We start from the raw sequence: 576,716 nt of genomic DNA, 5'->3' as shown, positions 1-576,716 counted from the left end.
TATATCCAACAACCAAGGCGCAATCTGCGTAACAAGGCTCTGGTGTATGCAGAATGTCTCTCTGTATCCTTGACATATTTTCCTGCACTCGGGCAGGTTTTTCAAGAGGCAAAGGTGCCTCTGTAAAAACAATGCCCCTTCTGCATCATTACTGCGGACGATTATTTTACTAGTGACAGTTATGTAGTTCTTCAGGATAATGCAGGGTCAGATTAACAGTGGGGAGGATAGGACTACAACTCCAGACCCCCACATAAAAATAGGTCCATAATCATGACAGCATTATGATGGACGGCCACAAAGCTTGGTTTTTGTACTTTTATGTATTAAGGGTGAAATTGGGGCTGAAAGCCTAGGGGGTGTACATGCTCACATGGCACTGGCCACACCTCCACTGATTTTCACATTAGACCACTGATAAATTTCGACCTCAAGCCATTGTGGCTCTGGTATTATGGATCTACAAATCTCTGCATGCACAGTTGGGACTTGTAGGGGGATGTCCACAGCCTCAAAATGTAAACATGTTCATGATGTAAACATACAAAATGTTTGCAGAACCTCTGTGTTTTATCACCTGAAAATGGAAAAATTTTCGGCTGAAAAAACAAGGCTAATTGGATAGCATGAAAAAAAAAATTTTAAACCCCCCTTCAAAATTAAACATTTTTGGGACTAATTGGATATCCCTCTCGCCCATGTGTGCAGTGCACCATGTTACCGTAAGGCAGATGGTGACAGGAGGAAACATTGAGTGTAGGGGGGAGGCTGATGATGACAGGGGAGACAGAGGGTGATAGAAGAATGCAGTGGGTGACAGTGGGAGGCAGAAGATGAAAGGAAGAGGCAGTGGGTGACAGGAGGAGGCAGTTGGTGAGGCATCAAGCATGGAGCTCCCAGGTGTTGCTTGCATCTCTCCAAGGGCCAGCTGCACAGCGCAAAGGCTGGAAGCGCACACAGCATTCTGCTGTACTGCCATTCTCTCCTGTTATAATAATAATAATAATTATTATTATTATTATTTTATTTATATAGGCTCTTTCTCCAACAGGACTCAAGGCGCTTTACAGACATCAAAAACAATGCACATAATACAGAAAATTTAAGTAATACAGCAATAGATAAGCCACACAGACATAAAACAAAACCTTAAGCACACAGAAAGCATAATACAAGATTGGTGTAGGCATTTTGGATAATAACTTCCAAGGGTTGTATATTCCATCCTTACAAGGTACCAGGTACGGCAACCATCTTGGGCGTACAGCGTAGGATTACCCCAGGTGGAATAGTCTACCCCTAGAAGAGATAACACAAAATGGGGGTCATTTCAGAATCCTAAAGTTCAGAGTAGGGTTCCACCAAAACCACCAGGTCCATGTATTTTTCATCCCATCCACAAGAGTACCAAATGAGGCAGCCATGTTGGGCGCACTTCGAAGGTTACACTGTGGGAGGTGATCCTCCCTTGGCCACACCCCTGGCTCCAACATCACAGGGACATACCAAGCAGTTTCCCACTGGTTATAAGTCGAACCCTACAGACATGGTGAGGCGATTTGGGCAAGGGGAAACAATCCTCTAGTCTGAGCAGCATAGCTGATGGGCCACTTAGTTCTCAATGGAACCCCATTGTAGTGCACCAGCTGCACCGCCAGTAGTTCTCATATGACGTTATAGTGAAGTTATATTTATATTTAATACTAGCTGTTCTACCCGTTCTTCGCATGGGAGTTTCTGATTTTCACGGTTGTAAATATAAATGAGTGTTAAAAATTTGGTAAATCTATAGAGCTGTAAATTTGAGATGTCTTAATATAAGTAAATATTAATCCATGGTTCTTGTGTTACCCGAGGAGCATAGATAGATAGATAGATAGATAGATAGATAGATAGATAGATAGATAGATAGATAGATAGATAGATACAGTATTACTATTCTATGTTTATTAATACTCTTTTTGGTTTTGTACTCTGACAAATGGGATTGAGATCACACGTCAGGGCCTTTCGGGTAACCTAGGCACAAATGCAGCAACCCTGGCAATTGATGCACTGAAGTACTGCTGCCATTAGGTTAACTTCTTGATAATATTACATCAGTGCACAGAGGTCACCCCTAACACCCCCCTCCCTCTGCCTCCCCTCGGCCACAAAAGACTACCTGCTGCTGGGTCCCGCCACTACCGATACCCTGCTCAGTGACAGGGAGAAGCCATTGCCTCTGGTGTCTTCAGCATGTTGTTTGCCTCTGGCATTCCCTGTCACACAGGCCGGGTGTTGGATCAGATTCAGACTCTTCCTGTTATTCAGGACGTGAGACTCTACCTCACTCCAGGCCCCGGTGCCCCACTCTCTCTGCTGGAGACCTTGGGTGACCAGGGAGACAGAAAATGCATCTCATTCTCCAGCCCCCAGCCTTATCAATGGTATGATGGCAGTGCGTGCAAATGCTGCGGCTGTGCGGACGCAAGTTAATTGTGGGACTAGCAATGTGGGATGCCTGTACCTGGGTGTGCTGTGTGTCTTGCTGGGAGCAGCGCTCTGAGGCAGCCGGTATGCGACCGTGTACCCCCGTGAGGTGCTGCTGGTGGTACGGCTGTCTGGTGCCAGACCGGGTGAACTGAATGCCAGGATGGAGGCGCTGTTGGCGGTGCGGTCATCGGGTGTCTGGCCGGGAGGGCTGAGTGCCGGGACAGTGATGCCGCTGAGTGGTCCCACTAGTGTTGTCCTGGATGGTCCCGCAAGAGCCGCTTGGGGAGCTCCGGCTGTAGCTACCGCGAGTGTGCCAGTGTCCGCTGGGCTGCCTGATACCGCTGGCGACGGAATGGCAGTGGAGAGGATGGTTGCCGCCACAGGCTCTGCGGATGCTGGAGTCATGGCACCTGCGGGCCCTTCTGATGCTGGTGGCAGCGGCAGCTCCAAAGCTGGAGTCAGTATACAGAGTGGTGCTCCTGGAGGTTCTGTAAGATACTCGATGGATGGGCCTGGGAGTTACTGTTCTGGGTATCTGAGAAATGGTCTGAGGGCATCGGATGGTGGTGGAGACAATAGGGGGAATTGGAGGGACTACCAGCGTTCTGAGAGGGGACATAAATGGGGTCCCAGCGGGCTCTGGAGAAAGAGGCTAAGTTGGAAGAGACACCAACGAAGAGATATGAAGCAAAAGAGGGGAAAACGTGCTGGTGTTAAAATCAAAATTAGATTTTGTTCCATCAACCTTCCCTTTGCCCAGTTTATTCTTGGCTAATGTACAGTCGTTGCCTAGTAAATTGGATGATCTACAAGTGGAATTTGCTAACAAGAAGTACCTAAATCATGCTCTATTCTCATCTTTACTAAGACCTGGCTAAATGACATGGTGCCTGACTCTGCCATTTATTTTGAGGATTAGATTCTTCTTAGAGCGGATAGAACTTTAGCTTCTGGGAAAAAGAGGGGTGGTGGGCTTTGTATTTATGTTCAGCGTATGTGGTGTATTGACACTATTGTAATGGAATCCTACTGCTCAAGTGAAACGGAATTCCTGACAGTTAAATGTAGACCCTTTTACTTGCAGAGAGAAATGTCGGTAGTGATTGTGATAGCTGTGTACATCCCCCCCTCATGCGAACGCAAGTCATGCCTTAAATTGTCTTTATGATGTCTTAGGGAAGTTTCAGAGTACTTATGTTCAGGCCGTATTTATTGTGGCAGGTGATTTTAATCAAGTGGATCTAAAAAAGGTCCTTCCAAAGTTTTATAAAAATTTTCACGTTCCTACTAGAGGGAATCGTGTTTTAGATCAAGTGTTTACTATCTTAGATTCTGCTTATGAAACTGTCATCTGTCCCCATATTGGTACATCTGTCCATTTGTCTCTGTTTCTTATACCGATATACAAACCTCTGGTAAAAAGATTTAAACCGGTCAGGAGAATGGTTACTATTTGGTTAAAAGGTGCTCTGGTTGCATTACAGGACAAATTTGAATTTACCAATTGGGATATGTTTATCGAGGACAGTGTAGTCCTCAATGTAATTGATGTCGATCGGTTAGCATTATTGGTCTTAGCATATGTAAATTATTGTATGGAAAGTGTTATCGTTATGAAAAATACTAGAGTTTTTGCTAACGAGAAGCTGTGGTTGAACGCGGAAGTTCGCTCCTTGCTTGACGCTCGTGATAGGGGATTTAAATCTAGGAATCAGGTGGAACTTAGGAAGGCTAGGGACGATTTGCACAGAGGTACAGTATTAAGAAGGCTAAAACCAGCTACTCTGTCAAAATTGAGAATAAAAGCAGTCAAAATAAAGATCCAAGAAATTTATGGCAGCTGATTAAGGAAATTACTGGTTCTAAAACTAAGAAATCTGATATGAGTGAGGCTAGTAGAGAGCTGGCTGAGGCCTTAAATTTATTCTGCGCGAGGTTTGATAGTGATAATAGTGAGCCTATTAGGTTTCGCATCCCTCGGGATGGTGAATTTCCCCCCTTGTTAGAAGAGGAAGTAGTGATAAATTGCTTGCGGCGTGTTGACCCTAGCAAATGTGCTGGTCCTGATGGTATTCCTGGGAATGTTCTCAGAGGATGCGCTGATCAACTAGGAGGGATATTAACTTTTATTTTTAATGTTTCTCTTTTTAATTGCATGGTCCCTAAGTGTTTCTAGGCTACTAATATTGTTCCTGTCCCTAAAAAAGGCTTAGCCAAGAGTTTGAACAACTATAGACCTATTTCTCTAACCTCATTGGCAATGAAATGTTTTGAGAGTTTAGTTTTGGGACACATTAAATCTTATCTTAGCTGAATTTTATTCACTTCAATTTGCATACAGGAATAATCGCTTCATTGATGATGTGGTTAATACTGTTTTGCATTCTACTTTATCTCATTTAGATGTGAACAAAAATTCTTATGCTAGGATTCTTTTTATAGATCTTAGTTCTGCGTTTAATACTGTTATCCCTGTGTCCTTGACAGAGAAGCTGTTCCATTTAGGCCTGAGTGGCTTTATTGGTTACTGGATATTAAGCTTTTAATCTGACAGACCGCAGTTGGTAAGATTGGTAGGGTTTGTTTCCACTGAGGTTATGTTGAAGACAGGTGTCCCTCAAGGCTGTGTACTCAGTCCCCTCCTGTATTCATTGTTCACCCACGACTGTGCATCATTTTCTGATTCTGTGAAGATCAAATATTCTGATGATATTGCGGTCGTGGGGCTGATTTCTGATGACGATGAGACTCAATATAGATACGAGTTCAGTAAATGAGTTACTTGGAGTAGGGCCAATCATTTGATTTTGAATGAATCTAAGGCCAAAGAATTGGTTGTTGACTTGAGACAGACAGCCTCAGCGCCCAAATTGTCCATATCTATTAATAGTGTGGATGTTGAGGTTGTCGATTCATTTAGGTTCTTGGGTACTTTGGTTTTCTCTGACCTGACTTGGTCGGCAAACTCACTATATTTAATGAAGAAAGCTCAGCAGCGTTTCTTCTTTTTGAGGTGCCTGAAGGCTATGGGGGTTGATCAAATTGACTATGCTAAACTTTTACAGATGCTCTATTGAGAGCATCTTGTTTTTTAGTATCATAGTCTGGTATGGCAGCTGCACTGCAAGTGAGCCAGTTGCTTTGGAACGCACGGTTAGGACCGCTGGTAAGATCACTGGAGTGCGGTTGCCAACCATTCGTGACCTTTACTAATTTAGAATTCAGTAGAGAGCTAGAAATATTTTATTACACTCTAGCCATCCTTTTTATAAGTTGTTTGAGAAATTACCTTCCCAAAAACGGTTCAAGACTTTGAAGGCACGTGCCGGTCATTTACACAACAGTTTCCTCCCATCAGCAGTTTGAATATTGAATACCTGATTTATATGTTTGTTTTTATTGTTAGTGTTATTGCTATTGTACTGTAATTGCTGTATTTGCACAAAGGAATTTCATCTGTGAAACTTGTTTTTACTGATGACAATAAAAATGTATTGTATTGTACAGAGTGGTAGAGGAGTGAGGAGGCTTGGTGGGGGGGGGGGGGGGGGAGGAAAATAACCAGCAGAGGGGTAATGATGGTGTGAGAGGTTTACCTGTAGAGGTTTCAGAAGGCCTGGAGGGTGTGAGAGGCTCACCAGCAGGTGGGTGAAGAGGCCAGGAAAGGAGTGATACAGTGACCAAAAGTTAGGGGTTATGACCTAATAAGAACAATTTTAAAATGGGGGACGCACCAAATAACTGCCTTGCCCTTGTTGAGAAAAATTCTAGCTGATGGGGGCTGAACTTGGACTGAAACGGCATCGGAGTGTCACTATTCACCCCGAAAACTATGGATTTTTACATGTCACCCCCTTCCAACCACCACCCCTAGGAGTGCTAGGGGTGTCTTACCCCCACAGTATTTTTTTTCCAGATTATAAGTCACATGTGTACCAATTTTGGTGTAAATTTCTCCAGGTTCTTTTGCAAGAGTCTCCGAACCAACAGGTTCAGTTGTCCTGGTGGGTGTGGTATGTGTGACCGGCGGTCAGGAGTCCGGCAGTCAGCATACCGAAGCTGGTATCCTGGCAGCAGAATGACGGCGGGAGGGGGGTGGGGAGCAAGCACAACAAGCCCCTGGTGGGCTCGTGTAGTCCAGTTGGTTGGCATGCTGACTGTCAGGATTGTGAGGGGGCGGGATGTAGGAGGAGGTATTGTGACCAGCAGACTCCTGACCGCTGGTCACATAACTACATCCCATCCTGGTCTTTTCTGACTTGACTTATGTCTTCTGTTGTCCTTTTGTCTCCTCTTCTGGTCTTCTGTCATCCAATGCTCCGTCTGCTGCACTTCTTTGGCTGCTCTACTATGCCCCCCTCTGCTATCATACTGACTTTGTGCTGCTCACACTGGCTCCAAATTGGTGGCTAGTCTGTGAGCCACTGGTGGCGCATGGCTGGTGGCAAATATAATTTTATTTGGTCCTGGCCCACTAACATATGACACTTCTGCAATGCCCCGTGGCAGCCCATGGTGCAACAGCATCCAATTTGGGAACCACTGCATGATGAGCCACTACTGTGCCCTCACACCAAATGCAAAAAACTTGCCTGCCAGCCCCTGCTACTGACAAACACTAATACTGGCATATTACTGCGTACAATTACTACTACTGGCACATTACTGGGCACTATTACAAATGCTGACACATTGCTGGGCACTATTACAAACTGCTGACACATTGCTGGGCTCCTGGGCATTATTATAACTGCTGGCCCAGGATCATACAACAGAAAGTGCAGATAGACATGTAGCTTTTCTAAGGTCTCAAACTGAGACCAAAGCTGGATAGTTGCTTTTCATAATGTACCAACACATACAGCAAAGACGGCGCTGATTAGAGATGTAGATATATTTAATATGGTTAATACATGTTTATAAAAACACACACGCCGGCCGGCATTACAGTTCAAATTACATAAACATAACTTGAAAAATAAATATATAGAATTGTAAAAAAATTATAAAAGACCACACGATAGTCCTTTTCTCTAACGTCCTAAGTGGATGCTGGGACTCCGTAAGGACCATGGGGAATAGCGGCTCCGCAGGAGACTGGGCACAACTATAAAGAAAGCTTTAGACTACTGGTGTGCACTGGCTCCTCCCACTATGACCCTCCTCCAGACTTCAGTTAGATTCTTGTGCCCGGCTGAGCTGGATGCACACTAGGGGCTCTCCTGAGCTCCTAGAAATAAAGTATATTTAGGTTTTTTATTTTACAGTGAGATCTGCTGGCAACAGACTCACTGAAGTGTTCCGGAAAATCGGCGGCAGAAGACTTCAGTCTTCAACAAGGTAGCGCACAGCACTGCAGCTGTGCGCCATTGTTCCTCATGCACACCTCACACTCCGGTCACTGATGGGTGCAGGGCGCTGGGGATGGGGGGGCGCCCTGAGGGCAATATAAGACACCTTGGCTGGCAAATCTACACCATATATAGTCAGGAAGGCTATATAGGTGTAAAAATACCCCTGCCAGAATTCCAGAAAAAGCGGGAGAAGTCAGCCGGAAAAGGGGCGGGGCCATCTCCCTCAGCACACTGGCGCCGTTTTTCCCTCACAGCTCCGCTGGAAGGACGCTCCCTGGCTCTCCCCTGCAGTGTACAAGCTACAGAAGGGTAAAAAAGAGAGGGGGGGCACTAAATTTAGGCGCAGTATATATTATATAAGCAGCTATAAGGGAAAAACACTCATTTATAGTGGGATCCCTGTGTTATATAGCGCTCTGGTGTGTGCTGGCATACTCTCTCTCTGTCTCCCCAAAAAGCTTTGTGGGGTCCTATCCTCTGTCAGAGCATTCACTGTGTGTATGCGGTGTGTCGGTACGACTGTGTCGACATGTTTGATGAGGAGGCTTATGTGGAGGCGGAGCAGATGACGATAAATGTGATGTCACCCCCTGCGGGGTCGACACCTGAGTGGATGGTGCTGTGGAAGGAATTACGCGACAGTGTCGACTCCTTGCATAAAAGGTTTGACGACATACCAAATGTGGGATAGCCAGCTTCTCAGCCTGTGCCTGCCCAGGCGTTTCAAAAGCCATCAGGGGCTCTAAAACGCCCGCTACCTCAGATGGCAGATACAGATGTCGACACGGATACTGACTCCAGTGTCGACGACGATGAGACTAATGTAACTTCCAGTAGGGCCACACGTTACATGATTGAGGCAATGAAAAATGTGTTGCACATTTCTGATGTTACCCCCGGTACCACAAAAAAGGGTATTATGTTTGGAGAGAAAAAACTACCAGTAGCTTTTCCTCCATCTGAAGAGTTAAATGAAGTGTGTGAAGAAGCGTGGGCTTACCCTGATAAGAAACTGGTAATTTCTAAGAGGTTACTAATGGCGTACCCTTTCCCGCCAGAGGATAGGTCACGTTGGGAAACATCCCCTAGGGTGGATAAAGCGCTCACACGCTTGTCAAAGAAGGTGGCACTACCGTCTCCGGATACGGCCGCCCTGAAGGAATCTGCTGATAGAAAGCAGGAGGCTATCCTGAAGTCTATATATACACACACAAACACAGGTGTTATACTGAGACCAGCTATTGCTTCAGCATGGATGTGCAGTGCTGCAGCTGCGTGGTCAGATTCCCTGTCGGTAAGCTCCGCATACTGTGGCTGGCCAAATGCAGGGCGTGTTTGTGATGTCAAAACAGAAACTAAATAGTCTGACGTGATCGCAAGCTAGGAGTAGGTCTGCAGCTACTCAGAAACTGCTTGAAAAAATGGAGACGCCGTTCTGCGATCCTTTCGGTTGCACTTCAGCTAAGCTAAGATAAACTCCCATAGGGCGGCGGCTTAGTGTTTGCACTGCTTCTAAAAGCAGCTAGCGAGCGATCAACTCGGAATGAGGGCCATTATGGCTCCAGAAGTCCAAGAGTGAGTGGTGGACAGAAACCCCATAGACCCAGAAGCAGCAGCAGCACTGACGGATTAATTTCTGGCTAACCTTCCCCGATGGAGGGGGACTAGCAGAGGAGAATGGGTGCCTGTCCGAATGCCCCACCTGATCGAGGTACACTCTTGGCTACATCATGCCCAATGTCGACCCGTACCCCAGCCACACACCCTAGTGCACCCAGACCTCGCAGTCCAAGACTATCTGACTCCAGAAGGTGTTACATTTGCCAACAGACAGGGCACATACTGCAAGATTGTCCACAAAGAAGAAGGCCATTGTTGGGAGCAAGACCAGCCATGCCCTGAGTGGCAGTGTGTCAGGAGACATCTGTTGAGGGTGGGGAGGGGTACTTCTATCCCGATGCACCAGAGGCGGAGGAAGTAGTTTATCAGGTAGATGTAGTGGCGGTACTCGGGAAGGCTACCCCAGCAAATATGGTGGGTCACCTACAGCCCATCAGAGTTAGTGGCCAGAACCTACAGGGCCTCCAGTACTCAGGCGCCTCTATTACCCTGGTTCAGTCCAGTTTATTTCCACTGGATCAATGGCTAAAAAAAAATGCAAAATCCAAATTACAATGGCAGGAGGCCAGATGATGGTAATACCCATAGCTTGAGTTCATTTGGATTGAGGCCAGGGTTCGGGAGAGTTGAATGTGGGCTTGCTGGAGGGATAACCAACCTCTGTGATTTTAGGTAATGACTTAGGCCAAAGGTTGTCTAGTTACTTTGTGGGAGCAGTCACTCACAGCCAGGCCTGTGCTACCGAAGCAGGAACCTCCAACACTTCACACAAAGCACTGAGTGTCCTGGATGAATTGGCCACCACAGCCCCTGAACTTTTGGCAATGAGTGCTATTGAACCTGACCTACCTGACAGGGATGCAAAACTCTACATAACTGGGTGTGTAGCCTGTCAGCAGAGGAAAGGACATGACTACGTAGAAGCTGGAAAGCCTCAGAAGATTGGTAGACAGCAGAGGGAGAAAAAAAGTAAATGACTACTTGCCAGTTCTGTCAGTGAGCCCAACTAGTGAGAATAGACCACAGTATCCCTGCAGATGGCAGTCCTGGAGAAGGGAGCAGGCTGGGGAGGTTGACTCAGCTAGTAAGGGAGGGATGGCAGGAAGATGGTGGCAGAAGAGACAGATGGTCACCAACACATCTAGTGACAGAATGACAGCACCTAGCTGGTATAGGTGAAAGAGGGATAGTTACTGATGTAGGGGTTGGCGACTTTCCAAAGAGGAAGGAATGATTGGCGGCTCAGGACTGGAAGTCCAATCGGACAAGCCGGCGAAGTCTCCCACCCATTCTGCAATGTTGGCTGCTAATGGTACTTTAAGCATCTTTCAGCAGAATATTGACACTGTACGGACCAAGGAAGTTCCAACCAATGAATGAGGGCACGGTGGATACAGGAACTGTTGATTTGGGGATCCAACAAACTTGGGATCCTGCTTGAGAACTTAGGAATTGTGTACTGTTGATTACCCTCTCACCAAACCCAAGGAAAGACTTACAGGATTGTCCCAACAGACTCGCTTGAACATTGAGGACTGTACCTACAACTTGCCAGGACATTTGGTCTAAAAAATGGGAGAGGAATGTGAGGAAATTAGGTCTGTGACAATTAATATAGCAATGCCTCATTTCCCATGTCAAATATGTACTTTTTATCCCCATATCCCTATACATTCAATTCATTTGTTTGCTCATTCTCCATAACATGTCCATTACTGCTCACCCAATATTGTGTTTAAATCAACCTTAATATTGTTATAATATTGTTAATATATGCAATTGTGTTATGTTATCTGTTACCCTTTAGATAATGTATTTATGTTAGACCTAGTTTTCTATTGTTTTCATATACCACAGTGGAAACTCAGAGGGGGAGTCATATAAGGTACCATTGTCCTTTTTTGTTTACTCCCTATTGTTCAACAGTGATCTGACCAGACAGGGTGGCTCTCTGGCTCATGTAATCACCTTGATTAGAATATGTATTGTATTCCAATGCGGTAAGATCCTAAGACAAAGAAAAACACACCCCTGCAATATGAAGCTTCTGGGGGTATAAGTAGAGCTAACCAGAGAGCTGAAAGAGATTCTATGCTCCTTGACTAAGAAGTAATGTTCTGTCAGGAGTTTGTAGTGGGAATTGTCATGTGGAATTGGATTACAGAAGTGTGCTGAGCTGTTTATAACCCATTTTGTTCAATAAACCACTTTTGGTTTTTCATCTACCACCGTGCCTGAGTGATTTTGAACCCGGTATCTTCACATATACCATGTTACAAGAAACATATCAATATAATATATGTAAGGTAGATTCCTCTCTTCTGTGAAATATAGATACTAGAAGTTACTAAGGTGCCCTGTTGCCATATAAAAGGCATTTTATAGTATTATTAAATTGCTATTAAATTTTATTTATAAGGTGCCACAAGTGGTCCGCAGTGCTGTACATCTGGCAACAGTAGGACAGTACAGAGTACACAGAACATTACATTACAGTAGGCAGAAACAGAGCACAAGTAACAATTAGCACCACAATTCTCAGCACACAATACAGCTGGGAAGCAAGCTGAGCAAAGTAATTGGTGGATGATGGAACCTGTCTCCAATAGTGATAGCACAACTAGCAGGTGTAGAGCCGCTGGAGACTAACAGCTATGAAAGAGAGGAATTCCATGCTAAATGGTCAATAATTACAGTAGGCGAAGGCTGTCACTGAAGTTCTAGAGATGAGGGCTATGAGGACAGGAGGGAGGAGGACCCTGTTCCTAGGAGTTTACAATCTAGGGGAGACATACAGATGACATGAGGTGTGAGCATGTGGATGGGGACCAGAGGACAGGAAGTAGACAAGGTAGAGATGGACAATGTAGGAAGGTGGGGTAAGTGACCTGGTGACAAGGTTATGGTGAAAGGGTACACTTTGATGAATAGGTGGGTTTTCAGTGCACATTTGACGTTATGCAAGGTTGGGGAGAACCTGGTAGAGCTTGTTCAAGTGAAGGGAGGCCACATGGGTGAAATCTTGAATTCAAGCATGAGAGGTGATGGTCAAAGGCTGACCGGAGAGGGCAGGAGGAGATGAGGTTGGAGATGTAGGGACCAGTGGAATTAGAGACGGCCTTATATGTGTTAAGGTGAGGAGTTTGAAAAGGATTATGTAGGTGAATAAGATCAAATGCAGGTTTTGGCAGAGGGGAGCGGCGGATGTGGAATGGCAGGAGAGGAGGATAAGTATAGCTGCAGCATTGATAACAGATTGGAGGGGAGCGAGATGGGAACATGAGAGGCCAGTGAGGAAGAGTTTGCAGTAGTCAGACAAGAAAAGATTAGTGAGTGGATAATCAGTTTGGAAGCATTCTGGTAGAGGAACGGTCTGATGTGAGTGATGTTGCTTAGTGGAACAGCCAGGATTGAGCCAGACATTGGATGGGGCGGTGGAGGAAAGGATGGAGCCAAGGGTGACACTAAAGCAGTGGAGTTTGGTAACAAAGTAGATGATGGTGTTGTAAACAAAGATAGAGAGCCTGGGGTAGGGGGCTGAAGACACTGTTTGGGGGGGGGGATGATGATGAGTTTAGTTTTGTCCATATTGAGCTTCAGAGATCAACAGGATAGCCAAGACAGGACAGAAGGGGAGAAGTATGTTTGCATGTCATCGGCATAGAGGTGGTATTGGAGGCCGAAGGAACTGCTGAGTTCTCCCAAGGAAGAGGTGTACAGGGAATAGAGCATGAGGCCAAGGACAGAACCCTGTGGGATGTCAGTTTAAAGGATGGAGGAGGGTGAGGTACAGCCGGAGGCAGACACAGAGGAGGAGCGGTTGGTGAGATAAGAGGTGAACCAGGCATGGTCGGTGCTACAGAGGCCAATGGTCTGAAGTGGGCGGAGGAGAAGAGGATGATCAAAGTACAGGAATAATAACAACTTTTTGGCATAACAAATATTTAGTATTTTAGTATTTTTACACTGATTTTATTATTGTGAGCAGAGGGAAGTTTTCATAAAGCTTCACCGAGTGGGGTGTACACAGTATAGTGATTATATTTGTAAGAACCATCTGGACATTTTGTAAGTGAGGTAAAAAATTGCTTTAATGGCTACAATGTAGAAATGAAGAACATAACCATAGGATCATACTAAATATACAATTCTTAAATATATTTTTATTCTCTGTCCTCATTAGGCATAGGATATGTTGGATATATAAGTATTAACAACACTTATGTATTCTAAACAAATGTAACACTAACACAAGACATCATGGACAATGGGGGTCATTCTGACCCGTTCGCACGCAGCGGTTCTTCGCTGCAGTGCAAACGGGTCGGAAGTGCGCATGCGTGGCGGACGCATTGCGCACGTGCATCGTCGCTGGGCAATGACGCCGCCAGCGACAAATGTGATCGCAGCGGCGATCGCAAGAAGATGTACAGGCGGGAGGCGTTCCGGGGCAGATACTCACTGTTTTCCAGGCGTGGTGAGTCCAACGCAGGCGTGTCGAGGCATTTGGAGGGCGGATGTCTGACGTCAGAACCAGGACCTTCATCGCTGGAGCCGTCGCACAGGGTAAGTAACTCTTACCCTGGTCTTGTTTTGCAGGAAACTTTTTTAGCATAGCAGGGCTGCACAAGCGTTCGCAGCCCTGCTATGATAAAATACACTCCTCCATAGGCGGAGATTAGTTGATCGCACCAGCAGCAAAAAGTTTCTTGGTGCGATCAACTAGAAATGAGGGCCAATATTCAGTTATTTCATACAAATGGCTAAGGCTACTTCATACCACTTACATACATACTTTCTGACTTATTATTTCAAGTACAGTATATAAAAATACAATGTTAGAATGTAAGGAGTAATATATCCTGAACAGAGGCGTAACTAGGGTTTTTGGAGCTCAGGGCAAGATCAATAATGGCACCCCTCCCCAAAAAAAAAAAAACCTACAAAGGAAAGTATGTGCGCATGCCACCAGCGCGCACTGAAAAAAAAAAGCCATGGCCACACACCAGAAGGGGGCGTGGACACTGAAAATGGGATGTGCCAACATGACACGCCATCTGTTTCATGTCTTGCTGGGAACATTCTATTCAATTCCACATGCACCTTACCATCATCATCTCCTGCACAAATAGGTGTCACTGTATATAAAGATGTCGGGGTGTATATGTATAGATATAGGTGCAGTGGTCGAAGTGGAGTTTATGAAGGGGGTATGAAAAAGTGAAGGGTGCAATTATGCGCGCACCTTCGATGCACGCACTGTGGAAAAGGGGCGTGGCCATTCAAAAAGGGGCATGTCCTTCAGTGTAGGAGGACCCCTTACACTATCTAGTACTGGTGCCTCTTTCACATTATAACACACAGTATGAATCGAAATTCACATTATAGCACACGGTATGAGCTGAAATTCACATTATAGCACATGGCATGAGCCGAAATTCACATTATAGCACACGGTATGAGCTGAAATTCACATTATAGCACACGGTATAAGCCAAAATTCACATTATAGAGTATGGGGATCCTACCCCTTAATTAACAAGGCCTGTGGGGCACTGTGGTGAGGGGAGTCTACCCCCTTAATTAACTAATCCTGCGGGGCACTGTGGTGAGGGAAGCCTACCCCCTTAATTAACTAATCCTGTGGGGCACTGTGGTGAGGGGAGCCTACCCCCTTAATTGACTAATTGCAGAGTTTAGCAGCGGAAGGGTTGCAGCGGTTTCTCACCCCAAGCTGCGGCGCTTCTGCCACCTCCGACACTCCACATCTTCGGCGCCACCCGGGATGCAGAGCACCGCAATGGGGATGCATCCTTTTCAGTGTGGTGTGCTGCACTCTGAAGGGGGATCTTCTCTCCTGCTGCAGAATCCCAATCTGCGCCATCCTCCCCGCTGTTCCACGCCATCTTCTTTAAGCCAGTCGGGGTCTTCTGCGGCTCCTTGCTCCGGTAAGCGAGTGTCCTCCGCGATGCTGGGTCCTGGTCCGCTGAAGGTTGGATGTCCTTCCCTGGTCCTGCGGCTGGCTGGACTACTCTTCTGTGGCGTCTTCTCCACTAAGCGCGGATGGGTCTGGTCGCTCCAGTGACAGGACTAGCCATGGGCAGCTCTTCCCTCGCGTTTGTCCTCTCCTGGTCCTGCGGCTTGCTCCCTCATGTCTCTTCAGCTGGTGCGCAGGTCTCCACTCCTCCTCCGGTCTTCGGTGTGACCCAGTACTGTTTCTCCGCAGCGAAGTCCACTCCCGGGGTGCACGGCCAACTCCTCCTTCCACGGTGAGTCCTCCAGGGCCTCCGGCCTCCTTCCTTTATGCTGCTGCTGTCTGACACATAGCCATAGAACACATACACTTACTTATACACACACATAGAACACATACATGGAACACATACACAGGAAATACACAATTATACACAAACACACTGAACACATACACACATAAATATACACACAGATAGAAATTATACACACGTAGAAGACATACAAACACACACTTACACTGTCAGTGTCACCGCCACTGTGTCCTCATCCAGCGGTCCTAGGGGCTCCAGTCCTGGCTGGCGTGGTGTGTGCTGACTGCTGGCACTGCTGAAAATGGCAGGGGTAGGGCAGGGCAGTGGCACGCTGCACACATGAAACTGAGCGTGAACGGGAGCCAAGAGAGAACAGCAGCAGCGCAGGGCGGGAAGGGAGGGAGGGCGCATGGTGTGACTTGCGGACATCACACCGCAAGGAAGTCAGATGGACCATGATGGCAGGTGGGCTGGGCTGTGCGGCCAGCCACCCACAACGGAGTCTGACTGGCGGCGGCGCAGCGGGAGGGGGTTACCCGGGCAGCGATGCAGAACTCAGGAGGCGATCCGATCATCGCTCTCAGTGTGCTGCTGTAGTAGCACTGCTACAACAGCAGCACACAGACAGCGATGATTGGATTGCAGGGGTGACATGCGGGGGGATGCTGGACCCGTGCGCACACCTATGGGCAGAGCAATAGTAGTGGAGGCGAGTGGGCATGATGCCCTGGCCGGCGACCCCCTCTGCTGGGCCTGCCAAGGCGCCCAGGGCACGTGCCCTGCTCGACCCCCCTTAGTTACGCCTCTGATCCTGAACTGTACAGTGTATGGATATTAGACATCACCTTTATATTTCTGTGACATGTATAACAGCATTCTGCCTGCAGCCTTCTCTATTTATGGACATGAAACTCCTCAGTGACTGAGTATATTTATATTTCATAGACCAGGCTACATTGTTATAAACAGAGGTCCTTATTATTAAATTATAATATCTCTCTCTACACATTTTATGTCCCCACTACACTATCATTTCAGCACAACACATAACAGAGCAAGTGAAACTAGGGATCTTCCACATGGATTTATGCATTGCTTGCTATGTCCCATGTGCTTTGTATACTAATCAGTAGTAATATAGACCCTCTCCTACGGATTCATACAGCAGTGTTGTTACTGTAAATTATTTGTCTCTGCTTACCAGTGGCCAAAATCATTTCAATCTATAGTTTAATATACCATCCGTGAATGACTGCCTGATTACACATTGTCTAATCTGATTTTTATTGTGTACAGCTACTGCTTTCCGAATTCTAAAAAAGATGATTAAAATACTGTAAGCAACTTTGTTCTAAGGCTTTAGTTTCCATAACAACTATGTTTCTTATGCCTGGCATTTTATTGCACTGGTATTACAGTTATAGTTCTGCTGAACCTAGAACAGAGCATAGCAACTAATATTACCCAGCCCACTGTAGCAGAATACAGGATTTCACTGTTTGCAAACACCGGGCTTCATTGTTGCTGATCTAATTACATTTAAAGTGGAAGAATTATTTCTAAAAACAAATATTAAGATGCATCTTCCATCAGAAATGTATTAACAGCTGGAAGAGTCTGAAAAATATGATCACATATGTCTTATATGAATTATTTGTGGTCTTATATTTTTTAGGCAGCATATTAGTATCTCAGAACCTATGGGTGGTCTGGTTAGGTACAGGATCCCGACGGGCAGGATTCTGACGGTCAAAATACCGACAGCGGCATCACAAAGGTTAAAATCCCAACACAGTTTGATAAGTACTCTAACCCTTATCCTCCCTCTAATCCACCTCTCCAGCAGCCAAACCCTAACCCTGCCCTCCCGCAGCCTAACCCTAACCTTCCTCCAGGATTGTGACCATTGGTATAGTCTCCGTATAGTATAGTCACAGTCGGGATGCCAACTACATCCCAGGTAATCTATGGGATGTAAAATGGTTAAAAAAAAAAAAAAACAATTTACTTGGCATACAGTACTGTATAGTAATGATTAGCTAATGTTTCCGCCAATATGGCACTAGAGGTATGGTGCCACCAGGTGAGTTAGCTTTCAGTTTAGGAATACATAAATATATGACCCAAAGTAGATGTAGTCTATGTAGGACCACCAGATGAGTGACGCTTTACCATGGCTAGTGGCTAACCATATGTTTGCAAATATATGTAACTGAGATTTCTGCATAACTATTATCATGTCTACAATCTGCATAAAAGTGTCCAAAAGTCAGATCAAAAATTATTTATTTTTTATTCCTTGCTGCTGACATGAGGGATACTCAGCCACCCAGAAAAACTGACAAAAGAAATAAAAGACTGTCACAGCGCACTAGAATAAAAACACATATAAACTAATTCAATACACCGTTTTAAAAATACATTAAAAAAAAGATCCATATTTCGCCTGTACAACTGCTATAATGTTACAACATAGTGTAACTCTATACTTGACACAATGTTGTAGAATTTTGCAGACACAACATAATAATGTATCAAATTGAACTTTATCTCCTTACAAAAAACGATACAATGATTATTAACACGTTCCCAGAGACTTATATCACGCAGCTTTAACGGAAATTAAGAAGCTGCTTAGTCCTGAATGTATCCAGTATTTGGGTTATGAATCCAGCATGCTTATTGATGGTGTATAACTGAAGCAGTTCCAGCAATATGTTTTTAAAACACTCAGTAAAGAAACAACTTTGCAGCTTATCTTTAAGCAATAAAGCAGGTGAATTAACCACTTAACTGGCATGGTCAGATTTCATGCAACTGCGTCGTCCCACCCTGTCCCCCCGTTTTTGACGAGGAGATCTGTTCTGCAGATGTGCATAATATAATGTTTAAATATTAAAAAAAATACTTTTTCAACTTTATTAAATAAAATAAATGTAAAAAAACAATGTTGTTAACGCTTTTCAAGGGAAAAATCGTCAGTTAAGTTTAATGAACTTTTATGTTCCTTCTATAGCAGCTTTATTCTAGTGTGCTGTGACAGTCTATTTATTTTGTCAATTTTTCTGGGAGCTGAGTATCCCTCATGTCAGCAGCAGCAGCAGCAGCATAGGAATACAAAATAAAAATAAATATTTTTTGGTCGGACTTATAGACACTTTCATGCAGATTGTTTACATATTTTTCTACTTCTGACTAATTGACCGATCATAGCTAAACAATCATGTCGTCACTTAAGCGTATTTCTGAACTTATGGAAAGACGTTACAAGTATCTTAAAGGTACATTACCTAAATGTGCTAAAAACAAATACTAATGGATCTGACATGCACAGACTCTTCAATAAGTTGGTGGACCTCTGCATAACAGAAATGAAACAATGGCGGGATCAGGTGACTCTCCAGAAATATCTGGACAGTAAACTGATTACAAGGGAACTGATTCCAAGGGATCTCAAAGCCATCTACATTTAAAGATGATGTCAATTTACAGAAACTTGGAAAGAGATTTTGGGTTCTTGTTCAGAAAATCTTCTGAAACTCCTGATAAGATTTAGGGAGGAAAAAGTTAAAAACATACAAGAGGAATTTGAGAAAGTTCATCGGCTTTGAAGGAAGTCAAGAATTTAAGGAAAGAGATGTTAACGTGAATAAAAAGACTGAGGACTTTGAACAAAATCTTATCCTCAAGAAGGAAAATAAATTAAGTAGAGATGTACGTGACCAGTGGCGGATTTAGGGGGGGGGCACTCGGGCCCGTGCCCCCCCTGTCATTTGGGAACACCCCCCCCCCCCCCTGTGCCGCCGCCGCCGCCGCATAGGGAGATGACGGGCGCCCGCTGAGATTGTGTTACCAGCGGGCGCCCGTCTCCCTGCACAGCGGCAGCCGGAGGCAGGAGCTCAGTACTGAGCTCCGGCTTCCGGCGCTGTCACTGTGCGCTATGGGAGAGACGTCAGTCATGACGTCTCTCTCATAGTGCTGAGTGACTGAGGAGCGGACGCCAGGAGGAGGACTGCAGCGGCGCGGGAACGGGGCTCAGTAAGTATGTTTTTTATTTCCTTAATGCATCTACCGGGGGCTAACTATGGGGGACATTACTACTGGGGGCTAACTATGGGGGACATTACTACTGGGGCCAACTATGGGGGACATTACTACTGGGGGCTAACTATGGGGGACATTACTACTAGGGGGCATCAACAAGGGGCATTACTACTGGGGGGTCAAACTACTGGGGGCATTATAACTGGGGCATCTACTGGGGGCATCACTACTGAGGGGTCATCTATTGGGGGCAGCTACTGGGGGCCATCTACTGGGGGCATTACTACAGGGGGGTCATCTATTGGGGCAAACTCGTAGGGGGGCATTACTACTGGGGGGTCATCTATTGGGGGCAGCTACTGGGGGACATTTTTCCTGGGGGGCATCTACTGGGGGCATTGTTACTGGGGGGCATCTACTGGGGGCGTTACTACTGGCGGGTCATCTATTGGGGGCAAACTCCTAAGGGGCATTACTACTGGGGGCAAACTACTGGAGGACATTATTACTAAGGGGCATCTACTGGGGGCAAACTGCTGGGGGACATTATTACTGGGGGGGCATCTACTGGGGGCCAACTACTGGGGGACTATTACTGGGGGCCAACTACAAAGGTGCTAACTACTGGCGGTGTAACTACAGGGGCATTACTACTGGCGGCTTAACTACAGGGGCATTACTACTTGGGGGCTAAACTAAAGGGGGGGTAAACTACTGGGGTCATGACTGCAGGGGAATTACCACTGGGGGCATAATGACTGGGGGCATTACTACAGGCAACATTACTACTAGGGGCAATACGGCATTGCATAAGGGGCACCACTACTATGTGGTCTATATAAGGGGCACTACCAGTACAGTGAACATTGCATAATGAGCGCTACAACTGTGGGCATTGTATAAGAAGCGCCACCTCACATGCACCGAAGCCGCACGCAAATGTACTTGCCCCTTCCATGGTGCCCCCCCTATCATTTTCTTCTGGATCCGCCCCTGTACGTGACTATGATAAGGAAGATGTATATAGTTATAATAAGAAGGTAAATTCATATGTAAACAAACCTAAATCCTTACAACAGAAAGCTCAATACCAAAATTAAATTTATATTCAAGCACAATTATTTTACATTTAATTCACATTATTATTTACAGACACAGGGGTCCGCTATGGGAACCAGGTTTGCCCCAAGCTTTGCGACTCTATACATGGGCACCTTTGAGGATGAACATATGTGGAATGAGCGGTTTGGGGTGAACCTGGTCCTCTATGGGAGATACATTGATAATTTATTTATAATTTGGGATGGGGACCTTAGCTCACTTCATACATTCACTGAGAGTTAGAAGTGTTATAATTATGGTCTACAATTCACCTTCACTGTCAGTTCTTCACAAAATAACTTCCTAGACATCGCACTCTCAGTCAAGAATAACAAACTGGTCACCTATGTTAAACCTGTTGACCAGAACAGGTATTTGAATTATGAAAGCTCACATTCAAAAATAGGGGAAAATAATATTCCAAAGGGAAGCTAATAAGAACAAAGAAAAATTGATCCTCGTTTACAGTATATATTATGAACAGGCAAACACTTATGAAATCCTTCACAGAACAGGATTACCCTCATGGAATAATTAAGAAAGCATATGAAGAGGTGAATGAGATATAACAGAAAATCTTATTGGAAATTAGATAGTCACAAAAGAAGGAAATAAAACAATATACTTCTGAATTGAGATCAGCCATGTTCGTTACTCAATTTAATAGCTGTGCAAAAGAAATAGAAAAAATAAGAATTTACTTACCGATAATTCTATTTCTCGTAGTCCGTAGTGGATGCTGGGAACTCCGTAAGGACCATGGGGAATAGCGGCTCCGCAGGAGACTGGGCACAAAAGTAAAGCTTTAGGACTACCTGGTGTGCACTGGCTCCTCCCCCTATGACCCTCCTCCAAGCCTCAGTTAAGATACTGTGCCCGGACGAGCGTACACAATAAGGAAGGATTTTGAATCCCGGGTAAGACTCATACCAGCCACACCAATCACACCGTACAACTTGTGATCTGAACCCAGTTAACAGCATGATAACAGAGGAGCCTCTGGAAAGATGGCTCACAACAACAATAACCCGATTTAGTTAACAATAACTATGTACAAGTATTGCAGACAATCCGCACTTGGGATGGGCGCCCAGCATCCACTACGGACTACGAGAAATAGAATTATCGGTAAGTAAATTCTTATTTTCTCTGACGTCCTAGTGGATGCTGGGAACTCCGTAAGGACCATGGGGATTATACCAAAGCTCCCAAACGGGCGGGAGAGTGCGGATGACTCTGCAGCACCGAATGAGAGAACTCCAGGTCCTCCTCAGCCAGGGTATCAAATTTGTAGAATTTAGCAAACGTGTTTGCCCCTGACCAAGTAGCTGCTCGGCAAAGTTGTAAAGCCGAGACCCCTCGGGCAGCCGCCCAAGATGAGCCCACCTTCCTTGTGGAATGGGCTTTTACAGATTTTGGCTGTGGCAGGCCTGCCACAGAATGTGCAATCTGAATTGTACTACAAATGCAACGAGCAATAGTCTGCTTAGAAGCAGGAGCACCCAGCTTGTTGGGTGCATACAGGATAAACAGGGAGTCAGATTTTCTGACTCCAGCCGTCCTGGAAACATATATTTTCAGGGCCCTGACAACGTCCAGCAACTTGGAGTCCTCCACGTCCCTAGTAGCCGCAGGTACCACAATAGGCTGGTTCAGGTGAAACGCTGAAACCACCTTAGGGAGACATTGTGGACGAGTCCTCAATTCTGCCCTGTCCGTATGAAAAATCAGGTAAGGGCTTTTATAAGATAAAGCCGCCAATTCTGACACGCGCCTGGCCGAAGCCAGGGCCAACAGCATGACCACTTTCCATGTGAGATATTTCAAATCCACAGATTTAAGCGGTTCAAACCAATGTGATTTTAGGAACCCCAAAACTACATTGAGATCCCAAGGTGCCACTGGAGGCACAAAAGGAGGCTGTATATGCAGCACCCCCTTGACAAACGTCTGAACTTCAGGAACTGAAGCCAGTTCTTTCTGGAAGAAAATCGACAGGGCCGAAATCTGAACCTTAATGGAGCCTAATTTTAGGCCCATAGACACTCCTGTTTGCAGGAAATGCAGGAATCGACCCAGTTGAAATTCCTCCGTTGGGGCCTTCCTGGCCTCGCACCACGCAACATATTTCCGCCAAATGCGGTGATAATGCTTTGCGGTCACATCCTTCCTGGCTTTGATCAGGGTAGGAATGACTTCTTCCGGAATGCCTTTTTCCTTCAGGATCCGGCGTTCAACCGCCATGCCGTCAAACGCAGCCGCGGTAAGTCTTGGAACAGACAGGGTCCTTGCTGGAGCAGGTCCCTTCTTAGAGGTAGAGGCCACGGGTCCTCTGTGAGCATCTCTTGAAGTTCCGGGTACCAAGTCCTTCTTGGCCAATCCGGAGCCACGAGTATAGTTCTTACTCCTCTCCGTCTTATAATTCTCAGTACCTTGGGTATGAGAGGCAGAGGAGGGAAACACATACACTGACTGGTACACCCATGGTGTTACCAGAGCGTCCACAGCTATTGCCTGAGGGTCCCTTGACCTGGCGCAATACCTGTCCAATTTTTTTGTTGAGGCGGGACGCCATCATGTCCACCTTTGGTTTTTTCCAACGGTTTACAATCATGTGGAAGACTTCTGGGTGAAGTCCCCACTCTCCCGGGTGGAGGTCGTGCCTGCTGAGGAAGTCTGCTTCCCAGTTGTCCACTCCCGGAATGAACACTGCTGACAGTGCTATCACATGATTTTCCACCCAGCGAAGAATCCTTGCAGCTTCTGCCATTGCCCTCCTGCTTCTTGTGCCGCCCTGTCTGTTCACGTGGGCGACTGCTGTGATGTTGTCCTACTGGATCAGCACCGGCTGACCTTGAAGCAGAGGTCTTGCTTGGCTTAGGGCATTGTAAATGGCCCTCAGCTCCAGGATATTTATGTGAAGTGATGTCTCCAGGCTTGACCACAAGCCCAGGAAATTTCTTCCCTGTGTGACTGCTCCCCAGCCTCGCAGGCTGGCATCCGTGGTCACCAGGACCCAGTCCTGAATGCCGAATCTGCGGCCCTCTAGAAGATGAGTACTCTGCAACCACCACAGGAGAGACACCCTTGTCTTTGGTGACAGGGTTATCTGCTGATGCATCTGAAGATGCGATCCGGACCATTTGTCCAGCAGGTCCCACTGGAAAGTTCTTGCGTGGAATCTGCCGAAAGGGATTGCTTCGTAGGAAGCCACCATTTTCCCCAGGACCCTTGTGCATTGATGCACTGACACTTGGCCTGGTTTTAGGAGGTTTCTGACTAGTTCGGATAACTCCCTGGCTTTCTCCTCCGGGAGAAACACCTTTTTCTGGACTGTGTCCAGGATCATCCCTAGGAATAGAAGACGTGTCGTCGGGATCAGCTGCGATTTTGGAATATTGAGAATCCAACCGTGCTGCTGCAACACTACTTGAGATAGTGCTACCCCGACTACCAATTGTTCCCTGGATCTTGCCCTTATCAGGAGATCGTCCAAGTACGGGATAACTAAAACTCCCTTCGAAGGAGTATCATCATTTCGGCCATTACCTTGGTAAAGACCCGGGGTGCCGTGGACAAACCAAACGGCAGCGTCTGAAACGGATAGTGACAGTTCTGTACCACAAACCTGAGGTATCCTTGGTGAGAAGGGTAAATTGGGACATGGAGGTAAGCCTCCTTGATGTCCAAAGACACCATATAATCCCCTTCTTCCAAGTTCGCAATCACCGCTCTGAGTGACTCCATCTTGAATTTGAACCTGTGTATGTAAGTGTTCAAGGATTTCAGATTTAAAATAGGTCTCACCGAGCCGTCCGGCTTCGGTACCACAAACAGCGTGGAATAATACCCCTGTCCCTGTTGCAGGAGGGGTATCTTGATTATCACCTGCTGGGAATACAGCTTGTGAATGGCTTCCAATACCGCCTCCCTGTCGGAGGGAGACGTCGGTAAAGCAGACTTTAGGGGAGTGCCTGAGTCCGCTTGTAAAGCCCCAGCGTCATGCTGAGGACTTGGCAGAAAACGGGAGAGGGCTTCTGTTCCTGGGAACTGGCTGTTTGCTGCAGCCTTTTTCCTCTCCCTCTGCCACGGGGCAGAAATGAGGAGCCTTTTGCCCGCCTGCCCTTATGGGGCCGAAAGGACTGCGCCTGATAATACGGCGTCTTCTTATGTTGAGAGGCTACCTGGGGTAAAAATGTGGATTTCCCAGCAGTTGCCGTGGCCACCAGGTCTGATAGACCTACCCCAAATAACGCCTCCCCTTTGTAAGGCAATACTTCCATATGCCTTTTGGAATCAGCATCACCTGACCACTGCCTCGTCCATAACCCTCTTCTGGCAGAAATGGACAGCGCACTTACTCTTGATGCCAGTCGGCAAATATCCCTCTGTGCATCACGCATATATAGAAATGCATCTTTCAAATGCTCTATAGTCAGTAATATACTGTCCCTATCTAGGGTATCAATATTGTCAGTCAGGGAATCCGACCAAGCCACCCCAGCACTGCACATCCAGGCTGAGGCGATTGCTGGTCGCAGTATAACACCCGTGTGAGTGTATATACATTTTAGGATATTCTCCTGCTTTCTGTCAGCAGGTTCCTTAAGGGCGGCCGTATCAGGAGACGGTAGTGCCACCTGTTTTGACAAACGTGTGAGCGCTTTATCCACCTTAGGGGGTGTTTCCCAACGTGCCCTATCCTCTGGCGGGAAGGGGTATGATGCTAATAACCTTTTAGGAATTATCAGTTTTTTATCGGGGGAAACCCACGCTTCATCACACACTTCATTTAATTCCTCAGATTCAGGAAAAACTACAGGCAGTTTTTTCTCACCAAACATAATACCCTTTTTAGTGGTACTTGTATTATCAGAAATATGTAAAACATTTTTCATAGCATCAATCATGTAACGTGTGGCCCTACTGGAAGTCACATTCGTCTCTTCATCGTCGACACTGGAGTCAGTATCCGTGTCGGCGTCTGTATCTGCCATCTGAGGTAACGGGCGTTTTAGAGCCCCTGATGGCTTTTGAGACGCCTAGACAGGCACGAGCTGAGTAGCCGGCTGTCTCATGTCATCAACCGTCTTTTGTAAAGAGCTGACACTGTCACGTAATTCCTTCCATAAGCTCAGCCACTCAGGTGTCGACTCCCTAGGGGGTGACATCTCCATTACAGGCAATTTCTCCGCCTCCACACCATTTTCCTCCTCATACATGTCGACACAATCGTACCGACACACAGCACACACACAGGGAATGCTCTGATAGAGGACAGGACCCCACTAGCCCTTTGGGGAGACAGAGGGAGAGTATGCCAGCACACACCAGAGCGCTATATATATACACAGGGATAACCTTATAGAAGTGTTTTTCCCCTTATAGCTGCTGTTTTATTTATACTGCGCCTAATTAGTGCCCCCCTCTCTTGTTTTACCCTTTTCTGTAGTGCAGGACTGCAGGGAAGAGTCAGGGAGACGTCCTTCCAGCGAAGCTGTGAGGGAAAATGGCGCCCGTGTGCTGAGGAGATAGGCCCCGCCCCCTTCTCAGCGGACTTTTCTCCCGCTTTTTGCTGTATTCTGGCAGGGGTTAAAATACATCCATATAGCCCTGGGAGTTATATGTGATGTATTTTCGCCAGCCAAGGTGTTTCTATTGCTGCTCAGGGCGCCCCCCCCCCCAGCGCCCTGCACCCTCAGTGACCGGAGTGTGAAGTGTGCCTGAGGAGCAATGGCGCACAGCTGCAGTGCTGTGCGCTACCTTGGTGAAGACTGATGTCTTCTGCCGCCGATTTTCCGGACCTCTTCTTGCTTCTGGCTCTGTAAGGGGGCCGGCGGCGCGGCTCTGGGACCGGACTCCGAGGCTGGGCCTGTGTTCGGTCCCTCTGGAGCTAATGGTGTCCAGTAGCCAAGAAGCCCAAGCTGGCTGCAAGCAGGCAGGTTCGCTTCTTCTCCCCTTAGTCCCTCGATGCAGTGAGCCTGTTGCCAGCAGGTCTCACTGAAAATAAAAAACCTAAAACTAAACTTTTACTAAGAAACTCAGGAGAGCCTCCTAGAATGCACCCTTCTCGGCCGGGCACAAAAATCTAACTGAGGCCTGGAGGAGGGTCATAGGGGGAGGAGCCAGTGCATACCAGGTAGTCCTAAAGCTTTACTTTTGTGCCCAGTCTCCTGCGGAGCCGCTATTCCCGTCAGACGTCAGATAAAATTATTAGAAACAATACATCCCTACTGTTGCAAGATAAAATCCTTAAAAATGAAGTACACCCTAATGGAAAGGTGATCTTTAAAAGATTTGAGAATTTAAAGTCTAACTTGGTATGTAGCCATTTCAGTGATAAGGGTGAGAAAGAAATAGTTCCAACTATGGGGAGTAACTGGCTCCCACAAAGACCAAATGGGTACCATAGATGTGCTAATAGCAACTGCATTATGTGCAGATCATCTATGAGAAAGGTGACAGAATTTTCTTCCTTTGTAATAGGAGTAGTATTCAAAATAAATGGGTTCTTAAACTGTCAGTCCACTTATGCCTATTTGCTAAGTTGCAAATGTGGCAAACAATATGTGGGACGTGCTACCAGAACTTTACACATAAGATACATGGAACATAGTAGAAATATATTGGGAGGCATTAAAAAACATCCACTTTCCAATCATGTTACTATGTGTCAGAATAGCGATACGAAGGGTCTATCAATTACAGCCATAGAACAAGTACAAACTCCAACAAGAGGAGGCGATCTTTTGGAAATTATGCAGACGTGAAGCCTACTGATTTACAGGTTGAAATCACTGATGCTATATGGATTAAATTATAGTATCGAGCTAAATAATATCTAAAATGCGAACAACCTGAAGTGCTGTCTATTCACTATACTTTCCTTCTTTCCAATTGCTGGTTTCATCATTCAATTGAAAAATCTCTTTAATTGACCTTTTTTCCTCTCTGTTCCACTTATTTTCCTCTTTGTCTGTAAGTAATCATTTTCCCCTACCTCTTTTTTCTCTCCCTTTTTTTACTTTCCCATTTATCCTCCCTATTTACAACACCAAGAATCCCCTTAATGCATCTCTAACATATTACCAATAAGGATTTCTCGGATGAGCGGAGGGAGGGCTGCGTGCACTACCAGAGGACCCTCTGGAGTGTGTGCGACCTCTGGCTGCTCATATCAGGGAAATAGGTGGAAATAAGATGCACTATTTCCTTTTTTGTTGTGCGTTTAAAGAGTACTTAAAGTTATTGATATCGATATGCTGTTGTGTAAAAGAGAAATACATATAAAATATCAACAGAATATTGTCCATTCTATTTAGTATGTGTCAAAGAATATCTGTTATATAATAATAAAAATCTTTTATTCCACAAGCATATAAATGTACGTTTTCTGCATATATAAAAGTATGTGTTTTATGCATATAAGTCTTCTCGCTCAGCATCACGTATGTTATTTTCATGAAACACATGAGAGCATGTGATATATGCATATGATTTTTCTTGCTTAGCAAAATAGTGACGACATGATTGTTTATATCATAGCTATAGAAAGACTTTTGATATAACTTATAATGTAATATGCTGCTGCTATAATATTTTAAATTGTGTTAAAAAGAGTCATAACACTGCCGACTGCAACTACTCATTTTTATTATATCTTTTTATATATTCTGATATGATATACACGTAGTTTAATAATAGATCTGAGAGAAAGGACATATCTCGAAATAGAGCAATATAAAACAGCGAGGTGGGGATGAAATAAGGAAACTCACACCCATCCTGCGTTCCAAATCCAGAATGAGGCTTGAAAAGAACAAAATATGCATGCGCAAGCGGGCAACCACAGCGTTTAAAAGGAGAGTAGTGTGGCATAATGCATTACTTCTGCGGAAGCCGCTGACATCCACAGTAGGTGGGGAAACGCATTAAGTTTGAATTTCCCGATCCACGCTAAACCATACATCTGAACAAATCACTCGGTGAGAATTGCCTCCAGAGAAGACTGCAAAAATGGAGTGAGCACCAGGAGTCGGGTGGACTACCTGAGATGTTCTACATAAAAGCATAAATAAATAAAAGTGGTGAGATTACCCTTTGAAATATATTGCATCCACGGTCTGGCCAGACATAAAAAGATACATTTGTATTTTCACTTCTATAAAGAAAGCAGTTGGCGGCTGTATAGCATAAGCTGCAACAGAAGGAATATACAAGTTCATTAATACGTATGGAAGGAGACGAAAAGAAAGACTCTGTGTTGGGGCACGCTTGATATGATGAAAACTTATCTTTTAATTGAGTAAAGTCTAAAATAATTTTTTATAAGTACAATAGACAAACGCACATAAAAAAGGGGAAAAGGAATTTCAACCCCGCATCTAGTATAATGAACTGTTAATCCAATATGAATAATTCCACTCAAAAGATTTTTTTTGAGATTGTTCTATAAGATGCACCTCAGGTGAAAAATATTAAAAACAAAAATATCAGTGGATATCCAGAAAAATGGAAACAGAAGCACAAAACAAATGATAGAGATTCTAATATAGTCTAATATATAGTGTCTTCTATTAGGAAATCTCCTGGTATGAGTCGATTGGCTGCATGTGGCTCTAAGGTCAAATGGTATAACCTGGAGTGATTCACTTAGTAGACAGAGGAGATGGTACAGGTCAAAGGTTGCTCCAACACTTCTGCTTTTTGTATTTGATTAGGAATTGTATTTGCTGCACCCAATATTCCCTAGTGGTCTCCCATCTAGGTACTGGTCAGGCTTTTCACTGCTTTGCTTCCAAGATCAGACGAGATTGGGCATGACCATTGGTCATTGGCGTAACCATTGAGACCACTAGGGAATATTGGGTGCAGTAAATACAATTCCACTGATGGACACTTGGATGTATCATGTGACCAGGAAGTGCACTCGGAGCTCAGTCAGAAGCAGCAAGAGAAGACACAGGGATGCAGGTAGGAGACTCAATGGACACTGCACCTTAGTGTAGTGAGGGGACAGTTACAGTAAGTAGAGGGTGAGACATGCTCCTGGCATCCAGACTCATCCCCATGTGTACCTCCCCAGTCATTCACCTCACCGCATGTCACTGGAATGGATCCTTACTTCCCTCAATTTAATATTTTTATAAGACTGCTCTGCTATGGTGTCTTGCTAGTGGTCCGTAGAGGTCAAGATCTTCCTACACTATACTTTGCCAATACTTGTATGGCTGTACATTATATTCAAGTATGTGACTGTCTGTTAATAGGTGGAATGTTTAAGATATTAGAAGATCCTTGCTGATCCCTTCAAGCTTTGGTCTTGTTGGTGATACACAGAATGGTAGTTGTTCAAATAAATGTGTTGCTCCATCACAGGTGCATGTAAAGCAGGGGTTGATCTAGATTAGTAAAAACAAATTCCCGCAGCACACCATAATGGACCAGCAAAAGAGACATACACCATAGTTGATAATAGAAATAAAAAGACTGTCACAGGGCACTAGAATAAATAAAACACATAAATGTTTATTTTACACACTAATTCAATACACAGTTTTAAAAATATATAAAAATAAATACATATTTCACCTGGACAACTGCCAGTCCTCTGGAATTACTCCTGTAGCTAATGACTGGTTGAATAATTCTGTCAATGGTGCTACCAGAACCTCTATAAGTTATTTTAGTATCCTTGGATGTATCCCATCTGGCCCCATAGATTTGTCCACTTTCAGCTTTGAGAGGTCCTAACAGAACTCTCAAAGCTGAAAATGGACAAATCTATGGGGCCAGATGGGATACATCCAAGGATACTAAAAGAACTTAAAGAGGTGCTGGTAGCACCATTGACAGAATTATTCAACCAGTCATTAGCTACATGAGTAATTACAGAGGACTGGAATAGAGCAAACATAGTCCCACTGCACAAAAGTGGAAGCAAGGAAGAGGAAAACAACTACAGACCAGTGAGTCTTACATCAGTAGTAGGGAAATTGATGGAAACACTCTTAAAAGAAAGAGTTGTAGATTATCTCAAATCCGGCAATTTACAGGATCCCAAACAGCATGGATTCACTGGGAGATCATATCAAACAAATCTTATTGACTTTTTTGACTGTGTGACTAAAGTGATGGATAAAGGTGGAACCATGGATATAGCTTATCTAGACTTTAGTAAGGCTTTTGACACTGTTCCACACCGCAGACTGCTAAATAAACTTGAAAGTTTGGGATTGGATATTAGGATTATTGAATGGATAAAATCTTGGTTGAAGGATAGAAAACAGAGAGTTGTGGTAAATGGAGTGCATTCACAGGAGGGAAATGTTACCAGTTGAGTACCCCAGGGATCTGTACTTGGACCAGTGCTTTTTAATATCTTCATTGGTGACATTGCAAATGGCATTAAAGGGAAAGTATTCCCTTTTGCAGATGACACAAAAGTATGCAGCAGGGTAGACACACCAGGTGATTGAGGATCTAGGTAGACTAGAGGAATGGTCAAGAGTGTGGCAATTACAGTTTAATGCCAAAAAATGCATAATCATGCACTTGGGTCTCAAAAATCCAAAGGCTAAATATAGTATTAATGGCACTATACTGGAAACTACTGAGGAGGAAAGGGATCTAGGAGTCACTATTTCAGGTGACTTAAAGGCAGGTAAGCAATGTAACAAAGCAATGAGGAAGGCTAGTCAGATGCTTGACTGCATTGGGAGAGGAATCAGCAGCAGAAAGAAAGAAGTAATAATGCCACTGTATAGGTCATTGGTACGGCCTCATCTAGAATAATGTGTTCAATTCTGGAGCCCATATCTTCAAAAGGATATTAATACATTAGAAACTGTACAAATAAGGGCAATTAAAATGGTGCATGGCCTACATCACAAAACATACCCAAAAAGACTAAGAAATCTCAATATATATAGTTTGGAGCAGAGAAGGGAAAGGGGGGACATGATAGAAACTTTCAAATATATCAAGGGTTTTAACAAAGTCCAGGAGGGAAACATTTTCCAAATGAAGAGAAGCAATAGGACATGACCTGCACTGAGACTGGAGGGAAGAAGGTTCAGGGGAAATTTGAGGAAAAATTACTTCACAGAAAGGGTAGTGGACAAGTGGAATAGTCTCCCATCAGAGATGGTAGAGGCTAAGACAGTAGAACAATTTAAACATGCATGGGATAGACATAAGGATATCCTTATAAAGAAATAATGATCAAACAAGGTTAGAGATAAAAATAATGTAAATAAAAAATTCTGTGTTTCTATAGTGTTACAACATAGTGTACTCCTACACTCAGAGACATGCCTCTATCAGCTCCCTTTCTGTACAGCGTTACTGCCTGTGGTGTGGCCCCGCCCACAGCTCTGCAAAACAGTGTCTGACTGTAGAACCGAGGGGTGTGGTATTGAAGGTCGACCACCATTAGGTCGACAGTGTCTATGTCGACCACTATTGGTCGACAGTAACTAGGTTGACAGGGATTCTAGGTCAACAGGGTCTCCAAGTCAAAAGGTCAACATGCGTTTTGTAATCTTTTTTGGTGTCGTTTTCGCTGTACAGTGACCAGGAACCCCAATTAGTGCACCGCTTCGCTCGCCATGCTTCGGGCAAGGTTACCGTTCCCAATCGTAGTCCACGTGGTTCATAAAGTACCTATATGTCTGTCTGTTTTTACCCAGTTTTGTTCTATTACTGTTGTTCTAATTGTAAAGCGCAACGGAATATGCTGCGCTATATAAGAAACTGTTAATAAATAAAGTATGAAAAAGTAAAAAAATAAGTGAAAAACTCATGCATTATGTGTGACTAGTGGTTCTGTTGGACATTCAGCAAAGACCCAGTGGGGCTAATTCATGTTTGCACACTAATGCCTACGCAGCTGCAAATTTTCAGGCTGCCTAACTGCTAAACATCGCAAGTGAAGCTGCCGTCCAGAAAAGGATATAGACTCCCACCAGAGCCATCACAAAGTGCTCAGCAGAACTGATGCAATAGTGAGGAACATGCAAACTAGCTGTGACAGTAGCGCCATGGTTCTGTACATGATCACAGCTGAAGGCAGATACATGCCCCAAAAACGGGCAAGACCACGCCTGCACTTTTGCCACCAGTTACCTCCCCCAAATGGTCCCTTCCTGTCAATTACTCTGCGTTATAAATCTGACTGCGGCATCTTGGAGTAATCGCAGCGCGATCACGGCACATGCGCAGTCTGACAATAATTGCTCAGATGCGTGAACATCAGCATTTCATACAAACATGATTTAGGCCCATTGTCTACTTTGCATGTGGTGATAACTGAGGTCTTAAGGTGGGTTTCCCCTCCTGGCTGGGCCACCCGATGGCGGGCATACACATTGTGCAATATTACTAATGATATTGCACAGTGACGTCATGCCGCGGCCGGCCAAATCATGCAGTTTTGGACAATGAGTTCAAATTGAGCTGCATTCCTTGGCCAGACAGAGGACGGCAGCGGCATACACACTGGGCGATATAGTAAACTATATCGACCCTTTGACCTGTCAGCCTAGAACATGTCGACCTAGAAACCCTGTCGACCTAGTTACTGTCGACCAATAGTGGTCGACCTACACACGGTTGACCTAGAGACCGGATACCAGAACCAAGGAAGAGTTGTTGCTGCATACAAAGCTGGTGAATGTTAGCTATGAAAAGGACTACAATAAACAAAGAAGATGCTTATGTTATAAATATCTTCTATGTATAATTCGAATAGTTTTAATATAAAATCTCAGGAGCATGACATGGAGTATGACAGGGCAGACTCTGCCTCCCTGCCAACCCTGACTGCATGTCCCTGATCCATTAAGGATCCACTGTAGCAAATTAGTGTTAAAAAGTAAATCAGTGTCAACATTCTAACCACTAACATTTAGCAGGACAAAAACATGCAAAAAAGTTTACCTAATAAGTTTTAGGAGAATACGTAAAAGTTGTAAGTACACATTTCCTTCTTGCTTTAATTTATATATAGAATCATTATTAAATGACAATAGTTTAACATTGGATAATAAAACAAATGTCTTATTGTGTTTTCTTATATTATTTTTTGAATTATGGGTTTTTATACTGTAATAGTGTCAACACACGGTGAGATTTGTGCTAGGTGCGATTTGAGCCCATACAATGTGTGCTATGAGATTTGCATAGGGTGCGGTCAATTTACCTACAATCAAAAAACAGATTGTCAAAATCCAGACAACCATTGACAGACGGTCAAAATTCCCACAGGGTCAAAATCCCGACATATTAAAATGTCGACAGGTCAAAAAGTCGATATGCGTTTTTCATGATTTTTTTCATTGAAACCATCCCAGTGGACCTGGAGGGGGAATATAATAGTGAGCCACGCGAGGGGACGTGGTACACTTATATGGTGTCCATGTCGACATACACACCAAAAACAATGAAACACTCACGTCAACTTTTTGACCTGTCAACATTTTAAATGTCTGTATTTTGACCTTGTTGGTATTTTAAATGTTGGTATTTTGACCGTCAGTCAATTGTTGTCGGGATTTTGATTGTAGGTATTTCATACTAAACCCATTTGAACTAAGCAAATTGGACTGTACACACGGTGTGATTTGAACTACACACGATTTTGACTACACTACAATAAATAAATAAATGAAAATAATGGGCTAGTTGCAATGTAGTTCAAAAATACCTAACTGTACATACTATTTTGCCTTGCAATATTGACTACGCAGGAGCGCGCATCTCATCGCAAGGGAAAATAAACAGTGCGATTTGAACTAGACGTGATGCGATTTGAACTAAAAAGATCAATACGCATAAGATAATTGCACCGTGTGTGGGCAACAATAGATAATACAGATTTGAAATATTGATTGAAAAAAAACATGTCAGTAACACTTTTTGTGGCAATTTAAAATACATATTATTAAAACAATATAATGCAATAATTTATGTCCCACTGTCCCATTCACACCTCCCCTACATTACACCAGTCTTCCCACAAGGGATGTAAGGTCATCCATGCTACCATATTTCACAGGGCTCCGACATGAGGTGACCCTGCATTACCATCTTTTACTAGGTGACAGTGCAGATATGTGGTGACCCTGCATTACCATCTTTTACTAGGTGATAGTGCAGATATGTGGTGACCCTGCATTACCATCTTTTACTAGGTGACAGTGCAGATATGTGGTGACCCTGTATTACCATCTTTTACTAGGTGATAGTGCAGATATGTGGTGACCCTGCATTACCATCTTTTACTAGGTGATAGTGCAGATATGTGGTGACTCTGTATTACCATCTTTTACTAGGTGATAGTGCAGATATGCGGTGACCCTGTATTACCATCTTTTACTAGGTGACAGTGCAGATATGTGGTGACCCTGCATTACCATCTTTTACTAGGTGATAGTGCAGATATGTGGTGACCCTGCATTACCATCTTTTACTAGGTGATAGTGCAGATATGTGGTGACCCTGTATTACCATCTTTTACTAGGTGACAGTGCAGATATGTGGTGACCCTGCATTACCATCCTTTACTAGGTGATAGTGCAGATATGTGGTGACCCTGTATTACCATATTTTACTAGGTGATAGTGCAGATATGTGGTGACCCTGCATTACCATCTTTTACTAGGTGATAGTGCAGATATGTGGTGACCCTGTATTACCATCTTTTACTAGGTGACAGTGCAGATATGTGGTGACCCTGCATTACCATCTTTTACTAGGTGACAGTGCAGATATGTGGTGACCCTGTATTACCATCTTTTACTAGGTGATAGTGCAGATATGTGGTGACCCTGTATTACCATCTTTTACTAGGTGATAGTGCAGATATGTGGTGACCCTGTATTACCATCTTTTACTAGGTGACAGTGCAGATATGTGGTGACCCTGCATTACCATCCTTTACTAGGTGATAGTGCAGATATGTGGTGACCCTGTATTACCATCTTTTACTAGGTGATAGTGCAGATATGTGGTGACCCTGCATTACCATCTTTTACTAGGTGATAGTGCAGATATGTGGTGACCCTGTATTACCATCTTTTACTAGGTGATAGTGCAGATATGTGGTGACCCTGTATTACCATCTTTTACTAGGTGATAGTGCAGATATGTGGTGACCCTGTATTACCATCTTTTACTAGGTGATAGTGCAGATATGCGGTGACCCTGTATTACCATCTTTTACTAGGTGATAGTGCAGATATGTGGTGACCCTGTGTTAACATCTTTTACTAGGTGATAATGCAGATATGTGGTGACCCTGCATTACCATCTTTTACTAGGTGATAGTGCAGATATGCGGTGACCCTGCATTACCATCTTTTACTAGGTGATAGTGCAGATATGCGGTGACCCTGCATTACCATCTTTTACTAGGTGATAATGCAGATATGCGGTGACCCTGCATTACCATCTTTTACTAGGTGATAATGCAGATATGCGGTGACCCTGTATTACCATCTTTTACTAGGTGATAATGCAGATATGTGGTGACCCTGCATTACCATCTTTTACTAGGTGATAGTGCAGATATGTGGTGACCCTGTATTACCATCTTTTACTTGGTGATAATGCAGATATGTGGTGACCCTGTATTACCATCTTTTACTAGGTGATAATGCAGATATGTGGTGACCCTGCATTACCATCTTTTACTAGGTGATAGTGCAGATATGTGGTGACCCTGTATTACCATCTTTTACTAGGTGATAGTGCAGATATGTGGTGATCCTGTATTACCATCTTTTACTAGGTGATAATGCAGATATGTGGTGACCCTGCATTACCATCTTTTACTAGGTGATAGTGCAGATATGTGGTGACCCTGTATTACCATCTTTTACTAGGTGATAGTGCAGATATGTGGTGACCCTGCATTACCATCTTTTACTAGGTGATAATGCAGATATGTGGTGACCCTGTATTACCATCTTTTACTAGGTGATAGTGCAGATATGTGGTGATCCTGTATTACCATCTTTTACTAGGTGATAATGCAGATATGTGGTGACCCTGTATTACCATCTTTTACTAGGTGACAGTGCAGATATGCGGTGACCCTGCATTACCATCCTTTACTAGGTGATAGTGCAGATATGCGGTTACCCTGCATTACCATCCTTTACTAGGTGATAGTGCAGATATGAAAACAACAGACCCCCAAAACATTACACGTCTGCTGTATCTTTAGCTATCAGTTTACACCGTTTGAAATTGTACTGGAGTCTGAGATAAGGGACCTCAGGGCTCTTATGCCCTTTACATTGGTTCCCATGGAAACATTCCTTAGCCTGATTTTGTAACAGTAGATTTTCTGACTTGCTTTTGCATCGCTGAGGATTTAATAAAAACAATCTTTCAATTCTATAACACAGAGCTCTCAGATACTTACAGATATTTTAGCCCTTTGCATTCTATGTCATTAGATAATCACAAACAACAACAACAACATATATTATACTTACTAAAAATTAGACCTTGACAATCTACAGATAAACCTAACTTTTAGATGTAATGTCATTAAGTGGATGGTACTTTGGAGGTAACAAATAAGTTATAACTTAAATTTAGTTATTGCGTGAACAAGAGATTCAGCAATAGGCAGTGCTCAGCATACCAGTGTGGTCCGATTCGCTGATGATTTCCATTACTCCTACCTACAGTATTCAGTCAGCCACTTTGAACATCTCCCATGCCAGCCTGTGCCTAGAATAATAGTTTATATCACTTTATGAAATGAATGCAATAAGACACAAAACAATATGACAATACAGCTCATATACGAGTGCAGCAGTCATTGCTGTACCTTTCATAGTTACCACTCCCTAGCTCAGAAACTGACTATAGGGTTACAAGCACAATCTTAACAGAGACTTTGTGAGGGCCTGAAATAGAGGATACGAGATGATAATGTGCTGCAAGTTATGATACTTGCTAGATGTGAGAGATTTCATTTTCCGTTAACCTATCTATAGCAGGCACCAAATTTTAATTCACATTTAACCAGTCGTCCTGGGTGCTGATAAAAGTGAGGGATGAATGTATATAGGTATGAGTATTCCTATGTTCTGCAGATTTCAGCTAAGGCCCAAACATGAAAACCTGTGATTTTTGGTACCGGGTGTGAATTTGGCAATATAGCCGATAGATTTAAAGCAGCAATTAGTTTTAAAACAAAACCAGGTTGGTTTTGCTTTAACGTTAACTGCCACTTTAAATCTAGCGTGGCTACATCACCAAAATCAAACTGGGACCCGCAAATCACTGGCTATGACATTTGTGCAATAGAGACTGCATGCAGTGTGCTTAGCACTGACCTGTCGAACTCTGAGTGTCAGCATTGACAAATGGAATCCCCATTAGACTGTATACAGTATAAATGAAGAACTTTCACTTTTGAAACGGAAGCCCAAAGCTGAGTATATTATCATAATTAATTACATGTCATTGTTATTATTACTTATTTGCATCAATAAACTATTTCTCCACTTTTTAAAAAAATAAATCTCTCAGCATATATCTATTAACTGGCACGTGTCAATCAGTGTCTCACACTTCTAAATGATCTCACAAGGATGCCTTATTTATTATTTATTTATTACCAGTTATTTGTATAGCACAAACATATTCCGAAGCACTTTACAGAGAATATTTTGCCATTCACATCAGTCCCTGCCCCAGTGGAGCTTACAATCTATATTCCCTACCATATGTACACGCACATACATTCACACTAGGGTACATTTTGTTGGGATACAATTAACCTACCAGTATATTTTTGGATTGTGGGAGGAAACGGAGGTACCCGGAGGAAACTCACGCAAGTATGGGGAGAATATACAAACTCCACAGTTAGGGCCATGGTAGGAATCGAACCCATGACCTCAGTGCTGTGAGGCAGTAACATTAACCATTACACTGTCCGTACTGATAGCTTACCATTTGGAAGATTTTTCACCTTGAATCTGTACACATTTCTTTCACATTTTATATAATTTTCACTTTCACCATTTAGTATCAGTGGTAGAGGATGGATAGGTAATTCAGACAATGTTTTAAAAAAAAATTTTTATTTGGACTATGGTCGTGATTCATAGTTGTACGCTACAGCACTTGCAGTTTATGTGTGAAAATATGCTAATGCCTACCCGAACTCACCATCTGAAGTAGTGTGCGACCAACTGTGCAAATGTTACTAAACCAACTTTCACTATGTGCATTGTGTTCAGATCACCTATCATTATGAACAATATATGGCCCTAACGATAACTAGCCTAGTGCAAAACAACTAAAACAAGAACTCTGGTGTGGGGTACTATGCTAAATGCTAAACTACAATCTTCTCTCTAAGGGTGGAATTCAATTAGGCGTGAGGTGTAGCGAGGTAAAAAAACTTGCTTACCTCGCTCCCAATTTTGTATTAGCATGGTTATGCATGCTCCTGATACCCACAGTATCCAATAAAAAAAAAGTAGTCACTGGGGTTTTCAGAGCTGAAAACCCTGAGGCACATAACAAAATAAATAAATGATACTCACCTCTCTATGGGTCTCTGCAGCTCCTGCTGGTTTCCCCGCTTGTCACTAGGGAGGGGGCTGCTGGAGATATAGTTCTCCCAGCAGCCGGCACCAGGGGGGAGAGGGGGGGGGGGGGAGTTTCACACTCACACATACTTACAAGACACTCATATACTTTTGCAAACACTCACACACACACAGCACATACTTACCACTGCTGCCGATGTTGGGCGCAGAAGAGACCGATTTAGAAAGTGAGTAATTACAGACTTTTTTTTTTTTTTTTTTTTTAGGAAAAATCAGACTTGCTCTGCAGGTGCGAAAAAAAAGACAGTGATTTCTATAGAAATCACCACATGCCATTTTCAGTCACTTAATTGAATACCAAAACCCCATGGTTGCGGGAAAAACCAAGTACGGCTGGGTTTTTCTAATTTCCCGGTGGCAATTGAATCTGTCCCTAAAATTTCCCCAGCAAAAGACAGCAAGAAAACAGTAACCATCTAACAGAGCAATATATATACTCTCAAATAGAAGGGTAACAATGGTATTTTTCTCCTTAGTTTTGAAAAGTTATTAGAGTATTACAGTATCTATGCCTTATCTGATGCTATGGGCACTGACACCTCTGCCGGGCCTCGGTAATGGAAGTAAGCATGACCAACAGGGGAGGTGTGGCCTAGCCCACTCCTCACAAAATAAGAAAAAAATATTCTTTATGTGCGGCTGCGCCGGCGGGTGGGCTTGTAGCACCATTGTTAGATTTGGTGGTCGGTGGAGGTTAGGTGTGATTGCACATCACCGCACATAGGAGAGAGACTGACTGCTGCTGCAGCTCGTGCCCAGGTAAAGAGTACCCCCACTCCCCCTCCTTCTCTGCACCACTGCTGATGCTGGCCAGCTCCTATCCCTATCTTGTGCCCGTGTGTTTGTACATGTGAAAGGGACTACTGATTGTAAGATCAATTGGGGCAGGGACTGATGTGAATGAACATGCTGCAGAATGTGTGCTCACTATCTATATGGGATGTAATCATGTTACCGGCGGTTGGCGTCCCACCAGTCAGTATAACGACCCCAGAATCCTGACCTCTGGAAAGCTGACTAACAGGGACTATTCCCACTTGTGTGTGTCCACGACACCCATAGAGTGGGAATAGAACCAGTGGCGAGCGCAAGCCACCAAGCCCACTGCATGGAGAGCGCAGGGGGTTCATTGTGCTCGCCGACGGCAATCTGGCGGTCGGGATTCCAGCATCGGCATGATCCCAACCAATCTGTATATATGTACTAAAACTGAAAATATGTACATATGTATGTTAGGTCTTCATAGGCTCCTACATGACTTGGTGTATCGGGACCAAACGTGGTATACATATCCTTCATTATTCAATTTAAAATACTGGGAGGGTTTAAACTAAAAAAAAATCCACCCCTTTTGGGGGCCAGGGCCAAATACATATTATATATATATATATATATATATATATATATATATACACATATACACACTATATATATATATATATATATATATATATATATGTTATATATAAAAGTCATTGGTCTGTTTGTTTGTATGTCTGTCCAGCTATGCATTTGGACAACCCTGCACAGATTGGGATAATACCAATGTGAAGTGATCCAGTTGGATCCTGGCCATGTTTTAGGGCGATTAGGGTTTTGGTCGGACCTCACGGCGGAAAGCTCATGGCAGAACTTTGAACCAGGGAGGCTGTTTTGGGCCTTCCACTAAATGGATTTGGAAGAAAACTGCACATAGTAGTAACATTGGATCCCAGAAGACATAGTAAGGGGTTGGAGACCAGCCGGACCTCCCGCTGGTGTATGCTGGCCAGAACTTTGACCCAGGGAGCCTCTACTGGGCCTGCCACAGGATGGATTTGAAAGTAAATGCCACAGAGTGAAAACATTGTATCCCAGAAGACATACTAGGGGGTTGGGATCGGTCAGACCTCTTAGTGGTGTACGCTGGGCAGAACTTTGACCCACGGAGCCTGTTCTAGGCCTTCCATTGGATGGATTTTGAGGAAAACTACACAGAGTGGTAATAACAGGATTTTGATAACCTACCGGTAAATCGTTTTCTCCTTGTCCGTAGAGGATGCTGGGGACGACATCAAGACCATGGGGTATAGACGGGGTCCGCAGGAGACATGGGCACTCTAAAGACTTTTCATTGGGTGTGAACTGGCTCCTCCCTCTATGCCCCTCCTCCAGACCTCAGTTGTAGGAACTGTGCCCAGGGAGACTGACATTTCGAGGAAAGGAATTACTTAACTAGTGGTGAGATATCTACCAACTCACACCCTCAACCATGCCGCACACATGGCATTCAACATAACACACGCCAACAGGCATGAACTAATTGCAGCAACATGCTGAAACCAAGATAACACAACTTGTGTAACTGTAATAAATAAAATGCAGGTAAAGTACGCACTGGGACGGGCGCCCAGCATCCTCAACGGACTAGGAGAAAAGGATTTACCGGTAGGTTATCAAAATCCTATTTTCTCATACATCCTAGGGGATGCTGGGGACGACATCAAGACCATGGGGTCTATACCAAAGCTCCAGTACGGGCGGGAGAGTGCGGATGACCCTGCAGCACCGATTGACAAAACTTTAGGTCCTCATCGGCCTAGGTGTCAAACTTGTAGAACTTAGCAAATGTGTTTAACCCTGACCAAGTAGCTGCTCGGCAAAGTGTAATGCTGAGACCCCCCAGGCAGCCGCCCAGGATGAGCCCACCTTCCTAGTGGAGTGGGCCTTTACCGACGTCGGTAACGGCAATCCAGCCGTAGTATGAGCTTACTGAATCGTATTTCTAATCCAACGTGCAATAGTCTGCTTGGAAGCAGGACAGCCAATCTTGTTGTGATCATACAGGACAAACAGTGCCTCTGTTTTCCATATACGAGCTGTTCTAGCAACATAGATTTTCAAAGCTCTAACCACATCTAGAGACTTTGAATCAGTGAATGTGTCAGTAATTACTGGCACCACAATAGGTTGGTTTATGTGAAAAGCAGAAACCACCTTTGGAAGAAAATGTTGGCGAGTCCGCAACTCTGCCCTATCTTCATGGAAAAATCAGGTAAGGGCTCTTGTGAGACAAGGCCCCCAATTCAGACACCCGCCTTGCGGATGCCAATGCCAAAAGCATCACCACTTTCCAAGTGAGAAACTTCAACTCTATCTTTTGTAGAGGCTCAAACCAATCCAATTGAAGGAACTGCAATACCACGTTAAGGTCCCATGGTGCCACTGGAGGCACGAATGGAGGCTGGATGTATAGAACCCCTTTCACGAAGGTCTAAACCTCTGGAAGAGAGGCCAATTGTTTTTGGAAGAACACTGACCAGGCCGAAATTTGGACCTTGATTGATCCCAATCGTAGGCCCGTCTCCACACCATCCTGCAAAACATGGAGAAAACGTCCTAAGTGAAACTCTTCCGTAGGAGCTTTCTTGGATTCACACCAAGACACATATTTTCTCCAAATACAGTGGTAATGTTTTGACTTTACTCCCTTTCTGGCCTGAATAAGGGTGGGGATGACCTCCTTAGGAATACCCTTCCTGGTTGACGGCGCTCAACAGCCATGCCATCAAATGTAGCCGCGGTAAGTCTTGGTACACACAGGGCCCCTGCTGCAGCAGGTCCTCCCGAGGAGGAAGAGGCCGAGGATCTCTTATGAGTAACTGCTGAAGATCTGGGTACCAAGCCCTTCTTGGCCAGTCTGGGGCAATGAAGATTGCTTGAACCCTTGTCTTTCTTATGATCCTGAGTACTTTTGGGATCAGCGGAAGTGGAGGGAAAACATACACTGACGGAAACACCCACTGGGTCACTAGTGCATCCACTGCTACTCCTTGAGGGTCTCTCGATCTGGAACAGTATCCCTGAAGCTTCTTGTTGAGACGAGATGCCATCATGTCTATTTGAGGAACTCCCCAAAGACTTGTCACCTCTGCGAAGACTTCTTGGTGGAGGCCCCACTCTCCTGGATGGAGATCGTGTCTGCTGAGGAAATCTGCTTCCCAGTTGTCTACTCCCGGAATGAATATTGCAGACAGAGCTTGTAGATGTTTTCTGCCCAGCTGAGGATTTTTGTCGCCTCTGCCATTGCCGCTCTGCTTTTCGTTCCGCCCAGCCCGTTTATGTATGCGACTGCTGTTACATTGTCCGCCTGGATCTGCACGGGACGGTCTTGAAGTAGATGTACCGCTTGTTGAAGGCCGTTGTAAATGGCTCTTAGCTCCAGCACGTTTATGTGAAGGCAGGCTTCCTGATGTGACCAACGTCCCTGGAAGTTTTCTCCCTGAGAGACTGCTCCCCAGCCTCGGAGACTTGCATCCGTGGTTACTAGGACCCAGTCCTGAATGCCGAACCTGCGTCCCTCTAGCAGGTGAGAGCTGTGCAACCACCACAGGAGCGAAATCCTGTTTTTTGACGACAGGATTATCTTTCTGTGCATGTGTAGGTGTGACCCCGGGCCACTTGTCCAACTGGTCTAACTGGAATACTCTGGCATGGAACCTGCCAAACTGTATGGCCTCGTAGGCCGCCACCATCTTCCCCAACAACCGAATGCACTGATGGATCGACACACTTGATGGTTTCAATATCTGTTTTACCATTTTCTGGATTTCCAGAGCCTTTTCAGTGGAAGAAATACTCTCTGAACTTCTGTGTCCAGAATCATCCCGAGGAAAGACAACCTTGTCGTCGGTTCCAACTGTGACTTTGGGTAATTTATGATCCACCCGTGTTGTTGGAGTATTGACAGGGAGAGGGATATGTTTTGTAATAACTGCTCCCTGGATCTCACCTTTATCAGGAGGTCGTCCAGATAAGGGAGGACCATCATCTCCGCCATCACCTTGGTGAATACCCTCGGTGCCGTGGAGAGACCGAAAGGTAACGTCTGGAATTGGTAATGGCAATCCTGAATCGCGAATCTCAGATAAGTCTGGTGAGGAGGATAAATGGGAACATGCAGGTAAGCATTCTTTATGTCCACCGACACCAAGTAGTCCCCCTTCCTCCAGACTGGCAATAACCGCCCGAAGTGATTCCATCTTGAAATTGAACCTTTTCAGGAAGAAATTCAAATTTTTTAGATTTAGGATCGGTCTGACCGAGCCGTCCGGCTTCGGAACAACAAAAAGGCTTGAATAAAAACCCTGCCCTTGTTGTGACAATGGTACCAGGGCTATGACCTGTTCTTGACATAATTTTTGGGATTGCCGCTGTTACTGCTTCTCTCTCTGGCGGAGAAGCTGTCAAGGTCGATTTGAAAAATTGGCATGGGGGAACATCTTGAAACTCTAGTTTGTATCCCTGGGATACTATTTGCAACACCCAGGGGTCCAGGCCAGACAGAATCCAATCCTGGCTGAAGAGTTTGAGACGTGCCCCCACCCAAGCGGCCTCCCGCAAGGGAGTTCCAGCATCATGCTGGGGATTTGGCAGAATTAGGGGTAGACTTTTGCTCTTGGGAACCTGGAGCCGGTGTGGGTTTCTTTCCCCTTCCCCTACCTGCAAAGAAGGAGGAACCTCTCATCTTTTTGTATTTATTGGGCCGAAAGGACTTCATTTGCGGGTTATAGGTCTTTTTTGCCGGTGCAGGCACAGAGGGCAAAAATGTTGACTTACATGCGGTAACCGCCGAGACTAACGCATTCAGGCCATCGCCAAATAAGGCCTCACCTTTATATGGGAGAGCCTCCATGTTTCTTTTGGAATCTGCATCCGCGTTCCACTGGCGAATCCATAACGCCCGCCTTGCCGATACTGCCATGGTAGCGGCTTGTGAACTCAAGAGTGCAATATCCTTCATTGCTCCAGCATGTAGGCGGCAGCATCCTTGATATTCCCTAACTTAAGGAGTATCTCATCTTTATCAATCGTGTCAATTTCTGATGACACGCTTTCTGACCATTTTTCAATAGCGCGACTCACCCATGCGCAGGCAATAGTGGGCCTGAGCAGTGTACCATTGGTAACATAAATGGATTTCAATGTCGTTTCCATTTTGCGGTCTGCTGGCTCTGTGGCATACTGGAATGTTAGGAGACAAGAGATATTGGAAAGTTCCAAAAGCCATTTAATTCTTATCAGTGAGTGGGGGAGTTTTATGGCCCCAAAACCAGTTCTGGCAGACCCTGCCACATGTAGGGGGTTAGGACAGGAAGTGCAGGGGGATTTTAGCAAAAGGAACAAAGCACAGGACAGTGCAGTGTGAGCTAAGGACTGAGATGGAGAGCACACTGAAATGAATCTGTTTGCGGAAGCCGGACTACTGATTCCCAGAGACTGCGCTGGTATGTACTGTACTGTAATGCTGTCACATCACTGTTAATGCTGTTGATGCCAGTGAAGCAAATGAAAGGAGATGTAACCTGATGTAACCCATATGAATATTGTGCTGGAGAGAAGAAAAAGAAGTTAAATGTTACTGTCGTGATAACCCTGTCTGAATTGTGAATAAACTGCTTGCTTATGTGATGAGACGGCCTGGCGTGACAATGCTTTTTAAAATCACTGATAGACCGGCTGCTGCCCGGCTATCACAGCTCTTTAACAGAAGGCGTGCCAGGAGCAGGGAGAATTACCTTCTTTGTCAACCTGGAAAGTGCACTGTCTAACACAGGGGGTGACTAACATTTTTTCCTGTCTTCAACCGGGAAAGGATAAGCTATGTGAATCCTTTTGGGAATACAACTTTTTTTATCAGGATTCACCCACATCCCTTCAAACAGAGCATTTAGTTCGTGTGAAGGAGGGAACGTGACTTTGGATTTCTTTTCCTTACATAAAAAAGCTTTCTCCTGAGGTACAGGAGTGCTTTCTGTAACCTCCAACACGTCCCTTATAGCCACAATCATATATTGTATACTTTTTGCCAATTTATGATCTCTCTCTCTGGATTCACTATTGTCAACACAAGAATCAGAATCCGTGTCGGTATCAGTGTTTACAACATTTGGAAATGGTCTCTTATGTGACCCAGAGGGGCCGCCCGAATAAGGAATAACAGCATCCTGAAAAATCACATCTTCCACAGATTTTCTCCAGCATGCAGCCTTAGATTCAGACTTATCCAATCTACGGTTAATCAGATGCATACTGTCAATTAGCTCTTTCACCCATGCAGGCTCTTGGTGTGCCGGTAGCGCCACCACATTACAACTCTGTGTCCCTAAAATGGCTTCCTCCGGGGAGGAACTCCCTGCCTCAGACATGCCTCACACGTGTACACCACACTCACAGACACACTGTGACTTTTTTTGGGGACAGACCCACAGTAAAATCTGTCAGAGGGACACAGGATAGGAGCAGCCAGTTCACAAACCCAGTGCCAGTATTGCCTGTGAACACAGTATGTCCACAGCCCAAAAGCGCTTTTAAATAGTAATATACACTATCAAATGCACCACAATCGCTTTGTGACCCCCTTTATAGCACCCTGTACTTGTCAGAAGTGGAGGAGAGGACCAGCGTGTTCTCTGCAGCCTGATGAGAGAGAGAAAATGGCGCTCAGTGTGCTGGCTGCCTGAAGAAGAAGCTCCGCCCTTTTTACCTCAGAAACTTTTCATAATATTTATACTGGCTGGGGTAGGGCTGTGCCTGGGCATCTTATGCCACCCTTTTAGCCAGTTTGAGGTATTTTTCTTGCTGCTCAGGGAACCCTCCCCCCCCCCCCTGCACCCTGCAGTGCCTGTGTGTGTGGGCAGCAATGGCGCGCTGCGCTCCCGCCAGCCGCGCTGCACCTCAGCCGTCACTTACTTGATTGAAGATCATTCTTCTCATACTCACCTGTCTTCTGACTTCTGGCTCTGTGAGGGGGGTGACAGCGTGCTGTGGGAGTCAGCATCTAGACACGGCTAGCGTTCAGTTCCCTTCAGGAGCTAATGGTGTCCTGTCAGCCAGAAGCAGAGCCATGAAACTCTGAGGAAGTTGGTGTTGCTTCTGTCCCCTCAGTCCCACGAAGCAGGGAGTCTGATGCCAGCAGATCTCCCTGAAAATAAAAAACCTGACATAAGTCTGTTCAGAGAAACGCAGTAGAGCTCCTCAGAGTGCATCCAGTCGACCTGGGCACATTTCTAAAACTAAAACTTCACACCCAATGAAAAGTCTTTAGAGTGCCCATGTCTCCTGCGGATCCAGTCTATACCCCATGGTCTTGATGTCGTCCCCAGCATCCTCTAGGACGTATGAGAAATTGGATTCCAGAAGACATATTAGGGTATTGGGGTCACGGGCTTAAAAGTGATTAAAACTGAACAGAAAGAAAAGGGGTTTTGTTTTGGGGATTGGGGCTACTGGCAACTCCCCAAAAACAAAAACGATACTGGGCAGCTACCTCATTGGTGTTTTGGAAGAGCTACTAAGCTACTAATTATTTTAATATGTTGACAGTTACATCCAACTCATTGATAACTGGAAAATTTAAACCCGGACAACGCCGGGTACTTCCGCTGGTATAACTATAGTAATGTGGCCATTTACCTTACTTTGGCTGCTTAACAGGGCAGGCAAATGGCACTGAGGCACAGCAAGGTCTTTTGTAGTGTATCCTCTGTGTGCTTTATAAATGACCTTCATTGTGCTTGTGAATAAGTAGTGACTGTTTATGAGTGGATAGTGCAGCACTTTTGACCATTAGAGGCATTTTAACATTACACAACTCTTGCATCTAATATTGTGTGGAGCTTGGCTTCTCACACAGCACCAGCAGTGAGGATCTTCTGTAGAGTGCTTATAAACCAGCAGAGAGCAGCATAGAGTATAACAGGAGTATTAATGATGCTACATACAATAGAGTTATTGTAATTATTAATAATTATTCTGTGCAGACGAGGGCTGCTCCACAGTGCAGAGAATAGATCTGCATCTTAATGTGCATTTGGCAGACAATCCAGCTCATAAGTACAAACACAAGTTATTGCGTGATAGATATCATCTGCACGTCATGAATTACCTCCAGCGAAGGGAGACACTAAATATTCATGCAGTTTATCAGTTCAGCAACTTCCAGTGATGTCACTCTTGGCCTCCTGCCTCAGAAATGTTTCTAGTTCCTAGTAATGTAATTAGTTTAATATTGCTGTTTCTGCCTTCATTCTGTGCTAGATGCATTAGAATTCTGTCCTGTGAGGGTCTTAAAAACATTGTCAAACATTTTCACTAAAGCTTCTTTTACTAAAGCTTCCAATGATAGGAATACTTCTCATGTTGCTTACATTTTTTTTTTTTATAACTTGAGTAGTATTAAGCGAGCTAAAATTACAGGCTGAGCACCTGAAATATTGCGTTTTGTATTTAATGGAACCTTTGCACAGCTAATGTTGATCATCAGGTTTTTGTGCTGTTAGAAAACACATCTTTAGGAAGAGATTACCTAATCCCTACTTTCTGTCTCCACAATATCATTTATGTACACACTTAAGTGCAATCCTGAGCATACAATCTTAGCATGCAGTAATGTCTTCAGCAATTTCAAACTCCCCACTAGGGACCGCCTGCTGTTTCCCATCTAATTAAAGAGAGAATCAGCAGTTTCTGGAAGACGCTGCCAGTGTATTACACAGTGCCAGACATTCTTTTCAGTAGTACAGACATTTGCATTAATAACATACTTTATAGATTTTTTATAACAAGTTAAAAATTTAATTAGTACACCAGACATGTCAGCTGCTCCCATAATATTTTATGTTAATATTCACAATTTGATATAAGGAACAAAACATACATTTTATATAGGTATTTGAATGTTCATATACCACCTTATCCATTACTAGTGGTAACAATTTATTTTGTTGTTTAGGAAAAATATTATAAAAAAAAAAGGATAAGTGGTAAACAATTTAGCGTGTGTATTATGAGAGTAATTATTAGGAAGAAAGTGGTAATAGACAGAACAAATTACTGGTACTGCCTTTGATGCAGGACCAGAGAATAAGAATGCTAAATGATCCTCTCATCTGTATGTGGTAATGAATGCTTGTGAACTGTAGGTCTTGCTGCAACAGCTGGAGGTGGAACTGTAGGAGGGGCTTCCAGTTGCCTGTACAAACTCTCCTTCAGCACAATAATGGGGATGATGGACTGATTGACATGCTAGTACCCACCCCAGGGATTAACCACCTTTCTGCAGGGCCAAAACTAGGATTTTTGTCACCTGGGGAAAGGCAGAAATTTTGATCCCCCCTCCCCCCATCAGATATTTAGAAAATATACGTTATGGTAAGAACTTACCATTGATAACAGTATTTCTCCTAAGTCCACAGGTTCCACAGGATAACAATGGGATATGATGGAGCATCAGCGGATTGGCACCAATCGATCAAAAGCTTTCTGGCCTCCCAGCATGCAACGGGCTCGTCCATATATCCCCGCCCCCTGGCTCAGGCAAATCAGTTGTATTCCAAAGCAGAAGGCAGGAGCATCATGTAGAACCCTAATCAGGCGAGAAGAACACACATGCACACCCTTCTGTACAAGAAGGAAGAGGTTGGTGAGTAAAAAAGATCCTCAAATCAGGTGCGTTAGGGTGGGATCCCTGTGGAACCTGTGGATGCAGGAGAAATACCGTTATCAACGGTAAGTTTTTACCATAACGTATATTTCTCCGCAGGGTCCACAGGTTATCCACAGGATAACAATGGGATTTCCCAAAGCAGGTTAGTGGTGAGGACGCTCCTGATGCATAGGAGAATCCTTTGCCTGAGTTCAGCATTGTGAGAGGCAAAGGTATCCAAAGCATAATGTCTAATGAATGTGTAAATGGCAGACCATATGGCTGCCATACATACCTGTTTTATTTAGGCACCACCTTGTGCTGACCAAAAAGGACCTACCCTACTGGTAGAATGAACAGAGACATTAGGCAGAATTGAATGACCAGGTTAGAGAATATGCTTCCGAAATCGTCATCTGAAGCTATCTTGTCAGCATCTGCTTACCAGCCGGCCATCCTCTCTTGTGAAATCCATAGAGAATGAAGAGAGAATCTCTTTTCCTGATGACACTGGTATAATCCATGTAGATCCGTTATACAAGGATCACGTCTAGTGATGCATCTCCCGCAACGAGGCCTGGAACCTGAAAAACCGAGTCAACAATTTCCTCTTTAAGGTGGAACTTAGTCATCACCCTGGAAAAATACCCAGAACTATTCTGAGAGCTGGTTTATGTGGATAAAAAGATCAGAAATGGGGAACAACATGACTATGCCCTTAAGTCTGATATTCTTCTAGGTGACAGTTTAGTCAGTAGAAAAACATTTATGATCCATATTAATCAAATGGTTCAAAATGGACAACTTGAAAGGCTCTCAGGACTAACACAAGTCCCACGGTACTATAGGAAGAATAATCAAAGGCTGAATGCACCGCATGACCTGGAAAACAGTACGCACATCCTCTAAGTTGATTATTTTGTTTTGGAACCCTACAGTCAATGCCGACCATTGATTTTCCAAGGAAGCCACCTTCAAAACTTTATTAATTCATGCCCGAAAGTATGCTAAGACCCCCGACCTGTGAAAAGATCTAGGATCCAACTCACTGCAAGCCTGAACATAGGCTTGCCAAATCTGGTGATAAAGGTGAGCTAAGGAAGGCTTCCTTGCTCTGAACTCTGTTTAAATCACCTCTTGCAAATATCCTATTGCCTTCAGGATAAATATTTCAAGGCCATGCTATCAAAGACAGTAGATCCAGATGTCTGTGATAACAAGGACCCTGCGTCAGTAGTGGTTGTTGTGGCAGAAATGGAGTATCCATTGCCATTCTTTACTGGTTTTACGGTTTAGCCTTCTCACCACCCTGAGCAATAGGGTGATTGGAGAAATATATAAACCAGAAGAAAGTCTCATTTCACCGATAAGACCTCCACAAAGATCACTCTGGGATCCATTGTTCTTGACCCCTATGTGAGCAATTTGTTGTTCCGAAAAAACTCCATGAGATATATCTCTGGCAAACACCTCTAGTTCACCGAAATCCGGAACCCTCCGGGTGTAGAACCCATTCCTTTCCCTGAATGGTGTGTCAACTTGAGAATTTAGGGCTCCTGGAATGAAAATAGCGGACCTGGTTGAATGATGAAGTTCTGCCCATCTTAATATGTGCTCTTTTTCATTGCTTTTCAGCTGCCAGTTCCTTCCTAATGTTGAGGTACGCGCATAGTCCGCCCGGCACTTGACTAGTTTTCCTTGAAGACTCTCCTGTGCCTATACCGGTGTCCTATATGTGGCCCAAGGTTCCAACCTTTAACGGCATACAATCTACTTCTTTTGGGAACACAACCTTCCTGATACTGCTCCTCAGTGTCAGAATTTTCCCAATCTGATATCGAAAGGATTTCCCTTTGCTCAGTTGGGCTGCCTGTTTCCACTAGTCTGAAGACCTTCTTACTTGTATCGTAAGTACCATTCCATTACCATTATGTAATGCAGTCCATAATTACCTACAGCACCTTGTATTCCCCGGTGGTTTCTCCAAGTACCAACCCAGCCAATACTGCCCATCAGCTACGATCCAAATGAGATCGGGCACATTTAGTATGGTGTGACAGTATATTCTATTTGGTAACATTCAGATGCTGCAGAGACCTCGAGTGGAATTGTGCATACTTCACTCTGTTGATGTAGATACCATCAAACCCATCATCCGCCTTGTTGCGTGAATGGATCCGTTTGACTGTGCAACAAACAACTTGAATCCGAGACTACATCCTAGATATTTTGTTGCAAGATAAAATTACTTCCTGCAGATCTGATCCAGGAAAGCTCCCAAGTGAATCATCCATTGTGACGGAACTGGAGACACTTCTGGCCCATTATTGAATCACTTGTGCCTCTGCATACAGGTTATTGGCTGTTGCAGAATACGTAAGAGCAATCCCTGCATGCCAGGATTAAAGATGGTCTAGGTCAGGCATGTCCAAACTGCGGCCCTCCAGCTGTTGTGAAACTACATATACCAGCATGCCCTTACACAGTTTTGCTTTCAGCGAATGCTAAAGCTGTGTCAGGGCATGCTGGGATGTGTAGTTTCTCAACAGCTGGAGGGCCGCAGTTTGGACATGCCTGGTCTAGGTACTGTATGAGAAATTTCTTAACCCCTGCTAGTGGAGATAAGATGTGCTCACCTTTATATTATTGTTAAAGACTCAGGCTAACCCCAAGGGTAAGGACTAAACTAAAAATGCTGTTGGAAGATAGCAAACCCTTAAATAACACTGCGATGTCAATACGTTCCTTTATGGTGAAGATCCTCCTGAATATCTTCCAATTCTTCTGACCGGAGAACTCTCACCATATGTGGAAAAACCAGAATATCATCATGTGTAGTACAACACAATTTTTAATCAGATGACATACACATATAACATAAAAGGATTCTATATATTCCCCAAGTGCAATGTGGACTAGTCTGATAGAACAATTACCAGAGTTTATTGAGAACTGGTGTGAAGCAGTTCTCAAAAGGCACGTTAGTTAAAAGTCACCAGATAGTCTCCCTGGGTGGACAGTACGGGATGGCCCTCAGGCGAACGTAATCTCAGTCCAGTCCTTCACTTCAACATGGGGGTCCAGTGGATAGCCAACGCATTTCAACCCAAATGCTCTGGGTCTTTCTCAAGGCAGAATGAAAAAACAAACATTGTACAGATCCTGTTTATAAACCCCACAAATCCAATCAGCAAAGTTCATCTGTTGGTAACCAATCCTTAACCTCCATTCCCCTTTACTCTTGTATTATTGTGCAATCTCCATGTCAATCACATTTTAGCAACACCTCCGGAAGGTTTGGCCCGGCTAAAGGCGCATCACATGACTCCTGGACGCGCGGGACCTGGGACCTGTGTTGCCGGCGTATCCCCGGCAACCAGAGCGCATCACTACCGGAAGTCGTCACCGGAAGTATCCAACCGTCGTTCCTATGGAGATGGCGTCTCCATGGCAGCCGGGGCGCGTCTTCACAGGCCATCGGTCTCCACGAATGAAGGGCCCGTATCGTCACTTCCGCCCTGCCATCCCCCCGGCCGGTGGTTGTCATAGCAACTCTTGAGGGTCACTATGTCCTTTAAAACAAAAGGATTTGTTCAAAACAAAACATCTAATGCCCTGAACATACTAAAAATAGCACAAACATTTTATACACATAATGGGTTAAAAATATGTAAAAACATTCTAAACATAAAAGCACCATACTCAGGGTTAAAAGTCATAGGAACCACTTGAGCTCAAAATCATTATTAATACCACGTGGATGGGGAGTATTAAAATCTTATATAAATTGCATTTCACTTTTAGCTAGAAGGGTGGAACTGTCCTTTTGATGTGGATTGCATCTGACAATTTTGATAGCAGCAAATTTTATAATCCCAGATGTGGAACAATTATGATTCTTTTTAAAATGATTAGAGAGGGCGTAAGTCTCTAACCCCTTTTTTATATTCCTACAGTGCTCTCCTATTCATATCTTTAAAGCCCGAGAGGTCCGCCCTATAGAGAAAGATGGCAGGAACATTCAATAAAATAGATTACATTACTCATATTACAAGTGATAAAATCTTTCAATTTAAAATTGTATCCATTTATATTGATCGTATCTAATTTTTTAGTGCCATCACTCTTGACCTCTCTACATCCAATACATGAGCCACAACGGTGGAAGCCCTTTGTCACAATTCTCCCCTCTCGTTTCTTAGGAGGAAGGTAACTCCTTACCAAATAATTTTTTTAGGTTAGGGGCCTTTCTATAGATAAAAACCGGTTTCTCTGGAATCACCTCCTTTAAAATGGGATCTTTTCCTAAAATATTCCAATTTTTCCTAAAAGATTTCTCTAAAATCCTATGTTGAGAATTAAAACCTGTAATAAAACCCACTCATATTTCTTACTTTGGGGCTTTTTCTTAAGGTTAATCTCCAAAAGGTCCTTTCTCTCTATCTCTTTCACTTTTTCTAAGGCTTGTCCTATTTTTTCCTTTTTGTAGCCATCCTTTAAGAATCTCATTCTGAGTTCTTCAGCCTGTACATTAAAAGTGTTCTCATCTGTACAGTTTCTTTTCAGGCGTTTCATCTGGCCTTGTGGAATTGAATTTAACCAATTGATATGGTGGCAACTGTCATACCCTATATATGTCCTGGAGTCTGTCTGTTTAGTAAAAGTTTTGGTATGAATTTTCTGGTTCTCTATTGACACCGTAATATCTAAAAAATCTACTGTCTCCTTATTAATGTTAAAGGTTAAATCTATATTCCGTGAATTCTTATTCAAAAAAGAACAAAAATGATCCAGAATTTCTCTTTCTCCCTTCCATATAAAAAAAACATTGTCTATGTAGCGACGCCAGGACACCAGACTCGCTCCAAACGGGTTGTTATTCCGGAGGTATTGCTAAAACGTGATTGACATGGAGACTTCACAATAATACAAGAGTAAAGGGGAATGGAGGTTAAGGATTGGTTGATTGGTTACCAACAGATGAACTTTGCTGATTGGATTTGTGGGGTTTATAAACAGGATCTGGACAATGTTTTTTCATTCTGCCTTGAGAAAGACCCAGAGTATTTGGGTTGAAAAGCGTTGGCTATCCACTGGACCCCCATGTTGAAGTGAAGGACTGGACTAAGATTACGTTCGCCTGAGGGCCATCCCGGACTGTCCACCCAGTGAGACTATCTGGTGACTTTTAACTAACGTGCCTTTTGAGAACTGCTTCACACCAGTTCTCAATAAGCTCTGGTAATTGTTCTATCAGACTAGTCCACATTGCACTTGGGGAATATATAGAATCCTTTTATGTTATATGTGTATGTCATCTGATTAAAAATTGTGTTGTACTACACATTATGATATTCTGGTTTTTCCACATATGGTGAGAGTTCTCCGGTCAGAAGAATTGGAAGATATTCAAGAGGATCTTCACCATAAAGGAACGTATTGACATCGCATTGTTGTCTTGATTGAAGTGTTCCTTGTTGAGGCGCTAGTTGGTACATTTATCCTCTTTTGCCACAGACTTGTTCATTTTAAGTGTATAGGAGGGACACTTGTTTGAATATTGGTACCCATAAGCAGCCTTTGTGCGCAGCCTATTTATCACTCAATTTTTCTCAGTTGTGTACCTTAAATAACACTGATGGACAGTGATATAGAACATGAAGGTAAGCCTCCTGTAGATCCAGGGGTAGCCTTAATCCCCTGGGTCTATACCAAGCATAAGGAACATAACAATTGCAGTGCAACCTAGGTTCCAACCGTATTAGTTCAGCATTTTAAGATTAAGCATAGGCCAAAATGACCTATTTGGCTTCCGAATTTACCAGGTTGAAGCAAAAACTTTGTCCTCATTTGCAAGAGGAATTATGACTATTCCTGCTGAAGTCATTTCTGAACTGCTTCTTGCCAACCTTATCCTTCGTCTCTACCCGAGATGGTTGTGAAGGTGAAATCATACCTAGTACTGTGTAAGAACTGTATGGCTGAAGAAATCGCCCCCCCCTTTCCCAACCTGGGGTCCACAGGCAGAGGCCCATACCATGTGCTGATGGTTTATCTTTCTACAGCACCTGTCCAGATGGTCTCACATCCACGTACCAATCAGGCTCCACACTGTTTATTTTCCAAACTCAGATGAGATTGGGCCTATCAATGTAGTGTAGCTGTAGATCCCAACTGGATTTTTGGCGGACCCATGCCTTATTAGTCTTCCTAGGAACCAAAACAAGGGGCCGAAAGTGAAACGAAGTTTTAAAACTGTATGTGGAAGGTTTCTTTTTGGAGTCTGCTCCTGACTCCAGAATATCTGTTTATTCTTTACCAAAGGAAACTTTCCAGAAAGGACAATGATTCAAAACCTTTCCTAAATTCTTAATCGGCTCCCACATTCCAGCCAAAACTGCTCTGCGAGCAGATATGATTGGGGCTAATGTCCTGGAGGAAACAGTGCCAATATATTGGTGTTTCTCCAGGATCAATGCAATATATGAGAATTTTGCCGTTATTTAAAGGATTCTACTTCAATTGCATTTAGCCCAGGCAACCACTGTCCTTGCCATTTAAGCCAAAGCTTGGCCCTATGAATGCCCTAGACACGGAAAGCAAAGATAAAGTAGATCACTTATATAACTACTTTAGGAGCCACCTCTCTTTAAAAATCCCCAACTGGAAGAGGGTAATTATAATTCAATTTCTTAGGATTCTAACTTTTTATTGGACATGGCTCAAACCTCTTCCCTGTTTTCGGCCAGCTGATCTGACTCTGGACACTCAGGTTTTTAGGATGTTTAAATACAGGTGCCTAGGTTTTTAACGGGATCCGGTCTGAAGATAGACAGTGTCTAGGTCGACAATGTTTAGGTCGACCACTATAGATCGACAGTCACTAGGTCGACAGGGTCAGAAGGTCGACATGTTCTAGGTTGACAGGTCAAAAGGTCAGCATTCTGGCGCTCGGCAACCGGCGGTCGGGATTCTGACCGCGGTGATGACAGGCGCCGGTATATCAATATCAACCTCTTTATAGCACTGCGGTGCTGAGCCATATGCTCTTTGAACTGACACATGGTTTTCCCTATATAGTATAAAATACAAGGGAATCTGATACAATACGCCACAAATCTGCCTGTCCAAGTTAAAGTAAGCAGAATTGTAATTTATATTGCCAAAGTAAGCACCTATTTCTAAATAGGTGCATAAAGTGCATCCCTAACACTTGTAATTACCAGGTTTCTTCGTTAGAATGTGTTTGCTTGTGTTTTTAGAAACATTAGACATATTTGTGTGCACTACTAAATTCTCAATATTTTGACAGCGTTTGTGGAAAAGGAGAAGGGACTGTAGTTATATCTGGATCCATCTGAATTATATTCTTTTAACTGTTGAAGTTATTTATTCACTGCTGGAGTATAGCTGTTAACCCAGATAACGGATTGCTGGGCCTTATTTATAGTTACATTTGTTAGTATTACTGTATCTTTCACCCTTGGTTCAGCTAATGCCTTAAGCCTTGCTTGTTGTAAAAGCTTATTAGGGTATTCTCTCTGGAAGAACTTTCTTGTCATCAGATTCATCTGTTTAGCTTCATCTATTACATCATTACAAATGCGATGAACTCTCAAAAAAGGATGTGGAAGTGACTATTCGGAATGTCATATGTAAATGTTATATTCTTATGCAAGCCATTCACTTCCTCCATCATGCTTTGAACTGAATCTTTAGTTCCCATCCAAAGGAAAAATACATTATCTACTGTATGAACCTACTGTAGTGTACAGTGGGATGCATGCTATAGTACATGTTCCATCTTACTAAAGAATTATTTATAACTGCAAACATGAATTTGCGTAAGTCGGTGCGAACCCATCACACATTAAGTAGAATTAATTATTAAAAATAATTTATTCTCAAAAGCAAATTCAACAGTGTAAGGAAAAAGTCACATCTGGACCTTCATAGGTTGAGTTTCCCATTATTAAGCACTGGACCACCTCCATTCCCCTGCCATGGGGTATAGTTGTATAGAGCCTGATTACATCAGTGGTACATACGATATCCCTGCATGTAGAAAGGTCCTTTATAGTAGCTGTATTCCGTGAATTTTGAAACATTCTGTAAAGTACCACTAAGAATGATACATGAATTGTAATATGGTGTCTGTAACATTTTGCTGTTGCAGTATTATGAACTTATTTTTATGCCACACTTAGTGCCTATGATGATGTCTCCAGCTACTGATGTCATTAAAGCAGAATGGTCCGCAAGGAATGATGTCAGCGGAAGTTGGCATTTAAGACAGTGGTTCTCAAACTAGGTGCCTCAGGACACTTGCAGGGGTACCCTGGTTTGGTGGTCCAGGACCAATTCAAATTATTTATGGTCAATGTAATAGACAAAACCAGTGCTTTTGGCTTCAAATTATACAATATGTGGACAAACAGAAGCAAATCTTGTCCCTCACCACATAACAGAACCTAATGATGACATATAAACACATTTTACTTAATGTAATATTTCTTTCTAAATGTCTCACTAAGAAACTTTTGGCCTAGAGGTGCCATGAAAAAAAATTCTGATGCTCTAGGGCGCCGTGATTCAAAAACATTTGGGAACCACTGATTTAAAGAAAGATTTCTTGTATTGTGTTCATTCTGGACGAAGGTTGAAATTGCGGATATACATGATTCTTATTAACAATAAGTCCATGAGTGCTGCCAATATTTATTACATATTGCATGCTTTACTGCAAAGGGCACCCAGCAAGTTGTTATATGGAAGGAGTGAAGTGCTGAATGCATCAAATTTATACTATCTATCTATATATCTATGTATAAAGGTTGAAGTCACCTAGCTGTGAGCGCCACCTGAAAGCATTTTGATGACTTCACAGGATATTGGTGGTCATTCCAAATTGTTCGCTCGCTAGCTGCTTTTAGCAGCAGTGCACACGCTAGGCCGCCGCCCTCTGGCAGTGTATCTTAGCTTAGCAGAATAGCAAACGAAAGAGTAGCAGAATTGCTACTAAATATTTTCTTGCAGTTTCTGAGTAGCTCCAGACCTACTCCTAAATTGCGATCAGCTCGGTCCGTTTAGTTCCTGGTTTGACGTCACAAACATGCCCTGCGTTCGGCCAGCCACTCCCCCGTTTCTCCAAACACTCCCGTGTTTTTCCCTGACACGCCTGCGTTTTTTAGCACACTCCCGGAAAACGCTCAGTTACCACCCAGAAACGCCCCTTTCCTGTCAATCACTCACCGATCAGCAGTGCTACTGAAAAGCACCGCACGAACAGCAGCAAAACTGCTAAGTTTTTAGTTAAATAACTAAGCGCATGCGCGCTGCATACCATGCGCATTTAGCAACAAATCACAGCATAGCGAAAATCGGCAATGAGCGAACAACTCGGAATGACCACCGTTGTTTCAGAGACAGAGTTTTGCTCGCTGCCTATGGAGTAGAGATATGTCACTTTTCCATTGACATGAAAATCCTGGGTGAACGTGAATCTGGGATATTCTCAGTGGAAGCGGCTCCATCCAAGTTTAGTCCCCTGGGAATCTTTCCCAGGTCCCTTGCAGGGTTTTCCAAGGGAATATCCCGGGTGAGCTGCAGTGGAAACGGGTTACCCGGGTTGTCCGACCCAGGACGTTTCCAGCAGGGGAGGGACGCATTCCGACGCAAGGAGATGTCATCCACAAGCACCAGTATTGCACCCATGTGCAGTGTGAATGGTCCCATAGAGGAAGAGGGGTATGTTTTGGGTTTGAGAAGACAGACAAAAATCAGCGCTAGGGCTGATTAGGGCTAATAAGCACTTTAAGCCAATGTTTATATAGTAATTACTAATACACCAATCTTAAAGCAGCTGCTAAAATCCGCAGTGTCCAAATTTGGGGCTTGTAAAGGGTGAAGTAACAGTGTGGAGAGTGCCGGTACCGTACACAGTAGATGACGTCTTACGCGTTTCTCTGCCTCTAATCAAGTAAGCGGCTTCCTCAGAGACGTCTCTGAGGAAGCCGCTGACTTGATTAGAGGCAGAGAAACGCGTAAGACGTCATCTGTATCCGGTACCGGCACTCTCCACACGGTTACTTCACCCTTTACAAGCTCCAATTTGGACACTCCTGATATGGCACCATTAATGTGCTGAAGGCACCAGGAGCCGGGAGATCTAATTTCTGCCCATTTGGGAGCCGGGCTAACGAACTAGGTGATATCTAAATACCGATGTGTTTACTAATCAGCTATCATAATTAACAGTTTAAATTTGTTATGCTTATACATTACTCTATAAGCGCATATAGCTTGTTTATTTAAAACTGGCCGGTACCTGTACACTTAGTTTTAATTGTTTTCATTAAAATGTACACACTCTTTTATTAGCACCGTTGGGTGTCCGTTTGTCTTGTTTTGGGTTTGACCCGGTTTAGAACTGTGGGCTTGATTCAGGTTTGTAAGTTAAACAAAAACGCACACAACTTGGCAAAATCACATTGGGTTATATTGTTTCTGTGCAGGGTAAACAGTGGTTGCTTTTGCATCTGGCCCATATATGGTAGTGTTATGCACACCAGTGCCAGCAGGAATGTACTGGTGTCTGAACGGAGAGGGATGCAAAACAAATGAACTCACAGACAGACTGGGGAATATGACATTACATAAACAGAAGGTGATATGGTAACAAAATAAACACAAAGTGAACAGAGAAGCCCAAAGGCTAAGAAACTGGGTGTCTCCCTAGTATTAGGAATGCTCAGATGGAAAGAAGCGAGATGTTGTGATTTAATACGCAGAGAACCCGAAATGCTGTTGCTAAGGGCAACAGCAAAACCCTAAAGGGTTACCAACGGGTGTGGCAGTAAACTCCTTGGTCAGAGATGGAGTAATAGACTCAAGGAGAGTCTCCACAATCCTAGTCCTCACTTGCACTGCACTGGTTCAGCTTACTGCCACTAAACTGACACCTGAACACCTTGCACAGTGAGAAAGGATTTTGGCAGGCAAGTCTGAGAATACAGCCGCAAACCTGCTAGGTTCACAGAGTAGCAAAAGAACCCCAGCAGGTTACACGACTGACTCCAGTCTTACTGCTAGGTCTGGATTGGCAGAGTGTAATACCAAATCCCAAGGCCTATTTGCAGTAAGCAACAAACAAATACAAAGTTTACACAGTACTAGCTAGCTTTCAGGAACTGACTAACCAACAAAGATTCAGCAGCATCTGCCTAACCTAAGAGGGTTTATATAGCAGGTGCTGTCCACGCCCCACTCAGACCTCACAGACTGTGAGCACAAAAACCAGCACCGGATCCCCTGCCGTGCACAGAGCCTGTAACCACTGCACAGCAAAAGACCCGGACCGGAGTATCAGCTACGCTCAGGTTACTCCGCTAGCACTTGTCTCTCGGTTGCCATGACGACGTGGCAGCACAGAGCAGGAGACCCTAACAGTTAGACCGCTTTATTTTTACACTGCAATTTAGATTTCAGTTTGAACACACTCCAATCCAAATCTCTCTGCACGGCGCATCTACCCCACCTGCAGTACATCGTTTTGCCCACTTGTGTACATTTTTGCTTTGCTTACAAACCTGAATAAGGCCCTGTGTTCCAAATATCAGGTCAGGCTGAGGACCTCAGTATAAAAAAGGGTATTACACAAGGTAAACATACACATGGAGCCACGTTAGTCGTAGCTCCGTTTGTGACTATGCGCACCCAGACGGGCGTACCTAGCGCGTCTCCAACCAGTCACTCGTGACTGCGACAGAGATGCACCCCATTCACTGACTCCGTCAGAATGGGAGCGTCTCTGTGCACTCCCAGCGTGACTAAGCGGACGGATCACCTAGTCACGCCGGGAGTGCATACCTGCGATGGAGCCGCCTCAGATGAGTGTGGTTCCATCAGTAGCTATTAGAATTTGTAGGGCATAGTACAAATTAAACATGTAATTCACGACATGTTTTGCGGCCCCTATCCTCTAATTTGAATCCCTTCATGCTTTTTAAATTAATTTGAGTCTGGCTGAACACTGGAGATCACTGAATCCCACTGACCGAACCGACAGTATACTCACCTTTCTATGATTCATGTTTTTTTTACATGTATTGATAGTATACTGATATCAGATGAATTGGTGACGCACTTACGTAGGGTGGATAATAAGATTTTACTCACCGGTAAATCTATTTCTCGTAGTCCGTAGTGGATGCTGGGGACTCTGTAAGGACCATGGGGAATAGACGGGCTCCGCAGGAGACTGGGCACTCTAATGAAAGATTTAGTACTACCTGGTGTGCACTGGCTCCTCCCTCTATGCCCCTCCTGCAGACCTCAGTTAAGGAAACTGCGCCCGGAAGAGCTGACATTACAAGGAAAGGATTTTCGAATCCAGGGCAAGACTCATACCAGCCACACCAATCACACCGTATAACTCGTGATAAACTTACCCAGTTAACAGTATGAACAACAAACAAGCATCACTCAACTGATGCCACATAACATAACCCTTTAGTAAGAAATAACTATATACACGTATTGCAGAAAGACCGCACTTGGGACGGGCGCCCAGCATCCACTACGGACTACGAGAAATAGATTTACCGGTGAGTAAAATCTTATTTTCTCTAACGTCCTAGTGGATGCTGGGGACTCCGTAAGGACCATGGGGATTATACCAAAGCTCCCAAACGGGCGGGAGAGTGCGGATGACTCTGCAGCACCGAATGGGCAAACTCAAGGTCCTCCTCAGCCAGGGTATCAAACTTGTAGAACTTTGCAAATGTGTTTGAACCCGACCAAGTAGCAGCTCGGCAAAGCTGTAATGCCGAGACCCCTCGGGCAGCCGCCCAAGAAGAGCCCACCTTTCTTGTGGAATGGGCTTTCACTGATTTTGGATGCGGCAATCCAGCCGCAGAATGAGCCTGCTGAATCGTACCACAGAACCAGCGAGCAATAGTTTGCTTTGAAGCAGGAGCACCCAGCTTGTTGGATGCATACAGGACAAACAGCGAGTCAGTCTTCCTGACTCCAGCCGTTCTGGTCACATAAATCTTCAAAGCCCGGACTACGTCAAGCAACTTGGAATCCTCCAAGTCACCAGTAGCCGCAGGCACCACAATAGGTTGGTTCAAATGAAAGGATGACACCACCTTTGGCAGAAATTGCGGACGAGTCCGCAATTCTGCCCTATCCATATGGAAAACCAGATAGGGGCTTTTACATGACAAAGCCGCCAATTTTGACACACGCCTAGCCGAAGCTAAGGCCAACAGCATGACCACTTTCCACGTGAGATACTTTAGCTCCACGGTCTTAAGTGGCTCACACCAGTGGGATTTCAGGAAACTCAACACCACGTTAAAATCCCAAGGTGCCACTGGTGGCACAAAAGGGGGCTGAATATGCAGCACTCCCTTAACAAACGTCTGAACCTCAGGCAGTGAAGCCAGTTCTCTTTGGTAGAAAATGGATAGGGCCGAAATCTGGACCTTTATGGACCCTAATTTCAGGCCCATAGTCACTCCTGACTGTAGGAAGTGCAGGAATCGACCCAGCTGGAATTCCTCTGTAGGGGCCTTCCTGGCCTCACACCAAGCAACATATTTTCGCCATATACGGTGATAATGCTTTGCTGTCACATCCTTCCTAGCCTTTATCAGCGTAGGAATAACTTCATCCGGAATGCCTTTTTCCGCTAGGATCCGGCGTTCAACCGCCATGCCGTCAAACGCAGCCGCGGTAAGTCTTGGAACAGACAGGGCCCTTGTTGTAACAGGTCCTGTCCGAGAGGCAGAGGCCACGGGTCCTCTGTGAGCATTTCTTGCAATTCCGGGTACCAAGTCCTTCTTGGCCAATCCGGAACAATGAGTATTGCTCTAACTCCTCTTTTTCTTACAATTCTCAGCACCTTTGGTATGAGAGGAAGAGGAGGAAACACATAGACCGACTGGAACACCCACGGTGTTACTAGTGCGTCCACAGCTATCGCCTGAGGGTCCCTTGACCTGGTGCAATATCTTTTTATCTTTTTGTTGAGACGGGACGCCATCATGTGGCAGTTCCCATCGATTTGCAATCTGCGTGAAGACTTCTTGATGAAGTCCCCACTCTCCCGGGTGGAGGTCGTGCCTGCTGAGGAAGCCTGCTTCCCAGTTGTGCACTCCCGGAATGAACACTGCTGACAGTGCTCGTACGTGATTCTCCGCCCAACGAAGAATCCTGGTGGCTTCTGCCATTGCCACCCTGCTTCTTGTGCCGCCCTGGCGGTTTACATGGGCCACTGCTGTGATGTTGTCTGACTGAATCAGCACTGGTTGGTTTCGAAGCAGAGGCTCCGCTTGATTCAGGGCGTTGTATATGGCCCTTAGTTCCAGGATATTGATGTGCAGACAAGTCTCCTGACTTGACCACAGCCCCTGGAAGTGTCTTCCTTGAGTGACTGCCCCCCATCCTCGGAGGCTTGCATCCGTGGTCACCAGGACCCAGTCCTGTATGCCGAACCTGCGGCCCTCGAGGAGGTGAGCACTTTGCAGCCACCACAGAAGAGACACCCTGGCCCTGGGGGACAGGGTGATCAGCCGATGCATCTGAAGATGCGATCCGGACCACTTGTCCAACAGATCCCACTGAAAGATCCTCGCATGGAACCTGCCGAAGGGAATGGCTTCGTATGACGCCACCATCTTTCCCAGGACACGCGTGCAGTGATGCACCGATACCTGTTTTGGTTTTAGGAGGCCTCTGACCAGAGTCACGGGCTCCTGAGCCTTCTCCTCCGGGAGAAACACCCTTTTCTGGTTTGTGTCCAGAATCATGCCCAGGAAGGGCAGACGCGTCGTAGGAATCAGCTGCGACTTTGGAATATTCAGAATCCAGCCGTGCTGTTGCAACACTTCCCGAGAGAGTGCTACGCTGATCAGCAACCGCTCCCTGGACCTCGCCTTTATGAGATCGTCCAAGTATGGGATAATCGTAACCCCTTGCTTCCGAAGGAGCACCATCATTTCCGCCATCACCTTGGTAAATATCCTCGGTGCCGTGGACAGGCCAAACGGCAACATCTGGAATTGGTAATGACAGTCCTGTACCACAAACCTGAGGTACTCCTGATGAGGTGGATAAATGGGAACATGCAAGTACGCATCCTTGATGTCCAGAGACACCATAAAATCCCCCTCTTCCAGGCTTGCAATGACCGCTCTGAGCGATTCCATTTTGAACTTGAATCTTTTCAGATAAATGTTCAGGGATTTTAAATTCAATATGGGTCTGACCGAACCGTCCGGTTTCGGTACCACAAACATTGTGGAATAGTATCCTCTTCCTTGTTGAAGGAGGGGAACCTTTACCACCACCTGCTGGAGATATAACTTGTGAATTGCCGCTAACACTACTTCCCTTTCTATGGGGGAAGCTGGCAGGGCCGATTTGAGGTAACGGTGAGGGGGCATCACTTCGAATTCCAGCTTGTATCCCTGAGACACAATCTGTATAGCCCAGGGATCCACCTGTGAGCGAACCCACTGGTGGCTGAAATTTCGGAGACGCGCCCCCACCGCTCCTGGCTCCTTTGGAACCCCAGCGTCATGCGGTGGATTTAGTGGAAGCCGGGGAGGACTTCTGTTCCTGGGAACTATCTGTGTTGTGCAGCTTCTTTCCTCTACCCCTGCCTCTGGCCAGAAAGGACGCACCTCTGACCTTCTTGCTTCTCTGTGATCGAAAGGACTGCATTTGGTAACACGGTGCTTTCTTAGGCTGTGAGGGAATATATGGCAAAAAGTTTGACTTCCCAGCTGTAGCTGTGGAAACTAGGTCCGAGAGACCGTCCCCAAACAATTCCTCACCCTTGTAAGGTAACACCTCCATGTGCTTTTTGTAGTCGGCATCACCTGTCCATTGCCGAGTCCACAGGACCCTTCTGGCAGAAATTGACACTGCATTTATTCTAGAGCCCAGTAGGCAAATGTCCCTCTGGGCATCCCTCATATATAGGACAGCGTCTTTTATATGCCCCAGGGTCAGTAAAATGGTATCCTTGTCCAAGATATCCATTTCCTCAGACAGATTATCTGTCCATGCTGCTACAGCACTACACATCCAGGCCGACGCAATAGCCGGCCTCAGTATAGTACCTGAGTGTGCATAAACAGACTTCAGGATACTTTCCTGCTTCCTATCTGCAGGATCCTTTAGGGCGGCCGTATCCTGTGACGGCAGGGCCACCTTTTTAGATAAGCGTGTCAGAGCTTTATCTACCCTAGGGGAGGATTCCCAGCGCATCCTGTCCGTTGACGGGAAAGGGTACGCCATAAGTAACCTTTTGGAAATCAGCACTTTCTTATCGGGGGAATCCCATGCTTTTTCACATAATTAATTTTACTCATGTGAAGGGGGAAAAGTCACCTCTTGCTTTTTCTCCCCATACATATACACCCTTTTGTCAGGGACAGGGTTTTCCTCCGGTATGTGCAATACATCCTTCATTGCTATAATCATGTATCGGATGGCTTTAGTCATTTTAGGCTGCAATTTTGCCTCATCGTCATCGACACTGGAGTCAGAATCCGTGTCGACATCTGTGTCAACCAACTGGGATAGTGGGCGCTTTTGAGACCCTGACGGCCTCTGAGCTGCAGAATCAGACACGGGTTGAGACCCTGACTGATTATCCAACCTTTTATGCAAGGTGCTTACGTTATCATTTTACACCTTCCACATATCCATCCAATCAGGTGTCGGCGGTGACACCACAGTCACTTGCACTTGTTCTGCCTCCACGTAACCGTCCTCGTCAAACATGTCGACACAAACGTACCGACACACCTCACACACACAGGGAATGCTCTAATTGAGGACAGGACCCCACAAGGCCTTTTGGGGAGACAGAGAGAGAGTATGCCAGCACACACCCCAGCGTTATATAACCCAGGGATTACACAGTAACTTAGTGTTTACCCAGTAGCTGCTGTTTATAATTTTGCGCCTAAATTTATGTGCCCCCCCTCTCTTTTTAATGGTTTTCTACCTTGATACTGCAGGGGAGAGCCTGGGGAGCTTCCTCTCAGCGGAGCTGTGAAGAGAAAATGGTGCTGGTTAGTGCTGAGGAAGAAGGCCCCGCCCCCTCAGTGGCGGGCTTCAGTCCCGGGTCTTTGTAATAAAATGGCGGGGGCTCGTACATATATACAGTGCCCAGCTGTATATATGTGTCTTTTTGCCAAGAGGTATCCTAATTGCTGCCCAGGGTGCCCCCCCCTGCGTCCTGCACCCTACAGTGACCGGAGTGTGTGGGTAGTGTGGGCGCAATGGCGCACAGCTGGAGTGCTGTGCGCTACCTCATGTGAAGACAGGAGTCTTCTGCCGCCGATTCTGCCGGCTTCTGACTTCTGGCTCTGCGAGGGGGGCGGCGGCGCGGCTCCGGGAACGGACGACAAGGTCAGGTCCTGTGTTCGATCCCTCTGGAGCTAATGGTGTCCAGTAGCCTAAGAAGTGCAACCTAGCCGCAGTTAGTAGGTTTGCTTCTCTCCCCTCAGTCCCACGTAGCAGAGAGTCTGTTGCCAGCAGAAGCTCTCTGAAAATAAAAAAACCTAACTAAAATACTTTCTTATTAGTAAGCTCAGGAGAGCTCACTAAAAGCACCCAGCTCTGGCCGGGCACAGATTCTAACTGAGGTCTGGAGGAGGGGCATAGAGGGAGGAGCCAGTGCACACCAGGTAGTACTAAATCTTTCTTTAGAGTGCCCAGTCTCCTGCGGAGCCCGTCTATTCCCCATGGTCCTTACGGAGTCCCCAGCATCCACTAGGACGTTAGAGAAATTAATGATATCGTTATAATGGATCATGTCCTTATCTCATTAGATCTAGCTCATCTGCATGTGCCATACAGATCACATTTGCCAGTTTCCTCATTATTTGGCTTAGTCGGAAGAATAAGTTGTATTTTACGTATCACTGGGATGCCTCTAAGACGGTAATGAGGGGCCATATTATCAGTTATGTATCACGTAAAATAAAAGGTTGTCACCATGGTTGGATTACTATACCTCCAATATAGCTCCACGGTAGGTTTTGAATTAAGAAGCTCACAGCAGCTCTCTTCTCAGTCCTTATCTCTTATAAGGCTCTGCTCTTGAAGATTAATTTGGTCCTTGAGTTTTTCCTGTCTCTTCCCCCGAGGTCCTATATATTTAAAGTTAAAGGCATGCGCATACCTCTTGTCTACTTAGGATTTTTTTTTTATTATATACTAATCTGTCTGATTGACTTTCTTAAGTTGGTACTTGGCATCTTTTTCCCCTTTTGTTTTCTTTATGGCACTGTTTTTGGGTTTTTTTAAATTAGAATTGCAGATCCAATGCTTATGTGCTATTGTTCTCATGTTCATTTAAAATTACCTAAATGATCTGTAATGTAAAATTTCTTTAATAAAAATATTTCAGTAAAAAAAAAAGAAAAAAGGATGTCATGTCAGCATATAATGTTTGAAGATTCGTAATGCAGGCCTACTCTTCAAGCCACTCTGAGGAGATGATGGCTAAACACGCATGTCAGATACTAGAGACTTTCCTAATGACGCAAGAAAAATATTAATTAGAATACACTAAAAATAAATATTACCAGTGGGCAAATAGAACTGGCAAACTTTTTGCTATGATGTCTAAACCACCTAGGAAGCACCACATGATAGTCGATTTGAAGCACCAGTCTACTGGTGCAATCTTAACCAAGTCTCAAGACATTGCTGTCCAATTCCAGGAATATTTTGAGACCCTACAGTATTTCGCTCTTTTGATTCTGCTGTTCAATAAAGTCTGCTCATTGAGGCCACATTACCTTGGTTGACCCACGCACAGCATGAGGCAACGGCGGATAGTATCATCTTGGAAGACACTCACTCATGGCAAATTCCCAGGGCCTGATGGCTTTTCAGGGAACTACTGCAACATCAACATTATTAGAGCTATATAAGGCTATACATGAGAAAGGATCCCAATACCCTTCTTTTAATGAACCCTACATGACCGTTCTTCCCACCCTTGATAACAAGCTTGTTGTCCTCCAATAGACCTACTAGTTTATTGAATGTGGATTTCAAGCTTTTAGCTAAAATCATGTCAATACTGCTTCAAACCATACTTCCTTCAATCCTAACGAAACACCAGTTAGGATTTGTCAAGGGAAGTCATACGGTAAGGGGCATACATACAGCGTTCACGGCATCTCATTACCCCCCCAGTGATTAGAATATGCTGTTGAGCCTGGATGTCCACAAGGCATCCAGGCTCAACAGCAAGGTAACACAAGGTAACCTCACCTCTAAAATGTTGGAGGAGTGGGGCTTTGAGACAAGTTTCAGTGACCTGATACATTACTTTTATCGCAACCCATCCATATCCTTACTGATAAATGGAGTCCTAGGACCCTGTTTTTCTTGTAGAGGGGCGCTCTCTACTGTTTAATTTAGCACTGGACCCTTTACTGAGAACACTTCAGAAATGGACATCTTTTGGGGGCATAAACATTGGCCATCAAGAAAATAAACTGTGTTCTCTGATGCTATCCTATTCTATATTGTCAATCCTGAATGAATTCTTTAAATTATACCCGATAGGATCACCCAATTTGTCTCTCTCTCAGGCTTTCATATAAATATGGAAAAATCCACAGCAATGTTATTCTACTGTTGAACCACCTGTGGGCAGCTCAATTCCCCTTACAATGGGCTAAAACGATTATACTGTACCTAGGAATAGTTTTGCACTACCGCCCATTGGACCTGTCTGGGTTTAATGTAGGACGGGCTATTCACATTCTTTCTAATGATATATACTATCACTCCTGGTGATTCTGACTAAAGCGGGTGTGCAACAAATTAATGCCCTGTTTCATAGATTTATTTGGATGGGATTGCTCCCAAATAGCCCTGCGGAAACTTTATCAAACCAAATTAAATGGGGGCATAAACTTCCCAATCATTGTGGACAACCATGCAACCCTTTTAAGACACTTGTAAAAATACCACATACAGAAATACCCCTTTGGAACAGGGCTTTTTGGGCGACATGGATTTGCTGTGCTTCTTCCATCAACATGACCAGGAGATACTGGATCTTGCCCAAAATGCCATAAGGAGGACACTGATATTAATCATGCCCCTTTCACGCGTGACTGGGCAATATTGGGTGTTTTTGACCTAAAACAACATATGACCATAGAGAGCAAACATATTTTTACTAGCTTTAAGTGCTGCTGGTAAAAAAAAACTCTCTTACAGGGCTGGATCAATAGTACAACTCCTCAAATACCTCTTTTTTTAATAAACTCCACTTTTTATTCAGAGTGGATTGACTGGACACACTCTTGAACTAAAAGAAACAGGTGGAACTATCATCCTGTGGGAATTTTATATTAATACCCTCCCACTAACTACCATAGAACAAATTCACCATAGCCTTTGCAATACCACCTGGTATCTTACCAGGACGGCTACAAAAGACCCATCTATCTCCTTGAGTAGATAGGTATTATACTAATTGGCATCTCCCTTTCAGGTACTTCCAACCACATTTGAACTGATACCTGATATAATTGCTATTATGTGGTATTTTCTTTTTTATATGTATGCATTCATCTTGACTGTTTCCATGGTTATTCTGTAATAAGACATATTTTTGCGTGTCCTCTTGGTGTATGTGTGGCCATATATTTGTTACCATTGTACTGAACAGGCTTGGACTGGGTCACCGGGGAGCCGGTGAACTCACCGGTAGGCCCTGCAGAGTATTGACCACGCCATCTTTTGTGTGAGGGCGAGGCCAACAAGTGTCGGACTGAGTAGAAAAAATATGGTATAAAAAGCGCTCAGTCCCGTTGCACACAAATGTCCAAATAGAACCTTTTCAGGATGTATCTTTAAATCTCGATGTAGTAGTTGCATCAAATACGTCAATTCCTGTTCATCACTCCATCAAATTCCTTTCAATGGGGAATATACCTCAAAAGAAGGCCAAATAAAGTGGCATAGTGTAGTATATTGAAAAATGAAATATTGACACCAGCGTGAATGCAGAGAAATGGATGTGAGGAAGGATCTGCGTACCAGAACTCACACTATATAGAGGTGAATCATTCCCATAAAGGTATCTTTAGTCACCAGTCATCAGTGGCATAGATAGACCAACTGTACACACACCTTCATGCAACAATCCCCATGATGGGACGTACCGTACTCACATAACACATGGCAATGTAACTCCCGTTGCAGTTTCTTTATTCCGTTCTCCCACCATGTACCACTCGTTGGAGGTGGTGATATTAACACTGACTCTCCAAAAGGGGTCTACACCACAAAAAAAATAAGATTTTAAACCTACCGGTAAATCTTTTTCTCCTAGTCCGTAGAGGATGCTGGGGACTCCGTAAGGACCATGGGGAATAGACAGGCTCCGCAGGAGACATGGGTACTAAAAAGAACTTTAGATATGGGTGTGCACTGGCTCCTCCCTCTATGCCCCTCCTCCAGACCTCAGTTAGAGAAACTGTGCCCAGAGGAGACGGACAGTACGAGGAAAGGATTTTTGTTAATCTAAGGGCAAGATTCATACCAGCCCACACCATCCACACCGTATAACATGGAATATACGAACCAGTTAACAGCATGAAAGAAAACAGCATCAGCCCTAGATTGATCAAAACTGTAACATAACCCTTATGTAAGCAAAAACTATATACAAGTCTTGCAGAATTTTGTCCGCACTGGGACGGGCGCCCAGCATCCTCTACGGACTAGGAGAAAAAGATTTACCGGTAGGTTTAAAATCTTATTTTCTCTTACGTCCTAGAGGATGCTGGGGACTCCGTAAGGACCATGGGGATTATACCAAAGCTCCAAAACGGGCGGGAAAGTGCGGATGACTCTGCAGCACCGATTGAGCAAACAGGAGGTCCTCATCAGCCAGGGTATCAAACTTGTAGAACTTTGCAAAGGTGTTTGAACCCGACCAAGTAGCTGCTCGGCAAAGCTGTAATGCCGAGACACCTCGGGCAGCCGCCCAAGAAGAGCCCACCTTCCTAGTGGAATGGGCCTTTACAGAATTTGGTAACGGCAATCCAGCCGTGGAATGAGCCTGCTGAATCGTGTTACAGATCCAGCGAGCAATAGTCTGCTTAGAAGCAGGAGCGCCAACCTTGTCGGCTGCATACAGGACAAACAGTACCTCTGTTTTCCTAACCCGAGCCGTTCCAGCCACATAAATTTTCAATGCCCTGACCACATCAAGGGACTCGGAATCCTCCAAGTCCCGCGTAGCCACAGGCACCACAATAGGTTGGTTCATATGAAAAGATGAAACCACCTTAGGCAAAAATTGAGGACGAGTCCGCAACTCCGCTCTATCCACATGGAAAATCAGATAGGGGCTTTTGTGAGATAAAGCCGCCAACTCCGACACTCGCCTTGCCGATGCCAAGGCCAACAACATGACCACTTTCCAAGTGAGAAACTTTAATTCCACCGTTTGAAGAGGCTCAAACCAGTGAGACTTAAGGAACCGTAACACCACGTTAAGGTCCCAGGGTGCCACTGGAGGCACAAAAGGAGGCTGGATATGCAGCACTCCCTTCACAAAAGTCTGTACTTCTGGGAGAGAAGCCAAGTCCTTCTGAAAGAAAATGGATAGGGCCGAAATCTGAACCTTAATGGAGCCTAATTTTAGGCCCAAATTCACTCCAGTCTGTAGGAAGTGAAGGAAACGGCCCAGATGGAATTCTTCCGGAGGAGCATTCCTGGACTCACACCAAGATACATACTTCCTCCATATACGGTGATAATGTTTTGCTGTCACGTCCTTCCTAGCCTTTATCAGAGTAGGAATGACCTCATCCGGAATGCCCTTTTCCGCTAAGATCTGGCGTTCAACCGCCATGCCGTCAAACGCAGGCGCGGTAAGTCTTGAAACAGACAGGTCCCCTGTTGTAACAGGTCCTCTCTGAGAGGAAGAGGCTACGGATCTGCTGTGAGCCTTTCCTGCAGATCTGGATACCAGGCCCTTCGAGGCCAATCTGGAACAATGAGAATTGTCTGTACTCCTCTTCGTCTTATGATTCTCAATATCTTGGAGAAGAGAGGAAGAGGAGGAAACACATAGACCATCTGGAACACACACGGTGTCACCAGGACGTCCACTGCTACCGCCTGAGGGTCCCTTGACCTGGCGCAATACCGCTATCGTTTCTTGTTGAGGCGTGACGCCATCATGTCTATCTGAGGCAGTCCCCACTGACTTGCAATCTCTGCGAAGACTTCCTGATGAAGTCCCCACTCTCCTGGATGTAGATCGTGTCTGCTGAGGAAGTCCGCTTCCCAGTTGTCCACTCCCGGAATGAAGACTGCTGTCAGAGCGCTTACATGAATTTCCGCCCAGCGAAGAATCCTGGTGGCTTCTGCCATTGCCACTCTGCTCTTTGTTCCGCCTTGACGGTTTACATGAGCCACTGCGGTGATGTTGTCTGACTGAATCAGAACCGGTAGGTCACGAAGCAAATTCTCTCCTTGATGAAGGCCGTTGTATATGGCCCTTAATTCCAGTACTTTGATGTGTAGACAAGCCTCCTGGCTTGACCAGAGACCTTGGAAGTTTCTTCCCTGTGTGACTGCTCCCCAACCTCGGAGGCTCGCGTCCGTGGTTACCAGAACCCAGTCCTGAATGCTGAACCTGCGACCCTCTAGAAGGTGAGCACTCTGCAGCCACCACAGGAGAGATACCCTGGCACTGGGGGACAGGCTGATCATCTGATGAATCTGTAGATGTGACCCGGACCACTTGTCCAGAAGGTCCCACTGAAAAGTCCTCGTATGGAACCTGCCGAATGGAATGGCCTCGTAAGACGCCACCATCTTTCCCAGAACTCGAGTGCAGTGATGCACCGACACCCTTTTTGGCTTCAAGAGGTCCCTGACCAAGTTCATGAGTTCTTGGGCCTTTTCCATCGGGAGATAAACCCTTTTCTGGTCTGTATCCAGAATCATGCCTAAGAAAGGCAAAGGGGTCGTCGGAACCAACTGTGACTTCGGGATATTGAGAATCCAGCCGTGCTGCTGCATCACCCTCAGGGAAAGTGATACGTTGTTCAGCAACTGCTCTCTTGATCTCGCTTTTATTAGGAGATCGTCCAAGTACGGGATAATTGTGACACCCTGCTTGCGCAGGAGCACCATCATTTCCGCCATTACCTTGGTGAAAATCCTCGGAGCCGTTAAAAGCCCAAACGGCAACGTCTGAAATTGGTAATGACAATCCTGTACAGCAAATCTCAGGAACGCCTGATGAGGCGGATATATGGGGACATGAAGGTATGCATCCTTTATGTCCAGGGACACCATATAATCCTCCCCTTCCAGGCTGGCGATGACCGCTCTGAGCGATTCCATCTTGAACTTGAACCTTTTTAAGTATAGGTTTAAGGATTTAAAATTTAAAATGGGTCTGACCGAACCGTCCGGTTTCGGGACCACAAACAGGGTTGAGTAATACCCCATCCCCTGCTGAAGCAGGGGAACTTTGACCACCACTTGTTGAAGACACAATTTTTGAATTGCATTTAAAACTATCTCCCTCTCTGGGGAAGAAGCCGGTAGGGACGATTTGAAAAACCTCTTCGAATTCCAGCTTGTAACCCTAGGAAACATGGCTATTGCCCAGGGATCCACCTGTGAGTGAACCCAGACGTGACTGAAAAGTCGAAGACGTGCCCCCACTGGGGCTGACTCCCTCAGCGGAGCCCCAGCGTCATGCGGTGGATTTTGTAGAAGCCGGGGAGGACTTCTTCTCCTGGGAACTAGCTGTAGTTGGCAGCTTTTTCCCCCTGCCCTTACCTCTGGCAAGAAAGGAAGATCCCCATACTCTCTTGGATATATGCGACCGAAAAGATTGCATCTGATAATGTGGCGTTTTCTTAGGCTGTGAGGAAATATAAGGCAAAAAAGTTGATTTACCTGCAGTAGCTGTGGGAACTAGGTCCGTGAGACCTTCCCCAAACAATTCCTCACCCTTGTAAGGCAAAACCTCCATATGCCTCTTCGAGTCGGCATCACCCGTCCATTGTCGGGTCCATAGGGCTCGTCTAGCAGAAATCGCCATAGCGTTGGCTCTGGAACCCAGTAGGCCAACGTCTCTCTGAGCATCTCTCATATATAGGACAGCATCCTTAATATGACCCAGGGTCAATAAAATGGTTTCCTTATCCAGCGTATCTATATTAGCAGATAAGGTATCTATCCACGCTGCTACAGCGCTACAAACCCAAGCCGACGCTATCACCGGTCTGAGTAATGTACCAGTATGTGTGTAAATTGACTTCAAGGTAGTCTCCTGCCTGCGATCAGCAGGATCCTTGAGGGTTGCGGTATCTTGAGATGGCAGCGCTACCTTTTTGGATAAGTGTGTCAACGCTTTGTCCACCCTTGGGGAGGATTCCCACCGTATCCTGTCCTTAGCCGGGAAAGGATACGCCATAAGAATCCTTTTGGGAATCTGCAGTTTCTTGTCTGGAGTTTCCCAAGCCCTTTCAAACAACTCATTTAGCTCATGTGAAGTGGGAAAAGTAACCTCAGGATTCTTTTCTTTAAACATGTGGACCCTCGTGTCAGGTACAGAGGGGTCATCTGTGATATGCAACACATCTTTTATTGCAATAATCATATAATGAATACTTTTAGCCAATTTTGGCTGCAACTTCGCATCATCATAGTCGACACTGGAGTCAGAATCCGTGTCTACTACTTCGGATAGTGGGCACTTTTGAGACCCAGAAGGTCCCTGCGACATAGTGAAAGGCAGGGCTTGACTCCCTGTACATTCCCTGGACTCTGCTTTGTCCAACCTTTTGTGTAATAAATTCACATTTGCATTTAAAACATTCCACATATCCAACCAGTCAGGTGTCGGCATTTCCGACGGAGACACCACACTCATTTGCTCTACCTCCTCCCTAGAAGAGCCTTCCGCTTCAGACATGCCGACACACGCGTACTGACACCCCACACACTCAGGGAAATCTGTAATCTGGAGACAGTTCCCCCACAAGGCCCTTTGGAGAGACAGAGAGAGAGTATGCCAGCACACACCCAGCGCCAATGACTTTGGAAAAAATTCCCAGATAGATATAGCGCTTTATATATATATATATATATATATATATATATATTTATATTGATTGCGCCAAATTATGTGCCCCCCCTTCTTTAAAACCCTCTGTCACCGTGATCAGCAGGGGAGAGTCCGGGGAGCCAGCTTCTCAGCGTGTGCTGTGGAGAAAATGGCGCTGGTTAGTGCTGAGGGATCAAGCTCCGCCCCCTCAGCGGCGGGCTTCGGTCCCGCTCGAATCCATTTAAAAACTGGCAGGGGATACCCATATACAGCCCACAGAGCCAATAAATCTATTTTTGCCAGTCCTAGAGGTGTAAATTGCTGCCCAGGGCGCCCCCCCCCCCCCACCCCCAACCCCCCCACCCATCAGTGCCTGCCGTGTGTGTTCTGTGTGGGAGCAATGGCGTGCAGCGTTACCTCAGAGAAGATCTGAAGTCTTCTGCCGCCTCTGAAGTCTTCTATCTTCTTATACTCACCCGGCTTCTATCTTCCGGCTCTGTGAGGAGGACAGCAGCGCGGCTCCGGGACGAACAGCGAAGAGAGACCTGCGTTCCGACTCCCTCTGGAGCTTATGGTGTCCAGTAGCCTAAGAAGCAGAGCCTAGCATTTAAGTAGGTTTGCTTCTCTCTCCTCAGCCCCTTGATGCAGGGAGCCTGTTGCCAGCAGGCACCCTGAAAATAAAAAACCTAACAAAATCCTTTCTTTCAGGAAACACAGGAGAGCTCCCTGTAGTGCACCCAGTCTCCTCTGGGCACAGTATCAAACTGAGGTCTGGAGGAGGGGCATAGAGGGAGGAGCCAGTGCACACCCATATCTAAAGTTATTTTTAGTGCCCATGTCTCCTGCGGAGCCCGTCTTTTCCCCATGGTCCTTACGGAGTCCCCAGCATCCTCTAGGACGTAAGAGAAAATCAAAAAAAGGGGAGCAACTTTAAAATTGCTAAAAATTTATTACAAAAGAAATATAAAAACAACAATGGGATACACGACATATGATGGAACAAGGGTATACCTGAATGGCACACACCGGCCGTGTGAATGCCTAACAGGAAATGCCCAATCGTCTAATCCCAGATGTGATGAAAAAATTTCAATAGTGCTCCTGAACCAACATGTTTCGACTATTTTTAAAGTCTTTTTCAAGGAACCTTTGTTCTGGTACGCAGATCCTTCCTCACATCCATTTCTCTGCATTCACGCTGGTGTCAATATTTCATTTTTCAATATATTACACTATGCCACTTTATTTGGTATTCTTTTGAGGTACCTGTATATTCCCCATTGAAAGGAATTTGATGGAGTGATGAACAGGAATTGACGTATTTGATGCAAGTACTACAACGAGATTTAAAGATACATCCTGAAAAGGTTCTATTTGGACATTTGCGTGTAACGGGACTGAGCGCTTTTTATACCATATTTTTTCTACTGTTTGCATTTTCAGGGATTTGGTGGTCCCTTCATGTGTATATAGCTGCATAAGTCTTATTTTTGCGCCTTGGGACAGTTCATCATTTTTGTTTCAAGTGTCGGACTGAGGGTAGAAGAGGTGCGCGGCTCGCTGCGCTCTCCTCCCCGGCCACAAGAGCAGCAGGTGATCCCGGGCAGCAGCGGTGACGCAGTGTCGGACTGAGGGGATGAGAGGTGCACGCTGCGCTCTCCTTCCCAGTCCATCAGGTGGAGCAGCAGGACCGGCAGCAGAGCCCGGGTGGTGGCGGTGACTGTGTGAGGCAGTCAGAGGCCTCATACACAGAAGCAGCAGCAGAACCCAGGCGCGTATACTACTGCTCTCTCCCGTAGTAATCCAGGCGCGTATACTACTGCTCTCTCCCGGTGAAACCCAGGCGCATATACTACTGCTCTCTCCCGATGTAACCCAGGCGCATATACTACTGCTCTCTCCCGGTGTAACCCAGGCACATATACTACTGCTCTCTCCCGGTGTAACCAAGGCACGTATACTACTGTTCTCTCCAGCACATGGCAACGCCCCTGTGATTGCATTTCCCTGGTGGGCCCTTCATGTGCCAGTTCGACACTGGTACTGAATCACGCATTTATTATTTATGTGTAGATGTGTCAATGAGGTTTGTGTTGTATAACCAAATGACAAACTGTTTTCCAATAATAAAAACATAAAACAAATAATGTAGCGACCAGGACAATAGGCACACATTAGGGGTAGGTAGAGGCACATATGGGGAGGAAGATAGAGGCAAATATAATAGTGGATGCAGATACAGGTCTTAACAATGAAAAGGCAGCCATTAAGCTGGTGAAAAGGGAAGAAGATGCAGTGGTGGGATAGACACAGAGAAGTTCAACATTGTACTGCCTCTCTAAGGCAATAGTCACCACACACAAAGGTTTTCCATCAAAGTAGTCTCCATCAATGAAGGCAGGCAGCCAGTCATATAATTAGAAAGGAGATCAAAAATAAAGAAGAAAAAAGAAACCTACTCATGGCAAAGAAGCCTCTGGCACCCACAATCTATAGTCAATCCACTGGCCATTGGCTGTGATCCATTGCACCTACTCAGAAAAATGGTCCAACTGAAAGGAGGGGGCAGAAAGAAAACTGCTTGTGAATAAGAAAGGTAGTGGCTGGGATCATCAATGCCAGAGGGACCCCTAAAATTGTACTCCCAGTAGTCCTGATGTCGGCCCTGCACATAGCTATTCCTAAAACAATGACCATTGCAAGGGTAGTGCATCAGAGAGTCATATCACACTTAAATTATATCCAAACACTGAAGAACACTGACAATGTACCAACAAACTGTTGTGCTGACAGAGCAGTGTTTGGAACTACCGAATCTTCTAGGAATACAGAGAAATAAGGATGAAAACTTATGAGGTAAGGAAATATGGAAAATAGGAGCAATCTTGAGAGCCACTAAATAGATTTTAAGAACATTGTGATAGGCCCATTTCAGTCAGTGGCCCTCAGTGCAGCTAGTTTAGATAATTTCTGAAATGTTGTTAAAAAGAAGTAAAGACAAAAAGGGTGTCATCTTTTACTTTTGCGTGTTATTTAAGATTGGTGAATATTTTCTTTCAGAGAAGCATCCACATACTGTACCAGGAAAGCATGCTACTACCTTCACTTTGTATAGGGAGTAATTACTGGAGTAACACATACAAGTTATCAGCTACATAGACATATATAAAATATGAAGAACTAAAAAGACCACACATCCTGTTTGTTTATATTGGCTAACCACAACTTAAGTTTAGTATCCACATATTAGCATTCAACAATATTCATGTCAGAAAGCAAAGTCAGAGATTTGTAGAATTAGATTTTCAGGCTATGGTTTTTTAATGGTTTAATAAATCCTTAAAAGCATTGTACTAACAAATACATTTAGATAAAAGGGTAATTATATAAAAATAATTCATAAATGTCACAATTAAATGTTACTACAGAAACCATAGACAGGCACTGTTAAAATAATTTAAGATTACACAATTAACATAACAAATATTTTATTGGGAAAAACAAAAAGGTAATTGTTAAGCAAGATTTCTTTATACATACAAACTTTAAACTTACTTTTAGTAACCAAATTGAAGTGACTATCTTGATATCTGCAATTTAGAACATGTAAGTGACATAGTCGGTGGTAAATTCTTTTTATAAGGGGCCAAATGTAATTGAGTGAGAGTTTCAAAAAGTGAGAGATTTGGTAAGGTTTTGCAGTTTTTGTAAAAGTAGAAATCATTTATACAGCAAGATCAACCTGGTTTTGCAGTGTAAATGATTGCCACTTTAAAAAACCCTGAAAAACCTTACCAAATCTCTCACTCTATTACATTTGGCCCAAGGGGTCTGTTTGTAGCCCACAAATTGGCAACCTGCTTTTGCTTTCATTTTTTATGGATAAAGTTCACCTCATGTCTGACATCTTTCCTAAGGGAAGGGATGTAGGGGAACAGGTGCTTGAAAATAAAGCTGCTTAATCAGAACCATATGGACATAGTAGGTATAGAATAATGGGGGTCATTCAGACCCGATCGCACACTGCCTTTTTTCATAGCCGTGCGATTGGGTCTGAACAGCACATGTGCGTATGCCGCAATGCGCAGGCGCATTGGTTGCCGTGGCCACGGAACTAACGAAGAAAGCGCTTGCAGCGGCGAACGCAAGAAGATTGAAAGGAAGAGGCCATCCGGGGGTGTCAACTCACCGTTTTCAGGGAGTGTCCAGGAAAATGCAAGCGTGCCCAGCCATTTCCAGGGAGGGTTCCTGACGTCAGCTTCTTCCAGGATCATCGCAGCGGCTGAGTAAGTCCTGGGCAATGCAGAAACTGCACAGCCGATTGCACCCCAGCACAGCGATTACCCCTCCTACCCTGTAGGCGGCGATTACCTGGTCGCAGCAGTGCAAAAAATAGCCTGTGTGCGACCAAGTCTAAATTAGGCCCAATATGTACTGCACCGATTTACTTTAGAACAATCTAAAAAATCTTATGTTTCACGACATTGACAAAAATAAGTACAGAATGTTCTCCTTGGTAATACTTCAATAAAATAATTCTTTCTTCAGAATGCATAGATTTCTTTCACTTTAATTTATTGAATCCTAATGTTTTACTTTTATATTACACTAAAATATAAAAGCTGTAACCTTACAAAATGTAACAATTTAAGGCACCAACATAGCTCATTTGAAGACTATGGGGGTAATTCTGAGTTGATCGCAGCAGGAACTTTGTTAGCAGTTAGGCAAAACCATGTGCACTGCAGGGGAGGCAGATATAACATGTGCAGAGAGAGTTAGATTTGGGTGGGGTGAGTTCAATCTGCAATCTAAATTGCAGTTTAGAAATAAAGCAGCCAGTATTTACCCTGCACAGAAACAAAATAACCCACCCAAATCTAACTCTCTCTGCACATGTTATATATGCCCCCCCCCCCACCCCACCCCCGCAGTGCACATGGTTTTGCCCAACTGCTAAAAAATGTCCTGCTGCGATCAACTTGGAATTACCCCCTATGGGCCAATGCAAACTTGCACACAAATTTGTTTTGTGGATGAATCTTACATATTTGTGCTCTGCACATGTTTTGGAGTCAACTGATAGAGTTAAATTCAGAATCATGGTTTGTTCAAATTATGCGGACATGTAAAAACAGGAATTTGTCTTTAAAGCTCTTATTCTTACATGTGTTCTCAGAATTGCTCAGCTTCGATTCCCATGAGTTTAGCAGGTGCAAGATATACAAAGTTGCAAATGAATTCAATAGGAATGCCGTTATCTGTGTGTCCCCAGGGACAGCAGAATAGTCTAGATAATCAGTTATTATTTGCTTATTAATATTAATTTAGGAAATACTACCCCCTGCTTCTAATACAAACTACAGTTTATGTGTACGTGACTTGATAACATTTTTGGTGAAGCTCAAAGCGTGCTCTAAATATGAAATGATGTTATATTCAAAAAAGTCTAAAAACTCCTAAAGGTAGAGTATGGCTAGAAATCCATAAGTGTGTTTTCTCTTACTTTCCGTCTGTTAACCCTTAAGGTGGGTACACACTAATAGATATATCTGCAGATCAATTGATCGGAAGATATATCTATGGACGGATCGGGCAGTGTGTTGAGCATACACACTGACCGATCTGTCGGGAACTGACGTCATGAACTGGGCGGGCGTGTACACACGCCCGCCCAGTTCAGCTGTCAATCACAGCCAGCCGCCGCAGCATGTGTACGGGCGGTCGGCCGACCGCCCCGTACACACACAGCGACGCGCCAATATATCGGTAGATACATTTACTGTTGGCTGTGCTGCGGGGCCGACGCGATACGTCTGTGAACGATGGAGTTCACAGATGTATCGGCTGTACACACTGGCAGACGGTCCCGCGATATATCGGCCGTTCAAGAGAACGGCCGATATATCGGCCAGTCTGTACGGGCCTTTACTTTTATAGATAGCCTGGTTATGTGACAATTTGCCGTTATCATCTGGAGGTTCACACCGAGATCCGCAGCTCCTGGCCAGGGAGCGGACTTCACATTTGTGGGCGCTGGACGACAGAATCGCAATATTGCGTGGTGAATAGAATTATTGTCGTCTCTGAACAAAGCTATTCTGTCCTCATGTCTCCAGATAGTCAGTCTGTTTCTGGGTAAGACTCAGGAATTTGCAAGTCTCAATAGCCTGGTTCTTATATGTGCTTTTGTGTTATTAGGCATATGAAAGACTGATTTATGTTGCACACAAGAATTTGATATGAAATTGATCTGTGTTTGTCTCTTTGAAAACTTGGGATAAACACTAACCCAGTTACCATAGTCTGGCTTCTCCAGCGGGTTCTTGATCGTCCCTAACTCCTTGGTTGAATAGGTTGTATGGACTGCCTGTGTCAATCGATTCAAGTGACTGTGTATAATGTGTATAAAGCCGCCCATTGACTTTGGAAAGGATTTCCTGCAGTTCACTGTTGGTAGTACCTTTATGAGGCGTCTGGGGTTAGGAATAGGTCTTAAATGTTTGTTTAAATATTAGATTATGTAGATTGGAAGATTTTACATTTTGGATAGTAAACACAACATCTAGATTTAGTTGTCGGCACTAGATTGTGTAAAGAGATTACCCCATGAGTTGCAGTCATTGTGTCTGTATTGCGATCCTGACTCAGTTATCGTATAAACCAATCATCCTCCATAGCAAAGATCTGAAAGTAAATCCAAGAGGTCCTTACATAGAAGGATCAACTACTTACATTCCACTCTGTTGCCACTTTCTGCCACTGGCCAGTAACATAGGGAAACAGTGGTGAATAGTTCCACTGGATTTCCACAGTATAGTGTCTTTTGATCCATTAGAACCCAGATTCTGAGATAGTCTATTGACTAGGGGGGATTAGACCCTGGATTTTGAGCTAGTCTACTGACTATGGGGAACACTAACAGTCATCCCTCGGATGAGAACCCACAAACTGCCATGGATGCAATGCACATGGTACAAGGCAACTGGGTTCTGAAAAGAAAGGAGAGACTGTTTAAAAGGTGTAGATTGTCGGCACAGGGCACCTTAGGCCCAGATAAATTACAAGATATGAAGCCGAGACACAGAAAATATATATAGAACAAGGACTTGCAAAACAAGTAGGTCAGTGGCTTGAAACAACAACAAGACTGAAATGGCAGATGGAATTAGATGACATGGAGGATGAAATGTGTTCTACAAGTGTGACATCAAAATGTAACCAGTAACCAAAAAAAGGACAGTAAGTCCAGAATGGAAAGATAAGAATTTACTCACCGGTAATTCTATTTCTCGTAGTCCGTAGTGGATGCTGGGAACTCCGTAAGGACCATGGGGAATAGACGGGCTCCGCAGGAGACTGGGCACTCTAAAAGAAAGATTAGGTACTATCTGGTGTGCACTGGCTCCTCCCTCTATGCCCCTCCTCCAGACCTCCGTTAAGGAAACTGTGCCCGGAAGAGCTGACACAACAAGGAAAGGATGTGGAATCCAGGGTAAGACTCATACCAGCCATACCAATCACACTGTACAACTTGTGATAACCATACCCAGTTAACAGTATGAACAACAACTGAGCCTCAGTAACAGATGGCTCATAACAATAACCCTTTAGATAAGCAATAACTATATACATGTATTGCAGAGAGTCCGCACTTGGGACGGGCGCCCAGCATCCACTACGGACTACGAGAAATAGAATTACCGGTGAGTAAATTCTTATTTTCTCTGACGTCCTAGTGGATGCTGGGAACTCCGTAAGGACCATGGGGATTATACCAAAGCTCACAAACGGGCGGGAGAGTGCGGATGACTCTGCAGCACCGAATGAGCAAAGGCAAGGTCCTCCTCAGCCAGGGTATCAAACTTGTAGAACTTAGCAAATGTGTTTGAACCCGACCAAGTAGCAGCTCGGCAAAGCTGTAACGCCGAGACCCCTCGGGCAGCCGCCCAAGAAGAGCCCACCTTCCTTGTGGAATGGGCTTTTACTGATTTAGGATGCGGTAACCCTGCCGCAGAATGAGCTTGCTGAATCGTGTTACAGAGCCAGCGCGCAATAGTTTGCTTTGAAGCCGGAGCACCCAGTTTGTTGGGTGCATGCAGGATAAACAGCGAGTCAGTTTTCCTGACTCCAGCCGTCCTGGCTACATAGATTTTCAAAGCCCTGACTACATCAAGTAACCTGGAGTCCTCCAAGTCCCGAGTAGCCGCAGGCACCACAAAAGGCTGGTTCAAATGAAACGCTGATACCACCTTAGGGAGAAATTGGGGACGAGTCCTCAACTCTGCCCTGTCCATATGAAAGATCAGATATGGGCTTTTACATGACAAAGCCGCCAATTCTGACACACGCCTAGCTGAAGCTAAGGCCAACAGCATGACCACCTTCCATGTGAGATACTTTAGCTCCACGGTCTTAAGTGGCTCAAACCAGTGTGATTTCAGGAAATCCAACACAACGTTAAGATCCCAAGGTGCCACTGGAGGCACAAAAGGGGGCTGAATATGCAGCACTCCCTTAACAAACGTCTGAACTTCAGGCAGTGAAGCCAGTTCTTTTTGAAAGAAAATAGATAGGGCCGAAATCTGGACCTTTATGGACCCCAATTTTAGGCCCATAGTCACCCCTGACTGTAGGAAGTGCAGAAATCGACCCAGCTGGAATTCCTCTGTTGGGGCCTTCCTGGCCTCACACCAAACAACATATTTCCGCCATATGCGGTGATAATGCTTTGCCGTCACATCCTTCCTAGCTTTTATCAGCGTAGGAATCACTTCATCCGGAATGCCCTTTTCCGTTAGGATCCGGCGTTCAACCGCTATGCCGTCAAACGCAGCCGCGGTAAGTCTTGGAACAGACAGGGCCCCTGCTGTAACAGGTCCTGTCTGAGAGGCAGAGGCCATGGGTCCTCTGAGATAATTTCTTGTAGTTCTGGGTACCAAGTTCTTCTTGGCCAATCCGGAACGATGAGTATAGTTCTTACTCCTCTCTTTCTTACTATCCTCAGTACCTTGGGTATGAGAGGAAGAGGAGGGAACACATAAACCGACTGGTACACCCACGGTGTCACTAGTGCGTCCACAGCTATCTCCTGAGGATCCCGTGACCTGGCGCAATATTTTTTTAGCTTTTTGTTGAGGCGGGACGCCATCATGTCCACCTGTGGCAGTTCCCAACGATTTACAATCTGTGTGAAGACTTCTTGATAAAGTCCCCACTCTCCCGGGTGGAGGTCGTGCCTGCTGAGGAAGTCTGCTTCCCAGTTGTCCACTCCCGGAATGAACACTGCTGACAGTGCTAGCACGTGATTCTCCGCCCATCGAAGAATCCTTGTGGCTTCTGCCATTGCCATCTTGCTTCTTGTGCCGCCCTGGCGGTTTACATGGGCGACCGCCATGATGTTGTCTGACTGAATCAGTACAGATTGGTTTTGAAGCAGGGGCTCTGCTTGACTCAGGGCGTTGTAGATGGCCCTTAGTTCCAATATATTTATGTGTAGAGAAGTCTCCAGACTTGACCACTGTCCTTGGAAGTTTCTTCCCTGAGTGACTGCCCCCCATCCTCGGAGGCTTGCATCCGTGGTCACCAGGATCCAGTCCTGTATGCCGAACCTGCATCCCTCGAGAAGATGAGCACTCTGCAGCCACCACAGCAGAGACACCCTGGCCCTTGGGGACAGGGTGATCAACCGATGCATCTGAAGATGCGATCCGGACCATTTGTCCAACAGATCCCACTGAAAGATCCTTGCATGGAACCTGCCGAAGGGAATTGCTTCGTAAGAAGCCACCATCTTCCCAGGACTCGCGTGCAGTGATGCACCGACACCTGTTGTGGTTTCAGGAGGTCCCTGACCAGAGATGACAATTCCTGGGCCTTCTCCCCCGGGAATCCAGCCGTGCTGTTGCAACACTTCCTGAGAGAGTGCTACGCTGACCAACAACTGCTCTTTGGACCTCGCCTTTATGAGGAGATCGTCCAAGTACGGGATAATTTTAACTCCCTTTCTTCGAAGGAGTATCATCATTTCGGCCATTACCTTGGTAAATATTCTCGGAGCCGTGGAGAGACCAAACGGCAACGTCTGGAATTGGTAATGACAGTTCTGTACCACAAACCTGAGGTACTCCTGGTGAGGTGGGAAAATGGGGACATGCAAGTAAGCATCCTTGATGTCCAGCGACACCATAAAATCCCCCTCTTCCAGGCTTGCAATAACCGCCCTGAGCGATTCCATTTTGAACTTGAACTTCTTTATATAAGTGTTCAAGGATTTTAAATTCAGGATGGGTCTCACCGAACCGTCCGGTTTCGGTACCACAAACATTGTGGAATAGTAACCCCTGCCCTGTTGAAGGAGGGGGACCTTGATTATCACCTGCTGGAGGTACAGCTTGTGAATTGCCGCCAGTACTACCTCCCTTTCCCTGGGAGCAGCTGGCAAGGCTGATTTGAGGTAATGGCGAGGGGGAGTCGCCTCGAACTCCAGCTTGTATCCCTGAGATACAATTTGTACAGCCCATAGATCCACTTGTGAGCGAACCCTCTGGTTCCCCCACCGCACCTGGCTCCGCCTGTGGAGCCCCAACGTCATGCGGTGGACTTAGTGGAAGCCGGGGAGGATTTTTGTTCCTGGGAACTGGCTGCCTGGTGCAGATTCTTTCCTCTACCCTTGCCTCTGGCCAGAAAGGATGCTCCTCTGACCCGCTTGCCTTTCTGAGGCCGAAAGTACTGCATTTGATAATACGGTGCTTTCTTAGGCTGTGAGGGAACCTGAGGTAAAAAAGTCGACTTCCCAGCAGTTGCTGTGGATACGAGGTCCGAGAGACCGTCCCCAAATAATTCCTCACCCTTATAAGGCAAAACCTCCATGTGTTTTCTAGAATCAGCATCACCTGTCCACTGCCGAGTCCATAATACTCTCCTGGCAGAAATGGACATTGCATTAATTCTAGATGCCAGCAGGAAAATGTCCCTCTGTGCATCCCGCATATATAAGACGACGTCTTTTATATGTTCGATGGTTAGCAAAATAGTATCCCTGTCGAGGGAATCAATGTTGTCTGACAGGGTATCAGTCCATGCTGCTGCAGCACTACACATCCAGGCTGAAGCAATAGCAGGTCTCAGTAGAGTACCAGAGTGTGTATACACAGACTTCAGGATAGCTTCCTGCTTTCTATCCGCAAGATCCTTTAGGGTGGCCGTATCCTGAGACGGCAGTGCCACCCTTTTAGATAAGCGTGTTAGCGCCTTGTCCACCCTAGGGGATGTTTACCAACGTAACCTATCCGTTGGCGGGAAAGGGTACGCCATCAGTAACCTCTTAGAAATTACTAGTTTCTTATCAGGGGAACTCCACGCTTCTTCACACAAATAATTTAATTCATCAGATGGGGGAAAAGTCACTGGCTGCTTTTTCTCCCCAAACATAATACCCCTTTTGGTGGTAACCGGGGTTAATATCAGAAATGTGCAATACATCTTTCATTGCAGTAATCATGCATCGGATGGCTTTTGTACACTGTACATTTGTCTCATCCTCATCTACACTGGAGTCAGACTCCGTGTCGACATCTGTGTCTACCATCAGAGCTAGCGGGCGTTTATGAGCCCCTGACGGCTTCTGAGTCGCCTGGGCAGGCGCGGGCTGAGACCCCGGCTGTCCCAAGGCTGCTGCGTCATCGAACCTTTTATGTAAGGAGTTGACACTGTCGGTTAAGACCTTCCACATATCCATCCAATCAGGTGTCGGCCCTGTCGGGGGCGACACTACACTTATCTGCCCCTGCTCCGCCTCCACGTAACCCTCCTCATCAAACATGTCGACACAGCCGTACCGACACACCGCACACACACAGGGAATGCCTCAGACTGAGGACAGGACCCCACAAAGTCCTTTGGGGAGACAGAGAGAGAGTATGCCAGCACACACCACAGCGCTATATAACACAGGGGTTCACTACGGCTGGCCGGCGGTCGGGCTCCCGGCGACCAGCATACCGGCGCCGGGAGCCCGACCGCCGGCTTACCGACAGTGTGTCGAGCGCAAATAAGCCCCTTGCGGGCTCGCTGCGCTACGGGCACGGTGTCGCGCTACGCGCGCCACACTATTTTATTCTCCCTCTATGGGGGTCGTGGACCCCCACGAGGGAAAATAAGTGTCGGTATGCCGGCTGTCGCTGAGCGCCGGGAGCCCGACCGCCGGCATACAGAAGACCACCCATAACACAGGGATTTACACTGCTAATAAGTGATTTTCCCAATAGCTGCTTGTTTGTATCGATTTGCGCCTATATTTATGTGCCCCTTCTCTCTTTTTAACCCGTCTTGTACCTGGATACTGCAGGGGAGAGCCTGGGGAGCGTGCCTCCAGCGGAGCTGTGAAGGGAAACTGGCGCCTGTGTGCTGAGGAAGAAGGCCCCGCCCCCTCAGCGGCAGGCTTCTGTCCCGCGTTTTCTGTAACTTAATGGCGGGGTTTTTTACACATATACAGTTAACTGACTGTATTATGTGTATTTTTTTGCCAAAAGGTAATATAATTGCTGCCCAGGGCGCCCCCCCCCCCCCAGCACCCTACAGTGACCGGAGTGTGTGGTGTGCTGTGGGAGCAATGGCGCACAGCTGCAGTGCTGTGCGCTACCTTAATGAAGACAGGAGTCTTCTGCTGACGATTTCATCGTCTTCTGGCTCTGCAAGGGGGACGGCGGCGCGGCTCCGGGAACGGACGATCGAGGTCAGGCCCTGTGTTCGAACCCTCTGGAGCTAATGGTGTCCAGTAGCCTAAGAAGCACAAGCTAGCTGCAAGCAGGTAGGTTTGCTTCTCTCCCCTCAGTCCCACGTAGCAGTGAGTCTGTTGCCAGCAGATCTCACTGAAAATAAAAAACCTAACATACTTTATTTCTAGCAAGCTCAGGAGAGCCCACTAGGAGCACCCAGCTCTGGCCGGGCACAGATTCTAACTGAGGTCTGGAGGAGGGGCATAGAGGGAGGAGCCAGTGCACACCAGATAGTACCTAATCTTTCTTTTAGAGTGCCCAGTCTCCTGCGGAGCCCGTCTATTCCCCATGGTCCTTACGGAGTTCCCAGCATCCACTAGGGCGTCAGAGAAATTTAAATTTAGATGTGCATTCTGCAATGTACCAGGTGATACAATTTGACAAAATTGTGGTGAACCTTGTTCTGAATCCTGTCCATCGTGTAAGAGAAATTACCATTCTAAAAGAAATATAATTAAACATTTAGAAAGACTAAAAGGCCCACAACCAGATAAGAGAACATGGAGATGTGGATGTAGTATGGGATTACATATTGGTCTAGCAAAAGTTAAGTATAAGCAGATATGTGCGGCGGGGATTACCTCAAGGAGGAGAGTCTTATTGTGTGTGGTAGGGCATTCCACAGAGTGGGTGCAGCCCAAAGAAAGTCCTGCAACCGTGAGTGGGAGCAAGTAATGAGTGTGGATGAGAGACGCAGATCTTGTGAAGAGCGAAGAGGTCGGGTTGGGAGATATTTTGAGATAAGCGAAGTAATGTGCGTTGGCGTAATTTGGTTAATGGCCTTGTGTGTGAGTAAAAGTATTTTATATTGAATACGATAGAATATAGGTAACCAATGGAGGGACTGACAGAGTGGATCTGCAGATGATCAACGTGAGGAAGATTAGCCTCGCAGCTGCATTAAGAATGGATTGTAGTGGTGAGAGTCTCATTTTGGGAAGACCAGTTAGGAGACTATTGCATTAATCAATGCGGGAGATAATGAGAGCATGGATTACAGTTTTAGCAGGGTCTTGTGTAAGGTATGGTCATATTTTGGATATGTTTTTTATATGCATGTAACATGATTTTGAGACCGATTGAATGTGGGGAACAAAGGACAGATCAGAGTCAAGGATGACACATAGGCAGCGAGCTTGTTGGGTAGGGTTGATTGTTAGGTTTTCAACAGCAATAGCGATATCATTTTGGTACCTACTATTGGTCGGTGGAAATATAATTAACTCTGTCTTTGAAATATTAAGTTTCAGGTGGCGAGATGTCATCCAAGATAAAATGGCAGAAAGGCATTCAGTGACATGGCCCAATACAGAGAGACAAATCAGGGGAGGATAGGAAGATTTGAGTATCATTTGCATACAGATGATACTGAAATCCAAAAGAGCTGATTAGTTTACCAAGAGATGAGGTATAGATTGAGAAAAGCAGAGGACCTAAGACTGAGCCTTGCGGTACTCCAACTGAAAGAGGTAGCGAAGAGGAGGTAGATTCAGAGAAGCAAACACTGAAGGAGCGATTAGACAGGTAGGATAGAAACCAAGAAAGGCTGTGTCTTTAAGACCTAGGGATTGTAGTGTTTGTATGAGAAAAGAATGGTCAACAGTTTAAAAGGCAGCAGATAGATCTAGAAGAATAAGAAGTGAGTTATGGCCTTTAGACTTCGTAGTGACCAAATCATTAATCACTTTAGTCAGTGCTGTCTATGTGGAGTGTTGGGAACAGAAGCCTGACTGAAGTAGGTCCAATAAGTTGTGTGAGTTAAGAAAGTGTGTGAATAGAGTGTAGGCAAGTCTCTCAAGTAGCTTAGAGAGACAAGGGAGTTGAGAGATAGAGCGGTAATTTGAGAGAGAGTTAGGGTCAGAATTTTTTTTTTTTTTTTAAATGGGAGTAATCACTGCATGCTTTATCAGTGAAGGAAAAATACCAGTAGAGAGAAAGAGATTACAGACGTTAGTTAAGGTAGGGATGAGCATCGGATACAGAGCGTTACTTTATTTTGAGGGAGGGTAAAGGATCAAGAGGAGAGGTAGTAGAGAAGCAGGATGAGAAGAATGATGATACGTCATCTTCATTTGTGGGATTAAACGATGAGAGAGTGCCAGAGGATTTAGGTAAAGAACTGAGCAGGTCACTGGCGGACGAAGAGCATACCATTTCATCTCCAATCTTATCAATCTTCTCCTTGAAGTAGGAAGCAAGATCTTGTGCCTTGATAGTGGCTGGTGGGGTAGGTGAGGGAGGATTCAGAAGTGATTTAAATGTATTAAAGAGTCGTTTGGGGTTAGAGGCTTGAGCAGAGATAAGAGTTTGGAAATACAGTAGGGTTTGAAAGTTTGGGCACCCCAGGCAAAAATTCATTTTAATGTGCAAAAAAAAGGCAAGGAAAGATGGAAAAATCTCTAAAAGGCATCAAATTACAGATCAGACATTCTTATAACATGTCAAAAAAAGTTTTATTTGATTTTATTTCCATCATTTACACTTTCAAAAGGACAGAAAACAAAAAATGGTGTCTGCAAAAGTTTGGGCACCCTGCAGAGTTAATACCTTGTACTGCCCCCTTTGGACAGCTGAGACCTGGCAGTGTCATGGACTGTTCTCATTCATCGTCTGGAAAGACCAGGTGATGTCAATCTCAAAGGTTTTAAAAGCCCAGACTCATCTGACCTTGCTCCAACAATCAGCACCATGGGTTCCTCTAAGCAGTTGTGTAGAAACTGAGAATAGTTGACGCTCACAAAGCAGGAGAAGGCTATAAGAAGATAGCAAAGCGTTATCAGATGCCCATATCCTCTGTTCGGAATGTTAATTAAGAAATGGCAGTCATCAGGAACAGTGGATGTTAAAGCAAGATCTGGAAGACCAAGAAAAATATCAGACAGAACAGCTCACGGGATTGTGAGAAAAGCAAGTCAAAATCCACGTTTGACTGCACGATCCCTCCAGGAAGATCTGGCAGACACTGGCGTTGTGGTACACTATTCCACTATAAAGAGATACTTGTACAAATATGGTTTTCATGGAAAAGTCATCAGCAAATTTTGGACGCTAACTTGATTTCATCTGTGAAAAAGCGGAATTTAAAGAGATGATGGCTTCTACAAATGGATAATGATCCTAAACACACCTCAAAATCCACGGTGGATTACATCAAGAGGCATAAACTGAAGGTTTTGCCATGGCCTTCACAATCTCCTGACCTCAACATAATTGAAAATCTATGGATAGACTTTAAAAGAGCAGTGCGTCACAGACAGCCCAGGAATCTCAAAGAACTGGAAGACTTTTGTAAGGAAGAATGGGCGAAGATACCTCAAACAAGAATTGAAAGACTCTTGGCTGGCTACAAAAAGCGTTTACAAGCTGTGATACTTGCCAAAGGGGGCAGTACAAGGTATTAACTCTGCAGGGTGCCCAAACTTTTGCAAACACCATTTTTTGTTTTCTGTTCTTTTGAAAGTGTAAACGATGGAAATAAAATCAAACTTTTTTTGACATGTTATAAGAATGTCTAATCTGTAATTTGATGCCTTTTGGAGATTTTTCCATCTTTCCTTGGCTTTTTTTTGCACATTAAAATGAATTTTTGCCTGGGGTGCCCAAACTTTCAAACCCCCACTGTATGTTTGTTTGGCAGTGTCCAGGGCATTTCTATAAGAGTGGTAGACAGTCTTAAATGTGATGTCGCATGTAGTGCAAAATGATGCCATATACTATCTTGTTGATTTGACATTTCATACTGGCAAGTGGTACCAAAAATGCTCTACAGAAATGTGCACTTTTATGTAGACTGCAACTGAACCATGTTGTAATGTGTCCATTTATCTTCCCACCAACACACAAACCAAATACAACATACTCAACCCCACTGCACTATAACTGGATTATTGATGATATTATGAAAACTTGGACACCACTATCTTAAAAAAGTCATAGGAGTATATTTACTAAAGGTTGATTTCTATTGATTCAAATAGGTGAAAATCGATCTAAATCGATGTTGTGTTTCCAGGACTAAAACACACATTTACAAATTTTTATATATATATATATATATATATATATAAAAAATAAGATTTTACTTACCGGTAAATCTATTTCTCGTAGTCCGTAGTGGATGCTGGGGACTCCGTAAGGACCATGGGGAATAGACGGGCTCCGCAGGAGACAGGGAACTTTAAGAAAGAAATTGGATACTGGTGTGCTCTGGCTCCTCCCTCTATGTCCCTCCTCCAGACCTCAGTTAGAGAAACTGTGCCCGGAAGAGCTGACAGTATAAGGAAAGGATTTTGGAATCCAGGGCAAGACTCATACCAGCCACACCAATCACACCGTATAACTTGTGATAAACTTACCCAGTTAACAGTATGAACAACAATAGCGCTTCAGATCAACCCGATGCAACTATAACATAACCCTTATGTAAGCAATAACTATATACAAGCGGGGGCGTGGCTTGGTCAGCAAGAAGAGAGGACGTCTTGGCTAAGAGCTCCTGCTAAAAAGCTATATTTAGTGCCCGTTTACTGTGCCATTGGGACTCTCCACCACCCCCATTAGCCCTAGGGGTTACCCCTCATTATCACTGACTGGGGGACTGTGGCTGCGGAGCCGGGGGACCCTTTTAAGGGTCTCTGCGGGTTGTGGCCTTCCCCCCATTGTAAAGCAGGGGACTGTAGTGGCACTCTCTCCCCGGGACCGGACGCCGCGGTGTCCCTTCATCCTGTGGACTCCCAAGACGTCGGCCCCTGAGACGCGCTGGGAAGAGGCGCCCGGGGCTGTCTCCTCAGTGGACCAGTGACAGCTACGTGAGGATCGCGGGCCTAGCGGCGGCTCCGAGAGACCGACGGATTCCCTCCCTGCAGGCTTCCCCCGAGTGCCCGGGAGACCATTGCCGCAGCACCTCTGCCCCAGACTCCGTGCACGGCTGTGCGCGGCTCGCTGGGCGGCGCGGGGGGACGGAGCGGCTCCCTACTCACCCGGACAGCGGCGGCTCCCTCTTAGTCTCTGAGGCCTCCGTCCGGACCTAAAGCCGGGACCTCGGGTTGGAGGTCTCCCCGGGGACGGGCTCTGAGGCCGGGACTGGACCGGAGGCTGCTGTTGTCTCTCTGGCCGCCGGGACTTTTTCACAAGTCTTCTCCCTCCTGCCTTGGGCCATCGGGCACGGCCTGGAACGGGTGGGCTCCCTCTCTGCCCCCTGCAGCCGCATCTGTTCTCTGTGCTGGCCCCAGCCTATGCTCCTACAGGCGGCCATCTTGGGGCACACAAAACTGTAAGTAGCTGCAGCTGTCCCACACTGGGACCCCGCTCTAGAGCCCTCATCCTCATCCTCCTGCGGTGCCTCCTGCCTACCTCTTACCCTGCTGGGGTGCCAGTGCGCTATCTCCCCTGTGACCCTTTCTGACCGCACACGTTGCCTGCGACCTTCCCCAGCTGCGGTAACACCTGCCTGCGGCAACTACCACCGGGGGATACAGTGTTGGGGGGCTCTGCAGACCTCAAGATCTGCGCTCAGTAGCGCATAAGTCCCTTAATCGGGTCCTGCCGCGTTGCGACTGGTCACTGGCTGGACCGTGACCAGACGAGCGTGCCCCTCCCCTTCTATCCCACCTGGCTGCCGGGATGGATACTAATGGGATCTACCTTCCTCGCTTGGCAATCCTGATGATGCCGCACACTTGATTACTACTTATTTTACCCGCTACAACATGAGGATCATATGATCTTTGCTTTATACTAAATCATTCCGCGACCAGGAGGTGATCAGGTTCTCACGCCTCATAATACTCATAAAATCTCGGGAAGCTGATCCCAACCTGTCCCGTGACTGTGTCAACAGCTTAATTGAGCCGACAATAATACTGGACATCTTTCAGCTTTTATCATTGCGCCATGTCACAAAAGAACCGCAAAACACCTGCTCAAACTAAGCCTAGTATTCTCCGAGCATGGGAGAAAGCAGGAGCTAAGCCACGGGGCTCCCCCTCTGTGGATCCCCAGTCGGATGCCGATGACGATCCTTCATCAAAATCAGGTCTTACGACCCAAGATGTAGTGGCAATCGTCACTAAGACTATCCAAACGGAAATGAGATCGATCCTGACTGAATTCAGAACTGAACTAGCTGATCTCGGCACCCGCACGGATTCCCTGGAACGTAAAGTCGATGAAGTCTGCCAGTACCAGGTGGTGGTCGAACAGGAGTTAGCGGAGATCCGGGCGGAAATAGCCCAGCAAGAGGATCACTTAGAAGATTTGGACAACCGGAATCGCCGGAACAATGTTCGGATCCGTAACATTCCGGAGAGCGTCGCTATGGAGAGCCTCCCGACTTTTCTGGAGGGTCTTCTGCAAACCATGATTCCGGAGGTACCGAAAGACTTCCTCCTACTCGATAGAGCGCATCGAGCTTTGCGCCCACGCCACCACCGACCCAACCCCCAAGAGATGTCATTTTGCGATTTCACTTTTACAAAACGAAAGAGAGATTTATGATGGCGGCCCGGGATCATCAAACGGTTCTCTACTCTGGAGCCCAATTGCAGATCTTCCAGGACTTGGCCCCCTCCACGCTTAGAAAACGCAAGGACCTGACCGTCATCACTAAAGTCCTTCGAGATAACTCCATCAAGTATAAATGGGGGTTCCCGTTCCAGCTGCATGTCACGAAAGATGGCTCTCACCACTCGATAAAAACGCCCTCCCAGGGATATGATTTCCTCAAAACCTTGGGCTTATTTGAGTCTCTTCCTGATGAGATCCGAAAGCAACTACCTGTCACCTCCCCTAAGAGGCCTGGGGCTCCTGCCCCCGAATGGTCTACTAAATGAGCGAGCGGACTTCCTTCATCGGATCAGCAATGATACTGGTTATTGTTTATAGTCTCCTCCCACATTTGCTGCATAGCGACTTACTGATATATTATTTTACATGTTGGGCCTCTGTGGTTTGGCGAGTTCAGTACTTTAAGTTGCCTTATCTGTTTATTGCAAGGCGCTGCATGGCGCCTCTGTCCTGGGGATGATTGATCGCGCCCTCTGGGATGGACGGGCTCTCGGCCTGCTCAGACCCGGAGGACGGCGTGCCCCCCCGGACCCGGTTTGCCTATTTCTAGGGTACGGTTATTTTGCTACTAAATATCTTCTTGATCTAATTAATATGTTACGTTAGTTTCTCATATCTCAGGTTATACAATGTTATTTACCGTATCTGTTTTTGGCGGCTAGATTGATTAGACGCAGCTTGAGCCTCCTGCTTTTCGGTTCATAGTGGTCCCTCTTATCTTTGCTGGTTTCGTGCCTTGAAATGGTAAGGCTAATCTGCTTCTAGATTCAGGGGGGCCACTCGGATACCGACTATAGAGGTGACAATTATAGGTACTATGGTGGTCATTTGCTGCCATCGATCTTTCTATACAATGTTGTACACTACATTGATAATGTACCTTAGGATGCCTTGGTTGATTTCATGTAAATGAGCACTGTTATTGTTAATATAAATGATGATAAAGGTTTCCTCTTCTTTCTACCTACCCTTACTTACTCCCTGATCTGAACCCTCCCGCTCCCCCCCTGTTTTGTCCTGGTCTGCGGAATGTTTCTCCTGGTTCTTATACCCTCCCATGTGTTCCTCATCTTCCTTGTTATGTGTTATTACAGATACGACCCCACACCCCGAAGGGGCTGCCCGCTCGGCGCCCGCCCCTTCCTTTCTGGACCCAACCCGTTTTTAGGAAAGGGTCTAGCCCTACAGTTCGTACTTACAATCTCCTTTACCTGTTTCTACTTTCTTTATTTTCCCTCTTTCACACCCCCTGGCCGGCCATGTCCAGAGCTACCTTTTCTATTGAGCTATGCTGACTTTCAACCCCCATGACTCTGAAAGTTTTATCCATTAACGTCAATGGCCTTAACTCCCCAACCAAGCGATCCATGGCGTTTCAGTTTTTTGCCAGACAAAAGGTGGATATCATATTCTTACAGGAAACCCATTTTAAGACCCCTCACCCCTCCTTAAGTTCCAAACGCTATCCTCATGCCTTCTATTCTACAATGTCTGCTAAACGCAGAGGCACTGCCCTATTGGTTCATCGTGATCTCCCCTTAGTTGTTCAGGACACAATTCAGGATGACCATGGCAGATTTGTGATTCTCTCCGGCTCCCTTAATCAAACTCCCATTACTTTGGCATCGGTTTATGCTCCAAACATGCAGCAGGGTTCCTTCTTTAGGACGTTCTCGGACCACCTTTCTAAATTCTCAAATCCCTGGGTTATTGTGGCCGGTGATTGTAACGCTACAATGGATCCCCATGTTGATAGATCCCGCCCGGGTGTTGAGCCCTCTCCTCATGCCAAATTGTCTAAACTCCTCCAGACCTGTGTCACTGCACATAATTTATATGACTCCTGGAAAACGCTCTACCCCTCCGCTAAGGGCTATACACACTTCTCCCCACAACACGATATATACACTCGTATTGACTACATTTTTGTAGATAGGGACTCCACCCAATCCCTGTTGGGAGCCCAGGTGATCCCGACCACCTGGTCTGATCACTATGCGATTCTCCTTGATCTTGCCTGCTCCCATAAACTTCCGACATTCCGCAAATGGCGCCTTAATGAGTCCCTACTCCTTAAGCCTGATAATGTGACCCGAATTGAGGAGGCGATTCATCACTTCTTAAATGATAACGTCTCCCCTGACATATCACCGACAATACTATGGGAAGCACACAAAGCGACCTTGCGGGGGCTCCTGATTAGCCTTACGTCGACACAAAGGAAGATTGAGTCTAAGCGGATCACGGACTTAGAGACTGAATTAACGGCCCTGACACTTCGTCATCAGCGATTCCCCAAACGTAAATTATATTTAAAAATACTTGCCCTGAAGGGGGAATTATCCCAAATACTCACAAAGAAAACGATCAAGTCACTGTTGTGGATCCGCCAAAAATTCTATGAAAAGTCGGATAAGGCAGATACATTACTAGCCCGGCGATTACATGAGAAACGTACGCTCAATCGTATTCTGGCCTTGCGATGTCCTGACGGATCCGCAACAAGTGACCCTAAAATGATGGCTTCCCTTTTCCAGGAATATTATGCTTCTCTTTATAACCTTCCCTCAGAGGCCGCTACTGACCCACATTATACCGCAACTACCCAACATTACCTTTCCTCTTGTCAATTACCGCAATTATCCACAGAGGACCTTAAAGTTACTCAATGATCCCATCACACACGAGGAAATTCTTATCACAATCGGCCAGCTCCGTCGCTCCTCCGCACCGGGTCCGGACGGATATACTGCCATATATTATAAGAAATTCTCCCAAGCCCTTCTCCCTATGTTACATTCACTTTTTAATTCGCTGATGGAGGGGAGCTCGCTTGATGCAGCGACCACCAGAGCCAATATTATAGTTATTGCCAAACCTGATCGGGATCCTATGGAACTAAAAAACTATAGACCCATTTCGTTATTAAACACGGATTTAAAGTTATTTGCTAAAATCCTGGCAAATCGACTCGCCCCCCATCTCCCTACACTGATACACCCAGATCAAGTAGGCTTCATTCCCAATCGCCAGGCTGCTGATAATACTAGGCGCCTTATAGATCTTAATTCACCTCTCCCATCGGGATGCTACCCCAACGTTGGTGGTGGCACTTGACGCGGAGAAGGCCTTTGATAGGGTAGCATGGCCCTTCATACAACAAGCCCTTCAGGCAGTAGGTATTCAAGGCCCATTTTATAATGCCGTCACCTCGCTATATATTAACCCTTCAGCGTCAATCCTGGTTAATGGCCTCACCTCCTCGCCTTTGTCTATCAAAAATGGCACCCGACAGGGATGCCCACTTTCCCCATTACTCTTTGCCATAGTGATGGAGCCACTGGCGGCGAAAATCCGTCTGAACCCCAATATTTCGGGTATTCGGGTGGACAACCATGAATATAAAATCGCATTATATGCAGATGATGTCATTCTCACATTGACCGACCCACACATATCCTTACAACAGCTCTTTCAGGAGATCCACGCATATAGCTCCATTTCAAATTACAAACTTAATGCAGACAAAACAGAGATTCTGGACCTACATATCCCCCCACAGGATCTCAGTATTTTACGTTCTTCCTATGCCTTTAAATGGCAAACTACAAAACTTAAATACTTAGGCATTTACCTAACCAAATCTTATTCATCGCTATATGCTGCTAACTTCCCACGGTTGATATCTCAATTTAAAACAGATCTTGCTACTTGGAACAAATTCTTTATCTCCTGGTTTGGTCGCATAGCAGCAGTCAAAATGAACTTACTGCCACGGATATTGTACCTGTGGCAAACCCTGCCTATTCACATCCCAGTCAAAATATTAAAGAACCTACAGCGAGATATATCTAACTTTATTTGGGCTGGGAAGAAACCCAGGGTTAAGATACGGCTGCTGCAACAACACCGCTCGGAAGGCGGTCTTGGCGTTCCAGACCTTACTCGTTACTATCGAGCCACACACCTGGCCTCTTGTGTCCTTTGGCACTCACCTCCGGCACAGAGAACGTGGACCTGCATTGAGGCACAATCTCTTCGTATGTTCTCACCCTCAACCTTACTATGGTGCCCAGCCCGTTTTCGACCTGTCTCTAGTCTTCTCTTGCCAACGGTGCGCTTTTCCTTGTCAATATGGGATTTCTGCACTCGCTTCTATCAACTTCGTTCCCACAATCCCTACCTAACTCCTCTATGGAACAATCCGCACTTCCCACCGGGTAATGCCCACTCTGCATTTCATCATTGGACATCACACAATATTCTCTTCCTTCAAGACATTGCCCCTCTTTCCTCATTCCCATCTTTTGAAAATTTACAATCCCGCTACTTGCTCCCTCACTCGGTATTTTACCAATTTCTACAAATTAGACACTTCTACGGAACATTCCCTAAACCCACCCACCCCATCATAGCTACCCCTCTGGAAATATGGTGTTGCGGCTCCCGCTCAACGAAGGGACTCCTTTCACGCATTTACCGAGTGTTACTATCACATAATATCCCCCCCAAGGAGAGTCACGAGCTGGCATGGGAGAGGGAGGTAGGAGAGACCTTAACTATAGAGGAATGGGAGGATATTAGACAGGAAATTGCCAAAAGCTCTATTTCAGTTCGTATAGCCGAAAACTCATATAAATTGTATTATCGCTGGTATCTGGTCCCGACTAGATTACATTCTATCTATCCAACGTGCTCGGACGAGTGCTGGAGATTGTGTGGTTGCAGGGGGACCCTGTTGCATGTTTGGTGGTCTTGTCCAAAAATTAGCCAGTATTGGGGACAAATTCATAAATTGGTTTTAGAAGTTACGCACTTAACCATGCCGGACTCACCCTTTTACTCACTGCTCTCCCGCCCCATCCCTGACACCTTGCACCACCAACGAGCCCTAATTAAACACATTCTGAACACAGCCAAATGCCTAATAGCATCTAATTGGAAATCTGTGGCCCCTCCCACCATGGCCGCTACTATTAACGCAATTTGGTACACATATAAGTTAGAACGAATCACGGCTTCTCTCCGAGACTCCCCTACCTCCTTTATTGAGACATGGACACCATGGACCTTGCATTTTAACGCTGAACCACCATTGACAACCATTTAACATCTAATACTTAGTGTTTCATTCTATATGTTTGACTTTGAATATTTGAGACATCAATCAGACCTTATTTACACCTGAATCTGGCTCCTATAGGTGGCTCGGACTGGCCGACCCTTCTTCTCTCTTCCTCCCTCCCCCCCCTCCTCTCCCTCTTCATGCTCTTTCTCTCTTTCACCCCCTCTACTAACTTTAAAGAATAGTTGTAGCAACTAGGTAATTCGGCTATTTGGAGGCAAGCGTCACAGCTACTTATTGATATGTCTATTGTGTGCCCCTCCATCCTGATTATTATTTCTCACTAGTTCCTTATATGCCTTCTATTGTTACAACGATGTATCTATCTGTTTATATGCTTATATAACCAATAAAACGTTATTTAAAAAAAATAAAAAAAATAACTATATACAAGCATTGCAGAAAAAAGTCCGCACTTGGGACGGACGCCCAGCATCCACTACGGACTACGAGAAATAGATTTACCGGTAAGTAAAATCTTATTTTCTCTAACGTCCTAGTGGATGCTGGGGACTCCGTAAGGACCATGGGGATTATACCAAAGCTCCCAAACGGGCGGGAGAGTGCGGATGACCCTGCAGCACCGAATGAGCAAACACAAGGTCCTCCTCAGCCAGGGTATCAAACTTGTAGAACTTTGCAAAAGTGTTTGAACCCGACCAAGTAGCCGCTCGGCAAAGCTGTAATGCCGAGACCCCTCGGGCAGCCGCCCAAGAAGAGCCCACCTTCCTTGTGGAATGGGCTTTTACTGATTTTGGCTGCGGCAATCCTGCCGCAGAATGAGCCTGCTGAATCGTGTTACAGATCCAGCGAGCAATAGTTTGCTTTGAAGCAGGAGCCCCCAGCTTGTTGGGTGCATACGATAAACAGTGACTCAGTTTTCCTGACTCTAGCCGTTCTGGCTACATAAACCTTCAAAGCCCTGACCACATCTAGTAACTTGGAATCCTCCAAGTCACGAGTAGCCACAGGCACCACGATAGGTTGGTTCATATGAAAAGATGACACCACTTTTGGCAGAAATTGCGGACGGGTCCGTAATTCCGCTCTGTCCATATGGAAAACCAGATAGGGGCTTTTATGTGACATAGCCGCTAATTCTGACACCCGCCTAGCCGAAGCCAAGGCTAACAGCATGACTACTTTCCACGAGAGAAATTTTAACTCCACGGTTTTTAGTGGCTCAAACCAGTGTGACTTCAGGAAACTCAACACCACGTTAAGATCCCAAGGTGCCACTGGAGGCACAAAAGGGGGCTGAATATGCAACACTCCCTTCACAAACGTCTGGACTTCAGGAAGAGAAGCCAGTTCTTTTTGAAAGAAAATGGATAGGGCCGAAATCTGGACCTTAATGGAACCCAATTTTAGGCCCAAAGTCACTCCCGACTGTAGGAAGTGAAGGAAACGGCCCAGCTGGAATTCCTCCGTAGGGGCATTCCTTGCCTCACACCAAGCAACATATCTTCGCCATATACGGTGATAATGTTTAGCCGTCATGTCCTTCCTAGCCTTTATCAGCGTAGGAATGACCTAATCCGGAATGCCTTTTTCTGCTAGGATCCGGCGTTCAACCGCCATGCCGTCAAACGCAGCCGCGGTGAGTCTGGGAACAGACAGGGCCCCTGTTGCAACAAGTCCTGTCTTAGAGGCAGAGGCCATGGGTCCTCTGTGAGCAGTTCTTGCAACTCTGGATACCAAGTCCTTCTTGGCCAATCCGGAACAATGAGTATTGTTCTCACTCCTCTTCTTCTTATGATTCTCAGCACCTTGGGTATGAGAGGAAGAGGAGGAAATACATAGACCGACTGGAACACCCACGGTGTCACTAGAGCGTCTACAGCTATCGCCTGAGGGTCTCTTGACCTGGCGCAATATCTCTGTAGCTTTTTGTTGAGGCGGGATGCCATCATGTCTACTTGTGGCAGTTCCCACCGACTTGCAATCTGCGTGAAGACTTCATGATGAAGTCCCCACTCTCCCGGGTGGAGGTCGTGCTTGCTGAGGAAGTCTGCTTCCCAGTTGTCCACTCCCGGAATGAACACTGCTGACAGTGCGCTTACGTGATTCTCCGCCCAGCGAAGAATTCTGGTGGCTTCCGCCATCGCCACCCTGCTCCTTGTGCCGCCTTGGCGGTTTACATGAGCCACTACGGTGATGTTGTCTGACTGAATCAGCACCGGTCAGTCGCGAAGCAGGGTCTCCGCTTGTCGTAGGGCGTTGTATATTGCCCTTAATTCCAGGATGTTGATGTGAAAACAAGTCTCCTGACTTGACCACAGACCTTGGAAATTTCTTCCCTGTGTGACTGCTCCCCACCCTCGGAGGCTTGCGTCCGTGGTCACCAGGACCCAGTCCTGAATGCCGAATCTGCGGCCCTCGAGAAGGGGAGCACTCTGCAGCCACCACAGGAGAGACACCCTGGCCCTGGGGGACAGGGTGATCAGCCGATGCATCAGTAGATGTGATCCGGACCACTTGTTCAACAGATCCCACTGAAAGGTCCTCGTATGAGGCCACCATCTTTCCCAGGACTCGCGTGCAGTGATGCACCAACACCTGTTTTGGTTTTAATAGGTCTCCGACCAGTGTCATGAGCTCTTGAGCCTTCTCCATCGGGAGATAAACCCTCTTCTAATCTATGTCCAGAATCATGCCCAGGAAGGGCAGACGAGTCGTAGGAATCAACTGCGACTTCGGAATATTCAGAATCCAGCCGTGCTGTTGTAATACTTCCCCAGAGCGTGCCACGCTGATCAGCAACTGCTCTCTGGACCTCGCCTTTATGAGGAGATCGTCCAAGTATGGGATAATTGTGACTCCTTGCCGTCGCAGGAGCACCATCATTTCCGCCATAACCTTGGTAAATATTCTCGGTGCCGTGGAGAGACCAAACGGCAACGTCTGGAATTGGTAATGACAATCCTGTACCACAAATCTGAGGTACTCCTGATGAGGTGGATAAATAAGGGACATGAAGGTAAGCATCCTTTATGTCCAGAGACACCATAAAATCCCCCTCCTCCAGGCTTGCGATGACCGCTCTGAGCGATTCCATCTTGAACTTGAACCTTTTCAGGTATATGTTCAAGGATTTTAAATAAAATATGGGTCTGACCGAACCGTCCGGTTTCTTTACCACAAACATGGTCGAATAGTAACCCCTTCCCTGTTGAAGGAGGGGAACCTTTACCACCACCTGCTGAAGATACAATTTGTGAATTGCAGCTAACACTATTTCCCTCTGTAAGGGGGAAGCTGGCAGGGCCGATTTGAGGTAACGGTGAGGGGGCATCTCTTCGAATTCCAGCTTTTATCCCTGAGACACAATCTCTATAGCCCAGGGATCCACCTGGGAGTGAACCCACTTGTGGCTGAAATTTCGGAGACGCGCCCCCACCGGGCCTAGCTCCGCCTGTGGAGCCCCAGCGTCATGCGGTGGATTTAGTGGAGGCCGGGGAGGACTTCTGTTCCTGGGAACTAGCTGTATTATGCAGCTTTTTTTTCTCTACCCCTGCCTCTGGCAAGAAAGGATGCACCTCGTACTTTCTTGCCTCTTTGTGATCGAAAGGACTGCATTTGGTAATATTGTGCTTTCTAAGGCTGTGAGGGAATATATGGCAAAAAATTTGACTTTTCAGCAGTAGCTGTGGAGACCAGGTCCGAGAGACCGTCCCCAAACAATTCCTCACCCTTGTAAGGTAAAACTTCCATGTGCCTTTTTGAGTCGGCATCGCCTGTCCATTGCCAAGTCCACAGGACCCTTCTGGCAGAAATCGACATTGCATTTATTCTAGAGCCCAGTAGGCTAAGGTCTTTTTGGGCATCTCTCATATATAGGACAGCGTCTTTTATATGCCCCAGGGTCAGTACTATAGTATCCTTGTCCAAGGTATCAAGTTCCTCAGATAAGGTATCTGTCCATGCTGCTACAGCACTACACATCAAGGCCGACGCAATTGCCGGCCTTAGTAGGGTACCTGAATGTGTATAAATGGACTTCAGGATACCCTCCTGCTTTCTATCTGCAGCATCTTTTAGGGTGGCCATATCCTGTGACGGCAGGGCTACCCTCTTGGATAAGCGTGTTAAAGCTTTGTCTACCCTAGGGGAGGATTCCCAGCGTAACCTGTCCGTTGGCGGGAAAGGATACGCCATAAGCAGCCCTTTGGAGAGACAGAGAGAGAGTATGCCAGCACACACCCCAGCGCTATATGTCCCAGGAGTCACACAGTAACTTAGTGTTAACCCAGTAGCTGCTGTATATATTGTTTTTGCGCCAAATTTATGTGGCCCCCCCCCTCTCTTTTTACCCTCTTCTACCGTGATTCTGCAGGGGAGAGCCTGGGGAGCTTCCTCTCAGCGGAGCTGTGGAGAGAAAATGGCACTGGTGAGTGCTGAGGAAGAAGCCCCGCCCCCTCAGCGGCGGGCTTCTGTCCCGCGTTTCTGTGTAAAAAATATGGCGGGGGCCCATGCATATATACAGTGCCCAACTGTATATATGCCCACTTTTGCCAAGAGGTCTCTAATTGCTGCCCAGGGCGCCCCCCCCTGCGCCCTGCACCCTACAGTGACCGGAGTGTGTGGGTTTAGTGTGGGAGCAATGGCGCACAGCTGCAGTGCTGTGTGCTACCTCATATGAAGACTGGAGTCTTCTGTCGCCGATTTCGAAGTCTTCTTGCTTCTGACGCCGGCTTCTGTCTTCTGGCTCTGCGAGGGGGACGGCGGCGCGGCTCCGGGATCGGACGACCAAGGGTGCGATCCTGTGTACGATCCCTCTGGAGCTAATGGTGTCCAGTAGCCTAAGAAGCAGGACCTATCTTCTGTGAGTAGGGCTGCTTCTCTCCCTTCAGTCCCACGTAGCAGAGAGTCTGTTGCCAGCAGATCTCTCTGAAAATAAAAAAAACCTAACAAAATACTTTCTTTCTAGCAAGCTCAGGAGAGCTCACTAAGTAGCACCCAGCTCGTCCGGGCACAGATTCAAACTGAGGTCTGGAGGAGAGACATAGAGGGAGGAGCCAGAGCACACCAGTATCCAATTTCTTTCTTAAAGTGCCCTGTCTCCTGCGGAGCCCGTCTATTCCCCATGGTCCTTACGGAGTCCCCAGCATCCACTAGGACGTTAGAGAAATAAATATATATATATATATATATATAATCTGCTACTAAATGTGTGCTATAGTCCCTGGAACATAATATTGATTTGAAAAGCACTGTATATGAAACTTGACCTTTAGTAAATATACCCCATAGTATCTCAAGGCACAATTATTAAATACAAAATTAGATATACACTCAAGTGTGATTTAAATATTTTATTACATTAACATATTCTGAAATACATAATAAAAATACATACATAGTAACTGTGAAAATACTTTAACTTTTGTTTTATATATAAATATATAAGGGCATGTACATACATTGTTTTAGCAGTTACATACTATATATTCGCAATCGGTGAAAAACAAACAAACAAAATAGTTTCTTTAAATACCTGTTACCTGTAGTCTGGCTATAAAAATAGTTGGTAATACACTGTATTATGTTGGTGACACTTACTGAATTAGATATTATATTTGGATGTTCTTTTATAAAATTGTTTCCCAGAAGCAGGATTTAATCTTAGAATCAACATTGTTTGGATTTAAGACACACAGCCGTGTTTCATTATTAACCATGCAGAAGTTGCTGCACAAAATGTATTTTAGTTAAGCCCCTTATAGAAAAGCAGCATGGGCTTTATTAACTTTCAGAAATAAACGGATAGGTTGTTAAACAAATACATTAATGAATTTTTTTTTAGCAAATTAAGCATTTAAAGTACCAGAATCGACAAGAATGTTGTATTATATATTGAATATACTTGTATATATTTTGAATATACTTTTAGTAATACATTTTCATATCACTATTAAGGAGTTTACCAGCTTCAGATGACTAATTAAATGGCTTGCATGTTTACTTAATACTGTACATTGATCTTAATGGTGTTCAACCATCAACATATAGTAACTGGGTTTTCCTGGTGTAGTTATCAGTCATCAGAAATATCTGAAGATACGGATAGTGGAATTATCCTTGTAGAAGCTCAAAACACAGAAATTTTAAGCAAAGAAAATTCAGAATCACCAGACTGGCAATTTGTGGAATGCATACAAAATATAGAATGTGCACTTAGAAAAACAAATGGGCACAAAGGGTCTTATTCAGACACAGCCGCGCATTTGTAGGCAGCAGCTGCATCCAGAGGGTCTGTGCACACACACTGGCCCGCAGACTGTCATGATGCAATCGCGTCCCAGAATATGCAATTGCATCGTATTGGCGTTCAGCGCCGCAGTGTTTGGTGGGTGTGGTCCGGACAACGCAGGCAGCTGCACGATGTCGCACGCAGCCGTTCCGAATAAAAAAAATGGCGCAGAACCACCTGCCAGTGCTGCCATGCTGTGCAGGCAGGAGTTGTTTGTCTTATTGATGCGTTCACAGTTAAATTGTGAACACATCGTGGGATGGCGCAACACACATGCAGGGCAGCCCCCAGCATATGAGAAGATGGATGCAGATCTTGCTGCGGAAGCATGATCTGCATCCATCTCTGAATAACCCCCAAAGTCTGTCAGCCATGGTAAACATTGAAGTAAAAGAAAAGAAAACAGAACACCTCACAAGGTGTTGGTAAGTTGGAAAAAAAGGAAAGGAAAAATAAGGAAAATAGAAACCGAAGGAAGCTTTTAGGAACTACAAATGTTATAAAGTATTTGGTAAAGGTTCTTCTACAACTGAGTGCAATCAGGAAGCAGTGAACCATTCTCTTCCTATAAAGATTTTCATATAATTTCAAGTGTTATTCAATCTTAAATATTCAAATGTAAATTTAGTTGTGTTTAAACATTTATATTTCTATTTGGTCTATTTATGGCTATATACACCTACAAAGCATCACATCTTTGCAGGTATATAGAACTAGGAATAGTCCAACAAAACTATTAATGTCCAAACACAACTAAATTACGTTTGCATTTTCAAGATTGAATAATACATGAAATTATAGAAATTTTTACCATTTAATTCTCGCTTTTTAACCATTTACTTATAATATTAGACAGGGCTATGTATCTTTGTTGGTGTCTACAGTGTAATTGATATACTGTAACTTTATCAATCAACAAATTGCATTTTCTGCCTGAACCAAACAATAAAGAACTACCTATGACCGCCTGGGTTTATTCTGGCAATTTCAGTCAGCATGATATGCTTAACAATTTGTTACTGTTGTAAAGGACTTTTGCCTTCTTTTCCAACTCGGATCCTAGATTATTTCCTGGAGTCATCTACAAAATCCTTGGATGCTGTGAAAATCAATAATATATTGGAGCAGCAATGCAAAATGGTTGCCCTTTTGTCATGGATGCTCTCTCTCCAGACACGGATGGTGATAGTCTTAAGTTTGCGGCTTCCAGGTGAAACCATATCTTGGGGCCTACTGGTTCATTGGCAAATAGCACCACAATAACAAAAAAAATGTTTATTAATTAGTAGATGTACCTTGCAACGGAACAATACAAAGCTTGAGTTATGCAATTGAGTAATAATAAAAAAAAAAAAAATTCAAATGCATAGTTTTATTAACAAAAACATCCGTAAAATCACCTGGAATACAATGTATTTATTGTTAATGTCAAGAAACAGCTTAAGTTCCATAGTGGTTAGTATCTATGTGAATCTTCACTCTACTCGCTATCCTGTAATGTATACTTAGGCAGCCACTTATTTACATTGTAAGCCAGAACTTTCTATTGGCTGCAGCAAAGCTTTACAAACAACTAAATAGAATACTTTCTATATTTGTAGCTTATTAACAATTACACTGCAATACCAGTTGCAGAAAAAGGGATGATATCAAACCTGAGGTTACACTTGCTGAAAAATCTGTGAAATATTTACATTTAGCAGGGACGCGCAGCCAGTGGAGGCAGAGCCTCACCTGTCACAACGATTAAAATAATAAATAACACAAAATCGGTGTCATAAATATCTATTTTTATTATTCTAATATTTTTTCCATGAAATTGCAGCCAAATCAGTTGGGAAAGAACAAGAGCTCTGTCTGCCGCTGACAATAGTAACATGGCTGTAGTGGGTGGCGGGACCAGCCATGGGAAGTAAAGCCAATGAAAACAATACAGAAAAGTGGCACCGGTACATCGGCCTCATTGACAAGGATTTGCCTTCAGACCACATGAAAGCACTCCCCTGTCAGTCAAGCAGATGTGCTTGTTCTGCTGGGTAGCAGGCATATGCAGTGGTGGGACACAGTGGAGGTTGCAAACGTTGGTGGCGGCCGGACCTGGTGGAGATAGTGGGCATGGCAGCAGGCCTGAACCATGGGAGGATCCAGTCCCTGTCAGACGCTTTCCAGATTTAGGCAGCAGTTTCCATTTCAAAAGTGGCGCCTCAACTTAGTTTTTCAAATTCAAGATGACCACCATGAGCCAATCACAGCTCGACGCATCATTGCCCTGCCCCCTCTGGCTGGCTTATCTGAGCCAGCTCAGGGCAGCGACTGGCAGTCCGCCAGCAGGGCAAGGAGCATGCAAGAGCTCCTGATTATAGAAGATGCCGAAAGTTCTGGTTGGTGGTAGCCATGCAAAAGTGCTTAAAGGCTGCCACCCCAGGTGAAAATACTGTATAATAAATTATTAAAGCATAAAGTGTCTTGTTTTTATTTGAATATTTTCTTTACAGGCGGACTATAGGTGCCAGCGGGCACTTAATGTCCAAGCATGCTGGCAATTGTGGTTCTCCAAGTGCCGGCATGCTGAGGCAGGCTTGCTGGGACCTGTAGGCTGTCTGTAAGGAATTATTTTCACAGTTCTTTAAATGGCCATGTGCAATCTTTATATATGAAGTTTTCAGAGGAATCAGTTTTACCCGCCTAGAAGGATTATTTGCTATCCACATGGGGTGCCATGCCAGTGCACTGGACAGCATAGCGAGAGCAACACTGGCCCAACAGTTATGTCTGTACAACTAGCACTGACTGTTAAAAAAGCCCAAGTGCCATCTAAAGCTTTTCTGTGAGACAAATATTTTTGTCAATCAAGTCCATAAAACACCATTATACAGAACAGACAAATTTAGATATAAAAATGCATAGTAATTAAGTGCTATTTAACCTATTCAGAAATTGTGTTGGCCATAGTTTATTCTATAAAAGTGGAATACAAAGTGATTTTAGTCATTAAAATGGCACTGCTTGACAAATGTATAAAAATACACTTTCGAAATGCAAATTTATGAGTAAAAGTAGCAGGAGCTAATAAACTGAGAAATGAAAAACGCAAATGTCAAATACAAAAACATATTTCCAAATAAGTGCTCAATTACTCTAATCATTAAAAATAATAAACAAAACAAGTTTAAGGTGACATTAAAAAGCACAATTTTTTGCTTCCAAATAATTAAATGACCATCTAAAACATTATGTTAAACCATTATCTTTTCATATATATTCTATAAAACATCACTACAAATGTCTCACATTTGAAACATTTACATATTAGTGCCATATATAAGAAAGTCATGTTTTATAAACGTTTTGAACATAATTGAAAACCATTTCCGAAGTAGTCCACTTTTATAAAATAACCAGCAATTGGTAGCATTGCTTCACCTTTACATTTTTTTTTTTTAAACCATTTCAAGAATTCTAGTACAGTGTCACTAAGAACATAATAAAACAATGTTAAAATAAAGACTCACGAACACTGACATTAGCTCCTTTGAGTTGTATTCGGTTTTAAATGAAGATAAATGTACAATACAATTAGTATCCTACTGACTTTCCTAGTACAGAAACACAGTAAATCATTGGCAACATACTGTAGCAAGGTTTACATAAATTCACATTTGAACACTACTTTTTATTTCACAGACTGCCAAGTAATCAGCTAATTCAGCTCATTTCTAATAAGCTGCACTTGATCCCTGGTGACTATAACACTTACAGTGTCTAACACTGTGTGCGGCTTCAAGTTCTGTCATTAGTTTACATCTTTACCATCTTCACCCATATAAATATATTCCCAAAAGAGAATACGGATCAATTCATTATTGACTTGCATACTGATTTAGCATTTTTTCTTCACAATAATAATCACGATACATTCTTCACAATACATCAGTTTTTTTTCTCCTGTTCCATTTGAAATAGGATTTAAGGAGGGAAATTGCTAGAAAAATATAGAAAGCATAGGGACCACTATAATACCTATTGCAGGGTTTCCAGAACTTGGTCCTCAATGCACCCTAACAGTCCAGGTTTTAAGGATATCCATGCTTGTTCACAGATGGCATAATCAAATTGACTGAGGTACTAATTAAGCCACATGTGCTTAAGCATGGATATTCTTAGAACCTGGACTGTTAAGATGCCTTGAAGACAGAGTTTGGGAACCGCTGCCCTATAGCATCAGGCTTGCTCAGGAACAAATATGGAACACTGGCCACAAAGAAAGAAAATTAAACTTGTTCCAACCCTGTTGAGGTTTCTCTAAAAGCCATGGGGTAGATGTATTAAGCCTGGAGAAGTGATAAAGCAGTGATAAGTGGAAGGTGATAACACTACAGCCAATCAGCTCCAATATGTAAATTGATCATTAGGAGCTGATTGGCTGGTGCGTTATCACCTTCCACTTATCACTACTTTATCACTTTTCCAGGCTTAATACATCTGCACCAATGTCACCATAGGGTTCAATGGCAGCTACACCTAATCCATGCAATAGTAATGCGTGTCTTGAAATACCCCCACAATAAGACTAATTTAGAGACATCCCCAACAGAGCCGATGCAATAATTATACAACACATACTGTGGGGCATTAAGCAATATTACAAGTGGCCTCTCAAAAATTTCCTCACAGAGTGTACCAATCAATATCAGTATACAATAATATGCTTTTTGTGAAACTACCAAAGTCCTTTTAATGCAACATATATCAATTTGTTAGTACATTTATTCTTAAAATAGGATTTGAAAAATGTATATACAGTAGTCTTGCCCAAAGCTAAAAAAAAAAAAAAAAGGGCTACAATTCTGGCAGCTAAAACAGCATTTGGCAACTATATTGGTAACTGGGTAATGCCCGGCCAAACTAAGGAAGATTGCATTGAGTATATGAAGGCGACATTCAACTAGAATAGAAAATGTTTAAGAACCTTCATGACGTCTAAGCAAAAGCACAGAGCTAAAGCAATGTCCAAGATGTGAGACAGGCGCATTATAAACCTCTGCAAATTCAGTTGCATCTCTCGGTGGTCTTGACAAGTGTGTTAATCATATTACAGTGTAGTTATATTATACGCTAAACAGTGAAGGCCACTTTGGTCATGTCACAAGATACCTTTTGCAGGAAGAGCATACAAAACATTCCTTCTGTAGAATAATCAGCACAGGCAGAATGACGAGTGCTAAAAACAAATTGTTTATCAGCTTGGATCCTTCGACTTGTACATGCCGGCAAAGACTATGGCGACTAAAATAGACAATAAAAAGGCTATTATGTGTTGGTACCAGACACAGTGTCCAATCTGTTCTTCTAGTCTTCGATTTGTTTCTAGTAATTGATTCAGCTGAAGGGGAAAGGAAAAGAGAGAGATAGTTGTGAGAAAACCTATTTTGTTATTGCATGGTTTAGGTCCCAGTGGTATCAATGCTATAAACTTCATTTATTACATCACTTATACAGAACACATTTCCTCGAACACATACTGTAGCAACCAACCAAACATTTCACAGGATTTAAACTAGAATTACATGACAAAGGATGTAGCTGCTGATTCCTGGAACCTCTGGTATTAAAGTGCACAAATAGGAAAACAATTGTTGTTCTGGGAGTCACGCCTTTTGTCACCTGGTGTGCCAACTACCTATGCTCAATACATATTACTATATACACTATTACTGTTCCTCTGAATCTACTCATCAACTGCCTGTGCTTTGGGAATCTTGCATCACAGGCAATACCTCCTTGGCTAGTCTGTTATAGCTCATATGTTTTTTTTTTACAAATTTTATAAAATGTAAGGGCGATTAACACTTGGGTCATAAAACGTAAGAGCTAAAATTCACTGTTGTATGATGAGAAGTAGTATTTATCTTGTGCCTTCCAGTGTCACTATACAGATGTGTACTCATACATCATTACCGCAGTAGCGCCAAACAGTCCTTCTCAGTGCGCCAGGTTCCGTACGACTCTGCTAGTGTCAAGAGTCATATATATATATATATTTATATATAAATAAATAAATAAATAAAATGTGTCTAATGCTGGCCATACATTAGGATAACCAGCATCCGATCCAATCCCTTATACAATTTCTCTTCAATCCCCCATGGAACCCATCGCACATGATTTGGAGTTTTATGTGCATACGATCTAGCATACAATCTACCAATCAATTGTGTGCCTCACAAAAAGCAAGTGATCACCTGGAAGGAAATGCCACTGAAAAATGATGCTGATCGTATAAAACAAGGTATGATGTGCATGCAATTATGATGTATAATATGGGCTGCACATATGATCTGAGGATGCGACATTCGACCCGACATTCGTACACACAATGCATCATATGACACGTTAAAATCTTACATTCATATCAGATATCGCACTAGTGTATGGCCAGCATTAGTCGCAACACAATGCGACTAGGACACACCAGGAGATTGTGCTGATTCTTTTGATATGAGACACTGGGGTAAATTTACTAAGGTGGGAGATTTTTAGAACTGGTGATGCTGCCCATTGCAACCAATCAGATTCTACTTACCATATATCTAGCTGCTTCTAGCAGATAATAGATATAATCTGATTGGTTGCTATGGGCAACATCACTAGTTCTAAAAATCTCCCACCTTAGTAAATTTCCCCCACTGTGTGCGACTGAATGCGAATCTGTGTCAAAGTGCTACGATGCAGTAGCCATGGCTTTTTTTGCATGCCATGTACCACTGTGCTCCATATACAGTCTCAGTTGCACACAGATATACAAGTGTTGCATATCAAAATAATTAGCACAGTTTCCTGGTGTGTCCTATTCATCAGTGACAAAGGGGGTCTATTCATGAAGCAGCGAAAAAAGTGTTGAGAAGTGAGCCAGTGGAGAAGTTGCTCATGGTGACCAATCAGCATTGAAGTAACATTTATAATTTGCATAATATACAATTGTACAGAGCAGCTGATTGGTTGCCAAGGGCAACTTCTCCACAGGCTCACTTCTGTTTTGACGTCACAAACACGCCCTGCGTTCGCCCAGCCACTCCTGCGTTTTTCCAGGCACGCCTGCGTTTTTTCACTCACTCCCTGAAAACGGTCAGTTAACACCCAGAAACACCCTCTTCCTGTCAATCACCCTGCGGCCAGCAGTGCGACTGAAAAGCTTTGCTAGACCTTGTGTAAAAATACATCGGTCGTTGTGAAAGTACGTCACGCGTGCGCATTGCGCCGCATGCGCAGAAGTGCCGTTTTTTGCATCATCGCTACGCAGCGAACATTTTCAGCTAGCGATCAACTCGGAATGATCCCCAATTACGTAAGTCACTGTGTGCTGCAATGAAACATTGTTTACTGTTTTGCACACTATGGTGCACACCCTGTTCCTTCTTGATAGATTATATATATATATATATATATACACATATATATATATCCCTCCAAAGGCGGCACTCAAAGGTTCAAAAAAATGACACAAGTCGGCTGTTTTTAAGGCAACGTTTCAGCGCCGTTCAGCGCTTTTATCAAGCCAATTACAAAAGTGATTTACACATACCGGTATTTAAGTGCTTCCACCACCATGCACATAAGCTCCGCCCACTTCCGTATCCAGGTCACCCTGCAGACCGGCTCAGGTTGCAGGGCTGTTACCATAGTAACCTAACAAATCACCACTACTGTGTATTGCAAGAATACAAATAGATATACATACATAAAATTAAAAAGACAGACAATAATTAAAAACAACATGCTGTATCTGAGAACCACAAATAGTTACATCTAAGCACCAGCATTATCGTTCTATTATTTATTCAATATCTTAAGCTATAACAAATTTTTATGGCATATTCTCAATAGAAGTAACAACATTCAAGGAGCAACAAATGTATCAAAAAATTTCATATCGTAACTTACACTAGAAGTTATAAATGCTGCATTATAAAGAACACTGCTGGTCACATTCAATTAAAAACCTGTAAACCCAATGTCTCGTTTAAGCCACGAGGAACCAATGTATCTAGACGCATAATCCATTCACATTCACGTTGTAACAATTTTACAGACCCGTCACCCCCTCTAGTAAGCGGCGGCACATGGTCTATAATACGGTATCTCAGGGTAGACAAATTATGTTTCGCCTCAGCGATATGGCGTGCAACAGGTTGTATGCTCGACCCAGAATTCAAGGCTGCGCGTATGGCAGCACGATGTTGTGCCATACGTTCGCGAAAAGTAACTTCAGTTTTGCCTATATATACCTTCGCACATGGGCATGTAATGGCATAGACAACAAAACGGCTTGTACATGTGAGCCGGTGTCTGATATCAAATTTCTGACCCGTGAATGGATGATGAAAACTCGGGCCCGTCTGTAAAAAGCCACAAGTGGTGCAATTCGGGCACCTGAAACAACCATTTCTAGGTTTGCCCAAAAAGCTCCCATATGCGGGTTTATTCATACCTGATATATCATTACGTACCAAGTAATCCCTGAGATTCTTGCCTCTTTTATAACATACCATTAGTGATTTATTCTGGAGAGCCGGAAGGTTTTTATCCGATTGGACTATTGGCCATAAAGATTTCGCTTTTTTATTAATGACAGAACTCATATGTGTGTAACGATTACTCCACATATGACGTTTGGAACAATTATCCTTTTTCTTGGACACCAATAGTAGATCAGGAGATACTGCCATGGCCTTGGTTTTTGCTTTAATCAAATCATTAATTCCATAGCCTCTCTTTAAAAATTTCTCAAACATGGAATCCAATTGTCTTTCTCCCATCTCTCTATTAGTAGAAATACGTAAAGCTCTTAAAAATTGTGAATAAGGGAGAGCATGCTTCAAGGGCTCTGGGTGGGCACTGGAGGCTAATAACAGGTTATTTCTATCTGTAGGTTTAGTATACAACGCCGGGCATAGCCTGCCTTCACATTTGGTTAAAGCTACATCAAGAAAATTGACACATTTAGCATCCAATGTATAAGTAAATTTTACTGGGCTATCACTGGCATTGTATGTAGCCATAAGCAATATAAATTCGTCAGCTGTACCTCCCCATAGAGTCAACAGATCATCTATGTATCTGTAAAATGCTAAGATTTTATCAGAAACACAGACATCAGAAAAGAATACATCCTTTTCAATACGGAACATGTAAGTATTGGCGTACGATGGGGCCACATTGGACCCCATCGCACACCCCGATGTTTGTAGGTATGTCTTACTATCGTAAAGAAAATCATTTCTTGTCAAAACCAATTCCAACAGTCTCATAAAAAAGTCCACAGGAGGACCCTGAAACAATGCATTGTCTGTGATCAACTCTCGTGTAGCCTGTAATCCCGCACCATGTGGGATGCAGGTATACAGGCTACTTACATCTACTGAACACAGTAAACAAGAATCGGGTAGATCAGGTAACCTTTGTAAGGACAATAGTAACGTGTTGGTGTCTTTCAAATACGTTGGTCTTGACTGTACACATGGTTGTAAAATGGCGTCAAGGTATGTGGCAACAGGCTGATACAAGGACCCCCTAGCAGCGATGATAGGTCGCCCTGGAGGTTGATGCAGGTTTTTGTGAATTTTAGGAATCATGTATAGTAGTGGTACAATAGGATATTGAACCACTAATGCACTCTTAATATCACTAGAGATCCACCCTTGTGTATGAGCTTCACTCAACAAACTGTCAAGTTCATTCTTAAATGTAACCGTTGGATCAGCATCTAACAGTCGATACGTAGATGTATCCTTTAATTGACGCTCAACTTCCAGTTTGTAATCACTAAGATTTAACACCACCAATGCCCCTCCCTTATCTGCCTGTCGAAAGACAATATCATCATAAGTGCACAAATTGCTCAATGCCGTGCGTTCCTCTCTGGACAAATTCCAGAATAATGGTTTCTTTGCCAGGGAGGACTCACAGACCTCCTTATCAAGAAGCCTGGTGTATGTTTTAATAGAAGCATTATTGCTGGCTGGATCAAATTTAGAACGAGCCTGTAGTTTACGCAATTGTGGGGGTAATGTGGTGGGACTCGGAGGTTTGTTGCCAAAAAACTCTGTAATCTTTAAGCTACGATTAAGCTGATAAAATTCAATTTTCCAACGTATTGGATCAAAGGGTACGGTCGGGACAAATGAAAGACCTTTGCGTAAAACACTAAGCTCATTCTCTGTCAAACTTCTATCAGATAAGTTATAGACTAAGTCTTCCTCGCCTTCGGGGTTTTTTTGCTGTTTGTTTTGCCTTTTGTTTTGCCCACCTCTACGGGTGTATCTGGGCTTTGATCTAAAAAACGGGCCCTAGTACGTGGCCCAGATGTTGGATTCTTAACACCCCTACCTCTACTCTGACTACTGTCATTGTCACTCTCAGTTGTGCCAGTATCGTCTGACCTGTCACCCCTTCCTTTATTCCAAGTCCGCCTGAACAAAGGACGTCTGTCATTACTAGGGTAAGCCCCAGTCAACCAAGGATACACACGCTGTTGTGTATAATCCATGTCGACCTTCCTCCTTTTGTCAGCTTTAAATTTCACTAGTTCATTTTTATACACCTCAAGCTGAGAACTCAGTTTTGTAATCCAATCAGTTTGTTTGTCTGTAGACAATGTAGCTAAGTGATTAGATTCAAAGGTAGCAATCTTATCCTTTATGCAAGATACTTCGCGTTTAGATTCTTCAATAACTAATAATAATAAATCAAATGAACATTTATTTAAAATAGCGGTCCATTTTTTGCAAAACTCAACATTAAATCTCCCAATCGTGGGTGAGTTCTTGATCCGAAACCCACGTGGGATACGTTTATCCTTATAATAGTTAGATAGAGTGATCCCATGATATAGGAAATCAGTCTCCTTCTTTTTAAGATGTAACGGCTCATTAAATAAATCATTGGTAGATGACACAGTTAACTTATCTCTGAATTCATCAGCGTACAAAATTGCCTCCGCCTCTGAATCAGAGAAACTGAAAACCGCACCAGGATCCAATGTTATACGTTGATGTAAACCTTCACTGTTGTCTTTGGCCATGTTAATATCATGAAGTGTGAAAGCACTTCGCGTAATAACGTGGACAAAGAGTCAAATAATCATCACTGAGCAAACCTAAAGCAATTATTCTTTAAGAAGATATTATTTTTGGAGACTAAATATACTAAAATCAGAAAAAATAAAAAATAATCAGCTGCCCAAAAATTGCTGTTGTCCACAAGTAGACAGGAGTACTCTTACCATTAGACTAGCAACAGGCTAAGACGTTATTCAAACATTACTGAAGGAACTATTGCTGATCCTAAAAAACTGCCAATGAACTACTCATAAGAGAAAAAAAATGGAACCTACAGACCTATGTACAAAAAACATCCATACTCAGCTTCACCATATACGGTTTCACCTGAATGACAAAACCTCCCCTGGTCACAATTATAATCACCTGTCATTCAGGTGAAACCGTATATGGTGAAGCTGAGTATGGATGTTTTTTGTACATAGGTCTGTAGGTTCCATTTTTTTTCTCTTATGAGTAGTTCATTGGCAGTTTTTTAGGATCAGCAATAGTTCCTTCAGTAATGTTTGAATAACGTCTTAGCCTGTTGCTAGTCTAATGGTAAGAGTACTCCTGTCTACTTGTGGACAACAGCAATTTTTGGGCAGCTGATTATTTTTTATTTTTTCTGATTTTAGTATATTTAGTCTCCAAAAATAATATCTTCTTAAAGAATAATTGCTTTAGGTTTGCTCAGTGATGATTATTTGACTCTTTGTCCACGTTATTACGCGAAGTGCTTTCACACTTCATGATATTAACATGGCTAAAGACAACAGTGAAGGTTTACATCAACGTATAACATTGGATCCTGGTGCGGTTTTCAGTTTCTCTGATTCAGAGGCGGAGGCAATTTTGTACGCTGATGAATTCAGAGATAAGTTAACTGTGTCATCTACCAATGATTTATTTAATGAGCTGTTACATCTTAAAAAGAAGGAGACTGATTTCCTATATCATGGGATCACTCTATCTAACTATTATAAGGATAAACGTATCCCACGTGGGTTTCGGATCAAGAACTCACCCACGATTGGGAGATTTAATGTTGAGTTTTGCAAAAAAATGGACCGCTATTTTAAATAAATGTTCTTTTGATTTATTATTATTAGTTATTGAAGAATCTAAACGCGAAGTATCTTGCATAAAGGATAAGATTGCTACCTTTGAATCTAATCACTTAGCTACATTGTCTACAGACAAACAAACTGATTGGATTACATAACTGAGTTCTCAGCTTGAGGTGTATAAAAATGAACTAGTGAAATTTAAAGCTGACAAAAGGAGGAAGGTCGACATGGATTATACACAACAGCGTGTGTATCCTTGGTTGACTGGGGCTTACCCTAGTAATGACAGACGTCCTTTGTTCAGGCGGACTTGGAATAAAGGAAGGGGTGACAGGTCAGACGATACTGGCACAACAGAGTGACAATGACAGTAGTCAGAGTAGAGGTAGGGGTGTTAAGAATCCAACATCTGGGCCACGTACTAGGGCCCGTTTTTTAGATCAAAGCCCAGATACACCCGTAGAGGTGGGCAAAACAAAAGGCAAAACAAACAGCAAAAAAACCCCGAAGGCGAGGAAGACTTAGTCTATAACTTATCTGATAGAAGTTTGACAGAGAATGAGCTTAGTGTTTTACGCAAAGGTCTTTCATTTGTCCCGACCGTACCCTTTGATCCAATACGTTGGAAAATTGAATCTTATCAGCTTAATCGTAGCTTAAAGATTACAGAGTTTTTTGGCAACAAACCTCCGAGTCCCACCACATTAACCCCACAATTGCGTAAACTACAGGCTCGTTCTAAATTTGATCCAGCCAGCAATAATGCTTCTATTAAAACATACACCAGGCTTCTTGATAAGGAGGTCTGTGAGTCCTCCCTGGCAAAGAAACCATTATTCTGGAATTTGTCCAGAGAGGAACGCACGGCATTGAGCAATTTGTGCACTTATGATGATATTGTCTTTCGACAGGCAGATAAGGGAGGGGCATTGGTGGTGTTAAATCTTAGTGATTACAAACTGGAAGTTGAGCGTCAATTAAAGGATACATCTACGTATCGACTGTTAGATGCTGATCCAACGGTTACATTTAAGAATGAACTTGACAGTTTGTTGAGTGAAGCTCATACACAAGGGTGGATCTCTAGTGATATTAAGAGTGCATTAGTGGTTCAATATCCTATTGTACCACTACTATACATGATTTCTAAAATTCACAAAAACCTGCATCAACCTCCAGGGCGACCTATCATCGCTGCTAGGGGGTCCTTGTATCAGCCTGTTGCCACATACCTTGACGCCATTTTACAACCATGTGTACAGTCAAGACCAACGTATTTGAAAGACACCAACACGTTACTATTGTCCTTACAAAGGTTACCTGATCTACCCGATTCTTGTTTACTGTGTTCAGTAGATGTAAGTAGCCTGTATACCTGCATCCCACATGGTGCGGGATTACAGGCTACACGAGAGTTGATCACAGACAATGCATTGTTTCAGGGTCCTCCTGTGGACTTTTTTATGAGACTGTTGGAATTGGTTTTGACAAGAAATTATTTTTTTTACGATAGTAAGACATACCTACAAACATCGGGGTGTGCAATGGGGTCCAATGTGGCCCCATCGTACGCCAATACTTACATGTTCCGTATTGAAAAGGATGTATTCTTTTCTGATGTCTGTGTTTCTGATAAAATCTTAGCATTTTACAGATACATAGATGATCTGTTGATTATATGGGGAGGTACAGCTGACGAATTTACATTGCTTATGGCTACATACAATGCCAGTGAAAGCCCAGTAAAATTTACTTATACATTGGATGCTAAATGTGTCAATTTTCTTGATGTAGCTTTAACCAAATGTGAAGGCAGGCTATGCCCGGCATTGTATACTAAACCTACAGATAGAAATAACCTGTTATTAGCCTCCAGTGCCCACCCAGAGCCCTTGAAGCATGCTCTCCCTTATTCACAATTTTTAAGAGCTTTACGTATTTCTACTAATAGAGAGATGGGAGAAAGACAATTGGATTCCATGTTTGAGAAATTTTTAAAGAGAGGCTATGGAATTAATGATTTGATTAAAGCAAAAACCAAGGCCATGGCAGTATCTCCTGATCTACTATTGGTGTCCAAGAAAAAGGATAATTGTTCCAATCGTCATATGTGGAGTAATCGTTACACACATATGAGTTCTGTCATTAATAAAAAAGCGAAATCTTTATGGCCAATAGTCCAATCGGATAAAAACCTTCCGGCTCTCCAGAATAATTCACTAATGGTATGTTATAAAAGAGGCAAGAATCTCAGGGATTACTTGGTACGTAATTATATATCAGGTATGAATAAACCCACATATGGGAGCTTTTTGGGCAAACCTAGAAATGGTTGTTTAAGGTGCCCGAATTGCACCACTTGTGGCTTTTTACAGACGGGCCCAAGTTTTCATCATCCATTCACGGGTCAGAAATTTGATATCAGACACCGGCTCACATGTACAAGCCGTTTTGTTGTCTATGCCATTACATGCCCATGTTCGAAGGTATATATAGGCAAAACTGAAGTTACTTTTCGCGAACGTATGGCACAACATCGTGCTGCCATACGCGCAGCCTTGAATTCTGGGTCGAGCATACAACCTGTTGCACGCCATTTCGCTGAGGCGAAACATAATAAGAATTTACTCACCGGTAATTCTATTTCTCGTAGTCCGTAGTGGATGCTGGGAACTCCGTAAGGACCATGGGGAATAGCGGGCTCCGAAGGAGGCTGGGCACTCTAGAAAGATCTTAGACTACCTGGTGTGCACTGGCTCCTCCCACCATGACCCTCCTCCAAGCCTCAGTTAGGATACTGTGCCCGGGCGAGCGTACACAATAAGGAAGGATTTTGAATCCCGGGTAAGACTCATACCAGCCACACCAATCACACCGTACAACTCGTGATATGAAACCCAGTTAACAGTATGAAACAACAGAGCCTCTCAACAGATGGCTCAACAATAACCCGATTTAGTTAACAGTAACTATGTACAAGTATTGCAGATAAACCGCACTTGGGATGGGCGCCCAGCATCCACTACGGACTACGAGAAATAGAATTACCGGTGAGTAAATTCTTATTTTCTCTGACGTCCTAGTGGATGCTGGGAACTCTGTAAGGACCATGGGGATTATACCAAAGCTCCCAAACGGGCGGGAGAGTGCGGATGACTCTGCAACACCGAATGAGAGAACTCCAGGTCCTCCTCAGCCAGGGTATCAAATTTATAGAATTTTGCAAATGTGTTTGCCCCTGACCAAGTAGCAGCTCGGCAAAGTTGTAAAGCCGAGACCCCTCGGGCAGCCGCCCAAGATGAGCCCACCTTCCTTGTGGAATGGGCATTGACAGATTTTGGCTGTGGCAGGCCTGCCACAGAATGTGCAAGCTGAATTGTATTACAAATCCAACGAGCAATAGTCTGCTTAGAAGCAGGAGCACCCAGCTTGTTGGGTGCATATAGGATAAACAGCGAGTCAGATTTTCTGACTCTAGCCGTTCTGGAAACATATTTTCAGTGCCCTGACAACGTCTAGCAACTTGGAGTCCTCCAAGTCCCTAGTAGCCGCAGGCACCACAATAGGCTGGTTCAGGTGAAACGCTGACACCACCTTTGGGAAAAACTGGGGACGAGTCCTCAATTTTGCCCAATCCATATGGAAAATCAGATAAGGGCTTTTACAGGACAAAGCCGCCAATTCTGATACTCGCCTGGCAGAAGCCAAGGCCAATAACATAACCACTTTCCACGTGAGATATTTCAGATCCACGGTTTTTAGTGGTTCAAACCAATGTGATTTTAAGAAACTCAACACCACGTTGAGATCCCAAGGTGCCACAGGGGGCACAAACGGGGGCTGAATATGCAGCACTTCTTTAACAAATGTCTGAACTTCAGGTACTGAAGCTAGTTCTTTTTGAAAGAAAATCGACAGAGCTGAGATCTGTACCTTAATGGAGCCCAGTTTTAGGCCCATATTTACTCCTGCTTGCAGGAAATGCAGAAATCGACCTAGTTGAAATTCCTCCGTTGGGGCCTTTTCGGCCTCACACCATGCAACATACTTCCGCCATATGCGGTGATAATGAGTTGCTGTGACCTCTTTCCTGGCTATAATAAGCGTAGGAATGACTTCCTCCGGAATGCCATTTTCCTTCAGGATCCGGCGTTCAACCGCCATGCCGTCAAACGCAGCCGCGGTAAGTCTTGGAACAGACAGGGCCCCTGCTGTAGCAGGTCTTGTCTGAGCGGCAGAGACCACGGGTCCTCTGAGATCATCTCTTGAAGTTCCGGGTACCACGCTCTTCTTGGCTAATCCGGAACCACGAGAATTGTGTTTACTCCTCGCTTTCTTATTATTCTCAATACCTTTGGTATGAGAGGTAGAGGAGGGAACACATAAACTGACCGGTACACCCACGGTGTCACTAGAGCGTCCACAGCTATCGCCTGAGGGTCTCTTGACCTGGCGCAATACCTCTCTAGTTTTTTGTTTAGGCGGGACGTCATCATGTCCACCTGTGGACGACCCCATTGATTTACAATCATTTGGAAGACTTCTGGATGAAGTCCCCACTCTCCTGGGTGGAGGTCGTGCCTGCTGAGAAAGTCTGCTTCCCAGTTGTCCACTCCCGGGATGAACACTGCTGACAGTGCTAGTACATGATTCTCCGCCCATCGGAGAATTCTTGTGGCTTCTGCCATTGCCATCCTGCTTCTTGTGCCGCCCTGTCGATTCACATGGGCGATTGCCGTGATGTTGTCTGACTGGATCAGCACCGGCTGGTGTAGGAGCAGGGATTTTGCTTGACTTAGGGCATTGTAAATGGCCCTTAGTTCCAGAATATTTATGTGAAGGGCAGTCTCCTGACTTGACCATAGTCCTTGGAAGTTTCTTCCCTTTGTGACTGCCCCCCAGCCTCGTAGGCTGGCATCCGTGGTCACCAGGACCCAGTCCTGTATGCCGAATCTGCGGCCCTCCAGAAGATGAGCACTCTGCAGCCACCACAGAAGAGACACCCTGGTTTTTGGGGACAGGGTTATCAAGCGATGCATCTGAAGATGCGATCCGGACCACTTGTCCAACAGGTCCCACTGAAAAATTCTGGCATGGAACCTGCCGAATGGAATTGCTTCGTAAGAAACTACCATCTTTCCCAGGACCCGCGTGCAGTGATGCACCGATACCTGTTTTGGTTTTAGGAGGTCTCTGACTAGAGAAGACAACTCCCTGGCTTTCTCCTCCAGGAGAAACACTTTTTTCTGGACTGTGTCCAGAATCATTCCCAGGAACATTAGACGTGTCGTGGGGACCAGCTGTGACTTTGGGATATTCAGAATCCAGCCGTGCTGGCGCAGCACTTCCTGAGATAGTGCTACTCCCACTAACAACTGTTCCTTGGATCGTGCCTTTATTAGGAGATCGTCCAAGTATGGGATAATTAAAACTCCCTTTTTTCGAAGGAGTATCATCATTTCCGCCATAACCTTGGTAAATACCCTCGGTGCCGTGGAGAGTCCAAACGGCAGCGTCTGGAATTGGTAATGGCAATCCTGTACCACAAATCTGAGGTACTCCTGGTGAGGATGGTAAATGGGGACATGCAGGTAAGCATCCTTGATGTCCAGGGATACCATGTAATCCCCCTCGTCCAGGCTTGCAATAACCGCCCTGAGCGATTCCATCTTGAACTTGAATTTTTTTATGTATGTGTTCAAGGATTTCAAATTTAAAATGGGTCTCACCGAACCGTCCGGTTTCGGCACCACAAATAGTGTGGAATAGTAACCCCGGCCTTGTTGAAGTAGGGGTACCCTGATTATCACCTGCTGGGAATACAGCTTGTGAATCGCTGCTAGCACCGCCTCCCTGTCTGAGGGAGCAATCGGCAAGGCAGATTTTAGGAACCGGTGGGGTGGAGCCGCCTCGAATTCCAGCTTGTATCCCTGAGATACTATTTGAAGGATCCAGGGATCCACCTGTGAGCGAGCCCACTGATCGCTGAAATTCATGAGGCGGGCCCCCACCGTACCTGGCTCCGCCTGTGGAGCCCCACCGTCATGCGGCGGACATGGAAGAGGAAGCGGGGGAGGACTTTTGTTCCTGGGAACCTGCTGTTTCCATGTGCCTTTTGGAATCTGCATCTCCAGTCCACTAGCGAGTCCATAAGCATCTCCTAGCAGAGATGGATAATGCACTTACTTTAGATGCCAGCCGGCAGATTTCCCTCTGTGCATCTCTCATGTATAAGACTGAGTCTTTGATATGGTCAATTGTTAGCAGAATCGTGTCTCTGTCTAATGTGTCAATATTTTCTGACAGTTTATCTGACCACGCGGCGGCAGCACTGCACATCCATGCTGACGCAATAGCTGGTCTAAGTATAATGCCTGAGTGTGTATATACAGACTTCAGGATCGCCTCCTGATTTCTATCAGCAGGTTCCTTAAGGGCGGCCGTATCCTGGGACGGTAGTGCCACCTTTTTAGACAAACGTGTGAGCGCTTTATCCACCCTAGGGGGTGTTTCCCAACGTAACCTATCCTCTGGCGGGAAAGGGAACGCCATTAGTATCTTCTTAGGAATTACCAATTTCTTATCAGGGGAAGCCCACGCTTCTTCACACACTTCATTTAATTCATCTGACGGGGGAAAAACTACAGGTAGTTTTTTCTCCCCAAACATAATACCCTTTTATTGTGGTACCTGGATGTAAATCAGAAATATTTAACACCTCTTTCATTGCCTCAATCATGCAGTGAATGGCCTTAACGGGCATTAAATTTGACTCATCGTCGTCGACACTGGTGTCAGTATCCGTGTCGACATCTACTTGTGCCATCTGAGATAGCGGGCGTTTCAGAGCCCCTGATGACTTTTGAGACACCTGGACAGGCACGAGCTGAAGACTCGGCTGTCCCACAGTCGGCATGTCGTCAAATTTTTTATGTAAGGAGTCTATACGTGCACTCATTTCCTGCCATAAACTCATCCACTCAGGTGTCTGCCCCCCAGGGGGTGACATCCCTGCTAAAGGCATCTGCTCCCCCTCCATCCTTATCCTCCTCAAACATGTCGACACAGCCGTACCGACACACTCCACACACACAGGGAATGCTCAAACAGAGGACAGGACCCACAAAAAGCCCTTTGGGGGGACAGAGTAAGAGTATGCCAGCACACACCAGAGCGCTATATATATACAGGGACTAACTGAGTTATGTCCCTAATAGCTGCTTTTCAATAAAATATATATATACTGCCAAATTTAATGCCCCCCCCTCTCTTTTCCCTCTTACTGGTACTGTAGATTGCAGGGAAGAGCCAGGGAGCTTCCCTCCAGCCAAGCTGTGAGGGAAAAATGGCGCCAGTGTGCTGAGGAGATAGGCTCCGCCCCTTTTTCGCGGCCTATTCTCCCGCTTTTTATGGAATTCTGGCAGGGGTATTTACCTCATATATAGCCCCTGGGGCTATATATTGAGGTATTTTAGCCAGCCAAGGTGTTTTTATTGCTGCCTCAGGGCGCCCCCCCCAAGCGCCCTGCACCCTCAGTGACCGGAGTGTGAAGTGTGTGAGAGGAGCAATGGCGCACAGCTGCAGTGCTGTGCGCTACCTTGGTGAAGACAGAGTCTTCATGCCGCCGATTTTCCGGACCATCTTCTTGCTTCTGGCTCTGTAAGGGGGACGGCGGCGCGGCTCCGGGACCGAACATCAAGGCTGGGCCTGCGGTCGATCCCTCTGGAGCTAATGGTGTCCAGTAGCCTAAGAAGCCCAATCCGGATGCAAGCAGGCGAGTTCGCTTCTTCTCCCCTTAGTCCCTCGCTGCAGTGAGCCTGTTGCCAGCAGGTCTCACTGAAAATAAAAAAATCTAAGACTATTACTTTCTAAGAGCTCAGGAGAGCCCCTAGTGTGCATCCAACCTCGGCCGGGCACGAAATCTAACTGAGGCTTGGAGGAGGGTCATGGTGGGAGGAGCCAGTGCACACCAGGTAGTCTAAGATCTTTCTAGAGTGCCCAGCCTCCTTCGGAGCCCGCTATTCCCCATGGTCCTTACGGAGTTCCCAGCATCCACTAGGACGTCAGAGAAAATTTGTCTACCCTGAGATACCGTATTATAGACCATGTGCCGCCGCTTCCTAGAGGGGGTGACAGGTCTGTAAAATTGTTACAACGTGAATGTGAATGGATTATGCGTCTAGATACATTGGTTCCTCGTGGCTTAAACGAGACATTGGGTTTACAGGTTTTTAATTGAATGTGACCAGCAGTGTTCTTTATAATGCAGCATTTATAACTTCTAGTGTAAGTTACGATATGAAATTTTTTGATACATTTGTTGCTCCTTGAATGTTGTTACTTCTATTGAGAATATGCCATAAAAATTTGTTATAGCTTAAGATATTGAATAAATAATAGAACGATAATGCTGGTGCTTAGATGTAACTATTTGTGGTTCTCAGATACAGCATGTTGTTTTTAATCATGGTCTGTCTTTTTAATTTTATGTATGTATATCTATTTGTATTCTTGCAATACACAGTAGTGGTGATTTGTTAGGTTACTATGGTAACAGCGCTGCAACCTGAGCCGGTCTGCAGGGTGACCTGGATACGGAAGTGGGCGGAGCTTATGTGCATGGTGGTGGAAGCACTTAAATACCGGTATGTGTAAATCACTTTTGTAATTGGCTTGATAAAAGCGCTGAACGGCGCTGAAACGTTGCCTTAAAAACAGCCGACTTGTGTCATTTTTTTGAACCTTTGAGTGCCGCCTTTGGAGGGATATATTACGTGGAGCCGTGCAAGCTTACATGTGGAAGGCACCGGGTGCAGTATGTGATTTATGTCAGCGGAGTGCCGGAGTTGGAGGAACACATATAGATAGATAGATAGATAGATAGATAGATAGATAGATAGATAGATAGATAGATAGATAGATAGATAGATAGATAGATAGATAGATATCTATGTTTGTGTATATAACTTTACATTTAAGCAGTCTGGATACTACCTTAAAGTGCAGATCATCATTGCCTAAGGGAGACCTGTTCAACGTATTTTCTTTTAATAATAATGTGGTCGGCTTGTTGGTTTCAACAACATGACATCTTAACCTGTAAGAAGAAGACAGGATGAGACTAGGAAATTCTATAACCTTGGACAAATATATGCTCGAGCAGAGGTTTTCCCAGTGTTATGCCAAACAAGTAGTACAAACTGCATGTCTTTTCTTTGATCAAATGTATTGTTTTATCTTATTACTCAGAGTAAGTGTAATTTGTGGCCCGTCTGAAGGTTAGGGACTGGCGTGTGCCATTCTAGTGTATCAGGTTGTCCGTCACTGCCATGGCCTGCACGTGTTCTCCAATACAGTTCTAGACATTCATAATACACATCAAAATGTTTTCAAGTGTTACTCTATTACTGTCTGTAACCAAGACAGTTAAAAGTGCCAATGTGTACACCACTGCAAACAATACTACTTCACACTTTGAACTTTCAAAGGGAACATTAATTAACCGGTCAACAAATAAATTAGCAGCTTCTCCATCTTACCACTCTATTCATTATATAATAATGGTAACCAATTAGGAGTTTCATCTTCATTAGCTACCACTACCGGAAAACTTGGTGCCTCATTAAACTTTAGAAGCCTGGGTACTTTGTGTAGAACAAACACTTTTTTGAACTCAATACAGGCCATATAATCTACACAACAAAGTAATTATAAATCACAGAATTGTAATTAGCTTTTTAGCACTTAGATTTCATTTGTATGAAATTTAGCAAGTTCGGTTTCTACTAGCTTACTATGGATGTAACAAATAAAAAGCATTATTCTGCTCACAAAGCACATGTTGCCAACATAAAGTCAGAGTAACTATTATTTCAGCTGAATTCATGAAAACACAGCCCATCAAGTCACAATGGGAGGGAATTCAATTGTGAGCAAACTGATTTACCTGGCCGAATTAGCTCAACACCCATAGGGTAGGGAAGGAATTCAATTACCATCAGTAAATGACCACGGCTTACTGATCCCCAGGGGGTAATTCAATAATCCCAGATATCCTGCACTACTGGGGATTTTGTTACACCTGCACGAAGGCAGAAGAAACAAAACCCCAGTTAAGAGCCATATTTTCGTGGTACTTATCCCCGATCCTGTGTGTTTTCATGGAAAAACACACGCGAAAACGGATCGCAGATAATTAAATTCCCCCCCATAGTCCACTGACTTTCCTTCTCTCTTATCCTCTTAAAAACAAACAAATCCAAGCACTCCACAAAACGGACCATGCTTATACAGGCAGCGGGAAAGTCAGTTGCTGCAGCGAACTAGAAGCAGCTAGATCCCCCTGTATGCACCAACATAGAAGAAAATGCATCTGGCAAGTTGTATCTACAGAAAGAAAATCAAAATAGGGGGAGATGTAATAAACCTTGTAGAGAGATAAAGTACCAACCAATCAGCTATTATTTTCGAAACACAAACTATAATAGCCGGTACGTACTTCTCTCCAAGGTTTGATACATATGCCCAACTATCTTTCCTGACAGGACAGAACTCCTGAAGGGATGTGGTTAGCAACTCGGCAGTAGGGATGCCGGCGGACATGTGACCGACGTCGGAAACCCGACACAGACACCAATCCTGGCGGCGGAACACCGACCGCCAACATCCCAAAGGTAAGTATTGGTGTGACTGTTAGGGTTAGGGCCAGGGAGGCCACCCCGGTGTCTTAGCCCTAACAGTCACTCCCTCGAATCTTGGTCCTAGTTGCTACCCCAGGTGGGTTAGGAGGCCGGGGAGCGGTAAAATACTTAACCTGTCCCCTGCCGGCATTCTCATTGTTGGGATGGCGGTGTCAGTCATGTGACAGCCTGCAGCCCGACTGCCGGGATATCATATCTCACCCGACAACAACAAGGCATTTAACGTATTAACATCCTTCACAAAATTATTGCTGTACCGTTACGCCCCCTCACGTAATCTTGTTTCACTTCTCCTTCCTCACAAACCATTTCCCTGTTTACAACTTAAACCATCCATGGTACTGAACATATGATAATAGCTTTCAGTTAAAGCTAAATAATGTATTTTATGCATCATATAAGACCAAAAAAAATCCATTGAGAATGGGACTTAAAGGAATTACAAACTGAAAACACACAATACCTGTGTTCCATGACCTTATTTCTAGGCATCTCCTTCCAAAACTGTGCCAAGTCTTGCGTCCCTGTGCCCAATGACTGTTCCATTTCTGCAGCCATTACCAAGAACCGATCCTGAAGTGATGCTGTAGATGCTTTTGAAAAAAAACAATACATAAGGAATGCAATGTATAAGACACAGAACATAGGGAGATTAGGTGCTGAATACAATTTCCTCATTTACGCCAATTCATTATGTGGAGTACATTTCTGGGAAACCTGTCTAGCTGAGTGGATGCTCTATGTACTCATAGTGCAATCAATCAAAAGCTTGGTTTCCCATGACAAGGTCCTGAGCCTTCCGTACATTGTCAAACTTATGGGATAAGGAAAACATCTACATTTCCCCGAGCGCCTTCTGCTTAAAGGAGCAGCATTTTACACAGCACAGGTGTTCTTCTCTTTTCAATAAAACAGGGGATACTGCTCCTATAGTGCATGTAGTAAAAATAAGAATTTACTCACCGGTAAATCTATTTCTCGTAGTCCGTAGTGGATGCTGGGACTCCGTAAGGACCATGGGGAATAGCGGCTCCGCAGGAGACTGGGCACAACTAAAGAAAGCTTTAGGACTACCTGGTGTGCACTGGCTCCTCCCACCATGACCCTCCTCCAGACCTCAGTTAGGATACTGTGCCCGGAAGAGCTGACACAATAAGGAAGGATTTTGAATCCCGGGTAAGACTCGTACCAGCCACACCAATCACACCGTATAACTCGTGATACTATACCCAGTTAACAGTATGAAATATAACTGAGCCTCTCAACAGATGGCTCAACAATAACCCTTTAGTTAGGCAATAACTATATACAAGTATTGCAGACAATCCGCACTTGGGATGGGCGCCCAGCATCCACTACGGACTACGAGAAATAGCTTTACCAGTGAGTAAAATCTTATTTTCTCTGACGTCCTAAGTGGATGCTGGGACTCCGTAAGGACCATGGGGATTATACCAAAGCTCCCAAACGGGCGGGAGAGTGCGGATGACTCTGCAGCACCGAATGAGCAAACTCTAGGTCCTCCTCAGCCAGGGTATCAAACTTGTAGACTCTTGCAAAAATGTTTGAACCCGACCAAGTAACAGCTCGGCAAATTTGTAAAGCCGAGACCCCTCGGGCAGCTGCCCAAGAAGAGCCCACTTTCCTCGTGGAATGGGCTTTTACAGATTTAGGGTGCGGCAGTCCAGCCGCAGAATGTGCAAGTTGAATCGTGCTACAGATCCAGCGAGCAATAGTCTGCTTAAAAGCAGGAGCACCCGGCTTGTTGGGTGCATACAGGATAAATAGCGAGTCAGTTTTCCTGACTCCAGCCGTCCTGGAAACATATATTTTTCAGGGCCCTGACTACGTCCAGTAACTTGGAATCCTCCAAGTCCCAAGTAGCCGCAGGCACCACAATAGGTTGGTTCACATGAAAAACTGATACCACCTTAGGAAGGAATTGGGAACGAGTCCTCAATTCCGCCTTATCCATATAAAAAAAAAATCAGATAAGGGCTTTTGCATGACAAAGCCGCCAATTCTGATACACGCCTGGCCGACGCCAAGGCCAACAGCATGACCACTTTCCACGTGAGGTATTTTAGCTCCACGGATTTAAATGGCTCAACCCAATGCGACTTCAGGAAATCCAACACCACGTTGAGATCCCACGGTGCCACTGGAGGCACAAAAGGGGGCTGACCATGCAGCACTCCCTTAACAAAAGTCTGAACTTCAGGCAGTGAAGCCAGTTCTCTTTTGGAAGAAAATCGATAGAGCCGAAATCTGGACCTTAATGGAACCCAATTTTAGGCCCATAGTCACCCCTGACTGTAGGAAGTGCAGAAATCGACCTAGCTGAAATTCCTCCGTTGGGGCCTTCCTGGCCTCACAGCACGCAATATATTTCCGCCATATGCGGTGATAATGGTTTGCATTCACTTCTTTCCTAGCTTTAATTAGCGTAGGGATAACTTCCTCCGGAATGCCCTTTTCCTTCAGGATCCGGCGTTCAACCGCCATGCCGTCAAACGCAGCCGCGGTACGTCTTGGAACAGACAGGCCCCCTGCTGCAGCAGGTCCTGTCTGAGCGGCAGAGGCCATGGGTCCTCTGAGATCATTTCTTGGAGTTCTGGGTACCAAGCTCTTCTTGGCCAATCCGGAACAATGAGTATAGTTCTTACTCCTCTCCTTCTTATTATACTCATTACCCTGGGTATGAGAGGCAGAGAAGGGAACACATACACCGACTGGTACACCCACGGTGTTACCAGAGCGTCCACAGCTATCGCCTGAGGGTCCCTTGACCTGGCACAATATCTTTTTAGCTTTTTGTTGAGGCGGGACGCCATCATGTCCACCTGTGGCCTTTCCCAACGGTGTACAATCATTTGGAAGACTTCTGGATGAAGTCCCCACTCTCCCGGGTGGAGGTCGTGTCTGCTGAGAAAGTCTGCTTCCCAGTTGTCCACTCCGGGAATGAACACTGCTGACAGTGCTAACACATGATTTTCCGCCCATCGGAGAATCCTTGTGGCTTCTGCCATCGCCATCCTGCTTCTTGTGCCGCCCTGTCGGTTTACATGAGCGACCGCCGTGATGTTGTCTGACTGGATCAGCACCGGCCGGTGTTGAAGCAGGGGTCTAGCCTGACTTAGGGCATTGTAAATGGCCCTTAGTTCCAGAATATTTATGTGTAGGGAAGTCTCCTGACTTTTCCATAGTCCTTGGAAGTTTCTTCCCTGTGTGACTGCCCCCCAGCCTCGAAGGCTGGCATCCGTGGTCACCAGGACCCAGTCCTGTATGCCGAATCTGCGGCCCTCTCGAAGATGAACACTCTGCAGCCACCACAACAGCGACACCCTGGCCCTTGGAGACAGGGTTATCCGCCGATGCATCTGAAGATGCGACCCGGACCACTTGTCCAACAGATCCCACTGGAAGATCCTTGCATGGAACTGCCGAATGGAATTTCTTCGTAAGAAGCTACCATCTTTCCCAGGGCTCGCGTGCATTGATGCACCGACACCTGTATTTATATTAGGAGGTCTCTGACTAGAGATGACAACTCCTTGGCCTTCTCCTCCGGGAGAAACCATTTTTCCTGTTCTGTGTCCAGAACCATACCCAGGAACAGTAGACGCGTCGTAGGAACCAGCTGCGACTTTGGAATATTCAGAATCCAGCCGTGCTGTTGTAGCACTTCCCGAGATAGTGCTACTCCGACGAACAACTGCTCCCTGGACCTCGTCTTTATAAGGAGATCGTCCAAGTACGGGATAATTATTTCGGCCATTACTTTGGTAAATACCCTCGGTGCCGGGGACAGACCAACGGCAACGTCTGGAATTGGTAATGACAATCCTGTACCACAATTTGGAGGTACTCCTGGTGAGGAGGGTAAATAGGGACATGCAGGTAAGCATCCTTGATGTTCAGTGATACCATGAAATTCTCCAGGCTTGCAATTCCATTTTGAACTTGAACCTTCGTATATAAGTGTTCAAGGATTTCAATTTTAGAATGGGTCTCACCGAACCGTCTGGTTTCGGTACCCCAAACATTTTGGAATAGTAACCCCGGCCTTGTTGAAGGAGGGGTACCTTGATTTCACCTGCTGGAAGTACAGCTTGTTAATTGCCGCCAGTACTACCTCTCTTTCTCCGAGGGCAGCAGGCAAGGCTGATGTGAGGTAACGGCGAGGGGGAGTCGCCTCGAACTCCAGCTTGTATCCCTGTGATACTACTTGCAGAACCTAGGGATCCACCTGTGGGCAAGCCCACTGGTCCCTGAAGTTCCCGAGACGCGCCCCCACCGCACTTGTCTCCACCTGTGGAGCCCCAGCGTCATGCGGTGGACTCCGAGGAAGCGGGGGAAGATTTTTGATCCTGGGAACTGGCTGTCTGGTGCAGCTTTTTCCTTCTTCCCTTGTCTCTGTGCAGAAAGGAAGCGCCTTTGACCCGCTTGCTTTTCTGAAGCCGAAAGGACTGTACCTGAAAATACGGTGCTTTCTAAGGCTGTGAGGAAACCTGAGGTAAAAATTTTTCTTCCCAGCTGTTGCTGTGGATACGAGGTCCCAGAGACCATCCCCAAACAATTCCTCACCCTTATAAGGCAGAATCTCCATGTGCCTTTTAAAGCCAGCATCACCTGTCCACTGCCGGGTCTCTAATACCCTCCTGGCAGAATGGACATTGCCTTAATTCTGGATGCCAGCCGGCAAATATCCCTCATATATAAGACAACGTCTTTAATATGCTCTATGTTAGCAAAATATTATCTCTGTCTAGGGTATTAATATTATCTGACAGGGTATCAGACCACGCTGCAGCAGCACTATTCATGCTGAGGCAATTGCAGGTCTCAGTATAGTACCTGAGTGTGTATATACAGACTTCAGGATAGCCTCCTGCTTTTTATCAGCAGGCTCCTTCAAAGTGGCCGTATCCTAAGACGGCAGTGCCACCTTTTTTGACAAACGTGTGAGCGCCTTATCCACCCTAGGGGATATCTCCCAACGTGACCTATCCTCTGGCGGGAAAGGGTACGCCATCAGTAACTTTTTAGAAATTACCAGTTTCTTATCGGGGGAACCCACGCTTCTTTACACACTTTATTCACTCATCTGATGGGGGAACAAAACACTGGTTGCTTTTTCTCCCCAAACATAAAACCCCTTTTATGTGGTACTTGGGTTCATGTCAGAAATGTGTAACACATTTTTCATTGCCGAGATCATGCAACGGATGTTCCTAGTGGATTGTGTATATGTCTCAATCTCGTCGACACTGGAGTCAGACTCCGTGTCGACATCTGTGTCTGCCATCTGAGGTAACGGGCGTTTTTTGAGCCCCTGATGGCCTTTGAGACGCCTGGGCAGGCGCGGGCTGAGAAGCCGGCTGTCCCACAGCTGTTATGTCATCTAGCCTTTTATGTAAGGAGTTGACATTGTCGGTTAAAACCTTCCACCTATCCATCCACTCTGATGTCGGCCCCACAGGGGGCGACATCCCATTTATCGGCCTCTGCTCCGCCTCCACGTAACCTTCCTCATCCAACATGTCGACACAGCCGTACCGACACACCGCACACACACAGGAAATGCGCTGACTGAGGACAGGACCCCACAAAGTCCTTTGGGGAGACAGAGAGAGAGTATGCCAGCACACACCAGAGCGCTATATAATGCAGGGATTAACACTATAACTGAGTGATTTTTTCCCCCAATAGCTGCTTGTATACACATATTGCGCCTAAATTTAGTGCCCCCCCTCTCTTTTTAACCCTTTGAGCCTGAAAACTACAGGGGAGAGCCTGGGGAGCTGTCTTCCAGCTGCACTGTGAAGAAAAAATGGCGCCAGTGTGCTGAGGGAGATAGCCCCGCCCCTTTTTCGGCTGACTTTTCTCCCGCTTTTTTCATGGATTCTGGCAGGGGTATTTATCACATATATAGCCTCTGGGACTATATATTGTGATTTTTTGCCAGCCAAGGTATTCATATTGCTGCTCAGGGCGCCCCCCCCCCCCCCCCCCAGCGCCCTGCACCCATCAGTGACCGGAGTGTGAGGTGTGCATGAGGAGCAATGGCGCACAGCTGCAGTGCTGTGCGCTACCTTGTTGAAGACCGAAGTCTTCTGCCGCCGATTTCCAGGACCATCTTCATGCTTCTGGCTCTGTAAGGGGGACGGCGGCGCGGCTCCGGGACCGAACGATCGAGGTCGGGTCCTGTGTTCGATCCCTCTGGAGCTAATGGTGTCCAGTAGCCTAAGAAGCCCAAACTATCTCCAGTCAGGTAGGTTCGCTTCTTCTCCCCTTAGTCCCTCGTAGCAGTGAGTCTGTTGCCAGCAGATCTCACTGAAAATAAAAAACCTAAAATATACTTTCTTTTCTAGGAGCTCAGGAGAGCCCCTAGTGTGCATCCAGCTCAGCCGGGCACAAGATTCTAACTGTGGTCTGGAGGAGGGTCATGGTGGGAGGAGCCAGTGCACACCAGGTAGTCCTAAAGCTTTCTTTAGTTGTGCCCAGTCTCCTGCGGAGCCGCTATTCCCCATGGTCCTTACGGAGTCCCAGCATCCACTTAGGACGTCAGAGAAAATTACAATAGTAAACACTATGGGGCAGATGTATTAAGCCTGGAGAAGTGATAAAGCTGTGATAATTGCAAGGTGGTAACGCACCAGCCAATCAGCTCCTAACTGTAAATTTACATATTGGAGTTGATTGGCTGGTGCGTTATCACCTTGCATTTATCACTGATTTATCACTTCTCCAGGCTTAATACATCTGCCCCTGTTTTCTTTAAAAAAACACACTGTGGTGGTGGTGGTGGGGGGGTGTTTCAATTATAAGCCGCGGCAATAGCGGCTAATTGGTTCTCCGAGGGCTATGCAATTAGCCCCGGTAAACCGTAGCTTATCACTGATGCCGGCACTTATCAGGGAATATGCTTTGCGGGCCTCAATAGTTATACCAATATACAAGTCACATAAGGGTCAATTTAATTACGTGGTAAAGAATCACTGTTAAAATGCTGTAAATCACATATTAAACAGGTTGGCATCCTGGGTTCAACCTCACACTTTCCGCGTTCTCAGTGTCATTATTTTGATTGTTGAACTCTTAACTACATAACTGTAAAGTCAAATTCTACAGATTAATGGGGAGATGTATCAAAGCTTGGAAAGAGATAAAGTGGAGAGAAATAAAGTACCAATCAACCAGCTCCTGACATTTTTCATTTCAAACACAGCCTGTAATATGACTGTTAGTAGCTGAGTGGTTGGTACCCTCTCACTAAGCTGAGAACACTTCCCCCCCAATAAGAACATAAACACAATACCTGCATGAAGAGAAACGGCAATGTCAACAGTGGATCCAGGTTCACAACTGCTGTTGCTTGGTTTGACTCTGTATTTATCTGGGGCAGTTGTTCGAACCTAAGAACAATATACAGTAAATAAGAGGTTAAAATATCTAAAAATAATAATAATAAAAAAAAAAATGTAAACATGTTCCCCAAGGGTCTGTAAATGTTTACCTAATACTATAGGAGCATACACACGGTGTGATGTGCGCTTATGATTTTGACTATATAGTCAAAATCATAAGAAAAGTTAGCACATATATCGCACCATGTGTATACAGCCTGCTATACCGATGCGCGCTCCGTTGGGTATGGTATCTCAAGAAAAAATAGACTGTGCGGGCATGGCATTTTTGACTATATTGTGTGCAATCTACTTTCTAGTATAGTCAAAATTGTATATAGTCAAAATCGCAAGTAAATACAGGTTGAGTATCCCTTATCCAAAATGCTTGGGACCAGAAGTATTTTGGATATTGGATTTTTCCGTATTTTGGAATAATTGCATACCATAATGAGATATCATGGTGATGGGTCCCAAGTCTAAGCACAGAATGCATTTATGTTTTATATACACCTTATACATACAGCCTGAAGGTCATTTAATACAATATTTTAATAACTTTGTGTATTAAACAAACTTTGTGTACATTGAGCCATCAGAAAACAAAGGTTTCACTATTTCACTCTCACTCAAAAAATTCCGTATTTCGGAATATTCCATATTTCAGAATATTCGGATATGGGATACTCAACCTGTATAGGCAAAATTGGTGGTTCTGGGATCCGGGGAGTTTAAGGGAAATCGCATAGTCAAAATTGGCACTTAGTCAAAATCTCACAGTGTGTATGCACCTTAAGAGTCTGCTTCAGAGATTTATGTAAATCTTTTATGCAAATCTTTAATGTTTAAGGATCTTCGCATTCGCAGAAACTGCACTGCGGATGTACAGATCAGGTCCTGCAACTTCACTCGCAGTGCTCCAAAAGCCGTAGCATGACTGACATACTGCTGACATTTGAAGGGGGCAAAAGGGAGCTTTCCAGGAAATGGGGTTGTGCTGACGGAGTTTTCTGGGCATGCTGAAGTCAGTGGCTACATCATTGGACGCAGCTTCACTGGCTGCTGCAGTGTAATTTTGTCGGACATCCTGAGTAACTCAGATGTTCGATGGCCACACAATTTATACAATGTTATGTCTTCAGACACGGAGTGGATCAGAGAAACTGGCAACTTAAGACGCATCCTGCAAGTTTTGCATAATTACATATAGCAGCTGCGAACAAAGATGCAGAAGCTTTGCCATTAGCGTCTACCTTTGGATCAGCTCCTAAAACTTATATCTTCCACGCATTTATTGTCATTCTGAGTTATATTTAGAAAACTGAAGTATCACATGAATCAGAGGTTCCTCTTGGGGTAAACATGAAAACAAATTGAGAAACTATGGGCAACACACAGTGAACTCAAGCATTGTATATGCTGAAACAATGTTAATACAGCAAATTAAATCACTAGGACTGAGTGATAACACTCAGGCACCAGAGGCGGATTTAGGGGTCTGGATGCCCCTAGGCACAACATTATTGGCGCCCCCCCCATGTATGTGTGTGTGTGTGTGTGTGTGTGTGTGTATGTATATATATATATTGATGAAGTCAGACCAGACAAAACGCGTTGGGTGATTCCTGCTACTACTGAAATCCTCAGTTAAGCTGCTTTTTCTATTTACGGAATTTTTTATATACATATTTGTATTATTTTTTTTTACATAATTTTAGATACACAGTTGTTTCTAATGGTTCTTATTTTCTAAGTACGTGAATTTTTAGCACCATTTTTATCGCTGTCATTTTTAATTATTGTCTTCGTGTCCTTTGGAATGCTTTTTAATGACTTTGTAACAGCTGTTTAAAAAAAGCACTCTTATATGTTGCCTTTTCATGTCCAAAAAAAATAATAATTTTTTTTAAACGTTCGTTGTAAATAAACCCCGCATTGTTTTTAAAAAAAAACATCTTTTTAGTCTCCTAGAGTATTTACCACCTATGGTCGCTCTGATCTTATCTGCTTTTTCCAATTTTCTTCTATCCTGCACACGTACAAGTGTAGGTTTTACTTAAGATCCAGCAGACGCCCCATAAAGAAAGGGGAGTGGCATATAGAGACTAGACATTATACTGGGGTACATTACAGACGTACTGTGAAAAATTATTTTCTACTATATATTTTTTTGGCGCTGTTAGCTCACCCTATATACATATATATATATATATATACATACACATACACAGTATATTAGTGGTCGAAGTGGGGGTATGGAAAATTGAAATGGGTATAGTGTCCACCCCAGGGTGTACTGTTGCGCCAAAAAAGGGGCGTGGCCAATCTCAAGGAGCATGTCCTTAAGAGGCAATGGATGAGAGGGAGGACACTTGGTGGAGGAAGGTCTGAGGTGGACGGGGGCATTAGGTGAGGGGGGGGATGCAGGGTGGCAGGAGGACATATTGGGTAGAGGGAAAGAGGAGGGGGGGGGATGCTGGGTGGGAGAGGATGCAGGGTGGGAGAAGGACATATTGGAGATTGCGACACTGGATGGGAGAGGGTTGCAGGGTGGGAGAGTGGCACCAGGTGAGAGGGAGGATGCAGGGTGGGAGGAGGATATATTGGGGAGAGGGACAGAGATAGAGAGGGATGCTGGGTGGGAGAGAACGCAGGGTGAGAGAGGGGATGTAGGGTGAGAGGGGTGGTGCTGGGTGAGAGAGGACACAGGGTGAGAGGGGTGGTGCAGGGTGAGAGAGGACGCAGGGTGGGAGAGGACGCAGGGTGAGAGTGGGGGTGCTGGGTGGGGGAGGACGCAGGGTGTGAGCAGGACATATTGGGGAGAGGGGGGACGCAGGATGGGAGAGGGGCACCAGGTGAGAGGGGGGATGCAGGGAGAGAGGAGGATATACTGGGGAAAATGATAGAGGAAGAGGTGGTTGCTGGGTGGGAGAGAATGCAGGGTGACAGGGAGGTGCAGGGTGGGAGAGGGACATATTGGGGATTGTAATTTAATATTAAAGCCTGCTGCCTACTATATATATATATATATATATATATATATATATATATATATATATATATATATATATATTGGAATACGTATTCTAAATTTTTATTAAACACTTACAAGTGCGATCAGGACATCAGACAGCTGAAACACCCACTCTGGAAGCAGCAGGGAGTCTTGGATAGTAGAGGGTCAGAGGTGGAGAGCCGCAGATACAGGACACAGTGCAGAAAATGTAGCGTAACCCGCGATTTGCGGGTCTTTAAAAGGAGCGGAGCCTAATATCGGGATGGGCGGGGCTTAAATCGCGGCCAAGATAAGCGGTGTTAAAATATTTTTTAGACCCTTTGTGCGCCACAGAGCCAAGCAGCCCGGTGGGTGGAAGGGATGAGCGGGAGGTGCTGGGTAGGCGGGTGGTCAGCAACAGCCTCAGGGTTACTGCTGTGGGGGGGGGGGGGGGGGGGGGGAGGAGAAGTAAAAGTTGTAGGAAAGCATGCAAGCTAATACCCCCTTTTCATGCATCAACCCGGAATTTTTGTCAGTGGAGACTACTCCCTAAGAAAAAAATCTGGGTCAAGTTACCCGGCAATCCTTCCCAGTAGCAAGAGGGGTTTTGCCAGGGAAGATCTCAGGTGAATTGCAGTGCAACCGGGTAACCCAGGTCATCCGACACACTTCCTGTATACAGCATGGGTAGAGCCAGATTTCCCGGAATTTGGAAATGATGTCATCTCCAAGTTCTAGGAGAAGAGAGACTGCTCCAATGTGCCATGTGAACGGCGCAGACCTGGGAATAATTTGCAGTGGGAATGGGGTCTGTCCCAGGTCTAACCCAGTTTGGAACACTGTTCCAGTGGTGGAACAAGGGTATAATAGAGTACTGGCAACCAGAAAACAAAATAGGGGCCATGTAAAAACTATGAACAATGAAAGTTCACAGCACATCTTATTACATGCAATTGTGAGGGGGGTTCACCATACACGGCAACCCCTTTAAACTTACTGAGCTTAACTTTCTGCTGATAGTGCATACATTCACATACTGGACCTCATTTAGTATGGTGCGTTCACATACTGAAGCCCTTGTGCAGTGTGTGCATGCGCAGGAACTGTACTGCGTGTGCACACACAATGAGATCCGACGGCATCCCACTTATGTGAACGTCTCTGACTGATTTACAACGGAGGCGGGTCCTGATCGCTTGTGGGGCGGGCCGTGGAGGCTGCGTAACATCACACGCAGTCGTGGTGACTCAAAATATGGCGGCTTGCCGTCTGCCTCTGCAGCTAGGCTGTGCAGGCAGAGGGCTACACTTAATATGCGAGGGCTTCGCCGTTCAGTGAAGCACTTGCATTTCAGCGGGGGAAGGGGAGGGGGGATGCGGGGCGTCCTTGCCCTGTGCTGGGTGCCCTCCCGCATCTTAGTGGAATGAGTTAAAGTACAACTACAACTCATGCTGAATTCGGCCCACTATCCCCAACTGCAAAGAAAATGACTGCAGGCTATGCAAACATGTATATCTCATGCGACCGTGTGGAAGCTGTAAAGTGAAAATAAAACAATGCAACGCTCCCCCTCTTTACACCATAAAGACACCTTCACCACAAAGTCTAATCTCAGCACAAAGTGCATTAACATGAGACCTGTAAATAAAGTACACATACATTTATTAATTAGGTTACCTTAAAAGCCACTGTATTTTTGGTTATGTTATTGAGGACAATGATACATTTTCTTTCTCCACTCTCCTTGGAACCAAAATGCAGTTCATCTGCAGGACTAACAGTAAATAAGTCATTAGTAAGACAGTAAGAAAAAAATATTTGCTCTAATAAGAAGCGACAGATGTTGCATAATAGTTTATTACAGAACTTTCCCAGAGTCTCATTTGCAAGAAAAGAAAATGAGACAGCGTCAGCCCTTTGGGAGTTTACTTTAGAAGCAAAGAGATGAAAACATCAACAGAAAGATGTGAGTTTGGTGCAGAAACCAGACACATCAGCAAAACGTTACCCCTCACATCAGTGGGAAAATGCTTTTCTGTAGATGGAACATGGCTAATGTCAGCAGTTTAAGAGACTTGTTTCCCAATCTTCACAGACGCGTCATCAAAGTGAACTTTCTAAGCAAGCTGTGATCTTTTGCCTTACCTAATATGTAGTAAAGGTCCTTTAAAGACTGTGGATGCCCTCCTGTTGTTTTTCAGCTTTGAATCAGTCTTTTCACTGTCCTCTGGTTTAATAACGTCTTCTGTGCAGTTCACCTGCAATACAAATGTACAAAGTTAACTACAGTATACAAAGAATAGTATTATCCTTAATTGCTATAGTACATAAATATTAAGCTGTGTAGTTTTTTTTTATTTATTTTTTATAAAGCACGAGGAGCATGCTCACAAGAGATTAACAATGGTTCTTTGGGCACAAGTCTTCACACCCTCCCGGCAGGTACAGACAGGGCCGGTGCAAGGTCTCTCTGCACCCTAGGCAAAGCTTCAACCTGGTGCCCCCTAACCTGCAACCCTCCTGCAAGAGGTGCATTAGGGCTATTTAGAGCCGCCATGGGGGCGTCCCTCAGGAGCTATAGTTACATCCGCCCCCTATGTGCCTTCACGTGACTTGATGTTACACGTGTCGGCACAGAGGAAGCGCTGAGGCACTATGTGGTACAGCCTGATAGTAGTGGTTGCACCCGATTAGACCCTCAGCAGCAACCAGCGCAGTGTAAAAGGAGGTGGACGCATACAGAGACGTCCTTCAGTTTTTTGCTAGATGAATTCAGTGGCGCCCTCCAGGGGCTGGCACCCCTAGGCAGCCGCCTAAAGGCAGAGCCGGCCCTGGGTACAGAGGGCCATAAAGGGCATCCTGCCACCCTAGCTAAACAGGAGAAATAAATTCACAAAAAAATAAAAAAGTAACTATTTAAAGTATAATTTCTGCCACTGCCTTTTGCCTGCCCAGTACTTGGGAGGGTATCTGGATGCTACATGGGTAAGGTCGACAGTCAGTAGGTTGACAGACATTAGGTCAACATGGACAAAAGGTCAACATGGCATTGGTCAACATGGCGAGCCATGCGAGGGGACATTGTGCACTAATTGGGATCCTGGTCACTTTCCGGAGTAAACGACAACCCCCCCCCCCGTAATGTCAACCTTTTCCTGTGTCGACCGTTTGGGGTTGACCTAAATACAGCCATACCCCACCCCTTGGGGGACCTTCCATAACTGATAGTCACATCCTACACTTTATCTTAAAAAATGTAAAACTAAATAGATAAAGATAAGCTGGGATTTGTGAAAGAAGGCTGGTCAGCAGGGGCTTGTTGATGTCGATCTCTCATAATAAACAAATGTACATCATTTGTAAAAGACAAGGACTCTGTCTCCACTCCAACATATACCACTTTCAGATAGAGATGAGCGGGTTCGGTTTTACTCGGATTTACCCAAATCTACTGTTTTGGTTAGCCAATAAGAAAATTCCAGAAAATAAGAAATGGCGTAAAGAACCGTATAAATCTCTACTTTCAGATTGCACCCTATTGGGTGTGCTAATACCTTTGCCTCTGGCACAATGGGACAGGGAGTACTTTTGAATGCAGTTACAGCCGCAGAAACAGAGAACATAGGCATGCCGCGTGTCATACTGAGGCAAGATGTAGGAGGACACATTTGTATGGTGCTCTCTAAGTGTGCATGAAATTTTCGTTTTTAGATAATCTCCATAAGCAAGACCATATACACTGGAGCCATAAGTCCTGTTTAGTGGATAAGAGAGTCTTAGGTGTACATTACCTAAGTGGATAAGAAGGGTAGGGAAGAGGAACGAATCCCGAGGTTCTACCGAATCTCCTACCGGAAACCCATTCCTTTAACACACCTACCTAAGGAAGACCTTCAAAATCTTCAGGGTAGTGGGAGCTTAAGTCCACACCACTGCTATTAGACTAAAGTAACTGGACCAAAAAGGGCCTGACCACTTACATCTGTATTAAGTGCAAACCCTCCCCTGAAGCAGCACACAAAGGACAACGGATTTGATGGACAGTGGGGTGAATACATGTCTGACCACTAAGCCAACTTTATAAAAACGCTTTATTTTCCGGACAAAAGGCCAGAGCTAAAGAAAAGTAAAGTGCAGGGGAGCCCATGTTGCATGTGTACTTCTAACGCTAGGCATTGCACAACATACAGTAGGGTCCAAGCACATCAACCTGTAGCCAGAGGACCAAGTGATGCTGCCTCATCTTGATGGACAACATTTAAATTCCAATGGTACAGAGTCAGACAGATCTCCATACAGAGGTGAGCATAAATTGGTGATGTTAGATGTTTATTCGACTTCTCTAATTTTTCTTCACTATACATGTAAGTTGCACAATAAACTGTCTGCAGTGTACAGCAGCAGTCACGCTTATTATTTCTATTTATAGTAATATGTGGATATTTTGGTGAAAATTCTGTAAGCCAATGACTTCAGTAAAAACTAGGCAACTACATCATATCACAGGCATGATGGGAGTATTAGCAATAGAGCGTATTTACACAGCAAGAGAGAATGAATACATATGAAGGATAATCTGAACACTGAGTGGTATATTTCAGATCTATCTTAGTCAATGTTTCAGACCGATGTAATCGATGTTGGGCTTCCAGGGTTAAAACACACATTCACTAACATTTAAAAATTAATATTAAAAATCATCTGCTAGTAAATGTGTTAAGATTGAACTTAATGCATAAACATGCGTGCGCACACACATACACAAACACACGCACAAATGTGTGTGTGCAGAGAGAAAGTGAATAAACAAATGCTTGTACGTATGATGCCACTTAACATTTTAAAACCTTTATGACAGAGGTAATAAAAATTGGGATTGCTGGAATAAATGTATTTATACACTGGAAATCGCAGGAATACTATATTGTTACACATTTCTCAGTGGAACTAATAATAAGGTGTTAAAATGCACTGGGCCATATCATTACATAAATCTTCTATGATGATAAGGGATGTAGTTACTATCCCGGCGGTCAGAATACAGATGCCGACAGCTGCGCCAAGACTATTCCCACTCGTGGGGGGTCCTTTCCAGCACTCGCCCCGGTGCAGGAATTCTGGTGGCCAGGATACCGGGGTCGGTATTCTGACCTCCGGGATCCCGACCGCTGGGATTCCAAACCCAACCTGATGAAAAGGCACAAAAATGATAATTCAAGTTGTATTGATTAAATCAATCGGATTTAACCAATTTGTCTGAAAAAAAACACAAAACGTTTTTATCCATTTTCCAGTGTTTGGGAGTGAATGGTTGATTGTCAATTGCTCACATACTTTACCAGATTTCCGATCTAACCAGCCAACTAGTACAGGTAGTTGGATGGTTGGACAGATAATATTAAAATGTATGGCCTGCTTTGTCCAGGTGACTAAAGCAATCTAATAGTTCACCAATCAAAGAAATTACCATAATTTGAAGTAAAAAAAAAAAAGAGTTGGAGTTGAAAGTCACAACATACAGTAGTTACAATAAGTGTATTGTAACTCTATCAGATACCTCCAATTTATATGATATACTGCATTTATGTATTCGTTTATGTGATTAAGTTAGATGTTGACCTTTATTATTAATGCAAATGAATGCATATTATTTACCTGTTTGCATTATTAGATTTTATGACTTTTTTTTACTTTAAGGTATGGTTTACAATGGTGAATAATAATATTGATTGGACACCTGTACATTGAGCACTATTTTATTACTTACTGAGTTGTCTAATTTCAGGAATGTCCAGTACATTCTCCAAACCCAGATTCCTTCTCTTGATTACATTTTTATATTGTCAATCATAGCGCCATATAAATATTTGTTTATTATAATCTTACTCATCTGGCCTGCTGCACCAAGAAAAACAGCTCTGTAAGTGCCTTGGATAAACATTAATTATGGCATATTTAATAGGGTTTATTTTTAAAACTACTGCATATACTGTACATAATAACTATCAGTAAAACAGATCAACAATGGATGACAACATAGTGTGGAATTGTGAACACATTTTATTTCAAGCATAAGTACAACAGAAGCCAAATTAACAAACTTTCCAAAAACATTAGTATATTAGTAATAGATTATTGTTGTAATGTCACTATAAAAGGTGAAAAACTCAACCTGAGGCCATTACAATTTCACACTAAAGAACAATTTCACCCAAAACTAAAGATTTACTTTTTGTTGTACTGTAGCTAGGCTACGGACTTGGGTTTCTCCATTTATTTCAATGGGCAAAGATAATGCTGCTAGGAAGAAGTGTGAACTGTACCAAGAAATCTGCATGATTGGGGTAATGTAGGCGAGTGTCCAAATCATCCTAAATTATGATGTTCCGTTGTTTTGAATGCATAGTAACTAATTTTACATATCTCTCTCAATTCCACATGACAAAATGTTGCCGGTTTTGTTGCAAAAAAAATAATAATATATATATATATATATATATATATATATATATATATATATATATACTGCTCAAAAAAATAAAGGGAACACTAAAATAACACATGCTAGATCTGAATGAAATGTTCTTATTAAATACTTTGTTCTTTACATAGTTGAATGTGCTGACAACAAAATCACACAAAAATTATCAATGGAAATCAAATTTATTAACCCATGGAGGTCTGGATTTGGAGTCATACTCAAAATTAAAGTAGAAAAACACACTACAGGCTGATCCAACTTTGATGTAATGTCCTTAAAACAAGTCAAAATGAGGCTCAGTAGTGTGTGTGGCCTCCACGTGCCTGTATATGACCTCCCTACAACGCCTGGGCATGCTCCTGATGAGGTGGCGGATGGTCTCCTGAGGGATCTCCTCCCAGACCTGGACTAAAGAATCCGCCAACTCCTGGACAGTCTGTGGTGAAACGTGGCGTTGGTGGATGGAGCGAGACATGACGTCCCAGATGTGCTCATTTGGATTCAGGTCTGGGGAACGGGCGGGCCAGTCCATAGCATCAATGCCTTTGTGTTGCAGGAACTGTTGACACACTCCAGCCACATGAGGTCTAGCATTGTCTTGCATTAGGAGGAACCCAGGGCCAACCGCACCAGCATATGGTCTCACAAGGGGTCTGAGGATCTCATCTCGGTACCTAATGGCAGTCAGGCTACCTCTGGCGAGCACATGGAGGGCTGTACGGCCCCTCAAAGAAATGCCACCCCACACCATTACTGACCCACTGCCAAACCAGTCATGCTGGAGGATGTTGCAGGCAGCAGAACGTTCTCCTTGGCGTCTCCAGACTTTGTCACATCTGTCACATGTGCTCAGTGAGAACCTGCTTTCATCTGTGAAGAGCAGAGGGCACCAGTGGCGAATTTGCCAATCTTGGTGTTCTCTGGCAAATGCCAAACGTCCTGCACGGTGTTGGGCTGTAAGCACAACCCCCACCTGTGGACGTCGGGCCCTCATACCACCATCATGGAGTTTGTTTCTGATCGTTTGAGTAGACACATGCACATTTGTGGCTTGCTGGAAGTCATTTTGCAGGGCTCTGGCAGTGCTCCTCCTGTTCCTCCTTGCACAAAGGCGGAGGTAGCGGTCTTGCTGCTGGGTTGTTGCCCTCCTACGGCCTCCTCCACGTTTCCTGATGTACTGGCCTGTCTCATGGTAGCGCCTCCATGCTCTGGACACTACGCTGACAGACACAGCAAACCTTCTTGCCCCAGCTCGCATTGATGTGCCATTCTGGATGAGCTGCACTACCTGAGCCACTTGTGTGGGTTGTAGGGAGGTCATACAGGCACGTGGAGGCCACACACACTACTGAGCCTCATTTTGACTTGTTTTAAGGACATTACATCAAAGTTGGATCAGCCTGTAGTGTGTTTTTCCACTTTAATTTTGAGTGTGACTCCAAATCCAGACCTCCATGGGTTAATAAATTTGATTTCCATTGATAATTTTTGTGTGATTTTGTTGTCAGCACATTCAACTATGTAAAGAACAAAGTATTTAATAAGAATATTTCATACATTCAGATCTAGGATGTGTTATTATAGTGTTCCCTTTATTTTTTTGAGCAGTGTGTATATGTATATATATATATATATATATATATATATATATATATATATATATATATATATATATATATATATATATACACATACTCACTGTAATTTCAGAAGAGGGTGGCACTCAGAAACCTTTCCAGATGCAGAAAGACACATGTATTAAAAAATGTCAAACGTCTTCAGGGCATCCACCCCGTCCTCAAGACAATACAATACCTACAGCCTGTGGACGGGGCGGATGCTCTGAGTGCCAGCTTCTTCTGAAATTGGATATTTTCATTACCGGATGAGCACCTGAGCATCTGGGTTTGTTAAACTGAGTGCCGGCAGATCATGGATAGGGGTGTGTGTGTGTATATGTATGTATGTATATATATATATATATATATATATATATATATATATACACACACATATATATACAGGTTGAGTATCCCATATCCAAATATTCCGAAATACGGAATATTCCGAAATACGGACTTTTGTGAGTGAGAGTGAGATAGTGAAACCTTTGTTTTTTGATGGCTCAATGTACACAAACTTTGTTTAATACACAAAGTTATTAAAAATATTGTATTAAATGACCTTCAGGCTGTGTGTATAAGGTGTATATGAAACATAAATGAATTGTGTGAATGTAGACACACTTTGTTTAATGCACAAAGTTATAATAAAAATATTGGCTAAAATGACCTTCAGGCTGTGTGTATGAGGTGTAAATGTAACATAAATGCATTCTATGCTTATATTTAGGTTCCATCACCATGATATCTCATTATGGTATGCAGTTATTCCAAAACACGGAAAAATCCGATATCCAAAATACCTCTGGTCCCAAGCATTTTGGATAAGAGAGACTCAACCTGTATATATATATATATATATATATATATATATATATATATATATTACACACACACACACATATATATACATATATAAAAATCACAACTGAGATGTTCCAATACAGACTTCACACAAGACGCTATTTTCAGTCCTTCTGCTTATATATTTTCATGTTACGTTACCATGGCTGTCATTTGGGACTTAAAATGACCATGAACACAGAATGGCCTGTAAATAAATGATAAACATCAGTGCAAAAAAAATAAAAAATGGTAAATTCTTCCCCTTTCTTTACATTCTATCTGACAAAACCCATCTGTTATGCCTCAAACTACCCCTGACTTTTCAGCATAATCACTTTTTATAAAAGACCTAATAAAGTAATATATGACATAATGCAAAAAGTATTTAAGATAAAATATAGAGCAAGAGGTTAATAGGTTATATACAAAGAAAGAATTTAAGAGGTATTCGTAGAATAATCTGTGATGCAATTCTGCAATTAAGTTCTACTGGGACATATTCTTAAAATCTTATTTTATGGTTAGAATATTCCCTTTTTTCTTTTCAATGAGGATGGATTCTTTAATCTGTAAAGATAAAAAGTACAAGTAAGTCAAAAGATGGCAGAACAGAACACTGTTCTAAAAGGTAATGCTATATGGTTTCAAATCACGTGGGCTAGAATGTGTTTTTAAATTTGTATTAATGTTTATGTTTTAAATAAAAAACATTCAGCTTCTTTCCCCTGTAACACTGTAGACAATAGAGTGTAATATAGTTGTGTGTTTTTTTTTTTCTACTAGCACCCTCATGCTGGATAGCAGTTGTGCAAAGATTTAACTTGTATTATGTAGCCTCGGACACACTCAAAATGGGATCAGTATGAAAAGCCGGTGGACGGGATCCTGGCTTTTATGATCCTGACAGCGGGATCCCGTCCGCTGTAATGCCAGCAGCGGGGTGAGCGCTAGAAAGCCCCTTGCGGGCTCGCTGCAGATTCTGTTCTCCCACAGAGGGAGTATAGGCTGTAGCGTCTGTATTCCGCGATGGCATTTCACTGCTAGTCGGGATCCTGGTGGCGCTATTGTGACCTCTGGGATCCTGACTAGCAGTATTTTACCCGCTTCTCCTCAAAATTTTCTAAAATTAAGCTAGAAAGAAGCCTTCAGTGTATTTAGAGCTTTCAATGTCACAATAACAAAATAAAATGCTGCAATTGTTACTGGGGCTACAAATAAATCATTCAAGGAGAAAAATGCAATTTAAGACATGAGTAAGCATGACACATTCAATTTCAAAAAGCCACATCAAAAACCATCTCTGAAATTAGGGTTCTAAATGCAATTAAATGTCTCGAATGATCACTGGGTTGAAATGCAGCCTTGAAACAGTATGGCCAGACAAGTATTTAGTTAACCCAGATATTTCTACTGCTAAAATATTACTTTATATGCAAGTTGGTTTCTTCAGGAATACCATATATAGATGATGGCACAGTTCAAAACAGATAACATAGTCAACAGTGTAGCGGGTCAAAGAAGAGGAAGACCGTAGAGTGTTTAGGTCGATTCCAACCAAGGTTGTTTACCACGTGCAGTTTGTATTCCCAGATTGCCCGAAGGCTTTTCTCTATGGGCTTAAATTTCTCAAATTTCAAAATTTTACCTATTTGTCCTCAGTGATCTCTCAATGTAAAAACATACAAATGAAGTGCTCACGAATAAATGAAACAATTATGTAATTCAAGATAATATAATAACGTATTGCCAAGACATTACTTAATACTAGCTAATTGAACAATCATCTTTGTTATTAAGAATTTTTTTTTATTAAAGCTTAAAAGATAATGGGAATAAAAATTGTTTATGCTGTTATTTCAACATTGGAATGAAATAACACACACATATACAGGAAGAGTTTCCAATGTACAATATTCCAAAATACCGAATATTCTGAAATAGATTTTTTTGACGGAAACTAAGATAGTGACAACTTTGCTTTCTGATGGCTCAATGTACAGAAACTTTGTTTAATGCACAATATTACAAATATTGTATAAAATTCCATTCAGACTATGGGGATATCCAATTACCCATGGTACCTTACCTGCTGCGGCGGGCATGGGACACTAACAGTTTGCCACGGCTTATCTGGGATTTCGTTTCACCTGCCTCGGACAGACTAAACCAAATCCCCGGAAACAGCCCCGTTTTCAAGTGAAAACAGGGCTGTTTCTCATGAAAACACACAGGTTTCACTTAACCTGTGTGTTTTCAGGAGAAAAGCTATTTTTTTTTTGTTTTGTTACGGGCGATCCTAATTGGAAAACATTGGTGAAACATCAGAGAAAAAGGTGTCAAAAGTGGAAGTTTTTCACACCTCAAGCTGGATGTAATATAGGGTGCGATTTTTTTAGGTGTCTAAAAAAAAAAAAAAAATGGCACCAAATCGCACGTTTGTAATTATGCAATTTTTTACTAAAAATCTCAAATGTAACAAGGTGCGAATTTTAAGGTTAAAATGGAATTCGCATGCGATTATTTGCGTTTTTTAAGTAAAGAAACATGCAATTTTTAGTAATAAAAACATGCGGATTTCAGGTCATGTTTTTATTACTTAGTCAGAAGCATGCACAGATCAGTGAGATCCGTGCATTCTTCTGTCTGTAAAAGTGAAGAAAGTGTTGAAAAAAAAAAAAAAAAAAAAAAGAAGACGTGCCTCGAGGGGGGGACCCCCTGATTTAAGGGGTCCCCCACTCCCCTAGGGTACCCCGCCAGGGGTGACTAGTTGAGGGGTGGTGATGCTTTGGCTGCAGGGACCTATATAAAAGTGTCCCCCGGCTGCGGCATCACCTTCCTGGCTAGTGGAGCCAAGTGCTGGTTTCAAAAATACGGGGGACCCCTACTTCTTTTGTCCCCCTGTATTTTTGGAACCAGGACCGGTCCAAGAGTCCGTTGCTGGTTGTTTAATTATGGGGAACTCACAATCAATATTTACCTTTATTTTTGCAACCAGGACCAACTCAAAGAACCCGAGGCTAAACCTGGTCTATTATTCTGACGATTTTTGGTAAGGTTTTGTGTGTAAGTGATAAAATTGTATCCTATTACATTTGCGATTTTCATTGTTTTCAATGGGAAAACATCTGGATGCGATTTTTCACTTGCGATTTTTAGTATATGTTCGAAACTTGCGATTTTCGGAAAACTTCAGAATTTTCGGTAAAAATCGCACCCTATTACATTTAGATTCTGTTGTTTTATCTCCTCTAACCAGAATACTGCCCTCGGGTTTGGATCGGGTGACCGGCGGTCAGCTTACAGACGCTGGGATCCCATTCGCCAGAATGCTGGCAAGGGGGCGAGCGCAACGAAGTCCCTTGTGGGTTCGGTGGCTCGCTGCGCTCTATGGTCTGTCACTTGGATTAGGATACACAACATCTTATCTGACTGAGTTCTACCCATTTGCTGTATTGCTGTATACAGTTAATTTACATGAATGGGTGGAAGGTAGTACCAAAATAATGGTACATAATAGACTGCTTCTGACTAAATGTGGCTGCACTGGGTTACCAAATGCATTGTTTTACAAAAACTTGTAAAATAAATGGTGATGGTGATTTTTATTTCATCATGCGGAGTGGTGCGGGGGGGATTGCTGGGATGGAAATTCCAACCTGGAAATAGAGGGAGGCCTGCTCCTGGCTCTGACAGTAGGGGCTGCACTGAGGGGGTCATTCTGACCTGATTGTAGCTGTGCTAAATTTAGCACAGCTACGATCACTGACACAGACATGCGGGGGGACGCCCAGCACAGAGCTAATCCACCCCACATGTCTGGCCGCCCTCCCCCCCGCACAAGTACAAAAGCATTGCACAGCGGTGATGCTTTTGTACTTGAAGAGTAACTACTGGCCAGCGCAGCTCCTGCAGCTGGCTGGGAGTTACTCGTCACAGCGGGCTCGTGTGACATCACGCAGCCGCTGCGGCCGCCCCCTGCACGGTCCAGCCACACCTGCGTTGGCTGGATCACGCCCCCGAAAACGGCGGCCAAACGCCGCCTCTGCCTGTCAATCAGGCAAAGGCGATCGCTAGGCAACGACGGCCTTCAGCCGTCTGGCATGCGCCGGCGCACTTCGGAGCCGGCGCATGCGCAATTTTCACCTGATCGCACCGCTGTGAACAAATGCAGTGTGCGATCGGGTCAGAATGACCCCCTGAATCTCTGGCCAGGGCCGCACTGAGCTTATCTTTAGCCACTTAACTGACGATTTTTTCCTACAAAAACCGCTTAGAAATTGTCGGTTTTTTTATGGGTGGATTAGGTGAAGAACATGAATTTAACCTTATCCAAAATGATTTTATTTAAAAATAAAATAAAAATATTTTTCTCAAACATCGGTAACATTGCAGCGTTACTTTTTTTTTTTTTATCATCAATAGTTTTTATTGGAATTTTTGCATTGCAAACAGGGGTACAAAAGGAAAGAGGAAGGGGGGGGGAGGGTAAGTAGGTACATACACACATAAGAGAACGCTTTAACAGACATGTGCAAACAATTCAAAGTCGATCACACCAGTACATTGTAAGGAAAACAAAAAAGTTAATGGAGATGGAAGGGCGGCAATGGGCTTGAAATAAATACAACACAAATACAAATAGGAGGTCATTGCTGTTTTAGGGGGGGGGGGGGGGAGGGGGCCACATCAGCCGATGGGCTGTGAGGTGACTGTCCAGGGGGGTGGGGACGCAACATCAATGCAGCACCCTCACCCTCCGAGGTAAACAAATACCAAGGCATCCAGCGCACAAATGGAGATTTAGCAGTGAAGGAGTATGGGATGTGTTCAGTCTCCATCAAGAAGTGCAGCTGTATTTTGTGTATCACCTTCAACACTGGAGGCAGTGTGGGTTGTTTCCAGTTTTGGGCTAAAGCCGCACGCGCGGCGAGACAGATGTGGCCTAAGACATAGTGTAGATGTAGCAGCGTTACTTTTTTACACCCCAGACAGCTGACCGCTACACGGGGGTGGGGGTTGTGGGAGGCTTGGCTTAAACTTTTACAGCGGCTGCTATTGACTTCAGCCGCTGGATGGGGGGGTCCTGCTGTGCTGACAGATCAGCAGTGATCGGCAGCACGACAAACACTCTGAGAGCAGCAGCGGAGGGAAGTTTCCCTTCCCTGCCAACACTGTTTATCTGACTGGTTGCATCCTGTGCGACCAGGTCAGATAAAGCACTTGCTGGTATGGTCGCATTTAATTCGATCATGTCAGGCAAAGCTCAGACGCGGCCCAGGACTGCCATGCAGGAGTGCTGGGTGCCAGATATGCCCCTGGACCTGCAGTAGAGCGTTTGGCATCTCATATTTACATGGCCCAATTTCTGTACCAAAACACTGCCATATGCAGCCCCAGCTTCTGAGTCCTATGATTACATCTTCCTGAGGGAGTGGCTGTGTTCGGGGAAAGGCGTGGACACCACCTCCAACATGGGGTAGGGAGAGGCAGATTCCGTTAACAGGACCATCTCTGCATTGGTGAGGTCCCCCATTATAATGTTAATACTGAGAGGGGAATTTGGGGGGGGGGGGGGGGGGGTGTCACACAAACAAAGCAGAATGCGGGGATCACTGAGAGACAGGGGGAAATGTGGTTATGTAGCAGTGTGTGTGTGTGTGTGTGTGTGTGTGTGTGTGAGTGTGTGTGTGAGTGTGAGAGAGAGTGTGACTATGCAGGGGGTCAGTCCCAGGCCACAAAATTTCCGATGATTGCCCTGTCATTTCTTCATAACTCTATGTAATGTTACACTACTAATCCAGAATATACTTAGTAATAAATTACTAACTATTATCCAAAATATCTGTTTTAAAGGTGTAAAAGAATGTTTACTGTGTAAGTTCTACTTCCAACAATATGTTAGGCTATAGCTTCACTAGATCAGCTAATCTTGAAAGCTTCCTCATTGCCTGTGAATATATTTTCTGATTCAGTCATTACCATCATAATTTATTCTCACGTGCTTCCCTTGTGACACTTCCCACTGAGCAGTTCCTCTTCTTGCAGACTGGCAGATGAACCGCAGGTAACCTGTGACCATAGTAAAATATTTTTACATCATAAACATTTCAATATTTCATTAAACAAAAATTAAAAAAATAAAAAAAAAATCTATTTTCTGTAAACTTACAGATTGCTCCACAGAAAGATACCATCCCAAGCTCTCCATTGAACAAGTAACATTGAAGAGGTAGATATAGAGAAGAAATGTTACAGGCTTTGCAGTGTCAGTGTTAGGCGTAGTAGCTTGCACCAGGAAGTAAAGTAGAAATGAAGAAAAAATTTAGCTTTCCTTGTAACGCTTTGCATTCACCAGTAGTCTTCCACATTGATGACCTCTTCATGCCTTGCTTGAAAAATCCTAGCAGAAGCTTCACCGTGTAAGTGGCGTAACATTCTCTTTGCAAGAGTGAAAGAGATATTATCCAAAGTTAGGCGAAATCATTTTGACATTTTGTTCACGTTCCACGCAGACATACGTCCGAAAAAATTGTTATTAAGCAGCTAGTCCAACAAATGTTGATCCGTATTACGGTGTTAGCACATGAAAGAAAACTATTTATTGAGTTACACAGATACTGGATTTTGTGTGCACGTCACAAATGCTAAGTTTTGCCATGGAGGCCAAAGGCATAATTGAAAATAATCAGACTTTAATAAGAATAAAAACTGTGCATTTGTAATCTATGTGATCCAGAAAAACAGTGCAGAAAGGTTAATGAAATAATTAAAAAAGAAGAAGATTTTAATGGACTTCACATCAAGTAGATAGGAAAATTAAATAAGCTGAAAACACAACGTGTTCTTTTTACTCACAGTACTGATCTAATCTCTTATATTTAATCTTGACATAGTGGTTGTATATAAAATCAAGATGTTCACTTTAGGTGTTACAGCTTTACACTAACTTTGTTTTAAACAAAAACTTTACCTATTTGCATGTACATTATTGAAAGAAAGGAAAAATGCCACTTAGAAGAAACTGAGCAGTCCCTTAAATGTAGTGATTTTCTGTGCTACAAAAAAATTGTTTTCAGAAATGAGTTCTTATCTGAACAATTCAAAAACTGCATACAATTAAACTTTACCCATACCACTTGCATTACAGCTGCACTCTGGAATAAGAAATACATGTTATTTATGGCAATATTCAATTAGCCTAGATTTTTTTTTTCCAGAAACAATTATTTTTGACCAATGGTCATTATTGGGCTATCAAATTAAAGAAAAAGTATGTAGTTATGGTAGACTTACCTTCGATAACTCTATTTCTCCTACGTCCACAGTATCCACAGGATAAACACTGGGATATGAGGTAGCAACAGTAGATTGGCACCAACGAACAAAACTTTCGGCCTCCCAGAATGCAACGGGCCAGTCCCCTATATCACTGCATCCTGGTTCAGGCAATTCAGTTGTTTTCCAAAGCTCAAGGCAGGAGCATCACAGAGAGCCCTAATCAGGCAAGAAGAACACACATGCACACCATTTCGTACAAGAAGGAAGAGGTTAGTAAGTGAAAGGATCCTCAAATCAGGTGCGTCAGGGTGGGATCCTTGTGGATCCTGTGGACTTAGGAGAAATAGAGTTATCAACGGTAAGTCTACCATAACGTTTATTTCTCCTGCAGGGTCCACATGTTATCCACAGGATAAACATTGGGATGTCCCAAAGCAAATTTTGTGGTGGGGACGCTCCTGATTGGACAGGAGAATCCGTCACCCGAATTCAGCATCCTGAGAGGCAAAGGTATCAAAGGAATAATGTCTAATGAATGTGTTAATGGAAGACCACGTGGCTGCCTTACATATCTGTTCTGCTGAAGCACCACGTTGTGCTGCCCATGAAGGACCTACCTTACGAGTAAAGTGAGCAGAGTCATTAGCAGGAACAGAGAGATAAGCTTGAGAGCATGCTTCTGAAATTGTCATCCGAAGCCACCTCACCAGTGTCTGCTTATCAGCAGGCCATCCTCTCTTGTGAAATCCACACAGAACAAAGAGTGTCTGTCTTTCTGATGGCACTGATACGATCCACGTAGATCCTTAATGCATGGACTACGTCCAACGATGCATCTCCCGCAGAAAGATCCGGCCCTTGGAAGGCCGGGACTACAATTTCATCGATAAGGTGGAATTTAGACATCACCTTAGGAAGATACCCAGATTTGGTTCTGAGAACTGCTCTATCTGGATAAAATTTTTTAAAAAAATCAGAAAAGGAGGGCGGTATAATAATGCCCCTAAATCTGAAACTCTTCTAGCTGAAGCAATAGCCAGTAGAAAGAGAACTTTAGCTGTCAACCATTTAAGATCCACTCGTTTAAGTGGTTCACATGGGGCAACTTGTAGGGCCTTTAGGACTAAACTTAAGTCCCAAGGCACTGTAGGAGAAACAAAAGAAGGTTGAATGTGCAGCATTCCCTGGAAAAAAGTGCGCACGTCCTGTAGGTTAGCAATTTTTTTTTTAAACCACACAGTCAATGCCGACACTTGCACTCTCAAGGAAGCTACCCGTAGACCTTTGTCTATTCCTCTGGAAACTCTGAATGCCCTAGGGTCAAATTTCCGGTCACTGCACCACTGAATATAGGCTTTCCATATTCGGTGATAAATGCAAGCTGTTTCCTTGCTCTGAGCATTGTTTGAATTACCTGTTGTGAAAATCCTCTTGCTTTCAGGATGGAATTCTCAAGAGCCACGCCATCAAAGACAGTCGATCCAGGTGCTTGTGATAGCAAGGACCCTGAGACAGTAGATCTGAAAGTTGAGGGGGTAAGACCGGAGCATCCATCCACATCTTCAGCAGATCTGTGTAGCAATGTCTTATGGGCCAAGCCGGAGCTATTAATATCACGGCTCCCTTTCCTTGTTTTACCTTTTACATTACCCTGGGTAACAGGGCGATTGGTGGAAACACATAGGCCAGACGAAAGTCCCACCTTACTGACAGGGCATCCACAAAGATCGCTTTGGGATCCTTTGTTCTTGATCCGTAAGCGGAACTTTGTTTTTCTGGCGTGACGCTTTGAGATCTATCTCTGGTAACCCCCATTCGTCTACCAGATTTTGGAAGACCTCTGGGTGTAAAGCCCATTCGTTTGCATGAATGGCATGTCGCCTGAGAAAATCCGCTTCCCAGTTTAGGACTCCCGGAATGAACACTGAGGACAAGGCTGGATGATGAAGTTCTGCCCACCTTAACGTGCGGCTTACCTCCTTCACTGCTTTTTGGCTGCGAGTTCCTCCTTGATGATTGAGGTAAGCTACTGCCGTTGCATTGTCTTGAGCGAATTTGAACTGGTTTACCATGAAGAATGTCCTTTGCCTGAATGAGTGCCATATATATGAGCCTAAAGTTCCAATATATTTATTGGCACGCAACTTTCTTCCTTGGTCCACTGCCCTTGGAAGCAACTTCTTCCCGACACTGCTCCCCAGCCCTGAAGACTGGCATCCGTTGTCAGAATTTCCCAATCTGATATCCAAAAGGGTCTCCCTTTGTCCAGCTGGGATGTCTGTAGCCACCAGGCTAATGACCTCCTGACTTCCAGAGGAAGGACCATAGTCCGAGTTTTTATTGTCTAATGTTACCCATTCCATTTGGAAAGGATCAGACATTGCAGAGGCCTCGAGTGGAACGGAGCATACTCCACTATGTCGAATGTCGACACCATCAATCCCATCACACCCATTGCTGTGTGAATGGAAACCCTTTGACTGTGTAGCAGCTCCTGGATCCTTGACTGAATTTTAGATATTTTGTTCAGAGGTAAAATTACTCTCTGAAGACCCGAATCCAATACAGCCCCAAAGTGAGTCATCCGTTGTGATGGAACCAGGGACGACTTTGCCCAATTTATGAGCCAACCATGTCTCTGCAAACAAGCTATTGTCTGTTGCAGATGACACTGAAGCAATTCCTGAGATTTTGCCAGGATTAATAAATCATCGAGGTATGGAAAAATCCTTATCCCCTGTTGACAGAGATAAGATGCCATAACCACCATAATTTTGGTAAACACTCTGGGAGCTGTGGCCAGTCCAGATGGTAGGGCCTGAAACTGAAAGTGTTGCTGGAGGATAGCAAACCTGAGATAGCACTGTTGGGACAGTGCTATAGGAACATGTAGGTAATTATCCTGGATATCCAGTGATACCATAAAATCCTCCGGCTCCATGGGCAAAGTAATGGAACATATAGTCTCCATATGAAACCGAGGCTCTCAAATGTACTTGTTCAGTACTTTAAGATTGAGTATGGGCCGGAACAACCTATTTGGCTTCTGAACCAGAAACAGGTTGGAATATAAACCTTGTCCTTGTTGCGCAGGAGGAACTGGAATTATCACTTCTGACTGAAGCAACTTCTGAACTGCCTCTTGCAAAGCCCTGGCCTTTGTTTCCACTGAAGACGGGCTGGTACAAAAAAACCTTTGAGGAGGGTGTTTCTTTAAGGCAAACGCATAACCGTGAGATACCGCTTCTTGCACCCAGACATCTGTGCTGGACTGCTGCAAGATTTGTGTAAAATGAAGAAGTCGGCCTCCCACCCTGGGATCCCCGAGATGGAAGCCTACACCATCAGGCTGATGGCTTATCTTCTGGCTTGGAATCTGGCCCTCTAGTAGTCCAATTTAGTCTTACCAGATTTGTCAGATTATGACTGTTTGCCATAACCCTTTTAAGGGCCGATTTGTGTGTGGAAGGAAACTTCACTTTCTTGGAGTCTGTTTCTGACTCCAAAATACTGTTTAATTCCTTACCAAAAAGAATATCACCAGTAAAAGGCAAAAACTCCAGAACCTTCTTGGATTCTGAATCAGCTTTCCATGTACGTAGCCACACAGCTCTGCGAGCTGCTACTGCTGAGGCTTGAGAGGCAAATGTACCCATATCCGAGGCTGCTTCTTCTATAAAAATAGCCGCCTGTTTAAAATGTGCAATATGGGATTTTTGGTCTCTAGATGCCAATGAAAGACCGTATCCAATGCATCTGCCCAGGCTGCCACTGCTTTTGCCACCCAGGCTGAAGCCATGGCTGGTCTTCCGATTGCCCCAGACAAGGAGAAATTTTTTTTTTAAACCATCTAATTTCCTATCCGTGACATCATTTAATGATATTGAAGGCAGAGGTAATGTAGATTTTCGCACCAATCGAATGACATGCGTATCTACTTTGGGAACCACCTCCCTTTTTAAACAGCCCCCAGCTGGAAGAGGATAATTGGAATTCTACTTCTTTGGAATTCTAAACTTCTTACTGGGTGTTACCCAAGCCTCCTGCATAATTTCCATCAGCTGTTCTGACCCAATAAATGCAGTCCTGACCGTTTTGGGATGTTTAAACACAGGTGCCTTAGATTTTACCAAAGGCTCTCCTGCTTCCTCTAAGGATAGAATGGCTTTCATAGAACTAATCAGCTCAGGAATGTCCACTGAGCTGAGACCTTCATCCTCGTCTCTGTATGCTGCCTCGGAGTGTGACGAGTCCTCATCCTCCGACGAGTCCCCATCTGAAACATGTGTAGACTGTGAAGATGTTGTTTCATGTCTATGTGATTTACATTCCACCGACCTTTCAGCCTGTGTTTGTTGAAAGGCTGCAGATTCCTGGACTGGATGTGATAAACCCCAGGGGGAATGTTGCATGTAAGGGTTAACAGGGTAACCTATTCCTGGTATGGGAGCTGGCATTATCCGCTCAGCTATACTGGATAATGTCTGTGCAAAAGTAGCCCATGGGGGTTCAACTTGAACCTGTGCCTACCTTGGGTTATTCAGGAGGCTTTGGTGAAAGCTAAAACAGTTTGCACATAATCCATTTTGAACCAGATCCTGAGAGGTTAACCCAGCTTTGCAAGACAAACATGAAATGAGTGTTGGTGCTGCTGTGGAGAGTGTATACTCTTCACCCTTGCCTCTCATAGAGATGATAAACAAATCACATACCTGTACAGTGTTAACTACACAATTTGAGACTGAAACCATTTAAAACTCGTTAAAGTGACGTACAATCTGATCCCTCCCTGCTTTGCACCAGCATTGAGGATCAGAATACACAGAATCTGACAGAAATGGTAAGGAGAGCAATCACACTAGCAATCAGACATGCTGTATCGTTAAATTTTAAAATTAAAAGAACCTGCTACACTTCCTGGTGGTGAGGACTTAATTCAGTGCTGACTGTAAGGAAACCCTTGATGTGAACTCGAGACAGAATTTAAATGTAAGTTTGTCTCCAATTAGCCTTAAGTTGTTACTGTGTTCCAATTAAAGAAACGGTTATGTGAATGTGAGACAGAACCAGAAAGTAAGTGTGTTCTGTCTGGCTGCTATGTGAGCTGACACCTCTTCACAATAGATGTCATATTAACCCCTTATGTGATAGAGGTATTCACATCAATACTGTTAAAGAGATCACCTGGCGCAGGTGGATGGTTCCTTTTGTTTTTAAAGACACTAGAAATCAGTCACAGGTTATACATAAGTATAATAAGCAATATGAGCACATATTCAACTACAGATACATTTCAAGTATGTACAGTAGGAGAAACATATTGCTGCATTACCTTATATAGGACTTTAAACGTAGAAATAGCAGCAATAGTTTACAGACTCATATGCATCAGGCATTTATCCAACTACTCGTACTTAATGGTAGGTAGAGATTTACGGGCAAATGTATTAACCTGGAGAAGGCATAAGGGAAGTGATAAATCAGTGATAAGTGCAAGGTGATAAACGCACCAGCTAATCAGCTCCAATATGTAAATTAACAGTTAAGAGCTGATTGGAAGGTGCATTTATCACCTTGCACTTATCACTGGTTTATCACTTCCTAATGCCTTCTCCAGGTTAATACATCTGCCCCTTAGTGTTATATCACCCAGCTCAGGAGAGTGGGTTACAGGCAGACTTCACCATGCTTTCAGGATCGATCAATACGTTAGTGAACACTGAGTGGATCCTGACGCTAATAGTGTACACCAACGCCCAGTGAACCTACAGTGAACACAGACACCCAAGTAAACACTGACACACCAGTCACACAGCCGTTTATGCTGCGACTGGGTCCTTTTAGATACACAGCGTCTAAGACGGAAGCGGGAACTCAGCTCATGGCGGGAAACTCGGAGGAAACTGGTCATGAACCGGGGGAAGGGACGACAAAGGGAGCATCTGACTCCCCACTGCTGACATCAACCCTAGGGATTGCGGCCTCATACTACCCCTGGAGCCTGTGATCCCTAGGGCCTAGCGCTGATGCACCCGAGGTGGCAGACGCGTCAGCGACTGTTTGGTAGTCTCCTCCCAAAACAGTGTGGCTGTGTCCGTGTTCCCCTACTAAGCGGAACCAATGCCTTACCTTCTCTCCGTGCTCCGGCCACAGCCTGGTAACGTCTACTGGACTTGCTAGTACATCATACACAGACGCCCGCCGAAACAGCAATGTACATGTGGTTAAACGTTGTCGCGACCCGGCGGGGAGTTGTTGCAGCGACTGTTCCTAAGGTACGTATAAGACGCTTTTTAGACAAGGTCACTCAAAAAAAAATAGTAAGACTATAAAAATAAAATAAAAAGCTTATGGCTGCTAAAAACCAGCAGCCCATTGACCATGGTCCGGCTCCTGCCGCTCCAAACAAAAAACTGATTTGTCTGAGCCAGGAGGCGGGGATATATGGATGGGCCCGTTGCATACTGGGAGGCCGAAAGCTTTGACCGATTGGTACAAATCCGCTGTCGCGTCATCATATTCCAATGTTATCCTGTGGATAACGTGTGGACCCTGCCAGAGGATAGGACTGAATCCATGAACATGCTAGTAGGCATTCCTGTACTGCCGCCTTTTTCTATACTCTCCCTTACTCCAGCTGTCACTTGTTCTACATCATTGGTCTTCAACCTGTGGCCCTCCAGCTGCTGTGGAACAACACATCCAGCATGCCCTGCCACAGTTTTGCTTTTAAGGCATGCTAAAACTGAGGCAGAACATGCTGGGATGCGTAGTTCAACAGCAGCTGGAGGGCTACAGGTTGAAGACCCATATTCAACATCATCATTACATTATTTAAAGGAACACTGTTCTCATCTACACAATATCTACTGTAGCTTTACTAGAACTTTGGTTCCTGTTCGAATATCTGCTGAAACTCCCTCTGACTCCAGCAGTGACAAACGGTTCCTGCGATGCAGGATTGTACATTGTATGTGGGTGTCTTATTAAGACCACAGCAGGTCACGTCAATCTAATCCTGCATGGCACCAGGTGACAGCCCATAGGATGTGAAGAGATATGGGAGGAGTAGAGGAGAAGGGGGGTTCGGGGGAAGGAGCTAGCAGTGGCAGACAAAGGAGAAGTGTGGACCAGGGGAATAAGAGAACCGAGGGAGGGGCTGCCCCTCCCCGTGCAGAGAGACATACTTAAGGGGGGAGGGAGCAAATAAGGCAGCATTGTGAACCTACTATAGAAGTTTCCAATCTAATGAAGTAGGCTGCGGCCCGCAAAAAAACACATTATATGCTATTGGAAACTATAAATCGCTTTTAATGTGAACTGTTAACTCTATTTATGGAGAACTAAATGCACATTGCCAAAAAATGTGAACTGACCAAACCATGAGCGTGTTGGAGTAGATTTTCACTGGTATATAGAAATTTACATTCAGAAAGACTTTTAAATTCTTCAGAAATGCAGCCAATAGGAAGCCACCCACTACTAGCTGGACAGTAAAGCCCCAGTTCACCCCAGCATCTATGTCCAATGCCTTTTGTGTCTTGACAGTTATTCAAGAAAAATATTACTGCAACATAATAGAAATAAAGCTTGAAATTAATTTTGTAGAGCTAATACAAAGACGTCAGGGATTTGAATGTCCATAAGAAATATTCCTACAATCTGTTGCAGGCCAGGAGATGATTAAGTGTTCTACAAGATTTAAGAGTTTTAAGCGACTCTATAAGTCTTTTACAGTAATTATTTGTTAAAAAAATAAACTCACGAAATGTCTGTACATGATGTAAACTGAGCACGTACACTCACATGACAAGATTTCAAGATATGGATCATTCCACTGTGATGAGTGTATTAAGAGATTGAGAACATGACTTCAAACGTGCAGTGTAACTAAGCATCCTGTGCTTAAAGTATAAGCTTTATAAACTCTTAAGAAATGCATAATATATACAGACATGCCAAATAGCCCCTCCTGGCACACCAGGCTATATGACAATCTCCTAGTCAAGCGTCTCTTTTGCCAAAAATGCATCTTCATCACAATGTAATGCAACTAAGACTAATGAGGTGAAAGTGGTGATTAATTATCATTTCTCGCTCTCTCTCTCTTTATATATATATATATATATATATATATATATATATATAATATCCTATATATTTGCCCAGATCTGTGACTTTGTGACTCATTTGCTAACGCTGGGTGGAGTCACAATGCTGGGCGAAGTCAAGTCACAGATCTGCCTAAATATATAGGAGAGAATAGGAAAACACACTGGCCAAATATACTGTATAGGAGAGAATAGGAGAACAGATAACAGTACATGGTGATAACAGTACATACATAGTGAGCACAGGAGAGACAGCAGCAGTAGGTTAAAGCTTCGTATAAGCACCGCCCCCAGCCGCCAGCTATTGGACACATGCTGAAGCTCCATACAAGCACCGCCCCCAGCCGCCAGCTATTGGACACATGGCTGAAGGGTGCGCTGTGATTGCCCGCCAATGCAAATAGCACCTGGGTCCCCGCTCACACAGGGAGATGCTGGCGGACACTACAATGCCAGGCGCCGGAGAATCCAGTAAGATGCCTGTGCGCTTCGTCCCCTGGCAGTGAGCCCCCCTTCGTACCCGCCCTCATCCCGCGTCCCCGCTATATGTAGGGAGCTGGGGATGCTCTGTACCACGGGGGCAGCAGCAGTAGCTACAACCCATTCCATCCACGGGCGTCCAATCACAACGCACCCTTCAGCATGTGTCCAATGGCTGGCACCTGGGGGCGGTGCTTGTACGTCGCGTTAACATGCTGCTGCTGCTGTCTTTCCTGCGCTCACTATGTATGTACTGTTATCACAATGTACTGTTATGTGTTCTCCTATTCTCTCCTATATATTTGGCTACTGTGTTCTCCTATTCTCTACTATATATTTGGCCAGTATGTTCTCCTATTCTCATCTATGCTTCTCCTATATATTTGGCCAGGTCTGTAACTTGACTCCGCCCAGCGTTGTGACTCAACCCATCTTTAGCAATGTGTCACAAAGTCACAGATCTGTCCTAATATATAGGAGATACCTACCTCCATCCCACCCACAGCCGCCCCTCCACCACCTACGGACCCCCTCCACCATCCACTGCACCCACTACACCTACACCTCCCCCACCTAACCACCCAATGAACCCCAGCCCCTCACCCGCCCTCGTGACTACCGGACCCCCAAACACCACCCGCAAGCACACACACCCCTTACCCACCTACAATGCTTCCGGAACCCCTCCCACATCCACGAGAGCCTTGCACCGACCCCTCCCCCACCCCCTCCAATGCTACCCCACCCACATTGCATCCAGACCCCATCCACCACCCCCACTCCCCTGCCTCTCCCCCACCCACAACACCTCCCGCCCCCCTCTCCCATCCGCACCCCCCCCCCCCCCCCCTTCCATCCACAGACACCCTCCCCCATACGCGGTCACCCCTGCTCCCGTTATATTCTGTACATCGTGCCCTGCAGCCACTGTTCACATCCACTAAAGGGCCTACGCCCCCTTCATCATCGAATGCACTTTCATCGTGCACTATTTACCCACTCACACAACTACGTGCAGGGGTTACGGGGGCGTAGCACCGTCCAACGGTGTGAAGAGCGCCCGCAGGGCACGATGAATCACCTAGTATATATATATATATATATATATATATATAAATAAACACACACACACAAATATAGATAGATTGTAGATTTCTGACACTTGTATATCTGTGTGCATGTCTCTGAATCTGTATACGAAGTGCTAAAATGTAGCAGCCGCAGCTTTTTTCCAAGTTCTGTTCTGCTCCATATTCAGACTCACACACAGTATCTCACGCTGCATGGCATATTGAGGCTAGATGTAGGAGGATGGTATTTTCTCCACAGCTGTGAAAATTCCACAATAACAAATATACAAAGTGTATGGTTATACAAAGGTGTTATACAAACAGACGAGTGTCATAGTGTACTCAGCCATGACAGGAACTTGTATTTTATCTAAAAATAGTTGGTTTACTCTTTAATGAGCAATGCAACACTCCCCAATTGTCTGCGTATGGCACCTGCCAATGTCAGCTTTACTATGTATAACATTTGTCACATAGGGGCCGATTCCAGGACGGATGCACAGTGGCTGTTGTTGTGGGCAACCGTGGAAGCCTGATTTACTGCCATATGCTAGTGTGAGAATCCGTAGGGCTAATGTGGGGCGGGTTTGTGTGTCTGCAAGGCATAACGGCCCAGTGATTTTACGCAGAATCTTCAACAGTAATCACTAGTACCAGCACTTGTATCATCAGCCCCATGCAAGGTGCAAGAGATCCGTCAGAAACAGGCTTCCCTTCCCAGTATGACTCAGATATACACGGAACTCTTGATACAATCCCCCGATACAAGGCCATTCTGTGCGCTCGCATGGCTGCTGCCCCGGAACGCCCAATTACATGGAAAGACAGATGCGTCTGAGTTGTGCATGAATCTGTGCATGCTCTGTATCCAAACACTTGCGGTTTGTGTTCGTGCACATAGATACGTTTAATCGGAATCAGCACCAAAACTATTTTGTTAATCCTATCAGTGTTACTATTAACAGAGGCCAATGCTGCAGTGGACCCGTGGTCAGGTCTGAATCAAGATCAATGTCTGATTGAAGTTAAAATTACCATAAATGACTACACTGCCTTTCCCATATCAGGTACCCACAGGAATGTTCAAAGTTTTTGAATACAAAAATATAAGCGTAAAATACTGTATTATACAGAAATTATGAGTAATGTACAATCCACGAAAGTGGAAACACAAATGGCACAAATGCTCTCTTGCGACGTCATCAGGGGTAGCCAGGGCTCCTGTTATGTGAGCTATAATAGTGGTTCTCACCAGAGGTGCTGCTCCTTGAATTCTGATCTGCGCTCAGGTGTTGGGTAATGGATGATCTCATTACCAACAAGTTCTATGCAGAACTTTTGTTGCCGTATAACTTTTATGATTTAGCGCATTCCCCCCATTCTCTGGAAAAAGCAGGGTGATACTGCCTGACAATCAATAGACAATAACTACTAAGGGGCCACATCATTTGAAAGAGGGGATTCCTCTTTCAAATGAGGCTAGCAATGAAGTGAAGCCAAACATGATGGTCTTGCCTTTGTCTTCTTTATGTCTTGTGCAGTGTGGAAGTTAGATTGTATAGAAATTAGACTGTAGACTTTCAGACCTTTCCATAACCTTTTGATTCCTCCTACTCTGTAGTAATTTCAACCGGGAGCTTAGTAATTATTTTAAAAACGTAACTTGTAGCCTTGCAGTGCTAAGGATGAGTGTGACTCATCCTCAGTATTTCTAAAGTAGATTCTGAATTCTGAAGACAAGCCAGCACTAAAGGGTTGAACATTTCTGCTCTTTAGCAATTACATCAAGGTCCTAATGAGCTGAAGCCATTAGGAAAGATATATAAAGAATAGATATGTTGAGGTGAAATAAACCAGCCATTGGTTTTGTAAATTCTTGATCTTGTGCTATTGTAGGGTTATAATCTATAAAACATAAAGACATTTGTTGTCAGCACTATAACTAAACCAAATCTGTGTCTATCTAGCAAATAAAACATGTGATCCCTTGACGATGGGCTGCAAGCCTCAAAATGTTTTACTGGGTAGATACACACAGATTTGTAGTACAGGGATACTCAACCTGTACTAGTAATATCTCGAACAATAAAAGTCTTCCTGTTATGAATACATATATGGCATTAATATTGCCAGGCAACTGGTACCATATACAATATGGGTAAAACGGAGAACAAGCATATTTTTCTGTTTTATAATCTATAGAGTAGACAAGGCAAAAACAAATCCACCTAAGAAAAATACCTTTTTAGGCTTCAGAGTGTTCTCGTCAGTTGCAAACGAATCCACAGTGTCTCTTGTGTCTGCTTCACTTTCCTCTTTACTTTCTAGTTCATCCTCAATTGTTATCGGCCCATTCTCACACATCGGGGTTTGGAAATCATCATCTGGTAATGGGGGGTAACTATATTTGAAAGGATCCTAAAATGTAAAGAAAAAAATATATAATAAATCATTTTGTCAGTACACTTAGGGTGGAATTCTGTAAGTTGCTGTAATTTACCGCAGGCTGATTGATCCCCCAGGGCAATCCAGTTAGCCTCAAAAGCAGACAACACTGCACTAATCAGAGATTTTTTGGGGACCTCAACTAGCATAATTTTTTGATTGTGAACTTACCACTGATTGTAAATGCCTGAAAATCTATAATTTTACAGGCTCAATAAATGGGCTTTCATTTTATATCCTGAAGGTAAAAAGTGCAAAAAAGCTTTGGGCTACCACCATTAGCCACACCCATTGGCCCATCTAGTCTGCCCTAAACAGATGAATACCTACACACTTACACACTAGGGTTAATTATTGTCGGGAATGCCCAGAGGAAACCCGCACATGCACGGGGAGAATGTATAAACTCCACACACTCGGGGCCATGGTGGGAATTGAGCTCATGACCTCAGTGCTTTGAGGCAGTAATGCTAACCATTACACCGACCATACTGTCAATCAATCAATCAATCAATCAATCAATCAAGTGTTAGTGTAGCCTATGTTGTCTATGTTTTACTGCAATAATCTTCAGGTAACTGTATGCTTAATCATTGTCAAATAAAGGTTAAAAGCATTCCTGTACCTATAATTACTTTGTACGAGCAAATTGCTGGTCTTCAGCAAGCAGTGAAATGCACAATCATTCATATTATATTTACAGCTGAGTGTTGAAAAGTGAACGGTCTTGTGGTGACATGCATAAAGATGAATGATGGATTAGACTTACTGTATTTTTAATAAAGTATGCAGGGGGTCATAGTGTTCAAACAAAAAGCATCAAAATGAACATTAAAGGCTTTAGATGTAATTTCAGCTTTCACACATTATTTCCAGATTGTCAATGCCCTCTCAGTTGGAGATAAGAGAGCCAGAAAACAAATCTGATATATGATCATTATGGGGCAGCTTGGCTTAGGTGACAAAATTATTACAGGCTACATATTACATTTTATATATCCACCAAAGGGCATTTCCCTACACTAGGAAGCACTAGATGTGGGCACTGAACACGTGTGTCATCATTCTCTTGTAGGCTAGAGAACCAGATAACGTACGCAAAGGATGATGGGTCTGCAGACGAGTTGCTCTCAGTCAAACCATTTCACTAAACTGAAAAAGACGGCCTGGACAGTTACTCCAGCCATGATTCAACTAATAAAATTTATATTAACTGAAATTATTCGGCAATAAATAAGCATGCCTGTATTGTTTTAATAATAACATGAATTAGAAAAATAAATAAATAAATATATATATATATATATATATATATATATATATATATACACACACACACACACACACACACACACACACACATAGATATATACAGAATAGGTAGGTTCAGCACTCTCCACTTGAGTAGTTAAATGTCTGCGTGCCCTTGCAAAGAAAATACAAAGTCCAAATGTGTGTGAGTGGAGGCCCCCTCACACAGGCACGGCACTGTAGCACTTAAAAAATGATTAAGGTTTATGTATCATAAGACATATTTATACGTCTTCCTGATGACAGGACGATGTGCCCTAAAACATTGAAGGTTTAAACCCTAATAATTTTTCAAGTGCTGCAGTGCCGTGCCTGTGTGTGGGGCTTCCACTCACACACATTTGGACTATATATATATATATATATATATATATATATATATACACATATATATATATATATATATATATATATATATATACACATATATATACATATATATATATACATGCATGCAACAAAGTTGGTGATACTTCAGTGGACTATTCAACAGAGCTGACCAAATTGCTGTTAGAGGTTATAAGTTTAATTAGCAAGTGGTCACAGGTGCTGCATTCATTCATATATGAGCTTTTATAAGTCTGGCTGATAGTTTAAAGCCTATCTGATTAGTTAAAAACTACACAAATAATTTTCCTAATACCCTTTAATTAAATAAGTCTTATAAGGGGACTGCTGTGCACAGCTGTTTACCAAAAGTCTTCTATATGGCATTTATACAGATTTATTACATATCTTAAAATGGGCTGGTCAGCAGAATATATTTTGAGTAGCAGAAAAAGAAGATCAGTACATATGTTTTGTGTGTGTGGAAAGCCGAATTATCGATGTTTAGTTAGTGTGGGAAATGTTATTTTAAGAAGCTAGTTAATCGTGAATTTCAAGAAAAGGCTTGGCTTCTTAATCTCCATTATAAAGGACAGTTATAATAGTAATTTTACAGACATAATGTTTTGCTTATTCAGTGACTGAAGGAATTAAGAATTTTTAAATTCACTTACAATAAAATACACAAATGACTTCTGTACAACTTACTGTTCCTCCCATGTGTGGCGGTAAGTACTCGGCACTAACATAGTCATGAATTTCACTCCGGTTCACAAATTTCAGCATATTTATGGCTTCTGGACCCAGCCAGCCTTTCACAATTTTAAATGCAGCTAATAAGAAAATGAAGGAAACACTTATTTTCACATTTATACAACATTACGAATCGAAGAAAAAGCATTTTCACATCCTTAATTCTATGCTGAGCCAGGTTGTCTCCAGCTGAAAAGCAACTGGCTAAACAGTGAATAAGATAGCTCTAAAACGTTTGCACATGAGAATCCCTCATAAATCGTCAGCTTTGTGTGATGTGTAGAGGGAGGTCTATTTTCTGCATTAAAAAATAAGATTTTACTCACCGGTAAATCTATTTCTCGTAGTCCGTAGTGGATGCTGGGAACTCCGTAAGGACCATGGGGAATAGCGGCTCCGCAGGAGACTGGGCACAACTAAAGAAAGCTTTAGGACTACCTGGTGTGCACTGGCTCCTCCCTCTATGACCCTCCTCCAGACTTCAGTTAGGATACTGTGCCCGGAAGAGCCGACACAATAAGGAAAGGATTTTGAATCCCGGGTAAGACTCATACCAGCCACACCAATCACACCGTATAACTCGTGATACTATACCCAGTTAACAGTATGAAATATAACTGAGCCTCTCAACAGATGGCTCAACAATAACCCTTTAGTTAAACAATAACTATATACAAGTATTGCAGACAATCAGCACTTGGGACGGGCGCCCAGCATCCACTATGGACTACGAGAAATAGATTTACCGGTGAGTAAAATCTTATTTTCTCTGACGTCCTAGTGGATGCTGGGAACTCCGTAAGGACCATGGGGATTATACCAAAGCTCCCAAACGGGCGGGAGAGTGCGGATGACTCTGCAGCACCGAATGAGCGAACTCTAGGTCCTCCTCGGCCAGGGTATCAAACTTGTAGAATTTAGCAAATGTGTTTGACCCCGGCCAAGTAGCTGCTCGGCAAAGTTGTAAAGCCGAGACCCCTCGGGCAGCCGCCCAAGAAGAGCCCACCTTCCTCGTGGAATGGGCTTTTACCGATTTAGGATGCGGCAGTCCAGCCGCAGAATGTGCAAGTTGAATCGTGCTACAGATCCAGCGAGCAATAGTCTGCTTTGAAGCAGGCGCACCCAACTTGTTGGGCGCATGCAGGATAAATAGCGAGTCAGTCTTTCTGACTCCAGCTGTCCTGGAAACATAGATTTTTAGGGCCCGGACTACGTCCAGCAACTTGGAGTCCTCCAAGTCACGAGTAGCCGCAGGCACCACAATAGGCTGGTTCAAATGAAACGCTGAAACCACCTTTGGGAGAAATTGGGGACGAGTCCTCAATTCCGCCCTATCCATATGGAAAATCAGATAAGGGCTTTTACAAGACAAAGCCGCCAATTCTGACACACGCCTGGCCGAAGCCAAGGCCAACAGCATAACCACTTTCCACGTGAGATATTTTAGTTCCACGGTTTTAAGTGGTTCAAACCAATGCGACTTTAGGAAATCCAACACCACGTTGAGATCCCAAGGCGCCACTGGGGGCACAAAAGGGGGCTGCATATGCAGCACTCCCTTAACAAATGTCTGAACTTCAGGTAGTGAAGCCAGTTCTTTTTGGAAGAAAATCGATAGAGCCGAAATCTGGACCTTAATGGAACCCAATTTTAGGCCCATAGTCACCCCTGACTGTAGGAAGTGCAGAAATCGACCTAGCTGAAATTCCTCCGTTGGGGCCTTCCTGGCCTCACACCACGCAACATATTTCCGCCATATGCGGTGATAATGGTTTGCGGTCACTTCTTTCCTAGCTTTAATAAGCGTAGGGATAACTTCCTCCGGAATGCCCTTTTCCTTCAGGATCCGGCGTTCAACCGCCATGCCGTCAAACGCAGCCGCGGTAAGTCTTGGAACAGACAGGGTCCCTGCTGCAACAGGTCCTGTCTGAGCGGCAGAGGCCATGGGTCCTCTGAGATCATTTCTTGAAGTTCTGGGTACCAAGCTCTTCTTGGCCAATCCGGAACAATGAGTATAGTTCTTACTCCTCTCCTTCTTATTAGTCTCAGTACCTTGGGTATGAGAGGCAGAGGAGGGAACACATACACCGACCGGTACACCCACGGTGTTACCAGAGCGTCCACAGCTATCGCCTGAGGGTCCCTTGACCTGGCGCAATATCTTTTTAGCTTTTTGTTGAGGTGGGACGCCATCATGTCCACCTGTGGCCTTTCCCACCGGTGTACAATCATTTGGAAGACTTCTGGATGAAGTCCCCACTCTCCCGGGTGGAGGTCGTGTCTGCTGAGAAAGTCTGCTTCCCAGTTGTCCACTCCGGGAATGAACACTGCTGACAGTGCTAACACATGATTTTCCGCCCATCGGAGAATCATTGTAGCTTCTGCCATTGCCATCCTGCTTCTTGTGCCGCCCTGTCTGTTTACATGGGCGACCGCCGTGATGTTGTCTGACTGGATCAGCACCGGCTGGTGTTGAAGCAGGGGTCTTGCCTGACTTAGGGCATTGTAAATGGCCCTTAGTTCCAGAATATTTATGTGTAGGGAAGTCTCCTGACTTGTCCATAGTCCCTGGAAGTTTCTTCCCTGTGTGACTGCCCACCAACCTCGAAGGCTGGCATCCGTGGTCACCAGGACCCAGTCCTGTATGCCGAATCTGCGGCCCTCTAGAAGATGAGCACTCTGCAGCCACCACAACAGCGACACCCTGGTCCTTGGAGACAGGGTTATCAGCCGATGCATCTGAAGATGCGATCCGGACCACTTGTCCAACAGATCCCACTGAAAGATCCTTGCATGGAACCTTCCGAATGGAATTGCTTCGTAAGAAGCCACCATCTTTCCCAGGACTCGCGTGCAGTGGTGCACCGACACCTGTTTTGGTTTTAGGAGGTCTCTGACTAGAGGAGACAACTCATTGGCCTTCTCCTCCGGGAGAAATACTTTTTTCTGTTCTGTGTCCAGAACCATCCCCAGGAACAGTAGACGCGTTGTAGGAACCAGCTGCGACTTTGGAATATTCAGGATCCAGCCGTGCTGTTGTAGCACTTCCCGAGCTAGTGCTACACCGATCAACAACTGTTCCCTGGACCTCGCCTTTATAAGGAGATCGTCCAAGTACGGGATAATTAAAACTCCCTTTCTCCGAAGGAGTATCATCATTTCGGCCATTACCTTGGTAAATACCCTCGGTGCCATGGACAGACCAAACGGCAACGTCTGGAATTGATAATGACAGTCCTGTACCACAAATCTGAAGTACTCCTGGTGAGGAGGGTAAATGGGGACATGCAGGTAAGCATCCTTGATGTCCAGTGATACCATGGAATCCCCCTCGTCCAGGCTTGCAATCACCGCCCTGAGCGATTCCATCTTGAACTTGAACCTTCTTATATAAAAGTGTTCAAGGATTTTAAATTTAAAATGGGTCTCACCGAACCGTCCGGTTTCGGTACCACAAACATTGTGGAATAGTAACCCCGTCCTTGTTGAAGGAGGGGTACCTTGATTATCACCTGCTGAGAATACAGCTTGTGAATCGCCTCCAGCACTGCCTCCCTGTCCGGGGGAGCTGTCGGCAAGGCAGATTTGAGGAAACGGCGAGGGGGAGACGTCTCGAATTCCAGCTTGTACCCCTGAGATACTACTTGTAGAATCCAGGGATCAACCCATGAGCGAGCCCACTGGTCGCTGAAGTTCTTGAGACAGGCCCCCACCGTATCTGGCTCCGCCTGTGGAGCCCCAACGTCATGCGGTGGACTTAGAGGAAGCGGGGGAGGACTTTTGTTCCTAGGAACTGGCTGTACGCTGCAGCTTTTTCCCTCTACCTCTGCCTCTGGGCAGAAAGGACGCGCCTCTAACCCGCTTGCCTTTCTGGGGCCGAAAGGACTGTACCTGATAATACGGTGCTTTCTTTGGCTGTGAGGGAACATGGGGTAAAAATGCTGACTTCCCAGCTGTCGCTGTGGAAACGAGGTCTGAGAGACCATCCCCAAACAACTCCTCACCCTTGTAAGGCAATACTTCCATGTGCCTTTTAGAATCTGCATCTCCTGTCCACTGCCGAGTCCACAATCCTCTCCTGGCAGAAATGGACATTGCGTTTATTTTAGATGCCAGCCGGCAAATATCCCTCTGTGCATCTCTCATGTACAAGACAGCGTCTTTAATATGCTCTACGGTTAGCAATATAGTGTCCCTGTCTAGGGTATCAATGTTTTCCGACAGGGAATCTGACCACGCAGCTGCAGCACTGCACATCCATGCTGAAGCAATAGCCGGTCTCAGTATAATACCTGAGTGTGTATATACAGACTTCAGGATAGCCTCCTGCTTTCTATCTGCAGGCTCCTTTAGGGCGGCCGTGTCCGGAGACGGTAGTGCCACCTTTTTTGACAGACGTGTGAGCGCTTTATCCACCCTAGGGGATGTCTCCCAACTTCATTTAATTCATCAGATGGGGGAAAAACCACTGGTAGTTTTTTCTCCCCAAACATAATACCCTTTTTTGTGGTACCTGGGGTAATATCAGAAATATGCAACACATTTTTCATTGCCGTAATCATGTAACGGGTGGCTCTATTGGAATGTACACTAGTCTCATCATCGTCGACACTGGAGTCAGTATCCGTGTCGACATCTGTGTCTGCCATCTGAGGTAGCGGGCGTTTTAGAGCCCCTGATGGCTTTAGAGACGTCTGGGCAGGCACAGGCTGAGAAGCCGGCTGTCCCACATCTGCTATGCCGTCAAACCTTTTATGTAAGGAGTCGACACTGTCGCGTAATTCCTTCCACATAACCATCCACTCAGGTGTCGACCCCGCAGGGGGTGACATCACATTTATCGGCACCTGCTCCGCCTCCACATAAGCCTCCTCATCAAACATGTCGACACAGCCGTACCGACACACCGCACACACACAGGGAATGCTCTGACTGAGGACAGGACCCCACAAAGTCCTTTGGGGAGACAGAGAGAGAGTATGCCAGCACACACCAGAGCGCTATATATAATGTAGGGATTCACACTATACATACAGTGATTTTTCCCTTATAGCTGCTATTAATATACAGATACTGCGCCTAAATTTAGTGCCCCCCCTCTCTTTTTTACCCTATGAAGTCTGAAAACTGCAGGGGAGAGCCTTGGGAGCGTCCTTCCAGCGGAGCTGTGAGAGGAAACGGCGCCAGTGTGCTGAGGGAGATAGCCCCGCCCCTTTCTCGGCGGGCTTCTCCCGCTTTTTTATGGAATATATGGCAGGGGATTTTACACATATATAGTCTTAATGACTATATTATGTGTTCTTTTGCCAGTAAGGTACTCTTATTGCAGCCCCAGGGCGCCCCCCCCCCCCCCCCCCCCCCAGCGCCCTGCACCCATCAGTGACCGGAGTGTGTGGTGTGCATGGGGAGCAATGGCGCACAGCTGCAGTGCTGTGCGCTACCTTAATGAAGACCGAAGTCTTCTGCCGCCGATTTTCAGGAACATCTTCTTGCTTCTGGCTTTGCAAGGGGGACAGCGGCGCGGCTCCGGGACCGGACGACCGAGGCTGGGCCTGTGTTCGATCCCTCTGGAGCTAATGGTGTCCAGTAGCCTAAGAAGCCCAAGCTAGCTGCAAGCAGGTAGGTCCGCTTCTCTCCCCTAAGTCCCTCGTAGCAGTGAGTCTGTTGCCAGCAGATCTCACTGAAAATAAAAAACCTAAATATAACTTTCTTTTCTAAGAGCTCAGGAGAGCCCCTAGTGTGCATCCAGCTCAGCCGGGCACAAAGTTCTAACTGAGGTCTGGAGGAGGGTCATAGAGGGAGGAGCCAGTGCACACCAGGTAGTCCTAAAGCTTTCTTTAGTTGTGCCCAGTCTCCTGCGGAGCCGCTATTCCCCATGGTCCTTACGGAGTTCCCAGCATCCACTAGGACGTCAGAGAAAAGATATTATGACTGTGCCTACATGATATATGTTACTGCTCATACAAACAGTCATGCTGAAAGCTTTGGGGCAGTACCAGAATGCCAGTATACCTACACAAGCACCGGCATTCATAGCTCTCTAAGGGGTACATTTACTAAGCAGTGATAAGAGCGGAGAAGTGAGCCAGTGGAGAAATTTCCCCGTCAACCAATCAGCAGCTCTGTATCATTTTACAGTATGCAAATTATAGATGTTACTTCAGTGCTGATTGGTTGCCATGTGCACTTCTCCGCTCTTATCACTGCTTAGTAAATGTACCCCTAAATGTTCAATACTGACATGAAATGAATAGGGAACGCTCCACCCTGGTCACACAGATGTGTATCCTAGAGAGTTGAAAAGTCCCTACATATACACATTAGAACAAGCATTTAAATAGTTTATCTGGCTTCATGGCAATGAAACATGTACTAACATTATAAATGGAACAACACAGTGCAGGTTCTTTTCTGCTGTTTTCCCTGTATATGAAACTGTCTGGTTAATGTACGTCTATTTGCTCTACACAAAACTCACCACATGCATACACCTTTGAAAAATGGACATAATCATAAGACTAGACTCTTTACATCCATGTATTCCTGCAGGGCAGACAAGGTACAGTACACACCACCAGTCAGTCTGGTGCTATTAAAATATTAATCCTATATTAATGAGATAGACTGCACATGCCAGTCAGGCAATCTGGAACACATTAGTGACTTACTTCAGCATATATTAGATTAAACCAAGTCATTATTACAGGTCTAGAGACAAACAAGTTGAGCAGTTTACATACATTATATCTCAAATATCAGATATTATGTTGAATAATATACTATGGATTTGATTAACATACTCTATTACTGAATGCATACATGTTTATTGAGATATACAATTGCTATTATATGATCTGGCTGTAATGAATTGGAAAGGACTCGACCATACAATGAATTTTGTATATTAGTTTTATTCAGCCTGTTTGCTATTAATGTGGCTTAATAAAGAGACCATGGTTTCCTCTCCCCATGCCATTGTTTAGAAACTGTGTGCATCTTCAGTGTGATACTTTTCAGATGTTGTGTGTGGGGAGTTGTACTGTGCCACCAACAACCAGTCCTGGTCTGTGCCACTTGTTTGATTAAACATACAGGTCAAGCCATGGATAGGTCTGTAAAAAAACATTCTCCTCTATTATTTTTTATTTGATTATCATGCATAGGAAAAAAGTAATTAAGTTTATGAGCTTTGTTTTCCATGGACGTGTCTCTAACAATACAATTTTGCTGCACTACTTTGACAGGAGCCACGTCTCAATATATTGTGTTGTTGTGAGACCCTGCTGTTTCCACAAGCCATGTTATGTGAGGGCATTCGCATTCCCCTGGTGTCTCCATTCTGCTCCATACACTGCCCCAGTTACATTAATGCACTACTTCATGGCAACCATTACTTCTGGGATTATATCACATTCCCCCATTATAGGCAGAAAGTTTTTTTTTACCAGAGAGACCGTCCACCTTAGGTATATAACCTTGCTCTTCCTCACTTGCCATTTCTCCTGTTTCCTAGCTAGACAGTGTAGTAAGTTTGTTGCTTTCTGTACCCAACGAATGCACCTTTGTGAAGCCGTGGTCTGTAGTAAGGGTGAAAACCCAACGAGAAACTGGTTCACGGTGGTGTATTGTGGAGGTAGCGCTGTTGGTGCTGAGCTAGGCGGTCAGTTGCTGGTTGCTCCCTCCAGAGGAGTCCCTGGCCATTGCTACCTGTGGTACCGGCTCTGTGTGCAGCTGGTACGGCCCGTAAGTGCTGGTGAAACGCGACCGTCTCTGCAGGCATTGTGTGGATGATCTATGCAAGTGCTTGGCTGCATCAAAGGGCTTTAAAGATGGCTTTCAAACATGCACAGGAGCTTATGGAGCAGCTTCCATGTCCTCCGCTCAACTTAGGAAGCTCTTTGGTGTTCCTTTACTGCCTGTTCAGCCTCCAGACTCAGCATGGCTAGAGCCTTCACCCCAATAGTTAGCAGGTGCCCAGGCTAGGTAAGTCCTCATAAAGGGCACATTATTCCTATGAGAGTGTTAGCTAGGGTACGTTAGTAATTCTATAGTCAAATCTGCAGTGTGTTTCTATTCACAGAAAATTCTATTCCTGTCTGTTTTTGGTGGAGTATGCTACAAGGGGTTCAGAACTATACTGGATCTCAGAGAATGAAACAAATATGTAAACATAATAAAATTTCACATGGAGACCTTGAAAATTATTCTAAGTACAAGAAGGAATTGTCTGGTCTTTTCATGTTTCGGTCAGCAAGAAGAACAGAAAATACTTGATATTCAACATACAAGGAAAACATTTCCAGTTTAGCAGTCTTCCTTTCGGTATGACAACTTCTCCAAGGATGTTTGCAAAGGTTATTATGACTCTTACAGCCTACCTGAAAAGACAAGGGATAGCAATTTGGCCCTACCTGGACGACTTGCTGATTTCAGGAAAATCAGAAGTGGTGAAGGATGCCTTAGGCCAGTGGTTCTCTAACGTTTTTGAACCGCGGAGCACTAGAGTAACATAATTTTTTTCACAGCACCCCCAGGCAAAAGTTTCTTATTGAGAATTTAGAAAGAAATCTTAAAATAAGAATTTACTTACCGATAATTCTATTTCTCGTAGTCCGTAGTGGATGCTGGGGACTCCGTCAGGACCATGGGGAATAGCGGGCTCCGCAGGAGACAGGGCACATCTAAAAAGCTTTTTAGGTCACATGGTGTGTACTGGCTCCTCCCCCCATGACCCTCCTCCAAGCCTCAGTTAGGTACTGTGCCCGGACGAGCGTACACAATAAGGAAGGATCTTGAATCCCGGGTAAGACTCATACCAGCCACACCAATCACACCGTACAACTTGTGATCTGAACCCAGTTAACAGTATGATAACAAAACGAAGTAGCCTCCGAAAAGATGGCTCACAACAATAGTAATAACCCGATTTTTGTAACAATAACTATGTACAAGCATTGCAGACAATCCGCACTTGGGATGGGCGCCCAGCATCCACTACGGACTACGAGAAATAGAATTATCGGTAAGTAAATTCTTATTTTCTCTAACGTCCTAGTGGATGCTGGGGACTCCGTCAGGACCATGGGGATTATACCAAAGCTCCCAAACGGGCGGGAGAGTGCGGATGACTCTGCAGCACCGAATGAGAGAACTCCAGGTCCTCCTTAGCCAGAGTATCAAAATTTGTAAAATTTTACAAACGTGTTCTCCCCTGACCACGTAGCTGCTCGGCAAAGTTGTAATGCCGAGACTCCTCGGGCAGCCGCCCAGGATGAGCCCACCTTCCTTGTGGAATGGGCATCTACATATTTCGTCTGTGGCAGGCCTGCCACAGAATGTGCAAGCTGAATTGTACTACAAATCCAGCGTGCAATAGACTGCTTAGAAGCATGAGCACCCAGCTTGTTGGGTGTATACAGTATAAACAGCAAGTCAGACTTTCTGACTCCAGCCGTCCTAACTATATATATATATATATATATATATATATATATATTTTTTAGGGCCCTGACCACGTCTAGTAACTTGGAGTCCTCCAAGTCCCTAGTAGCCGCAGGCACCACAAGAGGTTGTTTCAGGTGAAAACGCTGACACCCCTTTATGAAGAAACTGGAGACGAGTCCCAGTTCTGTCCCGTTCAAATGGAAAATTTTAATATGGGCTTTTGTAAGACAAAACCGCCCATTCTGACAATCGCCTGGCCGAGGCCAGGGCTAACAACATGGTCACTTCCCATGTGAGATATTTGTCAACAGCATGGTCACTTTCCATGTGAGATATTTCAAATCCACAGATTTGAGCGGTTCAAACCAATATGATTTTAAGAAATCCCAACACTATGTTGAGATCTCACGGTGCCCCTAGGGGCACAAAAAAGCTGTATATGCAATACATCCTTTACAATCTGGACTTCAGGAACTGAAGTCAATTCTTTCTGGAAGAAAATCTACAGGGCCGAAATTTAAATGTTAATGAACCCCAATTTGAGGTCCAAAACACTCCTGTTTTCAGGAAGTGTAGAAATCGACCTAGTTGAATTTCCGTCGTGGAGCCTTCCTGGCCTCACCCACGCAACATATTTTCACCACATGTGGTGATGACGTTGTGCGGTCACCTCCTTCCTGGCTTTGACCAAGGTAGGTATGACCTCTTATGGAATGCCTTTTCCCCTCAGGATCCGGCATTCAACCGCCATGCCGTCAAACGCAGCCGCGGTAAGTCTTGGAATAGACATGGTACTTGCTGAATCAAGTCCCTTCTTAGCTCCCCAGGCCCTTAGTCCTCTGTGAGCATTTCTCGAAGTTCCGGGTACCAAGTCCCTCTTGGCCAATCCGGAGCCACTAGTATAGTTCATACTCCTCTATGTCTTATAATTCTCAATACCCTGGTTATGAGAAACAGAGGAGGGAACACATACACAGACTGGTACACCCCCGGTGTTACCAGAACATCCACAGCTATCGCCTGAAGGTCTCATGACCTGGCGGAATACCTGTCCCGTTTTTTGTTCGGGCGGGACGCCATCATGTCCACCTTTGGTCTTTGCCAACGGTCCACAATCATGTTGAAAAACTTCCCTATGAAGTTTCCACTCTCCCGGGTGGAGGTCATGCCTGCTGAGGAAGTCTGCTTCCCAGTCGTCCACTCCCGGAAAGAACACTGCTGACAGTGCTATCACATAATTTTCCGCCTAGCGAAAAATCCTTGCAGTTTTCACTGCCCTCCTGCTTCTTGTGCCGCCCTTCTGTTTACGTGGGCGACTGCCGTGATGTTATCCCACTGGATCAATACCGGTTGACCTTGAAGCAGAGGTCTAGCTAAGTTTAGAGCATTATAAATTTGCTCTAAGCTTATTTATGCGGAGAGAATTCTCCAGACTTAATCACACTTCCCTGGAAATTTTTTCCCTGTGTGACTGTTCCCCAGCCTCTCAGGCTGGCCTCCGTGGTCACCGGCATCCAATCCTGAATGCCGAATCTGCGGCCCTCTAGAAGATGAGCACTCTGTAATCACCACAGGAGAGACACCCTTTTCCTTGGATATAGGGTTATCCGCTGATGCATCTGAGGATGCGATCCGGACCATTTGTCCAGCAGATCCCACTGAAGAGTTCTTGCGGGAAATCTGCCGAATGGAATTGCTTCGTAATAAGCCACCATTTTTACCAGGACTCTTGTGCAATGATGCACTGACACTTTTCCTGGTTTTAGGAGGATCCCGATTAGCTCGGATAACTCCCTGGTTTTCTCCACTGGGAGAAACACGTTTTTCTGGACTGTGTCCAGAATCTTCCCTAGGAACAGTAGACGTGTCGTCGGAAAAAGCTGCGATTTTGGAATATTTAGAATCCACTCGTGCTGTCGTAGAACTACTTAAGATAGTGCTACTCCGACCTCCAACTGTTCTCTGGACCTTGCCCTTATCAGGAAAGCGTCCATGTTTCTTTTAAGAAAAATCCTCATTCCGGCCATTACCTTGGTAAAGACCCGGGGCGCCGTGGACAATCCAAACGGCAGCGTCTGAACTGATAGTGACAGTTCTGTACCAGGAACCTGAAGTACCCTTGGTGAGAAGGGCAAATTTGGACCTGTAGGTAAACGTCCCTGATATCCAGTGACATCATATCGTCCCCTTCTTCCTGGTTCGCTATCACTGCTCCGAGTGACTCCATCTTGATTTGAACGCTTGTATGTAAGTGTTCAAATATTTCAGATCTCACCGAGCCGGTTGGCTTCAGTACCACAATATAGTGTGGAATACTACCCCCTTCCTTGTTGTAAGAAGGGTACTTTGATTATCACCTGCTGGGAATACAGCCTGTGAATTGTGTGAGGGGGAGACGTCTCGAATTTCCAATGTACACCTGGGATATTACATGTAGGATCCCGGAGTTCCCTTGCGAGTGTTGCTGAAACTCTTGAGATGACCCCCTACCGCACCTGAGTCCGCTTGTACGGCCCCAGCGTTATGCTGCGGACTTGGCAGAAGCCGTGAGGAGCTTCTGTTCCTGGGAATGAGCTGCTTGCTGCAGTCTTCTTCCCTTTCCTCTCCCCCTGGGCAGATATGACTGGCCTTCGCCCGCCTGCCCGTATGGGGACGAAAGGACTGAGACTGAAAAGACTGTGTCCTTTTCTGCCAATATGTGACTCGGGGTAACAAAAGGTGGATTTTTCAGCTGTTGCCATGGCCACCAGGTCCAATGGACCGCCCCTTTATACGGCAATACTTCCATATGCCGTCTGGAATCTGCCTCACCTGACCACTGTCGTGTCTTCGTCTGGCAGATATGTACATCACATTTACTCTTGATGCCAGAATGCAAATATGCCTCTGCGCATCACCCATATATAGAAATGCATCCTTAAAATGCTCTATAGACAATAAAATCCTGTCCCTGTCAAGGGTATCAAAATTTTCAGTCAGGAAATCCGACCAAGCCCCCTCAGCGCTGCACATCCAGGCTGAGGCGATTGCTGGTCGTAGTATAACACCAGTATGTGTGTATATACTGTTATGATATTTTCCAGCTTCCTATCAGCTGGCTCCTTGAGGGCGGCCGTATCTGGAAACGGTAACGCCATGTTTTTTTTTTTTTATAAGCGTGTGAGCGCCTTGTCCACCCTAAGGTGTGTTTTCCAACTCGCCCTTACTACTGGCGGGAAAAAGGGTATACCGCCCATAACTTTCTGTCGGAGGAACCCCACGTATCATCACACACTTCATTTAATTTATCTGATTCAGGCAAAACTACAAGTAGTTTATTCCCACCCTACAAAATACCCTTATTTGTGGTACTTGTGGTATCAGAAATACGTAACACCTCCTTCATTGCCCTTAACATGTAACTTGTGGCCCTAAAGGAAAAATACGTTTGTTTCTTCACCGTCGACACTGGGGTCAGTGTCCGTGTCAGTGTCTGTCGACCGACTGAGGTAAATGGGCGTTTTTACAAGCCCCTGACGGTGTCTGAGACGCCTGGACCGATACTAATTTGTCCGCCGGCTGTCTCATGTCGTCAACCGGCTTGCAGCGTGTTGACATTATCACGTAATTCCATAAGTAAGCCATCCATTCTGGTGTCGACTCCCTAGAGAGTGACATCACCATTACAGGCAATTTTCTCCGTCTCCTCACCAACATTTTCCTCATACATGTCGACACACACGTACCGACCTACAGCACACACATACAGGGAATGCTCTGATAGAGGACAGGACCCACTAGCCCTTTGGGGAGACAGAGGGAGAGTTTGCCAGCACACACCAAAAGCGCCATAATGTATATAACAACCCTAGAAGGTGTTGTTTCTATATATGGGCTCTTAATATATAATTATATCGCCAATTTATGCCCCCCTTCTCTTTAACCCTGTTTCTGTAGTGCAGGGGAGAGTGGGAGCCTTCCTCACCAGCGGAGCTGGTCAGGAAAATGGCGCTGAGTGCTGAGGAGAATAAGCTCCGCCCCTTTCACGGCGGGCTTTTCTCCCGGTTATTAGGAAAACTGGCCTGGGTTAAATACATACATATAGCCTTAATGGCTATATGTGATGTATTTATTTGCCAAATAGGTATTTATATTGCTGCCCAGGGCGCCCCCAGCAGCGCCCTGCACCCTCCGTGACCGTGTCAGTGAGCCGTGTAGCAACAATGGCGCACAGCTGCAGTGCTGTGCGCTACCTCTCTGAAGACTGTGAAGTCTTCTGCCGCCTGTTTCCGGACCTCCGTTCCGCCGTCTTTCTTCAGCGTCTGTAAGGGGGATCGGCGGCGCGGCTCCGGGACGAACCCCAGGCTGACCTGTGTTCCGACTCCCTCTGGAGCTCAGTGTCCAGTAGCCTAAAACTTCAATCCTCCTGCACGCAGGTGAGTTGCAAGTCTCTCCCCTAAGTCCCTCGTTGCAGTGATCCTGTCGCCAGCAGGAATCACTGATTAGAAACCTAAAAAAAAAAAACTTTACTAAACAGCTCCTTAAGAGAGCCATCCAGTTTGCACCCTTCTCGGACGGGCACAAAAACCTAACTGAGGCTTGGAGGAGGGTCATGGGGGGAGGAGCCAGTACACACCATGTGACCTAAAAAGCTTTTTAGATGTGCCCTGTCTCCTGCGGAGCCCGCTATTCCCCATGGTCCTGACGGAGTCCCCAGCATCCACTAGGACGTTAGAGAAATTAAGTAAATTATGTTTAGGTTCATTTGTGCGGTTAGGGACAGAATTCACTTATGTTTGTCCACATATTTTATGATTGGCAGCCACCAGCACTGGTTTTGCTTATTACATTGACAATAAACAGTTTGAATTTATCCTGGACCACCAACCTGAGGCACCCCTGCAAGTGTCCTGCGGCACCACAGGATGCCACGGCACACAGTTTGAGAACCACTGCCTTAGGCAAAACAATAAAGTTTTGTCACTTTCATGGTTGGATGATAAACTGGTAGAAGAGTCAGTTGAAGCCAGTACGATGTATACAATTTCTGGGAATGCATGTAGATACTCTACAATATACGATTACCCTGTCAAAAGAACGCAGCAGGAAAATTCAAGAATTAGCGGTATTGAAGAATGCGACAGAGTACCATTACAGTTAGCCCATAGTCTTCTTGGCATGAACAAGTCACAAAGGAATCTCTGTCCTGGTTTACAAGTGCCGATTTAAAAAGCAGGGGAATATCTCCATCAGAACCCCAAACTATGGTATTAACTGCATATATTTCAACAGGATGGAGTGCACACCTGTTGCAACAGGGAAAACAAGGATACTGGAACCCCCAGGAAAGGAAAGCATCTTAGAATTAGTGAGAAATGAGGGCAGTCTGGAGGGCAATAAATTGCTTCCACAGATAATTGGAAGGGAATCATCTAAACGTATTCTCGGACAACAAAGTGGTAGTGACCCATTTGAGTCTTCAAGGTGGCACGAATGGTTGGGTTTTTATGACGGAAGTACCAGAAATTATAGAGTGGATGGAACACCACCTAAAATCGGCTCTACATGTGTCAGGGAAAGTCAATATTTTGGCAGATTTCCTCAGCAGAAACCAGAGGAATAGGAGATAAATGTGCAAGTATTTCAAGCCATAGTGACATGGTTCAGGCATCTGGAGATAGACCTGACGGTGACACATCAGAACAAAAAAGTGCCTCAGTTTTTCTCTAGGTATCAACTGCCACAAACAAGCAAAGTAGACACATTCTCTCTAAAATAGAAATTTAAGCTGGGGTATGTGTTGCTACCATTTCCAATGATTGCTCGCACGTTGAAGAAAATCAGAGAGAAACGAGTGGACGTAACAGAATTGTTGCATCAGGGTCCATTATTCTATCCAAATCCTCAGACTCTCCATTTGACGGCGTAGAAATTGAATGCAAATTGTGGAGGCAGAAAGGCTTGTCTCATCAAGTACTGTAATTCAGCTTCTTATGCAGGCAAGGAAGAAAGTGTATTCACAGATATATTACAGAATTTCAAGGACTTCTATAACCTTTGCAGATTCTAAATTTTACGTTATGAATGTCAAAACATCCAATTCTGCAGTTTCTGCATAACTGCTTTGTAAAAGGTCTGGTAGTGTCAACCATAAAAGTTAAAATAGCAGTGTTAAGCATTCTTCTACATAGAAGATTGTCAGAATCTGGTAAAAAAAAAAAATCTGCAAAGCTTTGAAGAGAATCTGGCCACAAATGAGATCAATATTAACCCCATGGGACTTAAATTTGGTATTAAATGCATTGATGTTACCTCCATTTGAACCCCTGCAGGTGGTTTCCGTTAAACTGCTGGCTTGCAAAGTTGTATTTCTAATTGCCATCACTTCAGAAGAGTTAGTGAAATGCAGGCATTACGGGTGCAAGAATATTATCTGAATATTCTGCCGGACAGTCATTGGGCCAGATACAATAGCGCCCGACTTCGGCAACTATACGGAATGCCAAACTCAGAAGTTTTTTTTTAAAGGAGCAATCATGTACAAGGCTAATTATTTATATAACTGATTATTTTACAGTCTTCTTTTTTTCCCTCAACCAAAAAATGAGAGGGAAGAAAAGTTGCACAAGCTGGATGGTAAGAGCAATATTTGTCTATTTGGAAAGGGTAAAGGAATGTCTGAGAACAAAACATTTGTTTGTCCTGCTAGTAGGTGCAACAAAAGATTGTTCACCAACAAAACAAACCATTGCAAGGTGGATTAGAGAGGAAAGTCACGTTTGTATATGAGAAAAGTGGACTTGAAGTTCTAGAAAATTTTAATGCACACTCGACCAGGGCACGTTTAACTTCGTGGGCCAGGAAGGCGCAGCTGCCAGCGAATGACATCTGTGCAGCAGCAACCTGGCCATCTGTGCACACTTTTTCCAGTTATTACACTTTGGATGTTACAGACGTCCATTTTGGAAGCCAAGTCCTTGAAGTGGCACTGTTATGAATAAATACAGTGTTTTGCTAGTTGGCTGATTATTTGCCCTCCCTGTATATTGCTTTAAGTTATTCCACAAGTAATGACTGCCATGAAGTAGTGAGGAAGAAAAACAGCATATTATACTTATAATAATTCCATTTCTTCAAAAAACTTCATGGCAGCCTATAGTTTGCCCCTTTCTTATTGTGTTTTTCACTCTAGGACTGTATATGGGGAGAAACTCAAAAGACTAAGGGAGGAAGAGAAGGAACAAGGTTATATACTTAATGTTGGCGGTCTCCAGTAAAAGCTGGTAAAAATAAATAAAAAAAAACCTGTTTATAATAGGGGAATGGGATATAATCCCAGAAGTAATGGCCGCCATGAAGTATCTTGAAGAAACGTACAGTATAACTTGCTGTTTTTCTTGCGGCCGTTAGTATTCCGATGATCTGATTGGCTACAGGTTGCTCTGTCACCGCTCACTTCAAAATTAAAGTACATTCAGTGTGACAGAGAACTGATGCTGCACTCAATAATGAGCAACTAAAGTACCCTGAAGAGTAGGAAACTAAAGAGAAATATCACATACTGGCGTGTGTTTGGGGGGGGGGGGGGGGGAGCAGTGTTGCCCATAGGTGCAGTCTTCTGTATTTTCATGTCAAGATCATTTAAGATTTGCTCTAATGTGTCAAAGCCATACAACTGTAACTGGGACACACAACACAAATTTAATCAAACCTGATTCCCCATATGTCACATAGTTATACAAGGTCTATTTAGTAAATACTATGTGAGATGCATGTCTATCTATCATGAAGATAAAGCATAGCACGGGGAAATTCAAGACACACAGTAGCAGTGAACTAATTTAAGACTAAAGTTAATACAGGCTTGCGTGTTACAAGTTTCTGATGAAAGACAAGTGACAATCCAAACAAACCACACAACAGGGAAACACAGTGAAATGGAGATGGTAACTTACCATTCATTATCCACGGCATTTCAAAAATGACAATCTTTGCTGCAAAAGCACAGGAAACACATCATGAATAAATCACAGTAATTCTATCAAAATTTTCATGAATAAATATAAATGTAATGTTTGGGAGTGCACATCAAGGACAGAAACTAGCAACAGACGTGTTGAACGCTTAGTTAGAACACTCTGGAATATTTTAGTGCTATATTTATTATGAAATCCAAGGCCTAAAATATGACTTTGGCATAGCTACTTAAGAAAATATTTTGCCTTTAAAGGCATTTACAAGCAACAGTTTAATGGCAATCATTGCTTTTCACTGCTCATTGCTGTAACAAGATTGGGTGGGGAGGGTGCAAGAAAATGGTTACAGCCAATCATACAATATCATGGCAGTTGAACACCCCCTCTACACGTCAGACCTTGCCTTGACAAATAAATGCGAATAGCATTTAATACACACTTAGGGCAATGACTTGATTTATGAGGTTATGATTAGACCAATTAATCATGTGATGCCATAGTTATGAGAGATACAGTTTCCCCTAAGAACAGTAGGTCAAAAATAATTTCCATGTTAATTGAAAAGTATGATTTTACTTATAGCTACATGGACTAAAACTTAAAAATATCACTTAGATAATGTGGCCATTCCGTGAAAATGTTTTCTCTCAGTGACGCATTGACACTACTATCCGGCATCACTGCACTTTTAGCTATTAGATATAAAATAACTGAAGCGTAACACTTGTAATCAAATGATCTACTCTTGAAGTAGGTTTAGGTGTAAAGTTTTGTATTCAATATGTCCTTAGTTGGAATGTGTCACACAATAGTTGTGAACCCATGCACGTAGTGTTGTATTATGCATATGAACATGTCTTGAAGCTGACAGATGCTACTTACACAGGTATTTGGGGTAGTAGATCTTAAAACAGTTTATTACAAAACGAACAAAATCCATATCCTGAAATAGAGAAAGGATATTATTTGTTAGTAGGATGCAGGTGGAGATGATACACCACAAAACAAAACAAAAAATAAGCAGGGAACAATTACAATCTCACTTAAACCAGACTTTATTCTCACCATTTGTAATTTAAAGTAAATGGAGTACTGACTTTCTTGAACAAAAAAAAAACAGAGGGGGACAAACACATTATAAAACGTCTGAGTAATGAAGGCAACAAAGGGCTGTAACATGGTTATTAAATGGATAAGAAAATATAGTATATACCGGAAAAGCGTTTACACCCATACAACTCTATACTGTAGCCTCACATGCACTTTTTAAAGAGTTGTTTACAACTATTATTTTAATTTACTTTATTAAAAGCCATAAGAATCTATTTAATATTGTATTCATATTTCATCCATAACTGATTGGGGATCTCAGCTGTCCTCTAAATTGGTTATTGTGAGTCTCCTGCATTGTGACAGTAACTAGGCACTTATCACCTGACAGCATTAGCAACGTGAAGGATCCGTACCTGGTGCACTCTTATAGGAACTACAGATGTCTCCATCCTCATCCTACCTGCGGTTATTCGCAATCATCAGTTGTTTGGCGTGACTTGTGTGCCCACGAACAAGTGCATACGCTGCGTACGTACCCACGATTTCATAGTGCAAACTCTACCACGAAAGAGTCGCATGAGGGCGCAGCTAGTCGCAATGCATAAATAAATGCAACTTATTCTCGGCAAGGATGAGCATGGACAAATCTGTATCACTATCCCCATAGCTAGGACTGTTCTGGAGTTCCCAAGAGATTGAGTTAAGAGACAGGATATCAACTTGAACCACCAGGTTAACATTATTTACTGCAAATGTGTTCCAAGTGCTGGGCATCACCAATCCTGTAGTAGTGTGGCTTCGTACAATATTAATCATATGCCACAAGTAATTGTAGTGATCATTCTAGCACTTTCCTGCCTGGTGTGGCGCTGTCTGTTGTAATTCTTCTAACAGAGTCTGGTCAGTATCTCAGTGCTGAGATACAGGCCAGACGGTGTTAGAAGCACCAAAGCAGATAGTGAAACCCCAGGCAGTGAAGATGAACTGCATGGGTTTTGAAAGATTCAAGGTGCTGACATGAACACGAAGTACAAAGCATCCAATACTATTGTCAATGGATGTAGCAATGTCAACAGTAGTGGTATTGCACCTAAACAAACAGATAGAACAGTAATGCCCGTTTATCAGCCACTAATATTACTAATGCCCAATAACGTCAACTGTTACCAAGTAACACTTCAACAAAGCATAAACCCAAACTACAGAGTCAGGAACATCTCAGAAATTCTAGGTGGGTTTAAACAACCACCTAAGGCATTCTGCGGCAGATGTAGTAAGCCTTGAGGAGTGATAAAGTGGAGATAGAGAGATAAAGTACCAACCAATCAGTTCCTGACATTTTTCAAACACAGACTGTAACATGGCAGTTAGTAGCTGATTGGCTGGTACTTTATCGTCGTCCCTCCAATCCATGGCTTAGTACATAGACCCATTTATCTCTCTCAACTTTATCTCTCTACAAGGCTTAGTACATCTTGCCCTGTATGAGTAACCTGTACACTCCAACAGAACGGTGCCCCCAATGGACAATCTATGAAAAATTTCAGACTGTATGTTTTCAGCAAGTTTTGAAAGTGCATACTTTTATATAACACAAAATCTAACAAATAAATAAATAGACATCTATATTAAAAAAAAACCCAAGAAAAAAAAAAAACCTTCTAGCAACCAATTAGGTACAGTATATGCTTTGGTTTGTATTACTGTACTAAAACAAATAACACTGGATTGCTTGATGTGGGTCACAACTGCTCAGTTCCCGTGCCGTGGCTTTCATAAACGTCCCCCATATTGTTCTATATATTTTAAGCATAACGCCACTTCAGTTACTGCATCATGTCGGATTGCATAATGTTAAAATAAAGCTGAACTGCAAGAGCTGTCTGATAATAATGCATCACCATACACAGAAAGTATAACCAACTCCACAAGAAGAATGTCCTTGAGGCACTGTCCTTTTTATAAATATATTACTTCCACTTCACAACACAGAAGGGAAAAAAGAAATCACTATCTTTGCAAACGACAAACCCAGGAGGATTACAGATGCAAATTACCATTATCGGAGGAACAACCTTTTCTAATGAAACTACTTGCAATGAAAACCATGTTTAATCTCTTTTACATGTAATATGGGTTTGTTACTATGCAGAAAATACCATTAGCATGGAGAATGCGTTGCTGCATAAAATATATCCATTGTTACATTTTGCCAGAAAATAGTACCCAAAAGCAATGGATTCAACAACTCAAGCATTAAATTCTTTACCTTGTTATATATAAAGAGGAAAAAAAATACAAAACAGTAACAATGTACACTACACAGCTACTTCAGTATTCATCCAATTAAGTAAATCTTGGGCGAAATAAACTACACAACAGGAAATAGGGCATTCATTCAGTGGGAATGAATTCATATAGGGCAAAAAAAAAAAAAAAAAAAAACCCTGAAAATATTTCCATCAGATTTTTGATCTTCAAAAAGTACACACTTTGTTAAAGATTTGAAAGTGTTCCAAATCTTGATTTGTGTCAGGCTGACGCAAAGTATCTTTCTTACTATATTAGAAACCCTTTGAAGACAATGACAATTTGTTCATAAAGTGTGCTCTGATGTTGGTCCACTGAGAGAACAGACTGGCTTCTTAAACATAGCAGCATAGCACAGAACGATTACAAAAAAATAAAAAATAAATGGTTCTCAAAATGGTATAAAAATCTAAGAGGGTTAAAAAAAGATAGACCATTACTAAAATGAAACTAAACATTAAAATAAAGTTTGGTGTCAAGGATTTTAAATATTGGACGAAATTAAAAATACATTCAGGGGAAAAAAAAAAAAAAAAAAAGTTTTTTTTAAAGTCATATGCTATCATACTCCACTGCTTCTACTTTCCTGTTTCACTGTCAAGGACAGACTGAAGTCAGGAACTTGTAAAGAGGATGCTATCTTACCCTTGGTAAGGAATGCAGTTACATTGCCCTAACTAAAATTATTATTTTAACACTTTTACATTTTATTGGGAGAAATAATTGGTTGGTAAAGACCATTTATATTAAAACAAAGTTCTGTACAGCCCTCATAGAAATGTACAAACTATGCTATTAGTCTGCTTCCCTAATCAACTGGGGTTCAGAATATTTTGTCAACGGTTAGGATAGCAAGATTCATCATGTTGACATGAGAAAGTTGACATGGTGATAATGTTGAAAGTTCAGCATGTCGGAATTGATGAAATGTTGACATGCTAAGAATGTTGATAAGTGGCGATATACAGTAAGTACCATAACCCTATATGGTAGAAATGGTAAACTGGTCCACTTCTCCACTCTTATCACTGTTTAACCATTGTGTAAACTGCAGTCCATGGCATTACGGTGGGAGGCATACAATAAAATAAGGAAAAGCAGGAATAATAGTACAGGTTGAGTATCCCTTATCCAAAATGCTTGGGACCAGAGGTATTTTGGATATGGGATTTTTCCGTATTTTGGAATAATTGCATACCGTAATGAGATATCATGGTGATGGGACCCAAGTCTAAGCACAGAATGTATTTATGTTTCATATACACCTTATACACACAGCCTGAATGTCATTTTAGCCAATATTTTTTATAACTTTGTGCATTAAACAAAGTGTGTGTACATTCACACAATTCATTTATGTTTCTTATACACCTTATACACACAGCCTGAAGGTCATTTAATACAATATTTTTAATAACTTTGTGTATTAAACAAAGTTTGTGTAGATTGAGTCATCAAAAAACAAAGGTTTCACTATCTCACTCTCACTCAAAAAAGTCCGTATTTCGGAATATTCCGTATTTCGGAATATTTGGATATGGGATACTCAACCTGTATTACATTTAGAATGGATACCCAATAAAGGTACAACTGCAAAGGTTGTCATGCCTCCAACACTTCAATAAAGATGAAGTCATTATATTCACTCGCTACATGAGTATAATCCTGCTATGCTTTAGGTCTGTGTATGGAAGCTGCAGACAACCACAAGGCTTATCAGGCTTTATCACAAGTAAATGCAATCTATGGGGGGTATTCAATTAGACCAGGGAGAAAAAAATTACTGTGATTTTTCTGGACCTATGTGTTTTCGTGGCTGCAATCGGTGAAAAATGCCTTATTATTGGGGATTTGGTATCGCCTGCCTCAGGCAGGCAAAATAAAATCCTTGACCAGTGCCAGCTTTAGGGCTAACTGGATGGCCTCGGTGGACAGAATTTGTCAGGGTAAATTACTGCGGCTAATTGAATACCACCCATAGTGTGTTACTTGAATAACTGCAATGGTTTGGAGGGGGCTCAAAATGGCTGACTACAATATGCAGCAGTAGTGTACAAACATTGGGAAAGAAAAGTGCACATCTAAAACTTTTTTTTTTTTTTTTAAAGGAGCAGAAAAAATTTACTTTCAATTATGTAAATATATAGTACCTGGCAGGCCATCATTACCTGTACTCACTGCTGTATCCCTATCTAACTGCTGCCATGGCAACTAATAAGGATTACCTCAGAACAGTATATAAACACACCAAGCACCCTGCTCTTGGGAAAATCTATGCCGTACACTTGTTATACTGTGTGTTATGTACGAGAAATAAATTACTTTATTATGGAAATAGGTTTGCTTCTTAATAGTTCCAAAAATAATATTCATAACAAATTTTATTTTTGCAGCTTTTATGAAACCATAACTTCATCTGAAATGTTACCGAGCTATGGTTAATTGGAAAAAATATATAGATTTAATATATAGTAAAACTATAGTTCTTACTACATTACTAAGTCCGCACTCAGCCATATCAAACACGACCGTCAGGAGTTTTCCCGGCTCCCTTTTGGCATAACGTTCCAACCAAAACGCCACACATTTCTTCTTGTCATCACTTGTTTTGGCATCGCGGACATGAAGCTTTACTCTGAGCCATACTACAAAAGAACAAATAAAAAGGTCAATTCGTGTACAAGAAAGGTATGAAAAACACACACAAAGGGTCATTCACAAAAGCACTCAACATTTGGGTGAGCAAAGCATTTCTCTATGTGCAAATTCACCTAAATGTAAGCAGAGAGTATAAATATTGTAGGTGTTAGCACAGCTTTTTTATTTAAGCTAAACCTGGACAATTAATCTGCGCCAACAGTTATGGAACTGACTCACTGTTAGCCGCAGAGAGCGAAAACGTCAATTCTAATCCGTACCTAGCATCGCCATTAATGGCAACTTTTTCATTTCTCTACAATTATTTGCCACATTTCTGCCACAAATTAACCAGGCGTATTGGGAAATCAGAACTGCCTTTATCACATGTAAATTTGAGTTTAATTATTACATTGAGAAGTACCTAGATTGCCCTCTACCATATAAAATGCACTTGGGAGTTCCACATGGTATCCCACCCAAATTATACAACTAGTGCTAACACTGGCACTGAGTACCTGTACAATATAAAGACCACTTACAGTCTGTGACAGTGTTCATCTCTTATCTAAGTGACCTTGTTCTGCAAAATGTGATCATTTTTACACGTGGGCACGGAATGCTCCCCCTCTTATACATAGTGTTCATTCTAGCACCCTACATCTTTCAAAATCTGTGCAGTTCCTTTTTCCTGCCTGGGGTGTCGCTCTCTGCTCTGGTGCTTTCCAGTGCTGAGATACAGATCAGAGGGTGCTGGGAACAAACAGAGCAGGGATCGACACCCCAGGAAGGAAAGAGGAACTGCACAGGTTGTGACAGGTGCTAGAATAAACAATATAAAACATCGAACCTCTTCCATCATAATATGTATGGGAAACTGGCACATACTCTTTCACACCGTTATTTTGAATCCGGGTCTGACCCTGTCACAGTACACTTTTAACCCGGGTTATTGCAGGGTTGGATCCTTTTAACTCAACCCGTGTCAGCAATTAAAACACCATGGATGTAATTTTAAATGGACTTTTTTTGGCTCAGAAAGATGAGGTGTCAGAAGGGGACAAAAGGAGAGGGTGGGGACAGATCACAGCATTGCAGGAATCATGGCTGACAGAGCTATGTTTTTATACATAATTGCATCATTAATTGTTCCAGTAACATACCTCCCTACTGTCCCGATTTTCGCGGGATAGTCCTGTTTTTTTGGGACTGTCCCGCTGTCCTACCCGTGGGCCGCAGTGTCCCGTTGGGGGGGGGGGGGGCAGTTGGGAGGCTCCTGTCACTGCAGCGGTGAATAGGCGCTGTGCGCATGTACACAGCGTCTATTCAGAAGAGGAAGAGGGAGAGGGGGCATGCCAGCAGCCCTAAGGTCTACCTTTGTACTTTTAATAAGTTGGGAGGTATGCAGTAAGCTGCCTAGCATTCTCTGCCTCACTCCTGATTATTCATGCTCTGTTCTCTCCTGTGTAGCAGGGCTCAGGCAGCTGACATCATCAAGGCACACAAAGAACAGCCAATCAGCACTTTTACATGATTGCAGGGTTGAATAACCCGGGTTGGACACTTTAGAGTGCACATTAACCCGGATACACTGCTTTTATACCAGGTTGAAATGCAGGGTTACTCGACCCGGGATATTCAAAAGTGGTGCTTTTAGACTGCACCTCGACCCGAGTCATATTTGTGGCGTGAAAGGCTTGTGATATCATAAAATGTCTTTATGCCAAACCTACATAAATACCTTTATGAGCTGACAGCCGTGAACACTAATACATGAGCACTTTCATGGAAGACTTATCACAAGTGGGAACTTTATTTCAAATTCAATACACTGCAAACATTTGAATTTATCTTCCATTTCTAGGGAGAGCTTCTTTTGCACTGATGTCTCAGCACAGGATGCTGGAAGGATACGTTTAAACACATCGTTGAAATTATCCAAATAATGTTCAATTAGCCAAATGCAGCTATAATTAATTGTAATGTTATATTCAGCGTGAGTATAAACACCAGGTGTTTTGCAGAATTCACAAGAGTCCGGACAGGCACATAATACAAAGTTAGGATTTAAGTTTTCGGTGACACACATTCATACGGGATGTAGTTAATATACCGGAATGCCGGCATTCAGGATCCCCATGCCAGAATCCCAACAGCTGGTAACATGCTGGTGGTCGGAATAACGACTGCTCCCTGGTATTCCCATTCGGGTGGTGGGTCTACGCCACCACCCGAGGTAAAATAGAAGCTGTGGCTCACCACTGGGCCCAAAGCGTGGCGAGCACAGCAAGCCTGCGAGGGGACTCGCTACCGGAATTGCGGCTGGTGGGATGCCGCTGTCGGCAACCCATCAGCCGGGATACCATACTGAACCCATACATACACACCTACCTAGAGGTATTTGATATGTTGCTACTATGTTAAATATAGGAGTACAAATGCCAGCGAGCATGAGGCCTAAATGGAAGCTGAAAGGTTTCATTAAAAAACACATTTCAGAAACGTACAAGGCAGATATTCTGGTTTGTAATGATTATTTTACAATAGGACAACACATAGTGTGTCACTGACAATTACAGCTTCAGCAAACTCTCCACTGACTGACTGCTGACAAACAAAGAACATAGTCAGCCGAGAGAGCAAGGATCTGACCTCAGACCGAGTCACAAGACTACTGTGTATTCCAAGATAACAGGAGGCTGTAATAAAATATCACACGGTTTATGCTGTACAATAAGTGGAACATTAGCATGTAATGCCACTAGAAAACGGCAAACAGTTTAAATGGTACAAAGTAGCATTAACAGAACAGCTCTGAATGCATGGTCATATATGTGAGCCAATTGGCAGATCATAAGTATAAATTTAGCACAGAGCATCACTTCAGTGTGTCAACACTCCTCTAACATTCAGCATTACTCATTTCACACTCACAGCATTACAACAAAAGTAGAGTAGGACTTACATTAGCAATTAAGCTGACACAGAGAAGTACCAATCAGTAAGACTAATAAAACAGCAGTTTAGTGTTGCAGCACTGAGGGATGACTGTTTGTTATGTTATAGTTGCAACAGCATGAAAACACCAATGGCCTAATTTTTCATATTAGTTTATGGGGGTATCCAATTACAGGTGAAGATACATCGGGCGCAAAAAACTGAAGTTTTTCACGATTATTTCCAATGTTTCACCTGTAATTTTTTCACAGACTATCCAATTTGGTCACCTGTATAGAAAAAATACATTGTCTCCCGAAAACACACAGGCGCAATGAAACCTGTGTGTTTTCGGTAGACATAACCCCGTGTTTCCGGGGATCTGATTTTGCCTGCTTGAGGCAGGTGAAACAAAACCCCCAATACACCGCAGCTCGAACCGACTTATCGGTGCTAATAAGATAGCCCCCAGGAACACAATAAGCTGCAGTAATTAACCGCACCTAATTGAATACCCCCCTATATGTGCATACCGATAAATCTTGGTGCAAAATCCTTGTACTGTGCACAGCTGGCATAGACAGATCTGTATGTATCTTACATTTGCAAGTGCTGTACAAGGGTGTGAAAGACCTAAGCTATGCATATGCCTTTTTTAAAATAAATTAATTATATAAAAACTATCCATTTTTAATCAGAATGTAACTACATAAAATAATTGTGGCCTTATACAAAACTCGAGACCCTCTTACCCCCACAAGTTGTACAGTTACAAGGTATGTCATGGTGTTACAATGCCCAAACATAGAAGGGCGTATCTACAGCACAATGGGTGCAGGGTGTGCAATGCACAAAGGTGGGGTCTGATCTGCACCCATAGTGTATGAACTTACCTCTCTGCTGATGCTGCTGTAATCACCCAGAAAATCCTGAAGACCTGTGCGTGTGCAGTGTTTAAGATGCAGTGCGAGATGGGGGGAGCCTGCATGGAGCCTGCAAACAGGGACCCCTCCTCTCTTGAACCACCCCTGATTATGTAGTATATGGCATTTTACACTTACAGAGTTTATTGCCTTCTTTGTCATAGCCATGCAGGTAGGTTGCTCCAACATCAAAACACCATCTGGGAATAACAGATTCCTTAAGATCTGAAAGTACAAAACACATGTCCATCAGTAATCAGACTTACCAGAGGGCAGTGACAGAAAACGGGATTTATGGTAAGAACTTACCGTTGTTAAATCTCTTTCTGCGAGGTACACTGGGCTCCACAAGGATAGACATTGGGGTGTAGAGTAGGATCTTGATCCGAGGCACCAACAGGCTCAAAAGCTTTGACTGTTCCCAAGATGCATAGCGCTGCCTCCTCTATAACCCCGCCTCCCTGCACAGGAGCTCAGTTTTTAGTTAGCCAGCCCAATGCAGTAGCAGGAAAAGAGACGACAACAGTTAGTAGCCACATACACCACACTCTCACGACAGGAGAAGTGTCAGCGGCTAATGCCATACCAACTCGAAGAAGCTAAGTGCGTCAGGGTGGGCGCCTTGTGGAGCCCAGTGTACCTCACAGAAAGAGATTTAACAACGGTAAGTTCTTACCATAAAACTCGTTTTCTGCTGCGGGGTACACTGGTCTCCACAAGGATAGACTTTGGGGATGTCCTAAAGCAGTTCCTTATGGGAGGGGACGCACTGTAGCGGGCACAAGAACCCTGCGTCCAAAGGAAGCATCCTGGGAAGCGGCAGTATCGAAGGCATAGAACCTTATGAACGTGTTCACTGAGACCACGTAGCCGCCTTGCACAATTGTTCAAGGGTCGCACCACGGTGGGACGCCCAAGAAGGTCAAACAGACCGAGTAGAATAGGCCGCAATGTGAGCAGGAGCTGACAGACCAGCCTTCACATACGCATGCGCAATCACAATTCTAATCCATCTGGCCAAAGTCTGCTTGTGAGCAGGCCAGCCACGTTTGTGAAAACCAAACAAAACAAAGAGAGAATCAGATTTCCCAATAGAGGCAGTTCTCTTCACATAGATATGGAGAGCCCGTACCACATCCAAAGAACGCTCTTTGGAAGACAAGTCAGGAGAGACAATGGCCAGAACCACTATCTCCTGATTAAGGTGGAACGAAGAAACCACCTTAGGTAAATATCCGGGACGAGTCCTAAGAATCGCCCGATCACGGTGAAATATCAGATATTGGGAACTACAAGATAAGGCACCCAAATCCGACACTTTTCTAGCAGAGGCAATAGCCAGCAGAAACACCACCTTAAGGGACAGCCACTTAAGATCAGCTGAACCAAGAGGTTCAAACGGAGACTCTTGCAATGCCTCCAAAACCATCGACAAATTCCAAGGAGCCACAGGCGGGACATAAGGAGGTTGGATACGCAACATACCCCGAGTAAAGGTATGAACATCAGGTAAGGTCGCAATTTTTCTCTGAAACCACACTGACATGGCAGAAATATGAACCTTGAGGGAGGCCAGAAGCAGGCCTAAGTCTAGGCCCTGCTGAAGAAAAGTCAAAAGCTTGGCTGCACTAAACTTGGAAGCGTCATAATTGTTAGATGGGCACCAAACAAAAGTGAGAATACCAGACCCTATAGTAAATCCGAGCAGAAGCCGGTTTCCGGGCCCGCAACATAGTTTGAATGACCGCCTCAGAAAACCCTTTAGCCCTCAAGACGGAAGCTTTAAGAGCCACGTCGTCAAAGACAGCCGGGCCAGGTCCTGGTGGACACATGGGCCCTGAACGAGGAGGTCTGGGCGTTGTGGAAGAAGAATTGGACACTCTTGATGAGAGGCCCTGAAGGTCTGAGAACCAGTGCCGTCTGGGCCACGCTGGAGCTATGAGAAGCAAGATTCCTACTTCCGGCTTGAACTTCCGAATTACCCTGGGCAGGAGTGACACCGGAGGGAACACGTACGGCAGCCGCAACTTCTATGGCACCGCCAGCGCATCCACGAATGCTGCTTGAGGATCCCTTGTCCTTGCTCCAAAGACCGGAACCTTGTGATTGTGTCGAGACGCCATCAGATCCACATCTGGAAGGCTTCACCTTTCCACTAGGAGTTGAAACACTTCTGGATGGAGGCCCCACTCTCCGGCGTGTATGTCCTGATGACCGAGAAAGTCCGCTTCCCAATTCAGGACCCCCGGAATGAATATTGCAGATATGGCCGGTAGATGGCGTTCCGCCCATTGAAGAATCCGTGAGACTTCCTTCATTGCCAAACGGCTTTGAGTGCCGCCTTGATGATTTATGTAAGCCACTGTGGTGGCGTTGTCCGCCTGTACTTGAACAGGACGGTTCTGTATTAAATGCCGGGCCAGGTTCAATGAGTTGAAGACCGCTCGCAATTCCAGAATGTTGATCGGGAGGAGAGACTCCTCCTTGGTCCACCGACCCTGAAGGGAGTGTTGCTCCAACACCGCGCTCCAACCCCTTAGGCTGGCATCCGTCGTCAATAGGACCCAGTCGGGTATCCAGAAGGGACGACCCCTGCACAATCGTTGGTCCTGGAGCCACCAGTACAGCGACAGACGGACGTCCGGAGTCAATGAGATCATGTGAGACATGATCCGGTGAGGCAGGCCGTCCCACTTGGCCAGAATCAGCCTCTGGAGAGGGCTAGAATGAAATTGAGCATACTCCACTAAGTCGAATGCTGACACTATGAGGCCCAGCACCTGCATCGCCGAATGTATCGACACTTGCGGACGAGAGAGGAAGCAACAAATCCTGTCCTGTAGCTTCAGGACTTTCTCCTGAGACAAGAACAACCGTTGGTTGTGAGTGCCCAATAGCGCTCCCAGGTGCACCATGCTCTGAGCAGGGACCAGGGAGGATTTCTTCCAGTTGATGAGCCACCCGTGGGCTTGCAGAAACCGGACAGTCAGATCTAGGTGACGTAGGAGAATTTCTGGGGAATTTGCCAGGATCAACAAGTCGTCCAGATACGGTAGGATCCTGACCCCTTGACGGCGGAGTACCGCCGTCATCACCGCCATAACTTTGGTGAAGACTTGCGGAGCCATGGTTAAACCAACAGGTAACGCCCGAAACTGGTAATGGAGGTTGCCAACCACAAACCTCAGGTATTGCTGATGCGACACTGCTAAAGGAATATGCAGGTAAGCATAGTATATCTAGGGAGACCATATAATTCCCAGGTTCCAAGGCCAGAACAATAGAGCGAAGGGTTTCCATACGGAACTTGGAGATTCTCACAAACTTGTTCAACGCCTTGAGGTTGAGAATGGGCCGAGAGGACCCATTCGGTTTCGGGACTAGAAACAACGGAGAATAGTACCCCTGGCCCCTCTGAGCAAAGGGCACCTGTACTACCACTCGTGTTTCCAGGAGGGTTTGTACCACCGAATGAAGAGTCTTTGTGCCTTTGTCTTGTCCGAAGGGACGTCTGTCAGGCAAAATCAATGAGGGGGACGGTTTTCGAATGCTATGGCGTAACCTCGAGTGACGACTTCCCGTACCCAGGCATCTGAAGTGGTCTTCAACCATTCCTGGGTATACCCTAGAAGCCGGTCCCACAGGGGGAGGCCCGCCCCATCATGCGGCAGGCTCATCGGTCTTGGAAGCTGGCTGACGGGCAGCCCAGGCTCTTTTGAGCTTTGGCTTACCAAGTTTGGAAGTGCGGGCCTGTTTGTGGTACGCCTGTCCTTTTGCTTTACCTGAAGGACGAAAGGGACGAAAGGAAGTACTTTTAGCCTTCGACACAGAAGGTGCAGTACTAGGCAGACAGGCTGTTTTGACAGTAGCCAAATCAGCCACTATCTTATTTAAGTCCTCTCCGAACAGGATATCTCCCCTTAAAAGGGAGTACCTCCAGGATCTCAGCCACAATATCCGGCGAGCCAGGACTGATGTAGTAGAAGCCTTGGTTGCCAGAACACCGGCATCAGAAGCCACCTCTTTAATATAGTGCAAAGCTGTGACAATATATGACAAGCACTGTCTAGCATGGTCAGAAGAGATTTCAGCTTCCTACTCTTGGGCACATGCTTCAATCGCTTCTGCAGCCCTTGTCGCTGCAATAGTGGGCCTTTGCGCAGCACCCGTGAGGGTGTAGATCGCTTTCAGACAACTCTCCACACGTTTATCCGTAGGCTCTTTCAGAGACGCGACGGTAGTGACAGGTGGAGCTGTGGAAACCACCATCCTTGCCACATGCGAATCTACTGGAGGAGGTGTCTCCCAATTTTTAGACAGCTCTGGCGCGAGGGGATAGCGAGCAAGCAGCTTCTTGTGAGGCACGAACTTCTTACCTGGATTTTCCCAGGATTCCTGACGTATATCAACCAGGTGATCAGAATGAGGTAAAACCTGTTTAACCACCTTCTGACGCTTGAATCTATCTGGCTTCTTAGGATGAACGGATGGCTCGGGATCATCTGTAATTTGTAGAATCAACTTAATAGCCTCCAATAGATCAGGAACATCCACTTGTGACCTACTATCCCCATCAGTATTATCAGTGTCAGAATCTGTGGGGTCAGTGTAAGCGCCATCTTCATCAGACGAGATGTCAGTGACAGCAGTGGATTGTGAGGAAGTAATGGCCCGCTTAGAGGACCCCTTGGTCGTAGGCGAGCGAGGGTCAGACTTTTTAGTAGTCAGTGACTGGTTCAATTTCTTTAACTGAGCGGACAAGTTATCTGCCCACGGCGGATTAACCACGGGGACCATATACGGTTGGACCGGCATAGGAGGTCCCATAGGGGGCGTTAGTTTAGTAACTAGCGTATTCAGTAGTGTGGAGAAAGTAGCCCACGGCGGGTCATTCTGGACCCCCGTTGCCACAGTACCACTGGGGGGCAAGGAACCCCCAGAACCAGAGCCCTCAGCTGCTATATTTTCCTCAAAGGTATCTGCGGCTTCAGCACAACTGCCAATGGGTTCAGCCCCAGAACCGTTACCCTCATAAGCAGACATGTTATAACTTGCAGTATAAGGTAACACAGTACAAATTGTCAGCAGCACAATACCTGACCTAAAACCCTGCGTAGTGTAGTCAGCACAAACAGGGAATCGGGAGAGATATGGTGACGAAAATCACAGAGAAAAATACAATAAAGTATATCTTGTGAATATCCTATATTCTATTCTAATAAACCTGACGCACCTAGCCCCCACAGGTTACAAAATATAGGGATAGCAAGCTGAGTGAGAGACACGAAATGGAAGTCACCAAGCAGGCCAAAGCACACACATATAGTCACAGTTTGTACAATGCAGACGTTATGACAAGCAATAATACTGCACTGGACTACCTTATATATAGCTATGTAATCAATAGATATAACACTGCACAGTAAAGACTGGATGTATATCACAGGAAAATTGTACCAAATACCCCTGACCAAATGCAGTCTTTCTTAACTATCACTGTCTAAACGACATGTAGAATACTTAAGTGTCTTGTATAGGCACAGCGCTGACTGTCAGGTGGCTTTACAAAGGAGAATTTGCCCAAGCAGTCCCAGGAACAGTGTAGCTGAGAGAGAGAGAAACAGTGTAGCTGAGAGAGAGAAATGGCGCCCAAACACTGACTGGGAGTGAGGGAGAGAGAGATATGCAGCTCCAGGGCGGGAACATTTACTGTAAATGGCGCCCTGGGGCTGGGGGAGGGGCTACAGGTCTAAGCCTTATCCCCCCCTGCTGGACAAAACCACCGGTACTATGGGCTTGTATAATACGTTTTATAAGAGAAACCGACCTGTGCCCGCGCCCTGGTGGCCTAGTGGGGTCGCCTGTACTGTCACAGTGTCCACGCCAGTGCGCGCGGCCCGCCTCCCACCGGCCGCGCCGGATCGCGATAAAGCGCGGGTCCCGCGAACGGGACCCACTTACCACCTCCCGAAGCGCGGCCATGTGATCCTGGAGAGCCCCAGCCGTGTGTGTCTAACAAGAAGAATAACCGGAGCCTCCTGCTGTAGTTACCCGGCAACCAGGACACGGGAGTGTACAGCGCCACTGGGGAGTGATGGAGCTGCAGCAGTGAATGTCTCATGACATCTAAACTCTGCTGCAGCTCTGTAGTCTTCACTTTTCTCACAAAAAAGCTCTTCTTAGGGCTGCCAGTAGCAGCCCCTCTGTTAAGTGCCTGCTATCTGCAGCACCAACTACAAAACTGAGCTCCTGTGCAGGGAGGCGGGGTTATAGAGGAGGCGGTGCTATGCATCTTGGGAACAGTCAAAGCTTTTGAGCTTGTTGGTGACTCGGATCAAGATCCTACTCTACACCCCAATGTCTATCCTTGTGGAGCCCAGTGTACCCCGCAGCAGAAAAGAGCATGTTTTACACAGAATAAATATATATGACCAGCAGCCGGGATCCTGGCTGTCAGGTCGTATTCAGTATACCGGTGCCGGAATCCCGACAACCGGCATACCGACACCTTTTCTCCCTCTTTGGGGTCCACGACCCCCTGTAGGGAGAATAGATAGTATGGCACGTGTGGAGCGCCACCACGCTCACAAGGGGCTCATTTGCGATTGCCCCGCTGTCTGTAATCCGGCAGTTGGGATCCCAGCGCCGGTATGCTGGCCGCCGGGGACCCGGCCGCTGGTAACTCATACCACACCCGGCTGTCAAGATCCCGAAAGCGGGATCCAAGCCACCAGTATGCAAAGCCCCTTGTCGTGGACACCCATAGAAGGAGAAAAGCCTGTGTTTTACACACCACAGAAATGGCAGCACTACTGTAATGTGAATACCCCAAACAGAGCATGTTTATAAGCACTACACAAGACTGCCAAACAAATCAGACTTCAGGTAATGACTACAGAATGACCTACACCACAGTCTGGGGAACAAGCCACAAAAGGCTGTCTGTTGCTTCTAGCAAACAGTTGTCCAAAGGATAGTGGAAATTGTAATCATAGTTACATGATCCCCTGAATGTAAGAAGTATTTGGTTTTCTATCTTGTAATCATAGTTACATGATGCCCTGAATGTAAGAAGTATTTGGTTTATATCTTGTAATCATAGTTACATGATCCACTGAATGTAAGAAGTATTTGGTTTATATCTTGTAATCATAGTTACATGATGCCCTGAATGTAAGAAGTATTTGGTTTCTATCTTGTAATCATAGTTACATGATCCCCTGAATGTAAGAAGTATTTGGTTTCTATCTTGTAATCATAGTTACATGATCCACTGAATGTAAGAAGTATTTGGTTTCTATCTTGTAATCATAGTTACATGATCCCCTGAATGTAAGAAGTATTTGGTTTATATCTTGTAATCATAGTTACATGATCCACTGAATGTAAGAAGTATTTGGTTTATATCTTGTAATCATAGTTACATGATCCCCTGAATGTAAGAAGTATTTGGTTTCTATCCCACACCTTGAGGGAGTATCTTGCATTAGTAGTAAAGACCTATAACGCCTTACCATTGCTGGCAGAACCTGGTTCTAAACTTATCTAGTCTGACAGGTCAACGATTTTCCAGTAATTGTAGCTGTGCTATCACAGTACAGTTAGGAGAGGAGGTGGGGCCTGAACTTTGACATGTCATAAAGTAATGTAATCAGCTCATTACTAGGACCTGACACATATGCAGAACCTACAGCACAAGCAGGTAAAAAGCAACTTTTAATAATAGAAACATACTTCCTGAAAAACGAGAGCACAGGGAAAAAAACTTTTATGTAGCGGATTCCTGTTTACATTGGTGATCTAAAGGAGGTCAAGTCATCTGGAAGGAGTTGAGTGCTCGTAACTAATGGAAGTTAGAGATTTAAAGCAGTTACAGATTCATATTTTTGTCAACCTGTGATACTAGATTTGGCACAAATGCTAATCTGCACATACCTTTCCTATCTTTCCTGGATGAATTCCACTTAAACAATTAACACATGCCTCTAGCTGGAACATTCTGGAGAGTCTGGCTCCTCAGCAAACTAAAGTTATCGTCTAGTTTCAACAATATTACCTCCTTTGTATCCAACACATAAGAGACCTTAAAGCAGGCTATGCTAAAGAAAATGTAGGTCTATATATACAAAGGTATGCAAAAACATCTGTTGGAATAGACCCAACAACTGCAATCACCTAATCAGTTTAAAACAAATGAGTGCACGATTTGGTTGGGATCATCAGTTTGAATGCAAACAGGACACTATCTACTGTACGTAGACTTTCTATGTTCTCAAGACATACTGGCAGCTTAATGGACTTTGACAAAAATTTACAGTGGTGTGTATTAGATAATTTAATGTTTAAAAAAATAATAAAATGAAACACTTTTTAAAATGGGGGGGGGGGGGGGAGCACAGGATTTTAAATACCTACCGTAAATCCTTTTCTCGTAGTCCATAAGGGATATTGGGGACACATTAGTACGATGGGTATAGACGGGGTCCAAAGGAGCCAGTGCACTTTAAATTTCTTCCACTGGATGTGCTGACTCCTCCCCTCTATGCACTCTCTCACGGGCAGTTATAGGTAAACAGTGCCCGAAGGAGAAAGGACATACTTGAGAGAAGGAACATAACAACGATAATGGTGGGGAGATTTACACACCAGCACACCACAACACAACTGGGCCAGCAATGTCTGGCAACATAAACAGCAATGGCTGAACAGGTAACACTGAACAGAGAACCTGCAGAAAGTCACCGCCCAGTTTCCCTTATGGACTACAAGAAAAGGATTTACTGGTAGGTATTTAAAATCCTATTTTCTCTAGTATCCATAAGGGATATTGGGGACACATTTGTATGTTGAGGATGTCCCAAAGCTTCCAGAACGGGCGGCAATGTGCGGAGACATCTGCAGCACCGCCTGCCCAAACTGGGTATCCTCTTTGGCCAGGGTGTCAAACTTGAAGAACACCTTTGTGAAGTTCTACCCCGACCAGGTAGCGGCTCGGCACAGTTGCAAGGCCAAGACTCCACAGGTAACCGCCTAGGAAGATCCTACCGATCTAGTAGAGTGGGCCTTTTGAGACTTAGGAGCAGGTAAGGCTGCCAACACATAGGCCTGTTGGATAGTAAGTCGAATCCAACGAGCAATGGACTGCTTTGAAGCAGGGCAACCCTTCTTCTGCGCATCATAGAGCACGAACAAGGAATCCGTATTTCTGATCCGAGCTGTACACTTGACAAAGATCTTCAAGGCTCGCACAGCATCCAATGCCTCCGGAGGAGCAGAATCGGCAGAACAGGACGGAACCACAATAGGTTGATTCAGATGAAACGCCGAAACAACCTTCGGCAGGAACTACTGTCTAGTCCAGAGCAACGCTCTGTCCTCATAAAAGACCAAATACGGACTTTTATACGATAAGGCCCCCAATTCTGAGACACGTCTAGCAGAAGCCAGGGTAAGTAACATCACCGTCTTCCACGTGACATACTTGTCTTCAACCGTCATCAGAGGTTCAAACCACGAGGACTGTAGAAATCGTAATACCACATCCAAATTCCAAGGTGCCGTAGGCGGCACAAACAGAGGTTGGATGTGAAGCACCCCTTGCAAGAATGTGTGAACTTCAGGCAGAATAGCCAACTTCTTTTGAAAGAAGATTGAAAGAGCTGAAATTTGAACCTTAATGGATCCCACACGTAAGCCTTGATACACTCCAGCCTGCAGAAAATGAAGAAATCTTCCCAAGTGAAAATCTGCTGATTAATATGTGCGTTCCTCACACCAGGAGACGTATCTCTGCCAGATATTATGATAGTGTTTTGACATCACAGGTTTCCTGGCCTGAAACATGGTCGAAATAACCTTTTTGGAAAGGCCCTTGTGAGCTAGGAAGTTCCGCTCAACCTCCATGCCGTCAAACGAAGCCGCCGTAAGTCCGGGTAGACGAACGGTCCTTGTTGAAGACTATCTCTTCTGAGTGGTAGAGGCCAAGGGTCTTCGACGGACATGTCCAGAAGATCCACATACCACGCTCTCCGAGGCCAATCTGGGGCAAGCATAATTGCTTGTACTCCTTGATACCAGATCCTCTTGAGCATCTTTGGGATCAACGGAATCGGAGAAAATATGTAGACCAGCTGGTAAGGCCAGGCCGACGTCAGTGCATCCACTGCGCACGCCTGAGGGTCTCTGGTTCGCGAGCAATAGGAGAGAAGTTTCTTGTTGAGGCGAGATGCCATCATAACGATCTGGGGGCAACCCCACCGGTCGATGATCTGTTGAAACACTTGAGGATGTAGGCCCCACTCCCCTGGGTGGACATCGTGGTGACTCAGGAAGTCCGCTTCCCAGTTGTCTACTCCTGAAATGAATATTGCGGACAGTGCCACTGCATTTCTTTCCGCCCATAGGAGTATTCTTGATACTTCTCGTATGCAGGCCCTCCTTCTTGTCCCTCCTTGCCGATTGATGTACGCTACAGCCGTGGCGTTGTCCGACTGTACCTGGATCGACTGATCCCGGAGCAGAAAGGAGACTTGAATCAGGGCATTGTAGATAGCCAGAAGATCCAGGATGTTGATCGGAAGTAGGGCCTCTTGGGCCGACCACCTGCCCTGGAACTGCACCCCTTGGGTGACAGCTCCCTATCCTCTCAGACTCGCATCCGTCGTGAGGAGAATTCAACCCTGGATCCCAAAGCGTCAACCTTCTTGGAGATTGGAAGACTGCAGGCACCACAGGAGAGAGATCCTAGCCCAGGGTGACCGTTGAATCATCCGGTGCATCTGAAGATGGGAACCAGACCACTTGTCAAGTTGAAAGGGTCTGGCATGGAACTATCCATACTGAATGGCATCGTATGAGGCTACCATCTTGCCCAACAACCGTATGCAAAGATGAATGGAAACCCGAGTCGGTCTGAGAACCATGCAAACTGTTTCCTGGTGGGTTCTCACTTTGTCCTCTGGGAGGAACACTTTCTGCGAAACAGTATCCAGCAGCATTCCCAGAAACAGGAGCCGCTGTGACGGCTCCAGGTGGGACTTCTGTAGATTCAGGATCGACCCGTGATGTGACAGAAGGTGTATAGTGCGATCTATATGGAGCAAAAGGAGCTCCCTGGAACTCTTATCAGGAGATCGTTCAGGTAAGGAACCACGGTGACCACCTGGACTCTGAGCTGGAACATCATTTCCACCATCACCTTCGTGAACACCCTCGGAGCTGTAGACAGGCCAAAGGGTAGTGGTCGTTCAGCAGGGCGAACCTCAGATAGGCCTGATGAGGAGGCCAGATTGGCATACGGAGGTAGGCGTCCTTGATGTCCACGGACACTAGGAATTCCTGACATTACAGGCCTTCAATCAGTTCTCGCAAAGATTCCATCTTGAATTTGAAAACCTTCAGGTAAAACTTCAAGGACTTCAGATTCAAAATTGGCCTCACAGATCCATCTGGTTTTGGCACAACGAACAGACTGGAGTAGTAACCTTTCACTTGCTGTTGCAGGGGTACTGGAACAATAACTTGTGACTGTACCAACTTTGTGATGGCCTGTAGTAGCATAATACGCATATTTTCCAAAGCTGGTAAGCTTGATTTGAAAAAGCGTTGGGGAGGAGCACCATCGAACTTCAGCTTGTAACCCTGAGAAATAATGTCCCTTACCCAGGTGTCCTGGCAGGAACTTTCCCAGATGTGGCTGAAGTGACGTAATCGGGCACCCACCTCGAGAATCTCCTGGGGTGGGCGGGCACAGTCATGTTGAGGTCTTTGTGGAAGCTGAACGGGTTCTCTGTTCCCGAGAGCCTGCGACAGCTGGTTTCTTGGGCTTACCTCTGGTGCCTCTAGTTGCATTTGATGCACCTCTGGCCCTAGACCGAAATCTAGTGAACCGAAAGGACCGAGTTGACGGTCCTGGATTGGTATGTCTTGCAGGCAGAGCCCCTGAAGGAAGAAACGCGGATTTCCAGCAGTAGCTTTGAATATCCATGCGTCCAATTCGCCTCCGAAAAGCCATTCACCTGAGAAGGGAAGAGATTCCACATTGCGTTTGGAGTCAGCGTCTGCAATCCACTGACGCAACCAAATGGCTCTGCGTGCTGACACAGCCATAGCAGTGGTCCTAGCATTAATATTGCCAATCTCTTTTAGGGAGTCAGAGAGGGCTCTTGCTGTGTCCTGAATATGCTTTAGGAAAGTCACCGTAGTAACCAGGGCCATGTCACCCGAGAGACCCTCCTGAATTTGAGTAGCCCAGGAGTGAATTGCATGTGTCATCCAACAACCTGCAATAACCAGTGTTTGAGATATACCTGCAGCAATGTAGATGGATTTCAGTGTAGCTTCATTTTTTCTATTCCCCTGGTCCTTTACTGTAAAGGAGCCTGGAGCTGGGAGTACCGCCTTCTGAGAGTGGCGAGAGATGTAAACTTCTACAGCCGGAGAGTCTTCCCAACACTTTCTACCCTCAGGGGCAAAGGGGAATGTATGTAAAAACCATTTTGGTACCTGATATTTTTTATCTGGATTCTTCCATGCTAGCTTAAATAAATCATATAATTCTTTAGAATCAGGAAATGTGACATTCAGTTTGTCTTGAGGGAGGAAAAACGACTGCTGATTTGCAGCGTCCTCTAGGGGGACCTTTATCAAATCCCTAATAGCTAAAATGAGGGGTTCAATACCCTGTTTAGGAGTGGAATCCCCACTTAAGGGATCTACACAGTCCCCATCATCCTGAAAATCAGAATCAGAATCTGATAGAAGTGCTGGTAAAGCACGTTTTTGTGCACCTGCATTAGACAGGGGGAAATGGGTAACATCAGCCCTGGCAGCTAGATCTACTACTGCTTTTTGCAGTTCTTGTGTTTTATTGGCATTGGCAGTGAGCTGAGATGACATATCAGTCATCATAGTTTTGATAGCCCTTAGCCAGGTGGGCTCATGATTCTCCCCCTCATGGTCCTCAGCAGGTTGTGAGGATTGACTACACTGCTCACATGATATGGAACCAGATTAAAGAGGGGAAAATCTGGTATGACACACACTGCATAACTTTTGTTTTACCATTACAACAACAAACTGATAACAATGCAAGCCTGCCCTATTGCATGTGAGAGGAGACACAAGGAAGAGAGGACCCAGCACACTCAACGCTGCAGAGTCCCAGTGAGGTTGTCAGCGTTTTAATATAACAGTGAGCACTGTGTTTACAATGTAAATCCCTCAGAGGAATATTATCTGTGCACAAATAGCGGCTTTCCTCCTAACTAAACACCATGTACCAGTGATCCAGCGTGTGACAGTCTGGAGGAGCTGTGTGAGGCTGCTGCTGTTTATGCAGAGGAAGGTGCCAAAATGCAGCTGAGCCCACTCTGATGTAGCCCCGCCCCCTGTAATGGCGCCGGAGCTACCTATATATTTTTATACTGGCCCTGTCTCCTAAACCTGCTGTAGCTATACATGAATGCTAGGTACAGTCATCGGTAGCCAGTCTCATGCAGGGGCTATAGCAGGTCCCCCCCAGCAGGGACCCGTATGCCTCACCCGCGCTGTTGCCGCACCAAGAACTGGGGGACCCCCTAGCGGGGCCCCCGGTGGGTACTCACCACCGACGATCACCTTCAGGCTATCTTAGGGGTGTGCGGCGTGCTGCGGTTGCGACAGCCAAGGCGCAGTGCCCCCCTGAGCAAACAACCCCTCAGGATGGTGGTCCTGCAGCGGGGAAGCGGTTCTGCACTTCAGAAGGCCAGTGACCGTCCCCTCCCCTAACTCCCCTCCCCTAACTCCCACGGCGCAGGTATGCTGTTGCCCAAACAGTATACCGAAATAAACAAAAGTTTTAAAATAAAAGAAGAAAAACTCTGGAGCTAGCAGAGTGTGCATCCTCTCCTGAGGGCACTTTTTTTTTCTAAACTGCCTGTGAGAGGGAGCATAGAGGGGAGGAGCCAGCACACCCAATGGAAGAAATTTAAAGTGCACTGGCTCCTTTGGACCCCGTCTATACCCATCGTACTCATGGGTCCCCAATATCCCTTATGGATGCTAGAGAAAGTCCAAATTATGATCTCAATCACACATCAGCTACTTCCTTGTATCAAAATGCTCCTTAAATCCTCTTAGTGTTCACACTAGGCTGTTTCATCAGGGTGCCCCACACTGCCCAATTTAAAAACTGCAAACTGTGCCCTGTCCTTTTGCCAGCATCCTGCCATGTGCCTTTCCCACCGCTGACCAGTGTCTCACGAGTGGGAAAATGACATCTATTCAAAGTGAGGGGAAGACTTGGGGCAGCCCTACATGCTGGGCAAACCCCCTGGAGTTACGATGATGGGCTGCTCTCTCTCTCTCTGATCTCTGTCTTCTCCCTTAACCAGTTGAACAGGGAGATGAACAGAACGAGGTGGTTTGTGGGTGGAGCCATTGTGGGGTGTTGCGGCTACGGATACCAGTTCCAAGCGATGACAGGTGTCTTTCCCATCTCCACTACTCCCCACACGTCTGTCTCACATCTCTGTCCCTCCTTTCCACCTCCAACTAACTCCTATCTTGGGATTGAAAATGAAGGTATGTGTGTGTGTGTGTGTGTGTGTGGGGGGGGGGGGTTGTCAGCTCCAAGGGCTGACAGCGCCGGCTGGACAATTAGTGAGGCTTTATCTAGCCGACAGCCAGTGATAGCTGCAAAGGGATGGTGCTTCTCTGTAGTTACCTAACGCCCAACTGTGAGACACATATATTATAGAGTAGTTTTTACTGTGCATTAAAGCGATTTCATGACACGTTGAAGGTTTGTACCAAAACAGAAACTAAAGTTAATTATTTCAAGGGAAGGATAAGAATGTATTTTTTTGTTGTACTACAAACTTACTTTCTCAGAAGTAAATATTGCTTAAGACATCTTGGCAAAATATCCTTTAAGGGGAGTTTTCTGTGCAAGGATATCTGGAGGTTAAGAAAATGACTAATACAATAAAAGAAAGGTAAAACTCCAGCTTGTGAAATGAGTGTTGCCTTTTGAATCAAAAATGTGTTTAATGATTAATGTCAGCAGGGAATAAGATTCTCCTGTGAACACCCCAGCACAGGAGGAACAAATCAGAAGACTTTAATGTCATAACCCAACAATCGTGTCTTGACTGTCTGCTAAAATATTGAATTTCTCTTACAGATACTGTACACATGCTTTCCCGGAGATAAAATCCTACTTACATGACTAAAATCAGACGTGAAGTTGCGCAGCCATAGAGAAACAATTGTAAGAATTAGGCCAATGTAAAAATAACACTCACTAAAATGTGTATGAAGGTGTTCTGCCATAAGGAATGCCGCAATAAACTATAGGAACAGCAGATATCCAAACTGCAGCTTGATAGTACTTCACCCAGTACATAGAAACAATGGCCCTCATTCCGAGTTGTACGCTCGCAAGCTGCTTTTAGCAGCTTTGCACACGCTAAGCCGCCGCCTACTGGGAGTGAATATTAGCTTATCAAAATTGCGAACGAAAGATTAGCAAAATTGCGAATAGACTTCTCTGTGCAGTTTCTGAGTAGCTCCACACTTACTCGGCAACTGCGATCAGTTCAGTCAGTTTCGTTCCTGGTTTGACGTCACAAACACACCCAGCGTTCGCCCAGACACTCCTCCGTTTCTCCAGCCACTCCCGCGTTTTTCCCAGAAACGGTAGCGTTTTTTCCGCACACACCCATAAAACGGCCAGTTTCCGCCCAGAAACACCCACTTCCTGTCAATCACATTACGATCACCAGAACGAAGAAAAAACCTCGTAATGCCGTGAGTAAAATACCTAACTGCATAGCAAATTTACTTGGCGCAGTCGCACTGCGGACATTGCGCATGCGCATTAGCGACTAATCGCTCCGTTGCGACAAAAAAATAATGAGCGAACAACTCGGAATGACCCCCAATGTACATATGTACTACACATTATGGAAAAATCTGTAAGACCCCTGATTCATTATCCTGCAATGTTGAGGGCTACTATTTAGGTTTTTATCTATATATGTACCGGATCCAGCGCTAGCTGTAACCATTTTAATAATGTGACTGTCAAGTACATGAATAATTATTAAGCAGCCAGCAGTCATGCAATCTATCTCACTACGCAATGGCTGTAAAAGCAGCAGTCTTCTCATTATAATACAGGGTGGCAGATCTCTATACTGAAATAGTTATATAGCAATTCCCAAAGCCATTATTTTAGAATTTAAACAGTGACATAAAAAAGTGGGTGCTTAATGTACCACCTACAGATGGAGCTTTAGAGATTCTGATTTTAAATAGTAACCTATATGTCAGTATCAATTGTCTACATTGCAGGTAACTCAATAAAAACTAGTAGCATATTCATCACTTAATGACTATTGTAAATTGTAAAAATACAAGTCTATACAGTTAATATACAAATAAATAAATTATAGAATACAGAGGTGGGAGGTCAGTGCACCCAAATTTGTTCTGAAGGTGTTTCTAGGAGATCAAGTCCCAGAGACTACAGAAGTACATACAGTATTATGGCCACCACACATCAGCAGCCGCGATTCCCCAGTCCCCAATCTGCTGACCGGCGGTCCATCAGGGAATCAGGGTATTAAAACTGTTAAAAATATCAAATTCCCCGATCAAAAATAATAGGGATTGGGGAAATCAGCATTTTTAAACAGGTTTAATATTACAGATTCCCCTACCCAAGCCGTCAGGGACTGGGAAATTGCAGCAATTACTTGCTGATTCATGGGGGCTATTACTCTCTGCATCAGTTTACAGACTTTAGGGATATTGAACATACAATGATACAGCAGTTTTAGCAAAGACAATACACCTTACATTAAGTATTATTTAAACAACTTTCTTTTTTTGTTACACTGTCAAATCTCAAATGAACAGAGTATTCAGAATATGTATCTACAAACAAGTTCTCATACCGTTAATAGCTATGTCTTTTCTCCACCTCAAGCTTTCATCAATCATCTTCAGAGTTTCCTCTACCAGGTTATGCCTCCACAGTAGATAACTTTCCACCCATGCATCATCCTTCTGTAGTCTTTCCACATCACGGGAATCATATTTGCTAGAACTGTCTAGAAGTGCAAAAATTATTTACAAATGAATATAATTAATTAACAAGCTGGGATAACAAAACAAGCTTTAAAAATAAGTCCATTTAACCGTAAATCCAAATGTATCATATTTGCGGTATCCGGTCTCTAGGTCGACAAGACTTAGGTCAACAGTGTCTAGGTCAACCACTATTGGTCGAAAGTAACTAGGTCGACAGGGTCTTTAGGTCAACAGGTCAAAAGGTCAACATGACTTTTTCAATTTTTTTTTTCTTTTTTTGAACTTTTTCATACTTTACGATCCACGTGGACTACGATTGATAACAGTAACCTGTGCCGAGCGCAGCGGTAGCAGAACGTGTCACCTTGCCTGAAGCTCGCGAGCCATGCGAGGGGACAGGGTGCACTAATTGGCGACCGTGACATGTCGACCTAGAGACCTTGTCGACCAATAGTGGTCGACATAGACACTGTCAACCTAAGTGTGGTCGACCTTCAATACCACAACCCATATTTGCTGCATGAGTTTCTGAGACTTTGGGATAAATGTAATAGCCTCCGTGTTGCCGAAGGTGCGGGACTGCCTTTTTTTTTTTCTGAAGCAAAACCAGGAAAATTTTGCCATGTAAATGGTTGTCGCTTTATAAAAACAGACAGACTCGCACAAAGTCCTGCACCTCCGGCAACTAACAGGCTATTACATTTAGCCCTTTCTATGAGATTTATGCAGTGCATCAGGCTTTACAGAGTAACTCTATTACCATGACTAGGAGAAACTTACTGTACAACCTATTAATAGACTGAGATTTATTTTTACATTTCTGTATAACGCTACTATAGATTTATTAGACAGTTATAATAATCCCTTGCATCAATGACATCACAAGGATGAATAGAGATACATTTTTGCAAGACTGACACCATTAATATAAACCTGTGAATGTGACTGATATAATTGTTATAATCCGCACCCACTCGCCTGAGAGATGTGTGTACAGATGCCACAGTCTTTATAAGTAATGATAATAAACACTGGATATACTAAACATAATATCATGCATCTATTTTTTTTCTCTAACACTGTATTTAGATGAATATTTTAACTAAACCATAACAACAAGATATTGGCTTTCACTGTTTAAATTGCTCAAGATGGATAAAAGCTAATTGTGGATTGATTGTTCTGATGTAAAGGAACTTTGAGTTTAAATGAGGCCCATTGTGTTTATATGCAAACACAGGTACAGCAGAACTGCGATATTCTAAACAGTGGGACAGAGGATAGTTTGGAAAAGCGGTATAGATAATTGGACATGCATTAATTGATGTATGTGTGTTGTTTTTGTTCATTCTGTACTTTTACAATACAATGTAGTTTTTATGAGCCGATATACTAGCAATAAATTATTTCATCAGTGCATCAAACTGATTATAAGGAAGCACTGAACTGTACAATACAAATTAAATACTCACTGAAGTAAAACTAAAAATTATTTTAATTCCCAAAGAGCCTGTTTGGAGGTCTATTGAATGTTTTTGCTATGTTAACATAAAATACATATTTTCATATTGCACACCTACACCAAACATATCTATGTGCACATCCGTTGAAACCTAGGTATTAACATTTTTGTTTATCCCTGAAATATATGTCTTCATAAGTATGGAGAAGCGGACTGAGGGGAGGGTATAGAAAGTGCGCTATAAGGGCATGCTAGCTATACAATTAAGGATTGACACATTGTAATCAATTCTACCTAAAAGCTTTAAAACTAATAATATTAATAATATTATTCATAATAATAATAATAATAATAATAATAATAATCTACCAGGAACATAACAAGAGGCACTTTAAATATGTCAATCTGGTATAAAATGTTTACATTCCTTTGTAATGATTGATATATTTAAACATTAATACCAGACTTGGATACAACTATGCAGAACTAAGCCAGCAAGGTTATTCCAACCTATATAAACTGCCTCCAATACTTAGGGCCCTCGTAAACATAGGATTTCAATTGCCTATCGGTAAATCCTTTTCTCGTAGTCCATAGGGGATATTGGGGAGACTTAGTATGATGGGGTATAGACGGGGTCCAAAGGAGCCGATGCACTTTAAATTTCTTCACTGGGTGTGCTGGCTCCTCCCCTCTATATACCCTCCCACAGGCAGTTATAGGTAAAACAGTGCCCAAAGGAGAAAGGACATATATGAGAGAAGGAACAGGATAACAAAGTGGTGAGATTTAACTCCAGCACACCACGAACATATAACAATAGCTGGTAACAATAACAGCAACAGCTGAACAGGTAAATACATAACTGTGAACTTGCAGAAAAGTCAACGCACTAAGGCGGGCGCCCAATATCCCTTATGGAGAACAAGAAAAGGATTTACTGGTAGGTAATTAAAATCCTCTAGCATCCATAAGGGATATTGGGGAGACTTAGTGTGATGGGGATGTCCCAAAGCTTCCAGAATAGGCGGGAATGTGCGGAGACTTCTGCAGCACCGTCTTCCCAAACTGGGAATCCTTTTTGGCTAGGGTATCAAACTTGTAGAACTTCACAAAGGTGTTGTTCCCCGACCAGGTAGCAGCTTGACACAGTTGGAGGGCCGAGACTCCACAGGCAGCCGCCTTAGGAAGATCCCACCGTTTTGTAGAGCGTGCCTTCAGAGACTGTGGAACAGGTAAGGCTGCTGACACATAGGCCTGTTGGATAGTAAGCCTAAGCCAACGAGCAATGGACTGTTTTGAAGCAGGACAACCATTTTTCTGCGCATCACAGAGAACGAACAAGGAATCAGTCTTTCTGATACGAGCCATTCGCTTGACATAGATCTTCAAGGCTCGCACAGCACCCAATGCCTGCGGAGGAGCAGAAGCGTCACAACTGGACGGAACCACAATAGGTTGATTCAGGTGAAACACAGAGACAACCTTCGGCAGGAACTGCTGCCTTGTCTTGAGCTCCGCTCTGTCCTCGTAAAAGACCAAGTATGAGCTTTTACACGATAAGGCTCCTAATTCTGAGACAGGTCTAGCAGAAGCCAGGGCCAGTAACATCACTGTCTTACACGTGAGGTACTTATCTTCTACAGTCATCAGAGGCTCAAACCAGGAGGACTGTAGAAATTCCAACACCACATTCAAATCCCAGGGTGCCGTAGGCGGCACAAAAGGAGGTTGTATGTGGAGAACCTCTTGCAAGAAGGTCTGAACTTCTGGCAACACTGCCAATTTCCTCTGGAAGAAAATGGAGAGAGCTGAAATCTGGACCTTAATGGAACCCAGACGCAAGCCCTTATCAACATCAGCCTGCAGGAAACGCAAGAAACATCCCAAGTGGAACTCTGCAGGTGGATACATGCGTTCCTCGCACCAAGAGACATATCTTCTCCAGGTATGATGATAGTGTTTCAACGTCACAGGTTTCCTGGCCTGAAACATGGTAGCAATAACCTTTTTAGAAAGGCCTTTATGAGCTAGGATGTTCCGCTCAACTTCATGCCGTTAAACAAAGTTGTAGTAAGTCCGGGTAGACGAACGGTCCCTGTTGAAGAAGATCGTTTCTTAGTGGTAGAGGCCAAGGGTCTTCGACAGACATGTCCAGAAGTACCACGCCCTCCTAGGCAATCAGAATTGCCTGGACTCCTTGATTTCTGATTCGCTTGAGCAGCCTTGGGAACAAAGGAATCGGAGGAAACAGATAGACCAGCCGGTAAGGACAAGGTGACGTCAGTGCATCCACTGCCCTCGCCTGAGGGTCCCTGGTTCGTGAGCAATACTATTGAAGCTTCTTGTTGAGAAAAGAAACCATCATGTCTATCTGCGGGCAGCCCCACCGGTGGATGATCTGTTGGAACACCTGATGGTGGAGACCGTGACGACTCAGGAAGTCTGCTTCCCAGATGTCCACACTCGGAATGAAGATTGCCGACATTGTTCTTGCATTTCTTTCTGGCCAGAAGAGTATCTTTGACACCTCTCGCATGCAGGCTCTGCTTTTTTGTCCCTCCTTGCCAATTGGTGTACGCCACTGCTGTGGCGTTGTCCGATTGAACCTGAATCGCATGATCCGTGAGCAGAGGAGAGGCCTGAAGCAGAGCATTGTAGACTGCCTGAAGTTCCAGAATGTTGATCAGGAGGAGGGCTTTGTGGGCTGACCACCTGCCCTAGAACTGTGCACCTTGGTTGAAAGCACCCCATTCTCGCATCTGTTGTAAGGAGGGTCCAATCCTGAATCCCAAAACTCCGGCCTTCCAGTAGGTTGGAGGACTGCAGCCACCACAGGAGGGAAATCCTGGCCTGAGGTGACAGCCAAATCATCTGGTGCATCTGTAGATGAGATCCAGACCACTTGCTCAGGAGATCCAATTGAAATGTTCTGGCATGGAACCTCCCATATTGGATCGTATGGGGCAACCATCTTCCCCAACAATCTGATGCAAAGATAGATGGATGGATACTCGAGTAGGTCGGAGCACCATGCGATAAGCTCGATGAGGTGGCCAATTTGGAATATGAAGGTAGGCGTCCTTGATATCCAATGAAACCAGGAATTCCTGTTCTTCCAGGCCCACAATCACTGCCCTCAGGGATTCCATTTTGAACTTGAAAACCTTTAGGTAAGGGTTGAAGGACTTTAGACTCAAAATGGGCCTTACTGAGCCGTCCGGCTTTGGTACCACAAACAGGTTGGAGTAATAACCCCTGCCTCGTTGTGGTATCGGTACTGGAACAATGTAGTGGGACTGGACCAACTTTCGGATGGCGTGTTGCAACGTAATTTGCGTATCCTCCAAAGCTGGCAAGCTTGATTTGAAAAATCGTTGGGGAGGAGCACCGTCGAACTCCAGCTTGTAGCCCTGAGAAATGAGTTCCCTTACCCAGTTATCCTGGCAGGAGCCTTCCCAGATGCGGCTTAAGTGACGCAGTCAAGCTCCCACCTCGAGATTTCCTTGGGGTGGGTGGGCACAGTCATGCTGAGGGCTTAGTGGAAGCAGAACTGGTGCTGTTCCTGAAAACCGGTGGTGGCAGGTCTTTTTGACTTACCTCTGGTGCCTCTATTCGCATTGGAGGCACCTCTGGCCCTAGATCGAAATCTGTCAGACCAAAAGGACTGAACAGATGGCCCCGGGTAGGAACGCCTAGCCGGCGGGGCCCCAGAGGGAAGAAACTTGGATTTCCCGGCAGTGACTTTGGAAATCCACGTATCCAACTCAACCCCAAAGAGCCATTCCCCCAAAAAGGGGAGGGATTCCACACTGCACTTTGATTCTGCGTTCGCTATCCACTGACGCAACCACAAAGCCCTGCGCGCCGACACTGCCATGGCAGATGTCCTAGCATTAATATTCCCCATCTCCTTAAGCGAGTCACAAAGGAAGCGTGTAGTGTCCTGAATGTGCTTAAGAAGAGTTACCATAGTGACCAGAGGCATATCCCTGGAGAGGCCCCCCTGAATTTGAGTAGCCCACATATGAATGGCATGGGTCATCCAGCAACCTGCTACGACCGGCCTCTGCGATACACCTGCTGCAATGTAAATAGATTTGAGTGTAGTCTCTATCTTTCTGTCCCCAGGATCCTTCATGGTAAAGGAGCCCGGGGCAGGCAGCACCACCTTTTTGGACAGTCGAGAGACTGATACGTCAACCCCGGGGGTTCTTCCCAGAATTTCCTACGTTCAGGAGCAAACGGGAAAGTGCCAAATACATTTTTTTGACACTTGGAATTTTTTGTCTGGATTTTTCCATGCCAACTTGAACAGGTCATCTAACTCTGCAGAATCAGGGAAAGTAACATTAGGCTAGTTTTGTGTAAAGAAGAACGACTGCTGTGACGCAGCGTCCCCTAGAGGGAGCTTTAACATATCCCGCATAGCCAGAATGAGGAATTCAATACCCTGAGCAGAATCAGAATCCCCACTAATGGGATCTAAGTCCTCCCCATCCTCCTGTATATCCTCATCTGAATCAGAGAGTTGGGCAGGTAAACCACGATTCTGTGGACCTGCATGAGAGATGGAGGGCTGTGTAACATCTGACCTAGCAGCTAAATCTTCAACAGTCTGTTGTAGTAGATGAGTTTTCTGAACATTAGCAGACAGTTGTGATGACATATCAGACATCATAGTTTTAAGAGCCCCTACCCAGTTTTAAGAGCCCTTTCACTGATTTGTGAAGGTTGGCTGCATTGTTCACATGAAACAGAATCAGTAGATAAGGGAGAGAATCTGGTGTGGCATACATTGCATAGTTTGTGTTTACCCATGTTTACACACAGACAGTAATATTGATCAAGCCTGCCCTTACTGAGAGAGGAGACACACAGAGAAAGACACCACCAGCACACCCCTAGCTGCACAGTCCCAGTGAGGCTGTCGGCTAATAATATTACAGGAGGAGCTGTGTGTGCTGCTTGCTGCTGCATTAAGCAGAGGAAGGTGCCAAAATGCCTCTGGTCCCGCTCTGAGGTAGCTCCACGCCCCCAATGGCACCAGAGCTACAGTGATTTTTATACTGGTAAAGTCTCCTTACAAGCCATCTTGAGCCAGTTTATACGGGGGCCTCTAGCGGGTCCCCCCCCCCGGGAAAGTCCCGTATGCTGTGCCCGCGTTCAGCCACATTTTGAACTCACCACAGACGTCACCTTCAGGCATATGTTAGGGGTGTGTGGCGTACTGCGATTGCGACAGCCAAGGCGCAGTGTCCCGCTGAACAAACAACCTCTCACGATGGTGGTCCTGCAGCAGGGAAGCGGCTCTGCACCTCGCAAGGCCGGTGTCCCCCCCCTAACCTCCCACAGTGCAGGCATGCTGTTGCCCAAAATGCATGCCGAAAATAATATTGAAGAAAACTCTCTGGAGCTGCAGAGATGTGCATACTCTCCTAAGAGCACTTTTTTCTAAACGGCCTGTGGGAGGGGGCATAGAGGGGAGGAGCCGGCACATCCAGTGAAGACATTTAAAGTGCACCGGCTCCTTTGGACCCCGTCTATACCCCATCGTACTAAGTCTCCCCAATATCCCTTATGGATGCTAGAGAAAATAAGAATTTACTTACCGATAATTCTATTTCTCGGAGTCCGTAGTGGATGCTGGGGTTCCTGAAAGGACCATGGGGAATAGCGGCTCCGCAGGAGACAGGGCACAAAAAGTAAAGCTTTTCCAGATCAGGTGGTGTGCACTGGCTCCTCCCCCTATGACCCTCCTCCAGACTCCAGTTAGGTACTGTGCCCGGACGAGCGTACACAATAAGGGAGGATTTTGAATCCCGGGTAAGACTCATACCAGCCACACCAATCACACCGTACAACTTGTGATCTAAACCCAGTTAACAGTATGATAACAGAGGAGCCTCTGAAAGATGGCTCCCTAAACAATAACCCGAATTAGTTAACAATAACTATGTACAAGTATTGCAGATAATCCGCACTTGGGATGGGCGCCCAGCATCCACTACGGACTCCGAGAAATAGAATTATCGGTAAGTAAATTCTTATTTTCTCTATCGTCCTAGTGGATGCTGGGGTTCCTGAAAGGACCATGGGGATTATACCAAAGCTCCCAAACGGGCGGGAGAGTGCGGATGACTCTGCAGCACCGAATGAGAGAACTCCAGGTCATCCTTTGCCAGGGTATCAAATTTGTAGAATTTTACAAACGTGTTCTCCCCTGACCACGTAGCTGCTCGGCAGAGTTGTAATGCCGAGACCCCTCGGGCAGCCGCCTAAGATGAGCCCACCTTCCTTGTGGAATGGGCCTTAACAGATTTAGGCTGTGGCAGGCCTGCCACAGAATGTGCAAGTTGAATTGTGTTACAAATCCAACGAGCAATCGACTGCTTAGAAGCAGGCGCACCCAACTTGTTGGGTGCATACAGTATAAACAGCGAGTCAGATTTTCTGACTCCAGCCGTCCTTGAAATGTATATTTTTAAAGCTCTGACAACGTCCAACAACTTGGAGTCCTCCAAGTCGCTTGTAGCCGCAGGCACTACAATAGGCTGGTTCAGGTGAAACGCTGATACCACCTTAGGGAGAAAATGCGGACGCGTCCGCAGCTCTGCCCTATCCGAATGGAAAATAAGAATTTACTTACCGATAATTCTATTTCTCGGAGTCCGTAGTGGATGCTGGGGTTCCTGAAAGGACCATGGGGAATAGCGGCTCCGCAGGAGACAGGGCACAAAAAAGTAAAGCTTTACTAGGTCAGGTGGTGTGCACTGGCTCCTCCCCCTATGACCCTCCTCCAGACTCCAGTTAGGTACTGTGCCCGGACGAGCATACACAATAAGGGAGGCATTTTGAATCCCGGGTAAGACTCATACCAGCCACACCAATCACACCGTACAACTTGTGATCTAAACCCAGTTAACAGTATGACAACAGAAAGGGCCTCTTAAAGATGGCTCCTTAACAATAACCCGAATTAGTTAACAATAACTATGTACAAGTATTGCAGATAATCCGCACTTGGGATGGGCGCCCAGCATCCACTACGGACTCCGAGAAATAGAATTATCGGTAAGTAAATTCTTATTTTCTCTATCGTCCTAAGTGGATGCTGGGGTTCCTGAAAGGACCATGGGGATTATACCAAAGCTCCCAAACGGGCGGGAGAGTGCGGATGACTCTGCAGCACCGAATGAGAGAACTCCAGGTCCTCCTTTGCCAGGGTATCAAATTTGTAAAATTTTACAAACGTGTTCTCCCCCGACCACGTAGCTGCTCGGCAGAGTTGTAATGCCGAGACCCCTCGGGCAGCCGCCCAAGATGAGCCCACCTTCCTTGTGGAGTGGGCTTTTACAGTTTTAGGCTGTGGCAGGCCTGCCACAGAATGTGCAAGTTGAATTGTGTTACAAATCCAACGAGCAATCGACTGCTTAGAAGCAGGTGCGCCCAACTTGTTGGGTGCATACAATATAAACAGCGAGTCAGATTTTCTGACTCCAGCCGTCCTTGAAATGTATATTTTTAAGGTTCTGACAACGTCCAACAACTTGGAGTCCTCCAAGTCGCTAGTGGCCGCAGGCACCACAATAGGTTGGTTCAGATGAAATGCTGATACCACTTTAGGGAGAAAATGCGGACGAGTCCGCAGTTCTGCCCTATCCGAATGGAAGATTAGATAAGGACTTTTATAAGATAAAGCCGCCAATTCAGATACTCTCCTGGCAGAGGCCAGGGCTAGTAACATAGTCACTTTCAATGTGAGATATTTCAAATCCACCTTTTTCAATGGTTCAAACCAATGGGATTTGAGGAAATCTAAAACTACATTTAGATCCCACGGTGCCACCGGAGGCACCACAGGAGGCTGTATATGCAGTACTCCCTTGACAAAAGTCTGGACCTCAGGGACAGAGGCCAATTCTTTTTGGAAGAATATTGACAGGGCCGAAATTTGAACCTTAATGGATCCCAATTTGAGACCCATAGATAATCCTGATTGCAGGAAATGTAGGAAACGACCCAGTTGGAATTCCTCCGTCGGAACACTCCGATCCTCGCACCACGCTACATATTTTCGCCAAATGCGGTGATAATGTTTCACGGTGACTTCCTTCCGTGCCTTAATCAAGGTAGGAATGACTTCTTCTGGAATGCCTTTCCCTTTTAGGATCTGGCGTTCAACCGCCATGCCGTCAAACGCAGCCGCGGTAAGTCTTGAAAAAGACAGGGACCCTGCTGTAGCAGGTCCCTTCTCAGAGGTAGAGGCCACGGTTCGTCCGTGAGCATCTCTTGAAGTTCCGGATACCAAGTCCTTCTCGGCCAATCCGGAACCACTAGTATTGTTCTTACTCTTCTTTGCCGTATGATCTTCAATACCTTTGGTATGAGCGGCAGAGGAGGAAACACATACACTGACTGGTACACCCAAAGAGTTACCAGTGCGTCCACAGCTATTGCCTGTGGATCTCTTGACCTGGCGCAATATTTGTCCAGTTTCTTGTTGAGGCGAGACGCCATCATGTCTACAATTGGTCTTTCCCAACGGTCTATTAACATGTTGAAGACTTCTGGATGTAGACCCCACTCTCCCGGATGAAGATCGTGTCTGCTGAGGAAGTCTGCTTCCCAGTTGTCCACGCCCGGGATGAACACTGCTGACAGTGCTATCACGTGATTCTCCGCCCAGCGAAGAATCTTGGCAGCTTCTGCCATTGCACTCCTGCTTCTTGTGCCGCCCTGCCTGTTTACATGGGCGACCGCCGTGATGTTGTCCGACTGAATCAACACCGGCTTTCCTTTCAGGAGAAGTTCCGCCTGGCTTAGAGCATTGTAGATTGCTCTTAGTTCCAGAATGTTTATGTGAAGAGACTTTTCCAGACTCGTCCATACTCCCTGGAAGTTTCTTCCTTGTGTGACTGCTCCCCAGCCTCTCAGGCTGGCGTCCGTGGTCACCAGGATCCAATCCTGAATGCCGAATCTGCGGCCTTCTAATAGGTGAGCCTTCTGCAACCACCACAGAAGTGACACCCTTGTCTTTGGTGACAGGGTTATTCGCAGGTGCATCTGCAGATGCGACCCTGACCATTTGTCCAACAGATCCCTTTGGAATATTCTTGCATGGAATCTGCCGAATGGAATTGCTTCGTAAGAAGCCACCATTTTTCCCAGGACTCTTGTGCATTGATGTACTGACACCTTTCCTGGTTTTAGGAGGTTCCTGACCAGATCGGATAACTCCTTGGCTTTTTCCTCTGGAAGGAAAACCTTTTTCTGAACCGTGTCCAGAATCATTCCTAGGAACAGCAGACGAGTTGTCGGGATTAAATGGGATTTTGGAATATTCAGAATCCACCCGTGTTGTCTTAGCACCTCTTGAGATAGTGCTAAAGCTGTCTCCAGCTGTTCTCTGGACCTTGCCCTTATTAGGAGATCGTCCAAGTATGGGATAACTAATACGCCTTTTCTTCGAAGAAGAATCATCATCTCGGCCATTACCTTGGTAAAGACCCGAGGCGCCGTGGACAATCCGAACGGCAGCGTCTGAAACTGATAGTGACAGTTTTGAACAATGAACCTGAGGTACCCCTGGTGTGCGGGGTAAATCGGAACGTGTAGATACGCATCCTTGATGTCCAAGGATACCATAAAGTCCCCTTCTTCCAGGTTCGCTATCACTGCTCTGAGTGACTCCATCTTGAACTTGAACTTTTTTATGTAGAGGTTCAAGGACTTCAGATTTAGAATAGGCCTTACCGAGCCATCCGGCTTCGGTACCACAAATAGAGTGGAATAATACCCCTTTCCTTGTTGTAATAGGGGTACTTTGACTATCACCTGCTGAGCGTACAGCTTGTGAATGGCTTCCAACACCCTCTCCCTTTCGGAAGAGACGGTTGGTAAAGCAGACTTCAGGAAACGATGAGGAGGATCCGTCTCTAATTCCAACCTGTACCCCTGAGATATTATCTGCAGGATCCAGGGGTCTACCTGCGAGTGAGCCCACTGCGCGCTGTAATTTTTGAGACGGCCGCCCACTGTCCCCGAGTCCGCTTGAGAGGCCCCAGCGTCATGCTGAGGTTTTTGCAGGAGCCGGGGAGGGCTTCTGTTCCTGGGAAGGAGCTGCCTGTTGGTGTCTCTTCCCTCTTCCTCTGCCTCGTGGCAGGTACGACAAACCCTTTGCTCTCTTATTTTTGTAGGAGCGAAAAGGCTGCGGTTGAAAGGTCGGTGCCTTTCTCTGTTGGGGAGTGACTTGAGGTAAAAAAGTGGATTTCCCGGCAGTAGCCGTGGCCACCAAGTCTGATAGACCAACTCCAAATAACTCCTCCCCTTTATACGGCAAAACCTCCATGTGACGTTTTGAATCCGCATCGCCTGTCCACTGTCGTGTCCATAAGGCTCTTCTGGCTGAAATGGACATAGCACTCACCCGAGATGCCAGTGTGCAAATATCCCTCTGTGCATCACGCATATAGATAAATGCATCCTTTATTTGTTCTAACGACAGTAAAACATTGTCCCTATCTAGGGTATCAATATTTTCAATCAGGGATTCTGACCAAACTACTCCAGCACTGCACATCCAGGCAGTTGCTATAGCTGGTCGTAGTATAACACCTGCATGTGTGTATATATTCTTTTGAATAACTTCCATCTTTCTATCTGATGGATCCTTAAGTGCGGCCGTCTCAGGAGAGGGTAACGCCACTTGTTTAGATAAGCGTGTGCGCGCCTTGTCCACCTTAGGGGGTGTTTCCCAGCGCGCCCTAACCTCTGGCGGGAAAGGGTATAATGCCAATAACTTTTTTGAAATTATCAACTTTTTATCAGGAGCAACCCACGCTTCATCACACACGTCATTTAATTCTTCTGATTCAGGAAAAACTGTTTGTAGTTTTTTCACACCATACATAATACCCTGTTTTACGGTATCTGTAGTATCAGCTAAATGTAACGTCTCCTTCATTGCCAAAATCATATAACGTGTGGCCCTACTGGAAAATACGTTTGAATTTCTACCGTCGTCACTGGAATCAGTGCCCGTGTCTGGGTCTGTGTCGACCGACTGAGGCAAAGGGCGTTTTACAGCCCCTGACGGTGTTTGAGGCGCCTGGACAGGCATTAATTGATTGTCCGGCCGCCTCATGTCCTCAACTGACTGTTTAAGGGAAGATAAACCATCACGTAATTCCACAAATAAAGGCATCCATTCTGGTGTCGACCCCCTGGGGGGTGACATCTGCATATTTGGCAATTGCTCCGCCTCCACACCAATATCGTCCTCATACATGTCGACACCACGTACCGACACACACCGCAAACTCACAGGGAATGCTCTAATGAAGACAGGACCCACTAGCCCTTTTGGGGAGACAGAGGGAGAGTCTGCCAGCACACACCACAAAGCGCTATATATACAAGGGATATCCTTATATTAAGTGCTCCCTTATAGCTGCTTTAATATATATATATATAGCCATTAATGTGCCCCCCCTCTCTGTTTTACCCTGTTTCTGTAGTGCAGTGCAGGGGAGAGACCTGGGAGCCGTTCTGACCAGCCGAGCTGTGACAGAAAATGGCGCCGTGTGCTGAGGAGATAGGCCCCGCCCCTTTTTCGGCGGGTTCTTCTCCCGCTATTTTTCCAGTCAGGCAGGGGTTAAATATCTCCATATAGCCCCTATGGGCTATATGTGAGGTATTTTTAGCCTTGTATAAGGTTTATATTTGCCTCTCAGAGCGCCCCCCCCCAGCGCTCTGCACCCTCAGTGACTGCCCAGTGAAGTGTGCTGAGAGGAAAATGGCGCACAGCTGCAGTGCTGTGCGCTACCTTATGAAGACTGAGGAGTCTTCAGCCGCCGGTTTCCGGACCTCTTCACGCTTCAGCATCTGCAAGGGGGTCGGCGGCGCGGCTCCGGGACCGGACTCCACGGCTGGGCCTGTGTTCGATCCCTCTGGAGCTAATGGTGTCCAGTAGCCAAGCAGCAAATCCACTCTGCATGCAGGTGAGTTTACTACTTTCCCCCTAAGTCCCACGTTGCAGTGATCCTGTTGCCAGCAGGACTCACTGTAAAGAAAAAAACCTAAACTAAACTTTCTCTAAGCAGCTCTTTAGGAGAGCCACCTAGATTGCACCCTTCTCGTTCGGGCACAAAATCTAACTGGAGTCTGGAGGAGGGTCATAGGGGGAGGAGCCAGTGCACACCACCTGACCTAGTAAAGCTTTACTTTTTTGTGCCCTGTCTCCTGCGGAGCCGCTATTCCCCATGGTCCTTTCAGGAACCCCAGCATCCACTTAGGACGATAGAGAAAATTAAATAAGGGCTTTTATAAGATAAAGCCGCCAGTTCAGATACTCTCCTGGCGGACGCCAGGGCCAGTAACATAGTCACTTTCCATGTGAGATATTTCAAATCCACATCTTTTAGTGGTTCAAACCAATGGGATTTGAGGAAATCTAAAACTACATTTAGATCCCACGGTGCCACCGGAGGCACCACAGGAGGCTGTATATGCAGTACTCCCTTTACAAAAGTCTGGACCTCAGGAACTGAGGCCAATTCTTTTTGGAAGAATATTGACAGGGCCGAAATTTGAACCTTAATAGATCCCAATTTGAGACCCATAGACAATCCTGATTGCAGGAAATGTAGGAAACGACCCAGTTGAAATTCCTCCGTCGGAGCACTCCGATCCTCGCACCACGCAACATATTTCCGCCAAATGCGGTGATAATGCTTCGCGGTGACTTCCTTTCTTGCCTTAATCAAGGTAGGAATGACTTCTTCTGGAATGCCTTTCCCTTTTAGGATCTGGCGTTCAACCGCCATGCCGTCAAACGCAGCCGCGGTAAGTCTTGGAATAGACACGGTCCCTGCTGAAGCAGGTCCTGTCTTAGAGGTAGAGGCCACGGATCGTCCGTGACCATCTCTTGAAGTTCCGGGTACCAAGACCTTCTTGGCCAATCCGGAGCCACTAGTATCGTTCTTACTCCGCTTTGCCTTATGATTCTCAATACCTTTGGTATGAGAGGCAGAGGAGGAAACACATACACCGACTGGTACACCCAAGGTGTTACCAGCGCGTCCACAGCTATTGCCTGCGGATCTCGTGACCTGGCGCAATACCTGTCCAGTTTTTTGTTGAGGCGAGACGCCATCATGTCCACCATTGGTCTTTCCCAACGGTTTATTAGCATGTGGAAAACTTCTGGATGAAGTCCCCACTCTCCCGGGTGAAGATCGTGTCTGCTGAGGAAGTCTGCTTCCCAGTTGTCCACTCCCGGGATGAACACTGCTGACAGTGCTATCACGTGATTCTCCGCCCAGCGAAGGATCCTGGCAGCTTCTGCCATTGCACTCCTGCTTCTTGTGCCGCCCTGTCTGTTTACATGGGCGACTGCCGTGATGTTTTCCGACTGGATCAACACCGGTCTTCCTTGAAGCAGAGGTTCCGCCTGGCTTAGAGCATTGTAGATTGCTCTTAGTTCCAGAATGTTTATGTGAAGAGACTTTTCCAGGCTCGACCACACTCCCTGGAAGTTTCTTCCTTGTGTGACTGCTCCCCAGCCTCTCAGGCTGGCGTCCGTGGTCACCAGGATCCAATCCTGTATGCCGAATCTGCGGCCCTCCAATAGATGAGCCCTCTGCAACCACCACAGAAGAGATACCCTTGTCCTTGGAGACAGGGTTATCCGCAGGTGCATCTGAAGATGCGACCCTGACCATTTGTCCAACAGATCCCTTTGGAAAATTCTTGCATGGAATCTGCCGAATGGAATTGCTTCGTAAGAAGCCACCATTTTTCCCAGGACTCTTGTGCATTGATGTACAGACACCTTTCCTGGTTTTAGGAGATTCCTGACCAGGTCGGATAACTCCTTGGCTTTTTCCTCGGGAAGAAAAACCTTTTTCTGAACCGTGTCCAGAATCATCCCTAGGAACAGCAGACGAGTTGTCGGCATTAATTGGGATTTTGGAATATTCAGAATCCATCCGTGCTGCTTTAGCACCTCTTGAGATATTGCTAATCCCATCTCTAGCTGTTCTCTGGACCTTGCCCTTATTAGGAGATCGTCCAAGTATGGGATAATTAATACGCCTTTTCTTCGAAGAAGAATCATCATCTCGGCCATTACCTTTGTAAAGATCCGAGGTGCCGTGGACAAACCAAACGGCAGCGTCTGAAACTGATAGTGACAGTTTTGTACAACGAACCTGAGGTACCCCTGGTGTGAGGGGTAAATTGGAACGTGGAGATACGCATCCTTGATGTCCAAGGATACCATAAAGTCCCCTTCTTCCAGGTTCGCTATCACTGCTCTGAGTGACTCCATCTTGAACTTGAACTTCTTTATGTACAGGTTCAAGGACTTCAGATTTAGAATAGGCCTTACCGAGCCATCCGGCTTCGGTACCACAAATAGAGTGGAATAATACCCCTTCCCTTGTTGTAGAAGAGGTACCTTGACTATCACCTGCTGAGAGTACAGCTTGTGAATGGCTTCCAAAACCGTCTCCCTTTCGGAAGGGGACGTTGGTAAAGCAGACTTCAGGAAACGGCGAGGTGGATCTGTCTCTAATTCCAACCTGTACCCCTGAGATATTATCTGCAGGATCCAGGGATCTACCTGCGAGTGAGCCCACTGCGCGCTGTAATTTTTGAGACGACCTCCCACCGTCCCCGAGTCCGCTTGAGAAGCCCCAGCGTCATGCTGAGGCTTTTGTAGAAGCCGGGGAGGGCTTCTGTTCCTGGGAAGGAGCTGCCTGTTGCTGTTTCTTCCCTCGACCTCTGCCTCGTGGCAGATATGAATAGCCCTTTGCTCTCTTATTTTTAAAGGAACGAAAGGGCTGCGGTTGAAAAGTCGGTGCCTTTTTCTGTTGGGGAGTGACTTGAGGTAGAAAGGTGGATTTCCCGGCTGTAGCCGTGGCCACCAAATCTGATAGACCGACTCCAAATAACTCCTCCCCTTTATACGGCAAAACTTCCATATGCCGTTTTGAATCCGCATCGCCTGTCCACTGTCGCGTCCATAAAGCTCTTCTGGCCGAAATGGACATAGCACTTACCCGTGATGCCAGTGTGCAGATATCCCTCTGTGCATCACGCATATAAAGAAATGCATCCTTTATTTGTTCTAACGACAGTAAAATATTGTCCCTGTCCAGGGTATCAATATTTTCAATCAGGGACTCTGACCAAACTACCCCAGCACTGCACATCCAGGCAGACGCTATAGCTGGTCGTAGTATAACACCTGCCTGTGTGTATATACTTTTTTGGATATTTTCCATCCTCCTATCTGATGGATCTTTAAGTGCGGCCGTCTCAGGAGAAGGTAACGCCACTTGTTTTGATAAGCGTGTTAGCGCCTTGTCCACCCTAGGAGGTGTTTCCCAGCGCTCCCTAACCTCTGGCGGGAAAGGGTATAATGCCAATAATTTCTTTGAAATTATCAGCTTTTTATCAGGGGCAACCCACGCTTCATCACACACGTCATTTAATTCTTCTGATTCAGGAAAAACTATAGGTAGTTTTTTCACACCCCACATAATACCCTGTTTAGTGGTACCTGTAGTATCAGCTAAATGTAACGCCTCCTTCATTGCCAAAATCATATAACGTGTGGCCCTACTGGAAAATACGGTTGATTGGTCACCGTCACCACTGGAATCAGTGCCTGTGTCTGGGTCGTTTTACAGCCCCTGACGGTGTTTGAGGCGCCTGGACAGGCACTAATTGATTGTCCGGCCGCCTCATGTCGTCAAACGACTGCTTAAGCGAGTTGACGCTATCCCGTAATTCCACAAATAAAGGCATCCATTCTGGTGTCGACCCCCTAGGAGGTGACATCCCCATATTTGGCAATTGCTCCGCCTCCACACCAATATCGTCCTCATACATGTCGACACACACGTACCGACACACAGCAGACACACAGGGAATGCTCTAAACGAAGACAGGACCCACTAGCCCTTTGGGGAGACAGAGGGAGAGTCTGCCAGCACACACCAAAAAGCGCTATATATGACAGGGATAGCCTTATAATAAGTGCTCCCTTATAGCTGCTTTATATATATCAAGATATTGCCATTAAATTTGCCCCCCCCTCTCTGTTTTACCCTGTTTCTGTAGTGCAGTGCAGGGGAGAGACCTGGGAGCCGTCCTGACCAGCGGAACTGTGAGAGGAAATGGCGCCGTGTGCTGAGGAGATAGGCCCCGCCCCTTTTTCGGCGGGCTCGTCTCCCGCTATTTTGTGAATACAGGCAGGGGTTAAATATCTCCATATAGCCTCTGGGGGCTATATGTGAGGTATTTTTAGCCTTTTAATAGGTTTTCATTTGCCTCCCAGGGCGCCCCCCCCCAGCGCCCTGCACCCTCAGTGACTGCGTGTGAAGTGTGCCGAGAGGAAAATGGCGCACAGCTGCAGTGCTGTGCGCTACCTTTAGAAGACTGCAGGAGTCTTCAGCCGCCGATTCTGGACCTCTTCTTACTTCAGCATCTGCAAGGGGGCCGGCGGCGCGGCTCCGGTGACCATCCAGGCTGTACCTGTGATCGTCCCTCTGGAGCTGATGTCCAGTAGCCAAGAAGCCAATCCATCCTGCACGCAGGTGAGTTCACTTCTTCTCCCCTCTGTCCCTCGTTGCAGTGATCCTGTTGCCAGCAGGAATCACTGTAAAATAAAAAACCTAAGCTAAACTTTCTCTAAGCAGCTCTTTATGAGAGCCACCTAGAATTGCACCCTTCTCGGCCGGGCACAAAAATCTAACTGGAGTCTGGAGGAGGGTCATAGGGGGAGGAGCCAGTGCACACCACCTGATCTGGAAAAGCTTTACTTTTTGTGCCCTGTCTCCTGCGGAGCCGCTATTCCCCATGGTCCTTTCAGGAACCCCAGCATCCACTAGGACGATAGAGAAACAAATGTTAAATCTGGCATCTATGATTTGCCCAGTCTTGGTGTAGATCAAGGGTGCACAATGTTATTGGTTCAAGAAAGAGTCATTTTAAAATGCTACAATAAAATCTAGCTTGCTTAAACATGTGAAATGTGTAAAACTCACACCCCCATGTAGTTATCACATACCTATAAAGGCCCCATGGGGACAGAAGAGTGTGCACCAATGCAAGGAAGCAGGGTTCTTCCTATGGAGTGATTGATCCAGACCCTTACCCTGTAATATCCCATTACTCACCTCTGTAGTAATAGTTATTCCTCCCCTCCCTCTCGTAGCATCACATTAACACAGTGGTTCTCAAACTCGGTCCTCAGGACCCCACACAGTGCATGTTTTGCAGGTAACTCAGCAAGTGCACAGGTATATTAATTACGCACTGACACATTTTAAAAGGTCCACAGGTGAAGCTAATTATGTCACTTGTGATTCTGTGAGGAGACCTGCAAAACATGCACCGTGTGGGGTCCTGAGGACCGAGTTTGAGAACCTGTGCATTAACATACCCCCATACTTTCCCGTACCAACACATTCCCTGCACATTTCTTACTTTTCCGCCAGTAGTACACAACAGTGCAGAACTAAAGCTCATTTAGTTGCCTTTCCGACCTCAGTAACTAATTCCAGCTGTCAGTGCTGCTGTGGGGCCGATCCCACACCAATCCCCCTGGTACAATGTGGGACAGGTACAGTACTTTAAAACTTGGAACACTAGGAAAAAACCAGCCCCAATATTTCCATCTCCATGTAACTGTACCGATTCCTGTAGCCTATATGGGGAGCTTGGCGTAAGCATCAATTTCTCATTGTAGCATTACATTGTAATATGCAGTAATCTGTTTATCATACAAACATAATGTACATACACACCTTGTAAATATTCTTGTGTAAATCTCTTTCTGGTCTCATGAACTAGCTTCTCCTTTTCCTATGAAGAAAAAAATTTGAACGTTTATATAGTATGCTATGACTTTATATCAAAACAGAAAAAGCTATAGCAAAGTAAAATGACAGGAATAGTCAAGTGTTATATTGTTTTTATCTAATTGTGCAATCTACTTCTTTATAGGTTACGTTACCCAAATATGGCACAGCACAAAACACGTCCCATTGATGTCTGAAGGGAAATACACTGTACTACCCGGCTTTCCTCAAAATTTCTATAACCAGGATCAGTATTTTTTATGTAATTGCCTGCAAAGTGTGAAACTGGACAGAATTGGGGATTACTCCTTTAATAAATAGTGATTTGTAGCACAATGGCAGCCCCATGCGTATGAACCCAACAATCTTCAATAACTATAGGTTATGGCCCACTAATTCTTATAATTCCCAGCCCATTATTTTGCCACATATTTCAAAGACAAAAGCAACACCATTAAACAAATTCTCCACATAAAACATACTGTATAAATCCCCCACATTCTCCTACACTCTCCACATTCTCCTTGGTAACCTTCACATCTGTAACCCTCACTACATTCCCCTCAGTAGCCTTTACAGAGATAGTAATTAAATCCACAATAAAGAGAAATGCCTTTTTAGCCATGTTGTAATGTGCCTAGGAAACTCCACACTGAGCAGCAGGAAAACAGATCCCTGTTAGCAACAGCGAACAGGTAATGCAGTGGTAGTTAAATATGCAAGCCAACTATCCCAACCATTCACAATCTCAACTGGTGTCAAGCAAGATTGTATAGTATAGCTCAATCTCTTCAACATAGCTATGGACTGGATTCTCAGAAATGCTTCTCTAAATGAAATGGGCACAGTTACTGGCAAACGTACAGCCCTCACAGATCTAGTCTAGGCCAATGATATAGTCTTCCTTGCTGAAAACATGCAGGGTGCCCAAAACGTCCTAAATAAGCGCCACACAAATGGAGCAAAGCTTGGCTTACAAATAAATGTGGAAATAAATAGTACATTTTTACTGGAACTATGCCTGTGCAACTAAAACTAGATGGAAACATCATTGAATAGGTGAATACATTTAAATAGAAATGTAGAATTTGATGGCAGATAAGACCTACTTGGCCCAACTAGTCGGTCCCTTTTTTTAATTCTTTAGGCAATCTCAAAGCCTTATGAACCTTTGTTCTTTGTAAAGATAGTCATATACAGGTTGAGTATCCCATATCCAAATATTCCGAAATACGGAATATTCCGAATTACGGACTTTTTTGTGTGAGAGTGAGATAGTGAAACCTTTGTTTTTTGATGGCTCAATGTGCACAAACTTTGTTTAATACACACAGTTATTAAAAATATTGTATTAAATGACCTTCAGGCTGTGTGTATAAGGTGTATATGGAACATAAATGAATTGTGTGAATGTACACACACTTTGTTTAATGCACAAAGTTATAAAAAATATTGGCTAAAATTGCATTCAGATTGTGTGTATAAGGTGTATATGTAACATAAATGCATTCTGTGCTTAGATTTAGGTCCCATCACCATGATATATCATTATGGTATGCAATTATTCCAAAATACGGAAAAATCCCATATCCAAAATACCTCGGGTCCCAAGCATTTTGGATAAGGGATACTCAACCTGTACTTATCCCGTGCATGTTTAAATTGCTCTACTGACTTAGCCTCTACCACCTCTGAACCTGCCGCCTTCCATTTTCAGTGTATGTCCTTGAGTTATAATACTTCTCTTCCTTTGAAGAATGTCTCTGCTTAACTTCGTTAAAACCCTTAGTATATTTGAAAGTTTCTATCCCCCCATGTCCCCCCGTTCCCTTCTCTGCTCCAAACTTTACATGTTAAGACCTTTTAGCCTTTCCGGGTAAGTTTTGTGATGTAAGCCATGCACTATTTTAGTTGCCCTTCTTTGTACGCTCTCTAATGTATTTATATCCTTCTGGGGATATGGTCTCCAGAACTGGACACAGAATTCCCGATGAGGCCGTACCAATGACCTATACAGTGGCATTATTACTTCTTTTTTCCTGCTACTGATTCCTCTCCCTATGCAACCAAGCATCTGACTTGCCTTTCTCATTGCTCTGTTGCATTGCTTTCCTGCCCTTAAGTCACTTGAAATGGGTGTGGTATGGAAGGTAGATAGTAACTAGGTCGACAGAGTCTATGTCGACCACTATTGGTCGACAGTAACTAGGTCGACAGGTCGACATGAGTTTTTAAGGTGTCAATTTCTTTGTAGAGTGACCGGGAACCCCAATTAGTGTGCCATGTCCCCTCGCATGGGGCAAGGTGCTCCGCTATCGCTTCACTCGGCACAGATTACCGTTCCAATCATAGTCCACGTGGATCGTTAAGTATGAGAAGGTAAAAAAAGGAAAAAATAAGAATTTACTCACCGGTAATTCTATTTCTCGTAGTCCGTAGTGGATGCTGGGAACTCCGAAAGGACCATGGGGAATAGCGGGCTCCGAAGGAGGCTGGGCACTCTAGAAAGATTTAGGACTACCTGGTGTGCACTGGCTCCTCCCACTATGACCCTCCTCCAAGCCTCAGTTAGGACACTGTGCCCGGACGAGCGTACATAATAAGGAAGGATTTTGAATCCCGGGTAAGACTCATACCAGCCACACCAATCACACCGTACAACTCGTGATATGAAACCCAGTTAACAGTATGAAACAACTGAGCCTCTCAACAGATGGCTCAACAATAACCCGATTTAGTTAACAATAACTATGTACAAGTATTGCAGATAAACCGCACTTGGGATGGGCGCCCAGCATCCACTACGGACTACGAGAAATAGAATTACCGGTGAGTAAATTCTTATTTTCTCTGACGTCCTAGTGGATGCTGGGAACTCCGAAAGGACCATGGGGATTATACCAAAGCTCCCAAACGGGCGGGAGAGTGCGGATGACTCTGCAGCACCGAATGAGAGAACTCCAGGTCCTCCTCAGCCAGGGTATCAAATTTGTAGAATTTTGCAAACGTGTTTCCCCCTGACCAAGTAGCTGCTCGGCAAAGTTGTAAAGCCGAGACCTCTCGGGCAGCCGCCCAAGATGAGCCCACCTTCCTTGTGGAATGGGCATTTACAGATTTTGGCTGTGGCAGGCCTGCCACAGAATGTGCAAGCTGAATTGTACTACAAATCCAGCGAGCAATAGTCTGCTTAGAAGCAGGAGCACCCAGCTTGTTGGGTGCATACAGGATAAACAGCGAGTCAGATTTTCTGACTCCAGCCGTCCTGGAAACATATATTTTCAGGGCCCTGACAACGTCTAGCAACTTGGAGTCCTCCAAGTCCCTAGTAGCCGCAGGCACCACAATAGGCTGGTTCAGGTGAAACGCTGACACCACCTTAGGGAGAAACTGGGGATGAGTCCTCAATTCTGCCCTATCCATATGGAAAATCAGATAAGGGCTTTTTACAAGACAAAGCCGCCAATTCTGATACTCGCCTGGTAGAAGCCAAGGCCAATAACATGACCACCTTCCACATGAGATATTTCAGATCCACGGTTTTTAGTGGCTCAAACCAATGTGATTTTAAGAAACTCAACACCACGTTGAGATCCCAAGGTGCCACAGGGGGCACAAACGGGGGCTGAATATGCAGCACTCCTTTAACAAATGTCTGAACTTCAGGTACTGAAGCTAGTTCTTTTTGAAAGAAAATCGACAGAGCCGAGATCTGTACCTTAATGGAGCCCAATTTTAGGCCCATATTAACTCCTGCTTGCAGGAAATGCAGAATTCGACCTAGTTGAAATTCCTCTGTGGGGGCCTTTTCGGCCTCACACCATGCAACATACTTCCGCCATATGCGGTGATAATGATTTGCTGTAACCTCTTTCCTAGCTTTAATAAGCGTAGGAATGACTTCCTCCGGAATGCCCTTTTCCTTCAGGATCCGGCGTTCAACCACCATGCCGTCAAACGCAGCCGCGGTAAGTCTTGGAACAGACAGGGCCCCTGCTGTAGCAGGTCTTGTCTGAGCGGCAGAGACCACGGGTCCTCTGAGATCATCTCTTGAAGTTCCGGGTACCACGCTCTTCTTGGCCAATCCGGAACCACGAGAATTGTGTTTACTCCTCGCTTTCTTATTATTCTCAATACCTTCGGTATGAGAGGTAGAGGAGGGAACACATAAACTGACTGGTACACCCACGGTGTCACTAGAGCGTCCACAGCTATCGCCTGAGGGTCTCTTGACCTGGCGCAATACCTCTCTAGTTTTTTGTTTAGGCGGGATGCCATCATGTCCACCTGTGGACGACCCCACTGATTTACAATCATTTGGAAGACTTCTGGATGAAGTCCCCACTCTCCCGGGTGGAGGTCGTGCCTGCTGAGAAAGTCTGCTTCCCAGTTGTCCACTCCCGGGATGAACACTGCTGACAGTGCTAGTACATGATTTTCCGCCCATCGGAGAATTCTTGTGGCTTCTGCCATTGCCATCCTGCTTCTTGTGCCGCCCTGTCGATTCACATGGGCGACTGCCGTGATGTTGTCTGACTGGATCAGCACCGGCTGGTGTAGGAGCAGGGATTTTGCTTGACTTAGGGCATTGTAAATGGCCCTTAGTTCCAGAAAATTTATGTGAAGGGAAGTCTCCTGACTTGACCATAGTCCTTGGAAGTTTCTTCCCTTTGTGACTGCCCCCCAGCCTCGTAGGCTGGCATCCGTGGTCACCAGGACCCAGTCCTGTATGCCGAATCTGCGGCCCTCCAGAAGATGAGCACTCTGCAGCCACCACAGAAGAGACACCCTGGTTCTTGGGGACAGGGTTATCAAGCGATGCATCTGAAGATGCGATCCGGACCACTTGTCCAACAGGTCCCACTGAAAAATTCTGGCATGGAACCTGCCGAATGGAATTGCTTCGTAAGAAGCTACCATCTTTCCCAGGACCCGCGTGCAGTGATGCACCGATACCTGTTTTGGTTTTAGGAGGTCTCTGACTAGAGAAGACAACTCCCTGGCTTTCTCCTCCGGGAGAAACACTTTTTTCTGGACTGTGTCCAGAATCATTCCCAGGAACATTAGACGTGTTGTCGGGACCAGCTGTGACTTTGGGATATTCAGAATCCAGCCGTGCTGGCGCAGCACTTCCTGAGATAGTGCTACTCCCACTAACAACTGTTCCTTGGATCGTGCCTTTATTAGGAGATCGTCCAAGTATGGGATAATTAAAACTCCCTTTTTTCGAAGGAGTATCATCATTTCCGCCATAACCTTGGTAAATACCCTCGGTGCCATGGAGAGTCCAAACGGCAGCGTCTGGAATTGGTAATGGCAATCCTGTACCACAAATCTGAGGTACTCCTGATGAGGATGGTAAATGGGGACATGCAGGTAAGCATCCTTGATGTCCAGGGATACCATGTAATCCCCCTCCTCCAGGCTTGCAATAACCGCCCTGAGCGATTCCATCTTGAACTTGAATTTTTTTATGTATGTGTTCAAGGATTTCAAATTTAAAATGGGTCTCACCGAACCGTCCGGTTTCGGCACCACAAATAGTGTGGAATAGTAACCCCGGCCTTGTTGAAGTAGGGGTACCTTGATTATCACCTGCTGGGAATACAGCTTGTGAATCGCCGTTAGCACCGCCTCCCTGTCTGAGGGAGCAATCGGCAAGGCAGATTTTAGGAACCGGTGGGGTGGAGCCGCCTCGAATTCCAGCTTGTACCCCTGAGATACTATTTGAAGGATCCAGGGATCCACCTGTGAGCGAGCCCACTGATCGCTGAAATTCATGAGGCGGGCCCCCACCGTACCTGGCTCCGCCTGTGGAGCCCCACCGTCATGCGGCGGACTTGGAAGAGGAAGCGGGGGAGGACTTTTGCTCCTGGGAACCTGCTGTTTGTTGCAGCCTTTTTCCCCTACCTCTGCCTCTAGACAGAAAAGACCCTCCTTTTCCCCGCTTGTTTTTCTGGGTCCGAAAGGACTGAACCTGATAAAATGGCGCCTTCTTAGGCTGTGAGGGGACATGGGGTAAAAATGCTGACTTCCCAGACGTTGCTGTGGAAACTAGGTCGGAGAGACCATCCCCAAATAATTCCTCCCCCTTATAAGGAAAAACTTCCATGTGCCTTTTGGAATCTGCATCTCCAGTCCACTGGCGAGTCCATAAGCATCTCCTAGCAGAGATGGACAATGCACTTACTTTAGATGCCAGCCGGCAGATTTCCCGCTGTGCATCTCTCATATATAAGACTGAGTCTTTGATATGGTCAATTGTTAGCAGAATCGTGTCTCTGTCTAATGTGTCAATATTTTCTGACAGTTTATCCGACCACGCAGCGGCAGCACTGCACATCCATGCTGACGCAATAGCTGGTCTAAGTATAATGCCTGAGTGTGTATATACAGACTTCAGGATCGCCTCCTGCTTTCTATCAGCAGGTTCCTTAAGGGCGGCCGTATCCTGAGACGGTAGTGCCACCTTTTTAGACAAACGTGTGAACGCTTTATCCACCCTAGGAGGTGTTTCCCAACGTAACCTATCCTCTGGCGGGAAAGGGAATGCCATTAGTACCTTCTTAGGAATTACCAATTTCTTATCAGGGGAAGCCCACGCTTCTTCACACACTTCATTTAATTCATCTGACGGGGGAAAAACTACAGGTAGTTTTTTCTCCCCAAACATAGTACCCTTTTTTGTGGTACCTGGATGTAAATCAGAAATATTTAACACCTCTTTCATTGCCTCAATCATGCAGTGAATGGCCTTAATGGGCATTAAATGTGACTCATCGTCGTCGACACTGGTGTCAGTATCCGTGTCGACATCTACTTGTGCCATCTGAGATAGCGGGCGTTTCAGAGCCCCTGATGACTTTTGAGACACCTGGACAGGCACGGGCTGTCCCACAGTCGGCATGTCGTCAAATTTCTTATGTAATGAGTCTATACGTGCACTCATTTCTTTCCATAAGCTCATCCACTCAGGTGTCTGCCCCCCAGGGGGTGACATCCCTTCTAAAGGCATCTGCTCCGCCTCCACCTCATTATCCTCAACAAACATGTCGACACAGCCGTACCGACACACTCCACACACACAGGGAATGCTCTATATAGAGGACAGGACCCACAAAAGCCCTTTGGGGGGACAGAGTGAGAGCATGCCAGCACACACCAGAGCGCTATATAAGGCAGGGACTAACTGAGTTATGTCCCTTATAGCTGCTTTTTAATATAAACTATATACTGCGCCAAATTAAATGCCCCCCCTCTCTCTTTTTTACCCTTTTCTGTAGTGTAGTCTGCAGGGGAGAGCCAGGGAGCTTCCTTTCAGCGGAGCTGTGAGGGAAAAATGGCGCCAGTGTGCTGAGGGAGATAGCTCCGCCCCTTTTCCGCGGCCTATTCTCCCGCTTTTTTATGGAATCTGGCAGGGCTATTTACCTCATATATAGCCCCTGGGGCTATATATATTGAGGTATTTTTGCCAGCCAAGGTGTTTTTATTGCTGCCTCAGGGCGCCCCCCCCCCCCCCCCCCAGCGCCCTGCACCCTCCGTGACCGGAGTGTGAAGTGTGAGAGGAGCAATGGCGCACAGCTGCAGTGCTGTGCCCTACCTTGGTGAAGACTGATGTCTTCATGCCGCCGATTTTCCGGACCATCTTCTTGCTTCTGGCTCTGTAAGGGGGACGGCGGCGCGGCTCCGGGACCGAACATCAAGGCTGGGCCTGCGGTCGATCCCTCTGGAGCTAATGGTGTCCAGTAGCCTAAGAAGCCCAATCCGGCTGCAAGCAGGCGAGTTCGCTTCTTCTCCCCTTAGTCCCTCGCTGCAGTGAGCCTGTTGCCAGCAGGTCTCACTGAAAATAAAAAACCTAAGACTATCTTTCTTCTAAGAGCTCAGGAGAGCCCCTAGTGTGCATCCAACCTCGGCCGGGCACAAAATCTAACTGAGGCTTGGAGGAGGGTCATAGTGGGAGGAGCCAGTGCACACCAGGTAGTCCTAAATCTTTCTAGAGTGCCCAGCCTCCTTCGGAGCCCGCTATTCCCCATGGTCCTTTCGGAGTTCCCAGCATCCACTAGGACGTCAGAGAAAAATTGTGAAAAACTCATGTCGACCTTTTGACCTAGAACATGTCGACCTAGAACATGTCGACCTAGAGACCCTGTCGACCTAGTTACTGTCGACCTAGAGACCAGATCCCCTTGAAATACTGACTCCTAAATCCCTTTCCTCCTCAGTATTTACATTATAGTACCCTTGATACTATATTTAGCCTTTGAGTTTTTGAGACCCAGTACATTTTTTAGCATACCTGGGTTCAACTATAAATGGTCAACAGATAGCCATCACAGTGCCGGAAAACTTACCCTACCAGGACAATTAGGTCTAAGAAAGTAAGGTAGGTGTCTTGCTGATGTATATGAGCTGAACCGGAGGAGGCTGCAGTTGCTGGTTGGCCGGTGAACTGTAAGTGAAGATGGTGCAGCTCTGGTAATGAATTACTAAAGGTGAACGAAGATTGCAGCGGGAGCAATCAAATTGGTGGTAAGCAGGGGGCACAACTTCAATAGCCGCCCACCCTGGGCAATACAGTTATGCAGCCGCTGTTCTTTTCCATGGGAAGGTAGGCAGCCACCAGCAGTCAGAGAAGGGTACGATGATGCAAGGATCATCAATGCTCAGATAGGAGTTGGTACTTTATTTCTCTCCACTTTATCGCTATACAAGCCTTAGTACATCTGCCCCTTTCTCTCTTATCACTTCATTTTCAAATGCAGTTAGGCTCCTACCCCCAACACTTACAAAATTTGTCAATGAACTGCATAAAGCAAACTCAAATGATCCCTTGTCCAGACTGTTAATCCTTTACCTTCCTGCTGCCTTCATTACAATTGATCATGCTACTCTCTCACACACCCAGAACTCCACTGACGGCACTGGACAGTTATTTCTGGTCAGCTTCCTATCTATCCAAATGCTCTCTCAGATGCTTCAACCTCTGATACATGCTCACAGTTAATGCCCACAAGGATATTATCTCTGCCCTTCTCAATTTTCCTTTTAGTGCACTAATTCAGTTATTTGGCCTAAAAAATATGCAAAACTACATCTGCTCCCCTGACCTCTCCTCTTCTCCACAATACTGTAACAAACTGCTATATCCACATGGATGACCCAATGTTATTAAAACACAACATGTTCAAAACAAAGATCATCTGCCCTCTGACGAGTCATCATTTCTTCTCAAGGGCAGCACGGACGGTGTAATGGTTAGCATTACTGCCTCACAGCACTGAGGTCATGGGTTCGATTCCCACCATGGCCCTAACTGTGTGGAATTTGTATATTCTCCCCGTGCTTGCGTGGGTTTTCTCCGGGTACTCCGGTTTCCTCCCACAATCCAAAAATATACTGGTAGGTTAATTAGCTCCCAACAAAATTAACCCTAGTGTGAATGTGTGTGCGTGTACATGTGGTAGGGAATATAGATTGTAAGCTCCACTGGGGCAGGGACTGAGGTGAATGGCCAAATATTCTCTGTAAAACGCTGCGGAATATGTGTGCGCTATATAAATAACTGGTAATAATAAATAAATCTCCCTCACAGTCAAACACCACAATTTCTTCTGTGTCTGAAGGACAATATGCACTGCTTTAGTCTGGTTTCCCTTGCAGTCCTGCCCCCTCCCCCTAATAACTTTTTTTTTGTTAGAATATGAATGTGCTTTTCCTACCTAAAACTCCTATTTATTTAATCAATCTCTAACCGTGAACACTGCTCCTTCTATCTGGCATTCCTCTCACTCAACAAGCAATGCTACCTATACTAAATGCTACAGTAATCAGTGATCTTACCCCGTCCCTAACTCCATATCTGGAAATATCTACAGTGACTCCACATATTATTCAAAATCCAATTCAAACCACTCACCGTCCAATACAAAAGCACTGAACACGATCCATTTAAATATCTCAAACCTCATCTCAAAATACTGTCTTTGGTCTACCTCAGTGATGGCTAACCTTGACACTACAGATGTTGTTGAACTACACACCCCAGCATGCCCTGCATCAGTTTTAGCATGGCCAAATAACAAAACTGTAGCAGGGCATGCTGGGATATGTAGTTCAACAACAGCTGGAGTGTCAAGGTTAGCCATCACTGGTCTACCTCGTCTTGTGCAACATCTCACTCCTTTCTACAAGATTTCTCCTGTGCTGTATCCACATAGAATTCCCTGTCCAATCAGAGGTCCTAATTCAGTAAGAGTAGCAGCTTCTGCTTTTTAGCAGAATCTGCTACTTTTGCAATCGCATGCTGGGGGCCCCCCATTGCAGGGCAAGGTCGCCCAGCAACAGCTATCACGCTCTGATTGCGATCGCGCCGCAATTAAGAGCATGGTCGCAGAAACTATGGAAGCCTCCCACCGTCATTTATTAGATCGGAGCGGTTGTGTGTGATGACACGCAGCCACCCTGAAAACGCAGCCAACACGGCCCCAGTTTTCTCCGCGCAGCCCGTGTCAAGAAGAGGCGTTCGCAGTTATTTTGGCCCATTAACTGCTTGCGCACAACGGGACCTGCGCGTGCACACATCAGGCTCAACTCAAAAAAATGCAGTCACAGTGCGTTTGCGATTCGACCTGAATTAGGCCCAGACTCTCCAAAAGAATTTTGTTAAAATGTTCTCCCTACTACCTGCACTGACAAACCAATATAACTTTTCCAATATCCGTACTGCTCGCACTGATAAACCAGTATAGCTGTTCCAAGCACCAGAATGCATTTCTTACTTATATGGTTTATTCTAGGGGCCGCAAAACAGCGATACTTTGCAAAAGTAAAAATAGGATTTTAATACCTACCGGTAAATCCTTTTCTCTTAGTCCGTAGAGGATGCTGGGGTTCCAAAAGGACCATGGGGTATAGACGGGATCCACAGGAGACATGGGCACACTATAAGACTTTGAATGGGTGTGAACTGGCTCCTCCCTCTATGCCCCTCCTCCAGACTTCAGTTAGAAAACTGTGCCCAGGGAGACGGACATTTCGAGGAAAGAATTTATTGTTTAAACACAGTGAGTGTCATACCAGCTCACACCTCGAACATGCCGCAGAACGTGGCATTCAATAGAACTCCAGCTGATGGCATGGAAAAAACATACAGCAATATGCTGACCAAAAACGCAACACAACCTGTGTGTATCATGACCGATAATCACATATCGCATGTCATGGCATGAATAACCGCATCAACAGACTTGACTGCAAAGAAACACCACATGAGCGTAACGACAACCAATAGCTGCAGATACAGTACGCACTGGGACGGGCACCCTGCATCCTCTACGGACTAAGAGAAAAGGATTTACCCGTAGGTATTAAAATCCTATTTTCTCATACGTCCTAGAGGATGCTGGGGTTCCAAAAGGACCATGGGGTTTATACCAAAGCTCCAGACCGGGCGGGAGAGTGCGGACAACTCTGCAGCACCGATTGAGCAAACCTGAGGTCCTCTTTAGCCAGGGTATCAAACTTGTAGAACTTAGGAAAAGTGTTTGAACCCGACCAAGTAGCCGCTCGGCAAAGTTGAAACGCCGAGAATTCCTTTGGCAACTGCCCCAAGAAGAGCCCACCTTCCTGGTAGAATGGGCCTTCCCTGACTTCGCTACCGGCCAGCCAGCCGTAGAATGAGCATGCCGAATCGTATCACAGATCCAGTGTGTAACAGTCTGCTTAGAAGCAGGGGCCTCACTATTGTTGGGAGCATACAGGATAAACAGAGCCTCTGTTTCCCCAATCTGAGCCATTCTGGTGACATAAATATTCAAAGTTCTGACTACATCAAGAGACTTCGAATCAGCTAAGGCTTAAGTAGCCCCAGGCACCACAATAGGCTGATTCCCGTGAAACGCAGAAACCACTTTAAGCAGAAATTGTTGCCAATTTCTCAATTCCGGTCTATCCACAAGGAAGATCAAAGAGGGCTCTTGTGAGACAAAGCCGCCAATTCCGACACCCGTCGTGCGGTCGCCAATGCCAATAGCATGACCACTTTCCAAGTGAGAAATTTTTACCTTTCGTGAAGGTTCCAACCAGTGTGACATAAGAAACTGCAACACCACGTTAAGGTCCCATGGTGCCACTGGGGGCACAAATGGAGGTTGGATGTGCAGCACTCCTTTCACGAAAGTCTGAACTTCTGGAAAGGTGGCACATTCTTTTTTAAAAGAAAATTGATAAGGCCGAAACCTGCACTTTAATGGAGCCTAACTTTAGTCCTGCATCCACACCTGCTTGCAAAAAAAGGAGAAAACGACCCAGCTGAAATTTTTCCGTAGGAGCCTTCTTGGATTCACACCAAGACACATACTTCCTCCAAATACGGTGGTAAAGCTTCGTCGTTACTTCTTTCCTAGCCTGAAGCAATGTGGAAATGACTTCACTGGCAATACCCTTTCGGGCAAGGACATGGCGTTCAACTGCCAAGCCGTCAAACCCAGCCTCGGTAAATCTTGGTACATGCCCTGTCCTTGCTGTAACAGGACCTCTCTTAGAGGAAGAGGCCAGGGATCTTCTATGAGTTAGTCTTGAAGATCTGGATACCAAGCCCTCCTTGGCTAGACCGGAACAATGATGATCGCCTGAACCTTTGTTTTTCTTACGGTTATCACCTTCGGAAAAAGTGAAAGAGGAGGGAATACATAGACCGACTGAAACACCCAAGGTGTCACGAGGGGGTCCACTGCTATAGCTTGAGTGTCCCTTGACCTGGAACAATATCTCTGAAGTTTCTTGTTGAGGCGAAACGATGTTCCGTTGTAAATAGCTCTTAATCCAAGAATACTTATTGCAGACAAGCTTCCCGGCTTGACCTTTCCCCTTGGAAATTCTTCCCCTAGAAAAACTGCTCCCCAGCCTCGGAGACTTGTATTCATGGACACCAGGATCTAATCCTGGATCCCGAACCTTTGTCCCTCTAGGAGGTGAGAACTGTGAAGCCACCACAGGAGAGATATCCTGGTCCTGGAAAATAGGAATATTTTCCGGTGCATGTGCAGGTAAGACCCGGACCATATGTCCAACTGGTCCCACAAAACAACTCTGGCATTTGACCTGCTCACCGAATGGCCTTGTAGGCCGCAACCATCTTCCGCATCAACGGAAGGTATCGACGGGTTTACACTGTTGCAAACCTGATCCAACTCTGGATCATCAGATCTCTTTCCACAGGAGAAAACAAACTCTTAACCGATCAGTAGCTAAACTTATTCCCAACTCCGACCTCTGCGTCGTTAGGATCAACAGCGATTCTTTGTGTCGAAGAGCTGTCAGAGAGAAACAACAAATTGTACCATTTGTTTCTTGACCTCGCCGCAGTCAGGAGAGCGTCCCAGTACAGAAAAATAATGACTCTTACTATAGAAGGAAACCATCCTACTATCATCACTCTGGTGAAATGGCAATGACAATCCTGAATAGCAAAAACAGGTAAGCTTAATGCGGATGGCACCGCATTTAAACCCTCTTTCTTCTTTTACAGGTTGGAAATCCCTGCCCTGAGAGATTCCATCTTGTATTTCAACTACTTGAGTAGAAAACTTTTTTGGGATTGTTCTGACCGAGCTGTCCGGGCTCAGAAGCACGAAAAAGCTTTTTTTTTTTTTTTTTTGACAGAGACAGCAGGACAAAGGCCGATCCTGACCCAACTCTTGTATGGCGTTGCATACTACCTCTCCAGAGGAGAATCGGTAAGAGCTATTTAAAAACTCAGTGAGGGGAATCATTTGGAAGACTCGAGTATGTCCCCCTTTGGACTCTACTCTTAACTCACTGTGTCAAGTCCATTCTAGGACTGACTGAAGAGTAATAGACGAGTTCCCCCCGGTGTGGGCTCCAGCAAGAGAGATCCAGCGACCTGCGGTGGATGTGGTAGAAACAGAGGACGACATCAGGTTCTGCGAGGTTGAAAAGGCTGCAGACCTCTTATCTTTTCACCTCCCTCTACCTACAAAGGGAATAAAAACGGTATCCAACCGGTCAAAATGACTGCATCCCCCCAAAAATGCGTCACCAACTGTTGTGATGGAACATAACACAAGAAGGTAGACTTACCAGTGGTATCTGCCGAGATCAACTTAACCAAGTCATCTCCAAAAGAGATTATCCCTTCCTAGGGAAGATACTCCTGTATTTCTCGGAGTCAGTGCATACCTCTTGTAGTCGCACGGCAGCAAGCTGCAATGTTCTAGATAAGACCCAAGGAATATCCCATTTCTCCCCAGGGTAATTATATCGGATAACAAGGTAACCGACCATCTCTGAATACAAGCACACCCCCATGCGTATGTAATGCAAATATCATCAAAGCATATAATTAAAATTATAACTTAGCTTCCTGTATACGTTGGTGACAGGGCCCTGTGTAGACCAGGAGTAGACATTCACTTTATTCTAGCCACGGCGGGAGAAGAATAAACACTCGGACTCCTCGTGAGGATTCGAGACCATCTTGTCACGGCTGACCTAGAGCTTCATCAACAGAGCGACCAGCACATGAGAAGGAATAACTTCACTTCAGCATTCATAATAAAATTTAATATAAATGTACACATTTAACTACACATATATCTATATATACACATCATATCTATCTATTCTCTCTCTCTCTATATATATATATATATATATATATACATATACATACAATATCTGTCAGGAACATCAGGGTCCCTAGTGACATTTATGTGTTCTGAATGTGTATGAACATGTACTGAATGCCAATGTTGTGGATCTAATCAGGAAACATTATGGCCGACATAGAACATAGTATTCGTGTCGACAACAGGGAGTAGTGGCTGGGCAAAATAAAATTTGTGTGACCCCGAGGGATCTGAGGGAAACATATACCTAATTTCACTAGGACGCCCCCACAAATACTATCACGTCTGTGCTCGAGCTACAGCTCACTGCAAACGTACCATACATATATACACCTACAGGTATAGGTTTTTTATATAATTTTACACCCAGTCATAATAGTTGGTGCCGACAGGGTCACCCACATACTTCTGTGTTCCCCAAACAGTGCTTAATTTGGCAAAGCTTACCACTAGTGACATGCTGACACTTAATCTCATGAATCAAGTACCATCTGGAGTCGGCAATGCCGACAGAGGAATACCCATATCTGTTTCTGGTAGATCACTCACACATGTCGACACACGTGTACTAAACACCCACCAACATTGCTAACATGGGCAGATTTCTGACAGGGAAAACACAGAAAACTTTAACCAACTCCTTGTACACACGCATATATATATATATATATATATCTATATCTATATCTATCTATAGTGCTTCATGGTTGAACCTATATTGCACTACATAACTGTGCCCCCCCCCCCTCAGTTTACACTGTTAGGTGTTTAACAGTGTTTTGGCGAGCCCAGCATCTCTGTGAGGAGAAAATGGCGCTGTATAAAGTTGTGAAGGCTAAGCCACGCCCCCTTCTCGGCGCACTTCAGCACCACTATCTTTTTACATTTTTATACTGGCGGGGGTCTGTATACAGTGCCTATGCATCTTTGCCAGGCTTATATTGTGAGGTATATTTCTGCCCAGGGCGCCCCCCCTGCGCCCTGCACCCTCGTAGTGGCGCTTGTATGTGGGAGCAATGGCGTGCAGCTCGACCGCTGCGCGTTACCTCCGAGACTCTGAAGTCTTCTGCCGTCACTGAAGTCTTCTGTTCTTCTAATACTCACCCGGCTTCTTTCTTCTGGCTTTGTGAGGGGGGTGACGGCGCGGCTCCGGGAACGAGCAGCTAGGCGAACCAAGTGATCAGACCCTCTGGAGCTAATGGTGTCCAGTAGCCTAAGAAGTAGAGCCCTTGAACTCAGAAGAAGTAGGTCTGCTTCTCTCCCCTCACTCCCACGATGCAGGGAGCCTGTAGCCAGCAGGTCTCCCTGAAAATAATAAACCTAACAAAGTCTTTTCAGAGAAACTCAGGAGAGCTCCCCTAGTGTGTGTCCAGTCTTCTCTGGGCACAGAGTGTAACTGAAGTCTGGAGGAGGGGCATAGAGGGAGGAGCCAGTTCACACCCATTCAAAGTCTTATAGTGTGCCCATGTCTCCTGCGGATCCCGTCTATACCCCATGGTCCTTTTGGAACCCCAGCATCCTCTAGGACGTATGAGAAATTACATTCTAATCATGTTCAGTGGTCATGTTATGTTGACTGGGGTAGTAGAACTCTTATGCCCATTGTGACAATATTGCATAAAGCGTAATTAGAGATCACTGTTTCTGAAGTGAAACACTACAAACTGCATTTACATGTTATCAACTAAAAGACCAACAGATGTGTCCTCTTACATCTAGCCTCCCTGCGCGTTAAACAGTCCTTTTAGTGACGCCATGTAAGGACTTGGTAGAGCCGAGTGTCTTTACGTGCAACTTTTTCTATTAAAATGTGTCTTATTCGTAACATGATGCAAATAGGATGAACATTCACAGAAGCAGCTTATGCTGATTAAAATTATATGCCTATATTCTGTGTGCAACTGTGGTTGTATCTGCATATGAAATGGTACGTTACAGTTATTTCCTAGAAAACACTATAATGTACTATTTTGCATGCAGTTACAGCCGCACACAGAATATAGGCATGCCACATATTATTTTAATCAGCTTAAGATGCTTGTGCGTACTATTAACATAGAAATGCAAATAAGACGGCAAAAAAAGATGACGGCGCTAAGAGTTACAGGGGACCTGTCAGCTCACTCACATCTGTATCTGAGAAGGTATATAAAAATTTAAATTAAGACCAATCCAGACAGCAAGACGGTGGTTTCAGTTTCTCCAGCTGAAACTGTAAGTATATACGTAGTACATAGGGAACTGAACTGCAGGTTGATAATGAAAAATTGTGTGAGAACAATATATTTTAGGGGCAGCGTTTACCTTTGAGATAAGTTTCAGCCTACCCTACATAATAATGAGATCACTGAAGATATTTTAGTTGGTTGAGAAAACCAATTGATAAATTACTCTAATTTGGTCAGTTCTACAAGGAGTTCATTCTAATCCCTATTAAGAATGCCATCCACTGTTAAGATTAGCTTTAACAGCCTTTAGCTCCTAATTAGTTCAGTTGCTGCAGCAACTTTACACAAAAATACAGGTGTCTTACATACTGTACATACATTCTATTGTCAAAGCAAATAGGGTCCCAGTTAGGGGACACAATTCTGGTGCTAGTTGGGAGGGGGTGTTACTGCCTACTGTTATTCATGGGTGGGATTTTTCTTTCTAGTTTAAAATCCTCGATTCATCTGTTCCAACACAAATCAGCAAGTTGGGGATTTTTTTACATGCTGTATTTTACTAAATCCCTGATGGATCACCACTCAGCGGGACTTTGTCTGTAGATATATGGCATGCATTACTGTTTGTTTTTTTTTTTTTACATTTTACATCTTTTACAACATGTAGCCTGTAAAGTACTTCACCAGAAATGAGTGTTATATACTAAGTAGAAGTTCAAATTAAGGGGGAGATTCAAATGTTTGAAAAGTCGGTCGGGTGTCTTTATTTTCCTGTCTACTAGGAAAAAACAGACTCCCAACTGACTTTTCAAACGTTTGAATCTCCCCCTAAAAGCAACATTCTCATGTTACAATAGCCGCCCAAACTCTTTATTTGTATTTATATGGCGGCAGTGGAAACTTTTATAAAAAAAATACATTAAGTGGATATAGAGAAATTCTAGGTTATTACCGGCATCTCCGTAAATATATATTCAATGTTTTTAGCAGGAACTTTGGCTATTTAAAAAATTATCCAACTTAAGTCACCTACTTGACTTCAATGCAAGGCAATCTCTTACATTCCTCAAGGCAACTGCGAAATTCAAGACTATGAGGGCTTATTCCCTAGATTACTTTCAGGCCCATCATTACACAGCCTCCATGGCACAGGCGTTCTCAGTTGCCAACTGGGATAACTCGTTAGACCATTATCTTTCTAGATCAGTACCCTCACTTAAGGCCATTTTTATTACAGATACCTAAGTGAAGCCCTACATCATGACTTGGTCAGCCAAGATGCACCAAAGGCTGACACAATTCCCAACTTTTTATATAAATGACTTCGTATGAGGATTGCTAAGATCGCACACTGCTGACTGGTAGTATATATAATGAGCTTTTCTTAAATGTGTATTATTTGTCCCCCCACAGTTGGCTTAGAATGGGTTTGTCCGATTCCATAATTGCCTTAGATGTGCCAAAGAGGAGGCTGACTTTTATTACTGTCTTTGGGAATGTCTAGTGGTTCAGAGCTTCTGGAGGAGGGTAAGGCGGGATGCCGAGACCCACCTAGTCAACTTCGTGCCTTTTACTTATCGGTGGGCCATTTTGGTCATTTTTCAGATGGGGAAAGAGACTTACTCCGGGCAGTAGGAAATGACTCCTATTAATTTTCAATCAAATAGGGGGACACTTACTTTTATTTTTCAAATGGATTGGGTGGAGACGATGTATGCTAAACAGTAGAAGGCTTCTTTCATTTTTGATACATTGGAAAGTTTTATTGCTACTTTGACAACACCAATGCAGCCCAAAATCTATCATAGCATGCGTCTAATCCAGTGGTACGAAATTTTAATTTTCTGGGTGACCCTTCCATTACGTTGCCCGATGGGTGAGTGCCAGACACCCTTTTGTTTTATTTTTAAATTGTGTCTTACTTACACATCTATCCAAGCATTATGTACGTGTTTATATTACATAAGTCATGAGCTATATAGATGCCTATATACTGTGGGTAGGGGCTGAAATGCTGGCGATCAAAATTCAGACCAAGGGCATCCCGTTTGCTAGAATCCAGACAGGGGTTGGGAAACAATTCTAACTGATCCCCCTGCAGTCTGACCCAAACTGCCCCTTCATGCAGCCTAAACCTAACCTTTCCCCTCCCCGCAGCTTAACCCTAACCCCCCTCCCCGCAGCCTACCTCTCCGGTGGCCCGGCAGTCCGTTGATCGGGATGCCGGTGCCGGCATTCTGATCTGTGAAGGGATTCCGGCGTCGGAATTTTGACAGCTGGGATCCCGACCGTATCCCTATATTGTAATGGATGTCCTTGGAAATGTGCTAGGAGATGCTTTGTTGTATGTTGCTTATCACCATGTGTAAGGTTTCTTATGCTTAAATCATATGCCTATGTCTTGCAAAATTGTGCACTGTGTTTTTGCTTCAATTAAAAAAAAATTATAATCCAACTAATGACTAAAACTTTAACTTAAAATCAATTCTCGTAACTACTATGTTCTGGCCTGATAAGAGGCATTGAAGGGACTTTGACCAGTTTCTCCTTACACTAAGCTATATATTGGACATCCAATGGGTAGGAAATACTTCCTTCATATGAAGTTGATGACTTCCAATACTCTGACTGGTGAATGGCCAATGTACAGAGATATTGGAAAGTGATCTATTTGGGTCTACACTGTCTCCACAAGACAACTGGCAGGAAGTCTGCGCTGGGTTTTCACCTAAGAGTTTTCTGTACTGTACAAAGTACTAAAGTGCCATCTATGTTGTATAAAATGAATAAATGTTTCTTCAGTTGTGCAGGATTCACTGGAATATGGCGTGTTGTATAGAGGTCGCAAGAACAGGTCACTTTCAAGTATAGCTCTTTGGCCCAAATGTACTAAGCATTAACAAGTGAGAAAGTGGAGACGGATAAAGAGTGATAAATGACCAGCCAACCAGCTCCTAACTGTCATTTTGCAAAAACAGCCTGTAACATGGCAGTTAGGAAGCTGATTGGCTGGTCATTTACCACTCTTTGGGGGAGATTCAATTGTTTGAAAAGTCAGTTGGGCGTCTGTTTTTTCCTGTCTGTTAGATAGGAAAAAAACAAACACCCAACTGACGTTTCAAACATTTGAATTCCCCCCTTTATCTGTCTCCACTTTATCACTTGTTAAGGCTTAATACATTTGGGCCTTTATTTCTCTAGATTTCAAACAATGGATAAAAGTGCTTACTTCCATTTGCTCCATGTCAAGAGATCCAGCAACCATTTTGTCCACATACTGTAATTTGATACAGGTGGCTCAAATTCTGTGTTATATACCAACATAAAAAATATACTATTTGCAAAGTGTCAATAAAAAAAAACCTACATCATGTGCCCATATTCTGCCAGCTCATTTTAAGTTTATTACTTCCAATTTTAAAAAGTAAAGATTTAAAATACATTACATGTACACTTTTGATTAGCGTTATACTGGCCAGACAAAGATCCACAGATGAATATTTGGAGGATGATTGAAGGCATGCACATTTCATCTATCGGTCTGTAACTCCGTGAACTAAGCACACGCAGTGTTTGTTTAGTTAGGGGTGAATTGCATGGCACCATGAACAAGCTTTTTCATTATACAGTACCATGTAACCTCTAATAACATCAATGAACAGAGAACCAGCTGAAACTGGCAAGAGAATGTGGGCACTGCTTAATTCCCATGGTAACTAGATTAACTGCAAAACTGCAGGCACAATTGTGTTGTCTCATAGGATGTACAATCACTGAAGGTCATTTACATTTAGATTCAAACCAACTGATCCATGGCACGTTATAAACCATTTTGTAACCTCTCCAACTTCTATTTAAATAATGATAACTTTTCTCCTTCCTCTGTGCTGGAGAAGGCAGAATAGTAAAACATTATAGAAGGACCACTGTTGTAGGAACTGTGTAAGTAACATGGAAACACACACATTTATTTTTTTCTACATGTATAGCGCTCAAGACGATTTGCACAATATTTCTGATAAAGTATTATTTATAGTTTTATACATATCTACCTGTTGACTTAAGAATCCAGCTGACCTGTATCACATGAGGTTAAAAAGATAGTAGGCATCATTACTGCATATCTACTATGATCAGTGCTTAAAGTGGTCCTCGAGAGGTGGTGGAACTCACCCTCCCTCCCCACGGCACGCATGTATTAATAGGATTTTAATTACCTACCGGTAAATCCTTTTCTCGTAGTCCGTAGAGGATGCTGGGGTCCACATTAGTACCATGGGGTATAGACAGGTCCACTAGGAGCTACTGGCACTTTAAGAGTTTGAGAGTGCAGGCTGGCTCCTCCCTCTATGCCCCTCCTACCAGACTCAGTCTAGAAACTGTGCCCGAGGAGACGGACAAGTGCGAGATTCACACCAGCTCACACACACGACAAACCAAGCTAACCAGCTTGAAAAATCAGCAACGGCTGAACAAGATTACTTAACCAAGTAACATAACAGTACATAACCAAGAACTAAGCAGTACTGTACTAAGTAACCACTGCAGGATCACAAAGCGCTGGGCGGGCGCCCAGCATCCTCTATGGACTACGAGAAAAGGATTTACCAGTAGGTAATTAAAATCCTATTTTCACTTACGTCCTAGAGGATGCTGGGGTCCACATTAGTACCATGGGAATGTACCAAAGCTCCCAGAACGGGAGAGAGAGCACGGAGGCTCCTGCAGAACTGATTGACCAAACTTCAGGTCCTCAGCGGCCAAAGTATCGAACTTGTAGAACCTTGAAAAACGTGTTCGACCCAGACCAAGTAGCAGCTCGGCAAAGTTGTAAAGCCGACACCCCACGTCCAGCCGCCCAGAAAGAACCCACCTTACGAGTAGAGTGGGCCTTAAAAGACGTCGGACACGGCAATCCTGCTGTAGAATACGCATGCTGGATAGTGAACCTGATCCAGTGAGAGATTGTCTGCTTAGAAGCAGGACACCCAAGTTTCTTGGGATCATACAGGACAAACAGAGAGCCCGATTTTCTGTGACGTGCAGTCCTCTTCACATATATTTTCAAAGCCCTTACAACATCCAAGGACTTTGATGAAATTGAGGAGTCAGTAGCAACTGGCACCACAATAGGTTGGTTGATATGAAATGCCGACACAACCTTCGGAAGCAACTGCTGACGTGTCCGGAGCTCAGCTCTTACAAGACAGAGCCCCCAACTCCGACACACGTCTAACAGAAGCTAAGGCCAACAAAGTGAAAGCCTTCCACGTGAGAAATTTGACCTCAACCTCCTGTAGAGGCTCGAACCAATCCGATTGGAGGAACTGTAACACCATGTTAAGATCCCAGGGCGCCATAGGCGGCACAAAGGGAGACTGGATGTGCAGAACCCCTTTCAGAAAAGTCTGAACCTCAGGGAGAGAAGCCAACTGTTTCTGGAAGAAAATGGATAGGGCCGATATCTGCACCTTTACGGATCCCAACCTCAGGCATATATCCACAACTGCTTGCAGGAAGAGGAGAAACCGTCCCAGTTGAAACTCCACCGTAGGAAACTTCTTGGACTCACACCAAGATACATAATTTTTCAAAATACGATGGTAATGTTTAGACATTACTCCTTTCCTAGCCTGTATCAGGGTAGGAATAACCTTGTTCGGAATGCTCTTCCGAGCTAATATCTGGCGTTCAACCTTCATGCCGTCAAACGTAGCCATGGTAAGTCTTGATAAGCGAACGGCCCCTGCTGCAGCAGGTCCTCCCGAAGAGGAAGAGGCCTCGGCTCTTCTAGCAGTAGATCCAGAAGATCCGCGTACCAAGCCACTCTTGGCTAGTCCGGAGCAATGAGGATTGCCTGAACTCTTGTTATCCTTATGAGCTTTAGAACTCTTGGAATGAGTGGAAGTGGAGGAAACACGTACACCAACTGGAACACCCACTGAGTCACTAGGGCGTCCACCGCCACGGCTTGTGGGTCCCTCGACCTGGAACAATACCGCCTAAGCTTCTTGTTGAGACGAGAGGCCATCATGTCGATTTGAGGTACAATCCAAAGATCTGTTACCTCCGCAAACACTTCCGGATGGAGTCCCCACTCTCCTGGATGGAGATCGTGTCTGCTGAGGAAGTCCGATTCCCAGTTGTCTACTCCCGGAATGAAGATTGCTGAAAGCGCCAATGCGTGTTTTTCTGCCCAGAGAAAGATTCTTGTTACCTCTGACATTGCAGCTCTGCTCTTCTTTCCGCCCTGTCGGTATATGTAAGCCACCGTCATTACATTGTCCAACTGCACTTGAAAAGCTCGATCTTGCAGAAGATGGGCCGCTTGGAAAAGACCGTTGCAGACGGCTCTTAGTTCCAGAATGTTTATTGGAAGGCTGGATTTCAGGCTTGACCACTGTCCTTGGAAGGTTTCCCCCTGAGTGACTGCGCCCCAGCCCCGGAGACTTGCATCCGTGGTTAGAAGAACCCAGTCCCGAATCCCGAACCTGTGGCACTCCAGAAGGTGAGGTAGTTGCAGCCACCAGAGGAGTGAAATCCTTGCTTTCGGCGACAGACGTATTCTCTGGTGCATGTGTAGATGAGATCCCGACCACTTGTCCAGAAGATCCAGTTGGAAAGGCCGAGCATGAAACCTTCCGTACTGTAGAGCCTTGTAAGAGGCCACCATCTTCCCCAGAAGGCGAATGTACTGATGAACAGAAACCCGGGCTGGCTTCAGGACATCCCGGACCATTGTTTGTATCAGCAATGCTTTCTCCTCCGGGAGAAACACCCTCTGCACTTTCGTGTTGAGGATCATTCCCAGAAAAGATAACGTCCTGGTCGGCTCCAAATGCGATTTTGGAAGATTCAGGATCCAACCGTGTTCCCTGAGTAGATGAGTCTTGAGTACAATGGACTGCAACAACTTCTCCCTGGACGATGACTTTATTAGCAGATCGTCCAGATATGGGATTATGTTCACCCCCTGTCTGCGGAGGAGAACCATAATCTCTGCCATCACCTTGGTGAACACCATCGGTGCGGTGGAGAGGCCGAATGGCAGTGCCTGGAATTGATAGTGACTGTCTAACAGTGCAAATCTGAGATAAGCCTGGTGAGGTGGCCAAATCGGAAGGTGGAGGTATGCATCCTTGATATCCAGGAATACCAGAAATTCTCCGTCCTCCAGACCTGAAATCACAGCTCTGGGAGACTCCATTTTGAATATGAACACCCTCAGGTAAGGGTTCAACGATTTCAAGTTCAAAATTGGTCTGACCGAACCATCCGGTTTCGGTACCACGAAAAGGTTTGAATAATAACCCTTGGTTTGCATATGAGGTGGAACTGGGACAATGACCTGTGACTTCTCTAATTTTAGGATGGCTTCCTATAGGATAGCCCTGTCTGTCAGCAAAGCTGGCAAGCCTGATTTGATGAATCGGTGAGACGGGAGTTCTTGAAACTACAGTCTGTACCCCTGGGACACAATACCCTGTACCCAGAGATCCAGGCCGGACGACACCCATATGTGTCCGAAACATCTGAGTCTCGCACCCACCAGCCCGTCCTCCAGGCTTTGAGGTCTACAGTCATGCTGAGGAATTTGAGGAACCAGAAGCAGGTCTCTGGTCCTGGGAGCCTGCGGGTGCAGGTTTTTTGGATTTTGCCCGACCACCTCTAAAGAAAGTGGTAGGAGTCTTGGACTTTTTTGCCTTAGCGGTCCGAAAGGACTGCTGCACAGCTGAAGAATATGGTTTCTTCATAGAAGGTGTAGCAAAGGGAAGGAAAGGTGACTTACCCGCAGTTGCCGTGGAAATCCACGCATCCAACTCCTCCCCAAATAAAGCCTGACCCATGTAGGGTAGGTTCTCCACACTTCTCCTGGATTCCGCGTCTGCAGACCATTGGCGTAGCCAGAGTCCCCTGCGGGCTGAGACCAACATGGAAGATATCCGTGCAGTCAGCAAACCCAGGTCCTTCATGGATTCCACCATGAACCCCGCAGAATCCTGTATGTTACGTAAAAACAATTCAATGCCACTTCTATCCATTGTATCCAAATCCTCTAGTAATGTGCCTGACCACTTTACTATGGCTTTAGAAATCTATGCACAGGCAATAGTGGGCCTTAACGCCACTCCTGAAGCAGTGTAAATGGATTTGAGCGTAGTGTCAATTTTATGATCAGCCGGTTCTTAGAACGCGGTAGATCCAGGGACAGGTAAAACCACCTTTTTAGACAGTCTGGAGATAGATGCGTCCACAATGGGTAGGTTTTCCCATTTACTCCTATCTTCCTCAGAGAAGGGAAAAGCAACCAGAACCCTTTTTGGGATCTGGAATTTTTTCTCCAGGTTTTCCCAGGATTTTTCAAATATAGCGTCTAATTCTTTAGACGCAGGGAAGGTTAGCGAGGCTTTCTTATTGTCAGTGAAGTAAGCCTCCTCACCCTGCTCAGGTGCGGTGTCATTAATGTTTAACACATCTCTAATGGCCTCAATCATAAGCTGCACCCCCTTAGCAAGGGATGCCGTCCCCCTCAGCACCTTTCCATCACCGTCTGCAGTATCAGAATCGGTATCCGTGCCATCTTGCATAATTTGGGCAAGTGCACATTTCTGTGGGAACATGCTAGGGGATTTTGCAGGAATAGGGACAGAGCCGGACCAAACTGCCATAGACATCTTCAACACCTGAGTTTCAGTCTCAGTATTAGCTACCCTAGTAGAGATCTGAGAGATCATTCCTTTGATAGAAGTTAACCACTCAGTTTCAACAATAGGGATCTGAGACAAAGCATTACAATCCTGTGTACATGGAATGGATCCCTCCTGAGAGGAAACATCTTCTGCAGCATATGACACAGAGTCACTAGACATGGCTATGTGAGATATTAAACACTCACACACACACAGGGAAAATAAGATTTTAAACGGACGTTAGAGAAAATAAGATTTTAAACCTACCGGTAAATCTTTTTCTCGTAGTCCGTAGAGGATGCTGGGACTCCGTAAGGACCATGGGGATAGACGGGCTCCGCAGGAGACATGGGCACCTTAAGAAAGACTTTGACTCTGGGTGTGCACTGGCTCCTCCCTCTATGCCCCTCCTCCAGACCTCAGTTAGAGAAACTGTGCCCAGAGGAGACGGACAGTACAAGGAAAGGATTTTTGTAATCCAAGGGCAAGATTCATACCAGCCACACCGTATAACTTGTGATATACTACCCAGCTAACAGTATGAAAAACAACATAGCATCAGTCCAAGACCGATGAAACTATAACATAACCCTTATGTAAGCAATAACTATATACAAGTCTTGCAGAAGTAGTCCGTACTTGGGACGGGCGCCCTGCATCCTCTACGGACTACGAGAAAAAGATTTACCGGTAGGTTTAAAATCTTATTTTCTCTAACGTCCTAGAGGATGCTGGGACTCCGTAAGGACCATGGGGATTATACCAAAGCTCCCAAACGGGCGGGAGAGTGCGGATGACTCTGCAGCACCGATTGAGCAAACAGGAGGTCCTCCTCAGCCAGGGTATCAAACTTATAGAACTTTGCAAAGGTGTTTGACCCCGACCAAGTAGCAGCTCGGCACAGCTGTAGTGCCGAGACCCCTCGGGCAGCCGCCCAAGAAGAGCCCACCTTCCTAGTGGAATGGGCTTTAACCGATTTCGGTAACGGCAATCCTGCCGTAGAATGCACCTACTGAATTGTGTTACAGATCCAGCGAGCAATAGTCTGCTTTGAAGTAGGGCCGCCAACTTTGTTGGCTGCATACAGGACAAACAGTGCTTCTGTTTTTCTGATCCTAGCCGTTCTGACCATGTAAATTTTCAAAGCCACCACATCAAGGGACTCGGAATCCTCCAAGTCACGTGCAGCTACAGGCACGACAATAGGTTGGTTCATATGGAAGGATGAGACCACCGTAGGCAGGAATTGAGGACGGGTCCGCAATTCCGGAAAACCAGATAGGGGCTTTTATGTGATAAAGCCGCCAATTCCGACACTCGCCTAGCCGAAGCCAAGGCTAACAACATGACCACCTTCCAGGTAAGATATTTCAACTCCACTGTCTGAAGTGGTTCAAACCAATGTGACTTAAGGAAACTTAACACCACGTTAAGGTCCCAAGGCGCCACCGGAGGTACAAAAGGAGGCTGAATATGCAGAACTCCCTTCACAAAAGTCTGTACTTCAGGTAATGAGGCCAATCCCTTTTGAAAGAAAATGGATAAGGCCGAGATATGAACTTTAATGGAGCCTAATTTTAGGCCCAAATTCACTCCAGTTTGTAAGAACTGAAGAAAACGGCCCAGGTGGAATTCTTCCGTAGGAGCATTCCTGGCCTCACACCAAGAAACATATTTTCGCCATATTCGGTAATAATGTCTAGATGTCACGTCCTTCCTAGCCTTTATTAGCGTAGGAATAACCTCATCCGGAATACCTTTTTCCGCTAGGATCCGGCGTTCAACCGCCATGCCGTCAAACGCAGCCGCGGTAAGTCTTGGAAAAGACCGGGACCTTGTAGTAACAGGTCCTGCCTTAGAGGACGAGGCCACGGATCTTCTGCGAGCATTTCTTGCAGACCCGGATACCAGGTCCTTCGTGGCCAATCTGGAACAATGAGAATTGTTCTCACTCCTCTTTCTTATTATCCTCAACACCTTGGGTATGAGAGGAAGAGGAGGAAACACATATACCGACTGGAACACCCACGGTGTCACTAGGGCATCCACAGCTACCGCATGAGGGTCTCTTGACCTGGCGCAATACCTTTGTAGCTTTTTGTTGAGACGGGACGCCATCATGTCTATTTGGGGTAGTCCCCATCGACTTGCAATCTGCGCGAAAACTTCCTGATGAAGTCCCCACTCTCCCGGATGCAGATCGTGTCTGCTGAGGAAGTCTGCTTCCCAGTTGTCCACTCCCGGAATGAACAATGTTGACAGAGCGCTTACATGATTCTCCGCCCAGCGAAGAATCCTGGTGGCTTCCGCCATTGCCACTCTGCTCCTTGTGCCGCCTTGGCGGTTTACATGAGCTACTGCGGTGATGTTGTCTGACTGGATCAGAACTGGTCGATTGCGAAGTAAGATATCCGCTTGATGTAGGGCGTTGTATATGGCCCTTAGTTCCAGGATGTTGATGTGAAGACAAGTCTCTTGACTTGACCAAAGTCCCTGGAAATTTCTTCCCTGTGTGACTGCTCCCCAACCTCGGAGGCTCGCGTCCGTGGTCACCAGGATCCAGTCCTGAATGCTGAACCTGCGGCCCTCTAGAAGGTGAGCCCTGTTTAGCCACCACAGGAGAGATACTCTGGCACTGGGGGACAGGGTGATCCTCTGATGCAATTGCAGATACGATCCGGACCATTTGTCCAATAGGTCCCATTGGAAGGTCCTTGCATGGAATCTGCCGTATGGAATGGCTTCGTATGTTGCCACCATCTTTCCCAGAACTTGAGTGCAATGATGTACTGACACTTGTTTTGGTTTCAACAAGTTCATGACTAGAGTCATGAGTTCCTGTGCTTTTTCCGTCGGAAGAAAAACCCTTTTCTGGTCTGTGTCCAGAATCATGCCCAAGAAGGGCAGACGAGTTGTAGGATTCAGCTGCGACTTTGGAATATTGAGAATCCAGCCGTGTCGCTGTAACACATTCAGTGAAAGTGATACGCTGCTCAGCAACTTCTCCCTTGATCTCGCTTTTATGAGGAGATCGTCCAAGTACGGGATAATTGTGACACCCTGCTTGCGCAGGAGCACCATCATTTCTACCATTACCTTGGTGAAAATTCTCGGGGCCGTGGAAAGCCCAAACGGCAAAGTCTGAAATTGGTAATGACAATCCTGTACCGCAAATCTCAGGTACGCCTGATGAGGAGGATATATGGGGACATGCAGGTATGCATCCTTTATGTCCAGAGACACCAAAAAATCTCCCCCTTCCAGGCTGGCGATGACCGCACTGAGCGATTCCATCTTGAACTTGAACCGTTTTAAGTAAAGGTTCAGGGATTTTAAATTCAAAATGGGTCTGACCGAACAGTCCGGTTTCGGAACCACAAACAGAGTTGAGTAGTACCCCTGCCCTCTTTGAAGCAGGGGAACCTCTACCACCACTTGTTGCAGACACAATTTGTGAATTGCCTGTAAAACTATCTCCCTTTCCAGGGGTTGTTCCGGTAGGGCCGATTTGAAAAACCGTAAAGGAGGCACTTCTTCGAATTCTAGCTTGTAACCCTGGGAAACAATTTCTATTGCCCATGGATCTTCCGTGATGCGGCCCTTGCGCGGGCCACCTGTCCCGGGGCTGACGGGGATCACATTGTGCCGCTGCTCCCCTCCACGGCCGGCTGACTCCCTCCCTCACACACCGCAGTGCCTGCTCCACAACTCCTGTGACACCCCCTGCTCCTGGTGGACACAATACTGGTTTCCCTAATTGCAGGCAGTGTTCTCCTTGTGGCTCCCCTCCCTGGATGTAAGTGGGCACTCTTGCACCTTAGTCCGGCTCATGACAGAGAGGACATCAGAGATTCTTCCTGCCTGCTCACCATTGCACTGCCGCTCCCGCTTGACGTCAAGTTGGGGTGGCACATCCGGAAAATTTAGAGGTGATTATCTCTGTCTCCTCTCCCTCTACTGAGCTTTGAGAAGGGAGTACCCTGGAGGGTTACTGATTGTCCCTACGCGAGGCCCCCGCCGCTGCTACGGGCCACTGGCTGGTCCGTGCACCCGCGATTGCCCCTATCAGCAGATTCCTACGGTCGTCTTATTATCATCTTATATTCCTCTGCTGCACTGACCCTGGGTCACCTCGGCAATCCACTCCACTTCACCGTGGATTCCTATTCACTGTTGCCCAAATCTCTAAGAGGCGCTCCATGGCGCACCTGATGCCTGTCCTAGGCTAGTTCGTCCTGCGGTCAACTGGCGTTAGAGGGTCAGCTACCCTTATAGCCGGGGTATCTCTCTGGATTATTTTCCGGATTCACCTGTGATCTCCTAAGCGGAACTGCTATTCTTGGTACATATTTCCTTGCCTCTCCCATTCTATTATGTTGCAAAAAAAACGCAAGTCCAATGCTGTCAAAAAACCCAGCATTCTTCGTGCATGGGAGAAAGCAGGTTCTACTTCTCGTAATTCTTCAACTACAGATCGAATGTCGGATTCGGAGGACGCTCCGTCGCCAAAAGCTCACCTCACCACCCAAGACATCATCTCTATTGTCACTAAAACTATTCAAACTGAAATGAGGTCGGCGCTCACAGAATTTAGAAATTAACTGACCGACTTGGGCACACGTACTGATTCCCTGGAACGTAAGATGGATGAGGTTTGCCAGTACCAAGCAGTGATTGAGCAGGAACTAACCGACCTCCGCGCAGATGTCGATCTTCATGGAGACCGCTTGGAGGACCTGGACAATCGGAACCGCAGAAATAATATTAGGGTCCGCAACATTCCAGAGAGTGTTACCTTGGAGACCCTCCCAGGTTTTCTAGAGGGCCTGTTCCTGAAGCTGGTCCCCGGTACTCCGAAAGACCTGCTCTTACTAGACAGAGCACATAGGGCGCTCCGCCCTCGGCCTCCCCCAACTCAGCCGCCTCGGGATGTCATCCTACGCTTCCACTATTACAAGACAAAAGAAAAGCTCATGTCTGCTGCACGGGAACATCAATCTGTAGATTATTCTGGCACTCAACTTCAAATATACCAAGACTTGGCGCCTTCTACAATTAGAAAACGCCGGGACCTTGCTGCTATTACCAAAGCCCTCCGCACTCATTCTATTAAATATAAATGGGGATTTCCTTTTCAGCTCCAAATTACCAAAGATGGATCCCATCACTCAGTTAAAACCCCTGCTCAAAGCTACGACCTTCTCAAGACTCTTGGCATTCTTGACACTCTCCCTGACGAGCTTAGGAATCAACGCACTTCTGCATCCTCATTGAGACCTCTGGCACCTACTCCTGATTGGTCTATTAAATTACATGGCTTTCTTATGACCAAGGATACGTAACTATGCTCTGTTTTATTATTGTAAAATGTTTTGCCCTTTTTTTTCTCTCCCTCCCCAACATTCTGACCGTACTGATCTAGTTGTTCTACGGACTGTTTGATCTTTGGGACTTATGTACGACAGCCCTACCTGGTCCCATTTGGACAATGATTATTGTGCCTTGAACTGGTAAGGCTAATACTTTGCTTACTATAGTGGGACCGCCTCAGGCTATGGGCACGATATCGTAATTACTGTAATTCCGTTTCCTGTTGTAAAATTCATCAGTCGTTGGCTACATGTTTTCATATGAACCTGTTTGTTCCTTTTGTTTTTTTCTTCTCATAAGTATGGTTGCTCTCAATGTAATTGTTCTATTATATACTTGTCTAGTCATGTCCTGAAGTCAAATTTATTTTCTCATGTCTTGACCTGTTTATATCTCTGCACTTGCGCTTGACCGCAGGATGTATTTGTTCTTGTTTTCCATGTTCTGGTTCTTATTTACTATTTTCTTTTATTGTCACTACCCCCCACAACGAAGGTGCTGCCTTGTTGGCACTACCCCTTTCTCTTTTAGACCCTACCCGCTTTTAGGAATGGGTCTATCCTTTGAGTTCTCTCTCGCACTTATTCTGCTCTGTTTCTCTCTGTTTTTCTTAGTATTCTCTGTTTGGCCACGTCAATGGTTGTTCACTGCAATGCACTCTGATGACTATTACCCTCCATGACCTTGAAACGGTTATCCATTAATGTCAATGGTCTTAATTCCCCGACTAAACGTTCCATGGTGTTTAATTTCTTTGCTCGGCACAAGCCGGATATAATCTTTCTACAAGAAACTCATTTTTGAGCTCCCCACCCTTCTTTAAATTGTAAGAAGTACCCTCACACCTTTTACTCAACTATGTCTGCCAAGCGTAGGGGCACTGCTATAATGATCCACCGGAGTCTCCCCACAGTTATTCACGATTCTATCCTTGATGATGGTGGTAGATTTGTAATTCTCTCAGGTACCCTCAATCAAATTCCTATCACCTTGGCATCTGTGTACGCCCCAAACATGCAGCAGGGTTCCTTTTTTGGTATCTTCTCTGACCAGCTCTCTAAATTCTCGAATTCTAAAGTTATAGGGGTATATGCAATTCACGGCGAATCGCGGCAATTTTTCGCCGTTTTTTAATTCGACTCAATTCGCCAGGTGAATTCCAGCAGGTGGCTGCCGGAATTCACCATATTCAATGAAAAACGGGTTCGCCAGAATCGCGGGCGAAAATCGGCCGATTTGGCCGCGATTTTAAAAAACGGGAAAAAACGGGAAAAACCCGGAAAAAAAAATGGCGTGGGGTCCCCCCTCCACAGCATAACCAGCCTCGGGCTCTTCGAGCTGGTCCTGGTTCTAAAAATGCAGGGGAAAAATTGGGCAGGGATCCCCCGTATTTTTAAAACCAGCACCGGGCTCTGCGCCTGGTGCTGGTGCCAAAAATACGGGGGACAAAAAGAGTAGGGGTCCCCCGTATTTTTAACACCAGCATCGGGCTCCACTAGCTGGACAGATAATGCCACAGCCGGGGGTCACTTTTATGCCGTGCCCTGCGGCCGTGGCATTAAATATCCAACTAGTCACCCCTGGCCGGGGTACCCTGGGGGAGTGGGGACTCCTACAATCAAGGGGTCCCCCCCCCAGCCACCCAAGGGCCAGGGGTGAAGCCCGAGGCTGTCCCCCCCATCCAATGGGCTGCGGATGGGGGGGCTGATAGCCTTTTGTGATAATAAAAAGATATTGTTTTTTTCCAGTAGTACTACAAGTCCCAGCAAGCCTCCCCCGCAAGCTGGTACTTGGAGAACCACAAGTACCAGCATGCGGGAGAAAAACGGGCCCGCTGGTACCTGTAGTACTACTGGAAAAAAAAAAACCAAATAAAAACAGTACACACACACCTTGATAGTAAAAATAAGATTTTACTTACCGATAAATCTATTTCTCGTAGTCCGTAGTGGATGCTGGGACTCCGTCAGGACCATGGGGATTAGCGGCTCCGCAGGAGACAGGGCACAAAAATAAAAGCTTTAGGACTAGCTGGTGTGCACTGGCTCCTCCCCCTATGACCCTCCTCCAAGCCTCAGTTAGGATACTGTGCCCGGACGAGCGTACACAATAAGGAAGGATTTTGAATCCCGGGTAAGACTCATACCAGCCACACCAATCACACCGTACAACTTGTGATCTGAACCCAGTTAACAGTATGACAAACGTAGGAGCCTCTGAACAGACGGCTCACAACAATAACAACCCGATTTTTTTGTAACAATAACTATGTACAAGTATTGCAGACAATCCGCACTTGGGATGGGCGCCCAGCATCCACTACGGACTACGAGAAATAGATTTATCGGTAAGTAAAATCTTATTTTCTCTGACGTCCTAGTGGATGCTGGGACTCCGTCAGGACCATGGGGATTATACCAAAGCTCCCAAACGGGCGGGAGAGTGCGGATGACTCTGCAGCACCGAATGAGAGAACTCCAGGTCCTCTTTAGCCAGAGTATCAAATTTGTAGAATTTTACAAACGTGTTCTCCCCCGACCACGTAGCTGCTCGGCAGAGTTCTAATGCCGAGACCCCTCGGGCAGCCGCCCAAGATGAGCCCACCTTCCTTGTGGAATGGGCCTTGATAGATTTAGGCTGTGGCAGGCCTGCCACAGAATGTGCAAGTTGAATTGTGCTACAAATCCAACGAGCAATCATCTGCTTAGAAGCAGGAGCACCCAGCTTGTTGGGTGCATACAGTATAAACAGCGAGTCAGATTTTCTGACTCCAGCCGTCCTTGAAATATATATTTTCAATGCCCTGACAACGTCCAGCAACTTGGAATCCTCCAAATCGCTAGTAGCCGCAGGCACCACAATAGGCTGGTTCAGGTGAAACGCTGAAACCACCTTAGGCAGAAACTGAGGACGCGTCCGCAGTTCTGCCCTGTCCGAATGGAAAATCAGATATGGGCTTTTATACGATAAAGCCGCCAATTCTGACACTCTCCTGGCTGAAGCCAGGGCCAGTAGCATGGTTACTTTCCATGTAAGATATTTCAAATCCACCGATTTGAGTGGCTCAAACCAATGGGATTTGAGAAAATCCAAAACTACATTAAGATCCCACGGAGCCACTGGGGGCACAACCGGGGGCTGTATATGTAGTACTCCTTTTACAAAAGTCTGGACTTCAGGAACTGAAGCCAATTCTTTCTGGAAGAAAATCGACAGGGCCGAAATTTGAACCTTAATGGACCCTAATTTGAGGCCCATAGACAATCCTGTTTGCAGGAAATGTAGGAATCGACCCAGTTGAAATTCCTCCGTCGGGGCCTTCCTGGCCTCACACCACGCAACATATTTTCTCCAAATGCGGTGATAATGTTGTGCAGTCACCTCCTTCCTGGCTTTTACCAGGGTAGGGATGACCTCTTCCGGAATGCCTTTTTCCCTTAGAATTCGGCGTTCAACCGCCATGCCGTCAAACGCAGCCGCGGTAAGTCTTGGAATAGACACGGTCCCTGCTGAAGCAGGTCCCGTCTTAGAGGTAGAGGCCACTGATCTTCCGTGAGCATCTCCTGAAGTTCCGGGTACCAAGTTCTTCTTGGCCAATCCGGAGCCACGAGTATCGTTCTTACTCCCCTTTGCCGTATAATTCTCTGTACTTGTGGTATGAGAGGCAGAGGAGGAAACACATACACTGACTGGAACACCCACGGTGTTACCAGAGCGTCCACAGCTATTGCCTGAGGGTCTCTTGACCTGGCGCAATACCTGTCCAGTTTTTTGTTGAGGCGGGACGCCATCATATCCACCTTTGGTTTTTCCCAACGGTTCACAATCATGTGGAAGACTTCTGGATGAAGTCCCCACTCTCCCGGGTGTAGATCGTGTCTGCTGAGGAAGTCCGCTTCCCAGTTGTCCACTCCCGGAATGAACACTGCTGACAGTGCTATCACATGATCTTCCGCCCAGCGAAGAATCCTTGCAGCTTCTGCCATTGCCCTCCTGCTTCTTGTGCCGCCCTGTCTGTTTACGTGGGCGACTGCCGTGATGTTGTCCGACTGGATCAACACCGGCTGACCCTGAAGCAGGGGTTTTGCCAGGCTTAGAGCATTGTAAATCGCTCTTAGCTCCAGTATATTTATGTGAAGAGACATCTCCAGGCTTGACCACACTCCCTGGAAGTTTCTTCCCTGTGTGACCGCTCCCCAGCCTCTCAGACTGGCATCCGTGGTCACCAGGACCCAGTCCTGTATGCCGAATCTGCGGCCCTCTAACAGATGAGCACTCTGCAACCACCACAGAAGAGACACCCTTGTCCGTGGAGACAAAGTTATCCGCTGATGCATCTGCAGATGCGATCCGGACCATTTGTCCAGCAGATCCCACTGAAAAGTTCGTGCGTGGAATCTGCCGAATGGAATCGCTTCGTAAGAAGCCACCATTTTTCCCAGGACTCTTGTGCATTGATGCACAGACACTTTTCCTGGTTTTAGGAGGTTCCTGACAAGTTCGGATAACTCCCTGGCTTTCTCCTCCGGAAGAAACACCTTTTTCTGAACCGTGTCCAGAATCATTCCCAGGAACAGCAGACGTGTCGTCGGGGTCAATTGAGATTTTGGAAAATTCAGAATCCACCCGTGCTGTTGCAGCACTACTTGGGTTAGTGCTACTACGTCCCCCAGCTGTTCTCTGGACCTTGCCCTTATCAGGAGATCGTCCAAGTAAGGGATAATTAATACGCCTTTTCTTCGCAGAAGAAACATCATTTCGGCCATTACCTTGGTAAAGACCCGAGGTGCCGTGGACAATCCAAACGGCAGCGTCTGAAACTGATAATGACAGTTTTGCACCACGAACCTGAGGTACCCTTGATGTGAAGGGCAAATTGGGACATGCAGGTAAGCATCCTTGATGTCCAGGGACACCATAGAGTCCCCTTCTTCCAGATTCGCTATCACTGCTCTGAGTGACTCCATCTTGAACTTGAATTTTTGTATGTACAGGTTCAAAGATTTCAGATTTAGAATAGGTCTTACCGAGCCGTCCGGCTTCGGTACCACAAATAGTGTGGAATAATACCCCTTTCCCTGTTGTAGGAGGGGTACCTTGACTATCACCTGCTGAGAATACAGCTTGTGAATGGCTTCCAATACCGTCGCCCTGTCTGAGGGAGACGTTGGCAGAGCAGACTTTAGGAACCGGCGAGGGGGAGACTTCTCGAATTCCAACCTGTAACCCTGAGATACTACCTGCAGGATCCAGGGGTCCACCTGTGAGTGAGCCCACTGTGCGCTGAAATTCTTGAGTCGACCCCCCACCGCCCCTGAGTCCGCTTGTAAAGCCCCAACGTCATGCTGAGGGCTTTGCAGAAGCCGGGGAGGGCTTCTGCTCCTGGGAGGGAGCTGCTTGGTGCACTCTTACCCTTTCCTTTGCCTCGGGGCAGATATGACTGTCCTTTTGCCCGCTTGTTCTTATAGGAACGAAAGGACTGCGGCTGAAAAGACGGTGTCTTTTTCTGTTGGGAGGGGACCTGAGGTAAAAAGGTGGATTTCCCGGCTGTTGCCGTGGCCACCAAATCCGATAGACCGACCCCAAATAATTCCTCCCCTTTATACGGCAATACTTCCATATGCCGTTTGGAATCCGCATCACCTGACCACTGTCGCGTCCATAAACTTCTTCTGGCAGATATGGACATCGCACTTACTCTCGATGCCAGAGTGCAAATATCCCTCTGAGCATCTCGCATATAAAGAAAAGCATCCTTTAATTGCTCTATAGTCAATAAAATACTGTCCCTATCCAGGGTATCAATATTTTCAGTCAGGGAATCCGACCAAACCACCCCAGCACTGCACATCCATGCAGAGGCGATGGCTGGTCGCAGTATAACACCAGTATGAGTGTATATACTTTTCAGGGTAGTTTCCAGCCTCCTATCAGCTGGATCCTTGAGGGCGGCCGTTTCAGGAGACGGTAACGCCACTTGTTTTGATAAGCGTGTGAGTGCCTTATCCACCCTAGGGGGTGTTTCCCAGCGCGCCATAACCTCAGGCGGGAAAGGATATAATGCCAATAACTTCTTTGAAATTAGCAGTTTTCTATCGGGGTTAACCCACGCTTCATCACACACTTCATTCAATTCCTCTGATTCAGGAAAAACTACAGGTAGTTTTTTCAGACCCCACATAATACCCCTTTTTGTGGTACTTGCAGTATCAGAGATATGCAAAGCCTCCTTCATTGCCGTGATCATATAACGTGTGGCCCTACTGGAAAATACGTTTGTTTCTTCACCGTCGACACTAGATTCGGTGTCCGTGTCTGGGTCTGTGTCGACCGACTGAGGTAAAGGGCGTTTTACAGCCCCTGACGGTGTCTGAGACGCCTGGACAGGTACTAACTGGTTTGCCGGCCGTCTCATGTCGTCAACTGATTTTTGTAACGTGCTGACATTATCACGTAATTCCATAAACAAAGCCATCCATTCCGGTGTCGACTCCCTAGGGGGTGACATCACCATTACCGGCAATTGCTCCGCCTCCACACCAACAACGTCCTCATACATGTCGACACACACGTACCGACACACAGCAGACACACAGGGAATGCTCTATTGAAGACAGGACCCCACTAGCCCTTTGGGGAGACAGAGGGAGAGTTTGCCAGCACACACCCAAGCGCTATAAATATATAGGAACAACCCTACAGAAGTGTTGTTTCCTTTATAGCAGCTTAATATATCAATATCGCCAAAAAAGTGCCCCCCCTCTCTGTTTTTTTACCCTGTTTCTGTAGTGCAGTGCAGGGGAGAGTCCTGGGAGCCTTCCTCGCAGCGGAGCTGTGCAGGAAAATGGCGCTGTGTGCTGAGGAGATGGGCCCCGCCCCCTATTTTGGCGGGCTCTTCTCCCGGTGTTTGTGAGACCTGGCAGGGGTTAAATACATCCATATAGCCCCAGGGGCTATATGTGATGTATTTTTAGCCAGAACAAGGTATTATCATTGCTGCCCAGGGCGCCCCCCCCCAGCGCCCTGCACCCTCAGTGACCGCTGGTGTGAAGTGTGCTGACAACAATGGCGCACAGCTGCAGTGCTGTGCGCTACCTCATGAAGACTGAAAAGTCTTCTGCCGCCGGTTTCTGGACCTCTTCACTTTTCGGCATCTGCAAGGGGGTCGGCGGCGCGGCTCCGGGACCGGACTCCATGGCTGGGCCTGTGTTCGATCCCTCTGGAGCTAATGGTGTCCAGTAGCCTAAGAAGCCAATCCATCCTGCACGCAGGTGAGTTCACTTCTTCTCCCCTAAGTCCCTCGTTGCAGTGAGCCTGTTGCCAGCAGGACTCACTGAAAATAAAAAACCTAATAACTTTTTCTAAGCAGCTCTTTAGGAGAGCCACCTAGATTGCACCCTGCTCGGACGGGCACAAAAACCTAACTGAGGCTTGGAGGAGGGTCATAGGGGGAGGAGACAGTGCTTTTATTTTTGTGCCCTGTCTCCTGCGGAGCCGCTAATCCCCATGGTCCTGACGGAGTCCCAGCATCCACTAGGACGTCAGAGAAACTTTATTACACACTACCGACACACACATACTTACCTATGTTGACACGCCGACTGCCACGGTCTCCGACGATCCGAGGTACCTGTGAAAAAATTATACTCACCTTCCAGCGTCCAGAGGTAAATCCAGGTCCAGAGATAATCCACGTACTTGGCAAAAAAAAAAAAAACGAACACCGATCCACCGGACTAAGAAAGGGGTCCCATGCTTTCACATCAGACCCCTTTCTCCCGAATGCCGGGACATCACGTGACTCCCGTCACTGAAGTACCTTCAGCCAATCAGGAAGCGCTACTTCCGTGGCGCTCACCTGATTGGCTGTGCGCTGTCTGTGCTGTGACAGCGCATCGCAAAGCCGCTCCATTACTTTCAATGGTGGGAACTTTGCGGGTAGCGGGGGGGTTAACCCGCAGTCAGCCGCTGACCGGCGGGTGACCTCACCGCTAGCCGCTAAGTTCCCACCATTGAATAAAATGGACGGGGCTGTGTGATGCGCTGTCTGAGTTCAGACAGCACACAGCCAATCAGGTGAGCGCAACGAAGTTGCGCTTCCCGATTGGCTTTAGAGACCTTTATGTGACTGCTGTCACTGACAGGTCTCATTCGTGGAAAGGGGCCTCATGTGTCAGCATGGGACCCCTTTCAGTCCGGCATGGAGCGGGTGTTCGCTTTGTTTTTTTGCCAAGTACGTGGATGTATCTCTGGACCATGGCTGAGGTGAGTATATTGAACTTTTCTTTTCAGGTATCCGTGGATTCTACATGGAGAAGAGGACCGATGTCGGCGTGTGAACATAGGTAAGTATGTGTGTGTCGACGTATGAAATAAAGTTTTACTGTCGACGGTGTGTGTGTCCTGTTTTTATTTGGGTATTTTTTTCCCAGTAGTACTACAGGTACCAGCGGGCCCGTTTTTCTCCCGCATGCTGGTACTTGTGGTTCTCCAAGTACCAGCTTGCGGGGGAGGCTTGCTGGGACTTGTAGTACTGCTGGAAAAAACAATATTCTTTTTATTATCACAAAAGGCTATCAGCCCCCCCATCCGCAGCCCATTGGATGGGGGGGGACAGCCTCGGGCTTCACCCCTGGCCCTTGGGTGGCTGGGGGGGGGGACCCCTTGATTGAAGGGGTCCCCACTCCCCCAGGGTACCCCGGCCAGGGGTGACTAGTTGGATATTTAATGCCACGGCCGCAGGGTACGGCATAAAAGTGACCCCCGGCTGTGGCATTATCTGTCCAGCTAGTGGAGCCCGATGCTGGTGTTAAAAATACGGGGGACCCCTACTCGTTTTGTCCCCCGTATTTTTGGCACCAGCACCAGGCGCAGAGCCCGGTGCTGGTTTTAAAAATACGGGGGATCCCCTGTCAATTTTTCCCCCGCATTTTTAGAACCAGGACCAGCTCGAAGAGCCCGAGGCTGGTTATGCTTTGGAGGGGGGACCCCACGCCATGTTTTTTTAAGGATTTTACCGTTCCAGCAATAAAAAAAAAAAAAAAAAAAATATTTTAAAAAAAATATAAATAATATTTGTGCCTCCCCCCCCCCCCAAAAAAAGTACCTAATCCCTTCTAATATAAATAGATATGCTATTCCTAAAAAAAAAAACACCAAAAAAAACATGTTTAAATTTTTTTTTATTGTTTTCACCCTCCAAAGTGTGGCGGATTGAAAAAGACGAATTTGCTGTCTAAAAGCACTGCTGTCGAATTTCCAAACTTGAATTGAATATGCTTTGGTCGAATTGCAGCACTTGTATCATTGCAGAAAAGTCGAATTTGCAAAAATTCGAATTTCAAAAAGTCGAATTTTGAAAGTCCGTTTTTTGGTCGGAAAGCACTGAATTGCATAGGCGAATTTTTTTTTTGGTCGAAAATGACCCGAAATTCAACAATTTCGGGAATTCGACCGCAATTGCATATACCCCATAGTAGCTGGGGATTGTAACGTTACCCTTGACCCCCTTTTTGATAGGTCTCACCCTAGTACGGGCACGTCTACTCACACAAAGCTGTCCAAACTTTTACAAACCTGTATCTCCTCTCACAACCTGTATGATAGCTGGAGGACACTGTATCCGTCCGCTCGAGGTTACACACACTATTCACCCCCACACAACCTATACATTCGCATCAACTATATTTTTGTAGACCGCGACTCCACCCAAAACCTCCGAGGGGTGCAAATAATTCCAAGCAAAAGGTGGGCGGACTGCGCACAGATGTACACTGTGTTACGGGGCGTGCTGCTAACGTTTAACAAGCCGGTCCCTTCTTGTTGTAACAATAATGTCCAAATGTGTGTTTACACTGCGCTCAACCCCGATTTCTAGTTAACAATGTATATATATGTATAAACAAATAATGCACTGTTTGAATACGTTGCACAATTAACGTTTATTATATTGCAATATAAGTTGTTAGTAACGAGGTTCTGAAACTCTGTTATAATAAATTGTCCAAACTGAGCATATTGAGCATGCAGTGCTGTGCTGGGTTTAATTAAGTAATAAACTGAATGTCCAGGGGCACAGTACCTCTTGGGGATGTTGTTTGAAAAAAAGGGAAGAAGAAAAAAAGTCAGTTTGTTTAAAATCCAGACTGCGGCGTCCCGCTGGTCTGTATATGAATTAATGCAGTTATAGGATGTATGCCTTATTGGAAGCTTTAGACAGTTTTGGAGGATAAAATCAAAGAAGAGGGACTCCGGACTGTCTTTTCCCCCTGGCTCCTGTCGCCGGCACTGTGACTGTGTTCAGTCACTCGCCGGAGACCGGTCAGCCTGGGTTCACTGCCTGTCTTGGGGGGGGAATGCACGCACAGCGATCGCTCTCAGAGCGGTTCGTTGCTGCACTCCCTCCACCTACAGAGACTCACCTTGATTCTCCTCCTCCGCTGCTAACCGCATCAGTGTCAGGTTCTCTCCTCGGTGCTTCTCTTCCGATCGTAGCCGTCAGTCACTTCCTGGTCTTCAGTCACGTGACCAGGTGCCCTCTCTGGTGTAGCTGGTGCTGCTTAGTCGTGTCGCTGTTATCAGTCGTATTGATGGAGTGCTCCAACGCGTTTCGGCCCTTGGGGGCCTTCCTCTGGGAGAGAAGTGTATTGGGTTCTCATTTTTGTGAGTTTAAATAGCATAGTCCGTGGCATCTTCGTTCTGATTGGTTACCATTCTCCGTGAACTGATTGTGTAACCAATGGGGATATGAATTGTATATTCATGTGTTAAGCCTGTGCTGTCCTTGATTGGTTTCTAGTTCTGTCAATCATGTGCCTTATCCATTGAAAACCAGGCACATAATTAAATGGGGTTGGTTTCTGACTATAATGTTCAAGGTTATGGTGCTGGCTGAAGTTAATTGGGTGTGGAAGTTAAAGATGAATGAGGGTATACGCAAAATAATATAGATATAAATGCAACTCTGGAATGCAATTACATTGAGATTAAGAATATACTACAAATAAATGAGGATAAGAATGGAAGTAGATGAAAATGAAATTAAATAAAATTTATATAATATTAGATAAATAAAATAAAATAGATGTGAACAGAATTGGTTGTTCTGAATAATGTATTGATAACACAAAATAATGTCAAATATGGTGTACGGGTGGTGTTTCTTACTTGCAGATGATAGATCTAACCTCATTATCAAAGTTAAGCCCGTTGGGTACTAATGTGTCCATCTCGATCATAAATCTTAGTTCTTCTTTATTTATGTGATGAATAAAGTCGCCCCCCACGCCATTTGGGTTTCACTTCTTTCAATCCTATAAATGTGAGTAATGTGGGGTCGCTGTTATGAAATTGTTTGAAATGTTTGGATAATGGATGTTCCTCTGTTCCTTTTGTTATGTTTCGAATGTGCTCACTTAGCCTTATCTTGAGTTGTCTGACCGTCCTCCCTATGTACTGCTTGTGACATGGGCATTCAAGCATGTATATCACTCCCTTACTGTGACAGGTTAACATGGATCTTATTTGTATTGTTTTTTTGTTAAAGGTGGATGTGACTGTATGGACGGGTTTGGTACTCCTGCTTCTAGTGGTTGTGCATGCTTTGCATACGCCACAATAGTAAAAGCCTCCTTTCATGGCAATTCTGTCGATGGTAGTATGTTTCTGTGTTTTGGGTGCAATATGATTCTTCACAATTTTCTGCCTAATGTCCGGCGCCTTTCTAAATATCACTTTGGGTTTTGGTGGTAGGACGTTCGCCAGTGTTTCGTCTTGTAGCAGAATAGGCCAATATTTGTTAATGATTTTGCTAACTTGATGGGAATTCCTAGAATATTGCGTGATAAAGTATATGTTGTCACCCTGAACTTGTTTCTGCTTGGGGTTGTATTGTAACAGTGGTTCTCTGTCCAGTTCACGTACTTTATTGAATGTTTCTTGTATGGTGGCACTGCCGTAGTTCTTTTCTATAAACTGACTCTTTAGATTTTGTCCCTGTGTCGTAGTCTGTCAGGCGTGAACAGTTTCTCCGTAAACGTTTGAACTGCCTCGTGGGGATATTCTTCAACCAGTTATGATAATGGCCACTAGATGTAAGAATGTGACTATTCACGTCTACTGGTTTGTGGAAAGTGTTCGTGTGGATCGTATTATCTGTTATGAAGATGTTGAGATCCAAAAATTTGACTTTTTCTTTACTAAAACTAGTGGTGAATTGTAAGTTTTGATCATTGTTATTGATGTACCTTTAAAAGTTTTCTAATGATGCTTGACTGCCTTTCCATATGAAAAATATATCATCTATATAATTCCCACTACTTGGTCAGACCACTATGCGCTCATACTGGATATTGTTATCCCTCATAGGCTCTCGACCCGCATACATGGCGTTTAAATAAGTCTCTTCTCCTTAAACCCTCCAACATAGATGACATTAACGACATGATTCGCACTTACCTCACTGACAATAGTTCTCCTGATATTTCACCTGCGGTGTTATGGGAAGCTCATAAAGTCACGTTACGTGGCCTTCCCATTACTCTTGCTTCGACCCATAAAAAGATTGAATCTAAACATATTCTTGAGTTGGAATCCGAATTGACTTCTTTAACCCTTCTCCACCAGCGTTTCCCGAAAAACGCCTATACACTAAGATCCTCTCACTTAAAGGACAACTATCGCAAATTCTCACCAAAAAAACGGTCAACTCACTCTTATGGATCCGCCAGAAGTTTTATGAAAAATCGGATAGAGCGGACACTTTGCTGGCTCGTCGTCTTTGGGCAAAACGTACACAAAATCGTATACTTGCCCTGAAATGCTCTGACGGATCCGTGACTTGTGACCCTAAGGTTATGGCCTCACAATTTCATGATTATTATAAATCCCTCTACAATCTATCTTCACCTACTTTTACCGACCCTCTTCATATCACCAACATCCAACAATACTTATCCTCCTGTCGCTTACCGGAGCTCACTGCTTCGGATCTAGAAATACTTAATGCCCCCATTTCCAACGAGGAAATTCTCACCACGATCACTCAGCTACGCCGATCTTCCGCCCTGGGCCCTGATGGCTATACAGCCATCTATTATAAAAAAAATTTGCACAGTCCCTTCTTCCCATGCTTCACTCATTATTTAACTCTTTATTAGAACAAGGCTCACTGGATGCAGCTACCACCAGGGCCAACATCATCGTCATACCCAAGCCTGATCGCGACACGCTGGAAATGAAAAATTATAGGCCCATCTCACTTTTAAATACGGACCTCAAGTTGTTCGTCAAAATCCTCGCGAACAGATTGGCCCCATTTCTGCTGGTTTTAATACATCCGGAACAGGTCGGTTTTGTTCCTAACCGACAGGCCGCAGACAATACTCGCTGACTTATTAATCTTATCCACCTCTCCCAACGGACCTTCCGTTCCTGACCCTTCCGTTCCGACCCTGGTGGTGGCTCTGGATGCAGAAAAAGCCTTTGATAGAGTAGCATGGCCCTTTATTCAACAAACCCTGAGAAATATTGGTCTATATGGCGCTTTTTACAATGCCGTTACCTCACTTTATCATAATCCTTCTGCCTCCGATCTCGTTAACGGTCTCTCCTCCCCATCTCTTTCTATTAGGAATGGCACCCGATAAGGCTGCCCGCTCTCCCCGCTGCTGTTCGCTCTGGTGATGGAGCGTTTGGCGGCCAAAATCAGACTGAACGCTAATATCTCGGGTGTTACAATGAGGAACCACGAATTCAAAATAGCGCTGTACGCTGACGATGTCATATTAACTTTAACTGACCCGAGCAGATCCTTACAGCATTTATTTGAGGAGATTCAAACTTATAGTCACCTGTCTAATTACAAACTCAACACTGACAAAACAGAGGTCTTAGATATACATGTGTCACCCCGGGATCTGCGCCTCCTACAATCTTCTTATCCGTTTAAGTGGCAACACACTAAGCTTAAGTATCTAGGCATCTACCTGACTAAATCTCACTCGATACTGTACACTGCCAATCTCTCACGACTATTTTCGTCTATACGCACTGACCTAGTCAGTTGGAACAAACTCTACATCTCTTGGTTTGGGCGCATAGCTGCTGTCAAGATGAAAATACTCCCACGATTACTGTATCTTTGGCAGACTCTTCCAATCCACATACCAACTAAAATATTGAAAAATCTTCAACGGGATTTATCTATTTTTGTTTGGGCTGGGAAGAAACCCAGAGTTAATATATGACTGCTCCAACAGCATCGTACCTCAGGGGGCCTCGGTATGCCAGATTTGATTAAATACTACCGTACTACTCACTTAGCCTCATGTGTACTCTGGCACTCGCCTCCCGAGCAAAGACTGTGGACGTTCTTGGAAGCTCATGCAGTAAATATGTATTCACCCTCAACCCTGTTATAGTGCGCACCCGCCCCACTTCGTCTCTTATTACCGGCGATGCACTTTACGTTATCGATCTGGGATCATTGCACCCGCTTTTATCACCTTTGTTCTTCTAATCCTTCATTGACCCCCCTGTGGGACAATGTTGAGTTTCCTCCAGTCACTGACCACCTTGCATTTAAATTTTGGACCTCACATAACGTCCTTTTCTCTAACGTCCTAAGTGGATGCTGGGGACTCCGTCAGGACCATGGGGAATAGCGGCTCCGCAGGAGACAGGGCACAAAAATAAAGCTTTAGGATTAGGTGGTGTGTACTGGCTCCTCCCCCTATGACCCTCCTCCAAGCCTCAGTTAGGTTTTTGTGCCCGTCCGAGCAGGGTGCAATCTAGGTGGCTCTCCTAAAGAGCTGCTTAGAAAAAGTTTTTAGGTTTTTTATTTTCAGTGAGTCCTGCTGGCAACAGGCTCACTGCATCGAGGGACTTAGGGGAGAGAATTTCAACTCACTTGCGTGCAGGATGGATTGGATTCTTAGGCTACTGGACACCATTAGCTCCAGAGGGAGTCGGAACACAGGTCTCACCCTGGGGTTCGTCCCGGAGCCGCGCCGCCGACCCCCCTTACAGATGCTGAAGATTGAAGGTCCGGAAACAGGCGGCAGAAGGCTCTTCAGTCTTCATGAAGGTAGCGCACAGCACTGCAGCTGTGCGCCATTGTTGTCACACACTTCACACCAAGCGGTCACGGAGGGTGCAGGGCGCTGCTGGGGGCGCCCTGGGCAGCAATATTTAATACCTTTATGGCAAAAGAATACATCACATATAGCCATTGAGGCTATATGTATGTATTTAACCCATGCCAGATATCTAAAACTCCGGGAGAAAAGCCCGCCGAAATAGGGGGCGGGGCTTATTCTCCTCAGCACACAGCGCCATTTTCCTGCTCAGCTCCGCTGTGAGGAAGGCTCCCAGGACTCTCCCCTGCACTGCACTACAGAAACAGGGTAAAACAGAGAGGGGGGGCATTTTTTGGCGATATTTTGATATATTTAAGCTGCTATAAGGAACAACACTTATATAAGGTTGTTCCCATATATATTATAGCGCTTGGGTGTGTGCTGGCAAACTCTCCCTCTGTCTCCCCAAAGGGCTAGTGGGGTCCTGTCTTCGATAAGAGCATTCCCTGTGTGTCTGCTGTGTGTCGGTACGTGTGTGTCGACATGTATGAGGACGATGTTGGTGTGGAGGCAGAGCAATTGCCGATAATGGTGATGTCACCCCCCAGGGAGTCGACACCGGAATGGATGGCTTTGTTTATGGAATTACGTGATAATGTCAGCACATTACAAAAATCAGTTGACGACATGAGACGGCCGGCAAACCAGTTAGTACCTGCCCAGGCGTCTCAGACACCGTCAGGGGCTGTAAAGCGCCCTTTACCTCAGTCGGTCGACACAGACCCAGACACTGAATCTAGTGTCGACGGTGATGAAACAAACGTATTTTCAAGTAGGGCCACACGTTATATGATCACGGCAATGAAGGAGGCTTTGCATATCTCTGATACTGCAAGTACCACAAAAAGGGGTATTATGTGGGGGGTGAAAAAACTACCTGTAGTTTTTCCTGAATCAGAGGAATTAAATGATGTATGTGATGAAGCGTGGGTTAACCCAGATAGAAAAGTGCTAATTTCAAAAAAGTTATTAGCATTATACCCTTTCCCGCCAGAGGTTAGGGCGCGCTGGGAAACACCCCCTAGGGTGGATAAGGCGCTCACACGCTTATCAAAACAAGTGGCGTTACCGTCTCCTGATACGGCCGCCCTCAGGGATCCAGCTGATAGGAGACTGGAAACTACCCTAAAAAGTATATACACACATACTGGTGTTATACTGCGACCAGCCATCGCCTCAGCCTGGATGTGCAGTGCTGGGGTCGTCTGGTTGGATTCCCTGACTGAAAATATTGATACCCTGGATAGGGACAGTATTTTATTGACTATAGAGCAATTAAAGGATGCTTTCCTTTATATGCGAGATGCTCAGAGAGATATTTGCACTCTGGCATCGAGAGTAAATGCGATGTCCATATCTGCCAGAAGGAGTTTATGGACGCGACAGTGGTCAGGTGATGCGGATTCCAAACGACATATGGAAGTATTGCCGTATAAAGGGGAGGAATTATTTGGCGTCGGTCTATCGGATCTGGTGGCCACGGCAACTGCCGGAAAATCCACCTTTTTACCTCAGACCCCCTCCCAACAGAAAAAGACACCGGGGGAAATTTACTAAGCTCCCGATTTTGACCGAGATGCCGTTTTTTCATCAAAGTGTCATCTCGGTAATTTACTAAGCAATAATCACGGCAGTGATGAGGGCATCCGTAATTTTTTGCAAGTCCAAGAAAAAAATCACGAATGAATACACCATCGGTCAAAACGCGGCTGTTTAAGTATGAATCTCGTCATTTACTAAGAAGTGCAAAGCAAAAAAAAAAACAAACACTGCCGTGAAAAATTACAACTCGTAAAAAAGTGCTAAAAAAACCCAGACCTTTATTTTTTATTCGTGATTGGATAGGCATGCACGGATCCATGAGATCCGTGCATGTATATCAGTGGGAAGGGGTGGGAAAGTGCTTTTTTTTTTTTTTTTTAAATTGCGTGGGGTCCCCCCTCCTAAGCATAACCAGCCTCGGGCTCTTTGAGCCGATCCTGGTTGCAAAAATATGGGTAAAAAAATGACAGGGGTTCCCCCATATTTAAGCAACCAGCATCGGGCTCTGCGCCTGGTCCTGGTTCCAAAAATACGGGGGACAAAAAGAGTAGGGGTCCCCCGTATTTTTAAAACCAGCACCGGGCTCCACTAGCTGGACAGATAATGCCACAGCCGGGGGTCACTTTTATATAGTGCCCTGCGGCCGTGGCATCAAAAATCCAACTAGTCACCCCTGGCCGGGGTACCCTGGGGGAGAGTGGGGACCCCTTCAATCAAGGGGTCCCCCCCCCCAGCCACCCAAGGGCCAGGGGTGAAGCCCGAGGCTGTCCCCCCCCATCCAATGGGCTGCGGATGGGGGGGCTGATAGCCTTTGTTGTAAAAGAAAAGATATTGTTTTTAGTAGCAGTACTACAAGTCCCAGCAAGCCTCCCCCGCATGCTGGTACTTGGAGAACCACAAGTACCAGCATGCGGCGGAAAAACGGGCCCGCTGGTACCTGTAGTACTACTACTAAAAAAATACCCAAAAAAACACAAGACACACACACCGTGAAAGTATAATTTTATTACATACATACACACATACATACATACTTACCTTATGTTCCCACGCAGGTCGGTCCTCTTCTCCAGTAGAATCCAAGGGGTACCTGTTGAAGAAATTATACTCACGAGATCCAGGGGTCCAGGGTCCTCGGGGAATCCAGGTGTAATCCACGTACTTGAAAAAAATAACAAAACGGACACTCGAGCCACGCACTAAAAGGGGACCCATGTTTGCACATGGATCCCCTTTTCCCGACTGCCAGAAACCCACTCTGACTGATGTCTAAGTGGGTTTCTTCAGCCAATCAGGGAGTGCCACGTTGTAGCACTCTCCTGATCGGCTGTGTGCTCCTGTCCTAACTGACAGGCAGCACACGGCAGTGTTACAATGTAGCGCCTATGCGCTCCATTGTAACCAATGCTGGGAACTTTCTGCCCTGCGGTTGACCTAAAGTGACGTCACCGCTGAGCAAGAAAGTTCCCAGCATTGGTTACAATGGAGCGCATAGGCGCTACATTGTAACACTGCCGTGTGCTGCCTGTCAGTTAGGACAGGAGCACACAGCCGATCAGGAGAGTGCTACAACGTGGCACTCCCTGATTGGCTGAAGAAACCCACTTAGACATCAGTCAGAGTGGGTTTCTGGCAGTCGGGAAAAGGGGATCCATGTGCAAACATGGGTCCCCTTTTAGTGCGTGGCTCGAGTGTCCGTTTTGTTATTTTTTTCAAGTACGTGGATTACACCTGGATTCCCCGAGGACCCTGGACCCCTGGATCTCGTGAGTATAATTTCTTCAACAGGTACCCCTTGGATTCTACTGGAGAAGAGGACCGACCTGCGTGGGAACATAAGGTAAGTATGTATGTATGTGTGTATGTATGTAATAAAATTATACTTTCACGGTGTGTGTGTCTTGTGTTTTTTTGGGTATTTTTTTAGTAGTAGTACTACAGGTACCAGCGGGCCCGTTTTTCCGCCGCATGCTGGTACTTGTGGTTCTCCAAGTACCAGCATGCGGGGGAGGCTTGCTGGGACTTGTAGTACTGCTACTAAAAACAATATCTTTTCTTTTACAACAAAGGCTATCAGCCCCCCCATCCGCAGCCCATTGGATGGGGGGGGGGGACAGCCTCGGGCTTCACCCCTGGCCCTTGGGTGGCTGGGGGGGGGGGGGACCCCTTGATTGAAGGGGTCCCCACTCCCCCAGGGTACCCCGGCCAGGGGTGACTAGTTGGATTTTTGATGCCACGGCCGCAGGGCACTATATAAAAGTGACCCCCGGCTGTGGCATTATCTGTCCAGCTAGTGGAGCCCGGTGCTGGTTTTAAAAATACGGGGGACCCCTACTCTTTTTGTCCCCCGTATTTTTGGAACCAGGACCAGGCGCAGAGCCCGATGCTGGTTGCTTAAATATGGGGGAACCCCTGTCAATTTTTTTCCCATATTTCGGCAACCAGGATCGGCTCAAAGAGCCCGAGGCTGGTTATGCTTAGGAGGGGGGACCCCACGCAATTTTTTTTTTAAATTTTACAGTGTTTAATTTAAAAAAAAAAAAAAAAATAGAACCCCAGCACGGATCACACAGATCCGGCCGAGATTAATTGTAAAAAAGTCGGCAGTGTTTTGCTAATCACTGCCGTAAAAAACACAAAAAAAACACGAATGACATCGACATCGGAAGAAAAGAAAAACCCGAATACGACAGCTTAGTAAATCCATCGTAACAAATTCAAAAAGTTGCAGTTTTACACTTTCGATGTCATTCGTGATTGAACTTTGACCTGAAACGGGAAAATACGAATCTTAGTAAATTTACCCCACCGTCTTTTCAGCCACAGTCCTTTCGGTCCTATAAGAACAAGCGGACAAAAGGACAGTCATATCTGCCTCGGGGCAGAGGAAGGGGTAAGAGAGGGCAGCAAGCAGCCCCTGCCCAGGAACAGAAGCCCTCTCAGGGTTCTGCAAAGCCCTCAGCATGACGCTGGGGCCTTACAAGCGGACTCAGGAGCGGTGGGGGGTCGACTCAAGAATTTCAGCGCACAGTGGGCTTGCTCACAGGTGGACCCCTGGATCCTGCAGGTAGTATCTCAGGGTTACAGGTTGGAATTCGAGAAGTCTCCCCCTCGCAGGTTCCTAAAGTCTGCTTTGCCAACGTCTCCCTCAGACAGGGCGACGGTATTGGAAGCCATTCACAAGCTGTTTTCTCAGCAGGTGATAGTCAAGGTACCCCTCCTACAACAGGGAAAGGGGTATTACTCCACGCTATTTGTGGTACCGAAGCCGGACGGCTCGGTAAGACCTATTCTAAATCTGAAATCTTTGAACCTGTACATACAAAAATTCAAGTTCAAGATGGAGTCACTCAGAGCAGTGATAGCGAATCTGGAAGAAGGGGACTTTATGGTGTCCCTGGACATAAAGGATGCTTACCTGCATGTCCCAATTTGCCCTTCACATCAAGGGTACCTCAGGTTCGTGGTGCAAAACTGTCATTATCAGTTTCAGACGCTGCCGTTTGGATTGTCCACGGCACCTCTGGTCTTTACCAAGGTAATGGCCGAAATGATGATTCTTCTGCGAAGAAGAGGCGTATTAATTATCCCTTACTTGGACGATCTCCTGATAAGGGCAAGGTCCAGAGAACAGCTGGAGGACGGAGTAGCACTAACCCGACTAGTGCTGCAACAACACGGGTGGATTCTGAATTTTCCAAAATCTCAGTTGACCCCGACGACACGTCTGCTGTTCCTGGGAATGATTCTGGACACGGTTCAGAAAAAGGTGTTTTTTCCGGAGGAGAAAGCCAGGGAGTTATCCGAACTTGTCAGGAACCTCCTAAAACCAGGGAAAGTGTCTGTGCATCAATGCACAAGAGTCCTGGGAAAGATGGTGGCTTCTTACGAAGCGATTCCATTCGGCAGATTCCACGCACGAACTTTTCAGTGGGATCTGCTGGACAAATGGTCCGGATCACATCTGCAGATGCATCAGCGGATAACCTTATCGCCACGGACAAGGGTGTCTCTTCTGTGGTGGTTGCAGAGTGCTCATCTGTTAGGGGGCCGCAGATTCGGCATACAGGACTGGGTCCTGGTGACCACGGATGCCAGTCTGAGAGGCTGGGGAGCAGTCACACAGGGAAGAAACTTCCAGGGAGTATGGTCAAGCCTGGAGATGTCTCTTCACATAAATATACTGGAGCTAAGAGCGATTTACAATGCTCTAAGTCTGGAAAAACCCCTGCTTCAGGGTCAGCCGGTGTTGATCCAGTCGGACAACATCACGGCAGTCACCCACGTAAACAGACAGGGCGGCACAAGAAGCAGGACAGCAATGGCAGAAGCTGCAAGGATTCTTCGCTGGGCGGAAGATCATGTGATAGCACTGTCAGCAGTATTCATTCCGGGAGTGGACAACTGGGAAGCAGACTTCCTCAGCAGACACGATCTACACCCGGGAGAGTGGGGACTTCATCCAGAAGTCTTCCACATGATTGTGAACCGTTGGGAAAAACCAATGGTGGATATGATGGCGTCCCGCCTCAACAAAAAACTGGACAGGTATTGCGCCAGGTCAAGAGACCCTCAGGCAATAGCTGTGGACGCTCTGGTAACACCGTGGGTGTTCCAGTCAGTGTATGTGTTCCCTCCTCTGCCTCTCATACCAAAAGTACTGAGAATTATACGGCAAAAGGGAGTAAGAACGATACTAGTGGCTCCGGATTGGCCAAGAAGAACTTGGTACCCGGAACTTCAAGAGATGCTCACGGAGGATCCGTGGCCTCTACCTCTAAGACGGGACCTGCTTCAGCAGGGACCGTGTCTATTCCAAGACTTACCGCGGCTGCGTTTGACGGCATGGCGGTTGAACGCCGAATTCTAAGGGAAAAAGGCATTCCGGAAGAGGTCATTCCTACACTGGTAAAAGCCAGGAAGGAGGTGACTGCACAACATTATCACCGCATTTGGAGAAAATATGTTGCGTGGTGTGAGGCCAGGAAGGCCCCCACGGAGGAATTTCAACTGGGTCGATTCCTACATTTCCTGCAAACAGGATTGTCTATGGGCCTCAAATTGGGGTCCATTAAGGTTCAAATTTCGGCCCTGTCGATTTTCTTCCAGAAAGAAGTGGCTTCAGTTCCTGAAGTCCAGACTTTTGTAAAAGGAGTACTACATATACAGCCCCCGGTTGTGCCCCCAGTGGCACCGTGGGATCTTAATGTAGTCTTGGATTTTCTCAAATCCCATTGGTTTGAGCCGCTCAAATCGGTGGAGTTGAAGTATCTTACATGGAAAGTAACCATGCTACTGGCCCTGGCTTCAGCCAGGAGAGTATCAGAATTGGCGGCTTTATCATATAAGAGCCCATATCTGATTTTCCATACGGACAGGGCAGAACTGCGGACGCGTCCTCATTTTCTGCCTAAGGCGGTGTCAGCGTTTCACCTGAACCAGCCTATTGTGGTGCCTGCGGCTACTAACGATTTGGAGGATTCCAAGTTGTTGGACGTGGTCCGGGCATTGAAAATATATATTTCAAGAACGGCGGGAGTCAGAAAGTCTGACTCACTGTTTATATTGTATACACCCAACAAGATGGGTGCTCCTGCTTCTAAGCAGACGATTGCTCGTTGGATTTGTAGCACAATTCAACTTGCACATTCTGTGGCAGGCTTGCCACAACCTAAATCTGTCAAGGCCCATTCCACAAGGAAAGTGGGCTCATCCTGGGCGGCTGCCCGGGGGGTCTCGGCATTACAACTCTGCCGAGCTGCTACTTGGTCAGGGGCAAACACGTTTGCAAAATTCTACAAATTTGATACCCTGGCTGAGGAGGACCTTGAGTTCTCTCATTCGGTGCTGCAGAGTCATCCGCACTCTCCCGCCCGTTTGGGAGCTTTGGTATAATCCCCATGGTCCTGACGGAGTCCCCAGCATCCACTTAGGACGTTAGAGAAAATAAGAATTTACTTACCGATAATTCTATTTCTCGTAGTCCGTAGTGGATGCTGGGCGCCCATCCCAAGTGCGGATTGTCTGCAATACTTGTACATAGTTATTGTTACAAACAAATTCGGGTTGTTATTGTTGTAAGCCGTCTGTTCAGAGGCTCCTACGTTTGTCATACTGTTAACTGGGTTCAGATCACAAGTTATACGGTGTGATTGGTGTGGCTGGTATGAGTCTTACCCGGGATTCAATATCCTTCCTTATTGTGTACGCTCGTCCGGGCACAGTATCCTAACTGAGGCTTGGAGGAGGGTCATAGGGGGAGGAGCCAGTACACACCACCTAATCCTAAAGCTTTATTTTTGTGCCCCGTCTCCTGCGGAGCCGCTATTCCCCATGGTCCTGACGGAGTCCCCAGCATCCACTACGGACTACGAGAAATAGAATTATCGGTAATTAAATTCTTATTTTCTTAGTGGATTTGGCCCCTCTTCATTCCTTCCCCTCATTTACGGACCTACAATCGCGTTTCTCACTTCCCCACTCGGTTTTCTATCAATTTTTGCAAATTCGCCACTTTTATACTACCCTCTGTAAAACTGCTCATCCTACAATCAAAACTGCCTTCGAATCTTTATGTTGCAGTCAACGCTCTACAAAGGGTTTGCTATATGCTATTTACCAAATTGTACTCTCGCATAATACCCCCGCAAAAGAGGCTCACAAATTAGCTTGGGAACGGGATATAAGGGAAACGTTAACCGTTGAGGAATGGGCTGATATCAGGCAGGAAATTGCTAAGAGTTCTATTAGAAATCTATTACCTACACTACAGACTATCTATCCTTCTTGCTCTGATAAATGTTGGAGATTTTGTGGGCAGAGGGGAATCATGCTGCATGTTTGGTGGTCCTGTGCGCTTGTCCACCGCTACTGGCGCCAGGTTCACAAACTAATTTTGGAAGTCACCAGTATAGTTATCCCCGACTCGCCCTTTTATTCTTTACTTTTGCGTCCTATCCCTGACATTTCGAGCCATCTATTAAAACTAATTAAACACATTTTAAATACAGCCGAGTGCCAAATTGCTGCAAATTGGAAGTCCGTCTCTGCTCAAACTCTCTCCGCTACTATCAATGCTATATGGTCCACATACAAATTAGAACGCATTACCGCTGCCCTTCACGATACGTCAGATAACTTTATTCGCACTTGGACGCCATGGACACTGCACTTTAATGCTGAACCACCATATATAAAGGCAATAGGTCATTGACATATGTCTGCACTCTGTAAAGCGGGCGACCTCGTCTGGCCGACACTCTGCCCCCTCCCCTTCTTACTTTGTACTTACCTCTTTCTTTTCTTTTTCTCTTCCTCGCGTTACTCTGTTTTTCTTTCTGTTCTTTGTATAATTGTATTGCTGTTTTTGATATTTGATTAATAGGATCACTATGTCTTGTTGACGCCCCATCTCTGTTTATCCCCTATATTGATCCACATTCTGTCTATTGTTCTTGCTTTTGTTCTTATTATTGCAAAAATCAATAAAACTTATTTAAAAAAAAAAAGGAACATAGAGATAGAGATATATATATATATATATATATATATATATATATATATATATATATATATATATCTCTATCTGGAGTTTAATCATTCTGCATTCAAGATCCTGTATTTGTATTCAAAACAAACTGGCATGACAGTTCCTGAAGCACTAGCAAACATGAACGTTGTGTGCATCGTATGCCTCTTGTGGTGCTTAACACTGGCTAAGCAGCAGGGGTAGCCTCAAATCACAGTAAGGATGACCCCTTAATGGGCCCATTTGTAGTAATTGTTACATTTAAAAGTTTGGTGGTGCCCCACTACATAGAAAATCATTTTTAGAGATAATTTATAAAAGCATGTGATGCCATTTCACATATGGCCGGTAAAGCGAAGCACAAGAGTAAACAACTGGCTGGAAGGCAGGGATTAGACGGTTGTCATAAACTGAACATGCAGTCTGGCACCCGTCCTTCATTACATTTAGTACTGTTAATATTATTGTGCCGTAAGTTAAGTGCAGACAGCGCTAAATATGTAAAACGTTATTAACACTGAAAAGTATAATAACTTCTTGAAGAAAATAGTAATTTAGGGGGAAAAAAAATAAGATTTTACTCACCGGTAAATCTATTTCTCGTAGTCCGTAGTGGATGCTGGGAACTCCGTAAGGACCATGGGGAATAGACGGGCTCCGCAGGAGACTGGGCACTCTAAAAGAAAGATTAGGTACTATCTGGTGTGCACTGGCTCCTCCCTCTATGCCCCTCCTCCAGACCTCAGTTAGGATACTGTGCCCGGAAGAGATGACACAATAAGGAAGGATTTTGAATCCCGGGTAAGACTCATACCAGCCACACCAATCACACTGTATAACTCGTGATACTATACCCAGTTAACAGTATGAAATATAACTGAGCCTCTCAACAGATGGCTCAACAATAACCCTTTAGTTAGGCAATAACTATATACAAGTATTGCAGACAATCCGCACTTGGGATGGGCGCCCAGCATCCACTACGGACTACGAGAAATAGATTTACCGGTGAGTAAAATCTTATTTTCTCTGACGTCCTAGTGGATGCTGGGAACTCCGTAAGGACCATGGGGATTATACCAAAGCTCCCAAACGGGCGGGAGAGTGCGGATGACTCTGCAGCACCGAATGAGAGAACTCAAGGTCCTCCTCAGCCAGGGTATCAAATTTGTAGAATTTAGCAAACGTGTTTGCCCCTGACCAAGTTGCAGCTCGGCAAAGTTGTAAAGCCGAGACCCCTCGGGCAGCCGCCCAAGATGAGCCCACTTTCCTTGTGGAATGGGCTGTTACTGATTTAGGATGCGGCAATCCAGCCGCAGAATGCTCCAGCTGAATTGTGCTACAAATTCAGCGAGCAATAGTCTGCTTAGAAGCAGGAGCACCTATTTTGTTGGGTGGCTACAGGATAAAAAAACGAGTCAGTTTTCCTGACTCCAGCCGTCCTGGAAATATAAATTTTTAAGGCCCTGACTACGTCCAGTAACTTGGAATCTTCCAAGTCCCTAGTAGCCGCAGGCACTACAATAGGTTGGTTCAAGTGAAAAGCTGATACCACCTTAGGGAGAAACTGGGGACGAGTCCTCAATTCTGCCCTATCCATATGGAAAATCAGATAAGGGCTTTTACATGACAAAGCCGCCAATTCTGACACACGCCTGGCCGAAGCCAAGGCCAATAACATGACCACTTTCCACGTGAGATATTTCAAATCCACAGTTTTAAGTGGCTCAAACCAATGTGATTTGAAGAAACTCAACACCACGTTGAGATCCCAAGGTGCCACAGAAGGCACAAAAAAGGGGATGAATATGTAGCACTCCCTTTACAAATGTCTGAACTCCAGGCAGTGAAGCCAGTTCTTTCTGGAAGAAAATCGACAGAGCCGAAATCTGGACCTTAATGGAACCCAAATTTAGGCCCAGAGTCACTCCTGACTGTAGGAAGTGCAGAAAACGACCCAGCTGAAATTCCTCTGTTGGGGCCTTCCTGGCCTCACACCACGCAACATATTTTCGCCAAATAGGTTGATAATGGTTTGCGGTTACTTCTTTCCTGGCTTTCATCAGCGTAGGAATGACTTCCTCCGGAATGCCCTTTTGCTTTAGGATCCGGAATTCAACCGCCATGCCGTCCAACGCAGCCGCGGTAAGTCTTGGAACAGACAGGGCCCCTGCTGTAGCAGATCCTGTCTGAGCGGTAGAGGCCATGGGTCCTCTGATATTATTTCTTGAAGTTCTGGGTACCAAGCTCTTCTTGGCCCATCCGGAACCACGAGTATCGTTCTTACTCCTCGTTTTCTTATTATTCTCAGTACCTTTGGTATGAGAGGCAGAGGAGGGAATACATAAACCGACTGGTACACCCACGGTGTCACTAGAGCGTCCACAGCTATTGCCTGAGGGTCCCTTGACCTGGCGCAATATCTAGTTTTTTGTTTAGGCGGGACGCCATCATGTCCACCTGTGGCCTTTCCCAACGGTTTACCAACAGTTGGAAGACTTCTGGATGAAGTCCCCACTCTCCCGGGTGTCGGTCGTGTCTGCTGAGGAAGTCTGCTTCCCAGTTGTCCACTCCCGGAATGAACACTGCTGACAGTGCTAAGACGTGATTTTCCGCCCATCGGAGAATCCTTGTGGCTTCTGCCATCGCCATCCTGCTTCTTGTGCCGCCCTGTCGGTTTACATGGGCGACTGCCGTGATGTTGTCTGATTGGATCAGTACTGGCTGGTTTTGAAGCAGAGGCCTTGCCAGACTTAGGGCATTGTAAATGGCCCTCAGTTCCAGAATATTTATGTGTAGGGACGACTCCTGACTTGACCAAAGTCCTTAGAAATTTCTTCCCTGTGTGACTGCCCCCCAGCCTCGAAGGCTGGCATCCGTGGTTACCAGGACCCAGTCCTGTATGCCGAATCTGCGGCCCTCTTGAAGATGAGCACTCTGCAGCCACCACAGTAGAGATACCCTGGTCCTTGGAGACAGGGTTATCAGCCGATGCATCTGAAGATGCGATTCCGACCACTTGTCCAAGAGGTCCCACTGAAAGGTTTTTGCATGGAACCTGCCGAATGGAATTTTGCTTCGTAAGAAGCTACCATTTTTCCCAGGACTCGTGTGCAGTGATGCACCGATACCTGTTTTGGTTTCAGGAGGTCTCTGACTAGAGATGACAGCTCCTTGGCTTTCTCCTGCGGGAGAAACACTTTTTTCTGTTCTGTGTCCAGAACCATCCCCAGGAACAGCAGGCGTGTGGTAGGAACCAGCTGTGACTTTGGAATGTATAGAATCCATCCGTGCTGTTGTAGCACTTCCCGAGATAGTGCTACTCCGACCAACAACTGCTCCATGGACCTCGCCTTTATAGGGAGATCGTCCAAGTACGGGATAATTAAAAACTCCCTTTTTTCGAAGGAGTATCATCATTTCTGCCATTACCTTGGTAAAGACCTTCGGTGCCGTGGACAGTCCAAACGGCAGTGTTTGGAATTGGTAATGGCAATCCTGTACCACAAATCTGAGGTACTCCTGGTGAGGATGGTAAATGGGGACATGTAGGTAAGCATCCTTGATGTCCAGGGATACCATGTAATCCCCCTCCTCCAGGCTTGCAATAACCGCCCTGAGCGATTCCATCTTGAACATGAATTTTTTTATGTATGTGTTCAAGGACTTCAAATTTAAAATGGGTCTCACCGAACCGTCCGGTTTCGGTACCACAAACAGTGTGGAATAGTAACCCCGTCCTTGTTGAAGTAGGGGCACCTTGACTATCACCTGCTGGGAATACAGCTTGTGAATTGCCTCTAGCACAGCCTCCCTGCCTGAGGGAGTTGTCGGCAAGGCAGATTTGAGGAAACGGCGGGGGGGAGACGCCTCGAATTCCAGCCTGTACCCCTGAGATACTACTTGAAGGATCCAGGGATCCACGTGTGAGCGAGCCAACTGATCGCTGAAATTTTTGAGGCGGCCCCCCACCGTACCTGGCTACGCCTGTGGAGCCCCCGCGTCATGCGGTGGACTCAGAGGAAGCGGGGGAAGAATTTTGATTCTGGGAAATGGCTGACTGGTGCAGCTTTTTCCCTCTTCCCTCGTCTCTGTGCAGAAAGGAAGCGCCTTTGACCCGCTTGCTTTTCTGAAGCCGAAAGGACTGTACCTGATAATACAGTGCTTTCTTAGGCTGTGAGGAAACCTGAGGTAAAAAAATTTCTTCCCAGCTGTTGCTGTGGATACGAGGTCCCAGAGACCATCCCCAAACAATTCCTCACCCTTATAAGGCTCTATGTGCCTTTTAAAGTCAGCATCACCTGTCCAGTGTCGGGTCTCTAATACCCTCCTGACAGAATGGACATTGCATTAATTCTGGATGCCAGCCGGCAAAATATCCCTCTGTGCATCCCTCATATATAAGACGACGTCTTATGTTCGCAAAATAGTATCCCTGTTTGACAGGGTTACAGACCACGCTGCAGCAGCACTATCTGCAGGTCTCAGTCTAGTACCTGAGTGTGTAAATACAGACTTCAGGATAGCCTCCTGCTTTTTATCAGCAGGTACCTTCAAAGTGGCCGTATCCTAAGACGGCAGTGCCACCTTTTTTGACAAACGTGTGAGCGCCTTATCCACCCTAGGGGATATCTCCCAGCGTAACTTATCCTCTGGCGGGAAAAGGTACGCCATCAGTAACTTTTTAGAAATTACCAGTTTCTTATCGGGGGAACCCACGCTTTTTCACACTTCATTCACTCATTTGATGGGGGAACAAAACACTGCCTGCTTTTTCTCCCCAAACATAAAACCCTTTTTTAGTGGTACTTGGGTCAATGTCAGAAATGTGTAACACATTTTTTATTGCCGGGATCATGTAACGGATGTTCCTAGTGGATTGTGTATATGTCTCAACCTCGTCGACACTGGAGTCAGACTCTGTGTCGACATCTGTGTCTGCCATCTGAGGGAGCGGGCGTTTTTTAAGCCCCTGATGGCCTTTGAGACGCCTGGGCAGGCGCGGGCTGAGAAGCCGGCTGTCCCATAGCTGTTACGTCATCCAGCCTTTTATGTAAGGAGTTGACACTGTCGGTTAATACCTTCCACCTATCCATCCACTCTGGTGTCGGCCCACAGGGGGCGACATCCCATTTATCGGCATCTGCTCCGCCTCCATATAAGCCTCCTCATCAGACATGTTGACACAGCCGTACCGACACACCGCACACACACAGGGAATGCTCTGACTGAGGACAGGACCCCACACAGCCCTTTGGGGAGACAGAGAGAGAGTATGCCAGCACACACCAGAGCGCTATATAATGTAGGGATAAACACTATCACTGAGTGAATTTTCCCCAATAGCTGCTTGTATAAACAATATTGCGCCTAAATTTAGTGCCCCCCCTCTTTTTAACCCTTTGAGCCTGAAAACTACAGGGGAGAGCCTGGGGAGCTGTCTTCCAGCTACACTGTGAAGAGAAAATGGCGCCAGTGTGCCGAGGGAGATAGCTCCGCCCCTTTTTCGCGGACTTTTCTCCCGCTTTTTTATGGATTCTGGCAGGGGTAATTATCACATATATAGCCTCTGGGGCTATATATTGTGATTATTTTGCCAGCCAAGGTGTTTTTATTGCTGCTCAGGGCGCCCCCCCCCCAGCGCCCTGCACCCTCAGTGACCGGAGTGTGAAGTGTGTATGAGGAGCAATGGCGCACAGCTGCAGTGCTGTGCGCTACCTTGGTGAAGACTGAAGTCTTCTGCCGCCGATTTTCCGGACCATCTTCATGCTTCTGGCTCTGTAAGGGGGGACGGCGGCGCGGCTCCGGGAACGAACACCAAGGACGGGTCCTGCGGTCGATCCCTCTGGAGCTAATGGTGTCCAGTAGCCTAAGAAGCCCAAGCTAGCTGCAAGCAGGTAGGTTCGCTTCTTCTCCCCTTAGTCCCTCGTTGCAGTGAGCCTGTTGCCAGCAGGTCTCACTGTAAAATAAAAAACCTAACATATACTTTCTTTCTAGGAGCTCAGGAGAGCCCCTAGTGTGCATCCAGCTCGGCCGGGCACAGAAATCTAACTGGGGTCTGGAGGAGGGGCATAGAGGGAGGAGCCAGTGCACACCAGATAGTACCTAATCTTTCTTTTAGAGTGCCCAGTCTCCTGCGGAGCCCGTCTATTCCCCATGGTCCTTACGGAGTTCCCAGCATCCACTAGGACGTCAGAGAAACTTAGATATGCCTTTTCCTCATACACGGAGGGATATTCTATTAGCCTCGGTAATTGTTCCGCCGGGGGCTATCTAATTAGCCCCGATAAGCCGTTACGAGATGCGGCTTATCTGGGATTTTTTTTACCTGCCTCAGGCAGGTGAAACTAAATCCCCGGAAACAGCCCCTGCTGTTTCTACCGAAAACACATAGGTTTCACTAGACCTGTGTGTTTTCGGGAGAAAGGACATTGTTTTTTATTTTTACAGGCAATCAATCTGGTAGGCTGCACAAAAAAAATAAAGAAATAAATAAATTGGTGCAACATCGGTAAAAATAGATGTTTTACAGTGGCTAATAGGATATCCCCCCACTGTTGCTTAAGTCGTGCCAAGTAACTCCTCTTGGTGAGCCAACTCCTGGCAGACTCAGCCACATGGCATTTCACTCAAAATGTGCATCCTTTATGCACAAATAAAATCACTGTAAGGTGAAAAAAAAATGTATTGCTCAGATGTGTTCACTTACATCTAGCCTCCCTGCATGTGAAACAGCCCTCTAGTAACGCATTGCTGTGTTATGACTTGGTTGCACCGAGTGTCTTTTCGTTGGACTTTTTCCCTTAAAATGTGTCTTATTCGCAAAACTATGCAAATAGGATGTACAAGCAGCTTTTGTTGATTAAAATTATATGCAGCATGCCTATATTCTGTATGTGACCGTGACTGTATCTGCATGTGAAATGCTACACTACAGTGTTCTCCTAGAAAATACTGTAACGTACCATTTCATATGCAGATACAGCCGCCGTTTCACACAGAATATAGGTATGCTGCATGTCATTTTAATCAGCAGAGTCTGTTTGTGCATCTTATTTGCATAGCGATGCGAATAAGACACATTTTGGCAAAAAGAGACACCTGTCGCTAATAGAGTTGCATGAGGACCTGTCAGCTCAGCTCACTCACGCCAGGCATCTCCCGATATGTGGAGTATTGAGACAAGATTGAGGACACAGCTGTAGCATACACAGACCACTGTTACCTGTGTGCAACCAAGTCTGTATCTATGTGAAAAGGGCTCACACCAAGTTCCCTTGTGCTTAATCTGAGACTTTGTACTGTACTTGTGTAGAGCTAATTCCTTCTAAAGTCGCAGCTCAGTGTCTGTAGTACACTGTGTGAGGATTTTCACTAATTCTCCAAAGCGTATAAAATGCAAAATGTAACCTGGGTTGGGAATCTAACACTGTGTGTAAATGGGCAAAGAACAAATACAGCCAGCCCCACTGGAACAGGGGATGTACTGTATATGACTAGTCGCCATAAAAGTCTGGAAGGCAACTGGCACACGTTCTGTAACACAGCGCTCAAAGTGAGCACTGAGTACAAAATGCAAAATCAGAACTTCCAAACAGGGAATACTAAAAACATAAGGGCTGATTCTGACTTGGGAACTAAACAAAACAAAGAAAAAGAGCAAGTAACTTGGCACATTGACAAAACCATGTTGCACTGCAGATGGGACAAATATAAAATGTGCACAGAGATTTATGAGAGGGTAGTACTCAAATTAAAACTGCAGCGTAAAAATAAAGCTGTCCAGGATTTGTTGGTTACATGCAAATTCAGCTGGTATTTACCCTACATGCAAAAAAAACACAAAAAACTGGTTCACTTCTCTTCACTGCTTGATACGTCCACCTCTATGTCAGTAAGCACTGCCTCCTCCAGGCAAAGCATTACATCTACTCCATATTGCCATGTACAGACTCAGGGGGTACCCTTGTTTGAAAAATAGGAGTCCATTCTTCAAACAATGTCCCCTCCCTTAGAAGTCAATAATACCATATACTACAGAAAGCGTTAAGAAATCTAGAAATGAACCGTACATGCTTCAGCATTGTGTGTACATAAATGTGCATATTTGTATGTGTATGCAGAGTTGTAATAATCTCTGCGGGTACAATACCGCTATCCATATGCTTGGTCAAACAGCCATCATCATCAGTGCACATTTACACAAGCCCTACCCTTGGTGCAAAATTAGCTGAAAACTTTTACACACTCCGCACAGCCCACAATTAATCAACGCTCTCTGACTGAAACTTGTCTACATCAGAACACCCAGTAAAATCCCATCATTCGCAAGTGAAGATGCAGTTGAGATGCATATAGTTATGCCTAGCTCGTAGCACACTATGGGGGACATTTACTAAGCGGTGATAAAAGCGGAGAAGTTGCCCATGGTAACCAATCAGCATTGACATAACATTTATAATTTGCATACTATAAAAGTATACAGAGCAGCTGATTGGTGGCCATGGGCAACTTCTCCACTGGCTCACTTCTCCACTTTTATCACTGCTTAGTAAATGTCTTAGTTCCAGTGCACGTGCAGTGCAAAAACACACAAGATACACTGCACACAGGGACTAGATTTCAATTCTGCATCAGCCTGGATAACAGTCACAGTAAACAGCCAATGTAGCTAGTACCATAGTAGGTCAAGTGTTCTGTTCTGTGGTTTTCACACTATAGAATGTGAGGGTCAAGATCACTAATGCTATACACTAGAGCAGTGATGGGGAACCTTTGGCACTCCAGCAGTTGTTGAACTACACATCTCAGCATGCCCCGCTACAGTATTTGGCCATGCTAAAACTGTGGCAGGGCATGCTGGGATGTGTAGTTCAACAACAGATGGCGTGCCAAAGGTTTTCCATCACTGCACTATAGGCTTTGAGAAGCTAACTTCCGTTTCACACAGAGATTTAGACCCGTGAACTTGCCAGGGCAATCCAGCTCAACTTGGGTCCTTTCTCTGTATAAGAGTCCACCCGGGTCAGAATTGCAGGACTTCAACCTTTGTCGCTACATGGGTTATTTCCATGTCCGACCTGGGTTGCCTGCAGTGTAAAAGGTGTGACACGTGTCTTCAGACCCAGGTTACCAATCAAAGCTGCTGATTAGCTCACTGAGATCCTCCATACTCTGGCTAGTCCTGGTCGTCTGCACTCTGTCCCTGTGGCTGATGAGATGCTTCAGAGCAGCTCCTCCCAACGCAACAGCGCTCACACGCCGCTCTCCCGACTAGACCGAGGAGCTTCTCAGGAAGCAGCAAAGAAGCAGACACTCTGACACCATGGGACGGAGCCTCCAGCTGTTACCGACCAACCAGAGCACACGTCAATTTGGTTGCTTACAGTGCGGGCCCCTCCAATGGAAGTCTGGGGGTATGCACATACAAGAAGGAGGCGCTGCAGGGCAGACACGGGTGCAGACACAGGCTCTGTGTGAAAGGGGTCAACCTAGGAATTACATGGGACCAAACTGCTGTGTAAAAGGGGGGCAGGAGCTGTGCAAAAACCAGGGTCCAAGCCGCGGCTTCTCTCAGAATGTGGTATAACTTTTTACCTTTATACAGAGCTGACAACAAATGCATTTTGCATAACGAGTGGCTGGAAAAACACCAGTGTTAAGTCACAAGACAGCACATGAAGCAATGGATATCTGCCAAGTTACATTGTGAGACGGTTTCGTTGCTGTAACACTCTTTGGTCACACATTGAACTTAAGGGAAGAAATAGTTCTAAAAACATGTGTTTCTAGTGTATGAATGAAACTACAACTGGACCCAGAACACATAAAACGGTGTCTATTTAAGAAATGGTTAAGGTGATATTTCTTGTACACAAGATTTCATGTCAGCAGATGGGAAATTCTACATAAATAACGTAAATGTTAATGCTAGCTCAAAGTTCTAATGTATATTTTATTGTAGGTAAAAGATCAAACATGCAAGTTACAATGCCCCAGCAGTACTTAAACATGCCTGACTTTGTTTTATGACATTGAATGCAGACTGCAGAGGTAATAGATGTAATCTAATGTTTGATCTATAATATTTATTTTTTAAAACAAACACACAACTTCTTTTCTATTCAACATTATAAATGTAAGCTTTACTTTTTCAATAAATTCAGTCTTAATTTCAGCACTCAGGGGCAGATGTATTAAACCTGTAAAAGTGATAAAGCAGTGAAAAATGCAAGGTGATAACGCACCAGCCAATCAGCTCCAATATGTAAATTTACAGTTAGGAGCTGATTGGCCGGTGCGTTATCACCTTGCACTTATCACTGCTTTATCACTTCTCCAGGCTTAATACATCTGCCAATCAATTCCATACATGACACTCAAATCTCCAAACATAGTGGTGGTATGTGGCTGACTAAGGAGGTCTGAGTGGAACGCTTGGAGGAGAGAATGGCATATGGGCAGACCTTTTTACTATAGAGTACGGCAAAGGTTCTGCAGTGCCGTATATAGCGGAAGGAACATACATCACAATGACATAGTACATGGGTGTCGTTTTGGAGTACCAGTGGGGAATTGAGGGTATGCAGCGGTTTTAGGGTTTTTTTTTTTTTTTGGCAAATGGGGTCTTAGACAGGGGTGCAACCACAAGTTTGTGGGCCCCATAGCAACATATTGAAGGGGCCCCTGTCCCAATGATTTTTGAAAGACACCTATCCACAGCAGTTCATTTTATACCCCATAATAGTGCCCTAGATTATTTTCTGGAGCATAGTAGTTCCCCAGTTTACATTATGTCACATTGCAGGGCTGCCAGTATACATTATGCCCACACAGTGGGCAGAAATCAATGGTTTGTTTTTTATGGCGTCAAAACTAATATCTATTGGAGCTATTCAATTGTTGCTCCAAGAAGATACCCATTCGCGGCAGTCATATTTCAGCTTGAAAATGTAATGTCACACAAATTAGGCTGGGCAATGAATCAGACCCAAATGCTTAGCAAGCAAATCTGAGAAACTGGTATGCAACTTTATAACCTGGGTCCAGACCCCTCTAAGTCTCTGGGCCCCATAGCAATGGCATCCCTTGCATCTACTATAGCATATACACCCAAGGTCTTAGCGCTTGTAAGGGAATTCTGTGTCAAATGGGTGTTCTCAGAGAAGGTGGTGGATTTTTTGAAGTACTGTATGTCATGTTGCCCACTGCACTAACTATTTTACAATTTATTTAATTTTAAGTGAATTATATTTGCCAATAATTCCTTTTAAAGTACACTATAGCTACCATAACAGTGGGTTACTTCACTTTTATCTCAGGTAGACAAACTGGATAAAACTGCCTCAGGATGGTATATAATGCAGCTGCTCTCCTACTACAGTATGTCTCTGAGTAACTTTCCAAGCTTACATTTATAAATGAACTGTGGAAGCCATTACAATGGATATACCTATACAATGTAGTAGGGAGGACAACAAATAAAAATGAGCAACAAATGCTGCATAACCAGAGATTATTAAAGTGGTTCAAAAGCTTATGATTCGTAGAGGATAATATATCCAGATGACCATCAGCAAAGATGTACGAGAGACACAGCCTGCTGCCTTTCAGAGCTCAGTTTTGATTTGGACCTTGCTATCTCTAGCACCATACACACGTCCTTCTTGTATGTCCGTGTAATTAGTTCTCTACATACATCTGGAAATGGCTTACGTGCAATGGGCCTTCATAGGTGCATCATCTTCACCACTGAGAAAATGAACATGATTAATCTCTTTAAGCAAATTTGGTCCTCAATAAGGCTTTTATGGCCAATATGTGCACCATGAATATGGATAAAACTGAAGCCATCCTGGATGTATGGAATGGTTGGTTTGGTTGTTCTGTTCTTAAATTCACACCATGTAAAGAATCTCCTCCAAACTATTTAATACAGTATTGAAACATTATTTTCTCTTGCCTTTCAGAGTGTAGTGATCAATGAATAGAATAAGCTTATCTCTGAGCAAGTCCGATCAATTTCCATGCCATTATAACTGAATGGAAGAAAGACTGGACCCTAGAGCAACAAACCTGGATGAAAAGATAGAAGCCATGGATCGTCCTGAGGTCTCTCCAAATATAACCAAAGATGCGGTGGCCAAAATGAAAGGATTGCCATCAACTATTCTTTCTATATTTTTTACCTCTCTTATTCTTACAGTAGTATTCACTGGATAAGAGTAAACAGAGAGAAGACGCAGTATAACTGAAAGGTCCATGGGACGGTCTACGCATGCACTGCCCCAGTACCTGGAACTTTGTGCTGAAAGAAAACTGGGCTCTTTTATATTTTGGCTTGTTGCCAGAATGACATATTGAGAAAAGCTAGATTTTCTTGATGCAGAGAGTGTTCCCCTGTAACAACTTGCCTTTTGACTTAAGTGAATGCTAAGGAACATTCAAAGTGACTTTAGATTTCTTCCAGCCGAAGATATCAGCATTGCTTCCCTCCATCACCATAGCTTTGCATCCAATGCCTTACTGATGATTTCTGAAGGCCACAAATGTCATGATATATGAGAATACTCTGAAGTGAAAGCATTGGACTGCTTTCCATACTGCTTGTATTTCCAATACATTTAATGTGAATATTGTTACGAGGTGAACTCCATAGCTCATAACACTGGAACATGTCCCAGGTATTAGCCATTGTGGGTCAATAGCTTCATACACACTATACATTACATTGGCCAATCTTAAAGATTCGTGATGGATTGAAATGACCATCGTATAGTATATCTAATTACTCCTAATTCATTATTTGATGAATTGTGTGGTGGCAGCTTCCCATCTGATGGGCTGCACATCAGATGGGTCGATGGTCACAATGCTCTGTACAATGAGGTCCACTAACAGCATGTATACGGGCACGATATACAGTTACATTGTATCTGTTCTTCACAAGATTGGCAGATTGTTTGGGTGTGTACCCAGAGTAACATAGAAGTTCATGATAATCTGATGTGGCAACTTAGAGTAACCTACTGTACTTGGGAGTCAGTAGTTGAGCTGGAGACTGTACATGTGCCACCTTTCCCAGGTGCTGACCCCTTTTGTGGAGGAAAACATAGATTACTTTGTTTTGTATGGTATCCATTCACATTCAAAGGAATTGAATTTGCTGCAATGGGAGGAAATTACTCTTGTTCTGTTCACACTTCAGCAATGGTCCCAACCGCTGCCCTTGTCAATTTGGAGCCCTAGGCAAGGCCAGTGCACAATGGCTACAGCAGCTGCCCATAGGCTTTTCAGATGCCCCTAGGCATTTGCCTATACTGTTTATAGGGCCAGCTCTGAATGCTCCTGTAAGATAGTTATAACTCACATTATGTTGGCACTGACTGCATGTTCCAAACTTCCCATTACCAGTAGGTCATCCAAATATAGTCCTTTCTGGAGCCACTGTTTTCTTAATACCATCACCAGCACTTTTGTAAAAGGTTCTTAAACATGGGTGGTATTCATGTGACCGGCGGTCAGGAGACCGACTGTCACATGACCTCCACCAACATCCCGCCCCCTCACTATCCCGACGGTCGGCATGTTGACCAACAGGGACTATTTCCACTCGTGGGGGTTCACGACACCCATAGAGTGAGAATAGAACTCGTGGCGACTCAGGTCGCCACCGAGCCCGCAAAGGGCTTGCTGCACTCGCCCCCCTGCTGGGATCCCAGCATCGGTATGCTGTCCACCAGCTAGCCATGCCACACCCCTTAAACATGTTACAGATCCAAAACACAGACAGGTGAAGGGTAGTGTTGTCCCATGATCCAGATACATTCTCATATTGCCTTGGAAGTTTTTTATTGCAAGATCCTCATTAACACCACAGCATTTGCTTATGTCTTGTGCTGGCATGTTGTTCTTTATTGCTATAACATCAGTCCCTACAGATTATTAATACACAAAGCAATTCAAAACAAACCCTCCACACTTATAACTAAGCTACATCTAAAAACACCCCAACATTCAGGCTACAATCAAGTCACAATAAAACAAGGAATGTAACTGATGGATGTATCCTTGTCCTATGAAAAAAGTTAAGAGTCCTTAAATAATTGTAAAAATGGAGATAATACAGGTACTCCAAGTACAGTATACACTCACAGACCCAACTGACAGCTACAACTAAGAACTGACATTAGTTTTTGGAGAAACTTTCCCATATCGCAGTGAAATATTTTGATACTGACAAGGCACCCACAAGTGTAAAACAATTTTGTTTGCACTGAAAGAAATAGACCTACAATAGAAAAACATTGCTTTTTTTTTTTCCAGTACATTTTTGGACAGACCGTCTATCGCCCAATGGGGGGTCATTCCGAGTTGATCGTAGCTGTGCTAAATTTAGCAAAGCTACGATCCTGAACTCAGAAATGCGGGGGGACGCCCAGCGCAGGGCTAGTCAGTGCCGCCCCCCCCACACACACACAGAAGTGCAAAGGCATCACACAGCGGCGATGCCTTTGCACTTCAAGAGTAGCTCCCGGCCAGTGCAGCTTTTGCGTGCTGGCCGGGAGCTACTCTGCGCTCCCCGGCCCGCAGCGGCTGCATGTGACGGCACGCAGCCGCTGCGGGCCACTCCCTGCATGGTCCGGCCATGCCTGCGTTGGCCGGACAGCGCTCATGAAACGGCGGCCAAACGCCGCCGTTTCGCCCCCTCCCGCCTCTGCCTGTCAATCAGGCAGAGGCGGTCGTACTGTAGCGACTGTCGGCCATGCGCCGGCACACTGCGGCGCATGCGCAGATCTGACCCGATCGCTACGCTGCGAAAAACTGCAGCGTGCGATCGGGTCAGAATGACCCCCCATTGTTTCCACTAGAGAAAGTGACTGCATTACAAGTCTGTTGCTGGGGTTCCAGTGTATAGACAATGTCTTGGTCGACCCAATATGGTCGATACTGAGAAAAAAAGTCACCCTATGAAAGGTCGACAACTATTTTAACTTTTTTTTAAATTTGTTGTTTGTTTTTTTAAACACTTTTACCATCCACTTGGACCACGTTGGGAATAGTAACCTGCAGCGTGAGCCATGCAAGGGTACACGGTACACTAATTGGGGTTCCACATTGCGCTCTGACTGTGAAAATGACACACAAAAAAAATGTTGTGTTGACCATTTGCTGTGTCGATACTTCATATGTCGACCTTTTGTCAGAGTCGACCTAGACATCTTCTATACCACACACGTTTCTATATAGGTGATACCACCACCACAGAGCTCTTGCATGACGTGACTAGAGGGCTGTTTAACGTGACCGCAGCGAGGATGTAGGAGCTGGTTGGTTGGTACTCTCTCTCTCCAAGGCTTAGTACATAGACCCCTAATAACTGCACTCCCTGCTGTTGCCATTACCACATAACTCTTAAGCTGGGTACACACTAGATCCATTGGACAACATATTGGGCGTTTTGTCTAGTGCAGTGGTCTGCAACCTTAATTCGGGTGTGAGCTACTTTTGGAAATTAAAACCTCTGAAGGAGCTACCCCCTCCACCCAATGCGCGTGCGTTCCTGCAAAAGTGGGTGTGGTCTCACAAAAGTGGGTGTGTCCTCACAACTACAAGTAATGCCACCCCGTAGTGCCAGATACACAAATAATGCCCCTCAGCACTGCCAGATATACAAATAATGCCTCCCAGCAGTGCCAGATACACAAATAATGCCCCCAGCAGTGCCAGATACACAAATAATGACCCCCAACAGTGCCAGATACAATGCCCCGCAGTGTCATTTAAAATAACCCCGCAGTGCCAGATAAAATGCCCCCCCGCAGTGTCCGTTACAGTGCCCCACACAGTGCTAACCATTGCTGGCTTCTTCTACTTCCACAGGTGCTGCTCCCCCTGTATGAGGGACGGAAGGGGAGGAGAGTGCAGCGCGCGCCTCTCCTGTGAAGTCCGGAGATCGGCTGCGGTGAGGGGTGATAGAGTCTCCGGCAGCGCCGGGCATTTAAAATATGGTGCCGGTATTGCCGGTCCACGAGCTCTGATTAGCTGACGGCCGGTACCATATTAAAAATGAAGGGAGGAGTGCCAGTGACTGCCCAAGCCTGTGCGCTCTGAGAGCTACCGAAAATTCTACTGCGAGCTATGGGTTGGAGATCACTGGTCTAGTGTGTACCCACTATGTCGCTGACAATCCGCACTCCTGCGTGTCGTCCTCAACATCCTCCGTCGGTCCTAAATGTTGTTAGTGAGGGTAATTTGTACCCAGCTTTACTCTACAGGTGACAGGATAGCACTGGATCTCTGTACTCCCCCACATACATAACGCTTACTGCACTGCAATCACTGTACACCTTACTCTCACCAATCAATAACTATCACTGTACAGGTGAGAAGACGCAATCACTGTAACAACATAATTGTCACTGCTAATAGCAACTAATCAATCGCCCCTTATTCTAGCACAGCCTGTAATATTACAGCAACTGATTGGTTGCTCCCCGCTTTATCTCTCTCCAAGATTTGATGAATCTCCCCTTCAATCACTGCACTTTCTGCTGCTCACACACACTGTCACTGCACAGGGGGTAACACTGCACTCTCTGCTACACCACAAACTGTGACCTGTACAGGTAATGACCCCAATCACTGCTGCTCACACATCACTGACTGCACAGGTCACACATCCCTGCAGCAAACACTTATTGCACAGGTGATAACAGTGAATCCCTATAATTGTCTGCAGCCGCCACAGAGCTGTCATTGTACAGGTGATAACACTGCAGCACTCTCAGCTGCTCACACATAACTGTCACTGTACCGGTGATAACAGTGCACTCCCTATTACACCCATCACTGTACTCTGCACTATGGCATTACACACATGTAGCATCCCTGGTGCACACGTCTCACACATTATTATATACTAGTAGTACGCCCGCAGCCCGTGGTGCACCCGATGATGGCAGCACACACCGGTCCCATGCTGAGGTCACCGCTACACAGCGGGTAAGGTGCCTCCATGCCAGGCTGCCCTCCCCCAGTGTGCCCAGGAGAAGACATCCTTATACTTACATCTGCCATCTCCGTCACTCTCCGCTCCGCTCTCCTCCTGTCTCTGACCGACAGACAGAGTCTCCGGGTACTTCCGGCCTCCCTGGCGTCACCGGCGCGTCACACCCTAGCCCCGCCCACTCACCCCGGCGTCATCTACTCTCTCCTGCCGGCTCCTCCGTGACGTCAGAGTGTGAGTATCTGCGGCCGCTAGGAGCAGGGTGAGGGGCGGGAACACCGGGGCAGCAGGGAGAGGAGGTGAGGGAGCAGCCGGGGTGCCCCGAAACACGGCTACCCAGAGTGCCTCACGGTGCACATGGTGGCGGGACGTTTACTTTCTCTTCTCTGACTGTGATGCTAGAAGTGCCACTGCCTATGTATGCACGTGTGTGTAACATAACACATGTACTGTATGTATCTGTAACACAGCACATGTATATAACATAACACCTGAATATGTGTAACTATTAACTAACACAGCTCCATAGCACATGTGTATATCTAACAAACACAGAGCAGTGAGGACAGGGGTGACACCCGTCCCTGCCGCAGTGCTCAGGATGGTGTGCTGCTCTCAGTCTCTGTTATGCTGGGTACACACCGTTGCACTTACAGAACACCCATTTTAGGTAAGTATACACACAATCTGATCGTCCGCTCGATGTGTCTGTTCTCGCTGAGACGTCAGCCCTCACTGCAACCGCCCGCTTACATAGCCAGATGTGCCGATATATTGGCTGTGCTGTACTGCCAACGCGATATGTCTGTGAACAGCGTCGTTCACAGACATCGGGTGTACACACCTGCCGACTGGCACACGGCATATCGGCCGACGGTATATTAGCCGTTCGCTCGAATAGCCAATATATCGCTTTGTGTGTACCCAGCTCAACACGCATAAACCAGCTGTAATTCCCCTGCAGCTATGGGGAGTTGTCCCCATACTGGCACTTTGCTGCCACCTGGTACGTGCCAGCAGGGGTAAATCACAGTGCATCAGTTCAGACTTATCCGTCGTAATCGTATGCACATCGTACCATGGGCCTAATTCAGACCTGATCGCTCGCTAGCGTTTTTTGCACCGCTGCGAACAGGTCAGAACTGTGCATGCGTATGCACTGCAATGCGCAGGCGTGTCGCACGGGTACAAAGCGGATAGCTGCTCAGCGATGGGTTTGTGCGAAGGATCCGTTCACATGGCCATTCGCAAGGAGATTGACAGGAAGAAGGCGTATGTGGGTGGCAACTGACCGTTTACAGGGAGTGTTTGGAAAAACTCAGGCATAAAGCGTTTGCAGGGCGGGTGTCTGACGTCAATTCCGGGCCCGGACAGGCTGAAGTGATCGCAGCGGCTGAGTAAGTCCTGGGCTACTCAGAAACTGCACATACTCTTTTTGTACCGCTCGGCTGCACATGCGATCGCAAACTTGCACAGCTAAAATACACTCCCCGGTGGGCGGCGACTATGCGAACGCTGGACTGCAAAAAAAACCCTAGCGAGCGATCAGGTCTGAATTAGGCCCCATGTTTGATGTATACATGATGCAACGTACAATTTTCAGTGGCATTTCTCTTTTTTTATTTTTTTTATTTGGTGAGGCACACCATCGATCGTTTAACGACCCTTTGTGTCCAGAGCACCAATTCGTGTGTCCAGAGCTGCTGGAGGAATTGAAGGGAAATTGTGCTTGTAATCCAATCAGATGCTGGTCGCCATGATGATGCTGGAGTAGGGGAGGGTAAACTCCCCACTCTACAAGTTCCGTAGTGCATAAGCCTAGTGCTGATGCACTACACCAGGGGTGACCAGTCGATCGCGATCCGCCACTCATCCACACGAGGCGAGGAGAGCGCAGCGCACACCTCTCCTGCCTGCTGTTCTGCCCCTCAGTCTGGTCTCCGGCAGTGACGGCGGAGTGTATAACTCAAATCAGGTGCCGGTTCTTTAGCCAATCGGAGCTCGCGGACTGGCGCCTGATTTGAGATATACACGCTGCCGTCACTGCCGGAGACCAGACTGAGGGGCAGGGCGGCAGGCAGGAGAGGCGCGCGCTGAACTCTCCACACAGCAGCAAAACGGTGAGCATCACTACGGGGGCATATCTGGCACTGTGGGCACACGGCACTGTGGGGGCATATCTGTACCTGGCACTGTGGGGTCATAAGTGGCACTGTGGGGGCATACCTAGCACTGTGGGGGCATATCTGTATCTGGCACTGTGGGGGCATATCTAGCACTGTGGGGGCATATCTGTATCTGGCACTGTGGGGTCATATGTGGCACTGTGGGGGCATATCTAGCACTGTGGGCACATGGCACTGTGGGGGCATATGTGGCACTGTGAGGGCATAACTGGCACTGTGGGGGCATATGTGTTTGAGGTTTTTACCTGTGGGGGCCAATGTGTTATTTCGTGCGAGACAGTCATTACACTCTGTGCAGCAAGGCTACGTCCCTTTTTTATACCACGCCCACTTTTTTGTTATTCCACGCCCCTTTTTAATCCCACCTAGGTAGATCACAAAAGCTTTTCAGCTTTCAAAGTATATCACCGACTCCAAAAGTCTGCCCACCCCTGCACTACACCATGCCACCTGGTCTCACAAAAAAAGCAAAGTCTCATTTAAGGGCCTATTTATTATTAAATATTTGCAGCATATTCCCTGAAAACACCTGTGTGTGGAGGATACCAGTAAATGTTAAGTATCATCCCAATGTATTGTATAAAGGATCTCCAATATCTTCTGTGGTCGCTCCATTACTGACAGCAGCCACCATAGATTTCTATGGCAGATGTAGTGCAGTCAGATCTACAAAGCTTTCAGTAGTTTGGCCCCTGCAGCTAAGCCATTTGGAGATGGTGTTGTGCTACTGTAGCCTATAGGCTGCTCTTTGCAAAAAACTGTTTGGAGCCTTCTTTGGTAATGGCTGCTGCATATTTGTGGTCAGTAGATACCACATGCCCAGGTTTCCTTATAGAGGAACGAAGAAACTGCTGATGCGGTCACTTCACTTCGAGCACATTGCAGAGATAAGCTCCTTTTGGATCCCCTGTCCTGCCGGGCAGTATTAGCACATTCTGAAATGCGATTATGGGTGCTAATATCGTGCCTAGATCACACTGCAAATGTGGGTTTTGATAAATGGGTCCATTAGCATGAATTTGCAGACAGTGCATGTGCGAGACGCTGTCCCAGTCATCCACTGCTGCACACACTACAGATACCGCCAAGTAATTTTGCAGATATATGTGACAATAAACTACAAAAGTGAGCTTGTAGTATGTTAATAAATGCTGACATAAATTAATCACCATACAACAGCATGGCAATGGCATTATTGTTGCAAGTATGTAGAGGCCATAGAGAAAAGGGACTTTCAATATAGTAAAACATTATCGCCACCTTGTATAAGCTTGGATAGCTTTTGATGATTAATATAAGTGGCAGATTGAGCTGGATGTAGCGTATTGGACACTTATAACCAGGTAATGCGTCTCTTCTTGGATGGGTAAATGTCACGTTGGGGAGTGTTAGCTGCAATGTACTTCTGTTACCTTTATAAATACACAGTGACCTCTGCTCTCTGATTAAGGATGACCATTGATGGGCTAGCCATCAGTATTCAATGGTTTTTAACTTTCCTGGGAAAACAAATGATTTGGGTTTACACATATACAGTAATGCTCAGCCAAGCAATCCTGCAACAAAAATACACAAAATGCAATTTTGTGCATCCTTGACCTACATGGTTCAGGTTACAAAATGAACACAGACATTTAATTTTACTATTTCAGGATACAGTTAGGATCCAGACAGTCAGAATACCGACAGCGGGATCCTGATGGTCAGAATTCCAATGAATCCCTCTGGTAAGGTGTGGAGGGTTAGGGTTAGGCACTAGTGGGAGGGTTATGCTGTAGGGGAAGTCAGGGTTAGACTGCAGGAGGGGCGAGTAGAGTTAGGCTGCAGGAGGGCTGGGTTAGGGGTAGGAATAGTTGTAGGGTTTAAATTCTTACTGGGATCTGTCGTGATTCCGCTGTCAGCATCCTGACCGTTAGGATTTTGCACCCAATCCATTATTTTGTGTAAGTGTTTTTTGCAAGGAATAAATCACTTTGAGCCATATATTTGATCATGGGAATCAAAAAACAGTGGTCATTTACATACAACCAACTTCCAACCATGTTATTATTATTATTATTATTATTATTATTATTATTATTATCCTTTATTTATATGGCGCCACAAGGGTTCTGCAGCACCCAATTACAGAGTACATAAACAAATAATCAAACAGGAAAACAGCAACTTACAGTTGACGACAATATAGGACAAGTACAGGGTAAATAAACATAGCTACATCAGCAGATGACACTGGAATAAGTATCAGGTGGCAGAAGACTGCTGGATTTGGTGCAGCTGAAGATTATTAAAGTAAGAAAAGGGTAAGCACATGAGGGAATGCAAAATGCATAAAAAAATTACAATAAACAAGGTTGGCCATGAATAAACCTCCAACTTCATGCACTCGTAACAAGTTAAATAAAAACTGTATTCAGTTGTTATAGTAACCATCTTATCAACATTCTTGTGCAATGAAGTTAATCAGAACATCTATACCAGTGGTTCTCAAACTGTATGCCTAGGAATGTAGTTTTTGGACGACAGTCCAAATTGAGCTGCATGCACGGCCGACATCGAGGGTTGTTAACAACCTGCGTGGGCGCTCATCGACAGCAGCATACACACTTAGGGATAAAGTAAACAACGTCGCTCTTTAAGGGTCAAAATGAGCGACGTTTAATTTATCGCTAAGTATGTACCCACCTTAAGGATGACATAAAAACACAATTTACTTAATAGAGCAACTGATCTATATAATTAAAGCAATCCGTTAAAAAAATATTTTCTCTGACGTCCTAGTGGATGCTGGGAACTCCGTAAGGACCATGGGGAATAGCGGCTCCGCAGGAGACTGGGCACAACTAAAGAAAGCTTTAGGTCACCTGGTGTGCACTGGCTCCTCCCACTATGACCCTCCTCCAAGCCTCAGTTAGATTTTGTGCCCGGCCGAGGTTGGATGCACACTAGGGGCTCTCCTGAGCTTCTAGAAAGAAAGTATAGAATTAGGTTTTTTATTTTCAGTGAGACCTGCTGGCAACAGGCTCACTGCAGCGAGGGACTAAGGGGAGAAGAAGCGAACCTGCCTGCTTGCAGCCAGCTTGGGCTTCTTAGGCTACTGGACACCATTAGCTCCAGAGGGATCGACCGCAGGCCCAGCCTTGGTGTTCGGTCCCGGAGCCGCGCCGCCGTCCCCCTTACAGAGCCAGAAGCAAGAAGAGGTCCGGAAAATCGGCGGCAGAAGACATCAGTCTTCACCAAGGTAGCGCACAGCACTGCAGCTGTGCGCCATTGCTCCTCACACACACTTCACACTCCGGTCACTGAGGGTGCAGGGCGCTGGGGGGGGGGGCGCCCTGAGAAGCAATAATAACACCTTGGCTGGCAAAAATACCACAATATATAGCCCCAGAGGCTATATATGTGGTAAATACCCCTGCCAGAATCCAGAAAAAAGCGGGAGAAAAGTCCGCGAAAAAGGGGCGGAGCTATCTCCCTCAGACACACTGGCGCCATTTTCTCTTCACAGTGCAGCTGGAAGAAAGCTCCCCAGGCTCTCCCCTGTAGTTTTCAGGCTCAAAGGGTTAAAAAGAGAGGGGGGGCACTAAATTTAGGCGCAATATTATATATACAAGCAGCTATTGGGGAAATTTCACTCAGTTATAGTGTTAATCCCCACATTATATAGCGCTCTGGTGTGTGCTGGCATACTCTCTCTCTGTCTCCCCAAAGGGCTTTGTGGGGTCCTGTCCTCAGTCAGAGCATTCCCTGTGTGTGTGCGGTGTGTCGGTACGGCTGTGTCGACATGTTTAATGAGGAGGCTTATATGGTGACGGAGCAAATGCCCATAAATGTGATGTCGCCCCCTGTGGGGCCGACACCAGAGTGGATGGTTAGGTGAAAGGTATTAACCGACAGTGTCAACTCCTTACATAAAAGGGTGGATGACGTAACAGCTGTGGGACAGCCGGCTTCTCAGTCCGCGCCTGCCCAGGCGTCTCAAAGGCCATCAGGGGCTCAAAAACGCCCGCTCACTCAGATGGCAGACACAGATGTCGACACGGGGTCTGACTCCAGTGTCGACAAGGTTGAGACATATACACAATCCACTAGGAACATCCGTGACTTGATCCCGGCAAAAAAAAAAAAAAAATGTGTTACACATTTCTGACATTAACCCTCTAAAAATGGGTTTTTATGTTGGGGAGAAAAAGCAGGCAGTGTTTTGTTCCCCCATCAGATGAATGAATGAAGTGTGTGAAAAGCGTGGGTTCCCCCCGATAAGAAACTGGTAATTTCTAAAAAGTTACTGATGGCGTACCCTTTCCCGCCAGAGGATAAGTTACGCTGGGAGATATCCCCTAGGGTGGATAAAGCGCTCACACGGTTGTCAAAAAAGGTGGCACTGCCGTTTTAGGAACGGCCACTTTGAAGGTACCTGTTGATAAAAAGCAGGAGGCTATCCTGAAGTCTGTATTTACACACTCAGGTACTAGACTGAGACCTGCAGATCGTGCTGCTGCAGCGTGGTCGGTGACCCTGTTAAACATGAGAACATATTAAAGACGTCGTCTTATATATGAGGGATGCACAGATATTTTGCCGGCTGGCATCCAAAATGAATGTAATGTCCATTCTGTCAGGAGGGTATTAGAGACCTGTCACTGGACAGGTGATGCTGACTTTAAAAGGCGCATAGAGATTCTGCCTTATAAGGGTGAGGAATTATTTGGGGATGGTCTCTGGGACCTCGTATCCACAGCAACAGCTGGGAAGAAATATTTTTACCTCAGGTTTCCTCACAGACTAAGAAAGCACTGTATTATCAGGTACAGTCTTTTCGGCTTCAGAAAAGCAAGCGGGTCAAAGGCGCTTCCTTTCTGTACAGAGACATGGGAAGAGGGAAAAAGCTGCACCAGTCAGCCTGTTCCCAGAATCAAAATTCTTCTCTCGCTTCCTCTGAGTCCACAGCATGACGCGGGGGCTCCACAGGTGTAGCCAGGTACGGTGGGGGGCCGTCTCAAAAATTTCAGCGATCAGTGGGCTCGCTCACAGGTGGATCCCTGTTTCATTCAAGTAGTATTTCAGGGGTACAAGCTGGAATTCCAGATGTCTCCCCCCCGCCGTTTCCTCAAATATGCCTTGCCGACAACTCCCTCAGGCAGGGAGGCTGCGCTAGAGGCAATTAATAAGCTGTATTCCCAGCAGGTAATACTCAAGGTGCCCCTACTTCAACAAGGACGGGGTTACTATTCCACACGGTTTGGGGTACCGAAACCGCATGGTTCGGTGTGACCCATTTTATATTTAAAATCCTTGAACACATACATAAAAAAATTCAAGTTCAAGATGGAATCGCTCAGGGCGGTTATTGCAAGCCTGGACGAGGGGGATTACATGGGATCCCGGGACATCAAGGATGCTTACCTGCATGTCCCCATTTACCATCTTCGCCAGGAGTACCTCAGATTTGTGGTACAGGATTACCATTACCAAGCCCAGACACTGCCGTTTGGACTGTACATGGCACCGAGGGTGTTTACCAAGGTAATGGCCGAAATGATATTACTCCTTCGAAAAAAGGGAGTTTTAATTATCCCGTACTTGGACAATCTCCTTATAAGGGCAAGGTCCAAGGAGCAGTTGCTAGTCGGGGTAGCACTATTTTGGAAGATGCTACAACAGCACGGTTGGATTCTAAACAGTCCAAAGTCACAGCTGGTTCCTACGACACGTCTACTGTTCCTGGGGATGGTTCTGGACACAGAACAGAAATAAGTGTTTCTCCCGGAGGAGAAAGCCAAGGAGCTGTCATCTCTAGTCAGAGACCTCCTGAAGCCAAAACAGGTATCGGTGCATCATTGCACGCGAGTCCTGGGAAATATGGTAGCTTCCTACGAAGCAATGCCATTCGGCAGGTTCCATGCAAGAACTTTTCAGTGGGACCTGTTGGACAAGTGGTCCGGATCACATCTTCAGATGCATCGGCTGATAACCCTGTCTTCAAGGACCAGGGTATCTCTACTGTGGTGGCTGCAGAGTGCCCATCTTCAAGAGGGCCGCAGGTTCGGCATACAGGACTAGGTCCTAGTGACCATGGATGCCAGCCTTTGAGGCTGGGGGGCAGTCACACAGGGAAGAAACTTCCAGGGACTTTGGTCAAGTCAGGTGACTTCCCTACACATAAATATTCTGGAACTGGGGGCCATTTACAATGCACTGAGTCAGGCAAGGCCTCTGCTTCAAAACCAGCCGGTACTGATCCAATCAGACAACATCACGGCGGTCGCCCATGTAAACCAACGGGGCGGCACAAGAAGCAGGATGGCGATGGCAGAAGCCACAAGGATTCTCCGATGGGCGGAAAATCATGTGTTAGCACTGTCAGCAGTGTTCATTCCCGGAGTGGACGACTGGGAAGCAGATCTTCTCAGCAGACACGACCTCCACCCGGGAGAGTGGGGATTTCATCCAGAAGTCTTCCAAAGGATTGTACACCATTGGGAAAGGCCACAGGTGGACATGATGGCGTCCCGCCTCAACAAAAAGCTATAAAAGATATTGCGCCAGGTCAAGGGACCCTCAGGCGATAGCTGTGGACGCTCTGGTAACACCGTGGGTGTACCAGTCGGTTATGTGTTCCCCCCTCTGCCTCTCATACAAAAGGTACTGAGAATAATAGGAAGGCGAGGAGTAAGAACGATACTCGTGGTTCCGGATTGGCCAAGAAGAGCTTGGTACCCAGAACTTCAAGAAATTATATCAGAGGACCCATGGCCTCTGCCGCTCAGACAGGACCTGCGGCAGCAGGGGCCCTGTCTGTTCCAAGACTTACCGCGGCTACGTTTTGACGGCATGGCGGTTGAACGCCGGATCCTAAAGGAAAAGGGCATTCCGGAGGAAGTCATTCCTACGCTGATTCAAGCCAGGAAAGATGTAACTGCAAAACATTATCACCGCATATGGCGGAAATATGTTGCTTGGTGTGAGGCCAAAAAAGGCCCCAACAGAGGAATTTCAACTAGGTCGATTTTTGCATTTCCTACAAGCAGGAGTGTTTATGGGCCTAAAATTAGGCTCCATTAAGATACAGATCTCGGCTCTGTCGATTTTCTTCCAGAAAGAACTAGCTTCAGTACCTGAAGTTCAGACATTGTAAAAGGAGTGCTGCATATTCAGCCCCCGGTTGTGCCTCCAGTGGCACCTTGGGTTCTCAACGTGGTGTTGAGTTTCTTAAAATCACATTGGTGTGATCCACTAAAAACCGTGGATCTAAAATATCTCACGCGGAAAGTGGTCATGTTATTGGCCTTGGCTTCGGCCAGGCGTGTATCAGAATTGGCGGCTTTGTCATATAAAAGTCCTTATCTGATTTTCCATATGGATAGGGCAGAATTGAGGACTCGTCCCCAGTTTCTCCCTAAGGTGGTATCAGCTTTCCACTTGAACCAACCTATTGTAGTGCCTGCGGCTACTAGGGACTTGGAGGATTCCAAGTTACTGGACGTAGTAAGGGCCTTGAAAAATTATGCTTTCTGCGGCTGGACTACCGCAGCCAAAATCTGTAAAAGCCCATTCCACAAGGAAGGTGGGCTCATCTTGGGCAGCTGCCCGAGGGGTCTCGGCTTTACAACTTTGCCGAGCTGCAACTTGGTCAGGGGCAAACACGTTTGCTAAATTCTACAAAATTGATACCCTGGCTGAGGAGGACCTGGAGTTCTCTCATTCGGTGCTGCAGAGTCATCCGCACTCTCCCGCCCGTTTGGGAGCTTTGGTATAATCCCCATGGTCCTTACGGAGTTCCCAGCATCCACTAGGACGTCAGAGAAAATAAGATTTTACTCACCGGTAAATCTATTTCTCGTAGTCCGTAGTGGATGCTGGGCGCCCATCCCAAGTGCGGATTGTCTGCAATACTTGTATATAGTTATTGCCTAACTAAAGGGTTATTGTTGAGCCATCTGTTGAGAGGCTCAGTTATATTCATACTGTTAACTGGGTATAGTATCACGAGTTATACGGTGTGATTGGTGTGGCTGGTATGAGTCTTACCCGGATTCAAAATCCTTCCTTATTATGTCAGCTCGTCCGGGCACAGTGTCCTAACTGAGGCTTGGAGGGGGGTCATAGTGGGAGGAGCCAGTGCACACCAGGTGACCTAAAGCTTTCTTTAGTTGTGCCCAGTCTCCTGCGGAGCCGCTATTCCCCATGGTACTTACGGAGTTCCCAGCATCCACTACGGACTACGAGAAATAGATTTACCGGTGAGTAAAATCTTATTTTATATGTTTAAGTATAATAGCTTCAAAATGAAAAATATCTTTCCCTGTCTCTGTAATATTCAGTTTATTACAATCCATTCTATTGCTATCCTATTCTCTAGTGACCACTGTAAAACTGAAGAAGTCCAGCAGAAAAGTAACAACTCACCCTTGATCATCACAGATAATACAAGTGATTGGAATTCATATCTGAATGCTGTCATGTTACCCTTTTCTATCAGCAGAAATAAGTGATTTTATAAAGGGGATATTGGCTTCTCCAAAACTTTATTCAATAAATAGTTTTCACATTTGCATGAGTGGAGTAATTTTTTTTTCTACTTTATTATAAATTGACCGAGTTACAAGCATTAGCACCTGGCAGAAATGCCAAGTTTGTTCTCAATTTATGAACTCATCTCTATTCCCCAATTATATACCATCCTCTTTGTCCAGTTTTACACTGCTGCTTCCAAGTATGTAGTTTCTTGCATTCAGTCATGGTAACTAGTATTATAAAGCTAGGTATACACATACGGGGTATTCAATTAAGTGCTGTTTTTTTCGACTGATCGAAAAAACGGCACTAACTCGACACATGGTATTCAATTGCGGGCGTTTTTGCCCATTTTTCAACCCATTTTCACCCATGCCGTTTCACTTTTTTTTTTTTTGTAGAATCAACATGGGTGAAAATTTTGCAAAAAAAGGGGCGAAAATGCCCACGAATTCGCTAAAACACATGTATCTGCGGCAAATTTGCAGATACACGTGGTTTTCGACAGTGCCGGATTTTCCGATCAGTCGAAAAAACGGCACAGGTATTGAATAGGTCAAATGTAAATTCAACCTAAGAAGGGGCAAAAAATGCAGTTTTTTCGAATGGTTAGAAAACAGCACTAATTGAATACTCACCTTATACTGTACAATCGTCATTCTTTCGATTCCCAACCGGTTAATGCAATATCTTAGTATCTTAGATAATGTTTTATCGAAAGAAGTGGTCGCATCGTGAAGGTCAGGTTTTCATCATATGGTACAGTGGGGCAAATGTATTAACCTGGAGACGGCATAAGGGAGTGATAAACCAGTGATAAGTGCAAGGTGTTAAACGCATCAGCCAGTCAGCTCCTAGCTGTTAATTTACATATTGAACCTGATTGGCTGGTGTGATTATCACCTTGCACTTATCACTGGTTTATCACTTCCTTATGCCTTCTTCAGGTTAATACATCTGCCCCAGTATTAGGGCAGTTTAGCCTTTGTGTCTTTTCATATATTTTAAGTTGGGTACATACTAGGTGATATTTTAAATGATATCGCTCATTTTGACCCTTTTGAGCGATATCGTTTAACGTTAATTCGCACTCCCACTGGTCGTTAACAAGGTGTTCTGTCATCTGTACATGCAGATCAATTTTGGCTATATTGTTTAAAACTGCATGTTCGGGGTGGTGGATGGGAGACGTCACTGAATGACATCTTTATCGATATCGTTCAGTGTGTATGTACTTTATCATTTGCCCGGGAGTTCAAGGGAAAACATTGACGATATTGCTCATGGAGCATATTACCTAGTGTGTACACAGCTTTACATGAGTTTCATGGATTGAGAGTAGATTGTAAAAGTGTGTATGTGCTGTGATCGGGACTTCTGGTCGTAAGTGTAATCAAATGTAAAATCGCATATGATTGCATGAGTGCGTACAGGTATACCTAGCTTAAGGCTTGGGGATACTATCTCTTTAACCCTCCATCGGGCGCACCTCTGGGACTCCCGGGTTTGGGCGCAGTGCGCCTCACAGGCGCCTGTTAGAAAATCGTCATTAGCACCTAATTAACTCAATTCTAATGCTCTTAAAGTGATCAGTGACCTTCATTATGACGTACAAAGAGAGAATATTCAAAATCTGATTAAAAAACCCTCATTTATTAACCTCAAAGTAAGTAAGGTTGGCAGACCATATTTGCATGGGGCGGGCATTTATGGCATTCATAATTCGACATCCTTCTGTGACCCATTTCTGTAGTACAGGTGATGCATCAAACGTCTTCAGCTTAGCTCTCCAATCATCAGTTCATTGGCCAACCTTTTCAGGTACACTCTTCTACGCAGTGGTTCGAGTGTATTGCCGAGGTAAATGATTTGAGAATTGATGCCACCCACATTGAGCATTGCGAAGAAGATGACCATTGGCCAGAGCTTGATGTTTCAGCTTATGCTGTAAGTAGCGCACATTTGATCTGCAGAATCAACCTCACTTTTGGTTGTATTATAGAAAGTGATCACCTCTGGTTTCTTTTGCTCTCCAAAATCAGGATCAATGGCTTTGAAGCGAAGATACAAGAATTACGTTTTTCTTCTCTCGCGTGATGTAGTAAACCAGAACCTTACCATTATTGAAGCTGAACATACTGCTGTATTGTTTTTTCCTTTCACATTCACAAAATCTGGTGGCAGCTCTTTTTTGTATTTTCTAATAGTTTCAACGTAGGACAGCTTTTTTTTTTTTTTTCAAGTCATCGATGAGATCTATAGCAGTAAACCAATTATCAGCAGTAATTGTTACGACCAGATCCAAATATGGGCTCAGCCATTCTCTTCACCACATCACTTGGCTTGTTGCTGACACAGAAAGGTCCTGCTGGCTGTTTTCCAGCATAAATTTCCATGTTGACGGTGTAAATCATCCTGGCATCAACGAGAGCAAAACATTTTATTCCATATTTGTTTGCTTTTGAGGGTATGTATTGCCAAAAAGAACATTTACCTCGAAAACCAGGAAGCATTTCGTCTACAGTGACTTTCTCCCCAACGCAGGGGATCGGTATGAAATACCTACAATCAAAATCCCGATGGTCGAAATCCCGACATCAATTGACCGACGGTCAAAATCCCGACATGGACAAAATACGACACTTAAAATACAGACAAGGTCAAAATACCGACATTTAAAATGCCGACATGAGGTTTTCATTGTTTTTTGTATGTCGACATGGACACCATGTAAGTGTACCGCGTCCTCTCGTATGGCTCGCTGCGCTCGCCATGCTTCGGGCACGATGCCTCGCTGCGCTCAGCACACTATTATATTCCCCCTCCAGGTCCACTGGGATGGTAAAGTACGAACAAGTCGGTTTCAATGAAAAATACATGAAAAACTCATGTCGGCATTTTGACTTGTCGACATTTTACATGTCGATATTTTGACCTTGTCGGTATTTTAAATGTCTGTATTTTGTCCATGTCAGGATTTTGACCTTGTCTGGATTTTGACCGTCGGTCAATTGCTGTCGGATTTCGACCGTCGGGATTTTGATTGTCGGTAAATTGACTGCATCCCCAACGCAGTAGCTCTTCTGACAATTTTCCACAAAAATTGGAGCAAGCCGTTCAAATTCTTTTAGTTGGGTTCGGGTAGTTCGATCGTCAAAACGAAGGCAACATATGAGGGTCTTGAACCGTTTCAGATTCATCATAAGACTGAATTTTTCAATGCCGTCACCTTCTCTCCCCCAAAGTTCTTCCAGACTTTGACGATTCCCTTTGTACGCTCCTGCTAGGTACTACAAGCCAATTAAAGCCCTTACTTTAATGACATCCGTGAGTCTGATGTCCCTCTCTCTGGCGAATTGGTCCTTGATAATGTCAATGTACTGGTTTGTGTACCTAACAATTGTGTCAAGGATTTCGTCAGTGAATAAATTATTCCAACATTCGACTGCAGTTTGCGCATTCTTAGCATTTCCTCTGACTCCAGGAAGGTGAGTGATAATGTTGTGAGTTCCCATACGACAAACTTTCCTGGGCGGCCTTTTGGACCACTTGGTCTTCTTATCTTTCCCCCCAAAAAAGGTGTCACCTGTTTCTTCATCATAATCACTAGCCTCCTCAGAATCTTGCTCGATTCCTGAATCACCTTCATGTTCCTCCACCTCATCTTGAGAATCGGTGGCACTCTCTTCTCCCATATCCTCAGTGACTGATGGGTCTCCTTTGTTGTCATTCTGTAGCAAATCTCTTATTTCTTCAAGGTGACTGGTTAGTCAAATCGTAGGTTTTATGGGCCATTTCAGCAGAAAATCTGAAGCAAAAAAGAGAAAACATGAGTACAAGTTTGGGCGCAGTGTGCCTGTGAGGCCACCCTGGACAAACCTACATATTTCCGCAAAATATCCACAACCTTTGTAATTTTCTTTCATAAAATGAGCAAAATAAACAATTAATACTTGAAAATAAAAGGAATTACGAACCTTTCAAAAATTGGACGAGTTCGGGCGCAATGGGCTTGCACTCCACGCAGGCAGCGGGAAAACTAACTCAGGAGGTTTCGAACAGCACCTAGAGATAGGAAGGTACTAGGAGGGACAGGCCCCTGCGTCTTGGGGCCGAGAGGTAAGCGAGAACAGCCTTGCAGCGCCTGTCAGGCCAGCTGCGCCCGACTGAGGGTTAAAGGTACACTTACCAACACTAAAATGAGTGCTCACTTTGAATCCCAGTGTCTCCTCTTTGTGACTTTGGACTATGTTTTCCACTGTTCCACCTAGCAGAAACTATGTAGTAGGCTTGATTCGGGTTGGAACCTTGCACCTAAAAAGCCTGGGTGTACAGTCCTGAGTTAAATTGTACATGGTATATATATAAAAATCAATAATTATATGTAATAATGTTGTTGTTTGTTATTGAGCTTTTCTCTAGAAGGACGAAAAACGCTTAAGTCTAACAGATTAATCAAAGGCATTGATCACCTTGTTTGTTTAGTTGTAGGTTCCTAAGATTGTATGAAGTGTTACATAATTATTTAGAGCGTAACGTATCCTGTGGTGTACATTATAATGACTTTAGAAGTCAGTGAGGAATTATGTGTCCATAGAAAGGCATGAGGTTGCAGACATTTACGTACCTCACAAATGTAGGTGACTTTTATTGGCATTCCATAGTATAATAACATTGTGTTAAAAAACTAATAACCAGTTTAAAAAAAATTACATGACGTGAAGGAGGTAGTGTGTGCAAATTACTGCATTTACGTTTGTACCTGTCATTTTAATCGCTTTTCGCCAGAGAGAATTACCTTTTGTGTGTTTAGCCGTAAACAAACACAATATGCCATTTGTGTCACGATCCGGGTATCTGGACGCCATTACTTACCCTTCAGATGCCTCCTAAGGCTGGCTCAGCGTTCCAGGTCCGGATCCCGCTGTTCCTGAGTTTCCACATGCAGAATGTCAGAGTGGTGATTTCATCAGCCGCGGCCTCCGCTGTGCCCGCGTGGTTAAATGTGCGCTTGTCAGTCTGGCGTCTCCTGTCTCCTGTGGCCGGCGTCGCCATTACTGTTTCAATTCTCACATGGATTACAAACCAAACTTCCCTCCAAGTGTCTGCATGGGCGCAGCCATCTTGGATTTTGTCATCTGATTATTTCCACCAATCTGCTGTCTGTATTGTTGATTTGCATAATTGCCTAGCCAACCCCTTCCTTGCTGCAGGTATAAGTATGCTGTGCCTGAGCAAGGAAGGCGTCAGTGCTTTGGTTGTCTAACCTAGTTCCAGTTTGTCTCTCTCCTGTGGTTGTCTTCCAGGTTCCAGCTCCTGTCTCCAGACTTCTGCTATAGAGACCCGCACCAGCATTCCATCTGCGGTGTAGCCTGACTCTCCGATCCATTCTGGACTCACCTGTTTCCAGCTACAACAATCACCTGCTTCCAGCCCAGCTTCCAGCAGTGTACAGCTTCTCTTAAAGGGCCGGTGTCCTTTCTGCAGTTTACCACTCTCCACCGGTATTATTATTTCACCGCTCTCAAACAATCACCTGCTTCCAGCCCAGCTTCCAGCAGTGTATAGCTTCTCTTAAAGGGCCGGTGTCCTTTTCTGCAGTTTACCACTCTCCACCGGTATTATTATTTCACCGCTCTCAAACTCCAAACTTCATTATTATTTCACCGCTCTCAAGTTCGTTTATTATTTAACTGGTTCCAGCCAGTATCCACTCCGTACCAACAACAGTCTGGTTCCAGCCAGTATCCACAGCAGCCGTTTTACCTTCAGCAGCCCAGCCTTTCCTGGAACATCAGCTGGTACGATCCTGGGTTCTCTCCATTGCTACAGTCAGGCCTGGTAAGGACTTTCCAACTAGAAGATTATAAGAACTGTCTCACACTACCAGTGCCTGTGGCCCTTGCCACCCTGTAGTACCCAGGAATTGTATTTATCCTCTGTTGACTTTTATGTTTCCTTTTACTGCTGCTGTGTTACGGAGTTTGTCATAATAAACATCATTGACTTTTATCCTGGTTGTCGTGGTCACGCCTTCGGGCAGTTATTCTACATGTTACTTACATGTCTAGGGGTCTGATACAACCTCCCAGGTTCCGTTACATCTCAGCCCCTACAACTGAGGCTGCCTCCCGTCAGCTCAGGCCCTCAGTTGTGACAGTTTGTATTAAGTGACCTATTGTAAACATGCGGCGGGATGTAATGCAGTACGAAATTGCCAGAGGCGCGGGTTGCCGGCTGATCTCGGATGTTTTTTTAAAGGGACAAAGCAAAACCATGCCTTGTAAGTGATTGTTCCTTTAAAAAAACGTCCGAGATCTTCCGGCAGCCCGCACCTCCAGCAATCACGGACTGCATTACTTCCCGCCGATGGTGTTGTTTACATGTTATGTTGCTTTAATATACAATATTGAACAGATGCGTTACTGACAAGGCTGAGCATTACTGACAATCCATAATGATATTTCTGTATGTTATGAAGGAAGTGCCTTTAGCCACACTGACAGAAGTGAACAGGGTTATCTGGATTGGTTTGGCATTAGTGTGCATATATGGTTGTCCAGTACATTTTAGGGTGCGTGGGTTGTCGGGGTGGCAAGCAACATTAGAGGATGTACACTTTGCTAATGTGTAACTCATTAAAGTCACCCCTCACCACGAGATGTGGACAATATACCGGTAGTCGGGATCCCACCATTCAGGACACTGACAGTGGGATCCTGATGGACCGAATCCGGACACATTCTGCAGGTAAGTACAGGAGATAGGAACTAGGGGGAGAGTTAGTGTTAGGCTGTGTGGGTAGGGGAGATTAGGGTTAAACTGTGGGGGTGGGGGAGGTTGGTTAGTCTGCAAGAGGGATGGGTTAGGGAGAAAATACTTACCGTGATGTGTCAGGATTCTGGCCATCGGGATCCCGCTGTCGATATTGTGATCTGGGGGGATTTCGTACCAAACCCCTCACCACTATCACTATCTCTTAATACAATGTTTCAGTCTTTCTTATGATTTAGCTTAAAATAGTGAAGAGTGACCATCTTTGCAGCTGTCATTGTTACATGTGCAAGTTTTGTATTTATAAAGATTTCTCATACGTCCTAGAGGATGCTGGGGACTCCGTGAGGACCATGGGGTGTAGACGGGATCCGCAGGAGACATGGGCACACCATAAGACTTTGAATGGGTGTGAACTGGCTCCTTCTTCTATGCCCCTCCTCCAGACTCCAGTTAGATTCTGTGCCCAGGAGAGATTGGTCACACACTAGGGGAGCTCTACTGAGTTTCTCTGGAAAGACTTTATGCTAGGCTTTTTTATTTTCAGAGAGACCTGCTGGCTACAGGCTCTCTGCTTCGTGGGACTGAGGGGAGAGAAGTCAGACCTACTTCTGTGAGTTTCAAGGCTCTGCTTCTTAGGCTACTGGACACCATTAGCTCCAGAGGGTTCGATCACTTGGTGCGCCTAGCTGCTTGTTCCCGGAGCCGCGCCGTCAACCCCCTCACAGAAGCCAGAAGAAAGAAGCCGGGTGAGTATTGGAAGAAAAGAAGACTTCAGTGACGGCAGAAGACTTCAGAGTCTCGGAGGTACCATGCAGCGGTCGCGCTGCGCGCCATTGCTCCCACTCTCAAGCGGCACTAAAAGGGTGCAGGGCGCAGGGGGGGGCGCCCTGGGCAGCAATATACCTCTTCACTAACACTGTCAAAAGATGTATACAGTGAATAGGCACTGTATACGGACCCCCGCCAGTATAAAAAGTAAAAATATTAGCGGGGCTGAAGCGCGCCGAGAGGGGGCGTGGCTTAGCCCTCACAACTCGATCCAGCGCCACACAAGACGCTGTCCCCGCCAAAGCACTGTTAGGCAACTAGCAGTGAAAAACGAGGGGGGGGGGGCACAGTGATTTTAGTGCAAAATAGCAAAATATAGCACTATGGGGGTAATTCCAAGTTGATCGCAGCAGGAAATTTTTTAGCAGTTGGGCAAAACCATGTGCACTGCAGGGGGGGAAGATATAACATTTGCAGAGATAGTTAGATTTGGGTGGGTTATTTTGTTTCTGTGCACGGTAAATACTGGCTGCTTTATTTTTACACTGCAATTTAGATTGCAGATTGAACTCACCACACCCAAATCTATCTCACATGTTATATCTGCCCCCCTGCACATGGTTTTGGCTTGTTGCTGCGATCAACTCAGAATTAGGCCCTATATACTATTATGTGCGTGTAGTTAATGAGTTGTCAATGTGTTTCTGTGTTTTCCCTGTCAGATATACCCATTATAGCGTTATAGTACACATGTGTCGACATGTGTGAGTGCTCTGCCACAAAACAGCTATGGGAATCCCTCTGTCGGCATTGCCGAATCCTGATGGTACTTGAGTCAGTAGATCAAGTGTCAGCAGGTCGGTAGTTGTATGCTTTTTCAAAAGTAAATACTGTATGGGAGACACAGTAGTATGTGGGTGACCCTGTCGGCGCCAACTGTTATTACTGGGTGTAAATTAACATGAAGTAAATAACCTATACCTGTATAGGGTATGGTTCCATGGGCCTGTAGCTCTAGCACAGACGTGGTTGTATTTGTGGGGGAATGATATTAAAATTATGTGTATATACTCCCTCGAACCCCTCGGGGTCGCAAGAATGTTATTTTACCTAGTTACTACTCCCTGTCGTCGACGAATACTATGTTTTATGTTGACCATAAGGTTTCCTGGTTAGATCCACAACTTGGGCATTCAGTACATGGTCGTACACATTCAGCACACATTAATGTCACTAGGGACCCTGCGGTTCTGGACAAAATACTTATATGTATGATATATATATATAGGATATGTGTGTATATGTGTATTTGAATATGTATATTCATATTACAAGTTCTAATGAATGCTGACGTAAAATTATTCCTTCTCATGTGCTGGTCGCTCTGTTGATAAAGCTCTAGGTCAGCCGTGACGAGATGGTCTCAGATCCTCAAGAGGAGTCCGAGTGTTTATTCTTTCCCCATCGCGGACAGAATAAAGTGAAAGTCGACCCCTGGTCTGCACGGGGCCCTGTCACAATGGATCGTATACAGGAAGCTAAGTGATATTTTCATTATATGCTTTGATGATATTTGCATTGCATAAGCATGGGGGAGTGCTTGTATTCAGAAATGGTCGGTTACCTTGGCATCCGATAGAATTACCCTAGAGAGAGAGGGGGGACGTTTCTTAGGTTGGGTCTTCTCTATAACATTGCGGCAGGCTGCCGTGAGACTACAAGAGGGATGGGACACTTGGGTGCACGGACCACTTCCATGGCTCTCTCGGCTGGGAGGGCGTTGTGGATTCACCAAGGGAATGCTGAAGTTGACTCCGAGGGATACTGGAGTATCTTCCCTATGAAGGTGTAACCGGTGTTTGGGGATGCCTTGGTTAAGTTACTCTCGGCAGATACCACTGGTACGTCTACCTTCTTGAGATAGGTTCCCTCACAACGTTTGATGACGCATTCTTTTGTGGGATGCAGTCGTTTTAACAGGTTGGATACCGTTTGTTTTTTCCCTTTCTTTGCAGATAGTGGAAGGTGGAAAGGTAAGTGGTCTGCAGCCTTTTCAAGGTTGCAGAAGCAGATATCGTCTTCTGTTTCTACCACATCCTACGCATGTCGCTGGGTCTATCTTGCTGGAGTCCACACCGGTGGGAACTCGTCTGATGCTCTTCAGTCAGTCCTGGTATGGACTTGGACCAGTGAGTTAAAAATAGAATCCAAAGGGGGGACATACTGGAGTTCCAGATGATACCCCGCTCTGTTTTTTCAGATAGATCTTACCGATTCTCCTCTGGAAGGGGAGGTAGCATGCGACGCCATACCAGAGTTGCGTCGGGATCGGGATATTGTCCTGCAGTCCCTGTCGTAAAATAAAAAAAATAAAAAAAAAGGTTTCTACTTAAGAGGTTGACCTACAGAGTGGAATCTCTCAGGTCTGGGATCTCCAACACGTATAACTAGAATTTAAGTGCGGTTTCATCCGCATTAGGCTTACCTGGTTTTGCTATCCAGGATTGTCTTTGCCATTTCACCGGAGTGATGGCAGGATGATGGGTTTCCTTTGATAGTAAGAGCCATTATTGTTCTGTACTGAGACGCTCTCCTGACTACGGCGAGGTCAAGAAACAAGTGGTACAAATCGTGGTTTCTCTCTGACAGTTCTTCAACACAGAAAATCGCTGTTGTTCCCAACGACACAGATGTCTGCGGTGGGTATAAGATTAGATACTGAACTGTTGAGAGTTTGTTTTTTCCTGTGGAAAGAGATCTGAGGATCCAGAGTCGGATCAGATTTGCAGTGACAAACCATCAATATGTTCCGTTGCTGAAGAAGGTGGTTGCGGCCTACAAGGCCTTTTCGGTGAGCAGGTCAAATGACAAAGTGGTTTTCACGGGACCAGTTGGACATGTGGTCTGGGTCTCACCTGCACATGCAGCGGAAAATAATCCTAAGGACCAGGATATCGCTCCTGTGGTGCCTGCATTCTCACCTCTTAGAGGGTCGAAGGTTCGCGATCCAGGTTTAGATCCTGGTGTCCATACATGCAGGTCTCCAAGGCTGGGGAGCAGTCTTTCCAAGGGAAGAATTTCCAGGGGAAAAAGGTCAAGCTGGGAAGCTTGTCGGCAATAAGCATTCTTGAATTAAGAGCTGTTTTCAACGAATATCTTCTTCGTGATCTGCCCGTTTTAGTTCTGTCGGACGACTTAATGGCAGTGGCGTAAGTAAGCCGCTAGGGCGAAACAAGGAGCGAAGCCGCAATAGTAGAAGCCACATAAGTTTTCCGCTGAGCGGAAGGGCAGGAAAACACTATTTCTCATACGTCCTAGAGGATGCTGGGGACTCCAAAAGGACCATGGGGTATAGACGGATCCGTAGGAGCTTGGGCACACTATAAAGACTTAAACTGGGTATGAACTGGCTCCTCCCTCTATGCCCCTCCTCCAGACCCAGTTAGACTTTGTGCCCCGGGCAGCATATTATGGTGGCGCTATTATGTTATCTGTGGTGCTGCCGGGGCTCCGGGTCCCGGTCCCCCGGCAGCTCATCGTGGCGCTCTACGCGCCGTTTTCCTCCCCGACGCCGGCTCTCCCGGGTGCAGGGCGCTGGGAGGGGGAGCGCCCTGGGCGACATATTTTACAGTAAGATGTCTGGCGGTGCCGAGGCGCTGTGCCCCGGACCCCGCCAGCTTGTTCCCGTGCGTTACGCGCCATTTTCTTCCGACGCCGGCTCCAGGGGTGCAGGGCGCTGGGAAGGAGGGGGGCGCCCTGGGCTGCATACTGGTCCCCGGCGCCGCGCACGATACCGCTGGGCATAAAGGCGGTCGTGCACCGCGCCGGTGCTCCCACACACCAACGGTACTTGGGTGCAAGGGGGCACCCTGAACGTGTTTTTTAAGTATATATATATATATATATATATATATATATATATTATATATATATATATATATTATATATATATATGGATATAGTTATAGTGGATGTACGCTATATAAGGGCCCAGTCTATATATGTTTTCGCTTATGGGGCGAGAAAACGCTGGGAGGAGGCGAAGCTTAGTCCTCAGAACGAGTCAGCGCCATTTTTCTCACATTCCCCCCAGTACTTGCTGTGTAGTAAGATGGAGGGGGGGGGGGGCACAGTGGTTATACTGCTATATGGTTGTCATATAGCATGATGTTGGATATGGGATGCATAATCCTGGTTGTACTACATACATTCACTGTCCCTGTTAGTCTACCCACTATTGGTTAGTCGACATATGTTGACGGGTGTGGGGGTTTAGCTACGAGCGGTTGTGGAAAAATCTGGTGGCTGCGCCGGCACACGGTGGTGCTTGATTCGGTGAATTAAGTATTGCCGGGAGGGAAGTCACAATGGTTTGTGATGCCCTGTCGGCATCAACGGTATTTCCTGGGTGAAAAATATTGTCAGGCTGTTATTGCCTTGTACCTATATATATCTACGTATATAGGTATTCAGGTGGGGGGGGGGGAGTCTTATCAAAATTGTATTTGTATGCTTCCCTCAGACCTCTCGGGGTTCCCAGTTATTATTATTATTATTAATTTTTGCCCGATTACTATCCCTTGCTGTCGACATTTACTAATTTTCTGTCGACCATAACGTTACAGGTAATTCCACATCGGGTACATGTCAGTACATGGTCACACACATTCCTAACACATTACTGTCTCTAGGGACCTGGCTGGTCGGGACAATCCAATGGCATATAGGTTACGTCTATATGTTTATATATGTAGATATGGGTTTATATATGCAGGCTTAGGATATATGTGTTATATTGTGTGTGGCAGGATGTTTATCAATGAATGCTGAAATAATGGTATTCTTATCCTGTCCTGACCGCTCTGTTGATTAAGCTCTAGATTGGCCGTGACGAGTTGGTTTCGATCCTCTCGAGGAGTCCGAATATTATTCTCTTCACAACGCGGAGAGAAAATTATGGCAGTCAACTCCTGGTCGACGCAGAGCCCGGTCGCAAAAGATGATACACAGGCAGCTAAGTGAAATTTTATTTCTATTTTTTGTCCTTATTTGCACTGTATACTTTTTGAGAAAGTGTGGTATTCGGGTGGGCATCAGACAATATTGCCCTACCCAGAGTGGGTAACCTTGCCTATGTTAGTTCTACATTATAACATTACAGCAGGCTGCCACGTGACAGCAGGAGGTGTGACCGGAAAATTGCGGAGGATGTACCAGGGAAAGATGGAGGGAGGTGTACAGCTGTGGGTGTGGCCTCTGTTCAGTAATTCTCTACGGATTTCTCTGGTAAGCCTAATTTCGTGAATTAACCTACTTCACGACGGTTGGTGATGCATTCTTTTATGGGGTGCAGTCATTTGTAACCGGTTCGATACCGTTCTTGTTTTTTCTTTTTCTGTGCAGACAGTGAAAGGTGAAAAGGTAAGTGTTCTGCAGCCTTGTTAGGTTCGCAGAAGTGGATGTCGTTTCTTTTTCCACTACTTCAACCACTTGTCGCTGAGTTGATCTGGCTGGTTCCCACTCCGGGGACCATTTATCTGATAAGTTTCAGTTGGTCCAGAAATAGACTAGGACCTGTGAGTTATTAATAGAATATAAAGGAGGACATTCTGGGTTCCAGTTGTTTTCCCTTACTGTTTTTTCTGATAGTTTTGTCGCTCCCCTCTGGGAGGGGAGGTAGTGCGCGACGCCATACAATGGTGCGTCAGGTTCAGGACAGTCTCTGGCTGTCCCTGTATTAAGGTGCAAATCGTTGGGTCTCTCTGACTGTTTTTTGACACAGGGATTGGCTGTTGTTCCCAATGACGCAGATATTGAAATTGGGGTTCAGAGTAGGGGCTGACCGGTTTTGGTTCAGTGTTTTTTCCTGTGGAAAGAGGTCTGAGGATCCAGAGTCGGATCGTTTTTGAGGTGACACCTCATCAATATCTTCCGTCATAAAGCAGATGGCTGCGGCCTAAGAGGTTTTTTTCCGGTGAGCAGATCTTTTACCAGATTGGTTTTTATGGGACCAGTTGGGAACGTGGTCTGGATCTCACCTGCGAATGCTCCGGAATATAATCCAAACGACCAGGACATTGCTCCTGTGGTGTCTGGCCGGTTCTCTTCTTCTAGAGGAATGAAGGTTCGGGATCCAGGTTTAGAGCCTGGTATCCATGCATGCAGCTCCCCGATGCTGGGGAGCAGTCCTTTGCAAGGGACGAATTTCCAGAGTCTATAGTTAAGTTAAAAAGCTTGTCTGCTGTCAGCTTTTTGAAATGAAGAGCTATTTTTTCGACGAACGTTTTCTTCGAGGGCTGCCGGTGTCGGTTCTGCCGGACGACTTGTCAACAGCGGCGTAGGTAGGCCGCTATGGCGGAACATCGAGCAGGCGGTGTTGGCAGAAGTTGCACACTTTGCAGTTGAAGACTGGAAAACGCTATATTAGCAGCTTTCGTTCCGGAGGTAATGACAGGGAAATAGATTTCCTCTGCCGACGTGATATCCAGCCGGAGAAGATTCGGTCATCATCGAGAAGCATTCCCAGACGTGACGAGTCTTTGAGGAGTATCACAATTGGATATGTTGGCGTTTCGCTTCAACGAGTCGCCTCAAGGAGATTTTTCCAGGTCAGGGGATGCTCAAGATATAGGAGTGGACATCCTCATGACACCGTGGGTGTCTTTAGTCGGTCTATGTGGCCTCTCCGCTTTCACCTTTCTCGTGGTGGTGTCTAGCAGTGAGGGTTGGCTATCCAGTTTTCATGATTTACTCATAGAAGTTTACGGCCCTCTTCCTCTACGTGAGGTAATGTTGCAACAAGATCAGGGAGTGTAGCATTACTTACCGCGGCTGCGGCTGACGGCGAGGCGGTTGAATGCCATATCCTAAGCCGAACGGGTATTCATGGTGAAGTCGTTTTCCTCATGTCTTCAGGCTACGAAAGAACTAACGACAAAGGGTTACCAAAGTAATTGGAGTACCTAGATGTCTCGGTGTCTTCCACAGAGACTTTTATGGAAGTTTTTCAGCTATGTCTGGCTTATCCATACTTTACAAGCCGGTGTGGAGGCAAGCCTAATAAGTTTTTTAAACAATTTCTATTTCGGAAGGTGGTCATGCTATTGGCTTTAACATCCGCAAGGCGGTGTCGAAAGTGGGTTTTTGTCTCACAAGAGCCTTGTTGATTCTTCAGGTGGATAGTGTGGAATTGTGTACTAGGTTGGTAGTTCTACCTAGAGTAGTTTCTGGATTTAACAGAAATCGATCTTTTTTGTTGCTGGTATTTATTTAGCCATTAGCCGTTTCAATTTTCTTTGATCTAGCTGGGGATTTGAGTATGTAGGTCGCCAATTGGGCTCAGTGTGGAGTAACAGGAGCTCTGTTTCTATGGCATGTTCCCAGCGTGGTTTAGAAGACGGTGTTATGCAGTCTGTTACAGGCTGAATCTGTGATGCGGTTTGGTATGATTATTATACGGCTGGATTGCCGTCACCGAAGCAGGTGGAGGTCCATTCTTCTGGGAAGGTGGGCTTATCTCGGGCGGATGCCCGGGGAGTCTTGGCAGGTCAATTTTGCCGAGCGGATTCTTGGTCGGGTTCAAACGCTTTTGCTATGCTCTACAAGTTTGATTTCCTGATTGTTGGGGACCGTTTTGTTGGCACATGCGGTGCTGCAGAGTCGTCCGCACTCTCCCGCCCGGTTTGGAGCTTTGGTATAATCCCCATGGTCCTTTTGGAGTCCCCAGCATCCTCTAGGACGTATGAGAAAATAGGATTTTGGTACTTACCGGTAAATCCTTTTCTCTTAGTCCGTAGAGGATGCTGGGCGCCCGTCCCCGTGCGTACTGTGTCTGCAGTTATTGCTTTTGATTACACCCTGGTGATGTGTTTTTCTCTGTCAGGTGTTTGATACCGTTGTTCATGCCATGGCATGCGGGGTGTTATTGTTGCTTATGTGGACACAAGGTTGGTGTTACGTATTCTCTCAGCATGTGGCTGTGTTTTTGTGCATGCCGGGGGCTGGTGTTCTACTGAATGCCAAGTTCTACGGTGTGTTTGTGGTGTGAGCTGGTATGACACTCACTGTGTTATAACAATAAATTCTTTCCTCTAAATGTCCATCTCTCCTGGGCACAGTTTTCTATCTGAGGTCTGGAGGAGGGGCATAGAGGGAGGAGCCAGTTCACACCCAGTTTAAGTCTTTATAGTGTGCCCAAGCTCCTGCGGATCCGTCTATACCCCATGGTCCTTTTGGAGTCCCCAGCATCCTCTACGGACTAAGAGAAAAGGATTTACCGGTAAGTACCAAAATCCTATTATTAGCAATCTTCGGTCTGAATGTGGGCGAAGGAGAAATAGATTTCCTCGGCAGCTGCGATCTCCATCTGGGAGAAATGTAGTCGTCATCGAGAAGTTTTCACAGAAGTGACAAGTCTTTGAGGAGTGCCTTAATTGGACAGGATGGCGTCTCATCTCAACGAGAGACCTCAAGGATAGTGGTCCAGGTCAAGGAACACTCAAGCTATAGCTGTGGCCGCCCTCATGACATCTTGGGTGTTTTCAGTAGGTCTATGTGTCCCCTCCAATTTCACTCTTTTCGAAGGTGATACACATAAGAAGAACAAAGGTTCAGGTGATACTCATTGTTCCGGTCTAGTCAAGGATAACTTGGTATCCAGATCTTCAAGACTTGCTCATAGAAGATCCTGAGCCTTTTTTCTCCTACGAGAGGACCTGTTACAGCAGGGACCGGCCGTGTATCAAGACTTACCGCGGCTGCGGTTGACGGCAGGGCGTTTGTGCGCCATATCCTAGCCCGAAAAGGTATTTCTGGTGACATCTTTTCCACTTTGCTTCAAGCTAGGAAAGGAGTAACGGTGAAGCTTTACCTCGATATTTGGAGGGAGTAGGTGTCTTGGTGTGAATCCTGGAAGGCTCCTACGGAATAATTTCAGCTGGGTCGTTTTTCTCCATTCTTTACAAGCAAGTGTGGATGCAGGCCTAAAGTTAGGCTACATTTCAGTACACTTTTCGGCCTTATAAATTTTCTTTAAAAAAAAAAAAAGAATCGCCCACCTTTCCGGAAGTCCAGACTTTTGTGAAAGGAGTGCTGCACATCCACCCTCTGTTTGTGCCTCCACGGGCACTGTGGGTCCTTAATGTGGTGTTGCAGTTTCTTATTGTCACAATGGTTGAAACCTTTATGAAAGGTTGTGTTGAAATTTCTCTCTTGGACGGTGGTCATGTTATTGGCCTTGGCGTCCGCAAGGCGGGTGTCGGAAGTGGCGGCTTTGTCTCACAAGAGCCCTTATTTGATCTTCCATGTGGTTAGAGCGGAATTGAGAACTAGGAAAATAGTTCTGCCAAAAGTGGTTTCTGTGTTTCACAAGACCCTGCCTATTTTGATGCCTGTGGTTACTTAAGCATTGGCTGATACAAAGTCTCTCGATGTAGTCAGGGCTTTGAATATTAAGGTCGTCAGATCGGCTCAGATTGGGGAAACAGAGGCTCTGTTTGTCCGGTATGCTCCCTGCACATTTAGGGCGCCTGTTTCTATCCAGTCTGCTACACGCTGGATCTGTGATACGATTCGACATGCTCGTTCTACGGCTGTATTGCCGTTACTGATGTCTGTCGGTGCACCCATTCTACTAGGAAGATGGGCTCTCCTTGGGCGCATGCCCGAGGAGTCTCGGCGGTTCAACTTTGCCGAGCAGCTACTTGGTCGGGTTCAAACACTTTTGCTAAGTCATACATGTTTGATACCCTGGCTGAGGAAGACCTCATGTTTGCTCAATCGGTGCTACAGAGTCGTCCGCACTCTCCCGCCCGGTCTGGAGCTTTGGTATAAACCCCATGGTCTTTACGAAGTCCCCAGCATCCTCTAGGACGTATGAGAAAATAGGATTTTAATACCTACCGGTAAATCCTTTTCTCTTAGTCCGTAGAGGATGCTGGGCGCCCGTCCCAGTGCGTACTGTATATGCAGTTATTGGTTATGGTTGCACTCTTGTGGTGTTTCTTTTTAGTTAGGCTGTTGCTGACGTTGTTCATGCCATGGCTTGCGGTATCTTATTGTTGGTTGTGTTGACACACGGGTTGTGTTACATATTCTCTCAGCATGTGGCTGTGTATTTTTCATGCCGTTGGCTGGTGTTCTATTGAATGCCACGTTCTGCGGCATGTTCGAGGTGTGAGCTGGTATGACACTCACCGTGTTTAAACAATAAATTCTTTCCTTGAAATGTCCATCTCCCTGGGCACAGTTTTCTAACTGGAGTCTGGAAGAGGGGCATAGAGGGAGGAGCCAGTTCACACCCATTCAAAGTCTTATAGTGTGCCCATGTCTCCTGCGGATCCCGTCTATACCCCATGGTTCTTACAGAGTCCCCAGCATCCTCTACGGACTAAGAGAAAAGGATTTACCGGTAGGTATTAAAATCCTATTTTTTTGTTTTGGGCAAAGTACTCAAAAAGATGTGTTTCTTCAGTGAAATGGAACTGAAACTTAGGAATATATTAATTTTGTTACTCATACTTTTTAATGTTAGAATTAGACTTTATTTCAGACTTAACCACAATGCGAAAACAAATTTTGTCTCATTAATCTAGATAAATGTAACTTGCATTGCACACCATGAGCTCTTTATTTGAAAATTAGGGTCTAATGGCAATATATACAGTATCTATTTAAAATTATCTACAGCATATATTAATAAAGTATTAACAAAGGTTGTCAAACTCGGTCCCCAGGACCCCAAACAGTTTATATTTTCCAGGTCTCACAGAATCACAAGTCGAATAATTGTCTCCACCTGTGGATCTTTTAAAATTTGTCAGTGAGTAATGAAACCACCTGTGCGGCTGCTGGGTGACCTAGAAAATGGGAACTATTTGAGGTCCTGAGGACCAAGTTTTAGAACCACTGAACTCGAAGGGCAAAATGTCTAATCTGCAATGCAGATGCACTTGGCCTGATGCATTGTTGCACACAAGTCAGAGTTGTGGTGGACACATCTAGAACCACCGCATATGTCGCAGTCTGCATATGCACCTTTGAGCGAATATGAACATTACTCCTCTTGCAGCTGATTTTGCGTAACCGGGTGGCTGGAACTTTGCATGTAGGGTAAGGGTTTACTGGGTATCTAGATGTATTTGCAGGCAATTCAGAGGTGAGTTTAAGTTTGTACTTTAAGTTTGTACTGTAATGTATTAAATATATATTTATATCTTCATGATTGGAAAATACTTGCATATTTATTTATATTTCTTTTTTTTCAGATTCATTTGAACCGTCTGCTCATTTGCAATTTATGCATTTAAAGAATGGATACAGTTCTCAAGAAGCCTGAACGACTTTTGGCCTATAATGGAGAAATTATTACTTTTCAGATATTACAATTGAAAACGAATTTGGATGTTGCAGAAAAAAATGTTTTAGCTTTCTCAAGGAAAAAATTCCATACGGACACTGGAAAGTTTATTGAGGTATCTTCTGGACAATACATCATACCATCCATTAAATCTAACATTCAGGTTGTTTCCGTTTGCTGTGTTGCAGACGTCAGAACTGGCATTAACCTTCCATGCATTTTGCTGAAGACGTGTAAAAGAAAGTCTACCAGTTCATCGAGGCTGACATTGCTGCTACTCCACACTTCAAATGAAGTGGAACCATATTTAAAGTTCAAAGTGGACACAGAAATTCTGGAAGATCTACGCCTAACTGATGGTCCGACTGTTCTCTGGAAACAACATGAAAAACTCTATTATGTTTCATCTCCAACTTCAGAGGTTTTAACATCTCCTATCGATATTTCTGCCATTCTCTGGACTGGAACTATTGAAGAAGGCACTTGTATTTTGGGTATAACAACCATGAGATTGGATGCTGAACACTTAACAAGCACTTCTCTCCCTAATAGAACTCATCAAGGAAAGGAGTTTGTTTTGTACTGCGTTGAAAATCAGAAAACTGTGTCAGGATCCTGCCTTATTCCACATGCATACACAAGTGTGCTACGCTGCCTTGATGTTTGCATGATACAGAATATTAACGGCATATATGAGACATCTGCAGTTGGAGCTAGTAATAAACAACTGATCTGGTTCCAAAACGGGGTCCCTAAACAAGTTTTCCAGCTGCCGTCTGAAAATCTTTCAAAGCTACAGATTGCTTACACAAGCAGAGCCGATATGTTATGTATGATTTCCTTTGCTTCTGGAGATGCTTGTGCTGTATGGAAAGATGGATGGAAGGTAAAGGTATTCTTTTTGTGGTTAGAATGTTTGTCAGCATCTTCTATCAATATACTCTTCACTTACTTAATCTGCCTTAGTTTGTTTTATTATTATTATTTTTTAATAACTTGTTGCTGTGCATGGGATGGGTCATCCTGTAAAGGAGATCTGCAGACAAGCCTATTTCCCTGGGTAGAAAACAGTGGTTTCTTATATATCTAACAGTGGTTTCTTTGTATATAAATCTATATCCCCCAAACAGATGAGGTACCCAGGGATTCTGAGGCCCCTATTGAGCACATTATTTTAGATGTAGGATACAAGAGAAAAACCAGTGCAGGCAGCACATTATTGGACAGGTGTTGTTATCTATTCAGATGAAATCACTTCCCAACAAGTTGCAAGTGTCACATATCAAATGAATCAGCACCGTCTCCTTGTGCGTCCTAGTCACACTGGGGCAGATGTATTAAGCCCGGAGAAGCGATAAAGCGGGGATAAGTGGAAGGTGATAATGCACTAGCCAATCATTACGGGTTTGAAAAATGACAGTTGTGTGCTGATTGGCTGGTGCACTTATCACTGCTTTATCACTACTCTAGGATTAATACATCTGCATTGTGATTAATACACATTTTCAACAAAAAGACTTCTTACGCTACCTGGCGTGCCAAGAGGGGCTATTTGGCACAGCTAAGATGTATGAGGACATATCTGTACATAGGTGTTGGGCAGGAATACTAAATTAATGGCAGGTGGCTTTATTTGGTATCTTATAGATATAAAGTATAAGAACAAAACTATAAATGAAATCAAAACTGTGTATTTTAAGATACAGTTGTGGCTTCATACACCTATCCTTTCTGCGCTGTTAGGTATAAGGCACCTGATGCGACTAAGGTTCTCTGCCATGAATAGCGATTCCCGTACTTTTTGTACTGTTTCCTAAATTTTGCGTATTGTTTACATCGTAGCTGTATAAGTATTAATTAAGAATTTCCAAGGTACATAGAATTAGTATTTTCTCTGACGTCCTAGTGGATGCTGGGACTTCCGTAAGGACCATGGGGAATAGCGGCTCCGCAGGAGACTGGGCACAAAAAGTAAAAGCTTTAGACTAGCTGGTGTGCACTGGCTCCTCCCCCTATGACCCTCCTCCAGTTAGATCTTTGTGCCCGAACGAGAAGGGTGCATGCTAGGTGGCTCTCCTGAGCTGCTTAGAAGTAAAAGTTTAAATAGGTTTTTTATTTTCAGTGAGTCCTGCTGGCAACAGGCTCACTGCATCGTGGGACTAAGGGGAGAAGAAGCGAACTCACCTGCGTGCAGAGTGGATTGGGCTTCTTGGCTACTGGACATTAGCTCCAGAGGGACGATCACAGGTTCAGCCTGGATGGGTCCCGGAGCCGCGCCGCCGGCCCCCTTACAGAACCAGAAGAGCGAAGAGGTCCGGAGAAATCGGCGGCAGAAGACGTTCCTGTCTTCAGATAAGGTAGCGCACAGCACTGCAGCTGTGCGCCATTGCTCTCAGCACACTTCACACTCCGGTCACTGAGGGTGCAGGGCGCTGGGGGGGAGCGCCCTGAGACGCAATAAAACATGTTTAAACCTTATATGGCTAAAGAAATACATCACATATAGCTCCTGGGCTATATGGATGCATTTCACCCCTGCCAGTTTTCCTAAAAAAAGCGGGAGAAAAGGCCGCCGTGAAGGGGGCGGAGCCTATCTCCTCAGCACACAAGCGCCATTTTCCCTCACAGTTCCGCTGGAAGGAAGGCTCCCAGACTCTCCCCTGCAGTCCTGCTACAGAATCAGGGTAAAACAAGAGAGGGGGGGCACTATTGGCAGCTAATATAAAACAGCAGCTATAAAGGGAGTAACACTTACATAAGGTTATCCCTGTATATATATAGCGCTCTGGTGTGTGCTGGCAAACTCTCCCTCTGTCTCCCCAAAGGGCTCGTGGGGTCCTGTCCTCTTTCAGAGCATTCCCTGTGTGTGTGCTGGGTGTCGGTACGATTGTGTCGACATGTATGAGGAGGAAAATGATGTGGAAGCAGAGCAATTGCCTGTGTTAGTGATGTCACCCCCTAGGGAGTCGACACCTGACTGGATGGTCGTATTTAAAGAATTACGTGACAGTGTCAGCACTTTGCAAAAAACTGTTGACGACATGAGACAGCCGGCAAATCAATTAGTGCCTGTTCAGGCGTCTCAGACACCGTCGGGGGCGCTAAAACGCCCGTTACCTCAGATGGTCGACACAGACCCAGACACGGATACTGAATCCAGTGTCGACGGTGAGGAGACAAACGTAATGTCCAGTAGGGCCACACGTTACATGATCACGGCAATGAAGGAGGCATTGAATATTTCTGACACTACAAGTACCACAAAAAAGGGTATTATGTGGGGTGTGAAAAAACTACCAGTAGTTTTTCCTGAATCAGATGAATTAAATGAGTTGTGTGATAAAGCGTGGTTTTCCCCCGATAAAAAACTGCTGATTTCTAATAAATTATTGGCACTATACCTTTTCCCGCCAGAGGTTAGGGCGCGTTGGGAAACACCCCCTAGGGTAGATAAGGCGCTCACACGCTTATCAAAACAAGTGGCGTTACCGTCTCCCGATACGGCCGCCCTTAAAGAACCAGCTGATAGAAGGCTGGAAAATATCCTAAAAGGTATATACACACATACTGGTGTTATACTGCGACCAGCAATCGCCTCAGCATGGATGTGCAGTGCTGGAGTGGCTTGGTCGGATTCCCTGACTGAAAATATTGATACCCTGGATAGGGACAGTATATTATTAACTATAGAGCATTTAAAGGATGCATTACTATATATGCGAGATGCACAGAGGGATATTTGCACCCTGGCATCTAGAGTGAGTGCGATGTCCATTTCTGCCAGAAGAGCGTTATGGACGCGACAGTGGTCAGGTGATGCGGATTCCAAACGACATATGGAAGTATTGCCGTATAAAGGGGAGGAGTTATTTGGGGTCGGTCTATCGGACCTGGTGGCCACAGCAACGGCTGGAAAATCCACCTTTTTACCCCAGGTCACCTCTCAGCAGAAAAAGACACCGTCTTTTCAAACTCAGTCCTTTCGTTCCCATAAGGGTAAGCGGGCAAAAGGCCACTCATTTCTGCCCCGGGGCAGAGGAAGGGGAAAAAGACTGCACCAGGCAGCCTCTTCCCAGGAGCAGAAGCCCTCCCCCGCTTCTGCCAAGTCTTCAGCATGACGCTGGGGCCTTACAAGCGGACTCAGGCACGGTGGGGGGCCGTCTCAAGAATTTCAGCGCGCAGTGCGCTCACTCGCAAGTGGACCCCTGGATCCTGCAGGTAGTATCACAGGGGTACAAATTGGAATTCGAGACGTCTCCCCCTCGCCGGTTCCTGAAGTCTGCTCTACCAACGTCTCCCTCCGACAGGGAGGCGGTAGTGGAAGCTATTCACAAGCTGTATTCCCAGCAGGTGATAATCAAGGTACCCCTCCTACAACAGGGAAAGGGGTATTATTCCACGCTGTTTGTGGTACCGAAGCCGGACGGCTCGGTGAGACCAATTTTAAATCTAAAATCCTTGAACACTTACATAAAAAGGTTCAAATTCAAGATGGAGTCACTCAGAGCAGTGATAGCGAACCTGGAAGAAGGGGACTATATGGTGTCTCTGGACATCAAAGATGCTTATCTCCATGTCCCAATCTACCCTTCTCACCAAGGGTACCTCAGGTTTGTGGTACAAAACTGTCATTATCAGTTTCAGACGCTGCCGTTTGGATTGTCCACGGCACCACGGGTCTTTACCAAGGTAATGGCCGAAATGATGATTCTTCTTCGAAGAAAAGGCGTCTTAATTATCCCTTACTTGGACGATCTCCTGATAAGGGCAAGGTCCAGAGAACAGTTAGAGGTCGGAGTAGCACTATCTCAGGTAGTGCTACGTCAGCACGGGTGGATCCTAAATATCCCAAAATCACAGCTGATTCCAACAACACGTCTACTGTTCCTGGGGATGATTCTGGACACAGTCCAGAAAAAGGTGTTTCTCCCGGAGGAGAAGGCCAGGGAGTTATCCGAGCTAGTCAGGAAACTCCTAAAACCAGGCCAAGTGTCAGTGCATCAATGCACGAGAGTCCTGGGAAAAATGGTGGCTTCTTACGAAGCGATTCCATTCGGAAGATTCCATGCAAGAACTTTTCAGTGGGATCTGCTGGACAAATGGTCCGGATCGCATCTTCAGATGCATCAGCGGATAACCCTATCTCCAAGGACAAGGGTGTCTCTCCTGTGGTGGTTACAGAGTGCTCATCTTCTAGAGGGCCGCAGATTCGGCATTCAGGATTGGATGCTGGTGACCACCGATGCCAGCCAGAGAGGCTGGGGAGCAGTAAATATTCTGGAACTAAGGGCCATTTACAATGCCCTAAGTCAAGCAAGGCCTCTGCTTCAGGGTCAGTCGGTATTGATCCAATCGGACAACATCACGGCAGTCGCCCACATCAACAGACAGGGCGGCACAAGAAGCAGGAGGGCAATGGCAGAAGCTGCAAGGATTCTTCGCTGGGCGGAAAATCATGTGGTGGCACTGTCAGCAGTGTTCATTCCGGGAGTGGACAACTGGGAAGCAGACTTCCTCAGCAGACACGACCTCCACCCGGGGGAGTGGGGACTTCACCCAGAAGTCTTTCAAGTGATTGTAAACCGTTGGGAAAAACCACAGGTGGACATGATGGCGTCCCGTCTCAACAAAAAACTGGACAGATATTGCGCCAGGTCAAGGGACCCTCAGGCAATAGCGGTGGACGCTCTGGTAACACCGTGGGTGTACCAGTCGGTGTATGTGTTCCCTCCTCTGCCTCTCATTCCAAAAGTACTGAGAATCATAAGAAGGAGAGGAGTGAAGACTATACTCGTGGCTCCGGATTGGCCAAGAAGAACTTGGTACCCGGAACTGCAAGAGATGCTCACGGAGGACCCGTGGCCTCTACCTCTAAGAAAGGACCTGCTCCAGCAGGGACCTTGTCTGTTCCAAGACTTACCGCGGCTGCGTTTGACGGCATGGCGGTTGAACGCCGGATCCTGATGGAAAAAGGCATTCCAGATGAAGTCATCCCTACCCTGATCAAAGCCAGGAAGGATGTAACTGCGAAACATTATCACCGCATTTGGCGAAAATATGTTTCCTGGTGTGAGGCTAAGAAGGCCCCCACAGAGGAATTTCAACTGGGTCGTTTCCTGCATTTCCTGCAAGCAGGACTGTCTATGGGCCTAAAATTAGGATCCATTAAGGTTCAAATTTCGGCCCTGTCGATCTTCTTCCAGAAAGAACTGGCTTCATTGCCTGAAGTTCAGACGTTTGTCAAGGGGGTACTGCATATACAACCTCCTTTTGTGCCACCAGTGGCACCTTGGGATCTCAATGTAGTTTTAGGGTTCCTAAAATCACATTGGTTTGAACCACTCACCACTGTGGAATTAAAATATCTCACATGGAAGGTGGTCATGCTGTTAGCTCTGGCGTCAGCCAGGCGTGTCTCAGAAATGGCGGCTTTGTCATATAAAAGCCCTTACCTAATTTTTCATTCAGACAGGGCAGAATTGAGGACTCGTCCTCAATTTCTCCCTAAGGTGGTTTCAGCGTTTCACATGAACCAACCTATTGTGGTGCCTGCGGCTACTAGGGATTTGGAGGACTCCAAGTTGTTGGACGTAGTCAGGGCCCTGAAAATATATGTTTTTCCAGGACGGCTGGAGTCAGAAAATCTGACTCGCTGTTTATCCTGTATGCACCCAACAAGCTGGGTGCTCCTGCTTCTAAGCAGACGATTGCTCGTTGGATTTGTAGTACAATTCAGCTTGCACATTCTGTGGCAGGACTGCCACAGCCAAAATCTGTTAAAGCCCATTCCACAAGAAAAGTGGGCTCATCTTGGGCGGCTGCCCGAGGGGTCTCGGCTTTACAACTTTGCCGAGCAGCTACTTGGTCAGGGGCAAACACGTTTGCAAAATTTTACAAATTCGATACCCTGGCTGAGGAGGACCTGGAGTTCTCTCATTCGGTGCTGCAGAGTCATCCGCACTCTCCCGCCCGTTTGGGAGCTTTGGTATAATCCCCATGGTCCTTACGGAAGTCCCAGCATCCACTAGGACGTCAGAGAAAATAAGAATTTACTTACCGATAATTCTATTTCTCATAGTCCGTAGTGGATGCTGGGCGCCCATCCCAAGTGCGGATTGTCTGCAATACTTGTATATAGTTATTGTTACAAAAAATCGGGTTGTTTATTGTTGTGAGCCATCTTTTCAGAGGCTCCTACGTTTATCATACTGTTAACTGGGTTCAGATCACAGGTTGTACAGTGTGATTGGTGTGGCTGGTATGAGTCTTACCCGGGATTCAAAATCCTTCCTTATTATGTACGCTCGTCCGGGCACAGTATCCTAACTGAGGCTTGGAGGAGGGTCATAGGGGGAGGAGCCAGTGCACACCAGCTAGTCTAAAGCTTTTACTTTTTGTGCCCAGTCTCCTGCGGAGCCGCTATTCCCCATGGTCCTTACGGAAGTCCCAGCATCCACTACGGACTATGAGAAATAGAATTATCGGTAAGTAAATTCTTATTTTTTTTTCACAAAGGAATTCTTGTGAAGTAACATATTAAGCATAACGATGTATGGCTTAGGTCACTCATATCAGATCTCTCTATTTTGCTTTTTTACCCAGAATTTTAGTTGACGTAGCACACAGAAGCTACATTAAATAATAGCGCCAGCATTCCAGGTATCCATGCATTGTACTTTTGTCTCATTAGTGATGTGAAAAAGATGCATTATTTTGTGAAAAAGTATCTGGTGGGACTCTTGTGTGGGCGAGTGAATTGTTTAATAGGCGCCCTAAATTGCAGTTCACCTAATAGATTAGACAGGGTGGTATGGACACCCATTGTTTTATCACACTGATCGTGCCCTGCAGTATCTGGTTTAGCAACGTAAAATGGCTAAACCCTCCTAAAGTGCTGGGTGCGACGTTAAAAGTGCCATTTAGGTGCCTAAACGGGTAATTTTCTGCACATTTCTGCTCGAGAACATAGGGCGGCTGTTACGTTGGCAGACACTATTGAATAGCTGCCGGCCGGAGCACAAGGATGCATGGTTATTATCATTATCATACCTCCCAATTATCCTAATTTTCATCAGAGAGTCCTGTTTTTTAGGTACTGTCCCATTTGCGGGCCATGGTGGGGTGGTTTGGAGGCCTCTTGTCACTCGCTGCTTATAATGCACATAGCGTCTATTCACAGGAGGAAAGGACAGGAGGCATTTCAGCAGTTCCCGGAGCGCTAGACATGCCCCCACAGTGACGGAAAATGGGAGGCAAGGCTTGTAATTGCAGCACTCCCATTAAGCCTCTTTTGCTGAGGCCACACCCCCTTTTCAGATGCTTGCAGGAGTCCCGAATTCATCTGACAATATGTTGGGAAGTATGTAATCCTTTATTTATATGACACCATAAAGGTTCCACAGCGCCTAATAAAGTACATAAACAGATGAGTGAAATAAGAAAAGAGTCACTTACAGTACAAGACAATGCAGGACAAATACATGGTATATAAACATTTCTGAATCAGTGGTCATAATAACACTCAAATAAGCAGCAAGGTGGTCATTCCGAGTTAATCGCTAGCTGCATTCGTTCGCTGTGCAGCGATGAGGCAAAAAAAGGCACTTCTGTGCATGCGGCACAATGCGCACGCGCGAAGTAATATTACAACGAACGTTGTAGTTTCACACAAGGTCTAGCAAAGTTTTTAGTCGCACTGCTGGCCGCAGAGTGATTGACAGGAAGAGGGCGTTTCTGGGTGTCAACTGACCGTTTTCAGGGAGTGTTCGAAAAAACGCAGGCGTGCCAGGAAAAACGCAGGTGTGGTTGGACGAACGCAGGGCGTGTTTGTGACGTCAAAACAGGAAATGAATAGTCTGAAGCGATCGCAAGCGCTGAGTAGGTATTGAGCTACTCTAAAACTGCACAAAAAAATTATGCCGCCGCTCTGCGATCCTTTCGTTCGCACTTCTGCTAAGCTAAAATACACTCCCAGTGGGCGGCGGCATAGCGTTTGCACGGCTGCTAAAAACTGCTAGCGAGCGAACAACTCGGAATGACCACCTAAGGGTTAGGTGCCGATGTAGGGTTGAGTAGATGATAGTTTAAGTAAGGGAAGGAGAAACACATGAGGGGAGAGGGCCCTGCTCGTGAGATCTTATATTCTAAAGGGGAAGGCCAGATAGCCAGGGGTGGCACAGGTGGGGTAGACAGTGAGCATGGGGCAGTGGTTTAGGATCAGAGCTGGCTGGCTTTGATAAAGAAGTCAGTCTTGAGAGCTTGTTTGAAGTTTTGTAGAGTTTTGGTTCTGCATAGTGTATGTGAATACATCATAAATGCATTTGTTTTGATGGGGAATTACAGTATACCATATAACTTTGCAGTGAATTTCTGTGATATCCAAGGAATTACATAGTCCAGCTGCCCGCCATTAGCTACGCCTCATTTAGAGTTAAGAGCAAATTCAGCTAAAGGTGAAAATTTGCACCTGGACAAACCATACTGTGATGGAAGCAAATGCAAATTATTTTTGTTTATATTTAATTGTACTGTACATGCAAATAAATTACTGCCAGTGCATAGCATATAATGAGGGCATTTGTATTTATATGTGTGTATATTGTGTTTACATGCATCATATAAATGCATGTTCTGAAAAATGAAGTTTGATCTAACCATGTTTGTGAATTAAACATTATTATTCATCAGTTACTTTTCTATTAAACAGATAATATACAGTATATATATATATATATATATATATATATATGGGTATATTCAATTAGAGGATATATATAAGAGTATATTCAATTAGGAAAATCTGCACTAATTCGACCTCAATGTATTCAATAGCGGGCATTTTTTTAATCCATTTTCGCCCATGCCTTTTTTTTTTTTTTTTTTTTTTTATTGAATCGGCATGGGCGAAAAAGGACCCAAAAACTGTCAAAACGCCCGCAAATTCGACAAAACGAATTCGCCGAACCACGTGGTTTTCACCCCTACGGATTTTTCGACCAGTCGAAAAACGGCACGGACATTGAATAGGTCGAATGTCAATTTTCGACTTAAAAACAGGCGAAAAGTGACGTTTTTTTGACTGGTCCAAAAAACAAAACTAATTGAATACCCCCCATAGACACATATACTCTTATTGGGGAAAAAATTTTTTTTTAAAAAATTAAACACTTAAGTGGTGTTTTCAAAGTAATAAAACTATTCTGTGATGGATGTTATACATGAATATTTACACTTGCCAGGACACACAAATTAAGGTAAAGGATAAACAGTCCTACTCAATGAAATCCTGCTGCTATGTTGATGGACAGAGGAACTGGTAAAGCAAACGCATATATGAAATGTATATATCTCTCTTAACAGACAGCAGGAATATGGCAGCAAGTGGAAAACATACTGGTTGACGATTTTGTTGGCAGAGGATCTGATCAAATGTTGTTGCTGTTCAGAGATGATCCAAGCAATCTTGCTGACCAACAAGCATTCAGACTGACTGACTGCCGGGATATCAACTATCCAGTGAGTACAAAACTATAACTTTGTTTGTTAAGCGTGTTTATTTAAACTGTGAAAACCAGGTCTAGGGTTAAATGCTATTTATTTTTTATCTATAATTTATCTTACGTCCTAGAGGATACTGGGGTCCATTTAGTACCATGGGGTATAGACGGGTCCACTAGGAGCCATGGGCACGTTAAGAATTTGATAGTGTGGGCTGGCTCCTCCCTCTATGCCCCTCCTACCACACTCAGTTTAGAAAATGTACCCGGCGGAGCCGATCACGCTGAAGGAAGCTCCTGAACAGTTTTCTGCATTTATTTTCTATGTTTCTTATTTTCAGGCAGGGCTGGTTGGCATCAGCCTGCCTGCTTCGTGGGACTTGGGGGGGGATGGCCCAACCTCTTGAAGGGTTAATGGTCCCGTTCCCTGCTGACAGGACACTGAGCTCCTGAGGGAACTATTCGCAAGCCCATCACGGCGAGCATACATTCCTGCAGCACGCCGCCACCCCTAACAGAGCCAGAAGAATGAAGAGTGGTGAGTACTGAGCCAGGCGTACCGGCTAGCGGGGTGCCGGTCATTATGGCGGCATGAGGGTACGGAGACGCACGGCTACTACACGGGGCGGAATGCGTCTCCGGACACAATACACAACTGTGTCTCCGTACACTGTACACAGTACCCATACTGGCACAATAGCCTTAAAATGGATCCATTTTAAGCAGCAGATTCCTCAGCCAGTATAAAAAAAGCGGGAAGACCACGCGCCATTGAAGGGGCGGGACTTCACTATGAGAGGATCCAGCAGCTCACCAGCACCATTCTCCCTCTGCAGTGGACACAGACGCTGACAGGACAGGAACGCGCAGCTCCTCCAGTGTGACTCCAGATTACCTCAGCGGTACCAGGGGGTCATTGCAGGAGGGTAGCGACTATTAGTGTACTAAGTCCCCTATCAGGGTACTTAGTCTGCGACCCGGCTAAGCTTGGCATTAGCAATAAGGGCGCAATGGGGGCTGGCTCCAAACAACTCTGTCTCTCCCTGAAGGGCTCTTTGTGGGTTAATTGTGCTTAACCTTTGGTGTGTGTGTGTGTGTGTGTGTGTGTGTGTGTGTGTGTGTGTGTGTGTTGTCACATTTACATTATGTCAGGCAAAGAGTGTGTCTCTTGTACCGCAGAGTGTTCCTCTTTACTTGGGAGCTCACTACTGGGTTCTCAGGGTTCACAGACAGGCGGGGCTGAACCGGAATGGGTTAATTCTCTTAAGGGAATGATCTCAACTCTTTTTACAGAATTGTCCCGCAATGAGAAAGAGACACAATACTTAAAACAGATTGTGGATGAGTTTATGAACAGAGACTCAATCCCCAAAACAGCGTCTCAGTCCACTCCCATTTATCCGCAAAAGCGATCTCTGGCCCATATCCTGCCGTCTGACTCTGATGCTGACAGGTCAGACATGGGGGGGATACAGCTCTGTCACAGGGAATAAAGACACTTATACAGGCTATCAGAGATGTTTTGCATATTCCTGATAAGGTGTCAGAGGAGTGTGAGGAATCTTATTTTATTGTAAAAAAGAAGTCCTCCGTTACTTTTCTTGTGTCAAAGGAATTGAATACCCTGTTTGAAGAACCATGGGGTAATCCTGATAAGAAGTTTCAGATCCCTAAAAGGTTACTCTCATCTTTTCCTTTTATTCTGGAGGATAGGAAAAAATGGGAAAATCCACCGATAGTGGACGCATCAGTCTCTTGGCTGTCACGAAAAATTGTATAGCCTGTCCCTGATGCAACCTCCCTGAAAGACACGGCTGATTGTAAAATTGAGACTACACTCAAATCATTGCACACAGCTGCTGGGGTGGCCCAAAGACCCACTATTGCATGTACGTGGATCACTAAAGCCATTGCTAAATGGTCAGGTAACCTAATTGAGGGGTTAGATTCCTTATCTAGGGGGGATGCAGCATATACAGGACTGCGAACTTTATGGTGGAAGCCATAATGGAAATAGGCGTGTTTAACGCACACACCACTGCTGTGGCAGTGTCGGCATGCAGGGGCTTGTGACTATGCCAGTGGACTGCTGACGCGGACTACAGGAAAGGCGTGGAAGGCCTACCATTCACAGGAGAGGCCTTGTTTGGGGATGAATTAGACAAATGGATCTCCACAGCTACTGCAAGTAAGTATACGTATCTTCCTTCCGCAGCCCCCCTACCAAGAAGACTTATTCAGCTTCTAAGTTACAGTCCTTTCGGACGGCCAAGTTCAAGGGCAAATCCAGAGGTGCTTCTACGTCCTCCAGCGGTGCAAGAGGTAAACCACGCAAACCAGCAACAGCAGGTGCTCAGGAACAGAGCTCAGGCTCAGCTTCCTCCAAAGACTTCAGCATGACGGTGGCAAATATAACTTTACAGCATGCCATCCAAAAACTGGTACAGACTCGGGTCATTGTTCCAGTTCCACCTCATCTACTAAACAAGGGGTACTATTCCAACTTGTTCTTAGTACCGAAGCCGGACAGTTCTGTCGCAACTGAGGGCCTGAGCTGACAGGAGGCAGCCTCAGTTGTAGGGGCTGAGATGTAACGGAACCTGGGAGGTTGTATCAGACCCCTAGACATGTAAGTAACATGTAGAATAACTGCCCGAAGGCGTGACCACGACAACCAGGATAAAAGTCAATGATGTTTATTATGACAAATTCCGTAACACAGCAGCAGTAAAGGAAACATAAAAGTCAACAGAGGATAAATACAATTCCTGGGTACTACAGGGTGGCAAGGGCCACAGGCACTGGTAGTGTGAGACAGTTCTTATAATCTTCTAGTTGGAAAGTCCTTACCAGGCCTGACTGTAGCAATGGAGAGAACCCAGGATCGTACCAGCTGATGTTCCAGGAAAGGCTGGGCTGCTGAAGGTAAAACGGCTGCTGTGGATACTGGCTGGAACCAGACTGTTGTTGGTACGGAGTGGATACTGGCTGGAACCAGTTAAATAATAAACGAACTTGAGAGCGATGAAATAATAATGAAGTTTGGAGTTTGAGAGCGGTGAAATAATAATACCGGTGGAGAGTGGTAAACTGCAGAAAAGGACACCGGCCCTTTAAGAGAAGCTATACACTGCTGGAAGCTGGGCTGGAAGCAGGTGATTGTTTGAGAGCGGTGAAATAATAATACCGGTGGAGAGTGGTAAACTGCAGAAAGGACACCGGCCCTTTAAGAGAAGCTGTACACTGCTGGAAGCTGGGCTGGAAGCAGGTGATTGTTGTAGCTGGAAACAGGTGAGTCCAGAATGGATCGGAGAGTCAGGCTACACCGCAGATGGAATGCTGGTGCGGGTCTCTATAGCAGAAGTCTGGAGACAGGAGCTGGAACCTGGAAGACAACCACAGGAGAGAGACAAACTGGAACTAGGTTAGACAACCAAAGCACTGACGCCTTCCTTGCTCAGGCACAGCATACTTATACCTGCAGCAAGGAAGGGGTTGGCTAGGCAATTATGCAAATCAACAATACAGACAGCAGATTGGTGGAAATAATCAGATGACAAAATCCAAGATGGCTGCGCCCATGCAGACACTTGGAGGGAAGTTTGGTTTGTAATCCATGTGAGAATTGAAACAGTAATGGCGACGCCGGCCACAGGAGACAGGAGACGCCAGACTGACAAGCGCACATTTAACCACGCGGGCACAGCGGAGGCCGCGGCTGATGAAATCACCACTCTGACATTCTGCATGTGGAAACTCAGGAACAGCGGAATCCGGTCCTGGAACGCTGAGCCAGCCTTAGGAGGCATCTGAAGGGTAAGTAATGGCGTCCAGATACCCGGATCGTGATAGCACCCCCCCCTTTAGGAGTGGCCCCAGGACACTTCTTAGGCTTTAAAGGAAACTTTGCGTGGAAATTTCGGACCAAGGCAGGAGCATGGACGTCTGAGGCATTGGTCCAAGAGCGTTCTTCAGGACCATAGCCCTTCCAGTCAATGAGGTATTGTAACTGACCGTAACGGAAACGTGAGTCCAAAATCTTGGCCACCTCGTACTCGACTCCCCGTTGAGTCTGAACTTTGGGAGCTGGAGGAAGTGCGGAATGAAACCGATTCAGGATCAGCGGTTTCAACAAAGAAACATGAAATGTCCTGGGTATTTTCAAGAAGGATGGTAACTGTAACCTGTAGGCAACAGGATTGATGACTTGTTCAATCTTGAAGGGTCCGATGTAGCGAGGTGCAAATTTCATGCTGGGAACTCTCAACCTCAAATTCTTCGTGGACAGCCACACACGATCACCCACCTTGAGAGCAGGAACCGCTCTACGCTTCCTATCGGCAAACTTCTTATACCTGAATGAGGCTTTAAGCGGACGTTCCCCCAGTTATTTGAAAACTGACGCAAGGTGACATCCACTGCTGGAACAGAAGTTGCGGGAAGCGGTTGGAATTCTGGGACTTTAGGGTGGAATCCATAATTAATGAAGAATGGTGTAGAAGAAGATGAGGAATGGTATTGATTGTTGTGGCTGAACTCGGCCCAAGGAAGGAATTGAACCCAGTCATCTTGAGAGGAAGACACATATATACGGAGGAAGGCCTCCAAGTCCTGATTCACCCTCTCGGTTTGACCATTGGTCTGAGGATGGTAAGCCGTGGAAAACTTTAACTTGACTTGGAGGGCTTGACACAAACTTCGCCAAAATTTGGCTACAAATTGTACTCCACGATCCGAGATGATCTCTTCAGGAAGACCGTGAAGTCGGAAGATCTCTTGTATAAACACTTGAGCCAACTTGGAAGCTGACGGAAGACCGGTGAGAGGGATGAAATGTGCCATCTTGGTGAACCGGTCAACTACCACCCAGATGGTATTAAACTTGTTGCAGATAGGTAGATCGGAAACAAAGTCCATCGACAAATGGGTCCAAGGTCGACGGGGAACAGATAATGGAACCAGTTGCCCCGCAGGCGACTGGCGGGAGACTTTGTGTTGGGCACACTTTGGGCAGGAGGCAATAAATTCCATAACGTCCTTCTTCAGAGTTGGCCACCAGTAGGACCTAGAAATAAATTCAAGGGTTTTCTGAATGCCTGTATGTCCAGCAAAACGGGAAGCATGGGCCCAATGCATGAGCTTCTTCCTTAGAACTGGCTTAACAAAACTTTTCCCTGGTGGAGGCGTAGAGTCCATCCCTACCGTGGAGAATGCCAACGGATTAATAATAGGATGCTTGTCTGTAGACTCGGACTCATTTTCTTGCTCCCATGAGCGGGAAAGGGCATCGGCCTTACGATTCTGAGAACCCGGACAGAACTGGAGTTTAAAGTCAAACCTAGAGAAGAAAAGTGCCCATCTGGCCTGACGAGGATTCAGACATTGTGCGCCTTTGAGATATAAAAGATTTTTGTGGTCGGTAAGTATGGTGATTGAGTGGGAAGCTCCCTCCAACAGGTATCTCCACTCCTCCAGAGCGAGCTTGATGGCTAGCAACTCCTGATCGCCAATGGCATAGTTGCGCTCAGCTGGGGAGAACTTCCGGGAGAAGAAACTGCAAGGATGTAGATGTCCATCTTTGGCCCTCTGGGATAACACTGCTCCTACTCCAACGGAGGAGGCATCTACCTCTAAGATAAAAGGAGAGTCGGTGTCGGGCTGTTTCAGAACTGGTGCAGAGATGAACCGTTGCTTCAGAAGGTGAAAGGCCTGTGTAGCTTCCTCGGACCACTTGGACGGATTAGCACCTTTCTTGGTTAATGCAGTGATAGGCGCCACAATGGTGGAAAAGTCTCGTATAAATTTTCTATAATAATTGGCGAACCCTAAGAACCTCTGGACCCCTTTGAGGCTTAAGGGTATAGGCCAATTCTGGATTGCTTGGAGTTTCTCAGGATCCATCTCTAGTCCGGAACCGGACACAATGTAACCTAGAAACGGAATGGTTTTAACTTCAAACACACACTTCTCCAATTTACAATAGAGGTGATTGACACGGAGACGGGAAAGAACCTCTTTTACCCAGAAACGATGATCTTCGAGATTATTAGCAAAGATGAGGATGTCGTCTAGATAAACCACGACATGGCGGTACAAGATGTCCCTGAAAATCTCATTCACGAAGTGCTGGAAGACTGCTGGAGCGTTGCTCAATCCGAAGGGCATGACGAGGTACTCATAATGTCCGTCACGAGTGTTAAAGGCGGTCTTCCACTCGTCACCCTCACGGATTCGGATGAGATTGTAGGCACCCCTCAAGTCCAGCTTTGTGAAAATAGTTGCACCACTAACTCTATCAAAGAGCTCGGTAATCAGGGGTAAAGGGTATCGGTTCTTGACGGTAATGTCGTTCAGACCTCTGTAGTCGATGCACGGACGCAGACCACCGTCTTTCTTCTTAACGAAGAAGCCTGCGCCGGCTGGAGAAGAAGATGGTCGGATGAAACCCTTCGCCAGGTTCTCTTTGATGTACTCTTCCATGGAGTGTGTCTCAGGCAGAGACAACGGATAAGTTCGGCCTCGCGGTGGAACCTTCCCTGGAATGAGGTCGATTGGGCAGTCCCATTCTCTATGAGGAGGAAGGATATCAGCAGAGGCTTTACTGAACACGTCTGTGAAGTCTTGATATGGAGGAGGCGGAACATCAGATGACCTGGGGAAGGAAGAACAAACAGGAAGAACTTTGGCTAAACAAGTCTCAGCACAGGAGGGACCCCATGCCAGTATTTGCGTAGTCGTCCAGTCAATTGATGGGTTGTGGAGACGGAGCCATGGAAGGCCTAAAACCACTGGATGTGTGGCTCTTGGAATCACTAAAAAAGAAATATACTCAGAATGAAGAACTCCCACTCTCAGACGAACTGGAAGAGTCCTTAAGGAAATGACTGCGTCAAAAATCTTGCTGCCATCCACGGCAGTCAAAGAGATGGACGAGGACAGTCTCTCGGTGGGTAGGGACCACTGTTTAACATAAGCTTCGGTTATGAAATTCCCAGCTGCTCCGGAATCAAGGAGGGCAATGACGTTCCTGTAACGTTGAGCAATTTGGAGCGACACTGGGAGGTTACAGTCATGAGGAGATGGAGAGGAGATCATTACTCCTAGCCGGCCCTCTCCTTGGCGAGCTAGGATCTGGAGTTTCCCGGACGTTTGGGATAGGCATTGATAGTGTGCGACGGAGCTGCACAGTAGAGACAGAGAGACTCAGAGAGACGTCTTCGGCGCTCAGCGGGAGATAGACGAGAACGACTAATTTGCATAGGCTCATCCTTGGATGGAGATGGTTGACGAGGAGGAGGAGCAGAAGATTTAGGAGTAGATGATCTTCCTCGCTCGGTTGCTCTCTCTCTGAAACGTAGATCAACCTTCGTGCAAAGAGAAATTAGCTCATCCAACTTAGAGGGCAAGTCTCTGGTAGCTAACTCATCCTTGATGCGTTCTGATAAGCCATGCCAGAATGCAGCATACAGGGCCTCGTCGTTCCATGCCAGTTCGGATGCCAGGATTTTAAACTGTATAAGATACTGTCCCACAGCACGTGTTCCCTGGCGTAAACGGAGAATCTCAGATGAAGCAGATGTTATCCGGCCTGGCTCGTCGAAGATGCGCCTGAATGTAGCTACAAAGTCAGTATAGGAGGATAGCAGGGGATCAGACTTCTCCCATAAAGGTGATGCCCAGTCAAGGGCTGAGCCACTGAGAAGGGAGATGATATAGGCAATTTTGGTACGGTCACTGAAGAAATTGCCAGGTAGAAGCTCAAAGTGGATTTCACATTGATTGAGAAATCCCCTGCAGAACCTTGGAGATCCATCAAATTTTGCTGGCGTTGGAAGATGAAGATGTGGACTGGAAATGGGTAAGGTGGGTGGGGTTACAGCTGGTGTCACTGTAGTGGACGCACCGGACGTGCCAGGTCCACGGAGGGTCGTTTGAATCCCATCCAGCCGTGTAGAGAGATCCTGGAGACAGCGGATGATGTGGCCCTGTGCAGCCTCCTGATGTTCAAGTCGGGCTGCCAGTTCTTGCATCGGCCTGGCCGCTTGATCCTGGTCTCCGGCTGGATTCATTAGGTCAGTGCTTACTGTCACAACTGAGGGCCTGAGCTGACAGGAGGCAGCCTCAGTTGTAGGGGCTGAGATGTAATGGAACCTGGGAGGTTGTATCAGACCCCTAGACATGTAAGTAACATGTAGAATAACTGCCCGAAGGCGTGACCACGACAACCAGGATAAAAGTCAATGATGTTTATTATGACAAATTCCATAACACAGCAGCAGTAAAGGAAACATAAAAGTCAACAGAGGATAAATACAATTCCTGGGTACTACAGGGTGGCAAGGGCCACAGGCACTGGTAGTGTGAGACAGTTCTTATAATCTTCTAGTTGGAAAGTCCTTACCAGGCCTGACTGTAGCAATGGAGAGAACCCAGGATCGTACCAGCTGATGTTCCAGGAAAGGCTGGGCTGCTGAAGGTAAAACGGCTGCTGTGGATACTGGCTGGAACCAGACTGTTGTTGGTACGGAGTGGATACTGGCTGGAACCAGTTAAATAATAAACGAACTTGAGAGCGATGAAATAATAATGAAGTTTGGAGTTTGAGAGCGGTGAAATAATAATACCGGTGGAGAGTGGTAAACTGCAGAAAAGGACACCGGCCCTTTAAGAGAAGCTATACACTGCTGGAAGCTGGGCTGGAAGCAGGTGATTGTTTGAGAGCGGTGAAATAATAATACCGGTGGAGAGTGGTAAACTGCAGAAAGGACACCGGCCCTTTAAGAGAAGCTGTACACTGCTGGAAGCTGGGCTGGAAGCAGGTGATTGTTGTAGCTGGAAACAGGTGAGTCCAGAATGGATCGGAGAGTCAGGCTACACCGCAGATGGAATGCTGGTGCGGGTCTCTATAGCAGAAGTCTGGAGACAGGAGCTGGAACCTGGAAGACAACCACAGGAGAGAGACAAACTGGAACTAGGTTAGACAACCAAAGCACTGACGCCTTCCTTGCTCAGGCACAGCATACTTATACCTGCAGCAAGGAAGGGGTTGGCTAGGCAATTATGCAAATCAACAATACAGACAGCAGATTGGTGGAAATAATCAGATGACAAAATCCAAGATGGCTGCGCCCATGCAGACACTTGGAGGGAAGTTTGGTTTGTAATCCATGTGAGAATTGAAACAGTAATGGCGACGCCGGCCACAGGAGACAGGAGACGCCAGACTGACAAGCGCACATTTAACCACGCGGGCACAGCGGAGGCCGCGGCTGATGAAATCACCACTCTGACATTCTGCATGTGGAAACTCAGGAACAGCGGAATCCGGTCCTGGAACGCTGAGCCAGCCTTAGGAGGCATCTGAAGGGTAAGTAATGGCGTCCAGATACCCGGATCGTGACAAGTTCGGTAAGACCAATTCTGAACCTCAAGTCTTTGAACCCGTACTTACGAATGTTCAAATTCAAGATGGAGTCTCTGAGAGCGGTGATCTCAGGTCTGGAGGAGGGGGAATTCCTAGTGTCTCTGGATATCAAGGATGCGTACCTTCATATTCCGATCTGGCCGCCTCATCAGGCTTATCTCAGGTTTGCACTGCTGGACTGTCACTACCAGTTCCAGGCCTTGCCATTTGGTCTCTCCACAGCACCGAGGGTGTTCACCAAGGTGATTGCAGAGATGATGTTTCTACTCCGCAAGCAGGGAGTGAATATAATTCCGTACCTGGACGATCTCCTGATAAAAGCGCCGTCCAGGGAAAGGTTGCTGGACAGCATTGCTCTCTCAACCAAGCTCCTCCAGGATCACGGGTGGATTCTGAACCTTCCGAAATCTCACCTAGAGCCAACACAGAGGCTCCCATTCCTGGGAATGATACTGGACACGGAGCCACAAAAGGTGTTCCTTCTGTTGGAAAAGGCATTGGTAATCCATTCGATGTTTCGGGATGTTCTGAAGTCAACCCGGGTGTCGGTGCATCTGTGCATTCGCCTTCTGGGAAAAATAATGGCCTCTTACGAGGCAATTCAATACGGAAGGTTTCACGCAAGACTCTTCCAGCTCGATCTGTTGGACGAATTGTCCGGATCGCATCTTCACATGCATCAGAGGATCCGTCTGCTGCCAAAGGCCAGATCTCTCTTCTGTGGTGGCTACAGTCTTCTCAGCCCATCGCAGGACGGAGGTTCGGAATTCAGAACTGGATTCTGTTAACCACAGACGCAAGCCTCAGAGGTTGGGGAGCAGTCACTCAGGGGGTGCAGTTTCAGGGAAGATGGTCAAGTCAGGAAGTCATCCTTCTAATCAACATTCTGAAACTCAGGGCCATGTACAATGCCCTTTTGCAGGCCTCACATCTTCAAGATCGGGCAATTCAGGTCCAGTCGGACAATGTGACGGCAGTAACGTACATAAACCGACAGGGCGGAACGAAAAGCAGAGCAGCAATGTCCGAAATGTCAAGAATTCTCCTCTGGGCAGAAAGAAACGCTGTGGCGTTGTCAGCGGTCTTCATTCCGGGAGTAGACAACTAGGAAACAGACTTCCTCAGCAGACATGACCTGCACCCGGGGGAGTGGGGCCTTCAACCAGAAGTGTTCAGGTGCTTGACAAGTCGATGGGGATACCCACAGATCGACATGATGGCCTCTCGTCTCAACAAAAGAAGCTCAGGCGGTATTGTTCCAGGTCGAGAGTCCCAAAGGCGGTGGAGATAGACGCCCTGACAACTCCATGGGTCTATCAGATGGTGTACGTGTTTTGTCCACTTCCTCTGATCCCAAGAATTCTAAAACGAATAAAAAGGGAAAAGATTCAAGCAATACTCATTGCTCCGGACTGGCCAAGAAGGGCCTGGTACGTGGACTATCTGGAGATTCTGCTCGAAGATCCATGGCCTCTACCTCTTCGCGAGGATCTTTTGCATCATGGCCTGTTCCTCTATCAGGACTTACCGTGGCTACGTTTGACGGCATGGAAGGTGAACGGCTGATTCTAGCCATGAGAGGGATCCTTAACAAGGTTCTCCCGACTATGATCCAAGCCAGGAAGCGGGTAACGTCTAAGCATTACCATCGTATTTGTAAGAAATACATCTCTTGGTGTGAGAGCAAAAATTATTCTGCGGTGGAATTTCATCTGGGACGTTTCCTGCTTTTTCTGCAGGCAGGTGTGGATGTGGGCCTGCGTCTGTGCTCCATAAAAGTCCAGATTTCGGCCTTGTCCATTTTCTTTCAGAAACAATTGGCTTCTCTCCCTGAGGTCCAGACGTTTTTGAAAGGTGTTCTGCACATCCAACCTCCCTTTGTGCCTCCTACGGCACCTTGTGATCTCAATGTGGTGCTGCAGTTCCTCCAATCGGACTGATTTGAGCCTTTACAGGAGGTGGACGTCAAATATCTTACGTGGAAGACCGTCTCACTGTTGGCCTTGGCTTCAGCAAGACGTGTTTCGGAGCTGGGGGCTTTGTCTCACAAAAGTCCCTATTTAATTATCCATGAGGACAGAGCTGAACTCAGAACTCGTCAGCAATTTCTTCCTAAAGTGGTGTCCGCATTTCACATCAACCAACTTATTTTGGTTCCGGTGTCACCGACACCTCTGCTACTTCAAAGTCTTTGAATGTTGTGAGGGCTTTGAAGGTGTATGTGAATAGAACAGCTCGTCACAGAAAACAGACTCGCTGTTTGTTCTTTATGATCCCAATAAGATTGGGTGTCCTGCTTCAAAGCAGACAATTGCACGCTGAATCAGACTTACTATCCAACATGCTTATTCCACGGCAAGTTTGCCGTGTCCAAAATCTGTACTGGCCCACTCTACTATGTCGGTGGGTTCTTCCTGGGCAGATGCCCGGGGTGTTTCGGCTTTACAGTTTGCCGAGCAGCCACTTGGTCAGGTTCAAACACGTTTGCTAAGTTCTACAAGTTCTATACTTTGGCCTCTGAGGACCTTCAGTTTTGTCAGTCAGTTCTGCAGAAACCTCAGCACTCTCTCAACCGGTTTGGGAGCTTTAGTACATCCACATGGTACTAAATGGACCCCAGTATCCTCTAGGACGTAAGAGAAAATAGGATTTCTCTAACGTCCTAAGTGGATGCTGGGGACTCCGTAAGGACCATGGGGAATAGCGGCTCCGCAGGAGACTGGGCACAAAGTAAAAAGCTTTAGGACTACCTGGTGTGCACTGGCTCCTCCCCCTATGACCCTCCTCCAAGCCTCAGTTAAGATTTTGTGCCCGAACGAGAAGGGTGCAATCTAGGTGGCTCTCCTGAGCTGCTTAGAGAAAAAGTTTAAAGTAGGTTTTTTACTTTCAGTGAGACCTGCTGGCAACAGGCTCACTGCATCGAGGGACTAAGGTGAGAAGAAGCGAACTCACCTGCGTGCAGAGTGGATTGGGCTTCTTAGGCTACTGGACATTAGCTCCAGAGGGACGATCACAGGCCCAGCCATGGATGGGTCCCGGAGCCGCGCCGCCGTCCCCCTTACAGAGCCAGAAGACTGAAGAGTCCGGAAAATCGGCGGCAGAAGACGTCCTGTCTTCATTAAGGTAGCGCACAGCACCGCAGCTGTGCGCCATTGCTCTCAGCACACTTCACACTCCGGTCACTGAGGGTGCAGGGCGCTGGGGGGGGCGCCCTGAGATGCAATAGAAATACCTTTTTTTGGCTAAAAATACATCACATATAGCTCCTGGGCTATATGGATGTATTTAACCCCTGCCTAAATTACAATAAAAAAGCGGGAGAAAGGCCGCCGAAAAGGGGGCGGAGCCTATCTCCTCAGCACACTGGCGCCATTTTTTCCTCACAGCTCCGTTGGAGGAAGGCTCCCTGACTCTCCCCTGCAGTCCTGCACTACAGAACAGGGTAAAACAAAAGAGGGGGGGCATAAAATTGGCATATAAAGATATACAGCAGCTATATTAGGGAAAAACACTTATATAAGGTTATCCCTGTATATATATATAGCGCTCTGGTGTGTGCTGGCAAACTCTCCCTCTGTCTCCCCAAAGGGCTAGTGGGGTCCTGTCCTCTATCAGAGCATTCCCTGTGTGTGTGCGGTGTGTCGGTACGTTGTGTCGACATGTATGAGGAGGAAAATGGTGTGGAGGCGGAGCAATTGCCTGTGTTAGTGATGTCACCCTCTAGGGAGTCGACACCTGACTGGATGATCTTATGGAAAGAATTACGTGATAGTGTCAGCACTTTACAAAAGTCTGTTGACGACATGAGACAGCCGGATAATCAGTTAATACCTGTACAGGCGTCTCAAACACCGTCAGGGGCTCTAAAGCGCCCGTTACATCAGGTCGATACAGACACGGACACTGACTCCAGTGTCGACGGTGAAGAAACAAACGTATTTTCCAGTAGGGCTACACGTTACATGATCACGGCAATGAAGGAGGTTTTGAACATTTCTGATACTACAAGTACCACAAAAAAGGGTATTATGTGGGGTGTGAAAAAACTACCCGTAGTTTTTCCTGAATCAGATGAATTAAATGAGGTGTGTGATGAAGCGTGGGTTTCCCCCGATAAAAATAAGAATTTACTTACCGATAATTCTATTTCTCGGAGTCCGTAGTGGATGCTGGGGTTCCTGAAAGGACCATGGGGGATAGCGGCTCCGCAGGAGACAGGGCACAAAAGTAAAGCTTTTACAGGTCAGGTGGTGTGTACTGGCTCCTCCCCCTATGACCCTCCTCCAGACTCCAGTTAGGTACTGTGCCCGGACGAGCGTACACAATAAGGGAGGATTTTGAATCCCGGGTAAGACTCATACCAGCCACACCAATCACACCGTACAACTTGTGATCTAAACCCAGTTAACAGTATGATAACAGAGGAGCCTCTGAAAGATGGCTTCCTAAACAATAACCCGAATTAGTTAACAATAACTATGTACAAGTATTGCAGATAATCCGCACTTGGGATGGGCGCCCAGCATCCACTACGGACTCCGAGAAATAGAATTATCGGTAAGTAAATTCTTATTTTCTCTATCGTCCTAAGTGGATGCTGGGGTTCCTGAAAGGACCATGGGGATTATACCAAAGCTCCCAAACGGGCGGGAGAGTGCGGATGACTCTGCAGCACCGAATGAGAGAACTCCAGGTCCTCCTTTGCCAGGGTATCAAATTTGTAAAAATTTACAAACGTGTTCTCCCCTGACCACGTAGCTGCTCGGCAGAGTTGTAATGCCGAGACCCCTCGGGCAGCCGCCCAAGATGAGCCCACCTTCCTTGCGGAATGGGCCTTAACAGATTTAGGCTGTGGCAGGCCTGCCACAGAATGTACAAGTTGAATTTTGTTACAAATCCAACGAGCAATCGACTGCTTAGAAGCAGGTGCACCCAACTTGTTGGGTGCATACAGTATAAACAGCGAGTCAGATTTTCTGACTCCAGCCGTCCTTTAAATGTATATTTTTAAGGCTCTGACAACGTCCAACAACTTGGAGTCCTTCAAGTCGTCTGTAGCCGCAGGCACTACAATAGGCTGGTTCAGGTGAAACGCTGATACCACCTTAGGGAGAAAATGCGGACGCGTCCGCAGCTCTGCCCTATGTCGAATGGAAAATTAAATAAGGGCTTTTATAAAACAAAGCCGCCAGTTCAGATACTCTCCCGGCCGAAGCCAGGGCCAGTAACATAGTCACTTTCCATGTGAGATATTTCAAATCCACATTCTTTAGTGGTTCAAACCAATTGGATTTGAGGAAATCTAAAACTACATTTAGATCCCACGGTGCCACCTTAGGCACCACAGGAGGCTGTATATGCAGTACTCCTTTGATAAAAATCTGGACCTCAGGGACTGAGGCCAATTCTTTTTGGAAGAATATTGATAGGGCCGAAATTTGAACCTTAATAGATCCCAATTTGAGACCCATAGACAATCCTGATTGCAGGAAATGTAGGAAAACGACCCAGTTGAAATTCCTCCATCGGAGCACTCCGCTGCTCGCACCACGCAACATATTTTCGCCAAATACGGCGATAATGCTTCGCGGTGACTTCCTTCCTTGCCTTTATCAAGGTAGGAATGACTTCTTCTGGAATGCCTTTTCCTTTTAGGATCTGGCATTCAAACGCCATGCCGTCAAACGCAGCCGCGGTAAGTCTTGAAAAAGACAAGGACCCTGCTGAAGCAGGTCCCTTCTCAGAAGTAGAGGCCACGGATCGTCCGTGACCATCTCTTGAAGTTCCGGGTACCAAGTCCTTCTTGGCCAATCCGGAGCCACTAGTCTTACTCCTCTTTGCCGTATAATCCTCAATACCTTTGGTATGAGAGGCAGAGGAGGAAACACATATACCGACTGGTACACCCAAGGTGTTACCAGCGCGTCCACAGCTATTGCCTGCGGATCTCTTGACCTGGCGCAATACCTGTCCAGTGTTTTGTTGAGGCGAGACGCCATCATGTCCACCATTGGTTTTACCCAACGGTTTAATAGCATGTGGAAAACTTCTGGATGAAGTCCCCACTCTCCCGGGTGAAGGTCGTGTCTGCTGAGGAAGTCTGCTTCCCAGTTGTCCACGCCCGGGATGAATACTGCTGACAGTGCTATCACGTGATTCTCCGCCCAGCGAAGGATCCTGGCAGCTTCTGCCATTGCCCTCCTGCTTCTTGTGCCGCCCTGTCTGTTTACATGGGCGACTGCCGTGATGTTGTCCGACTGGATCAACACCGGTCTTCCTTGAAGCAGAGGTTCCGCCTGGCTTAGAGCATTGTAGATTGCTCTTAGTTCCAGAATGCTTATGTGAAGAGACTTTTTCAGGCTCGACCACACTCCCTGGAAATTTCTTCCCTGTGTGACTGCTCCCCAGCCTCTCAGGCTGGCATCCGTGGTCACCAGGATCCAATCCTGCATGCCGAATCTGCGGCCCTCCAATAGATGAGCCTCCTGCAACCACCACAGAAGGGATACCCTTGTCCTTGGCGACAGGGTTATCCGCAGGTGCATCTGAAGATGCGACCCTGACCATTTGTCCAACAGATCCCTTTGCATGGAATCTGCCGAAAGGGATTGCTTCGTAAGAAGCTACCATTTTTTCCCAGGACTCTTGTGCATTGATGTACAGACACCTTTCCTGGTTTTAGGAGGTTCCTGACCAGGTCAGATAACTCCTTGGCTTTTTCTTCGGGAAGAAAAACCTTTTTCTGAACTGTGTCCAGAATCATCCCCAGGAACAGCAGACGAGTTGTCGGCATTAATTGGGATTTTGGAATATTCAGAATCCATCCGTGCTGCTTTAGCACCTCTTGAGATAGTGCTAAACCCATCTCTAGCTGTTCTCTGGACCTTGCCCTTATTAGGAGATCGTCCAAGTATGGGATAATTAATACGCCTTTTCTTCGAAGAAGAAATATTATCTCGGCCATTACCTTTGTAAAGACCCGAGGTGCCGTGGACAAACCAAACGGCAGCGTCTGAAACTGATAGTGACAGTTTTGTACAACGAACCTGAGGTACCCCTGGTGTGAGGGGTAATTGGAACGTGGAGATACGCATCCTTGATGTCCAAGGATACCATAAAGTCCCCTTCTTCCAGGTTCGCTATCACTGCTCTGAGTGACTCCATCTTGAACTTGAACTTCTTTATGTACAGGTTCAAGGACTTCAGATTTAGAATAGGCCTTACCGAGCCATCCGGCTTCGGTACCACAAAAAGAGTGGAATAATACCCCTTCCCTTGTTGTAGAAGAGGTACCTTGACTATCACCTGCTGAGAATACAGCTTGTGAATGGCTTCCAAAACCGTCTCCCTTTCTGAGGGGGACGTTGGTAAAGCAGACTTCAGGAAACGGCGAGGTGGCTCTGTCTCTAATTTCAACCTGTACCCCTGAGATATTATCTGCAGGATCCAGGGATTTACCTGCGAGTGAGCCCACTGCGCGCTGTAATTCTTGAGACGACCGCCTACCGCCCCCGAGTCCGCTTGCGAAGCCCCAGCGTCATGCTGAGGCTTTTGTAGAAGCCGGGGAGGGCTTCTGTTCCTGGGAAGGAGCTGCCTGTTGCTGTCTCTTCCCTCGTCCTCTGCCTCGTGGCAGATATGAATAGCCCTTTGCTCTCTTATTTTTAAAGGAACGAAAGGGCTGCGGTTGAAAGGTCGGTGCCTTTTTCTGTTGGGGAGTGACTTGAGGTAGAAAGGTGGATTTCCCGGCCGTAGCCGTGGCCACCAAATCCGATAGACCGACCCCAAATAACTCCTCTACGCATCGCCTGTCCACTGTCGTGTCCATAAAGCTCTTCTGGCCGAAATGGACATAGCACTTACCCGTGATGCCAGTGTGCAGATATCTCTCTGTGCATCACGCATATAAAGAAATGCATCCTTTATTTGTTCTAACGACAGTAAAATATTGTCCCTGTCCAGGGTATCAATATTTTCGATCAGGGACTCTGACCAAACTACCCCAGCACTGCACATCCAGGCAGTCGCAATAGCTGGTCGTAGTATAACACCTGCATGTGTGTATATACCTTTTTGGATATTTTCCATCCTCCTATCTGATGGATCTTTAAGTGCGGCCGTCTCAGGAGAGGGTAACGCCACTTGTTTTGATAAGCGTGTTAGCGCTTTGTCCACCCTAGGAGGTGTTTCCCAGCGCTCCCTAACCTCTGGCGGGAAAGGGTATAAAGCCAATAACTTCTTTGAAATTAGCAGTTTTTTATCGGGGCACCCCACGCTTCATCACACACGTCATTTAATTCTTCTGATTCGGTAAAAACTACTGGTAGTTTTTTCACACCCCACATAATACCCTGTTTAGTGGTACCTGTAGTATCAGCTAAATGTAACATCTCCTTTATTGCCAAAATCATATAACGTGTGGCCCTACTGGAAAATACGGTTGATTCGTCACCTTCACCACCGGAATCAGTGCCTGTGTCTGGGTCTGTGTCGACCGACTGAGGCAAGGGGCGTTTTACAGCCCCTGACGGTGTTTGAGGCGCCTGGACAGGCACTAATTGAGTGTCCGGCCGCCTCATGTCGGCAAACGACTGCTTAAGCGAGTTGACGCTATCCCGTAATTCCACAAATAAAGGCATCCATTCTGGTGTCGACCCCCTAGGAGGTGACATCCTCATATTTGGCAATTGCTCCGCCTCCACACCAATAACGTCCTCATACATGTCGACACACACGTACCGACACACAGCAGACACACAGGGAATGCTCTATACGAAGACAGGACCCACTAGCCCTTTGGGGAGACAGAGGGAGAGTCTGCCAGCACACACCAAAAAGCGCTATATATGACAGGGATAGCCTTATGATTAAGTGCTCCCTTATAGCTGCTTTTATATTAATATATATATAGCCATTTATTTTGCCCCCCCTCTCTGTTATACCCTGTTTCTGTAGTGCAGTGCAGGGGAGAGACCTGGGAGCCTTCCTGACCAGCGGAGCTGTGACAGAAAATGGCGCCGTGTGCTGAGGAGATAGGCCCCGCCCCTTTTTCGGCGGGCTCGTCTCCCGCTATTTAGTACATTTAGGCAGGGGTAAATATCTCCATATAGCCTCTGGGGCTATATGTGAGGTATTTTTAGCCTTTTTAAAGGTTTTCATTTGCCTCCCAGGGCGCCCCCCCCCCAGCGCCCTGCACCCTCAGTGACTGCCGTGTGAAGTGTGCTGAGAGGAAAATGGCGCACAGCTGCAGTGCTGTGCGCTACCTTAAGAAGACTGCAGGAGTCTTCAGCCGCCGATTCTGGACCTCTTCTTGCTTCAGCATCTGTGAGGGGGCCGGCGGCGTGGCTCCGGTGACCATCCAGGCTGTACCTGTGATCGTCCCTCTGGAGCTTCATGTCCAGTAGCCAAGAAGCCAATCCATCCTGCACGCAGGTGAGTTCACTTCTTCTCCCCTCTGTCCCTCGTTGCAGTGATCCTGTTGCCAGCAGGAATCACTGTAAAATAAAAAACCTAAGCTAAACTCTCTAAGCAGCTCTTTATGAGAGCCACCTAGAATTGCACCCTTCTCGGCCGGGCACAAAAATCTAACTGGAGTCTGGAGGAGGGTCATAGGGGGAGGAGCCAGTACACACCACCTGACCTGTAAAAGCTTTACTTTTGTGCCCTGTCTCCTGCGGAGCCGCTATCCCCCATGGTCCTTTCAGGAACCCCAGCATCCACTTAGGACGATAGAGAAAAACTGCTAATTTCTAAAAAATTATTGGCATTATACCCTTTCCCGCCAGAGGTTAGGGCGCGCTGGGAAACACCCCCTAGGGTGGATAAGGCGCTCACACGCTTATCAAAACAAGTGGCGTTACCGTCTCCTGATACGGCCGCCCTCAAGGAACCAGCTGATAGGAAGCTGGAAAATGTCCTAAAAAGTATATACACACATACTGGTATTATACTGCGACCAGCAATCGCCTCAGCCTGGATGTGCAGTGCTGGGGTGGCTTGGTCGGATTCCCTGACTGAAAATATTGATACCCTGGACAGGGACAATATATTATTGACTATAGAGCGTTTAAAAGATGCGTTTCTATATATGCGAGATGCACAGAGGGATAGTTGCACTCTGGCATCAAGAGTAAGTGCGATGTCCATTTCTGCCAGAAGAGGATTATGGACGCGACAGTGGTCAGGGGATGCGGATTCCAAACGGCATATGGAAGTATTGCCGTATAAAGGGGAGGAGTTATTTGGGGTCGGTCTATCGGACTTGGTGACCACGGCAACGGCCGGGAAATCCACCTTTCTACCCCAAGTCACCTCGCAGCAGAAAAAGATACCGTCTTTTCAGGCTCAGTCCTTTCGTCCCCATAAGGGCAAGCGGGCAAAAGGCCACTCATATCTGCCCCGGGGCAGAGGAAGGGGAAAAAGACTGCAGCAGACAGCCTCTTCCCACGAACAGAAGCCCTCCCCCGCTTCTGCCAAGTCCTCAGCATGACGCTGGGGCCTTACAAGCGGACTCAGGCACGGTGGGGGCCCGTCTCAAGATTTTCAGCGCGCAGTGGGCTCACTCGCAAGTGGACCCCTGGATCCTGCAGGTAGTATCTCAGGGGTACAAATTGGAATTCGAGACGTCTCCCCCTCGCCGGTTCCTGAAGTCTGCTTTACCAACGTCTCCCCCCGACAGGGAGGCGATATTGGAAGCCATTCACAAGCTGTATTCCCAGCAGGTGATAATCAAGGTACCCCTCCTACAACAGGGAAAGGGGTATTATTCCACGCTGTTTGTGGTACCGAAGCCGGACGGCTCGGTGAGACCCATTTTAAATCTGAAATCCTTGAACACTTACATAAGAAGGTTCAAGTTCAAGATGGAGTCACTCAGAGCAGTGATAGCGAACCTGGAAGAAGGGGACTATATGGTGTCTCTGGACATCAAGGATGCTTACCTCCATGTCCCAATTTGCCCTTCTCACCAAGGGTACCTCAGGTTTGTGGTACAGAACTGTCATTATCAGTTTCAGACGCTGCCGTTTGGATTGTCCACGGCACCCCGGGTCTTTACCAAGGTAATGGCCGAAATGATGATTCTTCTTCGAAGAAAAGGCGTCTTAATTATCCCTTACTTGGACGATCTCCTGATAAGGGCAAGGTCCAGAGAACAGTTAGAGGTCGGAGTAGCACTATCTCAAATAGTACTACGACAGCACGGTTGGATTCTAAATATTCCAAAATCGCAGCTGATTCCGACGACACGTCTGCTGTTCCTAGGGATGATTCTGGACACAGTACAGAAAAAGGTGTTTCTCCCGGAGGAGAAAGCCAGGGAGTTATCCGACCTAGTCAGGAACCTCCTAAGACCAGGCCAGGTGTCAGTGCATCAATGCAAAAAGGTCCTGGGAAAGATGGTGGCTTCTTACGAAGCGATTCCATTCGGCAGATTCCACGCAAGAACTTTTCAGTGGGATCTGCTGGACAAATGGTCCGGATCGCATCTTCAAATGCATCAGCGGATAACCCTGTCTCCAAGGACAAGGGTGTCTCTCCTGTGGTGGTTACAGAGTGCTCATCTCCTAGAGGGCCGCAGATTCGGCATTCAGGATTGGGTCCTGGTGACCACGGATGCCAGCCTGAGAGGCTGGGGAGCAGTCACACAGGGAAGAAATTTCCAGGGCTTGTGGTCAAGCATGGAAACGTCACTTCACATAAATATCCTGGAACTAAGGGCCATTTACAATGCCCTAAGTCAGGCAAGGCCTCTGCTTCAGGGTCAGTCGGTGTTGATCCAGTCGGACAACATCACGGCAGTCGCCCACGTAAACAGACAGGGCGGCACAAGAAGCAGGAGGGCAATGACGGAAGTTGCAAGGATTCTTCGCTGGGCGGAAAATCATGTGATAGCACTGTCAGCAGTGTTAATTCCGGGAGTGGACAACTGGGAAGCAGACTTCCTCAGCAGACACGATCTCCACCCGGGGGAGTGGGGACTTCACCCAGAAGTCTTCCACATGATTGTGAACCGTTGGGAAAAACCAAAGGTGGACATGATGGCGTCCCGCCTCAACAAAAAACTGGACAGATATTGCGCCAGGTCAAGGGACCCTCAGGCAATAGCTGTGGACGCTTTGGTAACACCGTGGGTGTCCCGATCAGTGTATGTGTTCCCTCCTCTACCTCTCATACCCAAGGTATTGAGAATCATAAGAAGGAGAGGAGTAAAGACTATACTCGTGGCTCCGGATTGGCCAAGAAGGACTTGGTACCCGGAACTTCAAGAGATGCTCACGGAAGACCCGTGGCCTCTACCTCTAAGAAAGGACCTGCTCCAGCAGGGACCATGTCTGTTTCAAGACTTACCGCGGCTGCGTTTGACGGCATGGCGGTTGAACGCCGGATCCTGAAGGAAAAAGGCATTCCGGATGAAGTCATCCCTACCCTGATCAAAGCCAGGAAGGATGTAACTGTGCAACATTATCACCGTATTTGGCGTAAATATGTTGCGTGGTGTGAGGCCAGGAAGGCCCCTACAGAGGAATTTCAACTGGGTCGTTTCCTGCATTTCCTGCAAACAGGACTGTCTATGGGCCTAAAATTAGGGTCCATTAAGGTTCAAATTTCGGCCCTGTCAATATTCTTCCAAAAAGAACTAGCTTCAGTTCCTGAAGTTCAGACGTTTGTCAAGGGGGTACTGCATATACAGCCTCCTTTTGTGCCTCCAGTGGCACCTTGGGATCTCAATGTAGTTTTGGGATTCCTAAAATCACATTGGTTTGAACCACTCACCACTGTGGACTTAAAATATCTCACATGGAAAGTGGTAATGATGTTAGCCCTGGCTTCAGCCAGGCGTGTATCAGAATTGGCGGCTTTATCCTATAAAAGCCCTTACCTAATTTTTCATACGGATAGGGCAGAATTGAGGACTCGGCCTCAATTTCTTCCTAAGGTGGTTTCAGCATTTCACTTAAACCAGCCTATTGTGGTGCCTGCGGCTACTAGGGACTTGGAGGATTCCAAGTTGCTAGACGTAGTCAGGGCCCTGAAAATATATGTTTCCAGGATGGCTGGAGTCAGAAAATCTGACTCGCTGTTTATCCTGTATGCACCCAACAAGCTGGGTGCTCCTGCTTCTAAGCAGACGATTGCTCGTTGGATTTGTAGTACAGTTCAGCTTGCACATTCTGTGGCAGGCCTGCCACAGCCAAAATCTGTAAAAGCCCATTCCACACGGAAAGTGGGCTCATCTTGAGCGGCTGCCCGAGGGGTCTCGGCTTTACAACTTTGCCGAGCAGCTACTTGGTCAGGGGCAAACACGTTTGCTAAATTCTACAAATTTGATACCCTGGCTGAGGAGGACCTGGAGTTCTCTCATTCGGTGCTGCAGAGTCATCCGCACTCTCCCGCCCGTTTGGGAGCTTTGGTATAATCCCCATGGTCCTTACGGAGTCCCCAGCATCCACTTAGGACGTTAGAGAAAATAAGAATTTACTTACCGATAATTCTATTTCTCATAGTCCGTAGTGGATGCTGGGCGCCCATCCCAAGTGCGGATTGTCTGCAATACTTGTACATAGTTATTGTTACAAAAATCGGGTTATTATTGTTGTGAGCCATCTTTTCAGAGGCTCCTACGTTTATCATGCTGTTAACTGGGTTCAGATCACAAGTTGTACGGTGTGATTGGTGTGGCTGGTTTGAGTCTTACCCGGGATTCAAAATCCTTCCTTATTGTGTACGCTCGTCCGGGCACAGTATCCTAACTGAGGCTTGGAGGAGGGTCATAGGGGGAGGAGCCAGTGCACACCAGGTAGTCCTAAAGCTTTTTACTTTGTGCCCAGTCTCCTGCGGAGCCGCTATTCCACATGGTCCTTACGGAGTCCCCAGCATCCACTACGGACTATGAGAAATAGAATTATCGGTAAGTAAATTCTTATTTTTAATTACCCACCGGTAAATCCTTTTCTCGTAGTCCGTAGAGGATACTGGGCACCCGTCCAGTGCTTCGTTCTTCCTGCACTGTTACTTGGTTAAGTAATGTTGGTTCAGCCGTTGCTGTTCCTGTTTCAAGTTTGGTTAGCTTGGCTTTCCTCTTGTTGTGTGTGCTGGTTCGGAATCTCACCACTATCCTTATGTATCCTTATTTATCCTTCTCTCGAAGTATGTCCATCTCCTCGGGCACAGTTTCCTAGACTGAGTCTGGTAGGAGGGGCATAGAGGGAGGAGCCAGCCCACACTATCAAATTCTTAAAGTGCCCATGGCTCCTAGTGGACCCGTATATACCCCATGGTACTAAATGGACCCCAGTATCCTCTATGAACTACGAGAAAAGGATTTACCGGTAGGTTATTAAAATCCTATTTTTTAAATTTCTGTAGACCTGTGTTCTGCTGTTTACAAATTTCCAAAATACCAGCATGGATGAAATATCTTCTAATTCACAAGCCAGTCAGCCATATGTAGCAGTCAGAAGGACCTTTACAGCAGCCCCAAGAAAAGCTGGGCGCTATCAGTTATTTTTTTAATGCATTGTTGACCATGTAGACATATACAAGCCCTCAGGAGATATATATATATATATATATATATATATATATATATACACACACATTATCTCCATATATAGGAGCTATGTACTGTATATGTCCCTCATGCCCAGGAGAAGGTTCACATGCTTGCTTAGGTAATGCAGATTGCCTATTAGTGTTGGTAGATTATGGTTGGAGCAGAGACAGTGACCACTGGGAATCTCGGCTCTGGTTCCATATGAGCTGGATTATTGGTTGAGGAAAGTTGTCTGCGCAGAATAATAGCTTCTATTTATTTCACAGTGCAGCACTTGGCTCTCTGTCACTGTGGCGGAGCTGGCATTGTGGGTTCACCCGCACTCTCCTAGTGACGCCTCTGATACAGTGTAGCAAGACATATAGCTGTGGTTCCCGGACAGTGTGTCAGATTATGTCATGAAACCAAGCCAAATTCATATCTCCCGACAGTCCTTGTTTTAAAAGAGATGTCCCTATTGTCAGATTTTGAATGGGTGGGATCACCAAGGGGGTGTACTTGTCTGAAATGTAAGTGGCGCCGTGGATCTGATCATGGCTGGAGTGAAGGGGAGGTGTGGACTAATTTCTATTCAGTTATGTTTGTACAGATGTTATTGGGTAACAAAATATATACTGTAATAAACAAATTAGATGAATATATGCAAAATATCGTATCAAATGTGCTTTTACAGTATCTAGTCTAGCAAGATGTAACACATTTGGGGCATATTCAGTTAGCAGGGTATAATTACAAGAAAACCTTGATTGTTTTTGCCTATGTTCCAGAAAATTGTGAACAAAAGATTTTCCTACCATAATCATCAGAAATGTGCCTATTTCGTGGTTAATTGAATCTGCCCTTGGAGAGTAGTCATGTGTAATATGTTTCTTCAAAGTGTTCCGTGATAGAGGCAAATGTATTACACATTATCACTGAAATAGCAAAATAAAGTTGTCAAATTTGTAATGAAAAAATCTGCAGTTTCTTCATCGATTGGCGGCAGATGTTAAGTTATGCCCGCCACTATAGCCTCCAATGGTGGCAATTTTATGTTAGAAAGAATTTAGTGACGAAAAGCAGTTATTTTCGTTTATAAAAATACCATATTTTCAAGTATTGGTACCGTTACCAATCTCTCAAACACCAATGGTGTTTACGCTGTCAACCGAGGCAGCTGTAAGCGCTGAAGTAAAGAGCTTTCTATTAGAACCCTTTTTTACTGTTATTATTTTATTCCCTAGTTGTGCCCCCTAGTAAGAGGACCTTTCTTGAGATGAGAGAATGACATCATTAGAGATCAAGGCCATCTTAATGTATTGGCACATTGGGCAGCTGCCCATTGCCCCACAATTATAAGGTTCGTCGAGCAGGGGCAGGTGGTGGTTAAGCAATCAAAGTGGCGAGGCAAACCTCACTGTCTGCAGCCATACAGTGAATGACAATCGGCATGCTGATTGGTGGATGGTTGAAGCTATCCACATATCAGGGTGCTGACAGTCATTCACTGTATGAAAGCATGTAGAGAGATGGCGCAGGACCGCAGGAGGAAGATGTTATGATTTTGTTTTCTATTGGTTTCCATGAATGGATATGTAGGAGCATTGCTTTGCTCAGGGCCTACACTACTGTTGATTGGGGATTTTGTTGCACCTGTCTCAGGCAGGTGAAACCAAATCCCCGGACACAGCCCCATTTTCACCGAAAACATACAGGTTTCACTGAACCTGTGTGTTTTGGGAAGACAGTGTATTTTCTTTTCTTTTTTTTTTACAGACGACCAACTTGGATAGCATGTAAAAAAAATATGGGTGAAATATCTGGATAAATCACGTTTTTTGTGCCCAATGTATCTTCACCTACATTATTCTATATCCTCAGACCTTTACCCTATGCCATACATGACACTGCATCGTCTCTCAAACTGTACATTACACTGTATCATAAATGATACTACACCCTCTGTCAAACTTTGCACTCAGACCCTCTGTTGTACATAATAAATATTCCTATCACATTACTTGCACTCCACACTAAGGCCTGTGCCTTCTGTTGCTGCACATGCACATTGGGGGTCATTCCGAGTTGATCGCTAGCTGCCGTTGTTCGCAGCGCAGCAATCAGGCTACAAATCAGCATTTCTGCACATGCGTATTCACCGCAATGCGCAGGCGCGTCGTACGGGTACAATGAGCATCGTGGGTTTGCACAGAGTGTAACGAACATTCCAGTCGCACGGCCGAATGCAGGAAGATTGACATGAAGTGGGCGTTTCTGGGTGTCAACTGACCGTTTTCATAGAGTGCTTAGAAAAACGCAGGTGTGGCATAAAAAACACAGGCATGGCTGGGCGGGTGTGTGATGTCAAAAGCCGTCCCTCCGTCGTTAGAATCAACGCACACGAAGAGTAATTACAGGGCTGGTCTTGTTTTGCACAAAACGATTTTGCAGGCGCTCTGCTGTACAAGCGTTCGCACTTCTGCAAAGCGAAAATACATTCCCTGGTGGCCAGCGACAATGCGTTTGCACGTCTGCTAAAAACTGCTAGCGAGCTATCAACTCAGAGTAATGGGGGATTCCAATGGGGGATTGGAAGGTCAAGCTGTTGAATACACAGCATCAGTGCATCACTGATGTGATACAGGAGGTGCGGGGATTGCCGGAGCTGGGATTTTTTATTCTACCCTACTTTGGCAACTGTGATTTGAGCACATTATGGGGCTAAAGCATCCTGCTTCCCAGCAATAAACAGCAAAGCAAGAGCTCTGATAGTGCAGGAATAACTGTGTGCTTCATACATTTGTCCCAGAATGTGTTGGGCCTACTGTAAGTAAAAACACCTTGATAGGAGGAGCTCTGCATTAAAGCAATTTGTTTGTTTTCAAATGGGAATTGCCATAAGGAATAATATAAACATTGGTGTATTTATGAATATCAATTGTGGCTTTTATGTTTGCAGATAGTAACAAACGGAGGTGATATGAGTTTAGAACACCCCAAAGGATGGGAACCTTATAGGCTTGACAGTACATTGTACAGTAAATCTACAACTGCTACCTTACAAGGGACTATTTACTAAGCCTTGGACAGAGATAAAGTACCAGCCAACCAGCTCCTAACTGACATTTTTCAAACCCAGCCTGTGACATGGCAGTTAGGAGCTGATTGGCTGGTACTTTATCTCGGTCCACTTTATCTCCATCCAAGGCTTAGTAAATAGACCCCTTATTCTTATGGCACTGCACACAAATACAGACCCTATATTAGAAGCTATTGCCCACTAAGCTCCTGGTCACTTATTTTGTTTTTTACAAAATTATACATTTAACATCTCAAGCTTACAGTTGGGCATGTTTCATATGTTAACAGCACACCTTAAAACCGTGTACTACCATTTTGTCAATTTAACTACAGAACACATCACAATACAATACTTCTATGTAAAACTAATGACATCACGGAAAAATATAATTAGCTGCATTTTCATGAATATTCAGCCCACAGAATGGCTGCTGCCTCTGTGAGTCAGTGTCACATCTACTTTATTCATATGTCTTATCTGCAGACACAATTTAATTTTTGAAAGTAAGATAATTGTCTCCTGAACTTCCTCTCCTCCAGTTACTGTAGTATAACAGCTATACCTTTGGGCTGGTTGAATTGGATAACCATGCATCGGGTAATGTACGTGATTCCAAAGTAAGCATTAGCCCAACTCTCAAATCTGTAACCTGTGTAATTAATGTCATGCATCCAGTGTAGTGTGAAAGACAAATACGGAAACAAAGCATGTGATATACAGGTGTAATGGGCACATAACTACATCATATGTGCTAAAGCAAATATGTATTTCCTCATTCTGTTTAAATATTACTTGTTAACGTTAACTCCTTAATTGCAACCCTTTTTAGCTTCGTAACTAGCTCAGCTTTAAAAGTTTGAATATTTTTATTTTGTTTGGATATTTTCATGAATTTTAATGATTTTTTTAGATATATTTCTGCAAAAGAGTTATTTTCTTGGATACATTAATTAACAGATATACTGTAAGATGAAAGACAGACTAGTTATTCTCAATAAATGCTTTAAGACAGCAGTCTTCAGTCTCTGTGCTCTCTAGCCTATCGTATACATAGAAACAGGTGCTCATTACAACGTATCATGCACAATTATAAATGAACCGTCCACATAACAGCTACATAAGAAAACAAACTGACAGTTCAACAATGTCAGTAAATGATACAGAAACATAATAGTGTTCATTCCAGACATTTTTGTGTTGTAACCAATAAGAAAATACTGCATTCATGTTAACACATTGCATAGCAGAGACTCAGAGTTGCATATGTTTGCACAAAACTGCATATACTGTATAATATGGATTCGGTATGGTATACTGATGGATGGGATGCCGGCGGGCGGAATCCCGACAGCGGCATCCTGACCATCAGAATCTCAAAAGCCCCCCCAGAAAGTACCCTAACCCTTCCCTGCTCCCTACCCTAACACTCGTGGGTGCCTAACCCTCCCCGATGATGCCTAACCCTCCCTTCCCCGCTGCCTAACCCTAACCTCCCTAGTCCCTAACCCCCCTTCTCCTGCCTAACCCTAACAGCCCCGCCCCCTTCCCCCCGTCCCGCTGTCAGTACGATCGGGATGCCGGCTATCCGTATTATGACGCCAGTATCCCATGCGGCGTCGGTATGTAGCTGCTGGGTATATCGACCACCGGGATCCCATCTGTTGGGAAGCTAACTGCTACCCGAGTGGAAGAATGGGCCAAAATCACACCTGAGCAATGCATGCAACTAGTTTCTCCATACAGAAGGCATCTTGAAGTTGTCATTACCAACAAAGGCTTTTGTATAAAGTACCGTATATACTCGAGTATAAGTCGACCCGAATATAAGCCGAGGCACCTAATTTTACCACAAAAAACTGGGAAAAATTACTGACTCGAGTATAAGCCTAGGGTGGGAAATGCACGGTGCCAGGGGTTTTCATGCTCAGGGTGTCATGCTCGTTGCCAGGGGTTTCATGCGGTAGGTGTTATGCCTGTTGCCAGGGGGTAATGCTTGTTGCTAGGGTTGTGCCCCCAGTGCCACATATACCCCCAGTGACAGATATCCCCCCACAGTGCCAGATAAAAACATGCCCCCGTTGCTTTGCCCCCAGTAGTTATGCCCCTTCTTTGCCCCCAGTAGTTATGCCCCCTCTTTCATTGCCCCCAGTAGTTATGCCCTCTCTTTCTTTGCCCCCAGTAGTTGTGCCCCCTCTTTCACTGCCCCCAGTAGTTATGACCCCTCTTTCTTTGCCCCCAGTAGTTGTGCCCCCTTTCTTTGCCCCCAGTAGTTGTGCCCCCTCTTTCTTTGCCCCCTGTTGCTGTGCCCCCGTCGCCGCTTACAAAAACAAACACACACAAAAACAATACTTACCACTGCCCCGCTCCTGCTTCCCGACCGCTTCTTCTGCTGCGCTGCTCCACTCCGCCTGTCCGCCCGCTCCGTCTGGCCGCCCGCTTCCCGGCACCCGATCATCTCTATAGGAGAGACGTCATGACGTCTCTCCCATAGCAACGCCGCACAGACACTAGAGGTCAATAATGACCTCTAGTGTCTGTCCCTGGAGCCGGCTGCAGCGGACGCCCACACAGCCCACGGCGTCTGCTGCAGCCGTTGACTCGAGTATAAGCCGAGGCGGGCTTTTTCAGCATAGAAAAATGTGCTGAAAAAGTCGGCTTATACTCGAGTATATACGGTATTAGATAAATTTCAGTAAGCATGTTCAATACTTTTCCCCTGTGTCATTTCACATTATTACACAGGATTTATGGACATCTCTGGTGTGATTTCTTTGCATGTGTGGATTTCATGGGTTGTAGCTGTTGTTTGGTGAAAATGTCATTACAATAGCCCCATTACAAATATATTTAGTGAGAAAAATAGTGATGTGTTCAATACTTATTTTATCCGCTGGCATGCACTAAGGCACAGTTTCCTAAACTCCACCATTAAAATCCAGGTTTTAAGGCTATCCATGCTTGAGTCCAGATGGTTTAATCAGATTGACTGAGGTACTAATTAAGTTGCCTGTACTGAATCCTGGCCTGCAATGGTAGAGTTTGGGAAACTGTGCACTATGGGAAGAAGGCAACCAGACGGAGGCACTATGATTCTCTGGTCAATGTTCTGCTGGGAAACCTGGGGTCTTTACATTTGTGTGGATGTTACTTTGATGCATACCACTTACCTAACATTGTTGCAGAACAAGTACACCCCTTCATGACAACGCTTCTCCTTGATGACGGTAGCCTCTTTTAGCAGGGTAATGCCTGCCGCACTGCAGTAATTATTCAGGAATGGTTTGAAGAACATAACATAGTTGTTGACTTGGCCTCAAACATTCCCTAGATCTCAGTCCGATTGAGCATCTGTGGGATGTGCTGGAAAAACAATTCTGCTCCATAGAGGCCACACCTTGCAACTTACAGGATTTAAAAGAGCTGCTAATGCCATGGTGCCAAATGCCACAGGACACCATCAGATGTCTGGTGGAGTCCATGCCTCAACGAATCTCTCTCCCCCTCTCTCTATTCTATCTATCTATCTAATATACAGACATATGCACTAGTATATTTGACTTCAGATGATTTCAGTCATCTGTGCTTTACTATAAGGACACCATTGTTAATACTTCGCAGTTTTACTAAAGCTGGATAAACAGTAGGTGATTTGGAAGTCTTCAACCTCAGTGTATGTGAAAGTGATTTTATGTACCTGCTTGCATTACTGCAAGACTGACCTTGGACTGGCGTTTAGTGTGATTTCATATTATAGTTTCATAAAGTAGACCTTATAAATATTTAGATTTGTTTTATAGAAACAATCTAATAGGATCATGGTGCAAATAGTTGCTTATATAAAAACCTGTCAACCTAGTTCTTTGATTAGCAAGATATTATTTGGAATATAATATTTGCTTGTTGATGTTAAAACACAGAAAAATCTTTAACATAGGTCTAGAACTATTTCAGACAGTGGTGGAATTTGTGAGTGGTGGTCCCAGGTGCAGAAATATAATTTGGGCCCCCCTCCTCTAGCCCAACCCAAGTTAATATGCCACACGTCAGTGGGTGACAGTGAGAGGCAGAGGGTGACCACGTAAGGCAGGGGGAGGCAGAGTTTGACAGAGAAGTAGAGGGTGACAGCATAATACAGGGGAAGCAGAGGGTGACATGGAGAGACTGTGGGTGATAGGTACAAACACAATATCCTATGTGGTGAGGAGAACGGGGGTATGTTCTTTGGAGGGGGCAGGAACACAGCGACATCTGCTCTGTCTGTGATAGGTGCCCCTACCCCTTGTGTTTTTCACAGTTTAGCACTCAGTCAGACAGACTCTGACAGTGCCAGTTACACCAGTCGTGGGCTGCCTTTAATTCATAGACAGCTGTGAATCAGGAAAATGTACAGCTGTCTGTTAATTAGATGCAGTACTCCCCTATTAATCCGGCATACACAAGGTCAGCCCTGCCTACCTAAAGTAAGGGGCTGGTCTCTCAGGCAGTGGGGCCCACCCTGCTCTTTGAACTGGACTGTTCATCTGATATTGCTCAAAATGGTTGGGATGGGGGGGGATGGATGCAGGGGAAACTCATTGTTTGTCTGGGCAGCAGTGGGCCCCTTAGTCCTCATGGGCCCTGGCACAAAGCATCTACTGTACCAATGTTAGTTCCGCCTCTGATTTCAGACATCCAAAGTGAAGTCCGGGAACACTGACACAACATGATCCTCAAACTTTAATAGGCCTTAAAGCCAGACGAGATTGAAAATGGTGTGACGGTCTCTGAAATGTAGAGGTTTGGCAATGAATGTGTGGGCAGATCCCCCGGGGGAGGTGGCTGTGTAGGTATATAATGGACATGCTCCACCCCAAATTGAGGGGAGAAGGCATACTTTCCAAAAGCTGTCACCATCCAATTTTCAAGGTAGAACTTAGATGAGTACCCTTGATATGTTCAGGAAGACCCAAAGGGGGATATTCAATTGTTTGAAAAGTCGGTTGGGTGTCTGTTTTTTCCTGTCTATTAGATAGGAAAAAACAGACACCCATCTGACTTAAATACCGCCCTAAGTGTTAAATATTGCGCTTCAATCAACAATTTTGGGCTTGTATGCAGCAGTTTCACTTTTCGTGGGCGTAATGAGACCCTGAAGATCTGAGATCCTGTGTTCCACCTACAGTCAGGGCCGGCACTACCATTAAGCAGCTGCCTAGGGTATCGACCACAGTATAGTCACCTCAGATTTTTTTTTTAAATTTGTCTGAAAGAGACATCTCTCTTTTATATAGCATTGGCAGCTGTGGGTCTTATCAGCCACAGCCGCTCACTGTGACCCATCACCCCACGCTGGTGGTCTGTCTCTGGCACACAGGCTGCCTCAAAATAGTATAGAAATCTACACATCCACAACACTCCCATGACATTCCCAAAGCGAGATCCGGCAGAGATCCATCCAAATCGCTCACAGGTATGCAAAAATGTGTCCGTTTGCTGCTGCGCATGTTCTGTATTATAAAACTGGCTGTTTGCATCAATGAAAAGAGATGCGTCTGACATAGAATCAGGCCTATTATCTCTAGCTATATAAATGTAAGTATATACAGTATTCCATTAATGAATTTATTATATTAAATCCACCTTATGGATTTATTAGGCAATGCTATTTTTTTATTAGATTATATATGTCTCATGGTGGAAAAAACATCAATGCTTAAATTATAAGACCATACTGTATATCCTATTCCAAAGGTTCAACATAGAGACAGAATCTATGCTGTACTACTCCTATTTTTAAGATGATCATTGACAGTGTGGTGGCACTATTGTTTGTAATTCTGCTGGTAGTCTCTTTGTGCCAATGTGTTGTTATCCATAGACGTGCAGAAGGGGTGTGTGGGAAGTAATGTTTTATATTGGTGGGAGGGGGGTAATAAGTGACACATTTACACCACTCGCACTGGTGAAAGCAGGGTAGGTAGAGTGAAGATTTGCATAGGGCACTAAGAAACCTACACTGGCCCTGCCTACCCTCTATCATTTTTGAAGGTCATAGTGAATCATATAGAGGTCATCCTGAACCTCCCCAATTATATTTGTAATACATTTCTCAGATGCAGAATCCTCTACAACTTCATCAGCTTAGGGTGGTGGAGACTGCACCCCCTCTGGGGTAGAAGCCATGAGGACCTGCTGGCATATTTTCCGCCAAACCAGCATGTCCTATTTTGCCCATAGTTCACAAATAGGAGACACAGCAATAGATTCTGCATCTCAAGCACAGCCCGCTATACCAGCACTCATTCCACAGAGTAATATTCAGAAACAACAGTCTCTGTACAGAAATATCCAGTACATATCGCCCAAATGACCCTTTCCAAGATGGACAAAATGCTCTGTTCCTTGGCATACCTCTTCATGTATGATTGCCTTCATCTGTGGTGAAACACTTTTCTTATCAATTTACCTGTTGATGACACTCAAATTAAGAGGGAACTCAAGGAGCAGAGCATTTTGTCCCTCCTGCAAAGGTTCATGTTGGGAGTTATGTCAGTATACGAGAAGCGGGAAATCTTTCTGCCCCAGAAAAATTAAGCCCTTTGGGGAAAGTGAAATAATCCCCATCAGGCAGAGAGATAGTGAGAGGTTTTTAAATGGCTGGATGGAGGAGGGGGAAGTACTCACCAACCAGTGGAAAGAGACCCCCAGGGAATGTCTACTGCAGTTGCATGCTATAAAGACCAGCATAATCTCGCTTCACTCAAAGGGTGTTGTACAGGAGAGATGGACATAATGTTGCGCTCCTCATAATGTTGCGCATCTATGAGGATGGCAAGATGGCCGAAGGGACCACCCCACAAGGATCTCCCCACCACCACCAGCAGAAGTTATCGTCAGAATCAGGGAGGGGGCGGCCACATCCATAGCATCAAAAGCAAACCGCAAACAGATCCACAGAAAATCCATGATGACTACCAAACACCGAAGCCCTGCTGGGTCTAGAGACACCAGGCAGCAGGCAGAAAGCCACCAAGAGCACTGCCATGCAAAAAGTCCTGGAACCAGAGACAGCAGAGTCGGACACAGAAGCCAGTCCACTGCAGGTAAGCTGGGATCAGGTTAGGCTGAGGGTTCAGGATAGAATTGTTTGATTAATGGAGGAGAATTGTACGAGCCTCCTTTTCTCCTTACTGCACCAGGGCATGTACCCCAGGTCTGATAATGCTGCCTTGTTCGTTACCTCTATTTTCTTATTCTTCTTTCTTCTCATCTGAAGATACTGTGGACTTTGGTTTAAGTGTTGAGGCTGAGGAGTAGGCACTAAATAGTTAACTCTATTTGGAGCTGATCCACCACCACCACCACTTAAGTCCTCTAACTCCCCAGTTTGTCATTTTTAAAAAGGTACATGAAGAGTAAGGAAATAAGAAAGGTCTGTTTTCGTTCTATTTTTTTTTTTTTAAAGTATTCTGAATTCCCTGATTTGATCAAGCAGCCTGATGTACGTATGCTTACAGCAACCTGCTCTTGGCTCAGAACCCAGAAGAGGGTCACCAGGCACCTATGGGACTATTGACAGATGTATATAGCCACTCCCCACTCAGATGCGGTGGTCTTTATATATAAGCCGCCACAACGTAAACTTAGAGCAATGCTGATACACAGAAAGCATCACCGCCGTGCAATGCTTTTTCACCCATGCGTGGGGGGGCAGAGCCAGACATGCAGGCGGACTAGCCCTGTGCTGGACGTCCCCCCACATGTCTGAGAAACTGATCGTAGATGTGCTAAATTTAGCACATCTACGATCAGATCTGAATTACCCCCTTAGACTGTTTGCTCAGTCCTGCAGGAAAGTGAAAATAAAACCAAATATATATTTCTCTATCGTCCTAGTGGATGCTGGGGTTCCTGAAAGGACCATGGGGAATAGCGGCTCCGCAGGAGACAGAGCACAAAAAGTAAAGCTTTAGGATCAGGTGGTGTGCACTGGCTCCTCCCCCTATGACCCTCCTCCAAGCCTCAGTTAGATTTTTGTGCCCGGCCGAGAAGGGTGCAATCTAGGTGGCTCTCCTAAAGAGCTGCTTAGAAAAGTTTAGCTTAGGTTTTTTATTTTACAGTGAGTCCTGCTGGCAACAGGATCACTGCAACGAGGGACTTAGGGGAGAAGAAGTGAACTCACCTGCGTGCAGGATGGATTGGCTTCTTTGGCTACTGGACATTAGCTCCAGAGGGACGATCACAGGTACAGCCTGGATGGTCACCGGAGCCTCGCCGCCGGCCCCCTTGCAGATGCTGAAACAAGAAGAAGGTCCAGAATCGGCGGCATGAAGACTCCTCAGTCTTCTTAAGGTAGCGCACAGCACTGCAGCTGTGCGCCATTTCCTCTCAGCACACTTCACACGGCAGTCACTGAGGGTGCAGGGCGCTGGAAGGGGGGCGCCCTGGGAGGCAATGAAAACCTATTTTTGGCTAAAAATACCTCACATATAGCCTCCGGGGGCTATATGGAGATATTTAACCCCTGCCAGAATCCGTTAAGAGCGGGAGACGAGGCCGCCGAAAAAGGGGCGGGGCCTATCTCCTCAGCACACAGCGCCATTTTCCCTCACAGAAAGGCTGGAGGGAAGGCTCCCAGGCTCTCCCCTGCACTGCACTACAGAAACAGGGTTAAAACAGAGAGGGGGGGGCACTAATTTGGCGTTAGAAATATATAAAAAAAAAAATGCTATAAGGGAAAACACTTATATAAGGTTGTCCCTATATAATTATAGCGTTTTTGGTGTGTGCTGGCAAACTCTCCCTCTGTCTCTCCAAAGGGCTAGTAGGTCCTGTCCTCTATCAGAGCATTCCCTGTGTGTGTGCTGTGTGTCGGTACGTGTGTGTCGACATGTATGAGGACGATGTTGGTGAGGAGGCGGAGCAATTGCCTGTAATGGTGATGTCACTCTCTAGGGAGTCGACACCGGAATGGATGGCTTATTTAGGGAATTACGTGATAATGTCAACACGCAGCAAGGTCGGTTGACGACATGAGACGGCCGACAAACAATTAGTACCGGTCCAGACGTCTCAAAAACACCGTCAGGGGTTTTAAAACGCCCGTTTACTTTAGTCGGTCGACACAGACAGGGACACTGAATCCAGTGTCGACGGTGAATAAACAAACGTATTCCTTATTAGGGCCACACGTTAAGGGCAATGAAGGAGGTGTTACATATTTCTGATACTACAAGTACCACAAAAGAGGGTATTATGTGGGATGTGAAAAAAACTACCGTAGTTTTTCCTGAATCAGATAAATTAAATGAAGTGTGTGATGATGCGTGGGTTCCCCCCGATAGAAAATATGGGCGGTATACCCTTTCCCGCCAGAAGTTAGGGCGCGTTGGGAAACACCCCTTAGGGTGGATAAGGCGCTCACACGCTTATCAGAACAAGTGGCGGTACCGTCTATAGATAGGGCCGTCCTCAAGGAGCCAGCTGACAGGAGGCTGGAAAATATCATAAAAAGTATATACACACATACTGGTGTTATACTGCGACCAGCGATCGCCTCAGCCTGGATGTGCAGAGCTGGGGTGGCTTGGTCGGATTCCCTGACTAAAAATATTGATACCCTTGACAGGGACAGTATTTTATTGACTATAGAGCATTTAAAGGATGCATTTCTATATATGCGAGATGCACAGAGGGATATTTGCACTCTGGCATCAAGAGTAAGTGCGATGTCCATATCTGCCAGAAGATGTTTATGGACACGACAGTGGTCAGGTGATGCAGATTCCAAACGGCACAAAGGTGTATTGCCGTATAAAGGAAGAGGAGTTATTTGGGGTCGGTCCATCGGACCTGGTGGCCACGGCAACTGCTGGAAAATCCACCGTTTTTTACCCTAAGTCACATCTCTGCAGAAAAAGACACCGTCTTTTCAGCTTCAGTCCTTTCGTCCCTATAAGAGTCATATCTGCCCAGGGATAGAGGAAAGGGAAGAAGACTGCAGCAGGCAGCCCATTCCCAGGAACAGAAGCGTTCCACCGCTTCTGACAAGCTCTCAGCATGACGCTGAGACCGTACAGGACCCCTGGATCCTACAAGTAGTATCCCAGGGGTACAGATTGGAATGTCGAGACGTTTCCCCTGCGCAGGCTCCTGAAGTCTGCTTTACCAAGGTCTCCCTCCGACAAGGAGGCAGTATGGGAAACAATTCACGAGCTGTATTCCCAGCAGGTGATAATTAAATTACCCCTCCTACAACAAGAAAAGGGGTATTATTCCACACTATATTGTGGTACTGAAGCCAGAAGGCTAGGTGAGACCTATTCTAAATCTAAAAAAATTTGAACACTTACAAAGGTTCAAATCAAGATGGAGTCACTCAGAGCAGTGATAACGAACCGGGAAGAAGGGGACTATATGGTGTCCCGAGACATCAGGGATGCTTACCTCCATGTCCCAAATTTGCCCTTATCACTAAGGGTACCTCAGGTTCGTGGTACAGAACTGTCACTATCAGTTTCAGACGCTGCCGTTTGGATTGTCCACGGCACCCCGGGTCTTTACCAAGGTAATGGCCGAAATGATGGTTCTTCTTCGAAGAAAAGGCGTCTTAATTATCCCTTACTTGGACGATCTCCTGATAAGGGCAAAGTCCAGGGAACAGTTGGAGGTCGGAGTAGCACTATCTCGGATACTGTTACAACAGCAGGGGTGGATTCTAAATATTCCAAAATCGCAGCTGATCCCGACAACAAGTCTCCTGTGCTTAGGGATGATTCTGGACACAGTCCAGAAAAAGGTGTTTCTCCCGGAAGAGAAAGCCAGGGAGTTATCCGAGCTAGTCAGGAACCTCCTAAAATCAGTGCATCATTGCACAAGGGCCATGGTAAAAAAATGGTGACTTCCTTCGAAGCAATTCCAGTCGGCAGATTTCATGCAAGAACTTTTCAGTGGGATCTGCTGGACAAATGGTCCGGATCGCATCTTCAGATGCATCAGCGGATAACCCTATATCCAAGGACAAGGGTGTCTCTCCTGTGGTGGTTACAGAGTGCTCATCTTCTAGAGGGCCGCAGATTCGGCATTCAGTTTTGGATGTTGGTGACCACGGAGGCCAGCCCGAGAGGCTGGGGAGCAGTCACACAAGGAAAAAATTTCCAGGGAGTGTGATCAAGTCTGGAGACTTTTCTCCACATAAATATAGCTAAGGGTAAATTTATAATGCTCTAAGCTTAGCAAGACCTCTGCTTCAAGGTCAGCCGGTATTGATCCAGTGGGATAAAACATCACGGCAGTCGCCCACGTAAATAGACAGGGCGGCACAAGAAGCAGGAGGGCAGTGGCAAAAACTGCAAGGACTTTTCGCTGGGCGGAAAATCATGTGATAGCACTGTCAGCAGTGTTTCATTCCGGGAATGGAAACTGGGAAGCAGACTTCCTCAGTAGGCACGACCTCCACCCGGCAGAGTGGGAACTTCATGGGGAAGTTTTCCACATGATTGTAAACCGTTGGGAATTACCAAAGGTGGACATGATGGCGTCCCGTCTGAACAAAAAACGGGACAGGTATTGCGCCAGGTTAAGAGACCCTCAGGCAATAGCTGTGGACGTTCTGGTAACACCGTGGGTGTACCAGTCGGTGTATGTGTTCCATCCTCTCCTTTTCATACCTAAGGTACTGAGAATTATAAGACGTAGAGGAGTAAGAACTATACTCATGGCTCCGGATTGGCCAAGAAGGACTTGGTACCCGGAACTTCAAGAGATGCTCACAGAGGACTTATGGCCTCTGCCGCTAAGAAGGGACTTGTTTCAGCAAGTACCATGTCTGTTCCAAGACTTACCGCAGCTGCGTTTGACGGCATGGCGGTGGAACGCCGGATCCTAAGGGAAAAGGCATTCAGGAAGAGGTCATTCCTACCCTGGTCAAAGCCAGAAAGGAGGTGACCGCACAACATTATCACCACATGTGGCGAAAATATGTTGCGTGGTGTGAGGCCAGGAAGGCCCCACGAAGAAATTTCAACTCGGTCGATTCCTGCATTTCCTGCAAACAGGAGTGTCTATGGGCCTCAAATTGGGGTCCATTAAGGTTCAAATTTCGGCCCTGTCGATTTTTCTTCCAGAAAGAATTGGCTTCAGTTCCTGAAGTCCAGAAGTTTGTCAAGGGAGTATTGCATATACAACCCCCTTTTGTGCCTCCAGTGGCACTGTGGGATCTCAACGTAGTTCTGGGATTCCTCAAAACACATTGGTTTAAAACCAGTCAAATCTGTGGATTTGAAGCATCTCACATGAAAAGTGAACATGCTCTTGGACCTGGCCTGGACCAGGCGAGTGTCAAATTGGTGGTTTTTTTCTCAAAAAAGCCCATATCTGTTTGTCCATTCGGACAGGGCAGAGCTGCGGACTCGTCCCCAGTTCTCTCCCTAAGGTGGTGTCAGTGTTTCACCTGAACCAGCTTATTGTGGTGTCTTGCGCCTACTAGGGACTTGGAGGACTCCAAGTTGCTAGATGTGGTCAGGGCCCTGAAAATATAGGTTCCAGGATGGCTGGAGTCAGGAAAACTGACTTGCTGTTATCCTGTATGCACCCAACAAACTGGGTGCTCTTGCTTCTAAGCAGACTTTTGCTAGTTGGATGTGTAATACAATTCAGCTTGCACATTCTGTGGCAGGCCTGCCACAGCCAAAATATGTAAATGCCCATTCCACAAGGAAGGTGGGCTCATCTTGGGCGGCTGCCCGAGGGGTCTCGGCTTTACAACTTTGCCGAGCGGCTATTTAGTCAGGGGCAAACACGTTTGTAAAATCCTACAAATTTGATAACCTGGCTAAGGAGGACCTGGAGTTCTCTCATTCGGTGCTGCAGAGTCATCCGCACTCTCCCGCCCGTTTGGGAGCTTTGGTATAATCCCCATGGTCCTTTCAGGAACCCCAGCATCCACTAGGACGATAGAGAAAATAAGAATTTACTTACCGATAATTCTATTTCTCGGAGTCCGTAGTGGATGCTGGGCGCCCATCCCAAGTGCGGATTATCTGCAATACTTGTACATAGTTACAAAAATCGGGTTATTATTGTTGTGAGCCATCTTTCAGAGGCTCCGCTGTTATCATACTGTTAACTGGGTTCAGATCACAGGTTTTACAGTGTGATTGGTGTGGCTGGTATGAGTCTTACCCGGGATTCATAAATCCTTCCTTATTGTGTACGCTCGTCCGGGCACAGTATCCTAACTGAGGCTTGGAGGAGGGTCATAGGGGGAGGAGCCAGTGCACACCACCTGATCCTAAAGCTTTACTTTTTGTGCCCTGTCTCCTGCGGAGCCGCTATTCCCCATGGTCCTTTCAGGAACCCCAGCATCCACTACGGACTCCGAGAAATAGAATTATCGGTAAGTAAATTCTTATTATTTTTACCATTCCTCATAATGGCACGAAAGGGAGATAAACTTCCTAAAGCCAAGCAGGAGAAAGTACAAATGCACTCTGTCCTAAATGCTCCTCCAATCTCCTGCAGGGTAGCAAGAAGATGGACCCTCTTTATGCGGAAGGTCTGGGGAAGTGTTCCTGGCAAGGGTGAAGGTCATGAATTAGTCTATTTTGTCTCTGGCCAGTGAGGTACGTGATGCAAGCAACCATTTATAGCTGAGTGTTTCCATCCCTGGTTCTCAGTTGAGTTTGCTCCCATCCGTTCCACCTTCACCTTTGATCACAGGTGATACACTGGTTTCTGGTATGTCACTACAGGTGGATAGACTGTCTAAGTTATATCACTACAGGTGGATATATACTGTACCACCTTGAATTTTCAATAGGTTCCTCCATTAAGGGATCTTGTAAATGCTAAGTATCACTGACCTGGTTTGGGAGTGTTGTGGACTCGGGGCTTCTTCCGATGACCGGGAAGAGGAACCGCCACTGGGTCGTAGTAGAGATGGCCGGATGTAGGTCTTCCTCATGCAGGACTAAGACGGCAGGCGGGAGGCCCAGAGGAATTCTTGAAGGTCTCCTGTAAGACAAGACTTGTAGAAATACTGAAGGCTGGGGTACTGAGATATTGGAGACACTGTGGTATTGGAGGCACTGAGGTGCTGGGAGTGCAGGGAGGCCCTTGGAGGCACGGAGGTGCTTGGAGGCACGGAGGTGCTTGGGGGCACGGAGGTGTTTGGAGACACCGAGGTGTTTGGAGGGATGAGGTGCTTGGAGGCACGAGGTGCTTGGAAACACGGCGGTAACTGGAGGCACGGAGGTGCTTGGAGGCACGGAGGTGCTTGGAGGCACGGAGGTGCTTGGAGGCACGGAGGTGTTTGGAGACACCGAGGTGTTTGGAGGGATGAGGTGCTTGGAGGCACGAGGTGCTTGGAGACACGGAGGTAACTGGAGGCACGGAGGTGCTTGGAGGCACGGAGGTGCTTGGAGGCACGGAGGTGTTTGGAGACACCGAGGTGTTTGGAGGGATGAGGTGCTTGGAGGCACGAGGTGCTTGGAGGTAACTGGAGGCACGGAGGTGCTTGGAGGCACGGAGGTGCTTGGAGGCACGGAGGTGCTTGGAGGCACAGAGGTGCTTGGAGGCACAGAGGTGCTTGGAGGCACGAGGTGCTTGGAGGCACGGAGATAATTGGAGGCACGGAGATAATTGGAGGCACGGAGGTAATTGGAGGCACGGAGATAATTGGAGGCACGGAGGTGCTTGGAGGCTCAGGATGCTTGGAGGCACAGGATGCTTGGAGGCTCAGGATGCTTGGAGGCACAGGATGCTTGGAAGCACAGGATGCTTGCAGGGACGAGGGAGCTCTGGAATCACAGCTTCCGCAGGAGAAACGAAGATACTCAGGCACCGGATCTCTGCCTGGTATCTGATTTTAAATTCCCCGCCCTAGCCTGATTGGCGGAGCAGGCAGGTGACGTCAGACCTGCTCCGCCTCCTTGCCCTCGCTTGTGATGGCGGCGTCCTTGCTTCCGGGAAGCCGCCGGAGAGCAGCGCCGACCCGCCGCTGAAGCCGGAGACCGTCAGGGGAAGAGAGGCGCCGGGCAGACCAGGCCACCCGCAGGGACAAGCGCGGTCGCCGCTGCCCGAGGTTCGTGACAGTACCCCCTCCTCCAGGAGTGGCCCCTGGACACTTCCCGGGCTTAGTCGGATGTCTGGAGTGGAAGATCCGAATCAGACGAGGAGCCGTTACTTCAGTAGCCCCAATCCAACTTCTCTCCTCAGGACCATAACCCTTCCAGTCCACCAAGTACTGTAATTTTTTATGAAGATAACGAGAGTCAAGAATAGCTTTGATTTCAAACTCCGCTCCAGCTTCTGCCACTACGGACGTTGGCCTAGGGAGTGCTGAGTGGAACCGATTCAGAATGAGGGGACGGAGTAGAGAAACATGAAAGGCGTTAGGTATTCGAAGATGGGCAGGCAAACCCAGTTTACAGACCACAGGATTTAAGACTTGTAGCACAGGGTAAGGACCGATGAACCTTGGAGCGAATTTTATGGTGGGCACCTTCAACCGGAGATTCCGTGTGGACAGCCATACCCTGTCCCCAACTTTATATTGAGGTGCAGCTTGCCGTTTCTTATCTGCGAAGAACTTGTACCGAACAGAAACCTGCTTAAGATTAGCATGAACCTTTCTCCAAATTTGTCCAAAGTGTCGTAGAGTGGACACTACAGCAGGAACCTCTATTATCGGAAGGCTTGGAAATTCCGGAACACGGGGATGGAACCCGTAGTTGACGAAAAATGGTGATTCCCCAGTGGAAGAATGAAACAAATGGTTATGGGCAAACTCCGCCCAAGGCAACAACTCCACCCAGTTGTCCTGTGAAGGAGAGAGATACAAACGAAGAAAAGTCTCTAGATCTTGATTGACTCGTTCCGTTTGCCCATTAGTTTGGGGATGATAAGCAGACGAAAACTTAAGTTTAATGTGTAGAGTTGAACAAAGGGCTTTCCAAAACCTGGCGGTGAACTGTACTCCACGGTCAGAAACAATCTCTTGTGGCAACCCATGCAAACGAAAATGTTCTCGGATAAACAATAGAGCCAGTTTCGGTGCTGTCGGGAGACCAGTCAAGGGCACAAAGTGTGCCATCTTCGAAAAACGGTCAACGATAACCCAAACGGTGTTGCAACCCTTGGAACAGGGCAAGTCAGTGATGAAGTCCATGGAAATGTGAGTCCAGGGTCTCACAGGGATAGGCAGAGGACGAAGTAACCCTGCAGGAGGCAGACGAGGAGATTTATGTTGTGTACATTGGGGACACGAATTAACGCAATCTTGTACATCCTTCCTCATGGTGTTCCACCAGTAAGACCTTTGCAGAAACTTGTACATCTTCTGAGCGCCGGGATGACCGGAAAACTTGGAGTTATGGGCCCACAGTAGTATTCCTGGGCGGAATCTAGCTGGCACGGACATTCTTCCAGGAGGAGGAGCTGGAGTAGTTAAAGCAGCAGAGACAGAAACTGGATTCAGAATTAAACCCCGCTCCGGAGGTTCATCCTCGTCTGTGGGAACTTGTGAACGAGAAAGCGCATCTGCTTTAATATTGAGAGTCCCGGCCCGGTACTTGATAATGAACGAGAATCGGGAAAAGAAAAGTGCCCATCTCGCCTGGCGAGGATTCAAGCATTGTGCGGATTTGATGTACAGCAAATTCTTGTGATCCGTGTAGATGGTAAACACATGTTTAGCCCCTTCTAGAAGATATCTCCATTCTTCCAAGGCAGATTTGATTGCCAAGAGTTCCTGGTCTCCAATAGTGTAATTTCGTTCGGCTGGAGAGAATTTACGAGAATGGAAGCCACACGGATGTAATTTTTTATCAGAGGAATACTGGGAGAGAACAGCCCCAACCCCGACTGAAGATGCATCAACTTCTAAGAAGAAGGGTTCCTCGAAATTTGGTTGTTGGAGAACTGGAGCCGTCATGAAAGCTAACTTTAAGCGAGAAAAAGCTACAATGGCTTCCGGAGGCCACAAACTAGGATTAGAACCCTTCCTCGTCAGGGCAGTAATGGGCGCAACAATGGTGGAGAAACCCTTAATGAATTTCCTGTAGTAGTTCGCAAAGCCCAGGAACCTTTGTATTGCTTTCAGGGAAAGAGGCTGAGTCCAGTCACGAATGGCCGACAACTTTTCCGGATCCATGCGAAGCTCCGTCCCCGAGATGACATAACCGAGGAACGGAATAGATGTTACTTCAAAGGTACATTTGGAAAGCTTGGCGTAGAGATGATTCTCTCGTAAACGGTGTAGCACCTCTTTGACTTGAGTCCTGTGTTCGACAAGATTCTTGGAAAAAATCAGTATGTCGTCCAGATATACCACAACGCTCTGATACAGCATATCACGAAAGATTTCGTTGACGAACCCCTGGAAAACCGCGGGAGCATTACTAAGACCAAACGGCATCACCAAGTATTCGTAATGCCCATCTCGGGTATTAAAGGCAGTCTTCCATTCATCCCCCTCTCGGATGCGTATAAGATTGTAAGCTCCTCTCAAGTCGAGTTTTGAAAAAATGCGGGCACCACGAACCCTATCAAATAACTCTGTGATTAGTGGCAAGGGGTATTTATTCTTAATAGTAATGTCGTTTAGGCCGCGGTAGTCGATGCATGGTCTCAACCCCCCGTCCTTTTTCTTCACGAAAAAGAAGCCTGCACCGGCAGGGGAGGAAGAGGGGCGAATGAATCCCTTGAGCATATTGGACTTAATATACTCCGACATGGCTTGAGTCTCGGGAAGAGACAGAGGATATGTGCGACCACGAGGTGGCGTCTTCCCTGGGACAAGGTCAATAGGGCAGTCCCAAGGCCTGTGAGGTGGTAACAGGTCAGCAGCTTGTTCCGAAAATACGTCCTTGTACCCTTGATATGCCTCCGGAATGTGCTCTTCATCCGTTTTGGAGGTAACACGGAGCGGACAAACAGGAGTAAGACAATTAGTGTGACAAAAGGGACTCCAGGACAGAATTTGTGACGACTTCCAGTCGATGTGGGGATTATGACTTTTCAGCCAAGGCATTCCAAGAACCACATCATGAGGCATTTCTGGGATTACCAAGAGTTCCAAATCTTCCTGATGTAGAGCCCCGACCTGCAGCTTAACTGGCCCCGTGCGCCACATTATAAGACCTTTGGAAATTCTAGTCCCGTTGATAGCCGTCAGTGAAATTGGCCGCTCGATAGGCCGTAACTTTAAACCCAAACTTTGGGCACAGAAAGAAGAAACGAAGTTCCCTGCAGCTCCGGAATCCAATAGGGCTTCACAAGACCTGGAGACTGAATTGGAGACTAGAGTTACTGGAAGCAAGCAGTCCGAAGTTGGAGAAGCTTTTGTCGTAACTCCCAGCTTGACTCCTCCGGAACAAGCTAGGCCTGCCCGTTTCCCGGACGGGCTTTACAAGATTTAAGAAAATGATCTGCGGCTCCACAGTAAAGGCAGAGTTTACCCTCACGACGACGCTGTCGTTCTTCCGGAGACAGTCGGGAGCGGTTAATTTGCATGGGCTCATCTGAGCTGGGTGAGGCCACCGGCCTAGGAGTAGGATTCCGGAACCTGGAACGATCCGAACGGCTACATTCTCTTCCACGCTCCTGCATCCGAAGATCCACCTTGACGCAAAGGGAAATCAAATCTTCTAATGGATCCGGCAGATCTCTAGTAACCAGCTCATCTTTCAGCCGGTCGGAAAGACCGTTCCAGAAGGCAGCTCTCAGGGCGTCATTATTCCAGCGTAGTTCGGAAGCAATGGTCTGGAAATGAACCACGTACTGGCCCACGGAACGGGCGCCCTGCCGAACACGGAGCAAATCGGAAGAAGCAGTGGTCATTCTGCCGGGCTCGTCGAAAATCCTTCGAAAGGACGAGATGAAGTTGGTGTAGTTGGAAACCATGGGATCAGATCGTTCCCATAATGGAGACACCCAATCCAAAGCAGAACCTTCCAACAGAGAAATAATATATGCTACCTTGGACCGGTCTGTAGGAAAGTTGTGTGCAAGTAGCTCGAAATGTACCTCGCATTGGTTCAAGAAACCACGACAATTTTTGGGATTCCCATTATAGCGGGACGGAGTAGGCAACTGAAGGCGTGGAGTGACACCGGCCGATGGTTGAACATTGCTGGCAACGGCAACTGGTGCGACTACTGGAACAGGTGCCGGAATTACTGAGGCCAGAGACGCCTGAATCTGATCCAGACGCCCGGACAACTGCTGGAGGTACTGCATCACCTGGCCTTGCGCTGCTTCCTGACTTTGCACTCGAGAAGCCAGGTTCTGAATGGCACTCGAGTCCGTGTTCCGATTCCCCGAGTCCATGGGGCCTGAGTATACTATCACTGACCTGGTTTGGGAGTGTTGTGGACTCGGGGCTTCTTCCGATGACCGGGAAGAGGAACCGCCACTGGGTCGTAGTAGAGATGGCCGGATGTAGGTCTTCCTCATGCAGGACTAAGACGGCAGGCGGGAGGCCCAGAGGAATTCTTGAAGGTCTCCTGTAAGACAAGACTTGTAGAAATACTGAAGGCTGGGGTACTGAGATATTGGAGACACTGTGGTATTGGAGGCACTGAGGTGCTGGGAGTACAGGGAGTGCAGGGAGGCCCTTGGAGGCACGGAGGTGCTTGGAGGCACGGAGGTGCTTGGGGGCACGGAGGTGTTTGGAGACACCGAGGTGTTTGGAGGGATGAGGTGCTTGGAGGCACGAGGTGCTTGGAGACACGGAGGTAACTGGAGGCACGGAGGTGCTTGGAGGCACGGAGGTGTTTGGAGACACTGAGGTGTTTGGAGGGATGAGGTGCTTGGAGGCACGAGGTGCTTGGAGACACGGAGGTAACTGGAGGCACGGAGGTGCTTGGAGGCACGGAGGTGCTTGGAGGCACGGAGGTGTTTGGAGACACCGAGGTGTTTGGAGGGATGAGGTGCTTGGAGGCACGAGGTGCTTGGAGGTAACTGGAGGCACGGAGGTGCTTGGAGGCACGGAGGTGCTTGGAGGCACGGAGGTGCTTGGAGGCACAGAAGTGCTTGGAGGCACGAGGTGCTTGGAGGCACGAGGTGCTTGGAGGCACGGAGATAATTGGAGGCACGGAGATAATTGGAGGCACGGAGGTAATTGGAGGCACGGAGATAATTGGAGGCACGGAGGTGCTTGGAGACTCAGGATGCTTGGAGGCACAGGATGCTTGGAGGCTCAGGATGCTTGGAGGCACAGGATGCTTGGAAGCACAGGATGCTTGCAGGGACGAGGGAGCTCTGGAATCACAGCTTCCGCAGGAGAAACGAAGATACTCAGGCACCGGATCTCTGCCTGGTATCTGATTTTAAATTCCCCGCCCTAGCCTGATTGGCGGAGCAGGCAGGTGACGTCAGACCTGCTCCGCCTCCTTGCCCTCGCTTGTGATGGCGGCGTCCTTGCTTCCGGGAAGCCGCCGGAGAGCAGCGCCGACCCGCCGCTGAAGCCGGAGACCGTCAGGGGAAGAGAGGCGCCGGGCAGACCAGGCCACCCGCAGGGACAAGCGCGGTCGCCGCTGCCCGAGGTTCGTGACACTAAGCTTCTCCAGGAGTACATCTTCAGGGTGAGGGAGTATCTGAAGGGTCTTCTGAGGAAAAGGTAGAGTTGTCAGACCAAAACGTAGTAGCCAATTTTAGTTTGGAGAATAGTTCCCCTGACAGTGTGGGAGTGGATGACCTTAGTTCGGCCATCCGTAAGTCGTTAATCATGTTTGGGGGATGGGGGGGAGGACTCAGATATTCGCTCAGGCAACTGGTGCATATCTCCCAGTGGTTGCTGCCCCTACCAGAGCCCCACAGTTTTGGCTCTTTTTAGATTTCCAGGTAGGGCCTGACCGCGAACCTACAGGTGTCCTTTGGAAGTCCAGAGGGGGTCCGCGCCGAAAGTCATCTGGCCATGGGATCTTGCAGACCTGGCCCTAGCCAGGTTGACAAGCTGAACACACTACGTCTTCCAGGTCAATCTCAGAACTTTGAGAGTAGGACCTTGTCTTCTCCTGTTCCGGGATATTTGCTCTGGTTGGTGATGGATCTCTGGGTTTTTGGTATCAAGTCTCAACGATACATTCTGTATTTACTAGGATCTCTTTCACGCCAGTTTTCTAGTAACTCCACTTCCAAGGGATTGGGTTGCCTTGCTTGAGGCAGCCCTAGATTCAGGGGTGGTGTCTCCGGTGTCTCCGGTTCCTGCAACATAACAGGGATTGGGGTCTTGGCGCCAATCTGTTTCTAGTACCGAAACCAGACAGACACAAGGTTGGATTATCAATTTTCCCAAATCCAATCTAGTTCTGGCCAGAGAATGATATTCCTGGGGCTCTGGTTTAACACATCCAGTTGGTGGGTTTTTCTTCCAGTAGACAAGATTCTAGTTCTACAGTCCTTGGTGTAATTGATTTTACTTCCTCTTCAAAATTCCATCTGGTGATGTATGCAGTTACTAGGAAAGATGGTGGCGACATTCAAAACGCTATCTTTTGCTCGCTTTCACTCCATGTTGCTACAGCACATAACCTGGCAGTTGTTCCCTATGTCTCCTCAGACCCATCAGTTTTTGAGTTGGTGGCTTCATTTCCCCAACCAGTTCTCCGTTTGGGACTGGACCCTGGTTATGAAAGATGTCACTGGGGTTTCAGTACCAGGGTCTCTTGTCCAGGGAAGAGTCCATCCTTCCCATCAGTATAATGGAGAGCAGTTCAGAATATCCTAATGGGGGCTTATCAGCTCCAGCAGTGCAGACCAATTCAGGTCCAGTCGAGCAATACTATGGCTGTGGTGTATATTGACCGTCATGGCAGAGACTGCTTCAATCTTGTAGTGGGCAGAGATATTTGTTCTGGCCTTTTCTGCCATCTTCATTCAAGGGGTAGAAAATTTGGAGGCCGACATCCTCCGCAGACAAGTGGGCCTTACACCAGGACACATTCCAGCTAGTTGTGAATCGCTGGGGTCCCAGACATAAGTATTGAACAGGAAGCTGCCTCAGTACAGAAGATGGTTAAGGCATACCCAGGCAGTCTGCATGAATACTCTCAGCGCAAAATGGTATTTTCATCTAGGCTACCTATTGTCACCTCTCTCTATGATACAACTTGTGCTTTGCCATGTCAAGAGAGAGAAGGCACTCGTCCTCCTGATTGTTCCCGATTGGCTACGCCGGGTATGTTATACGGACCTTCTGGTCGAACCATCATGGTGGCTGTCACAGCGGAATTATCTTTTCACTCAAAGACCATTTCTGCACCCAAATTTGCCTTGGCTAACTTTGTTGGTGTGGAACTTGAAATCAGCACATTAAGGTCCAAGGGACTTCCGGCTGCTGTCATGCAGACTCTGCTCCAGACTTATAAACCTACTTCCGCTGCAATTTGCCGCTGGGTGTGGACAACTTACATTGGTTGGTGTGAGCGCTGATGTGTTTCGGCGTCCTGATTTTGCTTAACTCACTTCATTACCTTTTTACAGAATGGTTTGTTTCAGAGCCTTCACCTCTCCTCTTTGAGAGGGTTTTGTTTAGGCACTATCAGTACTTATTGAAACACAGCAGGCTTTTCTGCTGGATGTTCCAGCATTCATGCAGGGGTCACTGCATGTGCAGCCGCCATATGTTGGGCCGGATGTAATGCAGTGTGAGATGGCCGGAGCTCAGACATTCCGGCTGAACTTTTTTTTAAATCGACAATCGTTTGCTAGGCAAAACCAGGTTGGTTTTGCCTTGAAACTGATTGTTGCTTTAAAAAAAACATACGAGTTTTGTTGGAATCACAGGGCTCCGGACGTCTCGCACTGCATTACATCCGGCCTGTTTCCCCTTGGGACCTCAATTTAGTCTTGGCAACTCTCCAACGGACTCCTTTCAAGCCTCTGGAGTCGGTGTATTTTTTTATGACTCACTTAGAAAGTTGCTTTTCTTCTGGCTATTACCTCTGTTTGACAGGTATTGGAATTGGCAGCTTTATCAGTTCACCTCTTTTGATTTTTCAGCACCATGCGGTTCTGCTTACCAGACATTTTTTTCAGTTTATAGTGATTTCTTTCAACTGAATCAGAAATTGTTTTACCGGCATTTCTTACTCCTGATCCTAATAGTCCTTTCAGATTACTGGATGTTGGCAAAGTTTTGTTGGTAGATATTGAAGTCGGACTGTCTCTTGGGGGGACATATACTAAGCAGTGATAAAAGTGGAGAAGTGAGCCAGTGGAGAAGTTGCCCATGGCAACCAATCAGCATTGACGTAACATTTATAATTTGCATACTATAAAAGTATACAGAGCAGCTGATTGGTTGCCATGAGCAACTTCTCCACTGGCTCACTTCTCCACTTTTATCCCTGCGTACTACATGTCCCCCTTGGTCTTCTATGACACTCATCGTCGTGGTTGGCCTGTGTCAAAATAGTCAGTTGCTCGCTGGATCGCCTTGACTATTCAGAAGGCTTTGTTTGTTGTAGGTGGGCTGGTTCCTGACCCTATCCAGGCACATTCAACTTGGGTGTCTCAATTGAGCAATTGTTCAGAGCTGCAACTTGGTTTCCCCATTAATGCAGGCTTTGGTCAGCCCAAGGGCCAGCAGTATCCCCCAGATGAGACGAAAGAGGAAACCAGATATGTTTATACTCACTGTAAAATCAATTCCTCTGGAGTCCATCTAGGCAATACTGTGTTCCCTCCCCTTAATTTTAGTTGACTAGTTTGTGCCTTTGGCACAATGTACAGAGTTATAGTTTGTTTTTGCTCTGCTTAGTTCAGCTTGAACTTTATTAGGACAAATAAATGGCTAGCTGGGTGAGTTAGGGGGCTTAAGTAGGGAGGTAGTTTCAGCGCCAAGTAGAGTTAACTGTTTAGTGACTTCCCCTACTCAGCCTCCCCTCTTAAACCTAGAGTCAGCAGTTTCCCCATATGGACTCAGAGGAATTGATTTTACTGTGAGTACTGATAAATCTTATTTTTCTTATAAAAGTTGGGATGCTGGTTTCATATCTTGGTGTAAATTTAAGTGCGTTGAAGTGTTTTCACCTTTAGTAAATTATTCAGATTACATATTGGGGGTCATTCCGAGTTGATCGCTCGCTAGCTACGTGCAGACGCTTAGCCGACGATGACGAGGGGAGTGTGTTTTTGCTTTGCAAGTGTGCGAACGTGTGTGCAGCCGAGCGGGATGAAAAAGCTTTTTGCAGTTTCTGAGTAGCTCTGGACCTACTCAGCCCTTGCGATCACTTCAGTCTTTTTAATCCCGGAAATTGACGTCAGACACCCGCCCTGCAAACGCCTGGACACGCCTGCGTTTTTCCAAACACTCCCTGAAAACGGTCAGTTGACACCCAGAAACGCCCTCTTCCTGTCAATCTCCTTGCGATCGGCTGTGCAAATGGCTTCTTCATTAAATCCATTGCCCAGCAACGATCCGCTTTGTACCCGTACGACGCGCGTGCGCATTGCGGTGCATACGCATGCGCAGTAGTAACCTGATCGCTGCGCTGCGAAAACCGTCAACGAGCGATCAACTCGGAATGACCCCCATTGCACAGGAATCTCTCTTCATAACAATTAATAAAGACTGTTGCTTACCTGAATCCATAGTGTGAAAGAAAGCTTTTATTGAGCAATACAGATTAGAAACAAACTATATGATTACTAAAATAATGTAATATACTTTTTATTTTTATTTTATTGAAGCATAAATAGAGACGCATCATACGCTGAAAACAATTGTACATAGTGAATGCAATAAATGAAATAACATTGGTCAACAGTGTGAAGTCCTTCATTGATTATCCATAGATGTCAACGAAAGTAAAAAGTTATTATGTGATAATCTGAAAATTATAGGGTACATAAGTACAATTTAAATCCAGTAGGGTGTGCGACCTTCTCTCCCCACCTCCAAGTAAAGTCCCAAAAAAATTGAAAATTCAAGGGCAATGGAGGATCCCCTTTTAAAATTTGTAGCCCATACCACAAAGTTAAACGTAGGCTTAAGTGGATTCCCCTGCGTACTGAGATTGTTTGCGTTGCAGTATAACTTTCCCAGACATCAAAGAACGGGACAGCTCGTTTTTCCTTTTTGAATATAGTTTCCGCCCAATGCATTCTAAAGATATTATGTAGTTTTCTTTATATAATGGAAAAAACGGGGGACTAGGTTGTATCCAGTTTTGTAATACTGGGGTTTTTTTTAGCTGCAGAGCTTATGGCCAAAAGCAACTTTTTCCCTCCTTTAGTAATACATTGAGATTTTGGGGGCAATCCAAAGATTTCCCACTCGGGGGAAAGAGGGACATAATTAATTAATGTTTTTTCTGCATCACGTTTGACTCTCAACCAAAAGCCTCTGATTATTGGGCAATCCCAGAGACAATGGTATAAATCTGCAAAACCTTGGGCACATTTGGGGCAACTATCTGATGAGATTAAACCCATGAGAAATTGTTTGTTAGGAGAAAGATAGGTTCTGTGTATTATGTTTTAAAATAGTTCCTGGTACATACTAGAAGACAATAGTTTGCAAGACACAGTGAGAAAACGTAAAAGGTCCTGAGTCGAGAGAGTCGGAAAGTGGACCAACCACTGACTCATCCTAGATTGTATGACGGTATGATGAATAGGATTATTCATGAATGCATAATGAGAAGAAATCGCTTTTATGCTAGAAGGCCCCCGGCGTATAAGATTATCAAAGGGATTATCCCAATCTGGACTTTTAAATTCCCTTATCAAAGTAGAGATATATAGTTGTGCTCGTAAAAATGCTACTGGATAATTTTGGAGTATTTCAAAACTAGCCACCGCTTCTAAAAATGTGAGAGGCTTTTTATCTTGTAGATGGACCAAATGCCCGTGTGAAGGAGTGAGCTGCCATGCCGCCCTGAAAGTCCGAATTTTCACAAAAGGGAAGGTGTAGAGAAAATTGAGCATTAAGCCCATTATTGTGTCTTAAAATAGGCCAGACCTTCGTTGTATTCCAAAGAAGAGGATTATCTCTGTAGATAGTTGGAATATCCTGATCACGAGTATGTAAAAAACTAACAGTGTTCGAATTGCCTAATAATTGAAATTCAAGTAGTGTGTTTGCGTAAATATTAGCGCCATGAATCCAATCAGTTAAATATCTCAAATGGGCTGCATGGCTATAACGCACCACGTCAGGAAAATTAATTCCTCCATTATCTCTAGTCTGGCATAACTTGAGGAAACTAATGCGAGGTCTCGTCCCCCACCAAATAAAAGACCGAAATTGACTGTTAATCTGTTTGACATCCTAACAGGAGTAGAACCTGTAGTGAATAAAGTAATCTAGGGAAAGTGATCATATTCATCAAATTTGCTCTTCCAAGATAGGAAGAGTTAAATGTTTCCATCCCTTTAGCTCAGGGGTGGGGAACCTTTTTTCTACCAAGGGCCATTTGGATATTTATAAAATCCTTCGGGGGCCATACAAAAATTATCAACTTAAAAACTAGCTTGCCCCCAGTAGATATAACCCCGTCAGTTGTTATGCCCCAGTAGATATGCCCCAAGTCACTTGTTATGCCCCATTAAATATACCCCCAGTCAGTTGTTATTCCCCATTAAATATGCCCCATTAGATATGCCTCCTAGTAGTGCCGCTTACACACACCCAGTAAAAGAAAAAAAAACAATACTCACCAGCCCTGCTCCTGCTTCCGGACCTTTGCCCTCCGCCTGGCCGCCGAGCTCCTCAGAACTATGGGAGAGACGTCATGACATCTCTCCCATAGCACCGCATGGCCACACACGCACACTGCCAGAGCCGGAAGCCTCCAGATGCTGCTGGGGGGTTGAGGCCAGGCACCAGCTAGTAACAAAATCTCAGCTGGCACCAGGCATCTCCCTCGGTTAGGTGAGCCTGGCCGGGCCGGATCAAGTGGCTCTGAGGACCTTATACGGCCCGCAGACCTGAGGTTCCCCACCCCTGCTTTAGCTCATTAGAAATATGTTGAATTTCCTTGGTAATATTGCATTTATATAAATCAGAAGGGTTTCTAGTTAAAGTTATGCCCAGGTAAGTAAAAGAGGAAGAAGCCCATTTGTATGGAAAACAAATTACTCCACTGAGGAGTTGACCTACCCGGACCAAGCAACATCCCAACCGATTTGTCTGCTTTTGTAACCAAGTCAGAGACGACGCCATAAGAGTGCATTTTATCTAGGATAAGTGGAACTGTTTCAGGGGGGTTATTGATATATAAAAGAAGATCATCTGCAAAGGCAGACATTTTTATTTCACATGAACCAATCCTCACTCCCTGGAATTGTGGCCAATCTTGAAGAATCCTTAATAGTGGATCAAGCGATATATTGAATAGCAAAGGAGAAAGAGGGCAACCCTGACGAGTGCCTCTGTAAAGGGTCAATTTATTACTTATCAAACCATTAATCAGAAGAGAATTAGATGGAGAGTGGTCAAAAATTAGATTCATTTTATGAAATCTGAACCAAAGTCCCTATGTTCCAATATAGAGAATAAATAAAATAATGTAATATACTTAATTTTTTTTAATATTTACATAGCACCAGCATATTCTGCAATGCTTTATACGATTGTAGTCTGATGAATAGATGTGTATCCAATGTCCAATGAAATGATCTGCATTCTGATTCGTCTTACAGCGCAGCCCCTTGCTTTGCTTACTATGCAGTGTCCTATTCTAAATCTTTATAAACATTTTATTAGTCAGTATAATAATATATAAATAATTACTGTATAATGGTAGTGTTGTGTCTTGTCACATAAAAAAAAAAAAATACTAGCAGGCTTTACCACCTATTTAGCAGACTATTATTGCCAATGCATTTTTATACATTTAAAATGAAATTAATGTCTCAACAGGTATTTTGAAGTGTGTAGGTTAAAATAGTAATTGGAATCTGAAAAACACCAAATATAGGGGTCCATTAAACTGATTACCACCATAAGCACTGGACTTAAGACAAGTAGAAAAATATACTTATTTACATCTGTATATATAAGCCATTCCTTAAGATGATGTCTATATAACAAAGCTTGCAAGGTCGTTGGTATACACAAACATACCATGAAAGTGGCATGCTGAATGTCTATTAGGCTGTATATACTATATGTATGAGGGTTTTATTTTTCAATTAAATATATAGTTAATAATTTTGGGCTCGCTAAAAGATCCTTACAGGCAGTATCTGTGGAAGCAGTACATTTTAGGTTTTATATTTTATGTTTTATATAAATATAGTTTTTGTGTGTGTTTATATATATATATATATATATATATATATATAATGTATATATTTTCGAGTAATTATGCATGTTATGATCTGTCTTTTTCAGATTATATTTTTTGCTAACGCAGGGTTCTTGTACCCCTTTTAATTTTTTACCCATGATTATGCAGTAGCATCTGTGGGTCCAGGGACTGCTAATAATAGTTTTTGACCGAATGTCTGAAGCTGTCAATCGCAGGCTGCATGTGAGCAGCCACAACAAGCACACACACATGAAACTAGAAAGAACAATTATTAACACTAATAAAAATGTTTTAATTGTATAATTGAAATATGAAGAAAAGAGAAATAAGAAAACATTTCATCCTTCTGCAGCTCATCCCTTGCTTTGGACATAACGATTATCCCAAAGTAACATTAAGGACAGGATCACAGATCAGTTTTTACTGTAGTACTGGTCGCACAAGTAAATTTATATTCAATAAATGGCCCCTATTTTTATATTATCAAAAACACGTCAGTGTTGTTCCAGACTGTTTGGGGGGTGCTACCACAGGCAAGGTAAATCTACAAGAGATAGAAGGAGAAATGGTTCGAAATGCCCTATGGTGGTGCACACAATCTTGTATTAAAATATAACTTTTATTATGATATATATTAAAACCAGCGAATATTAAAAGGAAAATGGAATAGTGTAAATAGAAAAGAAATCGTGATTTAAAATGAAAGTGCTGCGCACTAGATGTCACCGGATTGGCTCATATATTGCTATCAAGATTTGTAGATAGTCAAGAGTGTATTAGGAGTATATATTTAATGTATATTTAAAATTCGTGTTTTTTACTGCTAAAGAGGCTCCTAGAGTAAATGTCCAAAATTTTTGTCCCTCCCAAGATTTAAAGTATAGGACCGTTAAAGCAAGATTCCAGATGTCATCATATATAATGTAATAATACTAATACTCTAATGGTTGGCTGTGTGTAATACTGAAATATCTCTCAATAAAATGTTCAAATAATAGATGTGTACTGTGCTTTCACCATATCTCAGAGTTAATGTACAAACTCTGTTACAAGGTCTCAATAACACCTGTGTGCCCTCCCAAGCTTCATAAACAGTGTTGTATCCACTGCAATAGAAGCATAAGAACATTAGGATACAAATGTATCCACTAAAGAGAAACAGCTGTTACTGTCAGAATTCGTTTTGATCTCCCAGTGTGAAAACATATTAGCAGGGACTGAGGTTCACAGAAAATTACTAGTTTATTAAAGCAACGTACAACTGTAAACAATAAATATAAAAGCAGGAATAACTAGAGAACACAAAGGGAAAACTGAGGGGACATGGGATGCCAGGAAACTGTGAGTACATGAGAATGATGTAGACTGTGGTAGAGTATGCACGTACCTGGGTTGCAGGATTGCACTGTAGCCGGACTGCACTGTAACTGGAACACAGGATGGCACTGATGATTTGTAAACTTGTAAATGGTGACTGAAGATGCTGATGAGTTAAGGAACTTGTGAATGATGATTGAAGACACTGGTGATTTGCAGACTTCTAAATGGTGACTGAAGATGCTGACGAGTTAAGGAACTTGTGAATGATGATTGAAGACACTGGTGATTTGCAGACTTGTAAAAGGTGACTGAAGATGCTGATGAGTTAAGGAACTTGTGAATGATGATTGAAGACAGGTGATTTGCAGACTTGTAAATGGTGACTGAAGATGCTGATGATTCCATTAACTCGAGAATAACAATTAAAGACACTGGTGGTTTGCAGAGTAGTACACGGTGACTGTAGACACTGATGATTCTAGGAACTTGAAAATAATACTTAAAGACTCTGAAGCAGACACTGACTCCCAGCACACTGATGACCGAGACATATTAAAGTCCAGAAGCTGCTTGAGAACGCTGGAAGCTGTGCAGCAGTTAATGCTGGAAGCACCGAAGACACTGGGGTAGACTGCGGAGAAACTTGCCGGGAACAAGAGCACTGGCAGTTCTTTGGTCTATTTAGCAGCAGAGATCAGCATGACCAGGACCAGGAGCTGTAACAATCTTGACTCGATGAACTGGCACCAGGGAGCCTGTGTGGCTGGCCTAAGTAGTGAGTAGAGGTGCTGCTCACAGCTGTGGTAGCAGCTACTAATCAAGATGCAGATACAGAGCAGAACTCTGAACACCAGAGCAGAGAGCGCCACCCCAGGCATGGAGTAGAAACTACATGGGATTGTGACAGTACCCCCTCCCTAAGGAGCGGATTCCAGACGCTCAACACATGTCAGAGTCTGAATCAAAAGGTAGAGGGCATATCAGGGTATCCTCATGCTGCAAAGGAAGTCCAACAGAGGCTTTCAACTTAGATTTTCCCTTTTTCTTCTTTCTCCTTTTTGTGGATTTCCCAGTAGGAACAATAGACTGGAGCTGAAGAAAACCAACAGGTAAGCTGATTGCTGGAGTCTCAAAGCTGGCAACAGGATTCTCGGATGAATCAAGATAGATAGGAACCCTGGATGACCCCGGCTGGGCAGGAACCTCAATTGGGACTGAAGACTGGTAAGACCATGAATTGAATTTCTTAATTACCATTTCACTGAAGGCCACAAGATTGAGAAGAACTGGGTCATTGGTCTCAATTAGTGGACTAGCCCAAGCCGCGGCTTCTCCTCTGAAGGTCAGGAATAAAAGTTTAACTATGTTGGATGGAGTAATTCCGAGGGAAAGATCTGTCTCCATCATAGAAACATATCAATTAACTAGTGCGTAGTATTGCGTTAAATCTCCATCAAAGTAATCCAAAGATGGAGCGTTGGATGAATTCTGTGAAGTGGAAACTTGATTTTCTGGAAACACTGGAGATGGATCATCAGGACACTGAGGAGGGGACAGACTTTCAGGAGACTGGTCAGAAATATATGATGATCCTAACTGAACTTTGATTAGAGGCTTGGATGGTACTTTTTGGATTTGGTCCTTCCTGGAAGTCCTGGGGGACGGCTGTACCCAAATCGTGAGCCAACGAGTTAGTAGTAGAATTGGAACCCAGGATTACAACAGTGCCTATGTGTCTAGATATATGGCCTGTGTTGTGAGAAACGAGAGTGCTAGATTCTTCTTATGAGATTGACATAATGCTCAAAGCCCCCTCGTCACGGGGCTGAACCGAGGCAAAAGCCCCCTCTTCACGGGGCTGAACCGAGGCAAAAGCCCCCTCTTCACGGGGCTGAACCGAGGCAAAAGCCCCCTCTTCACGGGGCTGAACCGAGGCAAAAGCCCCCTCTTCACGGGGCTGAACCGAGGCAAAAGCCCCCTCTTCACGGGGCTGAACCGAGGCAAAAGCCCCCTCTTCACGGGGCTGAACCGAGGCAAAAGCCCCCTCTTCACGGGGCTGAACCGAGGCAAAAGCCCCCTCTTCACGGGGCTGAACCGAGGCAAAAGCCCCCTCTTCCCGGGGCTGAACCGAGGCAAAAGCCCCCTCTTCCCGGGGCTGAACCGAGGCAAGAGCCCCCTCTTCCCGGGGCTGAACCGAGGCAAGAGCCCCCTCTTCACGGGGCTGAACCGAGGCAAGAGCCCCCTCTTCACGGGGCTGGGCTGAGGCAAGAGCCCCCTCTTCACGGGGCTGGGCTGAGGCAAGAGCCCCCTCTTCACGGGGCTGGGCTGAGGCAAGAGCCCCCTCTTCACGGGGCTGGGCTGAGGCAAGAGCCCCCTCTTCACGGGGCTGGGCTGAGGCAGGAGCCCCCTCTTCACGGGGCTGGGCTGAGGCAGGAGCCCCCTCTTCCCGGGGCTGGCCTGAGGCAGGAGCCCCCACTTTACTGGGCTGGCCTGAGGCAGGAGCCCCCACTTTACTGGGCTGGCCTGAGGCAGGAGCCCCCACTTTACTGGGCTGGCCTGAGGCAGGAGCCCCCACTTTACTGGGCTGGCCTGAGGCAGGAGCCCCCACTTTACTGGGCTGGCCTGAGGCAGGAGCCCCCACTTTACTGGACTGGGCTGGGCAGCGCTCTGTAGACTCTCGGGCTGGGCAGCGCTCTGTAGACTCTCGGGCTGGGCAGCGCTCTGTAGACTCTCGGGCTGGGCAGCGCTCTGTAGACTCTCGGGCTGGGCAGCGCTCTGTAGACTCTCGGGCTGGGCAGCGCTCTGTAGACTCTCGGGCTGGGCAGCGCTCTGTAGACTCTCGGGCTGGGCAGCGCTCTGTAGACTCTCGGGCTGGGCAGCGCTCTGTAGACTCTCGGGCTGGGCAGCGCTCTGTAGACTCTCGGGCTGGGCAGCGCTCTGTAGACTCTCGGGCTGGGCAGCGCTCTGTAGACTCTCGGGCTGGGCAGCGCTCTGTAGACTCTCGGGCTGGGCAGCGCTCTGTAGACTCTCGGGCTGGGCAGCGCTCTGTAGACTCTCGGGCTGGGCAGCGCTCTGTAGACTCTCGGGCTGGGCAGCGCTCTGTAGACTCTCGGGCTGGGCAGCGCTCTGTAGACTCTCGGGCTGGGCAGCGCTCTGTAGACTCTCGGGCTGGGCAGCGCTCTGTAGACTCTCGGGCTGGGCAGCGCTCTGTAGACTCTCGGGCTGGGCAGCGCTCTGTAGACTCTCGGGCTGGGCAGCGCTCTGTAGACTCTCGGGCTGGGCAGCGCTCTGTAGACTCCCGGGCTGGGCAGCGCTCTGTAGACTCCCGGGCTGGGCAGCGCTCTGTAGACTCTCGGGCTGGGCAGCGCTCTGTAGACTCTCGGGCTGGGCAGCGCTCTGTAGACTCTCGGGCTGGGCAGCGCTCTGTAGACTCTCGGGCTGGGCAGCGCTCTGTAGACTCCCGGGCTGGGCAGCGCTCTGTAGACTCTCGGGCTGGGCAGCGCTCTGTAGACTCTCGGGCTGGGCAGCGCTCTGTAGACTCTCGGGCTGGGCAGCGCTCTGTAGTCTCTCGGGCTGGACCCTCTGAACCCCACACCGGGGCTGGACACTCTGAAGAACCCCCTCTTGGGGCTGGACGCTCTGAAGAACCCCCTCTTGGGGCTGGACGCTCTGAAGAACCCCTCACTGGGGCTGAACGCTCTGAACCCCTCACTGGGGCTGGACACTCTGAAGAACCCCTTCCTGGGGCAAGATACTCTGAAGAACCCCTTCTTGGGGCTGGACACTCTGAAGAACCCCCTCCTGGGGCGAGAGGCTTGGAAACTCTAGGTGGAAGACCAGTTTTGTGACAGATGGTATTTAAAGATTGGAGATACACTCTGCCCTCATTTCTTGGTTTTCGAATGGGACAGGTTAAAATAAAATGTCCTTGACCCCCACAATACAGGCAAAGTTTATAGTCTCTACGATACTGGTGTTCTGTTTCAGAGAGGCTAGGTCGAGGGAAACTTTGGAACTTGCCTCTTGTCCGAGGAGGAGAGGTGCCCCTAGCATGCCCAGTCCATGGGTCAGAAGAAAACTCCTTTTCTGGAGCTATTTTACTGGGGTCCACCAGTCTCCCCAGGAATTCAGGAAGAACGCATAGAATACCGGACACTAAAGTCTGTAGCTGGTCTAACTTCTCCTTTAAAACCCCCAGTTGTAACAAATCTAAAGAAGGCGATGTCCCGGGAGCTATGGGGTTAACGAGCTGTGAGAAAACTCCCTCAGGCAGACTGCAATTATCTCCCCTGCTGTTTGTTTTTGGCCAGTTCATACTGTCAGAATTCGTTTTGATCTCCCAGTGTGAAAACATATTAGCAGGGACTGAGGTTCACAGAAAATTACTAGTTTATTAAAGCAACGTACAACTGTAAACAATAAATATAAAGCAGGAATAACTAGAGAACACAAAGGGAAAACTGAGGGGACATGGGATGCCAGGAAACTGTGAGTACATGAGAATGATGTAGACTGTGGTAGAGTATGCACGTACCAGGGTTGCAGGATTGCACTGTAGCCGGACTGCACTGTAACTGGAACACAGGATGGCACTGATGATTTGTAAACTTGTGAACGGTGACTAAAGGTGCTGATGAGTTAAGGAACTTGTGAATGATGATTTAAGACACTGGTGATTTGCAGACTTGTAAATGGTGACTGAAGATGCTGATGAGTTAAGGAACTTGTGAATGATGATTGAAGACACTGGTGATTTGCAGACTTGTAAAAGGTGACTGAAGATGCTGATGAGTTAAGGAACTTGTGAATGATGATTGAAAACACTGGTGATTTGCAGACTTGTAAATGGTGACTGAAGATGCTGATGATTCCATTAACTCGAGAATAACAATTAAAGACACTGGTGGTTTGCAGAGTAGTACACGGTGACTGTAGACACTGATGATTCTAGGAACTTGAAAATAATACTTAAAGACTCTGAAGCAGACACTGACTCCCAGCACACTGATGACCGAGACATATTAAAGTCCAGAAGCTGCTTGAGAACGCTGGAAGCTGTGCAGCAGTTAATGCTGGAAGCACCGAAGACACTGGGGTAGACTGCGGAGAAACTTGCCGGGAACAAGAGCACTGGCAGTTCTTTGGTCTATTTAGCAGCAGAGATCAGCATGACCAGGACCAGGAGCTGTAACAATCTTGACTCGATGAACTGGCACCAGGGAGCCTGTGTGGCTGGCCTAAGTAGTGAGTACAGGTGCTGCTCACAGCTGTAGTAGCAGCTACTAATCAAGATGCAGATACAGAGCAGAACTCTGAACACCAGAGCAGAGAGCGCCACCCCAGGCATGGAGTAGAAACTACATGGGATTGTGACAGTTAATAGCTCAATGATTAAGCTCTGACAGTATCAAGCCTTTCAGTTGTCACAAATGATAAACATAATTGTCTTAGCTTTATTGTAACATCATTTTGGCTCATTTGGAGCTGTAACAATTATTGGCAGTGAGTAGTCAAAAATCTTTTATCAAGATATTGCTGTACATCACATTCTTTCCCTCAGGATCCTTATACATCAATATATGTTAATGATCCATATAAGATCATTAAGATTGTTTATTCCTCTGTGGTATAACAATAGATAATGAGGGCTCACTGCGTTCTTACATAGGTGTAGGCTAATACATTGATTTAAACATAGTTCATTTCTGTATTATACTAAGCCTTGAGAGTGTGTGTACAATAGTAAATCTTACACCTGGTACCTAAGCATGTTAGGCGCCCTATGCTTCCCTGTTGCTTAGGAGGGTTTCATACATTCAGTGATCATATAACACGTGCTGTAAATGGATCTATAATCACTATAAAGTTGTTGTGAATGTGAGACATATCACTAGTGTCCTGACACATGCCCAGCCCTTTATTAAATCATTTCTGATATAGGCACACATATATATTGAGTGTCTGGTAGTATACGTATCGAGGCTTTATTGTACAGCCTTATGGACACTATTTGATGTAATTCACTATACACAGTATTTTTTCAGGCACAGTGAGATATTTTATCAGCATCTTATTCTACTGTTTTCTTCCTATAATCCCCACAATTAACATGGGTTAAGGCACTTTCAGCTGGATGATTTCTGATATAGGCACACATATACATTAAACGTCTGGTAATATACGTATTAAGGCTTTAATATACAGCATTAGAGACAGAGTTCAGTATAGTTCATTACACAGAGGGGTATATGCAATTCACGGCGAATCGCGGCAAATTATCGCCGTTTTTAAATTCGACACAATTCGACAGGTGAATTCCGGCAGGTGGCTGCCGGAATTCACCATATTCAATGAAAAACGGATTCGACAGTCCCGCGGGCGAAAAACGGCCGATTTGCCGGATTTTGCCGCGATTTGAAAAAACGGGAAAAACACGAAAAAAAAATGGCGTGGGGTCCCCCCTCCAAAGCATAACCAGCCTCGGGCTTTTCGAGCTGGTCCTGGTTCCAAAAATGCGGGGGGAAAATTGGGCAGGGATCCCCCGTATTTTTAAAACCAGCACCGGGCTCTGCGCCTGGTGCTGGTGCAAAAAATACGGGGGACAAAAAGAGTAGGGGTCCCCCGTATTTTTTACACCAGCATCGGGCTCCACTAGCTGGACAGATAATGCCACAGCCGGGGGTCACTTTTATGCAGTGCCCTGCGGCCGTGGCATTAAATATCCAACTAGTCACCCCTGGCCGGGGTACCCTGGGGGAGTGGGGACCCCTTCAATCAAGGGGTCCCCCCCCCCCAGCCACCCAAGGGCCAGGGGTGAAGCCCGAGGCTGTCCCCCCCATCCAATGGCTGCGGATGGGAGGCTGATAGCCTAGAGTAAAATGACAAGAATATTGTTTTTTCCAGAAGAACTACAAGTCCCAGCAAGCCTCCCCCGCAAGCTGGTACTTGGAGAACCACAAGTACCAGCATGCGGGAGAAAAACGGGCCCGCTGGTACCTGTAGTTCTACTGGAAAAAAAATACCCAAATAAAAACAGGACACAGACACCGTGACAGTAAAACTTTATTACACACTGCCGACACACACATACTTACCTATGTTCACACGCCGACATCGGTCCGCTTCTCCATGTAGAATCCACGGATACCTGAAAAGAAAAGATCAATATACTCACCTCAGCCAGGGTCCAGAGATAAATCCACGTACTTGGCAAAAATAGAAAACGGACACACGGACCACCGGACTGAAAGGGGTCCCATGCTGACACATGAGACCCCTTACCCCGAATGCCGGGACACCACGTGACTCCTGTCACTGAAGTCCCTTCAGCCAATCAGGAAGCGCTACTTCCGTGGCGCTCACCTGATTGGCTGTGCGCTGTCTGTGCTGTGACAGCGCATCGCACAGCTCCGTCCATTAGTTTCAATGGTGGGAACTTTGCCGTCAGCGGTGGGGTTACCCGCGGTCAGCCGCTGACCGGCGGGTGACCTCACCGCTAGCCGCAAAGTTCCCACCATTGAATATAATGGACGGAGCTGTGCGATGCGCTGTCACAGCACAGACAGCGCACAGCCAATCAGGTGAGCGCCACGGAAGTAGCGCTTCCTGATTGGCTGAAGGGACTTCAGTGACAGGAGTCACGTGGTGTCCCGGCATTCGGGGTAAGGGGTCTCATGTGTCAGCATGGGACCCCTTTCAGTCCGGTGGTCCGTGTGTCCGTTTTCTTTTTTTGCCAAGTACGTGGATTTATCTCTGGACCCTGGCTGAGGTGAGTATATTGATCTTTTCTTTTCAGGTATCCGTGGATTCTACATGGAGAAGAGGACCGATGTCGGCGTGTGAACATAGGTAAGTATGTGTGTGTCGGCAGTGTGTAATAAAGTTTTACTGTCACGGTGTCTGTGTCCTGTTTTTATTTGGGTATTTTTTCCCCAGTATACTACAGGTACCAGCGGGCCCGTTTTTCTCCCGCATGCTGGTACTTGTGGTTCTCCAAGTACCAGCTTGCGGGGGAGGCTTGCTGGGACTTGTAGTACTACTGGAAAAAACAATATTCTTGTCATTTTACTCAAGGCTATCAGCCTCCCATCCGCAGCCCTTGGATGGGGGGACAGCCTCGGGCTTCACCCCTGGCCCTTGGGTGGCTGAGGGGGGGACCCCTTGATTGAAGGGGTCCCCACTCCCCCAGGGTACCCCGGCCAGGGGTGACTAGTTGGATATTTAATGCCACGGCCGCAGGGCACTGTATAAAAGTGACCCCCGGCTGTTGCATTATCTGTCCAGCTAGTGGAGCCTGATGCTGGTGTGAAAAATACGGGGGACCCCTGCTCGTTTTGTCCCCCGTATTTTTTGCACCAGCACCAGGCGCAGAGCCCGGTGCTGGTTTTAAAAATATGGGGGATCCCTGCCCAATTTTCCCCCGCATTTTTAGAACCAGGACCAGCTCGAAGAGCCCGAGGCTGGTTATGCTTTGGAGGGGGGACCCCACGCCATTTTTTTTTTTTTATTTTACCGTTCCAGCACTAAAAAAAAATAAAATAAAAAAATAATAATATTTTAAAAAATATATAAATAATACTTGTGCCTCCAAAAAAAAAAAAAAAGTACCTAATCCCTTCTAATATAAATAGATAATGCTATTCCCCCCCAAAAAAACACCAAAAAAAACATGTTTAATTTTTTTTTTTTATTGTTTTCACCCTCCAAAGTATGGCGGATTGAAAATGACGAATTTACTGTCTAAAAGCACTGCTGTCGAATTTCCAAACTTGAATTGAATATGCTTTTGTCGAATTGCAGCACTTGTATCATTGCAGAAAAGTCGAATTTGCAAAAAGTCGAATTTCAAAGAGTCGAATTTTGAAAGTCCGTTTTTTTGACGGAAAGCACTGAATTGCATTGACGATTTTTTATTTTTGGCGAAAATTACCCGAAATTCGACAATTTCGGGAATTCGACCGCAATTGCATATACCCCATAGTGTTTTTGCATACATGGTAAGGTATTTCATCAGCAACTGATTCTATTGCTTTCTTCCTATGAGCCCCGCGGCTTGCATAGGTTAAAACACTCTTGACTACAATATGAGAATTCCTTCCTGATCTATCTAACTGAGCATGATCCGGTGACTACCTAAAGTGCGCAGCTAGCCTGACGCACGCTTCGCTGTTCGCTTCATCAGAGGCAGAACCAGATTGTTTCCTGGTTCACCCTTAAATACCGGCGGTTACCGCAGTCCGCCAATAGGAGTTGCCTATCATAATTAAATGTCCCGTAGCATGACGCCTCCTCACCTACTGACGTTCTGGTCACATTATCGTCCTTCACTGAGTTTCCTTGTGCCGTCATCTCAGATTGTCTCAATCGATCTCAATCAGATCAGTTTTTACCCAGACATGGGTGACCAAATTGAATGTCTTCTTGTTGAACTGGAAGATGATCACATAAACATGCTGATAGCATTCATCTCTCATCTGGATTCGCCAATAATGATGTTGCTAATTTCAGTCAGATTAATGTTGGTCTCAATTTGGAACCACATACTGTATGATATAAGGCCAATCGCTCAATTTAGCTGCAAATATTGTGGCTTTGCTGACCAACAGTTTAATCTCTTAATGGGGGTACACACTGAGAGATCCCTGCTTAAAATCTAAGCAATCTGACTCGTGTGTATGCCCCCCAGCGATAGCCGCGCATCGCTATCGCCGGTGCTAGATTGAGCCCAGCGGGTCGCTCACTTCAGCGCTGTGTGAAGTGAGTGTCCCCCCATCCGCCCCCATCTCTCTAGTGTGTACCCCCCTTTAAATGGTGACCGAAAATGCACCATTTAAGAGCTTAAACTGGACCGTTCACTTAATCTAATTAACTTTCTGAATTTGCCTTTGTATACTCCTACACACACAAAAATGTGTTTATATTTATATAAGTGATGTGCAGTCAGGTGAGCCAGAACCTCTCCTGTCATACTGCAGTATACTCAAGAGCTTTGACTATAAAAAGGATATGAAAAATACAAAGAATATATAATAAATGTCTTCTTTGTACTATTCTAATATTTTTTTAAGGTCAAAACTGTGGAGTATATTGATCTATGACAGGTGAGACACTGCCTAGCTTACCTACCTTGTCCGCACATCTCTGATTAAAACTCACCAAATTTAAAGCAGTACTGCTACACATTTGTTAATGCCCACATGAACCCTCAGGTGTGTAAATCTGGCTCTGGTACTATCCAGTGCCTCCTGAGCCATTTACCCAACCACATGTCACTGATCTATATATAAAAAATATCTGTGTGTGTGCTGGGGCCAAACAAATGATGTAATGATTAATTATATTTCCACCGGCCAATAGTAGTTTCCAACCTGATATCTCTATCACTGTTGAGAACTCTGCAATCACCCCTACCCCACAAGCTCGCTGCCTAGGTGTCATTCTTGACTCTGAACTGTCCTTTGTTACCCACATTCAATCTGTCTCAAGATCATGTTACATACATCTAAGAAACATATCCAAAATACGCCCTTATCTTACACAAGACACAGCAAAAACTCTAATCCATGCTCTCATTATCTCCCGCATTGATTATTGTAATAGTCTCCTGACCGGTCTTCCCAAACATAGGCTCTCACCACTACAATCCATTTTGAATGCAGCTGCGAGGCTAATCTTCCTTGCCAGACGTTCATCGTCTGCAGATCCGCTCTGTCAGTCCCTCCATTGGTTACCGGTATTCTACCGTATTAAATATAAAATACTTTTACTCACATACAAGGCTATTAACCAAACTGCACCAACATACATCTCTTCACTCATCTCAAAATATCTCCCTACCCGACCTCTCCGCTCTGCACAAGATCTACGTCTCTCATCCACACGCATTACTTGTTCACACTCAAAATTACAGGACTTTATCCGGGCTTCACCCACTCTGTGGAATGCCCTCCCACGCACAGTAAGACTCGCCTCTAGTCTCCAAACCTTTAAATGTTCCCTGAAAACTCACCTCTTCAGACAAGCCTATCAAATTCCAGACCCACCCACATAACCTTCAGTGCTTCCCTATCTAATTACATCCTCTGTAGAATATTCATAACATCACATATCTTGTCTTTCTTTAGTCTCACACCCTCCTGACACTTGGATAACTTTGTGGGGTATCATCATACAACCCATTAAGAACCTAGCAATCTGGTGGACCATTATGCAATAGGTAGCATCTATCCTTGTGTATCTATGCCTATTTCCCTATAGATTGTAAGCTTGCGAGCAGGGCCTTCCTACCTCTGTCTGTCTTTTTTTACCCAGTTTTGTTCTATTACTGTTGTTCTAATTGTAAAGCGCAACGGAATATGCTGCGCTATATAAGAAACTGTTAATAAATAATAATAAATAAATAAATAAATAATAATGATTAGCATTACTGCCTCACAGCACTGAGCTCAAAGGTTCTATTCCCACCATGGCCCTAACTGTGTGGAGTTTGTATATTCTCCCCGTACTTGTGTGGGTTTTCTCCGGATACTCTGGTTTCCTCTCACAATCCAAAAATATACTGGTAGGTTAATTGGATCCCAACAAAATTAACCCTAGCATAAATGTGTACGCGTATACATGTGGTAGGGAACATAGATTGTAAGTTCCACTGGGGCAGGGACTGATGTGAATGGCCAAATATTCTCTGTAAAGCACTGTAAAATATGTGTGCGCTATATAAATAACTGCTAATAAATAAATAAATATATATATATATATATATATATATATACAAATAGAGAATTCAGCACTCACCATAGCAAGCTCACTTGTCCTCACAACATCAATAAATAAATGATGGGGGTTTAGTTAGTGAATTGGCCAATGCACGGAAGCCTGCATACCGCTCCACGGTACCCTACCTACATGCAGGTCCTACACTATCACAAAGCCTTAAGAATTAAAACCTGGCAACTGTATCACATAATATAACTGCAAATATGCCCACTAAGTTTAATGTATGCCTGCCACATATCTAGTGGCTTTTAAAGGCATACTAGTCACCTGACACAGCCGGTAAATTACGAAGGAGCAGCTGACACAAGTTTAGAACAATTGAGATTACACAGGGGTGCATGAAAAGGTCTGTGACCATGATTAATAAGAGTTAACCAAAGATTAACCCCATAATATACAAACAAATATAGAAAACCACAGCACTCGCCACCCCAGAAGCGGGGTGCAGTGTCTGTACTCACCACTCATAGGGTGGGGTGCATGCAGCCCATGGCCACCTACCCAAATACATACAAATAGAGAATTCAGCACTCACCATAGCAAGCTCACTTGTCCTCACAACATCAATAAATAAATGATGGGGGTTTAGTTAGTGAATTGGCCAATGCACGGAAGCCTGCATACCGCTCCACGGTACCCCACCTACATGCAGGTCCTACACTATCACAAAGCCTTAAGAATTAAAACCTGGCAACTGTATCACATAATATAACTGCAAATATGCCCACTAAGTTTAATGTATGCCTGCCACATATCTAGTGGCTTTTAAAGGCATACTAGTCACCTGACACAGCCGGTAAATTACTAAGGAGCAGCTGACACAGGTTTAGAACAATTGAGATTACACAGGGGTGCATGAAAAGGCCTGTGACCATGGTTAATAAGAGTTATGGTGAGTGCTGAATTCTCTATTTGTATGTATTTGGGTAGGTGGCCATGGGCTGCATGCACCCCACCCTATGAGTGGTGAGTGCAGACACTGCACCCCGCTTCTGGGGTGGCGAGTGCTGTGGTTTTCTATATTTGTTTGTATATTATGGGGTTAATCTTTGGTTAACTCTTATTAACCATGGTCACAGGCCTTTTCATGCACCCCTGTGTAATCTCAATTGTTCTAAACCTGTGTCAGCTGCTCCTTAGTAATTTACCGGCTGTGTCAGGTGACTAGTATGCCTTTAAAAGCCACTAGATATGTGGCAGGCATACATTAAACTTAGTGGGCATATTTGCAGTTATATTATGTGATACAGTTGCCAGGTTTTAATTCTTAAGGCTTTGTGATAGTGTAGGACCTGCATTTAGGTGGGGTACCGTGGAGCGGTATGCAGGCTTCCGTGCATTGGCCAATTCACTAACTAAACCCCCATCATTTATTTATTGATGTTGTGAGGACAAGTGAGCTTGCTATGGTGAGTGCTGAATTCTCTATTTGTATGTATTTGGGTAGGTGGCCATGGGCTGCATGCACCCCACCCTATGAGTGGTGAGTGCAGACACTGCACCCCGCTTCTGGGGTGGCGAGTGCTGTGGTTTTCTATATTTGTTTGTATATATATATATATATATATGTATATATATATATATATATATATATATATATAGAAGAACGTATGGTGGCACTCAGAAAAAACGACAGCAGAGGCAACGCTGATGCGGTCAACATTTCAGGGATGGCTCCCTTTTATCAAGACAACCAGCAACCTGTGATACAAGACATATATATACAACACGGTACCTTACAAGACTCCAATCGCGTGGCTCCGTCCGCCCCTCCCTGCCGCCTGGCGATGACGTCATCAGCGCAGGCATGCGCCGATATTCTACGTCGGGCGGGTAGGGGGCGCGGCTCCGCACACACGTCGGAGCATTGCTAGGCAACCGTAAACAACAGGAAGTGTAGACATACTGAGATATCGCTCCTACGAATAAGTAATACAAAAAGTGAAAATAACAATTAAAAGCACCTGAAAATGTGTATGTCAATACCAGGCAGCGCTATCTTATACAGCAGAATACATAATTGTAAGGGCAGGCAATATAGTTAATATGCTGGTATATAAATAGCTATACATCACAACATAAATTATACTTCAGCAAAACCATCCTGAAAGCAGAATTATATGCTCCCTCATATCTGTATAATTATACGATAGCATACATTATTTTACGGGCAGGCAATATAGTTAATATGCTGGTATGTAAATAGTTATACATTCTATACTAGAATAGCGTAACTTCAAAGCAACGTTATAAGCCACAATTGTGGCTCCAAAAAATGCATAAAAACACATTATAAGCCATGAATTGAACAAAATGTAAGTGGTAAATTACAAAAAACAATTAAAGCTTAGAGCCTCGTTAAGGCCCAACCGGTGAACCGTTTGGAGGGTGTGGATCCACCACGCCTCTTTTCTCAAAAGCGCCTGGCCTCTGTCACCCCCTTTATTACTTGATGGAACGTGATCGATCATTTTGTAGCGAATGGACGACAAACTATGGTTGCAATTTTTAAAATGTCGTGCTACTGGAAGATCGCTACCTCTGCCTTCTAAGGCTGCTCGTATGCTAGACCTGTGTAAGGCAATCCTCTCCTTAAACTGTCTGATACTTTTGCCGACATATAGCAGCCCACAAGGGCATTTAATGTGGTAAACAATAAATTTACTGCTACATGTCAGTGTGTACTTAATGTTGGAGAGCTTGCCCGATCTAGGATGGTTAAAGGTGCTACCAGGTTCTAGACAACTACAGGTGGTGCACCCTGTACACCTATAGTTGCCCGGTTTGCGAGTCAAAAAATGTGGCAATCTTTCTTGACCCAAATCAGAGATGTCATTATGGACAACTATGTCCTTTATGTTGCGACCACGTCTATATGCTGCCATAAGTGTGGTATCCTTAAAACAAGGTAATTCCTTGTCTCTAGCAATCACTGGCCATATGCCTTTGGCTTGACGGTGTAATTTCTTACTAGCCGTCGTGTAATCTTGTGTCCAGATCATTCTATTGTGAACCCTTTCAGAATCTTTGGGAACTAAGGTGTCTTGTCTCGGTGTACTAAGCGCTTTCAACATCGCCAGCTTCAGAGATTCTTGGGAATAACCTCTAGCTTTAAATTTTTCAGCCATATTCTGCATCTGAACTTTAGCATCTTCCTCATTACTGCAGATCCGTCTGATTCTCAGAAACTGCGAAAATGGAAGACTCCATTTCATAGGTTCTGGATGATGGCTATTGACCCTCAGCAAAGTATTGCGGTCAGTAGGTTTATAATACATGCTGGTGACAATATTACAATCACTATCCACTGAAATAGCCACGTCTAGATAGTGGACAGTGTCGTAACTACACTCGAAGGTAAACATTAATAGCTGCATCTTTCTGGTTCACCTGAGACATCATCTCTTCAAAGTCCTGTGGTGTACCCGACCAAATCATCAAGATGTCGTCGATATACCGACGAAATAAGATGATGTGTTGGGAGTATAACACATTATCAAAAAACAACTGCTTTTCTACTTCGCTCATAAATATATTTGCGAAACTGGGTGCCACACACGACCCCATGGCGCACCCAGTTCGCTGGCGAAAGATTTTTTTATCAAACAGGAAATAATTCCTGTCTAAGGTCAATGCAAGAAGTTTGACAAAAAAAATGATATCAGGACCTGAGTATTCGGTGTTAGATTCCAGAAAAGCATGCATCACTGCTAAACCCCTATCATGGGGGATACTGGTGTATAAATTAACTACAACAATGGTACATAACAGATACCGGGCTGGGAGAGGTGAAAAGGATTGCAATACTCGAATAAGAGAAGTAGTGTCTGTCAAACATAGAGGCAATCCCAATATCAGAAGCTGTAAATAAAAGTCAAGATATCTGGATAAATTATAATATAACGAGTCTCTGGCAGCGATGATAGGGCGTCCAGGCGGGTTTACTGCGTCCTTATGAAGTTTAGGGATCGTATAGAACGTCGGAATCTTAGGCCATGTGACACTTAAGGCTTCTTTGGTTGCCGCTGAAATGATATTAGTGGACACTGCTGATTGTAGGATCAAATCAAGTTCCATTTTGTACTGTACGGTAGGGTCCTCCTGGAGGATTTCATAAACAGCTGTGTCATTCAATTGCCGATAGGCTTCGTTTTTGTAGCTTGTTAGGTCTTGAACTACGATCCCGCCCCCTATGTCCGCCGGGCGGATCGTAATGTCGTCATATTTTCCAAGATTACTGAGTGCCACCTGCTCATTTTTGGAGAGATTGTGTGGTCCTTTGTACATTTGTGGAGTAGCTTCGTTAATGTAGGATTCCAAACAGCTGGAAAAACTTTTTATGCTTTTATTTTGTGAGGATGGATTAAATAGTGACTTCTTGTAGATGGGGATTTTTTCAGATGAAGAGAGGTTCTCTTGAAAGAATTCTTTAAGTTTGATGCGTCTGTTCAATTTGAACAAGTCCACCTTATTGTTGAAAACATCTGGAGTACAGGTGGGGACAAAGGACAACCCTTTGTTCAGCACGTTAACTTCATCTGTAGTGAGTGGTCTAGAAGACAGATTAAATACTATACTTTCTTTCGTGACGTTTTTGGCGGCTTCCCTCCTGTTTTGGCCCCCCCGACGGGTACTGGCTCTTTTGTACGCTCGTTTTTTGAGCGAGTCTTTACTCCTGAATTGGATTTCTTTGAGGTGGATGCCGTAACACATTCCGTATCACTTGATGAAATGGCTGTACTTGATTGATCAGTCTCCAACGGAAATTTCCTAGGTAGTCAACGCTGTCTAGAATTTCTTTGTGATCTCTGGCCTTTGTTGTACACCCAACTATAGACCTGATTTAGGTCGTAATCACGATTCACCGTTGTGCGTTTGGCTTTCTTAAAAGCTATAAGGTCAGATTGATATTTTTCAATTTGTACTAACAATTTCTCTAGCCAATCAAGCGGTGCTTCTGATTGAATTTTAGAAAGGTGAATGTTTTCAAAGGCCTCAGTTTTCTCTTTAGTGATCTCAAGTTCTGCCGCAAATGGGCCGCAGTGCTCAATCGTTGCTCTTTTGATCTAATTCTATTGGTGGTAGCAGAGTCTAGAAGAGAACTTGAGATCACAAAAGAGAAAATTGAGGCCTTTGAAAACATTCACCTTTCTAAAATTCAATCAGAAGCACCGCTTGATTGGCTAGAGAAATTGTCAGTACAAATTGAAAAATATCAATCTGACCTTATAGCTTTTAAGAAAGCCAAACGCACAACGGTGAATCGTGATTACGACCTAAATCAGGTCTATAGTTGGGTGTACAACCAAGGCCAGAGATCACAAAGAAATTCTAGACAGCGTCGACTACCTAGGAAATTTCCGTTGGAGACTGATCAATCAAGTACAGCCATTTCATCAAGTGATACGGAATGTGTTACGGCATCCACCTCAAAGAAATCCAATTCAGGAGTAAAGACTCGCTCAAAAAACGAGCGTACAAAAGAGCCAGGACCCGTCGGGGGGGCCAAAACAGGAGGGAAGCCGCCAAAAACGTCACGAAAGAAAGTATAGTATTTAATCTGTCTTCTAGACCACTCACTACAGATGAAGTTAACGTGCTGAACAAAGGGTTGTCCTTTGTCCCCACCTGTACTCCAGATGTTTTCAACAATAAGGTGGACTTGTTCAAATTGAACCGACGCATCAAACTTAAAGAATTCTTTCAAGAGAACCTCTCTTCATCTGAAAAAATCTCCATCTACAAGAAGTCACTATTTAATCCATCCTCACAAAATAAAAGCATAAAAAGTTTTTCCAGCTGTTTGGAATCCTACATTAACGAAGCTACTCCACAAATGTACAAAGGACCACACAATCTCTCTAAAAATGAGCAGGTGGCACTCAGTAATCTTGGAAAATATGACGACATTACGATTCGCCCAGCGGACAAAGGGGGTGGGGTCGTAGTTCAAGACCTAACAAGCTACAAAAACGAAGCCTATCGGCAATTGAATGACACAGCTGTTTATGAAATCCTCCAGGAGGACCCTACCGTACAGTACAAAATGGAACTTGATTTGATCCTACAATCAGCAGTGTCCACTAATATCATTTCAGCGGCAACCAAAGAAGCCTTAAGTGTCACATGGCCTAAGATTCCGACGTTCTATACGATCCCTAAACTTCATAAGGACGCAGTAAACCCGCCTGGACGCCCTATCATCGCTGCCAGAGACTCGTTATATTATAATTTATCCAGATATCTTGACTTTTATTTACAGCCTCTGATATTGGGATTGCCTCTATGTTTGACAGACACTACTTCTCTTATTCGAGTATTGCAATCCTTTTCACCTCTCCCAGCCCGGTATCTGTTATGTACCATTGATGTAGTTAATTTATACACCAGTATCCCCCATGATAGGGGTTTAGCGGTGATGCATGCTTTTCTGGAATCTAACACCGAATACTCAGGTCCTGATATCAATTTTTTTGGCAAACTTCTTGCATTGACCTTAGACAGGAATTAGTTCCTGTTTGATAAAAAAAATCTTTCGCCAGCGAACTGGGTGCGCCATGGGGTCGTGTGTGGCACCCAGTTTCGCGAATATATTTATGAACGAAGTAGAAAAGCAGTTGTTTTTTGATAATGTGTTATACTCCCAACACATCATCTTATTTCGTCGGTATATCGACGACATCTTGATGATTTGGTCGGGTACACCACAGGACTTTGAAGAGATGATGTCTCAGGTGAACCAGAAAGATGCAGCTATTAAGTTTACCGTCGAGTGTAGTTACGACACTGTCCACTATCTAGACGTGGCTATTTCAGTGGATAGTGATTGTAATATTGTCACCAGCATGTATTATAAACCTACTGACCGCAATACTTTGCTGAGGGCCAACAGCCATCATCCAGAACCTATGAAATGGAGTCTTCCATTTTCGCAGTTTCTGAGAATCAGACGGATCTGCAGTAATGAGGAAGATGCTAAAGTTCAGATGCAGAATATGGCTGAAAAATTTAAAGCTAGAGGTTATTCCCAAGAATCTTTGAAGCTGGCGATGTTGAAAGCGCTTAGTACACCGAGACAAGACACCTTAGTTCCCAAAGATTCTGAAAGGGTTCACAATAGAATGATCTGGACACAAGATTACACGACGGCTAGTAAGAAATTACACCGTCAAGCCAAAGGCATATGGCCAGTGATTGCTAGAGACAAGGAATTACCTTGTTTTAAGGATACCACACTTATGGCAGCATATAGACGTGGTCGCAACATAAAGGACATAGTTGTCCATAAAGTATCAGACAGTTTAAGGAGAGGATTGCCTTACACAGGTCTAGCATACGAGCAGCCTTAGAAGGCAGAGGTAGCGATCTTCCAGTAGCACGACATTTTAAAAATTGCAACCATAGTTTGTCGTCCATTCGCTACAAAATGATCGATCACGTTCCATCAAGTAATAAAGGGGGTGACAGAGGCCAGGCGCTTTTGAGAAAAGAGGCGTGGTGGATCCACACCCTCCAAACGGTTCACCCGTTGGGCCTTAACGAGGCTTTAAGCTTTAATTGTTTTTTGTAATTTACCACTTACATTTTGTTCAATTCATGGCTTATAATGTGTTTTTATGCATTTTTTGGAGCCACAATTGTGGCTTATAACGTTGCTTTGAAGTTACGCTATTCTAGTATAGAATGTATGACTATTTACATACCAGCATATTAACTATATTGCCTGCCCGTAAAATAATGTATGCTATGGTATAATTATACAGATATGAGGGAGCATATAATTCTGTTTTCAGGATGGTTTTGCTGAAGTATTATTTATGTTGTGATGTATAGCTATTTATATACCAGCATATTAACTATATTGCCTGCCCTTACAATTATGTATTCTGCTGTATAAGATAGCGCTGCCCGGTATTGACATACACATTTTCAGGTGCTTTTAATGGTTTGTTATTTTCACTTTTTGTATTAGTTATTCGTAGGAGCGATATCTCAGTATGTCTACACTTCCTGTTGTTTACGGTTGCCTAGCAATGCCCTGACGTGTGTGCGGAGCCGCACCCCCTACCCGCCCGACGTAGAATCTCGGCGCATGCCTGCGCTGATGACGTCATCGCCCGGTGGCAGGGAGAGGCGTACGGAGCCACGCGATTGGAGTCTTGTAAGGTACCGGTGTTGTATATATATGTCTTGTATCACAGGTTGCTGGTTGTGTCTTGATAAAAGGGAGCCATCCCTGAAACGTTGACCGCATCAGCGTTGCCTCTGCTGTCGTTTTTTCTGAGTGCCACCATACGTTCTTCTACATGCTCATTCTGAGAGGTTAGGCACCGGACCCGTTGTTACTACTGCAAGCGTGAGTGCCGGACTTTTGTCTTTATATATATATACAGGTTGAGTATCCCATATCCAAATATACGGAATATTCCGAAATACAGACTTTTTTGAGCGAGAGTGAAATAGTGAAACTTTTGTTTTCTGATGGCACAATGTACACAAACTTTGTTTAATACACACAGTTATTAAAAATATTGTATTAAATGACCTTCAGACTGTGTATATAAGGTGTATATGAAACATAAATGAATTGTGTGAATGTACACACACTTTGTTTAATGCACAAAGTTATAAAAAATATTGGCTAAAATTACCTTCAGGCTGTGTGTATAAGGTGCATATAAAACATAAATGATTTCTGTGCTTAGATTTAGGTCCGATCACCATGATATCTCATTATGGTATGCAATTATTCCAAAATACGGAAACATCCGATATCCAAAATACCTCTGGTCCCAAGCATTTTGGATAAGGGATACTCAACCTGTATATACATATATATATACACACACACTTTGTAGATAAAAGTGTTTGCTCACTGCCAGCTAATAGATCAACAAGATTTTAGTGACGTCCGTACTTTGTAGGTCCACCACGTGCAGTGATTACTGCAGACACCCTTCTTGGCAAACTGTCCACAAGTTCCCGGACAACAGCAGGCGTATATTTTGCCATTCTGCCTTAAGTACAGTGACCACCTCTGATACTGAAGAAAGTCGAGTTGGTCTAGAATGCACCCATCGCTCCAATTCGTCCCAGAGGTTCTCAGTGGGGTTAAGATCTGAACTCTGAGCTGGCCAGTCCATCTGGGTTACAGGATTTTCTGTATACCAGTCCAGTGTCACCCTGGAAATTTGACATTGCGCAGCCTATGATGATCTCCTTTTTAAACTTTGTTTTCTCTTACTGGCAAGCCATTTTGTTAGCAAATTATCTAATCAGTGCGCCCCTACCCATTTTATACTTTCACTAACACGTGCCTGCTGCAGGTGCACACCATTTTTGTTGCGGGGTGGGGATCCAGTCATTTTTGTCTACATAGTGTATATATAGATATATACTGCATGTATGTGTACTGTATATGTATGTATATATATATATATATATATATATATATAATATAAAATCCAGTGGTGGGGCTGTATCACTGCATCCCCACCTCTGGAGCAGTCACTGTATCTATCTGTCTGTCCATCTATCTATCTATCTATCTATCTATCTATCTATCTATCTATCTATCTATGGGTGGTATCCTCTTAGCAGCGATACTTTACTGCTGCTAATAGGATCCCTGGGGGCCAGCATCTTTTTCCCCCGATGCCAGCATCCTTTTCCACCGCTGACGGCATTTATCAGGGATTATGCTTTGGGTGCCTCACCCGAAGCATAATTCGCGATAAGGGGCCCGCCGGAGCCACTACTGTATAACACATGGGATTGGGGTCTTATCACCGTTTTCATGTGGTCGCGGGTCCAATTTCACCTGATCAAAAAGGCCTCTAATTGGATACCGCAGTAATGACCATTGGTCATTAATCGCGATATCCAGCCATTTTGATCGTCCGAAACAGCATCGGGGCTCGTAAAATACTGCCCAATCTATCTGTCTATGTTAGATATGTTAATTTTAGACTTGATCTGTCTGGAATGTTTCAATTGTCAGATATCTGAATATTTCATTTATTACTATCTTTTATCTTTAAAAATATTTTTAATAATTATAGAGTTTTCATTTTTTTTCTTTCAGGCTGACGGCATGGATGATAAAGTTATTGAGACTCAGTTCCAGGAAAATCATTTTCTAATGATACAGACGCTTGAAGCCAGATTACAGGTTAGACTTTAATAAACATGCTTCCATCACATTTTCAAATCCAGGAATATAAAAACGGGCTGTCTATAGGTTTATCCCTCATTTTTTGTAGCTTGCAGGGGGGCAGATATAACATGTGCAGGGAGATTTGGGTGGGGTGTGTTCAGACTAAAATCTAAATTGCAGTGTAAAAATAAAGCAGCCATTATTTACTCTGCACACAAACAAAATGCCCCACCCAAATCTAACTCTCTCTGCAAATGTTATATCTGCCCCCCCCCCCCCCCCCCCCTCACCCTCATGCAGTGCACATGGTTTTGCCCAACTGCTAACAAATTTCCTGCTACGATCAGGTCTGAATTGCCCCCATGGCTGTAGGAGGCCTGTTAGGCTGCGGTAGGGCTCAGTTAGGCTGTGTGAGGGAGTCAGGCCGCGGGAGGTTTAGACGGTGTGGGGCTGGAGGGTAAGCCGTTGGGATGTTGCTGTATGTACCACCGATAATCTGGCACAGTGCTAGAACCAAAGTTGCTGTATTATCGGTGTTGTACCTGTATTTGAAAAAATGCACTAAATTCAGGCTGGAGGCATTCATGGGCCTCACACTGATGAACCAGGATGGGAGCCTGGACTCTAATGCAGTCAGAGAACATGTGGTGTTATATTAGTCTCTGTCTCAACCTAAACTGACAAGGAAAAGGAAAACGCCAACATCCACAGCTTGAACTAGCAACAAAACACTTGCAAAGTTTCTCTATCGTCCTAGTGGATGCTGGGGTTCCTGAAAGGACCATGGGGAATAGCGGCTCCGCAGGAGACAGGGCACAAAAGTAAAGCTTTCCGATCAGGTGGTGTGCACTGGCTCCTCCCCCTATGACCCTCCTCCAAGCCAGTTAGATTTTTGTGCCCGGCCGAGAAGGGTGCAATCTAGGTGGCTCTCCTAAAGAGCTGCTTAGAAAAGTTTAGCTTAGGTTTTTTATTTTACAGTGAGTCCTGCTGGCAACAGGATCACTGCAACGAGGGACTTAGGGGAGAAGAAGTGAACTCACCTGCGTGCAGGATGGATTGGCTTCTTGGCTACTGGACATCAGCTCCAGAGGGACGATCACAGGTACAGCCTGGATGGTCACCGGAGCCTTGCCGCCGGCCCCCTTGCAGATGCTGAAGTAAGAAGAGGTCCAGAATCGGCGGCAGAAGACTCCTCAGTCTTCTAAAGGTAGCGCACAGCACTGCAGCTGTGCGCCATTTTCCTCTCAGCACACTTCACACGGCAGTCACTGAGGGTGCAGGGCGCTGGGAGGGGGGCGCCCTGGGAGGCAAATGAATACCTATTTTGGCTAAAAATACCTCACATATAGCCTCCGGAGGCTATATGGAGATATTTAACCCCTGCCAGAATCCGTTAAGAGCGGGAGACGAGGCCGCCGAAAAAGGGGCGGGGCCTATCTCCTCAGCACACAGCGCCATTTTCCCTCACAGAAAGGCTGGAGGGAAGGCTCCCAGGCTCTCCCCTGCACTGCACTACAGAAACAGGGTTAAAACAGAGAGGGGGGGCACTAATTTGGCGTTAGAAATATATAAAAAAGATGCTATAAGGGAAAACACTTATATAAGGTTGTCCCTATATAATTATAGCGTTTTTGGTGTGTGCTGGTAAACTCTCCCTCTGTCTCTCCAAAGGGCTAGTGGGTCCTGTCCTCTATCAGAGCATTCCCTGTGTGTGTGCTGTGTGTCGGTACGTGTGTGTCGACATGTATGAGGACGATGTTGGTGAGGAGGCGGAGCAATTGCCTGTAATGGTGATGTCACTCTCTAGGGAGTCGACACCGGAATGGATGGCTTATTTAGGGAATTACGTGATAATGTCAACACGCTGCAAGGTCGGTTGACGACATGAGACGGCCGACAAACAATTAGTACCGGTCCAGACGTCTCAAAAACACCGTCAGGGGTTTTAAAACGCCCGTTTACTTTAGTCGGTCGACACAGACACAGACAGGGACACTGAATCCAGTGTCGACGGTGAATAAACAAACGTATTCCTTATTAGGGCCACACGTTAAAGGCAATGAAGGAGGTGTTTCATATTTCTGATACTACAAGTACCACAAAAGAGGGTATTATGTGGGATGTGAAAAAACTACCGTAGTTTTTCCTGAATCAGATAAATTAAATAAAGTGTGTGATGATGCGTGGGTTCCCCCCGATAGAAAATTATGGGCGGTATACCCTTTCCCGCCAGAAGTTAGGGCGCGTTGGGAAACACCCCTTAGGGTGGATAAGGCGCTCACACGCTTATCAAAACAAGTGGCGGTACCGTCTATAGATAGGGCCGTCCTCAAGGACCAGCTGACAGGAGGCTGGAAAATATCATAAAAAGTATATACACACATACTGGTGTTATACTGCGACCAGCGATCGCCTCAGCCTGGATGTGCAGAGCTGGGGTGGCTTGGTCGGATTCCCTGACTAAAAATATTGATACCCTTGACAGGGACAGTATTTTATTGACTATAGAGCATTTAAAGGATGCATTTCTATATATGCGAGATGCACAGAGGGATATTTGCACTCTGGCATCAAGAGTAAATGCGATGTCCATATCTGCCAGAAGATGTTATGGACACGACAGTGGTCAGGTGATGCAGATTCCAAACGGCACAAAGGTGTATTGCCGTATAAAGGAAGAGGAGTTATTTGGGGTCGGTCCATCGGACCTGGTGGCCACGGCAACTGCTGGAAAATCCGCCGTTTTTACCCTAAGTCACATCTCTGCAGAAAAAGACACCGTCTTTTCAGCCTCAGTCCTTTCGTCCCTATAAGATCATATCTGCCCAGGGATAGAGGAAAGGGAAGAAGACTGCAGCAGGCAGCCCATTCCCAGGAACCGAAGCGTTCCACCGCTTCTGACAAGTTCTCAGCATGGCGCTGAGACCGTACAGGACCCCTGGATCCTACAAGTAGTATCCCAGGGGTACAGATTGGAATGTCGAGACGTTTCCCCTTCGCAGGCTCCTGAAGTCTGCTTTACCAAGGTCTCCCTCCGACAAGGAGGCAGTATGGGAAAAAATTCACAAGCTGTATTCCCAGCAGGTGATAATTAAATTACCCCTCCTACTACAAGAAAAGGGGTATTATTCCACACTATATTGTGGTACTGAAGCCAGAAGGCTAGGTGAGACTTATTCTAAAAAAAAAAAAAAAAAAAAAAAATTTTTGAACACTTACAAAGGTTCAAATCAAGATGGAGTCACTCAGAGCAGTGATAACGAACCAGGAAGAAGGGGACTATATAGTGTCCCGGGACATCAGGGATGCTTACCTCTATGTCCCAAATTTGCCCTTCTCACTAAGGGTACCTCAGGTTCGTGGTGCAGAACTGTCACTATCAGTTTCAGACGCTGCCGTTTGGATTGTCCACGGCACCCCGGGTCTTTACCAAGGTAATGGCCGAAATGATGATTCTTCTTCGAAGAAAAGGCGTCTTAATTATCCCTTACTTGGACGATCTCCTGATAAGGGCATAGTCCAGGGAACAGTTGGAGGTCGAAGTAGCACTATCTCGGATACTGCTACAACAGCACGGGTGGATTCTAAATATTCCAAAATCGCAGCTGATCCCGACGACACGTCTGCTGTGCCTAGGGATGATTCTGGACACAGTCCAGAAAAAGGTGTTTCTCCCGGAAGAGAAAGCCAGGGAGTTATCCGAGCTAGTCAGGAACCTCCTAAAAACAGTGCATCATTGCACAAGGGTCCTGGTAAAAATGGTGGCTTCCTACAAAGCAATTCCATTCGGCAGATTTCACGCAAGAACTTTTCAGTGGGATCTGCTGGACAAATGGTCCGGATCGCATCTTCAGATGCATCAGCGGATAACCCTATATCCAAGGACAAGGGTGTCTCTCCTGTGGTGGTTATAGAGTGCTCATCTTCTAGAGGGCCGCAGATTCGGCATTCAGGATTGGATGCTGGTGACCACGGAGCCCAGCCCGAGAGGCTGGGGAGCAGTCACACAAGGAAAAAATTTCCAGGGAGTGTGATCAAGTCTGGAGACTTTTCTCCACATAAATATACTGGAGCTAAGGGTAAATTTATAATGCTCTAAGCTTAGCAAGACCTCTGCTTCAAGGTCAGCCGGTATTGATCCAGTGGGAAAAACATCACGGCAGTCGCCCACGTAAACAGACAGGGCGACACAAGAAGCAGGAGGGCAATGGCAAAAACTGCAAGGACTTTTCGCTGGGCGGAAAATCATGTGATAGCACTGTCAGCAGTGTTTCATCCCGGGAATGGAAACTGGGAAGCAGACTTCCTCAGCAGGCACGACCTCCACCCGGGAGAGTGGAAACTTCATCGGGAAGTTTTTTCCACATGATTGTAAACCGTTGGGAAATACCAAAGGTGGACATGATGGCGTCCCGTCTGAACAAAAAACGGGACAGGTATTGCGCCAGGTCAAGAGACCCTCAGGCAATAGCTGTGGACGTTCTGGTAACACCGTGGGTGTACCAGTCGGTGTATGTGTTCCCTCCTCTGCTTCTCATACCTAAGGTGCTGAGAATTATAAGACGTAGAGGAGTAAGAACTATACTCATGGCTCCGGATTGGCCAAGAAGGACTTGGTACCCGGAACTTCAAGAGATGCTTACAGAGGTCTTGTGGCCTCTGCCGCTAAGAAGGGACTTGCTTCAGCAAGTACCATGTCTGTTCCAAGACTTACCGCAGCTGCGTTTGTCGGCATGGCGGTGGAAAGCCGGATCCTAAGGGAAAAAGGCATTCCGGAAGAGGTCATTCCTACCCTGGTCAAAGCCAGAAAGGAGGTGACCGCACAACATTATCACCACATGTGGCGAAAATATGTTGCGTGGTGTGAGGCCAGGAAGGCCCCACAAAGAAATTTCAACTCGGTCGTTTCCTGCATTTCCTGCAAACAGGAGTGTCTATGGGCCTCAAATTGGGGTCCATTAAGGTTCAAATTTCGGCCCTGTCGATTTTCTTCCAGAAAGAATTGGCTTCAGTTCCTGAAGTCCAGAAGTTTGTCAAGGGAGTATTGCATATACAACCCCCTTTTGTGCCTCCAGTGGCACTGTGGGATCTCAACGTAGTTCTGGGATTCCTCAAATCACATTGGTTTAAAACCAGTCAAATCTGTGGATTTGAAGCATCTCACATGAAAAGTGACCATGCTCTTGGCCCTGGCCTGGACCAGGCGAGTGTCAAATTGGTGGTTTTTTCTCAAAAAAGCCCATATCTGTTTGTCCATTCGGACAGGGCAGAGCTGCGGACTCGTCCCCAGTTCTCTCCCTAAGGTGGTGTCAGTGTTTCACCTGAACCAGCTTATTGTGGTGCCTTGCACCTACTAGGGACTTGGAGGACTCCAAGTTGCTAGATGTTGTCAGGGCCCTGAAAATATGTTCCAGGACGGCTGGAGTCAGGAAAACTGACTTGCTGTTATCCTGTATGCACCCAACAAACTGGGTGCTCTTGCTTCTAAGCAGACTATTGCTAGTTGGATGTGTAATACAATTCAGCTTGCACATTCTGTGGCAGGCCTGCCACAGCCAAAATATGTAAATGCCCATTCCACAAGGAAGGTGGGCTCATCTTGGGCGGCTGCCCGAGGGGTCTCGGCTTTACAACTTTGCCGAGCAGCTACTTGGTCAGGGGCAAACACGTTTGCTAAATTCTACAAATTTGATACCCTGGCTAAGGAGGACCTGGAGTTCTCTCATTCGGTGCTGCAGAGTCATCCGCACTCTCCCGCCCGTTTGGGAGCTTTGGTATAATCCCCATGGTCCTTTCAGGAACCCCAGCATCCACTAGGACGATAGAGAAAATAAGAATTTACTTACCGATAATTCTATTTCTCGGAGTCCGTAGTGGATGCTGGGCGCCCATCCCAAGTGCGGATTATCTGCAATACTTGTACATAGTTACAAAAATCGGGTTTTTATTGTTGTGAGCCATCTTTTCAGAGGCTCCGCTGTTATCATACTGTTAACTGGGTTTAGATCACAAGTTGTACGGTGTGATTGGTGTGGCTGGTATGAGTCTTACCCGGGATTCAAAATTCCTCCCTTATTGTGTACGCTCGTCCGGGCACAGTACCTAACTGGCTTGGAGGAGGGTCATAGGGGGAGGAGCCAGTGCACACCACCTGATCGGAAAGCTTTACTTTTGTGCCCTGTCTCCTGCGGAGCCGCTATTCCCCATGGTCCTTTCAGGAACCCCAGCATCCACTACGGACTCCGAGAAATAGAATTATCGGTAAGTAAATTCTTATTTTCAGTTCTAAATACCCTTGTCAAACCAATATATACCCACAGCCAAAGCTTTTTCAATGAGGTTCAAGGGATCAGTAGAGCAAGTTTACAGGGGTGCTACCAAGTTATCATGTGTCCACAGGGACTATTTGTTCTAGAAAAAGGACTGGTTTTTTTCACAGATGTGCTTTAGGTAATGGTAATCAGAAGTCATGCTACAATTTCAATGGCATGGAGTTTGCAGTAGCCAGGCAAGTGCATAAATAATATTCTAACACACACACATATGTCATTACACTGATTTAATTATTCATTTAAGGCATACCTGTAGATTGTATTAAATGAAGAGCCTCATAGGAAGAAAATGTAGTCATTTAATTTAATGAATGGATGCTCCTTACCTCCACAAAAACAGTTGAAATAAAGTGAGCTTATAGTTTTTTATATAACACCAAATAGCAGCTATATTAACTGAATGTGACTATAGATACTCCCACTAAAAGCCACCAAAATAGCCTATAATGATATCAGACATTGGGGGTCATTCCAAGTTGTTTGCTAGCTGCTTTCGGTCGCAGCGCGGTGATTAGGTGAAAAAGCGGCATTTCTGCGCATGCGCGACGTACTTTCACACAAAACTATGCAGTTTCACACAAGGTCTAGCGACACTTTTCAATCGCACTGCTGATCGGTGAGTGATTGACAGGAAGTGGGTGTTTCTGGGCGGAAACTGACCGTTTTCGGGGAGTGTGTGTAAAAACGCAGGCGTACCCGATAAAAACGCAGGAGTGGCTGGGGAAACGGGGGCGTGGCTGGCCGAACGCAGGGCGTGTATGTGACGTCAAATCAGGAACTAAACAGTCTGAAGTGATCGCTAGCTAGGAGTAAGTTTCGAGCTGCTCAGAAACTGCACAATCTTTTTTTGGAGCAGTTCTGCGATCCTTTCGTACGCACTTCTGCTAAGCTAAGATACACTCCCAGAGGGCGGCGGCCTAGCGTTTGCACTGCTGCTAAAAGCAGCTAGCGAGCAATCAACTCGGAATGAGGGCCATTGAGATATAGATTGTGTAATAATAGAACACTTCACATACTGTAAAAGAGTTTTTGTATGAATCTGTCACACCAGAACCAATTGCAACAATTTGTTACCCCTTATGCAAACTGAAGAACAGGCATATGGCCTTAGTGGAATATAAGAGCAACAAGAGAATTTGTGAAAGATAATAGCCACTGTTTGGTCGCATTGAATTGATTTAAAAAAAATTGCCAAACAGTTAATGTTGGATAATTTTATTGTACACACTTATTTTTCACTATCTTTTATTTTATATTTCACAGTTTTAATAATTAAATAAGAGATATTTTAATGCATACCAATAAAGTGATAAACTTTTAATAAAAATTGTTTGCGACCCAGTGCACCCTGGTAAACGACTTACTTTCTTCTACTGTTATATTGTGATGTTCATATTAAGTAGTGGGTAGCACCTCGTAAGAAGCCTTATATAATTCGGCGGGCACTCCCCGGCTCATATTTAGCAAATTTGAGAGAGGACAATAATAATACTATTAATACTAGACATATATTTACTGGTGCGAGATTTGTTCTCTGTTTGTATGTATTAAGTGCTATTTTGTGTAAGTTATCCTTAATAAATCAGCCTACTTTCAAAGTCGTTCATGACATCATCATTCATGAGACATGTTACTACGGGCGGTATCCTATTAGCACTGATGCCATTTCGGCCGCTAAAAACGGAGGGATATCGCAATTAATGACTGATGATCATTATCACAATATCCAACTAGAGGCCATTTAAAATGGCCATAATTGGACTCGTGATCGCATGAAAATACATGGAATCGGGGATAAGTTCCTGATCTGAAGTGTTATCATGGCTCCAGCTGCTGCTTGAGGCACCCGAAGCACATAATCCCGATAAGTGGCATAGTTGGGTTTAAAAGTATAGCCTCCGGCAATCCTATTAGCAGCAGTAAAGTACTGGGGCTAATAGGATAGCCCTCAGCGATTCTGTTAGCAGGGTAAAGTACCACTGCTAATAGGATACCGCCCTATGTGGGTGTATACATAATTGATTACTTAAGCTACTAGCATTAACTTTAGATTTTCATTATTTTATTGCAAGATGGGGACATCCTTGGAATACATCTACATAAATTTAATACAGCCCAGGGCAGCCCAGACTACACTAGCACCTAGATAACTTTATATTATATGTCCGTATTGGGAATGGGTTTGAGGCGTGGCGCTCCCTTGGCTGGTGTGGCTGGTCTGCTTTGGGGTATCATTATTGTAACACTTATGTAACACTTTTCTGCACTGCCTTTTAGTAATGTAACACTTTTTAACACTTTAATTGCTACCTATCACCTATGTAACGCCTTTGGCACCTCTTTGTAATGTAAAACTTTTTTAACATCCCTTCTAACATGTACACAAATTGCAGAAGACCTCTCCACATCTGGGTCCAATAATTACACCAATTTACATTGGTGTACTGGGGTTTTGCCAGAGAATATATATTGCAAACTTTCATTTGGCTTGAGGTCACAAGGGTTGAACCACAGTGTAAAGTAGATTGTTGCGAGCAGGGCCCTCCTACCTCTATGACTGTTTGTTTTTACCCAGTTTTGTCTTCTAATTGTGTCCAGTTGTAAAGCGCAACGGAATTTGCTGCGCTATATAAGAAACTGTTAATAAATAAAGTAGATTATAACTGCATTTTAACTGTAAAGCTTGGTCTATTATAGCAGCTGATCTTATTGCTGTGCCTTCCGTCTGCTCTTCTTACAGACTAGCTTAAATTCACTTGAAGAACTGCAAAACCATGTACAGGTCCAAGATAAAGTGATTAAATCATCATGTGACGCATTAATAGGCATGTCCCTGAGCATTGAGACATTGGTGCACTCTGATAAGAAGGTAATATAATATCAGTGCTTAATCCTTGGCGATTTGATTGATGCTGCAGTTGCATATTGACCATTACTGTTCCTTTCTTTATAGAATGGATTACAGTTAAAGTAGAATATAACCTGTTGTAATTTCCTTTTACGTAATTGAGCTACGCCCAAAAGTGTTTGATTTGTTTTGTAGAAGTTATCCTTTACAGCACATCACCACACCAAAGTGCCTTACACCGAGTTTTTTACCCTGTGCTTCCATATGCTGAATGCTATACCAGTATGCTGTACCTCCGCTAGTGTACACCATGCCAGCAGCAACCTACACAATGCACCCCAGATGTTTAGCCGGATGGTTCCTCTGTGGGCAGGATGTACTACATGTGGATCTTATCATATAGGGTATATACTACTATTAACCACATGTCAGTCTTCCCATATGTGCCTCAGGTCTGTGTATGGCTTACCTCCATAGCCTTCATAGTGCACCCAACATGGCTACTTCACCTGGAATGCTTGTGGATAGGATGAAAAATGACATGGGGGTAATTCAGACCCGATCGCTGCTGTGCGTTTTCGCCCAGCGGGCGAACAGATCTGAACTGCGCATGCGTATGCACCTCATTGCGCCGGCGCATCGGATGACTGCACCGGGCATTGGTGACTAGCGACGGGATGGTGCGAAAAAAGCAATCGCACAGGACATAGCAAGGTGATTGACAGGAAGAGGCCGTTTGTGGGTGGCAACTGACCGTTTTACAGGAGTCTCAGGAAAAACGCAGGCGGGACTAGCCATTTTCAGGGAGGGCGTCTGATGTCAGCTCCAGCCCCAATCAGCAGGATTGCTGTTTGTGCAGCTTTGTTACAAATGCGATTGCACACCTGCACAGGCCTATCCCCCTCCCCTGTAGGTGGCGACTATCTGATCGCAGGGCTGCAAAAAACGCACTCTAGCGTTCAGGTCTGAATTACCCCCAACACCACCCCTAGCGCTAAGATGCTGCAACCACCCATTTTATGTCATCTCCTCTGGGCATGACCTATTCCACTCAGGGCAATTCTCCCAATACTGCTTCCTCACCTGGTACCTTTCGTGGGTAGAATATATAACACGTAGAAGTTATTACCCAAAATGTATGCACCAATCCTGCAGTATGCTTATTGTGCTCTCTAGGTTTAGTTGTTCTTAGTTGTTCTTACTCTGTATGTTACATAGAAACATAGAATTTTACTTTTTCATCCTATTGTAATACTAATGCCTTTGTGCAATGTACCATCTTTTTGATATACTGTACGTAAAGCGACTTTGAGTCCAGTTTTATCTTAGGGGGGAATTCTGTTAGCCCCATTAATTTAATGGGGTGAAAAAGGGGGTGTAGCCTCAGGCTTTATCTCCTGGGGCTATTCGATTCCAACCCCTTTTTCACCCAACACCCTTTTTAGCAACCCTTAATACACTGCTCAAAAAAATAAAGGGAACACTTAAACAACACATCCTAGATCTGAATGAATGAAATATTCTTATTAAATACTTTGTTCTTTACATAGTTGAATGTGCTGACAACAAAATCACACAAAAATTATCAATGGAAATCAAATTTATTAACCCATGGAGGTCTGGATTTGGAGTCACACTCAAAATTAAAGTGGAAAAACACACTACAGGCTGATTCAACTTTGATGTAATGTCCTTAAAACAAGTCAAAATGACGCTCAGTAGTGTGTGCGGCCTCCACGTGCCTGTATGACCTCCCTACAACGCCTGGGCATGCTCCTGATGAGGTGGCGGATGGTCTCCTGAGGGATCTCCTCCCAGACCTGGACTAAAGCATCCGCCAACTCCTGGACAGTCTGTGGTGCAACGTTGGTGGATGGAGCGAGACATGATGTCCCAGATGTGCTCAATTGGATTCAGGTCTGGGGAACGGGCGGGCCAGTCCATAGCATCAATGCCTTCATCTTGCAGGAACTGCTGACACACTCCAGCCACATGAGGTCTAGCATTGTCTTGCATTAGGAGGAACCCAGGGCCAACCGCACCAGCAGATGGTCTCACAAGGGGTCTGAGGATCTCATCTCGGTACCTAATGGCAGTCAGGCTACCTCTGGCGAGCGCATGGAGGGCTGTGCGGCCCCCCAAAGAAATGCCACCCCACACCATTACTGACCCACTGCCAAACCGGTCATGCTGGGGGATGTTGCAGGCAGCAGAACGTTCTCCTTGGCGTCTCCAGACTCTGTCACGTCTGTCACATGTGCTCAGTGAGAACCTGCTTTCATCTGTGAAGAGCACAGGGCGCCAGTGGCGAATTTGCCAATCTTGGTGTTCTCTGGCAAATGCCAAACGTCCTGCACGGTGTTGGGCTGTAAGCACAACCCCCACCTGTGGATGTCGGGCCCTCATACCACCCTCATGGAGTCTGTTTCTGATCGTTTGATTAGACACATGCACATTTGTGGCTTGCTGGAGGTCATTTTGCATGGCTTTGGCAGTGCTCTTCTGATCCTCCTAGCACAAAGGCGGAGGTAGCGGTCCTGCTGCTGGGTTGTTGCCCTCCTACGGCCTCCTCCACGTCTCCTGATGTACTGGCCTGTCTCCTGGTAGCGTCTCCATGCTCTGGACACTACGCTGACCGACACAGCAAACCTTGCCACAGCTCGCATTGATGTGCCATCCTGGATGAGCTGCACTACCTGAGCCACTTGTGTGGGTTGTAGACTCCGTCTCATGCTACCACTAGAGTGAAAGCACCGCCAGCTTTCAAAAGTGACCAAAACATCAGCCAGAAAGCATAGGAGCTGAGAAGTGGTCTGTGGTCACCACCTGCAGAACAACTCCTTTATTGGGGGTGTCTTGCTAATTGCCTATAATTTCCACCTGTTGTCTATTCCATTTGCACAACAGCATGTGAAATTGATTGTCAAATAGTGTTGCTTCCTAAGTGGACAGTTTGAATTCACAGAAGTGTGATTGACTTGGAGTTACATTGTGTTGTTTAAGTGTTACCTTTATTTTTTTGAGCAGTGTATGTTAATGGCAATAAACACATAGATTCTATGATTAGATCACGGACCTATGCGTTAGCAGGGTTGCCACATCCGTTAACCCACGAGTTATCAGGGATTTCTTTTTCCCTCTGTTCAAACGTGACGCAAAAATCCTACATAAATGCAGCACTGTCGGCTGCCGTCTCGGCTAATTGAATAGCTCTGAATTGAATTATCCCGCAGTAAATTACCAAAGGCAATTCCCACCTAAATGTTACCAGATGAGAGTATCAGATCCAAAAAGTTCAAAGAATTTCACTTGTAAAGCATACGTTGAAATCCCGAATTCAACATTGTCTAGACTGCAGAAAATAAAAGCCCTAATATATATAGGTATTGTGCACACACTTTGGGGGTCATTCCGAGTTGTTCGCTCGTTATTTTTTTCTCGCAACGGAGCGATTAGTCGCTAATGCGCATGCGCAATGTCCGCAGTGCGACTACGCCGAGTAAATTTGCTATGCAGTTAGGTATTTTACTCACGGCATTACAAGGTTTTTTCTTCGTTCTGGTGATCGTAATGTGATTGACAGGAAGTGGGTGTTTCTGGGCGGAAACTGGCCGTTTTATGGGTGTGTGCGAAAAAACGCTACCGTTTCTGGGAAAAACGCGGGAGTGGCTGGAGAAACGGAGGAGTGTCTGGGCGAACGCTGGGTGTGTTTGTGACGTCAAACCAGGAACGAAACTGACTGAACTGATCGCAGATGCCGAGTAAGTCTGGAGCTACTCAGAAACTGCTAAGAAGTGTCTATTCGCAATTCTGCTAATCTTTCGTTCGCAATTTTGATAAGCTAAGATTCACTCCCTGTAGGCGGCGGCTTAGCGTGTGCAAAGCTGCTAAAAGCAGCTTGCGAGCAAACAACTCGGAATGAGGGCCCTTATTCACAGACCAAAAAATGAAAGCCCTGATTTAAGCTAATCCACATTTTTTAAGAATACAGGTTGCTTGGAGTATTTTGCAAGTCAAGAATGGAATATATGTCAGTACATAGCCTTTGCTGTATTTGAGTAGGTGCTAAATACATAACAAAGTAAATAGCATTTTGATATGCTGATTCTTGACCTCACATATGTGAACACAAAACCTTTCTCTGACGTCCTAGTGGATGCTGGGAACTCCGTAAGGACCATGGGAATAGCGGTTCCGCAGGAGACTGGGCACAACTAAAGAAAGCTTTAGGACTACCTGGTGTGCACTGGCTCCTCCCTCTATGACCCTCCTCCAGACCTCAGTTAGAATCTTGTGCCCGGCTGAGCTGGATGCACACTAGGGGCTCTCCTGAGCTCCTGGAAAAGAAAGTATGTTTTAGGTTTTTTATTTTCAGTGAGATCTGCTGGCAACAGACTCACTGCTACGAGGGACTAAGGGGAGAAGAAGCGAACCTACCTGCTTGCAGCTAGCTTGGGCTTCTTAGGCTACTGGACACCATTAGCTCCAGAGGGATCGAACACAGTGCCCGACCTCGATCATCCGGTCCCGGAGCCGCGCCGCCGTCCCCCTTACAGAGCCAGAAGCATGAAGATGGTCCTGAAAATCGGCGGCAGAAGACTTCGGTCTTCAACAAGGTAGCGCACAGCACTGCAGCTGTGCGCCATTGCTCCTCATGCACACCTCACACTCCGGTCACTGATGGGTGCAGGGCGCTGGGGGGGGGGCGCCCTGAGCAGCAATATTAACACCTTGGCTGGCAAAATAATCACAATATATAGTCCCAGAGGCTATATATGTGAAAAATACCCCTGCCAGAATCCAAAAAAAAGCGGGAGAAAGTCAGCCGAAAAAGGGGCGGGGCTATCTCCCTCAGCACACTGGCGCCATTTTCTCTTCACAGTGCAGCTGGAAGACAGCTCCCCAGGCTCTCCCCTGTAGTTTTCAAGCTCAAAGGGTTAAAGAGAGAGGGGTGGCACTAAATTTAGGCGCAAATCTGTGTATTATAGCAGCTATAAGGGAAAAATCACTTTGGGTAGTGTGAATCCCTGCATTATATAGCGCTCTGGTGTGTGCTGGCATACTCTCTCTCTGTCTCCCCAAAGGACTTTGTGGGGTCCTGTCCTCAGTCAGAGCATTCCCTGTGTGTGTGCGGTGTGTCGGTACGGCTGTGTCGACATGGTTGATGAGGCTTATGTGGAGGCGGAGCAGATGCCGATAAATGTGATGTCGCCCCCTGTGGGGCCGACACCAGAGTGGATGGATAGGTGGAAGGTATTAACCGACAGTGTCAACTCCTTACATAAAAGGCTGGATGACGTAACAGCTGTGGGACAGCCGGCTTCTCAGCCCGCGCCTGCCCAGGCGTCTCAAAGGCCATCAGGGGCTCAAAAACGCCCGCTACCTCAGATGGCAGACACAGATGTCGACACGGAGTCTGACTCCAGTGTCGACGAGGTTGAGACATATACACAATCCACTAGGAACATCCGTTGCATGATCTCGGCAATGAAAAATGTATTACACATTTCTGACATTAACCCAGGTACCACAAAAAAAAAAAAGGGGGTTTTATGTTTGGGGAGAAAAAGCAGACAGTGTTTTGTTCCCCCATCAGATGAGTGAATGAAGTGTGTGAAGAAGCGTGGGTTCCCCCGATAAGAAACTGGTAATTTCTAAAAAGTTACTGATGGCGTACCCTTTCCCGCCAGAGGATAGGTCACGTTGGGAGATATCCCCTAGGGTGGATAAGGCGCTCACACGTTTGTCAAAAAAGGTGGCACTGCCGTCTTAGAATACGGCCACTTTGAAGGAGCCTGCTGATAAAAAGCAGTAGGCTATCCTGAAGTCTGTATATACACACTCAGGTACTATACTGAGACCTGCAATTGCCTCAGCATGGATAGTGCTGCTGCAGCATGGTTTATTACCCTGTCAGGACAGGGATACTATTTGCTAACCATAGAGCATATTAAAGATGTCGTCTTATATATGAGGGATACACAGAGGGATATTTGCCGGCTGGCATCCAGAATTAATGCAATGTCCATTCTGCCAGGAGGGTATTAGGGACCCGGCAGTGGACAGGCGATGCCGACTTTAGAAGGCACATGAAGATTCTGCCTTATAAGGGTGAGGTATTGTTTGGGGATGGTCTCTGGGACCTCGTATCCACAGCAACAGCTGGGAAGGAAAAAATTTACCTCAAGTTTCCTCACAGCCTAAGAAAGCACCGTATTATAAGGTACAGTCCTTTCGGCTTCAGAAAAGCAAGCGGGTTAAAGGCGCTTCCTTTCTGCACAGAGACAAGGGAAGAGGGAAAAAGCTGCACCAGACAGCCAGTTCCCAGGATCAAAAATCTTCCCCCGCTTCCTCTGAGTCCACCGCATGATGCTGGGGCTCCACAGGTGGAGCCAGGTGCGGTGGGGGTGCGTCTCGGGAACTTCAGCGACCAGTGGGCTCGCTCACAGGTGGGTTTCTGGGTTCTGCAAGTAGTATCACAGGGATACAAGCTGGAGTTTCGGGGCGACTCCCCCTCGCCGTTACCTCAAATCAGCCTTGCCTGCTGCCCTCGAGGAGAGGTAGTACTGGCGGCAATTCACACGCTGTACTTCCAGCAGGTGATAATCACGGTACCCCTCCTTCAACAAGGCCGGGGTTACTATTCCACAATGTTTGTGGTACCGAAACCAGACGGTTCGGTGAGACCCATTCTAAAATTGAAATCCTTGAACACTTATATACGAAGGTACAAGTTCAAAATGGAATCGCTCAGGGCGGTAATTGCAAGCCTGGACGAAGGGGATTACATGGTATCACTGGACATCAAGGATGCTTACCTGCATGTCCCCATTTACCCTCCTCACCAGGAGTACCTCAAAATTGTGGTACAGGACTGTCATTACCAATTTCAGACGTTGCCGTTGGTCTGTCCCCGGCACCGAGGGTATTTACCAAGGTAATGGCCAAAATGATGTTACTCCTTCGAAAAAAGGGAGTTATAGTTATCCCGTACTTGGACGATCTCCTTATAAAGGCGAGGTCCAGGGAGCAGTTGTTCGTCGGAGTAGCACTATCTCGGGAAGTGCTACAACAACACGGCTGGATTCTGAATAGTCCAAAGTCGCAGCTGGTTCCTACGACGCGTCTACTGTTCCTGGGTATGGTTCTGGACACAGAACAGGAAAAAGGGTTTCTCCCGGAGGAGAAGGCCAAGGAGTTGTCATCTCTAGTCAGAGACCTCCTAATACAAATACAGGTGTCGGTGCATCAATGCACGCGAGTCCTGGGAAAGATGGTAGCTTCTTACGAAGAAATTCCATTCGGTAGGTTCCATGCAAGGATCTTCCAGTGGGATCTGTTGGACAAGTGGTCCGGGTCGCATCTTCAGATGCATCGGCTGATAACCCTGTCTCCAAGGGCCAGGGTGTCGCTGTTGTGGTGGCTGCAGAGGGCTCATCTTCTAGAGGGCCGCAGATTCGGCATACAGGACTGGGTCCTGGTGACCACAGATGCCAGCCTTCAAGGCTGGGGGGGCAGTCACACAGGGAAGAAACTTCCAAGGACTATAGTCAAGTCAGGAGACTTCCCTACACATAAATAATCTGGGACTAAGGGCCATTCACAATGCCCTAAGTCAGGCTAGACCCTGCTTCAACACCAGCCGGTGCTGATCCAGTCAGACAACATCACGGCGGTCGCCCATGTAAACCAGCAGGGCGGCACAAGAAGCAGGATGGTGATGGCAGAAGCCACAAGGATTTTCCGATGGGCGGAATATCATGTATTAGCACTGTCAGCAGTGTTCATTCCCGGAGTGGACAACTGGGAAGCAGACTTTCTCAGCAGGCACGACCTCCACCCGGGAGAGTGGGGACTTCATCCAGAAGTCTTCAAAATGATTGTACACCATTGGGAAAGGCCAGAGGTGGACATGATTGCGTCCCGCCTCAACAAAAAGCTAAAAAGATATTGCGCCAGGTCAAGGGACCCTCAGGCGATAGCTGTAGACGCTCTGGTAACACCGTGGGTGTACCAGTCGGTGTATGTGTTCCTTCCTTTGCCTCTCATACCCAAGGTATTGAGAATACTAAGAAGGAGAGGAGTAAGAACTATACTCGTGGTTCCGGATTGGCCAAGAAGAGCTTGGTACCCGGAACTTCAAGAAATGATCTCAGAGGACCCATGGCCTCTGCTGCAGCAGGGGCCCTGCCTGTTCCAAGACTTACCACGGCTGTGTTTGACGGCATGGCGGTTGAACACCGGATCCTAAAGGAAAAAGGCATTCCGGAGGAAGTCATTCCTACGCTGATTAAGGCTAGGAAAGATGTGATCGCAAAATATTATCACTGCATATGGCAAAAATATGTAGCTTGGTGTGAGGCCAGGAAGGCCCCAACGGAGGAATTTCAACTGGGTCGATTTCTGCACTTCCTACAGTCAGGAGTGACTACGGGCCTAAAATTGGGTTACGTTAAGGTCCAGATTTCGGCTCTGTACATTTTCTTCCAAAAAAGAACTGGCTTCATTGCCTGAAGTTCAGACTTTTGTTAAGGGAGTGCTGCATATTCAGCCCCCGTTTGTGCCTCTAGTGGCACCGTGGGATCTCAACGTGGTGTTGGATTTCCTGAAGTCGCATTGGGTTGAGCCACTTAAATCCGTAGAGCTAAAATACCTCACGTGGAAAGTGGTCATGCTGTTTGCCTTGGCGTCGGCTAGGCGTGTATCAGAATTGGCGGTTTTGTCATGCAAAAGCCCTTATCTGATTTTCATATGGATAGGGCGGAATTGAGGACTCGTCCCCAATTCCTTCCTAAGGTAGTATCAGCTTTTCATGTGAACCAACCTATTGTGGTGCCGGCGGCTACGTGGGACTTGGAGGACTCCAAGTTACTGGACGTAGTCAGGGCCCGGAAAATATATGTTTCCAGGATGGCTGGAGTCAGGAAAACTGACCCGCTATTTATCCTGTATGCACCCAACAAGCTGGGTGCTCCTGCTTCTAAGCAGACTATTGCTCGCTGGATCTGCTCCACGATTCAACTTGCACATTCTGCGGCTGGACTGCCGCACCCTAAATCTGTAAAAGCCCATTCCACGAGGAAAGTGGGCTCTTGGGCGGCTGCCCGAGGGGTCTCGGCTTTACAACTTTGCCGAGCTGTTACTTGGTCGGGTTCAAACATTTTTGCAAAAGTATACAAGTTTGATACCCTGGCTGAGGAGGACCTTGAGTTTGCTCATTCGGTGCTGCAGAGTCATCCGCACTCTCCCGCCCGTTTGGGAGCTTTGGTATAATCCCCATGGTCCTTACGGAGTTCCCAGCATCCACTAGGACGTCAGAGAAAATAAGATTTTACTCACCGGTAAATCTATTTCTCGTAGTCCGTAGTGGATGCTGGGCGCCCGTCCCAAGTGCGGATTGTCTGCAATACTTGTATATAGTTATTGCCTAACTAAAGGGTTATTGTTATGAGCCATCTGTTTGTGAGGCTCAGATATATTTCATACTGTTAACTGGGTATAATATCACGAGTTATACGGTGTGATTGGTATGGCTGGTATGAGTCTTACCCGGGATTCCAAATCCTTTCCTTATTGTGTCAGCTCTTCCGGGCACAGTATCCTAACTGAGGTCTGGAGGAGGGTCATAGAGGGAGGAGCCAGTGCACACCAGGTAGTCCTAAAGCTTTCTTTAGTTGTGCCCAGTCTCCTGCGGAGCCGCTATTCCCATGGTCCTTACGGAGTTCCCAGCATCCACTACGGACTACGAGAAATAGATTTACCGGTGAGTAAAATCTTATTTTTGTTATGCAGTGTACTTCGTATACAGTATGTAAATATGTAATATTACCATTTATGTTGTGTCTTTTATGTAAAAGGAGTGTCTGGTTTCTTTGTTGGATGATGCAGACGAGTGTCATTATCCATCTGCAGAAGAAAAATGTTCTTCATCCGTAGACTCTGAGTGTTTTGTTGAAAAGATATGGCAACGAGTGATTGATGACTTCCTAGTGGTTGGTGTGAAGCTGAAAGATTCTGTTGACATGTAAGTAAGCCATTTATTCTACTCAAAGCTGAGCTGACCTATGCCATATCTGTGTTGGAGAAGGACTTTAGCACATGGACGAGTATTGGGAAGGTGCACACACACTGCATTCATTGTTCTCCCCAAGGCCTTTTTCAGCGGAGCACCATCTGTCATTTTTTCCAAACTGCCCAGCTGCCAATCTGTTCCAAAGTCTTGTATAGGTCTGGCCCGACCTAGACATGATTACGCTGGCCCATAGAGCACCAGCCAGCACAGGGCAAATGAGCTGAAATACTAACTGTGCCCCATCAGAAGACGGGTCCAGCTGTGCTCCTCCTCCAATATGTCTTAACCCCAGCCCACGTGACTCTGGAGGCACTCACTACAGACACAAAGCCTTCACTCCTCCTTACCCGGAGCCTGCCAAACTGTTAGTGAGATGCAGGGGGGCAAGATGTACTGCTGCTTACCTCCTGTGAGAGGTTTAGTCCGCCCCTGAGTTGTCACAACCCCTGGCTACTTCATAATGCCACCCGACTGGAAAAAAATTCTGTGGAGAACACTGATCTTGTTACCATGCATGTGGAGCCTAGCTCTTTCTCTGTGCACTCTATCCAGCGGAATGTCACGCAAAGCAACAATTACAGGCAAAAGTACAGTAGATGAAACAGTGGAAAATCATTGCTTTTATCTCCATATTTGAATTCGTAAAATGAGCCCAAAATGCTCAATTGATCTAGCACTGACAGGATGTATGAAGGGGGAATAATTCTTCCATCAAAGGGCAGTGATGTAAATTTTGAAATTATATGCTGCGCCTCAGGATCTTAATTGTTCATATGTGACAGTGGAATCTTCTCTCTTCATTTAATCTAGTCATCACACTTGAGTGCTATCGATGCTACAGATTTATACAGTAGATGCTGGCTTCCAATGAGCCCTTTATGTCACAAGGTTTGATAGAACTATTGAACTGCTCTCCCAAGTGCTCAGACTGCATTTTTAAAATCCATGAGATATTCTTATATGGACAGATCAGGTTTTATCAGATTAGTCTAATATATGTTTTAAAAGGTAAAACTAAGACTAGAATGAATTATTTTAGCTTTTTAATGACAGGTGACAGGTTATCTATATTACATGAAATACTAGTACAAAGAAAGGATGACAAACTCACATACATTTTATTTAAGAAACTCTTAATCCAGGGGTGTCAAACTCGCTTGCCGCATGTGGCCCCCATCGCTTACTTTTGCGGGCCGCAAAAAGACCCCTACCCGACCGGCTTCTCCAGCTGCGGCGGTATCTTAAATCAGGTGCCGCTTCGTGAGCCAATCAGATCTAGCGGACCAGCTGCCAATCAGGTGCTGCCGGTCCGCGAGCTCTGATTGGCTCACAAACCGGTGCCTGACTTAAGATACCCGCGCCACTGCTGGAGACCGGACTGAGGGGCAGGAGAGGCATGCGCTGCGCTCTTCTGCCCTCACACACGGACAGGCAGGACATCGACAGCAGCAGTGGTGAGCACATTGGGGGCATATGTATATCTGGCACAGTGTGGGCATATGTTTTCTGGTACAGTGTGGGCATATGTTTTCTGGTACAGTGTGGGCAAATGTTTTCTGACACAGTGTGGGCATATGTCTATCTGGCACAATGTGGGCATGTTTTCTGGCACAATGTGGGCATATGTATATCTGGCACAGTGTGGGCATATGTTATCTGGCACTGGGGCATATGTTATCTGGCACTGTGGGGGCATATGTATATCTGGCACTGTGGGGGCATATGTATATCGGGCACTGTGGCGGCATATGTATATCTGGCACTTTCTCTTACGTCCTAGTGGATACTGGGGATCTGTACTTTAGTACCATTTGGTATAGATCGGGTCCACTGGAGCCTGGCACTTTAAAACCTTTAGTGTGTGTATGTGTGTGCTGGCTCCTCCCCTCTGTGCCCCTCCTACTAGACTCAGTTCAGAAAAATGTGCCCAAGGAGCCGGGTGCATTTCCCTGGAGCTTCAAGGAGTTTCCTTTATTTTTTATTTTAGTTTATTATTTTCAGGTAGTACTGGTTGGCAGCCAGTCTACCTACTTCGTGGGACTTAGAGGGGGGACCAAACCAACCTTCTGAGTGTTAGTGGTTCGTAATCCCAGCCGACAGGACACTGAGCTTTTGAGGTGCTGTTCACACACCGTTAGTGTATGTGCCCACGTCAGCATCTAGCCGGCACCCTCTAACAGATACCGAAGATCGATTCAGCCAGGTCTGGGTTCACTCAGATCTGGATCCTTGGGTATTGCAGATAGTATCCCAAGGATACAAATTGGAATTTCAGGACCTTCCCCCGTGCCGATTTTTCAAATCAGCCTTACCAGCTTCTGTTCAGGACAGAGCAAAGTGCTGAACGCAATACAGAAATTATGTCAAGGGTTTTATTTTTTATAAACCTGTTTGTAGTGCCGAAACCGGATGGCTCGGTTAGACCGATTTTAAACCTAAAGACTTTGAACCTTTATTTGAAAAGGTTCAAATTCAAGATGGAATCCCTGAGAGCAGTGATCTCCAGCTTGGAGGAAAAGGAATGTCTGGTATCGATGGACAACAAAGATGATTATTTACATGTTCCCATCTACCCACCGCATCAGGCGTACCTGAGTTTGCCGTACAGGACTGCCACTACCAGTTTCAAACATTGCCTTTCGGGCTCTCCACGGCTCCGAGAATATTCACCAAGGTGATGGCGGAGATGATGGTTCTTCTTCGCAAGAAAGGAGTCAAAGTCATCCCATACTTGTCCGATCTCCTCATAAAAGCGAGATCCAGGGAGAAACTAGTGCAGAACATTGCACTTTCCCTGACGGTGCTTCAACAGCACGGTTGGATCATAAACCTTCCAAAATCACAATTGGAACCCACAAGGAGGTTATCATTTCTGGGAATGATATTGGACACGGAAGCACAGAAAGTATTCCTACTGGTGGAAAAGGCTCTGGAGATCCAGAGGATGGTCAAACAAGTTTTAAAACTAGCATGCGTATCGATTCATCAGTGCATTCGCCTGCTGGGGAAGATGGTAGCGGCCTACGAGGCTCTACAATTTGGCCGATTCCACGCCAGGGTGTTCCAATGGGACCTACTGGACAAGTGGTCCGGATCGCACCTACACATGCACCGGAGAATAATCCAGTCAACAAAAGCCAGAATTTCACTTTTGTGGTGGCTTCAAAGTTCTCACCTCCTGGAGGGACGCAGGTTCGGGATTCAGACTTGGATTCTGGTGACCACAGATGCAAGCCTCCGAGGTTGGGGAGCAGTCACGCAAGGGGAAAGCTTCCAAGGACGATGGTCAAGTCAAGAAGTACTCCTTCACATAAACATTCTGGAATTGAGAGCTGTGTACAACAGCCTTCATCAAGCGGCACACTTTCTTCAAGGTCGTCCCATACAGATCCAGTCAGACAATGTAACGGCAGTAGCTTACAAAAACCGCCAGGGCGGAACAAAAAGCAGAGCGGCAATGGCAGAGGTGACAAAGATACCCCACTGGGCAGAAAGACATGCAAAAGCTCTGTGGGCAATTTTCATTCCGGGAGTGGACAACTGGGAAGCAGACTTCCTCTGCAGACATGATCTCCATCCAGGAGAATGGGGCCTCCACCCAGAAGTCTTTGCAGAGGTAGCAGATCGTTGGGGCGTTCCTCAAGTAGATATGATGGCATCACGTCTCAACAAGAAGCTTCAGAAATATTGTTCCAGGTCAAGAGACCCACAAGAAATAGCAGTGGATGCACTGGTGACCCAGTGGGTGTTTCAGTCGGTATATCTGTTTCCTCCACTTCCACTAATACCAAAAGTTCTCAAGATCATCAGAAGAACCAGGGTTCGAGCAATTCTCATTGGTCCAGACTGGCCAAGGAGGGCTTGGTATCCAGATCTTCAGGAATTATTACTGGAAGATCCTCAGCCTCTTCCTCTTCGCGAGGACCTGCTTCAGCAGGGGCCGTTTGTTTATCAAGACTTACCGCGGCTGCGTTTGACGGCATGGCTGTTGAGCGACAGATCCTAGCCCGTAAGAGTATTCCCACACTTATTCTGGCCAGGAAAGGGGTAACATCCAAACAGTACCATCGTATTTGGAGAAAATATGTATCTTGGTGTGAATCCAAGAAGTCTCCTGCGGTGGAATTTAAATTAGGACGTCTTTTCCTATTTCTACAGGTGGGTGTGGATGCTGGCTTGAGATTAGGGTCTATCAAGGTCCAAATTTCGGCCTTGTCCATTTTCTTTCAGAAACAGTTGGCTTCCCTTCCTGAGGTCCAGACGTTCATGAAGGGGGTTCTGCGCATCCAACCTCCCTTTGTGTCTCCTGCGGCGCCATGGGATCTTAATGTGTTGCAGTTGCTTAAATCGGACTGGTTTGAGCCTCTGCAAGAGGTAGAGTTGAAGTTTCTCACTTGGAAAGTGGTCATGCTGTTGGCCTTGGCCTCAGGCAGACGAGTGTCTGAATTAGGGGCTCTGTCACACAAGAGTCCTTATTTGATTTTTCATGAAGATAGAGCTGAACTGCGGACGTGTCAGCATTTTCTTCCAAAGGTTGTGTCTTATTTCCATATCAACCAACCCGTGGTGGTGCCAGTGGCTTCTGACACCTCAGCCGTTTCAAAAGTCCTTGGATGTCGTCAGAGCGTTGAGGACTTATGTTGCAAGAATGGCTCGGATAAGGAATACAGAATCTTTGTTTGTCCTCTATGACCCCAACAAGATTGGGGGTCCTGCTTCTAGGCAGACTATTGCGCGCTGGATTGGAGGTACCATTCAGCATGCTTATTCCGCTGCAGCATTTCCCTTACCGAGTTCGGTAAAGGCCCACTCTACAAGGAAAGTGGGTTCTTCCTGGGCGGCTGCCCGGGGGGGCCCCGCATTGCAAATTTGCCGAGCATCTACTTGGTCAGGGGCAAACACGTTTCCTAAGTTTTACAGGTTTGACACCTTGGCTGCTGACGACCTTCAGTTTGGTCAGTCAGTTCTACAGGAACATTAGCACTTTCCCGCCCGTACTGGGAACTTTGGTACATCCCCATGGTACTAAAATGGACCCCAGCATCCTCTAGGACGTAAGAGAAAATAGGATTTTAATTACCTACCGGTAAATCCTTTTCTTGTAGTCCGTAGAGGATGCTGGGCGCCCGCCCAGTGCTCATTTTTCCTGCAGAATTACGTTTTATCTTTTTACACAGGTTCTCATGTGTTAAGATGTTCACAGCTGTTGCTGTTGCGTTATGCATGCACGTTAGCATGGGTTATGTTGAAAAAGCCATTTTAGGCGGCATGTTTTGTATGGTGTGAGCTGGTGTGAATCTCGCCACTAGTTTAATGTAAATTCTTCTCTCCTCGGGCACAGTTCCTATACTGAGGTCTGGAGGAGGGGCATAGAGGGAGGAGCCAGTTCACACTGTTGAAAAGTCTTAAAGTGCCGAAGGCTCCTGCGGAACCGTCTATACCCCATGGTACTAAAATGGATCCCAGCATCCTCTACGGACTATGGGAAAAGGATTTACCGGTAGGTAATTAAAATCCTATTTTTTTCAAATCGGGCTTGCCAGTTTTACCCGCAGCAAAAGTTACCTTGCAAGAGGCTATTCAAAAACTTTAGCGGACAGGGGTAGTTGTTCCAGTACCACCTCCGTTACGCAACAGGGGTTTTTACTCCAGTTTTTGTCGTTCCAAAACCAGACGGTACGGTGTGACCCATCTTAAACCTGAAGTCTCTAAACCTGTATCTGCGGGTGTTCAAATTCAAGATGGAATCCCTACGGGCAGTGGTGTCCGGTCTGGAGGAGGGGGAATTCCTGGTATCCCTAGATGTTAAGGATGCTTACCTACGCATTCCCATGTGGCCCCCTCACAGTAGCGGATCTTGCTACGGGCAAGCAGGATTTTTGCCCGGGGTGCCGCCTTCCAGAGGGCACCGCCGCCGTGGCAAGATCCGCTACTGGTGCAGCACGGTGCTGTTTAGATGCCCGGTGCTGTGCGGTGCGCAATGAAGTCATCGCGCACCGCACTGCATTGTGGGAGCCGCACATAGACGCTAGAGGTCATAATTGACCTCTAGTGTCAATGCGGTGATATGGGAGAGACGTCATGATGTCTCTCCCATAGATCCGAGGAGCGGCGCCGGCGGCCGGAGACGGAGGGCAGCAGCGGTCGGGAAGCAGGAGCGGGGATTATAAGTATTAATTTATTTTTATTTTATTTTTTTATACTCTACTCTACAGGGGGCACAGTACTGGGGGCAATACTACTGGGGTCACAGTACTGGGGTCACAGTACTGGGGTCAATACTACTGTTGGCACAGCTACAGGGGGCATAACTGACCACGCCCCTTCACCATGAAGCCACGGCCCTATTTTTTTGCCCGGGTCGTCACAAGGTCTAGATCCGGCCCTGCCTTCTCATCAGGTTCGCCATCTTGAATGACCATTTTCAGTTTCAGGCTCAGTGCTCCGTCCTCGCAAGGTATTCATACATCTTTGCATATGCTTGCTGGGCAGGATGGTTGCTGCTGACGAGGCAATCCAATACGGCAGGTTTCATGCCCAGCTGTTTCAGCTGGATCTGCTGGACAAATGGTAGGGGTCTCACCTTCACATGCATCAGGAAGTGACCTTATCCCCAAAAGCCCGGATTTCTCTGTTATGGTGGTATAAGTTCCTCACCTGGTAGAAGGCAGGAATTTCAATATCCACTCGTGGATTCTACTGACAACGGATGCCAGCCTCCGGGGTCGGGGGGGCTGTGATCCAAGGGTCCCAGTTCCAGGGGATATGGTCCGTTCAGGAATCTGCTCTGGCGATAAACATCCTGGAACTCAGGGCAATTTTACAATGCTCTTCTGCAAGCTTCCCATCTCCTGAAGGATCAGGCCATCCAGGTTCAATCGGACAAAGCCACGGTGGTGGTGTACATAAACCGACAAGGGGGAACAAAAAGGAGAGCAGCGATGCGGAAGTGTCAAGAATACTCATCTGGGCGGAGGCCAACGCAAGGGCCATATCGGCCATATTCATTCCAGGAGTGGACAACTGGGAAACGGACTTCCTCAGCAGACACGACCTCCATCCGGGGGAATGGGGCCTACATCCCCAGGTGTTTCAACAGTTAATTCACCGGTGGGGCCGTCCGCAGACAGATCTGATGGCTTATCGTCTCAACAAGAAGCTATGCCGTTACTGTTCCAGAACGAGGGATCCGCAGGCTGTAGCAGTGGACGCGCCGACAACACCATGTACGTACCAGTTTGTGTACCTGTTCCTTCCTCTACCGATAATCCCAAGGGTTCTAAAAAGGCTAAGAAGGGAAAGCGTTCAAGCAATTCTAATTGTCCCGAATTGGCCTCGACAGGTGTGGTACTGGGACCTCCTAACCATGGCTCTGGAGGATCCCTGGCCGCTGCTGCTTCAAAAGGATCTTCTTCAGCAAGGTCCATTCATCTATCCTGACTTACAGCGGCTATGTTTGACAGCTTGGAAGTTGAGAGGGGGATTCTAGCTAAAAAAGGTCTTCCCTCCCAGGTTATTTCCACCATGGTCCATGCCAGGAAAATGGTTACATCTAAACATTATCATTGTATCTGGAAAAAGTATGTTTCCTGGTGTGAAAGTAGAAAGGTTTCTCCCGTGGAATTTAGAATGGGTTGCTTTCTACTTTTCCTGCAGGTGGGAGTGGATATGGGCCTATGTTTAGGTTCCATCAAAGTCCAGATTTCGGCGCTCTCTATTTTCTTCCAGAAGCAACTTGCCATGTTGCCGGAAGTACAAACTTTCCTTAAGGGAGTTCTTCATATGCAACCGCCCTTTGTACCTCCCACGGCTCCGTGGGATCTCATGTGGTTCTGTCATTGCTTCAATCGGACTGGTTTGAACCCTTACATACAGTAGGGTGGAGTTGAAATTTCTCACCTGGAAGACAATGATGTTATTAGCATTGGCCCTTATTTGATTTTTCATGAAGACAGGGCGGAACTCAGACCCGACCTCAGATTTTGCCAAAAGTGCTGTTAGCTTTTCATGTGAATTAACCCATTTTGGTTCCGGTGTTGTCTGACACCTCCGTAGGTCCAGAGTCCTGGGATGTGGTGAGGGCTCTGAAGATTTATGTCAAACGGACTGCTCGTCATCGGAAATCTGACTCACTTATGATGCCACCGAGATTGGTTGTCCAGCTTCTAAGCAGTCAAATTGCTCGTTGGCTCAGATTGACCATTCAACAAGCTTATACTTCGGCGGCTCTGCCTTTGCCGACATCTATTCAAGCCCACTTGATGAGATCTGTGGGCTCTTCCTGGGTGGCTGCCCGGGGTGTCTCAGCCTTACAGTTGTGCCGAGCTGCTACTTGGTCTGGTTTGAACACTTTTGTTAAGTTCTGTAGGTTCGACACCTTGGCCAAGGATGACCTTCAGTTTGGTCAGGCAGCGTTACAGGGGTGTCAGCACTCTCCCACCCCGTTTGGGAGCTTTGGGACTTCCCCATAGTACTAAAGTACAGATCTCCAGTATCCACTAGGACCGTGGTTCTCAAACTCGGTCCTCAGGACCCCACACGGTGCATGTTTTGCAGGTAACCCAGCAAGTGCAAAGGTGTATTAATTACTCACTGACACATTTTAAAATGTCTACAGGTGGAGCTAATTATTTCGCTTGTGATTCTGTGAGGAGACCTGCAAAACATGCACCGTGTGGGGTCCTGAGGACCGAGTTTGAGAACCTGTGCACTAGGATGTAAGAGAAAATAGGAATTTAATACCTACCGGTAATTCCTATTCTTGTAGTCCGTAGTGGATTCTGGGCGCCTGCCTCAGTGCTTCGATTCCTGCTTACCTGAGTAAGTGTTTGGTTGTCCCGCCGTTGCGATCCCATTTTGTTGTTGGGATAGCTTTGCTATCCTGGTTAGGTTGGTGTTGCTATCCTCTGTTTTGGTTAGCGCCCTCCTTTCGGTTATGGTTGTGTGTTGGCTTAGTGCCTCACCGCTTTTGTACCTGTTTTCTTCTCTCGTGGTATGTCCGTCTCCTCGAGCACAGTTTCCTAGACTGAGTCTGGTAGGAGGGGCATAGAGGGGAGTAGCCAGCACACACATACAAACACTAAAGGCTTTAAAGTGCAGGCTCCAGTGGACCCGATCTATACCCCATGGTACTAAAGTATAGATCCCCAGTATCCACTACGGACTACGAGAAAAGGAATTACCAGTAGGTATTAAATTCCTATTTTTGGGGGCATATGTGTATCTAGCACTGCACTACTGGTGGCATATGTGTATTTGGCACTATTGGTGTCATATGTGTATCTGGCACTGCACTAGTGAAGGCATATTTGTATCTGGCCCCCATGTGTTTATCACACACCCATTTTTGGGGCGCGCGCTAAGAAATTTTTCCTACTTGCACCACTGAATTAAGTAAATGTTTTCTTCACAATACTTGGCAACTCTTATTTATACTTTGTTGTTGGTTTTTCTAAAGAAAAAAACCTTTGAAAATTGCGGCCCACACAAGACTTACAGTAGACCTTGATTATTTGGCCCACTTGGGATTTTGAGTTTGACATGCCTGTCTTAGGGGGTCATTCCGACCCGTTCGCACGCAGCAGTTTATCGCTACGGTGCAAACGGGTCCGGAATGCGCATGCGCGGCAGCCGCAGTGCGCGTGCGCGACGTTGCCTGGTTACGTCGCGTCTAACGAAGGAAGCGGTTGTAGAGCCGACCGCAAAGAAGATTGACAGGAAGAAGGCGTTCCAGGGCGGATCCGGACCGTTGGCTACCGTTTTCGGGGAGTGGTAAGGAAAACGCAGGCGTGTCCAGGAGAACAGAGGGCGGATGTCTGACGTCAAAACCGGCTCCAGCATCGCAGGGATCGTCGCACAGGGTAATAGGTATAGGCCTAGTCGTCTTTTGCTTGAAAATGTTTTAACTTAGCAGGGCTGCATAAGCGATTGCAGCCTTGCTAAGCTAAAATACACTCCCCCATAGGCGTGTACTAGTTGATCGCAGCAGCAGCAAAAAGTTGCTGGCTGCTATCAACTCGGAATGACCACCTTAATCTAAAACATATTGGATGGAGGAAAAGTAAAATTGGTACTCAGTGAAAGATGGTGTGGTTAAATATCTCTGCATTGTAAGCCAAAAAAGTGAGGGTAAAAGATAGATAAGCTTCACTTAATGCAGGACATTAATGTCAAATTTCAATAGAATCAGGAATATATAAAAATTATAAAATTTAGTGTAATGCATTTTTAAAACAGGATCCAAAATTAAATAACAGTTGCTCGTTAACCTAACCATATATTCTAGAAACCCGTGTATGATAAAACAACCCTTACAGGTGTTTCTATTGTTGAACGCTGGTCAACAGCTAAAATTACCTCTGAAGGCAGAAACAATATCAGCTGTATAAATAAAAAATGCTTATAATGGTTTATATAAAAGTACTTATTCATACAAGAACATATAAAAAGGTTGTATCCAAAAACATGTGATAAAGAAAAGTCAGGATGGCAACTTTACCAGAACATGGCAGTAAGTAGGCAGATATAATGATACCTTCTGTGTTACATATATAATGTAGATTTTTTTATGTATCTTTAATTGTAAAAAAACAACAACATTACATTGATCCTATCACAAAGCCTTAAAAATATATCATTTACATATTAGAGTAATATCCTCTCCTGCTGCCAAGATAATCATATTTTCTGCTGCGGGGTACACTGGATTCCACAGGGAGTGACATAGGGGTGTAGAGTAGGATCTTTATCCGAGGCACCAACAGGCTAAAAGCTTTGACTGTTCCTAGAATGCATAGTACCGCCTCCTCTATAACCCAGCCTCCGTGCACAGGAACTCAGTTTTGTAGTTGGTGCCATGCAGTGCAGGCATACAACAGGTGGGCTGCTCCAGCAGCCCTCAGAAGAGCTTTTTTAAGTGAAAAATGAAGACTTTAAGGGCTGCAGCAGAGACACTGTGTTAGATGTCAGTCAGACATCTCCTGCTGCAGCTCCATCACCTCCCCCAGCGGCGCTGTATACTCCTGCGCCCTGGTTACCGGATACGTGCAGCGGAGGCTCCGTTTTTCATCTGTCAGTCACACACACCACCGCAGCTCTCCAGGATCGTGTGGCCGCACTCAGGAAGGAGGTAAGGTGGTCCCCCAGGCGGGACCCGCTGGAAATCGCAATCCGGCGTGGCCGGTGGGAGGCGGGCCGCGCGCGCTGGCGTGGACACTGTGGTAGTACAGGGACCCCACTAGACCATCAAGGCATGGGCACAGGTCGGTATTACTAAAAAATGTTTACTATAAAGCCCGCAGTACCTGGTGGTGAAGTCCAGGAAGGGGATAAGGCTTTGACCTGTAGCCCCTCCCCCAGCCCCAGGGCACCATTTAGAGTAAATGTTCCCACCCTGGAGCTGCATATCTCTCTCTCCCTCACTCCCTGTCAGCGTTTGGGCGCCATTGGGACAAGCTGAGCTGATCCTGGGACTGTTTGGGCAAATCCTCCTCTGTAAAGCCGCCTGCATGTCAGTGCTGTGCATTTTACAGGACACTTAAGTATTCTACTTGTCTGCTGATAGTGTTAGTTAAGAAACAGTGCATTTAGTCAGGGTCATTTAGTACAAGTACCCTGTGATATACATCCAGTCTTTACTGTGCATTGATATATCTATTGATTGTATAGCTATACTTAGTATTACTCTGTATTGCTAGTCCAGTGCAGTTTTAGAGCATGTTATAATTTCTGCATTGTACAATGTGACTATTTGTGTGTGCATATAGCTGCTGTGTGACCTTCATGTATCTCACTCAGATTGCTATCTCTATATTCTGTAACCTGAGGGGCTAAGTGCGTCAGGGTTATATATAATATAGGTGTTTCACAAGATATACTTATTGTGTGTTTTTCTCTGTGATTGTTAGTCACCATATACCTCTGGAACTCTCTGTTTGTGCTAATACACTACACGGGGGGTTCTTGTCAGGTGTTGTGCTGCTGATATTGTACTGTGTTGCCTTGAATTGAGCTGTCAGATATGTCAGCTACAAGGGGCGACCGAGCTGGGGCTGATCCCACAATGCGTGGTGGTGACACTGCAGACACGTTTGAGGAAAATATAGCAGCAGAGGGTTCAGGTTCTGTGGGTTCCTTACCCCCCAGTGGGACTGTAGCAATGGGGGTTCAAAAAGATCCACCTTGGGCTACTTTCTCCACATTATTGAATACGCTGGTAACTTGACTTACGCCCCCTATGGGACCTACTGTGCTGGTACAACCGCTTATGGTCCCTGCGGTTAATCCGCCGTGTGCAGATCAACTGTCCACTCAGTTACATCAATTGAACCAATAACTGACTAAACAGAAATCTCACCCTCGTCCGCCTAAGACCAAGGGGTCCTCTAAGCGGGCCATTACTTCCTCACAATCCACCAACGTCCCAGACACCTCGTCTGATGATGATGGCGTATATACTGACCCCCCAGACACTGATTCTGATACTTCTGATGGGGAATCTGTTTCACACGTTGATGTTCCTGACTTGTTGGAGGCTATCAGGTTAATTCTCCAAATTACTGATGACCCAGAGCCTGAAACTGCCCCTAAGAAACCGGACAGATTTAAACGTCAGAAAGTGGTTAAACAAGTTTTACCTCACTCTGACCATTTAGTTGACATACGTCAGGAATCCTGTGAAAATCCAGGAAAGAAATTCACACCTCACAAGAAGATGCTGGCTCGCTATCCCCTTGCGGCAGAGCTAAATAAAAATTGTGAGACACCCCCGCCAGTGGATTCGCAGGTGGCGCGGCTGGGGTATCCTCATCTCTGCCTATAACGACCGACACGTCTCTGAAAGAACCGACGGATAAACGTGTGGAGGGTTGATTAAAGGCGATTTACACCCTAGCTGGTGCTGCGCATCGGCCCACCATTGCAGCGACTTGGGCTGCAGATGCTATTGAAGCGTGGGCTCAGGAGTTGGAAGCTGAACATGCTAGACAATGTCTGTCGTATATTGTCACAGCTTCTCATTACATTAAGGAGGCGGCTTCTGATGCCAGTATTCTGGCATCCAAGGCTTCTACTACGTCCATTTTTGCTTGCCGAATTCTCTGGTTGCAGTCCTGGTCTGTGGATAAGAAAACCATGGAGGTGCTCCCTTTTAAGGTAGACATTCATTTCAGAGAAGACCTCAACAAGATAGTGGTTGACTTAGCTTCTGCTAAAACAGCTTGTCTACCTAGTACTGCTCCTTTGGTACCGAAGGATAAGAGTAATTTCTTTCGCTCCTTTCGTCCTTCAGGGAAAGCAAAGGGTCAGGCATACCCGAAACAGGCTCGCACTTCCAAACCCACTAAGCCCAAACCTAAATGGGCCTGGGCTGCCCGTCAGCCTGCTTCCAAAACTGACAAGCCTGCTGCATGACGGGGCGGGCTTCCCTCTTTGGGATCCCAGGGTGGGTGGCCGACTTCTAGGGTTTACCCAGGAATGGTTGAAGACCACTTCAGATTCCTGAGTACGGGAAGTCATCACTCGAGGTTACGCTGTATCCTTCAAGAATCGTCCCCCTCATCGATTTTGCCTGCCAGACGTCCCTTTGGATCATGTGAAGGCAAACACTCTTCATTCTGTGGTACAGTCCCTCCTGGACACAGGAGTGGTAGTACAGGTGCCTCTGGCTCAGAGAGGCAAGGGGTACTATTCACCGCTGTTCCTAGTCCCGAAACCGAGTGGGTCCTCTCGGCCCATTCTCAACCTCAAGTCCTTGAACAAATTTGTGAGGGTCTCCAAGTTTCGTATGAAAACTCTTAGCTCTATTGTTCTTGACTTGGAACCTGGGGTTATATGGTCTCCCTGGATATACAGGATGCTTACCTGCATATTCCCATTGCAATGTCGCATCAGCAGTACCTGAGGTTTTTTGTTGGCAACCTCCATTACCAATTTTGGGCGTTACCTTTTGGTTTGACCACGGCTCCGCGAGTCTTCACCAAGGTCCTGGCGGTAATGACGGCTGTGCTCCACCGTCAAGGGGTCAGGATCCTGCCATATCTGGATGACTTGTTGATCCTGGTGAACTCCCCAGAAATTCTCCTACGCCATCTAGATCTGACTATCCGGTTTCTTCATGCCCACGGGTGGCTCATCAACTGGAAGAAATCTTCCCTGGTCCCTTGCTCAGAGCATGGTGCACCTGGGGGCGTTGTTGGACACTCACAACCAGCGGTTGTTCTTGTCTCAGGAGAAATTCCTGAAGCTTCAGGACAGGATTCGATGCTTCCTATCTTGTCCGCAAGTGTCGGTACATTCGGCAATGCAAGTGCTAGGTCTGATGGTGTCGGCTTCGACATGGTGGAGTACGCTTAATTCCATTCCCGCCCTCTGCAGAAGCTGATTCTTGCCAGGTGGGATGGCCTGCCTCACCGGATCAGGTCGCAAATGATCTCCTTCTCTCCAGCGGTCCGTCTGTCACTAAGATGGTGGCTGCAGGACCATCAATTGGACAGGGGTCATCCCTTCTGGATCTCCAACTGGGTCCTTCTGACGATGGATGCCAGTCTAAGAGGTTGGGGCACGGTGTTGGAGCAACACTCCCTTCTGGGTCGGTGGACCAGGGAGGAGTCTCTCCTCCCAATAAACATTCTGGAACTGCGGGCGGTGTTCAACTGACTGAACTTGGCCCAGCATTGAATACAGTACAGACTTGTTCAAGCACAGTCGGACAACGCCACCACGGTGGCGTTCATCAATCATCAAGGCGGCACTCAAAGCCGCATGGCAATGAGGGAAGTATCAAGGATTCTTCAGTGGGCGGAACGCCATCTGCCAGCCATATCGGTAGTATTTATTCCGGGGGTCCTAAACTGGAAAGTGGACTTTCTCAGTCGTCAGGACGTACATGCCAGAGAGTGGAGCCTCCATCCAGAAGTGTTTTATCTACTCGTGGACCTGATGGCGTCTCGACACAATCACAAGATTCCGGTCTTCAGAGCAAGGACAAGGGATCCTCAAGCAGCATTCGTGGACGCACTGGCAATTCCATGGAACTTTCGGCTGCCATACGTGTTCCCTCCGGAGTCATTCCTGCCCAGAGTAATAAGGAAGTTCAAGCAAGAAGGAGGAATCCTACTTCTGACCGCATGGCCCAGACGGCATTGGTTCTCAGACCTTCAGAGTCTCTCGATATAGCGTCCCCTTCTACTTCCACAGCGCCCGGATCTCCTCGTTCGGGGCCCCTGTGTGTATCAGGATTTAGCCCGGTTGGTTTTGACGGCGTGGCTCTTGAAGCTTCCGTCCTGAGGGCCAAAGGATTTACTGAGGCGGTCAGTCAAACCATGTTGAAGGCCTGGAAACCGGCTTCTGCTCGGATTTATCATAGGGTCTGGAATTCTTACTTTGCTTTGTGCGCCACTAATAATCATGACGCTTACAAGTTTAGTACGGCCAAACTTTTGGCCTTTCTACAACAAGGCCTGGACTTGGGCCTTCTTCTGGCCTCCATCAAGGTTCATATTTCTGTCTTGTCGATTTGGTTTCAGAGAAAAATTGCGACTTTATCTGATGTTCATACGTTCACTCAGGGTGTGTTGCGGATTCAACCTCCTTATGTCCCGCCTGTGGCTCCTTGGGACTTGTTGGTGGTTCTAGAGGCGTTGCAAGGGTCTCCGTTTGAGCCTCTTGAATCTGCAGACCTTAAGTGGCTTTCTCTTAAGGTATTGTTTCTGCTGGCTATTGCCTCTGCTAGACGGGTGTCGGATCTGGGTGCCTTGTCTTGTAGGTCCCCATATCTGATTTTTCACCGTGACCAGGCAGTTCTTAGAACACGTCCCGGGTACTTACCTAAGGTGGTGTCTTCTTTCCACCTTTATCAGGAGATCGTGGTTCCGGCCTTTGCCTCTCCTGGCTTGTCTTCTAAAGAGCAGTCTTTGGATGTGGTACTGGCTCTCCGTATCTATGTGAAGAGAACTGCATCCCTTCGGAAGTCTGATTCTCTCTTAGTACTGTTTGGTTTTCACAAACGTGGCTGACCTGCTCACAAGCAGACCCTGGCCAGATGGATTAGAATGGTGATTGCACATGCTTATGTACAGGCTGGCTTTACAGCTCCTGCTACCATCAAGGCCCATTCTACTCCGTCTGTTGGACCTTCTTGGGCGGCCCGCCATGGTGCGACCCTTGAACAATTGTGCAAGGCGGCTACATGGTCCTCAGTGAACATGTTCATAAGGTTCTATGCCTTCAATACTTCCGCCTCCCAGAATGCTTCCTTTGGACGCGGGGTTCTTGTGCCCGCTACAGTGCGTCCCCTCCCATGAGGAACTGCTTTAGGACCTCCCCAATGTAATTCCATGCAGAGCCCATTGTTCCCCGCAGCAGAAAACGAGATTTATGGTAAGAACTTACCATTGTTAAATCTCTTTCTGCGAGGTACACTGGGCTCCACCCTGACGCACTTAGCTTCTTTGGGTTGGTATGGCATTAGCCGCTGACACTTTCTCCTGTCATGAGAATGTGGTGTATATGGCTACTAACGGTTGTCGTCTCTTTTACCTGCTACTGCATTGGACTGGTTAACAAAAACTGAGCTCCTGTGCACGGAGGCGGGGTTATAGAGGAGGCAGCTCTATGCATTCTGGGAACACTCAAAGCTTTTAGCCTGTTGGTGCCTTGGATCAAGATCCTACTCTAAACCCCTATGTCATTCCCTGTAGAGCCCAGTGTACCTCGCAGAAAGAGATTTAACAACAGTAAGTTCTTACCATAAATCTCGTTTTTCCAATTAAATCCAGAATTGAATTTCAATATAGTAATCATAATGGTAAGTTCCACTGTTCTTCAGGATAGAAATAGACCATCCTCTAATTCAGCTAAACAAATGCCAGTTGCAGATAATCCGCATTTGATTCTTTAATGGACGTGCATTTACGGCATATTTATGAAGCACAAAACATGTGGCCCCACAAGTGAATTGATTCGTCTGCCAAATGCAAGTGAAAGTGAATCCCTGTCACTTCACCATGCTTGGAGCTGCCCCAGAAAATGAATCAACACTATGGGGTAAATTTACTAAAGTTTCTAAAAATAAGAAGTCGTGATGTTGCCCATAGCAACCAATCAGATTCTGTGTATCATTTTCTAAGATGCAATAGATAAATGATAGAATCTGATTGGTTGCTGTGGGTAACATCACCACTTTTCATTTTTAGAACCTTTAGTAAATTTACCCCTAAGTTTTGCAAATTTATGGATCCATCAGATTAGATTACATTTTACTTTAAAGCGCATATTTCTGCTGCCACGTTCTTCATTCATTACAACTTTTCCATTTTTCACCTAAAATAGCAATTGGTTGATCCCTATTTACAAGTTTTTAATACATTGGTTGGAGAACATCTAGAAAGAATTATTTCTAGAACAATACAGTTTGCTTTCTATGAAAGCTTATTGCAAGACCTAATTTCTCTAACGTCCTAGTGGATACTGGGGAATACTAGATCACCATGGGGTATAGATCGGGTCCACTGGAGCCTGGCACTTTAAGAAACTAATAGTGAGTGCTGGCTCCTCCCCTCTATGCCCCTCCTAGCAGACTCAGTTTAGAAAATGTGCCCATGGAGCCGGGTGCATTCTGTTGCTCTCCAGAGAGTTTTCTTCAGAAATGTATTTTAGTTTATTATTTTCAGGCAGCACTGGTTGGCAACCAGTCTGCATGCATCGTGGGACTTAAGAGGGGGACCGAACCAACTTCTTTAGAGTTAATGGTTTGTCATCCCAGCTGACAGGACACTGAACTCCTGAGGTGGTGATCTCACACTCCCAGAGAGTAAGCCCATGCCGGCAGCATACCGCCACCCCTCAACAGATGCCGAACACAGACGCGGTGCGGTGAGTGTTACACCAGGGACCCGGTTAGCGGGTTCCCGGTGCATGATGGCGGCATGAGGGACAGTGTTCACCCGGCTCCGGGCCGCTAGGCACTCTGAAGTACCCAGACTGGCAATAGTAAACGGGGGCTGTATACTCTCCTTTTACACACATTATAGAGAAAGCCAGTATAAAAGTAATGCAGGGGCCGCGCGCCATTGTGGGGGCATGGCTTCCTGGAGAGCGGGACCAGAAGCCAAACGGCGCCATTTCCTGCTGCTGCTGCACAGGTTGCACGCAAAAGACTGCTCCTCCAGGACCCACTGAATCACCATTATAACTGGTACCAGGGGGTTATAGTGCAGGGGGGAGCTTATAATCAGCGGTTCTACCGCTGTGTGGAAAAATACACTCAAAGATCACCCCTCGGGGCGCTGCTCAGTCTGTGGTGTAGTATGTTGGTTCCTAATTCTCTCTGTGTCTCTCCTTTCAGGGTAGTCTGGGTTAGTGTGCATATCTCACTAATACTGCACTGTGTTTTCATACTAATCTGTGTACTTTCTGTTTAAGCAGGTCTGCAAATAAGTCTGTGTGTACTTTATGGAAGGCTAGGTTTACACCTTCCTCACAGGGGTCACTTATGTGTACCCAATGCTCAATTCCTTCACAAGGTAGTGATGTGCAGGCACAAGAGTGGATGGAATCATTTAAAACTATGATTTCCAATATTAATTCAGAGTTGGCTACGGCTAAGCAAGAAAGGCAAGCGCTGAAACAAACTATGGACATGTTTATGGTAACTATATACCAAAAACAAATAACCAGAAACCCAAGGCGCAAACACACTTGTGCAGCCACTTGAGGAAACAAGGGCCACCTTACCCTTATAAACAATAATACAAAAAACAAATACGCCACCCTTGAATATTTGGCTTAATTGTCTGAAAGAATATTGAAGTGGTATTGGACATTGTCACGATCCGGGTATCTGGACGCCATTTCTTACCCATCAGATGCCTCCTAAGGCTGGCTCAGCGCTCCAGGACCGGATCCCATCTGTTATCCTAATGTTCACATTCCTGCATCCTCTCCTGTCTCTCTGAGACGCTGTCACAGTAACGCCTATTACATCTGGCATGGCGTCTCCCGCGGCCTCCGCCGCCGTCCCTGAGCTTCTGCATGCAGAGTGTCAGAGTGGCGATTACGTCAGCCGCGGCCTCCGCTGTGTCCGCGTGGTTGGATGTGCACTTGTCAGCCTGGCGTCTCCTGTCTCCAGTGGCCGGCGCCGCCATTACTGTTTTCATTACCACATGGATTACAAACCAAACTTCCCTCCAAGTGTCTGCATGGGCGCAGCCATCTTGGATTCTGTCAGCTGATTATTTCCTCCAATCTGTTGTCAGTATTGTTAATCTGCATAATTGCCTAGCCAATCCCTTCCTTGCTGCAGGTATAAATACACTGTGCCTGAGCAAGGAAGGCGTCAGTGCTTTGGTTGTCAAACCTAGTTCCTGTTTGTCTCTCTCCTGTGATTGTCTTCCAGGTTCCAGCTCCTGTCTCAAGACTTCCACCATAGAGACCCGCACCAGCATTCCACCTGCGGTGTAGCTTGACTCTCCAATCCATTGTGGATTCATCTGTTTCCAGCTACAACATTACCTGCTTCCAGCTCAGCTTCCAGCAGAGTACAGCTTCCCTTAAAGGGCCGGTGTCCTTTCTACACTTTACCACTCTCCACCGGTATTATTATTTCTCCGCTCTCAAGTTCTACATTTCAGTTCATATTTCATCGCTCCCAAGTTCATTTATTATTTAACTGGTTCCAGCCAGTATCCACTCCGTGCTAACAACAGTCTGGTTCCAGCCAGTATCCACAGCAGCTGTTTTACCTTCAGCAACCCAGCTTTCCTGGAACACCAGCTGGCACACTCCTGGGTTATCTCCATTGCTACAGTCGGGCCTGGTAAGGACTTTCCATCTAGAAGATCATAAGAACTATCTCACACTACCAGTGCCCTGTGGCTCCTGCCATCCTGTAGTACCCAGGAACTGTATTTATTATTTGCTGACTTTTACGTTTTCTTTTACTGCTGCTGTGTTGCGGAGTTGTCATAATAAACATCATTGACTTTTATCCAAGTTGTCGTGGTCACGCCTTCGGGCAGTTATTATTCATGTTACTTACATGTCCAGGGGTCTGATACAACCTCCCAGGTTCCGGTACATCTCAGCCCCTACAACTGAGGCTGCCTCCCGTCAGCTCAGGCCCTCAGTTGTGACAGTAAGCACTGACCTAATGAATCCAGCCGGAGACCAGGATCAAGCGGCCAGGCCGATGCAAGAACTGGCAGCCCGACTAGAACATCAGGAGGCTGCACAGGGCCACATCATCCGCTGTCTCCAGGATCTCTCTACTCGGCTGGATGGGATTCAGACAACTCTCCGTGGATCAGGCACATCTGGTGCGTCAACCACAGTGACTCCAGCTATAACCCCACCCACCTTACCCATTTCTGCTCCACGTCTTCATCTTCCAACGCCAGCAAAATTTGACGGATCCCCAAGATTCTGCAGGGGATTTCTCAACCAGTGTGAGATTCAGTTTGAGCTACAACCTGGCAATTTTCCCAGTGACCGTACAAAAATTGCCTACATCATCTCTCTTCTCAGTGGCTCCGCCCTTGACTGGGCATCACCGTTATGGGAGAGGTCCGACACCCTGCTATCTTCTTACACTGCATTCGTGTCAACATTCAGGCGCATCTTCGACGAGCCAGGCCGGGTAACCTCAGCTTCATCCGAGATTCTCCGTTTACGCCAGGGGTCACGTACTGTAGGACAATATCTGATACAGTTCCAGATCCTGGCATCCGAACTGGCATGGAACGACGAGGCCCTGTATGCTGCATTCTGGCATGGCTTATCTGAGCTTATTAAAGATGAGTTAGCTACCAGAGACTTACCTTCTAAGTTAGATGAGCTAATCTCACTCTGCACGAAAGTTGATTTACGTTTCAGAGAGAGAGCAACTGAGCGTGGAAGATCATCTGCTCCAAAATCTTCTGCTCCTCCTCCTCGTCAACTGTCACCATCTAAAGATGAGCCCATGCAAATTGGCCGTTCCCGTTTAACTCCTGCTGAGCGCCGAAGACGTCTCTCTGAGTCTCTTTGTCTTTACTGTGCAGCTCCGTCTCACACCATCAATGCCTGTCCCGAACGTCCGGGAAAACTCCAAACCCTAGCTCGCCCAGGAGAGGGCCGGCTAGGAGTAATGATCTCCTCTCCATCTCCTCATGATTGTAATCTCCCAGTCTCGCTTCAAGTTGCTCAACGTTATCGGAACGTCATTGCTCTCCTTGATTCTGGAGCAGCTGGGAACTTTATTACTGAAGCCTATGTTAAACGGTGGTCCCTACCCACCGAGAGACTTCCTTCCTCCTTTTCCTTAACTGCCGTGGATGGCAGTAAAATTTTTGATACTGTTATTGCTCTAAGGACTCTACCAGTTCGTCTGAGAGTGGGAGTTCTTCATTCCGAACTTATTTCACTTTTAGTGATTCCAAGAGCCACACATCCTGTGGTCCTGGGCCTTCCATGGCTCCGTCTTCACAATCCTACAATTGATTGGACAAGTACGCAAATCCTGGCATGGGGTTCCTCCTGTGCAGAGACATGTTTGTTTAAAGTATTGCCTGTCTGTTCTTCCTCCCCCAGGTCGTCTGATGTTCCACCTCCTCCATATCAAGATTTCACGGATGTGTTCAGTAAAGCTTCTGCTGATATCCTTCCTCCTCATAGAGAATGGGACTGCCCGATTGATCTCGTTCCAGGGAAGGTTCCACCTCGAGGCCGAACTTATCCGTTGTCTCTGCCTGAGACGCATTCTATGGAGGAATACATTAAAGAGAACCTAGCAAAGGGGTTCATTCGACCTTCTTCTTCCCCAGCCGGCGCAGGCTTCTTTTTTGTAAAAAAAAAAGATGGTGGTCTGCGGCCGTGCATCGACTACAGAGGTTTGAACGACATTACCATCAAGAACCGTTATCCTTTACCCCTGATTACTGAGCTCTTTGACAGAGTTAGCGGAGCTACCATCTTTACAAAGCTGGACTTGCGAGGTGCATACAATCTCATCCGGATCCGTGAGGGTGACGAGTGGAAGACCGCCTTTAACACCCGTGACGGACATTATGAGTACCTCGTCATGCCCTTCGGATTGAGCAATGCTCCAGCTGTCTTCCAGCATTTTGTCAATGAGATTTTCAGAGACATTCTATACCGTCATGTCGTGGTCTATCTAGACGATATCCTCATTTTTGCCAACGATTTAGAGGAACATCGTTTTTGGGTTAAAGAGGTTCTGTCCCGTCTCCGTGTCAATCATCTCTATTGCAAATTAGAAAAATGCGTCTTTGAAGTCAAGTCCATTCCGTTTCTAGGGTACATTGTGTCCGGTTCCGGACTAGAGATGGATCCTGAGAAACTACAAGCAATTCAGAATTGGCCGATACCCTTAACCCTCAAAGGGGTCCAGAGGTTCTTAGGGTTCGCCAATTATTACCGAAAGTTTATACGAGACTTTTCCACCATTGTGGCGCCTATTACTGCTTTCACCAAGAAGGGTGCTAACCCGTCCAAGTGGTCTGAAGAAGCCATGCAAGCTTTTCATCTTTTAAAACAGAGGTTCATCTCTGCGCCTGTCCTGAAACAGCCTGACATCGACTCTCCTTTCATCCTAGAGGTGGATGCCTCCTCCGTTGGAGTAGGAGCGGTGTTATCTCAGAGGGCTAAAGATGGCCATTTACATCCTTGCAGTTTCTTCTCCCGGAAGTTCTCCCCAGCTGAGCGCAACTATGCCATTGGCGACCAGGAGTTGCTAGCCATCAAGCTCGCTCTAGAAGAGTGGAGGTATCTGTTGGAGGGAGCTTCTCATTTAATCACCATACTTACAGACCACAAGAACCTTTTATACCTGAAGGGCGCACAATGTCTCAACCCTCGTCAGGCCAGATGGGCACTTTTCTTTTCCAGGTTCGACTTTAAACTCCAGTTCTGTCCGGGCTCTCAGAATCGCAAGGCCGATGCCCTTTCCCGCTCATGGGAGCAAGAAAATGAGTCAGAGTCTTCAGACAAGCATCCTATTATAAATCCGTTGGCATTCTCCACGGTAGGGATGGACTCTACGCCCCCATCAGGGAAAAGTTTTGTGAAGCCGATGCTAAGGAAGAAGCTCATGCATTGGGCCCATGCTTCCCGTTTTGCCGGACATACAGGTATCCAAAAAACCCTGGAGTTTATCTCTAGGTCCTATTGGTGGCCAACTCTGAAAAAGGACGTCTTGGAGTTTATTGCATCTTGCCCAAAGTGTGCCCAACATAAAGTATCCCGCCAGTCGCCTGCGGGGCAACTGGTTCCACTATCCGTTCCCCGTCGACCATGGACCCACTTGTCGATGGATTTCATTACAGACTTACCCATGTGCAACAAGTTCAATACCATCTGGGTGGTAGTTGACCGGTTCACCAAGATGGCACACTTCATTCCTCTCACCGGTCTTCCGTCAGCTTCCAAGTTGGCTCAAGTATTCATACAAGAGATCTTCCGACTCCACGGTCTTCCTGAAGAAATTATCTCAGATCGAGGAGTTCAATTCACAGCCAAATTCTGGCGAAGTTTATGTCAAGTCCTCCAAGTCAAGCTAAAGTTTTCCACGGCTTACCATCCTCAGACCAATGGTCAAACCGAGAGGGTGAATCAGGACTTGGAGGCCTTCCTCCGCATCTATGTGTCCTCCTCTCAAGATGACTGGGTTCAATTACTTCCCTGGGCCGAGTTCTGTCATAACAACCAGTATCATTCTTCATCTGCTTCAACACCATTCTTCACTAACTTTGGATTCCACCCTAAAGTTCCTGAGTTCCAACCGCTTCCAGCAACTTCTGTTCCCGCAGTGGATATCACCTTGCATCAGTTTGCCAATATCTGGAAGAGCGTACGATCAGCTCTGCTCAAGGCATCGTTCAGGTACAAGAAGTTTGCGGATAAGAAGCGTCGAGCAGTTCCTGCTCTCAAGGTGGGTGATCGGGTATGGTTATCCACGAAGAATTTGAGGTTAAGAGTTCCCAGTATGAAGTTTGCACCTCGCTATATCGGTCCTTTCAAGATTGAACAAGTCATCAATCCTGTTGCTTACAGACTCCAGTTGCCTCCCTTCTTAAAAATACCCAGGACATTCCATGTTTCCCTGTTGAAACCGCTGATCTTGAATCGGTTTCATTCCTCACTTCCTCCAACTCCGAAAGTCCAAACTCAACGAGGCGTTGAGTATGAAGTGGCCAAGATCCTGGACTCACGTCACCGTTACGGTCAACTACAATATCTTATTGACTGGAAGGGTTATGGTCCTGAGGAACGTTCATGGACCAATGCTTCTGATGTCCATGCTCCTGCCTTGGTCCGGAGATTCCATTCCAAGTTTCCTCAAAAGCCAAAGAAGTGTCCTGGGGCCACTCCTAAAGGGGGGGGTGCTGTCACGATCCGGGTATCTGGACGCCATTTCTTACCCATCAGATGCCTCCTAAGGCTGGCTCAGCGCTCCAGGACCGGATCCCATCTGTTATCCTAATGTTCACATTCCTGCATCCTCTCCTGTCTCTCTGAGACGCTGTCACAGTAACGCCTATTACATCTGGCATGGCGTCTCCCGCGGCCTCCGCCGCCGTCCCTGAGCTTCTGCATGCAGAGTGTCAGAGTGGCGATTACGTCAGCCGCGGCCTCCGCTGTGTCCGCGTGGTTGGATGTGCACTTGTCAGCCTGGCGTCTCCTGTCTCCAGTGGCCGGCGCCGCCATTACTGTTTTCATTACCACATGGATTACAAACCAAACTTCCCTCCAAGTGTCTGCATGGGCGCAGCCATCTTGGATTCTGTCAGCTGATTATTTCCTCCAATCTGTTGTCAGTATTGTTAATCTGCATAATTGCCTAGCCAATCCCTTCCTTGCTGCAGGTATAAATACACTGTGCCTGAGCAAGGAAGGCGTCAGTGCTTTGGTTGTCAAACCTAGTTCCTGTTTGTCTCTCTCCTGTGATTGTCTTCCAGGTTCCAGCTCCTGTCTCAAGACTTCCACCATAGAGACCCGCACCAGCATTCCACCTGCGGTGTAGCCTGACTCTCCAATCCATTGTGGATTCATCTGTTTCCAGCTACAACATTACCTGCTTCCAGCTCAGCTTCCAGCAGAGTACAGCTTCCCTTAAAGGGCCGGTGTCCTTTCTACACTTTACCACTCTCCACCGGTATTATTATTTCTCCGCTCTCAAGTTCTACATTTCAGTTCATATTTCATCGCTCCCAAGTTCATTTATTATTTAACTGGTTCCAGCCAGTATCCACTCCGTGCTAACAACAGTCTGGTTCCAGCCAGTATCCACAGCAGCTGTTTTACCTTCAGCAACCCAGCTTTCCTGGAACACCAGCTGGCACACTCCTGGTTTATCTCCATTGCTACAGTCGGGCCTGGTAAGGACTTTCCATCTAGAAGATCATAAGAACTATCTCACACTACCAGTGCCCTGTGGCTCCTGCCATCCTGTAGTACCCAGGAACTGTATTTATTATTTGCTGACTTTTACGTTTTCTTTTACTGCTGCTGTGTTGCGGAGTTGTCATAATAAACATCATTGACTTTTATCCAAGTTGTCGTGGTCACGCCTTCGGGCAGTTATTATTCATGTTACTTACATGTCCAGGGGTCTGATACAACCTCCCAGGTTCCGGTACATCTCAGCCCCTACAACTGAGGCTGCCTCCCGTCAGCTCAGGCCCTCAGTTGTGACAGACATACTACACCATGATTTTTCATTTGTTTTTCCATTGCATATCATCGTGAGTTATCTGTGGATTAGAAGATTCAACAGCATCTCTACAGGAGGTTCTTATTGAAGTTGGACTCTTCTTTCCATTATCGTACATATGGACTTTAAGTATTGAGCTTCTTTGACTGTATGAAACCACACTCAGCGCCTATTTTGAGTATTTGTTTTTTGTATGTTTATGGTAACTGCTGCCGATCACAGACAGGCTCTCACAAACGCACTCTCCCTCAATTGTTACAATCTGACTCTGATTCTGAACTACCAGAGCTTGATGAGGGAGAGGCTGAGGTGGACTAGGAAAATTCCCTGTCCCCGGGTGTGGAAGCCCTCATTTATTAGAGAGGTGCTTAATATCCCTAACAAGGATGAAGAGCCTGCAGATTAATTGTATTTTATTGTAAAGCCAAAGTCCTCTGCAACTTTCCCGGTTTCTAAAGAATTAGATTCCCTGGCTAGGGCAGCATGGATTAATCCTGAAAATAAATTTATTACCCCTAAACGGGTGTTAAATTCATTCCCTTTCCCTACAGAGGATAGGAAAGTCTTGGAAATCCCGCCGACAGTGGATACCTCTGTGTCCAAGCTGTCACGTTAGATTGTTTTACCTGTACCTGGGGCTGTTTCCCATAAAGACTCAGCTGATCGATAATTGAAACCACTCTTAAATCAATTTATACTGCAGCAGGTGTAGCCCTACCACAGTATGCGGCTGGATTTCTAAAGCCATGGTAAGATGGTATGATGAAATTTTAGAAGGGTTGCTCACACTACCTCAAGACGAGATAGTTACATTACTACAACACATCCAGGATGCTGCAAACTTTATGAATGAGGCCGTTAAGGAACTTAGTATCATTAATGGCCGTACCACTGCTATGGCAGTATCGGCTCGTAGAGCCCTGTGGCTGCGTCAATGGTCAGCGGATGCAGATTTCAAAAAAGGAGTTGAAAACCTTCCTTTTAACAGGTGATGCCCTGTTCGGGGAAGAACTGAACAAGTGGATATCTCAGACAACTTCAGGTAAATCTGCATATTAGCCGTCTGCTCCACCACCTGCCAGGCATCCCTATCCTGGACCCTCTCTGCAGTCCTTTTGGGTGGCTAGATTCAGAGGCAAGGCCAGAGGTGCCTCCAATGCTGCTAGAGGATCTCACGGTAAGCCCCATTAACCAGCTGCTGCTGGACCTGCGGACCAGGCCTCAGAGTCTTCTTTCATGAAGCCCTCCGCGTTATGGTTGGCCCCAGCAGCAAGGCGACTTTCAGGTAGGTTCTCGCCTTCAACACTTCACCCACATATGGACAGAGTCCTTCCGGGATCCTTGGGTGAGGGACTTCATATCCCAAGGATACCGGCTGGAATTCCAGGAACTCCCTCCTCTCAGATTCTTCAGGTCAGGCTTACCAGCTTCACAGAAAGCCCTGTTTCCTTACTGCAGGCAGTGCAAAAACTGCTTTTTACAGGAGTTATTGTTCCAGTGCCTCCTCAGCTGCACACAAAGGGGTTTTACTCGAGTCTCTTTGTGGTTCCGAAGCCGGATGGCTCAGTAAGACCAATCTTGAATCTCAAATCCCTGAACTCGTATCTTCAGGTGTTCAAATTCAAGATGGAATCTCTAAGAGCGGTGATAGCGAATCTGGAGGAGGGGGCGTTTCTGGTGTCCCTGGATATAAAGGACGCATACCTGCATATCACAATTTGGCCCCCTCATCAAGCATTCCTCAGGTTCGCAATTCTGGACCAGCATTACCAGTTTCAGGCCTTACCCTTTGGTCTCTCCACAGCTTCAAGGGTATTTACAAAGGTTATGGCGGAAATGATGCTACAGCTGTGCATGAGGGGTGTACAAATAATTCCATACCTGGACGATCTTCTGATAACGGCGATGTCCAGGAAACAGCTTCTGCACACCATCGACTTGACTACTCGTTTGCTTACGGAGCACGGTTGAACACTCAATTTCCAGAAATCTCAATTGAAACCGTCGCAGAAAATTCAGTTCCTGGGGATGATCCTGGATACGGTGTCTCAGAAGGTTTACCTTCCCAGTCTATGGTCCAGATAGTGCTGAAACCTTGTGTGGTTTCGATTCACCTTTGTATCCGCTTGCTGGGCAAGATGGTGGCCTCCTACAAGGCGATACAGTACAGCAGGTTCCATGTGCGACCGTTTCAACTGGATTTGTTGGACAAATGGGCGGGATATCACCTGCACATGCTTCAGCATATAACCCTGTCACCAAAAGCACGGATATCCCTGCTATGGTGGATTCAAGTTTCCCATCTGATGGACAGTCGGAGTTTCAACACCCTATTATGGACGCTGTTGACAACAGATGCCAGCCTCCAGGTTGGGGGGCTGTGACTCAAGGGGCGCAGTTCCAGGGAACGTGGTCCTTTCAGGAATCCGTTCTTCCAGTCAACATCCTGGAACTCAGGGCGATTTACAACGCTCTCATACAGGCCTCATCCCTCCTTCGGAATCAGGCCATCCAGGTGCAGTCGGACAGGGCCACGGCGGGGCCGTACATAAACCGGCCAGGAGGAACCAGAAGCAGGGCCACAATGCGAGAGGTGTCAAGAATACTCCTCTGGGCAGAAGCCAACGCAAGAGCCATCTCGGCCGTTTATATTCCAGGAGTGGACAACTGGGAAGCGAACTTCCTAAGTAGGCACAACTTCCTTCCGGTGGAATGGGGCCTCCACCCCAAGGTGTTTCAACAACTCGTTCACCGGCAGGATTGTCCACAGATAGACCTGATGGCTTCTCGTCTCAACATGAAGCTCTGTCATTACTGCTCCAGAACGAGGGACCCGCAGGCGGTTGCGGTAGACGCTCTGACGACGCCATGGAATTACCACTTCGTTTACCTGTGTCCTCCGATTCCTCTAATCCCAAGAGTTCTGAAAAGACTCACAAAGGAAAGGGTTCAGGCAATTCTCATTGCCCCGGATTGACCTCAGCGGGCCTGGTATGCGGACCTCCTGACCCTGTAGTTGGAGGAACCTTGGCCTCTGCCGCTTCTCAAGGACCTTCTTCAACAAGGACCCTTCGTCTATCCAGACTTACAGTGGCTACGTTTCACAGCCTGGAGGTTGAGAAGGAAATTTTAACCAGGAAGGATCTTTCATCCAAAGTAGTTTCCACTATGGTTCAAGCCCGTAAGGTGGTTACCTCCAAACATTACCACCGTATTTGGAAGAAGTATGTTTCTTGGTGTGAGGGTCGGAAATCTTCTCCTGTGGCAAGGTTCAGATTCTCTGCTTTCTCTATCTTCTTTCAGAAACAACTGGCGGTGTTGCATATTCAGCCACCCTTTTTTCCTCCCACTGTTCCGTGGACCTCAATGTGGTGTTGACCTTTCTCCAGTCGGATTGGTTTGAACCCTTGCAGAGGGTTGACTTGAAATTCCTGACGTGGAAGACGGTTATGTTACTGGCCTTGGCTTCGGCCAGGCATGTGTCGTAATTGGGGGCCTTGTCCTGTAAGAGCCCTTGGTGTTTCACGAGGATAGGGCGGAGCTCAGAACTCGCCGAAAGTGGTATCGGCCTTTCAGGTGAATCAACCTATTGTGGTTCTAGTCTTATCCGACACTTCAGTTGCTCCAAAGTCCCTGGATGTTGTATGGGCTTTGAGGATTTACGTCAAAAGGATGGCTCGTCACAGGAAGTCTTACTCGCTTTTCATCCTTTATGTTACAGTTGTGCCGTGCAGCAACTTGGTCTGGTGTGAACACCTTTGTTAAATTCTACAGGTTTGACACCTCGGCCAAAGATGACCTTCAGTTTGGTCAGGCGGTTTTGCAGTGGTCTCAGCACTCTCGCACCCATTCTGGGTAATCTAGTGTTCCCCAGTATCCACTAGGACGTAAGAGAAAATAGGAATTTAATACCTACCGGTAATTCCTTTTCTTGTAGTCCATAGTGGATACTGGGCGCCCGCCTCAGTGCTTCGTTTCTGCTTACCTGGTTGTAAGTGTTATGGTTGGGTTTGCTGATGCTTTCCTTGTTCCATGTTTGATTAGTGTTGCTAATCCTTCTATAGTTAGCGTTGCTTTCCTCTGTTCTGGTCAGCTCTGCTATCTTATTGTTTGTGAATAAGCGCTGGGAAACTGGATTAGAAATTTCTGACAATTTTAATAGAGTAATATAAATTGTTTACTGTTGCAACAGATGATTAAGATAAATTAAAAAATAAGGCATAATATAGCACTGCAAGAGTTTAAAAAGTCCCATATGGTTTGTATGGTATATATAGTATTTGCTGGTACTCAAATGAAACGGTTCATCCCCAGAGATTTTTGCCACAGTCCAGGAACAATAATAGCGAATGGAAAAGTGAAAACTGCAGTTGGATTGACCTTACATAGCTAGGTTCAAGACGCTGCTTGGTCCTGTTGGTTGCTCAGGTCCAATAGTGCAGATGTCCAAATCGCTGATGTAAAGAGTTCCTATATCCGACTTCTAGGCGTTTGTATGGGGATGAGGAATCAGAGTCCAGCTGCTGGTTCCAGAAGACAGAAGCCGGCAGAAGCGGAGAAGACATCGAAATCGGCGGCAGAAGACTCCTGTCTTCACAGAGGTAGCGCACAGCACTGCAGCTGTGCGCCACTGCACCCACACTAACCCACACACTCCGGACACTGTAGGGTGCAGGGCGCAGGGGGGGGCGCCCTGGGCAGCAATTGTTACCTCCTGGCGAATGCTGCATATAAACAGTGGCACACTGTTATATGTATGAGCCCCCGCCATTTATTTTACAAGAAATCGTGGGACAGAAGCCCGCCGCTGAGGGGGCGGGGCCTTCTTCCTCAGCACTCACCAGCGCCATTTTCCTTCCACAGCTCCGCTGAGAGGAAGCTCCCCAGGCTCTCCCCTGCAGAATCACAGTAGAAGGGTGAAAAAGAGAGGGGGGGCACATAAATTTAGGCGCATAAATCATATTACAGCAGCTACTGGGTAAACACTAAGTTACTGTGTAATCCCTGGGTTATATAGCGCTGGGGTGTGTGCTGGCAAACTCTCTCTCTGTCTCTCCAAAAGGCCTTGTGGGGGTCCTGTCCTCATTTAGAGCATGTTTGACGAAGAGGGCTATGTGGAGGCAGAGCAAGTGCAGTTGACTGACGTGTCGCCGCCGACGGTGCCGACACCTGATTGGATGGATATGTGGATATGTGGAAGGTGTTAAATGATAATGTAAACTCCTTACATAAAAGGTTGGATAAAGCTGATACCTCGGGCCAGTCAGGGTCTCAACTCATGCCTGATCCTACAGCGCAGAGGCCCTCAGGGTCTCAAAAGCGCCCACTATCCAAAATAGTTTACACAGATGTCGACACGGATTCTGACTCCAGTGTCGACGACGATGATGCAAAATTGCAACCAAAAATGACAAAAGCTATACGTTACATGATTATAGCGATGAAGGATATTTTACACATATCAGAGGTAAACCCTGTCCCTGACAAGAGGGTTTATATGTACGGGGAGAAAAAGCAAGAGGTGACTTTTCCCCCTTCACATGAGTTAAATGAGTTATGTGAAAGAGCGTGGGATTCCCCAGATAAGAAAGTCCTGATTTCCAAAAGGTTAATTATGGCGTACCCTTTCCCGCCAGAGGACAGGGTGCGCCGGGAATCCTCCCCTAGGGTAGATAAAGCTCTGACACGCTTATCTAAGAAGGTGGCCCTGCCGTCGCAGGATACTGCCACCCTAAAGGATCCTGCAGATAGAAAGCAGGAAAGTATCCTGAAATCTGTTTATACACATTCAGGGACTCTACTGAGGCCGGCAATTGCGTTGGCTTGGATGTGTAGTGCTGTAGCAGCGTGGACAGATAATCTGTCTGAGGAAATGGATACCTTAGACAGGGATACCATTATGCTGACCCTGGGGCATATAAAAGACAGTGTCCTATATATGAGGGATGCCCAGAGGGACATTTGCCTACTGGGCTCTAGAATTAATGCAGTGTCAATTTCTGCCAGGAGGGTCCTGTGGACTCGGCAGTGGACAGGTGATGCCGACTCCAAAAAACACATGGAGGTGTTACCTTACAAGGGTGAGGAATTGTTTGGGGACGGTCTCTCGGGCCTGGTTTCCACAGCTACTGCTGGGAAGTTAAACTTTTTGCCATATATTCCCTCACAACCGAAGAAAGCACCGTATTACCAAATGCAGTCCTTTCGCGCACAAAGAAGCAAGAAGGTCAGAGGTGCTTCCTTTCTTGCTAGAGGCAGGGGCAGAGGAAAAAAGCTGCACCTTACAGCTAGTTCCCAGGAACAGAAGTCCTCCCCGGCCTCCACTAAATCCACCGCATGACGCTGGGGCTCCACGGGTGGAGCCAGGAGCGGTGGGGGCGCGTCTCCGACTTTTCAGCCACCAGTGGGTTCGCTCACAGGTGGATCCCTGGGCTATACAGATTGTGTCTCAGGGATACAAGCTGGAATCGAGGTGATGCCCCCTCAACGTTACCTAAAATCGGCCCTGCTAGCTTCCCCCACAGAAATGGAAGTAGTGGTAGCGGCAATTCACAAGCTATTTCTCCAGCAGGTGGTGGTAAAGGTTCCCCTTCCTCAACAGGGGAAGGGATACTATTCCACAATGTTTGTGGTACCGAAACCGGACGGTTCGGTCCGACCAATATTAAATTTAAAGTCCCTGAACATTTATCTGAAAAGATTCAAGTTCAAAATGGAATCGCTCAGAGCGGTCATTGCAAGCCTGGAAGAGGGGGATTTTATGGTGTCTCTGGACATCAAGGATGCTTACTTGCATGTCCCCATTTATCCGCCTCATCAGGAGTACCTCAGATTTGTGGTACAGGACTGTCATTACCAATTCCAGACGTTGCCGTTTGGTCTGTCCACGGCACCGAGAATATTTACCAAGGTAATGGCAGAAATGATGGTGATCCTGAGAAAGCAAGGAGTCACAGTTATCCCATACTTGGACGATCTCCTCATAAAGGCGAGATCGAGGGAGCAGTTGCAGATCAGCGTAGCACACTCACAGGAAGTGTTGCAACAGCATGGCTGGATTCTGAATATCCCAAAGTCGCAGCTGATTCCTACGACGCGTCTGCCCTTTCTGGGCATGATTCTGGACACAGACCAGAAGAAGGTGTTTCTCCCGACGGAGAAGGCTCAAGACCTTGTGACTCTAGTCAGAGACCTCTTAAAACTGAAACAGGTGTCGGTGCATCAATGCACGCGAGTCCTGGGAAAGATGGTGGCATCGTACGAAGCCATTCCCTTCGGCAGGTTCCATGCGAGGATCTTTCAATGGGATATGTTGGACAAATGGTCCGGATCGCATCTTCAGATGCATCGGCTGATCACCCTGTCCCCCAGGGCCAGGGTGTCTCTTCTGTGGTGGCTACAGAGTGCTCACCTTCTCGAGGGCCGCAGATTCGGCATACAGGACTGGGTCCTGGTGACCACGGATGCGAGCCTCCGAGGGTGGGGGGCAGTCACTCAGGGAAGAAACTTCCAAGGGTTGTGGTCAAGTCAGGAAACTTGTCTGCACATAAATATCCTGGAACTAAGGGCCATATTCAACGCCCTGAGTCAAGCGGAGCCCCTGCTTCGCAACCAACCGGTGCTGATTCAGTCAGACAACATCACCGCGGTGGCTCATGTAAACCGCCAGGGCGGCACAAGAAGCAGAGTCGCGATGGCGGAAGCCACCAGGATTCTTCTGTGGGTGGAGGATCACGTACAAGCACTGTCAGCAGTGTTCATTCCGGGAGTGGACAACTGGGAAACAGACTTCCTCAGCAGACACGACCTCCACCCGGGAGAGTGGGGACTTCATCAAGAAGTCTTCATTCAGATTACAAATCGATGGGAACTGCCACAGGTAGACATGATGGCGTCCCGTCTCAACAAAAAGCTGCAACGGTATTGCGCCAGGTCAAGAGACCCTCAGGCGATAGCTGTGGACGCCCTGGTAACACGGTAACACCGTGGGTGTTCCAGTCGGTCTATGTGTTCCCTCCTCTTCCTCTCATACCCAAGGTACAGAGAATCGTAAGAAGAAGAGGAGTGAGAACAATACTCATTGTTCCGGATTGGCCAAGAAGACCTTGGTACCCGGAATTGCAAGAAATGCTCACAGAGGACCCATGGCCTATGCCTCTCAGACAGGACCTGTTGCAACAGGGGCCCTGCCTGTTCCAAGACTTACCGCGGCTGCGTTTGACGGCATGGCGGTTGAACGCCGGATCCTAGCGGAAAAAGGCATTCCGGAGGAAGTTATTCCTACGCTGATAAAGGCTAGGAAGGACGTGACAGCAAGGCATTATCACCGCATATGGCGAAAATATGTTGCTTGGTGTGAGGCCAGGAAGGCCCCTACAGAGGAATTCCAACTGGGCAGATTTCTGCACTTTCTACAGTCTGGAGTGACTATGGGCTTGAAGTTGGGATCCATAAAGGTCCAGATTTCGGCCCTTTCCATTTTCTTTCAAAAGGAACTGGAGTCTCTTCCTGAAGTTCAGACGTTTGTTAAGGGAGTGCTGTATATTCAGCCCCCTTTTGTGCCACCAGTGGCACCTTGGGATCTCAACGTGGTGTTGGGTTTCCTAAAATCCCACTGGTTTGAACCACTTAAGACCGTGGAGCTAAAGTATCTCACGTGGAAGGTGGTCATGCTATTGGCATTAGCTTCGGCTAGGCGTGTATCAGAATTGGCGGCTTTGTCATGTAAAAGCCCCTATCTGGTTTTTCATATGGACAGGGCAGAATTGCGAACTCGTCCCCAATTTCTGCCAAAGGTGGTGTCATCTTTTCATTTGAACCAACCTATTGTAGTGCCTGCAGCTACTCGGGACTTGGAGGATTCCAGGTTACTAGATGTAGTCAGGGCTTTGAAGATTTATGTAGCCCGAATGGCTGGAGTCCGGAAAACTGACTCGCTGTTTATCCTATATGCCCCCAACAAGTTGGGTGCTCCTGCTTCAAAGCAAACCGTTTCCCGCTGGATCTGTAACACGATTCAGCAGGCTCATTCTGCGGCTGGATTGCCACATCCAAAATCAGTGAAAGCCCATTCCACTAGGAAGTTGGGCTCTTCTTGGGCGGCTGCCCGAGGGGTCTCGGCATTACAGCTTTGCCGAGCTGCTACTTGGTCGGGTTCAAACACATTTGCAAAATTCTACAAGTTTGATACCCTGGCTGAGGAGGACCTTGAGTTTGCCCATTCGGTGCTGCAGAGTCATCCGCACTCTCCCGCCCGTTTGGAGCTTTGGTATAATCCCCATGGTCCTTACGGAGTCCCCAGCATCCACTAGGACGTCAGAGAAAATAAGATTTTACTTACCGGTAAATCTATTTCTCGTAGTCCGTAGTGGATGCTGGGCGCCCGTCCCAAGTGCGGACTTTCTGCAATACGTGTACATAGTTATTGCTTAATAATGGGTTATGTTATGTTGGCATCCATTGTTGATGCCCTGTTGTTGTTCATACTGTTGACTGGATAAGTGTATCACAAGTTATACGGTGTGGCTGGTATGAGTCTTACCCGAGATTCCAAAATCCTTTCCTTATAATGTCTGCTCTTCCGGGCACAGTTTCCTTAACTGAGGTCTGGAGGAGGGGCATAGACGGAGGAGCCAGTGCACACCAGATAGTACTAAATCTTTCTTTAGAGTGCCCAGTCTCCTGCGGAGCCCGCTATTCCCCATGGTCCTTACGGAGTCCCCAGCATCCACTACGGACTACGAGAAATAGATTTACCGGTTAGTAAAATCTTATTTTTCCAATGCCTTGAAGCTACAAAAGTCCCAAAAACAAAATTATTTATGAATCTGGGTGCTAAAGTATGCAAACTCATGTGCCTAATGTATTTTCAGCAAGTACATCCTCAAGCTGCCCAAATCCTCCTATCAGACAATGCATCTTCATACCCATGCAGACGCAGCCATTTTGTCATACAAATCCTTGCACTTACCCGTTAAACTGGTTGCAGTTGGGTGCTGTAGGTGATGTTATAAACCAGTTTCTGTAGTGAGCAATGCAGTGTCTTTTTTGCTTAAATGTGCCTCTTAATCATAATGTGATGCAATAAAAAAGCTTCACAAGACTGCACTGAATCTGTATAAGAAGAACAATGAACATGGCGTGAAAAAAAGGTGCCCCGCTACATGGTAGCACTTTGTATGCAGATACAGACTCAGTTGCACACAGATGTACAAGTGTCGGCTATTAAATTAATCAGTTCAGTCTCGTGAAGCAGTTTAATCGCGTTCCAATTACGCAGCACATTTGAGTGGAAAAGACGTGAAATAGATGCTCTGGACAAGTCGAGTTGCACGGGACCTGGAGCGCTGAGAACGGATGTTTAGCACAAGTGTAGCAATAGTGTATGAGGTCACATCTGTAAGTTACACTACCAGACCATTTTGCACAAAGGCAAATGAACTCAAACATACTGTATTAATAATGGCATAGAAACTGTTGTATTTCTTAGCATTTCACTTCTCATAGTTCACATGGAATAAAAAAATGTGTCCATTATTTTCATTATTTTCATTGTGTTTGGGCAACTTGGTATTGCTGATGTTATTTAGTATCATGGGGATTTTTTGAACCATAAAAAAAATAGCATACAAAGGTGTATAGTTGTATATTGCTTTGTAAGCATTGAAAATTCTCAGCAAACATTTCAAACAGCTGCTGAGCTGAAATGCTTTTAATACTGTAGTTTATTCATATTGTTGTCATATTTAGTGTACAGTATTTCACTAGTCTGTCATTTTTGCTTATTGAGGTCTTCAGTTAAACAAGGTGAGTTTTCTGTTCCTAGAATATGGTCTGGTAAAATTGCCGGCTTGTTTACAGCACTATTCCGTTGTTTTTCACAGATCACTGAGTGACATTGGCTTATCCCTCATAATGGATCAAAAAATAGCTTCACTCTCCCAAGTTACCAAGTGTCAAACTAATGTGCTAAAATTGGCCATCCGTCCTTCACTAGATTTGAGCACTGTCTGCCTACATGAACCCACAGGAAAGAAACAAAGGCTCGACTATCACAGCAAGGACAATCTTTCTGGAAATTGCTCACAAAGACCCTGCCCTCCATCCTATCAAAATGATTTGGAACACACAGTAACTGCTGTCACTGAGTTGTCTTCACTGTTGGCACTTAATAATACTAGTTGTGCATTGCTGCTGCATGCCAGGAGGAAAAATCAACCTGACTGTTTACTTAGAGGCGAGAAGCTGATTGTTCCGTGTGGGAGAGTTTCTATAAGCCTTGCAGATGTTTTAAAAGGAAAACATACAATAAATGTATTTGAACGCTGTCAAGGTAAATTTATAAGATTGCAGCGAAAACAGCTCTAAATTATTCAGCACTGCTAAAACACAAAGGTTTTGTCTTTCTATTATTTGCAAGTTTTAAGTGTAACTGAAAACTTTTTAGCTTGTGAACTAAATCTCATCCCATGCAATGGATCACAATAAAGGACAACAACAAAAAGGTAGCAATACCAAAGAATAATAATTTCCCTTTAAATTACTTGCAAAAAATATATATAGCATTTCACATTATTATTTCAGCTGCAGGTTTCTAATATTTACTATTGAGATCATAGGAAGATCTTAATTTAATGATCACGCTTCTTTTCAACTAGATTTTGGATGAAAAAGTGCATTTGTCTTTTTTAATGCTTGAAATATCCTTTCAATGCAGTAGTTAAACAGACGCTATATTAACTGCCTCTGTTTCTAGAAGATATTTATTTAAAGAACAGTTAGATATAGTCAAATTGCCTGCTAAGAGTTCTTTTTTTGACTGTAGACTAATAAATATAGCCTGTTAGGGTATGCAGTCAGCATACCAATAGTCGGGATCCCGGCTGTCACAATACCGCCGCCGGGATCCCAACAGGACCACCATACCGCCGCCGGTATACCAGCGAGTTAGGTGATTCCCCCCCTGTGGGTGTCCACGACACCCATAGTGGGAGAATAAAACCTGTGGCAAGCGTAGCTCGCCACTGAGCCAGCAGCATGGTGAGCGCAGTGTGCCCGTATGTTGCTGGTTTGCGCTTGCCCCCATGCCGGCATTTCGCCGCTTGGGATGCCGATGTCTGGATCCTGACGTTCGGCATCCCGGGCGGCGGGTTCTCATACCTATCCCCCTGATAGTCCAATCTGTATGTTAAATCAGCTGAACCAGGCTAATTAAGTGAATTATTATAAGCAAAGTCTACTTGTGTGTCTTATTCACACAGTGATGCAAATAAGATGCTTTTTGGGGGGGAAATACACTCGGTGCTGGCTGAGTCGCACAGGAGCTGGGAGCTCTTATGCACCCTGTGTGCTGCAACACATGCAAAGGCTAGATGAGGAAGGATGCATCTGTATCAGCAATTGAGACATAGCTGATGTTCAAGGCTCTTGTAAAGACATACTGTAATGTACTCACATATGTCAAGGTTCTATAGAATCTTGCCCCCCACCCCACCCCGATTCCTATACAGTATAAATATTGTTTCTACTAAGGAAACATATAATCCTACTGATGCAGAAGGACAGTTTCAATTTTTAACTGGAACATTTTAAAAACCTCTCCCTTGCTACATCACCTGATCTGTTGGGGTGCCCCGTTAGGAACAAACGCCCTCTGCATAATTAGGGTCCCCAGATCCCATGGTCATAATGTCAACGTTGACAATGTCAACATTCATCATGTAGACAGTGGTGACATGGTGACAGCGGTGACTTACCTGTTTCCTATGGCTGCAGCGGCATTATCTGGGTCCCTGAGGTCATGTGACCATCACTTTCTGGTGAGTATTTTTCCCCTTTCCTTAACCCTAATCCCTACCGCTAACCCTCCCTCTAGTGCCTATCCCTAACACCTCCACAGCAGAGCCTTTTGACTACATCCTCTCCCTTTCTTACTTATAATTGTAATTATCTTTCCTAAATTACCATTCTTTTTTAAAAGTACTAAATTACCTCATGCACTTTTTATGCAATGCGTTACTTTACAATCTAGAATTTATTACGGAATTTATTAAGGTTTATCTGTATGTGTTTTCTTGTAAGAATACTAAGAAAACAAGTATTGGCAACATAAAGTATGAAAGGGGCCTCTCCTTTCATAGTGAAGCTCAAGTTCTATTACCCATAATATGAGAACACAGAACTGATAACTGGTTACTGTGTATTGATCTGCTGATTTATTTTGATCATTGGTTAATCACACTAGTGCCACTACTCTGTCTGTCTGTGTAGGTGTAGCTGTTCCACCTCAAATACAACACAAAAAAATCCTAAAATGAAAATGTCGCTGTTTTTTTCTTGTTTTGTTTTTTTTTCCTCCTAAATATAGGATTTCAAACTCTGGAAGATATTTTTGCTGTTCTGTCAGCATTCCAGAAATGCTCACTCCACATCTTCTCACCTGATTGCACGTTAACATCCGTGAGACCCTGGCTGGTGGGACAGATGCAAGCGGAGCCGCTAAAGTTCATGCCTGACATCATGATATCTACGAGACCTGGATGCCTTGGGGGAACTCTCTTCATTTGGAATCCAAAGACCTCATGTGATGGAACGCTTACGCTCTTTTATAGGTATTCATAATGCAGTCTGTGTTTATAATCACCCAAAGGCATTGAGCATAACTGAATATTTTAGGGAAAGGAAGTTTAGTAGACAAAAAAAAAATCTCTAAAGCATAGCAATACCAACAATATTTGTCATGTGCGAGATATCATTTCACTTCAATTATTGGTTGTCAGTAGTGCTCTCCAGGGTTAAAAATTTGACTCAACAGGGGGCTGTTTTGCAAGAGAGCAAAAATTAGAAAACCTACAGATGTGTCCACTTACAGCTACAGTAGCCTCCCTGCACATTAAACAGCCCAGCTTGGCGTGACTCGAAAGCACAAAGTGTCTTTACTTGCGACTTTTTCCATTAAAATGTGTCTTATTCGCAAAACGATACAAATAGGACGCACAAGCAGCTTATGCTGATTAAAATGATATGCGCCTATATTGTGTGTGCGACCCTGGCTGTATCTGTATCTGTATCTATGAAAACACTGTAATGTACCATTTTGTATGCAGTTACAGCCGCAGGCGCACAGAGAATATAGGAATGCCACATGTCATCTTAATCAGCAGAGTCTGCTTGTGCGTCCTATTAGCATAGCAAAAAAAAGACACCCAACGCTAACAGAGTTGCACGGGACCTGTCAGCTCACTCACGCCACAACGTGGCGTATTGATGTAAGATATATGAGGACAAATCTGTATTTTATGAGGGCACACTTGTTAGTTATTTAAAAATGTACTTTCTGCAGCTGGACACACTGGTATTCCACAGGGAATAACATCGGGGTGCAGAGTTGGATCTTGATCTGAGGCACCAACAGGCTAAAGCTTTGACTGTTCCCAGGATGCACTGCACCGCCTCCTCTATATCCCCGCCTCCAGGCACTGGAGCTCAGTTTGTAAGTTGGTGCCCGCAGTGCAGGCAGCTAACGGGGAGGGCTGCGTTAAGCAGCCCTGAAAAGAGTTTTTCTGAAGAAAGAAGACTTCAAGGGCCGCAGCACAGGCACTAGCTGCTATATGTCATTCTGACATATCGTGCTGCGTCTCCCTCACCTCCCCCAGCGGCGCTGTGTACTCCCGCGCCCTGGTTGTCGGGTACTTACAGCGGAGGAGCTCCGATCTCATCAGGCACACACACACCGCCGCTGCTCTCCGGGATTGCGTGGACGCACGTTAAGGGAGGAGCTAAGAGGGTCCCCCAGGCGGGACCCGCCAAAATCGCAATTCGGGATGCGGTCTCCGGAGACGGACCGCGCAGCTGGCGTGTATACTGTGGCCGTACAGGGACCCCATTATATCCACCACGGCAAGGAGCACAGGTCGGATTTACTAAAATCCGCTTTTCATAGGCTCCATAGTACCCAGTGGTGAAGTCCAGCATAGGGGAAAGGGCGCTGACCTGAAGCCCCTCCCCCAGCCCCAGGCGCCATCTACAGCAGATGTTCCCGCCCTGGAGCTGCATCTCTCTCTCTCTTCTTCACTCCCTGTCAGCGTTTTGGCGCCATTACAAAGAGCTGCGCTGATCCTGGGACTGCTGGGCACTGTCTCCTCTATAAAGCCGCCTGCCTCATCAGCGCTGTGCATTTACAGGACACTTAAGTATTCTACATGTCGTTTATACAGTGTTAGTTAAGAACAAGTGCATACGTACAGGAATATTTAGTACAAGTATTCTGTGTTATATCTGTATACATACATAGCTTTACGTAGTATTGCTAGTCCAGTGCAGTTTTATTGTTGTGGGTAATAATTTCTGCATTGTACATGTGACTGTGTGTGCCTATAGCTGCGGTGTGGTTCCTATTCCGTGTATCTCACACATATTGCTATCCCTATATTCTGTACCCTGAAGGGAGCTAAGTGCATCAGGGTCTCATATATAGTTTTCACAGGATATACTGTTTGGTATTTCTCTCTGTGTAAACAGGGGTTTTTTGTCAGGTACTGTGTCTGTCTATATTGTACTGTTACGCCCTAGGGCTACATTTTCCAATAATGTCTGCGTCTCAGGGCGGGAGATTCGTGGCTGATCCTGCGTCATGCAGTCCTGACGCCGCGGATTTATCTGGGGAAAATATTCCAGCTGAGGGTCCAGGTACTGGGAGTTCTGTACCCCTCAGTCAGCCTGTAGCACCGTTGGCACACCAAGACCCACCTTGGGCTGCTTTTTTCTAATTTACTGATTACGCTGGTAACGAGACTTGCGCCCCCTGTGGGACCTCCTGTGCCTTTACAATCACATATTGTCCCTGTTGAAAATCCACCATGGGATTATACTCTGTTGACACAGCAGTTAAATCAGTCTTTGGTTAAAAGAAAGCCTGACCCTCACCCTCCTAGGACCAAAGGGTCATCTAAACGGGCCATTTCTTCCTCACAATCCACTCATATTTCGGATACTTCATCCGATGAAGATGGGGTACATTCTGATCCATCTGACACTGATGCAGATGCTTCTGATGGGGAATCTACGACACAAGTTGATGTTCCTGACCTCTTGGAGGCTATCAAACTGATTCTTCAAATTGATGATGAAACTGACCCTCCAGATACGTCTAAGAAACCTGATAAGTTCAAACGTCAGAAAGTTACTAAATTAGTTTTGCCACATTCTGACCATTTAATTGACGTACATCAGGAATCCTGGGAGTCTCCAGGAAAGAAATTCTCCCTGTCGAAAAAGATGCTAGCTTGTTATCACCTCGCAGCAGAGTTAAGTAAAAATTGGGAAACACCACCTTCGGTGGACTCACATGTTGCACGTCTTTTGGTGTCTTCTACTCTGCCTGTCACTACCGTCACCTCTCTGAAGGAACCAACGGATAAGCGCGTCGACGGTTGTTTGAAGTCTATTTATACTCTTGCGGGTGCTGTACCTAGACCTACTATAGCAGCTTCTTGGACTGCAAAAGCTATTGAAGCCTGGGTTCATGAAGTTGAGCTAACTCTGATTTTTTTCTGAAGAAAAGACAGTGTCTTTCATATATTACCGCAGACTCTCATTACATTTAGGAGGCGGCTTCTGATGCTGGTGTGCTGGCGGCCAAAGCGTCTACTATGTCCATTCTGGCTCGTCGGATTCTGTGGTTGCAGTCCTGGTCTGTGGATCTGGACTCTAAAAAGACATTGGAGATGATCCCTTTTAAGGGAAACATGCTTTTTGGGGAGGATCTGAAGATTGTTGCTGACTTAGCGTCTGCTAAACCTTCATGTCTGCCAAGTACTAATCCTTTAGTTCCTTTCGACCTCCAAGTAAAGCAAAAGGTCAGGAGTACCCGAAACAGGCTTGCACTTCCAAAATATCTAAGTCCAAACCTAAACGTTCCTAGGCTGCCCGTCAGCCTGCTTCCAAATCAGACAAGCCTGCTGCATGAAGGGGGGGGCCTCCCCCTGGGGGACGCCAGGGTGGGAGGCCGAATTCTGCGGTTCGCCCAGGTAGGGTTACAGACCACTTCAGATGCCTGAGTGAGGGAAGCCGTCACTCACGGATCGCCATCTCTTTCAAGACACGTCCCCGTCGCCAGTTTTGCTCAACAAATATCCCTTCGGAGCCATTGAAAGCAAAAACTCTACATTTGGTGGTACAATCCCTCCTGGATACAGGAGTGATAGTGCCGGTGCCTCTGTCTCAGAGAGGCAGGGGGTACTATTCAACGCTGTTCCTAGTTCCGAAACCGAATGGATCCTCCCGTCCCATTCTCAACCTCAAGTCTTTGAACAAGTTTGTGAAGGTATCCAAATTCCGTATGGAAACTCTTCACTCTATTGTTCTGGCTTTGGAGCCCAAGGACTGTATGGTATCCCTGGACATACAGGATGCTTACCTACATATACCTATTGCCATTTCGCATCAGCAATATCTGCAGTTTGCTATTGGCAACCTACATTACCAATTCCAAGCCTTGCCTTTTGGACTGACCACGGCTCCGCGGATCTTCACCAAGGTCATGACGGCTCTTCTCCGCCATCAGGGAATCAGGATCCTGCCATATCTGGACGACTTGTTGATCCTGGCAAACTCACCAGAGGTTCTCCTCCCTCATCTGGAACTGACGGTACAATTCCACACGTGGCTCATCAACTGGAAGAAGTCCTCGCTGGTCCCTGCTCAGAGCATGGTGCACCTGGGGGCGTTATTAGACGCACACAACCAAAGGCTGTTCTTTTCTCCGGAGAAGGTCCTGAAACTTCAGGACAGGATAAGATGCTTCCTCTCTCGCCCACGAGTATCGATACACTCGGCGATGCAAGTACTAGGCCTCATGGTGTCGGCTTTCGACATGGTGGATTACGCTCAATTTCATTTACGCCCTCTGCAGTGGTTAATCCTTTCCAAGTGGGATGGCCTGCCTCACCGGATCAGGTCTCACATGATCTCCTTGACTCCGGAAGTTCGTCTGTCTCTGACCTGGTGGCACCAGGACTAGTGATTGAGCAGGGGTCGTCCCTTCTGGATCTCCAACTGGGTCCTTCTAACGATGGATGTCAGTCTGCGGGGTTGGGGCGCGGTGTTAGAGCAACACTCTCTTCAGGGTCGGTGGACCAGGGAGGAGTCTCTCCTCCCGATAAACATTCTGGAGTTGCGGGCAGTGTTCAATGCTTTGAAACTGGACCTGCCTCTGGTACAGAACAGGCCTGTTCAAGTACAGTCGGACAATGCCACCACTGTGGCATACATAAATCATCAAGGCGGCACTCAAAGCCGCATGGCAATGATGGAAGTGTCAAAGATTCTTCTATGGGCGGAACTTCATCTGCCAGCAATATCGGCAGAGTTCATTCCAGGGGTCCTCAACTGGGAAGCGGAGTTCCTCAATCGTCAGGACGTACACGCCGGAGAGTGGAGTCTTCATCCGGAAGTCTTTCAACTCCTAGTGGACAAGTGGGGCCTACCAAATGTAGACCTGATGGCGTCTCGACACAATCACAAGGTTCTGGTCTTCGGAGCAAGGACAAGGGATCCTCAAGCAGCGTTCGTGGACGCACTGGCAGTTCCATGGAACTTTCGGCTGCCATACGTGTTCCCTCCCGTGTCACCCCTGCCAAGGGAAGTTCAAGCAAGAAGGAGGAATGCTGCTTCTAATCGCTCCAGCATGGCCCAGACGGCATTGGTACTCAGACCTACAGGGTCTCTCGATAGAGCGTCCTCTTCTGCTTCCTCAACCCCCAGACCTCCTCGTTCAGGGCCCTTGTGTCTACCAGGATCTGGTCCAACTGGCTTTGATGGCGTGGCTCTTGAAGCTTCAGTTCTGAGGGCCAAAGGATTTTCTGAGGCGGTCATTCAAACGATGTCGGATTTATTATAGAGACTGGAATTCTTACTTCACCTGGTGTGCGGCTAAGAATTATGATGCATACAAGTTCAGTACTGCCAAACTTTTGGCTTTTCTGCAACAAGGCCTGGACTCGGTATGGTTTCAGAGAAAAATTGTGTCTCTGCCTGACGTTCATACTTTCACTCTGGGTGTTTTAAGGATTCAACCCCCCTATGTCACTCCTGTGGATCCTTGGGATTTGTCTGTTGTTCTGGATGCTCTATAAGAGTCTCCGTTTGAACCCCTTGAGTCTGTGGACCTTAAGTGGCTTACGCTTAAGGTCTTGTTTTTGCTAGCTATTGCCTCTGCTAGAAGGGTTTAGGACCTGGGTGCCTTATCCTGTCGGTCACCCTTTCTAATTTTTCACCGTGATCGTGTGGTTCTTAGAACTCACCCTGGTTATCTACCTAAGGTGGTGTCGTCTTTCCACCTTAACCAAGAGATTGTGGTTCTGGCCTTTATCTCTCCTGGTTTGTCCTCCAAAGAACGGTCTTTGGATGTGGTACGGGCTCTCCATATATATGTGTCCTTTTTGGTTTTCACAAACGTGGCTGGCCAGCGAATAAGCAGAACTTGGCCAGATGGATTAGAATGGTGATTGCACAAGCTTATGTACAGGCTGGACTTCCAGCTCCTGCTACTATCAAGGCCCATTCTACTCGGTCTGTTGGACCTTCTTGGGAGGCCCGCCGTGGTGCGTCCCTGGAACAATTGTGCAAGGTGGCTACGTGGTCCTCAGTGAACACAGTCATCAGGTTCTATGCCTTTGATACTTCCGTCTCCCAAGATGCTTCCTTTGGACGCCGGGTTATTGTGCCCGCTACGGTGCGTCCCCTCCCATGAGGAACTGCTTTAGGACATCCCAGATGTTATTCCCTGTGGAATACCAGTGTACCCCGCTGCAGAAAAGGAGATTTATGGTAAGACTTACCATTGTTAAATCTCTTTCTGCGAGGTACACTGGATTCCACAGGGCGCCCACCCTGACGCACTTAGCTTCTTTGGGTTTGTATGGCATTAGCCGCTGGTACCTACTCCTGTTGTGAGAATGTGGTTATCTGTGGCTACTAACTACTATTGTCTCTTTTACCTGCTACTGCATTGGACAGGTTAACAAAACTGGGCTCCTGTGCCTGGAGGCGGGGATATAGAGGAAGCGGTGCAGTGCATCCTGGGAACAGTCAAAGCTTTAGCCTGTTGGTGCCTCGGATCAAGATCCAACTCTAAACCCCGATGTTATTCCCTGTGGAATCCAGTGTACCTTGCAGAAAGAGAATTTAAAAAAGTTAAGTCTTACCATAAATCTCCTTTCATACTCAGCGGCACAGAAATGCATTCCTCACCGTAAGGGCAATACGAATATGGAATACACTGCCAGAGAAGGTTGTAATGGCGGACTCAGTCAATGCGTTTAAAAATGGGTTAGACAAATTCCTAACAGAAAAAGATATACGAGGATATAGCCTTTTAACCTAAATAGAATAGGGAATGCAATATAATTCAGGTTGAACTCGATGGACTACCAGTCTTTTTTCAACCTCACCAACTATGTTACTATGTTAAATTGGCTTGCCTTTTTTGCCTACATAATGCCCATAAATAAAAGAATAGTTATAATCTGACCCAAAAAAAAACCCTAGGACGTAAAATTAGCTTTGATATAAAAGAGTTATTTCTGCCTAACCAAAGATTGAAAAAGTCCACCTTGCTTGCAAATTTAGCATGTGGAAGTCTTAGCTCTACGTCTACTATAGGGCAAACATTTCCTCAAATGTACAAGTAGTCTGTAAGTAGAGATAGTATACATCAAAAGAATTAAAAGATGTAAGAGTAGTGCTTGCAACGTCATTAACCAAAACTTCTTAAGTGCTGACAGATTTAATCCCAGGTCACTGAAGAATGGCAACTGTTCCATAATAAATGCAGTATTGAAAACTATGATAATTATACAGCTGTGAGTCTCACGTGAATGGTAGGGAAAATACAGCTATTAATACACTGGTTCTCAACTGTAATCCTCAATTACCCCTAACAGGTCATGTGTTTAGGATTTCTCTCTGTGGAAACAGGAGGGATAATTACTGACCAACCAAACAAACAGATTAATTCACCTGTGTTTGATTAAAGAAATCCTTAGACATGTTAAGGATTGGAATTATAAACTCCTGATCTAATGTATCAAGTGTTCAGAAAGAGGCAACATTTCTAGAAGAAGGTGGCATACTTTGACATTATTTGCTATTGTTACTGTTCTCTTTTACTAGTTCCACACTGGCATATGGTCATTAGGTCGACAGTCATTAGGTTAACCACTGTTGGTCGACATGCATTAGGTCGACAGGATCACTAGGTCGACAGTTCAAAAGGTCGACATGAGTTTTTCACTTTTTTTTCGATTTTTGGACTTTTTCATACTTTATGTTTATGATCCATGTGGACTACGACTGGGAACGGTAACCTTGCGAGCAATGCGAGGGGACACGGTGCACTAATTGGGGTTCCCCATCATTTTACGAAGAAAATGACACCAAAAAAAGTAAAAAAAAAATCATGTCAACCTTTTGACCTGTCGACCTAGTACATGTCGACCTAGTTACCCTGTCGACCCAATGCATGTCGACCAATAGTGGTCAACCTAAGTTGTGTCGACCCCAACGACCCATACCCTCCACACTAATCCTCTCCCAAGAATAGTAATGTCAAAATATACAGAAAGAAAAGTAGGGGCTGATACAGGCCCGGATGCAGTCCCAATTCTGTTGCAATTGAACAATGGTTTCGGAACTGCGCATGCACTGGAGCCTCAGGGGAGCAAATGGTCGATTGTTATTTGCTCTCGTCCATTACCAGATTTTCATTCCAACCAGCCAGAACTTGCAGATGATCTGCCATATAATTGTGTAGTGTATGCCCAGTTTTACTAATATTTTGATTGAAATTTCTTTGTTCAGGATTGAAATCTAAATGAAGTAACAGGTGGCATCAGTCTCTCATATCTATCATATCTTCTGGTCATTTAGGTAATCTCAAAATATGGCTCACTAATGCAAAATGTGTAGGCATTTAATAGAATCCCATGCAAAACTTTACAGCAAGATTAAACAGGGTATTGGCCAGGTATTCTGGATTGGAGTATAAAAGGGACATTAGTTGTAAACCATTTTTTTTCTAAAAAGGAAGCATCACAGGTGGGCAAGAATAGGCCACTATTTCAGGGCCTGGACTTGTAACTGCATAATGGCTGGGGGGATACATTTTTCCTGGGATGTAGTTATGTGACCACCGGTCGCAACACCGACCCTGACACCCCGCAGGCTCTCAATCCCGACAGTTGGCATGCCGACTGACAGGGTCTATTCCCACTCTTGGGTGTCCATGATACACATACAAAATCCTAGCCAGTCAAAAGTTGTGATATCACTTTTGTAGATGTATGAGAATGCTATATGGAAATTCCAGTCAATGTCTAATATGCACTTGATTTTTCCTCTCTTATAGAAATAATGTATCAATTCTCCAGTGTCTGTACAGTCTGAAAAGTGTTCTCCCTCCCGTCTGTGTGGTAAATGTGAAGCGACCAGGGGGCAGGAATACTCTGACTGCAGACTTGGCACAGTCTCTAGAAGAGGAGCTTCTCGCCCTCAGAAACCTGGTGTCTGCTGCAGCAAGTGAAGTTGAAAATAATTTGACCCTGAGGTGTAAGACAGGGCATAACATCACAAGCCCAATGGAATCTTCTTGTGACGCAAAGGAACATGTACAAAAGTACAAAGAGAGCCTAGAAATAGAGCAGATGCAGATCAATCTCGGTGCTCATTTAACTACTAGCAGTGAGCTGTATAGGCACAATGTGCTGAATATAGCACAGATGCAAATGAGCTCTGACACATTGGCAAGTAGAATGGCTGTATTATGACCATGCTTAATGTAAATGTCTTGTACTGTATCTGTGATTTATATAAACTCATTACACACAGTGCATATTGGACCAATAAAATGTACCTTTTCATTTGTATTTTCTCTGCAATTAGTAATGACTAGGAAAGCTTACTCTATCACTGGTTTTTATATATTGTATTTCTTTGCATTAGCGTTATCTTAATAAAAACCAACAGAATATATCACATGGGGTTTCCTGGCCAGACATTTAATTTTATGGGGGATTACTGTTATACTGTAAGTTGGTGATATTTTATTAGTTGCTATAGGTTACAACAGTGGCGGATTCAGGGGGGGGGGGGGGAGCACCCAGGCACGTGCCCCCCCTGTCGTCATGATCAGGCTGCCCTGACTGACAGCGACCACAGCGGGTACAGGTCCCGCCGCTGCCTGTACCCGCTGTGGTTGCTGTCAGTCAGGGCAGCCTGATCATGGCGATGCCCTTGTGTGTGCAGGCGCTGCGCCTCTCCGGGGCCGCCCGGCTCCTACTCTCTCCCCGTGTACAGAAGCTCCACACCAGACCCACTCTGGCATCCAAGGCGCCAGTGTCCACCGCAACGGGTCACGACGACCAAGAGGATGATATGACCAACTCCAATGCCAGGGTAAGACCCCCCTTATATACCTATAGTGTCATTGCCCATATGTGCTGTATGTCATACCCCCTATATCCTATAAACTGTGCCATGTGTACTGAGGTCACTCCCCCTGTATACCTGTCCATACTATTCCTATATACCGTGTGCCCTGTATGAGGTGATGCCCCCTATGTACACACTCACTCCATCCCCTACCAGACCTGTCCCTGCACACTCACCCTGTCCCCTACCAGACCTGTCCCCGCACACTCACCCTGTCCCCTACCAGACCTGTCCCTGCACACTCACCCTGTCCCCTACCAGACCTGTCCCTGCACACTCACCCTGTCCCCTACCAGACCTGTCCCTGCACACACACCCTGTCCCCTACCAGACCTGTCCCTGCACACACACCCTGTCCCCTACCAGACCTTTCCCCGCACACACACCCCTCCCCTACCAGACCTGTCCCTGCACACACACCCTCCCCTACCTGTCCCTGGACACACACCTGTCCCCTACCAGACCTGTCCCTGCACACACACCCTGTCCCCTACCAGACCTGTCCCTGCACACTCACCCTGTCCCCTACCAGACCTGTCCCCGCACACTCACCCTATCCCCTACCAGACCTGTCCTGTACACTTAGCCTGTCCCCTACCAGACCTGTCCCCGCACACACACCCTGTCCCCTACCAGACCTGTCCCTGCACACTCACCCTGTCCCCTACCAGACCTGTCCCTGCACACACACCCTGTCCCCTACCAGACCTGTCCCCGCACACACACCCCTCCCCTACCAGACCTGTCCCTGCACACACACCCTCCCCTACCAGACCTGTCCTTGCACACACACCCTGTCCCCTACCAGACCTGTCCCTGCACACACACCCTGTCCCCTACCAGACCTGTCCCTGCACACTCACCCTGTCCCCTACCAGACCTGTCCCCGCACACTTACCCTGTCCCCTACCAGACCTGTCCCTGCACACACACCCTGTCCCCTACCAGACCTGTCCCTGCACACTCACCCTGTCCCCTACCAGACCTGTCCCCGCACACTTACCCTGTCCCCTACCAGACCTGTCCCTGCACACACACCCTGTCCCCTACCAGACCTGTCCCTGCACACTCACCCTGTCCCCTACCAGACCTGTCCCTGCACACACACCCTGTCCCCTACCAGACCTGTCCCCGCACACACACCCCTCCCCTACCAGACCTGTCCCTGCACACACACCCTCCCCTACCAGACCTGTCCCCGCACACTCACCCTGTCCCCTACCAGACCTGTCCCCGCACACTCACTCTGTCCCCTACCAGACCTGTACCCGCACACTCACCCTGTCCCCTACCTGAGCTGTCCCCGCACACTCACCCTGTCCCCTACCAGACCTGTCCCCGCACACACACCCTGTCCCCTACCAGACCTGTCCTGTACACTCACCCTGTCCCCTACCAGACCTGTCCCCGCACACTTACCCTGTCCCCTACCAGACCTGTCTCTGCACACACACCCTGTCCCCTACCAGACCTGTCCCTGCACACTCACCCTGTCCCCTACCAGACCTGTCCCTGCACACACACCCTGTCCCCTACCAGACCTGTCCCCGCACACACACCCCTCCCCTACCAGACCTGTCCCTGCACACACACCCTCCCCTACCAGACCTGTACCCGCACACTCACCCTGTCCCCTACCTGAGCTGTCCCCGCACACTCACCCTGTCCCCTACCAGACCTGTCCCTGCACACACACCCTGTCCCCTACCAGACCTGTCCCCGCACACACACCCTGTCCCCTACCAGACCTGTCCCCGCACACACACCCTGTCCCCTACCAGACCTGTCCCTGCACACACACCCTGTCCCCTACCAGACCTGTCTCCGCACACTCACCCTGTCCCCTATCAGTCCTGTCCTGTACACTTAGCCTGTCCCCTACCAGACCTGTCCCTGCACACACACCCTGTCCCCGCACACTCACCCTGTCCCCGCACACACACCCTGTCCCCTACCAGACCTGTCTCCGCACACTCACCCTGGCCCCTATCAGTCCTGTCCTGTACACTTAGCCTGTCCCCTACCAGACCTGTCCTTGTATACTCACCCTGTCACCCACCAGACCTGTACTCCATGCCCACAGCGTGATAAAAATGAGGTTGTGGCTCGTTGGTATGGCACTGTGATGCCACAACCCTTGTCATGAGACCACACTCACCTTACCAGGAGCGTGCGCAAAAGCCCCCGCCTTCCCCTATCATGGTGCCCCCCCTGTCATTTTGTTCTTGATCCGCCCCTGGGTAACAACAGTGGTTTTCAAACTGTGTGCCTAGGCACCATGGGGTACCTCAGGGCACGTTCAGGGGTGCCTTGGATTGGTGGTCCAAGACCAATTCAAATTATTTATGGTCAATTTAATAGGCAAAGCCAGTGCTGGCTGCCAATCATAAAATATGTGGACAAATCTTTTCTATCTGACAATCGTTTTTGTATGCAGCCCTGCGCTGCCAGTTAAAAGCAGCCTGTTTGCAACACGTGGGATATTCCCTTATTTATCCCTATGAACCACAAGAAATATGAACAGACAATAGATGGTTGCAAACTAGCGCTGAGTTTAAAATAATGAAATTTATAAACAACTTGAGACTTTTCAATCTTCGTCCAAAGTTTCTTTCAAGCTCTTTCCATGCATCAGAAAGACACTCACTTTATTATTCTGTCTCGCTTTCATGTAAAGGTATCTTTCTATCACCATACATCCACGGTACACTTCACTTGCAATGGACTTAACTGTTGGAATAACACTTACATTAGTGTCCTGTCCCGCGTGCACATCAAGGTATCTTTCGTATCCCTCACAGTATGGACGGCAGGAATAAGGCAGACCAGTATTTTTCCAAACACACACGGCTTTTTTATTCATCCAATACAGCAAGTAAATGATCTGGTATAATGGCTAGCAGCAAACTTCAACGCGTTTCGGGGATTCCCTCCCCTTCCTCAAGAAGTAAAATGTATATTCTAATACGCCCGGTTATATTTAGGCTTCACAAAGTCACATGATCCATTTTGACCAATCTCTCACAATAGACAATTAACAGGTGTATGTGTTTCAGCAATTAAGAACTCCCACAACAGGAGTAACTTGCACATAAATCATACAACATGTTTTCAATACAAAAGTTAAAAATGTAAACATATTTAAACACACTCAGCGTTGGTAATGATCGGGATGTTTGATCCCAATAAGCAAAACATACATTGCAATCAACCTGTTTAGTTTGCAGAAAACGAGCAGTCCAAAACCAAAAAACATTGTTTAGTTTATGCGCCCATATATAGCGCTGGAGACATGAAAAATGTTCTCTCACTACATACGGTGTAGATAGAACCCGCTGTATCTTCAGCACAGTTGAACTAAGATAAATTAACAGGTATTTAACCGACAAATAGCCGGCGGTGCGGGTTTAATAGATAAATGCAGCCGGCAAATGGCCGGAGGTGCAGATTAAACAGACCCAAGTGGGAATAATTTGAAAAATAAGTGGGGAAGTAAATGCTCTCTTGGCATATATAATGCTCGTTCTCTGACTAAAACAGACCACTTAACATATAAAATGCGGCATAACATTGTAGATATATCATATTATAACGGACGTCCAGGAGTCATTAGGTGCAGAGAACTTCATCTGGTTGTCTTTAACGGTGCTAGATTGTTGTTACAGTTCTTGTCTTCCATAGGTCAATTTTTATTTCCACATAAAACACCTGATTGTGACTCAGAGATGAAAAATGACGGAGACAACACAGAAAAGAAGAGACTTTAGAATCGGCGACTGCAATACATATAGCTTTACAAAAAACATTTAATCTCGAACTCTAAATTTAAACCACTCGGTGTTAGAGTTCTCAAGTGGTGTATAGTTTTCATTTCTGTTTGTGCTAAAAGTTTCTCTGTGCACCGAGTTCTCCAGTTATTTTTAACTGCTTTTATGCCTATAAAACTTTTTAGACCTCTGAGGTTGCAGTTGTGCTTATTCTTAAAATGGTTAGATACACTATGCAACTCATATCCCTTCTTTATGTTCCTAGTGTGTTCTGATAGGCGTTCTTTTAACATTCTTCCCGTCCTCCCCACATATTGCAGTCCACAATGACACTCTAGAAGGTATATGACGTTCTTGGTGCAACAGGTAATAAAATCCTTAATCGGATATGTGGTCTGTGTCTGATTTGATGTGTATTCTGTTATTTTTCTATTTACGTTACAGCTTTTACACATAGGGCAAAAACCACATCGGAAAAAACCTTTTGAGGTGATTCTAGTTTGCATTCTTTCGATGGGCAAAGCACTCTTTACGAGCATATCTTTTAGGTTCTTAGCTTTACGATAAATGAATCTTGGGCGATTCCTAATATTACCAGACAGTAAGGGATCCTTCATTAGTATGTGCCAATACTTCCCAATGATTTGCTCTAGTTGTTTATGTTGGGAGTTAAATTGAGTTATGAATGCTACTTCTTGATTCATGCGGGGATCCTTTTTCTGGCTATTGAGCATAGTGGAGCGTTCTAACATCCGAGTCTCTGCACGAGCTTTAGTGACTATTACAGGATTATATCCTTTATCTAGGAATTGTCTCTCCATAATTTCCGCATGTGCATCATATGCACTTACATCCGTGCAGTTCCTACGCAATCTCTTAAACTGGCTTTTGGGTATACTCCTCAGCCAGTTGGAGTGATGATTGCTGTCGGAATTCATAAAGGAGTTACAATCTGTTGGTTTTGAAAAATTTCTTGTAACCATTCTTTCACCCTCTGGGTATATGCATAAGTCTAAAAAGTTAATCTCTGTATTACTAATGTTATATGAAAATTCAATATTTCTGTTATTTGAATTGAGATGTGCACAAAACATTTCAACTGTGCTGAAGATACAGCGGGTTCTATCTACACCGTATGTAGTGAGAGAACATTTTTCATGTCTCCAGCGCTATATATGGGCGCATAAACTAAACAATGTTTTTTGGTTTTGGACTGCTCGTTTTCTGCAAACTAAACAGGTTGATTGCAATGTATGTTTTGCTTATTGGGATCAAACATCACGATCATTACCAACGCTGAGTGTGTTTAAATATGTTTACATTTTTAACTTTTGTATGGAAAACATGTTGTATGATTTATGTGCAAGTTACTCCTGTTGTGGGAGTTCTTAATTGCTGAAACACATACACCTGTTAATTGTCTATTGTGAGAGATTGGTCAAAATGGATCATGTGACTTTGTGAAGCCTAAATATAACCGGGCGTATTAGAATATACATTTTACTTCTTGAGGAAGGGGAGGGAATCCCCGAAACGCGTTGAAGTTTGCTGCTAGCCATTATACCAGATCATTTACTTGCTGTATTGGATGAATAAAAAAGCCGTGTGTGTTTGGAAAAATACTGGTCTGCCTTATTCCTGCCGTCCATACTGTGAGGGATACGAAAGATACCTTGATGTGCACGCGGGACAGGACACTAATGTAAGTGTTATTCCAACAGTTAAGTCCATTGCAAGTGAAGTGTACCGTGGATGTATGGTGATAGAAAGATACCTTTACATGAAAGCGAGACAGAATAATAAAGTGAGTGTCTTTCTGATGCATGGAAAGAGCTTGAAAGAAACTTTGGACGAAGATTGAAAAGTCTCAAGTTGTTTATAAATTTCATTATTTTAAACTCAGCGCTAGTTTGCAACCATCTATTGTCTGTTCATAAATCTTTTCTATCACCAAACAATTGAACCTAAGGATGAAATATTAACACAATTTTCTTAATTTAATATATTTCTTTCTAAATTTCTCAATAAGAAACTTTTGGCGTTGGGGTGCCGTAAAAATAATTCTTATACTCTAGCACGCCGTGATTCAAAAAAGTTGAGGAACCACTGGGTTACAGGGTATTTCTCTTCTGTCACTTTATATGCTGTGTTAGGACTACTGGACTTATTATATGTTGAACAAAAGTCCATTTGCCGAGTAGATCTTTTTTTAAATCAAGTGATTTTTATTGAGTTTTGTATCACATAAACATAACAAAACAACAGCAGTGAAATTAACTGTAACAATTGCCATCAATAAACAGACATTTTCAGATCACAGTTCAGTGTGCGTGTTAATTCTTTTCGCATATATATCCACGACAAAAAATATCAATATTATTAAGAATATCGCTCAGGTGCTCAGTACCTGCCCGCCCAGCCATGTGCTACTCCAGCGATCCCACATCTCCGTAAATCGAGAGGTGGAACCCGTACCTTATACATATGTCTCTCATGACGAATTACCTCGTTCACCAACGCCCTCCAGTGCTCCACCCTAGGTACATCAGCCGAGAACCAGACCCTAGCGATAACAACCTTTGCCAGCGTAGTGAGACACAGGACATATTTGTACAGTAAAACAGAGTGCGTTTCCTCAAGATCTAATCCAAATAGGCATATACCAGGATCTAAGGTAGGGAGGGACGGTGCTGTCATGATCACATCACACCACACTTTACGCCAGAAAAGGGAAATCTCAGGGCAGTCCCACAGTAGGTGCCAAAATCCGGCATCGGCTGCCCGACACCTGGGGCAGTTAGAATCTTCCCTAAGACCAACCCTCTGCATAGTAACTGGAGTACGATAGGCCCTGTGCAGAATATAGAAAAAAACTTGCTTATATCTTATACATGGCGTAGTGTATTTAAGGGAGCTCATAATCTGGAGCCACTGCTCATGGGACAAACGTCCCAAATCAGTCTCCCATTTAATAAGAAGATTATTTAATAGATCGGGATAGCTTCTATTATTTAAAGCAGCATATATGGTAGACACCTTCCCCCTCTGACTCAGAGAAGCATCGTCCTAACAGGTGAATCAACAATCAGTGGTGGGCCGTGAGGGAACTGGGTCTGTACAGCATGTCTAAGCCGAAAATACCGGAACAAAGCAGTGTAGGGTACATCAAATTCGATCCTCAATTGCTGAAATGATTTCAGCACTCCACTGTGGTATAGTTGACCCAGTTCTTTGACACCTCTAGTAATCCATATATTATCTAACGACATCTCATATAGCTCAGGGTATGCACTATTGAACCACAATGGAGTACAGGCATCTTGTCCCTCCCAATCATATAAAGTGTGCGCATAGCGCCAGATAAGCAAGGCTTGACGTAACAGGGGAGGCAAGCCAGGAGCTGAGAGACCAGAGAGGAGAAGTTGAAGAGGAGAAAGAGAGAAAGCAGGAGAGCACTCCGCCCGCTCAGCCAGAAACCCCCCCACTGTGGTACCCAGAGAATCCCCAATCCATTCACTCAGATGGGACAGCTGAGCCGCCACATAGTACAGTCTGAGATCAGGAAGACTTGCCCCGCCGGACATCTGAGATCTGCATAGTGTCCTGATAGAGACTCGCGCCGGTCTGCCACCCCATATAAATGAGGACAAAACGCCCTCAATAACAGTAAAGATCTTCTTGGGGAGGTAGACCGGAGAATTGTGTAGAGCATAAAGGAATTTTGGCTGCATCACCATTTTAAATAAGTTAATCCGACCCAGGACAGACAACGGTAGTTTTTTCCAGCTATGAGCCTTCTCTTTAAATGTCGCTAAAATGGGGTCAATGTTTTGGGCCACATAGCTACGCGCCATAGGAGTAATCCAGATGCCTAAATACTTGAACCGCAATGTCCATTGCAAAGGATGCGCCCCCCGTATATTTTCAGGGAGAAGACTAGAAATGGGAAAAATGTGGGATTTGTCCCAGTTAATTAGTAGACCGGAAAAGATACCAAAATTCTCCACTACCTGTAACACTGCTTGTAGGGAGTCATCAGAGTCCTGCAAGAAAAGAAGCATGTCATCCGCGTATAGCGCCACCACATCTACATGACCCCCAATCTCAACACCCCTAACCCTGCTATTATTGCGTAGCAGGCCGGCCAACGGCTCCACGGCAATTGCAAACAGTGCAGGAGATAGGGGGCAACCCTGCCGAGTGCCCCTCTCCAACGCAAAAAGCTCAGACGTGAAACCATTGGCCGTCACACGAGCCACAGGCAAGGAATACAACAACTGGATAAACCTAATAAATCGAGGGCCGAAAGCAAGTTTCTCTAGCACCCCCCACAGATACTTCCATTCTACGGAATCGAACGCTTTGGCCGCGTCAAGAGACACCACCACCACGTCCGACCCCACCAAATCACCCCTCTGGAGATGACAGAACAGTCTACGTAGATTTTGGGCAGTGGATTTACCCGGCATAAAGCCAGTCTGGTCTGGGTGAATTATTGTTGCAATTACCAAATTCAATCGAGATGCCAAGATTTTTGCCAGTATCTTGACATCAGTATTGAGGAGGGAAATGGGTCGGTAAGACTCGGGGAGCAGGGGGTCTTTCCCTGGTTTCAACAGGACAATTATATTGGCCTCGGCCATAGAGCGCAGGAGAGCCCCACCCTCTAAGAGTAAGTCAAACAATTGTAAGAGATAGGGGGCAAAAAACGTACTGTATTTTTTATAGACTTCGCCCGGAAGTCCATCGGATCCCGGTGCCTTAGACGCCGGGAGAGACATGATCGCAGCCTCCACCTCCAGCGTGATAGGTGCATCCAGAGCCCCCGAGTCCTCCCGGGACAGGCATGGTAAGGTCAACTGAGCCAAAAAATTCCTAAGCTGATCATCAGAGTAACTGGCTCGGGAGGTATAAAGCGAGGAATACTAACTACGGAACGTCTCCGCCACCATTGAGCCAGAATAACACACTTGGCCAACAGAGTTTTTCACACATTGAATTACAATTCTAGGGGAATCGGACCGGGCCAAGAAGGCCAAGTAACTGTCATTCATCTCCGCCCGAAAATACTGCTCATGTCCTGCGAAAAGGAGTCTACGCCTGGATTTCTCAAATAAACAATCCGACCACTCGCTCTGCGCGCTCCTCCACAACAGCTCATCAGACCGCAAATGGGTAATAAGATATTGAGCTTCCAGCTGCCGGCACAGAGACTCCAACCGCACCTCCTCCCTCTTACTAAACGCTTTAACTTCAGAGATCCGTTTTATAAAGGAGCCTCGCAGAAACGCTTTAAAAGCATCATGTTTCAGCGGCAGAACACTGTATAGTAAATTGTCTTCCTGGAACCCTTCCCAAGCGGCAATCAGATCCGCACCCTCCCCCAGTAAAGTCAACCAAAAGGGGTTAAGTTTCCACATTTTTGCACCCCGCTCCCAGCCAATATTAACTGTAACTAAGACAGGAGAGTGATCTGATATACCCCTAGGGAGATAATCCACTGCCAGCACGTCCGGTGACAACCCAGGAGAAACTAAAACCAAATCAATACGAGAGAGAGCATGATGGGTAGCGGACTGACAGGAGAATTGAGTAGCTGTGGGATTACGACATCTCCATACATCCTCCAGCCCCAGCTCCCCCACCAGTCTCGCGAATGGAGTAGGGGACGCCAGGGGAGGGGAAGACGCAGCAGATTCCCTCCACCTGTCCATGACACTATCCATAACATTGTTAAAATCCCCTAGGCATATTACAGGGGTAGCAGGGGACCGGGCCAGGAAACGGGCAGCATGACGGAGAACCTCATTGTTATATGGCGGGGGGACATATACGGCTAATACATGAAACAATCTGCAATTAATATGGGCTCGTAGGAAGACGTATCTGCCATATTGGTCAGTTTCACATTCATCCAGGTGAAATTGTACGGACTTTCTAATCATTACAGAAACGCCTCTGGCCTTACTAGAATGTGGAATGATACACGTGACTAACCCACGGTTTTTTAAGTGCCAACACCCTACCTCCATGCAAATGAGTTTCAGAGAGACAAATTATGTCCGCCTGGTATTTTTTAACCTGAGTCAGGACCAACGATCTTTTAATTTTTTCATTCAGTCCCCGAACGTTCCAGCTGAGCAGACGGAGCCCCTCAGAAACAGCAGACATAGAAATCATACAGGAAAGGGGCAACAGGATAGAACAGAGAGACATACATCAAAACCTGGCATCGCAGCATAGCAGGGCTGAGCAAACAATAAACAGGGACAGGAGCAACCAGTCCCCCTACATCCCAGGAGACAAAAGAACACAGAGCAATATCATACAGAAAGAACGTGTCATTGCAAAGTACGCACAGAACTAAAAAATGATGGCTTAGAAAAAAACAACAAACTAACCCCCCCCCCCCCCCCCCCCCGCACCCACCCTGTATCACCTAGCAAACTTAAGGCATACCTGGATCCCATAACTCCCATTAAGTAACCAAACTAAGGGATAGGGGCCTAACCAAGAACCCAAGGAAAAGCCCCTACACTATTTTCGGCAAGAGCTCTCCACATCTCGCAGAAAGAAATAGTACCCCAACCCTGAAAAAAGGAAGAAAAAAAAATATAGCTAGGCACATGCCCCATTACAAAACATCAAATAGCAATAAAGTAACGTGGGGCTGACCGTTACCGCCACACCATAACGATGCACATCAAGCAGTAGCATGAATTTACCCCACTCCTATACGCCCCACACTGCATATATCCCCACATTGCATTTATATTAACAGGAATATGCATCGGCTAGATAGAAACAGCGGTACAAGAAGAATTAAATCAACATCAGAGCAATAACATATCATCGAGGAGAACGAGGTTGACGTTCCAGCCATGCACCAGCATCTTGAGGAGATGTAAAAAAATGAGTGGTGTTGTTAAACACCGCCCGCAACTTGGCTGGAAACAGCATAGCATATTGTATATTGCGGTCTCTGAGCTGACGCTTGACATGAATAAATTGAGATCGGCTCTTTTGCACCTCCAGGGCAAAATCAGGAAATACGGATATGTTATGTCCATCTAGTTGGATAGGGCCCTTTGTCCGGGCCAGGCGGAGCACAGCATCACGGTCCTTAAAGTGCAGGAAGCGTGCAATAAATGTTCTAGCCGGGGCCCCCGGCGGCGGTGGCCTAGGCGGGAGCCTGTGCGCCCGCTCCACCGCAAATTGAGAGGTAAATGCCTCCTTGCCAAATAGATCAATAAGCCATCCTTCAAGAAATTACTCCGGGGAGGTGCCCTCCGCTCTCTCAGGGAGCCCAACAAACCGGACGTTGTTGCGCCGCAGTCTCCCTTCTATATCTGACATTTTAGCTTGCATAGATGTCATTTGGGTAGACAGGTCCGCCACTTTCAACTGCAAGGGTGGAGCAGCATCCTCTAAAGCCGATATCCGATGTTCAGTTTCACCCACACGCTCTCGAATCTTCTGCATATCCTGCCTCAGCAGAGAAACATCCATTTGTACTTGCCCAATCCGGTCCGTGACCCTCTGTTCGGACGCAGAGATTGCCTGCAATATTTGCTGGGTAGAATGCACCTGCTCATCAGGGTCGGAGGTGTCCATCTCGGCCACTGGCGAGGGTGGGCCAGCTTCACCCCGCTTTGCCGAAGTAGATGTCTGTTGTGGTCTGGCAAATTTCTCCAGTTTCGCAGCAGCGTTAGCCGCACTCTGGCCCCCCCTCACCATGGTATCCCTGGACGGGAATGCAGATCCGCAGGAATATTACAGCAGGTTCAGCACAAGGGTCGGGGCCATCCGGGCCGGGCAGAGAAGGCACAACAAATAAACGGAACAAGTACGTGGGCACACTGCAGATAGTCAGGAAGCAGGTGTGTGCTGTAGAAATTGCTGCAGAATGAGAGCCGAGTCGGGGGCACACAGGCTGCCACTGCAGGGTAACAGGCAGCTAATGTAGGGCAGCTGGCTTCAGTGAAATGTATACAGTCCATCCAAATGAAGATGTAAAGGACACTGGTCTTGTAAGGCCCCGTGGACAAGTATTAAGCCCAGGAGGGAAACTGGATGGCAACTACAGTCACAGCACCGCACAGCACCGCAGGGGGAGAAGGAGCAGCAGGACTAAAAATGGCGGCTTTTCGCTGGCTTTTTCACCTGCACTCGGTCTCCAGCGTCACCGCAGTGGGGCCCCGGACATGTACCTCACCGGACCCAGCAGATGGTAGGGCCCTCTCCCCTGCAGCCCCCCAGCCGGAGGACCAGCACTCAGACACCGCCGGGTGCGCGGTCACGCGCCGCTCCCGGAGCTCTGGCGGTGGCCGGCGGAGAGGTAGGGAGCCGGGGACCACGCAGCACAACTGCGCCGCACACCGGGTTAGCAAGAGCAGCAGCAGAGGCAGCACACACTCAGGGGCCAGCTGGCAGGGAGCAGGATCCACGGGCTGGGGTAAAACGGATGGGTTCACAGGATTTTAATGGAGAGCTAAGGCTGCACACAGCTACTCCATGCCGATCCAAGCCACGCCCCGCCAAGTAGATTTTACCTGTACGTCTAAACCTTTAGAATTTTAGGTGGTACAGAGCTGTACTCCATTAAGTTGCATCTCCACTTCCGGCTGACTGAGCATAAACTGGGTTGTAGCAGGGCTTGGTATAGGCAAAGTTCAGTGAGTCAGTGAATAGACCTATTTTCTGACATACCTGTACTGTGTCATTTGCATGAAGGAAAGAGCTGCTGTGAAATCAATACTGTAGGTGTGGATTGGCCACAGAGATGCGTACAAATGTGCTTCCCGGCAACTCGTATATGAATTAATTTGCATACTCACAATTCAGGAGCAATTCTTCTGCATTGGCTCTAAAATGCAATACATTTATTTACATATTGGTAGCATACCTTAAGCATCTGTCTAATGCTTCTCCACATCACATGCTAACCATACATCCTATCCTGCACTGAGCAGTAATCATAACAGAAAGTAGGGTGACTACTGTATACAGTAAGTAGTTCTTTTCCTCGCCTATTACAAATCACTGCATTTTCAATGCAAGCAAGGCCACATGCTGGTTCCTTCATGGTCGAAACAATTCACTCTAATGTTTTATTATATTACCTGAATAATTTTTTAGGTTTATATTTTTTTAAATTTTAGAGACAGAATACTGTAATGCAAATGTTTAATGTGTTACTATAAACAAAAAATACTACATACAGTATACAGTATGAGATCTTATTGAGATCCTCACCTGACAAATTGAAGCTTGTTAAGTTCTGACTGAACAAAAAAAATTTGTTTTGTTTTGTTTTAATATCTCGATCCTCGCCTTAGAGAATTGAATTTTTGTATGCTCACAATTGGCAGATTTTTATGGATTTCCCAAACCCTTACATCTGAGACACTTTGTTATAGTATAAATGGTATGGTAATCTGTAGTGGATCCATCTGACATGGAATTATCCATAATGAATAAGAAATCTAGCACCACTGAAGGTTTAAGATGGGTTTTATACGTACAGTGAACACTCTTTATAGATCTACTTATTGCATAAGATTTCAACCAGCACCACTTCACATGCATACATCTCTGCAGCTAAGTTACCAAAAACATTACTGTAAATGTGATGTGCCTGAAATCTAAGGCAGAGGAAGGCACCTCTTTTTACGTACAGTACATGGTCGTTCATAAACAATGTTGCAAGGGATACCCATACTACATGCAAGATACTGGGGGAAAAATGCACCTGCCTAATCCATGTACAGTACATGTGCATAAATAAAGCCTTGGTTGGGGTGTGGTATACGTTGCTGGCGGCTAACATCCTGGCGGTCAGCATACTGATGCTGGGATCCCGGCCGCCAGAATGCCAGCAGGGGGGGATCGCAACGAAGCCCATTGTGGGCTCGGTGGTTCGCTGTGCTTGCAACAGGTTCTAATCTCGCTCAATGGGTGTCGTGGACACCCACTAGTGGGAATAGCCCTGTTAGCTGGGATTCCATCTGTCGGCATTGTGAGTGTTCAGGATCCTGGCATCGGTATGCTGATTGCCGGGATCCCGGGCGCTGGTGACGTCACCGCATCCCCTTGGTTGTATGTTTCATAAATGTATTAGTGATGTCAAAATTTGTACTAGCCGACAATGGCCGTTTCTCAACCTGGATTTTGTGGATGAGAGTTATGTGCATGTTTCTTGTTATGTGCTGAATAAATGTAACCAAATCTGGTCTAGTTGGCTAACATTCATATAGGCTCTGACCTCAGGCTATGGAACATAGTAATTTAATATGTGTATTTCTCTTACGTCCTAGAGGATGCTGGGGACTCCGTAAGGACCATGGGGTATAGACGGGCTCCGCAGGAGACATGGGCACTCTAAGACTTTAGATGGGTGTGAACTGGCTCCTCCCTCTATGCCCCTCCAGACCTCAGTTAGATCCTGTGCCCAGAGGAGACTGGATGCACTGCAGGGGAGCTCTCCTGAGTTTCTCTGAAAAGACTTTTGTTAGGTTTTTTATTTTCAGGGAGCACTGCTGGCAACAGGCTCCCTGCTTCGTGGGACTGAGGGGAGAGAAGCAGACCTACTTTACTGATAGGCTCTGCTTCTTAGGCTACTGGACACCATTAGCTCCAGAGGGTCGTAACACAGGTGTCGTCCTCGCTGTTCGTCCCGGAGCCGCGCCGCCGTCCTCACAGAGCCGGAAGATAGAAGCCGGGTAAGTATATGAAGTAAGAAGACAACAAAGGCGGCAGAAGACTTCAGTTCTTCAGCGAGGTACCGTGCAGCGGACGCGCTGCGCGCCATTGCTCCCACACACACAGGCACAGCAAGGGTGCAGGGGGGGCGCCCTGGGCAGCAATAATTACCTCACATAACACTGGCACCATTGTTAGAAACTGCGGAGGCAGTATATTATAAAACCCCCGCCAGTATTAAAAAAAATGAGCGGGACCGAAGCCCGCCGTCGAGGGGGCGGGGATTGATCCTCCAGCACTAACCAGCGCCATTTTCTCCACAGCATGCTGCAGAGAAGCTGCTCCCGGACTCTCCCCTGCTGAACCAAGTAACGGGACAAAAAACAAGGGGGGGGGCACATTTATTTGGGGCAAATCATATATATAAAAAAGCGCTGTATAGACTGGGACTGTGTTTTCAGTGTCTAGCGCTGGGTGTGTGCTGGCATACTCTCTCTGTCTCTCCAAAGGGCCTTATTGGGGGGCTGTCCCATATTCATATATCCCAGTGTGTGTGGGGGTGTCAGTATGTGTGTGTCGACATGACTGAAGCGGAAGGCTCGTCTAGGGAGGATGCAGAGCAGATGGTGGTGTCTCCGTCGGCACAGCCGACACCTGATTGGTTGGACATGTGGAATGTGTTAAATGCTAATGTGACTTTATTACATAAGAGATTGGACAAAGCAGAGTCCAAGGACAAAGCAGGGAGTCAATCCATGGCTTTGACTGTGTCACAAGACCCTTCAGGGTCCTATAAACGTCGCTTTCCCAGGTAGCAGACACTGATACCGACGCAGATTCTGACTCCAGTGTCGACTATGATGATGCAAGGTTGCACCCAAGAGTGGCCAAGAGTTTTCAATATATGATTATTGCAATAAAAGATGTATTACATATCACAGAGGACCCTTCTGTCCCTGACACGAGGGTCTGCATGTTTAAGGGAAAGAAACCTGAGGTAACGTTTCCCCCATCTCATGAGCTGAACGCTTTATTTGAAAAGGCTTGGGAAACTCCAGACAAGAGACTGCAGGTTCCCAAGAGAATTATTATGGCGTATCCTTTCCCCTCAAAGGACAGGTTATGGTGGACAAGGCTTTGATGCGCTTATCCAAAAAGGTGGCGCTACCGTCCCCGGACACGGCAGCCCTAAAGGATCCTGCGGATTGCAGGCAGGAAACTACCTTAAAATCAATTTATGCCCATACGGGAGCCCTACTCAGGCCTGCAGTAGCGTCGGCATGGGTTGGTTGCGCAATTGCAGCGTGGGTAGATAACTTGTCATCTGACATTGACACCTTAGATAAGGATAGTATTTTGTTGAACTTGGGTCACATTAAGGACGCAGCGTTATATATGAGAGAGGCTGCGAGAGATATTGGGCTGTTGGGTTCAAGAGCCAATGCAATGGCAGTTTCTGCTAGAAGGTCCCTGTGGACCCGTCAATGGACAGGTGATGCTGATTCAAAGAGACATATGGAGGCTTTGCCTTACAAGGGTGAAGTTTTATTTGGGGAGGGCCTCGCGGACCTGGTTTCCACAGCTACCGCGGGTAAGTCTTCTTTTTTGCCTTATGTTCCCCCACAGCAAAAGAAAACACCTCAATACCAGATGCAGTCCTTTTGGTCGCATAAGTTCAGAAACGGTCGGGGCTCTTCCTTCGTCGCCAGAGGTAGAGGGAAAAGAACACCAGCTACAGCTAGTTCCCAGGAACAAAAATCCTCCCCGGCCTCTACAAAATCCACCGCATGACGCTGGGGCTCCGCTGCGGGAGTCCGCACCGGTGGGGGCACGTCTTCGTCTCTTCAGCCAGGTCTGGGTTCAGTCGGATTTGGATCCTTGGGTGGTCGAAATTGTATCCCAAGGCTACAAACTGGAGTTCGAAGATGTGCCTCCACACCGATTTTTCAAATCGGCCTTGCCAGCTTCTCCCCCAGAGAGGGAAATAGTTTCAGCTGCCATTCAAAAACTGTGTCAACAGCAGGTGATTATCAAGGTTCCCCTAGGGCAACAGGGGAAAGGGTTTTATTCAACCTTGTTTGTGGTCCCGAAGCCAGATGGCTCTGTCAGACCAATTCTGAATCTAAAATCCCTAAACCTATATTTGAAAAGGTTCAAATTCAGGATGGAATCTCTCCGGGCAGTGATCTCCAGCCTCGAAGGGGGGGATTTTATGGTGTCACTATACATAAAGGATGCTTACCTTCATGTCCCCATATATCCTCCTCATCAGGCGTACCTGAGATTCGCTGTACAGGATTGTCATTACCGGTTTCAGACGTTGCCGTTTGGGCTTTCCACGGCCCTGAGAATTTTCACCAAGGTGATGGCGGAAATGATGGTGCTCCTGCACAAGCAGGGGGTCACAATTATCCCATACTTGGACGATCTCCTGATAAAGGCAAGATCGAGAGATCAATTACTAAAGAGCGTGTCTCTCTCCCTGAGAGTACTACAACAACACGCCTGGATTCTAAATCTACCGAAGTCGCAGTTGGTTCCGACAACTCGGCTGTCATTTTTGGGCATGGTTCTGGACACGGAAAAAAGAGGGTTTTTCTCCCAATGGAAAAAGCCCAGGAACTCCAGAGCATGGTCAAAGACCTGCTGAAACCAAAAAGAGTGTCAGTTCATCAATGCACTCGAGTATTGGGAAAAATGGTGGCGGCCTACGAGGCCATTCCGTTCGGCAGGTTCCATGCGAGAACTTTTCAGTGGGACCTTCTGGACAAGTGGTCAGGGTCCCATCTACAGATACATCAGAGGATAAGCCTGTCCCCCAAGGCCAGGGTCTCTCTCCTGTGGTGGCTCCAGAGTGCTCACCTTCTAGAGGGTCGCAGGTTCGGCATTCAAGATTGGGTTCTTGTGACCACGGACGCAAACCTCCGAGGATGGGGAGCTGTCACACAAGGAAGAAATTTTCAGGGAATATGGTCAAGCCAGAAGGCTTGTCTACACATCAATGTGCTGGAATTAAGGGCCATATACAACAGCCTGCAACAGGCGGAGAGTTTTCTTCGCAACCTACCCGTTGTGATCCAATCAGGCAACGTCACAGCCGTGGCGCATGTAAACCGCCAGGACGGGACAAGGAGCAGAGCAGCAATGGCAGAAGCCACCGGGATTCTTCGCTAGGCGGAAAATCATGTAAGCGCTCTGTCATCTGTCTTCATTCCGGGAGTGGACAACTGGGAAGCAGACTTCCTCAGCAGACACGATCTCCATCCAGGAGAGTGGGGACTTCATCAAGAGGTCTTTGCAGAGATAACAAGTAGTTGGGGACTTCCTCAAATAGACATGATGGCGTCACGCCTCAACAAAAAGCTTTGGACGTATTGTTCCAGGTCAAGGGACCCTCAGGCAGTGGCGGTGGATGCACTAGTGACACCGTGGGTGTTTCAGTCGGTCTATGTGTTCCCTCCACTTCCACTCATCTCAAAAATATTGAGAATCATAAGACGAACAAGAGTGCAGACAATACTCATTGTTCCAGATTGGCCTCGAAGGGCCTGGTATTCAGATCTTCAGGAAATGATCGCAAAAGATCCGTGGCCTCTTCCTCCCAGGGAGGACCTGTTGCAACAGGGGCTCTGTGTATTCCAAGACTTACTGCGGTTACGTTTGACGGCATGGCGGTTGAACACCAATTCCTAGCTAGGAAAGGTATTCCGGGGGAAGTCATCCCTACTCTAATCAAAGCTAGGAAGGAGGTAACGGCGAAGCATTATCACCCTATCTGGTGGAAATATGTTTCTTGGTGTGAGGCCAAGCATGCTCCTACCGAAGAATTTCAGCTCGGTCGTTTTCTCCACTTTCTACAGACAGGAGTGGATATGGGCCTTAAGTTAGGCTCCATTAAGGTGCAGATTTCGGCCTTATCTATATTCTTTCAGAAGGAATTGGCTTCTCTCACAGAAGTTCAGACTTTTGTAAAGGGAGGGCTGCACATCCAACCTCCTTTTGTGCCCCCAGTGGCACCATGGGACCTTAACGTGGTGTTACGATTCCTTAAATCACACTGGTTTGAACCTCTTCAAACGGTGGAGTTAAAATTTCTCGCTTGGAAAGTGGTCATGTTGTTGGCCTTGGCATCTGCGAGGCGGGTGTCCGAATTGGTGGCTTTGTCTCACAAGAGCCCCTATCTGATTTTCCATGTGGATCGAGCGGAGTTGAGAACTCGTCCTCAATTTCTACCTAAGGTGGTTTCGTCGTTCCATATGAACCAACCAATTGTGGTGCCTGTGGCTACGGGCGACTTGGAGGATTCCAAGTCCATTGATGTAGTCAGGGCCTTAAAAATTTATGTAGCCAGGACGGCTCGAGTTAGGAAAATAGAGGCGCTGTTTGTCCTGTATGCAGCCAACAAGGTTGGCGCTCCTGCTTCTAAGCAGACTATTGCTCGCTGGATCTGTAACATGATTCAACAGGCTCATTCTACGGCGGGATTGCCGTTACCAAATTCGGTAAAGGCCCATTCCACTAGGAAGGTGGGCTCTTCTTGGGCGGCTGCCCGAGGCGTCTCGGCATTACAGCTGTGCCGAGCAGCTACTTGGTCGGGTTCAAACACTTTTGCAAAATTCTACAAGTTTGATACCCTGGCTGATGAGGACCTCATGTTTGCTCAATCGGTGCTGCAGAGTCATCCGCACTCTCCCGCCCGGTCTGGAGCTTTGGTATAATCCCCATGGTCCTTACGGAGTCCCCAGCATCCTCTAGGACGTAAGAGAAAATAAGATTTTAAACCTACCGGTAAATTTTTTTCTCCTAGTCCGTAGAGGATGCTGGGCGCCCGTCCCAGTGCGGACAATTTCTGCAAGGCCTTTATATAGTTGTTGCTTACATAAGGGTTATGTTACAGTTGTGATCAGTCTCTGGCTGATGCTGTTTTATTCATACTGTTAACTGGTTTGGTATATTCCATGTTGTACGGTGTGTATGGTGTGGGCTGGTATGTATCTCGCCCTTAGATTAACAAAAATCCTTTCCTCGTACTGTCCATCTCCTCTGGGCACAGTTCTTTAACTGAGGTCTGGAGGAGGGGCATAGAGGGAGGAGCCAGTTCACACCCATGTAAAGTCTTAGAGTGCCCATGTCTCCTGCGGAGCCCGTCTATACCCCATGGTCCTTACGGAGTCCCCAGCATCCTCTACGAACTAGGAGAAAAAGATTTACCGGTAGGTTTAAAATCTTATTTTTGGATGCAGTGTGCCCAGGTCAGGTGTATGGATAGGTTTTTTGGGTTGTGGTATATGAATCACAGACAAAATAAATTTCTGCAGCAGGGTACATTGTGTTACACAGAGAAACATTGGGGTGTAGAGTGGATCTTGATCCAGAGGCACCAACAAGCTAAAGCTTTAGGCCGTCCCAGGATGCATTGGGGCCTCCTCTATAAACCCCGCCTCTAGGCACTGGAGCTCAGTTTTCGAGTTGGTTCCTGCAGACAGCAGGTCACTTAACAGGGGGGGCTGCACTGGGCATCCCTAAAACGCTTTCTAAGAAGACTTCAAGGGCTGCAGCGCTGATATGTCATGGTGACATTCTGTGCTGCTGCTCCATCACCTCCCAAGCGGCGTCGCATACTCCCGCGGCCTGTTCCCGGGTACATGCGGCGCAGACGCTCCAGCTTTAAGCACACGTCACAGATGCTCTCCTGGTTCACGTGGCTGCTACAGGGAGGAGGTAAGAGGGTCCCCCAGGCAGGACCCGACATTAAATCGCGTTCGTGTCATGGTCTGGGGAGAAGGACCATGACGCTGGCGTGGATACTGTCACCGAGCAGGGACCCCACTAGACAGCCAGGGCATAGGAGTACAGGTCGGGTGTACCAATGCCTATTTTAATAAGACTCTGTAGTACCGGCGATGAGGACCAGCATAGTGGAGACGGCGCTTGACCTGTAGCCCCTCTTCTGGCTCAGGGCGCCATCTACTGCAGATTTTCCCACCCTGGAGCTTCCTCACACTCTCCCTCACTCCCTGACTGAGATGCTGGGCACCATCTTCTAAGCATAGCTGCGGCTGGTCTCTTGGACTGCAGGGCAAGGTTTCCTTTGCAAAGATACCTGTAATCAGCACTGTGACTTTACAAACACTTGAGTATTCTACATGTCTTTCTACAGACAGTGTTAGTTAAGAAAGAGTGTACCAACTACAGGATATATTGTACGAGTATTCTGATATATATACCTCCGGTCTAGAACCTGCTGTGTTTATATATATATATATATATATATATATACAGGTTGAGTATCCCTTATCCAAATTGCTTGGGACCAGAGGTATTTTGGATATCGGATTTTTCCGTATTTTGGAATAATTGCATACCATAATGAGATATCATGGTGATGGAACCCAAGTCTTAGCACAGAATGCATTTATGTTTCATATACACCTTATACACACAGCCTGAAGGTCATTTTAGCCAATATTTTTTATAACTTTGTACATTAAACAAAGTGTGTCTACATTCACACAATTCATTTATGTTTCACATACACCTTATACACACAGCCTGAAGGTCATTTAATACAATATTTTTAATAACTTTGTGTAATAAACAAAGTTTGTGTACATTGAGCCATCAAAAAACAAAGGTTTCACTATCTCACTCTCACTCAAAAAAGTCCATATTTCGGAATATTCCGTATTTCGGAATATTTGGATATGGGATACTCAACTATATATATGATATTGTATACGGCGGCACTCATCAGGCTTGACACATGAGTATGAAAGCTGTGCGGTTTAATCCAGCATAAAGACCGACATGTTTCGGGACAAGTGCCCCGTCCTCAGGGCCAGACACAAGTGAAACAAGCAGCACAAAACACACATATATATACCAAACACTATTAGACATTTAAATCTGATCATACTCACCTGCTGCACGCCACGCACACACCCGTCTGAGCTGTGGACTACACTTGCGCATCGCGGCCGATGACATCAGCTCGCTCAGTGCGTCTGGTCGTCACCATGGGAACTGTAATTCTACGGCGCCCTCGGATTCTCCCAGCATGCTGGAGCTCAAACCTCCATTCTCTGCCTGCGTACGTCCCCCTAGACGTAAGTTCATCACACGCAGCAGGGGTATTACCATGGAGACCTATAAACAAATACACACTGGTCCCCGTAGATCTGCACAAAACGAGAAAACAATAAAGAATTATCATAATCACATCAAAATAATAACACAACAAGAAATATTATACAGAAAATCTCTAATGTTAAAATGCACCATATTAAGGAACAGTCTCACTTCATCCTACGGACCTGCATATAGTAAGAACAATTAATTCTAGGGATTAATTAACATATAATCAAACCTCTAAAAGTAGACTATGGGGAAGCCTTACTGCCCGGATCAAGAATCACATGACAATCAGTGTAATAATACCCAATTTAAAGCAATTTAATCCTAAATTTTTATTAAGTCCCCTCAGGGACAGGGTATCCACCTTAAAAATCCAATTAGTTTCTCTTTGTAAAAGGATTCTGCTCCTGTCACCGTCCCTTAAAGAGGGTGGTACATGGTCAATCAGGATGGCTCTAATACTTGCTACTACTGTTTAGCCACTAAACAATGTTGTGCAAATGGCTGTTCCCTGGATCCTTTTTCAAAGGCCTTTTTAATTGCACTGCGATGTAATGCCATCCTCTCTCTAAACTGTCTTATGGTCTTGCCTACATAGGCAAGACCACAAGGACAGGTAAGTAAATAGACTACGAAAGTAGTGGTACATGATAATCTATGCCTAATTTGTATTTTTTTACCCGTTTGTGGGTGGCTAAATGTGCTACCTTATTGAAGAGTATTATATGTAGCGCAGCCTAGGCATCGGAAACATCCCTTTCTTCTACGCTACTCCATGGCAGCCATTACTCTGGGATTTTATCCCTACTCCTAGGTTTAAGACAGGAAGTTTTTTCTATCTTAGGCTCCGCCCCCTCTGGGAATATAGGTCCGTCTGCTCCTGGCTTCCCCAGTCTTTTTTCCTGTCTCCTTAGGTAGTGACAGTGTAGTTGTTTATTTTAATTTTTTTTTTAAATATGAGGCTTACCAGGATTTTTCCCGGCCTAATGTGCCTCTGTGAGCCGCAGCTGGAAGGGGTTTGGCACCCGAAGTAAGGATCTATGGAGGAGCTGTGTAATTACTGCCTGTGGCAGTACAAATGCGGCCGGCCACCACTAGATATGAAGGAGCAAATATAATGACTGCCTGTGGCAGTAGAAATGCCCACCTGACACCTCTGTGATATCGGAGGTAGAGGAGAACAGTGAAATTACTGCCTGTGGCAGTAGTAATGCCGCCCGCTGCCGCTGGAAATACCTGATGTGGGGAACAGTAAATTACTGCCTGTGGCAGTAGGAGTGCCCGGCTGGGGTTGCTATGTGGTCTGATCGTGCTGGAGACGCCGGAGCCTGGAGGGCGGAAGCAGCGCTGTACGCGGCGGGCGGAAGTGCACGGCCGAATCCCGGAAGACGTCGCGGATCGGTCTGAGCATGCGCCACCCGGCAGCCAGGGTTAAAGGCTGCTAAAATGGCGCGGTCCACCGCTGAGAGTAAGACTGTGTTCCCAAGTATAAGGGATGCTGCTGTACTTAAAGAGAAGTCTGCTGGAGGATTATATAGCGGACATGGATAAAGAGATGTCTCCCTCTACGCCTACATGTGCCCAGGAATGGTAAGCAATCTCATTTAGGGCACTGATTATATTATGTAGTTACAGTGTTTAGGATACTGTTTGTTTTGGTTGCAGTGTGTCTGAAATTCCCAGGAAGAGAACATGTAAAAAGAAGCATCATTTGGCTTGTTCTGGATGTAAAAAGAGCTTTTCTGGGGATAAACATAGCAAATTGTGTGATGATTGTGAAGAATATGCGACAAAGTCCCTAGCAGGAGGGGTAGCGGCTAGAAGGTCACTGTGGTTACGTACTTGGACAGCAGACGTCCACTCTAAAAACAGATTGGTAGCTCTTCCTTATGAAGGCTCTCGCCTTTTCGAAAGTAAGCTAGAATCTATAATCAACGTCATGTCAGGCGGTAAATCCGCTAAACTGCCATATGATAGAAAATCAAGGTTTAGAGCTTCTTCGCCTAAGCAGTAGTTTAAGGAAGCCAGGTCATACAGGCCAGGTAGACAGTATGGTAGATACACTCCAACAACTACCAGGCAGTCCTTTCGTCAGTCTGCCAGAAGAGGCAATAGAAAGTTCTGACTATATGATACCCCAGAGCACTGCGCCCGTAGGAGGCAGATTAATGAAATATGCAGATAAATGGCAAGAGTCAGCTCAGGACGCCTGGGTATTAAAGATAATCTCCCAGGGTTATCATATAGAATTTATAAAGAAGCCGACGGGGCGGAATTTTGTAAAATCAAAGATTCCAACTTCATAAGAACAGATAATAGCTTTTCAAGATATTATAAAAAACCTTCTCAAAGCACATGCAGTCGGAAAGGTACCAGTGGCAGAGGAGAGAAGAGGGTTTTATTCCAGGATGTTCTTGATTCAGAAACCATCGGGAGAATTCAGGGCAATTCTGGATTTAAGAAGATTAAACAAATTGCTTACAAGGAAACGGTTTCACATGGAGACGCTGAAAACCATACTATTAGGGATAAAGCAAGGAGACTTTATGGCCTCTATAGATCTGAAAGACGCCTACTTTCATGTGCCAATTCACAAAGTCCTATTATAGGGTATGGAGGAAGTTTGGTGATTGGTTGGGGAATGATGCCGAAATCTCTGCGGTTGGAGTTCCGCAGGTACTGCAGTTTCTAAGTGAAGGTTTTCAGATGGGTCTCGCAGTATCAACCATCAAGGTGCAAATATCAGCCTTAAGTATATTGCTGGATAGAAAGCTGTCAGAGGATAACCTGGTACAAAGATTCTGTCAGGCTATTAAAAGGGAGCGTCCTAGGGTCAGATCCATTATACCTCCCTGGGACCTGAACATTGTTCTGAACACGCTGATGGATTCGCCTTTCGAACCTCTGCGGGAAATCTCTTTAAAAATGCAAACCTGGAAGGTAGTTTTCCTCACAGCAATAACTTCAGCGAGAAGGGTTGGAGAACTACAGGCTCTCTGGGCTGAGGAGCCCTACTTGAATATTCTTCCAGATAGAATAATATTAAGGAATAATCCAGAATTTCTGCCAAATGTAGTTTCAAACTTCCATATGGCTCCATTGAGCCAAGAGATTTTAGAATGATCTCTTGGCTCAAGAGATCATTCTAAAATCTTTCTTTCCATACCCAACAGATGATTATGAAGAGAGGTTGCATATGCTGGATGTCTTGCGGGCAGTCTCCATATACTTATAGAGAGTGAAAGACTTCCGGAAAGTAAAAAATCTGTTTGTTTTACACTAACAACCACGATTGCTAGATGGATTACGGAACTGATTGCATTCACCTATCAAGAAAATGGCCGACCAGTTCCAGACCACATTAAGGCACACTCTACGAGGGCTGTGGCTACATCCTGGGCAAGAAGAGCGCAGGTGTTGATAAAAGAGCTATGTACGGCAGCAACATGGTCGTCCATCCATACATTCACCAGACACTATGGCTTAGATGTCTCTAGTGGTCACTTTGGAGAAGCAGTACTCAAGGAAGCAACTGCATAAAAAATTTACTTTAAGCATCATTTGGGCTCTGTGTGGTTTATTTCCCTCCCTACTAGGATACTTTGGTATATCCCAGAGTAATGGCTGCCAAGGAGTAGCGTAGAAGAAAGTAGCAAATTATACTTGCCGATAATTTCATTTCTTCGAGATACTCCTATGGCAGCCATTACTCTGGGATTTTATCCCTACTCCTAGGTTTTAGACAGGAAGTTTTTTCTATCTTAGGCTCCAGCCCCTCTGGGAATATAAGATAGAAAAAACTTCCTGTCTAAAACCTAGGAGTAGGGATAAAATCCCAGAGTAATGGCTGCCATGGAGTATCTCGAAGAAATGAAACTATCGGCAAGTATAATTTGCTACATTCTTTGCCTCAAGAATTGAGCCTCAGTGTTCTTACTTATATCCGTAACGTCAAGTTTCATAACCTAATCGCCTATATTGCGTCCCCTGGTATAACAGGGCATAATTCTAGTGTCCGCCAAATCTGGCATCTGTCTGTATAATCGGCCATAATTATGATGTTTAAAAGAAAGCGCTAGGGATGTTAGATGAAATATTGCACATGATAGTTACTAAAAAACGTGAATATGAAATAAAATGTAAAGCGGTACCTGTAAAAAAGAAAAAGTTGTTATTAATAAAATGTTTACACTCTTTTGAGTGAATGTGGAAGTGGAGGTGGCCGGCAACACTTTATTACTGCTGAATGTCCATGAATTCCTACCTTTCCCTGTGCTAAACTTCAGTGCCGTGGAGAACGCTGATTGCAGGGACCGCCGGGTGCCAATTGAGAAGCCGCTGGACGCCGCTGTGAGCACTGCGGCTCCGGTGTTGTTCGTCCGCGGCTGATGAAAATAGAAAATAGATCAAGTAGAATCAAAAACAACAATCTTCAATTTGAGTAAAAAAGAACTTACAATACCGCAGATGCAGCTCCTCAAAAAAGGTCTAAAGTTTGCACCCCACTCCAAAGTGGACAGCTTCAGTCTATATATAGACCTGCAAAAATTCATTCGAAAATTGACAATCAAAAAATATTTTCAAAATATACCATCTGAAGCCCCATCAACATCTAGTGAAGAATATCAACATACCCAATTCAAACCCATATCCATATTCAACCCAGTGCACTGCAAAGGTTCATTCATCAACACTTTCCAAAAAGCGATGGAAGAAGAAATTGATCAAATTCCACCAAAACAAAAAATAAAACATAATTTATCTAAAGACGAAAGATCAGCAATGATGGAATTGAAGAATGACGACACAATAGTTATAAAGCCCGCAGATAAAGGCAGAGGGATCGTCATAATGCAAAGAGATCAATATGAAAGAGAGGCGGAACGTCTGCTAAGTGATTCAGACACATACATCATTCTAGACCAAGATCCCACACAAAGATTTATGAAAGAATTACAAGAACATCTTGAAGAAGGCCTAGAAATTGGCATCATCAACAGAAAAGAATTTCAATATCTCATACAATCAAACCCTCAAATTCCTACTTTTTATTTTTTGCCGAAGATTCACAAACACCTCACTAACCCACCAGGACGCCCAATTATTTCTGGCATAAATTCCATCACTTCAAACCTTTCCAAATACACTGATTATTTTTTACAGAACTTGGTCATTCAACAAAGAAGTTATCTGAAAGACACAATCAGCATACTTCAAATTCTGGAAAATTTCACATGGAAACCTTCATACACACTAGGTACAGCAGACGTTAAATCATTATACACATGCATTGCACACGAAACAGGATGCACACATACCCGCCATTACCTTTCCACTCAAACGTCGATCCCAAATCAACAAATCAACTTCATCATGGCGAACATCGAATTCATTTTAACCCATAACTATTTCTGGTATAATGACAAATTCTATCTTCAAAAATGTGGCACCGCAATGGGCACACCCCTAGCCCCAAGCTATGCTAATCTTTTCGTGTCAAAATGGGAGGACGACACCATCTGGACAAATAATATTTTTTCGGAAAATTTAATTCTTTGGCATCGATATATAGACGATGTGATGTTCATTTGGGACGGACCAGAAGAAAAACTGCAACTCTTTTTAGAGTACATTAATAACAATTCACTCAATTTGGCATTCACGACAACAACAAGCAAAAAAGAAGTGATTTTTTTAGATCTGGAAATCTTCATCGAACATCAGAAAATAAAAACCAGAACACACTTCAAAGAAGTCAATGGAAACAATACACTTCCCACTCACAGCAATCATCACAGACAATGGATCAAAAATATCCCTGGAGGCCAAATGCAAAGACTAAGACGAAATTGTACAGACGACAACACGTTTTTAGAACAAAGTGAACATTTGAAAAACAACTTTGTGGAAAAAGGGTACTCCAACTTGGACATTCAAAAATATATCGATAAGTTGAAACACACTGATAGAAAAGAACTCATCAAGTACAAAGAGAAAAAAGAAAATCCCATCAAATTATCATTTATCACCCAATATAGCAGCAACACATCATTAGTAGAAAAGATGATACGGAAACACTGGCACATATTACTACTAGATGAGACACTGAAACAAATACTACCAGAACATCCAAAAATAATATATCGACGAGCACAATCCATAAAACAAACAATAACAAAAAGCCATCTACACCAACTGGGCAAAAAAGACTACGATTCAAACAACAAAGGATTCAGACAATGCCTCAACTGTAAGGCATGTGACATAAGTAACAGAACAACAAAGAAAACAACTAGCTTCTCATCGATAGTCACTGGAAAAACTTATCAAATTAATCAAGCATTGAGTTGTGACACAGAAGGGGTAATTTACCTCTTACAATGCCCATGCAATCTCCAGTACGTGGGACAGACAAAACGAAAAGCAAAAGTCAGATTTGCTGAGCATATTAATAATATAAAAAAAGGCTTGATCACACATAATGTCTCAAAACACTACCTAGAAGTTCACAACAAGAACCCAACTGGAACTAGCTTCCTGGTAATTAAAAAAATCTATACCAACTGGAGAGGCGGAAACATCTCCGAAGAATTAAAAATGACAGAAACTAAATGGATCTTTGACTTAAAAACCATGACACCGAGAGGTCTAAACATAGAAATAGAACTCAATCCTTTTCTACGAAAATAAAAATAAAGAAATTAATAATCATCTTTTCATAATAATAATAATAATAAAAAAAAAAATTAATAACCATTTCTCCTCATAAAACTAATAGTTTTACACATTCACTTAATTTTAAAAGTAAGAAAAAATTACCAATCACAAGCGGTACCAGTTATAATTAATTTTTCTATCTTTTAACAGCAAAAAACCAAACACATGGTTGCCACCAAAAAATGAGGTCATTTCCATCGGAAGTTCCGGTTATTTTTAGTATAAATAAACCCAATAAAATTATTTCTTTTCATTTCACTCCTCGAAAAAGTGCAATAAAGTGCATGAAACGCATTGGAGATTATCATTTACACTCCAAAGAGGAAAATCCACCAACAGCCGCAACACAAGCAGAACCCGCTGCAACTTCAGCTGATACCAACACCACGCCGGAGTACATCTCGGAGGACACAGCAGGACACGCGAACACTGCCAGCCCTGGACTCAGCGGTACTCGGAAGCACCGCCAGCACCACCAACTACCATCAGCCGCGGACGAACAACACCGGAGCCGCAGTGCTCACAGCGGCGTCCAGCGGCTTCTCAATTGGCACCCGGCGGTCCCTGCAATCAGTGTTCTCCACGGCACTGAAGTTTAGCACAGGGAAAGGTAGGAATTCATGGACATTCAGCAGTAATAAAGTGTTGCCGGCCACCTCCTCTTCCACATTCACTCAAAAGAGTGTAAACATTTTATTAATAACAACTTTTTCTTTTTTACAGGTACCGCTTTACATTTTATTTCATATTCACTTTTTTTAGTAACTATCATGTGCAATATTTCATCTAACATCCCTAGCGCTTTCTTTTAAACATCATAAAAATCTATTCTAAGAAAGCAGCTCAATCCCTTAGCGCAGGCAATTAAATATATCTGCAATCGGCCATAATTGTTTAGCCTTTTTCACTACCCTATTAGAGGCTATGGTGTATTTGTTAACCCAAGGTAATCTTTTGCCCCTTTGATGCTTAGGTCTAGAAATAAGTGTCTGTTCACGGGTTATGTTTAACACCCTTGTTCTGGATGCCTCCAATTCCTTGATGGGGTACCCACGTTGAGCAAATTTATAGAGCATATCATCCAAAGCCACCTTTGTTTCCTCAGGGTCAGAGGTAATACGTTGTACCCGTAGGAACTGGGAGTACGGTAACCCTTTGCGTGTGGACAATGGATGAAAGCTCTGATGGTTCAATATCATATTTCTATCAGTGGGTTTTACAAAAATCAAAGTATTTAACTTTTCTCCATCAAATTTAATGGTGACATCCAAATAATTAATAGTCCTATCATCAATAAAGTAAGTAAATTTAACCACATTGTCCAGGAGATTATGATTATCCCAGAGAGCCTTAAGCTCTTCTTTTGAACCATGCCACAATACCAGGAGGTCATCAATATAGCATCTGTAGTAGATTATTTTATCCGAGACTGTTTGATTCAAGTAGAACAAACGTTGCTCGACCTGAAACATGAATGCGTTGGCGTACGATGGGGCCACTGCTGACCACATCGCACACCCCGCTATTTGAAGAAAAAATTAACCATTAAACAAAAAGTAATTCCTATGAAGGACTCGATCAAGTAGACGCAAACAGAAACTTATCTCCGGTCCCTTATATGTTTCATTATCCGTGATTAATGTCCTTACTGCCTCTACACCTGCATCATGAGGGATACAGGTGTAGAGACTAGTGACATCGGCACTACACAATACTAGATCCTTAGCGAAAGATCCCAATTGCTGGAGCTGTAATAATAATGATGACGCAACGGGGGTGGCACTTGGAGATCAAATTATCTCCAAGCGCCGCCTGTCTGTACACTGTAAACGGGAGACGGGTCGATGCACAGCACAGTTTGCCAGGTTGAACACGTGTTCAACCCTGCAAACTACCCGAGCTGGAATAGCGGGTCATTCGACCCAGGTTCTTCCAACTCTACCCCTTTACACCGCGCAGCAACATGGGTTATGCACGTTCATGTGCAATAACCCATGTTATATGCTGGCGGTGTAAAAGAGGTATAATGTAATTATCCATTATGGAGGCATAGTTCTATACTTATTACAGATACGACAATTCTTTATTTATGATGAAGGACATATCTATATGCTTATTATGGGGGTAGGGTATAAATAAGTCCTGATAAGTGTCACCACACCTTCATTAATTTTAACTGTTTCACTTTTCTTTTAAATATACCTCACGGCCTACTGATTATCTGAGCCTGTTTGAGGGAACGGTGGAGGCCTGGGACAGCTGCTGGACGGGACAAATGTCAACCTTTTCAGCACAAAGCTTACTATTTTATACTGTTGTAGGTTTTTTCATAATTTTTTTTTCTTGTGGGGGGGGGGGGGGGTTGGACATGCCTTCTGGATTTGGACAAGCACCCTCAGTAACTTGGCTCCACGAATGTCTCCACAGCTCTGGTTGTCCATACTTAATCCCCTAGCACCAGTGATGGCTCCAGAGGTGGTCCAAATTTCAAATAGGGGAGCCACACCAATTTCCACTCTAAACACTGCCAAGTATCGCTTGCTGGGACTCATTGTCAGGTGGTGTGACTCCCCTATTTGAATTTTGGACTGTGCTACAGTCCCACCTCTGGAGCTGCTGCTATCTGGTACCCCCACCATTTACTGAATTCAGTACATTTAACAATGAGATTCTGAGGGGCAGAATGATCAGAAAACCTTAAACCAATAAAGGGCTGACAGTCGGTATCTGGTGTATAGATCTACACTGAAAAGGTCTACAGTAGGTCGCCCACTACTGGTCAACATGCAGCAGTTCGACAGGGTCAAAAGCTTGACATGTAAAAGGTAGACATTTTGAAAGGTCGACAGGTTCAAAAGGTCGACTTGACTTGTTGACACACAAGTTTTTTTTTGTTTTGTTTTTATTTCTTTTGAACTTTTCATGCTTTACCATCTACGATTGGGAGGAGTATCCTTGCCCGAAGCATGACAAGCAAAGTGAGCCATGTAACACTTTTATGTCAGAAAAGTGACATAGCACCTAAAAAATAATTGTGTCAACCTTTTTTTGTGTCGACCATATCCATGTCGACCTTTTGATCCTGTTGACCTAATGCATGTCGACCATCGGTGGTCGACCTATTGACCATAGATCTTTTAGTGTAGATCTAATGACACACACCCCTGACAGTCTTTGTACCGTGTCTTGTATATCAGATTACATCTCTTGCACTATTCACAGGGTGGAAGCACAATAGTTTTTTCAGACAGAGTCAATGGCCCAATGCTAGTGTCAGAGTGTAGAGTGTTAAAAAAAATGCTAAGTTAGAAAACACCCATAACTTTTATATCACATCTTTCAGAAAACTACACAAACCTATTTTCTACATTTATGTAAATAATTTATGCTACAGTGTCACATATTACACCTCTACACTGTGAAATTAAACTTGGTTAAAAATCTATCAAATGCACTACAAAATGTATCAGAAACAATCTCCCATGGCATCCTTTGAACATTCATTTCTTTTAAAAATTGCTAGTCGCAGCTGGGAAACCAAGCACACATGTTCTGGGGAAATGTTTATTAAATAGTTTGCTAAAAGCAATTATAGAACCATGTCTCTAATGTCTAGATATTGAAGTAGCTTCTAGGGGAAAAAAATACTGTACATAACTAAACTAATTTTTGCATTGCATGCAGAGTTTATCTTATGTATTCTACTGTGTACAAGTGATAGATGAATACATCTGAATTCTCTAAATAAATAATGTCGAAACAGCATCAGTTCAATAGACATGGATAGATTAAAATCAAAACAAATGTAGTTCCTGGGGGTTGAGTATCCCTTATCCAAAATGCTTGGGACCAGAGGTATTTTGGATATCGGATTTTTCCGTATTTTGGAATAATTGCATACCATAATGAGATATCATGGCGATGGGACCTAAGTCTAAGCACAGAATGCATTTATGTTTCATATACACTTTATACACACAGCCTGATGGTTATTTTAGCTAATATTTTTTATAACTTTGTGCATTAAACAAATTGTGTGTACATTCACACAATTCATTTATGTTTCATGTACACCTTATACACATAGCCTGAAGGACAATTAATACAATATTTTTAATAACTTTGTGTATTAAACAAAGTTTGTGTACATTGAGCCATCAGAAAACAAAGGTTTCACTATCTCACTCTCACTCAACAAAGTCCGTATTTCGGAATATTCCGTATTTCGGAATATTTGGATATGGGATACTCAACCTGTATATATATTTTTTTATTTTAGCGACCTTAATCTTACAGAAGCCATAGCTGTCTTTAATCTGTTGCAAATACGCACTAACCTGTAACTCAGGGAAATGTGGATTAAAATCAAGTGTATCTGTTATTTCAGTCTTCACTTAACACTTACTGTATATTACAGATTTTATGTTACAGTAAATGTACCTGGTATATAAGTTGCCATTGCCATTGGGTACATCAGTCCATGAAAACTGTTCCAAGGGTAACTTAAGAAAATGTGATGTTGCACATAGCTAGGCTGACCATATGAATTTGCATACTGTGAGGGGTATTCAATTGTTTGAAAAGTCAGTTGGGTGTCTATTGCCTCCTATCTAATAGACAGGTAAAATCAGACCCCTAAACGACTTTTCAAACAATTGAATATCCCTCTGTATGTCCGCCCACATGAAGGTCGACAGTCATAGAAAAACATGGGAAATACTGTACTGTATGGTTAGATTGCAGAGAATACTCTCACACAGCATGATATCAGGAGATTAACGCCAAGATTTTCTGTCTTGGCTGACCGAACTGATAATTCAAGGAGCATGTTTGTGGCCATGATTTCTCCAGGTTATCATCAAAACATAGAAACGATCCTTCATACACACTATAGGAAAAATTACGCTGAGCACCCATTTATTGGCAAATCAGCCAAATGGTTGTATAGTGTGAACCTATAGTAGCTTAAAATAACTATTTTCTTACAGGGCGTTCTTTGGGGAGGCAGTATACGGTATGAATGGCTAGAAACAGCTATACTCCTCTCCCTCTCAGATAAATAATGCACATATACTTTGGAAAAGTACTGGTTTGTCTTGAGAGCACACTGGTCATCAGTAAATTAGGCACACTAGATGGGCAGATGTTCATGTTGCCATCCACATCATATATTTATATTTGTATACTTTAAAAACAATGGGGGGTATTCAATTAGGTACATTGTTTTCGCTAGGTGAAAAACAACACTTTTAGGGCGCCCTATTCAATAGCAGGGTTGTTTTTTTCGCCTAGGGGAAAAATTCAGCATGAGCGAAAAACATAGATCAGTGAATCCATATGTTTTCTCACCTGCACATTGGCGAAAAATGCCTCAAAATCACAGAAAACGGCCTGCGTTTTCGCTGATGTGAGGCATTTTTTGCCAATGCCATTTCACTTAAAAGGTGAAAAGGCATTGGTGAAAAAGCCTTAAAAATGGGTGAAAACAGCCTATTGAATAGGCAGGGGGGTTCAATTGAATATCCCCCCAATATAAAAAACTACCATGCAATTATCATGGTACTACAGCAAAATAAAATTAAATTTATGTGCAATTGGTAGCACCTATCCATGTGTATCAATGCCTATTTCCCCATAGATTGTAAGCTTTCGAGCAGGGCCTTTCTACTATACCTCTATTTCTGTCTATTACCCAGTTTTGTGTTATCACTAATGTTTCCAATTTTACAGCGCAATGGAATATGCTGTGCTATATAAGAAACTGATATTAAATAAATAAAGTGACGTGGTAATGCTTGATCAATTAATGTAACATTTGTAATGCAACATGATATTTGAATTTTATTCCAGTGACTGCGAAAATGCATTTCTTGGCCCCTAGGATTTGGCAAGACTTTTTTATTTTGAGTAACCGTTCTTTTACCTAAATGAGATAAATAAGGGTTTATTCATGTTAGCAAACCATAAAAGCAAGCAACTGGGCATGTTGCACTGCAGGTGTGGAAGATATAACATGTGTAGAGAGAATTAGATTTGGGTGGCTTATATTGTTTCTGTGTAGAGTAAATACTGGATGCTTTATTTTTACACTGCAATTTAGATTTCAGTTTGAACACACACCACCATATCTGATTCTCTGCACATGTTATATCTGCCCCACCTGGACTGCACATGGTTTTGCCGGGTGTGGATCATTAGATCGACAGTGTCTAGGTTGACAATGTTTAGGTCGACGACCATAGGTCGACAGTCTATAGGTTGACAGGGTCAGAAGGTAGACATGTTCTAGGTCAACAGGTCAAAAGTTCGACATTAGTTTTTTATGTTTTTTTGGTGTTGTTTTCTTCGTAGAGTGACCGGGAACCCCAATTATTGCACCGTGTCCCCTCGCATGGCTCACTTCGCTCGCCATGCTTCGGGCAAGGATTACCGTTCCAATCATAGTCCACGTGGATCGTTAAGTATGAAAAAGTAAAAAAAAAAAAGATTTTTTTTTTTTAAAAACTCATGTCGACCTTTTGACATGTCGACCTTGAACATGTCGACCTTCTGACCCTGTCGACCTAATGACTGTCGACCTATAGTGGTCGACCTAAACATTGTCGACCTAGACACTGTCGATCTTCAGACCGGATCCCGTTTTGCCCCAGTAACATGCGGTGAGATACAGCAGAGCCTTTCATGTCATGCTAACATATATGCCAGAGATTTTACTATATAAAGTATATGAAAAATACAAAGAATATATTCAAAATATCTTATTATTATTCTAATTATTTTTATAGTCAAAACTCTGGAGTAAAAAGTCTATGGCAGGGGAGGCACACCTACCTTTTCTGTACACCTCTGATCATATCTTGCCACATTTCCAGCAGTATATATACTGCTGCACCTGTGTATAATGCCCATATGAACCCTTGGGCTCATATATTGTGTGTAAATCTGTCTCTGGTACTAGCCAGGGATTCCTGAGCCATTTACCTCACCACCCGTCTCTATTTTGCCCAGTTGCTTGCTTTTTTGGTTTGCTAACAAACCTGAAAATTAGTTGAAATAACCTTTCAACTAATTTACTATATTTATTTTTCTTTTAAATCAGATGCATAATCGCTTACATTGGAGGCCGTAATCTGCCAGAGATTATGCATCTAGCATGGGGCTTGTGCAAGTTTTGATGGTTCAGCCGATGGTAGCATCCAAATATGCATAACGATGGAAATGTACGGTCCCAGGGAAGGAGATATACTAAGAATAATATTAGCATAGCGTCACAGAAACGCACATATGTGTGGTGTATAATACTCTCAGTCAGCTACAATGGCCCTCATTCCGAGTTGTTCGCTCGCAAGCTGCTTTTAGCAGCTTTGCACACGCTAAGCCACCGCCTACTGGGAGTGAATCTTAGCTTATCAAAATTGCGAACGAAAGATTCGCAATATTGCGAAAAGCCTTCTCTGTGCAGTTTCTGAGTAGCTCGAGACTTACTCTTCCAGTGAGATCAGTTCAGTGCTTGTCGTTCCTGGTTTGACGTCACAAACACACCCAGCGTTCGCGCAGACACTCCTCCGTTTCTCCAGCCACTCCCGCGTTTTTCCCAGAAACGGTAGCGTTTTTTCACACACACCCATAAAACGGCCAGTTTCCGCCCAGAAACACCCACTTCCTGTCAATCACATTACGATCACCAGAACGAAGAAAAAACATTGTAATGCCGTGAGTAAAATACCTAACTGCATAGCAAATTTACTTGGCGCAGTCGCACTGCGGACATTGCGCATGCGCATTATCGACTAATCGCTCCGTTGCGAGAAAAAAAATAACGAGCGAACAACTCGGAATGAGGGCCAATGTCACTTGTCCAAAGCCCCAATGTGCTGAAACAGGATTCTGGACCAACAATTCATTACTGACGTTGGGGGTAATTCTGAGTTGATCGCAGCAGGATTTTTGTTAGCAGTTGGGCAAAACCATGTGCACTGCAGGGGAGGCAGATATAACATGTGCAGAGAGAGTTAAATTTGGGTGTGGTGTGTTCAATCTGCAATCTAAATTGCAGTGTAAAAATAAAGCAGCCAGTATTTACCCTGCACAGAAACAAAATAACCCACCCAAATCTAACTCTCTTTGCACATGTTATATCTGCCTCCCCTGCAGTGCACATGGTTTTGCCCAACTGCTAACAAAAATCCTGCTGCGATCAACTCAGAATTACCCCCATTGTCATAAAGCCTTCGCTCTTAATTAGTGAGCCACTACTCCCCTCTGATGGAGACTTCACCCTCCCTGTATGTAGCCATGTCAGATGAAGAAAGAGTATATATGTTTTTAAGTCGTAGACCATCACAGGGCCTAATTCAGATCTGATTGCAGCAGATAACTGTATCCTCTGTGGCGGCGGCCATTTTGGGAGGAAAGTTTTCAATACAGCTGCGGAAGGACGGAGGAGAGCAGCAGAACAGCGGGGACAGGACAGCTGTGCCCCCAGCACCCCCCTGATGACGGCCCTGTACATAAGTATTCACAGCCTTTGCCATGAAGCCCAGACTTGAATCTGATTGAACATCTCTGGAGAGATCTGAAAATAGCTGGGCACTGACGCTTCCCATCCAACCTGATGGAGCTTGAGAGGTGCTGCAAAGAGGAATGGGCGAAACTGGCCAAAGATAGGTGTGCCATGCTTATGGCATCATATTCAAAAAGACTTAATGCTGTAATTGCTGCCAAAGGTGCATTGACAAAGTAGTATTCATAGCCTTTGCTTAATTACAGTATAATATGTACATGTGATTTCTTAGTTTTTTATTTTTAATAAATTTGCAAAAATCTCAAAAAAACTTTTTTTCACATTGTCATTATGGGGTATTGGCCCTCATTCCGAGTTGGTCGCTGAGATTCATCGCATCGCAAATGTACGAAAACTAAGTGTCTGCGCATGCGCAAAAGCGTAAATACGCATGCGCGAGTACATACGTACGACATTAGTGCAAAACTGCCAAATTTAAACCAACACGTAACTGGCAAACGAAAACGAGGAGTGGCGGAGGCGTGGCGGAGGCGAGACTTCGCAATGCTCCGACATGGGCGTGAAAGTGGGCGTACAGTGTGGGAGTATGCAACTCGCAATAGGCGTGTTTTTCGCAATTATACCTTGTCGCTGTTAAATCTAACATAGGAAACCGTAGCAACCTTCACGCAGCAGCCGAGTAGGTCTGCAGTTACTCTACATTTGCGAAGTACTGTTACCAAGTGTGTATGCAGTAATTAGCTGTTAATTGGAGAGCACATTCATCTGATGGCCAATTACTAGCTAATTACTGCGCAGATGAAAGTTAGCAAATAGCAATTGTCTGAACCAACATTACATGTTTATTCTACTCACATATAAATCACACACACTGCCAAATAAGGTTGTTTTTAGCGTTAAAGTTGGTGTGTAAACATTTTCTTTTCTTTTTTTTAATGTTTGTAAGAATAACAAATACAAACAAGTGAAATAAACATTTAAATGTAAAGCTGCAACATTTTTGCTAAAGAAACCCACAACCAAATAATGCAGCTTACCCTTTCATTTTGTCAGAAATGTAACATTAATTTTTGTTTATAATATTTGACAATGTTTTAAATGATGTCCTGTTGATCAATAGATAAATCTAAAAAGTGTTGTGTCAGTTTACTTAATATGGACATTAAAGTGTGGTGCAAAGCATACCTGTATTTGTTGGATGATGCAATTTTGTGGGAGAAATTGCAGATTGGTCCACAAGTGTCTATATGCTGACCTAATTTTTCTGGAACTAACATTTACCTAATGCATTACCTTGAATAAATTGCACAATTTTTAAATAATTTTTTTATTACTGTAGTAAGATTTCACAACATGAAAACAACATGGCTACACGTGAGTCTCACAGGCAGAGATGGACCAAGCAGCAAGCATATGGCACTGACACAAATGATAGAGCAGAACTTAGTACTCTGCAAAATTCAGCTTCTGACTAAATTATAATTTGTAATCAAAAATAATACATATTACACACCCTGCCACACAAAAATTTGGACACAACTGAGAAAGAATGAGGATCCACCACACAAACACAACAATACATAGCACACTAGTAAGAGGAAGATGGCTCTGGTGTTTATACCCAAAAACTCACAGGCTACAATACCTCCAAACATAAATAATACATTTCACTAAGAGGGAGTTATCCATTCTGGCCACACAAGCCAACTCCAAAATAACATAGAGGCAACATGAAAAACATGGGTGCTGGCCATCTGGAGAGACATCACTTTCTTTTTTTTCTCCCCGCCTGAGGCTGTTCTTCTTGGCTTGGTCTGCGGAGCGACCTTCGTTGGGCCTGCCCAGTGGGCTGTTCTTCCTGGGCAGGGGCAGGGGAGGGAGCCGATGTGGGTGGCTCTCTGCCACTGTGGGCAAGGGAGACAGCGATGGCCTGGAGCCCTTGCAAGATGTTATTTGCAAGGCTTTGGAATGAGGAGGCAAGTTGTTCTTGGCCCTGCCTGATCTCTGCCAGACCTTGGCAGAGTTGAGCAACACCTTGCTCAACACTGGTTCGGTGCTCAGTGAGCCGGACAGCTATCTGGCTTACCTCCCGGAGGATCCCGTCTTGAAACGCATTTAGGCTCTCACCATACCTAGCGATTTCAAGCAGGATCTCCGGGATAGCAGAGGGTTGGGTGGGGGGGGGGCAGTAGGAACCTGCAGAGGTGGGATTTGTGGCCCCACACTGGCAGACCCACTAGGTCCCTCCACCTCAGCCTCAGCCACATAACCCTCCTGTGACTCAAACTGATCATCCCCCTGTGCTGTGTTTTGTGGCAAGCAAATAGAAGAATGTGTGGGAAAAGAGTACAATAAAAAATTAGATTTTATTTTATAAATACTGTTTAAATTGCAGACAAATACATGTGTAAACTTACCTGGCAAGTCATGTCCCGTCAGGATCTCAGGCAGGTCCGTGTCCATATTAGACACCCCTTGTGCCTCCTCATAACTGACACAGGCCATCGCCATCTCCTCCAAGTCTGTATACTCCACAGCGACAGATGGTCCTCCCCCTGTAGCCCTTGAGGCATTCCACTCCGCAGACCTCTTTGCCTTCAGGCGGGATTTGAAGTCGGCCCACCTACATATGTATTGTGAAAGAGGGGCAAAGTAGAGTATTATTATTTGTGTATGTAAATATCTAGGACACATGTTCGGCTTCTGTTTGCTATACATAACATCACATGTCACTACATTTTTAAGACAACTTAGCACAGAAAAAGGACTGGCAAGATGCACTTACCGTCGTCTAACTTCCTGCGATGTTCTGACGACAGAGCCAACTTCATTCACAGAATGTGTGATGTCCCTCCAGATGCGATCTTTTGTAGCAGCACCCATGTTTTTGGGGCCTCTATGTACTTTGGACATGGCCTGCGTGACCAAGACACGCAACTCCCTCTTAGTGAATGCTGGCTGTCTTTTCTTACGTCTGGAGGTAGCCTGTGAGGTTTCTTCCTGCTGCTCCTCACCATCTTCCTCCTCACTAGCAGCTTCTGTCTGTTGTGTTTGTGTGGCTAATGCTGATTCCTCCTCAGTTTGTCCAGTATGTGTGTGTGGCAGGGTATCCCCACTCAATTGTTGTGGCTCAGAAGCAGACATTTGCAGAGTACTAGGTCCTGCCTCTTCACAATCCGCAGAGGCGTATTCCAACATCCGTTTCTGGCACTCTAGGCGTTTTTGCGCCAATGCCATCTGCTGCTCTGCAATGCGGGCCATCTCTGCTGCTATTTCCTCACGAGAAGCCATGTTTGCGATGACGTGTGTACGCCGAGGTGTGTGCTTATTTATACCTACGTGCGGGGCGTTCATTCACACAGGTGTACAGTGTTAATCTTGGTAATGATTGCACTGCTTATTTAAGGGCCTACTTTGCACGCTGTGAGTGTTGGTAGTTTGGAGTTTGTATTTGTCAGTTTGGAGTTTGTTGGGCTGTGCGTGAAGGTGCTATTGTGCTTTTCAGAGTGAGTAATTGTCAAGCATACATTTGTCCGTTTGTTCGCGTTTAGAATATAGACGGTATAGCATTATTTTTGCGAAAATCCGTTTGTGAGTATTCGTGCATTCGTCTTGTTCCTAATTTTTTTAAAAAATTATTTTTTTGAGGAATATTTGTAATTCTTTTTATCACATATATATTGGGTTTGTCCATTTTTTACACTAAACCTGTGCTTCAGTGTTGCTGTTTTGTGGACTAATGTTACTATGTTGATCTTACTGTAATTTTTGTTCTCTTGTAGGTGTATTTTTTTGGGTGAAGTAACCCCTTTTTGTTGATTTCAAGGAGTGTGATCTATAACTCGAATTTGCCTGTTGTTTTCTTTGGAGCAGGTAAGTGCCCTTGGCCTGTGTTGGTGCCTGTTTGTGTGAATGGTCTCTATGTTGTTTTTAATGTAATTTTTGTTCTCTTGTAGGTGTATTTTTTTGGGTGAAGTAACCCCTTTTTGTTGATTTCAAGGAGTGTGATCTATAACTCGAATTTGCCTGTTGTTTTCTTTGGAGCAGGTAAGTGCCCTTGGCCTGTGTTGGTGCCTGTTTGTGTTTGTTCAAAGTGTTTCGCTTATGTTTGTCTGCCATCTTGATAATAAATGTTAAATTTATTTCAAGGATTGTTGTGCAAAGTAGTGCTGTTCTTGCCTGTACTAGCTACTAAAGGGATAACTTTGGTTGTTGTTTTGTAATTTATTTTTAGCCTATTTTGCTTAAATTTTTCGTAGGTGTTTGTGATGTGTTTGATGCTCTGAGTATTTTTTATTTTTTATTTTTTATATTAAAATGATTTTAAAATATGTAGGTTTCAAACTTTTATTTTGTTTTTTTCCTTTTTGGTATCATTTTCATTTTGATCCTGAATTGAACACAGAAAATATGTCTTATGCTCCTGCAGTAAGTTGACACCCCCTTTTTTAAAAAATGTTTTGTTGTATATTTTTTGAGCTTTGCTTTTGTCTTATTCAACATATCTGTTATATTTTTTTAAAGTGTGTGATGTCAGTGTTTATCGCAGCAGAAGCCCTACCTCCCCAACCCACAGCAGCACTCCCACCCCAACCGCCAGCCCCACAACCACAACCGGCTCCTCATCAACCAAGGCAACGGAGGCGTGCTAGGCCACCAATTTTCCAACCCCGTGTCCTACTTTTTGGGATGCCAGATGATGTTGTTGTGCGTAGATACAGGCTGCCACCACATCTAATCCTAGACACTCTCTCCATAATAGAGAGTGATCTGGAGTCTTCAATTCGGTATCCTACAGCAATACCACCATTGACACAATTCCTTGCTGTGTTACATTTTTTGGCTACAGGCTCTTATCAGCATGTGGTTGGAGACCTGGCTGGCATGTCGCAGGGCCAGTTCAGTAAGGTCCTGCGGCGTGTCTGCCAGGCTTTCCTAAAGCGTGTGAAGCAATTTATTGCTATGCCTTTGGATGTTGGTGCCCTAGATGTGGTGAAGCGGCAATTTGAGGAAGGTGGTAGTCGCTTCCCACATGTTATTGGGGTTGTGGATGGCACACATGTAGCTATTCAGCCACCAAGACATAATGAAGAAATTTTTAGAAACAGGAAACTGTTTCATTCTCTGAATGTAATGGTTGTTTGTTGGCCATCCCTCCAGATCCTTTCCCTGAATGCAAAGTTTCCTGGAAACTCCCATGATGCGTATGTCATTAGACAATCAGGGATATGGCACAGATTAAGATCAAGTCAACGAGCAGACATGTGGTTATTGGGTGAGTTGGCCCACTATTTTTTGCCTAAAATTACTAATTTTTAAAAAATATACTCTTTCTAATTTTTTATTCTCATCAAACAGGAGACTGTGGATATCCTTGCACCCCCTGGCTCATGACTCCTTACCCTAATCCCAGGCCAGGACCACAGACGGCATTTAACTCCGCGCTTACTGCCACTAGGCAGCTGGTGGAGCGCACAATTGGGGTCCTTAAAGGCCGGTTTCGTGTGCTCCACCGCACTGGTGGCGACATCATGTATTCGCCGGAGAAGGCAAGTAAACTAGTGGTCCTGTGCGCTATACTACACAACATCGCGGTAAGGAGTAGCGTAGAGCTTCCTCAGACAGAGGAATTGCCTGATGAGGAGCCAGGGGTTGTCCGACACTTCGGTGGGGGGAGTGTTACACGGAGTGGGAGCCAAGTCAGGGCAAGCATTGTTGCAGAATATTTCAGGTATAGTTTTTTTTTTTATTCTAACAAAAAAAACACAGTATGCTTATGTTCATTTTGTAATTTTGAATTTTTTAAGGCTATTGTAAGGTCATTGTGTAATTATTTTGGTGTGTGGGAATCTGTAATATTTTTTTTTAAAAATATCCGCAAACAGGTTAAGCTTACAATGTGTTATTTGCAAATATAATAATGTTATGTTGCTAAATAGTGTCCTTATTTGTTTTGTTTCCTAAAAACATGTTTTTTGAAACAAACACACAAACAAATTAAAATGAATGTTGACCACTTTGTGACTGTCCAGCTGAATGATCACACAAACTGTGGTGAGTACACAGATATGTTTCGAAATTTAAACAAAACTGTGTGTGTGTCTGTGTCTGTGTTTGTGTTGGGGTTTTAATTTTTTTTTTTTTTATTCCTTCTGCGACTGCGTATTTCCGCTCGTGCGATTTAACACTCTGCTCTTCCCAGCATTGCAAAGATCAATAAAGTTATTAGAAATGACAGCATAGATTTTGGACCAATCACATGCTAACAGACACTATAAATATATGCCCAAATAAGGAAAACGCCATTGCCATGATGCGTGCGGCACCTTTCACCAGGCGGGAGCTCCGCGTCCTGGTTGCGGTGATGGACCGGCGCGTAGGCCACGTTGGGCGCTTCATCCCAAATCGGGTTAAGCGCGAGGCCTACGCGGAGGTCCGCCACCTACTGCGGTCTCGCGTCCGCAGCAGGCGGACAATCATCCAGCTGGAGAGGAGATGGAGTGATCTCCGCAGGAGGACTCCAGAACTGTTGGCGGAGATCCGCCAGCAAATCAGGGAAATGCATGCACGCAGTAAGTTACATTACATAAGATTATTAGCATAAAATTTGCAAATTTACACTAAGTGGTAGGCTAATAGCAACACTGAGTGAACAATTTATAAAAATAGGACAGTGTGTGTGGTTAGGGCAAACAGTACTGACTGTGTCAAAGTGTTACCAAACAAGTGCATGTTGTACAGAATTAATACCCAGGCAGGAAACTGTACCCAAAAACTTGATCAGTGGTGTCTATATAATAAGGTGGCTTGAATAGTGATCTGGTGATGTTGCCTAGACCAATCAATATGACTCAATGGAATAGATTAAGGAATGAGCGTCCAAATAATTTTTTTAAAACATTTTGGTTGCTGGGGCCAACATGAAGAGGATTTTAAAATGTGTTGTTAAAAAAAAAAAAAAAAAATGTGTTTTTTACATGGAACAGAACAGTGTAATTTACAAATGTTTAGTATGTAATTTAACATGCAAATAAAATTTACCAACAAATATCATTATAGGACGACCACAACGGCAAAGACATCCAGTGAGCCCACATCAGGCAGCTTCTCAGCCCCCTTCCCCTTCTCACTCCCCCTCCACTTCCCAGTCCCCCTCCCCTTCTCACTCCCCCTACACTTCCCAATCCCCCTCAGCTTCCCAGGCCCCCTCAGCTTCCCAGGCCCCCTCAGCTTCCCAGGCCCACTCCCCTTTCCACTCCCCTTCTCAGCCCACCTCTCCTTCTCTTTCTGTGACCCCTTCTCCTCCTTCCCAGTCCCCTTCTCCTTCTACTTCCAACTCCCCTTCTCAGCCCCCCTCACCCTCTATTGGCCTAACATTCTCTCCGCCCCCCTCGCCCTCTCAATCAGACCCACCCTCAGAAATTAGATTCCCAAACCCTCCTCCTTACCCCATCTCTCCTCCTTCCCCAAACCCTCCTCCTTCACCCATCCAGCCTCCTTCCCCCATCCCTCCTCCTTCACCAATCCCTCCTCCTTCCCCCATCCAGCTGCCTTCACCACCCACAGAATGGGCAGAAGAAGCCCCTGATGGGGTCAGTGGTGACCCTAATGTTGCTGAGGAAAGTAAGTGTTTTTACATTTCAGTTCAAAATATGACCTACTTACACTTACAATGTACAAACATGCACTGTTGTACTGTTTTAAATCAGCTAGCAAGGTACACATTTTCATTAATTATTGATGGTGTTCATGTTGCATTGATATTTTTTAGAGTATCATTATATGTAGTGTTTATGTGTGCAATGTGTTGTGTGTCCACTCTAGGTCGACACTAATTAGTTTGACAGGGTTGCCAGGACTACATAGTTTAATATGTGTTTATTTATCACAAAAACATTTATAGCTGAGTGCAGTTTAGTATGTTGTTAGTCTTTAACACTTGTGCCTCTCTATTCATAATGTTTGCACTTTCAAAACACATGCTTCACTTTGTTAGCAAGCAGAACAACACAATGATTTGTGGTGTTAAAGTTACACTCACAAAATGCTAATTTGTACAAATTAAACCGGTTTTACCTTATTTCGGAAACTTGATTTACATGGATTGTGGGCATGCTAGGATATGTAGTCCTTCTGAAGATGTTGATATGCAGTGTGATCATGCAGGACCAAACCTCCTTAAATTTAATTCTCTTCAGTCCAGATGTGAATGAATGGCAACATGGTGTAACATTTACTAAGATGGTAGTTATCTTTAACATGGGATGTTGACCATAGCAACCAATAAGATTAGAAATTAAATTGTTATGGCCACTTTTACAAGATAACATGTTTAATTTGTTTGTTTGCTATGGTCTACTTCCCATCTTAAATTGAACTCCCGTAGTAGAAAATGGACAACATGGTGTGGTTCACTTTCTAGTTTAAAAAAAAAAACATTGCTGAGCAGGATTGTGTATTATGCTACTGATTTAGCCTTAAAGCAGCCATGATGTAGTCACTTAGGCATTAAAGCAGGCCTGTCCAAACTGCGGCCCTCATGCTGGAGAAAAAATACACATCCCAGCATGCCCTGACACAGATTTTGCATTCTCTGACCACAAAACTGGGAAAAGGCATGCTGGTAGATGTAGTTTCACAACAGCTGGAGGCCACCAGTTTTGACATGCCTGCATTTAAGTGTGCTTTGTGCCTTTCTGGGATAATAAGTAATGTAATTCAGTTATTAATGTTTCTGTTGCTTCTTAATTTCAGATGTTGCAGTTGGAGATCCAACAAGTTTTGGAGGCATTATTGCCAGAATGCGACAACACCTGCATGGTGTTTTAAGTTGTCTGGATGATTTAGAAAAATTTTCATGATTTTGTTTTTTTGCAAAAAATTTTAATGTTTTAAAAAATATAAAAAATAAAATAATTATGATTCAAGTTAACCGGGTGTTGTGCTTATTAATGCAAAAAAGGATCAGCAGAATGGCAGGCAGAAATAGTTTAAATTAAACATTACTCACATGTAACGTAAGTTTACAATTAAAAAATCAGTTAGGAGATTATTGTGTTAATAAACATGTAAACACCTTCATTCACAAACAACATCTTTTAAAAAAGATAAACAAATTTTTAAAATATAATAGTTTTTTTTAAAAACACTTTTACATGTTGATGGCCAATTATGGCAACAAAGTGTTAATCTGGTTTTTTGGCCTGACTTAATTGTTTAGGAACATTATCAATCATTACACTAATTGGATTCGTAATTGACAAGGGCTTGTGTACTTTAAAATGAAAGGGGTAATTTCACTTAATCGCAAAAAAAACTTTCATTTTGCGTTTTACCTTAAAAGTGTGCAATTTTAAGGAAAAATTAGTAAATCTACTAAAACTTAGTATTTTTACGATGAAATATGTGTTTTTGCGAAGGCTTCGCAATGCTGCGATGGTTTCGCATTACTGCGATGTCATTTGGCGTACGCCCACTTTGTGTAATACTGCGTACGAATGTGCAAAAATACGTTGGGGGCGGATGTTCGCAAATTTACTACACTAACGCAACTTTGCGAATATGTAGTGCGACCGAAAAACTGAGCGATCAACTCGGAATGAGGGCCATTGTGTGTAGAATTTTGAGGGAATTTTTTTTTTCCTCCAGCATCCATAAGGCATATTGGGGATAGATTAGTACGATGGGGTATAGACGGGTCCAAAGTAACTTTAAATTTCTTCAACTGGGTTTGTTGGCTCCTCCCCTCTATGCCTCCTCCTACAGGTCAGTTTAGAAAAAAGTGCCCTCAGAAGAGACTGCACACTCTGCAAGCTCCAGAGTTTTTCGACAAATTCTTTTAAACTTTTATTTCTTTTGGTATGCAGTTTGGGCAACAGCATACCTGCGCCGTGGGAGTTGGGGGGGGGGGGGGGGGCGGTCACCGGCCTCTTGAGGTGCAGAGCCGCTTCCCCGCTGCAGGACCAGCCTTGGCTGTCGCAGCATGCCACACACCCCTAACGCTGCCTGAAGGTGATCATCAGTGGTCGGTACACACCTGGGGACCCCGCTACGGGGGTCCCCCGGTTCACTGTGCGGCAGAAGTACGGGTGTGGTGTCCGGGTCCCTCCCTGGGGGGGAACGGTTGTAGCCCCTGATTGAGACTGGCTAATATATCTTGTACCAAGCATTTATGTGAGGCTACAAACAATTAGGAGACATAGCCAGTATAAAGATTACACAGTAGCTCTGGCACCATGGTGGGGGCGGAGCTACATCAGACTGGGCTCAGCGGCATTTTGGCGCCTTCCTCTGCATAAGCAGCAGCAGCCTCACACAGCTCCTCCATAACAGTCACACGCTGGATCACTGGTACCGGGTGTAGAGGGGGAGAGCCACTATATTGTGCACAAATATCATCCCTCTCAGGGAATTTCAAAGACAGTCTCACTGTTTATATGTTTATGTGAAACGCTGACAGCCTCACTGGGACTGTGCAGCGTTGGGTGCGCTGGTGTCCTCTCTCCTGTGTCTCCTCTCACATGCAATAGGACAGGCTGGTATTGTATTTTAGGCTGTGTTGTATGTGTATTATACCTGTTTTCACAATGGTAAAACAGAAGTCATGCAGTGTGTGTCATTCTAGATTTTCCCCTAGCTCATCTGGCGCAATTTCATGTGAGAAGTGTAGTCAGTCATCACAAAATGCTGATAACAATGTGGTGGAGAGTCCAGAGCCCTCCTGGCTGGGGGCTATAAAAACTATGATGTCTGATATGTCATCTCAACTCACTGCAAATGCCAATAAGACTCAGGAACTGCAACAAGCAGTGGCAACTGTAGCTGCTAAACATCCCCCCATCCACTACAGGTGCACAAAAATGTGCTTTACCTGCACTTCTATCAGATACTGATGATGATATACAGGATGATGTGGAACCCATAAGCGGGGATTCCACCCCTATATAAGGTATTGAACCCCTCATATTGGCTATTCGGGATGTGTTAACGCTCCCCCTGGAGGATGCTAATAATCAGCAGTCATTTTTCCTCCCACAAGATAAACTGACAATCACATTTCCTGACTCCAAGGAATTGGATGATTTATTTAAAATAGCCTGGAAGAATCCAGATAAAAAATATCAGGTGTCCAAATGGTTTTTGCATACATTCCCCTTTGCTCCTGAAGGCAGGAAATTCTGGGAAGAGTCTGCAGCAGTAGACGTCTCCGTCTCTCGCCTTTCTAAAAAGGTGGTACTCCATGCTCCGGGCTCCTTTACGGTAAAGGACCCGGCAGATAGGAAAATTGAGACCACTCTGAAATCTATCTACCCTGCTGCAGATGTAGCTCAAAGACCGGTCATTGCAGGTTGCTGGATGACAGATGCAATTCATTCCTGGGCTACTCAAATTCAGAAAGGTCTTGCGGGTGGTATGACCTCGGTTACTACTGTAACTTTCCTGAAACACATTCAGGACACGGCTAGAGTCCTCTGTGACTCTCTTAAAGAGATTGGCAATATTAATGCTAGGACCAAGGCTATGGCTATGGTTGCGTCAGTGGATTGCTGATGCTGACTCCAATGTGGAATCTCTTCCCTTCACAGGTGAATGGCTTTTTGGAGGTGAATTGGACGCATAGATTTCCAAAGCTACTTCTGGGAAATCCACGTTTCTCTCTTTGGAGGCTCCGCCTGCTAGGCGTACCTACCCGGCAATGTCTACTCAGTCCTTTCGGTCCTCCAAATTTCGATCTAGGGCCAGAGGGGCCTCCAACGCAGCTAGAGGCTCCAGACATAAACCTAATAAACCAGCCGTTGCCGGATCTCAGGACCAGAGCATCACTTCTGCTTCCGCAAAGACTTCAGCATGATGGTGCCCACCCATCCTGAGGGGATCTCGTGGTGGGAGCTCGGTTACGTCATTACAGCCAAATCTGGGACGGTTCCTGCCAAGATGCTTGGATAAGGGACCTTATCTCTCAGGGTTTCATGCTGGAGTTGGACAGTGCTCCTTGCCAACGATTTTTCAAATTAGTCTTACCAGCTTTCCTGCCGAAGGTGGTCTTCGTGTTTCACTTGAATCAACCTATTGTGATTCCGTCCAGTTCTGGCACTTCTGCCCCTCCAGAGGCATTGGATGCTGTGCGAGCCTTGAAAATCTATGTGAAGAGGACGGCTCGGATCAGAAAGACGGATTCCTTGTTCGTGCTGTATGATGCGCGGAAATAAGGTTGCCCTGCTTCAAAGCAGTCTATTGCGCGTTGGATTCGGCTTACTATCCAACAGGCCTATGTGTCAGCAGCCTTACTTGTTCCACAGTCTCTGAAGGCCCACTCTACGAGATCGGTGGGGTCTTCCTAAGGTGGTTGCCCGTGGAGTCTTGGCCCTCCAACTGTGCCAAGCTGCTATCTGGTCGGGGAAGAACACCTTTGTGAAGTTCTACAAATTTGATACCCTGCCCAAAGAGGATACCCAGTTTGGGCAGGCGGTGCTGCAGATTTCTCCGCACAATCCTGCCCGTTCTGGAAGCTTTGGGACATCCCCATCATACTAATCTGTCCCCAATATCCCTTATGGATGCTAGAGAAAATAGGATTTTAAATACCTACCGTCCAGTTCTGGCACTTCTGCCCCTCCAGAGGCATTGGATGCTGTGCGAGCCTTGAAAATCTATGTGAAGAGGACAGCTCGGATCAGAAAGACGGATTCTTTGTTCGTGCTGTATGATGCGCGGAAAAAAGGTTGTCCTGCTTCAAAGCAGTCTATTGCGCATTGGATTCGGCTTACTATCCAACAGGCCTATGTGTCAGCAGCCTTACCTGTTCCACAGTCTCTGAAGGCCCACTCTACGAGATCGGTGGGGTCTTCCTAAGGTGGTTGCCCATGGAGTCTTGTCCCTCCAACTGTGCCGAGCTGCTACCTGGTCGGGAAAGAACACCTTTGTGAAGTTCTACAAATTTGATACCCTGGCCAAAGAGGATACCCAGTTTGGGCAGGCGGTGCTGCAGATGTCTCTGCACGATCCTGCCCGTTCTGGAAGCTTTGGGACATCCCCATCATGCTAATATGTCCCCAATATCCCTTATGGATGCTAGAGAAAATAGGATTTTAAATACCTACCGGTAAATCCTTTTCTCGTAGTCCATAAGGGATATTAGGCGCCCGCCTCTGTGCGGTGACTTTCTGTAGGCTCCCTGTTGGGTGCTACCTGTTCAACTGTTGCTGTTAATGTTGCCAGCCGTTGCTGTCCCGGTTATGTATTGGTGTGCTGGTGTGTAAATCTCACCACACTTGTTGGTATGTTGTTATGTTACTTCTCTCAAGTATGTCATTCTCCTTCAGGCACTGTTTTACCTATAACTGACCTGTAGGAGGAGGCATAGAGGGAAGGAGTCAGCACATCCAGTTGAAGAAATTTAAAGTGCACTGGCTCCTTTGGACCCGTCTATACCCCATTGTACTTATCTGTCCCCAATATCCCTTATGGACTATGAGAAAAAGATTTACTGGTAGGTATTTAAAATCTTATGTATTCCATTTTGGAATAAGGCTGTAACATAACAAAATGTGGAAAAAGTGAAGCGCTGTGAATACTTTCCGGATGCACTGTACATAGGGGGTCATTCAGACCCGGCCGCAATAGCAGCCCGCAACACAGTTTGCCGGTGTCGGCAAACTGCTCATGCGCAGCGGCTGTACATCGAATGCGCGGCCATACACATTGCGTTTACATCCCCGATGAATGCGACCGCAATGTGATTTGACAGGTAATCACATTGCGGGGGTGGAGTTATGGTGTTGCGGGGGTGGCACCGGGAAAACTGGGGTGGGCTGGGGCCATTTTCAGGGTGGCTGCATGACGTCACGTGCAGCCGTTCTGAAAAAGAATGGCCGCTGACCGCCTGAGTGTGCAGCCAGGTTGCGCTGCTAGGGGTCAACCTTAGATCTGATGCGTTCACAATTAGATTGCGAACTCATAGGGAGGCGGCCTCACACATGTTGGACGGCCTTGCCCTGTGCTGAGCGGCGCCCAGCATGTGCAGAGATGAACAATGATCTGGCTGCGCATGCAGCGATCTGCGTTCATCTCTGAATAACCCCCATAAAAGAGTATTACAAGTAGTAGACAGAACTGAGCTTTTTAAGCATTCTCCCACCTCATGGACAGCAGCTAGTAGAATCATACTGACATTCATGGTGTTCAAGCAAGTAACCTTCTGTTCTGTTCATGCGAGTATCAGACCGTCTACGCAAGTTTCTATAGGTCGCAGCTGTTGCCATTCGTATCACCACGTGTACCCACCCTATACTGGTGTAAAAGATCTGTCAGAAACAGGCGTCCCTTTTGGCAGGACTGAATTAAAACCCTATGGGGCACTAGGCGACATATATACATATTAGTGTTAGTACTGAGTATGTGTGATTATGAATATATGTAAAACATTAATACCCCTAATCACCTCCCACATGGGGGTATATTTACTAAGGTCCCGATTTTGACCGATTTGGTGTTTTTTCTTCATAGTGTCATCTCGGGAATTTACTAAACCAAAGTCTTGGCAGTGATGAGGGAATTCGTATTTTTTTGGAAGTCAAAGAAAAAAATTACGAATGAATACACCATCGGTCAAATGCGCCTGTTATTTTATACAACTCGGTAATTTACTAAAAATTCTAATTCACAAACACGGCCGGCAATAGTCAAACACTGCCGTGAAAAAATACAATTCGTAAAAAAAAGCAGTTTTAAAATAGACCTGCTTTTTTTGTTACCGTGTTCTGATAGGCATGCACGGATCCATGAGATCCGTGCATGTTTATCAGTGGGAAGGGGTGTGAAAGGGTTAAAAATCTGGAAAAAAAATTGCGTAGGGTCCCCCCTCCTAAGCATAACCAGCCTCGGGCTCTTTGAGCCGGTCCTGGTTGTAAAAATATGGGAGGGAAAATGACTGGGGATCCCCCATATTTTAACAACCAGCACCGGGCTCTGCGCCTGGTCCTGGTGCCAAAAATACAGGGGACAAAAGACGTAGGGGTCCCCCGTATTTTTAACACCAGCACCGGGCTCCACTAGTCAGAGAGATAATGCCACAGCCGGGGGACACTTTTATATAGGTCCCTGCGGCCCTGGCATTAAATCACTAACTAGTCACCCCTGGCCGGGGTACCCTGGAGGAGTGGGGACCCCTTAAATCAAGCCCCCCCCCCCTCCAGCCACCCAAGGGCCAGGGGTGAAGCCCGAGGCTGTCCCCCCCATCCAAGGGTGGTGGATGGGAGGCTGATAGCCAAGTGTAAAAATAAGAATATTGTTTTTTGTAGCAGTACTACAAGTCCAAGCAAGTCTCCCCCGCAAGCTGGTACTTGGAGAACCACAAGTACCAGCATGCGGTGGAAAAACAAGCCCACTGGTACCTGTAGTACTACTACAAAAAAAATACCCAACAAAAAACAGAACACACACACCAGCTTTCCTGACGAAGGTGGTCTCCGTGTTTCACTTGAATCAACCTATTGTGATTCCGTCCAGTTCTGACACTTCTGCCCCTCCAGAGGCATTGGATGCTGTGCGAGCCTTGAAAATCTATGTGAAGAGGACGGCTCGGATCAGAAAGAAGGATTCCTTGTTCGTGCTGTATGATGCGCGGAAATAAGGTTGCCCTGCTTCAAAGCAGTCTATTGCGCGTTGGATTCGGCTTACTATCCAACAGGCCTATGTGTCAGCAGCCTTACTTGTTCCACAGTCTCTGAAGGCCCACTCTACGAGATCGGTGGGGTCTTCCTAAGGTGGTTGCCCGTGGAGTCTTGGCCCTCCAACTGTGCCAAGCTGCTATCTGGTCGGGGAAGAACACCTTTGTGAAGTTCTACAAATTTGATACCCTGGCCAAAGAGGATACCCAGTTTGGGCAGGCGGTGCTGCAGATATCGCCGCACGATCCTGCCCGTTCTGGAAGCTTTGGGACATCCCCATCATACTAATCTGTCCCCAATATCCCTTATGGATGCTAGAGAAAATAGGATTTTAAATACCTACCGTCCAGTTCTGGCACTTCTGCCCCTCCAGAGGCATTGGATGCTGTGCGAGCCTTGAAAATCTATGTGAAGAGGACAGCTCGGATCAGAAAGACGGATTCTTTGTTCGTGCTGTATGATGCGCGGAAAAAAGGTTGTCCTGCTTCAAAGCAGTCTATTGCGCATTGGATTCGGCTTACTATCCAACAGGCCTATGTGTCAGCAGCCTTACCTGTTCCACAGTCTCTGAAGGCCCACTCTACGAGATCGGTGGGGTCTTCCTAAGGTGGTTGCCCGTGGAGTCTTGTCCCTCCAACTGTGCCGAGCTGCTACCTGGTCGGGAAAGAACACCTTTGTGAAGTTCTACAAATTTGATACCCTGGCCAAAGAGGATACCCAGTTTGGGCAGGCGGTGCTGCAGATGTCTCTGCACGATCCTGCCCGTTCTGGAAGCTTTGGGACATCCCCATCATGCTAATATGTCCCCAATATCCCTTATGGATGCTAGAGAAAATAGGATTTTAAATACCTACCGGTAAATCCTTTTCTCGTAGTCCATAAGGGATATTAGGCGCCCGCCTCTGTGCGGTGACTTTCTGTAGGTTCCCTGTTGGGTGCTACCTGTTCAACTGTTGCTGTTAATGTTGCCAGCCGTTGCTGTCCCGGTTATGTATTGGTGTGCTGGTGTGTAAATCTCACCACACTTGTTGGTATGTTGTTATGTTACTTCTCTCAAGTATGTCATTCTCCTTCAGGCACTGTTTTACCTATAACTGACCTGTAGGAGGAGGCATAGAGGGAAGGAGTCAGCACATCCAGTTGAAGAAATTTAAAGTGCACTGGCTCCTTTGGACCCGTCTATACCCCATTGTACTTATCTGTCCCCAATATCCCTTATGGACTATGAGAAAAAGATTTACTGGTAGGTATTTAAAATCTTATGTATTCCATTTTGGAATAAGGCTGTAACATAACAAAATGTGGAAAAAGTGAAGCGCTGTGAATACTTTCCGGATGCACTGTACATAGGGGGTCATTCAGACCCGGCCGCAATAGCAGCCCGCAACACAGTTTGCCGTTGTCGGCAAACTGCTCATGCGCAGCGGCTGTACATCGGATGCGCGGCCATACACATTGCGTTTACATCCCCGATGAATGCGACCGCAATGTGATTTGACAGGTAATCACATTGCGGGGGTGGAGTTATGGTGTTGCGGGGGTGGCACCGGGAAAACTGGGGTGGGCTGGGGCCATTTTCAGGGTGGCTGCATGACGTCACGTGCAGCCATTCTGAAAAAGAATGGCCGCTGACCGCCTGAGTGTGCAGCCAGGTTGCGCTGCTAGGGGTCAACCTTAGATCTGATGCGTTCACAATTAGATTGCGAACTCATAGGGAGGCGGCCTCACACATGTTGGACGGCCTTGCCCTGTGCTGAGCGGCGCCCAGCATGTGCAGAGATGAACAATGATCTGGCTGCGCATGCAGCGATCTGCGTTCATCTCTGAATAACCCCCATAAAAGAGTATTACAAGTAGTAGACAGAACTGAGCTTTTTAAGCATTCTCCCACCTCATGGACAGCAGCTAGTAGAATCATACTGACATTCATGGTGTTCAAGCAAGTAACCTTCTGTTCTGTTCATGCGAGTATCAGACCGTCTACGCAAGTTTCTATAGGTCGCAGCTGTTGCCATTCGTATCACCACGTGTACCCACCCTATACTGGTGTAAAAGATCTGTCAGAAACAGGCGTCCCTTTTGGCAGGACTGAATTAAAACCCTATGGGGCACTAGGCGACATATATACATATTAGTGTTAGTACTGTGTATGTGTGATTATGAATATATGTAAAACATTAATACCCCTAATCACCTCCCACATGGGGGTATATTTACTAAGGTCCCGATTTTGACCGATTTGGTGTTTTTTCTTCATAGTGTCATCTCGGGAATTTACTAAACCAAAGTCTTGGCAGTGATGAGGGAATTCGTATTTTTTTGGAAGTCAAAGAAAAAAATTACGAATGAATACACCATCGGTCAAATGCGCCTGTTATTTTATACAACTCGGTAATTTACTAAAAATTCTAATTCACAAACACGGCCGGCAATAGCCAAGCACTGCCGTGAAAAAATACAATTCGTAAAAAAAAGCAGTTTTAAAATAGACCTGCTTTTTTTTTTACCGTGTTCTGATAGGCATGCACGGATCCATGAGATCCGTGCATGTTTATCAGTGGGAAGGGGTGTGAAAGGGTTAAAAATCTGGAAAAAAAATTGCGTGGGGTCCCCCCTCCTAAGCATAACCAGCCTCGGGCTCTTTGAGCCGGTCCTGGTTGTAAAAATATGGGGGGGAAAATGACTGGGGATCCCCCATATTTTAACAACCAGCACCGGGCTCTGCGCCTGGTCCTGGTGCCAAAAATACAGGGGACAAAAGACGTAGGGGTCCCCCGTATTTTTAACACCAGCACCGGGCTCCACTAGTCAGAGAGATAATGCCACAGCCGGGGGACACTTTTATATAGGTCCCTGCGGCCCTGGCATTAAATCACTAACTAGTCACCCCTGGCTGGGGTACCCTGGAGGAGTGGGGACCCCTTAAATCAAGGGGTCCCCCCCCTCCAGCCACCCAAGGGCCAGGGGTGAAGCCCGAGGCTGTCCCCCCCATCCAAGGGTGGTGGATGGGAGGCTGATAGCCAAGTGTAAAAATAAGAATATTGTTTTTTGTAGCAGTACTACAAGTCCAAGCAAGTCTCCCCCGCAAGCTGGTACTTGGAGAACCACAAGTACCAGCATGCGGTGGAAAAACGGGCCCACTGGTACCTGTAGTACTACTACAAAAAAAATACCCAACAAAAAACAGAACACACACACCGTGACAGTAAAACTTTATTACATACATGCACACCTACATACACACATACTTACCTATGTTCACACGAGGCTCGGTCCACTTCTCCACGTAGAATCCACGGGGTACCTGTAAATAAAATTATACTCACACAATCCAGTGTAGCTCCTTCCTCTTTGTAATCCACGTACTTGGCAAAAAAACAAACCGAAAAACCCGATCCACGCACTGAAAGGGGTCCCATGTTTACACATGGGACCCCTTTCCCCGACTGCCGGGACCCCCGTGACTCCTGTCAAAGAGGGTCCCTTCAGCCAATCAGGGAGCGCCACGTCATGCTATTCTCCTGATTGGCTGTGCGCTCCTGAGCTGTCAGTCAGGCAGCGCACGGCAGAGATACAATGTAGCGCATAGGCGCTCCATTGTATCCAATGGTGGGAACTTTGCGGTCAGCGGTTGACCGCGAGTAACCTCAACCGCTGACCGCAAAGTTCCCACCATTTAATAGGGAGCGCCTGTGCCACGACGTGGCACCAGGACTAGGCGCAGAGCCCGGTGCTGGTTGTTAAAATATGGGGGATCCCCAGTCATTTCCCCCCCCCATATTTTTACAACCAGGACCGGCTCAAAGAGCCCGAGGCTGGTTATGCTTAGGAGGGGGGACCCCACGCAATTTTTTTCTGTTTTTTAACTCTTTAAACTCTTTTTTTAAGGTACACAATGAAGCCCTGCACGGATCACACTGATCCGGCCGGGATTCATTGTGTTAAGTTCGGCAGTGTTTTACTAATCATTCCTGTAAAACACTGGCCGAAATTACGAATGACATCGACATCGGAAAAAACGAAAATGCAGAATACGACAGCATAGTAAATGAGGCGTGAAAAATTCAAAAAGTTGCAAATTCACACATTCGATTTCATTCGTGTTTAATCTCCCTCCAAATCGACACAAATACGAATCTTAGTAAATATACCCCATGGTATTACTACACAACCACCCCAAATAACCTTACTGCACAACCCGTTTAACTTTCATATACACCTCACACACTCATACACTCACACACTCACTATCAGTTCTCACCAGTGGCGGAACTAGCGAGCGGTGGCAGTGGCGCACGCAGGGGGGGTTTCCGAGTACCTGGAAACCCCCCTGATGAGCCAACATGTACACTTTTGAGACGGAGACAGCAGTGTCTCTGTCTCAGTAAAAGCCGCGATCGCGTACGCGACCGCGATGCGGGAGCTGCTGCAGCAGAGAGCTACGTAGCTCTCTGTAGAGTGTCCCGGGGGAGCTGCTGGCTGCGCATGCTCAGCCATAGCAGCTCCCTCCGTCCAGACAGTGCCAACAGTCTGCTTCCGCCTCCCAGCCCCTGATGGACGGTAGTAGGTACAGTACTGTACAGTATATTTAAATATGTAGTGTATACATTATACAGCATGGGAAGCTTGTGTGAATGTATATATGTATGTGTGTTTCTGTGTGTGCTTGTGTATGTATGTTTGCATATATATATATGTGTGTCTGTATGAGTGAATGTGTGTGCAATATATATATATATATATATACACACACACACACACACACACACACACACACACATATATACATATGTGTGTATATTAATATATATATATACACACAAATGTGTGTGTGTGTGTGTGTGTGTGTATATATATATATATATATATACATATACACGCGTGTGTGTGTGTATGTGTATATATATATATATATATATATATATACTCACACATACACACGGAAACCCCGCCGACTAAATCCTGCATTTGCCTCTGGGTGAGCCCAGGTGCGACAAAATGCTTTGTGCCCCCCCCCTCATCCCATTCAAGTCCACCCCCTCACCCCAGGAGAGGATCTGGCGAGGGGGACCTGCTCAGGGCCAGAGAAATGGATACCTAGCAACAGTGCCGTAACTAGACATTTTAGCACTGTGTGCAAGAAACGGCATCGGAGCCCCACCCCTGCATGCAAAACAGGGGCAGTGCGCGCCATAGGTGCGCGCAAAAATACATAGGGGCGTGGCTTTGTGCGGAAGGGGCGTGGCCACAAAATAATACCAATTCATAAATAGGTGCACAGTAGTCTCCATTATTCAAATTACGCCGCACAGTAGCACCACTACACCAGGTAGAGACCCTTTTACACCTTACGGCGGACAGATTCCCCATTTTACACATTACGGCAGACAGCGTCCCCTTTTTACACATTACGGCAGACAGCGTCCCCTTTTTACACATAACGGCAGACAGCGTGCCCTTTTTACACATAACGGCAGACAGCGTGCCCTTTTTACACATAACGGCAGACAGCGTCCCCCTTTTTACACATAACGTTAGACAGCGTCCCTCTTTTTACACATAACGGCAGACAGCGTCCCCCTTTTTACACATAACGGCAGACAGCATCTCCCTTTTTACACATAACGGCAGACAGCGTCCCCTTTTTACACATTACGGCAGACAGCGTCCCTTTTTACACATAACGGCAGACAGCGTCCCCCTTTTTACACATTACGGCAGACAGCGTGCCCTTGTTACACATAACGGCAGACAGCGTCCCCTTTTTACACATAACGGCAGACAGCATCCCCTTTTTACACATAACGGCAGACAGCATCCCCTTTTTACACATAACGGCAGACAGCGAGCCCTTTTTACACATTACGGCAGACAGCGTCCCCCTTTTTACACATAACGGCAGACAGCGTCCCCCTTTTTACACATAACGGCAGACAGCGTCCCCCTTTTTACACATAACGGCAGACAGCGTCCTCTTTTTACACATTACGGCAGACAGCGTCCCCTTTTTACACATAACGGCAGACAGCGTCCCTTTTTACACATAACGGCAGACAGCGTCCCCCTTTTTACACATTACGGCAGACAGCGTGCCCTTGTTACACATAACGGCAGACAGCGTCTCCTTTTTACACATAACGGCAGACAGCGTCCCCTTTTTACACATAACGGCAGACAGCGTGCCCTTTTTACACATAACGGCAGACAGCGAGCCCTTTTTACACATAACGGCAGACAGCGTCCCCCTTTTACACATAACGGCAGACAGCGTCCCCCTTTTTACACATAACGGCAGACAGCGTCCCCTTTTTACACATAACGGCAGACAGCGTCCCCTTTTTACACATAACGGCAGACAGTGTCCCCTTTTTACACATAACGACAGACAGCATCCCCCTTTTTACACATAACGGCAGACAGCATCCCCCTTTTTACACATTACGGCAGACAGCGTCCCCCTTTTTACACATTACGGCAGACAGCGTCCCCCTTTTTACACATTACGGCAGGCAGCGTCCCCCTTTTAACACATAACGGCAGGCAGCGTCCCCCTTTTTACACATAACGGCAGGCAGCGTCCCCTTTTTACACATAACGGCAGACAGCGAGCCCTTTTTACACATAACGGCAGACAGCGTCCCCTTTTTACACATAACGGCAGACAGCGTCCCCCTTTTTACACATAACGGCAGACAGCGTCCCCTTTTTACACATAACGGCAGACAGCGTCCCCTTTTTACACATAACGGCAGACAGTGTCCCCTTTTTACACATAACGGCAGACAGCATCCCCCTTTTTACACATAACGGCAGACAGCATCCCCCTTTTTACACATTACGGCAGACAGCGTCCCCCTTTTTACACATTACGGCAGACAGCGTCCCCCTTTTTACACATTACGGCAGGCAGCGTCCCCCTTTTTACACATAACGGCAGGCAGCGTCCCCCTTTTAACACATAACGGCAGGCAGCGTCCCCTTTTTACACATAACGGCAGACAGCGAGCCCTTTTTACACATAACGGCAGACAGCGTCCCCTTTTTACACATAACGGCAGACAGCGTCCCCTTTTTACACATAACGGCAGACAGCGTCCCCTTTTTACACATAACGGCAGACAGCGTGCCCTTTTTACACATAACGGCAGACAGCGAGCCCTTTTTACACATAACGGCAGACAGCGTCCCCCTTTTACACATAACGGCAGACAGCGTCCCCCTTTTTACACATAACGGCAGACAGCGTCCCCTTTTTACACATAACGGCAGACAGCGTCCCCTTTTTACACATAACGGCAGACAGTGTCCCCTTTTTACACATAACGGCAGACAGCATCCCCCTTTTTACACATAACGGCAGACAGCATCCCCCTTTTTACACATTACGGCAGACAGCGTCCCCCTTTTTACACATTACGGCAGACAGCGTCCCCCTTTTTACACATTACGGCAGGCAGCGTCCCCCTTTTAACACATAACGGCAGGCAGCGTCCCCTTTTTACACATTACGGCAGACAGCGTGCACTTTTTACACATAACGGCAGACAGTCCCCCTTTTTGGAAAGAAAGAAAGAAAGAGGAAAGAAAGAAAGAAAGAAAGAAAGAAAGAAAGAAAGAAAGAAAGAAAGAAAGAAAGAAAGAATTATACTTACTCTCTCCGCTGGCTCAGGCTCCTCGGTGCAGCTTCTGGCAGACATCCCGGGCAGGAGAGAAGGAGGAGGAGGGAGATGGAGGAGGGAGCCGCAGCAGTGCTGTGTTATTGGTGGAGGCGCTGCTGCTGCTGTCCCTCTGCTTCAATATAGGCTGTTCTCCGCCGCTGTGAATGCTGGGATGCGCTTCACAGCGGCGGAAGACAGCCTATAGTGAAGCAGAGGGACAGCAGCAGCAGCGCCTCAACCTGTAACACAGCGCTGCTGCGGCTCCCTCCTCCACCTCCCTCCTCCTACTTCCCCCCGTGTCCGCTGCGCTCCTCTCCTGTCCGGGCGGCTGTGTGCTGCGGGCAGCGGTTGCCCGCAGCACACAGCGGCATGTAATGAGTCAGTTTGACTCATTACATGCTTTGGGCCCCTGGACAGTGGCGGGCCCCAGTGCAACGCACTGGTTGCACTGGCGGTAGTTCCGCCTCTGGCTCTCACATGGCATACAGTAACTACACCACCACCACCATCACACACACACAACATAACTACGTACACCAGATAACGTCCATACAGTATAGTTTTGCCAGATAACATTATTACACCCCCCATAACAAAAATATAACCCACCCCAAGGTACAGAAAATATTAGTACACACCAGGGACGTGCGGTGAGGTAAATGGCTCAGGAGGCACTGGCAAGCATCAGAGCCAGATTTACACACAATATATGAGTCAAAGAGTTCATGTGGGTATTATACACAGGTGCAGCAGTGGTGACCTTACATCAGAGTGTGGAAAAGATAGGCCACCTGCCATAGACTTTTTACTCAAGAGTTTTGGCTATAAAAATATAAATTATAATATTTTCCATATACTTTATACAGTCGAAACTCTGGAATAAACTTTTTTATGACAGGAAAGGCTCTGCCTCACCTCACGTCACTGATACACACCTACTATCCTAAAAGAAACTTTAAAGGGCTGTACACACGGGGAGATTTCTCCCAGAGATGTGTGGTGAGCGATCTAGCACAGAACGCTCAGCACACATGTCTCCCCCACTCGGCACACAGTGTGATGTGTGCTGAGCGATGGGAGAGGGGGGAGGGGAATGCTCATTTCACCCAGTGGTGAAATGAGCGATCTAACTAGATTTGGCGAGCATGCAGGCCAATCTAGTACTGGCGATAGAAACGCGTGTAGCCGCACAGCGCTATCGCTATGGGGCATACACACGGAGAGATCCGTGCTTAATTTCTAAGCATGCGTAGAAATTAAGCACACATCTCTCCGTGTGTACCCCCCTTAAGACAACCCTACCTTTAGATAACAGTGATGCACCCCCACACCACACTAACCCCTTAGTAGAGAACACTGGCCCTCATTCCGAGTTGTTCGCTCGCAAGTGAATTTTAGCAGATTTGCTCATGCTAAGCCGCCGCCTACTGGGAGTGAATCTTAGCATCTTAAAATTGCGAACGATGTATTCGCAATATTGCGATTACACACCTCGTAGCAGTTTCTGAGTAGCTCCAGACTTACTCGGCATCTGCGATCAGTTCAGTGCTTGTCGTTCCTGGTTTGACGTCACAAACACTCCCAGCGTTCGCCCAGACACTCCCCCGTTTCTCCGGCCACTCCTGCGTTTTTTCCGGAAACGGTAGCGTTTTTTCCCACACGCCCATAAAACGGCCTGTTTCCGCCCAGTAACACCCATTTCCTGTCAATCACATTACGATCGCCAGACCGATGAAAAAGCCGTGAGTAAAATTCCTAAGTGCATAGCAAATTTACTTGGCGCAGTCGCAGTGCGGACATTGCGCATGCGCATTAAGCGGAAAATCGCTGCGATGCGAAGATTTTTACCGAGCGAACAACTCGGAATGAGGGCCACTATTACACCCCCACCACACCCTATCCTCTTATAAAGAACATTCCCACCACACTTCTTACTTAAAGTGGCCCCCAGAAACCATTCTCAAAAATTGGCCTCACATACAGTACACTACTGGTCAAAAGTTTTAGAAGTCCATTTTTTCAGGTTTTATTGAAATTTATGCAGTTTAATGTTACAATGTACTCTGAAACTGCACCTGCCACAAGGATGGTGCCGTATAAAGGCCCGTACACACTGGTCGATGTATCGGCCGTTCTCTTGAACGGCCGATACATCGCGGGACCGTCGGCCAGTGTGTACGGGCGATACGTCTGTGAACTCCGTCGTTCACAGACGTATCGCGTCGGCCGTGCAGCACAGCCGACGGCCAATATATCTAACAATATATTGGCGCGTCGCTGTGTGTGTACGGGGCGGTCGTCCGACCGCCCGTACACATGCTGCGGCGGCCGGCGGTGATTGACAGGTGAACTGGGCGGGCGGGCGCTCGCGCCCGCCCAGTTCATGACGTCAGTCCCCCGACGGATCGGGCAGTGTGTATGCACAGCACACTGCCCGATCTGTACATAGATATATCTGCAGATCAATTGATCTGCAGATATATCTAAAAGTGTGTACCCACCTTAAGGAAGTCTCAATGATGTGACTGATGGTAGCTACAGTATGCCAATCGTTATTACAGTGTGCATGGAAACTAAAACCAGACATCTCAATCCTTGCACATTCAGCTGCTCAGATTCAGGACCTGCTGGATAGGCTTCTGGTACTGTCTGCATTGAATGTGGATGTGATTTGAGCCAGTGTCACTTGTCTGTGGTCACAGACAATTCTGACCAGACCTGCTGGTCAGGATCATTAAGTACCTGTGGTCGGCCACTGCGGTGTCCATGGTGGGTGGGAATGCTTTCAATTAGGTATTCCTGGTACATTTGTGACACCGTAGATCAAGGAATGTTGAATGTCCACACAGCTTTGGAAATGGAATGTCCCATCCAGCAGGCACCCACTATCATGCCCCACTCGAACTCCAATAATCGCTATCCCAGGACAGCACGTTAATGTAATGTCCATTCTGTATGCCACTATGTGGAGAATGGTGCAGGCAGGGTAGAAGTGCCTATAATGTCCTTTTGGAAACATATTCCGAGCAAAGCTCCAGTGCTCAATAATTAGCACACCGTTGACGGCAGATGGGGCAGTCATGGTGTATGTAGAGCCATGGTGCAATGTAGCGTATGTGATATCTATGGGAGCAGGGTAACACTGCAATATTCTCCCCATGTGCATAATTTTCCATGCAGATGGCACATGCCTGGCCAGCTTCTCCCTCTCCAGCAGTGCATCTGGTATAGGTGCGCGGGAGAGCAGCAGCCGGTCTCTGATAGGGAGTATTGCTCCTTCCACTCTCCTGATGTCCCTGCAGCTGTGATTGTTCTCCTCCTCATCTCCTCACTGGAGGCCTCTGGCGTTGTCTTCACACACCAGTTCCTGGGGGTGGTCTCATCCGCCCAGACCTCAGCCAGGGCTCAATGATGTTTGGTACATCTGAAAGTATAGATCATAAATTATAAATAGCCAAAGGTAACAAGTAAGGATCGATTATCACTGGTTTACACTTTGAGTTACAGCAATAATAGGATTTATATAATATTATAAGATACCTACGACTGAAAAAGAGCAGCAGAAGTGTAATTACATGTATACATCTAAATGTTTATGCAAACATCACAATTTTTAGGCCCCAAATGTTTATTCCCCAATCACAATGGTAAATATTCTGCTGTAGTTATACAAAGAATAGGCGGCCACGTACACGGTGGAGTCACATTATTATGACCACCAGCTAATAACCAGAGTAACCGCCGTGTGCAGCACAGACAGCAGCTAGACGGGCTGGGAGTGACTCAATAAGGTGCTGGTAGGTTGGCACAGGTACATTTTGTCTGTGATCTGCTCCACTGTAGTTTTGGTCGGCCCTCATGCACCTTCCTAGCCAACGTTCACCTCTCACATCAATGGCACGTGGTACTCTGCAGTTTTCATGTCGGTTATTCACAATGGGGACATTTGTCCAGTCACGATACACCTTCATGCCACCGTGGCCCAAAAGCCGATAATCATCTCTTTTTGCAACTCTGATAAATCGCCTCTTTTACCAATGACCGCAACGAGTGATATATGTGCAGACGGCCTATCACACACCTTATATACCCACCATACCACTTGATGTACTTCGTGGGCTACGTGCTGCCGATGTCACATGTAGGAGGTGGTCATAATAATGTGACTCCACTGTGTAGAATGGTAATAGAGAGCACAGGGCGCGATGCGTTCCTTACTGCATTTACCCCAATGGTCGGACCCATTTTGTGCATGTGCAGAACCTCAGAATCTCAGCGCAGCAATGCGGATGCCTCTGCCTGACTGACATGCAGAGGCATTCTTGGGGAGGGGCGGGGCCAGCCGGCGTTCAAGACAATGGGGGCACTAGGGTTAATTTTGTTGGGAGCCAATTAACCTACCAGTATATTTTTGGATTGTGCTGTGAGGCAGTAATGCTAACCATTACACCATCCGTTCTGCCCATATCCCCCTATGACATTTCTTTACTATAGTAACACCTGAATATGGCGTTAACATTTGATCAAACAACCCATTCATGTATCATTTGTCATAAACACAGTCTCAAGTAATATATTCATTGTTTTTTTTTGTTTTTAGAAATGGAGATCCCTGTGATAATTCCTCCCACTTCAAAGGACAAATATAAGGAATGAGAAATTGGCTTGATTTTACTGAAAAAAACAAAGTTTTACTTACCATAAAATTCAATAAGCTGGGATAACTCTCTCCAACTCATCCTGCGATGTCCAACAGCAGAAAGTAGACTACTAGTTCTAATATAAGATACTAGTAACACTTGGAGGCCTTTCCCTAGTGTCAGCTAAAGCTTCAACTCACGAAAAACCACTGATATTACTGTACACTGGGGCTTTATAATTTGCCATACAGTGTGATGTCATAATGTCACAGTGTCCATAGTGACTCTTGTGTATGTCTCCATGTGGCATGCTGGTGGCAGTTGGTGATGGCCATGTTTCACACATTAGTAACTGTGTAATAGCTGCTGTGAGGAGATGGGTTAAGCTGGCCATACACCTAATGATTTATTGTTCAATCTGGCTGGTTGGAATGAAAATCTGGTAATGTATGGGAGCAAATGACAACTGACCATTTGCTTCAAAATGTTGGAAAACTGACAAAAATGGTTGTTCACACAAATTGGTTAAATCAAATGGATTTAACCAAATTTGTCTGACCATTTTTGTCTGTTTTTTTAGTGTTTGGGAGCAAATGTTCAACTGTCATTTGCGCCCATCCATTATCAGGTGTTCATTACAACCAGCCAGATTGGACAATAAATCTTTAGGTGTTCATCCAGCCTTAGTTAGAGGGACATTATCAGTACTGATGGCAGGGTGGTATGGGGCATCTACTGATACTATCTCAGTTGAGCAGTTGGACCCAGTAAGCTCAGTTGTCACCTATGGTGATCTCCCGTGTTCTCTATGGTAACAGCTGCCAAACATGGGGAATAACTGTCCTGGCCCTGTTACAGCAATGAGCATGGCACTAAAGTAAAACACTCGGCCTACAGAAATCCCTTCTCTAGAATCGGCAGAGGAAGGGCGCTCAGTTATAATTAATGGTGACGGACAATTATGGGTGACAGCAGATGACTGTTCAGTAGCTGATTGTTATTTTGTGTCTCCACCTTCTGCTGTCTCTCCTCATTCCAACCATGCTGCACCACCACTAGCTGCAGTGAAAGGCCAGTCACCAATGGCTGCTTTGTTATTGGTGGCTGGTAATGCTGCTACCTGACATTAGCCATATGCACATTCAGCAGCAGCTGCCATTGTTATTCCTGTACTTTATGAGCCTGATTCAGAGGTGTCACTGCTGCCATAAAGTGTTCCAGATGTTGGTCCTGCGGTGGGGTTACCCACAGGTGGATCTAATGGCATCTCGTCAAAATCATCAAATACTCCAGTATGTGTCCAGAACAAGAGATCCAACGGCAGTGGCAGTGTATGCGCTCACAATAGCATGGCTGTACAGCCTTGTGTATCTATTTCCACCATTTTCGCTGCTTCCTCAGTTGCTAAAGTGAGTCAAATGAGAGTCTACAACCGTCATACTAGTGGCGCCTCATTGGTCTCGGAGAGCGTGGTTCTCGGATCTCTGCGATCTACTTGCAGATGATCTGTGGCCGCTTCCGCTGCGTACAGACCTTCTGCAACAGGGTCCGTTTCTTTACCCCGATTTAGCGCTGCTGCGTTTGATGGGGTGGCTGATGTAACCACTCTTTTAAGATGAGAGGACATCCAGAGTCGGTTATACAGTACCAACCATGTATCGTGCTAGGAAGCCAGTTACAGCAGCTCATTATCACAGTATTTGGTGAGCTTATATAGGTTGGTGAGAAGCTCGGAAGTTTACGACATCTTCTTTCAAGTTATCGCTGTCACGATCCGGGTATCTGGACGCCATTTCTTACCTATCAGATGCCTCCTAAGGCTGGCTCAGCGCTCCAGGACCGGATCCCATCTGTCATCCTGATGTGCACATTCCCGCATCCTCGCCTGTCTCTCTGGACGCAGTCACAGTAACGCCTTATACATCTGGCATGGCGTCTCCCGCGGCCTCCGCCGCCGTCCCTGAGCTTCTGCATTCAGAGTGGCGATTACGTCAGCCGCGGCCCCTGCTGTGTCCGCGTGGTTGGATGTGCATCTGTCAGCCTGGCGTCTCCTGTCTCCGGTGGCCGGCGCCACCATTACTGTTTTCCAGACCACATGGATTACAATCCAAACTTTCCTCCAAGTGTCTGCATGGGCGCAGCCATCTTGGATTCTGTCAGCTGATCTTTCCTACCAATCCGTTGTCAGTATTATTAATTTGCATAATTGCCTAGCCAATGCCTTCCTTGCTGCAGGTATAAATAGGTTGTGCCTGAGCAAGGAAGGCGTCAGTGCTTTGGTTGTCAAACCTAGTTCCAGTTTGTCTCTCTTCTGTGAATGTCTTCCAGGTTCCAGCTCCTGTCTCCAGACTTCTGCTATAGAGACCCGCACCAGCATTCCATCTGCGGTGTAGCCTGACTCTCCGATCCATTCTGGACTCACCTGTTTCCAGCTACAACATCACCTGCTTCCAGCTCAGCTTCCAGCAGTGTACAGCTTCTCTTAAAGGGCCGGTGTCCTTTCTGCAGTTTACCACTCTCCACCGGTATTATTATTTCTCCGCTCTCAAATTCTACATTTCATCTATATTGCATCGCTCTCAAGCTTTATTTATTATTTAACTTGTTCCAGCCAGTATCCACTCCGTGCCAACACCTGTCTGGTTCTAACCAGTACCCACAGCAGCATTTTATCTACAGCAGTCCAGCTTTCCCTGGAACACCAGCTGGTACGACCCTGGGCTTTCCTCATTGCTACAGTTGAGCCTGGTAAGGACTTTCCAACTTGCAGATAATAAGAACTGTCTCATACCACCAGAGCTCTGTGGCCCCTGCCACCCTGTAGTACCCAGGAACTGTATTATTATTTCTCTGCTGATTTTTATGTTTCTTTTACTGCTACTGTGATGCATGGAGTTTGTCATAAATAAATATCATTGACTTTTACTCAAGTTGTCGTGGTCACGCCTTCGGGCGGTTTCTCTTCATGTTACTTACATGTCCAGGGGTCTGATACAACCTCCCAGGTTCCGGTACACCTCAGCCCCTACAACTGAGGCTGCCTTCCGTCAGCTCAGGCCCTCAGTTGTGACAGTAAGCACTGACCTAATGAATCCAGCCGGAGACCAGGATCAAGCGGCCAGGCCGATGCAAGAACTGGCAGCCCGACTTGAACATCAGGAGGCTGCACAGGGCCACATCATCCGCTGTCTCCAGGATCTCTCTACTCGGCTGGATGGGATTCAGACAACTCTCCGTGGATCAGGCGCATCTGGGGCGTCAACCACAGTGACTCCAACTATAACCCCACCCACCTTACCCATTTCTGCTCCACGTCTTCATCTTCCAACGCCAGCAAAATTTGACGGATCTCCAAGATTCTGCAGGGGATTTCTCAACCAGTGTGAGATTCAGTTTGAGCTACAACCTGGCAATTTTCCCAGTGACCGTACAAAAATTGCCTACATCATCTCTCTTCTCAGTGGCTCAGCCCTTGACTGGGCATCACCGTTATGGGAGAGGTCCGACACCCTGCTATCTTCTTACACTGCATTTGTGTCAACATTCAGGCGCATCTTCGACGAGCCAGGCCGGGTAACTTCAGCTTCGTCTGAGATTTTCCGTTTACGCCAGGGATCACGTACTGTAGGACAATATCTTATACAGTTCCAGATCCTGGCATCTGAACTGGCATGGAACGACGAGGCCCTGTATGCTGCATTCTGGCATGGTTTATCCGAGCGTATTAAAGATGAGTTAGCTACCAGAGACTTACCCTCCAAGTTAGATGAGCTAATCTCACTTTGTACGAAAGTTGACTTACGTTTCAGAGAGAGAGCAACTGAGCGTGGAAGATCATCTGCTCCAAAATCTTCTGCTCCTCCTCCTCACCAACTGTCACCAACTAAAGATGAACCCATGCAAATTGGCCGTTCCCGTTTAACTCCTGCTGAGCGCCGAAGACGTCTCTCTGAGTCTCTCTGTCTGTATTGTGCAGCTCCGTCTCACACTATTAATGCTTGTCCCAAACGTCCGGGAAACTCCAAATCCTAGCTCGCCAAGGAGAGGGCCGGCTAGGAGTAATGATCTCCTCTCCATCTCCTCAAGATTGTAATCTCCCAGTCTCGCTTCAAGTTGCTCAACGTTATCGGAACGTCACTGCCCTCCTTGATTCCGGAGCAGCTGGGAACTTTATTACCGAAGCCTATGTTAAACGGTGGTCCCTACCCACCGAGAGACTTCCTTCCTCCTTTTCCTTAACTGCCGTGGATGGCAGTAAAATTTTTGATACAGTTATTGCTCTAAGGACTCTACCAGTTCGTCTGAGAGTGGGAGTTCTTCATTCCGAACTTATTTCACTTTTAGTGATTCCAAGAGCCACACATCCTGTGGTCCTGGGCCTTCCATGGCTCCGTCTTCACAATCCTACAATTGATTGGACGACTACGCAAATCCTGGCATGGGGTCCCTCCTGTGCTGAGACATGTTTGTTTAAAGTGTTGCCTGTCTGTTCTTCCTCCCCCAGGTCGTCTGATGTTCCACCTCCTCCATATCAAGATTTCACGGATGTGTTCAGTAAAGCTTCTGCTGATATCCTTCCTCCTCATAGAGAATGGGACTGCCCGATTGATCTCGTTCCAGGGAAGGTTCCACCTCGAGGCCGAACTTATCCGTTGTCTCTGCCTGAGACGCATTCTATGGAGGAATACATTAAAGAGAACCTAGCAAAGGGGTTCATTCGACCTTCTTCTTCTCCAGCCGGCGCAGGCTTCTTCTTTGTAAAAAAGAAAGATGGTGGTCTGCGGCCGTGCATCGACTACAGAGGTTTGAACGACATTACCATCAAGAACCGCTATCCTTTACCCCTGATTACTGAGCTCTTTGACAGAGTTAGCGGAGCTACCATCTTTACAAAGCTGGACTTGAGAGGTGCATACAATCTCATCCGGATCCGTGAGGGTGACGAGTGGAAGACCGCATTTAACACCCGTGACGGACGTTATGAGTACCTCGTCATGCCCTTCGGATTGAGCAATGCTCCAGCTGTCTTCCAGCATTTCGTCAATGAGATCTTCAGAGACATTCTATACCATCATGTCGTGGTCTATCTAGATGATATCCTCATTTTTGCCAACAATTTAGAGGAACATCGTTTTTGGGTAAAGGAGGTTCTGTCCCGTCTCCGTGTCAATCATCTCTACTGCAAATTAGAGAAATGCGTCTTTGAAGTCAAGTCCATTCCGTTTCTAGGGTACATTGTGTCCGGTTCCGGACTAGAGATGGATCCTGAGAAACTACAAGCAATCCAGAATTGGCCGGTACCCTTAACCCTCAAAGGGGTCCAGAGGTTCTTAGGGTTCGCCAATTATTACCGAAAGTTTATACGAGACTTTTCCACCATTGTGGCGCCTATTACTGCTTTCACCAAGAAGGGTGCTAACCCGTCCAAGTGGTCTGAAGAAGCCATGCAAGCTTTTCATCTTTTGAAACAGAGGTTCATCTCTGCGCCTGTCCTGAAACAGCCTGACATCGACTCTCCTTTCATCTTAGAGGTGGATGCCTCCTCCGTTGGAGTAGGAGCGGTGTAATCCCAGAGGGCTAAAGATGGCCATTTACATCCTTGCAGTTTCTTCTCCCGGAAGTTCTCCCCAGCGGAGCGCAACTATGCCATTGGCGACCAGGAGTTGCTAGCCATCAAGCTCGCTCTAGAGGAGTGGAGATATCTGTTGGAGGGAGCTTCCCATTCAATTACTATACTTACAGACCACAAGAACCTTCTATATCTAAAAGGCGCACAATGTCTCAACCCTCGTCAGGCCAGATGGGCACTTTTCTTTTCCAGATTCGACTTTAAACTCCAGTTCTGTCCGGGCTCTCAGAATCGCAAGGCCGATGCCCTTTCCCGCTCATGGGAGCAAGAAAATGAGTCAGAGTCTTCAGACAAGCATCCTATTATAAATCCGTCGGCATTCTCCACGGTAGGGATGGACTCTACGCCCCCATCAGGGAAAAGTTTTGTGAAGCCGACACTAAGGAAGAAGCTCATGCATTGGGCCCATGCTTCCCGCTTTGCCGGACATACAGGTATCCAAAAAACCCTGGAGTTTATCTCTAGGTCCTATTGGTGGCCAACTCTGAAAAAGGACGTTTTGGAGTTTATTGCATCTTGCCCAAAGTGTGCCCAACATAAAGTATCCCGCCAGTCGCCTGCGGGGCAACTGGTTCCACTATCTGTTCCCCGTCGACCATGGACCCATTTGTCGATTGATTTTATTAAAGATTTGCCCATGTGCAACAAGTTCAATACCATCTGGGTGGTAGTTGACCGGTTCACCAAGATGGCACACTTCATTCCTCTCACCGGTCTTCCGTCAGCTTCCAAGTTGGCTCAAGTATTTATACAAGAGATCTTCCGACTCCACGGTCTTCCAGAAGAAATTATCTCAGATCGAGGAGTTCAATTCACAGCCAAATTCTGGCGAAGTTTATGTCAAGTCCTCCAAGTCAAGCTAAAGTTTTCCACGGCTTACCATCCTCAGACCAATGGTCAAACTGAGAGGGTGAATCAGGACTTGGAGTCCTTCCTCCGCATCTATGTGTCCTCCTCTCAAGATGACTGGGTTCAATTACTTCCCTGGGCCGAGTTCTGTCATAACAACCAGTATCATTCTTCATCTTCTTCAACACCATTCTTCACCAACTTTGGATTCCACCCTAAAGTCCCTGAGTTCCAACCGCTTCCAGCAACTTCTGTTCCCGCAGTGGATATCACCTTGCATCAGTTTGCCAATATCTGGAAGAGCGTACGATCAGCTCTGCTCAAGGCATCGTTCAGGTACAAGAAGTTTGCGGATAAGAAGCGTCGAGCAGTTCCTGCTCTCAAGGTGGGTGATCGGGTATGGTTATCCACGAAGAAGTTGAGGTTGAGAGTTCCCAGTATGAAGTTTGCACCTCGCTTCATCGGTCCTTTTAAAATTGATCAAGTCATCAATCCTGTTGCTTACAGACTCCAGTTACCTCCTTTCTCAAAAATACCCAGGACATTCCATGTTTCCCTGTTGAAACCGCTAATCTTGAATCGGTTTCATTCCTCACTTCCTCCAACTCCGAAAGTCCAAACTCAACGAGGCATTGAGTATGAAGTGGCCAAGATCCTGGACTCACGTCACCGTTACGGTCAACTTCAGTATCTTATTGACTGGAAGGGTTATGGCCCTGAGGAACGTTCATGGACCAATGCTTCTGATGTCCATGCTCCAGCCTTGGTCCGGAGATTCCATTCCAAGTTTCCTCAAAAGCCAAAGAAATGTCCTGGGGCCACTCCTAAAGGGGGGGGTGCTGTCACGATCCAGGTATCTGGACACCATTTATTACCTATCAGATGCCTCCTAAGGCTGGCTCAACGCTCCAGGACCGGATCCCATCTGTCATCCTGATGTGCACATTCCCGCATCCTCGCCTGTCTCTCTGGACGCAGTCACAGTAACGCCTTATACATCTGGCATGGCGTCTCCCGCGGCCTCCGCCGCCGTCCCTGAGCTTCTGCATTCAGAGTGGCGATTACGTCAGCCGCGGCCTCCGCTGTGTCCGCGTGGTTGGATGTGCATCTGTCAGCCTGGCGTCTCCTGTCTCCGGTGGCCGGCGCCGCCATTACTGTTTTCCAGACCACATGGATTACAATCCAAACTTCCCTCAAAGTGTCTGCATGGGCGCAGCCATCTTGGATTCTGTCAGCTGATCTTTCCTACCAATCCGTTGTCAGTATTATTAATTTGCATAATTGCCTAGCCAATGCCTTCCTTGCTGCAGGTATAAATAGGTTGTGCCTGAGCAAGGAAGGCGTCAGTGCTTTGGTTGTCAAACCTAGTTCCAGTTTGTCTCTCTTCTGTGAATGTCTTCCAGGTTCCAGCTCCTGTCTCCAGACTTCTGCTATAGAGACCCGCACCAGCATTCCATCTGCGGTGTAGCCTGACTCTCCGATCCATTCTGGACTCACCTGTTTCCAGCTACAACATCACCTGCTTCCAGCTCAGCTTCCAGCAGTGTACAGCTTCTCTTAAAGGGCCGGTGTCCTTTCTGCAGTTTACCACTCTCCACCGGTATTATTATTTCTCCGCTCTCAAATTCTACATTTCATCTATATTGCATCGCTCTCAAGCTTTATTTATTATTTAACTGGTTCCAGCCAGTATCCACTCCGTGCCAACACCTGTCTGGTTCTAACCAGTACCCACAGCAGCATTTTATCTACAGCAGTCCAGCTTTCCCTGGAACACCAGCTGGTACGACCCTGGGCTTTCCTCATTGCTACAGTTGAGCCTGGTAAGGACTTTCCAACTTGCAGATAATAAGAACTGTCTCATACCACCAGAGCTATGTGGCCCCTGCCACCCTGTAGTACCCAGGAACTGTATTATTATTTCTCTGCTGATTTTTATGTTTCTTTTACTGCTACTGTGATGCATGGAGTTTGTCATAAATAAATATCATTGACTTTTACTCAAGTTGTCGTGGTCACGCCTTCGGGCGGTTTCTCTTCATGTTACTTACATGTCCAGGGGTCTGATACAACCTCCCAGGTTCCGGTACACCTCAGCCCCTACAACTGAGGCTGCCTTCCGTCAGCTCAGGCCCTCAGTTGTGACAATCCCGTCTTTTGCTATTTTTACAGACGGGGTTAGATGGAGGGCTGCGTTTAGCGACACTGAAGGTCCAGGTCTCTGCCTTGTCAATTTTCTCTCAAAGACGTTTGACTCTCTTGCCAGCAGTTCACACTTTCCTGCAAGGTGTCCTTAGAGTTCAACCTCCATTTATACCACTTACAGCTTCATGGAACTTGAATCTAGTTTTAGATTTTGGGCAGTCTTCAATTTTTTTAACCCTTACAACAAGTGGATGTTAAGTTTATAACTTGAAAAACTTTTTCTTTTAGCCTTAGCTTCGGCAAAGCATGTTTCAGAGTTAGGTGCGTTGTCATGTAAACCACCGTATCTGGTGTTTCATGATGACAGAGCAGAACTTCAGACGAATCCTGCTTTTCTACAAAAGGTAGCATCTTCTTTTCACATCAGTCAACCAATCGTAGTTCCTGTTTTTTTCAGAAGGTTCAGGAACTCCAGCTACTTTGGATGTGGTACATGCACTTCGCGATTATGTAGCTCGAACATCAACAGTATGTAAAACGGATACATTGTTTGTACTCTATGATGCCGGTAAGATAGGTTGGCCAGCTTCCAAACAGACCTTGGCTAGATGGATTAAGCTGACCATTCATCAAGCTCACTTTCATGCTAGTCTACATCCGCCTGCATCGGTTTCAGCACATTCCACGCGTTCTGCGGGAACGTCATGGGCAGCAGGTCGTGGAGCTCCTGCCACGCAACTTTGCCGTGCGGCTACACGGTCATCAGTTCACACGTTTGTGCGCTTTAACAAGTTTGATACGTTTCCGGCATCAGCATCTAGCTTTGGCCATCTAGTGTTACAGATGCCAACCAGCTCTCCCGCCCAAGATGGAACCTTTGGTACGTCCCAAGAATACTCCAGTGGCCCCTAGTGGATGAAAAAGGAAATAGGATTTAGGTACTGATCAGATAAATCCTTTTCTTTGAATCCACAGGGGGCACTGGACGCCCACCCAGAGCTGTTTCACCTGGCTTGTGGTAAGTTCAGTAAATCTTATGGTTACACATTCTCACCGACTTGTTGAAATATTACAGTGATTGTTATCTATTGTAGTGTCAGCTTTCTAGTTATCCGTTATGTTATAATGGAGGGTTACTAATTTAAATATTTAAATGTGCCTTTCCCTGCTAATGCCCCGTCCACATCCCAAGAGTACTCCAGTGCCCCCTGTGGATTCAAAGAAAAGGATTTATCTGGTAAGTGCCAAATCCTATTTTCACAATGTTTCCCACACTCAGGGGCTAATTCAGTACTGATCGCTATTGTGATCCCATGTGCAGTTTCATGATTATCAGGAAACTGCGCCGGTCCCATTCTGCGCATGTGCAGAACGGTTCCTGCATGATAGCAGGCAGCCCTCGGTAAGCCTCTGCCTGATTGACAGACAGAGGCATTCGGGGGCGGGGACCACCAGCATTGCTGGAAATGGGGACATGTCGCCCTGTTTTCCGGTAGTGGCGAGGCCAAGGTCTGCATCTAGAGACACAGATTTCTTGGCCTTGCATGGTTCCCTGCGACGCCCAGCCTGTGTAAGCTGAAGCTTACTCAGCTGGACATTTTAGGGGAACATCGCAGCCATTGGTCACAGTGTTAATCCCAGGCTGCGATGCTGGTTGCAGTGCTAGGATCGCAAATGCAGCAAGGAGGTGTTTAACACCTCCTACTGCATTTGCATTTCTAGTGATCGCATTTGCAAAGCTGACTGTGCGCAGCTTTGCAAATGCAATCAGTGCTGAATGAGGGCCTAAGTACAGTACGCATGTTTTCAAGATCTCCTAGTTGCTGTATAGGTGTATTCACTACAAATTTTAAATGATCCGCAGATGGTGCTAATTATTTCTATTATACTAAGGTGATCTATAAGCCATGCACTGTTATGGTTACCTTAGGATGAAGTGTGGGAAACATTGGTCAGTAGGAGAGAGGGTCTAAAAAGCTTTGTGTGTCAAACATATTTATAAATAACGTAAGTGGTCAGGAAAAGTTTAAACATTCCATATTAAATATACATACAGTGCATCCAGAAAGTATTCACAACGCTTCACATTTTCCACATTTTGTTAAATTACAGCCTTTTTCTACACACAATACCCCATAATGACAATGTGACATTTTTTTTTTAGATTTTTGCAAATTTATTAAAAATAAAAACTAAGAAATCACATGTACATTATCATCATCCACCATCATGACTGACAAATATTTACCTATTTATGATTTTTAGAGATTGGGAGAACATAAAGAATTAAAACTGGGCATACAGGAAAAGGGAAATTGAGAGAGGCAATCCAAGAAGTATGCAGACACAAATATTATCTGAAAGTCAATGACAAAAATAAGCTTACATAAACACATACTGTATGCAATCTGTTTTAATAGATGTGGTAAAATTTTTAAAAATCCAGAATAGCAACACCTAAATGTGTAACAACATAATAAACACAAAGATTTATGTTGTTACGCCATAGTATGAATGAAATGGGTTGCTTACTTAATAGAATTGAGAATCTGAGGTAACCTACTGTAGGTCTAAACTAGGAAAGCTAGGATATACGGATGTCCCCATAGCAACACTATCTGTCCATGGGGTTGATGCACGTTCAGACTCAGTTGCAAACAGATATACAAGTGTTGCATATCAAGTTAATCAGTGCAGTCTTGTGAAGTGGTTTTGATTCAATTTGTTTCCATGTTTTACTAAGAAAAGAGATGTGGCTATAATTTTTAATAAAAAGTTGTGTTATACCCTTGACAATTCTATTGTGGATAAGGGAGGTTCATTTTACTTTCTTCTTCGGGTTTCATAGGGCTCCACAGGGAAAACATTGTGGGTTGTAGGTGGTGGATTAGAGTCCGGGCACCAAACAGTTAAGCATTCAGGCTTCCCAGAATGCTTGGCTCCTCTTACTTAAAATCCCGCCTCCATGCTCAGGCAGGTCAGTTTTTTGTTAGTGCTAGCAGGAAAGCTGGTTTCACCTTTACAGGGGGCTGCTATACCAGCCCTATGCTTACAAATTTAATTTGTTTTCCCTTTTCTAAGCTTGTCAGTGCTGTAAGGGGGAGATGCACTAAGCATTGATAAAAGTGAAGAAGTGATCCAGTGGAGAAGTTGCCCATGGCAAACCAATCAGCTGCTCTGTATACTTTTAAGTATGCAAATTATAAATGTTATGTCAATGCTGATTGGTTGCCATGGGCAACGTCTCCACTTTTATCACTGCTTAGTACATCTCACCCTGAGTCTGATAGACATCAGCACTACAGCTCCATCACTCCCTGCTGGCACGGGAAACTCCTGCACGGCCAATGCCAAGACGGGTACTTGTGGCAGGGACTGCACACCTTGTCTAGCACCGCTCACTGTGGGGACCCCAGGACTGAGTGGCTGGTATATGGGGGCAGGTAAGAGGGTCCCATCTTAAAAGGACCCACATTTAAATTGCGGTCCACTACGTGTCCCGTTAGACAGACCGCGGTGCCGGTGTGGTCTGGTTAGGGATTCCACTAAACCACCAGGGCATATAAGGCACAGGTTTTTAGTGTATACACTACATTTATAAAGGCCTTTTGTACATGGGGTGGAAGACCAGCAAGTGGGGGTGATGCTTTACCTGTAGCCCCTCCCCCAGCTTTGGGTGTCAGTCTACTGCAGATTTCCCGTATTTCAGCTGTAAACAACTCTTCCTCCTTCCCTCAAACACCAGGGCAGCCGTCTTCATCATGCAGCAAGCAAGGTCTCCGGGAATGCTGGCTCAGTCTCCCTGTAAAAATGTCTCTAAGGAGCCAGGTTTTTAACAAACACTTATATCCTACCTGCTTTCAAAATCAGGCTGAGTATTTAATTCAAGTGCTCATTGCAGTTATATTATTGTGTATGTATTAGCATTGTATGCTAGTTATGTGCTAGTTCTGCTGTCTGATTTATCTATTTTTTTCCTGATATATATATATATATATATATATATATATAGCTTTCACTTTTTTTTATACCCTGTGAGGCAGGTGATTTCAGGGTTATTCCTAGCAGCAGTTAAATTGCTGACTTTTGTCACATACTACACTTGGTTATACAGTTTCTGTTGCCATAAAAGTGTGTGAGTGCGACACACTAATTTTGCAGTTATGTCTAACAAGGCAAAAGGTCGCAAACAGTCAGAAACCCCATTATTGCATTAATGTAAAATGTGCTCTGTGGGGTTTTCTGAACAGGATGTTGTACAAGATGGTCTGTGTGTTAATTTTTATACACCTAGTCAGTCAACAACTGTACCTACACAGGAACCTCCCTGGGCTTCCTTTACACAATTATTGGGTACTCTGGTGGACAAACTTACACCAGCCATGGGTCCCCATATGCCAGTACAAGCCCCAGATACAAATCCACCTTGGGTGGAAACTCTGGCGAGTTCAGTTCAATGTCTGGCACAGACATCTATAGTTTACAAAAGATACTGCCAGGGAACAAACAGCATTCTAGATTAACTAGAAATACTACATCTTCCTCTCAGTCCACCATTGTATCAGACTCAAATGTGTCATCTGAAGAGGAAGGTGAAGAGAATATTCTCTCTGTCATGGATTAATGTGTAGCAGAGGAGGAGGCTTCTCTTACTGTAGATGTACTGTACCAGCTTGAATAGATGCAATTAAACAAATCCTTCAGCTAGCTGAGGATGAACCTGGGGCTGTCGCTAAGAAAACTGATGTATTTAGAGAACAGAAAATAATCAGATCAGAATTTCCACATTCTGACCATTTAATGGAAATTAGACAGGAACCTTGGAAAAAAGTTTCCTCTGTCTAAGTGAATCTCATCTCGCTATCCTATCCCTGCGGGGATTGTCCGAGGTAGGAAACGACTCCTCCAGCAGATTCTCATATCACACGTTTGGTAAAGACATCTACTTTACTTGCCACTACCATTAAAGGAACCCACCAATAAATGCATTGAAAATTCTAAGTCTATCTCTTCATTGACGGGTTCTGTAAATATGGAACAAGAATATTTGAATAATATACCGTGCGCCAAAATGGCTGCCCTCTGGTCTCAAAAATGGAAAGGAAGTGTCGCCTATCACTTCAGATTAGATACAGTCGCAAGAAAATCACCATTTGAGTCCATGAGCGCTCATGAAAGAAAAGAAAAAAAGAACATACATAGTGTATACCATCTTCTTATTAAGCATTTCACTGTTAGGAAAATTTCAAATCTCCCGTACCAGAATGATTGGTCTACCTTAAATTGGTAGACAGACACACTTTTTGTAGAACTGAGGTATAGCCCGTCAGAATTTCTCCTTGTCAGGTCTCCTCATCAGCGTGGTACACCCGGAAAGGTAGACCAATCATTCGGGTTCTGTAAATATGCCTACATTGACAGCAAAAGCTATTGAATCTTGGTTACAGGCAATAGAGGAGGAATTGCCTGCAGATATATCAGAACAGTGCAGAATCTATTTTGATTATATCAAGAAAGCGACTTCTTAGGTGAAGCGCTATCTGATGCTGGTGTGTTGGCGCCAAAAGCATTGGCAATGTCAGTGCAGGCAAGATGCATTATCTGGCTATGCTCTTGGAAAGAGGATTTAGATTCCAAGAAAACTCTGGAAGTACCACCCTTTATGGGAGATATTCTGTTTGGAGAAGAACTAAACAACATAGTGGCATCCTTAGCAGCTGCCAAAACAGCTCTAATTTCGTACCTTTCATCTACAAGGAGAGCGAAAGGACAAGCATTTCCTAGGCAACAAAATGGTCTACTAAGAAAAAGACTAAGCATCCATGGGCGGGATCAGTACGTAATCCCGCTGGACGGGATCCCGGCGGTCGAAATACCGACGCCGGAATCCCGACCACACAATCCCGACAGGGGTGGCGAGCGGAACGCAGCCCCTTGCGGGTTTGCTTCGCTCGCCACGCTGCGGGCACGGTGCCTCACTACGCTCGGCACGCTATTATATTCTCCCTCTATGGGTGTCGTGGACACCCACGGAGGGAGAATATGTCAGGATTGTGGCGGTCGGGATTCCAGCGTCGGTATTTCGACCGCCGGGATCCCGTCCAGCGGGATGTTGACCGCATCCCCCATGGGCAGCAATGCAACCCCCAGCAAAACCTGACAAACCCACAGCCTGATGGGCCTCCTCCTGGGGGAGCTCAGGGTGGGAGGCTGACTTACTCACTTCGAACAAGTCTGGATCAAGACCACTTAAGATGCATTGGTGCAAGAGGTAGTCACTCATGGGTGCGCCATCTCTTTTAAAGGACGTCCCCTTCAGCAGTTTGACACACAAGTCTTACATCAGACACAGAAAAGGCTCTGACACTGCAAAAAGTGGTTCAATCATTCCTCCAATCAGAAGTAATAGTGTCAGTTCCTCAGGCTCAAAAAGGAAGGGGCTATTATGCAACCCTGTTCCTTGTACCAGTGTCGAATGGGATATACAGGCCTATTCTCAATCTCAAATCTCTCAACAGATTTGTGAAAGTTTCAAGTTTTGCATGATAACCCTACGCTGCATAGTTCTAGTATTAGAGCCTGGGGATTTCATGGTGTCGTTGGACATACAAGATGCATATCTGCATATACCTATTGCCCTTTCACATCAACGATACCTGAGGTTTGCAATCCTAAACCAACACTATCAGTTCCAGGCACTTGCTGTTTGGCCTGGCTACAGCGCCCAGAATATTTACAGAGTCATGGCAGTCATATCAGCACACCTGCGTTGTCAGGGAGTCAGGATACTTCCTTACCTGGACGACATACTGTTACTTGCCAAATTACAGGAAGTACTGCATAGCCAATACAGACAACGATAGCCATCCTACAAAGTCACGGATGGCTTATCAACCGGAAAAAGTCCTCCCTCATACCGTCTCAAAAGATGGTACCCTCCCTTAAAAATACTGCTTTCGTACATCTCGATTCTCCCTGTGAAGCCCTATGAAACCCAAAGAAGAAAACAAGAGTTATGGTGGACTTACCTTTGTTAACTCCTCGAGGTTCATAGGGTCCACAGGGCACCTACCCTGATACACCTGGCTTATCTGGGTTTTCGTTAGTGATGAGCGGGTTTGGTTCCTCAGAATCCGAACCCCCCCCCCCCCCGAACTTCACCCTTTTTACACGGGTCCGAGGCAGACTCGGATTCTCCCGCCTTGCTCGGTTAACCCGTGCGCACCCGAACGTCATCATCCCGCTGTCGGATTCTCGCGAGATTCGGATTCTATATAAGAAGCCGCGCATCGCCGCCATTTTTCACTCGTGCATTGGAAATGATAGTGAGAGGATGTGGCTGGCGTCCTCTCACTTTGTTTCAAGGGGCTGCAGTGCAAATATCTTTATTCTGGGGACCAGCAGTATTATAGGAGGAGTACAGTGCAGAGTTTTGCTGACCAGTGACCACCAGTATTATACGTTGTCTGCCTGAAAAACGCTCCATATCTGTGCTCAGTGTGCTGCATATATCTGTGCTCACACTGCTTTATTGTGGGGACTGGGGACCAGCAGTATTATATAGCAGGAGTACACTGCAGAGTTTTGCTGACCAGTGACCACCAGTATACGTTGTCTGCCTGAAAAACGCTCCATATCTGTGCTCAGTGTGCTGCATATATCTGTGCTCACACTGCTTTATTGTGGGGACTGGGGACCAGCAGTATTATATAGCAGGAGTACACTGCAGAGTTTTGCTGACCAGTGACCACCAGTATACGTTGTCTGCCTGAAAAACGCTCCATATCTGTGCTCAGTGTGCTGCATATATCTGTGCTCACACTGCTTTATTGTGGGGACTGGGGACCAGCAGTATTATATAGGAGGAGTACAGTGCAGAGTTTTGCTGACCGGTGACCACCAGTATTATACGTTCTCTGCCTGAAAAACGCTCCATATCTGTGCTGCATTGTAGTATATAGTAGGAGTACAGTGCATAATTTTGCTGACCACCAGTATATAATATATAGGAGTACGGTACAGAAGGCCACTGCTCTACCTACCTCTGTGTCGTCAAGTATACTATCCACCCATACCTGTGGTGCATTTCAGTTTTGCACAGTTTGCTGACCACCAGTATATAATATATAGCAGTACGGTACAGTAGGCCACTGCTGTACCTACCTCTGTGTCGTCAAGTATACTATCCATCCATACCTGTGGTGCAATTCAGTTTTGCACAGTTTGCTGACCACAGTATACCACTGCTCTACCTACCTCTGTGTCATCAAGTATACTATCCATCCATACCTGTGGTGCATTTCAGTTTTGCACAGTTTGCTGACCACCAGTATATAATATATAGCAGTACGGTACAGTAGGACACTGCTCTACCTACCTCTGTGTCATCAAGTATACTATCCATCCATACCTGTGGTGCATTTCAGTTGTGCGCAGTATATATAGTAGAAGGCAATTGCTATTGATACTGGCATATAATTCCACACATTAAAAAATGGAGAACAAAAATGTGGAAGGTAAAATAGGGAAAGATCAAGATCCACTTCCACCTCGTGCTGAAGCTGCTCCCACTAGTCATGGCCGAGACGATGAAATACCATCAACGTCGTCTGCCAAGGCCGATGCCCAATGTCATAGTAGAGAGCATGTAAAATCCAAAACACAAAAGTTCAGTAAAATGACCCAAAAATCTAAATTAAAAGCGTCTGAGGAGAAGCGTAAACTTGCCAATATGCCATTTACGACACGGAGTGGCAAGGAACGGCTGAGGCCCTGGCCTATGTTCATGGCTAGTGGTTCAGCTTCACATGAGGATGGAAGCACTCATCCTCTCGCTAGAAAAATGAAAAGACTTAAGCTGGCAAAAGCACAGCAAAGAACTGTGCGTTCTTCTAAATCACAAATCCCCAAAGGAAAGTCCAATTGTGTCGGGTACGATGCCTGACCTTCCCAACACTGGACGGGAAGAGGTGGCGCCTTCCACCATTTGCACGCCCCCTGCAAGTGCTGGAAGGAGCACCCGCAGTCCAGTTCCTGATAGTCAAATTGAAGATGTCACTGTTGAAGTACACCAGGATGAGGATATGGGTGTTGCTGGCGCTGAGGAGGAAATTGACAAGGAGGATTCTGATGGTGAGGTGGTTTGTTTAAGTCAGGCACCCGGGGAGACACCTGTTGTCCGTGGGACGAATATGGCCATTGACATGCCTGGTCAAATTACAAAAAAAAAATCACCTCTTCGGAGTGGAATTATTTTAACACAAATGCGGACAACTGGTGTCAAGCCGTGTGTTGCCTTTGTCAAGCTGTAATAAGTAGGGGTAAGGACGTTAACCACCTCGGAACATCCTCCCTTATACGTCACCTGCAGCGCATTCATCATAAGTCAGTGACAAGTTCAAAAACTTTGGATGACAGCGAAAGCAGTCCACTGACCACTAAATCCCTTCCTCTTGTAACCAAGCTCCTGCAAACCACACCACCAACTCCCTCAGTGTCAATTTCCTCCTTACACAGGAAAGCCAATAGTTCTGCAGGCCATGTCACTGTCAAGTCTGATGAGTCCTCTCCTGCCTGGGATTCCTCCGATGCATCCTTGAGTGTAACGCC

The 576,716-nt window shown here is 45.7% G+C and overlaps 2 protein-coding genes across 4 annotated transcripts; one reads left to right on the top strand and one right to left on the bottom strand.

The window, feature by feature from the left end:
* Nucleotides 1-105,898: 105,898 nt before the first annotated feature.
* On the bottom strand, nucleotides 105,899-306,748 carry MOSPD2 (motile sperm domain containing 2). The gene is made up of 15 exons (XM_063955784.1): nucleotides 306,666-306,748; nucleotides 234,462-234,519; nucleotides 215,045-215,200; nucleotides 198,243-198,329; nucleotides 194,098-194,252; nucleotides 189,127-189,187; nucleotides 188,224-188,262; nucleotides 170,801-170,925; nucleotides 168,251-168,427; nucleotides 142,267-142,379; nucleotides 141,799-141,895; nucleotides 137,039-137,135; nucleotides 130,181-130,310; nucleotides 128,012-128,114; nucleotides 105,899-112,234 (listed from the first exon to the last, which is right to left on the bottom strand). Exons 1-15 carry the CDS (start codon nucleotides 306,672-306,674, stop codon nucleotides 112,091-112,093), a joined length of 1,551 nt encoding a protein of 516 aa, XP_063811854.1. The 5' UTR covers nucleotides 306,675-306,748; the 3' UTR covers nucleotides 105,899-112,090.
* Nucleotides 306,749-306,768: 20 nt separating this feature from the next.
* Nucleotides 306,769-493,221, top strand: FANCB (FA complementation group B). 3 transcript variants are annotated; one of them, XM_063955781.1, is made up of 9 exons: nucleotides 306,769-306,837; nucleotides 336,116-337,093; nucleotides 346,567-346,722; nucleotides 425,160-425,246; nucleotides 434,304-434,432; nucleotides 444,269-444,435; nucleotides 481,072-481,520; nucleotides 483,555-483,798; nucleotides 492,594-493,221. In XM_063955781.1, exons 2-9 carry the CDS (start codon nucleotides 336,161-336,163, stop codon nucleotides 493,009-493,011), a joined length of 2,583 nt encoding a protein of 860 aa, XP_063811851.1. In that variant the 5' UTR covers nucleotides 306,769-306,837; nucleotides 336,116-336,160; the 3' UTR covers nucleotides 493,012-493,221. The 3 variants fall into 3 exon arrangements, with proteins under 3 accessions (XP_063811851.1, XP_063811853.1, XP_063811852.1); XM_063955783.1 differs by lacking the exon at nucleotides 306,769-306,837 and adding an exon at nucleotides 306,860-306,902; XM_063955782.1 differs by lacking the exon at nucleotides 306,769-306,837 and adding an exon at nucleotides 335,780-336,006.
* The last annotated feature ends 83,495 nt before the right edge of the window (nucleotides 493,222-576,716 follow it).

The sequence above is a fragment of the Pseudophryne corroboree genome, chromosome 2, assembly GCF_028390025.1.
Source record: "Pseudophryne corroboree isolate aPseCor3 chromosome 2, aPseCor3.hap2, whole genome shotgun sequence".
Classification (NCBI taxonomy): Eukaryota; Metazoa; Chordata; class Amphibia; order Anura; family Myobatrachidae; genus Pseudophryne; species Pseudophryne corroboree.
Note: the sequence above shows the minus strand (reverse complement) of the source record. Positions and strands in the feature narration are given on the sequence as shown.

Coding starts and splice junctions, on each gene's coding strand:
- MOSPD2 (XM_063955784.1), bottom strand. Junction 194,253..198,242: donor CAAAGAAGGCAATAAACTCT/GTAAGTGTAAAA, acceptor GTTCTTTTGTAG/TATGGCTCAGAGTAAAGCTT. Junction 128,115..130,180: donor AATAAGGTCATGGAACACAG/GTATTGTGTGTT, acceptor TTCTTCTTACAG/GTTAAGATGTCATGTTGTTG.
- FANCB (XM_063955781.1), top strand. CDS start 336,161: ATGGATACAGTTCTCAAGAAGCCTGAACGACTTTTGGCCTATAATGGA. Junction 337,094..346,566: donor TATGGAAAGATGGATGGAAG/GTAAAGGTATTC, acceptor CTCTCTTAACAG/ACAGCAGGAATATGGCAGCA. Junction 434,433..444,268: donor TGGTGCACTCTGATAAGAAG/GTAATATAATAT, acceptor TTTATGTAAAAG/GAGTGTCTGGTTTCTTTGTT.